At 43.3% G+C, this 464,956-nt stretch overlaps 17 protein-coding genes and 1 non-coding gene across 41 annotated transcripts; 12 read left to right on the top strand and 6 right to left on the bottom strand.

Moving 5' to 3' along the window:
- Positions 1 to 1,948: 1,948 nt before the first annotated feature.
- On the top strand, positions 1,949 to 10,885 carry ubxn2a (UBX domain protein 2A). 2 transcript variants are annotated; one of them, XM_048986550.1, is made up of 7 exons: positions 1,949 to 2,012; positions 2,996 to 3,058; positions 4,406 to 4,499; positions 4,606 to 4,715; positions 5,948 to 6,085; positions 6,792 to 6,953; positions 9,284 to 10,885. In XM_048986550.1, exons 2-7 carry the CDS (start codon positions 3,015 to 3,017, stop codon positions 9,462 to 9,464), a joined length of 729 nt encoding a protein of 242 aa, XP_048842507.1. In that variant the 5' UTR covers positions 1,949 to 2,012; positions 2,996 to 3,014; the 3' UTR covers positions 9,465 to 10,885. The 2 variants fall into 2 exon arrangements, with proteins under 2 accessions (XP_048842507.1, XP_048842506.1); XM_048986549.1 differs by having other exon boundaries at positions 4,385 to 4,499; positions 9,284 to 10,883.
- Positions 10,886 to 12,355: 1,470 nt separating this feature from the next.
- On the top strand, positions 12,356 to 28,982 carry mfsd2b (major facilitator superfamily domain containing 2B). Of its 2 annotated transcripts, none has more exons than XM_048986027.1 (15): positions 12,356 to 12,488; positions 12,820 to 12,955; positions 15,992 to 16,117; positions 16,394 to 16,518; positions 19,218 to 19,341; positions 20,961 to 21,039; positions 21,771 to 21,964; positions 23,118 to 23,208; positions 24,354 to 24,475; positions 25,065 to 25,148; positions 25,490 to 25,573; positions 26,043 to 26,152; positions 26,543 to 26,686; positions 27,944 to 28,120; positions 28,640 to 28,982. In XM_048986027.1, the coding sequence occupies exons 2-15, from the start codon at positions 12,827 to 12,829 to the stop codon at positions 28,704 to 28,706; spliced, it is 1,656 nt and encodes a 551-aa protein (XP_048841984.1). In that variant the 5' UTR covers positions 12,356 to 12,488; positions 12,820 to 12,826; the 3' UTR covers positions 28,707 to 28,982. The 2 variants fall into 2 exon arrangements, with proteins under 2 accessions (XP_048841984.1, XP_048841983.1); XM_048986026.1 differs by having other exon boundaries at positions 12,357 to 12,488; positions 23,115 to 23,208.
- On the bottom strand, positions 28,935 to 35,719 carry LOC125714923 (WD repeat and coiled coil containing). 2 transcript variants are annotated; one of them, XM_048986025.1, is made up of 4 exons: positions 33,230 to 35,719; positions 31,926 to 32,046; positions 30,320 to 30,550; positions 28,935 to 30,063 (listed from the first exon to the last, which is right to left on the bottom strand). In XM_048986025.1, the coding sequence occupies exons 1-3, from the start codon at positions 35,096 to 35,098 to the stop codon at positions 30,369 to 30,371; spliced, it is 2,172 nt and encodes a 723-aa protein (XP_048841982.1). In that variant the 5' UTR covers positions 35,099 to 35,719; the 3' UTR covers positions 28,935 to 30,063; positions 30,320 to 30,368. The 2 variants fall into 2 exon arrangements, with proteins under 2 accessions (XP_048841982.1, XP_048841981.1); XM_048986024.1 differs by lacking the exon at positions 28,935 to 30,063 and having other exon boundaries at positions 30,161 to 30,550.
- Positions 35,720 to 37,080: 1,361 nt separating this feature from the next.
- Positions 37,081 to 45,673, top strand: fkbp1b (FKBP prolyl isomerase 1B). Of its 2 annotated transcripts, XR_007383901.1 has the most exons (5): positions 37,081 to 37,287; positions 41,048 to 41,095; positions 44,241 to 44,353; positions 44,725 to 45,518; positions 45,555 to 45,673. XR_007383901.1 is itself a non-coding variant. In XM_048986157.1 (4 exons), the coding sequence occupies exons 1-4, from the start codon at positions 37,251 to 37,253 to the stop codon at positions 44,851 to 44,853; spliced, it is 327 nt and encodes a 108-aa protein (XP_048842114.1). In that variant the 5' UTR covers positions 37,081 to 37,250; the 3' UTR covers positions 44,854 to 45,673. The 2 variants fall into 2 exon arrangements, 1 of the variants encoding a protein (XP_048842114.1); XM_048986157.1 differs by having other exon boundaries at positions 44,725 to 45,673.
- A 6,548-nt stretch (positions 45,674 to 52,221) lies between these two features.
- mmut (methylmalonyl CoA mutase) lies at positions 52,222 to 60,624 on the top strand. Its single transcript, XM_048986240.1, has 13 exons — positions 52,222 to 52,380; positions 52,658 to 53,074; positions 54,241 to 54,608; positions 54,706 to 54,863; positions 55,065 to 55,236; positions 55,657 to 55,905; positions 56,249 to 56,360; positions 57,624 to 57,739; positions 57,860 to 57,975; positions 58,384 to 58,515; positions 58,861 to 59,008; positions 59,644 to 59,811; positions 60,151 to 60,624. Exons 2-13 carry the CDS (start codon positions 52,693 to 52,695, stop codon positions 60,277 to 60,279), a joined length of 2,250 nt encoding a protein of 749 aa, XP_048842197.1. The 5' UTR covers positions 52,222 to 52,380; positions 52,658 to 52,692; the 3' UTR covers positions 60,280 to 60,624.
- Positions 60,625 to 62,201: 1,577 nt separating this feature from the next.
- LOC125715042 (zinc finger protein 708-like) lies at positions 62,202 to 163,768 on the bottom strand. The gene is made up of 5 exons (XM_048986234.1): positions 163,736 to 163,768; positions 152,836 to 152,902; positions 63,888 to 63,933; positions 63,639 to 63,743; positions 62,202 to 63,526 (listed from the first exon to the last, which is right to left on the bottom strand). Exons 3-5 carry the CDS (start codon positions 63,928 to 63,930, stop codon positions 62,823 to 62,825), a joined length of 852 nt encoding a protein of 283 aa, XP_048842191.1. The 5' UTR covers positions 63,931 to 63,933; positions 152,836 to 152,902; positions 163,736 to 163,768; the 3' UTR covers positions 62,202 to 62,822.
- A 3,909-nt stretch (positions 163,769 to 167,677) lies between these two features.
- On the top strand, positions 167,678 to 222,369 carry LOC125715040 (runt-related transcription factor 2-like). 4 transcript variants are annotated; one of them, XM_048986231.1, is made up of 8 exons: positions 167,678 to 167,832; positions 168,022 to 168,127; positions 188,996 to 189,252; positions 190,507 to 190,663; positions 198,591 to 198,695; positions 213,129 to 213,305; positions 214,555 to 214,733; positions 217,856 to 217,998. In XM_048986231.1, the coding sequence occupies exons 2-8, from the start codon at positions 168,070 to 168,072 to the stop codon at positions 217,868 to 217,870; spliced, it is 948 nt and encodes a 315-aa protein (XP_048842188.1). In that variant the 5' UTR covers positions 167,678 to 167,832; positions 168,022 to 168,069; the 3' UTR covers positions 217,871 to 217,998. The 4 variants fall into 4 exon arrangements, with proteins under 4 accessions (XP_048842188.1, XP_048842187.1, XP_048842185.1 ...); XM_048986228.1 differs by having other exon boundaries at positions 167,681 to 167,832; positions 214,555 to 214,716; positions 217,856 to 222,369; XM_048986229.1 differs by having other exon boundaries at positions 167,764 to 167,780; positions 214,555 to 214,716; positions 217,856 to 222,369.
- Positions 190,231 to 265,934, top strand: enpp4 (ectonucleotide pyrophosphatase/phosphodiesterase 4). Of its 3 annotated transcripts, none has more exons than XM_048986226.1 (4): positions 190,231 to 190,235; positions 261,739 to 262,634; positions 262,940 to 263,110; positions 263,283 to 265,934. In XM_048986226.1, exons 2-4 carry the CDS (start codon positions 261,782 to 261,784, stop codon positions 263,651 to 263,653), a joined length of 1,395 nt encoding a protein of 464 aa, XP_048842183.1. In that variant the 5' UTR covers positions 190,231 to 190,235; positions 261,739 to 261,781; the 3' UTR covers positions 263,654 to 265,934. The 3 variants fall into 3 exon arrangements, with proteins under 3 accessions (XP_048842183.1, XP_048842181.1, XP_048842182.1); XM_048986224.1 differs by lacking the exon at positions 190,231 to 190,235 and adding an exon at positions 259,208 to 259,409; XM_048986225.1 differs by lacking the exon at positions 190,231 to 190,235 and adding an exon at positions 259,416 to 260,364.
- clic5b (chloride intracellular channel 5b) lies at positions 236,362 to 256,191 on the bottom strand. Of its 2 annotated transcripts, none has more exons than XM_048986232.1 (6): positions 255,436 to 256,191; positions 241,499 to 241,608; positions 240,694 to 240,819; positions 239,868 to 239,974; positions 238,437 to 238,618; positions 236,362 to 237,930 (listed from the first exon to the last, which is right to left on the bottom strand). In XM_048986232.1, exons 1-6 carry the CDS (start codon positions 256,084 to 256,086, stop codon positions 237,769 to 237,771), a joined length of 1,338 nt encoding a protein of 445 aa, XP_048842189.1. In that variant the 5' UTR covers positions 256,087 to 256,191; the 3' UTR covers positions 236,362 to 237,768. The 2 variants fall into 2 exon arrangements, with proteins under 2 accessions (XP_048842189.1, XP_048842190.1); XM_048986233.1 differs by lacking the exon at positions 255,436 to 256,191 and adding an exon at positions 247,068 to 247,364.
- Positions 265,935 to 266,003: 69 nt separating the features above from the next.
- On the bottom strand, positions 266,004 to 271,692 carry enpp5 (ectonucleotide pyrophosphatase/phosphodiesterase 5). Its single transcript, XM_048986223.1, has 4 exons — positions 271,596 to 271,692; positions 269,888 to 270,728; positions 269,508 to 269,684; positions 266,004 to 269,331 (listed from the first exon to the last, which is right to left on the bottom strand). The coding sequence occupies exons 1-4, from the start codon at positions 271,686 to 271,688 to the stop codon at positions 268,925 to 268,927; spliced, it is 1,518 nt and encodes a 505-aa protein (XP_048842180.1). The 5' UTR covers positions 271,689 to 271,692; the 3' UTR covers positions 266,004 to 268,924.
- On the top strand, positions 271,046 to 281,609 carry fam167ab (family with sequence similarity 167 member Ab). Of its 4 annotated transcripts, XM_048986237.1 has the most exons (5): positions 278,072 to 278,385; positions 278,823 to 278,895; positions 279,188 to 279,290; positions 279,384 to 279,758; positions 280,957 to 281,609. In XM_048986237.1, exons 4-5 carry the CDS (start codon positions 279,405 to 279,407, stop codon positions 281,218 to 281,220), a joined length of 618 nt encoding a protein of 205 aa, XP_048842194.1. In that variant the 5' UTR covers positions 278,072 to 278,385; positions 278,823 to 278,895; positions 279,188 to 279,290; positions 279,384 to 279,404; the 3' UTR covers positions 281,221 to 281,609. The 4 variants fall into 4 exon arrangements, with proteins under 4 accessions (XP_048842195.1, XP_048842194.1, XP_048842196.1 ...); XM_048986238.1 differs by lacking the exons at positions 278,072 to 278,385; positions 278,823 to 278,895; positions 279,188 to 279,290 and adding an exon at positions 271,046 to 271,149 and having other exon boundaries at positions 279,368 to 279,758; XM_048986239.1 differs by lacking the exons at positions 278,823 to 278,895; positions 279,188 to 279,290.
- Positions 281,610 to 285,869: 4,260 nt separating this feature from the next.
- Positions 285,870 to 297,810, bottom strand: ccm2 (CCM2 scaffold protein). Of its 5 annotated transcripts, none has more exons than XM_048985676.1 (10): positions 297,413 to 297,810; positions 292,793 to 292,969; positions 292,572 to 292,655; positions 292,098 to 292,281; positions 291,671 to 291,807; positions 291,442 to 291,577; positions 290,411 to 290,462; positions 289,658 to 289,799; positions 289,297 to 289,435; positions 285,870 to 289,031 (listed from the first exon to the last, which is right to left on the bottom strand). In XM_048985676.1, the coding sequence occupies exons 1-10, from the start codon at positions 297,440 to 297,442 to the stop codon at positions 288,751 to 288,753; spliced, it is 1,362 nt and encodes a 453-aa protein (XP_048841633.1). In that variant the 5' UTR covers positions 297,443 to 297,810; the 3' UTR covers positions 285,870 to 288,750. The 5 variants fall into 5 exon arrangements, with proteins under 5 accessions (XP_048841633.1, XP_048841636.1, XP_048841634.1 ...); XM_048985679.1 differs by having other exon boundaries at positions 292,793 to 292,945; XM_048985677.1 differs by lacking the exon at positions 297,413 to 297,810 and adding an exon at positions 294,286 to 294,389.
- Positions 297,811 to 310,142: 12,332 nt separating this feature from the next.
- On the bottom strand, positions 310,143 to 366,238 carry xkr6b (XK, Kell blood group complex subunit-related family, member 6b). The gene is made up of 3 exons (XM_048985675.1): positions 365,665 to 366,238; positions 315,858 to 316,054; positions 310,143 to 314,854 (listed from the first exon to the last, which is right to left on the bottom strand). The coding sequence occupies exons 1-3, from the start codon at positions 366,228 to 366,230 to the stop codon at positions 313,893 to 313,895; spliced, it is 1,725 nt and encodes a 574-aa protein (XP_048841632.1). The 5' UTR covers positions 366,231 to 366,238; the 3' UTR covers positions 310,143 to 313,892.
- Positions 366,239 to 380,462: 14,224 nt separating this feature from the next.
- On the top strand, positions 380,463 to 395,906 carry mtmr9 (myotubularin related protein 9). Of its 6 annotated transcripts, none has more exons than XM_048985256.1 (11): positions 380,463 to 380,534; positions 381,118 to 381,320; positions 381,983 to 382,091; positions 382,175 to 382,300; positions 382,497 to 382,670; positions 386,284 to 386,501; positions 387,278 to 387,439; positions 387,964 to 388,105; positions 389,061 to 389,281; positions 390,260 to 390,411; positions 394,115 to 395,906. In XM_048985256.1, exons 2-11 carry the CDS (start codon positions 381,139 to 381,141, stop codon positions 394,276 to 394,278), a joined length of 1,650 nt encoding a protein of 549 aa, XP_048841213.1. In that variant the 5' UTR covers positions 380,463 to 380,534; positions 381,118 to 381,138; the 3' UTR covers positions 394,279 to 395,906. The 6 variants fall into 6 exon arrangements, with proteins under 6 accessions (XP_048841213.1, XP_048841209.1, XP_048841210.1 ...); XM_048985252.1 differs by having other exon boundaries at positions 380,478 to 380,539; positions 381,121 to 381,320; XM_048985253.1 differs by having other exon boundaries at positions 380,486 to 380,539.
- A 2,308-nt stretch (positions 395,907 to 398,214) lies between these two features.
- Positions 398,215 to 404,479, top strand: tdh (L-threonine dehydrogenase). The gene is made up of 9 exons (XM_048985258.1): positions 398,215 to 398,364; positions 400,279 to 400,472; positions 400,575 to 400,617; positions 400,990 to 401,060; positions 401,169 to 401,318; positions 401,467 to 401,639; positions 402,387 to 402,477; positions 402,824 to 403,093; positions 403,245 to 404,479. The coding sequence occupies exons 2-9, from the start codon at positions 400,289 to 400,291 to the stop codon at positions 403,382 to 403,384; spliced, it is 1,122 nt and encodes a 373-aa protein (XP_048841215.1). The 5' UTR covers positions 398,215 to 398,364; positions 400,279 to 400,288; the 3' UTR covers positions 403,385 to 404,479.
- Positions 404,480 to 410,341: 5,862 nt separating this feature from the next.
- Positions 410,342 to 430,179, top strand: pinx1 (PIN2 (TERF1) interacting telomerase inhibitor 1). Of its 2 annotated transcripts, none has more exons than XM_048986032.1 (7): positions 410,342 to 410,555; positions 411,411 to 411,520; positions 411,737 to 411,829; positions 412,080 to 412,152; positions 413,483 to 413,572; positions 417,755 to 417,837; positions 429,263 to 430,179. In XM_048986032.1, the coding sequence occupies exons 2-7, from the start codon at positions 411,488 to 411,490 to the stop codon at positions 429,890 to 429,892; spliced, it is 1,002 nt and encodes a 333-aa protein (XP_048841989.1). In that variant the 5' UTR covers positions 410,342 to 410,555; positions 411,411 to 411,487; the 3' UTR covers positions 429,893 to 430,179. The 2 variants fall into 2 exon arrangements, with proteins under 2 accessions (XP_048841989.1, XP_048841987.1); XM_048986030.1 differs by lacking the exon at positions 410,342 to 410,555 and adding an exon at positions 411,068 to 411,122.
- A 3,241-nt stretch (positions 430,180 to 433,420) lies between these two features.
- Positions 433,421 to 437,010, top strand: sox7 (SRY-box transcription factor 7). The gene is made up of 2 exons (XM_048986481.1): positions 433,421 to 433,893; positions 435,153 to 437,010. Exons 1-2 carry the CDS (start codon positions 433,662 to 433,664, stop codon positions 436,046 to 436,048), a joined length of 1,128 nt encoding a protein of 375 aa, XP_048842438.1. The 5' UTR covers positions 433,421 to 433,661; the 3' UTR covers positions 436,049 to 437,010.
- A 7,592-nt stretch (positions 437,011 to 444,602) lies between these two features.
- Positions 444,603 to 444,685, top strand: trnal-cag (transfer RNA leucine (anticodon CAG)). Its single transcript has one exon. It is a non-coding gene; the product is annotated as a tRNA-Leu (tRNA).
- The last annotated feature ends 20,271 nt before the right edge of the window (positions 444,686 to 464,956 follow it).

The following is a 464,956-nucleotide window of genomic DNA, read 5'->3' as shown; positions in this document are numbered from 1 at the left end:
TATCTAATCCATGTAGATACTAAAACTAATAGCTTTGACAAATTGGTTGCTCTAGGAAAAAATCCAGATATTGCCGACATTTATTATGTATGTATACATCATATGAATCAAATGCCCCCACAATGTAATAAAACCCTGTTTTTCGACGTTGTGGGGACCATTTTTCAGTTCACCACAAAGATCTGTAAATGCAATAAAAAAAGCTAAAAATTCCAAAAGTCTAATGTTTTGTTTGGTTACTTATGGTTAGGGTTAGGTCTGGGTAGGGGTTAAGGTTGTTATGTTGGGGTTAGAGTTTTCCCCATAGAAATGAATGGAGAGTCCCCAGAAAGACAAACCTGTGTATGTGTGTGTGTGTTAAACATACCTTTGCCAGATGGTTACAGCAAACTGATGTAGACTTGTTTTATTTCAACTGAGGGTCCTGTCTTGTTGTCATAGCTACATGCAATACATCTGAATTTCGGTGATAAACAGAAAGACAGGAGTGTAGTGAGTCAAATGAATGTGGTCAAAGGAAGACAGCTAGATCAAGAACTGCCTTAAGGAAAAACCTCCAAGTAGCTTGTCGGACCACTGACGTACTGTCATCAGCTGTCCCTTTTTTATATTATTTTGTATTTTGCACTTCTTTCGCAGGAAATTAGTCATTATGATGTCTAATTTGAATAGCTCTTTCATCTATCTATCTATCTATCTATCTATCTATCTATCTATCTGTCTGTCTGTCTGTTTGTCTGCCATCCATATATATATATAGCGTGCTACTTCAGTGGTTTTCATCTGGCTTTCCATCTGGTCATTATGCCATAATGGGGCAACAGTAAAAAAAAATGTGTTTTTGAAACCTCACAGTCCGCATCCCACTGAAAATAGTCCCAAGACCCACCGGCTAGGAAACTCTCTGCTACATCATGGTCGCCTGCTGTTCCTGGCTCATCACAGGAAAGGGGAGTTTAGGAGTTAGCCAGCGCTAAAGCACAACAGATGAGGTGCACTCCATGCACCACAGCCACACATGATGATGTGAACACGTCTAAATGGGCTTCATCCACCTATCCCAGTCTGACATGGGGAAGAAGCTGAAAAGGATGAGAGTACCACACCGCAAGCACAGGCATCCGGGGGTGGCTGTGGAAGCCTCCTACTGCAAGTGTCGGACGGTCATACTCAGTCAGTGTTGTGGGGTAGCTGCTTTCCCTACTGCTCCCTCCTCTTCTTCATTATGCAGCTAAGCTCCTTCCCATCTGTATCTTCATTAAAATATTACAATGACCCCCATCAAATGTTTGTCATGTTCTGGATCCATTCAATGGAGTATAAAGATTAACCTGTGCGGTTATGCAGCTATTTTGTGCTATTCTGTAGTCAAAATACTATCAGGAACCGCAGATCAATCACAAAGGGAATTCATAATAAAATAATTGCTAATTTCGCGCTGGGTCATGGCGGACCGGGGTCCTCTACAGGGCATGGGGCAGTGAACACTCTGCATATGATGCCAGCCCATCACAGTCACACACTAAAGATAACTTAGGGATATCAGTCCACCGGACCACGTTTTTAGACTGTAGGGCCCTACCTCAGCACACTCACAGCTGGGGGTAGGAATGCAGCCCACAATCCTATAGCTGTCAGACCGCAGTGCTAGCTAAATTATAATGCTGAAATTTGTCTATGATGTAAATGCATCAACTGTAAAAATAAGTACTGGTTAATTTTAGTTCAGCTCAATATTTAATTACAAAATGCAGTTTTCGACATGGACACAAGATCACTAGTTTAACAAATGCATATGTTTCGTCGAGAAAAATATTTTTCTAATCTAATTAATTACGTGAACGCCGAGGTAATTCAGTGCACTTAAAGAGCGCATTGAAGCAGAACTGGACATACTGGTAGAGCTTGGAGCGCAGGCGGCGTGACGTCAGCGAGGGGCGGGAGGAACGTCACCGGCAGAAACTTGACAGGCGACATCCCCTTCTGCATAACGGACTAGGAGACAAAAGCCAGTAAGCGCTCACCTTTCTGATTTTGCAAATAATGATAAAAACTAAAATGCTTGAAATGTGTTCCGTAACATTCAACGGATGGCTGAAGGTGGTCTGGGAGCCCTTGCATTTTGCTCCCTTATTATGTAATTTTGACGCACTCCTTGCGTGTATAGCCTCCTGCTGCCTGGAGATCCGATGTATTTTTTCCCGTTTTTAACCGTTCACAGTTTGCGGTCGTGCTTGGTGATTTTTCTAGTTTAAGTTGCCGTGTAATTTGAACGTTATTTTTAAATGTTTTTTTGTATTTTACATCTGGGTATTTATTATTATGGAATATAAGTTGCTTTTTTGTTGATTTACAGTTACGGGATATAAATCAACGTTTTTAAATGTAACCCATAAATGAAACGTTTCTGAATTAATTTTGAAGGATTTCCAGTAGCTTATTAAATGCGCTTTAACCCATTTAACAGCAAACCTACATAAATGCTAAAAATGGCCCGCTGTGGCGGTGGATAAGGCTTATTCCTGCGTCAGCGCCTTTTATATTTAGCTGAGTTTACTTTATATTAGATATAGAGGCTATATAAAAAATATAAAGTAAAATATGATACCTCTGTATAAACCTGATTTTTTTTTACGAATTAACCATTAATTTGTGCTTGTTATCTTTTCTAACCGATGAAGTGCCCTTTGCTGAAAAAAACGCATCTTATACAATTATGTCCGTATTTCTTCAACCGTGAGAACAGGCTTCCAGGCTCTATCCCGGCAGCAGATTCCACGATGTTACAATCCTGATGTATTTTATCATCCTGTGTTCTGATATCCATTATCCTCAACTTGCTCTCATGCTTCCAAAACCAGAAAATGCACTGGTGTAGATTGTTGTAGAGTTTTCCCAGGTAAACCGTTATTCTAATTGATTAGATAACACACAAAGATCTAGGGCATTGTTTACAGTTGTATTATAAAATGCTAAACTGCTGTTTTCTTTTTAGATGGAAAAGTGTTAACACAATGAAAGATACTGAATCTAGAGAATCCGGGAAGGATGTGGATTGGTGAGTTTTGGGCTGTTTCCTGCTCATCAAGCTGTGCATGGTGTCTCTAACCCTACATAATACACGGATATAACTAGAAATCCCCCCAAACACACACACACACACACGCACACATCCATGCCTCTATTGTGGCCTCTGTAAAGTGCTGGACCTCCCTGAATCTGTCAGGGTATCCATGCCCCTACTGTGGCCCTTGTAATGTGCTGGGCCCCCTGAATCTGCCAGGGTATCCATGCCCCTACTGTGGCCCCTGTAAAGTGCTAGACCCCCCTGAATCTGTCAGGGTATCCATGCCCCTACTGTGGCCCCTGTAAAGTGCTGGAGCCCCCTGAATCTGTCAGGGTATCCATGCCCCTACTGTGGTCCCTGTAAAGTGCTGGGCCCCCTGAATCTGTCAGGGTATCCATGCCCCTACTGTGGCCCCTGTAAAGTGCTGGAGCCCCCTGAATCTGTCAGGGTATCCATGCCCCTACTGTGGTCCCTGTAAAGTGCTGGGCCCCCTGAATCTGCCAGGGTATCCATGCCCCTACTGTGGTCCCTGTAAAGTGCTGGGCCCCCTGAATCTGTCAGGGTATCCATGCCCCTACTGTGGTCCCTGTAAAGTGCTGGGCCCCCTGAATCTGTCAGGGTATCCATGCCCCTACTGTGGTCCCTGTAAAGTGCTGGGCCCCCTGAATCTGCCAGGGTATCCATGCCCCTGCTGTGGCCCCTGTAAAGTGCTAGACCCCCCTGAATCTGTCAGGGTATCCATGCCCCTACTGTGGCCCCTGTAAAGTGCTGGAGCCCCCTGAATCTGTCAGGGTATCCATGCCCCTACTGTGGCCCCTGTAAAGTGCTGGCCCCCCTGAATCTGTCAGGGTATCCATGCCCCTACTGTGGCCCCTGTAAAGTGCTGGAGCCCCCTGAATCTGTCAGGGTATCCATGCCCCTACTGTGGTCCCTGTAAAGTGCTGGGCCCCCTGAATCTGCCAGGGTATCCATGCCCCTACTGTGGCCCCTGTAAAGTGCTGGGCCCCCTGAATCTGTCACGGTATCCATGCCCCTGCTGTGGCCCCTGTAAAGTGCTGGACCCCCTGAATCTGTCAGGGTATCCATGCCCCTGCTGTGGCCCCTGTAAAGTGTTGGGCCCCCTGAATCTGTCAGGGTATCTATGCCCCTGCTGTGGCCCTGATGACAGCAGAGTTTAATTGGACGTTAATAAATGCTTCATTAGCATCAAGATAGAGCTGCCAACGTAAGACAAACAGAGACTCTTTGAAATTAATATCAGAAAATAGTTGTAAAATATTGCATGAGGAATATGAACTCTGAGTCAATTTTGTTCAGGGTTGATGATGCTGTCAACAGTGACAAGGATTTACCCATGAGGCGGAGTTTCTCCGTGGAGGACCTGCTTGATGAGGTGGAGAAGATTGGCAATGTCTCGACAGGGGAAAATAAGGTATCAGGCTTTCACTTTGTAGGTATTAGCAGTCAAAGTATAGGCGTGCGGGTTGGAAAGCCAGCACGCCAGCATGTGTGAAGCCCCGACTATCTCTCTGCTTCAGGTCGAGATCGTGGTCAGGTTGTGGAAGAACGGCTTCACCGTGAACGACGAGGACCTTCGCAGTTACACTGAGGATGAGAATCAGCAGTTCCTGGAGGCTATTAAACGAGGGTGGGTCAATGGAGGCCACTTTCACGTGAAGCTGGTTTTGTTTAATTTCTTGCCTTGTGGATCCTGGCTAGAGGCTGGCTAGGGAAGGTTCATGCAATTTCAGTGACCCTATGCTGCCATCATAGTACAAAGGGAAAAACGGAAAATAGAGATCGGAAGGTAAGGAGTGTGCGCTGATTACAGCACGTTCTGACTCCACACAACAAACCACCTCAGAGATGAGTGCAGCCGTGTGGTGGATGATACCTCAGCATTTATTATCTATTAATCGTGTAAAATAGGGACAGGATCATGGGAAAGGGGCACAGCATTGAGTAGCATTGTGGACCTCCAGTGTGGTCATTCTCTGTTTGCGTAGAACGCTCATTATTTACCTGGGTGGATTTCCTCAGGGTGCTCCACATCCCGTCCTTGGTTCAAATATGTGCAGTTTAGATTGCCATACGTTGCCCTACATTGCCCTGATCTGTACTTCCGGTGATTGGCTCCAAACTCATCGCAACCCAGCAGTGGACAAGTTGATATGGCGAAAGGATGGATGGATGGATGGATGGATGGATGGATGGATGGATGGATGGGAAGGAGGATGGATGGGAAGGAGGACGGATGGAAAGATCGATGGATAGGCAGATTAGTAACCTAAAGATTAGATTCTTTTTATATCTCAAAGATTAGATATAATTTAGATAGGCCTCAATCTTACAAATATATAATGATGCTCACATTTAGCCTCTCTTCAGATTCGTCCCTTATTAAATGTGTATGTGTCTCTGTCTGTATATGACTCAATATATACTATATGGACAAAAGTACTGGAACACACCACACAACTCAATAAATTCGAGCCTGGTACTGTCATAGTATGCCACCTTTGTAGTCAGTTCATGAAATTTCTTTTCCAGTGAAGGAATCCTTTAGCATACCAAGAAATTTTGGACAATTTTATGCTACTAACTTAATGCCTTCATGTCCTACATCAGTGCCTGACCTCACAAATGCTCTCCTGGATGAACAGGCAAAAGTTCCCTCAGACACTCTCCCTAACCTTGTGGAAAAGCCTTCCCAGAAGAGTGGCAGCTGTTACAACTGCAAAGGCGGGACCAACTCCATGTTGATGCATATGGATATAGAATGGGATGTCAGAAAAGTTCCTGTAGGTGTAATGGCCAGGTATCTCAATTTTTTCGTTCATATAATGTACAGCCAAATACTAATGTCTCCTTCACATAAAGGGAGCTGCCACCAGAGCTGGAAAACTCAGCGGAGGAAGAGGAACTGGAAGTAAATGTAGAAGACTTGAAGGAAGAGATGTATGTGCCGAGGAAGAAGAGTTTCCACCCCTTCACTGGCCGAGGCTACCGACTGGGCAGGTGGGGCCTAGTATTGTGTTCTGCTCCGGGATCCTAGTTTTAAAATTGTTTTGCCTTTACTGTACATGACCACTAGGTGTCTCCAAAAGCCCTTATTTGGTTCTGAGACGAATGTCCGTGCTTACTCAAATTAAACAGCGTCAAGTAGATTCTCAGCTGTCTGTCTGACTTGTGCCAGTGATATGAACGCCCCTGAACATTTAGCAATGAGTCTTATATAACATTTTTGCACATCTGGCTTCTGAGGTAATGGCCTAGCCAGCTAATGATGATGCTGACATTTAGCCTCTGCTCAAATTTTTCCCTTACTAAATTAGTCATTAATTAGATTAAATCATCACTGTGTTTTGTATTCCTCTGTTTGCCTGTTGGCTTGGATTTGTCACGTAGGGATACCATTGCCTCCAAACCAGTATTGTGACTAACCCGCATACAGGAATCAATCAGTATCATGACGTGAACCAAACCAGTTACTGTATAAACAGTACTGAGATCATCAAAGTCTCCCCTCCCCTTGTATTCTCGTGAAAGTAGCCGAAAACAAAAGCAGAATGGTTGGAATTTAATTTCCAAATCAAGTCACATTTTTCTGTTAAGTCCCTAGCTGTGAAAGCTGTTTGGCATTTTCACCACAAATCCTCGTGCATACCATGTTTAAAACCATATAAGGTCTTGATAATTTGTTCAACATCTTTCATTCATGCAGCGTGGCACCCAGGATAATAGCCAGGTCTCCGTCAATACACAAAGAGGACAGCGCCCCCACTGTGCCGTCAGTGTCCTTGAATGACACGGAGCCAGTCACCAGCCTTCAGATCTGGCTGGCAGATGGGAGACGGCTGGTACAGAAGTTCAACCTTTCTCACAGGTGAGGGACGTGGAATCAGGTGACACCAGACAGCAATGTGGATGCCGCCCGTATGAGAAATGAATGGCACTTAAAATTGCATTGGGTAGGATTTAAAACCTTATTCTTGAGAAAGGAAACTATATTAAAATCCATTTACATATTAAGTAACTGTAGTCTCACACCTCTGGGACCTGGGTTTGAGTGTCCGCCATTGGCTCCATGTGTGTGGAGTTTGCATGTTCTCCCCGTGTCTATGTGGGGCCTCCTCTGGGTTCTCCAGGTTCCCCCCAAAGTCATTATGGAATTGCCAATAGGTGTGAGTGTGTGTGAATGGTGTGTGAGTGTGTGTGAATGGTGTGTGAGTGTGTGTGAATGGTGTGTGAGTGTGCCCTGCGATGGGTTGGCGTCCCATTCTGGGTTGTTCCCTGCCTTGCACCCCACCCCGCGACCCTGAATTGGATAAGCAGTAACAGCAAATGGATGGATGGATATAAATATACAAGAATCATTACAATAAATTCTAATTATATATGCATTGAAATATTGTTGCATGACAAAATTGCTTGCTGTTTTTGTCTATAAATTATCAAGTTCAAGTTACTTTATTTTAGAGCTGTCACAATCATGCAATTAAAGTCAATTACTAAAAAGCATTGATTAAAATTTCCCTTCTCGATTACTCTGCAATGTGGCGGAAGGAAGACGTGCATAACATATGAAGCGCCAAGTAATTTCATTCACATTAAACATCACCACAGAACGACGGCATGCAAGTATATCTTAAAAGGCGACATCTGGGGAATGGGGAAATAACGCGAGGTTAACTGTACATCTGTACCGCTTATCCTGGCGGAGCAGCCTAGCCTGTCTTTGTCATCACGCTGACTTATTTTGCTTAATTTACTTTCTAGACTTCCTGTATGAGTTTTCTTGTGCGAGAGTCTGAAAGTGCGAGAGTCTGAAAGTGCGAGAGTCTGAAAGTGTGAGTCTGAAAGTACGAGAGTCTGAAAGTACGAGAGTCAGAAAGTGCGAGAGTCTGAAAGTGTGAGAGTCTGAAAGTGTGAGTCACACCAGAAACGTGACACTAGGCGACCCTGCATTAACGAGCACGCAGAGCTCATGCAAAAGCAGCGGTGGTAAACTTTAGACTGATTTTATTTATTTATTTTTACATATACTAAATCATTTTGATAAGGAACCATCATTAAATTAAGATAAAGCTAACCAAATTTTGTTTCTAGTGACCGAGTAAAAAAATAAAAAGTTTTATGACAACTTATTGAAGTTTGAACCCAGCAGACCGTTGCAGTCCTCCTGATGTGACAGTTGCATGTGTATGAAATGTCATGTTGATATTAACCCCATGCAGGGCATGCCTGTCAGGGCAGCAGACTGGCGCGGTAGGCTGTGGGGTCGCTGCACACTGCCGCTTTGTGTGTGTGGGGTTCGCATGTTCACCCTGCACAGTGGCTTTTCTGCGGATCCTCTGGTTTCCTTTCACTGTCGAAAAACATGCCACTTAAATGAACCAATGTGCTTAAACTGACCGCTTCTGTACAGTGAGTGTGCGCCCTGCAGTGGTGGGTGTTACGGCGCAGGCCGGAAAAAAGTGATGATCCACCTGCAGCACCAAGATAAGAAGGGCTTTATGGAAGATGGAGAACACACTGGAAAACAAACGACAAAACGAAAGAACCACAAAGGGTCAAAAAAAAGAGGAAAAAAAAGATTGACAAACTCGATTTTTGATGTAATCGACAGTGACAGGCCTACATTATTTCTGCCCGTCGGTAGATTAGGTTTGCAGTCCTCATCCACAGACACATGTTGCAAACAGACACTTATCACATGTCATTCATCTTACAGCACAGGCAACTTACTGTAAGACAACAACTATATAATAAGTAACACAATAATAACACATTAAATACAGTTCAAACACAATCAAAAACACTGGTGTACTATAAGTACTATTTGTGCGCAACTGAGCTAGTTATTCATTTTAGCTGTCTAATATGCAGGGCCTCCACATTAACACATCAGCAAGCTGTTATAGTGGATGGATGGATGGATGGATGGATGGATGGATGGATGGATGGACGGACGGATGGATGGATGGATGGATGGATGGATGAAGTCTTGGGCATAGGAACTAAGGGAACTGGGGAGGACATGTACTCCCAAATTCATTCATCCTTCTCAACTGTTTGGCCCCTATATCAAACTCTCTCTTATGCCCCTGTGCGAAGTATAGAATTTATGTGAAATAATCATCATGATGTAGTTACTGTAATGTACGTAATTAGAGTATGACTGTCGCGGTAGCTGCTGTGCGTGTGACCTTGCAGGATCAGCGACGTGCGGGACTTCGTGCAGCAGTCAGAGAGCTCTGGCTCGCCCTTTATCCTCACGACGTCACTTCCCTTCCGCGAGCTGAGACAGCCGGACCAGAGCCTGCAGGAGGCCGACCTGAGCAACGCCGTCATTGTCCAGCGGCCCCTGCTGTCCCCATCCGACGGCGCTAACTGAGGAGACCAAAGACCGGCGGCGCACTGTAACGACACTGCAAACTGCTGCGGCACTCTGCGGCAAGCGGGCGCCCTGACGCCTGTCTACCAGCTCGCGCACAAACACTTTGTATGCAGAATATAGATTCTTCCACTTATTCGATATGCACACGAGCAGGAAGCTTCGAGAGACCGCCTGCATGTGCTATAGAGTATCCATGCAAAAGGACGTCTACTATCTTTACTGTGCTGGCGGAATGTAGGAGGCTTCACAGGCCAGGAGAGGGATTATGCTGTGCTGCCAGTCGCTTCTTGCATTTACATTTTTAATTGATTTAGCAGACACTTTTATCCAAAGCAACATACATGTTTTTGAGAGAGCGGGATCAGGCTGTCCCTAGGGCAAGTGAAGGTTAAGGGCCCAATAAAGGCATTATTCTGCCCTCCGTAGGATTTGAACCAATGACCTTCTGATTATAAGCACAGAGCCACACAACACCTGCATAAGTTAGCTCTGTGAGCACCTAATGGAACCCAGTAAAACAGCCAGTAGGTTAAACAATCTGGTGACTGACTGCACGTGATAATCTCTGACTGGGCTTTTCAAGCCTCGAATCTCCCACACTACTTGAATTTATGGGTGAAATTCCGACTTTCCATGACGTTTGCAGTTGAAATCTGAAATTTTGTGTAAACTTGATTATAAAGAAGACTGTTATTCTATGGAGGAAAACCCGCTAACGATAATAAGGGCAAAGTTAGCTGTCTAAAGGTCACACTTCACTAGTTATGCGGTTTCCATCGCTGTCCCTCTTGCATCCTTTACGGAAAACAATCAAGAAACGCGTTCAGATTAATCATCGGTACGAAATGACCTGATTCCTATAAATGACATCATCTCCATTCTGGTTTGCAGCCTGTTTACTTTGTGAACTTTTGCTTAATATATGTGATATTTTAATAATATAATGTATATCTGGCAAAAATTTTTATATGAAACCATTTTCATGCAAATATATTGGGAGCTGAACTTGAAATATCGGAATACATGCAGTTAAGCCATAAATGGTTTTATATTTCAAAATGCATACATATGTATTATCAGTTCATTTATTTTTGTCGCAATAAATGCTTTTCTGCTGCATGGGCAGTGGTCTCGGGTTTCTGTCTCAGTGCCTGTAATGCATACTCATCAACATTAAGAGCATCACTTCATTATACATCTATATTCAGGCCAGGGTAGGTGCACATTTTACAGGCTGAACACAGTGCTAATCATGGAGGTCAATTTCAATAAGAATTCCAGATAGTGGAAGGAAATGATGGTGTTCAAACCACCATGACAGAATCCGAACTGCAAGCAGAAAAACACTGCACTTCTTGACAAGCGGCAGTTTGGACATTTGCCAGAATGTTTCTGAGAATAAGACCCATTCCCTTCTTGTGAAGTTTTATTAATACCAACAGAAGAAATAATTCATAGTAGCAAAATTACTGTAAAGGTATTGGCAGGTATTTGCATTGTAAAAGTCTCTATTTTTTTAAATTGTGAATTTGTTCATATGCATTTCATGTGTTTTGTATTGGTAAAATTCTTATCTTAATGTAATTATATGGGACTGGAAATAATGACATTTTGAGATAATTGTCTGAAATGTCAATAAAATGCTCTATCAGAGGGTTAAGTGTGTGTTGGGTTCACAGAAACTAGCTAGCTGGCTTTTGATCCATTCATTGCACTGTTCACAAAGCACATATCTTCACCCTAGAGACAAATATTACAGTGTATGGGTTGAATATAGCTGGTTCTTGAGCAAACAAACACTGGTATAACTGAAATTTCAAGACACTAAATCTATGTACAAAAATTCCCATATTGCTTGATAAATATATTTGAAGCAATTGCAGGTTCTATGTGAAATATCACCCTGTTGGATCAAGTATAAAGTTTTCCCAATATCTTACACACCTACAATGCTCAAAGCTATCGGTATGTTAGAATGTGAAATGTCTTTTGGGCGAGAGAATGTACTATTGCAATAAGGAAATATGACACATAAATGAAATAAAAGGAAAATGACAGTATCATTACACACCAGGCAGCAGATACTGGGGCATTTTGGGCTTCAATTTAATTTAAATTTCAAGCAGATATTCCAGCATGCAAACTTTAAGATGCCCATCACACTCTTTGCCAATTTCACCCTTTTTATACAAAAAAAAAAAAAAAATATCTGGGAAGTTCCAGTGACCCCCCCCCCCCCCCCCCCCCATGATATTGACCAGTATGGATGGATGATGGAAAAACAGGGCACATACTACCCATGAATATCAAAGCAATGCCTGTTTGTCTGCTTCACTTCCAGTGTACTGCTATGGAAACACTGTAACCTTAATGCACCCCAGGTACATGCTGATGCCAAATGTAAGGTGCAAAGGCCTGAAGGGCTTCCTCGGCCGTTTTCTGAGGTTATACGGCAATAATGCACCATTCATTCTGCAGGGCCAGCGAGAGGTGACGCTTTAGCAGTATAATTACTGTAAAGGTATCGGCAGGTATTTGCAGCTCATGACTGAGGAATGCAGATACGCGACACTCCTGTTTTCTGAAGAGCCGCTCTGAGACTTACGAAAGGCCCAGCCAGAGCATTATTCTATTCTAACTCATCACACCGCATTTCATACATTCCCCATACATTTCTCAATCCCGAAATTATATCACTAATAGTAGCGTGGGAACAAAACATCGATTAAGACCCCGTTACAAAACGCGCATTGCTTTGTGATATTTTTTGCCAGCTGCAACTTTAAATTTTGAAATAAAGTCAGTGTGAAATCGATGCCGATGCGCTTCTGATTAGCGATGGCGGGTATTTCCCAGTGCTGCCACTGTCTGGTTTCTATCGCAAGGGGGCGCAGGTTACACCCTCAGGCAGGTTCGAGTTCAGCTGCGTTGTCAAACCTCCGCAGTATCCGACGCTTCTGCGGGGAATCGCGAAACACAGCATAAAACATCCTGCACAGCCGATCACATCCACTAACCCAGGTAAGGGGACGTGTTATTTTCCTTGATTTGTCATGAAACGAAGACATCTCAGGGATAAGAATGGACGGGCAGTTTATAAGGCACCGGTGCCGTTAAAACTGTATTGTTGAAGATATGTGTGTTAATTTATGACATGTGTTGTGATCTAGCTATTTAGTATCTGGAAAAACCCTTGCAATGAACTTCACGGAGTGATCTCAGACATGGGAGGATCATGAGGGATTTGTACAGAGAGTAATTAGCCGAGCACTGGTGGAGTGACAAACCTGTTTATTAGAGAATCCGTTTTTGACGCTGTCCTCCCATTCTGGCTCCCACCCAAACCTGACAGCATGTGAATGGCACTGGCGTCTGCGGGAAAGTCACGCTCAGTCACCGCGATGGCCAAGGGTGAGAGAGCAATGGAGATCAACACGGCCGGGCTCCTCAAAAACCCCGACTCACTCCTCAGCAAAGTCCAACCCCAGGTTAGGCTGCCGTCTCTCTCCGCTGTCACTCCCTGTTCCTGACATTCGCTCTTTTTCATGCGTTTTGTGGCATGTCTTAAACCGTTAAGATGTTACCAAAGTCATAGTGAGTCTGGATTGAGGTCTGCGAAATAATCTAATATATAATGGTATTAAAAGTATTTCTATCTTAACATTGTTTTAATTTTGGATTATACTTCAAATTATAATGCAGAGATGCGGGTTTAATTTAAATGACTTAATTGTATGTTAAATATAAACGCTGATGTCGATAGATAAACGATATACTTCATTGATCCCAAAAGGAAATTCACTTGTCTACCTCAGCATAAAGTGCAGGGATATATCTACAAAGCTGTAATCTATAAAGCATGAGTGACGTAAAGTGTATAATGAATAAAACAACAAAATGTCTATTTACTCATGATTTCAGAGTCTTACTGTGTTATTGCACATAGAAGCTGAAGGTGGACTTGGTCGTGTAGTTGCACTTATGCCGACTCAAGTCATTTGCTTGAAATGTGCTATTTGCGTGAGCGTCTGCTAAATAACGTAAATATGAATGTTTCTGCCCGACTATATTAACAGCTATTTACAGCTCATTGTGCTACAAATTTGTTGATTTTTGTTAAAGTTCGGCAGAAACCCATACAGAAATATCTGAATTGAAGCAATTCATTTTTTGAGGTGTAAAAGAATTGACAAGTAATTAGGTCAAATTTGATATACTGTATTTTATACAGTTGTACTTGTTTGTAAATAGTCTATGAATACAAATAGGCTACATTTGTCTGTTGTAGCTTATACATTAAAGTCTGGCGCTAACAGACATTTGCTTTAGGTACTTTTACGGGTACTTGAATGATGCAAAGTGACCAGTAAGAAGACTCGGTTTTTTATGTGTGTAAAAATGATTTCTAAATTATTCATTGTATTCGCTCTGTCTTTTCAATTTTGCGATTTGAGTAACGAGAACAAAACATTGGCGTTTAATTAACTGATGTATTATTTCAAATCTTGACTAGTAATGTTTGTTGAGGAAATGAATGAAATGGCTTCGATTTACGTGTCAGAGTTATTTAACTTTTTTTATTTAATGTCCGGCATATTTGGCTGGTTAATTATGTGTCACACTTTATGTATTCTACTTGATAGAACATTCCAATCAAATAATGATAAAGCATGTATGACTAAATACATTTTAAATGAAATATCAGTTAATTAAAAGTTAAAAATGGCCCCATAAATAATGAAAATGTGAAGATGTGGAATTCTGCGCGCCACAGGTAAGTCGCTGCAAACGCGAGTCACTGAAAGTGGCTCCCCCTAGCGGCCAAAATTCTATCTAAAGTACTGACACTTCAAAGGGCGCCGGAAGATTTTGATCTTCATGAAACATACTGTATATCTCCTAGTTTGGGAGTTTTTCTCAAGATGATTACAACGTTATTTGGTTTCCGTATTACCTCCTAGAAAGCTAATTAATGTAGCTTAAGAGGATGAGTAAATTACTTGGGGATGTTTGTTTCCTTGCAATTTTCTCTGTGACGCAGATTTTGAGATAAAGATATAGTCCTATAAAAAGACAAATATGAATGACAAATTCATCCTCAAACATGCTGTATGCTATCGCTGTCGTTATCTACATAGTTCTAATATTAACTTTTTTTGTGTAACGAAGGAGCCATTTCCTGTTTGTTCCAAACTGGACAGGAACTTGTAAATAATATCATTACCCAAATGTGTTCTCCACCCATCTCTTCAAAGGCAGATTTCAGTCACAGACTTGTTTGCTGTTCATTCTTTTATTATTCTGTTAGAGCTAAACTCATTTTGCATCTGATTTGTTGAATGGTACCACTTGTGAACGGGGACGTCGAAGGGGTATGAATGGTCTTGACATATGACAAATTTAAATTATAAAATGGTATATTTATACAATAACTAATACAGAACCACACTTTGTGTTAAGAAAGACAAATAAAAATTAGTATATTAAACAAGCTTCCGTACAGCACACGTTGCCTATTGTTTATTTCCACTTTTAAAACAAAAATCTTGAATGTTTAAACAAAGCGGTAGACTTAATTACAGAGCCTTTGAAAGGGATATCTGCTGTATCACGCGGTCACTGTCAGCATTTCCTTGTCAAAGCCTCAATCAAAAGCACTGCCACTGCCACTAAGAACTGATAAAGATAGCAAACGTTAAATAAACAGTCACTCAAATATAGTTTGGATCTTTGTAACGTGGCAATAAATGGATGCATCTCTGCCTTTTTAATTTCAGAGCTTTCTTAAATATTATGCTTTGAATATAATCATAGTTTTCCTCTTCTGAAAGTCGGGCAGCAGCCTGACCACGTTTTTTAATGTGTGAAAAAGTCTTCCGTCCCTCCACCACTGACTTCGGGTATTTTTAGCACGAACCGGTCGTGGAAAAGGAATCCCCACACCCATATGAAAGGGCCCTTTTGACTCGGTGACTTTGACAGACTGCGCAAACATTGGTGTTTTTTTAAAATCGCAGGATCTACTGCAATGCACTTTCTGAATGTGGCTGCAAGGACAGTGGGTTAGCCTGGCGTCTGTGGCAGGTCCTCCAGCCTTGAGGCTGCATGGATGGGTGTCTGAAAGCTGAAATTGGAGACTGCGTCGTTTCTGCAGTGATGCCCGCTGTAGGATAGTGGAAAAGGTAGCCGGGTGGATCGGCTCTACCTGTGATTTTGATTAATTGCTTTAGGAGGATCGATATGGCTTTGCTTACTGCTGAAGTGGAACTAAAACAACTGCCAGGTCTGCTATAGATCCAGTTTACTTCAAAGTTTGGGTATTAAATCATTATGCTGTGAAACAAATGTCCTTCACTCACAGATTTCCCAAAATCCCCGTTCTACAAACATCTTCAAGTTTTCGGTGTTAAATATCTCTTTTAATGTATTTTTAAAATCTGACTTAGAAAGTTAGCCAGGCACATGTATTCTTTTATTTCTGCTTAATTTCCCCAGGATCTGAAAATATCTCCTTCTTCTTCCAGGTGAGCCCTGACCAGAGACTGTCAGTGTTTAGCAAGCTGTGTTTTGCCATAGGAGGGGCTCCCATCCAAATAGCTGGGAGTGCCACTGGATTCTTCCTGCAGATCTACCTACTGGACGTTGCCCAGGTAAGAGTACAGAATTTCATTTTGGCTCAGAGTCAATGCAGCATCCAGATGAATTTCAATGCAGCAACTGAATGAATGCTCACTGCAGCATCCGGATGAACATGCAGTGCAGTACCCAGATGAACATGCAGTGTTCCAGTGAGACACCTGGATGGATGCTCAGTACAGCGTCCAGATCCAAAACACATTTACATTTGAAGAACATAAAGACGCATTTGAAGTTTCAGGCCAAAACGTGATTGTCCCTTGTGAAGTGACCGCACTTGTCCTTTTTAGATCAGCCCCTTCCAGGCCTCCGTGGTGCTGTTCGTTGGGAAGGTTTGGGGTGCTGTTTCTGATCCAGTCATCGGCTTTTTCATCAGCAAGAGCAGATGGACAAAGATTGGAAGACTTATGCCTTGGTATGTGTTCCCAGATCCAGAAGGTTCTAATGGTTCAAGTGAAAAAGGGTGATGTGAGAACAGTCGGTTACAGTATGGATCTGTGCCTTTGTACAGTATGTTGTTGGTTTGAATCCCATCAGTGAACAATAATCATATCATCACCGGGCCCTTCAGTAAGGCCCTTAATCATAATTGTTCAGAGGATACTGACTGAACCTGCTGTTTGACTTCAAGTTTTTCTCACTTGCACATGCCAAAAAAAGTCTTAAAATAAATGAAAATAATAAAAATCTAATTAATTTTGTTGAGAGCAAAGGTTACAAAGGATAAAAGTAAGAAAGACAGGAGAGTCGATCCACAGACTGCATTCTTCCAGAGAAAGTCAATAAAGAAGCAGGAGATCATGAAAAAAAATACCCATATTTATCTTTTTAGCGGGATAGGAGCAGGCTGATATGGCTAAAAACATCATCGCTATCTGCAGATAAACCTAAAGCAGGGATAATCGTACTGGGCCTAGACATTGAGATGTAACGTGAGCATCAGAGGGAGTTGAAATCAGCCGTGGAGAGCAGGAGAAACATCTCTAAAAGAGGTTCATTATGGCGAAGCCCGGGAGATGTCATGTGATAAACCCCAGCCGACATTCCACACCATGGAAGCAAAACGTTACAACGAGTGACAGCAGCAGTTCAGCTCCCTGGTTATAATGCTGGAGGAGGAAACACAGCCAATCGTTACTTACAGTAATGAGTTTTTATTGTTACCGTGAGAAACCGAGACCCTCCCTGAGTTTTCTTCTACTCTTTTCTAAATCACTGTCTAGGAGGAAGTGTAGTAATGACCCTTGCAACTGATGTGTGGCAGAACGGCCACACAGGAAGCAGTTAGCGTTTGTAGTCAGCCGACAGTGTCTGGAGTGACTGGGAAGCATCACAGCCTCTTCTACTGCTGGCCCCTCATTACTGACCCCCCCACCACCACCTATCTTTCAGCTGCTAATCCCAGTTAGGGTCATGGGGGACATGGAGCCTATCCCAGGTTGCATGGGCCCCAAGGCTGGGCTACATCCTGGACACATTACATGTGAACTCACACACGTACTGTCCAGATTACTGATGCCAGTTAGCCCAATTGTCTTTGGACTGTGGAAATCACAAGCACAAGCATCTACAATTAATTTATTTATTAGACGTGCCTTTTGAGAAGGCAGGGGGTTAAGGGCCTTGCTTATGGGCCCGATGGGCAACCCTCTGATCGCAGATCACAACGTCCCAATCTGCTGAGTCACAAACCAGCCACACACAGACACAACCTCACAGAAGCTGTCAGATGCAGGATGGAATGTGTTACGCGGGTATCTGTTTTTGCAGCAAGCTCTCGCACCAGTATTCAAAACAGTATGAAAACGTCAGGATGGAGCTGGGCATGGATAGATGGTCGAGCGTGTTTCAAAACAAGCGTCACACTCTAGAAAGCCAGGCTCCCGATATGGGGAACTGCTGCCTGCTTACATTGTGTGCAGCCAGATGTACATCTAGAAGGTTCAACCTTTGTTTCCTGTCATAATGGCCGGTTTCGCTGTTTCTAGCATTGGTGCTGTGACCCGTCTTACAGAATATTCCAATGCCTCTGCTGGAATGGGCCTGTGTATACAGCCAGCAAATGGCTCTCTTGACTGGTCCACAACGTGTAGCGCGTTGCTCTTTGTACGGAGGACAATTGGACACCGGGGAGCATGAGGCTGGCAGGCGCTGGAAGAGCAGCGGGAAATGGGGGCTGGACGGTGCCAGAACTGGCCGTTCACACTGAGCTTAAAAGGCAGCACAGAGAAATACAACAAGGAAGGTTGGGAGAGTGTGGTGACTGATACACAAACAGGGCATTAGGGCTTAGATTGGCCTCGCAGATTGGGCCTGAGCTCAGTCACACTCGGACGTGAAGACCAGGTGCTGGGAAAACCACGTCCTGCTTTCTAGAAACGGCGGACGAGACGAGGCGCGCTGAGGTTTCAGAGCATTATTACACGCGAGTGTTTGGGCCCCTGTTTTGGAAAGTGCGTAGGGTCCCCTCGGTGACCATAATGGCTCACCAGCCTTAAATCAGCGCGGGCGGCACGCCTTGCCACATCCTGAAGGGGGGGGGGGGACGCGCCGTCCTGTGGGTTTTCTCCAGCGTGCTTTAGATTCCTCTGGTGACTGTGGCCGGCTACCGCGCATCTGACTAACGAACCTGCCCGCACGTTGAAGACGTCACATTCGTACATAATTCACGTGGAAACAGCGCAACGCTTTGATACAGCAAACAGACCCGTGCAACGTGCATGGGAGGATCCAAAGGGGGCTTTATTTGGATGCAGGGGTGGGGATAGTTTAACCAAAAATAAATAAAGGGTGGAGAAAAACAGGAAAAAATGCAGAAACACGGAGGAAGGTGAACAAAACACATTATACCACTTCAATCTATTTACTTTAGAATTGCGTGCAATTCTTTCTCCGACATTCTTTGCACTGTTACTTTTTATAGTTAACTATCAGGCATGGCATTCAAACCCGCTGCAGACTTTTAACTTAATCTAGACCCTGACTGATACTGGTGATTAATACACCTCTTTGTTTTAACTAATAAGGCTGTTGGTTGAGAAGGTATGGAATCTCCCTTTGCCTGGGATGAGACTCTTGGCTGATATCTTGCCCTCCTCACCCCCCCAATGACAGGATGGTGGCTTGTACCCCCTTCGTGGTGATCTCCTACTTCTGCCTCTGGTACGTTCCTCCCTTCATCAGTGGGAGGGTCGTCTGGTACCTTGGCTTCTACTGCATCTACCAGACCCTCATTACGGTAGGTAACCATCATCGCTAACACACTCATACTTCTGAAATTGTCGAAGACTTGGGGTTTATTAAAAAAAAAAAAAAACTTCTGAAATACCTACTAGATATATTTAATTTCTTTCGGATTTTTATCCTTTTTTTGTATTTCAAATTGTCCCTGGTGATATTAACCAGTCATACCAGCCACATTCCTTTTAGGGCTGTATTTGATCATTCTTCTATCTACACTTAGATCTGAACGCTTTAGCTTAACAAAAGGTACCTCACTTTTCAAGATGTGTGTTCTGCATTAGTTACGCCGGAGCTGTTTAAATACGGCGTAATCACGCTGGGGGGGGGGGGCGTGTTTGCGGTGCAGATTCTAAAATAACTGTTTTGAAAATGGCTCAATCACTGCTTTTTGTTCCCAGCCCGCGAGCTCCTTTCCAGGCCTGTCATTTCCTCTCTGTTTCTCTGTCCTTCACATGTGTTTTGCTGTATGGGGCACAGAGAAACCGCAGTGCGGCGCGCAGTAAATAACATGTCATTCCTGCGACTCGGCAAAGTCCCGACAGCAGATAAATGCCACTCTCCACTTTTAGAGTCTCTCATTGTCTGGCGTGAGGTTAAACATAATCCCAGTTTACCATCTCCGTACTCCATCATTCTGAAGTACCTGAGAAGTACGGATGGGTTTCATCAAGACGTCGCATATAATCAGTGCAGTTTGTTTGGGGGGGGGGGAGGAATCAAATATTTTTTAATGTTGTCGTGTGATTCTCTCAAAGCGACCCAAACGTAATTCTATAAATAGTTGTCCAGAAACTCTCCACAAATGACACGCCTTTCATTTTGGGATGAAAAAGGCCTTGGAAAGTCTTTCATAAATTCGTATATTTTGGTATCTGTTGGGCGTTTCGGTTCACCGCAATGCTGACTGCACTGTTATGTAAATTTAAAAAACACGGACGCAGACTCATTGCGACGGACAGCAGCCTCAGTATGTCGTTAAAACGGAGGGATACAAACCGAACAGGTTTAAATAAAGTGCATTTTGCTTACATATCATATAAACGGTAAGGGGATTTCAACGCTGCGATGGGCTGGCCCCCCATCCTGGGTTGTTCCCTGCCTCGTGCCCATTGCTTCCAGGATAGGCTCCGGACCCCCCGCGACCCAATAGGATAAGCGGTTTGGAAAATGGATGGATGGATGGATTTCAACGGAGAGATACTAACGTGTATCACAGCGAATTCATGGTCACTTGTATTCATGCGTGATTCCTCTATGTGTAAACTCTTTGTAGACTTGCAATTGCCCGTGGGTGTGCATGTGCCCGTAGGTGTGCATGTGCCCGTGGGTGTGCATATGCCCTGTGCATTGTGCCCTGTGCATTGTGTGCCCTGCAATTGTTTGGTGCCCAATCCTGAGTTGTTTCCTACCTAGTGCCCGTAGCCCCTGAGATATGCTCTAGAGCCTGAATAGGATGAGTGGTTACAGAAAGCACATGAGATTCTTCTTGGTTGATTAACTTTGTGCTGTTGCTGATCTGGCAAGGTCCCCAAAAGGCCAAACTGGAATGTGCGGACAGCCAATACGAAGCGCCAGACTCTGATCACGTGACTTCTGTCCCCCTATCCCGTGCAGTGCTTCCATGTGCCATACTCAGCCCTCACCATGTTCCTGAGCACCGAGCAGAAGGAGAGGGACTCAGCAACAGCCTACAGTATGACATGATGCTTCATCTTTTCTGGGGGGGGGGGGGTTATTCCATGACTGGCCAGCGTGATCTTCAGGAAAAACCCTGGCTTGGTCACTTTACTGAGCACTTCAGGCCCACCATTAGAATTAATCAATACATACACTGGAAAGTGTAAGATCGATGTGTAAAGCCATCATGGGCAAAATAAAATAAATTTAATAAAATAAAATTATTGCTTATGCAATAATTAAATATTTGAGCTTTAGAAGTTGAAGCTCAACATGAGCAGCGCAATGTAAACTGCTCCGACAGACAGACTTAGCATTTTGAGTATTTTTCAGAAGCTTGATTGTTTTTAATGATACTACATTGTGTATTTGCACTAATAATGTAGTAGTATACTCTTGCTTGATTGTAAAAATTACCCAGAAGGCAGTGTTAGTTATGTACTGATCCCATGTTCGTTACTCATTGATTTATCGTGACGGTTCAAGTATTCCGACTGTATTTGTTCATGATATGTACTTGAGTAGTTACTTGTGCCCCTTCAAGTAAAGTGTTACGGTGCGTTTTCATAAAACTACAAATTCAACCTTAAAGCTAATTTCAGAGAATCTACTGTTCAGTATGAATCTATTTTGCTGACAGGTTACCTGCGTAGCTAACTTTAATTTATCACAGATTTACACATTTAAACTCGACCTTTTGCCCGACATCAGACCTGAGTGCTTCTCACACACAATCTGTGCCTACAGGGATGACGATGGAGGTGCTGGGTACTCTGCTGGGGGCTGCTATCCAGGGCCAGATCGTGGCCAACGCCCACTCGCTCAAACACTGCCGCAACCAAAGCCTCGGGGCCACTCAGCTGGGAAATGGGACGGCAGCGGAGCAGGTCACTCCGATCGTCAGGAGCCTGTCACCTTCTCTGGACATCCTGTCGTACGTGGTGAGCGCGAGCCTAATTTCATTTACTTTTGGTTCCCGTGGTACCTTCCAATCAATTAAAGCTTTGAAACATGTAGGCCGCAGAAGTTATTAAAATGCTGCCTTTTGGGAGACAGGAAGTGCAAATGTAATGTGTCCAAATGACATTTCAGCGATTCCCTCTCTTTGATGCCTAAGTTAGATCAAAATGAAAGAAAAGTAAAACACATCTGCAGAATTATCTCAGATGGCCCCTGTAGTGCGTCTTTTTGGTTTCTGACCATACAGAGAGCCCCAGGTTCATTCCCATAATACTACCACACCTGCTGTAACCACGGAGAATAGCAATGCCTTTTCATGCATCTGTTTTCGTCTGATAAACAGTCAGGAGGGAGGAAAATTCTCTCTATTTTTGATGCTTTTTTTGGTACAAGAGAGGTATGAAGACAGGAGATTGAACAAGGTTTATTATTAGCATGTTTTTTTTGGGGAGCTATTTAAAGACGTATAAAGAACAGCATGAGTCCACATGAGGCTATTTATAGACTGGTAGTGTTTTAGGTGCAAATATTCCACCCAGTTTGGTGGATTTTGGGGAAGAATTATCTCCTTTAGATGCTGAATCTTGGGGCCTTGGCAGAAAGTTGCAGTCTGTTGGTTCATGCTTTCTCTTCGCATGTGATATGTAACACAAAACGATGTGCAATTAATTTCTGGCTCATTTTGTGCCATGTGCAGTTTGGAGTTTAGAGACATCCCCTAACGTAATCGTACTGGATTCCCCAGTAACACAGTATTTGTAGTTGTAGTACACTCTTACTAATGTATTAATTAACCAGAACCTAAGCCTTAGTTAGATACTGATCTCATGTTTGTTCATCATTAATCAATCTTAAGGGTTCATGTATTTCAAATAGATATCAGGGGGGACACAATAATTTATATACAAAGGTCTATTTATTGGGGGGGGTGGGTGAATGAAATATCAAATTTCAAATGAAATATTGGGTGCTACAAGTCCCCCCCCCGGGCTCCTGTAACCCTGGCTGTATGTCTGTACATCTGGAGCTAGATTTTTCTTAATTTAGTATTAAACGGATGTAGGAAGACTGGCGAGGAGACCTGCCAGTGACTGGCTAGGCTGAGCACTATGTCTTGTCCCCCCCCCAAAGCAGAAGGAGCTGTACATGATCGCCGCCGGCGTGATAGCCGCACTCTTTCTCCTCTGCACCGTGGTCATGTTACTCGGAGTCAAAGAGAAAGACGGTGAGATTTTGTCTTGAATTTCAATTAGTCTTATTCCTGGTGTTTATTGGGGGGGGGGGGGGGGGGGTTCAGGGGGTTCAGGGGGTTTGGGATATGTGCCCATGTTCAGAAGCTCTTGGCTTCAAATCCCTTGCCCAGCAGATTAATCATATCACATCCAAAACATACTGGCTGACCCTGTACTCAGGCCCCCAGATTGCTCTCCCGTATACACACGTGTGTCTGTATCTCTGAGCTCCTCCATCCCTAAGCTGCTCAGCTGCTCCTGGAAGTACCGAGATCCAGGAGGAAGCTCAGAGGAGATAGGACTTTCTCTGTCGCGGCTCCAAAGTGAGGCCTCCTCGCTGTCCACCTTTAAAACACGTCTAAAAACTCACTTGTATGCTTTGGCTTTTGGCCCCAGAAGGACTTAGTTTTCTTTTAATTATCTGACTTTGTGTCTGTTTCTATTTTTCTTTTCTCTCTCCAGTGCTGCAATGTACAGCCCTTTGTGTCGGCTATGGTTGATTTAAAGTGCTTTATAAATAAAGATGGGGGTGGTGTCTTCCACAGAGGGCAAGATGGATCACAGAGGGATCTGTGAAAATTGCCAAATTTGAATGAAATGTGTATAAATACCACTTTTGTGTTCTGTGAGCGTAGCTGTTAATACTTGTGTGGAAAGCAAACCGTACACTGATCACGGAGTTCCCAGGACGAAGCCAGAAACAAGACCTGGAACAAGACCTGAAGCAAATCGGCAGATTTTTGAAATAATGTTTATATTTACACTGAATTTTCATTATTAGCAGCTGTAGTTGTCTTGCAGCACTTAGGTGACAGCTTTGTAGTTCCTGGGGCTCGGGTTGTTTTGACCCCCCCCCCCCTCAGGTGTTTCAAAAACTGAATAAATAGCTAAGGAGTAGAGTCATAACGTCATAGCTAGCTAGCTGGTTAGCATTAGAACACGCTGCTGTAGCATTTACTAACTAAGGAATGTGGTTATTTAATATTTAGTGTAGCGACTGCTTATCACCAACACAAATGTGCAGTTTGGGTGCTGGTAAGCACTGCCACTGACTGTGCAGGGGCTACTTGTACTGTAACGTTTTGCATGTGAGAATCTGGGAATGAAAGAGCATCTTGGGCCTCCTGTCTCCCCACAGATCCGTACGCACCGAGCACGGAGAAGCCCATCCCTTTCCACAAAGGTTTCTGCCTGGTGATGAGACACGGGCCGTACCTCACGCTCACGGGCGGCTTCCTCTTCATAACTGTGGCCATACAGGTACCGCTAATTTCCTGCACTGCTCTTAAGGTTCTTCAGGAACACGGTTCTCTTTGCCGTGAAGAGCCCTTGGATGGCAACTTGCCAGCAGAGTGTCTGCGACGATCCTCCTAGATTTGGCTCCCACTGCCCTTCAGGCTGGGTTCGGGAGTGCAACCTTGACTGCGATGGGTTGGTGCGCTCAGCGGCTAGATTGCATATCTTGATGGATTTTCTACATGCTTTCATGGAACTTCCATAGAAGATACCACCAACAATTATATGTTTTTTACTTAGTTGTCTTTTGTTACTTTGAGACTCTTTATTGGAACAACACACCATTACAGTGTGTAGCTCGGCCGGAATGTGAGCCTGTGTTCAGAAGGTTGCAGGTTCGAATCCTGTGCCTGGCAGGGTAATGACATAATTTCTGGGCCCTTGAGGAAGGTCCTTATGTCCATCAGCAACATTGCCACTGATCTCTGAGCTCAGACACTCCTCACTTTGGACATAAGTGTCTGCTAAATAATTATAAAGATACTCTGCACTGTAGCGTAACTGAAACTATGCATCATTCTGATTTCCTGCATCCTCAATGTGTTTTTCACAGCTGGTCCAGAGCAATTTCATCCTGTTCTGTACGTATGCTGCTGATTTAAGAGATCACTTCCAGAACATCGTGTTAACGATCCTGGTACGTGCTGATTCATTTACGCATACACGAGAGAATGTTATAAAATATGAACCACGTCGTATGCATAATCTATTTATACGTTTTATGATTTATATATTTGGGTGATAAGTGTTATGTAACCCATGTCCTCGTCAAACACTAATCAACCAGTTCCTCTACAAAAAACCGGCCTTGGTTTGGAGGAGGATGTAGAAGAGATATGTTACAGATGTATTGTGCTAAAGTATGGGAAGCGGTCGGCGTGTTATTTACATCATGACAGTGGCGTGTCGCCGCGACGACAGAGGCAAATGTCCATGGCAACAAGGAACGACCATGAGAGCCTCCTCTCTGTCTTCCAGCTGTCGGCGGCGGTTAGCATCCCTCTTTGGCAGTGGTTTCTCCAGAGGTTCGGGAAGAAGACAGCCGCTTACTGTGGCATCTCCGTAAGTGTCCCCCCCCCCCCGCTCTCTGCCTTGCGGTCGGCCCCCAGCAAAGGCACAAACTACTCCCTTCCATGGGAGGGCCTGGTTTTGATATGGAGGAAGAGGATCTGTAATCTCACGGGACCAGGCGGGAATCAAAGGCGCCTCTGGGCTTTGAAGTGTCGGAGTAGACAGTGAGGAGCCGGGGTCACGGCGCCGTCAGAGAGCTGTGGATCGGCCGTGCTGGGGAGGCCCAGGCAGCCCGCGGCTGTGTGCGCTTACCCCCGCATTCCCACATACCTCTTATAGCGACTTCCGCCAGTTTTTATGAAACTCCAAACTCAGTAAATCTTGAATTTTCTCAAGTGTATAATTGGGTGGGTGGATGGATGGACATGGTCCCTGTTGGAGTCTTGGGGGATAAGTTCTCCACTGGGACTCTCTCTTCCATGCCGTTCTTCATGACTGTCCCCATATCTGTCCCATACAGTCCATCATCCCCTTCATGATCTTGCTGGTCCTCGTTCCCAACCTCACCGTGGCGTACGTGGTCGCCGTCTCGTCTGGGCTCAGCGTGGCCGCATCCTTGTTGTTGCCATGGTGAGTGCAGTTTGGCCTGACCACGTTTAAACACCGGCGGCATGTCGGAGTCACGCGGTACTTCGACTTCCCCCATGAACGCAATTACAGCCATTAGTCAGGTTTAAGCACTTTCATTGCGCTATTTTTACGTTTATAACCAACTACCAGCCTCCGTTTTAATGAGAGGCATTCTTCTAGCCAAAGTAGCTATTTTGGGTACATACACACACACACACACACTAATTTAGTGATTTGTAATTATGGACAGATTACGTCCTCATAAATCTATAGGCTTAATATTCCTATGCTGCCCTATTTTGGGATGCCATGATATAGATCTTAAAAAAACCACGGTACTTATTGTGTTTTATCAGAAATTACCATGTCATTTTTCCCCCTGTGACCTAGGTCAATGCTACCAGATGTGGTGGATGACTTCAGGCTGATGAATCCCTTCTCGAAGGGCCACGAGGCCATTTTCTACTCCTTCTATGTTTTCTTCACCAAGTTTGCTGCAGGAATTTCACTCGGAGTCTCTACACTATGTCTCGAGTGAGTAGATCGGTGGTTGTGAAGTAAAGAACCGTTTCTCTTTATGTCTAAATGCGAAATGCTTCCTGTAACGCAGAGGCTGACATTTTGTTTGTTTTAGCTTATTATAGCATCTGTAATCGGCACGGTCATCCAACAAAAAGAGTGATTTAATATTTATTAATGATGATGGAAATGATACTTGAAAAGCTATAGGAGAGTAACTACAGTGACTGTCTGGTTAGACTAACCCGAATGGAACCAATTAGGTAACCAATGAGAGGGGAACTTGAGGTAACCTTATTGGCAGACCCACCAAGTCCCACCCACCATGACTTCACTGTTTGGACACTATCGGAAACAGCCCCAGTTTCACAATGGAGCAAAAACATATTAAGCCGACTAATCCTGTTCCTTCGACACCAGGGATGCACTGACCAAACTTAACTGCCAGTTTAATCTCTAGTTTTATTGATGCGTAATATTTGTGTGCAGTAGCGGCTGGTGAGTCAGGAAAACATATGATGTAAAACACGGCGCTGGACAGTGAATCAGCGACAGCTACTCACGGGATCCCTGACAGACAACTCAGTCAGTCTGTGCGATTCACAGATTATGCGTATAGAGCGAAGGATCACTCAATGTCCCGACTGAGCAGAAATTACCAATAAACGATCTAAATCGCAAAAACTGTGCTCTTCAGCCTTGCCACTAAGGCAGCAAAGCAATGTCCACACTGCATCTACATACTGCACATCTGTATACACTGATATAATTGCAAAAAATCCAGAACACATTTCATGCTAAGAAATTACATGGAGGTATTGGCACCTGCTGAAAGAGGCACAACTGTCAACTGTCAGTGGGTAACATTGCTGCCTCACCCCCCCCCCCCCCCACCCAAGGTTGGGGTTTAAATCCTACCTCTACTTTGTGTGCGTGGTGGGGGGAGGGGGTTCACATCCTGTCCCCATGGAAGCTGGAGAAAAAATTTGATTTGGGTGGTTAGGGCCAGGTTACTTGCTTCTGTGGCCACAATAGAGACTAGTGAATATTAAAAATGTTGTGATATCAGTAATATGCTAATTGGGCTGCAGGGAGAAAAGTAGGGAGATCCTGACAAAAAAATTATGTGAATTTATGTGCCCTGCAGTGGCCTGGAATCCAAGCCTCGTGCCCTGTGCGATCTGGGATAGGCTCTAGGCCCTCCTGCAGTCCTGATCTGATAGATGGGTGGCAGCCTTTAGGTAGCTGAGCCCGGATTCTGTTTGGTTGCAGGTTTGCAGGATATTTGCCCAGAGTGTGTCAACAGCACCCCCTTGTGGCCTACACACTGAAGTTGCTGATCGGGATGGCACCCGTCGCCTTCATTGTCATGGGGCTGGTGCTTCTCCTCCTCTACCCGATCAACGAGAAAGTGCGGGTTAGGAACAAGTTCGCTCTCGCCGAGCTCAGGTGAGCACTATAACGTTACCTTCACATTCACTCAGTCATTTAAATAGTTATAATCAGAGGTGGAAAGTTCAGGTCCAGAAAGTACAAATCCGGACTGAGATTTTGTGTCAACCGGCCGGTTGAGTATAAAGAGTGAGAGCTACAAGTATTTCCTGCACCTGATTACAGTTAAAATTGACCTCTGTCCATAAAGATCCATCTCATTTTAAGAGAACCCTGAATATGTGTTGCTTTTTGTGCTGCTGTCTCCTGCGTCTGCCCCATGCACCTGCCCCCCCTCCCCCCAGAACTGCAACATGGTGCTCCAAACACAGTGACAGTCCAAAAATTAAACGTTCTGAAAAACCTGGGAGAATGAAGTACAGACGTGACTCTGGAAAGGACGTCTGATTTAAAATCTCCCTTCGACTAAAATGACTGTCAGACCAGTAGGAATATCAGACCAGTAGGAATGCAGGTACCTTTTCAAATATGGGCCAGAAAAACAACCGCATTTCTTTCCTTGGTTTTTATTCACAGAAAACAGAGCCTCAGCTCGAGAATTCAGACAGAAGACCTGAATCATGTGGGGAGTCATCACCTGTAACAGTGCATCCGTCTTCCAGACGGACCGCATGGAGCGTTATTAGTGTATATTACACTGTGTAAACTTGACATTGTATGTTATACTCATTTCTGTTGTGATTTCATCTACACTTGTTAACTTAGATCCATATATAATATATAAATATACACACAAATAATGTGTTTAATGTATATTTTTCCTCAAATAAAATGTATTACGGGATTATAAACACGAGAATTTATCAGTAACAGTGAATATATTTAATGATCAATAAATGCTGTTCGAGTATCAACCGGAGATTGAGTTTATTGTCCATCTGTCTGTTTTCTATAAGCTCTTGCCCGGTGTCTGTCCTGCTTGGGATGGAACATTTCCCAGTAGGTGTGTGTGTGTGGAGGGGGCACCTTAAACAAAATGCCAGACGGGGGAGCACAGACAATAGCAAAACGGTAGCTTCGCTTTTTTGGACAGTGGATGTAAACATACAGAAAAATTCAGAGGGAAACTCTACCAGAAATGCAACCCGGAGGTGAACTGCAAACTCCACTGAAACACACAGTCATATACAAACAATGGAGTTTCACCTTTTACCTTCAAAAAGGAAATTTCATAATGAAATGCTGCCACCATCAGGTGACAAAGTAACGCTCATCTTGACAGAACATGACATGAATCAGCAGGTGAACCAGATTAAACTGGACATATCGGGGTACTTTAAAACTTGGACTGCAGGTAAGTTTAGATGCGGACACATAACCAAGGCGTCCCAAGGTGGTAGTTTATGCCGCTGCCCCGAGATGTTTAACCTTTAAATGTATCAAACTATATGACAAATACAACTGCCAGTTAGTACCAACCATTCCAATGAGAAGCAGTAGAATATAATTGCAGGTGCTTTTATATAGATTTTGTATGTTTACACCTGCTGAAATCTGAGAATCCCACCAACTTTAACCGTAATTTTAAACAAGGTCAGAGTAGTTACACTGTATGGTTGAATACCCAACACTAATTATTCAGTAAAGAAATTTGGAATTAAACACTGGATTATTGAACTTTATAGCAACAAATATGAAGGATGTTTAATATGAGTACCCTTGGATTTTTATATATTAAGTGAAATGAATCCATGCTTTTTGTTTGTCTTTTCCACAAGTATGAATGCAGGCAGACTGGAATTCTCTAGTTATCACAAATATCCCATCAAGCTCACCTTTGAACAGACACGCGGACGAGGAGGAAGGGAAGCCTGGGGTATGAATTTGGGGACAGCAGTCCATCCAGCGACTCCGCAGCCTTTTTCAGGGCCCAGTGGGCATGTGGACGGGATACTGGGTGATCTCCCAGTCACTGGCACCAACCCAGTGAGCCACATCCACTTCACAATGCAACAGAACACAGACGCGTCTCATAAAAAGGTCAGTATGGTGACATATACTACGGTTACATACATCGGATTTAATATCCACCTTCGATTATAGTATGCAGGCTTTATTTAAAAAAATATATCTACATGGATATTCAAATTACTGAAGGACTCTGGACAGTATTTCCATAATTCAGGCTGTCAATTCAAACTTGTCAAACTGAAAGGTGCTGAAGATCAGTGTATCAGACCCAGTGAATTTACGAACCTTCAGTTAAAGCATAAAGTAACCAGGTCTGGCTCTAGGGACCCTCGCTTTACTGTCCTGAAACATCCAGCGATGAACCACATGGACTCCCAGATCGGGACCCGCCGGTGCTGCAGGGCAGCTCAGCCGGTGATTTAGGCTTTCCGTTGCGCACAGTGAGTTTGTCTTTGGGCTTGAAGGTGAGAGGCACAAACCCATAAGCATCTGCCACAAGCACGATCCATGAATTACCTAAAAAAATTAGCAAATTATACAGTCAACAATGATTTCTTCACTTCACGCATCAGAGTAATATTCAAATTATTTAGTGTGGTTATGATAAAACAAAAAATGACAACGTTCCCTAAAAAAGGTTCACATCAAATTTCGTGTTTAAAATGTGTCCTCCTTAAATATCCTATTTTTCCCTAATATGGGTGTCTCTTTGGGGTTCCCTGTGTGTTCTGCTCTGCCTGATTGGTTTGGGGGGGGGGGGGGGGGGTGCCCATGGAGCTGACCACCTTTATCCAGCGAGGATCATTATAAGTAGCATCACAAGCTGCTTTCAGTGTGAATCTTTAAAGCCCGTCATCCACCGTAATCCCCTGCTATTTCTTACCTTCCACATTCAGTGCCAGTGTGGAGGTTTTCTAAAGTTCACCATAAAGACACAGCGCAGCTGCCTTCAAGTCATTCGGTTTTACCACCATCAGCCAATCAACAACACTAATGGTGCGTTTCATTTCGGCTGCGAAGTCGGAAATTTCCGAGTCCCTAGCCGGAAATTTTAACCGGAACGTCCCCTGAAGTCCGAAGTTCCGACTCAGAAAGATGGAAGAAGCTCTGCAGCCCCAACCTCAGAAATGAAAATGGCTGCACCCTTCATTAATGGAACTGAAAGCTGTAGTTAAATACTGTATATTAGCACTTGTGTTTTGTCTCATTAAATCAGTCCAACCTCTATCTATGAACATGCCGCTACAGTGTCTGTATGCACAAAATACCACATAATGAGTTATCAACTGATATTGCTAATAATGGCTAACGATGAACCTGGCTAGAAGTGGTATTGCTATATGGCTTTCCGTACTGTACTGGAATTGTACTGGAATTCCATATTGTACTGGAATGCAGTGAACATCATTCCCAGCTCCAACTTCCGACCTCCGAAGTATATGGAACGCAAGGTAATATCTATAGCTCTGTCAACCGGCAACATTTCTGCACTAGATGATCGTTTGCCGGCTCTTCCCGTCATGTCCAGTGGTTGTCTCAGAATGAAATCCTGCAGTGTTTGGTGACATAAACCAGTGCAAGCAAACTCTAGGAAATGGAAGTTGTGAATAAAGCGTACACAGACTCTGAAAGCTGAGACTCGCAGAAATCCAGTTGTGCTGTAGGAGGAGACACTCAGGACAAAAATGAGAGCCGTGGTTCAAAAAAAACCCAGTCTGGCAAAGCGATGTTTCGCACAGCTTAGACCACAGAAATCAGCCATATTCATACTGAGCTCTTAAAGTACTCTAAGTGTCTGGGCCTGTGAGGACCGAGAACGCTTTCAAGTTCAATGCCGCTGACACCTACGATGCATACAACGCCCCTGGGGTAATGCCAAACACAGGGTTACCGTTCATCATCTCCACCACGGTCAAGCTGAACAGGTCCTGGAGGACGTGCAGGCTGAGCTTTCCATCACAGAGCAGCACCTGCCTCTTCTCGTCAACAAAGAGGCTCTCCGTAAGCTGCTTCTGCAGAGGTGAGATGGGGGAAGGGGCAGAACAAGGGAACAACTTACTGTCTGAGAATGGAGCTGGGTATATGTGGAAAAGGGTGCAGCCTGTGTGTTTTTGGGAGAGGAAAATTAAGAAACCTGAGCAAAGGCTCCTGGAAGGAGTAGGGGGTAAACAGTGTCGCTCAAGGGCCCAATGGTGAAATCAATCTGACAACCAAGGCAGTCAAACCGATGACCTTCCGATCATGAACACAGGGTCCTAACCCACTAAGCCACACAGCCTCAGTATTTCATCCAATCGGCTGACTCCAGAAGGCACAGAAAGGGGGGGGGGGGGGGGGCGATTTAACCTCCGTAAGCTGCAGGCAGTTTCCTGATCACCTACAGGCAAAAGGTCAGGTCTACCCATTATCACGCTACTCTGACAAGTGCTACCACTCAAACAGAAATAAGTGGCAGTAACAGGTACATTAAAATAAAAACAAACAAAAACAAACGTAAACGCCTGCAGGCCTGTATAAACATGTCATCAATAAGGCTTAATTTAACTTCTTTTACGTTACCTGACAGACCCATGTGAATTGGCGCATCGAGGCACCGATAGAGGCATATTTGTAGAAGAGGCATATTTGTAATGAAACCTTTCTATGTTAAACTGGCATTAGTCTATTTTTATTCGAGAATCGCTGCATTGTTGTTACTGATTGGTACTCTGCACAATTGTGACTGATTAACGCTATTTTAGCTGAAATTCTATATGACACGGTTTTGTTTGAATTATTTTTAATAGGATCTATTGCTTGCAATGTTTATCTATGCAACACGGGTGTGGACAACAGAAGCCTGATAAGAATCTAGAAAATTCTTTTGTTTTTTTTTTAGCACCAGAAACTGTCTGGGAGATCACAACAGGGTTAGCCAGTGTCCTTGGGTCAAGTTAAAAGTCTTGCTAATGCATGCTGATATTACCTTTATGGTCACGGGATATGAAATCATGACCTTCAACTTGGGTAAAGACTCCTAATGTACTGAGCTGGTTATATCCTCTGTCTTTATTGCAGACAAGCTAATTCAGGCTGAAAGCAGATGACCTTTGACAGGCTCCTTTGGCCTCACCAAAGCCTGGTCCTGCCCTTCTGTTCCCAGACAGAGCTGTCACAGACTAATCGCTATACTTTTATGAAAAACGGTAAAGGTACCTGATAGGTGACGCTGATGAACGGGGGATCGAGTGCAGAAGGATAGGTTCCCACTAGCTTCTTCGCATTCTGGGTAAGATCCTGAATTTCCAACAAGCACTGCTGCACTTCGGCAAACTTGGAAGATAAGCTCTCTACGTCCCACTTAAGCTGCTCGGTTGGCCTCTCCCTGATTGGGCCACCCTTTTCGGGTGGAACGAGATCAGAGTGCAGCTTCTCCAGGGTTTTGAACCTGGGTGAGCAAGGCCGCCCAGACTCCCTGCAGTTCTGGCCGGCCAGCCGGTGGGCAAAATCCATGTCAAAGTTCTCTATGTTGAGGGACGACATGTTGGAGGTCACTCGGTCCGAAAAGTCAGTCAGACTCGTCAGCGGGTTCCAGTCAGTGCTTTTCACCTCCTCGATCAGCTTTTTTCGGCTGTTGGGTGACTGGATCGCATACCCAGAAGGCAACACAAGATCCTTCAAGCCTGCGCGTGCCTCCTTAGGAAAGCTCTCAGAGAAACTTCTGGCCCCAGGCAAGCATGCACTTGAATCCTGACTGGGACTCGCTAAGCTGCCACTCTCTTCATTGACAAGCTCTCTAATCACGAGTCGGATGTTGTACTTGTCCGTATTTGAAGATGGTAAGAAAGCGGAATCGTTGGACGTTGGCCTTCCTACCATGAGCAACAGTGTGTTGTCGTCGAGGAAACACACGCCTTTGGGTCTGTCGTGCTTCTCCAACTGAACTTGCTGGACGTTGGGAATGGAAGAAGCAGTGACACAGTGCACTAACACCATGTTGCATGTGTTGGAGGCCACAGCCACGGTACAGCCGCGCCTGTCAAATGCGATGATATCCGGGACCAAGATCCCGGGGATACTCACTTTCCGGGTTGTGGTCGCCTTTCGCTCGTACCTCACCAGAATTAAATGGGACAAGTCCTGGCCAGACCCCGTTAAGTGGTCCCTGCGTCTCAAGTGAATGAGGGGACTTGGCTCTGAATTCCTGTGCCTTGAGAGAAGGTTTGTCAAGTCAATCGGTCCGGAAGATGGCAAGGAGATGCGACCCAGCTTCTCCGAGTCCACTGACCTCCTCCGAGAGTCAGAACTGGAGTCGTCACTCAGCACAAGGATGGGAGAGCAGGTGGGTGGGGACTCCGCCTCGTGCGGGACATCGAATGCCATACCGGCGTTAAGGCTGCAGATTTTGTCCAACGGGAGCTCGGTGGTGACAACAACCTGCTGGCCTTCAGCAGACTCTATGGCACAGATGCTACCACCCACGTCGAAGACAGGACAGAAGGAGCAGGCGACGAGGGTCTTCTCGATGTCATTCCATATGTAGGAGTGCAGAGCGCTTCCTATCGCGACCACCAGCCGTATACCGTCCTTGGTCCAGCAGGCACAGCGGATAAGGCCACCCTCCTTGATGGGAACCTTCACCCTCCTGTTGTCCACCCTCACCGAGAACAGGACAGAGGCATCCCGCTTGGTGAGTACGGCTAGGACGTCCATCTTTGGGTGCCACACACAGCCCTGGGGGAGCAGGTGAAGCAGTTCACTCAGCTCACAGGTCTGCGTGCACAGCAGCTTGTTCTGCTCCAGCGAGCTGAGCTGTAGCTGCCACACGCTAACATGCTTCTTGTGCTGGATGGCCAGGAGGGCGGGTGTCCCCGAGCAGCAGAGCGCCCCCCAGTACAGCCCCTGCACATGCTCGAACTGCCCAATGACATTGGTGTCGCCAAACTTGAGCTGCCCGTCGGCAAAGCGAAAAGAGGTGAGGCTAATCTGCCTGCCATCAGTCCAGGCGATTCCATGCACTGGATGAATGGCTTGATGGAGGGAGTTCAGACCTGTTCTCAGGAGTTTCACCTTTCCCAAGTCCATCGTTTGGAAGCAGCCTCAGACATCAAATATGGGTCTAATCAAATCAGCGGCAGTTGCTTCTCACTAACTTGTCCCTACGGTGATCACAGAGGCCAGTCCTCCCAAGAGACCTTAATATCGCGCTATGAAAAAGCAAAGCCTCTTTACTCCGTGTCTTGCGATGTGAAGTCCTTAATCCTATCGAGACGTTCAAGCCGTGATTTTAGCAGATTACACTTAACTGACCTAACAAATTTCGAAGTGTTACACATGCGCGTGTTTTAGACTTAAGATGCCGCTTTTATTTCTAAAAGGTGTCCATATCATTCAAAACACTCCATAAGCCTTATCCTGATGTATATAGTATATAGGATATTCCAGAATCACCATTCAGTTGCCCCGGCTGGGTAACTAGCCCATCTGCACAATAACACATCACTTTAAGGATGGTCACGGACTGCTAGCATGCGCTGGTCCCACTGGACACCAACTTCTAAAGTGCTGCGTGTAATAGTTTTAGTCCTTTCTTATAAATTCCAATTGATGGCTAAAGGAGCACACTACTCACCCCAATTTTGTACTTTGTGTGATCCCGTATCAGTAACCATTCCACACGCACCGGTTCGCCTTGTGCGTTTGACAAACCGAAACCCGGAAATGACGCTTTGCTCCATAATATGGGAAACGTAGTTTTTTAAAACTTAATGATTATTTCATGACCGGACACCGGAGGGAGCTACTGCACTGTAAACCTTTGTAAACTACTTTGATTTATAAAGCCCTGTATATAGCTACAGCGCTGATATTTCCAGATGTTCCAATGTAATAATAATGTGATTTGATACGCCGCCTTTCCATTTCTCTCATTTTGGAGGACGTTTGTAACACCAATTATTCCGGTCTCTCATTTCATCATAATCGCATTTTTACATATTTGATATCGATTTCTTTATATTCTATCCTGCCTGTCATCCACAGTATTCAATATAAATACTTTAAGACGTAATAGCGAGATGATGTTCGTTTAATAAGTAATATAAGGAGCGTGACTCCAGACAGTAACATGACTAAGGGGCAGATGGTGCTGAATAGACGTCCACGTTTCCAAAAACGTGTTTGGAATGTGAAGGTGCCACCATCCTGATCTCTACCTTCATGTCGTTCGATGTATATTCTTCATTCAGGAGTGGTATTCCCTCAGTGTGTAGACATCCACGTTTTTATCATGTGTGCTTTATCAAAAGTCGAACTCTGAGTCTATGCAGTCAGCCATATGGATGACCAGTTCTACATTCATAAAGAACAGATGGCAAAGTTTGGTTTGGGGCGTTTTTGTCTACGTTTTAATCAGGGCCGGCTCTTCTTTATCAGGGGCCCTAGGCAAAGCTGTACATGGGAGCCGCCCCCTACCAAGAAAACTGATTTATCATTTCATTTCCTCCACAACAAGTAATTCGGGAGTCCTAGGCAACGGCCAAAACTGCCGGGTTTAAATGTCTAAAGATCCTTTCACATAGCACGCACGGGCTAAGCGGTTAATCCAAATGAAGAGAGGTTAAAAGCATGCATGTTAATTATCTGTATACTGCATTTCTTTCCCTTTTCTCCATCCAAGGACGGCTGCACATAATTTACCCAAAACATAAGGAACACGTAACTACAGAAGGATTCACACGTTAATTCTTGTTTAAAAGGCGCAGAGATGTGTAAACAGCACAATTTCAGAGGTGTAGTGGTGCCTTGGCAGGTGGGGATACTGTTACACCGTAAAATTGCATACACGCACCTCTCACTTGACTAATAGGCATTTCTGTCAATCTGACTCCCTTTACCTGCGTATACCCCCCACTACCCGATTTGGGGCTGCGCATGCAGTGGGCACAGCGTATGCATTGCATTGCACTAGAGCGCTATGGATTGTTCTAGACGCAGCATGATGGCGGGTCCCCGGCGCAAGCGTGCACAAGGGCGCCCGTCGGAGGCCTGTCCCACCGCTAGGGGGCAGCTCATGCACTGAAAGCGTCTGGCGTGTGCGGCTCAGGCTGCCCTGCCACCGGGAGCTGGCCGGATACTGTGGCCCCGACCGTCGCAACATTTAGTAACATTTAGTAACATTTGTAATATTTAGTAACATTTTTAACGCTCATTTCTTCCGAAGCTCCGCGGTGCAGGGATGGGTGTGGAAATCGAGACGGTAGCTCCGGGAGACGGTGAGAAACAGCAGCCGGCGATTATTATTGTTTTTGGTCTTTTTAAAAATGTACATGTGACGACGTCCCTGAAAATGCTGATGTGAGTGGAAACATTTGCGCGATAAAAAGTGCTCGTGTGTCGTTTATTTAGTAAATGAGCGCTGGTTAGTTCGTTAATTGCGGTTATTAAAGTAGCGCGGCTACCCGTCCGCCTACAAGGCGAGCTGTGTTTTTACATCCATTTGACAACTAGTTAACCAGCGGCGTAAATATTTGGTTATTTTACAACTACTTTCCCGTTTTAAACCTTCGCACAGCATAACCCTATGTAATATATTTTGTTACATTGCATTACTGTATTATCATCAAATGAAGCCTTCCTACACATATGGTTAATTGACCCAAAGCGATTATGTAATCTGATGATTATTCACTCAAAGTTTCTAGTATTTTGATTGTAATTGTTTATTTATCATTAATCACCATATTAATCCAGACATTAATCAGCGCTTGATGGTGTTTTACGTTTTGCTGTCCATCGGTGGGCTGTGGTGGAGCAGGGGCTCCCCATGTCAGTATTTTTGCTATCTGAACATTAAAACGGTATTTGCAACAACGTTTGATTTACATTACGTTCCTGGCACAGAAAGTAAAGCATATCTTTAAACGTGTGTGTAAAAAAAAGAGAGAAAGAAACAGACAAGCGAGATGATATAATACGTGTAAATTGCTTTAGACATTGTATAATAAACAGCGAGCGGTGTAATTCGGTGTGTAATTTTATGGACTTTGGCGGGGGGTCCGTGACAGCAAAGGACTGCGTTGTGTTACTTTGAGTGTAGCAGGATTATTTTTCCTCACTTGGTAATGAGATTTCAATCCATATGTTTCCTGATCATGGCAGACGTTTGCGCCGTGGCCAAGTCAGCTATTTTTACAGTGGGGGGGGGGGCAGGGTCCACATTTCTACCGATGCATCAGTCGTCGCTTGTGAGATTCAAATACAGTCCCAGGTTGTCTTCGCTACATCGATATAGGGTGCTTGTGATTGATTACTGCCGTCTGATTTAAAAATATAACTTGTTACGGTAGCAGTGCCGTTGCATATGCCACGCACGTGTACTGTGGCTCAGTGTCTTACGCTATTGCCCTGGGTCTGCCCTGTTATGTTAAGGGCCATCGGGATCGTTATATCGTTACTGGTGGAATTGTTAGAGAAATTCAGAGATGTGCCTAGTATGAATAGTATCAGTGTCCTTGAACCACTAAAAAACGAACATAACTTGGGCTGCTGTTAGTCTATATAATATCATATATAACAGTTTAACATCCTATACAGGCATTACTGTAGATTTCTGAATAGTTTTTTTACTGTGATTATTGCTCTTTTTACACCTGGTCTTATTCTGGGCACAAATATCGAAATACACCGAATTGTTTCTCATTATTGTCTACTAAAGCGGAGATTGATTGGAGCTGTTCATAAAAGCAGGCTGTGGAACACATGTTTAATATATGTGGCTGTAGGCCCTGGATTTGGGATCCCAAATGTTTCTGGGTCGTCGTGCTTTTCGCCTCTGTGTCGCAGGCCGACGCATGTATGTACATGCGATGCTAACTTAACGCGGCTGTTGTCCTCACCTGCCCCGGAGTTTTCCCCGCTAACTGGGAGTCACACGGAGAGGCTCAGGCGAAGGAAAAAATGGCAGAAGCGTCTGATAGTACGTGGGCTTTTATGGCTGAGAGCACAGGAAAATATTTAAGGGGTAATAGAGGAGTAACAGGAATCAGATTATGAAAAAAAAAGAATGGCGGTGAATCGTAATACGAGAATAAAAATTGCAATAGTCAGAAGGGTTGCAAGTTGATTCAGGTGTTAACCGTAAATTGTATATTTTGGCACATTACTGTCATTGTCTGAATCTCCAGTGTGTGTTTGAGTAAATTCCTGCGTTCTCCAGTGTCCTACGCTGGGCGTAACCTGTCCTCACTGCAGTTCAGATGCCTGTGGTGTTTCTGGAGCTTGTTCTTACCCCCCCCCTCTCCAGGCACGTATGCTCCTATCATGGGATTTACATTCGCAGCTGACACACAGCCGGCCCAAATGTCAGTGCATGCTGAGTGTCGTTGAAGGCTGGAGCACCGTGGAGCTGCAATTGCGTCTGATGGTTGGCCACGGATTTTATTTTTAACCCTGATTTTTTTTGCGTCGGCTTTAGGGTTGCATAGGGGTGGGGGATTTCCGGAAACTTTCCAGAGACTGAATGGAAAGTTAAGATGGGGAATTTTGGAAACATTCCTAGTTCAAAATTCATAGGAATTTGCGGGAATGTGTGGGAGTTAGCGATAAGATAAGATAATTTAGCAACCCTAATTGGCATAGTTAAAAAAAAAAAAAGTTTTCAGAATCAGCATACTGGAAATTTCAGCAGGATATCGAAATGATTAGTATAATATGATGTCATAATAATAGTGTGTGTGGCAGGTAGTTGGTGAGTAGCGAAAATGCAAGAAGGAAGGGAGTTCGACAAGATCTTAAGTGTTGGAAGGCAAGAACAGATCAATTATTAAACAGAAAATGGACACTGAGAGGAAGCTTTGCCGTCCTCACTAACGCAGGGTGGGACACGGAACTCTAACATGGACAGAAATACGGTTCATATTGGCAGCACGTTTGTCGCCAGGCAACTGGTCACATTCAGAATCTAGTGCTTAAACCTCTGGTTCAGAATGGGCCTGCTGATTCCCATGGTGACATCACAGCTCGATGTCATAGGCTTCCTCTTTGTATAGGACTTTCGTAGAACTGGTTCGCATACAGTTTTGATTAATTAGATATGACATGTTTACTTATCTTGAGGTTTTCTTGACGTGTAGCTTATGCGAGGTTTGCCCTTATTTCTCCTCTGCTTTTAAAGTTTGTGATGGTATATACAGGGGGGCACTAGTGATTTCGGGCCCCGTGAAAGCCTGTCATACTGGGCCCCCACCACAGACCAGTCCAATTATGGTAGAAATTTTCTTGGAATCCTCCTAAACACCCCCCCTTCCCCACAGCACCCCTGAATATACAGTATTTATTTATTTAGTTATTTATCTATATAACTCGCACACAATAATGATGTAGCCATGATGTTTTAAATGAAGTCTGTGCAGGTGACTTTTCATACTGTTGCCCTCCCCTCCATGCTCCATAGAGACCGCCCCCCCACCCACCCCCCATATTACCGTATCAGTATGCAGCCGTATCTCTAAAGGCCCGTTTGCTTTTGTCTCGCTGATCCAGACTGTGTGGCTCTGCTACAGTACATATTCAATAATGATGCAGTAATAATGTCAAGGTGAAGCATGTGAGACTTGTCTGCTTCCACACTTTTGAGCCCCTTCCTGTTAATATTAAGGATGGCATGGCGCTGTGCACAGTTCACGGTAAGAAAAGGAAAAAACGAGGCCTCCGATCAAATTAGGACAGATATTTAGGTGGCAGTTTTGCTGAACCAGCTAAAAATACCCGTAAGAGGAACGGTGCCATAACAGAGGGATTCGTGGGGAGTTTCAGGCCAGGACACAATCCTAGATGTTTAAACCTCCAGACGGCGGAGAGTGGCGCTTTAGCGCTGGCTGGAAGTGCATGCCGACGCCCTCCTTGGAGCCAGTGGCTGAGAGCGCGTGTGTGAACATCATCAGCACCGTACCCAGGAGCTCACAGCTCCGGGGGGCCAAAGGCGGCCATCGAATCACGTGACTAACGGTGGTTGTGTTTCTGTTTCCATCGCAGGAAGGACATTCCCGAAGAAGGGCCAGACATGCGTGGTGCACTACATAGGTAACAAAAAAAAACTCCATCCAACGAACTCGCCTTTGTCATTTTAAAATTATATTTATGTTCTTAAATTCTTTACGTGCCTTTTGTACATAGGAAATTTCAGTTACACCGTCCAGTCAATAACACGTAAAAGAATTAGCAGCAGAAAACCAAAGGGGGACAGATTGACATGTAATGAAAATGTGAAAAGGTTGAAATAAGATATGGTTGATTAAATTGCAATGTGTAGCATCACCCTGTCGCACATAATGTACTTCATTTTTTTATTTTAAAACATCCCATTAAACAACTGCAATCGCAGTGGTATATTGTCCCTAACTTCGCTGTGATGTTAATTTCTTGTAAGTGACCTGGGTGCTCTGATCGCTGGTCTAGAGGCCTGCATGTGTGACCGTATAAGTTTGTTTTGTTTGTTCCCCTGCTGAGCCGTGTGTGTCGCCGTGTTTGTTCAGAGTTTGTGTGAATTTATGAGCTCGGCACCGAGCCACGGGTCAGAGGAAGTCAGACACGCCTCCCCTCAGTTTACAGATGAAGATGTCGATGCTTCTCAGGGACTGGCAGCTCATCACGCTCATTTCCCTCGTTTTTTTGTCCTGGGTGGGATCACTTCGGTTGTGAGCCCAGGGACGGAAAACCTGGACGAATGAATATCTTTGTCAACTTTACTGGTGGCTTTGACTGAAATGTCTCAGAGGTATTGATTATTTTGTTTGTTTATACTTAAAGATTTTTCTCTCAGTGTGAAAAATGGCAGCATCGCGGTACGACGGTAATTATATAACTATTAATTTGGATGCAAACGTTGTCCAGACATGCACATTTTTTCTACAGCTTTCCGAATGGGTTTTTCTGGAGAATCGCCATCAGACTCGGTCGTCTTATGCGCAGTGTGTTAATGTAGAATGTACAGTATATATGCTTTCACATGCATGCTGTGAAGGTTGGAACGTGGACTCGACCCCATTCTCTCATTCGGCCTTGACCTCGTGATGAAAATAACCATGAGCTCATCTGAAAGGCCTAATTAAAGCAGAAGGCTTTTCTTTGAGAGCACGGTGCTTCTTCGCGCCCTTTTCCTCGCATGCAGTGATCATGTCAGCGCTTCAGATGCAAGAAAAAAACCAAACAGTTCAGTTGCTTCTTTTTTCCCCCCCTGCATTTCGGTCTCTAAGATGTGAACTGAAAGATGAAAGGAGGAGATTTTAGACCACAGTGGCGTGGAACCGCTTCCGCAAAACACCCTAAAAGTGAATGTGAACCGAAAGTGAGTGCGACAGACGTGTGTTTCAGCAAGAAGGGGGCTGATGAGTCAAACCCGAGGCCGGACTGTCCCTGTGATCCTGCAGCTGGAATGTGCAGCCACTCCTATATTAGCCCCCCCCCGTCCTATTAGCTGGTGTTAATGTCCCATCTGAGCCCCCATCCCCAGCTCCTCTCCAGGCTCACTCTGCTTTTTGCTCCGCTTGCTTCCCTTTTCCATAACAGCCCTTAAAGTAACTCCAGGTGAGGTGAAGTATTTCTGTCTGGCAGCAGTGATCTTCGTGGGTCTTTTCACTCTTCGTGCCCAAACAGTTACTGAAATTTCAAGTCATTATTGAAAGATTAAAAAATAAACCAAAGCTGAGTTGTGCCTTAAATGTGCATGACTCTTGTATCGCTGTTGAACCTACCCTTGCTAGGCACGTATGTCTGTATTTAAGGTAAAATGTAAAAATGTTTTGAAAGGTAACTGCAGGGTTGCTTTCTACGTAGTCTATTTAAAAATATGTCATCTTGCTCTTTGCATTTTTGCACATTAAGATCCTGTTCTTTACCCACCACACATGTGAATGATGTATCCATCATGTTTTAAATAAAATCTGTACGGGTGATTTTTCATACTGTTGCCCTCCCCTCCGTGCTGTTTTTACAGGGATAGAGCCCCCCCCGCCATTACCATATCAGTATGCAGCCGTATCTCTAAAGACCCGTTTGCTTTTCTCATGCTGATCCAGACTGCGTGGCTCTGCTACACGCGTCCATATCGCCGATCACTGTCCGCCCCCCCCATCCGCAGCTCTCCCGATACTGTCGGCACCGGTAATTTCCCTGCCAGTGGCTATTTTCTGCCGAGTCCCGCAGACGGAATCTCTTGACTAATTTTGGTCCCAGTTCTATAATTACACAAGTTATTCCGAATAACTGAATTGAGCAGAAGAGTTTGTAAATGTTGGTATAGATGGAGGAGTAGGGGGGTGAACAGGGTTCGTAACCGATCGAGTTTCTTGTGAGGTCAGGGGGATGATTTAGCGCCGTGGCCACCGGACGCTGGGATGGGAGTGCTACAGTATGCGGGGGTAAAAATAGGGCCCGCTTGGCGCGGCTGCGTTTGTGGATATTTCCTGCATCTCAAATTTGCGCCTGCAAGTCTTCAGAGACAGATTACAGTATGGGGTGGAGGACTAGCAAAACACTGGAGTATTAAAAAGAAAAACATAAATTTCCGCAGCATATAAGCGTGACACTTCTGTCTCTCCCGGATAGGAAACATGTACATACAGCAGAACTGAATGAAATATTAGACTCACCAGGAATTTAATGACGTGGGAGGGAAACAAAAATATTACCTGAAGATAGTTAACCGGAGGCAATATCTTTGTGATGCCAGATGGTTACAAAATCCAAAATCCTTTCCCTTACTAACAGTTCTGCGAGCAGTTTGTGACCTAGCAGGGTGAAATCCGGTGTAAAATTGACGGGACAGGAAACACCACCACATGGGGGTCTTTGAGCAGTCATGGACAGCTTTCCTGTTAATTAAAACTCGTGCTAGTGAAAGTCACACATTTTACCATAATTTTAGCTTGTGAGTTGTATGTATGTGTATGTGTGTAGATTATACATACTGTGTGTGTGTGTGTATTATATATATATATATATATATATATATATATATATATATATATATATACACAATATTACAGCTTTATATATATATAACTATCACTTTTCACAGGGAAAAAATCTTCATTAAAAAAACAGTCACACAAACATAAATATCTCACTTTACATGTTGTTACTGTACTACACTGTAGCTGGCCAAGGGACCGTTTAAAATCCGAGAATATATAACTCGAGATTTTTCTGTGATTCCTTGTTTTTCTAGGCATGCTGCAGAATGGAAAAAAGTTTGATTCCTCCAGGGACAGAAATAAGCCCTTCAAGTTCAAGATTGGCAAGCAGGAGGTGATCAAGGGCTGGGAGGAAGGAGTTGCACAGGTGAACAGCTGCATGTGCTGCTCGGGTGAATTTAAGCAGAGCATGTAGTGGGCCAGATGAATGTCAGACAGAGCAAGTAACGGAACCGCTGCTTGGTCCGGAGGAATTTGAAACCGAGCAGGTAACAGGAAAAGGATTTGAGCTGGACAAATATCAGCAAAGGCAATGCTTTTCAGATCAGGCAAAACTGTCAGTTCATCCATTTTATCTCCTAAGAGGCTCATTTTAAAAGAACTGGATTAAATGTATGTCATTTAGAAACTTTCCTTATGAGAATATGAGTGATTTCCTGGTGTTGGTGCCACAGCGCCTTCAGTTGTGTGATCTCAGCTGTCACTCCAGCTCCCTCACTCTGCCCTCCTCCTCAACAGATGAGTCTGGGCCAAAGAGCGAAGATAACCTGCACGCCTGACATGGCCTACGGGGCCACGGGTCACCCGGGGGTGATCCCTCCCAACGCCACGCTCATATTCGACGTGGAACTCCTGAAGCTGGAGTGAGGATGACCCCGCCCCCGAATCCCCCCCTCCTTCCCAGCGACTCCGAACCTCGCTATAGCATCTTAATTCAACCTCTCGCTTATTTTCTGTTCTGCTTCATTGCCAACTGTATCGGTCAGATGCTTATCGATGCTTTAGTGACTTTTTCCCCAAACAAATTTGGCTTCCTCAGTTACATCATTTATATTTCCCAAATATAACTCCCCCTCCATTTTTACATTGTACATTTTTATTTAATAATAAATATGACAAAGAAACTTAAGTAAAATAGTATATATAAAGGGTATAAACCACTGCCTTACGATGCTGTTAACATAGAGGTAATACATAAAAGGACAATATCGTGCATCTTAATGGGCATTAACAACTACTGTCTGCTTTAAAACTTGATAAAGAAATGTCCGCCAATTGATGATAGTGATGAACTGCATCGCTATCTTTTTATAAATCCCTGTTACGAATGTTTGTCGTTGCCACAGAACACAAAAGCAGAGGTGTGAGTGAGAGACGGCTTTACTTCTGATGATACTTGATAAACATGTAATAAAAATGATCGTATGCCTATGCTGCGACCATAGCGTCTGAAACATGTTCACACGTTCACTCATGACGATATTTTGAAAGCTTCCAGTGTCCGACAGGTCATCCAACAGGTCACCCGACAGGTCACCCGACAGGTCATCCAACAGGTCACCCGACAGCTCGATTGCAGCCTTTTCCATTTAGGATGTCATCTTTTACTTAATTTGACTTCATTTTGTCTCTGTGTCATTTTATTTCATGATTTTTCATTTACTTCATTAAAATGTTGCTCTCTCTAGTTCGGTCGCTCTTGATTCTGTTCGCGTTTCTGGTTTTCGTTTTTGTCCTAAGCATTGCTTCTAAATATGGATCAGACCTCATCAGCTACTCACTGATTGTCTAGGCCTTAATGCTGCATATTGCTATTATGGAGTAACGGCGAATATATTGAAAAGTCGTAAAATTCATTTTGCATCGTGGCTTTAAGCACAATGCTAATTAAGTAGACGGTAAATAAACCACGGATTTCACATTTAATAACTATTTTCATCTTGATTTGGGTTTGAAATATCCTGTTTTGCACAGGTTTGCATGATTTCTTGATCGTAATGGCAATTTGGGGTGTCTTGTGGGATATATTTTCAATGTGTATAGAAAACATAAAGTAACTTGATGCCCAATCCCACCTTAATATTAATCACTTACACAGAGGGACCGGAATCATTGAGCAATGAGCTGGAAGGAGTGTGTAACCGTCTTGATTTTGTCTGCAGTAAAGACATACCCACCATAACCTAGTATTTTTCTTGTATGTAGCCTTACTTATGGGTTGGAGCGTGATTAACAGGTTCGCTCCAGGTACAATAAACAGATTAATAAGTGGCGTGTTTATGGGTAATTCGATTGGTATTACTGACTACATTACTATCCAATGCGACTTGATAAAAGGCAAAGCTGAACTACTATACACAACAAATTTACAGGATCTGAAGAACAAAAAGGTTCTTACTCTTACAATTAACAAAAGTAAAGGTGCCTGCTGCTGATCCCCGTTGATATTTTTCTCCGCATACCAAGACTGCCAGCCTGCAGGATCCCATGCTGTGCTGGGCTGAGGTTTCCCACAGACAGACCCTGCCCAGCCACAATCACCCAAGGGAAGTGGGTGTCGCCGATGTGCTCGGCCAGATTGCCATAAAGTAAACGCTACAATCATAAACACTAGACACTGTGCTCCACTGCAAGTACCACAGTTCTGGGTTAGTCTACGTACCGTGCCATTTCACAATCGAGATCGAGAAGAGCAGTTTGTAAAGCCTAAAATATATTTCTACTGCAAGTATGAGAGCAAGGATGAAAAAACAATGTTATTCCCATCAGATGGGTGACTATTTCCTGAAGATCATTTGCCCGTTACCAGGGACAAAGGAGGAACAAGGGAGCTGCTGGAAGATTCAGGGGCTCAGCACCGTATAGGAGAGCCAAAAGGCACCGTCGATTACTGCCCCACCCCCACCCACAAACAGTAAAATACATCATGTCAGGAGTCTTGAATTTCTAGCTACATCCCTGCCCATTAACGAGACCAGTCCAACAGTTCTTTTTAAACCACATTGCACTGTGCTTTCATACTAAAAACAAAGTCAGAATTCTAGGCTACAAATGAATAGATAAATTATGTGACATTAAAGGCTATAAAGATTTATATTGTTTACATAAAGGTGCATAAAGGCCTTTTAAACAGCCCATAGATAACATCTCTGTACACTTTTCTTCCCATCAAATATGAACTTCATTTTTGTGCAGCCTTGTGCTGCCTGAGGCCCCCAAATATGGATAATAACGTCAAGATTGAAGAATTGCAACAGACACACCAGCAGTACAACTAAGTATTTACTATGTACTGTGATTTTCTTCTGAGATAAAATGTAGGCAAATCGATACCTTGATTGTTAACTGTACACTATATACACCTTCCAAGTAAGCGTGCACCAGGCAAAGTGGGATGTAGTCAACATAAAATCTGTATAGTTTGATATTCCAGATCCCAGACTAGTGAAAACTAAACACTATCAAACACACAAAAAAGTTATATTAGCATCTTTGGGGGAAACATTGAAGCAAGCTTGTGGGGTGATATTTAGAAATAAGTGATGCCACTTTAAAAACAGAAGCTCCGTCTTTATTGATAGTTTGCTGGTAGTGAAACCTGGCAGCGATTCTGTTTACTAGTGATGGGAAGATCGGTTTCAATTCCAGAATCGATTCTACCAAACGGTTCCTTTAAATTAATCGAATATTCAATTCAAAGACTCAGTTGGGGGGGCGGGGAGGCACTACTTACTGCTGCACTTTGTTAAATTACTTTTATCGAAACTGCATATTTATTAATATCTTACTTTTACTGAAATATTGGTCATCTTCAAGCCTTGTGAATGTAGATCTACCTGTTCCGGCCTAATTAAAATGGAAAAAAACAGTCACATAATCAGGCTTCAACCTTTTGAAAATAAACAGCCAGCCTCCGAAAGCTCAGCTTTGGTCACCCGCAGTTTGGACACTATGGGGAAGGTGGTGAGGAGGTGCACACAGGCGAAAGTGCAGGCCATCCTGAACAACCGCAAACGTCCTCTGCAGAGAAGCAGCGGCAGCTGGAGGCCGATCACGCTGCGCTGCAGGACGGGAAGGTTCAGAGGGTCACTCGTCCCCACGGTCACCGGGCTCTTTAATAGCTCGACTAAGCTAAGGTGACACCACCAGCAGTTCTTATGCAATATTTTTATGTAAATAATAATAATTTTTACCAGTCCAGTATGTCTGTATGGATGGATGCATTTATTAATTTGTTTTTAGTTTTATTGTGCATTACCTCTTATTAATGTAGTTAACATTTATCTTACTCTTTGAAAGCTACAGGATATCTGAATTTTCCAAAGAGGATAATGTATCTATTATTATTATTATATTTAGTCATGTATTATCTGTATTTTAGCGTATTTGAGTTACACAGTTTGTACAGTACTGAAATTTGAAAAAGCCTTTTAAACAGCTGTACTGTGTTTTGAAAGAATCAATAAAATTCAGAAATATAACTATGATTCACGTAATACACAAATGTCATTTAGATGGAAATCTGGAGTCATAAAGGAAAACAAATGGTTATAATGATTATCCGCTTATAGTGATCAATTTCACTCAGACAGACATGATCACTATATGTGGTTTCCACTGTATTCATGTTTTTTTCTACTTTTGTTACAGTAATTACTATTAGATACACCAGAATTGTGCCTGTTCTTTTTTGCGCCACCATTAACTAGGATTATGGCTAAGTTTTATTGCCCATGATAAATTTCACAGAACGAAGCCACAGCAGTAAAACGAAAATAGGCCTATTACCGTAATATGACTCAAGCCTATGCTACACACTGGATGTTTCTCAATACCAAGAACACAAAGATCGTTCTTGTGGTCTTGGCAAGAGTGGTTTTGCTATCTTGCCTCCTAAGAACAAATTTGGGATGCAATGACTTATGAGATTGTTCTCGTTTGGTAAGAATGCAACCGATGCATCCTTGATATTTGGCGCGGAGCAAGAACAACATTTGGGGATTTCTACTGTCCGCTATACTTCTGTTCTTAGTATTGGAACTGGTCTTTGGCAATAGAAGATTATGTAAAATGAGAATGGTTAAGCATGCATATTTAGAAAAACCCACTGTCTACACAGCCCTGTTTAATTTAATCCGAAATTACCCCATCATAAATTTCACCGACCGGTTACTGGACTGACACCGATAAAATTTACCTCGTAGGCAAATTTTAGAAAATCATCCCGCACACCACAGTTTGAGAAAACGTGTACAATGTTCCTTAGAAGATCCACAGAATATGTTTAGATTACAGATGGCTGCATACACAAGATGGCTGCCACAGCCTCAAATTTCACCCTCTGCTCCCCCCCCAATTGCTGCAGTATACATTTTGGGGCTCTGGACTATCAGGTGTAGATTTTCATCCATATAATGTTTTTGTGAAGTGGTAATCAAATCCATCAAAGATCAAATAAGGCTACCCTGTATACATGGATCAGCTTCTTACCTAAGACACCATTGTCTTTGCTGTAACCAAGTACCATGGCTTCAATTTTAGGGCAATTTATCTGAACATTTGAACAGGTTACAATCCATACAATGTGTTGACAAAGTCTGGAAAAGGTCAGAAGATTTGCTGACAAGATTGTCTGAGGCTGTCCTCCTGTTTGCTATCACTCTGAGGTTTTATGAAATATTACATAACACTATATAACAGTAAATGTAATCCTTAGGATAAAACTAGAAAGATGGAACCAAAATGTGTTTCTGTACCTAATGTTAGCCTCAGAGTTTCTGTATCTGTATCTTGTTATCCCCAGCTGTATGAATATGTACCTTATTCAGCTCAGCAGCTTCTTGCTGTGTTGAAGACCCAACAATATAATTGGCTCTGTAGCTAAGCAATTGGCCAGACTGCTACTGTTCATTACTGAAGAAACACCTGGGTTCTCACGGTAGTTCTGTGGAGGCCAGTATGCTTTGTTTTCTAGAAGGTTCGACCAAAGAAATGACTGACAGCCTGAAACGTATAGAGGTGGGGAAGTAATTGGACCCCAAAAAGACAAGGAATAACAGTAAAGACACATAGGGGAGAGAATAACCTGAGCCCCAGAAGGGGAGGCACAGTGATAGCAGTTGGTCCAGAAAGATGATGCTTGGGACACCCCCCGTGACAAATATCTTGACAAGAGATATGAAAAGTGTATAAAAATCAGTGCAATCCAGTATAGGACACAATAGGATACAGGGTGTCCAGCCTTTGAAGAATTGTATGTGGTTTCAATAAAAGACTGATTGAATTCTACACAAGTGACTTCTGACTCAGGGAGGCATGGTGGTACAGTGGATAGCACTGTTGCTTCACACCTCTGGGACCTGGGTTCGAGTCTCAGTCTGGGTCACATGTGTGTGGAGTTTGCATGTTCTCCCCATGTCGTCGTGGGGTTTCCTCCGCGTACTCCGGTTTCCCCCCACAGTCCAAAAACATGCTGAGGCTAATTGGAGTTGCTAAATTGCCCGTAGGAATGCGTGTGTGAGTGTGCCCTGCGATGGGCTGGCCCCCCCCCATCCTGGGTTGCCCCCTGCCTCGTGCCCATTGCTTCCGGGATAGGCTCCGGGCCCCCCGCAACCCAGTAGGATAAGCGGTTTGGGAAATGGATGGATGGATGACTTCTGACTCCTGATTAGGCTTAAAAGGATTAACCATGACAGGTTAGTGCAATTTGTCTCAAAATCTGATCAGGTTCAGATCTTTACTCTTACAATGTGTCTGCAATATTTGAAAAAGATAAATACTTTTTGAGTTATCATGGTAACAGGATCATGTGTTTTTGACATAACTCTGTAGTGCTGCTTCAGGTTTGAGCCTCAAGTTTGAGTCTCAGAATTTAACCACTTTCAGTTTGTCACCCATACAATGTGCCTGGGTTCAGTTTGAAAAAGATCCTTCAAATACTTTTAGAGTTACTGTCTCCCTTTGCTTGCACTAAGTGGCATTGCTGCAATTTTCGGAAGAGTTGTCTCAAAATGTGCTCAATCCCAGTTCCTCAGTTGTACAATGTGTCTAGAAAGCTAAAAAAGATCCTTCAAATACTTCTTCAGTTATTGCTCTAAAAATATCAAGTGACAAAACTTACTTTTTTTTGCTATCACCATGTGGTAATGCTTCAGTTTTGATGCCATCTGTCTCAAAATCTTATCAATTCCACTTCATCACACCTCTGCCAAATGTGAAAAAAAAACATCTGTGAAATATTTTCTGAGTCACCAAGCATGTAGACACGTAGTGAAGTAATGTGTTTGTGCGTTTGACTCCCTGAGGGATTTTTTATTACTAATTAGGCATGTAGCCAGGTTTAACCCCCCCAAGAAATTTGCTTCTTCACTAGTGAAATCCACTGATAGTAGCTCTCCTTCCCCAATAAGTGGAACCTACTGAGTGTGTCTATGTGTGAGGGGGAGTTCACACAGAATCTACTGACAGGGATGCTGGACCCCCCACAAAACTTATTTCTGCTATGGGCCCAGAGTTATCTTATGAAGAAAGTGTTTGCAGTAGCAAAACTATGTGTATTCACATAAATAATAATAATAATAGTGACACTGTTGACTCAGTGTGTATCACTCTTGTGTCACACCACCACGGGCTGGCAGGATTCCCACCTCCGTTCTGAGTCTGCATTCCTTCCACAGTACTAAGACATGTATTTAGGCAAATTAGTGTCTAAATTGCCCATAATGTATATACCCTGTTATGTACTGGCGTCACGCCTAGGGTGTACCTGTGTCCTACACAGACAGCTCCAGGCCCCTCCCCCACGCCTGTAACTTGGTGATTTTTTTTTTCCATAAAAATAGCCTTCAAAGGAAAATTAGTACAACATTTTGCTTGAATTGGACAGGTAAAACGCGAAATACCTTAATTTTCGCCGAATAAAAAAATGTAGTAGTTTTCAGTATACATTCCATTGAATTGAATATATAAGCATCGTTTGAATAACTAAGCCCCGGTTCTTTAATCCATACAGGATGTTCCCTGCTTGCTCGCTGCGACCCCGTGTTGGATAAACGGCCATGAGACACGAATGTTTGCGTTGCCATGCGCCGCACGGTGGAATAAAGTAGTATAACGTTTCATTCCTTTAAGCAAAATCCACAATCGCCCCCTAGTGGAAAATTCTGGTTCCGCTGAGTTTTTATTTCCCCGGTCAGAGGTTGAAGTTCACCTACCCATCCGCTGATTGGCTGATGGCCTTGTGTTTTGATCGCTGATTGGGAGAGTATCCACGCCCCTTAAAATAAGTTAAACAAGATAAAGCAAGGTCAGAATTCATTTTCACTTTTTACTATTTTTCCGATCTCAGTGAAAATAAATAGACCTGGTACGCCTGTCAGATTCGTGACTGGAGTGGTAAGCTGTCCGCCTTGGTCCTGTGATTTTCTAATTTATAAACAGGACAGCGATTCGTGCACTTAGCGGTCAAACAGCAATAGTTGCTGGATCCTTATTTTCTTTAACAAGTGAATAAAACTCGTCACGTAGGATTTCGGTTGCTACATCCAGGATACAATCTGTATAATAAAGGTGTCCGTAGCTTTCATCTGCCAGCATGGCTAAACCTCCACCTCTTTCTTTTTCATATTATGTTGATTGTGTTTATATCGATGCTGTTTCGGCGGCTTTGCAGCTGTCCCTCGCAGCCGTGCAGGCCGGTGATCAGTCATGCTGGCGGCTCGGACGGCGCTTGCATCCCGGCGGCTCCTGCCAGCCTCGGCTTGCGCGCATTGGCCGGAGCGGCGCTTCGGGACGACGGGGCCTGTGTGGGCCGCCCAACTGCACCCAGAGTGGGCAAAGCTAGCGAAGAAGCAGCTGAAGGGGAAGGACCCCGAGGAGCTGATGTGGCACACGCCGGAGGGCATATCCATCAAGCCCGTCTATACCGGTGCTGACTCCAGTAGGGTGTCCGATGAGCTGCCGGGGGTCTTTCCCTTCACCCGGGGTCCCTATCCCACCATGTACACGTACAGACCATGGACCATCCGGCAGTACGCGGGCTTCAGTACCGTGGAGGAAAGTAACAAGTTTTACAGAGACAACCTGAAGGGTATGCCTGCTTAAACCTTCACGCAGAGTGAAATGACGAAGCTAGAACCGGCTGTACGTAGGTTGACACCTACGGTACCCATGCAGTCTATCTGCTGTTCGGATTGCCCACTTTTTGGAAGCGGAAAATGTGCACGTGGGACGACATTTTTTATTTTATTTTAATCTAAAATAGGGTAACCGGAAAATTTGTCATGGACACTTCGAGCTACTTCAGGTTTTACAAACTGCATTAAAACTGAAAGGCTCCCGTGTTTGACCGAATAGCTCAGTTTTGCTTGCACGTTAATTTGTTTCCTTTATTATAAGACTCATCCAGCTGTTTCACATTAGCATTAGTGACACGATTATAAGAGACTGAGCAACCAGCACACAGCAAGATCTCAGTGCTTAAGTGAAAAATCAGGTGCTTTTAATTGAAACGGTAGTTTACAAATCCTGTCCCAAGTCGAAGTGTCCTCCCTGACATGGATCATCTGGTCACCCTAAACTAAAATGTATGACTCGTCATTATTTCTAATTGTTAGCCCCCCCACCTCTTATTAGGTTTATTCTTAAACAATGTGTGGGACAACATGGTGATTGATGACAGAGAAGTAACTCCCTTAAAGAGAGGTGCTGTAGTCCTCTAGAGCAGGGGCTCTGAACCCCTGGTCCACAGGCAGTATTCCACTGGTCCATGGTTGGTTGATTTCCAAAAATAACCAATATACTTTTAAGCCATGAATTTTTACACCCCCCCCCCTGACGCTCACATGTCAGATTCCATCTGAAAACAATGTAAACGGCTAAACTTATTAAATCTGCCTCCCAGTTCGATATCCCTCTTGACACTTTTCACCGCCTACAGCAGTCCGTGGCAATTTTGTAGCAACGTGTGCTGCTCCTTACTCACGAAAAGGTGGAGAACCCCTGTTCTACAGGATACTGTCTGATCTGAATTGCCCTAAAAATGTCCAACTATACAATTTCACAGAGTTGCAAGGTACTGGGGGGGAGTGCTTAAGAAAAATAAGTGCAGTAAATGCATGTGGACACATTTTAATGTGACTTCTTTAAATGTAAAGTATAGGTAGTGAATGAAGGTGTAATAGCTCTCATCAGCTGAATTGCAGTGATGTCTGTCTTTGTAGTATTTTATCCTGGGTGTTTGCATTGCTTTCACAGCTGGCCAGCAGGGTCTGTCTGTGGCTTTCGACCTGGCCACCCATCGCGGCTATGACTCTGACAACCCTCGGGTGCATGGCGACGTGGGGATGGCGGGTGTGGCTATAGACACCGTCGAGGACACCAAGATGCTGTTTGATGGAATCCCCCTGGACAAGATGTCCGTCTCCATGACAATGAATGGGGCGGTCATTCCCATACTGGCCATGTTTATAGTGACCGGAGAGGAGCAGGGCGTTCCACCAGAGAAGCTCACCGGAACCATCCAGAATGACATCCTCAAGGAGTTTATGGTCCGAAACACCTACATCTTCCCCCCGGAGCCGTCCATGCATGCCATCGCTGATATATTCTCCTACACTTCCAAGGTACCTTCCCCAAGAGGCATATCACGTGTTAATCGCTAGTTAAACTAGTCCTTCTTTTGCCTTTCGTGGTCAACTTTCTCTTCTCTTCCCTCTGCAGTACATGCCCAAGTTTAATTCCATTTCCATCAGCGGGTATCACTTACAAGAAGCTGGGGCTGATGCTGTCCTTGAATTGGCTTACACCATTGCCAATGGTCTGGAATATTGCCGTACTGGACTAACGGCTGGCCTCACCATCGACCAGTTTGCCCCAAGGTGCATAGATAGGTGTTGATAAAAGGACTCATTCAGTCTTGTTAATTTTGTGTTTTCGTTTATGAATTATATTTCATTTCACTGGTCTTCAAAGCACTTTTTCTGGTGGGGGGGGGGATGTCTGTGAATGACACGGTGACATTCTAATGATGTCGGTGTGGAAGCAGCTTGATGTTGTGTCCGTTGCTCTTTGATGTGTAGACTGTCCTTCTTCTGGGGTATCGGCATGAACTTTTACATGGAAATTGCCAAGATGAGAGCTGGCCGACGACTCTGGGCCAGTCTGATTAAGGAGAAGTTTCAGCCTCAGGATTCCAAGTCATTGCTGCTCAGAGCTCATTGCCAGACATCTGGATGGTCTCTAACAGAGCAGGTAAGCGAGAGGCTTGTAAAACCCCTGTGATCTGGAAAAACCACATAAAACTTGGTCCCCTTGGTGAGTGAAGCAAGCACTTAAGCGGGGTGAAAGGATACAAGACAAACAGAGATACAAGTGATACAAAGATTACAGCGAGATGTCATGTGAAAGGCTGCCGTAAGACGCTTGGCATCATCCAAACCAGCTTTATGCATTTATGAGCAAAACTTGAAAAATTCCCATTTCATTTCTTACGCCAACCCCGCAAAACCGCTATGAAGAAAGTCGCGATGCAGAAGGGTCGACCGTATTTACTAAAACTTGTGGAGTGTTGAAGGTATTACAGTTTCTGTTGGTCGTGTTTTAATATAAAATTGTAGGCGTTTTCTGAGTGCAGTTGTGTTCCGTTTTAAGTTGCGGTGCCCTCTGCCATAGGATCCATACAACAACGTGATTCGCACCGTGATCGAGGCCATGGCTGCTGTTTTCGGGGGCACGCAATCCTTGCACACCAACTCATTCGATGAGGCGCTGGGGCTGCCCACCGTCAAGAGCGCGCGAATCGCCCGCAACACGCAGATCATCATCCAGGAGGAGTCGGGCATCCCCAAGGTAGCTGACCCGTGGGGAGGGTCATACATGATGGAGTCCCTCACCAATGACATCTACAACAGTGCCCTCAAGGTAAGGAATCCCCATGAGCAGCCTTAACTCACATGTACCTAGTCTAGGTCCTTTGCTGTTTTTAAAGTAAGATTTTTTTACATGGTTCAACAGTCACTTGACAGCCAGTAGGACCAGCTCATTTATACAAGGTTGTGTATTTCACTTAACATGTTTTAACTTACAGGTTCAGATCCAGCTGTATCTAATGTCTTTGACTGCATGTTTTGTCCTTATTTAACCTGCATTTATAATTTTCATGGTCCTTTAATTTTAAGATTTTTAATAAAGTCTAGCCAGACGAGTTTTATTTATTTATTTATTTATTTTTTATCAAAAACTAATTGAACCCCCCCGGTTCCAGTTAATCAATGAGATGGAGGAGATGGGCGGCATGGCTCGGGCTGTGGCAGAGGGCATCCCCAAACTGCGTATTGAGGAGTGTGCCGCCAGGAGGCAGGCCAGGATTGACTCAGGTGCTCCAGCGGATCTTTCTATGAAGCTTTAAAAGATTGTGTTTCTGAACCTGTCTACTGTAATCATCCCCGAGATCCACTTCTAAACCACATCAACTCTATCATCAATGGCCACGCAGCCTCTGGAATGGTACCAACACAGTATTCACAGACACCTGGACACCTGACTGGGGGGGGGGCTGCTTGGGGAACACAGTTTTCTAACTAATGGGAAAAGGGTAAAGTTCAAGTCTAACATTCATTGGATTCATTTGGATTCATTTTAACATTCATTTTTCATTTGGATTCATTGGATCAATGAATTTTAAGTTTGTAATAAATATATAGTAAAGAATTTTTATATAAAACTTGAAGTGCACATTTGGGTTTAGCTACAAGGTCCATAAAAAGCCCCAGAGATCATCCTGTACTGAGCAAGTAGGGTAGTTAGAAGGATTTTAGGTACCAGGGAACAAGAACTCTTTGGAATGAAGGCCTTTTGTGAGATATGAATTAAAAAGGTATGAAATCCTAATCAAAGAAACAGAAAATGTTAGATAACTACACCACCCTGCATTGCTGTGCCCCAAATCCATACAAGCAGACTGTCCTGCCTGAGCAGTGGTGCTCAAACTCACGCTCTGGAATCCTACTAGCAGACCTTAAATACGGAGGTAATTAGTGTAATCAGGGATTCTTTTCCACCAGAGGTGCTTGTAGACTAGTGATGCCACCCCAACCCGACTAAATGCTGCTGTTCTGAAGTAAAATGTAAAATTCATGTTTGCAGGCAAAATGTGTTCTGATTTAATAATGTCTTTGAGAGTATTAATTAGTGGAGTAGTATGGATTGTGTGGGTGTTCAGAAGCGTGGTTAGTGCTGTTGCATAGGGGATCCCATGCCAGTAGCAGTCTGTGGCCAGTATTCAACTGGGTGGCAGAATGCTGGGGGTTTTGCGGAGGGGTTGGTTACTTTCCAGAAATAAACTATATGTTTTCATTTTATATGACCCCTCGCATGCACATGCTCTGTTCATATCGATTAAGCCTGTGAAATTGCCGATTGATCCACCGACGTCAGTAGAAACCCCTGCTGTTTCAAGGGAAAACGGGACTGACAGCCCCCTGCTGGGAGGAGTGTGTGTTGCAGATCAGTAGTTACATGTGTATATGTTTTCCACTGAATTTCCCACAAGAATTGTATCCATCCATCCATCCATAATATTATTAATTTCTCTGCTTTTTAGCATCATCTTCATCACTTTTCTGCACGTCCTCCCTCAGGCTCTGAAGTTATTGTTGGCGTCAACAAGTACCGGCTGGAGGAGGAAGAGGCTGTGGAGGTTCTGGCCATCGACAACACAGCCGTGCGCAACAAGCAGATCGAGAAGCTCAGGAAGGCGAGTGTCTGACTATGTTGGTCTGCCTGCATTTGTGTGTGTTATCGAAATGAATATCCCCTACGGACTATGCATCTGTGTGTGTGTGTGTCTGTCTGACGTGGCGTGCCCTGTCACCAGGTAAGGGAGGGCCGTGACGCTGTGGCTGTGAAGAGGTGTCTGTCCGCTATCGAGGAATGCGCTCGCACCCGCAGTGGCAACTTGCTGGCTCTGGCTGTAGAGGCAGCGCGAACGCGGTGAGCCAGACATCCGGGCGATGAAGGGAGGTGGAGCCTGCTGGGCACTGACCCCAAACCGGGCGGCTTCGTGGCCCTGATTGGACATGAGCTTTTGTGATGACAGTGACTGTGTCTAGCTACTGTATCGGCCATGCTTTGTGTAGAGAATACTGTGTTGGTACCATTCCAGAGGCTGCGTGGCCATTAATGATAGAGTTGATGTGGTTTAGAAGTAGATTTCGGGGATGATTACAGTAGACGGGTTCAAAAACACAATCTTTTAAAGCTTCATAGAAAGTATGGCCCTTTGAAAATGCAGGAGTTAATGGACCACAACACTCAAGAGGATGGATGGATGGATGATCAAAGGATAGATCTGGGGTGACACTGACTGAGTTCATGTGTGTCGTGTGCCTGCCCCCACAGCTGCTCCGTCGGAGAGATCACTGACGCCATGAAAAGCGTTTTTGGCGAGCACAAAGCCAGCAGCCGCATGGTGAGCGGAGCATACCGAAGTGAGTTTGGGGAGAACCAGGAAATCACCGCTGCCCACAGCAGGTAAGCCGGTCTATATTCATCCAGAATCCCTTTAGTGTACTTTACACTTTTTCATCTGCGTGTACTGACTGTTCAGCTACTGCCCCTGTGCTGTTGATAGTGAGGATCACACCCCCAAAACTCTGTGTTCAGTTATTGGGGGGGGCAGTAGATCAAATTATATGTTTACTGTCTCTCCCCCCCCCTATATGGTGCTGGATGGACCTAATTACAGCTGTAAGATGTGGGATGGACCTCGGGATTCTCTCAGGCTGGGGGTGTTTTGGAGATCAGAAAGACCTCCCTACCTTTCTGTTCCATCAAAACTGATTTTCAGAAAATAGACCCCACTTTACCATTTTCTAGGGTTTTGCAATTTAAGAAGCATGAAGGCCGCAATCCTCGCCTCCTAGTGGCCAAGATGGGGCAAGACGGGCACGATAGGGGCGCCAAGGTCATCGCTACGGGCTTCGCCGACCTGGGCTTTGATGTTGACATCGGGCCCCTTTTTCAGGTACGTGTGACTGACACTGAGGTAACGATGCCTTGGACTTTCTCCTTGCTGTTTAAGCGGATTCATCGTGAAGAGGTTCATTCAGAGAGAAAAAAAAAACTCTTTGTTTCGTAGGCTGCTTTTACAGGGCTGAGTTCTGGTTTGAATTGTCAAACGGACATAAAATTCATTCCTGTTCTAAAATCTGAATTATCAGATTACATACAACCAGACAAGAACTGCCTGGTTATGCAGATCTTCTTTCAAACCAAAATACCTTGTTTATTTGTGACGAATCAGAACTCTGTGTCCATTTGTCTTGCTTTTGAGTATGGTGGTCTGTCTCTGAGGGAACATGTGCAGTTATTAGAGGCTGTATCATAATAGCTGAGATGAGGCATCGGACAGGAATTGGAGTGTTTTCACCATCTGACCCTCCCACACTGAGTATTCCAGTGTTTCCATACACCCACACTGAGTATTCCAGTGTTTCCATACTCCCACACTGAGTATTCCAGTGTTTCCATACTGAGAATTCCCACACTGGAGTATCCATAACTTTTCCTGGATAACCGGATTGGGGCAGGTGGAAGTGGATGGGGAGGTTATGGGGGATGTGAGGCTCAGACCGGTGTAAATGTGCTACACCCCCCCAGACCCCGTTGGAGGTGGCCCAGCAGGCCGTGGACGCAGACGTTCACTGTGTGGGCATCAGCACGCTGGCCGCCGGCCATAAGACCCTCGTCCCTGAGCTGATCGAGGAGCTGAGGAATCTGAACCGGCCCGACATCCTGGTCATCTGTGGGGGGGTCATCCCACCACAGGTGAGTGGCGTGGGGGCTCAGTGTGATGGTGGGAGTCTGCATCTCAGAATTGGTTTTCTGTCTTTAAATAACTATTTTTCGTTTGTAGAAAAGATACTCTTTCTGGTTGTGTGGGAATTACATGCCTAAATGGAACAGTGAATATACTGTTACAAGACAGGGTAGAGTGGTCGCCCTTGGTCTTCACCATTACTGCTCAACTGTAAACAGTCAAGCTCTGTTGCCTCAGCTCATGGGTTAGGGGTTCAGATCCCACCCCTACTTTGTATGTGTGGAGTTTGCATGCTCTCGCTTTTGGTGTAATTCAGTAATGTATACCCCAACCCCCCCCCCCCCCAGGACTACCCGTTTCTCTATGACAAGGGAGTATGTAGCATCTTTGGTCCGGGGACAAGAATTCCTCAAGCTGCCGTGGAGGTGATTGACAACATCGAGAAGAACCTGGAGAAGAACCGTCAGGCTTTGTGATCATTTCTCCAGATGAAAGAATGAAAATCATACGTCTGTGTGATGCTTTCAGAAATGACACTGCGGCATCCCGGGAAGGAACTTCAAACACCGTGATGTACTGCTCAGATGATTAATACCACAGGTTCATCAATAATGCAACACAATCAAAATAACAAAAATTGTCTGAACTCATGCCTTGTGTTCTTTTCAATATAGATAAACACTCAGAATGGATCTATAATTGAAATAACTACTGTCACATAACTGCAACATTATCTTCAATGTGTCTGTTTATATGATATGTTCTTTTTGTGAAGAATGATGCTTACGTTCCTAGGACATTAAATGTCTGTTATAAACCTATTGCTTGCACGTCATTTGCAGACAACTTCTGAATTTAAGATGTTCCTGATTAGACCTACAGATAAGATTCTGGTTTGTTCAACCTTTTAAGGGACTTCCATTGCATTTCCTTGTTTCGTTATGGTTTAGGGGGCTTTTCCACGGCAATAGGTACCGTGCTCTTGGTACTTGAGTTTGTTGGTATGAAAAACTGGTACCAGTGCAGAATGATGTCATCAAAACTGAGGCAGGGTGTTTGTTTTGTTTATTCAAAAATGCCTTTTTTATGGATATTATAGGACTGGCCATGAGCGATTTTATCGTCATTGGATGTGATGATGTATATGCAGTTCTCACATCATGAGGACCATGATAGTCCTCTGGATCGAGATCATCTTATTTCACTGCTTGGACATTATAGCAGGGGGGCGGGGGAGGGTGAGGATGATCTAAATCATCAGTTGTTAATGAAGGACACCAGGAGTTGGAATTTAAATCTCCCTGAAATTCTAATTCAGGTCCAATTTCCTTCCCGTAGTTTTTTTTCCAATCCCAACTCCAGGCCCACAGCCCCAAAGAGGCTCACCACCCAGACTGTTGCAAATCCAGAGTATCGGGGTGGATCAGTGATGGTTTAGGCTGCAGTATCCTGGCATTCCCTAGACCCACGACTTGTTCTAGATGGGTGCCTCACTTCCATGGACTAAATCTACTAAACCATTCTGGAGGACCATGGTCAACCAGTGGTTCAAACATCGTACCCTGAATGTGGTGCCGTGTATCAGGATGATAATGCACCAATACATACAGCAAGACTGGTGACAGTGGTTTGATGAACATGAAAGTGAAGTAGAACATCTATCATGATCCGCACAATCACCATATCCGAATGTTATTCTGCTGTTTTGGGGTGTTTTGGAGGAGTGAGTCAGGAAATGTTTTACTCCGCCAGTATCACAGTGACCTGGCCACTGTTCTGCAAAAGGAACGGCTCAAAATCCCTCTTGCCACTGTGCAGGACGTATCTGTCAGCGCCAAGATGAACTGATGCTGTATTGGCTGCAAACTGAGGCCCAACACCACGCTAATAAATTATGGTCTAAACCCAGGTGTTTCAGTTTCATTGTGCAACCCCTATACGTATGAATGATATTTAATGGCAGGGATTTTTCCAAACAGCATTATAAAAATACAACAGCTTCCTCTTCAACATCATCTCTGCTCAGGATAAATGGCTGGAGGACGGATAAAGTACTTGAAGATGATGTCAGGCCTTCTCTGGTTAAAGGAAGGCAGGAAGCTTCCACACTATCTACAAGTATTCCTGCTTCCTGACTGTTGAGCCAAAAATCACACTATCAGTACACGGCCCTCAGTGAAGCGGGGTTTCACGCTCGGGGTCTGGAGGGAGAGGGGAAGCATCTTTGTGTTAATTCTCGGGGCCAGTGAAGCGTGTTGCTAACAGCCAGCAGTAATCCGCTCCATGTCCATTCCCAAGGTGTGAGAGCAGAACCAGACTCGTCACCCCCACGTGAGTTTGTAAATAGCCTGGGCCATTATTTAATATACTGTATGTATATATATCAAGCCAAAAACAATTTATTTACAAGTATTTTATTTGTCGACCCGTGGGGACTGCTGTAACAAACCCTGATTAGCAAGCAGGTCTCATGTCCTGCAAAAGACGACAATAATTACTCTGCAGCCAGACACCGAACTCGAATTTTGTCTTGAACATTTTCGGCTGCAGATATTATTTGCTTTATAAGTGAAAACCAAGCTTGCTGTTAGAAATACCCTACATGCGGGAAAGAGATTACAGACGTCCAGCGATGTTTTTACCCAAACTGCCACCACACATAACTGAACTGGTTTCAGAGAATATAGAAATGAATAAGAAGCGTGAATCACCATTATATTCCTCTGCAGATTATTAAAATACGAAGTATTTCTCCTGCCATAGTGGTAACAAAGTGGATAACAGAAAATTCTCCAAAGCAATCAAAATCTGTTTCATCACAGACAAGACGAGTAGGACCTTCACATCAGGGATACCACAACAAAAGCAATGCACTTCAAAATATTAAAAGACGTGCAATCTAAGTCATTACTTTCAGAAGAGATAAAGGAGATGGCCTCGGGAATCCAAAAGCAGGACTTTAACCCCCCCAGAATGGTTTTATAGCATAAGAACAGACGTATAAAATGTCAGCTCCAAATCAATCCAGTTTATCCCCATGAATTCGCTTGTGCCGAGCCAGGTGGCTGGAGGTCCGGAAGGCCAGACCACATTTGGGACAAACATAGGGCCTCTCATCTGTGTGAATCCGCCTGTGGATCTTCAGGTAGTCTAGCCTATTTGTGGCATACTCGCAGATGTCACACTGCAACGTTTTGGGGTGGCGGTGAAGATTCAGTTTACTGCGGTTTCGAAAAGCACAGCCACAGTCCGGACATTCATAGGGCTTCTCACCAGTGTGAATCCTCATGTGACAGGCCAGACTGTCAGAGCGGTTGGTGCCATAAAGGCATTGCAGGCAGCTGTATTTATACGTCTTGCTGCCTACACCACCTACACTCCACTCAGACTTGCATCTTGATTGATTCCCCTTGAACTCTCTGACCACAGGAGTGACACGGTCACAAAGCAGGGAGCTTTCAGAGTTCTTACCCGCACACCTCACGAGGACAGAGTCCGATCTGCGGGAGGAACAGTCACGGACCGGGCAAGATCTGCGGCCTGTCAACTGACACTCTGTACTGTTCATCTCAGTACCTTGAGCAGGGTTCTCCGTGTTCCCGACCGCAGCCTGCCTACAGGGGGCGCCACCTTCGTATTGCCCTTTACTGGTCTTCCAGCTTGCACCCCTGGATTCCCCTGGCGACCTCAGCGTTGTGTGTTCCTCTAATGGAGGACTCCTATCTGCATAAACATAAGTGTTTCAACAATCTACTCTGTTCAGGGTATTCAACAGTCCTACCAGTTACTTTTGAACATGTAATACAATTACAGTTTTAGCATGAAAAACAGATACCTTTCTCAAATGGCTTATTTGTCTTCTTGCCTGTTGATCTTTGACCCAAAGCCTGGCAATCTTCCTCATCTTCATCTACAACCAATATACTGACTGGAATATTATCTGCAAGCCAATCAGAAACTAATAAAATAAAAATCATGATGGCAGGATTTAGTAATAATTCATTTTAAATTTCTACATTCATTACACTTATTTATGTTAAAACAGCTTCTAGTATTTGTTACTGGTTTACCAGCTATACCTTACCAAGGAAGAATAACTGCTCTTGCTGTTGGGGCGTGGAACTCATTTTCTGTTGAAAGAGGAAATGGATCATTTTTATATTCTCAGCATTGTTTTAGATCATTCCTACATTTATTATATGCACTCATTGGCCACTTTTTTAGGTACACCAGTTCAACTGGTCAATGAAGCAAATATCTAATCAGAACAATAGAAAAATGCAGGTCAGGAGCTTCAGTTAATGTTCACATCAAACACCAGAACAGGGAAGAAAACTGATTTAAGTGACTTTGAATGTCGCATACTTGTAGGTGCCAGATGGACTGGTATGAGTATTTCAGGAAATCTCTAGGATTTGCAGGGAATGGGCCAAAATTTGTCTTGTTGATGGCAGAGGGCAGAAAAGAATGGTCAGACTGGTTCCAGTTGACAGAAAGGGAACAGTAACTCAAATAACCATTCGCTACAACCAAGACATGGAGATGAGTATCTCTATAGCCACAACATGTTGTCCGCCGGCCAAGTTAACATTTTTAATAAGTGTTTAATAGTTCAGTGTTACTGGAACGCGAGCTTTACTGACCTAGCGAAATTTCTCATAAAAACTGAGATGTCGGTCTTTTAAGATGCTTCACCAAGTTCGACGTGTTTTGTAACAACTTTGAAGCACTGTTTGCATAGAGGGTTATCGACGTCCTTAACCTTTCCATGCTCGTATTTATAGAGGGGGGGTGAATGAAAGAATCTACATTAAACATTGCATGGAGCACAGGTCTCGCGGGTTTCTACGGCCCTAATAGTGAGTTGTGTGTGTGTGTGTGTGTGTGTGTGTGTCTGCTGCTCCTTACATACGCACGCGTGTTGCACAAGCAAACAATCGCGCAGCATCTTTAAGTGCATTAAGTGATTTAAAACAAAAGCCCAAGGTGATCGGCAACTTAAATACAACCCGAAAAGAAGCAGTGTCTTTGACCATAAACAACAACCGACGCAGCGGCACGGTAGAAGCCCCCTGTAGCACAGTAAAGTCCCTTAGATAGCAATGAAAATGGCTAGGAAATACACCAGGCAGCCATCAGCACCTTACCAAAATTAGGGGTGGGTAGGAAAGGTCCTTTAGGAGGCGCCCGGATTAATTACTGCGGTAAAGCTGTTTTCACTTTCAAACACTTGGTCTATCTTTTTTTTTGTACAGCTTCGTATTCTTCAGGAATATCTGCCGTTTATAGGTGGTACGACATACCGTCAGCTAAGGGACCGTCTACAAATTAGGCTGCATGACCTGATAGGCTTCTGAATACAACATGCGCACTGCGTGAAGCTATCCGCGCCTTGCCGACACACGCCCAAATAATCCGCGCTTAAAAGGCCTATTTCACGTATAGACATTACGATATCAGATCACGTTAGGTAAAATGACACACTACTACGCGATCGCGCGTAGGAAGATGCTTCAGTACATGTTTGTATTGGTTTTAGTACAGGGTGTAACAAAATACAATGAAATTCTTACTTTCCTGCAATGCAAAAAAAAGTCTGATACCATCTGAAAGTCCTAGGCTATTTCCATATTTTTACTGTATAATTTGCAAGAAAATACACTTTGAAAACCATGTTGTTTTTTGTTATACGAGTCAGGTTTGACAGGCCATTTCTCAGAATTTTGTCATAATCATCATGCATAAACAAGTTTTATACCACCTGAAATCAAGGTCCCAGGCTATTTCCAGACAAAATCTGGTAAATTTTTTACTGTACAATTTTCAAGTAAACTGAACATTGCACGAACAGCCGTACGAAATGAGTGCTGAGAAATCTAATTGATAAATCATTCTAAACGTGACTGTACGTGCACGGCCAGTTTAATTCGAATAAAGAGCGCCTACAATGAACCATATATGGGCTTATAACCTTCGCATTAACACAGGTCAAAATATATTGTAGAAACGTTGACATATACCCCTATATTCTGGTTCCTATTTGTAATTTATTTCTAACCACTAAACCACCAGGGACAGCAGTGGCACTTTTCAGTATTATTTCAGGCCAGACATTCGTCAGAGGGTCTGTTTTAAATATTATTTTGAATTTCTTTTAAATAAATCATATCTCTAACATCTGTGATGGATTGGCGCCCCACCCTGGTTTGTTCCTTGCAATGTGCCCGTTGCCTTCGGGACAGACTCTAGCCCGCTCGCGAATTTGGATGGATGGTCTCTGCCATGGGTAGATGTCTCTACCTTAAATAAACAGGGTGATAATATAAAGGATGACCAACATATGTGGTTCTTAAAAGGAGATATGTTGTACATTTCTAGAACAGGTATTACATGTTGAAAGACATACGCAGTATCGGTCATTTGTTTGTCTAACGTGCCCAAAGTGAGTGATGCCCTGTGATAGACTGTCGTGCATTCCGGTGTGTCCCCTGCCTTTTACACTCGAACGGTCTCCAGGCTCGCAGGGACACTGCACTGGCTAGATAAGTAATTGTGAACAATAGAGTTTATTGTTTTTTTCCCGGAAGATCCGTGAATGAACGGCTGCCCAGTGTTGTAGGATATAGACATCCTGCTCTCCCATTAGTTGCCAAGGTCTAAGTTGCAATGACATTGCAATGGAAGTATTTCTACAGCAGGGTGCAGCAGAGTTTAGCGTTTGAACATCTGAAGTCGGCTTCAGCCTGAAAGCGATTCTGTTCAGAACCTTAATCAGAACTGAAGAGTTGAGAAATTCAGTCATTTCTGAGTGGCTTAGAGCCGATGCTGCACTGAACTATGCGGAGGCCTGTTTGTGTTTCTACTCTGATATGACAAACGACACATAACTTTAAGAATCAGAGAAGAATCTGTAGTATATAAAAAGAGTATGTGTGGTGTGTAGAGGCACTGTGAGGGATACTCATAGCTGCTCTCGCTTCCACACATGAACGACTGGGCGTCACAGACGAACCTATTCCCACCATCAATTGCCTGACATCTGCTCCGCGTTTTAGCGTTAATATTTATTTCTTTAATGAAGCATCGGAATCATGCAGTCTCAGGAAAAGGCTACATGAATAAATCTGGTTTCAGGAAAACTGCAGTACAACATTTGGCACCAGTAAAAGTTCTTCCCACCTTTTTTTTTTTTTTAAACTCTGAGGGCACATATGGCTAAACTTTCAGTTAATCAAGGCAGCGTCTCACAAAGGGTGGGATTGTTTAATACTTCTTGGCTTGGAGTGCGGGGCGGCAACTTGGAGCCTATTCACATAGCAGCTACTTCTGAGGATCGAACGGGGGGTCCGGGAGGATCTGCGGGGGAGGCATTTACCGCCACTTCATTCGCAGAATTAACACAATTTATAGTAGTGGCAGCTGTGCACCACATTTACTAACAGCTGCTGGAAGCTCATTACCTCTGTCACGACTGCCGTGTTCTCATCTGGGCCCGGGCCTGCTTCAATAACCCCCTCCCGCCCCCTCCTGTCGGTCCAGGGTGCGTTATTATAACCACAGGAGGTAAACAGGGGCAGGGGTGAAGAGGTTTAATAGTGGTAGAGCTTTGGAGGGGGGGGGGGGTTAATTCGCAGGTTGCTAAAGTTTATGTGAGACCACAAGATTCCCATCAGTTGTCGGGTTTCCTTGGAGAGCTGGGATATTTTTTCCTAACTGCATTCTAGAAGGGGAAATTCAGGAATGTTGCATGGTCTGTAATTGGGGAAAATGATGGGATTCTCTATCACAGTCCATCCAGGATTACGATGTTGACTTCTGCTGTTGTTATAGTTACCCAGATAAACGGGGAGCTTTGCTCTCAAACCCAGCACCGTGCTCCTCGGTCATTACGCATGTGGTCACCACTGGTGGTATTCAAAGGGCTCCATTTACTGCTGCATTTTAATGATTGTGTGAGGGGGATCCAGGTGGTTTTAGGTTTGAAAGCACATCTGTGGAGGATTTATCTGATATTGGTAGCTGTGACTGTCACATGACTTCAAATATGCCCACGCTTCGGCAACCGGTAATGTTTTTTTGGAATCCACGTGCGGACGGAAGCAAAGAGCCAAGGAAAACGGGGGTGTTGAAGCAGCTGAGCCACCTGTGGGATCAGGCCCAGCAGACCAGCCTGAAGCTGCGCACCTTCAAAGAGCAGGACGACCTGGAAGCCCAGGTCATTTCCTGTCTGCAGCATGTCTGAATGCTTATTCATAAAAATACACTTTATACATAGTAACATGGTGATGCTTGATAAGAATGTAGCTCACCACCTCTTGTACCTCACTAAGCCTTTTATATTTTTTTGCAAAAGTGCTGATATTCACTGACGTGATGGCGCGCTGCTACATCCTGTCTGCTGCAAACAGGGGTTTGGGACGTCCAAAGCTGACAGTGCTGTATTGTATTCAGAGCTACTCAGAATTAACAATAAGGCTTTCTTGGTATGCATAAACACTCTGCAATGGCGAAATTCTGTTCATCTTTCATTTCCTTAAATGCCTGCTAATGGATTCAACTAATCACTCGCAAATGAAAAGAGCTGCACTGTTTCATGCACAATTTTGTGATTGTCAGGTATGCCTGTTATTAACCTCCAGTGTGGAATTGGCTTGCAGTGAGTTTATGTTGAATGTGTCACTGCAGTTCTGTCTTAAACTTGTTTAAGCTGGATGCCAAATTGATGGAGGTCCAGTGACCATTTCATGAGCTGAATAAGTTTATTCTAAATGTCTCATGTAGGATTTAATACATCTGTGGTGAGTCCTCAATACATGTATTTGTATTTGCTTTTCCACTGAATTTAGATTGTTTTGACCTGGCATTTCACCTTTATTAGTACGTGTGATGAAAATGAGGTTGGAGGGATATTTTGATGGACTTTGGAAAAGCATTTTAAAGGCTGTGATAAATTTATTGAAATGTTATCCTTGGAGCAGACTTCATAAAAGGTCTCCAGAGGTGGTGAAAATGCAAGAACTTCTGCAAAGTTCTGGCGATGTCCATCCACGGAAAGAGTCCCTCTTTCAGATTTAAATATGCTGCTGTGAACAGTTCTTACTACCCCTGCTACTGTACATGCTGATATATGACATATAAACACAGAAATACACAGAACGATGGCGCAAATCGAACATGCGACTCTGGAGTATTGAGGCCACTGTGCTACCCTCACTGGGCCACTGTATGTTTGTAGATCTTCCCTAGTTATAGATGCTCATGAATGATTCAAGTAATCAATATATTTTGAGCAGAGGGTGTTTCTGAGAGTCAGAATGGTGACCAGAACATCTGACGAGGACTTAAAGTCAAAGATACTGGATAAAACAGGGTTAGGATTTGGGCACCGGGGTCTGGGCGTGTGTTCTGGGTCTGATTGAGAAACCGGATCAAGTCGGATGATAAGGCTCCAGAAGGCTGAATGAATGGGCTAGTGACCCATTTTATTTTAGCAGGCTCTGAATTACTAATTCCTCGACATTAACGGGTTTACATTTAACTTCCCTTCATGTCGTTGAGTAGTTTAAGGTGGAATTCTTGTACATCAGCGAATGCACATTTTTAAAATACTGTTTTACAAATTTTGCACTCTTTATTCACACAAGGAAAAAATGCAAATTTTCCCCCGAATAAAAAAAAACAGCGCATCTGTTGCCTCACGTTGCAGACAAACTGCACGGCGATCCCCTCGCTAAATAAATGCACGGTCACTCCCGGAGCGGGCGGTGCGGACCGGCGGCTTGATCGGAGGCTGCGGGACCGGAGGCGTGGTCAGATCGCACTGCGCTGTGTAAACAGATCGCTGTCAGAGTCGGGTGATTCATTGCATTCCTGTCGCTACCCAGGAACGACTCTCCAAAAAAAATTAAAAAGCAAAAAAAAAAAAAAAATCACTTTCAAATTTCAGCATTTCCTTCGCCTTTAGAAAAAAGAAAAATCTGCTTAAACGTTCGATAGATGGGATGTACAGTCGGGGTGGTCCAAGGCAGTCAATGAGGTATTCACCAGAAGGAAAAAAAAGATTCATTAAACTGGCCCAGTATGTCAGTGTGACTTCTGAGACTAAATATTCCTCATGAATTTAAGTAAGTGTTGACACGCGGGCGGAAACAGATTTTACGGGCTGAATATGAAAACTTTGGCATTTTAGAACAATCTGGTAGGTAAGTGTTAAACTCCTCTGGTTTTAATTGGTTAAACAAACAGTGTTTAAGATGCGAGGGCATGGAATGGCTTGGAAGCAGAAGGGAGGCGAGTAAATCATGCCCTTTATTCGCGGGCCGCTCCAGTATCACTCGGGGGCGCATAGCTGCACGGGTCACCGGCAGGTGTCAGAAAACACGCGTGATGAATGCGGAGCCTGTGCCACCGGCTGCGTGTTTGTGCACGTGTGCACGAGCACCGGCCTCGCTCCGCTAAGGCCACAGCGCTCTTTTCCACAGCGTCTGCTTGTTGGTCTGCACAGGCTTTCGCGCACGAGGGATTTCCCAGGATGCTTGTAGTTTTATCAATAATTTACTAAACCGTGGTTAATTTTCTGATCCTAATCCCTTTTGTATCATAATATTTATTGGTCTCTTATTCTTGTCGTACTGCATTGCACTACACTATTGTTTTTCTCGCACTGTGCTGTCTTTTATTGTACTGCTGTCTGTCATATTGTCCTCCATGCACTTGTCACCTCCCCCTGCTTCTTTGACTGTAGTCCTACAAACACGTGACATTCGAATTTGAAAACTGTGCATCTGCAGGTCTTCAGTTATAAACTGATGCGGTTGCAGCGTAGCATAGCGGGAAGCAGTGTTTTTGATGTCTTGCTTTTAGCGTTACCATACGTTTAATCCTGTTGTCACCTAAGTGTGCACAGTCCTCAAATGGCAAATATGCTGAATGGTAACCGGATATATTGAAACAGGCACACACATACACACACACATGCATGCACACGCACACAAAGACAGGTTTGTAATTATATCTTTGTGGAGACTCTCCATTTATTTGTATGGGGAAAACTCTAATCGCAATATGATGACCTTAACCCCTACCCAGCCCTATCCTTAACCGTAAGCAACCAAACAAAATAGGAGACTTTTGGCGTTTTTACTTTTTTGATTGCATTCACAGATCTTTGTGATGACCTGAAAAATGGTCCCAGCAACGTCAAAATAACAGGTTTTTATCAGATTGTGGGGGACATTTGGTCCCTACTATGTAAAATAAACATGATCCATACACACACACACAACACATTTCGCTGCTAGAGTGTTTAAAAACACTGGTGTCAGCTTCCAAGAAGTATGTGGTCGTCTGCAAATAGCTTGCATGCTAAAAATAGAAGATGTTAGGTAAAGCTAAAGAGAAATTACCACAAGGAGGAACTCCTAGTCATGTGAATAAGTGCTTGTGACTCTCATTACTGTTATTTAGTGTGTGTTTAGCTTCCGAAATTGCCATTAAATTGGCCCGGCTATTGAACACAGCAGCCCCATGCAGACAAACACAACGAAGAGTCGCTCAGTCATGAAAACTAAGTATGGGACAGCAGAAAATAAAGGAGTTGTTACAATCCGAGCTGAATGTACAGGAAATATATATTGGCTTTAACAGTTTAGCAGTGATAAGCTAACCTCCCAGTTCTTTTCGGCTAATGATTCACATCTCTTACATTTCTAGTAAAACCGCGGTTATCTGCAGCACCGTTACAGTTTAATGTAATTCACACTGCTTCCGTGATTTTTAATTCTCCCTCCACACCCTGGGATCTTGTGTCTAATCGGCAGCTACGTAGCTGGTGGCTAATGTGAAGGTGTTGGAAAAATACAAGAATAAAATTCACAGCTGCCGAGTTGCTACTTAATCCCAAGCCTCTGAGAAAGACCTGTTTCACCACGACCGGTGATGCGTGTGGTTGTACGTTATAAGTCGTTAATGTGGACTCTAAAGTCACCTCTTAAATCAAAGAGATATCTATGGGGAAATTTGTATTTTTTAAATCAACAGGCTTCACATTTTTCATAGCTTTAATTAAAAACGATGATTTACTCTGGCGCTGACTAACAGTGGTTAAAAATAGCGACGTAAGGTTTTGCTTCCTGAATGAACACTGCTTTCCGGTGGCTCTCCTGGAACGGGGCCGATGGGAATGAAACGGGTACTGTCGTAACTGGGTTCGTTCACCAGAATATACCGATCCCCCTCTCCCCCCCCAGGGTCTCAAACAGTGGCAATGCTGTAAGGCCTAATCCTGACACCAAAATAGCGACTCTATCGAGGGCAATCCTGTAGCAAAGCTCTACCCCCCACGTCCAGCCAGCAAATCGTGTGTGGCTCTCTGGGTTGCGCCACTGTGTCTATGCTCAGAAGGTTGCTGGTGTGGATCCTGTCATGGGTGGCACGATGTCACCTTTGTGCCCGTGGGCAAGGCTCATACCCCTGTTGCTCCAGGAACTTTCTAATCCTGCTTTTATCAGTCAAAAAAAATCATTGCTTTGAATAAAAGCATCTGCTAATTATAGTCCCAAGCACAGGCTAAGCTAAGTGTTGCAGTAATGCTTATAATAAACTTTTACAGTACCATTTTATAGCTTTAAATGCTTGAGAAAGCAGACTGCCCTTGAGAAAGCACGATAGAATTTATTCTCACTCTTAGACAAATCTGATGTTTGTAATCGCACCAGCAAATAAAGGACAGGGCCATTTGTGTCACTGGTCACAATCAAGGATGTAAAGCGGAAATGAATTTCAGCCAGGACCTTCCATATTGGATAGAAAAACAAGCAACATGCTGCCCCAGCGAGTATGAAGGCCTGCGACTAGATTACACTGAGCATGCTGCAGGGAACCAGTCAGGGGCATGAAGACAGCAGGGACCATGGATGAAAGTACACTATTACTTATATGTACCAGTTCATTGGTGGGTTTTTCTGGATTGTGTGTATCTTTGGGGGTTTACAAAGAATCTGCATCAGCTTTTTAGCAGCACGACAGAGCTATTCATGCACGGTCATTTAGTTCAGATATAGAGATTCTAAGTAAAAAATTCTAAAGTTAGGCACAGTTTGATCCAGCCAAGTTAAATATGCAGTTAGCCTTAAGCAAAGGCCGTTATCTGTGCAGGGACTCCAGATTTATGTATGTGGTGAAATGAAAGGCTGCAGCTTCATTCAAAGCATGAAATGAACGCACAGGGGTGGAGTGGGGGTGTTGCTGCACGCGAGAGCTAGATGATAGAGATTAAGGGAAATTATTTACTTTTCACAATAAAGGAGGGGACTGGAAGGCGTCCATTAGGGGTGTCTTGGCAGGAGACCGACGCCGCTGAGCTTTTCAGCGGCATTAAGATGTGTCACTTTGACCAGCAGTTACGCCGTATTGGTTTCACGTTACTGGAAAACCAGTCGCAGATCACTCACTCTTTTCTAGTTGCCACACCTATTAAAGCTTATCGTTATACACCAAGCACAGTTTTATTACATGGTTTTAATTTCCTTGACGGGCGAATGAAATGTCTGTCTGTCGGAAAAGAAAAGTGGATTTATAAATCCATTTGCAAATATCTAATGAAACTGTATTGGTTGTGCCGCAGCCAAAACACCACGAACGGTGATCCCTTACCAAAACAGTCCTAAAATGTCCTAATAACACTCCTAATGAGGGATTAAATACTGCAACTCAGCCTTTACTTTTTGACTGGTACACTTTCTTGGATGGAACATGTAGAAACTCCAGATGCTCGATTCCAGACGTAGCTCTTTTAAACACATCTGTGCAAATATACAGATGCATAGGTACACATTCCGCTTATTTCAATAAAATGCCATAAATTATTATTACTTCAATAACAGTCTGTTTTTAATTATTGAACCTTAATTGTGATTAGGCCCTCAGACAACAAATAACCTGCAATAATCTCATTTATTTTACTTATGTGAGGTCATATTAGTCTCAGAGACGGGGGAAAAAACACTCACAGTACAGAACTGACACGTTCTTCAATTGAAAGCTGCAAGTGAACGACCCAACTGGTTGAAGTGTTGTTTTACACAGCAAAACGTGATGTTGTTTCCCAGCAATGCTCCCACTGTGCAGGTGCTGCTCATTTAATCCCTATTCAAGTAATCAACTCCATTACAGTACAACCCAATGGAAACTAGTTTTTGCTGTGGTTAAATATTAACACAACTGATATATGGTGTACAGCTGACATACAGTGTCATATAATGAGTGTGTTATTTTGTTTGGGTTTATTGATCTCCAGACTTCTTCCACTGCTTGAAAAGTCCAGTAAAATATGAAGGAAAACAGAAATAAATTGACAGCTGCGAATTCAACAGAAAGTTACACATTATTTCATTTAATGATGGCCACAAACAGTAATTAAACCTCAGATCTGTGTTGGAAAGCATTAGATTTCATTACCATGTAAAGACCGTCTCTTTGACGCGTAACCCCACACAGCAAGACTGTCAATAAATCGACTACCGTCCTTGGCTGTTAAAAAATAAATACAAAGAAGCGTGTGCAGGTTTCATACTTATTACTGTTACGGTCTGGCATTGGGAGATTCCAAAACAACCGCGGCCTTCGGGGACTTAGAAAAACCCCTAGTTTTGGAAATGATCAAGGTAAAGACTGTAAAACTAGGACATTAATGAATGCAGCTGCTTAGCTATGGCTGAACCTGTAAGTCGCTCCAGCAGCATCGCCTCCTTCAGGTCTAAAGAAATACGACATTGAGCCGAAACATCTGTTCCTTGGCCTGAAACCCAAGTGGTAGGTTCTCATTTACGGGGGCAGAGACGTTGGTATTTTACTATGAGGAAACGTTCCTTAAACTTCTCATTTGCCCACTCAATCACGTTCGGAATCGCCCCGCTGGTATAATTGCTTCAGCAGAAGAAATGATGAATGAAGCCAGGGAAATCTTGCAGTCACATGAGGTGAAGGTGGTTGGCTGCTGGAAGTGCTTACATAAGCAGTTCTTACCTCTAGACTCTGTTATTGAGCTAGGGCAACAGAGATTTAACCATCATTCTTCTATAAATCCCAATCTTGTGTTATTTATTGGTTATTCATAGTTTACTTATTGTTTCCTGTCCTTTGACTTGTCTGTGTTGGTGTTCACAGTGCTTCTTTTATATATACAATTGTGTAATGACAATAAAGTATTCTGATACACTTTCTCTGAGCTCCGCTGAATATTCCAGTTTATACACTTCGTGGTTATTTGTGTTTCTCTGAGATTTTGGAACAGGAGCTTGAAAATCTCAGTCTTTGGGGTGGGAGATATCCATGAGATGTAGGGACTAGAGCGCAGAATGGGGGAATTTATTGATTTTATTGGTTGGTGAGCTGAGCAAACATACGAAAGTAGTAATTTTGCTCAATAGCTAAAAGTAAACAAAATGTACACATATAAGAGCTGGGCTGTTTCTGGACTGTGTCTCACACTCATAAGGCAAAGACTGACTGTATACGCTTAATGACTGGTTACCGGTGAGTAGAAGGGCTGGTCCCATAACCTTGCCCCTCCCCTGACACATCTATATTCTCCCTGTTTTACCAGCATCTATATCTGGAGATATCATAGATAAACCCCCCTGTTGACCCCAACCAGTCACTACACTATATATTAAATAAATGTGTTCCTTATTTAGGAGATGCTGAAAGCAGCATGTTCTGCTTAGCAGCTTTGCTAACTGTGATCTTCTGGCTCTACTCAATAGCTATTTCTTTAGTTATTGGAACATGGTGGGGATAGGAAAGGGGACCCCCCGCCCATGCAGCCGCAGATCACCATAGCAGCAGTTTAATTTGAGCAGTTAATTAAAACGGATTCATTGAGAATCAGGCACGAAGTTACAGACAAAGACTACTGGCTCCCTTTTTGACCAAGACAATTAGGTTAAAGTCACCTAGTCTATCTACAAAATGTTTTGACTTGGCTGAAGCAAAGGGATCCAAACAACCCATAAAGTTTGTAAGATCCCTGCTTAAATGTCACACATTGATTGGTGTATGAGCTCGTCAGTCTGAACCTTGAGGGAACTGAGGGCAAAGTAAAAGACAGCCTTGCTAATTAGTCGTGAACATGGGTTTGTTCAGATGGACAGACCTTCATATAAACTGTGAAATCCTGGAAGCTGGTCATAAGGTGCATGTCCTCTGAAACAATGTGAAAACGAGTCTTTGGTAAAGCCTTTATGGAAGCCATATTTTACGATGGAGCTGAAGTCATGTTTTTTCCCCTTATGAATTACATGCCAAGAACAAGGTGATACCCTTTATTCTGTTTGCTGATATACCTGTAATGTTAAAGCAATAGAACAAAAATCTGTTATTGTACATGACACTGTCAAACAAAATCATGGTGAAATTCAATATCTGCATAAAAGTCATTACATTTGTACATCTCTCATAATTGATCACCTCCTCAACATGTTGGTCAGACATGGACGCTGGAAACTGTTCCCTCAAGGTTCCTTACTGAAGTCTCTCTCCCCTGCTCTGTGACACATCTTGAATGAATTCTGTCAGCTGCCAGAGCTGTCTGTCAATATTTATGTCCAAATGTTTAAAACAGAAAGGTCTGCTTCCAAATTGAAGACCATCTACAGCTGTCAACCTCTCTCAGTGTTCAATGGGGCTTGGAAGCCAAATTTAAACAAAATTATTTCTTCAAAATATTACTTTCAAAGATTTTATGGAGGGTTTATGCACTATTATGGTGAAAAATGGCACATATGAAGCAAATTCCTGTTTTAAATTAAAACATTGTGTGCTGCAGCAGAATAAATCAACATTACACTGAATGTGAATTGTGTTTAATTAAAAATTAACAGGATAATTTCTAAGAAGCAGTAAAGGTTTCTTAAACATAAGAACAATAATAAATTGATTTTTGTTAGATTCATTCAGCTGGATCTCAGGGTGGATGTTGGAATTTGCCATAAACCAAATAAATCGCAACTACTGAGAATTTGTGGAAAATTCTGGGCAAAAGGTTTCCATGTGAAAGGGGAAATTAGCCTTCATGGCTACATAATTTACCCGAAATTTGTTTTTTTGCAAAGCATCTCAAATGTCATAAGAATAGACAGCAAATTAAGAAGGCTATGCCCAATAATCAAAGACATTAGATTACTGTCATCTTTCCACAATGGCGAACCTAGCAACCTTTTAATGTTTAATTCCTGTATTTAAAGGTAGCAGTCATAAAGCAAGTGACTGAAGAATATATTTTATAAAATTAAAAAGTGTTATTATAAATCAGGTGTTAAAAATCTGAAATAGTAAAATCTCAGGATGTGCAAACAATTTGAACGATGCGTTACCATAAATGGAGAGCAGATAAATGATTCAAGTGCAAAATTACAGCATGAATTACACAAATTCTGCCAGGTTAAATTACTGAGTTTTGATATAAGGCCTGTCTGCTCTAGACTATTCTAGAAAATCCTTCAATGGTTTCATACAAACACAAACATACCCATGATGAAAGCAATAAATACACTCCTCTACAAAGTGGCTTAAAGTAAGTACCTCTTACTTTTGTTATAAAATACACACGTAAGCTTTATTTTTTTGCTGTCTTTGTTCACTGTGATGCCACAAAACATGTGACAAACCAAAACTATCCTAAATGTCTGGAAAATGTGCACCCTGTGGGGGCTCTGAATGCAGCGTTCCAGTTGGTATGATGTATCATTTCAATACCCTGAGCTGTGACTTGCAGCCCATATGGACTGAGAAGCGAAGGAATGCCTTGTTTTATATAGACACAAATCCTAACATCCTCCCTTTCACACGCCTTTTATTTTTTTTTGTTCAAGGCCCTTTGAAAAGATGACATTTGGATATATTCAGGGCAATATTATTATTATTATCTTGAACCAAAGCACAGAGTGGCACTGAAGGGAAAAGGAGTTTATCGTTACTGCATTGGTCCAAGCAGACAGCAGCCCACCGATCGTTATTTATGAAATCAGCCACATGGAGATAGAACAGGCCCCTGGGAAGAGTCTACAAAGCTTAGGCCAAGTTGTCAAAGGCACTTATAGAGGCCAAAAGGCAAAAAACTTACCCATCCATATATTTATATACCCACATGTCCTATGCAGGGTCGTGGGGGCCCAAAACCTATCCTGGATAATAACCCATCACAGGGCACACAATCCCCCACAGTGACATGATAACTCAGCATGTATAGAACCTTGACAGGGGGGTTGGGGCTGAAGAGGGAGAGAGCCCAGGGCACCGTACAGGCTAGAACCTGTAGAAGAGTCTACGCCATTAGGGTTAATGGTTTTCTTTTGTTCTCCTGTCAAGTTACAGAAACCTCCCTACAGCTTTTATTTGCGTTTCTTTATTAACGTGGAACAATGATCAGTTTCACCAGTTTTCCTGGGGCTTTGCTAATGATTTCTTAATGTCATCTATCACTCGCGTTTTTATAAAATTTGTGAGTGTAACTGTTGCTGAATGAACTTTCATTTGAAAATATCCACATGTAAGTCCATAATCTGAACACTTATTAATGGTAAACAGCAGTGGACATATGAACAATTACGAAGCCGCACTGCAGCTCTTCTCTACATTTGCATAACTGTTCAATAAACAGAGCTGGTAAACAATGTCGCGCTTCTTTAAGGTCCTGATTTATTGCACAGATCAGCGAGGCGCCTCTGATTTGGCCCTTCCTAAGATCCCTAACTTTTTTTTGAGTGCATCAAGAGAAAGTGTTTTCTAGGTGTTGCCCGTATTTATGCTTGAGGTTCAAAAACTCAAGTTCCACCAAAATAAAATATGGTTTTAAAAACACTTTTCCGAAACTCTCAGTTCATATGAAAGATATAATCAATGTGCAAGAATATTTATTAGCTAAATTTGGCATCAGCTCATGAAATACAAATATCTGAGAAATAACAGTTTTATACACAGCTTTTCATCCGTTGTTATGTTGGTGCTTGAGTTCCATGACACTTTTAACCTGGTGTTAGGCTTGTGTGTTTAATGTTTTCAATCATGTGTTTGACAGTTAAAGACTCAGAAAGCAAGCCAGGTACTGCTCACTCTGTAGTGTTTCTGTTTGCTTTGGAGGCCGGTGAATAATATTTTATGCAGAGAGGAAATAAAAAATGCAGGGCTGTAATTCACATGAGCATGGAACTCATTTAAAGCATTTTTTAAAGTTAATTACCAAATAACAAGGTGGGTACAACTGTCAGCTGTCATTCACTTCCAAACTGTGGGACCTCAAAGATGAATAACTAGTTAAGTTTATCACCAGCCTTTTTACTCATTTATTGAAAAAACACAAGTATAACAACATGAACAATATGAGTAGATCATATCTCTGGGCTTGCCTGGGAATGGTATTTTTGGTATTCTCCAGGAGGAGCTGGAGGAGGTGGCTGGGGAGAGGAAGATCTGTAGCAAATAATGGATCGATAAATGAATGAATGAATGAATGAATGAATGTGAATGAATGAATTCCCCTTAAACTTTCTTACGATGTGCCTGGTGACCATATCTGGTGTATAATTTTTAGACTTTGGAAAAATAATCTTACATCACTGAATTAAGCTAAAATTCAGGATGGCTTTAAAAATTCAAAAGTAACAAATGCTTATACGCATTTATTACTTTATTACTACATTCATTTTGCAGAAATTTCGACTTATTGAGAACATTTAAAACATAATAATCCAAACATACCACAAAATAACTGCATTAGAATGAATTAACAGTAACAAGAAAATTATAGAAACACCTGAGACCTATAGGAACAAAATCACACACACACACACACACACACACACACACACACACACACACACACACACATAACAATAATTCTCAGAACATCATATGTCAAATGTTTTTATATACATATTAATCGAAAGGATTACACCAACTTACTTCAGTTGCACTGTCAAAATAATAAGGGTGATATAAAGTATCCATTATCATTGATGCAACATTGCCAGTTTGGAAAGTGTGAGGAACATTGAAATCCCAGTTTCCTACGTCACATCTGTCAAAGGAATTACCCCGTCTGTTGCTCCTGCCAGTACAGCGCCCCTTATTCCGTGCTCTCTTGGCAGGAATAATAGACCCATTCCACCTTTCACATTCAAATGCTAAAAAAGTATTTTGGTTGGCCAAAAACTGCCTGCGAAATGCACATCATTGGCTATCTGTCCTTTCAATAAGCCAGTAATCAAGTTTCTGCAAGGAGCACAGCCAGCGTAACTTGAAAAGGAGAGGAAGGTCTTGTACTTCCAGCTGGTTGTGGTCCAACATAGGCACGTAATAGAGGTTTACTATTCTGAGTCTTCATTTCTAGACAATTGTATTTATTCAAGATTATTTACGATTGTTTTGCTAAATTATTAACAATTACATGGATTTTACTTGGAATTAGGGATAGTGAAATTGATCACTATATCATTCATATTTTTATGGCTTGAAATACTGCATTGTGTTCAGGCATAACCAATTCAGGTGTTTCTTATTTAATGCCACCCCAGCGAAACAGCTTGGCTTACATTTGCTGAAAAGCATTTAATTGTTTAATTGTAATTTTTCTATTATTGCAATCTTAGCCAAGAGGTACCGGACACTCAACTGTGTTAATAGAGGTTTCACTGTATCACTTCAGCTATGTGAACATGTTTCGATTAATACTATGCTGATATTTGTTTGTTTCAGTCCTACTATGAATGGTGCTGAACATATTCATGTGTGTAAAAATCTTTTTAGAGAAGTTACTGTTTGGTATTCACAGTCAAACGTGTTCATTTGAGATGTTCTGATAATTATTGTTATTATTTTTATTAATTAAATAGGTAGATATTGATAAACTGCACATTAAAAATTCTGAAGAAGAATTAAAACCAAATGTACTAGACAAATTTGGACTGAATAGTTTACAATTTACTGTAGTAGGACAGTGCTCTGCTCAGAGGTGATTCTGGGGAAACTGGGGCCCTAGACAAAAAACTCCAAGGGGCCCAATAAATAGAATTTAATAAACACAAGATCTTTATTTTCACTTTTGTGAAAAACAGAATTCACAAATAAAGCAGATTTGTCGTTGCAATGTACTATGTAATTGGGTGCCCCTAGGGGCCCCCTCCCAGCTTGGGGCCCCAGGTCATTGCCTGCCCTACCTGTCCTACTACAGCACCTCTGACGTTGTTCCTGACATACACAAGCAGCCTATGATCTGGACGAATTTCAGCTTTATTTAAGGTACAGCCCAAACGAGCAGGACCTGCAGGACGATTAAAGGAGCAGAGTGTGACAGGGTTACTGTTACATCTCTAACAAAGGCTTTAAATGACTCTGATCATTAAGGTTAATAAAGACCATAATAATGGGTGTCCCGCATGTCTCAAATAATCTGGAATGGTCGTCACATTCCAAGGCTGTCATACCTTCAGCTCAGTTTCCAGTGAAGTTGAAACGTTGTACTACAGTAGAATGAAAAATAATCCCCATCACGCCAATATTTGCAAGACTGAGTGAAAAAGAAATCCTGGTACATTCTCTTAATGCACTCAAAAAATGCCAGTTTTTCACATTTTCGACGATGTTCTTGGTGTTAGTGAGGCTTTTCCGTGGATCATTGCTGTACCTTCAGGCGTGATTCTGTCATCTGCAGTGATGCAGTAGACACTACAGCACAACTGAATTACAGCTTCACAGGGGGCCTACAGTAAATGTACATAATCACTAAAAAAGTCCACACACACTTTTACTCTTTAACGCTTTCCATTGCTCATTTCTCTACCAGTACTAGTATTTTCAATCACAGTACATGTGCTGCTGGTGGACCTGCGTCAGGGGACGTAGAGCATATAGTATCTGCAGAACAGAAAGAAGGTGGTGTTATTGTTAGGTTCTCCAGCAAGGCCCTTAACCCTAGTTTCTCCAGGGACCCGCTGACCCTGCATTCTCAATTGTACTTGCTTTGGATAAAAGCTGCTAAATAAGTAACATGTAAGAACAAAGGCTGACATGTAAGGGACTCTATGTCCAGCACGAAAGGCAGTTGGGTCTGTTGATTTAAAAAATTTGAAGAACTTGACCCTGCATTATTGCTCATCCTGTTGTAAAGAGAAGGTGCAGCTGCTTGAGTTTCTGCCACTATGCTTCTGGATGAACGTGTCTTATACGAAACCCTTCTCCCACTCGGAAGCCTGTGTTCCAGAGGGGCATGTTAATGTGGGTTCGGATCCACAGGTCACAGTGTCCTTACTTTGTGGTTTGTGGAACATAAACTCAGCGACCTCAACTTTCATGGCTCTTGCTGTCAGTACCCCTTAACCACAGACCGTTTCCTGGTTACACTGGACACTGAACACCCACAGCCTTGTCCAGCAGCACTAATGTAAACAAACGCTTTGTAGCAAGTCAAAAGAAATCAAAAGCGTGTGTTTTGTTTGATGTCTTCTACTCGTTTTAGGGAAATGTGCACAATGGATTCAATTTTTACAACACAGTGAATTTAGGTAACTATAAAGTCAAAGATTAATTTTCAAATGAACAGTTATCATTACTCATCAAATTATTTTACATTGGATAAAATTCTAACTGAGTTATTGGTGGGAAAAATGTATTCTAATAAATATTAAAAAACTGCAGTCTTAAAATATCATCCATCCATCCATCCATTCATCCATCCTTCCATCCATCCATCCATCCATCCATCTTCAATACCGACTTATCCTATGCAGTCTTGCTGGGCTCCAGGGCCCATTCCGGAAGCAAGCTGACAACTGGAAGTAAAAAAATTATATTTTCTGGCATTCTTCCAGGAAATGCATTAACAATGTTAAGTGCTGCACAAGGCAGAATGTTACTAGGGTTACCAAGGAAGAACATTACTGAGGATACCAAAGGATACCATATATAATAGTGTCACCCGGGGAGAGGGTTACCAGGTAAAATCTTAAGGGTGACCAGAGGAAAGTGTTTCTAGGGAATCCAAGGCAGAGCATTATCAGGGTAACTAAGCCAGAATGGTACCAGGGTATTTTCTCTGACAACAGTTTAACGTACCTCAAGTTTAAAAGCTACAAGTAGATCAGGCACATCTGACGGCTGTTCCGTTTGCTGCGAGAAGTGAGGAGAGGGTAGTGGTGACAGGTGGGCAGCAAGGCTGGGTGCCTGCCCCCCCACCCCAGACCACCAGCATTAACCGTCACCAGCAAGCCCATTATGACCAAGATCAACAAACCAAAACAGGCCTCTGGGAATTAGCCGAGAACGGCAGTGTGGTGTTCTGGCGGTTTGCCTCAGTCCCTGAAGGCGGTTGCCTGACATCCTAGCCAGTGCTTTCTTTTCTGTCCAGAGCCAAGCCCACCACCTTCCTCCCCCCACCCCTCTTAACCTGACAAACAGAAGCCCATCTGGAGGATGATTACGCTGCATGTTTGATTGGCCAAGCTGCGACATTATAATGAAAATCATTCTCACAACTATAAGCAGATACCCACCTCCCCACACTGCCTGCTGAGCCCTAGCTCTCATTTAGTCTTGATTACACCATCCCTCCAGGAGGGGGTGCTGTTGTTCTAATTTGTTGGAGCCCCATTCTGTTCTCTGTATTATGTTTACTCACTTATAAATATCTCAAAAATAAGATGTATATATACATAAAACAAACAGACTGTGTTTGAAATGGGTATTTGTTTAGGCTGAAAGTTGTTTTGAATACATTTCTTTTCTTTCTTGAAGTGAATGCAAGAAAATCACATTACTGCATTCCCAACAGGAGAAAAAATACAGCAAAATCCTCATAAGCAACTTATAATCTTTATGCGTGAGGTGATTTCATAAGGATGGAAACATATTCTGAAAGTAGAAAAATCACATTTTTAACCTGCACATTCTAGATGTGCTGCTGTCTGGATTGTTTACATACCAAATACACATAGAACCGGCTTGGGTGTCATTGCTTGTAGGCACAGTTGTCCTAACACAGAACACAAAGTAGGGCTCATAATATAATATATATATATATATATATATATATATATATATATATATATATATATATATAAAATTTCAAAAAAGAGAACTCCCAAGAATATGACTCAAATTTCCACTGGCTCTGAAGGCTCACAGAGACTTGGCAGGGCCGCGGGCTGATGAAGAGCGAGTAAAAAGCCATCCGTCATTCACAGTTGATGTCGAGGACACTTGTATTGTTGCTGAGCGCAGCATTTAAATCGCAGTTCTGCTGACATGTGTCCAGGAAGCACATTCGACTCAAGGCCTTCTTGGCAGACCTGCGGAGGAAAGCCAGCCCCCCCCCCCGCCACCCCCAGCACTACTTAACTTTCATAGAGGCATAAGAGATGGTGATTTTTCAGACAGAACTTCAGATCAGTGGCTGATTCATTAAGCCCCCTGTTTTCAGCAGGTACGTGTTTGACTTTTAGGCTACTGAGTGATTTTTCTACAATTGACCCATTTGTATCAACCACATCATCAACTGTGGCCTTACCCCTGACAAGGCGTTAGCTGTTCTAGGGCAGCTAATAATCCATATTGAATATCATCCAGTATACAGGGAGGCCAGAAGAACTTTCTAAGAAGCTTATGAAACAGGTAGATAGATACCATTTATAAGATTCTATTTAAAAGCTAATCAATTTTATTTTCAGGCTTTAAACAATCATATGCTTAATCTAAAATCTACTTTTATTTCCCTAATGTATCCATATTATATTTTTTCTAATGCTCTGTGATATAGTTTAATCTTCACACCATTCCACCAAACCTCAATGTAAAGTTTGTTTTTGTTGCAGCAAAGCATGGCATTATCTGTTTGCTCCCAGAACAATAAGAAAGCCGATAAACATACACAAAGGCAGATATACGCAAACACACAGTGTTCACATTAATCTTACAATCAGTTATTTATCGCATGCTGTACAGATTACGCAGCACAAAGTCAAAACGAAACAGAGAGCAGTCGCAAATGAATTAACCTGCATGACAAGAGTCATGGAGTCCAATGAACATTTAGTGAAAGCACAGCAGGGCCCTATTGCCAAAGAGGTGAACTTTGATTGAGGGTTTCCTTGTCGCTCCACAAGGAGACCAAGGTCAAAATGATTTGACTTTCAGCTCTTCTCATCTGGAATATCCGGACAACCACGTTGACACAAATGTGACGTTTTGTTGCTCTGATGCCACAATTTCTTTACCATCCTTGGAGTCTGCAGAAAGATGCCGAACTCAGTATGGGCCACAATTGGAAGGCAGAGCAGGAAGACAAGGAGGCCTACCATGGAGGCAGCCACAGCAGGGTTAGGGTTCACTTGTCTACACTGGATTCTCCTTCCTTGCATTTTGCGCTTGTCCTGTAGGAACCGGGTCCTCGTGATCTATCTTCCCTCATGTTGGCTTCTATCATTGTTCTATGTAGCTGCTGCTCCAATGCCTACTTGAGCAATGCTACTTTTCCCATTAAATATTAAAAAATCATTTCGCATGATCAGTCTGGTCATGGAGCAAGAACAACTTATGATGGCCTACTAATGCATTTCTTTTGGCCTCACTTTAAGAGGGATGTCAGTGCATATATAAAAACATGCCACACAGGTCAAGTAACAAGTGAACCTAACCAGATATTAAAGCCGGTCCCCTAGCGCCCAGTTAAAGCAGTGGGGGAAGTGTATGAACCGTTGGGAAACCGCAACTCATGGAACCCTGTCTTAAGGGGGAAGCCATGACGATTCATGGGCTCCTCTGAATGTTTTTTTTTGTGTTTGTGTTACTTCTTTGTATCTTTGCTCCTCCCAGCTTGTCACCTGAAATCTGTCTCACCTTTGCCAACCTCCACCAGGCCTGAACCCAGGAGGACAGAAAGATGTATGTTCTCAGTGACCTTCGCACTAGAATTACATTACACACTCATTGCTCACAACATTCACTTTACACTACTGATTTTACTGACTAAATTCCAATCGAGAATTTTGCGTTATTTACAATGTTTTTGCGTCCTGCTCTTTTGTTACTGATTTGAGCTGGGCTGCAACACAGGTCACTCACTGAAACACAGGGTTAATCTCCACGCTTCACCCGTTTAACCACATGACAACTATGCAGGATAACACAGAGATAAGTTATCATACATCTCGAGGTTTGAGAGGATACTTCCGACAACCAAGAATTACTTTTTTTGCAACATCAAATATGGCCTAAAATAAACATGACTTAAAGCTCCTGTTCATTTTTTGTTGTGTACATGAACTTACAGTGATAACCAGGGATGCTGTAAATGGGGGGACATTTAGGATGATTCCAAGGGCCCCTGAATGACGGGGCCCTAAAAAAATTTGGAACATAATCTGATTGGTCTGGCTTGGGGGCCTAATATGATGTGCTTTCTTGGGGCCCAAAATCTCCAGCAGCGCCCCTGGTGATGTTGCTTAACACCATGATTTAATGAAGGACAATGCACCAGATTTGGAAAATATTAGTTATCACAGCTTTTCCTTGGTTGTGAATGATTGTGTTCCAGGACAAAGCTTGGTTACATTTTGGTTGTTGATTTCCCATCATCAAAAATGCATTTTATACTCATTTTCTCTTTGCCGGCCACAAATAGCTTTGATAGCAGGGAACTGTGATAATCAATGGGATTTTGAAAATGCTGCTTGTCCTCTTTAGTTTTATCTTGGAAATCATCGTGGCACAGAACACATAATAAATATGGGAATTTGCATATAACAAAACATATAGAAAACAGAATGACTGTACAGCAATATGACAGGACTACACCACATAACACATTTCAGGATAAACAAAATGCTGGTAACTGCATGCAAATATGCAAACTGATAAACAATTCCTGGTAAAAATTGACCCAGACCATGCTGCTGTGAAAGCAGCTGTACATTGGTTGACATTTACGGCACTACAGGAATGCAGGATGAATTATCATCCAGATAACGTGTTCGATGACAGAAGCTTCATTTTAAGATGATTTAGACTCCATAAACAAGTTTCTGAATTTATTAATAACATTTACTACCCTGGTATCTCTTGAATAAAAGAAAAATAAACCCTCAGACTAAAAAAATGAAAGGAGACAAATCTTAGTAAATAATTCTCACATAAGACTATCATTACAAAAACAGACAGTAGCAAAACTGGATAAGTCTTTAGTGACTGGTTGGTGCATGAAGGCTTAATGCAGACATAATTCATTATAATTTTAGTCTAAAAGTTTATAGTCACCGGCAAGTCCTCCTTCAAAGTACAAGGTCAACTTATTTTTCTTCTGTACTTCTGTAAGGTTTTTAACGAAAAGTTATTTTGCACCTGAACCACCAGCTGATGCATCCTAAATTTTATAAAGACCTCAGCAGCCAAGAAGTGGGAAGGCATAGAAATCAGTAAACTGTTGATCTTTGATGATGATTTTTTAATCTTCTCTTTATTTATGTAGATCTAAAGCAAACTTGAAATGTTTCTTTTTTTGCCATTCAAGTTTTTTTCCCCCTTTGGTTTCTTTGGGAGCACATTTTGTCACGATGAATCAACTTGCGGATTTTGTAATTGAAAAGAACACAGTGTTAGTGTTCATCAAAGACGAGAGCTCCCTCCATATGTGCTAATGAAGAGTTAGCAGTAGATTTGCAAATGGGACCCAATGCATAGTGAGGCCTTTATTCAAGCAAGTGTTTGAGAGCTAATTAGAAGAAACATGCAGTGCACTGGTAAAATAAAAATTAAATAAATTAAATTAGCCCTAAAAAAAGTAGCCCTTAAAAAACACATTTTGCATTATTCCAAAAAAAAAGAGACCAATATTTGCTAAAACCAAGCATTTTCATATTATTTTTATATATTTAGCGCATGCTTATCCCAAGCAACATACAACTAAGAAAACAGACACAGACAGTCCTTGGAGCTACTGGGGTTAAGGGCCTCGCTCAAGGACCCAACAGTGACATCACTCTGCCAGCCCTGAGATTTGAACTAGAACTTTCTGATCAAAGGCAGTGCTGATTGTGTACATTTTATCACTTAATCTTAGTTAGAGGACAGAAGTCTGATTTAACATGATAAACAAATAGGAGATTACAAAGGTAAATATTTCTTTTACAAATACCAGTGGTGTAAATAAGAAAATTGCAGAAGTGCTAGTAACACAAAGTCCACAAAAGAAAGACTAGAAATGGAGCTGAACCTGAGAAAGATAATTAAGGTGTTTCTGTTGCATTCCTATCATAAAGTAATTTATCAACCATCTAAAACCAGTTAATCAACTATCTAAAATTACACTAGAACACAAACCTCACATGCATCACGTAAAGGGAAAGAGTGTTTTCTGTGCCCCCCTGCCAAGACGCTCCTGTAAGATTTTAGTGCCGTAATACTTCACTTCCCCAGCCTGAGGCTGTAAATCTCTCATCAGGTCGCCTTTGTCTGTTGCTTTTCGGCCGTGTTTGCGTAGCTGTGTCATGGACGTAGAAGCTTATCGAGATTTCCTCTCCAGTGTGAATATGGGCACCGGGGTGGGCGGGGGGTAACCAAATCAGGGCAGTTCATATTGAGAGCATAACGCAGGGAGAGACAAAATTTGCTCAGCGTGTGGGTAGCACTGGAGGGGTTGTGGTGAGAGGAAGTGGTTATTTAAAGGTCACCTCAGGCGTTTTGGGGTGCTGGCTCTGAGGCTAGGGATCTGTGCTGGCAATTGGAAGGTTGCTAGGTCAAATCCCATGAATTCCAGGAGTGAGCAAGGCACTTAACTTGGAATTGTGTCATCCTGGTTATCATGTTAACCTACATCCAGCCCTGCAAAGGGAATATTTGGGGGTTGGTGGCAGGATTGGCACTCCAGTCACTGAGAAAAAACAAAAAAACTTCACACTGTTCCAATCCATTCGAACAAGTGTCGTGCTAAGGTATCAAACGACTACACTCAGGTTCTCATCCCTAAGGTGGTGGGTGTGGCAATGTGCTATACCAGTGTGTCTGCTCTTTACCTCTCTCCTCAGGTGTTTTCCAGGCTAAATTGGAGAGAAGATTGATACGTGATCTCTGACTCTATGTTGTCATACATACATTGTCCCTTTGAGGTCACTTCCTGTAAGTAGGTCTCTAGAGTATTTGCCTGCCGTAATCTTGGTTCTCTTGCACAAGCGCATGCCACTTGGATTCAACCAGTAATGCTCTCCAAATCCAGGTTGTGTTCAAACTGTGAGTGGTGTCCAAAGTGTTTCAAATGAAATGACTCATTAAATGGCCAGCATTATAAATGTGATTACAGCGTAGTATCGTAAGCAGTGAGGTAGCTAATTTTATTGTCTGTAAATCTGCTATGTAACTTACCTGCAGGCTAGTGGTTAATAAGGGTTGGTGAGACTGCCGTCTATTTTGATGTTCATTACCAGGTAACACGGTAACAAGCTGTCCCAGTCTCCTCCTCATCCTCCACCAGTTTCAATGCACTTACTTACGAAATTCCACACGACTTTATCAGCGGGCTGTAAAAAGGGGGCCATTCCAGCATTTAATTTGGTATGTTCCCATTTTTGCTTCAGCTCCTGGAAACTGCACCCGGATTGAGAAAATAAACAGTTGTGCTACATTTATGGAGTAGAACGCAGCAGTGGCTAGCTGGCACCAGCGCTGCTGAGGTTCGGAGGAGCCACCTAGGCCAAGCCTCACACGTTTTATGAGGCTATAATTGAAGCCAATGTTTTACCCCCCATACCGCTCCCACCCCACACAGTTTAAAGGCTCTTTGGCACCTGGTTAATTGTGGAAGATGTTTAAGTTTAATTTACTGGTTTAATTTTGCAATATGTACACTTATATAATGTAGACTGCTTTATAAACGATTCAGTAGTTTATCATTAGACACAGTAGGTTTTTAGGATATCAACGGTCATGACATTTTTCTCATTTTTAGTGCCCAAGAAAGCGCTGTTCGATTGCAGATTGGAAGCTAAGCGGCTCTTCTTTCTTAATTCCCCTGGCTTTTTTTCACGTGGAAGACACGTGCCGTGCCTGTAGCCTGTGCTATGCTGAGCCAGCCTTCTTCCCTCTCGCTCGCTGGATCACGACGGCCTCTAGGTTTTATTTGAGACAGTGGTTTGGATTTCCTGGGCAACTCTCTGCCTGACTGAAAACTGCCAGAGGTTTGTTGCTGCTCGCTGAGTCAGAAACGTCCATGACTGCTTAGATACACATCAGGAACACGTTGTAACAGCTGAAGGGAAACGCTACCTGTTTTACAACAATGACATTATTATTTTTATTATTATTATTATTATTATAACTACTATTATTTTGATTATATATGGAAACATATTGCTATATAACTATGCATGATTATACTTTAGTAATAAAACAATAAATCAAATATTAAATCAATCAAATCAAAATTCTAAATCAATTTGTCAAAATACTGCTTTCCTATCTGATACTTTAGTCCAAGTCAAATTATTTTTAAGTATCATACTGTTTGAATATTCTATCAGAGGAATTTACCCGCAGCTGAAAACACATTAATACTGCAATTAAACCCCCTCTTTAAACAATAAATAAATGTTCCACACCCACCAATTTGTGAAAGTGGAATTTTTTTACTTCTGCCATGTTCTGTTTTTCCTGCTCTGAAATATTCGACAATTTTCTCCTTTTAAAATCACCATTGGTATGATTAAGGTTCATAACTCCGGCTGAAGCTGCCACTGCATTCTCACCCAGTGCGTACTGCTCAGACTGCAGCTGGAACGCAATCTGTCTTATTCACTGTAGATAAATGCAGCATCAGTGAGTCCCAGGAGTGACGGTTCGAGACAGGGCACCTATCATATGGTAAAAAGCCTTAACGTTATGCGTGGTAACAGGTTTCCTAGGTAATTCTGTCAGTGCAGCCTGTGAGCTGCAGTTTTAGGTGATTGGACACTCATAGTGTGTTGGTGCAGTGCGCACTGTGAGTCTTAGTCTTTCAGACAGACATCATGGAAGAACCACACTGGTTTGAAAACAAGGCCCTTCGAAAATCACAGTCATCATACCAAGTTTTTTTCCAGCATATGAGAGAATGACATTAAGCAATCCGTATCACCATCCTCCAGTTTGGCAGAGGATCCAGACTCGGAGCAGTATCTCAAAGCAGTGACAGTCCACTGACGGTCCGGCACATGGACCGTGACTATGTGGGCCTCTGTGGGCCCCCCTGAAGCTGCACCGTATATGTCAGCCTGTCTGTCAGCTTGGGCGGAACACGAATGCAATGACTGCTAATGATGTGCACCTCAGCCAGGACTGAATTTTTCCATGCCCCATTTTTCAACAGGATTCATGCACCCAATTCCTAACAGCATGAAGATATCCTCCCAAACGTTTTTAAAACCCTGAGACGTTCCTGGAAACCTGAACCGTAGTTTTAGAATTCCTGAACAAATGATTCTATGATATGCCAAGATAGATGATTTGTAGCATTTCACAGCTATCCATGGAACAATCTTCTGTAAGTTTCTCAGTGGGACCTCCATGAAGCATTTTGGGGCACAAACACACAAGAAGGGAGAAGAGGACACACAGGATAGCAGTCTTCTAACTTTGGGACAAAATGAAGGGAACACAATTACTGATTACCTTAGAGGAAAATGTTATTGTCCTACCACTTTTCTACTAGGCCGTGTTACAAGACCCATCATTCCTTTAAAATCAGTTTTTAACTTAAGGTTGTAGACAGAGAGGACACCAGGCCCAGGACGGCCATTAAAAAGAAATACCCATCCTATTAGCACCAGTGCTGAGTGCATCTCTTCCTGCGCGACCATAGCCAGAATGGCTATGTTAAATCAGGAACCAGATGCAGGTATGGGAATTGATACTCCAGTTGAGCAAGACGGATGCAATAAAAGAGGATGAAAGACACGTTGGCGGCCGGCGACTCGGTTATAAATCACGCTCACTCCTTAGAGACAGAAACAAAAGGTTGGCGTATACCATCTATGAATCGTTAGCGTCTGTGCTGATATTTCGGACATACGAGGGCTTGACATTTCTGCATTAAAACACAGGGCATTTGGTCTGCAGACTGGAGTGACAGCAGGTAGCAGCAGTCAAAGAACCAGGCTGCTGCTTGAAGGCTGAGCCTTGGCATGACCAGCAATAGAACATGTAGCTGTTTTGCTGGGTCCGATTATATGCTAATGATTAGCAATTCATTCATGACACGTTAAACAGTGGGCAACCCATTAAAGGTATTGTTTGTGAAATTTTGTTTGTTTAAGTCTCCTGGTTGCCTATGCCTATCCCCTAGAAGGTTCTAAGGACTCTGCTGTGAAGTATCCTCAACTACTGTCAGTCATTCAATTTCACAAATAACCCATATATACAGAGTGCACTAAAAATACACATAATTGTCTCGATGAAAACTCCACACTTGCGAAATGTCAAACCCCTCCGACCCCCCCCCCCCCCCCCCGATCTCACATTTCCCTGGCAAAGCGAACAAAACAGCCAACTTTTCAAAAAAAAAAAAAAAAAATGAAACAGAGTCAGAGAGCTCTGTAGGCGCAAAGGCGACGTGTCATTTCCCTTTTTCGTCAAAGCCCAAAACAAACAATATGAAGAAGCATGGACTACATATAGCGCATTTGGCTAAATCGAAACCATATAAAAGTAATCTATATCCAGGCTCGCTAAATGTGATTTATACTTTAGATGTATCCTGCCTGTCAATCACACAATTAAAATCAGACCTACAAGCTCACGATATCTACACACAGCCGATAAAATAAAATATCTAAGGGCTGTTGGGATGGTCCCGTCCAACGGCAGATGAAAGACTGCGGAGTTCCCTTTGAACAGGCGCCTTTGCTTATGGCCCTGCATTGCCCTTCAATTCAGTAGGCCATGAAGGTTATTTCGTTTCTGCGGTAGGGGAGGGCGGAGGGGTGGGAGGGAGAGAAAGAACTCGGAAAATCTGTTTTGAATTATCTACAGAGCTTTGCCCAGCTAAGCGGCAGGCCCCGGTTTCCCAGCATCCTCAGCAAAAAACCGACTGGAATGTGCGATTCTGCAGTGCCCGCGTCACGCGTGTCTCTGGACCCAGGGTCAGATGCGACCACTCCGTCCGTAATAAAAGAAAGGGTGGATGAGTTCCTCGGAGCGGTTAACAAGTGGTTTGCAAAGCTATTTAAGGAGACGGTGGGAACGGAGACATGATGCACTCTACAGTTCATATCTGACATCTGTTTGGAAAAACTGGAATAAAGGGTATAGCCAGATCTGAGATGACAGACTTAAGGGACTTTCATACACTCAGAACAATCCCTTATTTCACTATACTGTAGACATTATATACTAAAATTGCATTAATATTTCATGGTACTATTCTCACACGTATAATTAGGGCAGTGTGTGGTTCAGTCAGTTAGGACACTGTACCTGTGACTGGAAGACTGCTGGTTCAGATCCTGTGGCAGCAGAGTGATGTCACCATTGGGCCCCTTGAACAGGCCCTTAACACGTAATCGCTCCAGGGATTGTCTGACCCTGCTTTCTCAATAAAGAACTTCATAGGCCAACTGTAATGATGCAGCCACGCTGACTCACACCTCACAATGCTGTACTTCTATAAGGATCTTCTAGATCAAAAAAACGCTTGTAAATGTCATATTCAGAGACATTTACTGTTATTGCTAGCAGTAAGGAGGGGTTGAGCCAGGCCAAGATTGAGGTCGTGTGTTAACTGTGATGAAAGAAAACATAAGTGACAACAACAACATTCCACGTTAACGCACTGGCGTACTGAACATCATTCAGTAACCCTCAATATTCCCGTGATTCATCACCAAAATGTCTGTTCTTTGATCAAACCAGCTTTTTAAATAGCTGCCAGTATCACAAAGTAGCATCTCTATCATAAACAGGATAATGCAGCATAAGTTTATCAGAACAGAAAGTATATTTGTATTCTTAGGAATATTCACTTATTGTAGCAGTTCATAATCTTAGTTTTAGTGTAACATATCTCTACAATGAACCTTGCAAATGTGATATTTTGCTGTTTATTCTGTTTAGTACAAAGTCATAAAAGAATGTGAGTTGTTAAGCTCTGAAACATATATGAATGAAGTGGAATTCTATACTATGTATAACAGTAAAATATTTATCAATTAAACTCAGAGAAAAATGTCAAGCCTAAAATTTAAAGGAGAAAAAAACATTCAAAATGATCGAACATGTCAGAAGACATTTATTTTTAATTTGTTCAGGTTTGTTTTTGTGAATATATATATATATATATATATATATATCCGAGTAAACTTTAAGAGCAGCAATTACAGGCACCAAGAAAAATAATCTTGGGGAGGCCTAAACACAAAGCTGCTAAGATTTCAGTGAACATGTCATTTAGTCCAGAGCTGCCGTCGAGGTTGAAATTAAATGACAGGTAATTGCAATCATCAGAAAACTATGTAGTCTGTTGCCAGAAGAGGGAAGGACAGCAATTTTTATAATTTGGTATGTGATTTATGTACTGTCTAATAAGGCAGTGGAAATAAGCAGCTACAGGGGAATACAGCCAGAGTGAAAGTGCGGAGGGAAACAGACGGCTTGCTCTGTTCATGTAAATAACCGATTTTCCTTACAGTGAGGCCTTCAAACTCACGGCCTCAATGCCAGGGCCACGTCGAGGAAATTAACAACCCAAACAATCTAGAGGACACTACAGCCCATGGTCTACAATGCCAGCTTTGAAAGTGGCAAGGTGTGCCTCGATAAAAGAATCATGCCCATTCACTTATCCATTTTCCATAGTCACTTATATAGTACAGGATCGTGCTGGACTTAAAGCCTATGCCAGGAAGCACCAGGAATGAAGCTTGAGAAGAATCACATGCACATACTAACAAGAAAGCAAAACTTTGTTTTCAGTTCTTATCCTCTAAGAATTAATGGCATATTAATATTTTTCAAAGGTTCTGGGTCAGAAGCAAGTAAACCTAAAATATGTCAGCATTCACAGTGGAATATTTCAGCAAAGGTTTAGCTTTTAGTAGCTGAACTGCACTATTTGTTGGTTTTTGCAAAAATTTACTAGACTGTAGTCTCTGTGTCCTACTGACTTAGCAATAATTTACTGGTGAGTAATACCAAGAGCAATTAATGAACTTTGATAATTTTATAAGTTTTTTTATATTTTCATGTGCCCTTGCTGTGGATCCGTTCTTGGAAGATGGATAGTGTTACGGATTGCATCCGGGGAAGTAGCACAGAAAGCCGTGAAATCGGGTAAATGGGGTTTTATTTGGGGGAAATCACCAAAACACAAGCACAAATGTCAATGACTGGACAGGTAAGACAGACTCGGATGCACTGAATACCAAAAATGATTAACAACAACTAGACACAGCTGAGAACACTGGGATTCCACACGAGGTATCACGGGGGCGTGGCACACGGGAGGATTGGAGGAGCAGGCCATGACAGATAGATTTCTTGATATTCAGTGGTTCATGTTTATTGGAAAATGTGAATACTGTAGCCAGATTGCCCATGCACATTATAACAGTGCAATTACTGCTATATGTGAGAGTAGTTTATCATTTGATGTCTCATTCTAAGCAGCTGCTAAACAATAACAGGATGAGGCAGATACAGATCAGTGGCACAGACCTGTTATAAATACATCATAATGTGAAAGTCAGTGACAGTTCTTTTCTTAACATGCACTCACAGTTGTTCATGCTTATTCTGTGGGTGACTCTTACAAATTGTTACGGATCCTTCTGCTTCATGTCTGCTTTTCTGGGTACAATTTCCAGATTATATGCCACTATGGGTGGTGGAGGCATAAAAATTTGACCTTGGAAATAATAAAAGGATGGAGGAATTTGATTTCCCATTCTGGGTCCTGGGCACCTACTCTGTGAGGGATATTGCAGTAATCAGTTTTGGTAAAGGACCCAAGCAGTGCACACGGGGTTGCCTTTTCAGTGCCTGATCACAGGTACACTGGTGCAGTGAATGACTTGGAAGAAACCCTTTTATATTTGAATTTTGTTTGGTACAGAAAATTGTCACCTTCTTATGTAATGTATTATGTTTTTCTTTTTTTAAGGATCATAGGTTTCATGTTTATTTGAATTAACTGTGTGAGAGAAACTGGAATTATGTTGGTGGGGGTTTTATTCTAGGCAATGCTAAGAATCCTTTAGGCCTATTTCATTACCGAGTGATGCCCTTTGGTCTCCATGATGCCCCAGCTATGTTCCAGATGCTGGTCCAGATGTTTCAGTACTGTGATAGTTATAGTGCTGCATATTGTAATGATGTTAACATTTTCAGCTATATTTACAGCATCCAGATCAGATCTTGGGGTACATCCAACAAGCTGGTTTCACACAATATCCAGAAGCATGAGTCATGGGTTTGACCTCCAAACAGATCACAAAGCACTGACCTGCATAAGTACAATGACAAAAATTTCAGAATCACTAAATAGAGCGCTACTGCACCCACTACTGCCCTAATATGCTATTGCACTTTTGACATCCAGATAGTTCATTTGTTTTTTATGTATTTTGCTACACGAAGGCAAGACAAAGTCAGCTCACACAACAAACATGGACATGTCTTTAGCATACATGAACTGTTTGATGTCCCTTTATATTAAAAACTTCAAGGTTAATAAAACCACATGACTGGTACCGGAAGTCTGTATGAAGGAGTATGCATAAGTGAATACTTAAAAATAATGGAAAGCTACCCATGCAACCCGTGAACACCATTTGAGCTGATTTTTGGTTAATATCCATCAGAGCCCATCCCCCCCCAACACACACACACACACACACACACACACACACACACACACACACACACACACACAGAGTCACTCACTAACTTCTTTTATATAACACTCTTCCCATTCTGGGTTGGAAACAAATTAAGAACAGAATCATCACACAGAAATCCAGCTAGACATAACATTTCCCAGTGCTTGATGTTTTCAAAGTGCCAAACGTCAGTGTGAGGGAAAAGGTAGATGATAATAGAGAGCAGGAAACGTAAACTCTTATGGTAGGTGTAAAGCCCAAGTAGGGGTCCGACACCCGCTGGCAGCCCAGGCCTCAGAGGCCAGGGTTTGCCCTAAATACAGGCCTCAGCTTGCTGGGGATGGGTGTGAGAATCAGCACAAGGGTAATGTGTCAATGTCTCTGCAGAGGGGTGGGATTTACTGTGAGAGCTCCGGTGAAATGTGAGCTGCTGACAGGGAGAGGGGCTGAAATGCTGCTGTGAAAGGCAAGGCTGCACCAGCAGATGACCCTTTGGGTCTGACAGCCCATGTAGGCTGCATCCCTCGAACCATATTCAGCTGCCAATGCAAAGAGTATTCTTGGAGTAAAAAAAAGTATGGTCGGTGCTTTTTAAATGAATACGTAGTGTTTTTATTATGAAAATGTTATTATTGCTGAGCATAATGTGCTTTTACATTGAATTTAACACACACTGCTAAATGATTCCAAGAGTGTTAAGAAATGCCATTGTTACACATACATTCTTGCTATCTATGTCAATATTTTGCTGAATACAATGTCTTTCACAAACATTTAACATCTATAAGATAGGGGGTGTGGACATCAGATCAGGGGAGAAGCACTTCAGTAACCCTCTAAAACAGACTACTGTTTGTCTCTCTGACCCTCAGTGGATCAAGTCTCTGATGCATTTCTAACCCTGGGCAGACGGGAGCTCAGTAACCTCAGCATAGCTAAGTCCTGCCACAACTGAAGTAAACATGTTTTCCAGAATGCATAATAGACAATGACATAGGCTCGATATGTGGTGGTATACTCATACGGGCAATCATACGGGCAAAGTCCTAAATCCATGAGTCGAGACGTACAGTAGCCTGGAAGAAAATTACCCTGTAATCACACAGGTCACTGGGTATCAAGAAGGTAGCCGCATACTACTCTTTAGCATCTAATAGCACTTGCCAAAGCCCAGTGTGATAAAGGGCTCTCCATCTAGTCCAGTTTTTTCTATTATGCCACCAACCTTTGACATGGTTATGTAACAGATTCCATGAAACTAATAAGACTTGAAAAAAAAATACTGCAATCCCCCTGCCAAGCGAAAAGTTGTCTGGCTGGATCAAGACTAACAGAATGGATTACAAACTTTGGAACAAACTTTGAGAATATGCTCAACTCAGCTATATAATGTTAATACAAACTGTCTTTTCTAAAAATCTTCTCTATGGTAAAAGTGATAATCCTTACAAAGAAGGCTATGTGCTTCTGGCTGCGGTGACATGATGAATTCATGGTGTACTGACATAGTTAGCATCCCAGCATCCCACCTAGGCAGCTCATCCTAAAAGGTGATGGAAAAAAAACAGACTTCAGTTCTCCTTGGACAGGTCTTGTCTGAATTCTGCATCAAATGTGACCAGAACTTGGCTGTTGCCAAAAAAAGTGATGGCAGACAGGGCAAGCTGGGCAAGAACTGCTTGTTCTTAAAAATGAAAGCTTTGAAAGCTTTTAAGAAGGTGCCATTTCCCTTTGACCTAAGCCCTAGATCCGAAGCACTTGATTCAATTTTGGCTGTCAGTCACCTCTTGGTCTTAACTGGATGCAAGATGAGACAGGTTGCCTTTCCCACTGAAAGACAGCGAATGAGCGTCTGGTCACCAGTAACTCTGACTGGGGCCACTGCTGTGGCCACTTGGGACAGTTCCCAGTGCTGACCCAAGACAGCCACACATCGGGGTGCTGAAAGACAGTTCCGGCCCTGTTGTCTTTGCTGGTAGCAGCCAGTGCTGTTTCGGGTTCCTCCCAATGCCAAGGAACACGATCATGTTAATAAGGTTGGACAGTAGATTTTATATTTTTGAGGGCCAGGAAATCAAAACACTGGTTGTGTTCTAGCGTCTTGCACGGGTCAGCAGTGGTTTGAAATTGCAGACTGGAGCAAGAAGAACTACTTTCAGACCCCTGATGCAATGTAATAGGAATGCTTTGTAACGGCGGCTTGCATTTCCGTTTAGTGTGTAGGCCTTTAAATCACAAGACTCTTCTTAGCTGGAAAATATTTCTCAAAATGTATGTCTCCATCTCACAAGAAACTTACGTTTCTACAGTATAAAAAATCAGAAGAGATTATGAGCTAGTCGAGGACTAACTTAGATTATTTATGACACTGTTAAAAGTTAGGATTAGGACTGGCATGTCAAATATAAGAAACATGTTTTATATATTCAGCAGCATAGCTGACACATTCATTTAAAACAACTTACAATTTCCTTAATTTATGCAGGTTCAGGTTAAATATCTTCTTGATAGGTAGTGGAGCATGATTTCATGGTACTTAAAAGAAGACATCCTTAACCACTGTACATTTACCAAATACTGACTGAATACATTTGAGATTAAAGTTGAAGCCTTTTAAACAAAACCACAAACAAAACTATAATATCAGTTTATGCATTTCGAAATGTCATATTAAATGTCACATGCACCCTTGTGATAATGCTCAATCATTAATGCTGAGTGATGCCACTTGTCTGCTTCCTGCTACCTGGATCACCCTTGCGCTTGGTGTAAGGTATTGTTCTCACTCTAAGGCGACATACTGAGCATTCTGTGTCTTTTGTCTAGTCCTCGTCCACCCTGCCTGCCTGGTTCCTTTCATGCCCCACTCCCTTCAGACCGTCCCCGCGTGCATGTCCCTTGTCTCGAGCCTTCAGAGTGGGACTGACTTTACCAAACCTTCTGTGCCATGATCCTGCCCTAGATCCCATCTGTTGAATCTACCTCTGTCTGCCTGGTTGAAAATAAATACCCAATGCTCCACATGTCAGTCCCCTTGCCCTCTGTTCACAACTAAATACCTTGCTAAATTCATGGACCCAGCAGACACACAGTCCTAGCTGCCTGATAAGTATGATGGAAATCCTGAGGCAATGTTGTGCCTCATTCATACAGTACGGGCTCTACATTGTACACCACCCCACAACATTTCAGGGAGACATGGACCAGATTCACTTCATGATCTCCCTGCTTACAGGAAGAGGCCACAAATGGGCAACAGCTTTGTGGACCAATAAGAGTCCTGTCCTTAATTCATCAGTCACATTTCATGACACCTTCCTTGAGGTTTTTGATCATCCCCTGTAGGACGGTGTTTAGGGGACTGCCTGTGCAAACTATGGCAGGGGGGCTGAACGGCCTTGAACTTCGTGATGGAGTTCCAGACACTTGCCACAGGCTTGACAATGCCGGTTCCAGCTCCAGCTCTGCTTCTACTGCTGGGAACCAGGACACCCCATCCACACCTGCCTGGTCTGACCTTCCCAAAACCAGGTAGCAGCACTCTCCCCCATGGTGGTAACCCAAAAGCAGGTGGTGCTTCTGGTCACTTTTTCCTAGGACACCTTTCTAATGATCCCCCTCTATTTTTAGGCTTTCATGAGCGAGGTCTTAGCTGGCCTGCCGAAAGATCTCTAATGCTTCCTGGGGTTTGCAAATTTTTACTGTCGCTTCATCAAGGGATTCAGCTTCATTGCAGCCCCACTCACCGGCCTGTTGAGCCTGGTGGACCAGCCTCACCTCAACTTCCAAGGGTGAGGAGACCCTCCTGTGCCTCAGGAGTCTCTTCTAACATACCAGGTAGGTATGTTATCTCCCCTGGGCAAAATACACCTGTGACTGCTTCACCCAACAAGCTTCCAACCTCACACCCTTCCAGTGCATCCTTGGGTATCAGCCTCCCATGCTCCCTTGGGACTCCTTGCCCAGTGCGGTCCCATCTGTAGACGACTACCAGCAGAGCAAGAGGGTATGGCACTAAGCCCTGGGAGAGCTCAGAGCTCTTTTCTGCTAACAGAAGCCACAAGTCAACTAGCCTGTTCACCTAATGGTTAGAGAAGTGTACTTGTAATCGAAAGATTGCTGGTTCGAATCCCCAATGAGCAAAGTATGACTGTGGTACCCTGAGCAAGGTTCCACCTCCAAGCAGGGCTCCCCAGGTACTGATTTAGCTGGCCCCTGATATGTCATGATGTCACATATAGGTTAGATGCAGAGGACACGTTTCATTGTTGTGCACTGTGTGCCGTGGTATGACAACTAATGACTTTCACTTCCATCCCAGCCAATGAATCTGGTTACCCATGCATATCTTCTCTTTCCTGACCTGCTGTACCTTGGCTCTTTCCACGTCCTCCATCAGGCTGACCCTGTGACTTACCACCTGCAGCTGCCCCACATCTAACACATCTCACATCCTCCACAAACTGGATGAAAATGTAGGAGAGCTTCTGCATAACATAGCAAGCAGATTTATACAGTGGACGGTATTGAGAGAAGAAAACATTGTATATGCTCCCAGTGTGACTTATGGAGGACAAGATGGCAAAAAGAGAATTTTCCCCTACGGGGATTAATAAAGTGTCTCCATTCAATTCAAGCTGCATCACAGTAGAAAGTTGGTAAAAGATCGGTAAAAAGAGATTATCAGCAGAGAGAGCTAAATGGTTTTGATCCTGCTATATTTCCTCTCTTCTTGTACTGGAGGGGTGGTCCTTACTGATCCACCTTATTCACCTCTCTGAAATCAAAATGCCTAAGGTGGGATGTCTGAGCATGTAGCGAAGGACGCTACAGCTCCATGCCACGGACACCATAGACGGCCGGATTGCGCCTTGCATCTAATGGCTGTCTGCAGCTATTTTTAAAATGCTGCCGGAAAAGGATGGAAAGCCTGTCTGAATTTCATATGAAAATAAAGACCTAACTCCTACACTTGGCCACATGCTATTTAGGCATGTGTTAATGCAATCAAGAATATGAAAAATAAAAAATTCCCAGAACAACACAAAGAATTCTTTCTACTGTAGGATTAACATTATAAATACTGCTTATATATATATATACACTTTTAAACATGCTTTTTAAAAATAAATGCTGTTTTCCGAACCAGTCATAATTCTTTTGGCACCTTTGCTTTGCAGCAGATTTTAAAATTATGTATATTTAATAATGAATCAGTTCTAGCTAAATTTCATCGTTTCAAACTATTTAAGTGTCAGTTCACCCCAAAATAAAAAAAGCACGTTTCAGGTAAGCTGAATTTTTTTATATACCATCTAGATTGTTGCCTAATTTTGGAAATATCAGTCTTCTCTCGATTATAACAGAACTGAATTACATTCTTTTTGTGGTGATTAAAGCACCAAAATTTGAAAAAACCAGCAGCAATGTCTCTTACCAGAAATCCAATGTCCCAGGTTACTCAAGATAATCCACAGACCATGTAGTGTGCAATATAATGTAGGGACTATTTTCCTTCTACTGAACTCACACACCAACCATATCACTGCACAGAAGTTAGTGCAGGGGCTTTCGGCCTCCTGACAATGTGACTGGACGTGAAGACAGACATTGTTATGGCTGATATCTCCAAAACTTTCACCACAACAATCTACATGGATAAATAGCATTACAACATATTTGAAACATTTTTTATTTTGGGCTGCCCCATACTGATTGTGGACAGATAGCATCAAGGTCAGAGTTTCATCAGACTTATCTGTTTTCTGTTATGAAAACCTTAGTGAAATAGTTGCTTTAAGAAGACCAGTAACTCACAAAGATTTACTCACTTTTGAAAGCATGTGCCCTTCATTAACTACCCAATGTGGTGATGGGGGGAAAGATACTATGATTTACAGCTGACTGGGCACTTCTGGGATTTCTGCGAAAGGGATCAGCGATGCTCTCACGTTGGGGACTCCTGAATTTCTACTGTGGCTACAGCCAACCCTGCTCAGTGGGCCGTAACATAAGCCACTGCTCAGAGATGCGGGACCTTGGATCAGGGAACGGATGGGCTAAGGGGGAGCATCTTTCTGCCGACACTATAACACTGTGTTATAGTTTGGGAAGGATTTACACAAGTGGCTAATCTGTTACCAATATCCACAACTAGAATAAAATATACACCCCCAGAATTGAAAAATTATTTGCTATTTATAGAAGTATGAGTACAGGTACATAGAAATGCTTTAATTTTCATACAACATCATCCTGCTCTCCTCTGAGTCATACACTCAGGTGAGAATGAAACGTGGGGCCGGAGCACAGGCTCAGTCATTTTTCAGACACCCCTGGTGGATCTAGCGCAGATTCAAACGCCCAAACTTTCTAAGAAAATTTTCCCCAAATCCGTAAACCCCTCCTTAATATCACAGAACTTGTGTTTTAACAATTAATACACGTCTTATATTTTTACAGTAGGATCGCTGAAATTTTCTAGGCACAGGATGATTTATAGTCCGGGTATTTGAATTGTCACTGATGCATGTATGACAAAAACTCAATTTGTTCTTCTGAAGAAGCGGCGCTTAATACGCTGCCTTGTGCCCTAAAATAACAGTGTGGTTCCACTCCGCTGTGGAACTCATTTCAGTCTAAAATTTTGTACGTTCTAAGGACCCATCCACCAACGTCACTACAAGGAGCTACTAACATTTGGAGGATACAGTGATATAATCATGTGTCGAATTACAACTCGCCTCTGTCTGCTAATATCCAGCACGGCGGAAATTACTTCTCATGGTGCCCCTTTATATTTTCCTATGGGTTAGGAACACCGTGGTCTAGAATTTTGCCTTTGTGGTGAATTCTGGCTTTGAACATGGAGAATGTCCTTGCCTTGTGCCAACATGGCAACCAAACCCCACCTCCCCCCCCCCCCCCCCAAAAAAAAAAAACAGTCCCAAAATAAATCCTGGCAGTGTCAGTAAATTCACCCATTAAGGAGATATGAAAATAAAGGCCTTAATTGCAATTATGATAATGTGTGGATGTCAGTATTGTGGCCTGTGGCCTGCGTTTCCGTCTGCTAGGGCCACGAGGCTAAGTGACTGATGTGAAACATGCCGGCCTGTTCCCTTTGATGTGAGTATATTACACAGCGGTCAGGAATTAGTCACGCAGTTTGTTGAGTTGTGCCTTGCTTGTTAGATCATATTCAGAGAACATACACAAGAACGAAGAACAACATGTATATACAATCAACTTGTTGACTAGTGTCCTATTGAGTAATGTCTGATATGTCCCACAAGAGCCTTAATGAAATTTATCAAGAGACATCTGAAGCAGATGTAGTGGACGTTAGCGGAAGTATTTTACCACAAGTGCGGTATGTGGCAAGAACCAAAACAGACCAATTTTGCGGCCACTATATAGGTTAAGTTAGATGTGTGTGATGTTGTATCGTATGTTGTACAGTATATTTGAGTTAGTGTTGGGCGGTATACCGGTTCATACCGAAAACTGTTTTTTATTATTGCTATGATACAAATTTTTCTTATACTGGAATACCAGTTTAATGTGCTGAATTAAAATCCGCATACAGAACGGCCCTGTTTGGATAAGATTAGCCACCGCTATTCTAAGTGTTGTGCATTCAGGGACGCTCTCTGCATATTTTGAGTGCAACGTGAGTTAATTGAGTTACTGTTGCCTTTCTGTCAGCTTGAACCAGTCTGGCCATTCTTCTCTGACCTCTACCACCAACAAGGCATTTTCAGTCTGTAAACTGTCTGTAAACCTGCGAACATGAAAATGCTAGTATATCTGCAGTTCCTGAAATACTCATACCAACCCGTCTGGCACCTACAAATAAGCCACATTTGGAATCACCTTTCTTACCCATTCTTGTGTTTTATATGAACATTAACTGAAGCTCCTGAACTGTATCTGCATTATACAATAAGTGGCAGACTACGTAACAGGGCGGGATCACAGAGTGCTGAGGCACAAAGTGCGTTAAAATCGCTAATGCTCTGTTGAGTCAATAACCGCAGAGTTCTAAACTTCCTCTGGCATTAACCCCAACACAAAAACTCTGGGAGCTTCATGGAATGGCCGAGCAGCTGCACGCAAGCCTTACATCATCAACTGCAATGCCAAGCGTCAGATTGAGCAGTGTAAAGCACACCACCACTGGACTCTGGAGCAGTTGAAACATGTTCTGTGGAGTGAAGAATCACGCTTCTCTGTCTGGCAGTCTGATGGATGAGTGTGGGTTTGGTGGATGCCAGGAGAACATTACCTGCCTGACTGCATTGTGCCAGCTGTAAAGTTTGGTGCAGGAGGAATAATGGTATGGGGTGGTTTTCAGGAGTTGGGCTTGGCCCCTTAGTTCCAGTGAAAATAAGTCTTAATGCTTCAGCATAACTTTGTGGGATCAGTTTGGGGAAGGTCCTTTTCTGTTTCAGTATGACTGTGCTCCACTGTACAAAGCAAGGTCCATAAAGAGATGGTTGGGTGAGTTTGGTGTGGCAGTACTTGACTGGCCTTCACAGAGCCCTAACCTCAACCCCATCAAACACTTCTGGGATGAACTAGAATGGAGACTGCGAGCTAGGCCTTCACGTCCAACATCAGTGCCTGACCTCACAAATGCTCTTCTGGATGAATGGGCAAAAAATCCCTCAGACACACTCCCTAAACTTCTGGAAAGCCTTCCCAGAAGAGTGGCAGCTGTTATAGCTGCAAAAGGGAGACCAAATCCATATTGATCCCTAAGGATTTAGAATGGGATGCTATAAAAATTTCTGTCGGTGCAGTGGCCAGGTTATGGGGCGATTATTGTAACAAAATTATTTGCAAATGTGTATGAAGAGTTGTGTGACTGTATCCCAATCCGTGTGTGCGTAACCAGATTTGTAAATGTATAAAAGAATTTGTAAATGCATACTGTGCAAATGTGTATAGGAATCTGTAAATGTATATTCAGAACTTGTGTGAATTCTGTATAGTATTATTTGTGTTTTTGACACACCTCTTACTGTAATTGGCTTTTACATCTGATTTTTCTGCTGTGGCAGATCTGTAAATGTGTGTGGAAATTTGTCTGCGTGTGGAAGTTTTAGCATTTCCGTACACATTTGCATTTACAAATTCTTTTACACATTTACAAATCTAATTACACACAGATTTAGTCACACAACTCTCCATTCACATTTGCAAATAATTTTCTACAGTAATAGCCCCATACCAGGTGTCCCAAAACTTTTCTCCAAGTAGTGTATATGTACACACACATACACATGCATATATCACCACATGAAAAAGGACTTTAAATTACTATCACAATCACAAACAGAGCTATTAATATGAGTCATTTGAGGTTGAATGCCAATTAACAAGACATATTAGCTATAAAAGGGGTCTGAAAATCAAACAGTTGGTGCCTGATTTGCAGGTGTATCAATAATGCAATCTGATGAGTCATCTCTTTTTCCTACATTAGACTGGGTTTATATTAATGAGAAAACCAGCATGCTGTGGAATCCATAATGATACAGGTAGGCAGTGATTAGGTCAGATGATTGCTCTGCATGGGTTTATAATGGTCAAGGAACATCAGGCACAGGACCAGGTGCATGCTGTGCAGCAAACACTGTTCCATCTTGTTCTTCTCTTATACTAAAATTATAATTGTAAACTACACCCTGCAGAACAGCAAGAATTGCTTCATGAATACCAGAATGTAATGTCTGCACTTTTTGCACACTTGCACTTTATGTAGTCCTGTGTTAATGTAGTGTTTTATGTAGCACCAAGGTCCTGGAGGAAGATTGTCTTGTTTCACTATGTACTGTATTACTGTATATGGTTGAAAAGACAATAAAAGCCACTTGACTTGAATGAAGTCAAATGTCTTCTGTTGCTTCCCCAGTACATAATTTTATCTATCTTTTCTTCTTTTCTCCTACTCCTTGACATTCACCAGGCTTAATGACCCCATCAACCCCTCCCCCCAATCAGGTCGCTTCTCCTCCCATACCTCCAAACCTCTAAAACCTCTAGGTCTCCTACACTTTTCCAAGCAGTAGCTCTTCCCTTTGCTGTGACTAACTACCATTGCTTTGTTTTTGGTGAAATTTGTCTCAAAATGAAACATTTCATGTCAACAGGTCAAACAACTATGCAATGTTCTTGAGAAGTTTGAAAAAGATACATCAACTACTTTTAGAGTTAGAGAACAACATCTTCTTCAGTTGTTCTTTCCTGCCTTTGTGGGTACCTAGTGTTGCTGTTTCAGTGTGCTGAAGTGAAACCATTTCCAGATTTTCACCCATACAATGTGTCTGAAAAGCTTGAAAAAGATCATTCATACACTTTTTGAGTTATTATGTTAAAGAGATCAAGTGTCTGAAACTGCCTTTTTTCTTTGCTATCACTATGCAAAGATGCTTCAGTTTTAGTGTGATTTGTCTCAAAATAAAACAGGTTCCAGAAAATCAGCTATACAATGTTCCTATGAAGTTTGAAAAACATCCATGAAATATTTTTAGAGTTATTGTGTTCACACAATCAGTTGTCTTCTGCAGTCATTCTTCCCTTTCATTGATCTGTTGACCACAGGAACCCACTGAGCTACATACCACCTTAAAAAATTAACCAGCAAAACCTCACCAGTTACACCTCACAGGCTGCAATATTGCCACTGCGCAAGGATTAAGTTGTTACTTACTACTAATTTCTAGTGCAGGCACTTTCCAGGAACATTTATTTCCTGCTCTTTGATGAGACATGCTTGGTATTGATTGCCAAGGCAAAAAAATGTGGTTCACATTAAGCTAAGTAGGGATGTCCTTTTTAGGTCAGGGGCCTGAGAAAGGTCGATACCCACGCGCCGAGATCTTCACTCACGCTACTGTTGCTCTTGGCACCGAGAGTGTGGTTTGGTCAGGATAAGGGAAACCGCAAAATATCAACAAGACGGGGCCATGGACACCTTCTAAATGTGCAGCTTTTAAAGTCCTTCTAAACAGCCCAGGTATTTGTTGTGGGTAATTAAAAACAGATGGATGACATCTTAGAAATGATCAGCCATACAACCTGTCGCCAGTATAAAATCAACGCTGTAAATGACTGCCTTCAGAAACACCAGAGTGGACAGGCATTGTGGTCAAGATCTCAGCTTCCAGGGCTTTCTTAGCAGGTGCTGATCTCAGATGTAGGCCTACTACACTAATAATGAAGTAAAGCGACGCTTCCGATTCGTTACCCGTGTCTGATATGGTGGTTATGAGGTTTCCCTTCTCACTTTTTAACAAGAGAAATTCAGATTTATCTACAGTGACAAACTCAAGACATGACTGAGTTTCTTCCAGGGGTGACTCAATTAAGGCCCTGGACTCATAACTTGAGTTGATGGTTTAAATCCCGGGGTCGGTGTCTATTTAGCCAAAACTTCTCTAGTGAAAAATCAATGTTCAAAAATGCCTTTGGATAAGAGAGCAGGCTTAAGTGTTAATTAAATCGTTTGCTTGCTGAAGTCCCACATTGTGCTGCTAAGCAGCTTCAAGCATTTCCATCATAATATTTACATTTATCCAGAAGAAGGACTAGACGAGGCTCTGTTCTGGAAAATAACTTAATTTCAGAACAAACCATGCAAAACAAACAAACAAACAAACAAACAAACAAAAAAACTTAAAATGTAAACCGTCTTTCCAAGCTGGACAGAAATTATTGTACCTAATTCCCTGGTGGAATCGTGCCACTTTTAAAAAGAAAATTACACCGACCACAAATTGCACTCAACAATTCCAGTACCTCAGCGCTTGACCACTTTAAAATGAGCGCGCAGTAAGATGATAAATATAACTCCTTTATGGCTTTGTTATTACGTACTGAGAAGGTGGAGAGGGGGCCAATCTTGCGGCTGTCAGGCCGGATGGCCGTTGTGATGTGGGCGGCCTGAAAAGGCAGCGCTTTGAGCCCCCGCACCGCGGGAATACGCCAGGATCGCTGCTAAATCAAAAACAGCGTGCCGGTTTGTGTACGAGAGCCTCATCACACATGGGAGCGTGTTCAAAAGAAACTACACAAAACAAAAACAAAACAGAAAAAAATGCTTTATGATGTATAGTTCAGCACATCTCTGGCCCACATGTAGTCAGATCCTGAGAATTGCGATTCGGTAGCGAATATCATCTTAGTTCAAGTTAGAAATATCAATTAAGCTACCGGGTGCAGAATGTGGTTAAGGACTAAATATGCTCTCAACGGATTTATGTCATGACCATGACTGGGAAAAGCAGTTAGAAGAAGGATGGATGGATTTATGGATCTAAATTTGAGGGAAAATGTGATAAAGTACTTACTAAAAAAAAGAAAGGGTCAATGGGTATCTGCTAGGCAAGAGACAGTGTTCAGTGAAAATGATACAGAATGGATTTATCTGTTAGATGGAGTCTGCTTGCACTGTTGGATTTTTAGTGGAATAAGACAAACTGAATAACAGGCCTTTCATTTAAACAGATCGTCTTCATTCGTTTGAATATTAAGAGAGTTTCAGAAAATATGACCATATATGACAGAGAGGGTTTGAGCTGTGGCGTGTCTCCTTGGTTAATTCTTGCTAATCACCGTGTAGCCATTGTGGTTGCCTGTCACAATCCCACTTCCCAGTTCTACTGCTGCCTGGAAACATTGCAAGTCAAAAAAGATTCCTATTAAAATGTACTATTTGGCCAGGCCTGATGCTGTTTCAATTTTGACAACGGCTATAAACTTTAGCTACTATACAAAAGATTAAAAACAGCCTGAAATCCTGAATTATGATATATCTAAAAAACAATGCCATTTGGACTTGAAAAGAATGAATCAATTTAATTAAGAATTAACTAATTTAATCAAAACTATAGTTATAACATTTTGTGCAAAGTTATTTGATTATTTTTATGCATTTAGGGCTGACCTAACTTAACAAAAGCTATAAGCCAACATAGTAATAATACGGTTTTGCACTGAACAGAGAATATTTCTCGTAGACCTACGCATATGCCCTGGAAGTCAGCTTTTTGTAAGACAAATGGGTCACTGGAGAGCACAGGGTCCATGTGGGTGTGGGAAGGACACACACTGACTTCCTGGTTATTTCAGCAGTTTTCTTGATTAGGTCGATTTGTTACAGTACGTTACTGGACAAAATAAGAACCCCCGAGTCACATTTATGTCTGTCTTTCATGTCTTAAATAAGCCAGGCTTTGCCCCTGAGTAAATGCAATTATTATTTAATGAACGCCACATTGTTTTTGACGTGCATTTGGCTAGCTAGCTGCTGATCTGTGTCTGCTGTAGGTCGCGTCTACCCGCACTGATATCCTTTTACTTTTAACAATCTCACCAGTGTGACTTCGCTATATTTACAATTAACACGTTCATGTTAAATTCAACGTCCATTACTTCAGAATAAACAGTATATGTTGACTAATGAAATTCATTATCAGGTTTGTTACAATAAGCAATAAACATTCCTATTATTTATCAGAACAGCTTGTTACAATAAACATGGTCACTCTCCACTCAAGCTGAAATGGGCCTATTGTGAGCAGCTGAAGTTCAAGCTCTGCTAAAGTGACTTTAAACTATGACTTCTATTTTTATTTTGCAATGTGAGCCTGGGTGACTCCGAATCAGCTGAGCCATCCATCTACACACATAATGACAGCATTTCGGTCCGTGACATAACCCGTCCTGCCACTGTGACAATTTGCCGCTGGCATTCGCTCCATCGAGGTTTTGAGCGGCCCTCTGATCCCTGACCTTTGGTGGCGTTAGTCACCGGTCGTCAGTGCCGAAGAGCAGGAGGGCGGGCCCCCGTGGGTCGAGCCGGAGATTTTACAACATTTCACTGTCCCAGGCCAGCACACACTTCCAGTAAATGGGCCTGTGTGTGGGCAAAGCCTTAACCCCATCCTCTGATTTTCCTTTAGGAATGCGGCCTTCTGCCCAGCGCTGGTGAGCTCTGAAAGGATCCCAGCGTTGGCTTCATAAAGGTCCTTTGAGGAGACGTCTCTCAGGACTAAATTTAGATCCTCATATAATGCTGACTCACTTCTCTAGTCTGTTGCTGGATGCTGTGTTTATGCTTGCGCTCAATGTAAAGTTTTATGGTTTTACAGTATAGGTTTTATAGAGAAGTAGCGGGAAGCCTATAGGTTGTCCTTCCTCTTCCAAAATGTTTTATGGAATATGGAGAATTCATTATTACACAGAACACAATATTAATATGTGGCAAGAACATTAGCTACATATGTAGTGATATGGACTATGTAAAGCCATTAAACTAAATTAATGAGGAGGACCCAACTATTTGCCACTCCCTTTATACAGCAACTGGTTTCCTGGCACCTGGTCCAGGAGGTGAGCATCTTCACTGGAAGCAGCTGCCATGACTTATCTTGCAGACAGATCTGTGCTTTAATCATAGCCAGTGTGCGGGAGATTAGTGTCCCAAGTCAGTCGCACTGCACGGCCCCATGCGGAAAAAAAGGAGGGCCGCTCCTCGTGCGTTGTATAAGTGCTCTAAAGCTTTTAATTTTTCTTTTTTTTGACCTGATCTTCCTGTTTTCGGAGTCAGACCCCTACTAAGGTGCTACAGATAAATACCAATCCCAGTGGTTCAGCATTCCAGCAACTTGGAATACAGCCTTTTGGAACATTTCAGCAGACATATACAGTGTAATTTCAGACCTGTGAAAAAGGCTGTAATGGACTAAAATAGTCCAATGCAAACACTGGCTAAAGCTAAGTCTCCACCCTTCATGGGACAGTTATCACACTTCTATATACGTTTTTTTTTTTTAATCTTCTAACACTATTTTCTATTCTTTCAACTGCTCAGACTGCACCGCCGTGTACGTATATACACAGGCATACATGCACGCATACACACGCACACCACATCACTGCACTGAAGTCTCTGGAAGTCCTGAGCTGTATCCCGACATATACTAGTGATTGTGCATGAGGATAACCGCCAAATCCACCACGTCTATCAGCCCTGGGACAGTCTGACAGCTGCGCATAGAGAAAGTGCCCAATGTAAGAGTTTCTGGAGAGTTGTCTGGCCACCCACACCAGCCCGGAGACTTTTTATTTGGTTAGCTGGCAATCATTAGAAATTCCATCTTTGAGAATACAAATTAATGATGCTGAAAATCCAGCTCTCTGACTGCTTAAAATTCAGTCGGGGTCAGACTGAGATTTCTATTAGCGCTGTTATGTGCAAAGTAGAGGTCTAGCTGGTGTGCACTGGGAGAGTTTACAGCAGGCCCGATGTCTGGTGGAAGTCTGGATTCTGCTCAAGGTTTGACTGTGAACGAAAGGGTGTTTCTGCAGCTGATTAAAGCTGACGAACCCTGTCATCCACTCAAATCGTGCAGACAAATAAATATAACAGCCAAAACTGGCCGTCAGGTTGATTTTTCAGACTGGACACTACATTTGACCTAATCAGGACCGCAGTCAACCCACATATGTCACGCAACCACAAGGCTGCTCTGACAAGGGTTTTCAGTGTCGTTTTTTCTGTTCAGCTAAGATTTTGAGCATTGAGGAGTGTCATACATATCAAGCAGTTATAAAAACATTCATTTGGGTCACATAATTTATGAAATTTCCTTTGTCAATGATTGTTAGCTTCTTAGTTTCTCAGATAAATGGTCACATAACGCTGATGCACCTGTACTAGTACCAATGAATAAAGTTTTGTTTCAAATTATTCATTGACACTTATCATAAACAGAGTCACTGGGTTGAACTGTTTAGTCCCTTCCATACCAGCTTGGGTGAAGTAAAACATTTCTTCAGGTTTGTTCCTTGATTGATCCACATCGTACAAGCCCCTTTTCCATCCTGTAGTGGCTTCCCCTTGGTACCTTCTATGAATTCAGTTTTATTTTATTGCATGTTACTTTAATTCTGCAATTACATATATTCTAATTAATAAATATTATGCATTTATTTAATTATTTGTTGTACATAATGGTAGCTGCATGATATTAGGCTTACAGACTTTTTCAGGTGTCTGTACATCATTACACCAGAGGGTGGCGAAAGAGAGGGTGTCTTACTTGTCAACGGACTAACTGAACAAACTGAACAACGAAACACTCATTTGATGAACTGAACAGAATGAACAACTCAGAGAATGGACTGAATGACTCTGTGCTGTCGCCTAGATCATTTTGATTACTTATTCAAAAAATCTAAGATACTTAAATATATAAGACTAAATGAGTTAAGTCTTCAAATTTTGACATTTACAAATTAAAATGCTTTTATTACAAACTATACAGTAATCAGCAAATACAAATGCATTTGACCCAGTATAATACCATTTATATATTCTACTTTTTGGCACTAACATTTGTATCACACTGTGACCCTGAAAGTGGAGTTTCATAACACTGAATCTCAGCAACAGTGATCTTGTTATTTACTTGGGCTGTTTCAAATGAGGCTTGAAAATAATTCTGAAGGACTGAAATCAGCACCTGATGATACTTACAACTTGGACAAGACCACAAAATAATATACTTCTACTTTAATAATAATATGCCACTATGACTAGCTGAGAGTAAAAATAAACAGTGTCTCTATGGTAACCGGTGTTAACTATATTACATTAAAGGGGAGTGATCGGTAATAAAATGCTTTTGAGTGCATTAGCTGTTGCAACAAAAGGGTGTGAAATCCGACTTTCTTTTGTTCTTAGATTTAACAGACAAAAGAAAGGGCAATATAGTGTTTGATCATTTACTGTAGTGATGAAAAGTACATGAAAAGGAAAGGGAAGATGAAAAGGGGAAAAGGAATTAGACACTTAAGACGCCACATTTTCGAGATGTTCAGGAGAAATATGTACATGTGGCCTTATAATTAAGGCACCTCAATCTGCAGCAGGCTTTGTATAGTTACAGTTGATAGAGTGATCTGGAACAGTATAGACACAGGCATACTGAGCATATTTGCCTGGACTTACTTTATCAGCCAGAAAATATATGAAGATCTCTTCCATAATTAACGGTTAGTTCAAGTATCAGTGCCTAGGAATGTGAATTAAATTAATATAGTATTCTATAAAATATTAAATAAAAATGTTCTCTGTATTGTTAATGATGCCAAGTAACTGAAGTATCATCACCTTCTGATATGCTTATTATGCAGAGATGTAAGATTTGCCCAGAGGGCAGTTTGATCTTTGCCAAGCTGTCAGAGGTTCCGGCATGACACACAGTCCAATTCCTGTCGTGGTCCGTCCGCTCAAATCGCCACAGAGCATCCATGATACATCCCCTGAGGCCAGCCTGAGGCAGCCAGGGCAGTGTCCCGATGCTCTGCCTCTCACGATACTTAAGACAAGGCATCTCCTCCCAGGGCGATTCTCCAAGCCCCTTTATTTATTCGAACTTTTCCACGTTCTTGTCTGAGATCTTAATTATATCTCAGGCCAGCAGAATTTTCATTTTTTAAGAGTGGGTTGATGAGCAAAGGGATGTATGTACCTGTGCCTCATTTTGAAGATAGCTAAATGCATTTTCATTGCACCAACTAATGTTACAGTGATATTTCAGACTTTTCAGATAAGTCCCTTTGATATTCCATTGAAGACCTGTGACATTATAATAAGGCCTTGCAATAATTCTGTGAGGCACTGTGGTACTTCAGTAAAGCCCTCGGATACTGAGTATCAAATGCTCTGTGAAAATATATGAAACTTCATTGTATTTCAGTTAGACCGTTTAACACTTCAGTAACATCCTTTGATACGTCATTTTGACACTATGAAACTACTGTGAGGTCTATTGACATTTCAGTAAGACCTTGTGATATTTCTGTGTGAACATCTGATACATACAGTATGACTCTATGAAATTTCAATAAGACCCTGTGATTCAGTGAGTCCAACTGATGCATCAGTAAAGTCCAGTGATACTTATCAACGGCCCAGTTCCTGGTCAGAGACCAGCTTTGATGATAATAGTGGAGTAAAAATTATAATGAAACTATCTTCTAGTTTGAATTCTTTGCCTCCAGTATTTAAACATGTACAGTCAATCCTCTGATAATGGCTGGAATCCCTCCCCACCCGCGACATATAGTACATGGAACTTAAACTGTCAATTACAATGATTATAATTAGTTACAATACAACCTGATACACATGCTGTCAGGGAGAACGTCACACGTAATTAAAAGAAATGCATGGATTTCTATAGTGGAAAGGCTGACAGTTATGGATTGGTTGTCTTTAATTTGTCACTTTCACATGCAGCCGGTGCGGTAAAGTTTCACCACAGATATATAGAGGAGGTAAGAGATGGGCCCAAGGGCAGAGGCAGCCAGGTTCTGATACTGCTCAGCCTGAATACAATGCATGATATGTATGCCCACCACAGTGCAATTAACTTCTAAAGTTCCTTTTCTTTTTTAACATTTTTCTTTCTTTTCAAGCAGGAGCCTGGCAGGACTAAGAATAATCAACCGAGGAAAAGTTTACTGTTTGGAATTTGAGCTGGTTCCAGGGCTTATTTTAGCATTTTATTCATTGAAGCTTCATTTACCGTTTTACTTAGAAAGGGGGGAAAATCCAGCACAGACAAGCAGGCACCTAAAGGACAGACAAGCAGCCTGTTTTTTTAAAGGCTGCGTTTAACATTGTTTTGTGGTTCATACCATGCAACCGGAATCGTGTGAGGCGTCTGCACCTCTGAAGAATACGTATTGCTTCTGGTACAAATATCAAACGTCTATTACAAGTAAGATCCCTCTCTCAAATTTTAGGATTACAAGAATGTTGCTTTGTGGCAGAAATACAAAGAACATGTTGCCTTTTGGCAATTTTCTTTTTTTTTCACCTGCAATCAATACATATATACAGTACAGTAATACAGGTCTAACCACTTTTATGTACACCATCACCATTAACAATGGCAATATTATCTTTGTTTAATATTTTTATTAAATCAGTGATTTAATTCTTGAAAAAAAAAGAATTGTAAACCTGGGAAAACAATACATATTACTTATTCATGTTTCAATTTTTAGATTTTTTTCAGGTTCTGTGATGTGCAATGGTTATTAATTTATTTTATGTTGAATATATTTAATGTTGCTTAACTGTATGATTGGCATCAGCACTGCATTGCAGATTGTTGGTCTTTGATTGAGGAGGTTGGGGATTTACAGAATTGTTTTTCAAATAGAATTATTTTTCCGTCTGTCTGCCCATCCATCCATCCATCCATCCATCCATCCATCCATCCGTCCATCTGCTTTTCCCAGTCAGGATTATGGGGACTTTGTCTACTGTAAAACGATGAAGGCGGGTCCTTATAGAATTCCTCTATAACATGGGGCCGATGAATGGCAGACAATCAGTACTTGTGATGCTCTGGTCCCAGAATCAGCAGGGGTGAGGATTAGGTCCCGGGGTGGACTGCTGGCCACTTGGCCTGGGAGACCCTCCACTTCAAATGGGACGGGTCGCCCCAACACCAGGGTCACAGAAACGCAAACAGAAAGGCCGTGTGCTTCGGGTGGGGGAGCACACAGGGAATATGATCACGCTGGAATTCAAACCTCCATTTTTTAAAAAGTGGGACAGATGTTTCTTTGTAAAGAGGGTCGGGGGGCATTTCGGGGGAGGGAGTGTCACCTCACATTTTCTGCTCACTAGTCTGACAACACTCAATATGAGCCCTGAAGGGGTCTAAGATGTTCACTGGGGGTGTGTGCAGCGTGTTCGGGGGCCACACCATGACTGTGAAAACACTGTTTAAACGAATCCAGCTTCAGCGCGGGAAACATGGTGACAGTGAAGCTGAGAGTGTCAGCCTACAAAGCACAGCCCTGCTCGTGTCAAACTCATCCAAGAATCCTTCAGGATTCCCTTTCTGAACCAGTAACATGTCTGTCCACAGCAAGGAAATCAGAAGCTTTTGCATGCATTGCAAAAGGATAATGCAGAAATATTACAAAGATATGTGAAATAATAAACATTTCTGGGTTCGGATGATGGAAGGGTGTTCTCAGTAGTAAGACCTGATTAGCGCGATATTTGTTTTTTTGAACTAATATCATGCATTCCAAATAAAATGAAGTTTTATTTATTTGAAATTCTCATAAAAGGTTAAATGAAGAGCATCACCCTCGAACTGTTTTATGAAAAAGCTAAAAGTAAAGAACAAAAACTAGTCTTCATTAAAAAAATTTTTTTGGGCAAAAATGGCAAAAGTAATTAATCACTGTCTGATTCTGGACAGAATGATAACTGTCCTGATGTAAATCAGCAAGCAGCCTGAATGCCTGGGGGACTGAGGGGGCGCTTTTTCAGTGAGACATTCGCAGCATCGACTTCCTGACCCCATCTAGCCTGCTTGCCACTATACATTCAGTAGGAATCTTGCAGAAGTCAAAATTCACTCAGGCTATCGCACAGAGCATTAATCAGCACCGGTACTTAAGTTCGGAGTGTGGTCACAGTAGTCCATCTGTGTGTTGTATAACGGTACGTGGAGTAACAAGGATTTGACATTGCAAAACCCACTGTCAAGCCAAGGTCTTTTACTGGCATCTTCAGCTGTATGATGCATAGGTCATATGATGAGATGTTGGTCTTAGTGCAAGAAAAAGTATTAAGTAGATTATAAATAGAACATAAATAAGACTTTCCATTGTAATGCAACTTTCTGTATGTCATAGTCTTGTTCAGGCCTGAGATAAAAATTCCACCCTGGACTTTGAGGTCCACCATGGTACATTTTGCCAAGTGGGGGGCAGGATACCCCACGAAAAATTTTGCTGGCCCACATAACCATAGGCCCACTGGGAAATTGTCCGGTATGCCAGATGGCCAGTCCAGCCCTGGTCTTGTTTGTTGTTTTTAAATCTCGACCATGGGATCCATGCAAGAATTCCAATGTGCTTGTACTTCTGTACCTGTGCAAATGGCAAATAAAGTTTCACTTCAATTCAATTCACTTAAACATGACATGGACATTAAATTAAATTAAAAATGTTAAATGGTGTCAATATGGGAAAAAATGAAGAAAAAAATACTACTATTACTGCTAAAAAAGAATAACATCTAATTGCTATTAGGGGGTGAATAAAAATGCTTTAAAGGCAATTGTGCCTTTTCAATTAACACCCAAAAACCTTAAAATCACAAAAATATAAGAAAAATAAGAAAGAGCTCACATTTATATTGGTGCTATTTATTCCACATATTTACCTCCTGATTGGAACAGACAGCATGTGCTTTTTTACATCAGCTACCTGGGACTGGTCAAAGTGGCTTTGATAATTTAACATAATGTTATGCTTAGCAACAAATTTCACAGCAAACTGCACACACTGTGTAATTTTGTGGAAAATCTTAAGGATATTGGTTACAACTGAGATCACTGAGATGAAACTTTGACAGTTTTTTTTTAGTGTTTGAGTAGTTTCTAGTCATTATTACATTACTAACCTATTAAATTTCATACACTGCATACATATATGTATTGTTATTTTGTACTATAGTTTATATTTTTCAACATTGTTAATTTCAATACCACGTTTCATACAATACTCTATATATAATATAATATATAATATAATTTATAAATAAATTATAAATTTATAAATAATAAATTATAATTTATTGTAAGTATTTTTGAGTCCTTAAAAAACACTATACAAATAAAATGAATTATTATTATTATTATTATAGTAAAAACTCTCTCCCCACCCCCCCACATTCAGTGATACCCCTTCCTACATGTTGAAAGAGGAGACTGAAAACTCATAGTACAGATATGCCAAGAGCCTGTCCCTGAACTAGGGGGATTTTACAGCCGTCCTTCCTTTCAAATGTAACATTTCCTCCGCTAATTACAATTTCAAATATATTAAGTCTGGCCAGTATAACAATGTCCAGTGGCGCTTGTGTGCTTCTTGGCACCGGGGTTTTGGGGCGACGTCTCCATGATGCACGGCCGCTTAAATATGCGCCTTGTGCTGTTTCACGCTGAGATGTGTTTCCCAAACGCCGGGCTGATACTGTCCATTCTGTGCTGCCGGCAGCTCATTATACTTACTTTACCTCCCAGCTGTGTGTGTGTGCGCCTCTAGAGGCATTACATGTACCTCCATGGACTTTGGAAGAGCGTGATAAATGGTAGCTTTCCCTATGAATAATATTTTTGCCAAACCATATAGCGCCATACACTTTGATACTATAGCATGTAATACTATATAACATAATACGAGCCCGACAGGCTAGTCGAATTCTCTCAAGCCTCAGAAAGAGACCACACAGCCTTTATTAGAGTTATTAAAATGTCATAAAGACTCTGGTTAACGTGGTATTCTGCTTACCTACTCTGAACAATGGCACAATTGTGCCGTGCTCCTCTGTTTTTTCTGAGAAGAATCTACATTCATTATTTTGCAAAATGTGGAGGGGAGTCTCTGTGCATGGACTGTGTCTCCCCAGTTGGGCCTGGAAGCCAGGAAGCCAGCAGGGCCGCCCCCCCACAAAAGGCAGGGACAGACGCTGGGGAAGGCTCCGAGGCCGCTTCCTTCCAGTCAGGCTTCAAGGCCGGCCCTGTGGGAACACCCACAATGCACCTCTGCATGTTTCCTCTCCCTGGGTGGTGTGTTTAACAGATGAGCGTATGACGGGATGGGGCACCGGGCAGGCGGCTTTCTTAACATTTTATTTTCCCTGGCCGACATACTGATTTATTAAGGAACACAATGAATTTAAAAGTGCCGTTTTGAACTCAGACTCACATATATTCTCACGTACATCCGAACCTGATCTAGGAAGAGAAAACTGTGTGCTCATGTTGGATTTTAATGTTTAGTTTTAGTCCAAAAAAAAAAAAAGCTTTTAACTTTCGAAAATTTTTACTCAAAAAATGGCTGGTATTCATTTTGCGTTTATGTTAAATACAGGTTATAGTTTTATCCTGTTTCCACTCACAATAAAATTGATAGTTATGGCATGTTATCACCATCCCTGCATGTGACATTAAAATTTTATAAAATCAAAAGGCTTCAGAGCGGTGCTGTTTTGAATGGTTATCAACATATTTTCAGTCTCAAGATGGTTTCTGTTTCTATGCATGAAGTCCTTCAACGATTTATCAGGCATAAGAGTAACTGCCTATGGCAGACTGTGGTCAGATGTTGGCACTTTCCTGGGAAAGCCACAGAACTGAGTCTCTGACTCACAGAAGCACTCAGACTCATTACAATCAGAGTCACATATACTCCATCCATCTATTTTCCAAACCACTTATCCTACTGGGTCATGGGGGGTCCGGAGCCTATCCCGGAAGCAATGGGCACGAGGCAGGGAACAACCCAGGATGGGAGGCCAGCCCATCACAGGGCACACTCACACACCATTCACTCACGCATGCATTCCTACGGGCCATTTAGCAAGTCCAGTTAGCCTCAGCATGTTTTTGGACTGTCACGGTGACATGGGGAGAACATGCAAACTCTGCACACATGTGACCCAGGCGGAGACTCGTACCCGGGTCCCAGAGGTGTGAGGCGACAGTGCTAACCACTGCCTAATGGCTTTTGTGTCATTTTTCTGAACACCATCACTGAGCTCAGGGACATTTCAGATTTGTACATTAACAGCAGCCCTCAGAAAAATGAGGGTGTCACTTGCAGTGAATTGATTCAACCAGTAAAGGGAGGCATCCAGGCCAGCTGAAAAAAGCATGCCAAACAAACACAAATTAAACAAACAAATGTAAACTATATGGCAGTCCGAGATCACAGTCACGTGACACAACTAAGGTGCGCCACTACGGACAGAGATGGACAAGACAAGGTTCCACAATCCAGACTCTGTCTGATTAGGGTTGCCAACCCTCCTGGATTGGCTGGGAGACTCTCAGAATGCAATGAGGCTTCACAGAATGTCAATTTGGGAAATTTGTGATGTTAAAATATCTATATCTGCATCAATCCATCTAATTTACACTATGTGGACAAACGTTTTGGGACACACCTCTTAATCATTCAATTCAGGTGTTTCATTCAAACCCATTTCCACAGTTGTAGAAAATCAAGCACCTAGCCATGCAGGTTTACAAAGATTTGTTAAAAAATGGGTCATTCTGAAAAGCTCAGTGAATTCAAGTGTGCTACTGTCATAGGCTGGCACCTTTGCAATAAGTCAGTTTGCGAAATTTCTTCCCTGCTACAGTAGATATGTCACAGTTAACTGTAAGTGGTATTATTGCAAAGTGGAAATGTTTAGGAACAACAGGATCAACAGGAAAGACGATGTAAAGTGACAGAGCAGGGTCGCCGAGTGCATAGTGTGTAAAAGTCGCCAACACTCTGTTGACTCAATAACTGCAGAGTTCCAAACTTCCTAAAACATTAACCCCAGCACAAAAACTGGGAGTCTCAGCACTGGGAGCTTCATGGAATGGGCTTCCATGGCTGAGCAGCTGCATACAAGCCTCACATCACCAAGCGCAATGCCAAGCATCTGATGGAGTGGTGCAAAGCATTCTGCCACTGGACTCTGGAGCACTGGAAATGTATTCTGTGGAGTGACAAATCATGCTTCTCTGTCTGTCAGTCTGATGGATGAGTCTGGGTTTGGTGGATGCCAGGAGAATGGTACCAGCCTGACTGCATTGTGCCAACGGTAAAGTTTGGTGGAGGAGGGTTAATGATTCAATTCAATTAAATTTTATTTGTATGGCGCATTTTCACAACATTACATTGTCTCAAAGAGCTTTACAGCATCCCCACCCAAAGCGCCCAGTGAGCAACCCAGAGGTAACAGTGGCAAGGAACAACTCCCTAGAAGAAAGAAACCTTGGGAGGAATCAGACTCAAAGGGGAGCCCATCCTCCCAAAAGGTTCTTTTCTGTTCTAGCATGACTGTGCCCCAGCACACAAAACAAGGTCTGAAAAGACATGATTGGCTGAGTTTGGTGTGGGCTTGACTGACCCCTAACCTCAATCCCATCAAACACCTTTTGGATGAACTACAATAGAGATTGCGAGCCAGGCCTTCACGTCCAACATCAGCGCCTGACCTCACTAATGCTCTCCTGGATGAACAGGCAAAAAGACACACTTCAAAATCTTGTGAAAAGCCTCTCAGAAGAATGGCAGCTGTTATAGCTGCAAAGGGGGACCAATTCCATACTGATGCTTATGGATTTAGAATGGCATGTAATAAAAGACCCAAAGCTATATACAAGAGCTGGGAACATGTTACGTTAAAGTCAAAACACAAAAAGACATTATTTCTTTGATTACGTTATTACGTAAAATGCATGTTGCATTTTGTTACCGAAAAGGGAGAACTGTATGAGCATAGATTTTTATCGAGACCTATAATATTCTTGGTTGTAAACAACGCAAGAGTATACTGTAGGTCATGAGCCAGGCAGAATTCCAGAATTAAGAGCTAAAATCATAACATTGAGTTAGCATCTCACAGCGAAGCTGATGTTACTGGTTTATTTTGTTTTAAAAACTTACCAGACACAGGTGAACATTGAATAAAACCATCATAATTTGCAGTATTTCTTTTATTTTATTGATAGCTTATACCTCAAAATTTTAAGAACTTTCACGTATTAGAGCCATTTGGCAAATAAGATTTTAGATCAATCCCACAGTCTGGATTAAATAGTGTTTAGTAAAATACAGTCATTAAAAAATAAAAAAATAATTGTTTATCATCCCTTCTTATAATACAATATTGTCTCTTTTCTAATTGTCATCTCTTCATCATGCCTGTTTGAAAACATCAGAATTCAACTTGTACTTGCTTGTAAGTAGCATATTTGTTACAAAATAATAATCTATATATCAAAAGTTTAAGTTAAACCATTAAACAAATGCTGAAATATGGGTCATTTTAATTCTCTTTTTGCTCAGTTTTTTGTTAGTTTTCTGTTTTTTCTCATCTCAGAAACTATTGCCCAGGATTTGATGAAATACTTTTATTACAGAAATAAATAGTAATTTAACAAAACTTATTAACTACCCCAGAGTCAAAATCAACTGTTTAGACAATGAGGTTGTATAATCTGAGTCTGTCTTCAAATTAATAAAAAAAAATTAGAGCAACAACATTTGCAGTGATAAGTTTTTGACAATGATCTGTATATTCCCCCTGTGTTAATTCTGCATTAGCATCCCTCCTTCGATCCACCCACATTCTGAAACCACCTGTCCTTTTCTTTTGCTGGAGTGTTTGCATTGCAATGCAATACAGACCAAAACAGTAATGTAATACTATGTAGCCTTCTCATTAAAATAAAAGGCAAGTACTGGAGAATAAACTTGGATTGGGAGACATACATTATTATTAAAATACAGGCTCCAAGTTGTATGCATATATTCGTTATTACTGTGTGCAATACTAAGAATTAGATGGCCATAATGTCAAATTTCCATCTATATATAATTAGGTGAAGCTATGTTTGGACAAGTGCCCAGTCTCCCAAAATAACACCAAGTTAGAATGAGAAACATATTATGTATTATTACAAATATTTGAGTGAATAAACGTACTACCGTAAAACTCATAGTATTCCTGCACTTTATTCTAGCTTCTGGCTTTGTGGTCACATTCTTTTTCAGCACGAATATAAATAACCAAAATGTAAAGTTTAATTAAATTAAAAATTAATCTGAGAGCTTGAACTAGCAAACTGAGAACAGAACAAAAGTAAATTGTATGCACATTTTGAGGATATTGTAAGTTTGATTTAGTATTTCATGGCAACATTAAACTAAATTGTTCACAGGATTTAGTACAATGTGACTTTAAAAAAAACAAATAACCCTGGTTCCTTCAGGACTCCGCACATACCATTAGTTGCTACTGTTGTGTCGTGGAAAATATTGGGAGGGATGAAGAATAGACAACAGGAAAAAAGTATAATTTGAATTGCTCAGCTACACAGAACTGTACCATGAAATAACAAACTGATAAAAATATAATGGATAAGCATAGACGAGTCTTTTTGCACAAGTTGTCACAGTTCCTTAACACACATAATGTTGTGATGCTGTGCAGCAAATGTTTCACTACAGTGGGGGAGAAACACGTCCCGGCTTTGACAGGCCAGCAGATGCTATATGGTGCTAACCCTGACAGGTAGCTCAGGTTGAGGTGCGCAGTCAGTTGTTATGTGGGGACCTGAGACCTTAATTATGTGCGGATCTGTTACCAAGGCAATGAGGGCTGGGAAAGAGGCTAGGCCAGTGGCTGCTGGGATTCAAATAAATCACCAGGAACCTGAACAGCTCACAGATCAAAGGTTACAATCCATGATCAGACGACAAACAGAAAATTGTGAAGGGTAATTTGCTTTGGAGACACCTGCTACCCCGCTTTTAAAACCAACCATTTCTGGAGGTTCTGAATGAGTACTTTATGATAAACAAAGGAGACCGGCCAATGGAGTAAACACGACACGACGAGCTTCGCCACCGCAGTCCAGGGCTTATTTTCCGTTTTATTTTTTTGCATTTTACAGTTTATGATTTCATTGCAGAATACCACCATCCCTTCCCCCTCGCCCCCAACCACTCGACCGCCTCCCTCCTTGTGGTTAAAAGGCCATAGGGCTTGAAAGCTAGGCTCAGCTTTTACTTTCGGGAATGGGGATGGGGGTGACTGAGAGCAGAGCGTGTCGAGAGCTGTGGGTGACCCAGGATGTTTTAGGCTTTGCATCAAGTGCAAAAGCAGATGTAGGGGCGTTCGCCAGCCTTCCGGCCCTAATTGAATGGACGATTGGGGGCATTTCTACATGGACCGAGACAGTCATTGTCATGTCACTGACAGGAAAGGACAGCCGGAAATGGACCTGCTCCGTGCTGATTCCCCTCCACTGCTGTTCCCCCGCTACGGAGTCCATTTGTTAATTACAAAGAAGAAGGATCAGAAAGTCAGGGGAGTGATCCAGTTAAACGGGCCCGTAAAGATCAATTGCACCACTTCTTTCAGAAGAGCAAAATAAAAAAAATCCTGCATGCATAAAAAGACGTGGTCCAAACTGCTAGACCGCTGGATGCTTGTATGGCACAGTGCTTAAAGGTCGCTTTTCCGCTAGCTCAGTCTTAAAAGTTTGGCTGTTTACTGTACTTCATCCACCGGCTTTTTGGAAACGATGATGACACTGAATGTGGTGCTTCATGTGTTTGCTTGCTCATGCCCACAGCGGGCTTCTTTGTTGCCATGATGACCACTGAGATTAATCCCTTAAATCTCAAAGACCATTTCCCGCTATCTAGAACCACTTTTGTGCTGGAAAGCAAAGTGAATCTTGGGAAGAAAATGTCACGGGCATCATACTTCACAGAATTGCTCAACCAAAGGAAAAAAAAAAACAAATACCGATGCCTTGTAAAATCATTTGTTACATTTTATTTATTTAGCAGACACTTTTATCCAAAATCTTCATACAATTGAGAAAGCAGGGTCAGCCATCCCAGGAGCCATTTGGGGTGAAGGACCTCGCTCACAGGTCCGAAGGCAAAATCACTCTACCAACTACAGGATTTGAACTAGTGACCTTCCGGTCACAGGCACAGCATCTTAACCCACAAAGCCACACGCCGCTCCTGTATATTTGCACTGTAGAGCTGGTTTCCTCACATTATCCTGATACTTTTTGCATTGTTTTCTGCCTTGCGCACCAGCGGCGGCTGGTAGACGGGCACGTGCCCACACAGGCCGCCTGGGCTTCCCGACAAACCAAGCGTGCATTTCGGAGAAGAGCAGCTCACTCCGCCAAAGGATCCCCTCCAGCATCACAGCTGGCTAAACAAATGCTTCCAGAATTTGAGCTACAAAGGCAACAAATATGCTAAACCCTATAAAACAAGGACAAATGCTTTTCAAATCTTTCAAAAACTGCAACCATTTAATTATTTCCAGTGATGTTAAGTTTTTATTATGCATTTGGCTGTGCAGCAAGAGGATCTAAACGAAGATGTTTCTGATTTTACTTCAGTGTAGCTATTTACGACATCCATTTAATTTTGTTATTGACATCCATTTAATTTTGTTATTGACAATGTGTCCTATTGTAACCTCCGTAAATCTTCATGGCTCTCTGAACTCCACAGCACAAAAAGGTTATAAAGGTAAAGATATGATGGTCCATGACTTATGTAGAATCAAAGCATCAATGAGACCTTGGATACATCAAAATGACCTACCAAGTATACAACTGTCCTAGACACACTAACACATTATCACACCAATTCCCAGTGACCACTGGTGTTGGTAGTTATGGCAAGCCAGGGGGAACTGGGCCTAGAGTTATTGGACAAGACGTTTAAAGACAAACACGCGGGTACCTCTCTGCAAGTTTGGCAGCCAATTGCGTAACTCTGACACGCACGCTAACAGGGATATCCCAGAGGCAGTCCCCCAATGGTGTGCTCTGTCTGTATCCATTTAACACAGGAGAGCGCCTACAGGAGAAGTGACCGTAAGCAAAGGTAATGGCAACCAGATGTGGGTGGTGGTGGCGAGGAGACTGACTTTGTGAACAAATGGTCAGCAGCTTCACATTTCTGTTTTCTTGCACCTGGCTGATGGGCTGGGGGCGGGGGTGGGGGGACAGGGGATGTTGCTGTGTACCGAGCTTAGAAGCCCTTCCTATAAAACACAGTTTTATTAACTTCCTGAATCTACACATGGGGTAACAGAATTCATAATTCTGCCTTTTGCTTTTAATTGTAAATTTCCTGTTAATCATGGTGAAATGTGGTCACACTGTAAAAGGATCAGGTGAACTTCAAGGCTTTGACTGAATCAAAAGCAGCTGAAGTGCTGCTTTTGGGAACCAATTTCTTTCCAAAATATTCAATTTCTGGTCTTTAAAGAAACAAATTCAAAACAAATAAACATAATGTGCCATTGTTTTAATTGAGGCAGTGTTGAACATTTTATACAAGGGAAGATGAGTTCAGAGCTGATGGTTTTCCTTCATCCACATCTTTCTTCGGTTTCACTGCTACGTCTGTAATTCCCAGGTCTGGACCGGACCTACAGTGGACTGAACAGTGCCAGCTAGAATCTGGGTTCAGTGCAAACTGCCAGCTGCAGCAACCACAATTTAAAAATATGAATGCAGTCTTGTGACATAGGAATAAATAAATGAGAAAATGACATAGATATTTCTATTTTCTGCATATTTACTGATACAGTACAGCAAACAAATAAATCTGCAAATTAAACAGACTGGGGATATCACTGGCCAGGAGTATGACCACCAGCGTTGGAAGGAAATTTTAACAAACATCAGGAAGGTAAAAAAGAAACAAGTAACTGATTATTCACATTTTTATAAGAAAAAATAATATACTGTCATATTAAAACTAAAAAAAGTCAAACCAGTTTAATAGAAAAGTGTTTAATGCTCCTGTGAACCGTGTTTTTTCCATCAGAAAAAGCAGGAATAACTCATGCACAATAAGGGAATTACAGAGATTCAGTGACGTGCTTTTTTTATGGATCTTAATTACAGTTAATTACATGGTTACTTTGCGCAATGCCAAAGGCGAGATGATCGTTTGTATCAACAAAGTCAGTTTGCCAAAATCAATTTCCCTCATGGAGATCATGGAAATGATCTTCCTTCAACATTTCACTAATATAGCTGATAGGGGCACCAAATACCGTCTAAAATTCTGAACACTTTCCCAGCTGATCTCTCATCAGTACTGACCTAAGGGAAGGTTCTGGAAAGGACAAAGATTGCGACCAAAAAGGGACGGTAAAGTATCTGAGTTTTGCCGGGTCTACGGATGCAAATAAACCTCAAACTGCTTTACCATCCAGCAAAGTGATTCTGTTTGTCCCAAGAGGGAGAGGGAGGACAAAAAGAAGATGAGCACAATGTAAGGAAGACATTTCTCAGATATCTGTGTGAGTGTTCTGACTGTTAGCCTTTAGCTCAGAGGTTTGATCGTAATGGACCGGGACACGAGAGATTTTCCAGCTCTCCCGTTTCACTCCCAGCACACCCAGTCTCAGCACCTTGCCGGGGCCGATTCAGGAAACGCCACTCCGGGGGCTTGATGAAAGCACACGGCTCAGAGACGCGCCGGAAAGCAGCCGAGCTGGCTTTTTAGCGTGCGAGGAGCTGGAAGAGATGCTTTTTCACTGTGGTGTTTGGGCTCCCTAGGGGGGCAGAGGTCTGCTCCGGATGCCAAACGAGCCACCTGACAAATGACAGACCTGGCAGAGATCGGCATTTAAAGCCATAATTGATTACTGTGGCAGAAATAATAGGGAATGGGAAGAGAGTTTTCAAAACATAAGGCGGCCTTTTGATCATAAATATGTTGTAAGTAAGCTGTGTAACTCGGCATGGTGTGTGGTTTAGTGGGTCAGGATGTTCAAATCCCAGGGTCAGCAGAATGATTTCACTGTTGGGCCCTACAGCATGACCCCTAACCCCCAATTACTCCAGGGACTGTCTAACCCTTCATTCTTAGGACTATGTTGCTTTTTCCGTAAGTGTCTGCTAAACAAATAAAATATGATATAAAATTTGCTGAAAGTTGTAATAAAGTATTTATCGCCCTACAATATATTACAGTATGTAATGTAAGCAGTGCACATGCTATGTGTGACATCTGTGGAGCACTAAGGCTGAATTCAGATTAGACACCGGTTTCTTTATCATGACTTTGGTACCACTAGGGGTGGGCTGAGACATCCTGGGCCCCCAGCAAAATGCTTACCCAGGACCCCCCCACACTAAACTTTAAACCAACCTGCTAGCCGTTCATTTTATTTTTGAAACATCAGAGGAAGGGCAAGGCCCCCGATGTGACTTTTTGGGTGGGGCCCCAGGGACAACAATCCACAAACAAATCCCCCCCCCACAAATTATCACACCCCTGGGTATCACTGAGAGCAGCTGAAACCAAATGACCAGCGATCGGCCCAGTGACGACATGAAGAATTCCATGCACGGATATGACAAAACAAAAGGAGGGAGTCCTGGAGCAAAGGAGCTACACGCAGCCCAGAATCATCCTGCAAAAAAACTGGTAGCGACGTGCATAGTACAGGAATGCATAATGCATTACTGCTACATAAATACTGTTAAAATGCATACGTGCATAGTTTACAGGGAGAAATTTGCCTATGCCTTTAAGAGAGTGCTGAACAATTTAAATGTTTATCATTTGTAATGGTTAAGGACACTTGTGAGGAAACTTGCAATCCAAAGGTCACTTTAAAGTTCACTTCCCAAGAGGGGTCCTACTGTAGTAGCCCAGAGCAAGGTACTTAACTTCAATTACTCCAGTAAAACATCCAGCTGTACAGAGGAGTGAAAAGTGGCTCTGGATAAAACAGTCACCTCAGTAGAGAGGTGTTTACACAGCGTGTCGTAGCCCTGCACTCTGTGTAGTCAGTTGTCCAGCTAAGTCATGCGCTTTTATCCTGACAGCTGATTTTTCATCTCCACTCTTCATCAGTAGCTGTTATCATTGAATGGTTTTCTTATAACGAATATGAGTTTAATCCACGAGGGAGCTTGATTGCTTTCGTCACCTGCCAAGGAACCATAGAGTACATAATGCTATCTATTCATCACAACAGATGCCAAGTAAATCACAAGTTTCAGTATTTAAAGTTAGGCCAACTCGTTTTCTACATAGCCTGCAGGTTTTAAAAGTAATGAAATGTTCACTAAAAAGCTTTTTTGTTTCTAGACTTATGTCTAGACCTCCACCAGTCCCATGTAATTTTTGTTGTTTCACTTACAATTACCATAGATACAAATAATACTCTGTGTTATAAAATGTAGCAGGAGTTCTGCGCTCAACCTTTGCGACACTATTAGCAAGACTTACTTTTTTTAAGGGAGGCTAATTGGCCTCTTGAGCAAGACACCAATTAAGGGGTTATCAAAATACGGGGGAGCCCGTAATTCCGCCGTAAGGCTGGACGTCGATGTTCCGCAGGGACCACACGAGCCCAGTGATGGAAACAATCTTGGAAAACCCAAACATTCCAAAGTTGTCCGAGGTAACTGAATATACACGCGGAGTTCAGCAGAGTGCTGCGAGGGCAGTGTATACAGCAAGGAGACAGCGATTTTTTTTCTGCTTGGCAGGACATCTGGGAAGGATTTATTGTATAATTTGGCCTATTACCGCTGCGGTCTTTGCTTAAGTAGCATACACACAATTGCCGTCCATCCTGCAAGGACTACAACTGGCCTCTGCAAAGAATAATAAACTCTAGGCTGAGGAAGTGGTGAATTCGGTTAAGGTTATCGGCGATACTCACCGCCCTCTGCTACTCATGTTGGCCGTCTCAATGTGTAAAAACACCACATATATGACAAATCGGACACACAGCAATGATTCAACTTGGTCTGATTTTACTGAATTATGTTGTTTTTTTTCCCCCGGGAGAGAGTGCGTGGGGTGCCTTCCCACTAAATGACATTCATTAGGCTTTTGTAAGTAATAAACTGAGCCGGGAATTTCAATAATGACGCCATACTTTCAATACTTGGGGCAGACACAGCAAAAATAAATTAGGAAGTGATTTCACAAAGGGGGCTGTTTTTCACAAATAATGGAACAACATTTTTCTACTTGCAGAAAAAATAAGTAAGTTTAAATGACCCATGGCCACAGAGAGTATCCTGAACTATGCAATGTGTGTATGCTAAAGTTGTACTGCAGCTATTCATTTATTAAAAGCTATTATTACTGCCATGGGCAGTGAAATGACAGGGTGAATTTTCACCATTATCTGGTGTTTCTTTACCTTTTCACAATATCAGGGATTCATGGGATAGAACAGTCTCTTTGATATAAGAATACAATTTTCTAAATGCTTTGGGATAAAGAGACAAATCAGGTTACATTGAGCAGATGTTGACACTGAGGTCATAAAAATACTGACAACTTGTTTGGGGGCAAAAATTTTCCCCTCTGGATGCTTACTTTACAACTATTAACAGAAATGGTTACTTCAGGGGGATGAAACAAAAAAAAAATTAAAGAGCAGTTCTTGGTGTGTAACATAATTTGCGCTGGAAATGTCTGGTTATGAATAAAAAAAAAAATATAAAGTCTTGGTGAGATTTTCTTTTATATTATTACAAGTGAAAAAATGTTTCATTATTGGCATTTAATTAAAATCCTTTAGATAGTATATAGATATGCATTAAAAAATACAAAGACACTAGGGGAACAGATAAAGAACCTTTGACGTCATGTGACTTCATTTGTAAGACAGGTAACATTAAAATAAGGCATCTCCACATAAAATTTACTTTGGGGTTCAGTACAATCTTCAGTATGACCTGAATAAAGTCTAATAACACACAAAATCACAACATAAATGTAGCTCTGTCCTCCTAAATATGTGATAAAATCAGTTCATTAATGAGAACAATTACTACTAGTGACTACATTTCAGAAATTGTTGTGGTTAAATTCAAGAGAAGAGAGACTCTTTTTGTTCGAAATAGGAGTGAGGTATGAATAAGTGTTTTACCTGAAAACCACAAAATGCAGCTTGGGTTATGCTAGTTGATGCTACTTGGCCAATGCTAATGGCTCTCTGTTCATAAGTATATCAGTTAAATCAGTTAAATAAATCAGCTGTTCATTAAAATTGAAAATTGTTATTATTAAACAGCACAAGCTTCTGTCAGACTCAAAAAGAAGCTAAGCTGTTTATATACAATCAATGCACAGATGGACACAACTAGGGATGAGGGCATGAATTACTGTAAGTATGGACATACCTTTGCCCTCCACACACTGTGATGAGAATGTCTACATATCAGTGACTGACACTGTCTACTGAAGAGCGAATGTATTTAAGTGAAATTCTTAGTCCACACAGTCCACTGTCCTAGTTTGCCAGCCACAGTTTCAGGGTATTTGTGGGTGGGGGGAAGGGGGAGACAGCTGTGCAGAGCTTCTCTGGTTTTCATATCAGGGGTCTACTCAAGACGACCAATAGTTCATAATAAATAACACATAAGTGCAGGTTAACCTCCTGATTTATGAGGGCCTGCTTTCATATGTCAACGCGAGGATATAAAGGGGCTGTTCTCCATTGTGGTGAAGGGGAGGGGGAAGGGGCGCGTGCCTCTGCTGTGAGGTCAGAGGTTGAACAAGCAGCACGTGGCGCAGCCTGAACTTTGACCCATTTACGCATCACTCTCTTAACTCCCAGGCAAAACACTTCACATGTTGCCGTTGTCACAGACAGATGGAGTTTACAAGTCTTTTAAACAACATCCACTTTTACATGAATATTCCACGTACTAATGTGTTCTTTGCTAATCACTTCGTATAACATATCAACCAGACTTTTGTCCCATTTGCAGTACGTATCTTCATGTCCTTTCATCACGACAGCTGCCTGTTTCACAATTACGTAACAGGTTTAAGTAACATTTCTGTCCCACGTTGCTGTTGCCTCTGCAATGTTGTGTCTCGCCTACAAGGTGATATGTCTGCTGAGCTTGTCCATCCCGGCGTGTACCTACCGCTGTTCATACCAGCGTCACGGAGGTGCAATCGCAGGGATTAGAATCAGGAATGCGCTGTGGGCAGATCTCCAATGTGATAATACTGTTGTTTTCATTTTCTGCTAATTTTTTTAACACACTTGTTTTTTTCCTCCATTAAGAAAAACCTTTCATCTTTTGACGACTTTTGTTCGTTAAATGATTGTTCCTTTTTCTGCATCCGTATAGGAGGACGCCCTGGCCTCCCCATGGTACAATGAGTGGGAGGGGGTATTATGGCTTTGCTATTGTAAGGATTGTTGCCACGCAAATCTTTGTTGTACGTGATGCAATGACAAAGTATATTTTATGGTTACAGTCAATAGCAACTTTATTATGACTCTGCATGCAAAGTAAAGATAACAAACAGCATTGTTATTGTTTCCTTTTTTTACTGGTTTGGTTCTTAAAACTGATTTACAATTTTACCCAGTTAGGTTTAAACAATTTAGGCTAAGTACCTTGAGCACCCAGGAGAGCTCCACTCAAGACCTGGAGCACTGTCGTTTACCAGATGGCTGCCCCATTCTGGCATTTTGGCACAGAATAGCAAGAAATGTTTCACTCACAACACACCCAAGAATATAACTTTAACGGAAAAAGTTGGGAGAAGTCCCTGTTCTTGTGCTGAGTGACATTTACATCATGGTATTAAATCTAGTTGTCACTCTGAACATTTTGTGATTAACCTGTATTGTGAAAGTTGGACTGTATTCATCTATGTAAGATATAGATTCAGGAAGAGGTTTTAATAATAGATATTAAGGTATACTCTCTGAGTACAGCTATTGGCAATATATGGCTTGTTCATTCAGATATCCAGTGCAGGTTCTTAATAATATTTAGTTCACGGAAGTTTTATAATATGGCCACATTTCTGCAACTGAAAAAATACCAATTCTATTAATTTCACCCTCCACTCATACTATAATTTCAATTGCCATTATGTCTTTTAATAACTTTGGGTGCAGTTATGATTGAAAGGACAGTGTATCATTTTAAAATAAATATACAATCTGACTCTTTTTTTTGTAATTTGTTTTTAGAATTTTTCTAGTTGTTTTACACTGTAGCTATCACAAAACACTGACATGTAAGTGCTTTTTAGGATAGAAATGGAACATTTTAAAATGATGTTTAGTGTATGTAATCTTACTATAATCATGACTGAAGCTGTTTATGTATTGTGTTGTACACAGAAGGCGGCCTGGCGGGTTACTGCATATGTGTTAAATGTACTGTTTGTAGGCATTGATATATTGTTTATAAGTACAGAACTTGCCTTAATCCCAGAGGGGATATGGTTTCAGCTGGCTCTAAGACATCTCCAGACATTAGCAACGGTCCAGTTAAAACACCAGACAGTTATCTGTTTTTTTTTTTTTTTGCCGGGGAGGTACTTGTCAGTATTTAGTGTTTTTGTGAACAACCCCAAAACCCCACACAACACAAAACCCACACACATAACACACACATCACCCTTTATCTGTGGGAAAGCTACCATACAAAATGGAAGTTAAACCCACCTCAGTAAAAATATACTGAATCAAAACCTGAATTCTCAAAAATGCATAATAACTTTTTGGTTTTTGTCACATATAGTATAATGATATTTTAATATAATAATATCATAATTAATAATAGTGAATTTAGTATTAGACAATGTCAAGTGTTTCACCGTTTAAACATACTGATTGCAACATGATGACCTACATGTTACGCAACCTACACTTGTTAAGCTACCATCCATCCACCCAATCACCCATCTATCCATCCATCCATCCTTCCATCCCTCTTCCAGTAGCTTATCCAAGATATGGTGGAAGAACAATTATGACCTTTCATGTAAAATTATTCAATATAGGTAGAAGAGTGAAATTAATAGACAGTTTGAGGGAAATTTAGAGTTAAGCCACTACAGGATCGAAGGCCTAGAACTCGTTTTGGTTGCTTTTAAAGTCAATCAGTTCTACGTAAACTCCTTCATATCCCAGATACTTCCAGCAAATTGGGATTGCAATGATGCCCCATGAGACAGACGGAATTCTAACCGGAATGCTGCACAGTTCTTGACAAGTTGTAATAAGTAAGAGCTCAGACACGGGAGCGACACATTCCCCGACTACAGAGGGCTGGAACGGCCTCAGAACAAATTAAAAGGCCTAAACATGCCCGTTGCTAAGAAACAGGTTGTAAGGGTGTGTGTCTGCGTATGTGTATGTGTCTGCGTGTGCGTGTGTGGCGCAGGCCTTTAGGGCGATGAAAAGGTGTTGTCATGCCAAATTGATGACTAGCCTGTTTATAATGCCTTACGCCAGGAGTCTTGTTTTGCAGCCTAGTGGTCCAAGAAAGCAGAGTTATAAAAAGAAAAGAAAAAAGGTCCCACAGATGCAGAACACATTTTGAATACAGTACCTCAATAGATGGGTCGCACCCCCGTACACCAACATAAACATTAAACATCAGAAGGGGTGCTGCAGAAGTCCAGCATTTGCAGGGCCAGCCAGACAGGGTAAGCCAAGCACAATGGTAGGATAATGTGTTTTCCTTTGCACAAGACTTTGAAAAAACACCGGCATTTTCCCTCCCTGCGGAATATCCCTTGTTGGCTTCTGAAATGTTATTCCACTCAGCCAGCCGTTTCAGTGTATTTCTATTATCTGCTAAATGGTCAAATTATCTTTTTTACTTTGTCATTGCAGGCAGATTCATCGTGTTTTCTTTGCATCCTGAAGAGCATTTTACTGAAGATCAAAAAAATATATGAATTTAATTACTTAAATTACGCAATCTAAGAATACCATCCTCCAGCAACTCCAAAGACACCATGCAAAACAGAATAAATTGTATTACATGTTATTAATGAAGGATTCTCCACTGCTACAGTAGCTTAACTTTCATTTGTTAAGACACACAATGAGCATGCTAAATCAATTTATATTCACCCCTGCATAAGCACGTGTGATTCTGTAAAAAAAAGGACATGAAATACATTTTAAAGTAGGAAAAAAAAACATTTCATGTAATTAAGAAGCCATGTCACAAAGCTGCGGTCCCTTTACTGTGCAACATTTAACTGCTATGCATAAATACAGAAAAATGTGCCTCTTTTCATGAGAGTTAGTCAGGACGGGAGCGGCCACAACTTGCACCTCATCAAAGCGAATCCTGCGCATTTTTCTGCCCTGTTTTATCACATAAAAGCCCGCTTTGCCTTTGTTCTCGGCTTTGCGTGAAAAGAGATGCGAACAGTTTTGTTTAACAGCTGAGGAGATGGTGCTGTAAAAGTCGCCGATCCGTAGAACCTCAAGGCACCTGCAGCATTCTGATGGCCGTGTCTGGCACTGCCCGCGGACTCGGACTGCCCTGCATGAGGCAGATCCATGTGACCGACAAATTCCATGGTCACTATCTCAAGCGGGTTCTTACAAAACAATCAATTCAATGTTGTGTCTACAGCGTTGGAGGGCTAGAATGAAAAAACCCATCCATCCATCCATCCATCCATCCGTCCATCCATCCATCCATCTTTTAACCACTTTACCGGTATGGGATCACAATCAGGCTAGGCTCATTTTTGGTGGGGGGAGGGCCATCCCCTAAAACTCATGATAAACTTCCATGCGATAAAATGTCCACCTGCCCAGATCCCATTATTTCAAACTGCACCTACCTAATTCAGGCAGCACAGGGCCCTCAAAGCAGGAGTCAGTTTGAGCAAGAGGTTGTTTACAAAGAAAAGGAATCCATAATATAATGTTCTCACACTCATAGATATACAAACACATATATGAATAATAAAAATGTTTCATGCTGATTATTTAACAAGCTGTGGGGGTGGGGTGGTGTGTGGCTCAGTTGGTTTGGATAAGAAGGTTTTCAGCTCGAAGCCCAGAGTCGGAGTGATGTCAGCATTGGGTCCATGAGCATGGCCTCTAACCCTAACTGCTGCTGCAACTTGCATACCCTGCTTTCTGAAATAAATAAAAATCACTTTAGATCAGGGTTGTCAAACTCCAGTCCTGGGGGGCCGAAGCCCTGAATAGCTTAGTTCTTTCCCTGTTCCACTACAAATAATTCAGGTCAAAAGCTGTGTGGTAATAGGCACAAGGAGTTAAATCAGGTGTGTTAAATGAGGGGAAACCCAAAAATGTACAGGGCTCCGGCCCTCCAGGACTGGAGTTTGACAGCCCTGCTTTAGATCATCTGTTAAATAAATTAAGTGGCTCATCACAAACATATCAAAAATATGTTTCTCAGGCCTTCACACCCAAGTACATTGTGAGCCGTTTAATAATTGATTTTACGATTATCATTCCTCCAAAGCATACAGAAAACAAGCCGTGCAGTGTAACGCAACGGGAGTAACCAACATTTCATGACTTGCAGTATTTATTGCGATAATTTTTCTTGATTTATACGTCTCAGAGACAGTATCCCAGTCTCTCTCTTCTTTGTTTCTCTCTCTCCTCTAATGCAGAGTGAGTCAGACTTTTACTGTCATTGCCGCGAGCCATTTCCACCCATTGACACCATATCCAACAGTCATATATTTCTGTTGTTTACTCTCTCTTAAGCTGTATGCTCACTGCGCTTCCCACAAAGAATCGGCCAAAACCTTCCCACACTGAGAGCGCTCCTTATCAAGGCAGCAGTTTCTGCAGATATAGGCAGCAGTGGTGGCAAATCCACAGAATGCTCACAGAGGAGAAGATGAAATGTTATGTTGCGCATGGAACTTCATGATGCTAGTGTGAGTCCATATGTCAGATAATAGGCATGAAGATAACCAGAAAGGGAGCCAGCCATGTTTACGCCAGCAACTGGTAACCACAAATCCAATGGCAAACTGGTTAGCTGGGAATCCAGTGGGGAGCTCTGTAATTATTTAGAGGGCATTTAGTTCTTGTGTCCTACACCGCCTGGGATAAGCTACAGGCCGCCATATGGTGGCCGTTTACTGGATAAGAAGAAAAATGGATGAATCCAACTGCTGTGTATCACTGGGTCATTCCCTGGGTCTCATCAGCTGGTAGCTATAGAGATTAAGATGAAAATATAAGAATTAGGTAGAAATATACCCCCCAGCATTTGTGTTATATACACATTATGCACATTGGAACAATAGCACAAAGAAATGAAGCTAGCCCTGAAGCTCACCTCAGATATTTCGTCATATATCACAAGCATTGCGATATATGATGCAATGCATTGTGGGACATGTGGGTTTAACTGGTTCTGGAAAGCCATGGTAAGTCAGTGCTCTACTCATGAGATTGGACTGGTAAAGACCAGCAGTGCAGTGCCTGCTGCTTTTTAATTAACCCTTCTCTTAATTTATTAAGAATAAATAATAAAATCGAGGTCAGGCGAATAGGCAGCTTCAGTTTCAGAGATAAAGCGAGTGTTATAAGCAATTAAAACATCTTAAGGACCTTGATTAAGTGTCGTGAATATTTTGAAAATGTAAATATAAGGAATTCTGGGAAAAGACAGCTTTAATCTGCAGATAATAACAGAGAGCCACAAGACCACTACTGAAATTAATATATTTGAGGTTAGGAAGAAATTAATGTACGCCTTGTTTTTTTCTGTCAGAGACATAAATGATTTAAAAATTCACTACAGTTGCATCTGGCTATTTTAAATGTCCCTTGAAATGAAAATGAAGGAGGTAAAAGGAGCCAGTTCACGCTAAGATTACATAAAATGGTCTCCTAGAAGCTGAATGGTGGAGATTACTGCCATAAGCCTATGAATGAACTTTTACTCCATCCCCGTTCGGCTTATTTTCTTCACATACATCCATTTGAAATGTAATAAATCCCAGTGAATTCCAGAGGAAAATCTATAATTTACTCCAGTTGCATAATTTATTCCATTTGTTTAGTCACAAAGGGCTTCAGTTCTGACCAGGAAACTATCGAGACGACTGTCTTTCTAGGACAAGAAGATTGGACAACGATCAATCACTTCGCCCTCCGCGAAAAATGAGCAGAGGCTTTTCTGTAGTCTCAACAACTCCTCCAAATATAAGAGGAGTTTATAGTGCTGGAGGAAATTCAGCGTTGGAATACCCCTCCAAAAGACTTTGATAAAAAGCAATTAGGAAGAAGGGAAAGAAAAACACAAAAATGTATCAAATACATGGTGCAATAAACATGAGTATAATTGTGAACATACGGCTTTTTGCAGCACACGCCGCCCTGTACGGTTACTCCTCCCCCTTTAACTCCCAGCTCAGGGTGATACAGCCTTTTCATAATAACGGGTTCGGGTTCCGAATTGGACCGTCTTCTCTGGCCAGAATTATTTCCTCGCCTTTGGACCAGCGTATTTATTTTTAAAGCTGCAGCGAGCTGAACAAAGGCAGACTTAAGCAGATTCAGACACTGTCAGTGAATGGAATATACATGGAGTATATAAAGTTGTTTTCTTCACTATATGATATAAATTCTGTAGTGAATATTGGTGTATATTTGTTTGCGGTCTGATTATAGGCTCCCATTTGTCTTTCCCAATAAAGCCAAACAGAGAAGCATGCTTCCACATGTCATGTGATATACAGAAGGACAGTTCCTAGTATATGCACATTTTAATCCTATATATAAACAGAATGAATGAGTAAACAAACAAACAATGAAGCACACACACACACACACACACGTTTGTGATCATATATTTGTGGGGACTCTCCATTCATTTCTATGGGAAAGACCCTAATCCCGACAATGACAACCTTAGGCCCTACCCAGCCCTGACCTTAACCATACAGTAAGTAACCAAACAAAACACAAGACTTTTGGCATTTTTAGTTTTTTGACTGCAGTCACAGATTTCTATACAATTGAGTTTCTCCTTGTGGAACCAAAATGTGGACCCTACAATGTCAAAATAACAGGTTTCTATCACATTATGGGGACATTTGATCCCCACAATGTAATGTATGCATGTCCCACACACACACATGCACAAAGTATCCCAGATGTCAATTCTTGATCCTTTCCAGGTTCAAGCCTCACTGTGATTCTGTATTGGATGGGAGCTTATAGATGAAGGATGAATGGATTATGTATACATACAGAATCAACGGAGAAAACAAATGATAAACAACAGAGGAAGAAAGAAAGAAACAACCATCAAAGAGGATGCCATTCCTCTGTCCCAAAACAGTCACGTTTCCCCCCTGGAAATATAATGACATTTATTTGGGTATTCCTTGTGGAATACAAGAAGGTTAAATACGTGGATGAACTGAACTAAACATTGGAGAGGCTCAGGTGGCGTTAGCTGGCCATGACTTGCATCTGAGATGCTGTAATTCCGGTGTTTTCATCTGAATCATGAGAAAATTAATACCAGTAATGAGGAAGTACTTGAAAGAAGGAGATAAGCAGCATCAAGAGGAACTCCACATGACCTAGCTACTTCATGCACAAATGAGAATGGCTACATAATGCAGGTTACTGCACGCACATCGGGACATCCAGCCGTCCAATGACAGGACACAAGAGCTGGTGATCACCTGCCAGGCCCACTGTCATTTTCTCATATAAGTTTCTGCTTTGAAGCCCACTGCAAGGACACGTCTTTAACTGGACAGATCACATGGTTCCTATTGCAACACGGGTTTCCAGAGACAGGGTCGGATCCTCTCTATTTTCAGAGTGTAGGGGAGCCAAATGGAAAACACAAACGTGAAGAGTATGAAGCTGGGCAGAGTAAAGGCCAAACTCACAGACTGAGATGTTAACGTTGCCTGTAGCTGTAGGCCTGGTGGCTCAGTAGCACGTGCACAAGTAAAGTATTGAAGATTTTGTTTGGTGACGTTCCTAAGTGAGGTGACAAACTACAATAGGCCATGTTGTAGCAAAGAAAATCGAGTGAACATTAAAATACAGAAGCAGAACTCGGCATGCTGCTGAAGTTTTGTTTCTAACATGCAAGAGGTAGAATAAGTATGAGGAAGACAGCATAAATAAGTAAATTAAAACTGTGTAACATAGTGTGTTTATGGATAGAGTGTATAGGGCAGGAATAAAGGCCTCTGAAAAAGATGGGACATGCAAAATAACCTTATTAGTATTATAGTGAGAGAGCAGGGAAAACTGGAAGAAGGTACCAGATGGTAGGATAATCTGAATTTTTTAAATTAAACGCCACCTCAAATCGACACCATGTTGCTCACCTCCACGTCACCTACCTCATGCTGATGTCCATTAAAGAAGATTTTCTGTTGGCCTATCACGACAATTACGATATCGACTGATCACACAATATATGGACATAACCTTGATAAATTTTTCTGATCTTTATACTTAAAAATTATGTTTACATAAGAATAAATGTCCTCAACATTTTAGCCAGTCACGCTGCTTCTGCTCTCTGGGTTGCAAGCATGACACAGAGCTGATTCATAATTCACACGAAAGTATGCGCGCCATGGCACATGTGACGCAGTTAATTACTGTCCATGGTCATGAATGTTCATACTTCAAGCATCAGTATGCTAGGCAATGCTGCTTTTAAAAGTCATGTTTATGAAATCTGGTATTATGGTATGGTTGTTTGTGCACTATATACTTACAGTATGCCAAGCAGGCTTATAATCATTAACAAAAACATTTTCATAAACTGAAATAAAATAGCACATTAAAATAAAATAAAAACTAAATGACTATAAACAATAAATATTGGTTCCGAAACCAGCTGAGATAAAATAAAAGCAAACGTCAAATACTTCCTGTTACCGTATTTAAAAACTATTTAGCTGAAGTAATGATCTGTTTATCTTTGGGCTTCTCATGCAATGAACTTGAACCATAGAAATAGCCAACGGCGCTACATTGTGACATTGTTTAGTACCCAACAAGTCCTATGACTTTCCATCTATCTCTAGATATTAAATTGCAGGCAGTATATTGCCTGTAAAGGAAAGAATGACTCTCTATTCCCCTGTGCCAAATATTTAATATACTGCACAATCCAATTTTTGTTAATAAAGCCTGAGAGTTCATTTTATCTATTTTTGTGTGGATTCATTTATGTTTTATTTATATAGGATATTTACATTTCTGTCTGATGTCAGAATATTCTTAAGAATTAAAATTAATTACTTTTTGAAAGGGTGTACTTCCATTATTATGCTATTATTGTCATATATTATATTGGCAGAAGTATTGGGACACCCCTCCACATCATTGAATTCAGGTGTCCCAATCACTTCCACAGCCAAGGGTGTATAAAATCAAGAAGCTAGGCATGCAGACCGTTTCCACAAACATTTGTGAAAGAATGGGTCACTCTCAGGAGATCCGTTCAATTGAATTCAAATGTAGTAGTGATAGGATGCCATCTGTGCAACTAGTTCATTTGTGAAATTTCCTCACTACTAAATATTTCACGGTCAACTATTAGTGGTATAATAACAAAGTGGAAGCAACTGGGAACAACAGCAACTCAACCACAAAGTGGTAGGCCACGTAAAATCACCGAGCGGGGACAACGCATGCTGAGGCACAGTGTGCAGAAGTCGCCGACTGTCTGCAGAGTCAATAGCTACAGACCTCCACAACTTCGTGTGGCCTTCAGATTAGCTCAAGAATAATGGAATGGGTTTCCATGGCCGAGCAGCTGCATCCAAGCCTTACATTACCAAGTGCAATGCAAAGCTTTGGATGTAGTCGTGTAAAGCATGCCGCCACTGGATACAGCAGTGGAGTGACGAATCACACTTCTCTGTCTGGCAATCCGATGGACGAGTCTGGGTTTGACGGTTGCCAGGAGAATGATACTTGCTCGACTACATTGTGCCAACTGTAAAGTTTGGTAGAGAGGGGATTGTGGTGTTTTTCAGGGGTTGGGCTTGGCCTCTTAATGTTGCAGCATTCTAAGCCATTTTGGACAATCTCATACTCCCATCTTTGTGGGAACAGTTTGGGGATGGCTTCTTCCTGTTCCAGCATGACTACGCACCAATGGACAAATCAAGGTCCATAAGGACATGGGTGAGCAAGTCTGGTGTGGAGGAACTTACGCAGAGCCCTGACCTCAACCAGAGACCTCAACTACTTAAACAGCATGATATAAATGTTGAGTCCTACCACCCAGCACTAGTACACAGTAATCAATACACCATGAATTGTATTGGAACTGTAAGTGATGTAACCTTAAGTATATAGATTATCGTCAACTCACCCTCTTGATCCAAATGATAAGAAATCCTTTAAAGAATTGGCCTCAATTTCACTTTGCATATATCTTTTGGTCAGTTTTGTCAAAAACTGTCTTTCTGCTGCACGTGAAGGGGAAAATGGTATGGAGCCAAACCGCTTTTCAGCAGTACTGAATTATCCTCCAGGAAGGTTTTAAATCTTCGTTTGGTAAGTGGTCAGTAAAATGTTAGTGTAAAATAGCTCATAATCAAATTTATGAGCTCACACCATCCACTGTAAAAGACCATCCTATCTGTTAAAAACGAGTCAAGAAAGCATCTGGGTTTCCTTTCAATTCTGTAGCTAAATTGACCAAAAATAAATGGCCAACCTTATTTTTTTCAATCTGTATGTTTTCATGATGAATTTGAGTGAAAAACTGTAAAAATGATACAAACTGTGCCATGCAAGTATATTCTTGGTCCCTGGACATAAAGGTCTCTGGATGAAGAAAACAGACTATGTGCTGAAAGACATTTCCTCTGTTCTATACACTATATCAGTTCTACATCATACTTATCTAGTCCTTAGTATATATTTTCTTTTATTGTTAATACATCTCTAGAATATTTTTAGACATAAATTATGTAACCGGGGACATCAAGTGCATATATTAACTGACATATTTGGAAAAAAGGGGGGGGGGGGGAGGGGGTAAAAACAAAAATTTTGTTTGGTAAAAAGGGGTAACTGTATTTTAGAGATCCTTCTGTTTCACATTAGAAAAGCCTGCTAGAAGCTGTAAATGATATTCGACGAATTTCCAACTACCATTCATCATCTTTTCTGGTCGTCGTCCATCAAAGTTCCGTCTTAGATAACATGTAATTTTATCAAATTGATTGGAAACAATTACTACTTTCGCGTGGAGCACACCCCCTGATTAGATGAAAAGAAACCTACTGCCAAAGGAAAGTTCTTACTCTTAAATCAGGAAGAAACTGAGACCCTGATTTGAAGTCCATAAGGTCAAATGAAAACAGTGGAGTTTCATTCATCCATCATTGGACTTTCCATATTGTCCATATCAAGTTTCATAATTCACCAAATTGTGTATTTTACAGAGCAAAGATATTCCTGTTGTTTGCAAAAGAAACGTCCCATACACTGCCGTCCTCATCAATAGGACTTCCTGGCAGACGGTTGCTGGAAGTGGATATAATAAAATGCAATAATTTTCCTACAACGCGGACAGTTTTTTTTTTGCTTGAAAATTGTCTACTTTATATTCGTTTTATAATTTTAAGCTGAATAAACCTCTTTGGGCTATGGAGCTGTACAGAAAATAAACCACTTCAGTATAAGTTATCCTGGGGCAACGTCACCACCACATCAGAGATTATTTGCAAACAAGTACAAAACCAGTTGTGGTTTATCCCTTATGTAAATGTTCCTGTATCATGACATTTTCCAGGATACAAGCTTGATTTTCTTCATTTATGGAACAAAGAAATCTTCCTTTTTCCTCTATTGCTACACACACACACACACACATGCACACACACACACACACATGCAAACACACACACACACAGAGTACAGGTATGGCGACTCTCCATACATTTCTATGGGCATAATCCTATTCCCAACAATGACAACCTTAACCTCTACTCAGCCCTAACTTTAACTATAAGTATCCAAACAAAATACAGGACTTTTGGCACAAGGTTAATAGTAACAGGTTTTTATCCCATTGTGGGCAAATATGGTCCCCACAATGTAGTAATTACAAATACACACACACATACACACACACAAAGCTGGATTTAGGGTGAGAAAAAAAAGGTGTTTCCTAGTTAAGCATTTAAGCTGTGACGACAGTGACTGATGCATTATTACATTTATTTTGATTTTGTTCAGTTTCAATAAATATTTTAGTCTGTCAGTTAATTCAGAAATTTTATAATCATGCACTGTCCAGAAAAATAAACAGTGCCATTCATAACTGGTGTAGGGTTTGTTATTTTGTTCCGGGATTTGGCGGAGGAAATTGGAACATTCAGAGCTCATTACAGAATGCTTACTCGACTGTGTTTCACATCTGAATTTCTGACAGCTTGTATAAAAACAGGAGATTACCCAGCAAGGCAAATATCACTCTTCTTGTGCGTCTCTGAAAATAACTGGGGACAAATACCTTTTTGTACAGTGTCTGTTAATGCACTCATAGAGATACACATAATAAATAATTACAGTAAGCCACCATAAACACTGCGTCTAAATCCATTTAAATGAAATCTAATTTCTGATTTCATTAAAACACTTACTCATTTGAAATATTTTTGTACCAGACAATTTGACACGTGCATACTCTACTGAAAAATGTTTGAGAAGTTTGTTAAAATTAATTAATCAAATTTTGTTCACATAATTTTATATATATATATATATATATATATATATATATATATTTTTTTTTTTTTTTTACTAAAAGACTTGGGATGAAATGCTTATCTGAGTTTTCTGCACTTACGCAAATCCCCTAGAGGATTCTACTGTGAACACATGGTATCAATACACCGCTTAGGCCGTGGTATAAGGATAAATTGCTGTTTTTGACATATGCCTCCCCAATTTCATGTAAAGCTCCACACATCTTCGGGGAAACTGAGAAATCAAAGGCAGGAGTGACAGAGAGTTACAGGAGTTCCCTCAGATGATGCCGAGGACATTGAGGAGCCTGTGTGTCCCCCATACAGCAGAAAGTGTGAAAGAATGAGCCATGCATGTTTCCAACAGAGGCGTTTTTGGAATAATGCACTTTGTCGTGGTTTACATGCATAAATCTCAGAGTGTTAAAGTACATGGTGTCAGTGTATACTGCAGCCCCAACGTAGAGTGTTATTTTAAGTTTAATTCACATGGACTGGCTTAGCAGACTCTGACCGGCCTTCCTGCAGAAGACCACACACCCTGATTATACTATTACTAGCCTAATTATAGAAATAGAAACTATTTACTTTGTTAGTCATTTTGAAGTCGTGGGCATTTGGTGCAGACAAAGCTCAGGAGACTTCAGCTTTCAAAAGAGGTCCTCAGCGGATATTTTTCATAATAAAATAACCTGTGGAAACACACATCTACCAGGCACATAAAATTAAATATGTACCATTCCGTTGTGGCTGCTCCTACGCTAATCCCCCGCCACCCTGCCCCCATCCCCAGCTCCAACCCCAACCCAAAAAAGTGCAAAGCATATTATTTTTCCAGGTTCAGTTTCAGGTATAAGAACCTATTTTAAATAATATTTATATAATATGCCACGATAAAGTGTATAGTAAAAAGGGTAGCGAAGTGATTAACAGCATTAAATTACTCACTTATTATAATTAATAATTTGTTACCAACTTGCGTCTAATGTTATTTTAGTTCATTATCTTATTATTCTAATTATTTGATGTTACTGGACCAGCATGGCCACAAACAGTTAAATGTCCCACAGAGTGAACAGTCTATTTCGAAAAATAGCACGAGAAAATTCCAGAGCAACATAACAGCCGTAATACACCAACACGAGACCACAGTAAATGACAAAATTACCAAGCATACTTTCTGAGGCACGCCCAAAAATGCCACCATTTCCAGATTCGTTAACCACTAACATCAGGTAGCGCTTTGGTTTGCTTTGCTCTCTGGGAGCCTAACTTCATGTCACCGACGTGCACGTATTGTAAGTGACCTGAGAAACGGAACACACACCATAGCCCACATTTTCTATCCATCAGTCACATTGCAATAAAGATACCATTCCTTCAATAACAGGATATGGTTAGCATTTGTAATTTCAAAAATACGTACAGGCTATGTTTAAAATCAACCACAGCTTCTGTTTGCGAAATCCCTCCCAATTCCCGAAATTTGGGACATTTCTTATTATTTTTCTTATTTTAAAATCTATATAGCTACTTTGTCAGAGTGACCTTGTAAACTATATAAAAACATGCTTAGTTAAACAAAGCAGTTAGCCTGAAAATAAATTCATGTAAATGTATTTAGTTATTCTCTAAATGGCCATAAAATTGTTTTTCAACAAAAGACCACGATTATTCACAAATTATGTGGTAAACATACTTCTGGGGAAGCACATTAAGAAGATACAGTGCAGCCAGATCTTAAAGCTAAAGAGTCAACTTTACCTTGGAAGTGTGATAGTATGATAAAGGCTCTTATATGTTATTATCACTGTGATTCTGCGTCTTTCTGCCTTGAAGGAAGCCTGATCCTCAGAGATTTTTGCATGGTATTTCTAACCAAAAAGTCACACAATTACGCCTCCCTTCAGATCGACTTGCCAACAAAATTTAAGGGTTCAATTCACCAGCATACTGACACTGTGCCGATACATATGTTTGAAAGTTAAATCTGGAATGGTATCTGGAATCTGTACAATGAACAAAAAGGTGCAGTGATGAGACAAGCTAATGAAAATATTACAAACCTCTGGAGAACGTTTGTAATAATCACTCCCTGTGCATTTTTATAAACCATAACTTGTTTATACAGTGGGGGTTGTATTAGATACATGGAATAAAAATAATAAATTTTCTAATACTTGGAATTTGGATGTCATAAAGTTATCATAAATGTCTGAAATGAAAAATTCAAAATTTTTCTTCAGAATGCATATTACACTGTTACACTAAAAACGTTTTGCAAATGAATTGTTTGTTCATGAAAGGTTTGCTCATAAACAAAATAATACGTGCATCATTTCAGAATAAAACAAAATAATTGAGGTGTTTCTTTCTGTTACTTATAGTGCACATTTGATTTTTCTAAATGTTTTTGCAGAGTGAAACTATTGAATGTACTAAGACAGATTCCATCTACTGCATGACAACAAATGTAAGATGCCCGAGTTCTTTGCGCTCGTTAACAGATCAGCCATTTACACTTTAACCTCACGTTTCAGCCAGCCCGCTTCTCCTGTAACCCATGAGTGCTTCCACATGTCTGTCCCTCATAGCGGGCGGCTTCTACCACCGAAAGCCAGTTGGATTTAAGTGTGAAGCCTCCTCTGTTTTTCTGGCTGTAAACCACTGACAAACATCAACCCCCCCCCCCCCCCCCCAAAGAAACATCATGGCATCCTTCTCGCAATCGCATTAATAACTAGGGCCAAATTGAATATCAGGAATTGAAGAAATTGTGCAATTATGCTAAAGCATCACGTAATTTACGATTTCTTCACATATTAAAAATGACTATACACGGTTATATTTGCACTAGCAAGTTTGTGAAGGTTTTCTGCTCCCCCATCTCCTTCTATTCCAGCCCTTTCTTTTCCCTCTCACCTCAACTTCCTCTCCCAGGTGGTACTGGACAGTATGTAGCTAATTTCATTGCTAAGCTAAAGAGCTAATATGAGATTGATTTGCTTGAATGTCAAAAGGCATTTTGTTTGCTTACTTGTTCTTGCTACTGGTCTTCCAGGAAAAAATGTCTATAAGCCAGTTTGAGGGCAGCTGGAGACAGTGCAGTAGGACATTGTTGATGAGTAAGAAGTCAAGCAAGCAACATTTAAACCACTGTTACACCCCTTCTTTGAGGACTTTCTCAGCATTTACAATGAACAGTTCAATCATGAATCCCCATATATTCCCAACACAATATTTCACTCAAAAAAAAGACGCTCACTCAGTTTATTCCTTGTTCTGAACTTCGTGTCTCTTGTTTGTTACTTGATCCCCAATGAACTACTTGAGGAACTGACACAGTCTGTTCTCCAGATATTGTCCCATTCGTTAGCTCTCTGATCAGTAGCTCTTAGTCCAACCAGTTTTGTCCCATCTGCCTTCAGGTTTCGTCAAACCCAATGTTTCTCCACCATTTTCGTCCCAGAATTGTCTCCAAAGCCCATTCAGAGCTTCCCCAATAGCTAGCTGGTACTCCACAGGGATACATACAGTTCTCTTATCGTGCTGATACTCCTGAACCTTTTAACCATTTTCAACACTTTACCATGAGTGGCTTCTGTCTAGCCTGGAACTGGTTATCTTCGGGGGCTTCCCTAATTCATGGGACATCCAGGCAAAATCATGACTATGCATTCATTAATACTCCTTCCATGCTGATGATACTAATCTTTTCCTTTCTGCTAAGCCCTCTAAATTGTCCCTGTAGATGTTCACAGCTTTGACTCTGTTCTAAATGTCATAAGCTCTTTTTCATTTGCAGGTAGACTGAAAACTTTATGGTGTAGAACATAGACTTCAAACTGGTAATAGCTTGTATTGTAACCATCATATCTGGTTGACCTGGAGACCTGACAAAGCATCATAGAGACTTTCATAAACTCATTACTAGTTATTCTTGGGTGTATATTTTTACATATATTCACCAATAAGTTTCATAATGTAATTTACTAAAATAATGTCATGACCTGCTCGTCCAATCGTCCCGTGTGCCACGCCCCCCTCGCTACCTCATATGGAATCCCTGTGTTACCAGCTCTTTCTCGTTGTTGTTAATTAGTCTGATGGATTTAAGTCTGCGTTTGAGTACTGTATGTTTCCCCAGTTCAGTTATTAACGTCCTATCGTGTCTGCCTGTTCCGTGTTTTTTCCCGGAATGAAATCATATGTTTTGTAAAACACACACATTTCACAGTTTCCTGAAAACATAAAAAATATATAGTTTTGTATTTTGTATTTATTTTCAGAGCTTGCCTGAAAATTTTCTGTGTTCAAAACAGATCATACACTGCCTTCACAAAAAACTTCTGACTTTTGGAGCTATTTCACTGTGTGAGCCATTATCACGTCATCAATTTCATCTTCACTCCAAAGTGAAAAACACAAAGAGAGGGAAAGCCGATGGGTCCATAAGCAAGCTTTAACCTCTGGCAGAAGCTAAGGTGCCTTAAGATGGAAGACCACCCCATCTAAGGCCCCCTGGGACTGGGGGGAAGGGTGCGGAGATGTGGACAGTGAGACAGTTCCCGCTGCCTGTTCCCCATTACGCAGATGATTCGGTGACAGTGGTTTGCAACAATATTCCTCCCTTTCATCAAGGAAGCGCCTTGGCAGCATCAGTCAGCAGGCCGGGTCATCCCGGCATCTGCCTGAAAACACATGTGGGGCCACTAATGACAGCGTGGATAGAGTCAATTAGGAGACGCTCTCTTGCATTTCAACGGCCTTATCTGACAAATGGCCACAGAAAACTGACCCGACTACTGTTCTGAACAACAAAGCCAAACTGTTAAACACTGAATCCTTCTTCGTACTGTTCTACACTCTTTCGAATTGCTCAGCGCTCATATACAATCTGCTCTTTTCAAGCATGGCTGAGCTTCATGAGGTAAATGGAGCAGATATGACTAGTTTAATTCTAGGAAATTATGCATATGAGAAATTCTTGATCATTTGTTACTCAGCAACATTAAACCTACACAACAACAGTGGTGGTGTGTGACTCTGTGATTGAAAGGTCACTGGTTTGCATCCTGTGGTTAGGAGAGTAATGTCAATGTTGGGTCCTTGACCAAGGCTGTTAACCCCCAATTTCTCCAGGCAGTGTCCGACCCTGTTCTCTCAACTGTATGTCACTGTGGATAAACATGTTTGCTAAGTAAAAAAAATGCACAATCCGTCTTTTCACATAAATGCTTCATAAATACATAGCGTGATAATTGTTCACAAAATGTGTTTTGCGACAGATTAATGTTTACGTAATTGTACCACTGAAAAAGGGTCCAGTCCACATTTTGTAGGAGGGACTGTTAAAAAAATTATTTTCTGGTGTCTGTCTGGTAGCATCTTATGCCTTTACGGTAGCCAAGTACCATAAAAGTGGCCAGCTAGCTGAAAAGAGGCTGGACTCCGTTGTTACAGATCATCACGTTATCGTGTGGAACCCACAGCTCCAGCTAGAGGTCGACCTCAGTGCTCATTATGGACGCCCACAGCCCGAGGACTTCTCAGCTCAAAACCACTTATCACTCGCTGCACTCACAGCTGCATTGCATGAGAATCTCTCAGGGTGAAAAAAGTAACATCAGTGAAATAAGTCTCCTAAAAATGAGTCATGACTAACAGAAGAAAATACAAAGTGCAAGCAATATGAAGTTAGAAATACTTAATGCTCACTCTTGACACTAAGAATCACAAATGAATATATCACTGAATATCAAAACTATCAGAAGAAGCTGGTCAAGGTGGCTAACAGATTAATGTGACAAAGGACAACTGCAACAGAACAGAGTGTTTTTTTTCATCTACAGGAGCTGAAAATAACAGGGTAGCCAGAACGGAAGTAAATCATTCAGAGACCAAAAAAGGAAAAGTAAAATCAGCGCATGAAATCCATTTACGTTAAGTCAACAAGACTCTTAGAAACACACTAGATACGGGACTGTGCTGTTCTCCATAGTCTAGTTAGTCAGGAACTAAAATAAATCAGGGCAGCTATTTCAACTAACGAGGGTCAGATGGAAATCGTCACAGCAGACGGTGACCTGTGGCACCTGTCACATGACCCCCCCTCCATACTGGGATGCCCCCCACAACTAAAAAAAGTCTGCTGAATTCCTCAGGAAACATATTACTATAATATACTGCAATTCTTGCTATTTTTCCTTAATATCACAAAACAATATTTGCATAAAATCACTGTCAAACAACACAGGTGGTAGCATGAGCTTTCAAACCTTCCAGCCGGTTAAAAATTGCCCCTGTAGGAAGTTATAACCTGCATGTTAGTTTTTAGCCTAGTACATTGTATGACCTAATATTACTAATGCTACATTTACAACCAAATAATACCAGCAATGGTGCCAGAAGTAAAGGACTAATTCTTCATTTTTTCTCTGCTGAATGACTGTAGCACTGTCATCCTTCAAAAAAATGGTGAGAAGAGTAGCAATCTATCTCTTGCCAAGAATTACACAAACAACTGATATCTTTTTAAAACCCAAATTAAAATATAAATCTGCTTCTGTTATACAGTTTAGGCAGGGTCAGGCCTTGTGTGTGCCAATGAATCACACCAACTGAACATTTAAAAGCAGAACCTGTGTGCTGATGCTATATGACCATAATTCCCCATAATCACCCTGGTTTTGTTGTGTGATTGTGGCCGTGTCTGTGATATCATAAGGTCATGTGGTGCTAGACTCCATAAACATGCTTATGGAGGATTCATGTCTGCCTCCATGCAGAAATGTTAATACTGTGTGGTCTGTGATACAGTCAGACAATGGCTGACAGTGCAAAACAGAGCAAGGTATCAGTCTCCCGGCATGTTTTGGGATACTTACATACTGTGAGCAAAATTAAAAATCTGAAATTATTTGACTAAAAACCAAGGAGGAAGGGGAATTAGTTTTAATTCAGAAAAAAAGTACTATTTGAGATGATCAAAAATGAATTTTCAGAAATTTCATCCCATAACCCGCAGGCATTTTTCTTTCTAATAATGTTGGGCTCTGAGCAAGCAATGTGCCCTAAACCAATCGCTGCAAGACTCTGTTTTGGGCAGTGCGGGAAAAGGCCGCTTCATAGACAGTAGAGCGAGGAGGACTGCGGTTTCGTAAGACACACGATGTCACTGTCTATCTGTCATCACGTCACACTTAAGAACAAAAGGCCTTCTGCTTTAAAAATTACAATTACCTAGAAGGCTATTTCATGACTGCTCAAAGTCACATGCACAACAGTGCCAAAAGACTCTTAACATCACAGGTAATGTGGTGAATTACTGTTAAAGATGCATTAAGGAGAACATCAAAGGTTTGTTTGCTAAAGAATATGGTGGTGGACATGATGGAGTGGCGGCTCCTGTCCTCAAAGGCAGGAGGTACTCTACTTTTCACAGAGACCATTTAAAATAAACTGAACATAGTTTAACTTATTGACTTCTTACATTAGATTAACATTTATTAAATTGGCTCTAATAATGTTGTTAAACTACATGATTGAGGGGAAAATACATTGTATAAATATAATTAAAAAACAATAAATTCTGAGACTTCCAAAAATGTGACCTGCTGTTACTCTCTTTATGAATAATAAAATGTGTTGGTTGCTTTATATTGCCCATAATTAATAAATCTAGCTGCTAGGCAATTTTATTTGATTCGAATTTGAAGCAAATGTGTCTGTGGTAGTTGGGGAAAACACTGGAACAAACTCAACAGTGGTTTCTTTGTGTTCTCCTTCTTTAAGCTGTTCCTCAGCTGACATAAATTTGGAATAACAAGTACAGGATAATATCAATCCCTGAAATAATATATTTGGTTTAAGTTAACTTGTGCAAATTCATGCGGGCAGCAGCTAATCAGGGTTAATTAATGCACCGCTCAGGGGGAATGAAATCCAGCTCACCTTGTCCCGAGGGGCTTGGATTTTCCTGAGGATATTGCGTAGGGTCCTCTGATGTGCTACTGTCCCGCTTTCATGACATAAGAAACAGAGACACCATAATTAATAGCGGATACATTGCAATGAGTGCCTCTTTAGTTTCAAAAAGAAATGGCATAAATATTGCATCCAGACTGAGCTTTGCATGGTTGGATCCATCCATCCATTTTCCAAACCGCTTACCCTTCTGGGTCACGGGGGGTCCAGAGCCTATCGCGGAAGCTATGGGCACAAGGGCACACTCACACACCATTCACTCAGACGTGCACTCCTACGGGCAATTTAGTAACACCAATAAGCCTCAGGATGTCTTTGGACTGTGGGGGGAAAACGGAGTAACCGGGTCCCAGAGGTGTGAGGCAAGAGTGCTAACCACTGCACCACCATACTATCCCACAAGGTTGGATTATCCTCCAAAATAACAACAGTGCTGAAATAAGTAACGGGACAGAAATGTTTTACTGAATGAGAAGAGTGTAACTGAAAAGAAATTCAAAAGACAATATTAAAATGTGTGCCAACAATATCTGCTCTACTGTCCATTATTTGAAAGCAAATTTCAGCCATAATTCAATTTATCTTAAATATGCATATTAAAACTGTACTCGGACATGCCGTTCATTACTAAAACGGTCGCAAAGTTACACCCATTCATGTTACTTATAATACAGAAAATCGTAAAATAAAACAGTCTAAATTGGATGTCTGTTTACCGTACAAATAAAAATAAAAATAGAAAATAAATCAGAATCAAAGAATCCATTTCACGTTCACAAGTCCCATCTGTTCCGCTGGGGAAACAGAGTAGTTAAGAGTAGGTAAGAAACGGAAACATTTGCAAAGTAAATGAAAAAGGTGAAGCGAAACATATTTCAAGACGGTTAATTCATTATGCATTCCTAAATAGAGACAGAGATTAACGGATGGATTGTGAACATGTGGCCCTGAGAAAGCCGCGAAAACACCCAGATGTCTAAATTAAGAATAAAGTGGGATAAAACTGAGACCTTTTATGTTTAATGTACGGTTAACGGGGCCGGATCAAACAGTCTCGTCCTGTTGAGCGACCTATATATAGTAGCGTAAATATATATTTTGGATCGTCATATGAAGACTCATTCGTGTAATTCAAGTATCTTTTTTCAATTAATCATGATTTTGGGCAGGTCTTTAATCAGAAGCATCGGAGAATATTATGACTCCGCTAGAAAATGCTTATAAATAAAGTTAATTTTATTAAATTAGAATGTCATTTCTCTGCCAGAGAAATTATTCACAACGACTTATTTGATCTACGTTGGCATGCATATGAATGTATGGAATACATTTTGAACGTCTTATACGATCATTATTATCATGACGGTGGCATCATTTTCTGTGTCATATTAACTGAAATTGCACACAATGCACCAGTTCAGGGGCACTTCATAAAAACAGGACTATCAACGCGAGTTTTACTCAGTTATATTGATCATACTCAGTTTCACTGATTCACCTTAGTAAATGGGAATGGTATGTTTCAATTTCAAAATAGCCGTAGTGTCATCCTACTATTCTGTTTAATATTAACATAATACATAATAATAAAAAGTGCTTAATTTACTCGAATAAACGTTTCCTTTATAAAATATCATATTTCGTGTAACCATTACTCTGAGCAAACATACTTTCCAACAAGGCTATTATTTAACTGAACAAATCATCCAATTACAGATACCGGTTACCACAGCTTAGTTGTTTCAATGTAACTGGTTATAATTAACTGCCTCTATTATCTATTACGGAAGCTAACGGACCTGGATATGGTATTTACAGCTGACTTACTGTGAATCCTAAATAAATAAAATATGCTACAGGCAGCAGCTAAAGATCAATATTGTTTTATGACAAATAAATTATAAAAATAGAAAGAATGAAGCTGCCGTCCTGTGTTATTTGTTGAAGTGAATTAGATTTCAAATCGTATTTGTAGTAAAACGGACAAAATATGGAGCAGCTTACTAAAATATATAACGGAGTAGAAAAAAATCCCCAATTCTAGACTTACGAGACTGTGTGTTTTCCAACAAGGCCAAATAATAATTAATATTTTATGGACAAATTTATCGCATTTACCATATTTCACAAATCGTCGTTGTCTGTTAAAATTCTGCCTGTCACAGTCGGACACCTGTACGATTCGACTTTTTAATAGAAGAGCCGAACGGTACTTACTCTGCACTTACTGTAGTAAAATAAATAAATGAGTAAAAAACGACAGAAAATGCGAACATAAGTGGAAATTCTGAGTAAAATGGACACCGGGCCGATGGCGACGCTTCGTACCCGCGGGACCACCGATGCCCGCGTGACCTCAGCAGGGGCGCGTGGCCGCGTGGCCGCATGCTGACATGTAGCAGCTGATTAAGTGTCCCAGCCTTCGAGCTGGTGCTGACGTCAGTTAACGTCGATTATACTGAGCATGCGGCGACGGACGGGGGCAACATATATTTAAATAGAAAGAACTGCATTTCAAAACATTCATGTTTTCCTGAAGAACGATATATCACAGTCATATATAAACATACACACAGTAAGTATACTCCCATCGCTGTAGAGACTCATCATTCGTTTCTATGGGCGTAACCCACATGTTTGTATTCACATCTTTGTGGGGACCGACCATTCATTTCTATGGGCAAAACCCTAACCCCAACAATGACAAACTTAACCCGTATGCAGTCCTGACCTAAACAATAAGTAACCAAACAAAATACAAGACTTGGCATTTTTAGTGTTTTTTTTTATATGTATAAAATTGAGTTTGGAAAAAATGGTCCGCACAATATAAAAAAAAAACACATTGGGTTTTTATCACATTGTGGGGACATTTGGTAATATATACATGACCCCTTATAACCCTAACCGTCACCTAGTCCTATCCTTAACCATACAAAATGTTTTAGTTTTTTGATTGCATTCACAGAATATTTTTTAATTGAGGTTTATGTTGGGGAGCTTGAAAAATGTTGCCAACAGATAAAAAATAATAAGTTTTACCACATTGTGGGGACATTAGTAAATACGTAGTAAATGCACACATGCACACATATGTGAATTAGGTATATATATAAAATATATATATATATTTCTGCCTGGCATTGACCTGAACTTAAGCCCTTACATATTCCCAAACCTTTCTTTCCTTTTAACTTTCTTTAAATTCATGTTTTATGTCATTATTTTTATTTTATTTCACTGGAATCGGTACAGCCGTTTGAATTATTGCCGTCTGGGCCTGCCAGAAATTGAAAAACAATCCCCAAGCTACCCTGTTCCTTTTAACGGACCACCAGAATCGACCCATTAGACACCAGGACTCCCCAGCCCTGGCCTTGGGCCACCCTGCACTAAAACGGCCTAAATTATTCCAATCCCAATACAGCAGCATACATTTTTGAACAAGGTAAATATTTGAGCACTGTGAAGGCAGCACTCTGGTCGGCAGCCCAAGCCCTCTTACTAACACCTGGCTCATAGATGAGCTCTCATAAGCGGCCGATTATTAAAAACGGCGTGTCTGAAAATTGTCATTACACTTCTTTTTCTGTCTTTCCCTTTTCCCCTCAGGTTCCTCGGAAAGGTTTTTCTCGACTGGGGCGAAACCACACTCGGTTCCATGGGGATCTTGCGAATGCACTCCGTCGACTTTAATCCCCATCCAAGTCGTTTTCTTTAACGAGCCAGGATGAACAGGTATAGCAATAGTCACAATGAATAACATCCTCTTGTGCAGACCTAGACATGTTCTCTGTATCAGTAGTACCGAAGATTTGTAAAAATAGGAAATGTCTTACAATTTTGCCTTTAACTGTGAATTATGCAGAATTACTCTAATTACAGAGGTCTGTAATTTCGGTTTGTTTCGATCTGTTTCTGATGGCGAATTGTAATTCAGCCATGTTTATTGTAGCTGAGAAGCGCTTGTGAGGCTTGTCTTTGTATTTCCTTTCGGGCACGATGCAGGGCAGACCCTATCATCTCAGGTTGGCCATTGAAGTCGGCAGGAAACAATCCCGTTGGCCCGGTAGATGTGCAGGGTTTTGCCGCTGTGCCACAGCTCTGAGAAAAACAAAAAAGGTGCAGACCTCAGAGTAGTGACGGTCATTGATATGTCTAAGTACAGTGAATGACACAGGCAGGCATCCACGCTCAAAACACAAACAAAACTCAGTCTCACCTGGTATATATCACCAGGAGCCATTATGATATTTATGAGCCCATAAGGAACATTCTGTCTGCAGTGTGGTTCAATTTGTGGACCCCCTATCCTACATGGGACAAATGGCCGTTTCTTGCCCGTGGGGTGGGCACACTAAATGTGTGATGTACCTGTCATTTCTACCCACAGCTGCCCCCCCCCCTCCCACTGGGATGCTGGACAACCGTTCCTCTACAGTTCCCTCAGAGCTCCATCCCACACCATTGCTGGTGAACCTTCTTGCCGTACACAAGTGTCTCAGCTCGCTTGTTCTGCTAATTCTGGAGAATAAAACCTGCGGGATTTTATGGTCTGTCTTTGTAAAAACATCTGAGACTATATGCTTAAAGGGAGCGCGTCAGTGTGCTTATGTGTGAGGACTTATTGAAGTCCTCAAATGCAACTATTAAAAAATGTCAATGCTTCAAGCCTGCAAAAATATTCATAATTTGACTGTTTAATCCCCTCTAATAATGTTGAATGTATAATTATTATTTTTAAAGTGTTTTTTTTGTAATTGCCCTGCCATACAGGCTCTCATTTGAAATCCGCACTAAGTGCTGGTGGGTAGCTCTCCGTGGGCCGCAGTCTCAGTTACTGCCCATAAGCGATGTGCACGTCTGCCTGTAAGTTGAACCGACCTTCACTAACGCGTGATGTCCTCAGGGCCGGGAACTTAAACATGAATGATGCTTCATGTTCAAAAGTAATCCTGGCCACACCTGCTGAGGGAGTTACAGACTAATAAGACTAAGAGTATTAACAGCAAACATTTATGGATCTGAGTACAAAAATGCCATAGCCAATTATTAACTGTCTTATAGTTTATAATTTGACTTTGATTAATTTACATGAGAAAAATTTACTCTCTACTCTGTTCTTAATAGGATGATTTTCTCATATTTTTGTATTAATTCACAGCTTTGAATGTGGCCCACAGGAATGACAGTGTTTAAAAGTCCATAAAAAAGAAAACCCCTTTAATTTCCACTCCGATAGCCAACTACCTTTCATGATTCATTTCTGCCATCAGATGTAAACATGTGGGAATTTTCCGCCATTGTGACGACTACAGAAATGGGTTATTTGTCAATGAGAGATTAATAATGCATGGAACACTCGTGATGATTAACTGAGGATTAAGCGCGTGCTTTGCGCCGTTTCCCCGCTGAGCCCATTAGGCCCCCAGAGTGCCTGTTCCTGCAGGGTGTTTTTCTCGGAGTGCCACACGCGGAGGTGGAGACGGACCCCACAATGCAAATGAGGAGGATGTTTAAAAATAGCCAGAGTCAGTAAACAGAAAACATTCAAAGCAAATAAATACTAAGATGGCTCAGTCATGTCCAGCCTGCAACACACAGGTTCTCATGGTACTCATAGGTACTGAAGGACCCCCTAGCAGTAAGCCGCTGAAAAAAAGACATCAAAGTTGTTGCTTTTCTTTCAAATCATCTCAAGTCACTCACAAAAATAATATTTCAAAATACTCCTTATGGATTGAAGAATGAACAAAGAAATACATTGAACTAGCACCTGTAAGCAGGAAAATACCTAAACCTCTTTCTGCAAACAGTAACCTCTGCTTTGGTTTGGCACCATCACCATTCAAGGCTGCATTCAAACACTATGGGATACTGCCCCCCATACAGGCAATATACACTCAAGTCACTCCTCCAAGTTACAACATCAAAGGTGTTCAATATATAATTTATCTGGCCCAACTAGCTAATAATGATTTTTATAGCAATTTTTTTTCCTTGTTATATTTTAAATGGAATGACATGATTTTTCATGTTTTTCAGTTTCATTTTTGTCCCTGACAATCACATAACTATGCAGAAGAAGTTTTGAAGGCACTAGCAAACATAACTCTGAAGATTAGTTACTTAAACCCAATTAAAGCTGAAATGAATCATTAACTAGTTTAGAAACAGTACATAGGTTGCATAACGCACCGTCTTGGAATAGTTATTAAATTTATGTATAACTTTGAAGAAGAGCATGTGAAAGGGCATACTGACTGAAGCTCAATAATACGTGACTTATAACTCTCCTAGTGATGCTGCGTCATATAAAATGAATGCTGTTTGACATCAGTATGATTAAAATGTGTAGTTATTCCACAGGATGAGGATGAAATTGGTTCAATTGGACTTTTACAAACATGCAAACTTTCTGCTGTTGAGAAGCAGCATGTGAGGATCAGACACTGGTGAGTGGAGTGGCTGCATCCAGGCTGGTCGTCAGGAGGCTGAGCTTCATCTCCCACAGCATCTTCACGTGCCGTCAGCAGGGAAGAGCGGCACGCCTGCTCATCACTGCCATCACAGCAGCGTCTCGATCCCGCACCCACCTATAACGTTTCCATCGGCGACGCCCTTCATCAAGCAGCATTTACTGCTTACAAGAAGCCTAATAATTCATTGTTTTTAGTTTGTCGCTAAGGAGTATAATTACACATGTATAAAAAGTGCAGTTAGCAATTTTTATTCTTTGATTTGTGTGTAACAGTAAAAAAGGCATTATTAGAATAAAAATTTTCTCATTCCCCCGGGGGGGGGGGGGGGGGGTGAGTGAAACATTGCAGAATAAAACACTGTTACTATGCTCAGTCAGAAAAAGATACGCCCCACCCACCAAAAAAAAAATAAAAAATACAAAAGAGGATATTAACTACATTCTTCACTTATGCACAGCCCGCCCCTTTCACCGCAAAGATATAGCTGTAAACTTATGTCACTTACCATAATTCATTCTTTTAACTCTCCTTCTACTGAGACTGTCACACATGTGTTGCGTTTTAAAAGATCATTGCTGCACTAAATATACATGTAAGTTTTAGCCTTATTTAAAGTGGGAGTACACAATTACGCTCGCAGTACACAAAACTGATTTTGCTCGTCTTCCTCCCAGAACCACATGAAAAAAGGCCTGGTTGCAGAGTCATTAAATGGCTCCAGCAAACGGAGACAAAGGACAGTGAACGTACCCTACGGAAAAAGCTACAAGTCTGAGCACATGACAGGTCAAGAGACTAATCAGCTGGCAAATCTACCGTTGAGGGTTTCCAGCTTAAGTAATCACCGCGGCCCAGTTAAAACCATTACATTTCTGCTGACGATCCAAGGCACAACTCAACAACAACAAAAAAATCAAAAATACTCCAGCGTGTTTCAGTTCAGAATGCATTTGACATGCTAGACAGAAATTGTTTTTTAATTTTTACCGCTGCCTTGACAGAATGCACCATTACCACAGCTGTCCGCCTCTGTGATATTCACAGTATATACTTTCAATGCAAAAACAAACTCTCTGCTCCCTACTTAAGGGGAAAACATACATTCTTGCATGTGGCAGAACAGGGGTGTTTACTTAGCGTCCACCCTGTCAAAGAATTCAGCTTTATTTTGGTAGCGCTACATCATTGTGGTGTGCTGATGGTATGAAATTCTTTTACACTGAAATCGAGCAGCTATTTGTCTTGCTTTGGATTTCAGGGACAAAACGGGCAATTAAAAACACCTTGTATGACAGAGACACCTATGCAGATGACCTGCATATTTGTAATACGTTTCATATCAGCATTATGAAATTATCCAGAATTTTTTAGTGGCTTAGGAAACTCAACACTCTTTTGTATTTAGAACAAAAGTCAAATATCAGTACATTTTCTATCAACTTTTCTAGAGATCTGGCATACATACATCTTTCTAAGATTATTCACTACAATTAAACAGGAAAAACATATTCAAACAATGTCAAAATTCTTGATTTTCTACTCATAGTTATTGTCGTGTTGCAGGCAACAGACAGCAAAGTGACCCATAAACTCCTTTGTAAAAATGTTCATTGCCCCCCCAAAAAGCCACAAACTCTAGCAGACAAAGTCATTGTTGTTCATCTATTGTTAACAACAAAATGTTGATCTCAATTTTATAAAGGCTTGTTTTCAAAAGACCAGCATGGCATTGTGCCCTTCTGTGTTTTTGTAAGAATAAACATTTCGAAACATAATGTATAATGGTTATATTGTGTGCTAAGCTGTTCCTATTAGATTATTTTCTAAACCCCCTAAGGTGATGATTAACCAAGAACTCATATCACTCATGGAGTCTATGTAGAGGAGTAAATGTAGTTTGATATTTTGTGTCATTCATGTTTTTTTCTGTTCTGATACGATAGACTGAATCGTGTCAGTTCCAGAAAGGGCCTTTCATCAGTCACTCAACGTTTAACACACGTTAAGGCACAAAAAAAGTCATGACCCTTTGCAAAAGACTGCAAGCATCTTTTCTGAACTCTGAGAGCTCAGGAGCGGCTCGCAGCATAAGCAGATGTGGTAAACGCTGCCGCAATGACAGGTCGTCCAGCTCTAATTGCCATTCTGAGACGCCTCCGACAAAATGCAAAACCAACTGAGGGCGACTCGAGGGCCGGGAACAGAAGAGCCACTTGGAGGATGGTGGCGAGGTGTCATGAGGAACACGGGCGAAGCTGTGGCCTCACACTCAGCACTTCTCCAACACAATGGACATTCCGGAATACTAACAATCCCGATTCCGGCAAGCGGGGTTCCGTGAGGAGCAGGGGAGAAGCTAGCCTTGCACTCGGTGCTTTTCCAACATGCCGGACACCCCAGAATACTAAACATTCTGAATCCAGCGGCAGAGCTTGTCTTTGCCCAAGCCAATGCTGACTTTTTACGTTAGCGATGTCAAGTCAAAGGTGGGTGTGCAAATGCAAGAAAACAGATTTCCGAAACTTAAGAGTCTTTTAATCAGCGGCCAAAGCCACATAGTGAAATAATATGGGGGGGGGGGGGGAATAAAAAATCATGTGGAGCAAACATATATACATATAGTAGGTAGCTATTCACTCCCCAGCTTTCGAAGTAGCAAATTAAACAAACCTCTGACCAAAACCTTGAAACATCGGCCCAGTCTTGTGGCCCCCAGCGTTTGAACTTCAGTGTAGGTAGGACTGCGTTTACACTGGACAAAATCCTTGATTTCAATGAAAGGAAAAAAAAAAGAAATCACTTAAATTTCCAATGGTCAGCCACCACTCCAAATATCTCCGTTAACAAAATAATGTGATTGCAATTTCTTCCAGTGATCCTATGTGTCCTGTCTTGCAGTTCCATGCAATTTCAACTCTTTGGTCGCTATTTTTAATTTGTGTTTTACTTGTAGCATTGCCACTTGGTATTAAATATTTCCCTTTGTTCCTAAAAGGTCAGTTTTATTTTTCCTCAAGGCTACAACCACAAGAAAAGACCTGGAAACCATAAAAAGATATAGACGTACTCTTTGACCGTAAAAACGAAATATGTATTTTCATTAAGATTATGCCACAGCAAGCGGCTTGCGCAACTCCGATGTCCTCTTGGCTACGAAGTGCTCGTATTAAATTCACTTCATGGGTTGCTGTAGAATCCTCACAAGCGATGTAATTCGTACAACCCAAACCACCCAGTGTCTATTTGCAATTATCTTATTTATGCTGGTTAGCTTTCAAATAAGTGGAGCAAATGTGTAAAAGGATATTTATACTGGTACCTGAAATACAGCGTCCGGCAGTAACTGATTAAAAGTGGCATTTGTTTCCTATAAAAGCATGTTAATTTTTGGATCAACCACAGCATAAACTACTTTGGCATTTGAGAGGGGTGTCCTGTTAACCAAAATGACTGTACCTGTCTGTGCCTTCGAGTGTGTACACGATAAAACTTTATTTTGAAGCCAGGCCAGACAGAATGTAATTATAGAATGCTAATATAGGTTTTTAATAAGCAAACAGATAAATGTACCATTGTCCGCTATATTCTAAAATCACATTGTTGATGAATGCAGTGTGTATAAATCTGGATAGGGAAGCAAGAACGCCCCAGATGTTTATGGAAGATCCTGAGCTACCATCATGTCATTTTTTGTGGTAAATATATCAGTTTGTTATTTTTTTTTATCAAACTCGAAAGATAAACAGAAACAGTAGGGTTAGGGTTCCAGTTGTGAGTCATGTCGAGTCAGCGAATGCTTGACACGGGAATAGGCAGCAGTAACAGGTACGCAGGGTGACATTCGATCCACGAACTTAATTCCAGACCATCGCTGTATCTCTCAGAATCACCTTAACAGTCGTCTCAGACACACCCAGACCTCTGCTAAGCAAGTCACCAACATGGCTGTTTGCACAGCTGCATTTGTAAGTGTAAACCAGTGATTCAGATTAAGCAGGTTTCTCAAGGTTACAACAGACACCAACCCCGCACCCTACCGCCCCCCCCCCCCCCCGCCCCACCCACCGCCACCCAAACTTTAACCAGAACACTTGGCTTGTAAGTCTAGGTCAGAGCTCAGGGATACATGGAACAGAAATATCATAACACTGTACCAAAGAAAGAGTACAACAAGGACTACACTATCTACTAGAAGTGCAGCCACAACAACGGCTGCTGTTGAAAGTACTACTACAGTATATTACTACTACTACTACACTACTATAGTAATCATCCATCCATCCATTCATCCATCCATCCATCCATCTTCCAACCACTTATCCTGGTCAGAATTGCAGATAATAATAACAATAATAATAATGATAATAAACAAGAGACCAACAGACCTGCAAAGTTCCTCGTCCTGTGGCAGTACAGAGCAGTGTCCTCACAGCTATTCACACGCAATCTAGCGAGGTCAGAGCATAAGCATTAAGTGAAGCTGGACTTTCCCCAGTGTCTGTGTGGTCCAGAGCTGACCGCGTACTGCTGGCAGGGTGGCCCGTACCGAAACCAGAGCCCCGGGCTCCGGTCTCTGCCTCACCGGTCAGCCCTGCAGCATTGGCCTGGGCCTCAGCTACCAGCCTGCAGCCCTGCTGGCGAGCTGCAGGGCTGCTGCTGCCCCTGGCGCCTGCCTTCGAAACCCCAGAGCAGCTCGAGCTGATCACCCAGGTGCTCCAGATTTGGCTTTTTTATGATCACTGGCATGACAATCAGAGGAGAAATCAGAGGACTTCTCACCCTACAGAATAATATTGGTACTTCCACATGAGTATGTGACCCATTCTCATTTGGGAAAAATATATGTGCAACAAGAAGCCAAAGCAAATGTTTCAGTTCATCACGACGGCAATGAAAAGAATTAGGTTACAGAGTCTTTAAACTCGCGGAGTATACATTACATCCGTTTTAAATGGGATTCTGCTCGTCTTGATGTAAATAATTTACATCCACGATGAAATGACTTTTAGGGAAAAATGACTTTAGGAAAAATGTATAAAATGCATAATTGTGGTCAAAATGTATAGCGCCAAGAAACAGTTATCTGACATTTAGCGTGTGAGCTGTACAGTTGTGTATCAAGTTCGTACCAGAAATTGCATTCCTCTGTATGCTAGGATGGGTTTCTGCTGCAATATTTGATAATTCTGGTGCTGAGTGTGTAACACCTGTCATTCTGTACATCCCCAAAATCTTGAATTATGCAGTGGAACATGATGTATGTAATTGTTTATAATTAAGTGCAATATCCATCCATCTTTCAGCTGCTTATATTGGTCAGGGTTGTCTAGAGCCTATCCCAGGCAGCACAGGGCACAAGGCTGGGGTGCAGCTTGGATGGGATGCCAGTCCATCACAGGGCACATACTAATTGGGCAACTTAGAGACAGCGATTAGACTAAAGGCATGTCTTTGAATTTAGATCGGAAACCAGAACAGTCAAAAGAAACCCACATGACACAGGGAGAACACGCTGACTCCGCACGCACAGTGACTGTCACTCGTAGCTCTAGAGAAAATAGTTAGGTAACACTTTACTTAAAGTAGTTATCATAGTGCCTTCATAATACATTATAACTGCCAGAATAAACCATTATAATGCATTATAGATGAGAGCTTCATAGACCATTCATAATGCACAATAAACATAACAATAATGTGTTATGCCTTATTATATAATGTTATAATGTTTTATGAATGCATTATAATGCATTATGAAGGCATCTATAATGCATTATGATGACTGTGTTAAGTGTTCCCAGTAGTTCATACATCAATGAGCAACAATCAATCAATGAATGATCTATGAAATCAATGATCAATAATCAATGAGAATCACCTTGACCTACTCAGCTATATTTTATAATGGGTTCAATGATATATCACAAACAGCAGCCTCCGTCCTGAGAAACATGTAATGATGGCACTTATCTCACATCCAAAGCACAAAAAGACACAAGTCTTCTTTTAAAAACCCTGTGTCTACTTATTAAATATGAATCAGACAGAGATCATTTACAAGTCCGCATGGATAAACCTTGTACTCATGTAAGTATGTGGGTTAGCATTTCATTACATCGTGAGTTCAAACAAGTACATGTTGCCCAGATCCGCTTCTTTCATATTGCTGTCGCCAAAACCGATACGCTCCAGCAAAAGGTTTCAATTTACTGTTCCAAATTAAGTCTGGGTGTCACTTATCTGAAGCACAAATTCCTCACTGGTTGCACGTATTCGATTTTCATGAAAAGTCAATAAAATTTGAAGTAATTGCAAGTTTTGTTTTAATAAAATATTATTATTATTATTATTATTATTATCACCTATACCTGACATTATATGTTTCGGTCATGTTTTTACACCAAGAAAATTGTGGATTATAAACATATCTGTTGGTATTAAATTACATATTTTATTAAAATTATACATACCTTCTGTGAAATTACGTCATGAATTAACATTAACACAAAATCTAATATGGGATTTTAAAATCTATAGAATATCTATAAATCAAGCCACCAAAATGACAGAATACGAAAACCCATGATAGCACACAAACCATGCTTACTAAAACCATGCTTATGTTATATATAGAATATATCAAAATATATCGAAAAATATGGCACGCAGTGTGTGTGATCTTTAACCTTGGGGCAGAAATACATGTAAATCCTCATCAATGTAATTAAGTGGCTTTCAGAAATATGAGAAATGGTACTGATTTGTAAATATATAAATGTAGGAGAGAAAATCGTATGCGACTTTTTAACTTTTTATAGATGCTGCAGCTGCTGCAAATGGTGAAAAGCTGGGTGCTATAGAGAGATTTTTAATTAAAAAATGCATTTAAAAGGTGCCGAGTGGCAAAGTCAGTAAGAATTTACTGCATTTAATTAAACACGATGCAGTGATTTTATGGGCAAAGTGTCTCATTTGTTTGGCAGAATTGTGACCCCAAGACATGGATGCGTTTATAATGAGAGGCTGAGCTTCAGCGAACAGCCCAGACCGTACGAAATCAAGCTGCAATTATTCAATGGTTTTGTGGCATGAATTTAGGCTTGCCCAAAATACTCCGAGATGATTTTAATTCTCAGTGCACATGAGCACGTTTGAAATGTAATCATCACAAAGATTAATATAAATGGTACAGTATTATTTTGTACCCCAGAAACGTATGAAAAGTATGAATAGAGAAAGTTTCTTTAATGCTGCTCTGCAGAATAATGCATTAAACAGGAACCATTTCTGTTTAGAGCAGAGCATATGAAGTTTCCGATTCCAGTAGTTTACGATGGCAGCTGAAGATAAGCATCAGAAGGCCACACATGTCTTCCTACAAAATGGCTTAACGCGAACCTGCTTTAGCGGTGCTGGCTCCGGGCTTCAGGTAACAACAAACCACCCCCCCCGACCCCAACCACGGTACGAAGACACAGATTTTAAAAACATTCCCCACATTCTTCAGTGCTACTTTAAAACCTGCATATTTGAATTTTTAAAAAAAATGTAAACACATTTAGGAAATGATCACTGGCCAAATGCAGACACGCGGCCAAATAAGAGGTGCTGTGTGGCTGGGGATGTGCGAGACGTATGGAACATGAGTGCAGGTTCCAGCATGGCAAAGAGAACCTTTCCTAAAACAGTATGGGGGGGGGGGGGGGGGGGGAGGCAGGCTTTCAGGTTTTGTTAGATTGTCACTTCGGTGAGAGCTCTAACTGGGAGAGCAAGTAACGGGAGCAGAGTAACGGGGTAGGGGCTCAGCCAGCGAGCACACCAGAGGAAAGCTCTCCAGCCGGCAAATGTGAAGCAGACCCCGGACGGCAACATCGGGCCACCGCCCCCGGAACCAGCGTGGAGAGCCGTCCCGACCAGGCGATGAGGACGGGGGCTGAGGCCACACTCTCGTACGTGGGAATCACTCTGAATCTGTGGGGGGAGTGAAAAGGGAGCTGGTGGGGGGAGCGTCTATGAATCATATCAGCTTTTATAAAATCTGCACCCCACCCCCCAGGGCCAGCCCCCCCCACCCACCCCCACCACCACCACCACCACCACCACCAAACACCCATGACTCACATGCATTCAGAAATTGCATCCCTCTGGATGCCAGTAAGAGCTGCTGCTGCAAGAGGCTTTTGTCAAAAAAAAAAAAAAAACAAGTAAAAAGCCACAACGGTAGGCAGTCCCACTTAACTCCTGTGCTCTGATGTCACGAGCACATGACCCAGGCTCTCCAGTAACAGCACACGGAGGAAAAAAAGAGCATTTTAAAGCTTATGCCTTTTGGGTTTGTGTGAAAGCTTCATTCGCCTCACAAACAACCACAGAACCACAAGTGCGGTGCCGAGATTCTCCTCCAGGACGACGGCAGGGAGCCCCCGGCGGGTAAATGGTTAAGCCGCCCAGGTCACCTCCAGTCACACGCAGCGAACAATCAGTAAGTACTCCCTGACCACACTGGTCTGCGCGGCAACATACAGCCACAGTGCTTCTCTGCATATTCTCGCTCTTTTTTTTTTTGTAAAACCTGCCTGTTATTTGTGACCATGCTAATTGCTGATACAACATAGCATTATTTTTGCTTTTCCCCCTTATCCTGATGCAGTGTTTTTTTTTCTCTTTCTAGAATTTACCAAGGGGCCACTGAAACCAAAAAGAATAAGTAAAACGGGCTATGGCATCTAACAGCCTTTTCAGTTCAGTGACACCATGCCAGCAAAACTTCTTCTGGGGTAAGTCTCCTGAATATTATTTTCCCTCTGGTGAAATCTGTTTCAGGTTATGGCTATTCAGCAGTTATCTTGACACGGGCAAATGAATCGACTCAGGTCAGTAGACAGTTGGGAGAGGCAGAGCTAGGATGGTGTCTCATGTGGACAGAGAGGCGTCCCTGGTGATGCCTGTCTTTTACCACGTTTCTGTTTGCAAACATGTTCAGCTGGCACACCTATGCAACCTTAGCCTGTGTGAGAAATGGGGACAGTTTCTGAACGGAAACTGAGGTTCCCACAGACTCCGGATCTAGGTGCGAGACACTTGATTACGTGAGAGCAATGACAGAATTGTTTTCTTATTTTCACGTTTTGTTTCAGGCATGATTTAGCTAGCCCCTTGTTGCTTTAGGAGACAACAGTCAGGCGATGTTTGCATGCACATGTCATCGAACCGTCTGAGAACGAAGAGACTTTCTTTTCACCTTTTGTACGAAATCATCTCAGTTTTAACTATATGAACATATGAACTGCGATTAAATATTGAAAGGGGCAGACATATGCTTTAGCCATCTAAAAATGAAAGGGCCCCATTTGAGTAAAATACCAGCTCAGTTTTGATTTTGGCTTTTACAAATAAGACCAGGAAGCAGGCTTTGGAAATAAAAATGAATTTTGTTAGAACGGTGCTTTATTAAAATCAGACGGAAAAAGCCATCCTTTTTATAGCGATGGGAATGTAGATTACATTTGAAATGGACAGACGGAAACATTTATTTTAAGGAGTTAAGAACTCCTCTTGTAAATAACAAGCATATGTAAAAACAGCAGAATCATTTAAAATGTAAACAGAAACCAATAAGTAATACAAGTTAATAACACTCTGCTGACATTTATGAATGACTAAAAATGAATATTAGTGGTGCATGAAGTAATTTTTTTCATTAAAACACAATAAAACAAAATAAATGACACCTTAAACGTTTTAAGGTAAAGAGACATTATTTATTAAATTTTTTTGTGACAAAACATACTGTGTCACAGATTTTGCTTTCATTGCATTAAAGCCCGCATTCCAAGTTGCACTTAGAGTATTCTCCCCATGTTGCCTTGGATGGTGAGAAATTCTTTTCAAGTAAAACTTTTCATTTCTACAGCTCAATGCACATAGTCTGGATGTTAGACTTCATCACTGCAGGACAGTGAGTAGTTTGGAGTGAGCAAACTGCAGGCAGCAAGCCTGTGTTTCCCCTACCCTAAATGATAGTCTTTAATTGACTGATTTGCTTGTGGTACCATCAGTCAGGGGTTCCTGGAAAGGCTGAAGTTCTCGGTGATAATCTGTACGTCCCACGAGTCCCATAGGCGCGATGAGGATGTAGTTTTCGGGCGCCGTGTCGCGCTTTTTCCAACAGCAGCAGAAGATGCAGGCAGCCTCAGAGACTCCCACAGCATCTCCTGTTAAATGGTCTCGGTAAAGTACACCTGCCTGACTCAAACTGAGACACGGGGCAGTGATGAAAATCAGGCCGTGTCAGCGGGCCGTAAAGAGTATCACGGCGACTTCTGCGTATTGTTGACGGGACTCTCCAGAGTACTTATGGGTCGGTATAAAAACTCCTGGGACATTAGTCTATCCTTAGGAAAGAGGGGAAAAAAGGGATTACAGATGTTAGTGCTCTCTGTGGCATTTCTAACCCCCGCTAATCAATTACCAAGCCTCGCTAATGCCCTCGGCCATGTGCTTCTCATTTACCCTTCGGTGGTCGGAGGACGCGCTGAACGCGCTGCGTTAATTCATTTAATTTGTTAGCACAGCGAGACACGCTAAAAGGAAAACAGCATCGACGGAGGGAATATGACCTGTGCGCCGGCCGTGCAAGAAAAAACAAAAGGTACACGTTTCAGAATCCCACATTATTAGAGATGATGCCAAAGGTTAATTCAACATTTGAAAGAAAGCTGGCAGGGCGGGTCAGAAGGAACCCAGATTCCAGGTAGGGATGATGAAGAGACGACCACAATTTAGGTTAATATTCTCCCTTCCTTCTTCCATGTTAACGTAATAAGGCTGTGAGCGTCGTTTCTGAGTCTCATCAGTGTCGACACGCGTGTCTCAGAGAAGGCCCGGTATCACTGCCTCTGAAATCTGAATTGTCCGAAAGAAACAAAAAAAAGTAACATGGCAAAGAGTAGCAGCATTTATCTAACACCGAGAGTGTTACTTCGACATGGAGGGAGTTTACACAGCCCTGCAGGAACTGCGTAAACACTCTCAGTGTTAAATTTAACACCGCAGGTTTCGCTGCGTGCACTGAACACCAGCGTCTCCAGGACAAACTAACTGAGAATGGGATCAAATTTAATTTGGGTTGTCCGCTGGGATGGCCTGCGTCTTTACATAAATAAATGTGCGTATAGTGTTCTTTTAAAAGTCATCTTCTCAGATTTTGGTGGTGTGGACGTACGTTAAAAAATATACACCTACACAGGCTTTAAAATGTAATCATTAATTCCAACAACTTCTTATATGAGACATTTTCATTTTAGCAAAAGTCTGAATCTAAATCGATGTTTTTAAGTAGTTTTTAAATATATGTCTTGCTTCATTGTAAAAAACAAAAAAGATATGACTACCTGATTAGCTGAAGTATGTATGGAAAATTAATATTAAATTAAGTAATATATTAATCAAACCAATTTAAAAGACTCCAGAAAAAAAACATTCTAAAGGTAATTTAGAATAGAAGAGAATGTGTTTCTAAAGAATGTCCAGCTACATGAGCACAGTCCTTAGATGCGACCACTGGTCTTCGTTTTTATCTGGGAGTAGATGTTTTGAAAAACGTTCTCATTCTCCACACGTGGGAAGGGCAAGGGGAACTCATCGATAGGGATTCGGAAATGGAGAGGAAAGTCCCAGAGCACAGGGAACAGCACCCATACGGATACGGATAAGCCTTCAGAGTGGGAGTAGCACTGGGGTGAGCTCTGGAAGGAGACGCAAACACATTTACGTCTTACATGTAAACAACACATTCAGTCTCAGTGATTCAGGCAAAGCTGGTATATTGCTACTGTATTTCTTAATATGCCCTTTATCGTAAAAGTAGTTTACATGAGCTGTTTACATACAGTTTATTGCAGATACATGGAAGGCCACACTCTCATGAGAGCAAGTCAGGATGTGTGACTGAATGGAGTTAGTCTGTGCTGTGCGTCCAGGTCAGTAGAGAGTCTTTGACAGAGCTGGGACACAGACTGTACCAGCTTCTCACCCTCACTCCCAAGGGATTTGTTGGACTGAGATTCTGTATTTCTTCATCCTGAAATTGATGAGGCTTCACTTCCAAACTTTTCGTCTGTAAAAAAATGTCTCCAAAACTAACTTCATGAAACCCTTATTACTGTGAGGGGGGAGATATGAATTGTCCAATAAAATAATATCTCCAGTATCGTTCTTTTTGAAGATAATTCCGGATTCTGACTGAATGCTTAGGAACCTACTATCATTACTCTAAAAATGAAGTGGAAATAGCGCTAGCGAACGTTAAAGGAGCCACAGTCCAGCCTCTCCTCTACCGCAGTGTGTACGAAATGTCACCTCAGGTTAAGGCCTGGAGACTGTCCCGGTGAGGCCATGAAACACCGGGCCAATCAGGAGGGTACGTCCCGAATTAATTCAACGCTACACTCAAGATGCGCCTCTTGCCAAATACAACATTTTAATGAGGGAACAATGAATGGCTCTGAAGTTAAATTAAACAGAACTTCCTCGACATAAAATAAGACTGTTTGAAAAAAAGTAAGTTAAACATTGTTACGGTACCCAGAACTAATATATCAGATTAATATTCATCTACAGTCCTAACTAAAGCCAGGGTATAAATTACAACCTAATCACAAGTTTATTTTATTCAAAAATCTCATAGGGAGTGTAATTCCACCATTAATGACCCACCTACGAGCATACTCAGTGTACTGTAACCCTCAATTTTTATTTGTTTTTTAAATATAAAGGGATCTAAAATTTCAGAATAATGTTTTACTACCGTGTTTATATCATACAGTTTAAGAAAAATGTTTAAAATAACACGCACACATGTAAACACATCAAGTCGCTTTTTAACCCAAGGAGTAGATTCTGTCCCCAGATCACATTTAATGTACAAGAAGGTTGAAACCTCATTCTGTATGAAGCTAAAGTTTAGAGGCTACAGGCAACCGAGAGATTTAATGTGGAAACGCGCAGATCTGACTCTGGGTAGCCGTTTGCCGTTTTGGTTCAGCCATAACAAACCGATTCAGAAACCCATGGGTCCACAAACAAGGCACTGTCTGTTCTGCCCAATGCAGGAAAACTGACAGATCCCCCACCCCCCCCCATATTGATTTAACCTTTACAGGAATGCTGAATATCCTAAAACTGAGGTTTTGACTTTGAAATATGCACAACACACCCGAGAGTTACAAGTAATAATGTGAGTGAGCGGGCAGACTGGGGGCCACAGAGAGTGAGAGTGTGTCTGTATCACTTTAGAGTGTGTGTGTGTATTCAGAGAGTGTGTCTGTGTCATTTTACAGAGTGTCTCTGTCACTTCATAGAGTGTGTCTGTATCACTTTAGAGTGTGTGACTGTATCATTTTAGAGTGTGTCTCTGTCACTTCAGAGTGTGTCTGTATCATTTTAGAGTGTGTGTGTGTATTCAGAGAGTGTGTCTGTGTCACTTTAGAGTGTCTCTGTCACTTCAGAGTGTGTCTGTATCACTTTAGAGTGTGTGTGTGTGTATTCAGAGTGTGTGTCTGTATCACTTTAGAGTGTGTGTCTGTATCCCTTCAGAGAGTGTGTCTGTATCACTTTAGAGTGTGTGTCTGTATCACTTTAGAGTGTGTGTGTGTATTCAGAGAGTGTGTCTGTGTCACTTTAGAATATCTCTGTCACTTCAGAGTGTGTCTGTATCACTTTAGAGTGTGTGTCTGTATCATTTTAGAGTGTGTGTCTGTCACTTCAGAGAGTGTGTCTGTATCATTTTAGAGTGTGTGTGTGTATTCAGAGAGTGTGTCTGTGTCACTTTAGAGTGTCTCTGTCACTTCAGAGTGTGTCTGTATCACTTTAGAGTGTGTGTGTGTGTGTATTCAGAGTGTGTGTCTGTATCACTTTAGAGTGTGTGTCTGTATCCCTTCAGAGAGTGTGTCTGTATCACTTTAGAGTGTGTGTCTGTATCACTTTAGAGTGTGTGTGTGTATTCAGAGAGTGTGTCTGTGTCACTTTAGAATATCTCTGTCACTTCAGAGTGTGTCTGTATCACTTTAGAGTGTGTGTCTGTATCATTTTAGAGTGTGTGTCTGTCACTTCAGAGAGTGTGTCTGTATCACTTTAGAGTGTGTGTGTGTGTATTCAGAGAGTGTGTCTGTGTCACTTTAGAATGTCTCTGTCACTTCAGAGTGTGTCTGTATCACCTTAGAGTGTGTGTGTATTCAGAGTGTGTGTCTGTATCACTTCAGAGAATGTGTCTGTATCACTTTAGAGTGTATGTCTGTATCACTTCAGAGAGTGTGTCTGTATCACTTTAGAGTGTGTGTCTGTATTACTTCAGAGAGTGTGTCTGTATCACTTTAGAGTGTATGTCTGTATCACTTCAGAGAGTGTGTCTGTATCACTTTAGAGTGTGTGTCTGTCACTTCAGAGAGTGTGTCTGTATCACTTTAGAGTGTGTGTCTGTATCACTTCAAAGAGTGTGTCTGTATCACTTTAGAGTGTGTATCTGTATTACTTCAGAGAGTGTGTCTGTATCACTTTAGAGTGTATATCTGTGTCACTTCAGAGAGTGTGTCTGTATCACTTTAGAGTGTGTGTCTGTATTACTTCAGAGAGTGTGTCTGTATCACTTTAGAGTGTATGTCTGTGTCACTTCAGAGAGTGTGTCTGTATCACTTTAGAGTGTGTGTCTGTGTCACTTTAGAGTGTGTGTCTGTATCACTTTAGAGTGTGTGTCTGTGTCACTTCAGAGAGTGTGTCTGTATCCCTTCAGACTGTATGTCTGTATCACTTTGGAGTGTGTGTCTGTATCACTTCAGAGAGTGTGTCTGTATCACTTCAGAGAGTGTGTCCGTATCACTTCAGAGAGTGTCTGTGTCACTTTCCAATGCGCTTTTCAGCTGCTCACATGGCCAGACTCTTTCAGACTGTGTTTTTGTGTAAGTGCCCAAAATGCACTTTATCTGTGACACCTCATAAAAGAAAAAAGGGGGAGGGGCCAAGGGGGGGTTTACTTCCAAATAATATTCCTGAGCCCTATATACCTAAAGACAAAACACTTCTTTTTAACTATAACAACATATCTACACTGGGCTACTTTCCTGCTTTTAATAAAAACTAAGGACAGGGCACTTTCTATATGTGTACGCTGTAAATAATGTGTGTGACAGGTGACTTGGCACATGAACTTTCGGATCTAAGTTTTCATGATAACCAGTTGCCAAGGTGTCCGGGCTTCAGTTCACTGGGAGAGGGGCAGGCCTGCCTTCAGAAAAAAGGAACTTAAAGGCTTAATGTCTGTTTTAGCCACATGAACGCACTGTGGACATCGCTGCACATGTTGGTACCATTCAACCTGAGGATTAAACTAAAATATATAATTCTTTGCAAAACCTTTTTTTTTCAAATTCTTAAGAAATACTAGACAAAGGCATATTTTTTGTAAATGGTATGCTTAATATTTGCTGTATTTACTAGATTAACTTTCCAGAAATTACCGTATAAGCATTGTTTTCCGCGCCGTGTTTACGTGCTAGTGAGTGGCCGGTCTGCGTGCACTTACACATCGCACTTATCACCCCGGCCCAGCTGTCTGCACTTAGATGCATAGCTGCAGCTTTTATCTAAAGCAGCCTATAATTTCTATTCATTTATACAACTTTCTTTAAGAGACAAATGCAGCATCATCTGGGCACCAGTTTGTGTGCTTAACCACAAAACTACCTGCTGCGCAAATATATATATATACACACACACACACACACACACACACACACACACACACACACACACACACATACGCTGTTACAGTGTCTTGGCTCTGTCAAAAACTTCCTACTGACCTGGCACCACGAGACACACACACACGCACATACTGTATACATATATATTGACATACATATATATGTGTATGTGTTTTGTGACTTGCTTCAGCACAATCACTTAGAAATAGCCGTATCCCTGAAGCCAAAGCTGTCGGCTCCGCGAGCCCAGTACCCGCTGGAATCGAGACAGCTCTGCCCTCACTTTACGAGACCAAAGCTAGGGACCTGAAATTGAAATAAAGAATAACATGGCAGGGTGCAACAAACACAGACCCGTATTTCCCGGCAGGACACAAAAGCAGGGTGGCGTTAGTGGGAACGGCACGCCCACGCTGTACCGCGCGCAGGGGGCGACCTGTCAGTGTGTCACCCCCCTCCGACGCTTTTAACAAAAGCGAGATGTTTGGTGCGACGGTGCTCAGCAAACAGGCCTTAATCACATACAGTACAAGAGAGGTAATACATACAGGTGGTTTTACATGCCTCTGAAATCATACAGGCATTTGAGAGCACGGAGCGGTGGAGAGGAGCGAGAGATCGCAGCGGTATTGTGCCGATGCCTTTGAAGCCTGCTTTTGTCTGTCCCCGTTGACGTGTCTGGAGGGGAACAAGGCTGGTGACTAATCCTGGGTCTTGTTATCACCCCCAGCAGTAAAACTGTCGCTTTATTGAACAGGATGCCTGTCCTGCTATTCAGCTGACAGGCTACATTATGCGGATGCAGTCCCCGCTGGAGACGCCGGGGAAAAAACCGCGCGGCCCCATGCAGGCCAGTAAATCACACCTTCTGAGTATGAAGCATGCGGCGCCGCCCTCGCACAGCGACTCGGGACAGGACCGCTAAGAGCGGCACCGGCACTCGGAAGCTCTGACATCTCTGGTATCGAGCCGGCTGGGAGGCGCTTTCATTCACACGTTACGCGTGGACCGGTGTTCGGACAGACGGCCAGCAGAACCCGACCCTCGCTAAAGGCCTTCGCCTTTCTTTTAGCAGTTGTTGACTCACTGCTTCTTGGGGGGGGGGGGGGGTTTCAGAGACTGGTGCTTTGTTTCACTGTCTCTGGCTTTTTACTGTGTGCCTCTGAGGCTGTGGAGGGTGGGAGGGGAGGACGAGTCGGCTTGTCGTCGGTGCTCAGCTGGAGTCTGAGTCACTCGTCAAGGAGAAAATTAGTAATATAACATTCAAAGAAATGACATCAAAAGTAGTTCTTTTATGTTACTGTCTCAAAGGACCGCAGAAGTCCCGACTGCTAGCATCACATTATGGCGAAGCGGGAGCTATTAATGAATGATAATATCCTTTGTTTGTAATTAAATCGCAGCAGTGACTCATGAGCCTCGAGACACTTTTTTTTTAACACTCACACAACAAAACAACAAGGCCCACACAACTCAGTCTTGTATTCAGAGCTGGAATGAGGGCCTGCAATCCTGCTGACAGAATACAGAGGGCTTTTTAACCCTCCGCTGGCAACTTTCAAAAGAAAAATGATATTTTGAAGTAAAAATAAGGTACTTTTGCTGTGCAGCCGCTTCGCAGTGTTTGGATAAAGGGAGAAAATTGAAAAAATTCAAACTGGAGACATAAACGGAGTTGGAGGGGGGGGGCAGGGGGTTGTTTTTCATTTCTGTTCTTGCTTTTACAGTACAGCTTTCATAAATTCAAAGTCATATCAGCCTAATTGCATTTCTCTCAGATTACGGCTTGGTCAGGATCCTTAACGATATGGTTAAATGCAGAGGCCAACTGAGTGTACAGCCAAAGGTTGCTGGTTTGAATCCCAAAAAGACATAACCTAGTTATGACTAAACGTAAGTTACTGAGAATACAGACATCCGCAAAATAAACAATCTAGGTCATAATTCTGCATGACTTGCTATAGATAGACTGACCTGTAATGATTAAAAATAATGAGGACTTTGCGTTTAATGAAAAAGTATCTGTAATAGGACAAGGAAAGGAAATCAGTACAAACCAAGAACTCTGGAATTACGTATATTTTACCCATATTTTACTTTGTTCAGTTTATATTTTGGATAATTGTCCACAGACATTGGACCGGATAAGTGGTTGTGAGATGGATGGACCTTTTCACAGTGTAATATTTTGAAAGATTTTTTTCTGAGAAAGTTATTTTCACCCATAGAGTTGTGGAAGTTCTGGTTCAGGAGGCTCCATGTTTCTGGGCTTTATGAGAAACGGCCATTCGTCTACCATTCGGGCCTTTTCCCGAATGCTGAGGAGCGTCGTGCCTTCACCCGAGTTCACATGTGCGCCCGATCGCGAGTCACGCAGGGAGATTCTCACTTGCTTGTGCTCTATCATCTCGCCCATGCGGTGTGACTTTCTGGTAAACAAATGCTCAATACAGGAGTCCTTCTCGGGGGAAGAAATTACGCTTTGGTTAACCAGATGCTATGAGCCAAGTCATTATTTCTGTTTGTTTCCAGCGTGACGTGTCTCAACTTAACTCTCTGAAAAAGAAAAAAAAAAACAATTAAAGATCTTTTGAAAAGAGAAAAAAACAGATTTATTGAAGTAGTCAACATGAAGACAGGAGCTTGAACAAAGGAATCACCCAGAGGGGCAAAGGATTACTATGTGACTCCTCAACAAGTCTTAAATGCACATAATTGCTGTAAACTGGCCTGGCTTTGTGATCTCCATGCGTCTGAATGTTATGCAAATTTAAGTCTCTGCTTGTCTTCAGAGAGTTCTGTGGCTTCAGCTCCTAAAGCACGGCAGGTTAAGCCAATTTAATTAATAACGTTTATTTTCTTATTTGTTCGCAATCTTGTTGTCAAAGTTAGCGCCTAGCGGAAGCCCGTTCTGGAAAGCTTACAAAAATCAAAGAGCCACCCGACGGCCGAGGCCCAAACGCAAGTGGTTTAGCTGCACACTCCTGTTTAATTGTTTTCTCAATAACTAAAAGACACTTTTTCCAGGTTTCAGCTGACGATCTGATGGTATATCTGTGTCCTTCCAGTTTTTTGTTCTATAGTTTATAGTTACAATAGTTGGTAATGATTCTGTAATTCATTATTTTTTACAGATATTCCCTATACAGTCCAAGGGAAGATTCAGCTCGATTCTTTCAGACATGAGAGGTTGGATATTAACAAACAAAAATAATGGCTAATTACGTTAATTTAGGGAGCTACTGTTTTCCCTAGCAACTAATTTTGGTGAGATACTAACAGGAGGAATAGCGTTGTGTCATCATAGTTAGTCCTACAGGCTAACTCAGGAGCATTGTATTAACTTGGGGGGAGGGGGGCACAGAGGCAAAGATAATAATTCTGGGCCCCTTGACAAACTGTCACCTGCCCGATTTCAGGTATAATTTCTGTATTCAAGGCCCCCTGACAGTTGCTGAACCCCCTGAATCCTGCCAGGGTATCTGTGCCCCTCCAGTACCCTTGGGGCAGAGTATGGTATGATTTTGTTGGGACATCAGTTATTATGAAATATTATTGGTAGTTCTGTGGGACTGGTGGTCCAAAGTTTCCATAGAGATAATTTTGCTAATGAAATGCAGAAAATTAATGATGATAGATAGATAGATAGATAGATAGATAGATAGATAGATAGATAGATAGAATGGTATTAGTTCTCATGAATTCTAATTGAATTGATGCTAGTGTACAGCATCAACAGGCTTTGTATTGTGAATGAAAATGACTAAAATAAGAAATGGTAAATTCAAAACCACACAGACAAAGATTTCAGAGCAGTTCTTGGCATGAGTCCTGTAAAAGTAATAGGATTAGCAAGAATACAATAAAATAAAAAATATGACAAGGTTATCCTGCAGACCTGTTCTTTGTTATTCTTATAATAAAATAACTATTATTCTATGGTTTGGAGACTACCCACAGTAAACTGGAATTAGTTCTACTGATATCAGGAGCTGAAGAGTACATCCAGGGTCATACGCTTTCATAACCCTTTTTCCACTAAGTAATTCACTTTCTCCAGCTTCCCTTATTATGTTAACTATTCTCGGCCGAATACATTAGAAAAGTCCATTTTTATTTTGCATACCTTCCAAGATTTTAGTTGCCTTTTCCATTATGTCCAAATCCCGAAAGCCTGAACAAATATTCTGGGACAGTATAGAACGTGGATGACTGTGTCATGTGACCAAGCACCGTCCAGTCGTGTCCGTGTTTTTGGGCTTCTAATTTAACACTGCAACGCATGAACTTTCCCTTCATGCAATTCTCAACGAAGCCTCTATGTACTCCATATCTATGTCTATAAAACCTATGTGTTTTGGGGCAGTGTGTGGCTCAGTGGGTTTGGACTCTATTCCTGTTATCGGAAGGTCTGGTTTGAATACTGGTTTGAATCCCTGGGTTGGCAGACTAATGCCATTGTTGAGCCCTTGAGCAAAGCCCCTAACCCCAGATTGCTGCAGGGGGGCTGGATAAATCACTGGGAAACACTTTACTTGGGAGGCCACAAAAACTTAGTAACTAAGTTACCACTGAAGTATAAATCTACAACAAATAGAGTAGCTACAACTGGTAAAAGATCTGTCATGATTATCAAGTAAAGCATCATTTCAATGTAAATATGCATAATGCCTCTAGTTGTCCTATAGCTATATGCGATAAGTAGATGGACCGACATCTCTAAGTCTGCTACTCTTCCTCATATAGGTGCATTACGAATATTTCAGTCGGTCGGGTCGTTTTCACAGATTATGCTGAGCAGTCAGGTCGGCTGCATTAAAATACCCGGAGGAATGGTGTCGTTTTGCTGAGTGTCTTTATTATTTAAGCAACTTAAGTATGGAGAGCAGAGCTCCTCATTCCAAGATAAGTACTTTGCAGGGCATATTTAAAGATTAAATACTAAGATAGCTTCAAAAGACACATTCTTTTCTTTGCTCAACTGAAAATATTAAACAGTATATTAAATGGCCACTGACTGCAGCCGCGCCGTAAATCATTTTGAGAGCCTTATGCCTTAAACTTCCCTGACCCGCCGCCTCTGTAACGCCGGTTCGTCTCAGGTTAGCTGCTCCAACACGTCAGCAGTTACACCGGATCCCGTCCTCACTGGTAGACGTGACAGCGCCCTTTAGTGATGCAAGACCTTAAGCTGGACTGTTTAAACCTCACACATGTCGTCTACTTTAATCCCATTGTCTATGACAGTCAGACGTGGGACTTAGCCTCCTAACCGCGGGTTTATCCCCGTCGGCCCCATCACCTACGCGGGTGGCGGCGGCGTTACCTGCTGCGTAATGGCTGCCAGGGCGCGGGACTGACGCGCTAGCGGCTGGGGACGTTTTTAAGGTCGTCTTCCAGACATCCAAGGGGTGAGTCACGTCTGATTGTCTTCAGGAGACACAGAGATGCATTCTGGAAACTCTGAGACCTGTTTCCAGACCAGCACTGGGCCTGTAATGGCACCTTCCTCCTTCTTCAAAGACTGGGGGGGGGGACGGGACGCGGGGGAGGAGGCTCAGGCGTTCCCTGTGACGGCAGGTGGTCTACTACCCAGGGGTGGGGAGGGGGGGGCTCTACAGCCGCACACGTTTCGTTCCGACATCAGGCAAGAACGGCGACCTTTTTTAATTTTAGCCTCATATAATACAGTTCTATTTTAACTCTCCCAAAAGCCACAGCACTTCCTGCTATTTATAAGTACAAGTGATCTCAATTAGGGACCTCCACGAAGGCAGGGGGGGCGGAAGGCGGCTGTGGACGAATGAACAGCAGTGAGCGATCGCTAACACTCCCCCCCCCCCCCCCCCCACCACCGTTTTTCCAGCCGGGCTCATTATTCTGGAAAGAGACATCATGGAGAACACATCCTGGAAAATGATTAAGAAAATATTGACTGGCACCGCATCCTCAGTGACAGTCGGCGCTGTTGTGACCCTCCTTTACCTCTAGGGGGTGCTGGTCTTTCCACTTACCGCACACCTCGGTAAAAAAAAACACACCAATGTCACCGAAAATAATAATCAAGTAAAAAAATGAGAATCAAAAGTCCGGATCAAATCTCAAGTTGGTTTGCAACCCAGAACCAACAGAGCCCCCTGGGTGAGTGGCGTCTCAGCATCACCGCCCCGCGCTGTGGGGAGCCTGCCAAGGGTGGAAACAAATATTTAAAACTGGAAGGCTCTTCGACGCCATTGAAACGTTTCTCACATAAAGCTATAATTAAGTGTCTTGCAAAACAGGGGACTGTGAGGTAGAGATTGAGCCAGACTCTTAAGCTGATGCCGCTTCCATTCCAACAAACTGAAAGTAAATATGAGCATCAAGATCAGGCGCATGACACTGGCGTGTTACATAATGTCTCTCGGACTTAAATGATGTATTTTAACTTGGATGAAATATGAAGCAGATTATTGGAAGTAACTGAACATTTGTTAGCAATACTGTTGCTAAAAAGAACGCTTAGAGTACATTTTTCTGAATTATAAACATTAAGTCCAGATTGTGTTTTTTTGTCATGAAAGTAGTAAAATATATATTTTTTTGCTGTCAATAACTGTAAAGTACGGTGGTATTGCTGCCGTCTAAACTGACCTATGTGGATATAACAGGATGCGTTTGAATATATGATACAAACAATCAGTACATCACACGTCAAGTCACCTTCCCATCCAATCACAGATGCCAGGCAAAAATAAAACAAGTTAACATTACTTAAGATGGAACGGATTATATATCTAGATGTAAATGTCATCAGATTCATTCGTAATATTTGGAAATGAGAATGACCACAGTGAGAATCATTTACAAACAGCTAAGCATCAGCTTAATGCGATGAACACACACCTACCAGAATGGGGTAATTAGAACCTGCCTGTAACGTAATAAAATTGTTATTTGAACTTCTACACAATAAATCATTCACTCAGCAAATCAAGCCTGGACACACCTCTGTACCAGGGTATGAACAATTGATTCTCATGTAATCTTTTAATTAAAGGTTTGATGCTATTAAAGCTTATTTTTAAAGTATCATACACCCCCATCAGACAACGTCATGCTCAGTTGTACCTTTCGTCAAACACGTACAGAGGACGGAGAGGAGACTCTGCCCTAACACTAAAAACCCCCAGTTCCAGCTGTTGTTCCGGATCCTTCCCTCCCCTTGGTGGTGACGCCAGCTCCGGCTCCTGTCACCCATCTGTCCCGCACAGGAAGCGCGGCTTTCATGTGAACGGGACCTGAAAGACGAACCCCCACCCCCCTGACGGTGGCAATTACGGGGCCACTTCAGGAATTAACTGATTCCTGATGTATCGATTCATATAAGAACCAGAACCATATGGCCGAAGCACGGCCAGCCTGTTACTGAATTAACAGTTATTACAGCGTAGCTCTCAAAGAAGACTGCCTGGTTTGTTTTTGCTTTTTTAAAAAAAAAAACAAAAAAAAAAACAGTTTTTCTGTACAGTGGGAAAAACTCGCAGACCGTGAAGATGCATTCTGTGTTTGTCTGAGAGTTGTGGAACGTCACAGGCATGCAGGAGAAGATCCTTAGTTTCCGGCAGCCAAATAAAGAGGCATTTATGAGCGTCAAACATGTAGGGTTGAAAGAAGTTTTCTTTAAGAGCAACAAGAGAGATAACAAATTGAATATTGCCAGTGAACTAAAACAATACAGCAAAAATTAAGTGAAATTCTTTCCAGGCCTTAGAAGGTAGCATATTCACAAAGGAGGGCTTTGTCTCCTTACCAGTTCAGACAAGCTGACTCTACTGTATATCCGGTTGAAGGTTGATCATTGTAATGTGGACCAGCTCAACGTCATTAATTAATAGTAATCAGCATGTGGGCTGGAAGAAGGCAGTAAAGGGAAACCCCAGGCGTGAGACAATCTTCCTTAATACCAGAAAATCCCGTACAAAGCCCTCATTAGGCCCATTATACTATCATCTCTCAGGCTTTACCTTGGGGATTTCACAACAATAGACACTTGACAGGTCGAAAAAAATTACAGCTAAACCACACGACTTGTAAGCATGCGCTGCGTTGCCTTCAGAAAAAGTGGTAACAGTGATCCTGCTCCTCTCATGTGCTTCAGTCCTTCTCAGCGTATGCGTGATAATAATATCACATACAGATATTTAGCTTCAGGAACCCAAAGATCATGCAGCCGTTGTTCATTGTATGTCCCTATGTGTTGTAAAAACTGAATCCATTTGCTGCAACTAGAGAAATGAAAAAATAAAACAGATTAAAACAGATGAGCCTGAAGACACCTGTGATTTATTTTGGGTAAAGTGCAGGAGGATAATCATCAGGAAAAACAGGCAGTCAGATCTGCTGCAATGTGGTTATTTTCTTGATTGCAATTGCCAATGAAATATAACTTCACACACACACACACACACACTCACACACACACACACAAAAAAAAAAAAATATATATATATATATATATATATACTTCCAGCTGGTGATGTTTTATACAACAGACTTACACCTTTTGAACATTATATACAGTACTTTGCGGATTTAGCATTTAGTGATTTAGACGTGTGGTCTTGTACAGTGTGCGAAGTGTCTGTGATTCATAATGAAACAGATTTATTTGCAATCGGGTGTTAAAAGTGGGGGAAAAAGGTCTTAAGGTGCCTTGTGAAAGATGGATGGATGGACACGATAAAATGTAAAGTTTACAATAAAATGCTGCGAGTCAAGCAATTTTTTTATAAACTAATAACATATTCTACTTGTTTTTTATTTGTTTGGCTTTATACTTGCGTTTTTAAAGACACGGCTATAAAGTATCCAAAACTTGTATCAGAAGAATATAAATGTAAACACTTGTATTGGGCATCACGAGGTTTATCCATTCAAATTGAACTACAGTGTTTCAATATGGATTTGCTTAGACAGAAGCTGAATCGTTTCTATATACTATTGATCCCGATTGTTGAAAAAAATTGAAAATATATCTAGTATTTCAGCAGCAAACGTGGACATGTAACTTTTTTTAAGCAATGTGAGGGATTGCTTCTTACGGCTTTTATATCGCTCGCGCCTTGGCTCTCTCCGCTCTCTGCTTAGACACCTTGTTCCCCCACCATCCTCTCTGCATGAGCGAAGTCACGCAAAGTCCCCCTTAAAGAAGACAACAGAACAGAGGCGCAGAAACGGGGTCGAGTCGTAGAAATAGCCCAGCTTCAACCCACTCGTCAACAAAGGCCAGCCAAAATCCAAAATGTGGAACTGTATCACTTACCAAACCTAACCAAGTCTAACAAATCATCTTTAACCTTTTTTTCAACTGTATTCTGTGGTGACAATAAATTTATACGACTTCTATGTAACAAGATATACAAAATTCAGTTGCAAAATGTGCCCTTTGCCACATCTATTTTCTCTGCTCACATAAAATGAAAAAAAAGGAACTGTTTTTACTGAAATGCAGTTACATTATATAGTTGCACTATCCACAAACTATATCTACTGTTCAGTTTTCATAGGAGACATTGCCAGATTCACGAAATGCACATCATCGTTGGTGGATGGCCGTTTGACTTCTAAAATGGAACCTTGCTGGGATATCACACCACAAGCCTCTATTTACAGCCGTTTTCATTTCTGAAAATATGCTGAATCAACTAATAGCGCCATCTGTTTCAAAGGACTTTTGAAAGTGTTATCGTAATAGTCTAAATGAAAATATGTTTCAAGTCAAGAGAAGACAACAACCAGAAGAGGCAGGAAATCTACTTTTTGGGAGTCCCGTCGTAACTTCTGGTATATTCTAGAAGCCTTCCCAGCAAATTCTGCAGTTATTTCTGCGGCGGTCATGTATTGGAGATGGCTTCCATTTCTATGGGTAGATTCACATATAATGTAATTTCCAATTTAACTCTATTATGATGTCATGGTTTGAAGTGGTAATGAGTTACAAGTCAGTGCAGACACACATTAGTGAATATTAAAGAAAATAAATTAGGTTTTGTACTTCACCATCTCAGGATAAGTGGGGCGTGTTGATGGCTGAGATTCGTACATATGATGATGCTTTGTGTTTCTTAGTATTGTTTTTATATCCTGACTCGTTAAATTCTGATTTTGCACTTAGTTTAATAATAAATACTTAGTTTTAATTGACATAAGTGGCAAGCTAACATAGAATTAGCATTTATGAATCAGTATTTATTATTGCTTTCTATGAGTACATTTTCATTCAGAGTCAAAAGTTACATATCAAATTACAAATTTATAAAGATGTTCAGATCCCACATGCTTTGTATTTTTCTAGACGGTACAAACAAACCTTTTCACTAAATTGTCAAGTTACCGGATATTTTAATAAACAACCTGCTACGTTCTGCCCGTTCTGTGTGCTGAGCCTCCTGCTTGCTCCCTAACGTGGCCCTGATGAGCCACACCTGGTGCTTGATACCTTGGTTAGTCTTTCTATTTACTGTAAGTACCTGTTTGTCTCCTCAGCCCCGGTTCAGTCATTGACGTCGCTTCTCCTGTCTGCCTGTGTCCTTCTCTGTACTCGCTTACTCGTTTAGACCCCTCGTGGTCTTGTTTGTTTCTCTGCCTCCGTTTAGTTCAATAAACCCCTTTTGTTTAGCAAATGCTGGCATTCGAGTCCTTTGTCCCGCACACCGTAACACAAGCATAGTGAAATAATTAGTATTTATTACTTACGTGTTTAACGTTCCTTTCTGATATGAATACACATGACTTTGTAACCAGAAAATTTTTTGTTTTTTTTGTAAGCTAGCATTATTTTTCAGTTCACATACGTATTAAACTTAAATTTGTGTTGGGGAGTATTGACAAAGCTTATTGTTTTCAGAATTGGCAACAGAACAAGGTGTAAAATTCTCTCTTTATGGTACTATATTTGAGGGGGGGGGGGGGCATTGCCACATTCAGCATGTGTCTGGCTATCAATCACTGCATCAGATCTGATTTCCTCTGATCTCCAGAAAGCGCCCCCAGCTCCTGGTGCCAAACTCCCACCAACCCACAGGTTTTAAAACCTATTCCAATAATATATAACACGAGTATCTTTAGGGGAATGCTTAACGGTAAATAGTCATGCTGCACGTCATATTAAGTTAATTCATCTGAAATCTAGGGGGCGCCGTGCATTTTCAGCAGTTTCGGCAATAACTAAATATTTTATTTTATGGTTTTGTGCATGTTAAAGCCGGTCATTCAGTTGTAATTCTCATGGCTTTCAATAAATAGCAGTGAGAGGGCTTAAATAAGATTGACTTGTCAAATTATTGGGGGGACGATGGTATGTAGCCCCCAAAAAGACATCTTAATTATTGCAGGTCATCATATACATATGTCTAATGTTCTAGATCAGATAATCAAGTGTTAAATGTCTGACGCATCCATGGAGTTCCAGATGCACTGTGCCCATTATTTTTGTATAGGAGTTGCTAAGTTGATCCCTATAGCCGATACATTTTCCGGTTAATGCATTTAATATATGTGCCATAGCTATATAAAATCAATCAAATTCTCATGCATCTGCTTATATTTTTGATGTAACATGACAGAAACTGCTATAAAAACATTAGAAATAAAGCTGCCTGCCTTAAAAATATTAGTTCATTATTATGTCGACAAATTTATTAGCATATAAACGTTATGCTACTTTGTAGGCCTGAACTCCGATCGTTCCTAACTAAGCTGTTTAGCATATGATAATGGTGCGAGTTTGCTGCAATGCTCTCAGCTGATTCCTTGAGCCATTAGAAATCCAAGTCCAAATTGGCTCCGATTCATTATGGCATGACGTAAGTGTGAAGCCACAACAGTGAAAAACATAAAGGGGTAGCGTTTTGAAAATTTTAATTTAATTGTTTACGTACATCTTGGCCAGTGTCGTAAATCAAGTGAGACATAATTTTCCTCATTAGTCACCGAATACTTCTTTAATTTGAATCAACAGCAGAAACATATGTTTGCACTAACTGGCAAACCAATACCTGCGTCTAATGGAAATGGCTTTTCTCAGTGTAATTTATAATACACAAATCAGGCACGGTTATCTTTTGGTTCTTGTGTTTTCCGTTGCTGCCCACTTTTCAGTCAGTGAATCAATATAAATATACAGGAGTCTCTGCGGGTAAGGCTCTGCTCATATGACCCTGAGGTTTTAGGCCAGATCTCCAGGAGAGGGCCCTGCCGTCTTTCCCCAGAGAAAGCCAGCCGTCCCAAAGCGAAAAGTACAACAGCCATGAGGCCGAAATAAAAGTTAAAAGCTATTTGGTCTTTATTTTCATATGCAGGGTCAGACAAGGGAAATGACTCACGTATCGTTCCTCACTCAGGCACCTCCACCCCCATTCCCAAGAAATTTTGAATTTCATTTCTAGTATATGTATTTAGAGGCAGGCAAATTAGGGGGGGGGGGGCATTTTCCACTATTATTCTCCTCAGATGGTATCGATTCAAGTTCCGTTTGAAACGTTTCTCCAGCACAAACAGCATAATAACAGGGAAGTTCATTGGCTGCAGTCTGCGATGTTGTTTTTTTTCGCCCTACTCTCATACTGCTACACATTATGTCACTCCTTAGGAGACAAACAAGGATAAGGAATACCCAGTAAGGGCATGTGGGTTACCCCGGCGGTGAAGGCACCGGCCTGAAACCTACTCGGATGATAGGGTCTCTGTACGGGACCCAGTCAGAAGTTCATGGACCAAAGACTGCCGTTATTTTTCAAAGCATTCTGGTATGTAAAATGAGTTCATGAAGATTCTCCTACTTTTCCAGTAAAACGGACTAGCATGCTGCCCTTTATATCTAATGGAGGTTTTCTTTCATTCATTCAAGGAAATGTTCTAGACAGAAAGGAGGGGAAAAGGGTTTATTACATAAATTGGTTCTGTTGAGGCTTTCGGTAACAGTCTGGGTTCAGTGTGCTTCCGAGGGCAGTATTGATTGATATATTTTAATGCACGGTGATAATTGGCTTCAGACACCACGTGCTTGAATCTCATCAGCATAATGGATGCCTTGCGCTCGATATAAACCGCAAAACCCAGAGCACAGAAAATCATAGTCTCCATAGACAAACCACATTTAGGACACAGAAAACTGCGGCTTTATTCCGGCTCATTCAACTTACCACCCGCGACTTTTCGAAACACTTTTTTTAACCCTATACAAAACGCAGCCGTATTTGTAGGAGCAATTTAATAAGACTGCAGGACGGCTGATATGTGATTGTCTAAGCGCGTTTCGAAAGAAAAAAAGCAGAAACAAACCGCCATTGTCGAAATTACAAACAGAATTAAATTTTTAATGAAGTACTTTCAAAAAGAATGACACGTGATTAGTTTTAATGTACTTACTGTATCCTTTGTATTTTTACGGACTTTTAATGCACGCATATGGTGTATGGGATTACAACTATACTTAAAGATATTCTCGTTTCATCTGGTAAGCGACTGCCAGGGTGGCTCTACATACATTAAATAATAATTTCGGTCAGACGGACTGCAGCTCCTCCGCAGAAAGGAAGAGATATGCAAACGCTGCAGATCGCGACAGACCCCAGTCCAGAAGATTTTACACGTTTTACTTTTAATTTCGCCTCCATCATTACTTCCGAATCTGCTGAATCGCATTTTCTTGATTTTTGAGATTTTGATCTGCATCGGCTGGGACCGACTCCAGTTTTTGCTTTCTTTCTGTCGGACTTTTTTTTTCTTCGCTTCGACGGGACTGCAGCCTTTTTGCTGTCGGGGAAAGAAGTTTTTTTCCGCTTTTTTTACTCTGATATCGGCCTTACCTGTGCTAACACAGTGTTGTGATGCGCATTCCCATAGATCCCAGCACCAGTCGGAGGTTCAGTCCCCCGTCAAGCAGCCTGCAGCCTGTCCCCGGGAAGATGAGCGATGTGAGCGCGGCGGCGGGCCAACAGGACGCGGCGGTCCCTCGACTCCGGCCGCACGAGAACCGCACCATGGTGGAAATCATCGCCGACCACCCCGCCGAGCTCGTCCGCACTGACAGTCCCAATTTCCTCTGCTCGGTACTACCGTCTCACTGGAGGTGCAATAAGACGCTACCCGTAGCATTTAAGGTAAGACGTTTAACATTAATGTTTTATTAATCGGCATGAATTTTATTAAGATTGGTTATTATGGGCTCCGTCTGTCATTATAGAGTACCTATGAAGCATTTAAAAAATTATTTCTAATAACGTGTAAGCTGAATTCCTTAGAATAAACTGGCATATTCATTTTTTCCGTGGTGTTAGTTCTTAATATTGCTGGAAGCATTTTGGTGTAATTACTTGCCACTTAAGTACTCCGACTGGTTTGCGTGTGTATTCAAGTTGCTGTGGTTTAGTCACATTAATTGTTGATTGCTGTGTTTTCAAGATGATAAATGATTACCTTTAATGCAAGTACGGGCACATAATGTCTCGTTTAGATTATTAATATGAAGTTGCCGTTTACCTGGCGTGTTATAACACCTGAAACCGTGAAAGACCTGCTGTTTAAACACGCATAGAATAACTTGATATGTTGTTCAGACATACAAAAACACGACAATCCTGCCTTCTGCTCATTTTCTTGTGTTTATACATATACATCTGAGCATATGTCGCCAATGTTATTACTTTAAATATAGGTATAGAAACAAATGTTTACGCACTAGCCTATAAAGTGCAAAGCGTTATGCTATTTTGCAGTCTTATGGGAACTAGAAGTAAAATCTGTACTAAAAACACGAAGGATATTTTACTATATGCAGATGAAATATTCTCTTGAAATATCTCAGGTCTAACTATACACGCCGAAACACATTCCACCTTCACCACATTCTTATTACTCATTACCAAAGAATTAGATCGCTTTCATCCATTTATTTCTGTCAATCTGCTAAATGTACGCGCGTATTAACAGTTTTCGTATTATGCACATGCAATTGACCTTTTCTGGTTATTATTTAGCTTTGCTGCTTTGTAGACTACATTTTCTTCTCGTTTATTTGTGCATGTATGTTTTGGTCGAAATTTACACAATGCCATAAGATATTTGTAAGACTTTTTCGGAAACGGTAAATGTGAAAGTTTTATTTATATATCTGGACTTATTGTGAACTCGCACACGCACTTAGGGACGCGCTCGGTCGAGCAGCCCACCGAAGATAATCGCTGCGGTTCCTAGCATTTTCCACGTGTTTCTGTGTCATAAACATTCAACCAAGTATGGGTTTTAAAAGTTCTTCTCTCATGACTAATCAGACCATGCTTAAATTGTTTTGTTGCATTTTCCTTCCAGGTCTGGTTTGGTCCCGTTTGCGCATTAACGGCTCTTTCGCTTTGCAGGTGGTGGCCCTTGGGGAGGTCCCCGACGGGACGGTTGTAACAGTGATGGCAGGAAACGACGAGAACTACTCTGCTGAGCTTCGTAACGCTTCTGGGGTCATGAAGAATCAGGTGGCTCGATTTAATGACCTGAGGTTTGTGGGCAGGAGCGGAAGAGGTGAGTGAACACATTAAATACTCAGTTATAATCATTTCGTTTTTAGTCAGACTGCGTTTCAGATGTCGAAATTGAGAAATCTCCGCTATTCCAAAAAACAAAAACATAGGAATAGATGGACTGAAAGTGAATATGATAATTGGAATTGTCTGATTTTTCTTCCTGCATTGTCATACACAAAAATATAAATTATGTACTGCACAGTATTTATGACGTTGGCGCGGCTATGACTTTTGAGAAAATATAATAATTATTTGAATCATCCATGCCCAGGAGTGAGAGGGTGAATTATGACATGGCAATAGACAGGTCACATGGCGCCAGCACGAGTTCCCTCATGTTGCGATCTATGTGCAAATCATGTCAGGCAGATCGGAAAAACAAACAGGGCCTCTATTTACGCGTCGCGCTGGCAGAGGGAGAGTCTGCAGTGAATCTCACTTACATAACCGGGAATCCGTGGCCGCCCCTTCGGGGAATCATTTAGCCATTGGCCAATTTTGCCCAATTAATTGGTCAGACATTTTTTTAAAATAATAATCTTAACCTAAGGTTTAGTCATGAATTCACTTAGCTCTGACAGACTGTAAACGTATTAATTGTAATTATTTAAAATGTTTCCGTCGTAAACATTGTCTGTATGAGAGTTTTTAAAGTTATTCTCCCCCGACTAATTAGGCAGCAGCATGCTTTAAATTAAAAGGGTCTTTTGCCCATGAACGCCATCAGCTATGGATGGTACACAGCTGTGAAACTGCAGTCGAATCTCAAGGTTGTAGTATGTCTGTCATAATGTCTTCTTTGATATATAAGGGTGAGAACGAATAAAAGATTATAGCCTAGTTTCTGACAGTGTTTCTGTTCAGAGCGAATATCCCGTAAAGTCAGATGAAATGTCTCTGTTTCGTTTCAAAGTGAGCACATTTCAGGGAAATTAAATGCTCTATAGTCTGGTATCACAGATAAATGTGACACCGCCAGTCGGATTTACACAACATTAAATCACTTTTGGAGTTTCATTTTTAAAATATGTGCTGTCATTTACAGTCTCTCACTGGACATAAATCTGTATTTCAGCTGTGTGTGATTTCGTTGGTGTCAGGCTGATCCCCGTCTATGAAGCACGACACATTTTGCACTTTCCCTGGAACTGCTGACTTTTTATGACAAATACAAAAAAACATACATTTAGATCCTCGGCAAAAACAGCCAAAATCTTTTGCAGTTAATTAGACAGGGAGTGTTATTAACCCAGTACTCTTCTTATAGTGGCCTTTTGAAAACAAAACAGTATGTGGCTTTGTGTATGAGGAGAGGGATGAACAGCCCAGCCGTCTCCCTGGACTACAGTGAAAAATAAGAGCACCTCTGGGTCACTCTACAAATGTTATGTATTATCCCAGTCTGATTTTCATCATGAGGAAAATCGACAGCATACTTTTTTTTATTAGCCTTGATATTACAAGCCGCTCAAATTAGCTGGCAGACTCATGTGAGCGGCGCATTGTATGTGGTCTGAGGAGATGTTCAAGGATGTGGCGTCGGGGGAAGCAGATCCAGACGGTTCTGAGAATGACGTGTCGTACACTGTCGGCAAGTTGACAGACAGGCCCGACCGCGCTTGTTCGTCTCTGCCGCTCTGTGACTTGCGGGCAGGAGCTGTCCAGATCCCCTTCTCTTCCGGTTATTTCCGTCAGTCCCGGTTCTCGCCGTTGCCGCGAAGGTGTCTGCTTCTCATCCTCGTCTGACATAATCTTACCCGCCTTCGTTGTATCGGTATCACGGCTTGAGTAAAGCCGAACTCAACCCTTGTCGTGTTACTTTACCCACTGGGTTCATGGGTTACGCTCATGGGTGATAAACTTAAGCTAACGGGACAAGTAAATTTCCTTCTTATGTATCCACAGTGTGTCATAAGAAAAGCTGTATCCCTGATTGGGGGATTAGAACAAGGATCATCTCAGGGCATTTTATGACATGTAATATCTGCACTCTCATTGGACATATGTGATATAATTGAAACAAATATTTTAAACATTAAACATTTTATGACGTCTGTAAAGTGCATGTTGGGATATTTCAGAATGGGGCTCATTATCAAAAAGTCTGACTATTTAAAATGGGTTAATTAGCTTAGTAGTTCATAGCAACAATTAACGTATATATTACCAACTTAAATTGGGCTTCAGGCCATTCTGAATATTACCCGCCTATAATGTTACAATTAGAGTCATACAGCCTACTTTGCTTACATTTAGATCGTGGGGGGAAATGAATGGATTGTAAACGTTGGGCTGTAGGAACAGTGCCCCCTCGCAGGGTGGATGCTGGAAAGTAAATACGCCTTCGATGAGCACAGGCGTAAATGAAAGTGTCTTTCCTCTGCTGACCTCCACAATGAAGGGTGTACACGCCTTTCTGTCTCTGGAGTGCACATGCACACACACGCTGGGCGAGACTAAAGCATATCCCTTACACAACACGTACGTGTGAACGCTCACGCGTGTTTGTGTAATCCACTGCTGGCTGGAACGTGTCGTGCGCTTTGCCCATGTGTATCGCAGACGTGTCAGTAGCACTGGGACACATATGAGGTGAGGGTTTGCATGCCCCCCCCCCCCCCCAGTTTGAAAGCGACACGGACGACCCTCTCTGTATGAGCGCGACTCTGCCCACTGGCTTGGCAGCGAGGGTGCGGTTTGTCAGAGGGATTATGAACCCGAGCCTATTGCCAGGGGAGTGGCGTCCGGGGATCGCAGTGGGAGCCGGGCCCAGACACGTCTCCCAGTCCGGCTGCCATTCCCACTGTGCGGTCTCACGTTGTGCAATGCGGAGACGGTATTCCCGTTCATGCAGAGTCATTAAGCAGGAGACGCTTTGGTGTAGTCTGCTCACCTCCTGTGGGGTAAATTCCAGCCTCCATCAGTTACACTCCCAGGCACTTGATTGCATTCATGCATTCAGCAGTCATGGTATCATTTTGATGAATTTGCATACACGGCAAGGCTGTAGTCCGTCGGTTTTTGTTAAAGACCATCAATGATGCTTTAGAAGCACGTTTCATTACTCGTTCCACAACCCGTTTTTCATATGCAGTGTCCTGACAGCCACACAAATAAACAGTCCGGTTATCTTGTTAATTTATTTTGCATTCAGTTATTGTTGTTATTGTTCGGTTGAGGCAGGGGTGCAATAGGGGCATGGATACCCTGGCAGATTCAGGGGCCCAACACTTTACAGGGGCCACAGTAGGGGCATGGATACCCTGGCAGATTCAGGGGGCCCAACACTTTACAGGGGCCACAGTAGGGGCATGGATACCCTGGCAGATTCAGGGGCCCAACACTTTACAGGGGCCACAGTAGGGGCATGGATACCCTGGCAGATTCGCACTTTACAGAGGCCCTTGAATATGTAAAATTATATGTACAATTAGTGGATGTGTATATGTTTAGGGGCGCTGTGGCTGTATAAAGCAGTTACTTACATACATTCTGGGTCAGAGGTTAAAATGCCACCTCTGTCGTATGTCCATAGTGTGTCTGTGTGTGTGTGTGTGTGTGTGTGTGTGTGTGTGTGTGTGTGTGTGTGTGTGTGTGTGTGTGTGTGTATCCGTGTGTGTCTGTCTGTGTGTGTGTATACTGGATGCATATTCTAAAAATGGATGAATGGTTTACTCTCACAGGCTATTTTGGGTGACGCTTTTCATTAACTGCACCCTCATAATGCATTCATAGAACATTCATAAGCAACATGTAAGTGCACCTTAACATTCTAACATGCCTTAATAGCTTTAATATAGATTAATAAACATCATATAACTATAAGATTATAACAAATATGAAAAATGTATAATTGTATAAAGTTTGTTATTGAAGTATATTAAAGGTTTATGATATGTTAGGATGTTAAGTTATACTTACATGCTGCTTATGAATGTTCTATGAATGTCTTTTGAAGGTGCAGTGAATGTTCTATGAACGCATAATTAATGCATTATGAAGGGGCAGTTAATGTAAAGTGTTACCCAGTATTGTTACACTTGCAAATAACATTGTTATTTCTTTTAATTATAGAGCAGGAGATGGTGGCTCCTTGGGTAGCACTGTTGCCCCATACCCCCACCACTGGGGGGTTTGATCACCCCCCCCTCCCCCCCCCACAGCTCAATGTGTGTGACATTTGCATGTTTTCTCTGAATTGCATTTGTTCTCTTAAGATACTCCGGGTAAGATGTGAGATACTTTATTGATCCCAGGTGGAAAATTATTTGAAGTATAGCAGCAAGTAAATAAAGAGATGCACAGATACACAAGAGATGCACAGATACACAAGAGATGCACAGATACACAAGAGATGCACAGATACAAATAACAAGTGCAAAGACAGTACCGTCTCACTGGAGGTGCAATAAGATGCTACCCGTAGCAGTTAAAGTAAGACAGTACACAGTGCAGATGAGTTACCTCCCTTAGTCCACAGACAGGCAGTCAGGTGAATTGGCGTGTTTAAATCTCCCATGGTGTGTTTATGTATGTACACTGCGATGGACTGGCATCCCATCCAGGGTGTTTCTTTGCCTCGATCACTGTGCATCATGCCCAGCTCTTTCACTGACTGCTTTAAATATTTCAGCCTGGCCTTCACTGGGTTCTTTATTCATATCAATAGACTGATATCCACAAGATATCTCTGATATCAGCTGGGGCGCGTCCAGCATATATCAGAGCAAGAAGCAAGCAGACTGATTTCTTAAAATTTGGTTTCTTATTTGTTTTAGCTGGCGATGTTATCTGTCAGATTTTAGACCTGGGTGTTTTTTATTGAACATTTGCGGATGGTTACAAGTGCATATGCTAAATGGTTAGGCTACGTGCTGCTGTTCTGTTAAAAGTAGCAGCTTCAATGTGTCAGTTAGACATCTAACTCTAATAACCGCGTTGTGGCTACGTACAACATCTTACCCAACCTATGGTCAAGTGATCAGTATAGAACAAGGAATATGTTATAATTGAAGCCAAACATGCAAGTATATCTACATTTTTATTTAAGTAAGATATGAAATCTGGTTCCCCCCGGAGTCCAGAAACATGCTGAGGTTCATTGGAGGTGTGCCTGTGTGAGTGAATGGTGTCTGAATGTGCGCTACGATGGATTGCCGCTCCAGCCTGGGTTGTTCCCTGCCTTACGCCCATAACCTTTGTATATGTGCCATTATCCAAACTGGAGACAATAGTTTTAAGTTATTAGCTAAGGAAACCATCATCCTTTTCCTTTATAAACACACGTTTAACCGATTTTGCAGAAAATGCATTTTCAAAAATACAGATGGAAATGCACAAAGGTGGCTGCAAAACAGGGTTATCTTTGTGGCCAGAGGCATTAGGCCTTTTCTTCTAAGAGTCTGGAGAAAGTTGAGGTGGTACTTTGGAGAAGGAAATTTCTCACCGCCAAGTGTTTTGGAAAGAGGTGTTTGAAGTATTTCGACTGAATTTATCTGCAGAAAGGCGTAGCCTGCCATGTTTTTCGACAGCATCCTGCACAGGCAAGCCATCCGTCAACCGTCTGAACAGACTGGTTATGCCATTGTAACAGAGTGTGTTTGCTTTGGCTGAGCTGGAAGACAACTGGCACTCTTCCCCTTTGTGGACTCAGCACATTCCATCAAGGAAGTTTGGTAACACTTTACTTAAACCATGCATGTGTAATTCATTATAGGCTCCTTTATATTACAATTATAAACAAGGCTATATTTATAAAAAGGTAGAACACATTATAGACATGTCTAGTATGCATTATGAATGTGCTATGAAATTCGTATCCTATAATGCATTATAAATACCTTCATAATGCAGTACAAAGCATCCTTAATTCATATACTGGCCATTCTAATACATTATGAATGTATCTACAGTGCATTATAGATGAGAGCTTCGTAGATCATTCAAAATGCTTAATAAACTTGGCTATAATATGCTATGCCTTTATATGAATAGTTATAGCTGTGTTTGTAATACTTCATGAATGCATTATAATGCAAAATGAAGGTATCTATAATACATTATGATAACTGCTTTAAGTAAAGGAATTCTAAAAAGTTAATGGAAATTTAATGGAAATTTCTCTGCTGCTCCTGAAAGACAGATTGGTATCTCAGCTTCCTGACTCAGACAGAGATGCGGGGTCAGGACAGGGGGAACCCTACGTAGGAGATGAAGGGTGGCTTGGTATCTGTCATGCAGAAACTGTACCAGAAAGTCTTTGGCCAGAGACCAACTTGAGGAACATCAGCTTCAATTTTCGAGCGAAAAAGACCGGGATTAGAAACCCACGGCGACACCAATAGTCCGCAGTTCAATGTTCTGACACAGGGGGCACAAGCGGGCGCTGCCAGCTGTGTTATTGAGTCACCAGAATTCCACCCACCTCTTCCTGTCCACCACAGATCAGTCCCAGCCGTGAGACTCAGAGATAAAAGTGTATAGATGTGACACAACCAGCCACTCACATGCCTTACTAATGACTGTTGTTGCTGCGCCTGACACTCTACACCCTATTGTGTGCAGATCTGTGCAACAAAAAATCCCATTGATAGAGAATTATCATCCTATCAGTCTCTTGTTGCTAAACATTTAGAACATTCGATGCAAACGTGTTGCAAGGATTGACCAGAGCTTTTCCACTAAAACGGTTTCGGCTATGTGGTTAACTATCTTGGCAATTTATTGTGTGCCAATAAAAAATGTGAAACAAATTTTAACGTTATGTGGACTCTTTTCTCTGACTAATCAAATATGGCTTACGGTAAATAATCCGTAAATTCATGCTGCTTAGGCGTTTCACCAAGACCCTGAAGACCGAAAATAGCGCCATGATGGCCTAGGACTGCATGCTAGTTTTTCCACCTCCGTCATCGTATGTAAACACGAGTTGCACAAAGAAGGGATGCAGCCAAAACTGAGTGTCTGGTTTCACTTTGTCTGCCCGTAGTTTATTGCGTGAATCTATCTGCGCTGCCACCCGCCCAGTTCTAGGACCTGTCATGACCCCACAAAGATATTTATTGAGTAAAAAACACAACATACAAATGTTGTTTGTGGCAGCCATCTGTTGCTTTTGACATACATCTTTATATTATAATGTTTTCTGAGTAATCCGCTAAGTATAAACAGTTTTGTGATGGATTATAAATTTTCATGGCTCTGATGAGCTGCAGTGAGAGAGAAAGTGTGGTTAACAGGAAGAGTATAATAATTATTTGTTGAATATGTGGCTTTCCTCTCCTTAATGAATCCCTTTGTCTGTGAAGCGAACAATGAAATACATGACACATTGTTTCATTTTAATGATATTTCACAGAATATTAATAATAATTCAGCTGGAAGATTCTTTCTCCCAGAATAACAGCATCTGTCGCACGCTGGAGAATGCTGTTTGCTTTTAACTTGTGGGAATGTCACATGATTGCTGCCATCTTTAATGTGCAGAGTGGAACACTAGCTGAAGCTAGCATAGCAGTGAAAGCTAATGCTAGACTCTGCATTGCAGGCCTGCCGTCTCGGGGGGACAACTGGGGTAGTTTGGGGGGGTGGGGGAAGTAGAGAGCCCAGCCCCATTGAAATAATTTTGTCAGGGGCTAAGGAATTATGTAGGGTGGGCCTGTTGTGTTGACATGGAGGAGCAGAACAGAAGATCTTGAGAAGAATAGCAAGGCGTGATGGAGGCCGACAAGAATATTTTGGCCTAATTATCACAGCATATTAAGCATATTAAAATAATTTTTGCACTGTAAGCTTGACTCTGCATTGAAACGAAAGCCTACAGTCAGTCTCGCCACCAACAGGGAAAATGCTAATCTCTGGAGCACTGAATATGGGACATTGTCCGGGGTCAACTAATGGGCTTGTTAATCTTTTGTGTTTTGCAGGCAAGAGTTTCACTCTGACAATCACCGTATTCACGAACCCCCCCCAAGTGGCTACTTACCACCGAGCCATAAAGGTCACCGTGGACGGGCCGCGCGAGCCCCGAAGTGAGTACCCATCCCAATTTGCCGATGAACCGCCACAGCGTAGGTTTCAGAGAAGCTTAGCGGCACGTCCGCCGTATTCCGGCCTTAGTGGCGAGTTAACCCGCCGGTGGGACGGAGCGAGTGGCCGGCAGCTGGGGGGGTGGCCGGCAGCGGGGGGGGTGGCGCAGCGCTAACAAACGTCTGTGTCATCGGGCCGCACAAAGCCCTCTGTTATGCCACTGCCACACGCCAAACACCCGCCTGCGTCATTCCACTTACTGCTTTGCGCTTCTGCTTTTCTCTCGCCTTACAAAAATGTTTACCTTCTCGGCTTGCCGTCACGTCTGCAGCACGTGCCGGGCTGGCTCTGACCCGCCTGCGCAGAGACCCCTAGCTGCTGCGCATATTATTACCGCCTTCGCAGACGTTAATATTCATCGTCGTCGAGCGAGTCGCTGTTGCAAGGACGCCGACACGGCATGGCCTTGTTTGACTTGGCTATTTCGATTAGCGTGTTGCTATTGTATTAAATTTGTCAACGATGTAAAACACAAACGGGCCAAATGGACTTATCGACAGGTACAAGACCTCCCCCCAACCTCGTTATTAAATGGCCTGCATTCGTTTCACAATTACATTTAAAATGATTTTTAAAATTTATTCATTGCTTGGTCCAACAAATGCTCTTGCAATGCAACTGAGGAATAATGGGGGCACGACCAGGGTCAGCAGGGCTGGCTTCCGTTTTTGGGGATAGCTGTGGGATCCCGATGGAGGTCAGTGGTCTGTGGTTGATTCTGCAAGCGCATATAAGCATTACTGGACGCATCAGCCCATGCTGCTGAGGTGGGATCATGTCGCTCCTGCATTGGAGTTACTGCAGGAAGGGAGCGATTCCGGAAAACTTCGACCATGTGTCTTACTGTTCAGCTGTTGTAACTACTGTGACTTTTTAGGTTTCTTTACTGTAATCAATATTAATTGTTACCAAATAGAGTACGAGGAACCACAAAACCTTATTCTAAAGAGGAGGATAATATGCATATTTTGTAAATTATTTGAACTCTTATGAAGCATTAGATTATATGGGAATTAATTGATGATAAATCATTTGTTAATTGAGATTTACACTGTTTTATTAGATGCATGATATTTTACACAAAGGCATACTTGTATTTATATAGTACATAGCGTTTTAAGTTTGTTGTGCTATAAAGTTCTTAGTGTAAAAAAAATCTGTATTGAAAGTCTAGAAATATTGATAAAAATTCTACTTTACAAAAGACAAAAAAAAGGACCTTTTGAGTTCTGCAGAGGATTAACGGAATCTGAGTTGGTGAGCCACAGGAAGAACGTTTTAAAGATATCGTTTGCAGATGCCGTGGTCCAGGCTGCCCGTGGTTCAGGGCGCCGCGGTTCAGGCCGCCTTGGTTCAGGCCGCCGCGGTTCAGGGCGCCGCGGTTCAGGGCGCCGCGGTTCAGGCCGCCTTGGTTCAGGGCTCCGCGGTTCAGGGCTCCGCGGTTCAGGGCGCCTTGGTTCAGGGCGCCTTGGTTCAGGGCTCCGCGGTTCAGGGCGCCTTGGTTCAGGGCGCCTTGGTTCAGGCCGCCTTGGTTCAGGGCGGCGCGGTTCAGGGCGCCGCGTTTCAGGCCGCCGCGGTTCAGGGCGCCGCGGTTCAGGGCGCCGCGGTTCAGGGCGCCGCGGTTCAGGGCACCGCGGTTCAGGCCGCCGCGGTTCAGGGCACCGCGGTTCAGGGCTCCGCGGTTCAGGGCGCCTTGGTTCAGGGCTCCGCGGTTCAGGGCGCCTTGGTTCAGGGCGCCGCGGTTCAGGGCGCCGCGGTTCAGGGCGCCGCGGTTCAGGCCGCCTTGGTTCAGGGCGCCTTGGTTCAGGCCGCCGCGGTTCAGGCTGCCTTTGTTCAGGGCGCCGCGGTTCAGGCTGCCTTGGTTCAGGGCGCCGCAGTTCAGGCCGCCTTGGTTCAGGGCACCTTGGTTCAGGCTGCCTTGGTTCAGGCTGCCTTGGTTCAGGGCGCCGCGGTTCAGGGTGCCGCGGTTCAGGGCGCCACGCACACCGCCAGCCCGGCCGCGGTACTGCTGGTGTGAGGCGACTCGCGTCTCTTGCCAGGGCTTACACTGGGACGCAGCAGCAACATGCACACAGATCAGGAATGAAAGGCTTTTGTGCGATTGAAAAAAACAATAAAAGACTACAGACAAACCATAAAACTGTGGGGGAAGGTTTACATTTTGAGCTCCATTGTTCAATGCGAAGCGAGTTTATGGCAGATTCCCCCGAGAGCTTGTTTCAATATTGTTTTCATTAAAGAGCAACTTTTACTGTATGTTTGGTGCATCTCACAAAAGATGAAACAAATGCTAGACACATCACTGAAGGCTGTAGAAATGGAAACAATAGCCCTTTATTTCAGATAGCTTGTTTTTAACTTGTCATGATGTCTGGCTGTATTCTTTTTTCCATTTTGTGCCTCCTAGACGAGCATTCAGACCTCCATGTGTCTCTGGAAGTATCGTATCTTTTATTTTATGCATGTGTCGAGGGTAGCTTTTCGCTATACTTCTCTTGTTTTGCTGTAGTCTCAGTTCCCTGTGTATTCGGGTTTCCTCTGTTCTCCTAGATTATATATGAATTGAGGGTAGGTTTTTGCTAGCCTTCCCGTTTTGCCTGCGGTACAAATTTCTAGCTTGTATGGGTGTTCCCTGTTAAATGCCAGTCAAGGGCAGCTTGCTGATGCACCTCCCTTATTTCCACTGTCGTCTCCATTCCCACTGCATCCAGGTGTCATCTGAGTTGAATGGCTTTGGATTGTTTCAGAAAACATCCAGCAGAGACTGGATGGAAACTGGACTTTGCATAATGTGGACAAATGCTAAAATATGGTACAAGAAACAGTTGAAACTAGATACACGACAATGACAGATGAGTCAGACAAGGGGCCAGGAATAAATTCTACACTGTCTGTCATGACTGCACAGATTGAAGGCGTCGAATTGCTCAAAAGCATTGGATTGGATGCATTACATGAATTATATGAATCACACGTATCATTAGTAAAGTGCATTCAGAATGAGGATCTCATGAACATAGCTGAGACTGGCTGGGATTCTATGAATGCAGTCGAGGGTGTTGGGTAATATGGTTTCTGGGGGTGTGGAATTGGGATTTTCTTGATTATTGTCAGGTGATAAGCTTCCTTTCATTATAGGGCCAGGAAGAAGAACATCAAAGCAAGCCGACTTCACTTTGATATCTAGGCATCTACTGTGGCCAGTAATGTTCAGAGCAAGTGGGAAAGCATAATGGCAAAAAAATGCATTATGGTGACAAAGTGAGTTTCTTTTACTATGCAGAAATGGTCCAGGAAGTATAATCAAACTGATAGCCTTTGTCAGCTATAATCACAAACAAGGTCAGTCCCAAGTCAAGGCATCGTAGGGCATGAAATGATGACAAGAAAATCAGTGAGGCTTATATGAATCCATCATTCAGTCAGATGGGAGATAGTTAAATGGAGCTGTATGTTTTTACATAGGGACCCAAGATTGAACTCCCGAACATACTGTAAAACAATGGATTGCTCTATAAAGCCTCTTTGATCCACACACTTCTGGTTGTGATGAGGTGCTCAGTAAAAAGTTCAAACGTTTGGGAGAAGAACTTTAAGAGGGAGCCAATAGGAATTGACTGCAGGGGTCGATATACTTCGCATACAGTCGATCTTTCCGCATTGCAGTGGCTAGGGGCCCCCCCAATCTAAAAAAAGCATCAAAAATTTTTGGTCCCTTTGGCGAGCAAAGCGAGCCTGTGAGCGGAGCGAAGTGAAGCGAAAATATATGAAAAATACAAGATACAAAGATCAGCGCAAGATATCACGCAAGAGGCAGCGGTGGCAATTTCAGGTCCAGAGAGTTAAAATCCAGACCGGGATTTTGTTTCAACCAACCAGTTGAGCATAAAGAGTCACAGTCAAAGAGTACTCAACTGATTGGTTGAAAGTAAATCGTGGTCTGGATTTTTACTTTCTGGACCTGAAATTGCCACCTCTGTCAAGAGGCTGCCTTAAACACAGTCGCTGTCCTCCAAACCTGCACCGAACATATATTTCACGCATTTATGAATTCATCTGCTGGCCGTCGCATGTCGTCTGCAACTTTTGCAAATCTCCCAAAAAATTCCCATTTCATTTCTTACGCCAACCCCACGATATATTGAAACCATGATGGGGGACGCGCCGATGCAGAAGTGTCGACTGTAATTTTCTTTTGCTAGGAAGTTATGTGCAACTACATTTTGTTCCAGTTGGAGACACTTCAGTGGAGCTTCTGAAGAGCCGGATAGAAACTCGTTACAATAATCTGCTAGGATCTCGAGGTTATGGATATACAAAGCAGGGCCTTCACACCATGTAGAGATGGAATCCTGGGCCGTCACGCTACATTCCACAGGCGAAAGTAAGACCAGCGAGATACGTTTCAAATGCTGCTGTCAAACACTGAGATCCCGATCGACAGTGACATCGAGATCCTTCATAGCAGCGTTGGTATTTACATTTGCTTTCAGATCCAAGAATGTATCTCTCGTGTAAGTCTCTTGGGAACCACTTACACACATCTGTTATCAGCAAAAGGAATCTGTGTGTCATACGACAGACAGACTTACAGTTTAGAGTATTCTAAGAGTTTACACTAGAGATAAATAGAGTTTTATGTCATAGGCGTGGTAGTCAATAGTATATGTGCCCCATCGCATGGCATTTATAATGAACAGTCAGGCTCAGACGCTGAGTAGCTCAGTGGGCTAAGTCTCTGTGCCTGTGATCAGAAGATTTCCGCTTTGAGCTTTGGAAGCTACATGTTAGCTAAGCCTGTGCTGTGCAGCAAAATGGTGTAGGTGAGGAGAAGCGTTGCAGTGTACCCGCACCTGTGCCAATAGCCAACACAAGCAGACACATCTGGAAGCTTGGGGTCAGGGGTGCTGCCCACGACCTCATATCTCAGAAAGTCTCGGGGCTGTGAGCTACCCAAGCTTATTTTGAATGGGTACATTTAAAGTTTATAAAAGGGTAGGGAAAATAAAAATGTAAAAAACAACTTTACAGTGTTCTTCAATGCCAACTGGTCTGGCAAGCAACTGTTCCCAGATGCTTTTCGTTCATAAAAATATTTTTGTCGTCCCGCTCCCCCCCCGCCACTCACCCCACCCACTTTCTTTGGCACCGGTATCAATACTATCACATCGCAAACAACTTCTCCCCCCTCTCCATAAACACATCTGGCCCTGGGAGCCGAGGGGCCTTCGTATCAGCACACGATCGGCGCTTACCGCTGGCGGAATTGGTGCCCCGTGGCACGGCTGACGCGTTCTGCCTTTGATGTGCCCCCCGCTTCAGGTCAGCCTCCGTCTGCTTTATTCAAAGCAGAAAAAAAAGGAACCTTTTCAAATTAGTTCTACCTAAAGGCTTCCAAACAATGGCAGACAGACCAGGGTGGATATTTGATGTCTTTTTTTTTTTTTTGCGGTTTTGTGACAGTAAAAATTATGATGCAGCAGTAATTGAGCTATTTAAAACATATGTGATATAAAATCGCTTTATTAATTTTATGTAAATCATCTTTAGCTCCTGAACGTGTGGCATACCCGTGATTAATGTGTCTTATATTAAATCCTGATTGACACTGCCATGTTTGACAGGCGGAAGAAAATGCACCAACAAGGAACACACATTTTTCAGTCAAACACACCTATAGTATTTTCAGATGTTCTGCATATTCTGCATGTCTGGTGTGAAAACAGATCTGCAAGTTTGTCCTTTGCACCGTCTGGGATCATATTTGTAATCTAAACAATGGGGGAAGTGTGATTCTGATGACTTAATTACACTTTTGAAAAGTCAATCTGATTTCTATTGGTTATGATCTTTGATTGGATGTGATACAAAGGTCTTTCTGCCGGTTGATTGGGGTCCTGTTTTCGTTGCATGCATCATGGATTATGGGATATTGCTGACGAGTTGTATGAGTGTTGGTTGTGGTAGCAGAGCACGAGGAGCTGCGGACACTGTTTAAGTAGTCAGCTCTGATTGGTTGTAGGCTTGGCACCATGCAGAATGTTTTCTTGGACGGGTACCAGTGGCTGTGAATCTCAGGGCGTTCAGAACCACGCATCTGGCAGAGAAACTTTGAACAGGACCTACTACTGATCGGCTTGAAGCGTGAAAATAGGCTTCTTCCTTCGTCGCATCAGCCATTATCCAGAAATGTCTCTCTATTTTTATTTTTTTTTTTAAAAAAGAGAACATTGCTTGAAACATTTTTGTTGTCAGAAAAGAAGCTTAAAAGTTCTCTAGTCCCATCAGCTCATCCTGCAACATGTGTGTGTGTGTGTGTGTGTGTGTGTGTGTGTGTGTGTGTGTGTGTGTGTGGGGCAAGTAGCCAAACAGGAAATGACACACACGGATGCATCTGTGTTGTGCAACTCTGTGTGAGTGCAATGCAGGGCTGCTACTGCCTGTTTATGCATTCCTTTACCCAGAACCCTGTCGCATCCACGTCCGCATTGTCTTGCGGCTGTGGCAAACGTGTGTGTGTGTGTGTGTGTGTGTGTGTGTTTGTGTGTGTATATAAAGACATTCCAAATCTAAAGTGAATAAAACACAGTAATAAACTCATATAGACAAGGTGATGTTTTTGGTTCGTAAATTATATCGTGAATTACTTTGTAAACTGAAGCACAGTGTATTGCAGATGGGAAAGACCTGAGTTTGTTCATTTTGTCACCTGCTCTACATTTGGCAGAACTGGACATGGACTCACTTTAGAACTGCCATCCCGCAGTGATTTAGCATCATTTGTTTACAAATTCCTCTTCTCTGGTAATTAAGGCTCAGTCGTATGTAAAATAAGTGGTTTATAGTTAACGATGGAGGAACTGGTTTGTAGGGCAAGACATGAATTCACTGTAATGGTGTCAATGGAGACAAGTCTGGGACTTTTGTTGTTGTTGAACAGATCAGCTGAAACATGCTTTCCTGGAGTTAAATTACCTGTAAAAAAAATGTGGTGGAAGGTGCATGAACACGCGAGAGGCTCCATGTTTAGGGAAATGAAGTTTCACACTTAAAACCTTTGCCGCTCTTCAGGCTATACAATGGCGTGCTCACAGAACAGGAAATACCGCAGGTTCTCTTACTTTTCAGGATTTATTTTCTATGAACTTCTGACACACTTAGTACGGGTGGAACAACCACCATTTTCCTGAACAGGAAATCCATTACCAATTTGTTTATGTACTTTACATAGCCTGTTGGACACCGTATGAATCCTTGAGGACCATAAGCAAATCCTTCCACTCGTTCGCAGAGAGAGAGAACAGGGACACGATGCGTTTTTGTTCAGCAGGACAGACTTGCTTCTGTGTGGTCGGAAACAGCTCTCCGAAAGGGTAAATATACACGTGTCCTGGATCCACGCACCATTATCCAGGCTTACTAAGAGAGTGGCTAGACATGCATGAGCTGCAGGTCTTCATGGAGCGTGCTCTTTGGGCCGTGCTGTTTGGCCACAATTTCCAGAAGTACTCAGGATTTGGTCTGGAAGCCCCGAGGAAGCATCTCAACTTGCCGCTGTGGTCTCAGTGTCTTATTGCTTCTTGAGACTGAAATATCACAAACAGTGAATTCAGATACCAGGGTAGATTTAATGTAGCAGTTCCTACACACATTCTGGAAGGAAGCTATCTGACAAGGAGCAGGAGTGGTATAGGAGCAAATACACGCAGCTCCGCTGGTAGTTTGTACCCAGAATGCAGAGCTCTCGCTGGCTGCGGCGGTGAGCATGCGACTGAGTCAAATCCTGCTCTGTGGTGTTCAGGGGGCACCTAAGCAGATGACAGCTCTGGGCTTATTCTGCGGTACGCCGCTGCCACAAAAAAAGAGGAAGGAAAGGCTTTGAGGGCGTGTTTTATAATTGTGCCATTAGCCCGTGAGGTTGGATTTTGTGAATGCTTAATGTCGGTTATTAGAAGTAGTTTGGACTAATAAGGTGATGTTGGTTTGAGCATCGTATAGTTACAACCTGTTGTCTTATGTCTGCTTTGTCTGACAGTTGTAAATATAAGACGGCTCTCTGCGTTGCAGCGAAGTAAACCCTTTAACTGATTCTTTCCAAGTTTACGGAACCACGTACAGTAGATATTGATCGTAGAACCACAGTACGACAAATTGAGCATTCTGTTTTAGTAGCATCGTTGCTATACTCTTGGCATCACAACAGTAAAATTACAGATTTTGATTTTAGTCAATATGATTACACTCCCTATTGTTCTCTAGTGATCCTTGGTTTGTTTTTTAGTGAATACAAAGGGCATGTTTTTGCAGCAGCATGTTTTGAGTAATGTTGTGTTTGAATGTATTTGCTGAAGCACACCTCAGTAATAGGCAGGATGTATAAGATATTACTGAAATTTGACAGGAATGAAGGCTGCTCATTACTGAATGATTATTTTAAGACCTTTGCAGCAACTTGCACTGTAGGTGGCCATCGCTGACAGGATGGCTGTTTTCCGAACTCGATACACAAAAATAAAACAGATGGAGCCCAGCTACCTATTTAAAGCTCTAATTTCGGCGAGAATAGGAACCATGCGACCTGCAGTGTCGACACTCCGGCCTCCGCGCTCCTTGTCCATGAGCCAATAAGCAAGTGCCAAAAATTACGGCCTCCGGAGCGTGAAGCAGAGAGAAGAAAATTGCCTTGTTTAGCTAGCACAAATTTATTTATCATTTATTTCCATTATAAAACGTCTCGAAAGAACGGCGTGCTAGTCCCTACAATGCAATGCATACCTGGACCACACACACACACACACACACACACACACACACACACAAGCGAAAGCGTGCTTCAAACCCTGATCTGTAGATGTTTGAGCCAACAGCGCACCCACACTGAGCCAATTAGGACATGTTGTCTTGAAATACGCTTTTACATTGTACATGATTTAATGAATTATTAAAGCCTGTTCGAGGTAATAAAAAGTGACACTATTCTGACAGTCCAGTTTGTCTAAGGAATGTGAGCTGGGTGTGTAGACTGTGTACAAGAGCCGGAAAGCACCTCTTAAGGCTGCTGGCAGGAACTAATTAGTGTATTTTCGACTTCAAAAAGGCTTAAACAGCATGAGAGATGCAGGTATAAACAGGCTTTGTTTGGAGCTACTTTGGAGCTCATGCATTATTTGGGAGTTGTTTTGGAAACGTACACCAGCAAGATGCGCCGTGACGGGAAAAGGGGTAAATAAATGAAGCCGGCAGACGCGGCCAAGCGGAGAGTAGATTAGCACTGGAAATTGAGACAGGATGGACGTTTGAAGTAGCTGCAGCATCACCGTCCCTCTATATCGCCTCTCCAGCACGATTTATCGGCAACCTCCCTAATCCGAAAAAGCGAACCGTCGAGTTCTCTTTCACCGTGGCCCATGACCATCGGAGACAGCGGTGTCAGTGGGTTGTGCATCCGTGGGCGTTGATTGGATAATACGCGACATGTGCTTATTTAACTGGAAGCCATGATTTTGTGAAATGAAGAGTCAGAGAAGCTGATTTATTTGACGTTTTCCTTCCCCATTTTCCCCATGGAGAGATTCAGACGGGCGACACTGTCAGACAATCCTGCAAAGCCGTGCTCTATAAGAACCCAGTACATCTTCACAAGTTCGGACGAGTCCTGACAGGGAGAATGTGTTCGGGGGAAATAAAAGACCGGCGCATGCTAAATCTCCTCTCAGTTCCTCTTCTGCTCTTCCCCAGAGTGAGCCGAATTTAATGTTTTGTTTTAAATTCCTAAGATGTAGAAAGAAATTTATTGTTGTAGTTGGCAAGAACAAATCTGGCTATTTACAGCGACCAAGAGCAGTTTTGTTGGAATAAATGGACCCATAGAGTCTGATAGTGTGTGTCCTGCACCAGAGTTGGTTGAACGTTCCCCAATTACGGGCTTAGCTGGCTTGCCAGAACCTTTCCTTGTTGTTTTGGCACAAAATCAGGTATCTATGCCGGCCTGTGACCATCGTACACGCTAAATTTCAAGTACGATGTAAACGCTCCATTCCATGGTGCTGATACTAAATTTCTTTTTTCAAACGAAATGATAGCACCATTTCAGATATGTATTTATATTATGAACTTCAATGCAGCTTTCTGAAGAACAAGCACTGGATTATATATATATATATATATATACACACACACATAAATATATAAAAGGATTATATTTATATATATTATATATATATAAAATTAGATGAGTCTGTTTGCAGTTAGCTGGTTTGAGCTGGTTCAGGTTCCACTTCAAAATGCCAGGAAAGTAAAAAAAAAAATGAAAAGAACCCAGTTATGAATAAAAATTAAAGGATTTACCTGCTTTACATCCAGACAGCTAAGAAAATGTTTGTTTTTTTTTCCTGTTGTAAACAAACTGGGAGTGAAGAAATGGGCGTTTCTAAGCTGTCGCCGGCAGGCGGCTTGTCCGAAGCGCGCGGACAGCTGATGGCTTTATGGCATCCTGGTAGCTCTCTTGCCCTTCACTGGGCTGCCTCGCTTCCTGAAGTTTGCAGGGCTGGGACCACACAGACTTCTGGCGCTCTTCCATCGCAGCCTGGCTCGCATCTCCCCTCTTTCACTCCTTCGTTCTCTCTCTCTCTCTCTCTCTCTCTCCGCTCCTTCAGACCCTCGTGGCCGACGGCGCCTGGCCTTGACAACCCCCCCCCCCCCCCCATCTCCACCCCAGCCCCCAGCTTTTCTTCTGGCTGATGGTGGTTATGAACCAGTATGTGAAACAGTTCATTGTTTTATTCTTCGGCATGAAGGTTGTGGTCTCCTTTTTTTTTCATTATGAAATATAGATGGATGTACTTTGTTCTGTCTCCTTCCACGTTCTTTACTGACTGCCTAACAGTATGAAGACGCAGGCACCCTCACAGCTAGAATGTATCATATGACATCATTAACATAATGTGTAGTCACGTCTCTATTGTATAAGGTTATAAAATGAATCGTCATTGTGAGCTCCTGGAAGATGCCGTTGAAGTATCCTCGCACTGCAGGACCCTTATTTTAGCGTAGCCTTTGTGAGCAGCGTGGGCTCGCTAATGCGTCGATGCGTCATCTCTGCACGCTGTACTCCTGCCCCGGGATCATGCTCGTTCGTATGTACTGTCCTCTCTCCTTTCCCACGACGTGTCATTTAAGTTCCCTTCACGTAGCTGCTGGTTATTTAATAGCTAGCAGAAAATGTCTCGCTAATAAAATTCCTGTACATATGCAGCATCGGTTATTGATGATGAGATTAACACATTAAGCGGTAAAGTACGTTAAGTTATAGCTGTCGTCGCCTTGTAACGTAGCAAAGCATGGTCTCATTTTCCATGCTAAAACATTTCTGGGTGCCGTCCCCAGTTGGCTTATATGTGAGTCTATTTCTATTACTCACAGTGACTGCAGTGAAAAATCAAACAAATGCTGATGATTTAGTTGCTCTTACGTTGTGATGTGTGTTAACGAGGAAGAAAAACTGAAGGGAAAAAACCAGGAAGACTTTTTAAAGAAAGACGTTGTGTTCCCTGAGATAATCTGATAGTCTAATTCCCCCCCCCCCCCCCCCCCGCCCTGACTGTGCAAAAAGATGGAGGTGTTCAGCACCCTGCTGCAAGGCTGCTACCATAAAAAAAAGGTGTTTCTGCATTTAGGCCTACAGGCAAAAAGAAAAATCTTTGTAACAGCTTAAAGGCTGAAGGACAGCGCTGTAGATGGCGACCAGCAGAGCGCCACAGCCGGAATTTACTGCCCACCTGGGGACCTCACATCTCTGTACAGAGTGTTCAGGTATTTATATGCACCTTAACGTCGGTAAGTTAGAGCATTATGGCCGCACAGAGTGATTTAGTCGATTTTCATGAATGAGCTTAGTTTATGAAGTAAGCCTGACATACTTTTAGCATAACTGGGTGAAATCAATTTGTCATTAGTTACTGGGCGCCGTGTTATAAATGCGTCTGATGTACATAAAGGTTTCCTTGAGTTTGCGGATCATAAGAAATGGCCTCTTTGTGAAACTGATCCGAATCCATCACACTCTGAGCTGTCTGAGGTGACGTCTCAGAAATGTGGACGTCTTAGAGCCCATGATTAAAGTCTTGCCGTATTTATTTCTGACAGAAACCTACATCCTGGACGTACTGATGGAAACTCCAGGCTACTATGCACTAATGAAGGCTTGTGATTGGCCAGAAATTGTATTTGAAAACACAGCAATAAAATTTAAGGAGCCCAGATTACCTCTTATCAAGCCAACTCAAGCTCTGTGCGCATATCGGAATGTTCGATTAAAACTTCGGACTGACGGCAAGGACTTGCGAGTCCTTAATCTCAGTGCTCGTCACTTCATGTAGGTGGCCGCTTCCTGGCAGGTCGTCAGACGTATTAGTAACATCCATCTTCCGAATCCCCCGGCACATTCTACAGATTAGCTTTGTTTAGCGTCAAGCGCCGCTCAGACCTAGAGTGGACGTTTAGGTCAAGCCGGGGACTCTCCTTTTGTAAAGCTCTGTTTCGGCCTTGAACCCAGTCAGGTTCTGCAGGAATGGAGGTAACTCAGTGTTGCCGTGCCAACTGGACGCTAGCCAACTTCAGCAGGAGTCTCTTTCCCTGGTGTTTGATATTTACTTTACTGCCATTCAGAGGAGCCGACCCAGGCGAGACAGACAGACCCATTTTGTCGAGGGAAAGAGTGAAAAAAAGAAAGTCCTGGCCACGCCTGGACCCTTTTTTCTCCCGTATTCTTCCACTTCTGTTGACACAAAAGCTTTACTCCGAAAGGCTGCATGCACCTGTGGGCCTTTATTGCATTATTAAAGGTCTGCGTGAGGCAGCACTCGCATTGTGACGCGTCGGGCCGCATTTTCGCAGCGTAGCCGGGGATGGGGCTGCAGGGGACATGGACATCGCGTGACAAGCTCTGTTTACGGCAACTCGAACACTTTTCTAAAGGGGGGAGGGTGTATAAATGCTGCTTTATTATGTGTGCGCGAGTAGGACGCCGTATCCCTGTTGTGACGCATGCGCTGGCGCCCCCTACGGAGCGTTACTCACACTGTCGTTTGCCTCTCGCAGAAGAGCCAGCGTCACTATTACGTCATTAACAGGAAGCTACAGGTGCCAGGCCGCATATTACGGCTACAAATTCTTTGCATGGGGACCAGATCTGTTCGCAGGAGGTGTGTACAGTGTGGGTAATGTGATTTGCTTTGTTAGGGTCTGAAACTGAATTCTGCTCTAGCATGTCATGGAAGTAACAGTATTAGCGGAGCAATATCTACGTTTAAAAGGCAGCCTTTACCATCAGGTCGCTGAGGCATCAGAGCGGCATCTGAGAAAAGCTTCTGCTTGTGTATGACGCCTCGGGGGGGGGGGGGGGGGGGGGCATGGCGGGCTTCCGCCCGACTGTGCTATGTCACAAGCACATGTTTGATATTCAGAGAATAATGACTGCGGCATTACAGTGATGCATTGTGAGTGCTTTCTCCTTGGCGTTGCTGTAACAATTATGGGAGCTCAATTGAGACGCTACCGTAATGATATGGGTATATGGGAGCACATTCTTCATTTAATTGGAGTCTGGCATCTCTCTCCTGTGCTGTGTCGACTCCTGGTGACCCTTTGGACAGCATATCTGCTGAACGTCTATAGTCTGGCTTCCCACTTTCATGTTATTATTCGCTATTCCGCAGCGTAGTCATTTTTAGCATTACCATACTGCTGGATAGCCGCTAATGCTCAGCATTACTTATCCTTATGGTTGGTGTAGTGATCGACGATGCCAGCTAATTCTTAGCGTTACTCCAATGGTGGATTGCAGGAGCTAATTCTTGGCAGTACTGTCAAGTCAAGTGACGTGGGGCTTCACTGTCACGCCAACCGTATATAGTACCACAGCAAACAGTGGCATGGAATAGCCTTCTGCAGAACTTCAATACCTTAGTTGTTTTTCATGGTGCGGTAATGATGTATACAGTGTAAGAGTGGATTACACTTAGCATTTCTGTATGATGGACCCCATGGCTAAATGTCACTTAGGGCCCCCTGTCGAATTTTACATATTTTGCATATTCAGTGGTCCCTGGACAGTGCTGGGCCACCTAAATTTGTTGGGGTATTCATGCCCCTACTGCAGCCCTGACTGCTCTTTGATAGGGTTACTGTAGGTCATTTTTAGCGCTACTGTAACTATAGGTACCGGCAGCTGACTCCTAGCGTTGCGGCAGTGTTGGATGACGGCAGGTGGTCAGCGTGACTTATTGAGAGCATTAATCTTAGCATTATGGCTACGGCGGCCTGCGGCACGGCTCTCGCGGCTTCACTGTAATGGCTGGGTCTTTGTGCTCTGGCAGGACACAGACAGAAGCTGGAGGACTCTCCAAAGCCCGGATTGTTCTCGGACCGTCTGAGTGAGCTGGAGCGCATCCGTCAGACCACCATGAGGGTTACCGTGCCAACGCAAAGTCCCCGCCCGTCACTGAATGCAGGGCCAAACTCCTTCAATCAACAGGGACAAACCCAGATCACTGGTGAGGGCAACGTTAGGAGAAATAAAGCATCTTCATTAACCCCAGATGAAGCATGTTTGCTAAAATATGCTGAGCCTCTCTACAGTGTAGCAATTTATTGCCTCCTTATGCTATGACTTCAGCCATCTGCGGCATTTTGTTTATTAAAAAGTTGGTTTTGTCAGGGGTGCAGAGCACTAGCGAAACTACAGTCAACTAAGAGTAGATGCACTAATGACACTGATTTCTGTGGTATCTCTCTGTCAATGTGGCTTATAATATATGATTATTCACTATTATTAACTGTGATCAAATCACCATGTCCACCTCAAACAAAGACAGATTCAAGTTATTTTCGTGTTCGGAATTCTTCTGTGGCCTGTCAGTATCTTATCGCTCTAAAGTAACTCTCTCTAGTTACTATTCAATCGATACCTATTAGTACGTATGTAGGATTCCTGTGTAGAATCTCCAGCTTACCTTCTTGTGGCGTGTGATGAGTCGAACTACATTGTAAGTTACTTGCGCACAAAGGGGTGGATTGTAATGTGCGACACAGGCTCCAGCGTAACGCCATGTGACTTGTGAGTTCGGCTCTTTTTGGCATGGTGCGTGCATGCAGGCAAGTGGTTCCACAGTCCTCTAGGCCTTTTTCCATGAAATGCAAGGTACTTTTGTGACACTGCAACGTGGGTGATCAGCAAATTTTTGCATTTCATTAAAGCTTGCTCGATCCTTGTCAACCGGAGAAACAAACCTGCAAAAATGAGATTATTAGTAATTCTAGCGGTATTATACGTGTCTTTGTTTACAACCACGTTGTTATGGAAACAGGGATCACCAGCTCAGCTTGGTAATTACCCACAAACTCCATTTCCTTCCTGGTTTGACTCCGAGTATTATGAGGGAGACGCTGATTTCAGCAGGGAGATCAAACATAAAATCAATCCAGGGCACACTCTCGGTGCTCATCAAGCTACAACGTCTGTTACCGTAATCGAGATTCGAGCTTCCTGCTGGCTGAGAATGCCAGTGTGCCAAAGACGATGATGACGTGGAAGAAAGGATGAATGCATGAGGACTGATACCTGGATGAGTGAGGTCATGGATGAAGACTGCAAATGGATGATGACACTGGTGACTGATGGCTGAAAAAAATGAAGCAGGATAAACATAAGAATTGTTTGGCGATAATGATACGTTTTCCTTGTGATGTTTGCCGGGACAAAGTACTTGGTGAACTCACGGTGTCAACCCCCTCCCCCAACAGACCCGCGCCAGTCTCAGTCGTCCCCTCCTTGGTCCTATGAGCAGCCCTACACGCCGTACCTGAGCCAAATGACGTCTCCGTCCATTCACTCCACCACGCCTCTGTCCTGCACCCGTGCTACGGGACTGCCTGCCATCAGCGACGTGCCCAGACGACTCTCAGGTAACCCCTGTCTGCAGGTGCGCCAGCGCCCCTCCCTCTCACACACCTGGGGGAGGGATGATGGAAAGATAAAGTCATAGAGACGTGACGGGCTTGTTTGACGGCAGGGCGAGCGAGGAGGACAGCCTCCAGATATCATATTTATGTATAGAATTTGTTTGCCTTTACTGGCAGGGCAAATGTATTCATAAAGGGACCTCTTCTTTTGCATTGTTATAGTGATGGGTAGCTTATCTCTGTAAATGTTACTCAATCATACTCATTACAATAGTGATATTGGAAAGTAACTTAAGTGTTAATGTAATGGTGGGTAAATGCCGCTATTTCTTTGCATTACTCATCCTTAGTATTAGTGTGGCAAGAGCTAATGGCAGCCGATTTTTAGCGTTACTGTAATGAGTACAGTGTCTCATTCGTAATGGCGCCTCGTTCTGGAGGATGAATTAGCACCCCCCCCCCCCCCCGAAAATCCCCGCTTATGTTATCCGACAGGCACCTTTACTGAAAAGTACCCATTCATATGTCTTAATTTAAACATTGTAATAGCATGACAAATAAAGAAAGGCCTCCACTATGACATCACCCATAGATTTTATAGATGGGGGAAAAATATTTAAAAAAAGAAAGTCTGTGATGCTTTGGGGGAAAAAAAAAACACCAAGATGTTTCCAAGCCTCAAGAGCTTCTCCAAAAGCGTATTTTTCTAACGGTGAAGAGAGATTATGTTTCCTTATTTCCTCCATTAAAACGTTTGATCTTTAGAGGAGTATGGGTAATAACAGGGGAGCAGGTAATAACAGGTCCTGCTCAGAGAGAAGAAAAAAAGCCCGTCTGCCTCTGTTTATAGTGTGATCTGTGCTCCTGAAGCAGCCGTAGAAGTAATCCCAGTGACCCCAATGCACTGCTAACAGAGTCTGCATCGAGAACGGCTGCACTGCAATTTGTATCTCTGTGCTGGGGTGCTGCTTTGAAATTTCAATTCAAATAAGTTTCACTTTTTTGCCACCTGTCTGTATTGCTGCCAGATCATTTTCTTTTTTACCTTTTTCTTTTGCGTTTTTTTTTTTTTCGCCACCCACCCTTACGTTTCTTCTTAAGCCCGGAGCAAATGTGAGAATTTAAATTACTCCTCAGCGTGACTTGTTATTGGCAGGTTTGAAGCCCGTCCAAACTGCCCTGTCGGATTTGATTAGTTTAGATTTTGTCCCGCTTTCATCTTGGGGATGTCAAGCTTTGTTCTTTTCTCAAAGAGCCACACGCGCCCAGGGTCTTAACGTCCGTCCGTTTGGGTTGGAAGGCTCCGGTCCGTTATGCGAATCCTGTGTAACCGCTCAATTTTCACGTTTCCCGCCAGCAGCGGGGCCACCTTAACATGCGGCCTTTCCCAGCGTCATCGGGCGGAAATCTTTTTGACACACACTTATAAAAATATAGGGGCTGCTTTATGTGCGGACAGGCAGTGGGATATTGTGGAATAAGGTGACTTTTCTGCAGTGTTGTCTGGGATATAGTAAGATGATAGAATATTGTGAAGTAGCTGGATTTTCACCAGCACATCTGCAATGTTTATTAGCGTGGAGGAGGGGGGCGAACACCTCCCAGTTCACAGTGAGTGCTTAGCCTGTGTTAGCTCCTGGAACTATAAACAAATTATGCATGTTTATATAAGCTATAAGTGCTTATATATGTGTTCCCTTTAGTACACATTATATTCAGTCTCTAACTGCACAGTACCTACAGTTGAAAGTGATAATAATAATAATAATAATAATAATGTAGCCTCCGTCTGCCTTCCGCAGTGCTCCAGATTTTGGGATAAGACCCCATATCATACTGGTGATGACTTTGCTGAGGATAGTAACTATTTGCTGTTCTTTACTGCGGCTCAGTCTTGCATAAAACATCCTGTTATTATTATTATTTTAACGACAGATGTCTGATAACGTGAAAAGGGGCTAAATGATCTTGAGCGACCACACACACTGGGAGGGGGCAGCAGCGAGGCACCGGGAGAGGCCCCCAGAGGGCCAGCGGCCGCGCGGCAGACGGGGCGATGGGGAGGACGCCTCGCGATTTATGGAGAGAGGAAGCGTTTCCCTGCCTCCCTGCCCGGCGCAATGGTAGCCGCAGCCTGTTAGCGGTTTTTAATTTTTTCGAAATCCCAGCAGAGGAGCCCGAGAGATGAGATCTGCCCCCCCTCCCCGGCTAATCGGAGACACGCCGCCACATCTGAGGCTGGCCCAGCTCATTATGCCGCTCCCCCCCCCCCCCCCCAAAGTGCTTCCATATGGCCGACTCCTGATTCATCCCGACTGGGCGCTTTTTTTCCATTTCTGTAGAAATGCATCACACACACACACACACACACACGAGTGCATGCAGACGCGCAGGCAGCCGTGCAGACGGACTCACAGATGAGAAATGCAGCCTGATCTTTGTACCGCTTGTGTGGCTCTGGTGCCTGGAGTTTGTCCCAATGTAATATACAGTCCTTACAGAAAATAAGTCTGAAACTTAGCCTTGTGAGTATTAACTTTAAAGCGAAGTGCTATTGAATTAAAGTCAAGGGGAGAGCAAGGAAAAGGATGTTTATGGAAAGTGTGTAAATGTAAAAACATCTTTCTCGGGACTCATTGATTGTTAATGATGTAATACTGATGAAGATGTGATGCTGGTCTGGTTAAAATATCAGATGTGCAATTATCAATAATAAAGAAAAGAAACTTAGCGTTAAAACTCTGCTTAGTGCTTTAGGACCCTCTGCCTTTCATTCATCTTGTTACATATTTAGTTTGTAAATCTATCAGTCATAAACCCATAACTTGTAGCCATAAACCCATAACTTGTGGCCTTTAACAGGATGTTCAGAGAAAATATATGCATTGTTGATAGAGCTTTGATATGATGGCACTGGGGAATTATTTATTATTATTATTATTATTATTATTGTTATTATTATTAATAATTATTTGCAAACGTATGTATTCTGGATTGATGGTGTAACACTGGCATGATAAAGTCTGTAAGCTAACTCTGTTGTGTCTGGTTATTTGGAATGCTGTATGAGCACGAGCAGCTTTTTTGACCCTGTCCCTCTGACGCCATGGTGACATCACCGTCTGTCTCTCTGCTACCCCAGGAGCCTCAGATCTGAGCCCATTCTCTGACCCGCGGCAGTTTGCTGGCCTCTCCTCCCTGACAGAGAGTCGCTTCTCCAGCCCCAGGATGCATTACCCTGCCACCTTCACCTACACGCCCACCCCAGTCACCTCGGGCATGTCCTTGGGTAGTGCCCATTACCACACCTACCTGCCACCTCCTTATCCCGGATCTACCCAAAACCAAAGTGGACCGTTCCAGACCAGCAGTACCCCCTATCTCTACTATGGCGCCTCTTCTGGGTCGTACCAATTCTCCATGGTCCCAGGGGGAGATCGTTCACCTTCCCGGATGCTCCCACCTTGCACTAGCGCCTCCTCTGGCAGTTCCCTGATCAACCCCAACCAGACGGATGGGGTTGACGCCGACGGCAGTCACAGCAGCTCCCCTACAGTACTCAACTCCAGTGGACGAATGGATGAGTCAGTCTGGAGGCCATATTGATGTTCCAGGACCACAGAGCTTGCAAGAACCACAGTCAGTACTGTACCAATATAACATGGTTTTCAAAGCACAAACTTTTATTAAGGAATCATCTTTTTTTAAAGGACCATTGTGAATATTTTTATATTTCAACATTAACTTTTTAATTGGGATGCTGATGGAAAACTCTGAGGAATTTCCCTTAAATATTTATTTATGTGACTGTGTTCCAGATGCAGGAACAGTGTCAGATGTAGGGGGCACCCTTGAGCAGGAAAGGCTTTTCCATAAACCAGGATATCCTGGTGACATTTTCACGTTCCTCCACGGAAGTAGTGTCAAATCGAGGGACATTTATTAATTAGCACATTTATAGAAATGAAAAGATTCCCATTTTCTACTCACATTTAGCATGTACTACAGGCTGTTTGCTGGGAAATATGCACACATGTGTGTTGTGTGAAAATGTCACATCTGATGTTATGGGAAATTCAGTTTAAGTATTTCAGAATTTCCTATTGCAATTTACATTTTTTTACTGTTTTATTTTTAAGTAGTTAACTGTTGTTCAGTCATGCTGGTACTCGATTGAAGTGTGTGTGTGTGTGTGTGTGTGTGTGTGTGTGTGCGTGTGTGCATGTGCCCGCGCGCGCACGTGAATGTGAGAGAGAGAGTTAGGGAAAGTCTTATTCAATGGTATCAGAAAAAAAATTGGCAAACATTATTTTAACTTAAACAGTAAATTGTAGCAGCAAAGGGATGCCGGTATTGATTTTAAAAGAGAAATAATATCATACAAAGTTATAAAATGGTTTAATGTATTCAATAGTTTAAAATTAATTTTAAAGCCTATGTAATTAAGTTAACCGTGATTTTTATAAGTAATTTATATAATTAGTGCTATTTTCTATTTTGGAAACCCAAAGATTTTTTTTTTTTATTGTTTCTTATGTTGCTTGTGTTAAGTTAAAAACTGTGGAATGTCAAACATTCGCATGTGGGACACGGTGACAGCGGCTTCCGGAAAAAAACAAGCTGCGACTGACGTCTGACACCTCATACTGCATTCAGTCCTGTCGCGTCAACAATCAGACTAAGAAACCTATGCAATCAAACTCATTACACAGTAAAGTAGTAACTTCAAGTTACTTCAAGGTACTTCCTTTATAATTACACAAAAATCTGTCCTTTCCAGTGAACTCAAAGCTGTTAGCTGAGCGTACAAGTTCAGTGTCTCCATTAGTTTGGTGGTAAATCGAATAGGACAGAATATCATAGCGTTTATCACATGGTGCTTTAAAACAACTGTTAGAAGACTGTTTATGAGTAAATTAAACCTACAAAGCCTTTGTGTATAACATTATATGAAGTAAAGCACTTACAAGAGAAACATTTACCAGGATAAAAATGACCAGGTGAAACAAACAGCCGATTACCTTGTGCAGTTTTCATCTCATGGTTCCCAGAGTTATGTGTATAAACAATCTTGCTATGAAATGCAGACATAAGCAATAAACGGACAGTGGCAGTTTAAATGTGTTGGTGGTTGGGGCATTTAAACTGCCACAAATGCTGGCGAGTAATATTCTATAATATTCTGAAAGTTGCTGCTCCTGTCTGGCACACAGCCATGCATTTCGGACGCTGACCAGCCAAAGAATGCCCTGCTATTGTCCTTTTTCTCTTATTGATTTATTAGCAAATACATTTTCATAAGAAATTACCAGAATTGTCTGCCGAGATCAGATCCTTCTCCTGTTGTAAACTGGCGGGGGTGGGGGCGAGGGGGTGTTTGATTATTTTCATTTTTTATGGATATGGATAACAGGTACTGATTAACAGTTGCAAACTTTGTAAAAAACACAAAAAAAAAAAACAAAAAAAAATCTTTTTTTGACTATTTATATGAAGCATTTATATTTCGAAAAATATGTATGTATTTATTTTCTCTGATGGTTAGAGAAGTCCAGCTTAAGAAATAATATATTTTTCATCAGTGTCGATTATGTCACTCAATCCCTTGCGTCGGTGATGATTAGCAATTACGGCTAACTTAAGAGGAAGGAAAGGGCACTATACTATCACTGTTGGTGGCAAGGCTGCTGCGTTTGCTTGATTCATACAATGAAATAGTACAATATTAAAGAGTTCTTTATTACACATTAGGGCTGCGGGCAGCAACCTGGGAAACCTTTGTTATTATTTTTTTGTAATGCTTGTACAGTAAAGTTCTCTTCTACTTTTGCTTCAAATCAGTTCTACATTCAAAAATTGAATATATTGGAAGTGGCAGCCCGCCTAGTCTGGAGTCCAGCCTTGGTGACGTTAGATCAGTGTTTCCCAATCCGGTCCTCAGGAACCCACCGTTGGTCCACGTTTTTGTTCTCTCAGAGCTCCCTGCCAGACAGGCCAGGCTTTTTGGCTACTGGGAGCCGGGAGGGAGCAAAATCCTGAACTGGCTGTGGGTCCTCGAAGACTGGATTGGCAAACACTGCATTAGGTAAACCTTGCTGACATGCCGGCTGTTTGCACCTGCAGTGCCTTTGCCTAAAATGCCTGATGAATGTCGCACTGCCTCCTCCTTACTGTGTTGGTGAGGAACCAGAGTTTCAGCCTCACTAACTGCCCATTCTGGATCTCTCTAAACATCCACATATCAAATAAGGTACATTTCCAGCAGACGGAGTCGGAGATAATTTACTGTTGAACGTGGGGTTCAGTTCTGGTGAAAACCGAACCGTTTTACCCACTTAGTTCAAAGTAAATAAACTGCACAGTTTGGTGATGAAAGGGAGGCACATGGAGTAAACAGCAGCACCAAAACAAACCCGAATCCCCGATTGCAGGTTTACAAAGGTGCAGAGCTGTCCTGGTTCTCCTTCCTCCTTGGACCGATTCCGGAAAAAAAAAGCCCAAAATCATTCAAACAAATAACTTGTCTTGGAGCAGAGAAACTACATTCAATCAAATCACCACAAGAGTTTTCCTAAGCTTTTACTAACAAATTACACCCCCTCCCCACTTCTTGGTTACGGAAATGTTTGTCAGCATTTAAGTAACATAAAGTTAAATTATGTTTAAAATAAGCTTGAATTATTATTAAATTAGTTTTGAAGACAAAGGCCATGGCAGTTTGACTGAATTATTGCAGAAATTACAAGCCATATGTGATGACTGTAACATGGACAATCATATAAAGTTCAGAGCTGCAGTAATGAAATATCAGTGTACAGTAGTCTTTGCAGTCACAGATCGTTAATGCAAGGCCTGCTCCTTACAATAAAAAGTAACATTTCATTTCTTGTTACTTTCCGCTCTTTGGAGAAAAGCACATAGATCCGTACACTGCATTTTTCCTCAGTTTCAGGTGCACCTTGTCCGAGGTGGTACAGTCACTGTTAGACTTTTACAATCTGTCGACAAGCCCAGTTATAAGTGTTCTGCAGGTGAAATAAAATAATTCAATTAAAAACAAGATCATTTATGCTTGTCTAAAGGTACCAAAGATTTCCTGTTTTTTGCCGGGACTGTATGTTTGTTCTGTGTTTTATGCTTTGCTGAGTTCAAGAGAAAATTTACGAGGATGCAAATAAGGCCTGATAGGCAAAAACATTAACTATGGTTTGGGATGACCTGTCAAATCCATTTAAGAAATATTTTTGAACACCTGATTTTTAAAATTCTTTATACTATGACATGCTTTTGTACCTTGACTGGATCAGATATCCAGCATAAAAGATGATCTTATAGTTGACTGCAACTATAACAGCAGCCAAACATTGTTTACAAAACGTTTACAAACCACAAGCCTTTTTGATTTATATATAGGTAGATGTTTGTATGTTTGACAATACGTATGCTTCATGCTTTTGAATTAATTGTTATTTTGGACTCTTGCATATTGTACAGAAGCTTTTGTATGTGTTTGGGTCCGGTTCTGTTTTATCCTAAAGCATAACGAATGCCAAATAACACCTTCTAAAAGGGCCAGTTTTATACAGGAAATGAGGGATAATTTCATGATTGCATTTTGTTTCAAAATAAATTTCAAAATAAAAGTTGCTTTCGGCATGTTGGCCCTATTGTATTATTTCCACTTATACTATATGCTTACTGCCCTGGCCGAAAAAGAAGTCGCACATTGGCCCATCTTTAGCTTTGATTATGATGCACATTCACCAGTGCAGTGTTGCCACATGCATCTCAACATTCTTTTCATCCAGATTTGCATTCATTTCCCTTAGAGATTTTGTACTGTATGGACGACAGGTGAGTTGAACCACCCCATGAAGTCTTTTTCAACACATCTGAAAGACTTTCAATGGTGCTAAGGCCAAGACTCTGTGGTGGCCAGTTCATGTGTGTTCACTGATAGTTTGAGCCAGTTGAATCTTGGCATTATCGTCCTGGAATATGCCCGTACCGAAAGAAAAAATCCCTTGATGGGATAACCTGGCCGTTCAGTAGATTCAGGTACTCAGCTGACTTCACCTTATTGCTGCATAATGTTGCCGAGCTCTAATAATGATCCAGTCATTGATTCTTAAGTACTTGCTGATTTAAGCTGAAATGGTGACTTTTTTGGCCAGGCAGTGCATGATGGGTGTAAGGTAAGACCGTCGACGTGCAGGATACTACGGCAGACACACACAGACACACCAGTGTACATATCCCTTTGGAGACGCCCCCTTGATGACACTTGATGTTGCAAAGAACGATCCAATCATCTTCCAGTTAAAGTCCAAGGGTATATTTGTGATCTGGTTGTGATCTGTTATGTCATCCGTTACTCTGCCGTCACCCTTGACAGGAAGCCTCTCTTCCTTTTGCCAAAGGTGAGAACCAGGATCTGAGAAACTGAGCTAATTTACAGTAACATTGTCAAGACCTACCAGATACAATGCAAACACGCATTCGGGTATGTAGAGCAGTTTAGGGCAAAGGGCCTTCCTCAAAGTCCCAGCAGTGAAATCACTCTGCTGACCGTGGGATTTAAACAAGCAACCTTCTGACTACAGGCACGGTGCTCCAGCCCACCGAGCCATACATCACCCCCGCACATGACACCCAATGTGTTTCTGCGACGCGCCGAAAATATCCCATAATGAATGGCTCGTAATTCGAGCTGGAGGTGAAGTTCCTTCAGCGCGTTTTTGGTAGCAGATAGAATGATTAAACACATGCACCTGTGACTCATGACCCAGAGGTTGCCGGTCGGACCCTCAGGAAAAACAGCGTTGCTGTGATCAGCAGGTAATTTCACCGCAGCTGCTCCAGGGAAATATCCACTTGCATGTACGCCTGAACAAGATGCAAGTCACTCTGAATGAAACGCTATATTATATTCCGTCAGGTAAGAGGCTGGTGGGTCACATTGCACAATGCTCTGGCGAGGATCCAACCTTTCAAAAGCTACAGCATAGAAAGGGGTTTATTCCTGGAAATTTTGTATTATTCTTGCAACTAAAATGTTCCCCTAAGTTTACACAGAGATATGTGGCGTACAATCAACTATTTGTATTTAAAGAAATGTTGATTTTATATATATATATATATATATATATATATATATATATTTCCAGAATAATTCTGTTTTGGAAATGTCTCCTCTGCAGATATACCTGGCAAAGAGTCCTAAGGGTGAAATATACAAGGACATCGATCGAGTTAGCATTTCCATCTCTAACCAAAGTGTTTCCCTGACCTCAATAATGTCACCAATTACACACGTCAGTCTCTATGATGTCATCAGTCAGTGGCCAGGAACTGGACGTCTGAGGGGCTTCAGTCATACCGGTTTCGCTTTGTTTGGTGCCTGGGTGAGCTGCACTCCCAGGTGAGGAGCCTTACCATCCAAATAATTAGTTCATTTTTCAAGATGGAACAAAACGTCCGCACCTCAGATCTTACTCCATGCACCGTTCTTTGCCTTTCTACCCGTGCTTTCCTGACCTGGCTTCGCAAACCATGACATCATTTTTTCCTAAGGTGGGGGAATATGTACCAGCTTCAGCAACGGACGTTCAGGGAGATATTGCGACGCGTCATAGCAACAGTCCTCCGATCGTCACTCGCTGACAAGTGTCCAAGGACAATCCTCTGGCTCGCTTTACTAACAAAACAAAAAAAAACAGCATCCTTTGTTTCCGAAGAACAGGTCTGAAAGCAGAGCCACCTGGCAACAGCCGCGCAGGCCGAACCCCCCCGGCCCGACTCACACAGCCCCCCGGCCCGATTTCCCCAGGCCTGATTTATGTCTCGGGTCAGGCGGTGGGGCCCTGATGAAATATGTGCTGCTGCTGGGAGAGACTTGGACAAACGAGGTGTGAAACTCACGGGACTGAGCAGGCGGCGGCCCCGCAGTCACTAAACACTCGCGGCGTGTTGGCAGGTTGCAGCACTGCGGTCTGAAAGGACCCGACCCTGAGGAAGAGAGAGCGGGGGGGTGTTGGCGCGTGGCGGCCAGGGATGTGCCCGAAGCGAAGTCCATGAGACGAAACGGCGCGCTCCCAGAGACACTCATCCGCTTTCCAAATATCAGGTTGGCTGTAACTCAGGTGCCATTTGATTGGAGAGGAGCGTAACACATGGATACATTATCTACAGCTACGTTTACGGGGGTATCCTGCAGACACACATTTTACTCCCATTAAAACCCCCCAATGCATTTCAAAACAGATTACAAGTTTTATCTATTTGCGGTTCTGCTCTTTAAATAGAGTTAGACACTAAATTTATACACACACACAGGGAGACTGGAGAAAGAAAGGGAATGACTTTCTTATTTCTCCCTGTGGATTGAAGATGCAGTCAAGACAAACGTTTTTCTTTTTATATATGCCTTTCGCGCATTCAAAAGAAACAAATACTTCCTGACTAAGGTCTAAAGCGACTAAGCTGTAAACCTACACGATAAATCTAAGAAAATATTAGACAAGCACTACATAAAAAAGAAAACGCTACAAAAGAATAACATAAGTAACCAAACTGTTACGTCTCCAGGGGGGGCGTTTTAACTGAATATGCAGACTTGTTTATCTTATAAATGGCTATGAGGATGGTGGTATTTGAGATCTGCAACATGCCTCGCTATTTTGATGCCAGTCAAAACAAAAACCATTTTAATGCCGGGAGGTCGAGGAACAGCACAGAAAGCAACGATGCATGTTTATTTCATCTTAAAACATGCGTGTTTGTAAATAACGTCAATAAAATGCAAACACGATCGCGGCATTTTCAAAAGCACCCCCTCCTTTTCTGTTATATGTCCTGCAGACATCACTAGTGAAGCCCACTCAGTACCTAAAACCGTAACGGCGCAGTGAGCCCACGACAGAAAAATGTGTGACTGCACATGAGAACCATATTCTCGCTCCAAGACCGTAAACACAGCACAGACCTCGGACCTGTATTTGAAATAGGAAGTGAGCGGAGCTTGTGTTTCCACAAGCCCTTACTCTAAGTTGGAAAAATACTAACAACTGCTAGTTTAAATTTTACATTGGATCTTGAACAAAACACGGATGTCTAGTTTAGCATGTAAAAAAAATTACTGCAAGAAGTAAAGCTACGTTACGAGGTCTTGAAACAATAAAGTCTTTTATGAGAACGTTCAAATGGTTAAAATGGAACATATAACATGTGACTTTCTCCAGAATAAGAGTTGTTTTGTTTAAGATGTATAACTGACGTAAATACTCAAAGAGGAACAGAACAAAGTCATGACTCCTTTTCGGTTTTTATAAGAATGGAAATAGCTAAGCTCCTAACCTGACAAGAGGTACACTCATATTTTCTCTATTTTCCATTATCAATCCATCTTCCAAAACCGATTGTCCATTACAGGGTCGCTATGAGCTCAGAGCCAACCCCATATATACGCAGAACAGGCCACAAGGCAGGTGACGTTGAACTAGTCCATCGTAGTCAATATTCACAATCCATGTTTTTTTCTAGCTAGTGGGTGAATCAGGAATTGTGCATTATCAAATTACAAATAATTTATTCAATAACTCATAATAATTAACTCATAATAACAAATAATGAGTTAATTGACACTAATGTTACATTAAATATATAGATAATTTTTTAATCAAAATGACAATTCCTCTACTCTGCGGGCAGGGGGAGCTGTTACAAACAGGCAAATGTTTCGGAAAAAGTCTCGGCAAAGGGAATTTAAACGAACAAATAGTCAGTGTGTGCATCACGGGAATAAGAAATTGAATTTGCTAGGGGTTAGGGTAAGGGGTTAGGGTTAGGTTAGGATATAAATTTTGAATTTATATAATATATTAGTGTTGTAGTTAAATTATTTTATGGCATGTTAGGGCCACAAAAAGTTCTGAACGCGTTATATCCTGCAGTGAGTGTTTTGTTATTTTGAGATTAAATTGTCCTTGATAAAAATATAACAAATGTTTGCTTGTGGTCTTGCATGCTTTTGTGGCTACTTCTGTTGTCTTATACACAAGAATAGGAAGACAAAGCACTGATGTGCCATTTCAACTGGCGGTTCTGCCATTATTAGACTACAGAAACAGAAAATAATGTCCTGTTTATGGGCACTCGTTTTTAATGTTGTTTTCACACAATGTTCTGTTTTCTCAAGATGGGGATTTATTTTCGCACTTTTGTATAATTACCCCTCGTGGTTTTGTATTCTATAACGCAGTATTTTGCCCTCTAAATTGTGAAATAACGTGAATAATGCACATTTTTGATGAACTAATGGCATTTAACTTTATATATCAATTTTATATCAAATCACCAGTCAACAGAATAAACTGATATGTTTCAGATTATTATTATCGTACCAAGGTACTTCAAATTTATAAGAGAAAATGGAAACACTTTGGAAACCCATTTTTTCTGTACTCCGAAAATCAAATTAAGCAGAGTTTGAGGCTTATATAAAATTTAGAGTCTGAGGCTTATATAAAAGCAAGAAATATGGAACATTCTGGTCCAGTAAAAATGCTTTTAATAAAGGCAAAATTAAAGTAACACACAACACTGTGGATTATAGCAGATCCAAACTGATATATAGTTATACAAACATTTCCATTCATCTGTTTAGCTGTCCATCATTATTAACCACTTATCCAGTGTAGAGTGAGGCGGGCATTTCCCAGGAATAGCAGGACACAAGGCAGGGGACACCCTGGAGAGGTAGACAGTCTATTACAGGACACGAGGCAGGGGACACCCTGGAGAGGTAGACAGTCTATTACAGGACACAAGGCAGGGGACACCTTGGAGAGGTAGACAGTCTATTACAGGACACGAGGCAGGGGACACCCTGGAGAGGTAGACAGTCTATTACAGGACACGAGGCAGGGGACACCCTGGAGAGGTAGACAGTCTATTACAGGACACAAGGCAGGGGACACCTTGGAGAGGTAGACAGTCTATTACAGGACACGAGGCAGGGGACACCTTGGAGAGGTAGACAGTCTATTACAGGACACGAGGCAGGGGACACCCTGGAGAGGTAGACAGTCTATTACAGGACACAAGGCAGGGGACACCTTGGAGAGGTAGACAGTCTATTACAGGACACAAGGCAGGGGACACCCTGGAGAGGTAGACAGTCTATTACAGGACACAAGGCAGGGGACACCCTGGAGAGATAGACAGTCTATTATGAAAATTGTATTTTCTTTTGAGCAATTTAGAGTCAACAATTTACTATCTGCATATTTTCAGATTGCAGGAAGAAACCCACCAAACACAATGCCTGAAATGGTGAACCCTCAGGGTTATAAAGCCACCATGCTTTCCTAATAACATAAGAATATTTGACACAAAATCAACACAGCTGGATAAAGCGTGGAAACAAATCTGCAGTAACATGAAAGTATAAGAAAATTCAATGAATGAATGAGATCATAAACATCAGGAAATCAGTCACAGAAATTAGAAAAGTCAGCTGATTGAGGATTTATTTTAATTTTACCCGGATAGTTTTCTGTTTTAAAGGTATTAAATTTTGTAATCCTTGTGATTTCTGAATACATCCTGATTTCATTCAATATTATGTATCATGAATGTCTTCTGTTACGTATTAAAAATGATAAGGCATGTCATGGTCATTTTTTAAAATGGTCTGGTCCGTATATGTCCCCGCCTGATATCCCTGGTTCTTATGTCCCTGGTGTCATAATCACATAGCAGATTCACATGAGCTGGACGCTTCACCTTTTCACCATTGGTGTGGACTCACTCTCTCTGAGCCCTGTTTCACTTGCCCGACTACACCAAGGCCTGTTCAGATGGCGTTAATTTAAAGCAGAGACTAAGCCCAAAAGTCCAGCCATTTACCACCTGCCCTCTGCAAGCAATAGCACATCAAATATGCAGACCCGTTAGCTTGACATTAAACCTTAATTCAATTACATTGCATTTTTAAGCAAAGGATGGTTAAGCTGTTTATAGTCTGTTAACTGAGAACTAATGGGTCGGCAAGTCGGCACACTATAACAATATAGTTCAGGATTTTCCTTTTTCCAATTTGACATTCGTTCAAAGTGCAGTTCCATTCTTGCACGTTTTAGCTATTACTTGAAAAACGTTAAGCTAGCTATTTTCTCCAGGTCTAGCTCTGTGGCCCTTCAACTCCCCATTTAAAAATTATTATGTATTTATAATTCATTTTATCTTTCACAGCCGGTAAACAAGCTGTCCTCAAGGTCTTAAAGGTTATGTGACGATTTACAGTCGATTGGTAAAATAAACGCTTTTGACAGCTTCAGCTTTTTGAAGGCCTGGGGAACACAGGAACTCTGCATGCCTGACATTCAGGAGGCACAAAAGCCTTATTGAATCACTGCCTGCATGTGCCAAAAGGTTGCAATTACTTTTAACTGTAAGCACTAGTTATTCATTTGGTAATAATGACGGAATTCCGCATGCCAGTGACTTCAAAACTAAGACCACTTTCAGCAGCCATTTTGATCTGGAGGTTATGACTATGATAGAACACTTTTCTGAAGGAGCACCGAACCTGAGTTGGGGTATCAAATCCTCCCCAAGTCCATTCATTGAATCACAAAGAGGTTTTCTTGAGGAATTAAGGAACACAGTAGCCCTTCCAGCTCTTTGCAGAAAGCCAAAACTTGAATTTTGATGTTTGTTATTGCTTAGCGTTTTCCATACTGAAAGGGCAGTTCTGCAGTGACAGAACCTGCAGCTTCCTACAAGACCTTCAGCACCGTGGTAACTGCAAGAGTCAATTGGACCAATCAGCCTTTTATGACATCAGTGAGCAACAGGAAGGTCCCTGTAGGCACCCAGGAAATATGTGCATTTTAATTAATTGTGATTTTTGGCCATATCAGTTGCCACACTTTATGTCTCTACTTTATAATACCAATACAAAAAATAATAATGAAAAGAAACGACGGGGAGGATAGTTACTTTTCTTACTCTTTATTTACTTCATCCAGTCAACAAAATCATTAATAAAAACTTTTCAGACTATAGTTTTAACTCCGAAGAAACTATTTTTCTTTGTTTATTTGTTTAATTTGTTTTTGAATATTAGGGCAGTGCTTTTAGGGATATAAGCCGAAAAATTTAATCCCAAAATGCCAATGTTAATGAAACACAACATTAATAAAAATGTACAGTATTTTTTTAAAAAATCCAAGCGTTGGACAGCAAAAGTGATTTGTGAATGCCGGATTTCATCTAGTTTATAATGCACCCTGCATCAAGCTTGATTATTTTATGTAATTTTAATCTGCGGTGGATTTAATAGCTACAGACTATTTGCAGACTATTAGATGATAAGCATTATATTATCATAATTTCATTGCGTGGAAAAAGTTCAAAGTGGTTTCATTTATCCAGATGCACACTGGAGAAATATTTCCAACAGTAACAAAATGATCCTGTAAAACCTTATAAGGACATACCTTTCAGATTTGGTGCAATCAGAATAGTGCATTATAAACGGAAATGAGCATGATAAATGAATTTGATTTCTTAGGACAAAAACCCTACAAAAAAACCTATCAAGGTTTCACCCTTCTCTGAGTTTTCTGGAGAAATAACATTGAATACTGTGCACACTCCCACACCCAGTGCCTACATGTCAGCCAGAACCCATAACCATCAAATCAGAAAAAAGGTTTCAACTCAGTGCCAGCAAAGCACCGTAAAATAATATCAGGTTTAGTTTGAGCACGGTTGTGCCCCTGCAAGGCCAAATTGGCATGTAAGTTTAGCCTTGTGGCGAAACCTAAACATTCACACCCAAAATCTAGCACCTTCACAAGACCACAGTACTTAAATGGTTTTGGCAGTTATCTTTCTTTTATACTCACTGTTTTTGGATGGGGATCCTTACTATCTGACTGTAATTCCCTCGTTTGGGTCTCCTGTTCACCTACTAAGTGCCCTTTTACCTGATCTTATTGCTTAGTTGCATTCCGTCATTCATTTTCTTTGATATTTTATTTACAGGACTTTCAAACGTTGTTTATTTTGTAATGCCTCTTGATTCCATTTTCAAACATTGCATAGTTCAAGCACTGTGACATTTCCACAAAAGTTTGTCAGTGATCTAACCACATTGTCCACGCTTTTCTACATAAACTCTAAACTCGTGTATGTTTAGCTAGGTTGCCATGCTAGATTGTCCATGCTACCACTAATACTCTGCACTTCCAGAACATTCTCAGCCATACGTCTTACATTGGATACCCATGAGAAAGTCTCACAGTTGACCCTAAGCTCCAGCGTTGTCCCTTCACCCGAATGGCATCGTAATGAAGTTTATATTTGCCACACACCAGCCTTACATCACGTTCTGGAAAAGGCTCAGCATGCAGAGGCCTTGTGCTGCAGCAGACTGTAACTCACTGCTCTGCTCTGTTTGCTTTTAAAGGGAGAATTACTATTATCCTGACACGCAGAATAAAATCCCTCCTTCCAGAGATGTCTTTGTATATAGCAGTTAAAGAATTTTGTGTAGTTCATAGGTTTGAATATAAAGCAGAAATGCATATATGATTAAGCTCATTTTTATACATAAAGTAGATTCAGTGCATGTTTTTTGGTTCCAGCCCCTTAATTTCAGTAAATTCCTTCATATCAAAGACAGAACCTCAACCTATAGCTAAAAGCCTATGATGAAAACCTAATGAGATAGTTTAAAGATTAAAATTTCCATCAGAAATCAAATGCTTGAGTAAGAGTTTTTTTCTGGTTTTTGTTATTAACCCTCTTATATTACTGTATTTTAGTGTCTGTTGTTTTTGCATTGAGAAATTTGCCGAAATGTAGACTTGGATGTAGTACTACGTTCACTAATGAACAGTAAACAAAGGAAAAGGAGGAAGAGCTACTAGTGGGGGAAGAACATTGTTTGGTAAACATCATTTCTGCAGCCAGGAGGCAACCGTGTAAAACTGTGAATAAAAGTGAATGATCTTGCGTTAGTTACTCTACTACTGGCATTTGTACGGGTGAACACATTTCGAAGATGACATTCCTAGAATCCAAATTGCGTTTTCTGTTTCACGAGATGTAAATTACATTTATAAGGTAAATGGTGTTTGAAGCCTAGTGTACTGTACTGTATAGTCACATATCGCCGTTCAAAATATATCGCATGTACATCATAAACTAAAATGAGGGAATGAATGGATCCCACCTGAACTGCGTGTCCACTGTTTGCTGACGTAGTAGCTAAAAACACATAAGGAAAATGATTACCTTAACACATTACACAGACTTTCTAAATAAAACAACAATCACTAGAATTTAGCTACTTCCTTCGAGGAGCCCAATTTTCCATTTTAAGCGAATTCAAAAGGAGTAACTTTCCACCAAGGCCCAGTGTATTACCAAACTTTTTCTATGCCTGGTGCACGTTTTGGACTCAAAAATCAACATCTGCAGACATAACTGGAGCAGTAAGATCAGTCTAGTTTAAAATCAAGAGTTATTTTTAAGTGTAACACAAGAAAAGGCTTTTCAGAAGGGGGCACCACTTAGGTGTGGAGCAGTTAGGTCTGGGACGCCTGTTCACATCATCAACGCTCTTTGAGATGTTGAGCTGAACGCGAGGCTCGCACCAGCAGTATCACATTCCCAGCACTCGGGCCCGGTGTTGACAGGACCGCATTACCATGTCTGTATGGGAGACCTTCAAATACACCGTTATACATAAAAACCAGGTGGCCATGACCAGAAGGCATGCTATGTGAAATGCATGCTGAACTGTTCTACAATAGCAGTTGTCTGTTCCAGTCAGATCCCCGAGATTGACTCAATGCAAGCTGTCACATCTAAATCCTCCCATTCCACCGCCATTTCCTGCCTTAATGGGGTCGCCGGTATTTCGATAAGACCGATGCAATTTTGGTTGGACTTGTCAATGTACCTAACGAGCACCCATCCAGACACATCATCTCAGGAAAGGGAAGTCTCGCCTCTCCGTCTAATGGGCTACGGTTTAGGAACGTTGTGGTTTTGTGACACATATCAAAGTTTGACCTTTGCCCTCGCGTTTGTTTGATCTGCACATCTCAAGGTTCCCAATTCTAACTGATCCCACCGCTCAGATGTAAATTATATGCAATGTTTCAGCACCTCCAAACACAGTATTTACATTCCATGCATTGAAGTCTCGTGTAAACCTGCAAACAAAATGAACTTCCAGCACTTTGTTATTTAATGACAATCAAAAGCGAAAGCTAAGAGCCTATAAGGCACATTTATTGCTGAAAAATGCACATTAGCAGCCACATAAGAAACCCTTCTATTTTTCACAGTAAACATGCTGAACTCCATAACTTCATGTTGGTGACTGGTGTGTTGCAATTTCCCGTTGAAAAGAAATAAAGAAATATTCTTAATAAAATCCCAGAAGATTGACAAATGTAAGTGTTTACATAAAAATAAAATCTATGTGCTTAATACACTGCTGTCTATGCACATGTTTAGTATCAAATACTAATTCTAAAGTTATATATGTGTCTGCCAACACGACCCCATTCCAGATAAATGAATGAGAATTCATCTGTCCACCAAGACGCGGGTCACATGTATTGGAAAACAATGTAAATGTGACCCAGAACTGTTACTCAAGGATACTTCGCAGATGAAGGCCATCACTAAAAACCTGTAATAGCTACTTTCGGGCTCGCTTTCCTCTCATACTCACTGCCACGTCATTGACTTTGCCATGGAAACCGCAAGCGTGCCACACTGTCTCATCATCCAATCAGCATTCCCCACTCGTCAGTCAAACTCCAAGGCGAATGCGGGGGCTTCGGTTCAGCTACCCTCAGCTGTATGAATCCGACACCGAGAGACTGTCACTGTTCGACAATGTCCTGCTACTTCATTTATCTGTCCCACTTACTCTAAGTGCTTCCAGACTGGATTTAAACTTCCTCCGAGCTGTGGGAATTGCACTGAGGTCTTCTGGCTATTTTACAGGGGTGTCAGAAGTGATTGTGGCGTCAACGTGGTTTTTCTGGCAAGCTAAATGCCAGATTTCTGTTTTTATTATTTGGTATCTTCGTTTTCGCCCTGGGTAAGACCCACTTGCACCTGAGCTAGAAGTGCAAGTTCAGTTTCAGTCTCACAGTATCTGTAAACTCTGTGTCCGGGAGGACTAATTTTCCAACTGAGTTGTTACCTTTTACCTACTTAATTATACTCAACAAATGGAGGAGATGTCTGGTTCACTGGGTTAGCGCACTGTGTCTATAATCAGAAGGTTGCTAGTTCAAATCCTAAGTTCAGCCAAGTGATTTTGCCATTAGGCCGGTAAGCATGGCCCTTAATTCTCAGTTGCTTGAGGGACGGTCTGACCCTGCCTGCTGACAGATTGCATGCTGTTTAGCATAAAAGTATCTATTAAATATGTCATGGGAACATTTACACTGTACGACATTTAGGTGCCCATGAAACTGAACTTAAATGTGTTTTGTATTTATTTCACTTTTTTAATTATTAAATGCATCAGCCTCCATGCTACAGAATCAGCTAGCTTGTGTTTTGCGTTTGTTATATATTTGAAGTTTGCATTTGCTTTTTCAGGCTCCCAAACAGGCCACTGTGGTCAGACCTTCATCTCCGACATTAATCATCTGGCCCCGTTTCACATCCCTGAGATGGGAGGCCCATCCCTCTCCATGTATTTAGACTAAATGTGTTACTGTACACGCCTGTGTTTATTATGATTGGGGGCAGTCTGAGCGCCATCTGTGTAGCCATGGTACCCCACGGAGCGGAGGAGCATAGAGGAACACTGGGGAACGCTCTTCTGAGGGTCCGGGGGGGGCGTGGAGGAGCAGCCTCAGGCTAATGCTGTCCCGAGAACCCCATCCCTGAGCGGCTCCACCTCCATGCTCTCAATCCCTATTTAATGACAGACAGTAAAATAAAATAAATGGTGACCATCTGCAATGAAGCGTTTAAGTCAGACGCCAAGCAGGATTTCTATTTTAATTTTTAGGGACCATTTTATTGGCCGCGGATGTGGCTAGTAGGAGCTGCTAGGAGGCAGCTGCATGACTTGGGAGATTCGTAAAAAGATCCAAAAAGATCTGCTTTCCTTTATATACAGAGAGCAGCTAATTTACTGTGCCACTGCATGAGATAGTGAAGGAGCATAAAAAGCAGCACTTTGTGAGTCTCTCGGGGGTGCGGGGTACAGGGCCATAAAGGGACAGAGCATTGGGGTCCCTGTTTATTTGGGGACACCCAGGGGAAAATGAGAGAGCTGCTCTGGCGAGAATGAAAAAGTATGTGTGCTTGGATGTGACCTCTTGGTGATAATGCAGGGTAAGGAGAGGGAGCCGCACAGACAGATGAGGGTGTGGTCATGTTTACTGGGGCGAGAGAGAAAAAATAAACCCTTAAAGGGACGAGTGAGGCAAGGAACAGGTGGAATAAATCAATGCAGCCGGCTTGGTCCCCAGGCACACTCCCTCCCCCCAGCGGTGTGTTATGCTAAATGCAACAATGTGGTTTTGCAAAATTTAATTGACTATTGCCGAAAATGTATGATATTCCTGCATGAAAAGCTACCAGATACCTACAGCATGCCGGAGGCTGCAGTGAGCCTGTGCTCTAAAGAGCGCGATGTCCGTATCCCAGGCTCATTAAAGTAGAGGGTTCGGGAAAAGTCAGTCCAAACGACAATGTAAAAATATTTGAAAAATATTACAAATATTTGATCACCTTTGCAGACGAAATGATCATTTCCTTTTTGGACACCAGGTTGCTTAGGGGTTAAGGCTGGCCTTCGAAATCCCAATAAAAAGTCTAGCATTAAATTATAAATAAACACAACATGATTATGAGTGAAAGCGTTGTGTTTACCAGCCTGTTCCACCAATGTTAATATGAATTGGACACAAATGTTCTGAATTTGTACAACATTAATGTATGGCTTACATATTATTTATCTTTGAAAATTCTGGAGGTAGATGACAGGAACAAGCACCCGACATTTAGGTACTAATTTACAAATGTAGACCTATAGTATATGTCTGTCTTTGCAGTTACTTAGAAACTTGGATCAGGGGCGTAGTGTGTGTATCTTTGCTGTGACTGTTATTTCTGGCAGGGAGGTCTTTCAGTAAATATCACTTTAAGACCTAATTAAATATAATTGTTCTACTTGTAAATCAGATATTTTAAGAGGGGATCGGGTGACATGTGCTGATCTTTCGTCGTCTTTGGTGGGGGGGGTAGGATCTCAATGTCTTGGCTTTGATGGTTAGTCAGCACTTATTGTTGGTGTCTGTCAGTAGACATCACTCTGCAGGTTTTAAACTAACCATGTAGCCAGTTAGCGTCACTCTTATTCGTAGGTGCAAGCAAAGACCACACTTACTGCGGCAAAGCCGTGGTACATCTCATCGTAATCTCAGTGGACACATCTTAAAATGAAAAAGGCTGAAAAACGTCATGGCAGTGACTCAAAATCACGAAACGTTTATGGTAATTAACCCACTCAGAACTATTTAATTGCTGCAGACAATGCCACCGAGTGCTACGCAACGTACAATACTTGAGGATTACTTCTGACCCGTATTTGTGGTGATTTTCATCTTTTATTTGAGAAAACACTAAACACAAGTCAGCCTTTGTGAAAATGCACTTGATTGCTGTTGCTGCTACAGTCAGTGCTGCAGTCTGGGGACGCCGTCATGCTTGATCATGGCGATCGCAGCTTTTTTCAAAGAGAACAAACACCGGCAAAGACGCACAGGTTCCCGAAATCCCCCACCACAGCTCCAGGTTCGCCATGGCTGGGGATCCAGAACAGTGCATCAGACCCGTGGTTTGAGAACCTGCAGCTCCTGATGCGCTACCAACATTTCCCTTTAGCTTCTGCAGGCTCGACAAACCTTTGACACAGTGAAATGGATGCCGAACAGGACAGGGATTTCTTGTGATTTAAAAATCATAAATATCCTCGAAGATTTTTCTCTGCATTCATCAAACACCGATTTATGAACAATAATTTATGTGTGTGTGTATAAAACATAGGATTATTTCATTGATTTCAGCACATTTCTGTGGACAGGCTTTTTTGTAGGCATGCATTGGCAAATGCCTACTGTTTTATTACAGCTGAGTTATACCAATAATCATTATACGCACATCACATGGTAACCATTTGATCATCACAAGTGTACTGCATGCCCGATAAAACTGGCCTTAAATTAACTTATTATAAACTATATTAACTGTGTTCAAATGAGTGCTTATAGTGTTTGTTTAAATTGTTTCAATGATTTTTCGTATTTTAAGACACAATCAGATTTTATGTGCACACCAAAGGAAAAGTTAGCATATTATTTACGGAACAACACAAAAATATATAGAACAATATCACACAGAGTACAATTTTTTACATTTATAATAAATTCATTTATGCAAAAAAAAAAAAATTTAAGAGATTTCTTTCATATATAAATATAGTGTTGATAGAGTGCATTTCATCCAAAAGCAAGATTCAAATCAATGACAACATATGATAATACCGGCAGCTACAATCAAACTTCATCACACTTCATAATTTACAGTCACAAATCCATGGTTAATTTAGGTCTAATAACCTGCCACAGTTCTACCATAATGGCAAACATATTTTCAAAGATAAAGTTTCATATAGCGACCTTTTCTTGCCAGAAAACGTAGCTGAACCAGACTGGACCAGGAGGCCACTGATCTCAGCGAGCTGGACTGAGAGGCTGAGAGACAGACGAAAATGGCAATAGCATGCATCTCACTGGATATCTGCATCTCACTGCGTATCTGCATCTCACTGCGTATCTGCATCTCACTGCGTATCTGCATCTCACTGCGTATCTACATCTCACTGCGTATCTACATCTCACTGGATATCTGCATCTCACTGCGTATCTACATCTCACTGGACATCTGCATCTCACTGCGTATCTACATCTCACTGTGTATCTGCATTTCACCATTTCACTTGAGCCTCTTGGCCACGTCTAGGTATGCCAGCTCAATCTCCCGGTCAGCGGCGCAGGTGTTGGTGACCTCGTCTCTGCTGTAGGCATTCTGCAGGTACCTCCACACCGCTGTCAGCTCCTCCGGGATCTCATAATTGCGGTATTTCTTTGCGACAACCTGGCAAAGACCGACATTAAAAATACATTTTACATTTCTATACTTACAAACAGACACAAATTGCATTATGGGGACCCATAAAACCGGATAATTTTTGCCTTTTGGGAACATTCTTCCAGTACCCACAAGGGAAATCTCAAAATCTGTGACTGCAATCAAAAAACTAAAATAGCCAAAAGTCTTGCATTTTGTTTGGTTACTTGTGGTCAGAGTTAGGTTTGTCATATTTAAGATTAGGGTTATGTTCATAGAAAGGAATGGAGAGTCCCCACAAAGATATAAGTACATGCACTGTGTGTGTGTGAGAGTTTATAAAACATTTCCATTGTAATAGCTATAAAAAGACTTAGCTGTACCTTAACCCTGTCAAACTTGCTGTGTTTTGTATTTTACACATAACCTCTTTGTACAGCTGGATCTTCCATTCGAGACCCCCACGTGCAGGAGAGTGCATGATGGGGAAGTGCACTGCTAACGGCAGGACCCCCCCCCCTCCCCCCGCGTACCTTGACGATGTGCAGCTTTGGCAGGAGGTTGCAGTCAGCCAGAGTCAGCTCGTCTCCGTCCAAGAACTTGCGGTTGGACGTCTTCTCGTCTTCCATGCTGTCAGCGTCGATCTCGTCCGGGAGCGGAGTGTTTAAGTAATCATCCAGTTTCTTAAGAGCCTTGACTAGACTCTTCTCAAGACCTGAAAGTTTGTACGGAAACAACCAAAACATGTTACATTAAATTTAAAAAAAATAATTTTGCCTAGTTTTGTTATAACTGAATTATATCAATATATATTTCTGCTTCATATAGTCATAATATATGGTTGCTGCTGTCGCCTTAATTTCCCGTTGGAGACCTGCACACGATACAGTAACTGTTGTGCTTCTAAATACTACGGGCGAAAAAAAATTGCGTTACAGTTCATGGTTGACAAATCCATCAACCTTTTCTACTGTAAATGCTATTTGACAGATACAAAAGTAATACATGGAAATACATACAGCACTTCAGAGTTAATTTCTGATGTTTCATGGTTTTATACAGGCCAAAGGGTTTTCAATTATCGCCCGTGAGAAATTTCCCAAAATCTCTTCCATTTCGCGAACAGGTTTTCTATTTTAACTTGGAAAAAAGTATTTAACTCCCATTGAAAAATCCAGCTGAATGAACGGACCAACTTTGAAAGTCACTTTAGATGACGGCATTAACTAAATGGAAATATAACAAAAATTAAACTTGGCTTCACATTTTAAAATGTAATTTACTTTTATTCCACTAGATGGTAGCAACGACAAATACATTATTTCTATTACTACGGTTTTGATGGATATGGACTGATTCTGCATATCAATTTTATACTCGGTGGGCGTTTTATAAGGTAAACCTGCTTGGTAATGCAAGCAGCCTAGTACAAACGATTAATCATGTGGCTTTGACTGAATACATCCATCATTGAGGGTCAAGAGGTTCCACTACTGTGCAGCTAAGCAGTACAATGGCTAAGAAGCATGACGTGAGTGATTTTAAATGTGGCGTGAATGTCATAAAGCCATTCTCCTGGGATTTGCATCACATCCAGCCAAAGCTTGTGACTAGAAACACCTTGTTATTGGAAGTGGTGGGGGAAGAATGGCCAAACTTGTTAAAGGTAACAGGAAGGACACACGTACAAAATGCTGAGCAGAATGGCTTCTCTGAACGCACCAACTCATCAACCCTTGTCATCGTTTTGGAGGTTAAAATCAGTCCTACCTGGAAGTAGCTAGATGCACCCGATAATGTGGCTACTGATTTTAGCTGCCAGCTAGACGCATAAGGAGTAGATGTAAAATATGCTGTTTGTCATTAATGTGCAAAACCAGAATTAATTAACCAGCAAGTGCCACAGAATCGCACACATGTTATGTATTCCTGCACAAGACCTCAGATGACACCATCCTACCCACCTGCATTAGCTTCTGGTTTCGTGTTTTTAATGTACGCTGAGAACTTGGCAAAAATGTCGTTTCCAGCCGTGTTGGACTCCCGGTGCTTTGACGCCAGTTTGGGATACCTGCGTGAGGCACATCGGATTACTTTAACCGTGACATTCCTCCTCTTCCAGTCACTCCACTCCACTGCCGTCAAGTCAACAGTTCCTAACAAGAGTTTAATCTGAAACCTTCTGGAAAATCAATTGCAGTCTAGGCAGGGCACGCATACCTGTCAGGATTGGTCACCTACTGCCAAGATGGGGGTTTAATCATTAGGCCACATCGATTTCCAGACGCAGTCAATCACACAATGTTAGATCAATGGCACACAATGAAAATGAAACACGCACAGCTACACACGCACAGCTACGCACACACAGCGCTGTCTATCAGGTCCTCATGGCTGTCAACTACATTTACATTTATCTGATGGTCAACATACTTGAAGCAAATAAATAATATGTTTTTGGGCTTTTCTTTTGTGAAATTAAGTCGTGAAAAAAGGTCCACCCACACACCCTAAACCATTTTTCATAAAACTGAGTTTCCCTGGTAGGAACCAAAAAAAAATCCCCACAAATTGAAAATAACCGGTTTTTATTAAATTGTGTGGACATTTGGTCCCCACAATGTAATATTTATGTGACCCATCCCCCCCCACACACACACACACACACACACACCCCATGAGGGGAGCTACTTCTACATTATTGCACTGAAGTCACAAACACCATCCACCCTGGCTGCTGTATGTAGCAGTCACGTCTGTCCTCCAATGCAAGCGGGTCGGAACTCTTACTTTGGGGGTGCCAGAACCTCCTCCAGGAACTCCTCGATCTTGTTTACGTCAGTTTTGACTTCGCCGTTGAAGGTGAGGAAAGGCGGGTGGGTTCCTGGGGCAAGGTTATGCAGGTCAGCTGGCTTCCTGGACACAACATGAACAGGTTGGGCTCAGTCACCAGGAAGGCTTAGACAGATTTTTAAAAAAATAACAGTTTCTTTAACTTCTATTGTGGTAAATTATGTGAACACTTAGTATTATGTTATATTATGTAACATTGCAGATGCTTTTATGGAAAATGAGGTGTGATATGAAAGCAGGTGTACAGCCTCTGAAGCAGCTGGATTTAAGGCCCTCATTCAACGGCCCAGCAGTGACATCACTCTGCAAGCTACAGGATTTGATCCTGCAACCTTCCGATCACAGACGGAGAACCCTAAATGGCACACACTGTTTCCACAAGGGCCACACTAATCTTCTTTGATCGTGCAATAAATTTTCATGTCTGGAAACACTGTCATATAAAAGGGTACCAGTTTGTCACTGGAGCTGTACTCGCAAAAGTCTGCCAATTGTACCCTAGGTGTAGACAAATGTACCTTCTTTTTGGTACAGACATGGACTCCGAGGAACATCCCCAAGCTACAAACATCCCTCGGAATCCATTTCTGTACCTTAAAAGGTACAATTACCTATAGCTAAGGGTACAATTGGCAGTGACAAGCAAAGGTACTCTTTTTTTTCCAAACAGTGTAACAAAAGCACAATTAACAACACTACCCTGCCGATCCCTGACCTTTGACCTCTGACGCAGGCAGCATACCTCTTCAGGTCAACAGTGGTGACATTGAAGACGACCCCCTTCAGCCAGAGGATCATGAAGATCCTCTGTGAGAAGGGGCAGTTCCCGATGCTCTCGCCGTCACTCCCCGCCTGAGGGCCGCAGGATGAGACAGGCTATCAGTGGCAATTCCATTTTCAGGCCAACTGCAGTGCATGTCACTCATTACAGTGCACATCAATCATTACAGTGGATGTCACTCATTACAGTGCATATCAATCTTTACAGTGGATGTTACTCATTACAGGGCATGTCACTCATTGCAGTGGATGTCACTCATTGCAGTGGATGTCATTCATACTGTCCCCTGTCTAATGGAGCAGCAGCCCAACGAACAAAAATTCTGACCCAAACAGCCTCTGACCCAAACAGACATCTCACAGACATGCTCGGAATGGTCCTTCAGCAGAATACAGCACAATGCACACAGCATAAAATTTATTGGGATTATCTTATAAGCACCCTATTTTTTTGCGGGAATGAAAGAATATTATTTTCCCCAATACCAAAAAAGGCTGCATGAATGATTTATGTGTTCATGTAGTCTTATTAGACTGTGGTATTACACAATCATGTACAATACTAGTTTCCTCTCTTGCTGAAATATGTCTTCATGCCAGGCATAACATGTAGTAACACACAGGTATCCTATTCAGGGTATATCCCAGTCTAGTGCACTACTGGGACAGACACCGGGATCCCCAGTGACAGATTTCGGGATACCCAATGACAGACACCAGGATAAAGGGTTTGAAAATCTGTTAATGGGTCCTTGTAAGTCACTGGGGTCCCTGTGGTGCGTTTAAATGTGTGGTGATTTTTTATATATGCTGTTTCATACCATTAAAACATTATTAACTTTATTAAAATTACTACACTATGTGATAGAAGCCTCAGGCCTGTTACGCAGTCATGTGACCTCCAAGCCTCAGGTAGATATCATAGGCTTTCTGCTAACACAGACTGCATTCGCTGACTTATTTATGCATAACCAATATTTATCTCCTGGGAGTCACGACATGGATTTACCCCTTCAAGGCATTTTACACTTGCTGAGTGAACCACATGAACCTACATGTGTTCTGTTTACTTGACATTAAGTCCATGTAATTAGATATTCAAAAGACGCGGTAAATCAGCCCTCTACAGGTGCTGGTACAGGAATCACGAAATTTCCGTAACTGCACTTGGGGCTGGACGGCTCGCGGTCTCTAGCCCCAATAAGATGTGTTGTGGAAATTTAACCCCGTCATTGGATCCTCAGAACACTTTTAATTATGCATAACAATTCCATTACCTGCTCCATTAGCCTCCGAGGCTGTCAGTTTGTACCTAACCTTTTCCTCAGAATATTCACTCTAAAATTCCATTCCATCTTCTTGCAAAAAGCCCCTTTGATTAGCTACATCCCCAGCCAGGAGATCGCTATGAATAGACATGCCTGAAGTGATCTTCATAATGAAAACACCTCGTTGTATGGCCAACACGACTCCCTGAAATCAAAATGTGTAACTGTGAGTGTTTCACAGATATAGATGTTGCCTAGGACATTATTACCTGTTGGTCATTTCGGAGTTAAACCCGAGCTGATCATACAGACACGCTGATGACAGGTATTTATGCTTGCATGGCACGGCTTGGATACATTATGTGATGCACAAACACCCATCAGTGAGCTGCAGCTAAAACAACACAACCCGCGTAACGCTGTAGATTGTTCCAGGAAAGATGAATGAACGGAACCTAATGCGCAGACTAGTGCACCGAATTACTGTGCGTCTCAGTTCTTCGTAAACGATCGTCTGCATTCGGGTGTACTTATTCTTCGTAGAACCTAGTTAAAAGTTTGCAATAAATGAACTTTGATCATATTAAAGTGTAGTGATTCATTTGTTTCTTGTAAAGTTCAAGCGCCTTTCCTCTGGCTGGTTTTTTTTTGTCTGTATATATATATATGTGTGTATTTTACTCCGGGCTACCGAAGCGCAGAAACACTGCGAGACTCGCAGCTAACAGCGTGACGAACTCCGTGCTTTTGCAGATAAGCGGACACCCAATCTGTTTTGCTCAGAAAGTCGCCTTTCTGCGCGGAGAGAATGAGGGCTGGAGATCAGCCGTAAGACGATACGCAGCCTTTGATGGGAGTTAGTGGGGTCTGAGGAGACCCAGGGACCTCACACACGGCCGCTCCCGGCGACCTGGCGGGCGGTTGCGGAGGACGCGGGGGTGGGTCTAACCGCCGGATGCTAAAAATACACACGCACCGCCCAAGAGCATTAGCCATTTAACGTTGCTCATGCATAAGCAATAGACTGCCTTACATTAAAATTTATCGCATTAAACAGCACAAGAACAAAGATAAAGACTGCGAGAATATATTATTTATAAAAATGTATAATGTATCTAAACGTGTGTATGGAAAATATGAACCAGTATCAGTGCAGATGTAATTTAGGATGGCGCAGTGGACAGCACTGTTACACAACATATCCAGGTTTGGGGATTTCAGTACAAACTCTGCTTTCAGTCTGGAGTTTGCATGATCTCGCTGGGTCCCCCAGGGACTCCGCCTACCTGCGTTTAGGCCGGGGTTGGCCAATCTTATCCGCTAAGAGCCAGTGTGCATGCAGATTTTTGGGGTAACCTGTAGGTCAGGTGTTCAAACCCAGTTGTGAGGACTCTACAGCCAATCAGTCGTCTAGTTAGTAATCTAATTAGGGAGTTGCAGCGAAAACCGGCATACACACCAGCCCTTTGCGGATAAGACTGGACACCCCTGGCTCAGGCGAACTTGGCTTCATTAATCCCTCCAAATAAATAGAACTTTATGTTTAAATTAAGTTCTATTCCCCCCCCCCCCCCACTCACCCACCCAAATACCCAACTCTGTCTTTTGCCACAGCATATGTACGTTTGTGTGGGAGTGCGCGTGAATGCCCTGCAATGGACTGGTTTCCCATCCCGGTTGCACCCCAGCCTAAAACACTGTGCTGTCTGAAGTAGAGCATTTGGCCAATGATTTACAGACTTGCTACATGCAAACTGACGAGTTCATCTCTTTACCCAGTGTCCCGTTTCACGTTTGACCCAGACGATGATGGGATTTGACTTTGGAAGAAATCGGTTTTACACTCAGTAAATCCAGAAACACCAGTGTCCCCCAACATCGCCAACCTCCCCTCAGACACCCGCTGCTCTGAATACTCAACCTGCATTTACTGTAAACCCCCCCCCCCCCCACTCCTCTGCTGTACACCTACAATCACTTCCAGGTTCACTAGCTGGCATTTGTATCCCAAACAGTGTGATCTGTACCCATTTACTCCAGTCGATATTATGCTAAAGTGGTTCATCTGTAAATGTCTCTCTAAAAGGGGCAACAGCAGATCCATACTTCTGTTTGTCAGTCTGCTTCCTGTATTATTGCCAATTTGCACATTCCACAAAGACCCCATATAGCACAGTTTATGTATTATTAATTTTCAGGTCTTTCATTTTTATGTTGTCCAGCATCGCACTGCTGTTTTTCTGCACCATCCGATCCCCGTCTTCCTTGTTCCTTCCTAAACCCCTCCCTCCCTTCCGGATGCTTCCACACTCCATCCCCGTCCAAGGCACAGACCAGTGAGCCCCTGCCAGTGAGCCCAGAGGCTGCTCTCTGCCAGGAGAAGCCCACCTCCTATTCGTTGACTCCCCTCCCGTAATCCTTAGCCTTCCTCTATTTTTGCTCATTATATCTGAATGATAATCATGAAAACAAGCAGCATCCCGTACAAGACCACAGCATCCCTCTGCACAATCTGGAGTTCGCTCTCCTTTCATCCTCCAGACCAGCGTTATCCCAATCTGGGCCTCGGGGACCCACAGTAGGTCCATGTTTTTGCTCCCTCTGAGCTCCCTGCCAGACAGTTCACATTTTTGCTCCCTCCCAGCTCCTGGAAGTTAACCAGCAAGCATTAACCGAGCGAAAATGTGGACTGTCTGTGGATCCCTAAGGACCAGAGGACTATCCAGCTTCTGTTATTTACATTTAAAAATAAATATTATCTGACATTTACTGTATAAAAGCCTTGTGATGGTCGATCATTTTCCCTCTTAACCATTTCAGGGCTGAAATATTTATTAATATTGATTCAAAATATTTAGCCAAGCGCGGAAAGCATGCAGTCACAGAACAGTGTCGGCATGATTGGGATGCGCAATAAGGACCCTCACGGCAGATACAAAGGTCTCAGACAGGCATTCAGCAGCTTTTGGTGCATTTTCAAAAACTTCTTACGTACTTTGATTCTCATGCACAGTCCTCTAATCCTACCCTGAACCAGCTAACCCTAACCAGCTAACTAACCATACCATTTTGCAGGTGGTTATGTAGCATTAAAGCTCACACCTCTCTTCCTCTAACTGGTGTGTGAGCTATATAGTTACCCCAACAGCCGATTGTATAATATTTCACTGTGATTAAAGGTTAGAATAATATATTAAGAGGACAAGCAAATCAGGCTTTTAACTAGTTTCGTACAGCAGTAAATACTCTCTGACAGGGATAGCATGTGTCCCGTCAAACGGAGTTTGGCCACAGGTTCTCCCTGAAATAAGCGTTTCAGCCATGTGTTCCAGTGGAATGACCTCACTGCTTCCAAGGTGCAGGGTCGCCACGTTCAGGTCAGCACTGCAGGCTTGGTGACTTTCGCTCCACTGATTCTTTTTAGCTCTTATATTGGTTCAAAATGGAAGTTTCACAATTTTTGGCAGCAAAGATACAAAACCCCAGAAACACTGAAATAAAAACAACAACAAAAAAATAAGAAATTACACCGACTGCCCCATATATTTATAAAAAAGACTCTAGGAAAGGATGTGTGAAAACTGGATTATTTGGCCTATGTATGACAGAAGTAATGTGTGTAGACATGAGTTTCTGTATTTCTGTTGACATACAGCATAGATCTTTAGATCTTCTGACAATGTGCGGAGATTAATGGGGGGAGGTGAAGTGGGGCTTTTCAGCCTGCACTGCACTGGGGGTTGGGGGGGGGAGACAAGATCTAGTCATGTTACTACAGATGAATGTAAAAGTAGGTTAGAGAACTGTGACGGGATCATCAAACATTCTGGGTAGGGGGGCAGTTATTAACACAGTGTGGGAGGCCCTGAGTGACTCCTGAACCCCCCACGGTCACATCAGCCACCCCTATGACACCCCCTGTGGGACTTGCTGTTAGGTTTAGAGGTGCCTAACACCCTGACTGTCCTACATGGGAATCCCTCACCTCACCCCCCACAGGCAGGGTTGGGATGGGGGGGGGAGCGCATACTTCATAGAGTCAATATGTTCAACACTGTGGTTTTTCAGACTGGAGCCCCCCCACAGGGTCAGCGCTAACTGAGCAGCAGTAACTGAACCACAAATATAGAGTTACACAGGTCAATCAAAAATAAAGGCACACAGACTGACCCCCACACAGAGAGCTACTTTCTGCCCTTCAAATCGCTTATTTTCATGTTCGGTGACTCCTACAGGTGACCGGGGGTCACAGTATCACCTTACCTTGACAAACAGCTCAATGTCGGGATCCTTGTCGTCACCATTTGTGGGGCTGCGGTCAGTCATTTCGGGCAGTTTGCCTCACTGAGGGCGATCAGCTCTTCGCGTCAATGCCAGGTAAACATCTACATCTTTGCTCTGCCCGGTGACCACGTGAGGCAGCGGTGAGGCTCGTTCCCCCCAGCCCCTGCTGCCCCTGCCGCCCCTCCTCCTTTAAACGTGCAGTAATCGTTCCTCTGGTGTATCAGGTTCTGGTGCCGGGTGCTCGACGACAGTCCAGCCACCAGGGCGAGCCAGTCTGCTCTGGCCAAAAATGGTGTGTGGCAACAGAGCTGGAGCGGAGGCTAACATGGTGGGAGGGGCTTAAGGCTCCCGGGCAGCCCAGACCACACTGCCAAGGCCCATCCCCACCCCCCAGACCGCCCCCCAGCCAGAACAACCCCTGCTGCGTACAGCTGCAGGTTTAGCACCATCAGCAGCTATGATTGATTCCCTCCCAGGGAAATAACCAGCCCTCGTGTGTGTGTGTGTGTGTATATGCATGTGTTGATTTTTGTCTGCCAATTTTCATTACATTTTCATCATACCACCAATATAAGGGAGTGATAGCATTTCATTTTACTTCTACCTAAAACAAAACAACTGACTTAATTTTAAATGTGATCTAACAACATTTTACACATATGTGATCTCATGCAAATGCATAATAAATATATGCATGTATTAAGACATGAATGCCTGTATTTACTTTCTAGAGTCTATTCACAGCAAACATGCTACAGTGATCCTACATTTAAAATTATGATACAATTTTTAAACATTCTGAAATTAGCACAATTCAAAATATAATAAACCATAAATGCCAAAAGAAAGTGTACTTGTGTTTTTATATAAAGGTTAATTTAAAAGAATTGACTACATTGTGTGTGTTTGAGGAGACCAGGTACTCCCTACGGAACCATTATCTCTAAATGACAAAACACAAGAACGCATTTATAAATGTTACCCATCCTGCGTAATCAAAAAAAAAAATTAAAAATGGAAAAACAGACTATAAAGGTACCTGGTTTCACACATTCAGTGCTGTACATTTACCCCAAATCACCCTAATTTCCAGTGGTTGCTTCCCAAGGCTATAAAAGTTTAACAATTTTCATAATTTTTTTTTTATTTTCACTTTTTTGTTCTAAATTAAAGTGGGGCTCCTAGTTTTGTTCCATTGTTTTGAAAGTCCTTAGTTTTGGTTTAGTTTGTTTTCCAGATGGACTTGTAATAGGTCAGAAAATTTGTGTAATAAAAAAATAATTTTAAAGAATGTATTAATTTTAAAATTGAAAAGATGTGAGCCTGTCAATGTATTTCAAAATTCAACTGTTAGTGGACACAACAACAGTACATGAAATGTAGATATGGGCACAGATATGTAAGCAGCCTTTAACTGCAGAATGTGTGTAATTCTGCTTCTAAGGTGAGATGCAGGAAGTGTAAATCCGAGAATATAGAAACATGGAAAAAGAGGAAGCAACTCAAAAATAACATTAATGAATTGGACTGTGCAGCACTGGATACAAGTCCAGCAACTTGAGGGCAAATCATTGCCTTGTGTCCAATACTGTAAAAAAAAATTAAATCCTTGCCTAATGAATAAATCATCTGTTCAAATACAGCTTTTAAAGATTTCAATTGTGTGTTTGTGTGTGTTTGGGTGTGTGATGGGGGGGGGGGGGGGGGGGGATATGGGTGTACAGTACTTCACTCAAGCAGCAATTTCTTATTGATCTTGAATAAAACATGTGCGCTACAGTTGTGGATGATCTGTTTCCCAAGCCAGACGACGGCAGTCCACACACAGACAAGTGGCATTTTCTTCCAACTTTGGCCACTACAGCCACCATGTTAGATAGACTTTCACAGCTAAAAAATGAAAGAGATTCACCTAGTTATGTATGAAATAAACTGAGAAAAACAATAACAGGAAGACATTTTGTCTGTAATTTTAGCTTTGTAAACAAATAATACCATTTCTGTTATTGTCATAGTTATTGTCTATTTGTGAAGCTTTGTTTATATGTTTTCAGTTAATGGACATGTTTTCTGACCTTTTTTGTCATTTCGTTAGTATTCATGAATGCTAATAACCTGGGAGAAGGAGCTGTGGAACACGCTTGGACGTTGGTATCATGGGGTCTCGGTCTCCTGGGCACTTCCCTCAGCTGCCCCATCAGGGCTCATGCGCTGTAGTTTTTACTTTCTGAAATGTAACATCTCCTTATACCCATTTAGCATGTAGTCTCTCATAAATGTGGTTTACGGAGTACTGTTCAGGAATTTCAGACACTTTTTCCACTGTGAAGACTGTTATGTGACAATGACTGAATCTGATGGAAAACCAGTTTTGTTTACCATAACAAAATATACAGTGAGTGACGATCAGGGGTTGTTAACGGTTTCGGGAAAATGACAGAAATACAGATTTGTCACCTGGCCGGCCGTGACTTTGCCCAACCTCATGACAGGAAACCGAATCTGCCCGTGAATCACCGATGTATAAACTGAACCAGGGTACAGCAGGATCCACGGTGGAGGGGGGACGCTGGGTAGGGTAAGGGCGCCGGGACATTCCAGCGAGTCCACTCTAAATATAGAGCTTCTAGAATTCTCCCCTGCCAGTGTGACACAGTTTACAGGAACAGCAGGCACTCGGAGTCGCCACCTGTAACTCACGTAGCCCACCAAAGCCCTGCAGGTCAAATACGGCTGACCCGTCTACTGTTATTAAAAAAAGAAAGAAGAATTGAGGTATAAGACCCTTTTTCCATAGACAGAAAAAGACAAATGAACATTATTAGACTAAGTGGAAAATAAAGCTAAATGTCCTTCTAAACACAAAATTATAGTGACATTTATTATAGTGTCACAACCCAATCAGAAACACGGAAGAGAACGAATGAGAACGTATGTCCTGATTTAGCAAAACAGTTAAACGCAATTCCATTGCAATAGCGGTACAATAGCATAGTTATATGGCTAATTTTTAACCAAAACGGATGTAATGACCCACATTTACCACTGGGGGGAAGGAACACAGACACACACACGTATATATAAAATGTTATATATATCACATAACTTATTTATAAATCCACCATTAAGCAACATTAAAGTAACTTACTGTAACTAAAATGTTGATTGATTAAAAAAGTAAGACTAAGTGCTTCTCAGTGTACCGAAAGGCAGCTGACTCGGCACGGAGAGGTTTGCAAACCACAGAGCCACCGAGTCGGATAAAATCCTATAGACCTGTGTGGGGTGGCCTCTTCCCAGTATGATGGATCGGCCTTTAATGCATTATTGAAACGGCCCCACAAGCAGTCCGCACTGCCAATCTCTGGCCAGTTACATTTGATCAGCCTCGGGAAACCAGAAAAGGAAGATTCCTTGCTGAATTATTCATGGCGCACTGGTTTTAGCGTACGAATTGGTTTTCGTGTTTTTTCCCTGGCCGGGCCCTCCTGGAAATTAGAAATATAGGTCTGTAAAAATAGCTGTTGGTAGTCAGATCAGTCTGTCGTCCGGGCTTTACGGTTGAACGGATTCTTGTTGGACGGACGTACAGTGCATGTGGCAGTCATTGTGGTTTTAAATGATTTCTCAACTGGCATTCTGATAATTTTCTATAAAACAGGCAATCATTTTTTAATTTTACCTGTTCACCTTGTGCAATGATTTTCTGATTAACATGAGGGTCCTGGACTCGTAAATCTTTATATGTCACGATTACGACATGATAGCACCGCTATTTAGTACTTTACGTGACGCCAGGTCTTCATATACAGCCAATATTCTTGGAATAACAGGAGAACCAATCAGAAAGAGGCGCACGGGTACTCTGCCCCGCCCCCGCCAGTAAGTTCAATGTCCTTTCCTGACTTTGGAGGGCAAGTCACGTGGTATTTACAGTACGCCCGACCTGCTTGGGGTGGGGGCGGGACACACTGACTGAGTCTCCGCTTTGGGCTTTATCGCACTCGAAAATATTGTTTACTCTGTTAGATTACAGCTTGTCTTCCCATTACATGCCTGGCAGAGTGAGAGGAACATTTCCATCATAGCTGATAAATTCTCTGCTACGGACCATTTTAAAAACTCAAAAGAAACGGATTTTGTTACCTTAAGTTAGGCAAATAGCCTACTTCTAGTCACAAAAAATGGAATTCTTCAGATGGATCTAATGTACTTTTTCACAAATAGTCATTATTTAATTTAGTATAAGTAAAACATTTTTTGCATTTGCACAAATAGTAATTATAGCAAGTATATAGTAATTATTTATTACACAAATAGTACTTAATTTAGTATGAGTAAAACATTTTTTGCATTTACATTTCATAGCAAAATTATCAAAATACTCATGAATAAGCCTAACCTAACCCATCTCTACGTAGTCTTTTTGCTTTCCCTCTTGATTCGGGACAATAGCTGTGACAAAAACATAATTAAAAACAAAATCAGCGCAGGACGCCGTGCAGTACGAAAGGAAAAAGCTATTCGGCAGAAGTCACTCGTCAATAACATTCTCTCACTCGGTCTGGAAAAGCCACTCGGACCAAAACTACCAGCAACGCTTTTAAAAAGGCGCGAGGAAATTAATTTTTAATAAATAAATTAAGTAAGTAAAGACAGAGACCTCTAGTGGTCGAGGGTCTCCTCTGAAAATAATTTTCAGGTGAACAGGTACAGCCTCATTTATAACGTGATAAAAACAAACCACAGCAAATCAATTCTTTGTTTAAATTAGTTGTTACAAACACACAAACAAAAAGTGCCGGATGGAAACTCAAACCCGCAGCCAGAGCAGCATTGCTACAGTGCAGCCCAGGGAGCACAGTGCACTGCGCAGAGGAACACCCAGAACGCAATGCCGCTTACAAGAAACGATCACTCTATACAAAAGCTTTAAGCAGTCAAAGAAAATGTAGAAATGATTTTGAGGTTGGTGTAAAATTATGACGTCTATAAAAGTGTGTTAGCTGAACCATTTCAAAACCTCTCCTTCAGTCACCCCAGCATGCGCAGCAACAATCCAATATCCCCTTGTATTTTCTTCCTCAGCCATTATCCCACCTTGTATAGTTAATCAATGCCTCATTGACTAATTTAATCAATTGATTAAGTGAACTTTTGATGAAATTTAATGAATACATGGAATGTCTGATATACCCCTGAGGGAAGGTTTGGGAACTGTAGGAGTATTGGAAAATAAGAAATTTCTGTTAAGTCTTTTTTGATTGTTACTGTACTCTTAATTTGCACACGTTCTAAATTTAACTTGTGTTTTTTTGTATTGAGCAAATGTGTATTTACTACTCAGATAAAGTTTTAAACATTTCCTTTGACTGTCTGACTTTTGCACAGCAATGTATAGAACGTATTTGTCACTTTAAAATAAAAAACAGTACAAATATTTAATTAATAATAATTACAAACGCCCAAGGTGCAAAGGTGTTACATTTCTCCACAGTTAATTTCCACATCTAGACCAGTAAATTACCTGGCAAGCGAGACCACGTTTCTGGTTCTGGTAATATTTCATAAACCTTGACAACGAAGGGGAAGATGAAGACGTGTTCACTGGCTATACGAGGTGTGATCACTGCCACAACACACTTTCAACAAAAGGTACCACTGGAAGAGTCTTTTTCCTTGCTGATTTGAGAGCGACAGGTTAAATGAAAATTGTATTGCCGTCTGGTAAAGATAATTGTTTGTGGGCTTAGACAGGCGTGGGGGCGACAGCCACAAGGACCAAACCTGAGCCTAAATTATAAATTTCAGCTTCAGCAAAGCTTGAAGGGAACAGGACCTGAGCAGCGCTTGGGCGATATCAAGATAGATAAGATGTTTTAAATGCTATAAACTGATAATAAAATATAATGAAACAGCTGTAATATTTTGCAGCAATAACAAGCATTATATGCTATTATATATTATTAGGCGATGTTGGTTTCTTCCCCAGCTCTCTGACTTGTTTAATGGCACAAAACCAACTCTGACAAGGCAAAGGAGACCATCATCAACTTCAGAAAGATCAGAGGCCTTCATTACCTAACATTCATAGATCTGTCAGTAGCTTCAGGTTCCTGGGAGTCCAGATCACTGGCTCCCTCTCATGATCTCTAAACACCAGCTGCAACCTCAAGAAGGCCCAGCAGGAGCTGTCCTTCCTGAGGAAGCTAAAGAGCTTTGAGGTAGGAAGCAAAGCTCCTACGAACCTCTACCACTGCACCATTGACAGCATCTTCACCTGAAGTTTCATGGTGTGGATGCGTGATCTAATGGCTCAGAACCTCACATTTTTGCACAGGACTATGTGAATAGCTTCGAAGATGATTGGCACAGATCTTCCCCATTTGCAATCCATCTACCACTCCTGCTGCCAGGAGAGGGCCGAGTCCATCATCAGGTACGCCAGCCACCCAGCTCACGTCGTCCTCACACTCCCGCCCTCCGGAAGGCGATACTGGTGCATCAGCATTGGCTTCAGCAATGGCTTCTTTCCACAAAATGATAGGTCACCAAACAACCGGTGACCTGTACATGTCCATCCCGCAACCAACATATTGCATTCAATACTGCATTATCAATGTAGTTCCTGCACTTTTTAAACATTTCATACCATTGTACTATAAATTTGTCAATCTGCATACCCTGCATAGGTGACCACTTCATCCCCATATCCCACTACGAATTAAATTATTACCATGCCTGTTTACTCTTTTATTGTGTTGTCTTATATTACACTGATATTTGTCCTGTCTCTCCTTGTACCCATTCTCCAACAACCCCCCAACCCCTCGCACACACCCATATAGATGTGGCACACAAAAAAAATCACTACATACCTCGAATACATGCTACAATAAAAGCTTGAATTTGATACAGATTATGAATGAAGGCAGCGCAGTTATAAAGAAGTTAAATAAACTCAAAGCAAATGATTACATGTTCCACCCACACTAAGCGTTAAATGATGTCAACGCTGTCATTCAAAGCTCAGGCGAACATCATTAATTAGACCTTGATTAGCTGGCCCTGCTGATAACTGAAGCAGCGCAGTTCTGATAGCATTGAACACTGTAACCTTCACTCAGATTATTACCTCACTCTGCCTGTTCCAGGTAACCCTAATGTGAGCTGTTACTGAAACTAAACATCAGTAAAAGGTATCTGACTTACACGACTCTTTCAATGGTGAAATAATATGATAGTGTGTTGTTATGTATCGTAGATACCACTTCAAAAGTAGAGCTTCTCTCTTTATTCGTTCTTTTACTAAGAATTCAGCCACGGATAACTGCTCAGGTTAATTTGCTTCACTGTGATGTTCAACCTTCTTCCTGCAGCAGTGGAGTCAGCAGGTTAATGATTAGACGATCTTAACAAAGTTCACCAGCCACAAATCTCAGGTTCTGGAGGCCTGTGCGTCGGTTCACACGCAACAAAGCACAAGGAGGTGTATGTTAGAAGTGCCGATCTGCAGGACATCCAGGCAGAGTCACAGCAGACAATGAAAACTCCAGACTCATAAAACTCCTCATCAGGCTCATTCCATTCCATGAACCCTGAACTATGTACCTGTAACATAGTGATACATGATATGTAAATGTATTTCTATGGTGTATAAATATTCTATTAATATTGTAAACAGGTGTATGGGTACTGTGTGTGTGTGTGGTGGGGGGGGGGGTGACCTTTCCCCATAATCATAGGCTCAGTATCTTGTCCAGTTAAAACAGAATTCCAAAACCAGACCTGTGATATTTCTTTTAGTGTGGTATAGGGCGAAACTGCTAAGGCTTAATAAATGTTAATCATTACACGGACTAACTTGCTGAGGTTCTCAAAGGTCCATGTTGTAAATGAAGACATCGTCTTGAAGGTCACTGTCTATACATTCAGGAAAAGGGGCTTTACACTGAATTCATGACTGAGAACAGCAATGCATCATAACAGATTTAATATGACATTATGTCATATTAATATGACATTATATTATGAGTTACTTACTCGTAACTGTTTCCAGTTAATCAAGAAAAAGCAAATGTAAAAAATGGACAACTTCACAAAATGATTTGTGTGAATTCGTACGCATTCACGCAACAAGTATTGCTGATATAAGTATTTATCATTACCACCAATCGCGTCTCTCATGTCGTTGAGACTGGTGATTTCTGAATGCTGATACATACACTGCTACTGCTAAAGTTTTACCAGTTCGGGAAATGTATTTATAAAATTGTTACCCATGTGTTAGCCATCTCTTGAACTCCTAAGCCTGATTATATGAGGACAGTATTGTAAAAGACGTTACCTTAACGAAAAGTACCACTTCGGGTTGATCTGGATCGGCGATCTTCTCTTCATTGTTGTTGATGGGTGTGTGAAGGCTGTAATCGACCACCTCCTCGGGCTCGGAGATTTTGGTGGACTCCAGGCTATATGCCATCAGCATCCCCTCATCGATCTTGTCCACCTCTCTCTCCTCCTCCTCCTCCTCTTCCTCACCCATAGCTTCACTCGGGTCATCATAGGGGTCTCCCCGAACCGGCTCCCCGTCTTCGGAGGATGTCAAAGAAAATGGCTCACCCTTAACCCCGTTGGCTTCGGCCCCTGAACGAGGCGACTCCTGCACACCTTCGTCCTCAGATGAGCCTGACAATTTATTACATTCGACCGCTTTCCTCTCGCCGCAGTCCGACGAATCCGAATCGCCGTTCTGGCTCTCCGGTCGGATGTTGATGTAATCGGGCGATGCTCGGTCTTCACGCCTTTCATCACCTTCATCTAATTCGTGCGATTTTATCTCACCGAACTCTGCTTCTTTCGCCACATTTGGCTCTTCGTATATAGCGCCTTGCTTCTCATAGTGGGATACAGTCTCACTGCTGGCATTTTTATGAGGAGTCGCATAAAGATTGCCTTCGTCTATACTTTCGTATATATTCTGATCGCCGTCGTTCATTTTTTAAATTTTGTTTTGTCTAAGTTTGCTGGGTTTCAGGTGTGCAACTTCCCAGGAGTAATGAAGTTCATCCGGTCTATCCCTGCCGATTACTGATGCTGCGCTCCTGCAACTGCGTTAAGTACTTTGATCGGTAGGCTGGCTTGTCCTTTGTTTAAAGTCTGGAGGACGCCCTCTTATCTTAAAACGATCACCTTTCATAGTCCTCAATCACATGTCTTTGCGCTCAAGTAACTGATATTGTCACCAGAAGATGAGTCGAAATAACAAAATGTTACTTGCAGCCTAAGTGTGATTTTAATCCACTACCTTAATAATCCGGACAATACAAAATAATCAGTAAAATACGTTCGTAATTCAGATAGAAATACGGAAAAATCAGTAATATGAAATAAGGAGTGTGTCATTCTATTTCAACTGTTCCAATTTCAGATACAGTCCATGTTAAATTGGATGTTTGTTCCTCCTCATGGGAAGCGATCCGAGTCGATGAGTAGGCCCGTTTAAAATGGGACATTTATTAACATATGCAAGCGAAACGTATACGGTTGTGACACAAGTATTTAATTAACTTCATATTCTTAACGGAAACGTGTGTAAAGTTACCTGCAGGGTGAAGAATGCCTTCTATATAAAATCTTACAATAATGGTTAATGTTTTTTTAAATACCAAAACGATGACAGTTTGCACTTCCAGGGCTCTGCAGATATGAATTATTACCATATATCTTAACCGTGTTCCTCTGAACGAATAGGTTCACACAAATGAGGGAGTCCAATGCCAGAAAGTACGGATACTTAGTCTCTAGAAACCTCCTCTTCAGTGTTCCTAAATGTTCAGATTCGAAACAACTGTGTCACGGTAATCCGAACTAAATTAAATCATAATGCGGCGAGACGGATGCAAACGATGCTGAATTAACAAATACTTCGTGAGATTATTGCGACTGACCAGGGGCGGCTGGGTGAAAGTGCCAAGTCTAAGTACTGGTGATCAGATGAAGAACAATAGGAATGGAAGTAATCAGACTTTCTCATTCGGAGCAGGAAGGTCGTTCCCCTGGTGAGCGATTAGAGAGTAGAACTGAAGGCACCACTGCAAGGTGCAAGAACAAAGTATAAATTAGCTGGTAGAGTGCAGGCTGTTGGTCATGGCTGATTCACGATTCCGCGCAATTGATGTCATGATAACGTACACGCACGTGCAGAGGGGTGACTGGGCACAAGCCCCCCCCCATGATCCAAATGTCCGTTTTCGAAAACCGAAGAGTCACGGACGGAGACAACCCTCCCCCCACCCCGATTGGGAAAAATGTTCCGACTGGGCATGCCCCCACCCACTCCTCTGGTTCCAGCACCTCCCCTTGAGTAGCCTGTGCACGTCACTGATAACGTTCAGTGAGTCAAATGCAATAGTCCACAAGGACTGAGACAGAAAGTAGATCCTGCTAAAAAGTAACTCGCGAAGATCTTATGCAGCACTTTTATTGATACTAGCCTAGCACACTGTAAGTAAGGGGGGCGGGGGGCATCAGGGGTAGGGACTCAGGTGAAAATCCTTTCATTCACTTCACATTTACCAGGAAGGCATATATAAGAATGGCTTCCATTGTTCCTCTGTTGTTCCTCTCAGCCCAGAAGAAAGTCTACCTGGTTCCTGAGGTCTAAGCCCACACTCCCCTGCTAACCCTGTTCATGATCAGATGCCCGCTTTCTGTTCTTCTGCTGATGCAGAAACGGCCATCTTCTACAGCTCTGCCAGGGCCAGAGCTGACCTGCCTCATGCCATATTCATGTTGACAGTGGTGGACATGCCAACATGCATAGCACACGCAGTGTCAGGGCAATGCGCAGGCCCCATGCACAGCATTAGTTACCAAAATGAAGCATTGTCTATTTTCAACAACTTATCTTGTATGATGTTGGCAGGACCCTGGATTCTATCCCGAGCACCTGGGGACACCCTGGACCGGATGCCAACTCGCCACAGAGTGTCCACTCACTCTTAAATGACTATAAGTGTTTCAACCAAGAGGTGCAAGGTTGCACATTGCATACTGTCAATACTGTGAAATATAACTTTACAGTTAAATTAACTGACCTTAGTATGTTCAAACAGCATTTTCACCTGACCAGTAGGGGGTGAAATTTCACTCACGCACAACAGATAGACTCACACAACCACACACACATAGACGCGCACATTAGATATCCCTATCTTTGTCAGATCGTCCATTCATTTCTATAGGCAAAACCTTAATCTCAAATATAATAACTTTAACCGATACTCAGTCCTAACCTTAACCATAAGTAACCACTTTTGGCAATTAAGTAAAGTAAAGACTTTTGGCAATTAAATCTTTTTGACTGCTGTCACAGAAGTCCAGATAAATGTCCCCACATGGTCAAAATAAAAGTTTTCATCAAACTGTGCGTACATTACGCGAAAATTACATCTCACACACACATTAACACACACACACATGTCTGTATTCATATCTTTGTGGGGACTCTCCACCTTAACCCCTACCCAGCCATAATCTTAACCAAAAGTAACCAAATGCAAGAGTTTTAGCATTTTTATTGTAGTCACAGATTTTTATAAAAAAAAAATCTCCATGTACGAGCTGCTTCCTTGTAAGCCTTGCGCCAGTTCCTGGCCACGTGTGAGCAAACGTTGTGCGCTAAGTGTGCATCAAAGTGTAAACCCAAAGGTACCAGAAAAGTGCGACTGAAAATATTAAAGGCACCCATCAAAATATCCATTACTATTCAAATACTTGCAGGTATTTTATGTGACATGGGCAGGAGAAAATAAAAGCGGTGTAAAAAAAAAGTGTTAAAACAGGCTGGTCTAAGATACATGGAAATAGGTTCAAACTGACGCAAAGACAGTCCAGACCTATATTTCTAATTTAGTATACACTGGCAGATCTTAAACGATGAGGGAGATAAGGTAGTCTGGCCATATCATGTTTAAGGTAGCTTACATTATTAATAAGCTGGTTATTATAGCTCGGTATACATACGTAAAGCCCGTGCAGCATTACTGCTTATCACAGCTGCGTTTTATCTTGCTAAACTGTAAGTGAGACACAGGCAATCCCCCCGCAGCGCTTCACGATTCCCACGAAACGAAAGAGGAAGCGGCTCGGCGCAGCACCAAGCTGAGCTGACGGGCAGCAGCGCGGCTCCCGGGCCGCCCCTGAGCGCCCGGCCTCCGTGGTCCCTTCGTCTGCAATAGGCTGACCGGCTTGTCTGTTACGGACGTCAGAAAAGGAAGTCAGGAAAAGAAAAGCTATTTTGAGGAAGTTTCGGAAACGGTAAGGTTTAAGTTAATCGGGTGTGGGGAGCGTGTGGAATTTATGATGTGTTGGTCTATACAGAGAATGTAGAGAGTGTTTTTACATAATATATTATGCTGAGCGTCGGTCCGCTCCGGTTACAAATGATCTATATTTAACAGCACAGACTCAATCGTCGCAAAACCTTATGCGATCGCCTGTCGTTTCCGCAAACCCGCTTTATCCGAACTAACCTAGTTAGATAATAAATATGATATGCTTCATTTTATTACGCATTTTCTTGCGTAAACAAAATGTTCCATTGTATGTGATTTATTATATACAAAAATATGTTTGAGCTTTTGTCTTTATAACAAAAGGTTTGTCATTAAAAGGTACGGTTATGATAAATAACATGATTCTGGGCACAGACCCAGAAAAGCCAGATTTCAATATAATAAAAAACAATAGCGGAATATTCTGATCAAACAAACACCCGCTTCCGCATGAAAACCCACTAGGTACAAAATGTAGTTACCTAAGGCCCGGGTGATTGCTTTGAATTTAATATTTCACGGAAATTCTCTTTGATCTGAGAAGATTTAAGGGCATGCGATGGTGTTAATTTTCTTAAAGTAGCCCAAACACGACGTCCTAGGTTAAATTACAAGTGACCTTTGAGTGTCGGACGGTAGCGCGTGACATCTCACCACAAAGCGTGGAACTTAAATTTAGATTTAAAAAAATAAGCTGCGGGCATGAGTGGATTTCGGGTATTCGGCAATAATTTTAGAAGCCTGTGGGTATTTTAATAATTTTAAAATTATCTGCCATGTTGAGCTTTTGGAATTAAACATTTATGCAGACATGTAAATTCTCATAAATAAGGTTAAATAGCAGAAAGGTGACGTTGCTTTCCGTCTTGGTTTTCGTTTAACTGTGAGTAGGGTTCTTGTATCAGAAACAAACGGGCCTACTCACACAGGTGTGGAAGGTAAGCGTATTATCATAAAAGCCATTTTAATGAAACCAAAGAGTTTAATTAAAGTTTTAAATGAAGATCCTTTCAACCTGGTGCTTTAATTTGTGTGAATGTGAAATATGAGTAGCGTTTGGACCCCTGCCATTTTCTTTTCCCCTGCGTTGAGGTTGTTCCTCTTCCTTATTTTTTAAACACATCCACTTGAAAATTGAAAGCAGTATAGCCTGTTTGTTTCAGTAGTGATTGTATAGTAGTTTGTTTCAGTAGTGATTGTATGAAAAAGCAAGGAACGTGCCTCGACAAGGTGTAGCTTTCTCCTCCTTGTGTCTGTTCCTCAGGCTGTTACCTGTGCATATTCCCATGCATAGGCGGAACTTTGAATGGATGAACGCAGTCTAGGCTAATGCAGGTTCAACTTTCAGTTTAAATGGCAAAATATAACTGCTAGAACTGGGAGGAGCTCTATAGAGCAGGATTTCCCAGTTAGCTTAAGTTAACTTGAGGTAAAATGAATGATGATCTTTGAATAACAGTTTATGTAAGGATCATTCCTATTGGACAGTCATGACTTCTAGCTTAACCCAGCTAACATTAATCTGCTTCATGGAACACCGTCTTGGGGCCCCTATCACAAAGCTGGATTTCTTGCTTAGCCAGATAACTTGTCAGATTTAAGAAACCCCGGGTCATATCAATGGACTTAATCTTCGTTCACTTACATTTAGCCCAGACTTAAATCTGACCAATTATCTGGCTAAGCAAGACGTCCAGTGGCCTGTACTACGAAGCAGGGTTACTGGCTTATCGAGGTAACTTGTCGGATCAGCCAGTAACCCTGCATCGTAGTACAGGCCCCAGGAGGGTATTCCACAAAGCGGGCTTTCCCAGTTAGCAGGGTAACTTAAGCTAAATGAAATCTGTCCAATAGGAAGAGAGGTAAGTGACATTACTATTTGTCAATTCTTACATTTTGGTTTAAGTTATCTGGCTATTGAAGAAACCCTACTTTGTGAAATACCCCCAAGCTTGGTTATGGAAGCCGCTGGGAAACTCATACATTGATGCATGACAGTGTTGTTTTGATTTCTCCCAAAACCATCAGCAGTCCTGTTTTGATTGTGTAGATTACTACTACATAGGAAAAAAGATAAAATGTACTATTTCTACACCCGTGTCATATTTTCATTCTACAGATTAGTACCACATAGTGGATGTAGTTCTACTGGAATCCCTTTGGAAATTGTAAATGTAATTTTTCCCCCTTGTATGCTTTAACAAAATGATGCCATATTAGAGGCCTGATATAAGCATCTCAAATGCAGTGTTTGTTTTTCATGCTGTTTTTTTTAAAACCCATTTTTCATTTTACTATTTTTTTTTGTAAAGCCTTTTCAAAGTGACTCAGAAGCTGGGAGCACACAGTTCCAAGATGGCGCCCTATGGTCTGATGTTTGCATTTGCTGCGTGGTCAAGCATGGTCACTATCACGCAGGCTGCAAATGAGTCGCATGCCGGGAATGCATCAGCCGCAATTTTACCCTTGCTTCTTGTCTCATTCGATGGTTTCCGAGCGGATTATCTGGAAAAGTATCCCTTCCCTAACCTGCGGGAGTTTCACTCTGACGGCGTGCTCGTGGATCACCTCACCAACGTCTTCATCACCAAAACCTTCCCGAACCATTACAGCCTGGTGACGGGGCTCTATGCGGAAAGCCATGGAATCCTATCCAGTACCATGTACGACCCTGTGATGAATAGAACATTCTCTGTCCATAACCACAGCACCGATGCTGTCTGGTGGAATAAGGCCACTCCCATCTGGGTGTCCGTGCAGAATTCCGGGTACAAGACAGCAGCCGCCATGTGGCCGGGAACTGACGTCGCCATCCAAAACAAGACGCCCACGTACTTCATGAAGTACGACTCAAAAGTGAGCTTTCGGGATCGTGTGGTTAACCTCACTAATTGGCTGGTCAGAGATGAAGCTGTTAAGTTCGCTGTTCTGTACTGGGAGGAGCCAGACAGCGCCGGCCATACCTACGGCCCCGACAACGTCACGGAGATGAAGAAGGCGCTCAAGGAGGTGGACGACAACATCGGCTTCCTGATGGAGCAGCTGAAAAGCAAGGGTCTCTGGGACAAAATCAACGTCATAGTGACCAGTGACCACGGCATGGCCCAGTGCTCTCCAGATCGACTCATACAGCTGGACAAGTGTCTGAAGGACAGCGCATACACCTTAGTGGATGAGACCCCGGTCGCGGCCATTTTACCTCGTATAAGTGAGTACACTGGCAGTCACTTGTTTGAATTACCTACAAGCTAAATTTTATTTATTTGGCAGTTGCTTTTACCTAAAGAGGTGTGCAAGCTAGAAAGATTAATCTGTGGGGAGTAAACTGAATATTTTAACTTTTTACCAAAAATCGATATACAGTTAAATTTACCTTTGAATTAAATTTAGCATTTGAAATCCTTAGTGTGTACATGCAGCTAGATGCCCTACAGAAGAACTTTAGACTACATATGATATGGGTGTTACTTTTGAGGCGGGTAAAATGTCACTGTGTTCCTGTGTTGTTTCCAGATGATTCTGTTGTGTTTAAGAATCTGAGCCAGTGTCACCCGAACATGAAAGCCTACATGAAGACAGACATTCCTGATAGGCTGCATTACAAGAACAACGTGAGGATTCAGCCAATCATCCTGGTTGCAGATGAAGGCTGGACGATCGTCCAGAATGAGAAACACCTACGTTGTAAGAACATTTTGATGGTTTTCATATAAAGTGGTTCAGTTATTGTTTTTTTAGTGTGTTTTTTGTGTGTTTGTAGTTTAGTGTGTATGTGTGGGCATCGTGTGTACAGGGCATAGACGTTTGATCCAGTTCTTTGAAGGCTTAATTATCCTTTCTGATTTTCACTTTGCAGTGGGTGATCATGGCTACGACAATTCCCTTCCCAGCATGCACCCCTTCTTAGCAGCTCATGGTCCTGCTTTTCGCAAGGGCTACCGGCTGCCCAATTTTAACAGTGTGGACATATACCCCTTAATGTGCCACCTGTTGGGAATATCTGAGAAGCCCAACAATGGCAGTTTCTCCAACACCCGCTGCCTCCTAGCTAGCGAGAGCTGCCTCGACCTCGCCAGCGTCATCGGGATTGTCATTGGTTCCCTCATGGTGCTCACCACGGTCACCTGCCTCTTCATCTTCATAAGGAACCGTGTGCCAGCTTCATCGCGGCCCTTCGCCCGCCTCGAGCTACAGGAAGATGATGACGATGACCCTTTGATTGATTAAGGGGTTTCATTGGTTACAGGCTTTGAACCTGATGTCCTGCTTTAGGTCACCATGGATGCATGGAAGGTTTAAACAAGTCAGGGGTTTAAGAACAGAGCAGAAACTGTTTGTCGAAAATATAAGAGTGGCTGAAAGCACCTTCACTTGACAACTCGGTTTCTGAAGTGTACTGGTAGTTTTGTCAATGTCCAGACTCAAACTTCGTTGGTGGTACTCGGATATAATTTTGTTTACGTCACCTACTCAAAATTCAGTGTGCAAACTCCTTTGGAGATAATTGGCATCTGATAATATTTTTGAAATCTTATTACGGAGTTATTGCACCATGTTCAAAAGAATATTGGCAGGGACATCTTGAGCACCTCGACGAGAGTATCAGTATGTAACAGCAGGGAGTGACCTTGCTGGTGCATAGTAGTATTGGTACATAAATGACTCTTGCTCCAAATTGACCTAACCCTGCTGACATTGTCTGTAACTGGTGTTTCCTGATTTCATTTCAGGAAAGTTAGGTATGAATGCAGGTGTGTGGTTTTTTTTTTTTTAAGGGGAATGTCAATTTTCAAAGATTTAGCAGTGTAAATAAAAAGTAAATATGAAATGTACTTAGCCTGAGTGCCTTATATAGCTGCATTGAGGAATAGAGATCTGGAATTACTTGAATATACTTTGTGTGTGGAATGCGGTTCCATTAACTTTCAAGTACAGCAGTGCCCACTTTGTGATGATACACTGAATTCATAATTCCTAGACGATGCACTTGTTCTGGTTGTGTTTCCCAAATATGCATTCTGTTCGGCCACTTCAGCATTTGTCTGCGAGTGGCTGTCATCTCAACTTCCTTGTTTTAGTTCGGCTTCCCGAATGGCTGCATCTTTAGCCATTTATGCCAGTGTTTCCTTGCCCTGTCCACGGGGAGCCCGAGACAGGTGACATTTCTGCTCCCAGGTTGTACCTAATTGAGAAACACTGTCACTATGCAACAGAGCCACATAATCGCAAAATATATCTCTAAAAATGGTGGAAAATTCTTAAAGGGAATTTTGTCAGATCTTGTTCATCCTTTTTTGCACTCAAAACTAAATTTATGTGATGTACAAAAAATAGGAAGAGAGTGTCTTATATTTGTATGCTGAAAACAATAGCTTCCGTTGTCTCCTTACAAAAATGATTTGATTGTAAAACACAAAAGGCACTTTTTGAATGACCAGTTTAGAATCTTGCGTGATTGGGCCAAACCTGTAGCCGCTGATGTTTTATGTATCTAAAACCAATGACTACTTATAACTTGCAAATACATGCATAAATTCAGCAAAGGGCACAATGATTAGTATTCGAGGACACTGGAGATGTCTAGTTCTTATATCCTCAAACAGTATTCCTAATCTGGTTGACTCCAGTCAGTACAGTCTATTTTAGTGTGTCAGTTTTGTTAAAATTGACTTGAAAACGAATGGAATTTGCTGTTTTTTTCCAAAGTGGATGAGAATGCTTTTTTTTTTTTCTTTCTTGTATACGTCTATTGTAACTGGAGTCAGAATTTTCTACGCTTATGGGGGTGTCTTTCCAGTCAGGCATGTTGACTTGCTACCGTAAAGTGGCTTACAGGTCAAAATCTAGCACTTTGTGGGAGATGCACCTGTCTGCCGGGAGACCCCACTGCCCTGAGCTCCCGCGTCAGTCATTTCCTCTGTGGATGTATTAAACCAGCGTTTCTCAGATCAGTCCTCAGGGGCCTCCAGACTGTCCATGTTTTTGCTCTATCCCAACTCCCGGGCAGAGGGAAAGGACAAGGCAAGGACTGGTTTGAGAAACACTGCATTAGACCTTCTTCTGGCACTGTATTTGTCTGTGTAAAAATCTTGATTATATGATTTATGAAAGGAATGCACTCAGAAATATTTATTAGTAGTTTTGTGAAACCCGCTATATAATATTGTTGTGTAAAGATGTTTATTTTTTTTCTAGGTTTTGGTTTGTGAATCTTGTCATTTTTGCAGCATCATTACTAGATGTTGCTTAATCACTTTTAGGAATTAACATTGTCATCTTTGTTTATTCAGGGTTTGCCAATCGAGAACGTCGCTGTATTTAAATCACTGCCCCCCAGCTCTTTGTTTCACTGAATTTAAAAAGCAGAACATGACAAGTTGTGGCTAAATGGAAAACTATACCTTCTGTAAAAAAAACCAAATAGCATTTACCAGACCTGTTATGCAATGCCTGACCACGTGTGCAAAACCTGCAAAATAAAGGGATTTGGTATTGTTCAAAGTGAAAACGTGTGCATTTTTACATTTTGTATGTTTATGCATAATCCTACTTGGATACAGAGAAGATAAGATCAGGGTACATTTAAACAGGTTTATTTAGTAACTAGAACAAACGTTTCGTTATACACTTTTCCAAAACAAAAGTCAGAACCAATTTTCCATGTGAGAGGAGAATCACATTGGAAAAAAAATTCATTACCTGTATAGTGAATTTGAGGGCGATTTCTTAAGTGCAGATTAATCATGCGTTATGTCAGAGGACAACATATAACACTTATCAATCAACAAAAATTTTTTGATTACATTCCAATGATTTTTTTGGTTTACAATAATCAACAGGTACATGCAGCTCCACTTGAACTACAACTCAGTCAATCACAAAAGACTATTGTGATTTACTGTGTCAGCAGAAGGTTCCTAAAAATATGGAAACTGCCTTCAGACAAGGAATGTACCTCTGACATTACTGGTCAGTGATCGCATAGGTCAGTTAAAAACGAAAGCCTGCTACAATCCAGCGATAAGTACTTAACGCACATGAAACATAGGCCAACACGCCAATTTCCTGTCAGGTTGTGTGGCTGATAACATCACGACAAGCTAGATGGTTCACCTTTCAGATCTTACATTTCTCTTGTCCACAAATAGACTCTTCCCTTCTAGAAGGACTAAATAGTTTGTTTTTTTCTCAGAATGTTTCCATGAGATACCAGTCATAATTTAGATATCAATACCGAAGTACATCTGTTACTTGTCAACCTGAGAAATAATTAGCCAAAAATCGCTCATATACATTCCAGAATAAGCATTTTCAGTATAACTAATACCTGTAAATTTAAATATATGGCAGGAATTTTTATTGTTGCTTGCTAATTAACTCGATATGGACTAAATGCCCAATTTTCCCCAAAAGAGGAAACTTTTAAAAGTCCTGCAGCAGCCATTAACAAATCAGAATAAAAACATATTCATTTGAAATTCTGGTGCATAAAGAGTATGTCACAGTGTCTGCCCCTAGGTGGTGATGGTGCGGTGGTTGTTCAAAGTGCTCAGGGATGTTTGGTACAGGAAGGTTGACAGTGCATTTCAGTGATCACAATGTGTGCAAGCAGCTGCTCATTGTTCGCCTTTTAAACATTCACATTCGTATGTTTTCAGAATTTCATTTCAGCACAACACAATTACTCCTGGCTAGCTTTTAGTGCAAACAAAAGTCATTACAATGAAGAAAAAAAAAACAGGTTACAGACACGCAAAATCAACAGAGAGTTATCAATGTTTGTTATCACCGCATGCATCAGAGGACTTTTGGATCCAGCAAATCAGTTTCACATTAACCCTGCCAAATGCATATCTTTTATCAAAAACAGAAGGAATTTAGACACATATAGACGATATCAGAAAGACATTTTTGTTTCTTTAATCCTAAAATATTCCATGTACGTTTTAGGGGTAACAATAATTGCAATTAAATGTTGAGGTTGCTTCTACTGTTTACACTGCATAATCATTGTTTTTTTGTTTTCACATTAATGATGAGCAGTTCACTGCTATTCAAATTAATTTTGTAAGTGTCAAAAGTATTACATCCACTTTGCACCATGTAAAATCAGAGCAGTCCTGACAGGCCACCCATAACATCGATTTAAATTAGCATGAGAACTACAGTGCCAGCTCACTAATTTCAAGATGAAAAACCTATTAATATCAATTATTTATTTTTTCTTTATATTCCTTCTAAAATTGTGTGATATTAGAATATGCAAATCTGAGACCTACCTTATAAAAAGGTGTGATAAGAATACATCAAGTTATACCTTACATTATATCTTAAACCTTAGGGCACGACTTCTCATAGCATGACACAGGGCGTCACCTACTGCTGAATAGCGGTTACCTAGTGTCCACTTGGCACTAAATTTCAGTTTGAGCAGTATTGTGACAATATGGTACACTGCAATATACTGGAAGTCTTGGTTGGTGGAATACATTGAGTGTGGGCGGTGGGGGTCAAATTGTTTTCATGGGGCCCCAAGAAATCTATTGCCACGACTTCTCATGTACCGGAATTGCGTTGCTTTAGAGTATGCCGTTAAAATACCCCATACTGCAAGAGTGTCTGAAATATATGATGGTATGGAAAAGACAGATACCACCCAATCTTAACAAAATCCCAGTTTGAAGGCCCATCAGACCTTTACTGTATGCATTACATATAAAGGCATTCTTGCTATATGTTATGGCCAGACTGTCCACCTCTTCTACATGCACTTATGTGACTGGCTATCCATAACAAGGCAGACGGGAATCATTCACCTCGTTCGTCATCTAGTGGCTTATAAGTATCAGTATTTCACAATAAAAGTAACTAAAGATAGCCAACAGCTTCTGACACATCCAGCACAAGAATATATTGAATATTTCAATCTAGCTTGTAAATCTGTCAATGTCAGGTTCACATTCATTGTTCATCTCCTGTCTCACTTTCTTTTTCACTTTTTTGTCTCCTGGTCTCATAATATTACTTTTCTTTGCAGTTCGAACAAAAATCCAGATTTATTGTCCGGAAGGTATGGTGCCCCTTAAGGTATGGTGCCCCTTAAGGTATGGTGCCCTGAGAAGCTTGGAAGTTTTACCTAGGGGTGTGACAGAGGCAATTTATGGGATGTTCTCAGTCAGGTAAAGGAGCCTTGAAGGTAAGTATCAATGCTAAGTTTTATCCTCAGCTCAACGCAGTGTTTTTCCAAGCAGCATATCTCAGTGAAACCTCGTATTCAGCTATAGAGTAGCTAGTCCAAGTGATAAAGGCTCTTCACAGCTACTTAATGCGAAAAATCCTGTCAAGACATTGTAACTCCATAATGCAATTTCCCCAGTGAAACTTTTTAACCAGCTAAGAACTAGACAAGCAATGTTACATTTTGGCCTCTCATTCCACAATACAAAACTGAAACATGAGGAATAAGAACACTCAGAACGTCAGGTACACTAAACACGTCTATTCGATCTGCAGTTCTTCCTGAAGCAAAGGCTGTGTAATATGAAGGCTTGTGTATGGGACTATGGGAAGTTGCCGTAGCGTTACCTGCTTAACAAAAATGATAAGGAAGCCCACAACTAGTGTAATACCAAGGAAGGAGCCCAGGATCCAAGCGTAGGCAGGCTCGCTGACCTGCCGAACGTGGGGAGCTGGTTGTGAAGGCGGAGTCTGCTTCAGCAGGTCTTCCACGTTGTCCAGGGAGCCATTGTTGGGAGAAGGTTGGATCCCAAGGATAGAGCACATGAGTGGATAAAGATCCACAGAGCGCATGGATCTTTTAGCATAACCCTGACGGAAGGCAGGGCCGTGGGCCACGAATATTGGCTGCATACTTAGCAACGTGTTGTCATAACCGTGGTTACCTGCTGCAAAAAGGGAAAGCAAAGAAGCACATGGTGAATGACAATAAAAGGATATTACTGGTGATTCATCCTTGTTCTGATTAACCCATAAGACAATACCTACATACAATACCAAACAATGGAAACAGCATATTCCTTCAACGCAAAGATTTCTGTAAAACTAACTCCAAAAGACTTACCCACAAATGATCCATTTTTGTTTTGCACGATTGTCCACCCTTCCTTAGCCTCAATAATTATGGGCATTATCCTGTCATTATGCTTATAGCCAAAACGATCTAGAATGTCGTCTTTCTTGTACACAATCATGTTAGAGCTGGCACTGACAAGGGTGCTGTAGACTTCATCAAATTTGCCTGTGAACACAAATTACAATGCAGACTCTGTGGGATTGAACAGACACATTGCTTTATCCAAATTAAATCTAATTCTTAAATCATTATCCTAAAGTTCAAATTACAAAAACATTAGTTTGTCTGAGACAGAAATAAATGACAAATATACAATTGGAAAACAGCATATTAATACAGGGCACACAAGCTTAAATAAAGACACGTACCTTCCTTGGGCAAAATGCCAGCTACAGGACTCTTATCAATCCAGCTGTACAAGTTTCCATCTATATAATCATCAAGTGCAATAATCCTCTCTGTCGATAACTCCGTCATTCCATGATCACTCGTGATGATGAGGTTCAGCTGGTCAAATAACCCCGCATCCCTCAGCTGCTCCACTAAAACACCAAGTTTGTTATCAATGTCTGCTATCACCACGTCCATCAGAGGATTTTCTGGCCCCAGCAAATGGCCACTCTCATCGGGTTCCTCCCAGTATAGGACGCCAAAATTGATTGCTTCCTCATTCTTAAACCAATCAATGAGCCTCTGGACCCTTGCCTGAAATGGCATTGATGCATTGTACATCTGGTAGTACGTTGGGTAGGTCCCATGGATTTTGACATCAGATCCTGGCCACATCACTGCTCCACTTCTATGTCCCGCTATCTGATTGGTTACCCAAAGGGGCACTGCCTCATCCCACCACCTGGAATCATATATTTCCATCTTGTCCATAGAGAAGGTCAGATTGAGGTTGGGATCAAACATTTCATTGGCTACAATGCCATGACTCTCTGCATAAAGGCCGGTGATCATGGTGTAGTGGTTTGGGAAGGTCTTTGTTACAAACACGTTCTCCACTCGCTCCACCTGAACGCCATCCTTGATCAGGGCGTCGAAATTGGGCGTGGGCACCCTGTGGAGGTAGTCCCAGCGAAAGCCGTCAAAAGACACCAACAGGAGCTTGCTTAGTTCTTCTGGGCTACAGCCAGGCAGCAGGAGAAGAGCCACAGCGCCCACCAAGGCACCCAACTCTGTGAAACAGCCACCCATCGTGGTTTGCTGTAAAAGCAAATCCTCCTGTTTATTCCTGTATTTCAGTCAAACATCTCAGGTGCTTTAAACACAGCGCTTGACACTGCTCATTAAAGTTACATTTAACACTGCTAAATCGATTGTATAATTGCACTAGCGTGCTTTAGTTCAATGTTCAACTATATATAAACATCTATATTGCTATCATTATTATTATTATTAATATTATTATTATTATTATTAACAATACTAAACATAATAATGTTGCTATTGTTATATATAAAACGTAGCAGAAGTGGAGAAAGCACACAGAGTTTCGTTGTACATTGACAATAGCATTTACTGTATTCCATTTTAGGCGAAAGGGAACCAAACGTGCATTGCACTGCTATCCAGCTACGTGCACGGTTCATCTGTTAAAATGCAACGGCTGTTACACAATCCTAGAGTGAGTACAAACTTCATTTAACTTTTAATTTTAAAATGGAGAAATCATGCACAGGTGCGTTATTGATCCAGCAGAAATAAAGACATTTGTTCAGTTAGGGGCCGCACAAGCGCCGCGGCTACAGCTAGACAAGCTACTTGCCGTAAAATAGCTTGCGGGCATTAAGCTTCAACATAAAAATATACTACCACAAACACACATCTATGTGGCAGCAACATGATAAATTAACGAGGATGGTAAACGAAGCCAGTTTCCTGGATAACAAGTTATAATTTTACAACGTATTACACTATATTATACCAAGGTAAGTATTATCGTGACCTTCGTTTTAGGATACAGCAAGTGAGTTTTATGTACGCTGCATAGTAGTCATCTTTGGATAATAATAAGCAATAAAGCAACCAAATAAACAATACAAGTCAGTTTAAAAAAATGATAATTCCTACCTGCTTATCATTACAAGTTGACCCAGGTAAACAAACGGCCGCTGGGCGCAGCGTAAAGCGGAAGTCCCGCCCACTCCGCCAGTCCACGCCCATTGCAACCTGTCAATCAGCACGTGTTGTGAAATTGCACATTTTTCAAAGCACGAAATAAAATCGGGGAATATGGTTCTGCCCATCAATTTATGGTTCACCTAACTAAAAAGCTGACTAAAGTTTAAAGTGACTGCTGGCAAAATCTACTAGCTGCCATATGTTACAGACTGAACAGTGCGAATCACGTTTCCTATGCTCTAAGGACTCTCTTACCTGTGTGTTTCCTGCAGACTGGCACAGGGTACCAAGGCATAGGAAAGACACTTAGTAAGTGTAAAAAAGGATATGCAAATATAAATATACATATGGAGATATGGATGTATCCAAAAAAAATATGGCATACTAATTTCAAATAAAGAATCGTGGTCTTGATCATTGAAATGTGACGTTAGCTTTTAAAATGAGAAGTTTACAATGATAGGTGTTACTGTAATATTGGCTAGGTCAACGTCACATACATTTATAGAGAGAAATGTACAGCTTTAATTAACGATCTCGTGTTCTGTATCCTTGCGGTGGCCAAAAGGCTGTAACTGCTGCCACATCCCACAACTTGGGACTTAGGGCAGACAAATGGGGAGCTGCTTCATGTCGTTTTGCCAGGCTGTCTCACTGATCCAGTGGCATGATTTTGAAACCTCTTTCATTTTGGTAGCTTTTGTAGAGAAATTACAATAATAATTATACATAAAGACGTAAGCGTTTTTAAATATTATTGGGTATGTTCGGTTGTTACAGCTATCCAACTATGCTGTTACCTCACAAACCGGTCCAGGATAAGCAATTAGAAGATAAATAGGTGGATGGATGGATGGATGGATGGATGGATGGATGGACTATAGTATTGAATAGCTCATTTAAATTGTTGTATTGACCTTCCCGTGTATAGATTACTAGATTTTGGAAAATCTAGTAATGTTAAGGGAATTAAATTATAAAGATTCATTCATCAGTTCATTTAATACGTGTTAAGCCTGGAGTCTTCCCATGAAATACAGGCACGAGGCAGGAGGTACCCTGGATGGGATCCCAGTCGATCACGGGATACGAACTTTAAGCCTTAGAAAAGGCTTGCTCGCAGATGATATCAGGGGGGTGAGTGAAATCTACGTTAATTAAAAAAAAAAAAAAAATGGCCAGCATTTACTTAATATGGCCACTAGATGTCATGTTTCTTCAGCTTTCGTTTCTGTAAGAATTCAGCATCATCGGGTCTCACAAACATGCATTAAATTAACCACAAGCCTCAGTATGTCACTAGGCATGCGCAACAGTCTATGTTCCCCAAGCTACTTTCAAGCAAAAAGTTTGGCCAGAATGGTTTGGACATTAACACATTTTTATTATAATGATCCACATTTTTTCCTATAGTAGTAGTTATTATATATAGATCTAGTAAAACTTTCAGGCCTCCAATCTGGAAATTTGAATTAGAAGGCCAGAGAGTACCTGGAAAAATCTGTTTTTTTAACTTAGTTGTTAGCATCTTATGTTTGCTGGGTCTCAGTGACACACAGTCATAATAGTCCAGCACTTTGGGCAAGATCCCCTGTTTTGAAGTATTACATACTGTTATTCAACTATTTAAATAACTGCATTATTCAATACTACAGTTCCTGTAAAGTCCCCATCAAAGCTTTGACTGCCTGGCTTTAATTTTCAGCAGTTTTGTTGCAGGCTTTTCAGAATGATGCTCTGGACTACACGAGTAATTAGACACTGAAAAGGAGATCGCCATCCCATCTGTTTAAGTGCTACTGTTGGATCAGAGTGAGCTTTGGGCTGCTTTGGAAGTCAGCATTTCCAAATAACACAGAGGTATAAAAGAAGAATTACAGACCAGCTTCTGGTGAAGGGGAACTGCTGAATCATTGTGGTTCTGTTGAATTATTAATTTCAACAACTGTATTACAAAATACCACTGCTACCAAGCATGTATAGATCGTGGTATAGATCACTCTTTTATGTACATTGTAATTTGGTCACCTATATACTATAGTATACTATATAGCATTACAATGTATCTTCAGTTAAAATAGAATGGTAATCCATTAAGTTTTTCTATGACACCATGCTAATAATATGTTATAATATGGTAATATAAGCTTACTTTAAATAGTATTTATGCTTACCATAATATTGTAAAGATACAGAAATTAAATTAGACATCATGAATTAAATTAAATGTACCATGCATGAAATGTATCTGTTTTGGTTTAGTGAAGAACACACTTTAATGGTTTAATAGCCACATGCCTGGCAAGTTAACCACTTACCAATATAAGTGTTTCAACGGCAGAAACTGAAGGAAACCTTTTCATCCAAACACATGTTGTGTCTTTATTTGAAATATTGAAAATAAAACGCAGCATCATAATCGCGTAAGTTAAATTCTCAGATTCCATCGCTACAACCCAGATGATCGCAGTCCAATGGTTACAATGTGGTTACCTTTTTGTACAAAAACTAAAACTTTCATAAATCTTTTTTTTTCATCAGGAGTTTGTTTTTGTAATGTAAGAGAATTTCAACACGGGGATTAGTAATTCTGATTCTGATATAATGTGTGCTTCTTAGCAATACCATCCATCCATCCATCCATCCATCCATCATCTCCCGCTTAATCCGGAGTCGGGTCGCGGGGGCAGCAGCCTCAGCAGGGAGACCCAGACTTCCCTCTCCCCGGCCACTTCGTCTAGCTCCTCTGGGGGGACCCCGAGGCGTTCCCAGGCCAGCCGAGAGACATAGTCTCTCCAGCGTGTCCTGGGTCTTCCCCGGGGCCTCCTCCCAGTGGGACATGCCCGGAATACCTCCCCAGGGAGGCGTCCCGGAGGCATCCTGATCAGATGCCCGAGCCACCTCATCTGGCTCCTCTCGATGCGGAGGAGCAGCGGCTCTACTCTGAGTCCCTCCCGAATGACTGAGCTCCTCACCCTATCTCTAAGGGAGAGCCCAGCCACCCTGCGGAGGAAACTCATTTCGGCCGCTTGTACCCGCGATCTCGTTCTTTCGGTCACTACCCAAAGCTCATGACCATAGGTGAGGGTAGGAACGTAGATCGACTGGTAAATCGAGAGCTTCGCCTTTTGGCTCAGCTCTCTCTTCACCATGACAGACCGATGCAGCGCCCGCATGACTGCTGACGCCGCACCGATCCGCCTGTCGATCTCCCGCTCCATCGTTCCCCCACTCGTGAACAAGATCCCGAGATACTTAAACTCCTCCACTTGGGGGAGGACCCCATCCCCAACCCGGAGAGAGCACTCTACCCTTTTCCGGCTGAGAACCATGGTCTCGGATTTGGAGGTGCTGATTCTCATCCCAGCCGCTTCGCACTCGGCTGCGAACTGCTCCAGTGAGAGCTGAAGGTCACGGCTCGATGAGGCCAACAGAACCACATCATCCGCAAAAAGCAGAGACCTAATCCTGAGGCCACCGAACCGGACGCCCTCAACGCCCTGGCTGCGCCTAGAAATTCTGTCCATAAAAACTATGAACAGAATCGGTGACAAAGGGCAGCCCTGACGGAGTCCAACCCTCACTGGAAATGAGTCCGACTTATTGCCGCCCATGCGGACCAAACTCTGGCACCGGTCATACAGGGACCGAACCGCCCTTAAAAGGGAGCCCGGTACCCCATACTCCCGGAGCACTCCCCACAGGACCCCACGAGGGACACGGTCGAATGCCTTTTCCAAGTCCACAAAACACATGTAGACTGGTCGGGCAAACTCCCATGAACCCTCCAGAACCCTGCTGAGAGTATAGAGCTGGTCCACTGTTCCACGGCCAGGGCGAAAACCACACTGCTCCTCCTGAATCCGAGGTTCGACAATCCGGCGGACCCTCCTTTCCAGGACCCCCGAATAGACCTTACCAGGGAGGCTGAGGAGTGTGATCCCCCTGTAGTTGGAGCACACCCTCCGGTCCCCCTTCTTAAAGAGGGGGACCACCACCCCGGTCTGCCAGTCCAGAGGTACTGCCCCCGATGTCCACGCGATACTGCAGATGCGTGTCAACCAGGACAGCCCCGCAGCATCCAGAGCCTTGAGGAACTCTGGGCGAATCTCGTCCACCCCCGGGGCCCGGCCACCGAGGAGCTTTTTGACCACCTCAGCGACCTCCACCCCCGAGATAGGCGAGTCCACCCCCAAGTCCTCACACTCTGCTTCCATATCGGAAGGCGTGTCGGTGGGATTGAGGAGGTCTTCGAAGTACTCCCTCCACCGACCCAAAACGTCCCGAGCTGAGGTCAGCAGCGCACCATCCCCACCATAAATAGTGTCGATGCTGCACCGCTTTCCCGCCCGGAGCCGCCGGATGGTGGACCAGAATCTCCTCGAAGCCGTCCGGAAGTCGTTCTCCATGGCCTCACCAAACTCCTCCCACACCCGAGTTTTTGCCTCAGCGACCGCCAAAGCCGCATTCCGCTTGGCCTGCCGGTAGCCGTCAGCTGCGTCTGGAGTCCCACAGGCCAGAAAGGCCCGATAAGACTCCTTCTTCAGCTTGACGGCATCCCTTACCACCGGTGTCCACCAGCGGGTTCGGGGATTACCGCCGCGACAGGCACCGACCACCTTGCGGCCGCAGCTCCGGTCAGCCGCCTCCACAATGGAGGCACGGAACATGGCCCATTCGGACTCAATGTCCCCCGCCTCCCCCGGGATATGGGAGAAGTTCTGCCGGAGGTAGGAGTTGAAACTCTCCCTGACAGGGGATTCCGCCAGACGTTCCCAGCAGACCCTCACTATACGCTTGGGCCTGCCAGGCCTGGCCGGCTTCCTCCCCCACCAGCGGAGCCAACCCACCACCAGGTAGTGATCGGTTGACAGCTCCGCCCCTCTCTTCACCCGAGTGTCCAAAACATGCGGCCGCAAGTCCGACGACACGACTACAAAGTCGATCATCGAACTGCGGCCTAGGGTGTCCCGGTGCCAAGTGCACATATGGACACCCTTATGCTTGAACATGGTGTTCATTATGGACAGTCCGTGACGAGCACAGAAGTCCAATAACAAAACACCGCTCGGGTTCAGATCGGGGGGGCCGTTCCTCCCAATCACGCCCCTCCAGGTCTCACTGTCGCTGCCCACGTGAGCATTGAAGTCCCCCAGCAGAACAAGGGAGTCCCCAGGAGGAGCGCTCTCCAACACCCCTTCCAAGGACTCCAAAAAGGGTGGGTATTCCGAACTGCTGTTTGGCGCATAAGCGCAAACAACAGTCAGGACCCGTCCCCCCACCCGAAGGCGGAGGGAGGCTACCCTCTCGTCCACTGCGGTAAACCCCAACGTACAGGCGCCCAGCCTGGGGGCAATAAGTATGCCCACGCCCGCTCGGCGCCTCTCCCCGCGGGCAACTCCAGAGTGGAAAAGGGTCCAACCCCCCTCAAGGAGACTGGTTCCAGAGCCCAAGCCGTGCGTCGAGGTGAGTCCGACTATATCTAGCCGGAACTTCACAACCTCGCGCACCAGCTCAGGCTCTTAGCAATACCATTAGTACTAAATACCATGGTACTAATACAGGTTGGACATAAATACCATGGGACATAACAGAATACTATAGTATCAAAATGAAGTACCATAGTATAAAATAAAATACTGCTCAAACACTGGGAACATATACTATATGCATGCAATAGAACAATACTGCAGAAACGTACTGACGTGATGATATCATGTTAACTTTTTGAAAGGGGAGTGAAAAACTCGAAATTCAAGGTTGGTTGCCAAGTTACTGAAAACGAAACGATTATTTTATCATATGCTGATGACAATTTTCAAGTATTAAGAAAAATAAATACCCTACTATACGATTTATTTCTTTGGCCGTTTGCAAATCACAGTTAAAATTAAGGTAGGCTAATTTTAAATTAAGGAATCTTGACTGACCTTGATCTTGGTAATTCAGGCTCTACTCAGGAACCTTATATATACATTTATGTATAGGCTAACTGAGTCAAGGAATGGAATTATTATTACCTTTATTGATCCTATGAAAAGTGATACACGATATTGCTCAATCTTTTGGAAATGTTTCAATAAACAACTGTACATTTTTAAAAAAAATATTTTTTAACGGTACAAAGTGTCGTGTGTATATGACTGTAATATATTTTGTATGTGTGCATGGTATGTTTGGACCTTGAGTCTGCAAATAAGAAAAAAAGGAAAGTTAAGTTAGGAAGTAATTTAGTTTTTGAGTTCCTTTCAACACATGATGGTCGACGTCTGCAATAAATGCGTTGTTTGTCCGCGTCATGATGGCGACGCATTCAAGACGCCTACCCAGTAGTGTATAATGATAACCTTAATGCTGCTAAACCAGGTCAGCCAGGGGACCACTGTTACAAACCACAGCAGCCCCTAAACGCCAGCTGCGGGTATCGGGTAAGCAGTCAGCCCGTCGATGTAAAGCGGACGGCTTTAGGACGGGGCCGAGAGGGATGCGCACCGCCGGCTCTCTGTTCCCTTTGCTGGCTGTAGAAGTTTCGCCCTTTATTGTAGCTAGCAGAATAGAGGGTCCTGCCGGGAATGACTTCACTGTCTCCGGGCAACGAAAGCCCCAAGCAGCCCCCACCGGGTCCCCCTGCCATACTGCTGCCGGTGCTTTGCCCACTACCTAAGGCACAATTTAGAGTCACTGTAAAGCAGCTTTAAAGGTGGAATCGCATGCAGTAACAACATCAGGAATCTGACAGGTGAGTCCGGGGATTTTTGTTACAATTAGTCGCCGTTATAAAAAGTACTTCATGAAGTTTTTTTTTTTTTTGAATGCGATCACTATATCGACGTTTTAAGTTGTGAAATGCCTTCATATAAATTAATATAGATTAATCTATAAAAAGAAACACTGTGATCATGGATATAGCCTTTTTATTTGTCCGTCCGGTTGTTTGTGTCGCAGAACGGGAAAGCCGCGCTTACAGCGATTTAAGTTTATTATTATTATTATTATTATTATTATTATTATTATTATTATTAAATTTGAAATCTGAACCTCGCTACCGCGTTGTTGGTTTATAATACTCTGATTAATATCTGGACTTTTTTATGCTGATGCTGATCACATGTCGTTTACCCTACTTCGGACCTCACGCGCTGATTTGCGCTTTCTCCGGCATTGTCGTGCACTGAGACGGCACGCTGACGTCACGCATAGTTTTTACATTCAGCGGATGATGCTCTCCAAAAAGTTTCCAGAAAGATAAGTACGGATAAACGACATATAATGGGCACAATAATACGCACAATACAACATGCCCACAGATTGACAATATTGCACAATAATGTGCTTATTGTGTCACCATAAGCCGATAGGTTTCAACCCAACCCAAGATTTTAACTGGGTATTTGCAGGCTGCACACTGTGGCTCTGTATTCTGTATATATTCACATGCAGCTCATACAGGCCTGTACATTTGAACCAAGACAACGAATGATAATCTTGGTCTGCATTTGTACCTTCTGGACCTGAACTGTCCACCTCTACATCCTGTACAGGTCCGAGGGACGTCACCTCATAACCTCCATCCACCTTGGTGGAGTAGGATAACTCTCATTTTGTGGAAATAACTTTGTCAGCACTTATTCATGATTCCAAAAGGTGAACTTTGTCTGTTTGGATGTTAATGAATGAATTTATGAAAAACATAAATTGTGGATTTCTTTTGATTTTTCTAGGTTTGGCTTTTTTTAGGTTTTCCCTGCTGAATTAACTATGGATGCAGTTGCGACACCCCAGCGTGACACAGAGGCTGCAGGCAGACCAGAGCTTGCTGGTCCCCATGACGACCACCTCGGGAATCTAAAGGCACTGACGGAGAAGCTGAGGCTGGAGACCAGGAGGCCCTCTTATCTGGAGTGGAAGGCCCAGCTGGAGACTCAGAAAGCCCAGGATCGGCTGGCCCGGGATCAGGGCCAGACCAAGTCAGAGGAGCAGAGGGGAGCTTCTAGGAGATCCAGACGAAGCACCGTAAACTCCAGTTTTGTCCGGGAGGGTCAGCTGCCTCCAGCAAGTCTGAAGGGGTTTGACAACATCGATGAGGCCCTTGTATGGATCAGGAAGGAACTGGTAAGAGTTTGCTGAAGGGTGATGGGGCAGGCATGTTATATGTTACCTGGGTTTTAAGATTAACAAACTTCCTTTTAATTGTGATATACCTGGTAAACTTGGCTTGGATGGTTTACTTAATGAAGCTATTGAACACAGCTCAGTTATGATCTTCAAGATCCATTGCTTGCAGCTTTCTAATGGACATAGTTGGACTTGACCATAAGCTCTTCCAAGCAGCCTTTCTGTTGACAAATAAAAGTGTGATAACTGCATGTCACCAGAAAATAGAGCAAGCTTCACAAACAACTGATGCGATCAGGGAATCAGCAGTGGCATTAGCACAAGCTCATAAGCACAATCGGAGAATCCGCACAAGCTATCAGCACAATCAGAGGATCAGCATAAGCTATCAGCACAATCAGAAGATCAGCATAAGCTATCAGCACAATCAGAAGATCAGCATAAGCTATCAGCACAATCAGAGGATCAGCTCAAACACATGCATCTGCTGTCTAGTTTCTGCATTTTTTTTAGACTGTGCAGGAGAGGGTGGTTCTGATTAGCTGCCTGGTTCACACACGCGTCCACTTCCTGTTCACCCACTGACGTGGTATTTGGCTTTCGTTCACGGGCCGTTAAAGCCAGACAAGTGAAAGGGGAGCACGTCAGAGGAAAGGCACATTTTCCTACTGCCTTGCCCATCTTGCCGTAAAACTGCTTTGCGCGGCAGGTCAGTTGGCACGCGTGCTTGCCGGAAGCTCCCATGGTCACTGCATCGCTGCCTCTTCCTCCAGTGCTCCCACCATCTTTTCTCTTCCCTTAATCTTAACTTTCCACCCCTGTGTACCATCAATTCAAAATCACTCTATAAACATGCATTTCTCCCTTCCCTGGGCACTGGCGGAGACAAACTGGATTGCCAGTTTTGTCTTCTTCCAGGTAAAACTTCTGAACAAACAACAACTCTGTTCCATCCGAATCCCGGGCCTGGATCCGTAGCACATTTCTGTGGCTGTTCGTCATAGGTAACAGCTCCATGTTTCCCGTCGGCCATAACATTACGCTATTAAGATTCATCGATGCCTAAACGGGAAAGCAGGGAACAGGAACAAGAGAAAATCGCCAGGAAAATAATCCCGCACTCTCTTTAGCTTTTCCTAGCATGAGTTCCATAGCCTGTGCAGTCACGCCCTGTCCCCCCACTCCGTCTGCGCAGGCAGACATGCGCGCACAGGACCAGCAGCTTGCCCGGCAGCTCATGCGACTGCGCAGCGACATCAGCAAGCTGAAGATCGAGCAGACGTGCCACCTGCACCGCCGGATGCTCAATGACGCCACCTTGGAGCTGGAGGAGCGTGACGAGCTCTCGGACCTGCTGTGCGACTTCCCCGTCACACCGAGCCTCGGCCTCTCCGCCCCCCTCCGGCTCATCGGCGTCACCAAGATGAACATCAACTCCCGCCGCTTCTCCCTCTGCTAGCGGCGACAGGAGGGGCAAAGGGGCGGGGCTTAGGCGGATGGATCTCGAACTCCCCCCCCCATTTCAGGGACAGATCGTGGCGTGTCCTGACGATGATTAAAAATTAAAATGACAGATTGTAAAAATCGTTATGCCTTTAAATGCTTTTTCACTCTGCAGTTGATTATTCCTGGGACCAAAACCAGTGTGTTAATATAGTTGTTGTTATTATTATCATTACATCCATTTTCTGTACTCTTATCATTCTGGCATCTCTTAGATTTTGCAGTTTTTGTTTCATTTAGTTTAGCTTTTAAGGTTTGTTTTGCTTTCAGACATTCAGGACGTTTCATTCTGTGAAAAATGTATCTTTTTTGTTTATTCTGCTGCATAAACTTTTGGCATCAAAATCGGGTTCAATGCATTATTGCGATGTTTGTACCTATGGAGATCAACGGTGACCGTGGTCTGACATCAGTCCATTGCTTGGATAAAAGGTGCGTCTATCCACCTGTCAATCCCCTTCCTCTTCTATTGTTCATGTTGAGTTTTCCCAGAATACCACAAGATTCATTGCCATGTCCTTCCTGTTGACTTGCTCTTGTTGGAACTGACCACAGGCTAATGCACTATTGATGCCATGCGATCTGTCAGTTGATTTAGATCTAGATGGCCATTTCCCATGAAGCTCTGGGGTACGGTGCATTGGTCCCAGCGGGGGCCACCCCAACATGCCTTATTTTGCATCCTGTTGGAAAGTTGTTTTTAGAAAAAGTGTAGCAGTTGTATATGAGATGACATAACTTTTTTTTTTATTGCAGGTAGTTTGGCTAAGGGGTCCTGGAAATCATTCTAAGTGTTTTCTCCTTTACAGCCCCCCTGCAGATAGTGCTGTGTGTGTTTTTTTTTTTACTTGCTGTGCGAGGAGGTTAAAGGTCACATTGATTACCAGACAACAGCAAGCTTCCCGCCCAGGTTCAGGCCAGGCTCCATGGGGGGGGGGGGCTTCAGTCCGTCCAATCACAGGCCGGCCAATACCAGGCGATCACAGGATTTTTTTCTGATCACTGTGAATAGTGATCAAAAAGAGGAGGAAATAAAAACTATATTTTAAGCCTGACTTTTTGAGCTCTCATACCAAAATAACCCCCCCCCCCCCCAGCTGGCCCTTCCAGAGTGGTCTGTGGCCCACCCGCAGCCAGGCCCATTCAGTACAAGGAATAGAAATGGGTGAGTCAAGCTTCCATTCTCAGAGTCGGTGGGGGCGCACACGTCTGCTGTCAGAGCCCGGACTGTTCCTGCAGTGACTTGCAGAAATCAGCTCACTTCCGAAGGGTAGGTCAGTGAGACTGGGTTGGAAATATCACAGACACAAAGGCTAATTCCACATCCCTTTCTGCAGCCAAATACCAGCGAGGGGTGTGGCTTTAATTGTATGGCTCCCTATTTTATCCTACAAAATAAGTGCAGGAAGGCAAACAGGCGTTTGCTGCCCATCTATTCTGCCTGTTGTACAGCCCTCTAATCCTTGGCATGACAAACCCAGGAGCAGAAACCATATATATGAGACGGGCCACCCTTTCACTGTCTTCCTGTGCTGCCAGAGTTACAGTGTATCCACTCCCTGCTGAAAGATGTCCGCCTGGCTCAGCTTCGCAGATATCTCAGCTGGAGAAGATAATACTTTGCTCTGACCGCTGGCAGTCGCAGGGCCTCCATTTTCCCCTCTCTCCCCATTTTTCATAGCAATGTCTGGGAAAGGCAAAAAAGATATTCAGTTGGTGCTGTTTGTACCCGTATGACGCTTGTGTCTGTGTATGGGTTTAGATAGATAGATGGATGGATGGATGGATGGATGAATGGACGGATGGATGGATGGATAGATAGATAGATGTAATGTAGCGCACACATTTAGACAATAATAGAGAGCAACAATAAATAATAAATGACGATAACAGTGCAAAGAATGTCAGAGGAAGAATTGCACGGAATTCTGTAGTAAATAATGTCAAAACATCAAACACTGCATTTTGTCAACTCAGTTGATAAATACTATGGATTTGTAGCAACGATAAAGCAATCAAAGTGATGGCGATTGGGTGTGAACTCCGATGGCTCGTATATCAGTTCCACTATGTGCTCCAACATTACGGAGAACTCATGATGCAGCTGTAGTAAGGTGTAGTAAGACATCAGAGTACAGATCTGATCTCCTTTATTAAATAATAAACATACATACATACACATATAAATAAATAAATAGACAGACAGACAGTGGGAGACCCCCTTACCCCCTGGGGATCATGGTTATAACAGGGGGCCTATTTGTGCCTCCCTGTAGCTGGACACTTTTGAGGCACGTTGTCTGTGCCCCAGTTCCTCTGGGACTCTTCCTGGGATCATAGACACCACATTTACATCCCATCCCTGGCAAACTGGAGCACGGTATTATGGGCGAGGTATTTTCTCGCATAGGCGTGTGGAAATAAGCCGGTCACGTGCACACACTCTCTTTGTGACCTTCAAGACCGCGTCTTTCATCAAAAATCTCCGGGAATTCCTCTGTGGGTGCGATGATTTATGAGTAACGGCGTGGTAAGGTGATGGCAGTTAGCGTCAAGCTAACCTCTCATTATTACCTGCATCGTGCACCAGGGACATATGTGACGTCCGTGCTGCCTGCCGGCAGCAACGACGATGTTTTACATCTTAAGCAGGCCTACGGAGAAGTCGATGGTGCAACGTGTGCGGTTAGAGGTAAATCGATACATTCCCGGTGGCGATGGAGTAGAGAGTATTGTCTCTATCTTTCCTGCACTGTTATGGTATCCAACTTCAGTCGTCATCAATCAAGATTTTTTTTAAATGTAATTTGCAATAGCATTTTTCTTATCAGTACAGTTGTGGCTTTACCCCTTTGCCTTCATTAAAGGGTCAGAGGAGTATTTTCAACTTTTCCCTCTGCTAGCAGTTTGGCTTTTTATGTTTTCTATTCCCTGAGAGAAAATCCCTCAGTACAGCTCTGCAGTATTTTCGTTGCAAAAATGCTGTGTGTAAAAATAGTAAGATCACCCAGCAGAAGTGGTTCAAAGGTGACTGGATGGATAGAAACACACACACACACAAAAACCGAAGCAATATCTTAGAGTTTAGCTAATTCTAAACCTGCCTTTCATGCATCCAGTCATAGCTCTGCTCTTTCCGATGAGATCCGTGAAATCAAGTTCTAACACTGTGATTCGTCATGAACCTCTGTAAGGTGGGACGGTATTTGGATATTTATTATTATTTTGTGGTAATACGCAGGGATTTTCAGTATGCTTCAATGTCACCTAGTGCTTAATGCCTGTATTGTTAGAAAATAAGACGCACGATTCGGTAACAAACACATTAAGCCAACCTGAACACAATCGAGACTCTGTGTTTGTGGCTCCCATTCTGTATTACATACGCGTTTGTTTTCCCTCAAACACAAACCAAGAAAAGCTTCTTTTGTGTCAGCATGATTAACTCATTAATAAATCACATGAATGGATTCTAAAGCATGTTTTGTAACATCACCATGTGTTCACACTGATCACTTTAGTGCGTAGTTAATTATTTAATTTGTCCCCTAATTAAGCAGTAATTTCATACCCCTCTAATGTCCCCTTCCAGACCGGCTGTGCTGTAAATCCCACAGGGGCCCCCAGTCGGCCCCCCTACACCAGATGCAAGGCGACCTGCGAGTGACTTTAGGGTTCCTGACCTGTCCAAAGCTGCTGCAGAGGGTCGCCACTCCACATCACTACTGACCTTAGTCACATACTGACCAAACCACTGCTGGTTCTCTTCATTAAACCAACGATACTTTACAACATTAATGGGCGAGGAATTAAGCCTCAAATGCACAGAATTCATTAATCCCTGTGCAGAAGTTCTTTCTCTGCCTAACCCATCTTGCTCCCCACAAGACAGACATGCAGGGGAAGGCATGCCTGGGTTGGGGGAGGGAGGCGGGGGGGTAGTGCAGGGTCAGTGCCCTGGGAGCTAGGGATTAAGAGCCTTGCTCAACTGCCCGCAGACATGTGACTTCTGTCTAGGCAAGGGTTGGAACCAGCAACATTCTGATCATAACCACAGAGGCTTAGCCAGCTAGGCCATATACTGCTCAAATACCAACATACATATAACATGCATAAAAGGGAAAGATTACGGGGCTGTGGTGGTCATAGGGTCGAATGATATGGGCAGACTTCCTTTAGTGCCATTAGAATAATTCTACAAAAGGCCACATTTCAATTGAAACATTCCACCAGCAATTAGGTGTTTAAAACCAACTCCAGTCCTCAAATTAGCCAGTAATACAGTTATCATGCCAGTTGAGGGTCCTGATTTGTTTGTTGCACACTAGCTGGGCATTGACCAAAATAGACTGGATTACTGGGGTCACCAGTAATGTCCCACACCCTTTGAGAGGGTCCGGACCTGCTGCAGGTTATAAATCTTGCCCGAGAAAGTCAAGGATCTCTAGTTCCAAACGGTGCTTTTTGGGCTTATGCTGAGAGGAAATAATGACCTCTGTCTTCTAATGGAGCAGGAATTTATAGAAAAACATGAAGCTGCGTGAGTAGATGTGACGCCCTCTGGTGAAGACTTAAGCACAAAATACAAAAACACACAAAGACATGATGCAAATCAATCTTTATCACGCAATGAAAATATTCTACAAAAAAAAAAAAAAAGCAATGAACAGAATTTTATACACAAAGCAGTACACAAACCAGCACATACAAAATAAAATGAAAAGTTACACTGGAGGAAAAAAAAAAAAGCTTTTTGAACCTCGTCTGGTTCAAAATCTTATTGCGGACAGTTAAAACATTCCCGGTGATGTGTGATAGGTGGCGGGCGGCCATTTTGGCGGGAAAGCCGAGGTAGAGGAACAGCACTTCTACAGCATGCTCTGCCTTCCAGTGGTACAAACGCTACACAATATAGGCAACCCCTTCGAGTCAGCAGGCATGAGGCTGTGCTCTCCGACCACAGTAATGCTCAAAACCTTCAATGTTAGGCATAGTTCACATGCTCGGTTATTCTTTAGAAAACCGCAAATGAAATAAAGGCATAAACTAGAGCATTAGTTACGCTACAAGTGTATCTTACGGATTTACAGTACAACTTCTCACAAAACTGATGTGGTTTCCTACCTCTTGGCTCTTCATTGTGTTGCTGATTGACAGAGAGTGATGTACAAATTTGAGTAGTACAGTACTGCCACAAAAATGTACTCACCAAAGGACCCTTACTGTGGTATCCATCTCGTAATCACCACCGTGAACCAGGACAAATATAGATTAATAACAAGGTGAAATATTTTTTAGGATTAGAGAAAAAGAGCAGAGGGATAGTGTAATTTAAAGTGTTGACTAGACCATAAAAGGAAAGTTTTAATAAAATTGAGGAAGGCAAGTTAAAGACCCCCCCCCCCCACATTGCTAACCCAACCTCACAAACAAATCCGGGCTTACCCCAGCACCTACCCTATCTTCACTCCATTTCCCATTTTTGGGGTGGTGGAAGCCAATAACTGCCCGGAAGATGGGGTGTGACACTGCCCAGCAAACTCAAAGCAAAGCAAAGCAAACATGCAGCCTCTCAGACAAGTGAGCAGAACATCACGGCAAACGTAATTAGGGATGAAATGTACCATCGCATCAGTTTATACTGGCTCGGCAAATCAACGAAACACATTAGACAACTTCCATAATTTTACTGAATCTATGTTTACATTTATTCGTTTAACAGACACTCTTATACAGAGCAAATTGCTGCATTTTATATTGCAGTGCGACATAAATATCTCGGACCGTGAGACAACCGCATGTTTTCAAAAAGTCTCTCTACATGAGGATTAGGTCCCGGTTTCCTTCCAAATTATTTCCATTTTGCAAAAGTGCATGAGTTTGTCCATAGTGGGTGTAAGTTTTCTGTTCTTTAAAGGCATCTGGCGCTTAGGAAAGTAGTTGCTTTCAAACTTGTTGACAAAACCCCTTTAATCTGTCAAGAACAAGCAGATCTGTAAGAAGGCATTGATAGGGGTAATTCTTTTAGAATTTTATTTCTGTATTTTTGGCTTTCAGTACCACCTGACTGTGTATATAAATAATCGGTCGTGTCATTTGAATGCAAAATCAAGGAAAACCGAGGTTTGGGAATCAGTCAGGGGGAGCCCCCTCGCAGCATTAACCTGCCACTAAGCACTGAGTTAACGAACAGAAAGAAATGATGTGACAACGAGTTTAAGACATTATATCGAACAGACTGTTCATTTGACATCAGGGTGATGAAAAATAATAGCTATGAGAGACAATTCAGGAATTTGTTCTCTAGTTTTGGTATATTCACTTAGTCAAAGTCTCTAAAAGGCTTTCTGTGTGAAATGTGTTGAGGAATTAAGGCAACTTGTTTTTTTCCTAATAAATTCTGTTAATTTCTAACATAAAATAACTGAAAAAAAATCTAGAAACTGCTTCATGTCACACGGCACATATTTAGGGAACCATTTCACTGTTTCTGTTTTATATCAATTTTTAAAGTCAACTTTTACGCCAGCAGGATAATTTTCTACCATTGTATTTGCTGTGAGTAGGTCCTTGATGGAAACGTGACATTCCTATTACATTATTCAAATTTATTTGCTGGAAATTTTGCGCTGCAGATGTGAAGCTAAGTGGCGCATTGAAACATGACAATCCTGAACTGACATCCGGTTGCCTGGTGACGGGATTAATTTCCCTTTCAATACTTTCAGCTGGTTCATGCACTCAGCAGTTATTCTTCCAACTGAAATAAACACAGACGGAATTATCGCGCTAAATTTTATGCCGATGCAACTTTGACACCAGAGCCTAAAGAAAAATACACAAAGGGATTTAGGAATCTTAAGAATTATCAACCATAGACTGGCCTTGTCAAATTCAGGTCTTCTTCCCAATGTCTAAGAGGAGCACTCAATGAAAGCGGCCGAACATCAAATAAACGGTGCCGTCATGTAATCGAAAGCAAAGTATCAACTGTAAATGTAACGTACGGCTACCAATAATCTGGTCGGACTGGCAGCCGCAGAAACCGTCAAAGCGTTGAGTACATCTTGCAATGTGGAGAGGAGGGGAAAAAAAAAGTAAAACATGCTTCAGAATTAGCCACAATCTCTCAAACTCTGCATACATTTCAAAATACAGTGACCTTGGGGATGGAGGATACAAACCAAATGACGATATCACAACCGCAGCTATATAAGAGCAAGACTTCTGTACTTCTTCAAGCCTTTGAAGTTTGGAGGTCCACGTGGGTTCTCGTAAGGCGGCTCAGACATGTCCTCGTTAAGGTTCAGCAGATACTGCCGATACAGGGTCACCCGTGTGCGCAAAGCTTTCGGCACCAGCTGCCACACTCTACAGGCTACGACAAGGCAAAAGATACGGAGGACATCGAACTCGGCTACAATACTGCTAAAATGGCGTCCGGTCCTCAGAGCATCCATGTTGTGAACGTCCCAGGTCGGCCTCCTCACGAGGAGTCCTGGTCCATGCTGCAGCCCAGCGCCTCGATGTCGTTGCTGATATCCGAGATCATGCGGTCCCAATCGTCGCCTTCGGTGGTTACAGGCTGCTCGTCGACGCCTTCTGCCGCTTCATTGCCGTTGCTGGTGGAGTTAGAAGTGGTGCTCAGGGTCCGCCGGTACCTCCCAAAGCTATCGGTGATGATTCCCCGCCCGTCCTTTACCCCGATGGTCTCCAAGAAGTTCTCAAAGTGCTGGCTGTCCTTCTCGGGGATGAAGGGCCTGAGTCCTACACAGGAGACACCAAAGGAGTGCATAAGAAATGAAAAGGGATAAAGATCCTGGTAGATGCCACAAAAGTCCAATAAAGAATGAAAAATCCCTTTTTGTAGACATCCTTATCTAGCCCAGTAAGAGAGAAGCAAATTAAAACCTAAACAAATAATTCAGATGCTTAATTATAGAAAAGGAGCATATGCTCCTGTTATTTTCCCATAATTTGTTGCGTAAAGCTCTGCAAAAACAGTCCTAGGTACAGAACCACAAACTCTCACCCAGGAGGAGGAACTTCCTGCTGTCTCCGTAGAGCTGCCGCAGGTTGATGCAGAACTCGTGGATGGAGGAGCCATTCCTGTACTTGTGCAGCAGCGTGGCAAACTGCTGGATCTCCTGAGAGGACAACTTGGTCCGAAGCTGGACAGGCAAACAGATGGCAAGGATCAAGACAGGTCTGTCAAAGAGGAACTAAGAGATACCATTAAAAGGCAGAATTTCTGGGTGCCTACATTCCCAGTCTTGGGACCTTGGCAAATTCATTATGAATAACATTCACACTGGGAGACTGTAAACCAAAGTCCTCTCATCAGAGACCCGGGGTTCCGGCCAGACTGACTCTAACCCTGGGCCTTAGCGTACCGTGGTCATGTAGTCCTGCAGCAGCTCTGCAGCCGTGGTGCTCAGCTCACTGTCACTGGTAGGGTGGGCCTGCGGCGACGCCGGTGTGGAGGGGGATGAGGCCAAAGAGTTTCCCCCCATGTCTAGAGGGCCCTGGAAGGGGCTGTGCAGAGGCAGATGAGAGTCTCATGGATACCAAGCTCATGGATACCAACTCCGCTTCTCCAGAAAACGACACGATTCTGATCTCGGGGCAGGAAGCCATCTTTTTTTTTTTTATCTTAGCGTTTTCAACATTTGTTTGACTTGCTGATCGTCTATCTTCGTGCTTAAATTTGGTTCCATTTCCAAAGAATTTCAGAGACACCAGTGCAAAAATTACCAGGGTCGCCAGAATATCTGTAAATGCAAATGAATCCATTTCTTTCTTGCTTTTGGGATGAGTATGTAAAGCTCCTCACAATCACATTAGCCATCTCATTAAAAAATTAGAGGATCTGAAACCCATGGCTGATGGGATTGCGTCAATCGGTTTTGCTAATGGGAAGTAAGACTGAATCAGTGACTGACACCGCATTGCAATCCTGGTCACCATGGGTCCACATGAGAAAGCAGCATAAAAGATTAGCGAGTAGCTGATGAAAAACGGCAGTTGTTTCATTGCGACTAATCTTCTGACTGGTTAAACCTGCTTCCCATTGTTTGTTTCCATTGAATGAAACTGTCCCAGAGAATGACAACCTAAAAGTGGAATTAAAGCTTTTCAAGACTTACAATTCTTCAGTGTCGTAGGGCTCCTTCACATCCACTTTGCTTGAGGAGTCATCTGTGAATTAAACGCACAGAACCCTATGATCTAAGACTCACCTCGAAGGGCTCAAATGAACTTGGAAAAAAAAAAATCATATTATGACATTTGAAAATGTTCTGATAAATACTGTGATGTTTATATAACAAAAAATGTACCCAAAATAATAAAACATATTTAGCTCTAGCTTATTATCTACTAAAAGATTTTGTTGTTGACATGGGTTGTGCCAACAGACAGGAAGTGGTCCTGACTACCCTTTTGTTTTTGCTCAATATCATCTCTAAGGAATCCAAAATACTGCCATATGGCGGAAGATGAATCTAACCAGTTTTTCTTCTCTTTTCTCCTCCTCGCTCATTTTTGTAAAATTTCTCTCAAATGCGCCACACATATCGTCCAAAAGCAACAACGAAAATTATTCTGATGGTCTCGAATTGTGAATGCAGAGCAGCAACGGTAAACTTTACACTAGATTATTTTTTTTAACGTACTAGAGCAGGAGTGGCCAATCTTATCCAGAAAGGGCTGGTGTGTATGCGGGTTTTCGCTGCAACTCCCTAATTAGATTACTAATTAGAGGACTGATTGGCTGAAAAGCCCTCACACCTGGGTTTGAACAGCTGAACTAAAGGGTATCCCAAAAACCTGCACACACACTGGCCCTTTGCGGATAAGATTGGCCAGCCCTGTACTACAGAGACGAAAACCTTGAGCGGCATTCAGATGTACGAAAGCTGATACATAAAAAAGCTATTATTATTTGAATAAAAATATTTTAGCGAAGCCTGCGGATGGTCCTCCTGTGACATGAAAATTTATGTGTATGACATCAGAATCGAAATACCTTTACCATCCTGTAGGAAACTGTTCAACATGCGTTGCTGATATATATTCATATATATAACATAACATATATATTCATTAGCACATATTATATAAAGGGTTCCATATATATTATCATAAACAATGTATAACAACAAGGAAAAGTACTTACCGCTGTACAATGACAGGTGTCTGGTGGGCGTCGAGGCCCCATCGAATATCGCTCTGTCTAAGAAGTCGATGGTAGATTCTGTGTAAACTATCTGGAAGACCTGGCTGAGAAGCAAACACAGCTCCTCAGCGGCAGCCTGTGGGAAACATGAGCACAGTCAGAAATCAGGCACTATCGCGGCCGCCACAGGATCACTGCGCTACTGGGCTTGGGGTCCTGATGGCCATACTTTGTTCTCCACAGCGAGCACCAGCAGGCTGCACACGTCCACCAACATGGGGCCACTCTCGGGCAGCGAGCTCAGGGTCTGGGTCTTGGACGCATCCGGGCAGGTACTTGGGCAAGGGGAACCTCCAGGTTCCTGGGCTGAAGGGCACAGGGGAGAGATCTCAAGCTGGGCTGGGTCTGAGGGCAGGACATGCAGCCTGCACACTTTGTGCATGTATGTTAGGGTGCATGAAAAGATGTGCTGAACGCTATTCGAAAATATCACATTTTGCTACCAATGGAAGGAAAAAAAGCTACAGTGGGTGGGATTACCCAGCGTTGTCGATCACGGGCTCGCCAATAAGGAAATAAGAAAGTCAACGGAAATAAAGTGCGTTCTATGTTGCCAAATTCCAAAGATAAGTGGGTTTGATTTTGTCTTCCCGTACCTGTCTTAAGGATTATGAGGTGCAGGGAATCGTCACGGATATAGGACACGGCGGCGATATCGTGGATAGGCACCCGCACGATGATATCCTCGCCGTCACGCCACACCAGCTTCACGTTGTAGGCCGAGAGGCTGACCAGCGCATCCTGCTCAGCTGTCAGCTGACCTGGGAGCAGGTGGGCCTTCTACAGACGGCGGAGGGAAACGGTCTGTCAGCCGGCTCCTTGCACATCACCAGGGAAGTGTTCAAGCAGATTTATTAAACAAAGTCTGGCTGTAGTCTCCAAAGCAAATGAAGCAATTCAAAGAGTCCAAAATCTTTCAGAAAGGGGGCTGGGGAACCCAAGTCTGAAGCAAACAGTTGGATCTTGAATCTTGAACATCTTAGCTGGGACACTGTTTTAAACTACGCCATTACATTACAGTAGCATTTCTGTACCACATGCTGGTAAAATTTCAAAGGAGAAACCCTTACCCTGGCATTATCAATCAAATGCAAAACTTCAGTCCGACTGGAAGGATTTAGGTACCCCGGAACTGATGTTAGCTGCCCTAAATACTTTAAAAACACAACAAACACAATAATTATGTTATTTTCTTTATAATGCACACTATGAATTACTTGGGCATGAATTTCAAAAGTACTGAGACAGCAACTATGGATACATATCCAGTGAACAATGACAGCTATCTGACCTTGACTTCCTTCTCAATGTAATCATTGAGCAGGACCTCAGGGTCGACGCGGTGATCGGGCTGGGACAGGGAGACTGTATGCAGGGCCCGACGCTCTGTCGTCTTCTCCTGGGCCTTCTTGTCCCTCCCCTTCTCTCCCTTCAGGAAGACGCGCTTGAATGGAGATGCAATACCAGGCTGTGAGAGACGAAAGATGACACGTAGGGGCTCATGAACAACTCCCGGAAGGCCCTCACTTAATCACCAATCACAAGCGAAACCTGCGGGAATTCCTTTGGCCAGTGATTCCCAACCCGGCCCTCAGAGATTCACAGATGGTCCACGTTTTTGCTCCCTCCCAGCAAAACCATGAACTGTCTGCAGGTCTCCGAGGACCGGATTGGGAAACACTGCCTTTGGCTACTGAAGCAGCATGATACCACATATCACATATTGCATCTGCTTCCTTCCTACGGGGTCATCTGCCCAGAAAAGTAGATGACTCATAACAGGAAATTATAAGCAGACATGAAGAGGAAAGGTGGGAGCTGGGTGTGACCAAGACTGCAAGAGCAACAGAGGTAAAAAAATCCTTGTCGTTGTGAATTGTTTCACGGGGCACAAAAAAAAAAAAAAAAACCCCAAACGCAACCATAACATTTACATCCTGATAACAGATCTTGCCTTGCATTCAGTCAGTCAATCAAGAATACAAATCAAAGAGATTAAAGGCCTTTAAAGTACAGGTTCCAGCCCACAGCCATTTTTTCTGCTGCAGAATGGAGGAGGGGTTGGTTAATTTCTAAAAAGAAACTATACATTTTCAAATCATCTGGAAAAAAAGGAAACGGCTAAACTAGTGAAATCAATGAGCAATCAATCCACTGGTAGCTCCCCACTGGGTGAAAAGTTCTCCCAGTCCATGACATATTTGTATGACATAAACCATTTCATGGACATTAAAGGGTTGGGAATCCCTGCTTTAAAGGATTGAAGTCTTAGACCTGCTTGGCGGAGCCTTTTTGTGCCTGAACGCAATGTGCTGATCTCCACCGACAAGTTGATACGACAAATTTTACTGTATGCTCAACCACTCTTTCTGCCCTTATTTCACTTTTAATAAAAAAAATATAGCAAAGTTAATTTCCAATCTTTCCGGGTGAGCGCTGCGTAGATCTCATGCCCTCTTAGAACCAAACTCACACTTCCCTTTCTTTTTCTACTGAATCTGTCAGCCATCTGAATCACGTTTTTGCTTTCCTTCAGCTCAAAGGCTGTCGGAGCACGTGCACTGTATAAAAATGAGCTTTGCATAAACTTTCAGACGGAAGAATGCAAGAAGCAAAAAGCCAAAGAAACACAAAGGCTCGCCAGTCCCCCGGCTAAGCCGCCCAACGCAGCACGCCCTACCTCGCTCTCCATGAAACTTCAAGCCTGTCTTGAAATATTCAGGAGATGATGGCTATCCCATGCAGATGTCTAGCCAACTGAGCATGAACATAGCTTTCGCCTACCTCTGTATGCCTGAGCATTAAGAAACGTCTCTATGCTCAGGAGAGGAGCAGAGCAGTAGCGGAGCAAATGAACAGGAAGCAGAACCACCACCACTTCCTGTCAATACACTTGTTGCTCACACCAACACACAATTTTTCACTTTCTTGGTCTTACAAACACCATTACTGGAAGTGACTGATGTGGCTCAAATAAATGTTTTTCTTTATTCATGTTTATTTTTTTATAATTTTTAGACATTTAAGCACTGTGTCCAAAATCACATATGGTAATTGAACCAAAAAAAAATCAGAGATCTTAATGGCACAAGGGCTGAGTGCTCGCTCCAAAAAGAAAACACCAAATATATATCTGCACCAGCTTGCTGCTTTAACATGACCTTGTGTGATCATATGAAACCATCAACCCTGGAACAGCATCCAAATTCAAGGTGCATTTATATTTTATGTATATAGCCCTATGACACATGGGTGCATATATAATATTCAGGTTCTAGCTTTCACAGTTGCTAGTAAATAAAATAATAGAACGCAAGGCTTCAAAATACATGGTGGACAGAATTACAGCTTAGCGTCAATCACTGGCTCATCCAACGTCCAGTTGGCTACATTAATCATGAATCAGTCACTGATGATTCGTAACTTTTTAAGATGTATTTTAACGTTATAACTTGGTATTATTGGGCTGACAAAAGAAAGAAAAGATAGATGTGAACTGTGAAGTGTAAGAATCCGTCGAAATGTTAAGTTAGCTGGGTCCCCTGCATGAATAGTGAGTCTTTTAGAACTTCCCATTCTAAAAGTTAAACTAAAACTTACCAATGTGGTTACCTAATTTACTTTGGAGCACATTTAACCAGAAGAACAATTAACACTGGCTTAAGTAAACGAGCAGCTGAAATGTGAGCATTTTTGACAGTGGAAGAATATGTCTGACATCTTATCTGCCTCTATTTAAGGATTCCCAAGAACAGAAAAGCAGCGACTAGCCAAATACGATCAAGCAGTCAATTGTGCTTTTAAAGCCTCGATTTGTGAACAAATGTACTGTTTAGTGCTGCCATCTACTGTAATCAAACTCAACTTAAAAAACCAACAGCAACAGCCTATAACCAGGGTAATTCTGCAGGTAGTTTGGTCTGTTTTTTTTTATATATTTTGGAGAAGATATTAGCATTTTGGTTAAATATTTATTCTAGCGCATGAGCCAAGACAAGATCTAACTACTAACCCTACTTACCATTACACTGCGGAAACGGTACTCCGCAAAAAAGGATTAGGACCAAATGCAAAACCAAACAAAAACATAAAAATATCCAAAAAGCATCCTAGCAAAATGGATTGAGAGAGTGAAACCAGAGCAAACATTCTGCTAAAGCTGAAAAGCAGCCTGTGGGCCATCGTCACAGATAACCGTGAAAGGAGAGGAAGGTCAGTCATGTTGGGCCAAGGAAGGCCCCAGTCTGAAAAGGCAGACCAGCATTTCCACTGAAGTGCTTCTCTGCACTCCTGGTCTGGGCTGATAGGAGGGAGTCACATCCTGCCTGATGTTTACACACCCTGCCATGTATTCTCTCGTGTGAATACACTCGGAAAATACAGAAATGGAAGTGTGTGTGTGTGTGTGTATGTTAAGAAATATGACATTGGAATAGAAATGATTGTGGTTTTCTAAACTAAACCTCATTCCATTACTTGTGGTTTCTTACCCTAGTTTTCTGCTTTGTTATACAATAATATACATAATATAGCAAACTAGTGTAAGAAACCACAAGTAAAGGAATGTGATTAAAAAAAATCATAACCATTTCCATTATACACACACATGTATACACACACGGCGGCATGGTGGTGCAGTGGTTAGCACTGTTGCCTCACACCTCTGGGACCCGGGTTTGAGTCTCCGCCTGGGTCACATGTGTGTGGAGTTTGCATGTTCTCCCCATGTCGTCGTGGGGTTTCCTCCGGGTACTCCGGTTTCCCCCCACAGTCCAAAAACATGCTGAGGCTAATTGGAGTTGCTAAAATTGCATGTAGGTGTGCATGGTGTGTGTGTGCGCCCTGCGATGGGCTGGCCCCCCATCCTAGGTTGTTCCCTGCCTCGTGCCCATTGCTTCCGGGATAGGCTCCGGACCCCCCGCGACCCAATAGGATAAGCGATTTGGAAAATGGATGGATGGATGTATACACACACACGTCAAATATTATATATTTATAATAGACCAACTGGAAAATAAAACACAATCTGAAAATCATGTTTACCTAGAAATCATTTCCTCCTTGGGGGTGGAATACAATGCACTAAATAATTATAGATATTAAAATGTTATATATTCATAAATTACTTTATTTTTTCCTGACACCAGTGATTCTAACTATTTTGAGACATAATGTTGTGTGACTAAATACGATAAGTATCCTGTCTCCAAAATACCACCAAAGCAGTTTATGTAATTAATGAGATTAACAGACTCAACTAACCCAACAGTTTGTAAGTTCACAACAATATGGCTACATGTTCATGAAAAAAATACATGAAAATGACAACATAGGTTTTGTAGGGAGGAACTAATACATTTATCAGGCTGGTTAACAGCCTCATGAGTTGAGAGTGTTACTCAGACACGGTGTTAAATCCAAACACATGTGCCCCACAGCAATCAAATACACAAAAGCACTTCTGCATTCTCAGCTGCAGCACCCGTGGGCCCCAGTTTGCCCCAAAATAATTCATGTATTACGTCTATTCCGTTTTTGTCTTGCACTGTTTTTATCTCTTTTTGCATTGCTTTTTGTTCTGTATTGCATTGGTGTTTGTGCCTCCATGCACCTGTTCCCTCCCGTGTATTTGTGACATAAGAATTTAACCATTTCGTTAGTCACTGGCGTCTCGTAGCGACAGAATGACGCCACGTAACCACCGCATGACGTCACACGTCGGGATTTCCGGTTATGATGACGCCGCCCGCAAAGCAGACAGCAGTGGTGGCTGGCATAACAACATATCGAGCTGTTAGTTTTCTCACATAGGAGTACTCAAGAACAGGACCGGGCGGTACATCCCGGTACGGTGCCCGGGGAGCGTGACGGGGCTGACGGCCGCCCCTGACTGCCGCTCCGGGAAAGTTACCTTTTTTGCCTTTTTGCCGTCATCCTCCATCTCTATCTGCAGATTCTCCTCGCCGTCATTTTAGCGTGTGAGGTGCCCAAAGTCCGACCGGCATGGTCGCCGCGGCGAAAGCGTCCGTAAGCACTTTCCATGCAAAAGTAACCGGGCGACGAGGTCCCGGGCTCGCTAACTTTGCTGGGTGACACAAAACTTACGGTTCACCGATGCCGCCACTCGCACGTCCGACGGAGCGCAGCTTCCCCCTCTACCCTAAAAACGAGGGACTTTCTTAATAGTAAAACACACGGGATGTAGTATTTTAAAAACAGGAGGTTTGATAACTGGAATGAAACATCACCAACTTTTCAACCCTGCCGCCATTTTGGGCGTAGAGCGTTTTTTCCCAGAATGCGGCGCGGCGTTTGGAGGGGGGACAGTCAGCTGGCGGGGGGAGGAAGGTCTTACCCAAGCCGCAATCCTCCTCCGTGCATGCCACATCATTTTAAAAAGCACCCAGATGCGGCCGATCACAGTGCCTACAGATGCTTTTCTCTTTTTATCTTTAAGGAGATGCGCCGTTGTTCTTACTGATCTGCGAGCCGAGCGTCTTGTCCTCCAGCGAGGCTGCGTCAACTGCGCTGCCACCAGATGGCAATTAAATAAAAGCGAAGGGGATCTGATGTGTGAGAGTGAGGGAGCTTTTCTGCGCTTGCATTGCATTATGAGGTGGAGAAGCAATACAGCAGCAGTGGGGTAGTGTTTATATTTTTGCAGCTAATTATTTCTGGTATAGACACACTGACATCATACACAGCCTAGGTATTCGACGCATACCTGGACAAATTACGCGCACAAGAAATATTGGCGATACCATTAAATTTTTACATGCCGTAACATTTTAAACACTGCAATGGGACCTCCTTTGTTGCTTTCTTTACCAATCGGCTTCTTCGGTTATTATATCAACGCGATAGTTTACATCTCTGTGATGTCCACATAGCCTAATTTATTTTTAAATTTACTGAGAAGGGACAACGTCTTTGGCAATGTGTTTAGAGGTAGTGTTTAATATAATATTAATATAAATTGTCGTGTATTATGTGAATAAATCGAAGCTATTTGTTTACTGAATGTTATTCGTAAAAATTACACAACACAAAGACGTTAATAAAAATGAATAGTTTATATTCTTCATTTCAGTCACAACATTATAATGTATTAAAATGGAAAGATACAAAATCGAAATAAATGTTTCTGATTCATGTGTAATTGTACTTTTTTTTATCCAGATGGTCTGAGTTCATACAGGTTAAATAATTTGATTACATTACCTAAAACCTCTGATGTTGTAATCATAGTTCAAGCAGTGCTCAAAGGGAACCAAAGTACAAAATTATACAATAATTGTATTTTTGTAACTCATTCGGCCATGAAATCACATTACATGAATTGACAGGCGGTGATATGTTTTTAGTATCGCAGAAGTAAGTTTTAAAACAAAAAAAAAACAGCATCTTATTCCAACCAGTCAACCAGTGTATGTTCTTGTGCATTAGATACATTCATTATTGTCCCAAAGGAAGACAGCCTCAGATGGTCAAAATTATTATAATTATCCAAAATATCAAAACGTGGTAAAGCATCAAATGATATGCACATAAAAGGAAAAGTTATATGTGGCAAACAACGTGAAAAGTCAGTAAAATGGCACATTTCTTGAAAGCCGCAGAACTAATAAACGTATTCACTCAAATAAAATGACACTTGTATAATACGTACAAGACAAACTCGTAAGCCGTGTTTTAATTTAGTTTTAAGCTTTCTCGTTTTACAAGGGAACCAATCTGAATTAACTGTAAATGTAAAAATTGTATGAAAATGAAAGTAAAGTTTTATATTACTATTATTGGTCCAGTTTCACCTTCTGATTTGCAAATTTGATTTAGGTGTAAACTGTGATTTGAAACAGCTTGTTACATTTTTCCGACCGAGGGGAGAGGTCCCCTTCAGCATATTTTAGGTGAACGCCGATAATCATCAATCAAAATTGGGGACACTTTCAATCGTTCGGGCCAAAGGGGCACCGCACCCCCCTCTGGGTGTCTGATCATTTATATTGCATACATGTAAAATACATGTAATACAGCACACTTAGCATTATGAAGTAAAAATAAAGGAAGATGCTTCAGTTCTCAGTCTAATTCTAATGCAGAGCGAAACCTTGGATAACGTTGCGGTGAAAAGCTGAGGCGCGCGCGTTCTGCTCGCGGACTCTCCGAACTTGCGCGGAGACAGAAGGAAGTAATGAAAGCAAATGTTCAAATCCCTTTAACCGTGTAGCTCAATTCTCAATAACAAATCTCAATGCACCAAGTACATCTTAACCATGCAGGAGTTCACAAACATCTTACGAGATAATTTTTTTTTTGGTAATTTTTATAGGTTTTTTAAATGTGTTTCCAAAACACTAACAGTATGCATTTCGTTAATTACATCAGAAGACTAAGTCGCCATTTGACTGTCAGATATTGGATATATCATATATATTTTTGATTTTATACAGAATCTGGACAACACAGCATTACACAGTCCTAGAAAACATTATTATTCTTTGTTTGCTTTGATTATAATTATTAATATAATTAAAATCAACCAGCAATAGAATGCACAGGTCAATGCAAATGAAAGGTAATAAAACTAAGGAAAATACCATGAATTGTAAACACCCCCTCAAAAAAAGATTGAAAATGGTTTCCAGTCACAGTATATATTAAAAATGGCCAAAATGTAGCTTTACAATGAATTACTATCTTCACATATATATATGTATATACTCTCTTTTTTCCTTTAATCGAAGAACATCAAGACAGCAAACACGATAGGGTATAAATGTAGTATAAAAACACAAAATAAAATCTCATATTATATTGTATAATTTCTTTGTTTAGCACTTAAATAAATACACCTTAGGGGCTAATGCATCTTTTTTAACCCAGTTTGTCTATGCATTACTCGACCTCTCAGAACAGGAAAAAAAAAGTAAATTCAAGATGTAAGAAACTCGCTCGTCTTTAATTGTTATTATGTTTCATAATGTGCTGAACATTATGAAGTTATAAAGCAAATAAAAAATAAAAAAATGGTATATGGGAGTTGTTGATGATAGTACAGCACACTAACTACACTGTGTATCGTGTATAAAAAGTTCTCTAAAAAGGAAAGGTATGTTCCACCAACATAAAAATGACACAGTTTTGGTGAGCTTTGGAAAGTCCAGGTAAAGCAAGAGTAGAGTGTTTAGATCAGTGTATCACAACCCAGTCCTTGGGGACAGCCAGACAGTCCACATTTTTGCTCCCTGCCAGACAGTCCACGTTTTTGCTCCCTCCCAGCTCCCAGAGCGAAAACGTGGACTGTCTGACAGGGATCTAGGAGGGAGCAATATCACGGATACCTTGAGGGTCCCTGAGGACCGGATTGAGAAACTGCTGACATATTCAATTCACAGCAAGGCCCAAAAAAACAATTAGATATCATTAGTAATAATTAGCATAATTACCAAATTGGATGAGCTTTGCCTTAAATTAATTTAAAATGCTTAAATAATTATGCTATAAAATCAGCATGATGACAAGTTATGACAGACATATAAAGTTCACACGCACATTGTATACAACTGTTGTAATATTCATGGCAGCTCACGTTAATTAAAATGTGAAAGAATAAGAATAACTCAGCAAAATTGCTTCAAATAAAACTAACATTTAGAGACATTTAGAGACAAACTGTCTCACTATTATCACTTTTTGTTGCAATAAAAAATTATGCACGTTTATCTATTCACATGTTCACAAATGAAAGTCAATAATGAAAATATTAGCTCTTAGTCACAGCTATCCCCGTTGATGGTCTTAGAAATAAGAAGTTTATGGATCTCAAAGAACAACCCAAAAACCCAAGAGCATGTCCTTGTTTGGGGAGGGGGGAGGGTTACTGCTATTATTACTGCTACAATAATATAATAATTCCGGAATCTTTGTGTGTGGTACTGTATAACCTTAAGCTGAACCGAAGCCGATGCCATCCAAAAACAATCACAGCTGCAAAGATTTTGTGACATACTCTTAACAGCTTTTAAATAGCCCTTTAAGTCCTTAAGACGCAACATCTACAAACACTTTTAAAACACCTCGAGTGATATATTTGTGTGATATGTAGGCTTCGCATTGAAGCCTCCGCAGCCTCTCACCCTAATGTCTTCTATTAGACTACAGTATAACCCAGTCTTCATACACCACAAATGGTTCATTGTGGAAAAAGGATGGAGTTTTCACATTACTCTTACTTCCTGAAAAAGAGATTCAGTAATGTTGCTTATATCTAAAAATACAGTGTGCTCCATGTGAAATCAAACGGGCCTACGCTTAGACATTATGGTGCTCCATGACATGAAAATCCTTCCTTCTACAGACCAGTTCAAAACATATTAAATAAAGTACAAATATAGATCGCAGACTACACTGCATATACATACATACATACATACACGACCAGTACAGATCAATACCGATCACTAGTCAATTTGTATAAGAACTATTTTCAAGTACAACTTATGCCAATTAGTCACTACTAACTTCCACCTACGTCCTCATTTCTGATTAATGCCTGTCCAAAATGTTTTATTAATATTTATAACACTAAGACAGAAGTACAATACTAGCGATTTCTGCTCGTGACCCAACAGACAGGACACAGCACTGACCTACTGGAAATTACCCTGGTGCATTACTGACAAGTGCTCATTCGATCTATCTTCCTGTGAGTCTGTCTGACGTCATCAGGTAGCATAATGATTACGAAGCAACATCTGGCTGCTCCTCACGTGATGGAAAATGTTTCCTGGCTCACAGAAGCAATGTGACCATGAGAACATTAAAGCAGATAGTAATAAAGTATCAAGCACAAAGTCCAGGAAATAATACTAAAATTGGTCCGTTGCAATAAGCAAACTTTAGCTGACTAACGTGATCCCAATTAGTCTGCACCTCCGTATTTCATATAATAAACACAATTTATTCATAAGCTGTCTATATACTATATGAGTTTAAAACACACAGTTGCAAATAGTGTAGCACCAGTTCGTGGTCTCCTGCAGCATACAGTAAATGCGTAAATGACTCCAATTTTGACACAGTCGAATCCACACCAGCAAGATCTGAACTTGTTTTGTAGAATAGTAAGACGACTATACAAAATAACTTAAATAAGGCCCAGTAAACATAAATAACTTATACATTAAATATACATCTACTAACAATTTGCCTCATGCATGCAACTGGGAAAAAAATGAGTATACAATGAAACGTATTAAACATTTAACTCCAATCCATAATTTTAGAATTGCAGAAATAGTAGTTAAGATGAGGTGAAAAATGTGAAAACAGAATCCGAACAATATTGGTTAATATTAGGAATCCAAGAATATGTTTTTGGAGTAGATATGAACCGTCCGAGCTATACATCTATTCTCTTTATTAAGTCACCTTTACATTATACGCAACATGCCAGTTCACAATCAATAGATTGCAGTTAATGTGCTTATTTTTAAATCAAATAAATTGTGCTTTTCATATACATGAGGAAATGGGTTCCAGAACCACCGCGACCCAGAAGGGTAAGCGGGTTGGAAAATGGATGGATGGATGAATATACATGAGGAAACTGAAGATTTCTTTTGATTTGTGATTTTATCTGCATTATTCAACATGAGCACTGAATCACATAAGTAACATGAAAAGATCTGCTGGTCAGCAGCCACAATCAGATGTCATCAATGCTCATTAAGCTGATATTTTTGGACTGTTGGCTTTACTCCTTAGTTCTTCTATTACAGTATATCTTGCTTTGTAAACAAGAACAATTCCCTTAAATTAATTATTTTAATTCGGAACTCTTTAAAGGTTAAACATCTTTGCTTTTTTCAGTTTCTACAAATATTTCATCCATTGACTCAGGGGCCAATCAATTGTGCAAATTAATAATTCTCTTATCGTTAGGGCATTACCTATTAAGATGCATGAGTAATAATGTAAACACTGAAGATCCATTACATGACATAAAACCAACAGATGTTTGGAGTTTACATTTAAAATACATGATAACTTCAAAACCCTAAGATGTTAATACGAATTAGTTGTCTGATATGTGCTTGTATTTCGCAGAGCAGTAAAGATTTTGCCTTTAATCGCATGTAGTTGTTTGCTATGGAAGCCTTCATAGGCACCATAACCTGTCGTTCAGAAATGCAGACCCCAAAATATATACTATGCAGACCTAGTGATTCTGTGATCTGCTGATCTGTGATCTCATGTCTCATGAACTGCACACAAAAGTCAAGCAGGAAAAAAAAAAAATTAATATTTGAAGAAGGGGAAATTAATTGCTAAAATATAAACGTGTGAGTGAAAGGTAACTGCAGGCTCATGAGAGCTGTAACGGCTGGTAATTATTAGACATTTTATAGTGTCAAATATCTGTGGGAGGATTATGCAAATTTCTATAATAAAATGCAAATATGAGGTAAATTTCTAAAAAAAAATGCATACCGCAAAATGTCAGTTTACCTTACGACAACATTCATACAAATTTCATATATGATTAGAACAAAAAAATATAATAAAATTATGAAAATGAGGTAGGAATAGATTACTAGTGAGGTGGTTGTGAAGTATAGCGTGCACCCCCCACCCCATACCTGACTTCCTAACATCTGTATTTCATGCCACACGCAGCGTTCATTTTTCACAGCATGCATGAACAGCTGCTTCTGTTCATGTCCAACTGCGGGGGATCAGCCAACGCGCTGACATCACGAGCGGAGGTAAAATGAACTTACGGACAGACAGTCCTTCCTGTCACCTTGTATGCCCAACACAAGATCAACAGAGCGTCTGATGAAACACGTAAAAGTAAATCCTGAAGCACTGAGTGCCTGTTCATTGTTTTCGGCCTGCTCTTCAGACTTCATAAAGTGACCAAAGGTTCTTTTTACTTGGTTCATAAACCTGTGTTATTTTGTGAATAAATCAGCTATTGTACACCCACTTGCACAAAAAACAAAGCTTTTTACGGACTGCCTTGACACCAGCCCCACGTGGCAGTGACCGACCCTCTCACGTTTATCCCCATCAGTGCATTTGTAAGAGGAGCAACGTTACAACAAAAAAAAACATTATATTGCCATTGTAAAAGCTGTGGCTTTAGCCAGCATAACGGCCTAGTTTTTTTGGATGCTATAAATTCTCCACACAGAAAACTGTAAATTTAGTTATTGCTGGTTCATTAAACTCGCTGCTTCAGGCTGGGATTTCAGCCCCTCCTCACGTTCGTATTTGTCTTTCACAGACACCATCATCGACATCAAATGGCAATCCGAGGATGGAATTTTATATTCTACAAACGCATGCTGCGGTAGGCTATCTCATATGGCCAGTTCCTGTCTTCCGTGGGACAGAACGCCAATGGCTGAAAAGATGGGTTTACCCCGAACTGGGCCACGTGTGGACCGTGGGCCGGACGTGGTGTTTCTGACAGGTCGCCGCCACAGTGGAGTTGATTGGAGGATGCTGAACCAAGTCTGCTTTGCCTAGAGTTTTTATATTACGTCATAATCACGACTCCACACTAATAATAGCAACAAATACCTCAAAAAAGACAGTATAAGTAATATTACTGTATCAGCTGTCACTTTGAATTCAGATACTGCATCTGTTTCCTTTAAATCTTGTAATTATCAATATCAATCACACAAACAGACAGTTCTGAATGCTCTTTCGGCATTCACTAATCAGACAGTGTTTCCTGTCTCCCCCCTTTCTTTTTGTTTGGTCAAACAAACAAACAAACAAACAAACAAAGAAAAGACACACACCAGCAAAAACAAAGTTCTAGTTCTTTTTGTAATAATGTAACCAAATAAATTCTTTATAGTTAGAGGAGGAAAGACGCCGCAAAAACTACAAAGATGTACTGCAACTTCAAAATGACATTGTTTGTTTGTCTTTACAGTATTTATTTTGGTGATTGTTTGGCTGTTTGCTGATTTGTGTTTATGTTCCCACATGTCATTTCATTTAAATTTGACTAGCACTCTCACCTTGAACTAACGTTGAAAGTCACTGTCATTACACAAATACTGTAACAATAAAGGTCTTGTAGCATTGTTCCAGTCCTTGATTAATAGACTAAGGGGTTGCATAGTTTTGGATTGTGGCTTTGCATCAAGGTGAGGATGTACTTTAGTCGTTTGTGTTTACACAAAGCCTTTAATAGCTAACGCGAACCTTCAAAGGTACCTTCAGTTGTAGTGCTACCTTTAGAATGGCAGCAAGCATATATATTAATATGCACATGCTTAAGTCAAAATCCTTTTTCTGAAAGCCAAAATATCGTTTTCATGCACTTTTTAAAAACTATTTGGTTATTCTTAAACTTTCCTAGTTTGACTGGCAAAAGAGAGTAGAGCACCTGTAGTTGAAATTTTGTATTTATTTGTTACCCCAATGAATCTTTCTATTTTGTGTTTCTCTGAGTATCCTGCAATTTCTTGAGGTAACAAGGGTTAATGGAGATGACCCCTAGGTCTTTAATGGATACAAAAAAACCAAAAATAATAACAGACAATAGAAGTGTATTCTTTAAATTTACAGTGCAAAAACACATTTGTTTTAAACACATTTTTAGCATTACAGACAGACACCACACTGGGCGCCATTTAAGTGCCACGCTTAAAAATTGCTTTTAGGCCATGTTTTTTTTTAACCAAGATCTGTCAAAATAGAGTCTAGGCCTAAAGTGTCCATCATCAGCTGGGGCTGTTTGATGGAGCCATTCCCTGGTGATATCGTAGCTCCAAAACAGCTGAGATTGTCAGCCTCTTTCGCTAACTTTATAAGACCAGGCCGTCATGTTCTGTCCTCTGTACTTAAGACGTCAGAGCTTCCTTCAGCCTTGTTTATTAGCTAAACAAAAGTGAAAAGCACCTAATTGATTAAAACATAAAAATATCAGCAGTGAGCACTTCCCATTAATTACAGAGACCACTGACTGACAAATTACTTTTAGCTAAATATCAAAGGCCTAAATGTTATTATATTACTAATAAGTTCATTTTTATTGTGGGATTATCATCAATTATTATAATATCAGTGTACATTACAAACTTTTGTACATACACATGTATATATGTAAAAACTGTGAATATAGAATGAAACAAATGAATGTGAAGTAAAAAAAATTAGGGTGGAATTTGACTGTAGCGTTGATTTCACTTAGTATGCTTAGTACAATTAAATGACTTTTTCGGGGTGAACAGTCTGTTACACTGATCTACAATAAGGCTTTACATAAAGTTTTCTGCATGATTTTCTCAATTTAACCTAAAATTCAAAATGTGTGGAAGAGCTATAGCACCTTATGTGTTTGATCCCAAATACGAGGTGTCAGCAATACTGGACATCATTTTGTTAAATGAGGGAGCCTCCGGAGGCTTTGAAACAACCGAGACACTATATTTCGCGTCAAAAACATTGGTTGCTCGAGTCATTTTTAAATCATTTAGCCAGTGGCCAGTTGACGTTGCTGACTTTGTTAAATTCCCCACATAGATGCATATTGTGATTTACAGTTTTTACAGAATTTCACAAAATGTCAAAATGGAACACAAAACTTATTCATGGATATCAATTGTTCAGGTAAACCAATAATACAAATTGAAAAAAAAAATAAACCCCATAAATAAACATTTTTTACACATATTACTCAAATTTACAGCAAAGAAACTCTGACAATGACATGTTTTTGTACTTCACTGTGTCATGAATTTGTTGTTTTATAAAGTTTTACGAAAAAGGAAAATTCACATATATGTAAATAAAAAGAAAACATGAACATTTGAACATTGCAGTTGAAAATTTTTGAAAGGGGTCACTTTTTCCACAAAGTGGGTTCTGCTGTAAACCGATCTGAGCAGAAGGGGGCGCTAGTCATTCCAGAGCGAAGGGCAGTCTGGAATGGCTTTGAGGCACGCCCTTTGACAACGATGTAACCACACGGGACGAAGTTACAATGTGGTCGAACACAGTTCACTTCGTGGTAGCACCTTTGGGTGTGTTTGTGAGCACCAGTGTTTGAGCTTGTGTGTGTGTTTTGAAAGAAAAACATCTTCCAGCAAAGCTTGGCTCAAATCCGGAAGGGGTTACCGGTAACACCAGAAAAGTACAGATATAACAGATCATCTGAGGGAAAACTTGATGGATATGCATACTCCCCAGGACTGCTGAAGGAGGCTGGGGCGCCTGGTAAAACACGTGCATTACATGCCGTGATGGGCAGGAAACATGCTTTCGGTGTCATGCTGTGAGAACGTATGATGCCAGTTGACAAAGTCACAAGCGCAATTTGGAATCGTGTACCGTCGGGTTAAATTCACTCATTCGGCAGAATTAAACAACACGACTGGAGACAAACAGCACATTAGTCAAATACTCACATCACCTGATGTCTAGCATTTATCTTTGTTGGTTATGTTTAGTTTACAGGGTGAACAACGTCAGGATGAAGATCTGGATGTTGGCACTAAATACATTTTCTCTTGCCGGACACAAGCCATGTGCGTTGAGCTATAAAGCATAATGAAACACATCGATCATATTAATTTCAATCAAGCTAATAAATATATCATACAATGACCTGAAAACTGATTCATGTATAACAACATTTGAAAAATAAAAGAAAAAAAAATCAAGTCTAACTTTAACTAACTAACGTTATGGGGTATTGTTAAATGAAATTGAATGCAGAAGAGTTAATTCAGTTTTACCCACAGATGTCCAGTATTGCCTTACTTTTTACACAAAAAAAATTCTGTCACCAGGATAACAGCGTCTAGAACTGCAGACACAATGAGCCCAAGTCGGAGTCAAAACGGGACCTCAGAAAACGACTAATTTCATAGCTTTGATAACACACATTCAGGATATGACAATATTTTCCAAATCGACGTTACACGTTTATGTACAATTATCAGCTACTGCACTGTCACGTGAAACAGAAATAACGACACAAAATAAAAAAAAAAAACACAGAAGATAGAAACACTGGCATTGTTGTTTGCTGAATTGGCTGTCTAGGAAAGGAAGGAAAGCACCTATAGGAAAGGCACCACGGGGCCAGAGAAGCGGAGAGCTGTCGCCATGGTTTCAGTGCGTACGGTTGGGTGAGGGTGTGTGCAGAGTAGTGTGGTGTACGGAAGCTTGATGCCTGAAGGAAAAGTTACTGTAAGCCTGCAACAGTTTAGTGTCCTTCTTTTTGGGTGAGGCGAGCTCTTCGTGGTGCGGAGAGCAAAGCACCTCGATCGCCGACAGCCGTCGGCAGCTATGATTCGGGCGTCATGCAGTGTTTCCATCCATCATATTATCATCTGCTGCGGAAAATGCGGCTGTCAGGCTGATTCAGACACTCGACTGCGGATCATCGCACATAGATACGGATTCAAAATGGTTTCGGGGGCCAAAGAGAAACCAGACGCGGAGGGTTTTCAATTCAGACAAGCCGAAATACTGGAGAGCGTTTGTTTCAATTCGGTTTTTGTCGGGTTTGTTTGCTATACTGCCAAACTGAAAATGCAAAGCACAGTAAGGCTTGAAATATTATTTATGTCATTTTGTTTAACACAAGAATCAGCTTAAAATTGTGTGGCTTTGATGCAGTACAAGTTGAAACTGGAGCTGTAGGTACAAAGTTTCCTTCATAAGCAGCTGCTTTAGGCCAGGGAATGCAAAGCTCCACATTCAGACTGCCCTGCCTGGAAACAGCTGAATCTTTCATAATTACATAAATACTGTCAGAAGGGCAAAGGTTGGGAAATATTGGAATCAGTGCACGAGCTGGAACCCACTTGAATTTGGAATAGTCGGTCTTGACGTCAACGTTAAACGAAGTAAGCACCCGAAAGTCTGAGTACCATCTACCACCGATGCTAAAACTATTCACGTCCCGTTAAGTGAGTGTACCAAAAAATAAAAGTGGAGTCAGCCTTATTTCACGTGGAGCTGATGTGGGTTTTCGCAGGTCAGGTGTACAGTAGAAAGAGATCACAGTGTACTCGCTCACAGAAGAAAAGCTCTCTCTCCCTCTCTTTAAAAGTGGACTAACACGAAAATTGAGGGTCACCACAGAAGCGTCCAGCAGCCGGGAAAACCCAACAAGACGGGGGCTTTCCTGCTGCTGCTCTTTTTTTTTCCCCAAAAAACTAATGAAGATGAGGGACAATAAAGCTGACGCTTGCGGTTAGTAACATACCAGCAAACAACAGTGAACCAGAATGCTGTTAGTAAGTGTGGAAATGGAAATCCTGCGGGGAGGTCGTGCGGGGGGCGCGGTGGGGGTGGGGGGAGAACGCAGCTCCGCTGGAGCAAACGGCGAGGGTCAGCTGGTGATGCGTGCAGACTGGAAACACCGAGTGGGCTCACGGTCGTGGACACGACTGTCTCTCTTCACCCGAGGATCTGCTTTCCTAACAGGCAGAGAACGCCCACCCAGTAGCACACCTCACATGGGGGAGGGGATTTTCATTTCTAGTGTCGCCCCCCTCCCCGCCCCCCCATCACCCTTCCCCAAAACCCACCCCCACCCCCACCCCCGGCTTAAATCCTGAAAAGAGAATCTGTACACCAGAATACACCTGAGCCCCACACGGATGAGGAGGAAGAGCAAGCAGCAACCAGGCCTGGAGCTGAATCCTGCCTGCCAGCGGATGGAACAGCCCACGTGGACGGGTCACGGTCCATGTGCTCCCGGGACTGGGAGGAAGACCGGCGTAGCACCTTCTCCCCGAGTGACCTACATGAGCCAGTCAGCTGGCAGATACCGGCAGTGCGGGTGCCCATGTATCCCAGGAATGGAAGGAAATGGGCACCCTCCCGGGCTAATGGCTTGCCGGTCTGGTACCTCAGCGAGGATCTGGGGAACCGCCGAAACCTCCTTGATGTGCCAAACAGACAGCTATCGTTAACGTCGTTGTCACTGAACGTACTCCACCCTTTTAGTGACCGGGTGAATGCCAAAAGGTCCAAGAGCAGAAAGGTAGGACAGTGGCAACGAGGAAAAGCAGAACTAAGGAGCTTTTTTGCCAAACCAGCACTGCCACTGCAATAGCTTGTAGCTGGGTTCACATGGGTTCCTCCACATAGCCTGCTGTCGGATTCTTTTCCAAGCCTGGCAAGAACCCTTCTCCTCATTAGTCTATACCTGGCAAGTACCCTACTTCCCATTGGTCTAACCCTGCACAACTTCTGCTTGCAAAGATCTGAGCAGGCACAAGAGGGTCAGAAAAGCATTGTCCTCCTCTTTGTGGTGCACCTGGACAGCTGTTAGTGTCACTGCATAACAAAACAACAGGCAAACACAAAACGACCAAACCTGTAGAGTATATATCTACCACACTAACAAGACCAACAACCAACAATGAGCCCAATTTTCTGGTTAAGGTGCATATTAAGGAAAAGGCAAAATTCTTTTTTTGTTTGTTGAGAAAATGCATTTTTGGCGACCTGTAATACGCGGCCAATTGGGCGGGAACCCGGAGTTTTGTTAGAACATATTTTTGTGTGCTGTTCATGTCAAAAAGCTAATCCACCTCCAGTAGTTTTGAACACAGGAGTCCAGGGGCACCAAAACTGGGACAAAAGTACAGTAAAAGGTGTGATTTGGCTTTATTTATTACTGCAAGGCAGGAGCCAGCAGCAGCAAGCCCTGTATGCCGAGAGACTAACCTCTGTTGTAGCAGATTTTGTCTATAAAAGTAATCCGTTTAAACACTGCAACGTGTTGTTAAACTGTGTAAAAATTCAGGTATATTCAGGCAAAGATAGCTTCTAGTTTCATTATCTTTAAAATGTAGACTCTTAAAAATATCCTTAAATAAATGAAACGTAAAACTAAACCAAAAGCAAAACGACAGTTAAACAGTCACTGTAAAAATAAATTACATTTTAAAACAAATGACAAATATGTGCATGTCAAAATTCATTGTGGCACCAATGACATGCAATTTGCACCCCATACATTTATTACTTGAATTTCATTGAGCTTTTTTAAAGTTTTTTTTTTTTTTAAAGAACCATTACCAGAGGAAGGCGGAGGATAGGAAGAGGTGCTGAAGGGTGGAAAATGAGGGAATACAAATACACCAAAAATGTTTTTTTTATTTTTTTGGAGGGGAATGATGGAGTACACTGAACAAGTGGCCTTCAAACAACACTCACTCATTCATTCTTCTTTTAAATCACTCGTCCTATACAGTGTCACAAGACAGGGAATAGCCCAGGATGAGCTGTTTCAAACAATGTATTTTTCATTAATTATTTCGTGCATCTATCTTCCTATTTCAAAATAATTCTGCGGAAGTTGTAGATCTGTTTATTCCAGAAAAAAACACCAAAATTGTGCCTTTAGTTTCGATATTGTGCTCTCTTTAAATCTATTGATTTAAACTTAAATATAACAAAAACATATGCATATATGCACATGTCCTTCAAACTTTATTAATGAATTTATTTATTTATTTATTTATTTAACTTCTTTTTTTTTAAATATAATTTGATATTTTTCTATTTGTGGGCCTGGTAGGTCTCCTGATTCCCACAGGAATTTTGTCGGTAATATTAGCAGCAGTAATATCGCCTTCCCTGTCAACTCAACAGCCAGACAGATGCTAGACAGTGTCATTTAAAATGATGCATTTATCCTAAGATTTTCCAGGGTCTTTCCGCCATTCGATGGAAAGACCTTTAACTGTAAAGGTTTTCATCAATTTTATCACTTTTGAATTATAGCCAATGTGCCCTAAAATAATGACATTTGGTATTAAGGGATACTTCTTGTACAAATATAGGCATACTGAACAGAAGCCAGATGAATCACAGGCGGGAAGATTTATCAGGTTTATCAGGGAATGGGAATGGAAGAGATCAAATTAGTACTAACTGGGAGAGGGAAGAGTGAGACTCATCAGTGTTGGGGAATGACAAACATTAACCCACAATCGGAAAGAGTCTCAGAAATCTGTCTGTGTGGGAGAAAGACACTAATTTATAGGTTTTGTGGCAAACTAGAGACAGCTGGGATGAATCATGTGGTATAACAGTGATCATTGAGGTCCCTCCCGGGGTGGTGGGGGGTGGGAGCCGAGATCCAGATACTGTCCCACCTCTCTGTGCTTCCCGAAAAGCTGTCAGTCTGAACTCTTTGGGTTTTCCTCAACCCTCAAGTTACATGTTGTGCTTTGGGCTGCTGTGCATTTACACGCGTAAACCTTTGAGAAATAACCTCACCGGCGGAGATGTTTTGTGCATATACTTTCACAAAAATAATGCATTGCACAGTATCATGTTAATTTTATCCCTGAAAAAAGAGAGCTTTATGTAACAATACTAAGACAGCAGAAGGAATTGCACTCTAATTAGCTACTCGCTACGTAAATCCCTTATCCCGATTTCTTCACCTCCAGGAGACACTTATCAACTCACGCGACGCAGCACTGAGATGTTGTTAGCACCAGCTGAGTGATCTTCAGCAAATCTGCACCTGGGAGTGGCGGCGTTTGCGTGAAACCGAGACGGGAAACCGGGATCACCTGATCACATTGCTAAAAAACACAAAATGAGCGGGATCAAGTGTATTCCTTTAAATTAAGGCTTCAGAGGATAATGCCACCTCTCTCTCTCTCTGCCTTTCTCTCATGTTCTCTCTCTTCCTCTCTTGCTCGCTCTCTCTCTCTTTCTCTCCTACCCTCTTTAGAAAAAGATAGCAGGGATTCGCTGGAAGCCTGTCTGCTATTAACAGAAAATTTTACCCATAAAAAAAACTTTCCGATCTGGATCTTTGATTAAATTTGCCGTTTCTTCCTTACGTTAAAAGAAAGAAAGAAAAGAAAAACGGAAACAGAGCGCGAGGCGTGAATGAAAGGGGGCGTTGAGAAGGACACCTGTTTTTTCCTCCATCATTCCCATTATCAGGAGCTCCGGTAGCATGAACGAATGATTCCGTTTTCAGTTTGGCTGCAGGCTCCAGCCCTCAGGGGAACCTGACCGTTACACACACTGAACACAATATTAAACAATTAAAAAAGGGATTTTTCCCCCTCCTAGACATAAAAAACTTACAGGAACAAGGTAAAATCAGATCTACTACCATTTGCAGATTTTTTTGACACAATATTTATCAGAATTCTTCTTTTTTTGTGTAAATACATTTCTTAATTTCATAATCCCGTAATACCGGTCAGGTGTGCAGCGGTCTGATTTAAAACACCTGAAACGTAGCTCCTGTTTCATCTTTGGGATGTAATGCAAATGAAGGAATGAAAAGCTGACGCATGGTGAATGGATATGGGGAGGTAAAGAGAAGGAGAGAGAGGAGGAGGAGTGTAGGCGGGGCTGGGTCACAGAGAGGACTCGTACTGGAGGAGCTCGTAGAGAAGGGGCCCGTCCCTGTACCGGATGCCCACGGCGGTGGGAGTGATGTACTGCAGGATGTTGATAGTTCTCCTCAGACGCCGGTCCACGAAGTGGGCATCCCACGCTGGGTAGCGCTTCCTTGGCATGTCGATCTTGATGAGGGGTCCTTCGGGACGGGAAGGACGGCCTGAGGGTGTCGTGGGTGCGGTGGACCTCACCTGGAACACGGGCAGGCACGTATCAGCAGATAGCTCCTCCTGCTGGGTGTAATCCCCCGTGGTTGGGGTCGCCTGGGATCCACGGGGGCCCGGGGTGGGGGCCATGGGCTCAGCTTCTGGGGGCAAGGGAAGGCCCCACAGGAGCTCGGCACAGCAGGAGCTAGCTAGCAACCGGACCCTGGGACCCATGGGATGCAGGACCCCGTAGTAGAAGAACATGAAGAGCACACCTGAGACGAAGCTCAGGAAGACCCCGCACAGGGCCGATACGGCGTAGGAATCGGTGGTGGCGGGGTCCCTGTAGACGTACCACAGTAAGGTCAAGACGGTGTTTTCAGCCAGCACCACGAAGTAGTAGGCCACCATGCGATATCGGGTCCTGCCCTCCTTGACGTTGAACCAGCAGAAGATGTAGACGATTCCCACCACCATGTTGAAGAGCACCTCCTCCCACTTAGACATGCAGAAGTCGGTGCCCCCATGGATGACCCAGAAGGCCATGGCGCACCAGTGCACGACGACGAAGATGCCGAAGTAGATGTGGAAGATGGAGGCGAAGAGGGCGAAGGAGAGCACCCGCGAGGAGATAGTGAAGAGTCGCCAAAAGATGTGCACCAGGGCCCCCCGGTAGCTCATGCTTTTCGTGTCGTCCCGCGAGTCCCGCAGGAGCTTGTGGTAGGAGGCCAGCACCCAGGCCAAGGAGAGCAGTGAGGCCACTGATGAGACGCCTGTAGGAGCCGAAAGTGCCAGAGAGAGAAGGAAAAGGAGGAGACAGGACCAAAGTGCTTATTGCTATCACACCTGCACGTTCTGTGAAAATGCCTGCTAGTAAACTAACCACACAGAGTACAAATTCAATAAAATAGACAAATAATAACATTTTGCTGAAGAGCCATTAGATAAACAATGAGTAGTTGTTCTCAGGTTTCGGATTATGCTCAACTGCTACTTAATTCAGAACTACTGTTACTGAGTTCGATTACTAATATTTCCACAGAAGACTCCTTTTCTTAAACTACCAAATATGTTTATTTCATGGGCTCTTTGGACAGCCTGCCTGAAAACAAGGAGGACACAACACAGGCAGAAACCTTGAGTATTGTTTACCCTGACACCTGGAGTATTCAGTATTCAGTACTTACAGCATGCAGTATATTTCACTTCTTGTTTCGAAGGAAGTAAGAATATGATCACTTTGATGCAGTTGGATAAGCTTTGAACGATTCACTTATGCAGCATAATTTAAGGACAAATTAACCAAAAAGTCATTACTGTACATATCTTAATCTGCCTCTTTTCACCCATTCTCTTCCAGCCAGTTTAATTCTCATTTCCTGAGCTCATTGTGATGTAATATCCAGCGCCTCGTTTACACTCCTGAAAATTTTCAATGTATGCTTTAATGTAAAAACATGGCTGCAGCTTACAATATACTGGTAAAATTCATAAAGTGACAGCACAAATCTAAATACCACACTTGATCAGAGACCTCCTGTGACTCCCAACACGGACTGCATTTTTATTGGCCAAGTGGCTGAGGTAATGGGCACTGGCGGTCTGGGGCCATTATTAATGCTAATAGCTGTCCTTCTCATAAAACTCTCCTAATTTCTCTGCTCCTGTGAATCAAGCACTATCGGCACGTAAAGAAGGAAACGCTGGTATTTACCATGTGCTCAACACATTATGTCTGAGGGCAACGTGAGACATCCTGCCCGCAAAGGGCCTTACATTGCAGCGTCTCTGCGTGGTTCTTCTGGATCATGATGCAGAGCTGTAGCACCAGTTGGGGGGCGCTTTCCAGAAAGGTCTCCAGAAGACGCAGCATGTTCACGTCCGCGTACTCGTACATCATGGCCCAGTAGAAGCGTCGCTGGTGTTCCTTTTGCCGTCGACTCTGGATGCCCAGGTACATGGTCCGGATGTACCTGGGGGATGGGGGGGGGGGGCGGGGAAGGTGAGGAAGAGGAGGAGGAGGAGGTGGTGGTGGAGGAGGAGTGGCTTAGTGTCATGGGTCACCCTCAGTGATGTGTCGTCATTACCACGCGCTGATTTTGAACTGTGCCACGGTAAATTTTGCATTTTCCATAAAGAAAACCAATCCATCCATCCTTTTCCAACAATCAGCATTTTTTTGGGGGGGGGGGCAAACCGAGGCAGTTTAGGGCTGGGCTCCAGGATGCCAGGAAATGATATAAGTGGTTTAACGAATTAGGATTACATTAATAAAAAAGATTAAGTACTCTGTTACTCGGGTGTGAACCTGCTCATTGAGATACCAGGTGCCACATGAGCCGATGCCAAAGGCCGCTGTTCATCCTGCTCCAGGTTCGGTTAGCCGGAGGTCCTCCTCCTGAGCTTCACCTCCTGACCATCTGCCATGACCCAGCACATGGCGCCCACATCACCTTATTTACTCATCCGGGTCAGGAACCCTGACGTGACACTCCGTCCTGGACGTGCTGACAAGCAGCTACTCGCTGTGCCTCCACTCTGGCAGAGCGCATGACCTCCCCGTCCATGTGACACCAGGCTACGACAAGGTGCACCTACGGGGTCAGTAGCTACGAAACCCCGAGATGATCTCTCAGCGCTCAGATCAACAGCTTCTCCCCTACCCATGTACCTCATATCTGATGCGTTTAAATAATTCATTTCCTATGATATTAGCTCCTTGAACCCACCAGATGGTGATGTGATCAAATGAACAGGTAGAAACAAGAAACAACAAGATGAAAACAATCTTTTTCTACTGAGATGGAGAGACAAGCTGCTCTCTGATAGCTCTTTCTGACCTCACCATGGATGAGTGATGGTGGCAGCACCTTTAGTGCCGGCCCAGAAAGGCTACATCCAAACGGGGCTGTGTACAGACAACTGTAGCCTCAAGGCCTGAATTTCACTGTCAATAATTACATAATTAGAATCAGCCCAGGCTCCTGTACATAATAATAACAACACACTGATAAAGGCTACCAACTCCTGCACATATTAAGCTACCCTTTCCTCACCAGATCTTTAACGTTATCTTCTTTTCCATGCAGCATTTACATTTCAATTAAGTGTAAAACTCATTTCACCTACTGTTTGCAATCCAGGATAGCTTTTCTACGCAATAAACCTGGACTGTTTGAATACATCAAACTGGACGGTAAAACAAATGTGCGTTAATTAACATCGGCCATGTATTTTTAAGATCAAAAAGATCAGTAACCATGTTTAATCACAGCGCGGAAGTGAGAAATAAGTTGTCCTCCCCACAACATCATCCACAGCTCCTGGTCAGTAGTACACAATGTCCTCCCCACCACATCATCCATAGCTCCTGGTCAGGAGTACACAATGTCCTCCCCACTACATCATCCACAGCTCCTGGTCAGGAGTACACAATGTCCTCCCCACAACATCATCCACAGCTCCTGGTCAGTAGTACACAATGTTCTCCCCACAACATCATCCACAGCTCCTGGTCAGTAGTATGCAATGTCCTCCCCACAACATCATCCACAGCTCCTGGTCAGTAGTACACAATGTCCTCCCCACTACATAATCCACAGCTCCTGGTCAGTAGTACACAATGTTCTCCCCACAACATCATCCACAGCTCCTGGTCAGTAGTATGCAATGTCCTCCCCACAACATCATCCACAGCTCCTGGTCAGTAGTACACAATGTCCTCCCCACTACATAATCCACAGCTCCTGGTCAGTAGTACACAATGTTCTCCCCACCACATCATCCACAGCTCCTGGTCAGTAGTATGCAATGTCCTCCCCACAACATCATCCACAGCTCCTGGTCAGTAGTACACAATGTCCTCCCCACTACATCATCCGCAGCTCCTGGTCAGGAGTACACAATGTCCTCCCCACCACATCATCCACAGCTCCTGGTCAGTAGTACACAATGTCCTCCCCACCACATAATCCACAGCTCCTGGTCAGTAGTACACAATGTCCTCCCCACCACATCATCCACAGCTCCTGGTCAGTAGTACACAATGTCCTCCCCACCACATAATCCACAGCTCCTGGTCAGTAGTACACAATGTCCTCCCCACTACATCATCCGCAGCTCCTGGTCAGTAGTACACAATGTCCTCCCCACCACATAATCCACAGCTCCTGGTCAGTAGTACACAATGTCCTCCCCACCACATCATCCACAGCTCCTGGTCAGGAGTACACAATGTCCTCCCCACTACATCATCCACAACTCCTGGTCAGTAGTACACAATGTGCTCCCCACTACATCATCCACAGCTCCTGGTCAGGAGTACACAATGTCCTCCCCACTACATCATCCACAACTCCTGGTCAGGATTACACAATGTCTTCCCCACTACATCATCCACAGCTCCTGGTCAGGAGTACACAATGTCCTTCCCACCACATCATCCACAGCTCCTGGTCAGTAGTACACAATGTCCTCCCCAGCACATCATCCACAGCTCCTGGACAGGAGTACACAATGTCCTCCCCAGCACATTATCCACAGCTCCTGGGCAGGAGTACACAATGTCCTCCCTACTACATAATCCACAGCTCCTGGTCAGGAGTACACAATGTCCTCCCCACTACATCATCCACAGCTCCTGGTCAGGAGTACACAATGTCCTCCCCAGCACATTATCCACAGCTCCTGGGCAGGAGTACACAATGTCCTCCCCACTACATAATCCACAGCTCCTGGTCAGTAGTACACAATGTTCTCCCCAGCACGTCATCCACAGCTCCTGGTCAGGAGTACACAATGTCCTCTCCACCACATCATCCACAGCTCCTGGTCAGGAGTACACAATGTCCTCCCCAGCACATTATCCACAGCTCCTGGGCAGGAGTACACAATGTCCTCCCTACTACATAATCCACAGCTCCTGGACAGGAGTACACAATGTCCTCTCCACCACACCATCCACAGCTCCTGGTCAGGAGTACACAATGTCCTCCCCAGCACATCATCCACAGCTCCTGGTCAGGAGTACACAATGTCCTCCCCAGCACATCATCCACAGCTCCTGGTCAGTAGTACACAATGTCCTCCCCACTACATCATCCACAGCTCCTGGTCAGTAGTACACAGTGTCCTCCCCAGCACGTCATCCACAGCTCCTGGACAGGAGTACACAATGTCCTCTCCACCACACCATCCACAGCTCCTGGTCAGGAGTACACAATGTCCTCCCCAGCACATCATCCACAGCTCCTGGTCAGGAGTACACAATGTCCTCTCCACCACACCATCCACAGCTCCTGGTCAGGAGTACACAATGTTCTCCCCACCACATCATCCACAGCTCCTGGTCAGTAGTACACAATGTCCTCCCCACTACATCATCCACAGCTCCTGGTCAGGAGTACTCAATGTCCTCCCCACTACATAATCCACAGCTTCTGGTCAGTAGTACACAATGTCCTCCCCACTACATCATCCACAGCTCCTGGTCAGTAATGCAGTAATTTCAATGTCCTCCCCACATTTCACGTCTCATATCTAACTTTTAATCTGTGTTCCTGAGCTTTGTCTCACATAGCCATCGACACACAATGCCCCCATTTCTCTTTTCTGCCACTGGTGTCAAGGGAGCAGGGGAATTAGGCCTCAGGTGATTTAGGTGATCATGTCAGCAGGTCATGACCATGAAGTCACAGAGAAGAGAACAGAGATCATTTTACTGTTGATGATATTAACAATGTGCCACTAGGGGGTGCTGTTCTCTACAATTCATTCAAGTAATGACGACTAACCACTTCAGCTATATGCAGGGCACGTTCAAATGACGACAGCCCAAAGGATTTGGCAGAGGGTGGATTCCCTGTCTTATATACACACTGTACCATGTGATGTAGACACTTGAGCATAATAAATCTCCCCAGATTTTTTCCTGCTGCAGTACAATCAGGCTCAGTGCAGGATTGACAGCCTTTTTTGTCCCACTTCAAAGCCATCCACAGGTGCTATACACAATGCCTACCCCCCGCATCACTCCTCAACGACCCTTGTCTTTAACCTCTTCCTGTGCATCTTGGCTTCTTCTTAAAGCCAGACCAATCACATCATTATTCGTTCTGCTTTTATACACCCGATGCTACTAGTACTCGTGTTTTGTTTGTCTGGCATCGCTGACAGCGCCATCTGTTCAGCACCACCTCATTCAGAACAGCATGCACTGGCCTCCACTCATGTATTTAGCTACTTACTATGAAGTGCTCCACCTTTCCCCCATCGACATCTCTGTCCTGTTTCAGCCTGACTACTCCATCGCCACTCAGCAAGAGCATCTCAGGTCGGAGTGGTAGGTAGAGCTGTGTGACAACGGTACTAGGCAACTAGGGTTGATTTTGGGTAGATATGGCGCCACTATGAGTCACACGTAAAAACAAAATCAAGGAGACTTAAAAAATCGAAATAAACAGATACTGAGGTTTTTTTCAGGGCCAAACATGAACTGCTTTGAACCTGGCGCCCACTGGAGTTCTGGGTTATTGAGGTCAATACAAAAATAAAACAAGACTCAATATTATGTACAGGTGATGGGTAGGTGGAACGAATGGAGGTGAGTAAACCAGATCACCTGACCTAGCTGGAGGCCACGCCCTCACTGAACACACATTTTTTTGTTAGCGTAGTACATTTAGGTAAGAATATCGAAAGAGAAAATTTTCATTGCAGATCAGTAATTAGGATAAAATAAAGCCAGAACTTTCTATCAAAAACCACTAATTATGTCCTCCGTCAGTATTCTCTTTGAAGTTACTTAGAATCTTCCACTTAGCTTAACTGGCTTGACCTTTCTTCACCAGCTGACTGGTTCACAGAGGACTCGACAAAAACACACTTGAACAAAGCAGTATAATTTTATCTCCCTGCAGTTTTGAGTGGTCCAGACTTTGCTAACTGAGGTGATAACTGCCTTTGGGGTCCTTACAAATTGTAACGGTTACAATCTAAGCAGGCAATTACATCAAAACAAGGACAACATAATGATACAGCAGGCAATAACAACAAAAGACTATCAACACAAAATGCTTCCTTTCAGAACAATGATACCAGCGCAGATCTGCTTCAGTATGTAACCTGGAATAACCTGAGCTTAGGAACTGACTTACCAAGACTTTCTGTCAGAACTCATTGCACGCAAACCTGGGACAGTAATTTGACAAGTTGGCAACAGTGCTCTCCTGAACTTTAGCACACAGTGACACTTGAAGCCCAGTCTCCCTGAAATACCAGCAGGCTGTGACATCTAAGTCACTCTTCCTGGAACACTGGAGTCAACAAAGAGTAGACATCATTGCTAGTCAGATTCCCACAAAACTGTATCCACAAAAGAAATGAAGATAAAATGATATCTCTTTGACAGATACCCTTGAGCAATGAATTTCTTCGGTGTCTTTTACTCTCCGAGGAAGCACTCCACAGATGCTGACTGGGGCACCAGGAGAGGTGTGGTGAGCATGTAGCGCATCTGTGACAACCTGCTATCCCTGGTGTTCACCTGGGAGACAGCACATGCTATCCAGGGATGAAGGTCCGGTCACAGCTGGGGCATCTTGAGTGCGACTACTGTTAAAACAATCCCATGACATGCTCACTGCGAACAAGTCAACAAGCAGGTACACTAACAGGCACAAAATTGGGCCAAACTAGCATATATGCTAGCAGGTAAACTGAGGATCGTCAACCTCGGATTATTCTCCTGCTACAATGAGATTTTCATCAAACGAAAGGGTTAGTAAAAACATTCTGGAAGTAGATACGTCTGAGTGTACCACCATGCGTTCATTAGCCAAAGGTCACTGTGCGTAGTGCTAATTTCAGCAGACCTCAGGAAATAGCTAATTAGGTGTGTTTCTCAGCAATATATATATAAATATATATATTTTTTTTGGTGAGGGAGGAGTCTTTGCTATATTTGCGGCAGCGTATAGTACATTAGAACATAAGAAATTTACAAACGAGAGGAGGCCATTCGGCCCATTAAGCTCGTTTGGGGAGAACTTAACTAATAGCTCAGAGTTGTTAAAATCTTATCTAGCTCTGATTTAAAGGAACCCAGGGTTTTAGCTTGCACTACACTAGCAGGAAGACTATTCCATACTCTAACTACACGCTGTGTAAAGAACGGTTTTCCCAAATTCGTTTTAAAATGTTCTCCCGCTAATTTCCACTTATGGTCACAAGTTCTAGTATTTATACTAATATTGAAGTAGCCATTTGGCTGAACAGCATCCAGACCTGTTAGAATCTTATAAACTTGGATCATGTCCCCCCTTAGTCTCGTTTGCTTGAGGCTGAACAGATTCAGCTCAGCTAACCTCAATAATTTATAGTAGCAATTTAGTAATTTAAGTCAATTATTTGAGAGAATCAGTAATTTAGACATGATCTCGACCTTAGAATCGTTTCTATTTTTCTTTTTTTTCCTGTTTTTGTTCCTAATTATTTATTAAATTCTTTCCTAAATTTATTGTTTTGAAAACATTACCAGAAAATTTATTTTTATATTCATTGCATGATATTGGATTTGCTAAAATATTGATTTCTGTAATTCATTCAGTGCTACCAAGGTGCATCACAGTATTTTAATTCTTATGCTGAGGAAGGTAAAAATGCACGCAAAGAAATATTACATATTATTATACGAATATATTAACCTAAACCCGGGGTCTCCAACTCCGATCCTGGAGGGCTACTATCCAGTGGGTTTTCTATCCTACCTGGCTGCTGATGAACCACAGCTGTTCTCAGGTAAATACCAGGCACAGGTGTGGCTCATCAGAAGCCGGGTATGATAGAAAACCTACTGGACGGTAGCTCTCCAGGACCGGAGTTGGAGACCCCTGAGTCCTAAACATTTCTATTTTGCCTCATACAGAAATGAGCCTTCATTTGCTGTCACACTCTCCTGACAGGCAGATCAAGGTACCTGAATGCTAGAGAGCTTGTCGCTCATGTCGCTGCTAAAGACTGACAGCGTGGGGTTGGTGGCTACAGCCCACTTCACTAACGCTAAGAATAATGTACCTGAGCAACGGTACCATGGTTCCATCTCCCCTCTACGGGTGAATTAGCTAACAGCGGGAGATGGGAGAACAGCACAGATCTTGCAAAAGGATTTTTTTTTTTTTTTTAAATGAAATGAGTTGGAACTTGATTTATCACAATTGATGTCCACTCATGCGTTCGGAAGTCAGGCTAGAGCCAAGTCACTTAAATGCATTTAAAGCATAAAGTCCTTCAGAACTTTCCAGAATCTTTGTCTGAGAATGACAAATACTTCAACTGGAACATTGCTCCTTGAAAGCAATTCTGTGGATATTCCCGGACAGGTCACAACTGGTACATCACTCAGGGAGACACAGCATGGATCAAAACTGTAGCATCTTGATGCAAACTGAGATCATCTGTATATATCACATAAACAAATTGTATATAAATGTACGGTTAGCAAGACACTAACACGCTGGAAGGAAGGAAGAACAGACAAGCTGGAAATAACAAGCTTGCTCAAGCTGCTCGACGTGACAGACTCACTGCTCAAACAGACAAACCGTGAACTCCAGGGACCAGTGGCGCGACCTAGACAGGCCACAGCCCAGGTATCTCCAGCCAGAGTCCAAGGCCGATGTCAGGCCTTGTCATTATAGCCAGATTTTAGGAGTAAATAAACCCTATGTCTTCCCACTCTCTCTCCCTCGTTTCCGTTGTCCATTCCCAGGGGACGTGTGAGAGGAAAGAACGGATGGTTCAAGGTAAGCAGGAACTGGGAATCGGAACATTGGGAAGGTGGGGCTTGATATCCCTTGGGAAGTGCTCAAAGCACACTCGTAAAGTGTGACATTCTGTGATGTTTACTGGAGAGCTGTAGAACGTTACCGATGCTGAACTACCCCAGCCGCTAAGTACACCCTTCCTTTGGTGATGTCAGCTTCTGCCCTTGAATCAAAGATCTTGGAAATAAAAGTCATTTTTATGGAGTCTATTTCTTTAAAACTCACAGTCTGTGTGCATTTTAGACTACCCTCTCATTTTCAAGGGGCATATCTCACAGAGCTGGGTGAGCTGAAGTGCAGGTTGGGTCTCAGGGGAGATGCTATGAAGAAGTGGTCTTGTGACTAGAGGTGAAGGACTTGGGTAATAGCGAGATACATGTGTATGCTTCTGTGTTACCGCCAAAAATACTGAGATCTTCTAGGGTTTTTCGAAAAGGCGGATGGGGATGGAAACCTGGCCAGTAATGTAACAGTACGTTCAGAGAAGACACCGTGATGCTCACAGAGCAGAAGACCAGCGAGATGGGAGTAGCTGATCGAATTCTCGTACTTGTGCCACCCAAACCAAATGTACACAGCGTTCCACAGAAAAACAAAACTGTTTCCAAGGAAACTCACAGGTTCTTCGTAGCATCTAACAGACACCAAGGCATCCTTGTCAACCCTAAAACGGAACCTAATGGATCCCCAGCTTGTTCTGTCTGTCGCACGCTAATCACAAGGTAGTCATTGCTCCTCATACTCGATCCACATCCTTGGCTCTGCTTGAAGAAGAAGAAATGGGGAGAGAGGAGAAGACGTGACAGGTTAGATCGCGACAGGGATTAATAGGCAGGCCACCACCAAAGTGCTGTGCAGTGAGAGCAGGTGGGAGTGGGAAGTGAGGAAAGCTGAAATTAAAAGTGACCCTATTGATTTCAGCACAGGCATTCTTCAAGGCATCTACTCGGGTCCTTCCGGTGCTGTTTGGCAGCTCAGGATAAGCCCTCTCTCTCAGACTCACCCCGCACGAAGACTGCAGGCCCTTCGCCAACATCGACATCGAGATCAAAAGCACCACAACCCCCCAGCCACCCTCAAAAGAAACACTTATGCTGAAAGCACAGCCAGTACTAGGGTCTTACAAATTAATCAGCCCGTCTCCAGTCATCCTTAAGCACGATGTAGCTGCCTTTCGGGCTGATATTCCATTTCCATCGAACACAAACGCGAAATCCAAGGTCAATTCCGGCCCACTTTTGCAACCTTGCTGGAGTACCTGCAGTGGGATAGCTGTCACTTTTTCAAGGGGAATTGCCTCCACATCGCCGACACTGACACAAAGCTGTGCCGCACCCACAGAAAAACAGGAGAAAATAGCCTCGCTTCTTCATAGACAGTCCTCTGAGAGGATGAACCTGTCTTAGAGCCAAACCCTTACTGATGAAAGACCTACTACTTATTATCAATCTTACTCTAAAATCTTGCCCTACAACCACTTGTGCTACGTCTCCATTACGCATCCTACCTGGAATTCCACACCGTGGCCCTGCAATCTGTCATGTCAGCTCCCAACCCAGCAAGGAATTAACCTAAATGGTAAAACAGGCCCAGTATTATCAGTAATGTTTGTCATAATTTGCATTTTCTGGGTGGCTAAGATGGCGGCGGGAACAAAGAGAGGAGGTCGGAGGACAAAAGATGTCAGCAAGCCTGTGGTGCCCGATTAGCCTGCAACCCGCTCATCTGAATGAATTTCTTATTGTTTTCTTGGTTCTTTTATAGCAGTTTGTCTGGTTTCTTATTTTAGTCTGTATTGTTTTTTTTCTATGCCTTCTGGCCGTGTGGAAACAGCTATGAGCACGACTTGATTATTAGAATATTTTAGCTCTGAGCACGATAAAGGTTTAATCAGATCAGACTACTGAACTACAATCACAATCAGAACGCTTGAAATAGAACCATTCTTTGCTCAAACATTTGTCAGCACTGTTGCGGCATAATGTGGAAGAACAAAAGGCTTGTCTGTATAACTGATATGTCCTTCAAGCTGTGAAAAGCACTCGTTTGTTCTCCTAAATTTAGTTGCTTAGCTGATGCTTTTATCCAGAACAACTACACTTTCTGCCCACTGAAAGTGCTCAGTGTTGAGTGAGCAGATCTGTTTCAGTGCCTTGTTCAAGGATTCCATGGCAAAATTCCACTGCTGCCACTATGTGTAGTACCGATCAAATCATCTCTGGAGGTTGGCACCTTATTCATTAAGCTGCTTGCTTTTTACCTCTTGGCAGCCAAGGCTGGGAAGCTGAGAGAGCCAAAGCAAGCTGCGCCAGGTCTTTGGATGAGTCAGACCACGAGTCATAGGATGATGGGGCGATGGAGCTCCCTCTCTGGTCAGGGCAGAACTGTGACTGTCTCGCAGAATTCTTACTATAGTGGAATGGGATTTGATGAATTGCACCACTCCCAGATTAGCTAATTATGACATCACATTGCTGCTTCTAAGGCTGACACTGCCTCTAAGATTATTAACACTGCCTCAAAGGTCAACGCTGTCTCTAAGATTATTGAATAATCCGTCTCAAACTGATGCAGCCTCTAAGGCTGCCACTGCCTCAAAGATTATCAAATTATCATGTCTTCTGCTAACACTGCCTCTAAGGCTGACATTTCCTCTGAGGTTGATGCTGACTCTGAGACTGATGCTGCCTCTAAAGCTAATGATACTTCTAAAATTGACACTGCCTCTATGGCCAGGGCTGCCACTAAGCCTTATGCTGCTTCAAAGCACTACCGCAAGCTGACGCGGCATTCGGGGCTGACACTGCCTCTAAGGCTGATGCCACCTCTGAGGCTGACTCTACATCCGTGGCTGACACTACATTTGGGGTTGACATTGCAACAAAGATTGAACTGCCTCTAATGCTGACACTGCCTCTACAGATCATCAATGTTTATAAGTAAAAGTGTTCATGTCACAGGCTAACACCATTTTGGACAGTGTCTGACAAAGACTGAAGGCTTACAGTTTGAATCTCTCCTCTGTCAAGTTAAACTCATAATACACTCAGTCAACGTCATCAATTCATCTCCTTCCCACACTGCTAGGGACTTTTGTATAAAATGACTTTATAATTACCATAGGAAAGTTAAAATGAGTGATATTTTCATTATGCATGCAAGCATCCAGCACTTATTGTCAATACCACTATTATCCTGGGTGATATAAGACTCAATTTTGCAGTTATCGTTTAACTTGTAAAACTGCACCAAACCATTTAAAATGTTAAGTTGCACATTTCTGCATTACTCCCTATAGCCACTGAATTGTTATGGTTAGACATCGATCAATGACATCCAGCACAACAATCCACCCAGGGAAAAGGTGAAAATTGGCTAAATGATAGTCAGCTAGTAACAGTGAGCATCGACTTTACTGCCACAATGAGTCAAACATGGTCATGGACGGTTTTGTGGATGGGCTGCTGGTGATGAACACGGAGGCGTGATGACTGAGCACGGGTAATGTGGCACATTAGAACTTTCTAGAATCGCCCCAGTATCCATCTGAGCTTTCACCCACACAACACATTTTTCAAGACAGCAGACTAATTAAAATATATCAGAATATATGCGCCTAAGACCCCTTTTCTGCCTGAGAGAGCGGACAGAATGTTGACCAGTTGGGTTTGTTCTTATTTTTCTGTTCATATTCAAATTTCACTTAACAGGATCATTTTTACATTTTCATGTACGGAGTAGGTGCTAATAGTGACATACAGGATCAGGCAGTTCCTGCTGCAATGGGGATAAGGACTTTGCTCAGGGGCCCGACCTTGATGTCTCTGGGATTTAAACCAGTAACCTGTAAGATCGCAGGCAGAGCACCCTAACTGGTTAAGCCACGCCGCTCGCCAAAAAACATTTTTACATGTATTTAGCAGATACTTGGATCCAAAATGACATTGGAAAAAAAAGGATTTTATGAATGTTTAGCCTGTGAGTCTGATTCTGAAAACTGGCAGAACTGAAACTGCCGCCATCAAAAGTGAACGGTAGGTTTGCAGCCCCGTGCACAGAAGGTGGCTGGTTCAAATCATCATGGCTGATAGAGTGACGTCACCACTGGGCCCTTGAGCGAGGTCTTTAGCTCAAGATATTCCAAGGGGAACTGTCTGCTTTTCACTTGTACATCACTTTGGCCAAAAGTGGCAGATAAATATGTTCCAAAATGTTCATTCAAGGAAACACAGGAAACAGTTACTGATTTTGTGGGGGGGGGGGGGGGGGGGCAGCTATCAATAGATAAGCAAAAGATGAGCCAGGCTGAATCCATGGTGATGTACTGCTGTAGCACAGCCAACACAGCTGGGGCGAGAGCAGGCAAATGAGGCACGACCATCCATGCCTCTTATTTAAAAGACGAACACTAGAAGAAGTGCTTGAAAAAACAGTTTATTTTATTTGAGTACCAATGACAAGACATTGTGAAGCCGGTTTTGTGTGCTCTGTGCTACAATAAATGATTTATCTGAAGGTTGGTATTTTACGTCCTGGCAGTTTGTTTGTTAGCGCTTAGCTTCTATACCGTGAAAGTGACTACTGAGACATGAGCTTATTTGCTTCTTTAAAAAATGCTACTGATTATTTCATTAATATTTTTAAATGTCACAAGTCAGATGATTTTACTCAAATAACGGCAGAGCTTTCACTATGGCATGATATATTGAATCATTATTGCACTATATCCATCGGTACTGCACTACTTTTTATAAGCTGCCTTTTGTCCTTCTGTCTCTTAAAATGCTTCATGACTGGTGTTGTGATTTCGCTCTTTGGCTCTTTCTATATCAGATTAATGGCCGGAGAACAAACAGCAGCTGTCTTGTAACTAATGAATGAATCTACACAGAACCCACTGAGATTATGGTTCCACTGGGTCTAATCCGAAGAACTCTGTGCCACAAGATTCCTTTGTACCATCTCAGAGGAATGCTGCTGAAGTCCTACCATACTGTGACTGCTAAAGAGCCCATCCATCCACCTTCACGATTGCTTATTCAGTGCAGGACCATGGTGGGCCTGGAGCCTAACTCAGGCAACAGAGGAAAAGGCCAGGGTGCAAGTCAATCATGCATCATGGTTGAGAGACTGTGGGAGGAACCTGGAGAACCTGAAGGATATCACCAGGGGCCACACCAGTGAGATTCCATGCTTCCATAAATATACCATCAGGCCGACTTGGTGCTCAGTCTGGACATGTACTGCAACATGGACCAGAGAGCCTCAGCAGAATCTGCAAGCCGGGCCTGGCCCGACGGAACCGACGCCATCCTGGAATCGCCGGCGTGCAACGGATGCTCCTGGTGGAGCTTTCCAGCAGAGTGCCACAGCGACACCGGCGTGAAACGTCATCACCTGATTATCACTTCCGATTTCCAGGGTGGAGGGCGGCTGAAACGCGCATGAGTAACAATTCTGCCAGCACTCACAGCTCCCCCGGCCTGCATACATATTCAGCAGCCATCAAAGCGAAAAAAGTGAAATCAGCGAGGGGTCAGGCGGCAAGGAGATGGAATCTCGCTCCGCCGACCGGCTGATAATGAACTCCGAAGTCAGACGCGTCTCAGGAAAGAGCTTCCCGTGATGTCAGATAACTCAGACAAATGCCGGATCATTGATGCAACCTGGCTTTTCCACAGTGTGTAGATGAGGGTGGAATCGCTACCCCTGAAATGCCGCTTGTTTGTGCAAGACTTACAGAATTATTCTGCAGTATGTGATCTATGTGTCATATCTTCATGTTACATTCAGCCTTTATACCGTGGGGCTTGTACAACGGTGCATTTCCGTAGGATTTCCAAATCACACAGTCAACCCATATTCAAAAGATTTACCGGGATGCAATGAGCAGACATAAAGCGCCATAAGACACAGAAACAAGAATGTAGGTGCTTTAAAGCTGTTAAGTTTGCAAACCAAAAAATATAAAAAACATCAGATCATCCAAGGATTATTTCAGATTTATCTAGTTTGTGAATTTGGATGCTTAAATAATACAATAATTTCCCTAAACAAGCTTCTCTCATTTCCAGGCAATGAAACAATGGTTGACGGTGGGATGAAAGCACTGTGTACAGAGCGCACAGCTAGAGGCTACACCTGATGGATTACGCAATGCATCTAGTTGTTATGGTGTGTTATTTTATTGCAGACTGTCTGTTCTACGGCTCAGCATATCTGGAACGAGCACCAATGGCAGACTGAATGGATGGAACATCCTATAAGTTATACAGATGCATATTTAACTGAATTTCCATACTCTTCTAACAATAAAAGAACCTAACTGTATTAATGTTTGACACTGTCAAGCCACCAAGATATAATTGCATCAATTGATTTGAATGATTAAAAATTCTTCAAAATACCTTTAGTACTTCCTTTACCTGGCATCCCTTCTTTGGGGCATCCCCTCCAGCTTTGTGCTCTGTACTGTCTGTGCTATCCAGGCCCCCCCCCCGCCCCCCCAATACAAAGCAAGTCAAGCGGTTAGAAGATAGATGCTATGTTTATACAATATGTATAAATAGAGCGTGCTAATCAATAGCACATTCCGGTCTCTTCCTGAAGGACGTATGTAAGCACCACGGCTTCCAGTTATGGGCACAGCGTAGCGGGACGTCGGGACATAACCGCAAACTCCGCGAAGTCTCCAATCAATCAATTACTCCACAAAGAGCGCAAGCACCTTGGTGGACCAGCCCACACACGGAGCTGTTGCCGTGTAGCATATTACTGGATCTGCAGGCTGTGATAGATGTTCTCCGTAATGAAGTGTGATCTGTCGAGTCGGACGGGAGAGTTAAACGTCGGTTGGATGGAGCACGTTATCCGTTATCGGAACCAGAGTACAACCCACCTCATCAAGCTTACTGATGGACTACAACGTTCTCCAGCCAGGATCGTGAAGCCCTGCTATTGCAATTACTCTGATTATTAAAAAAAAAAATTTAATCACTCAAACAAATACTGCTCTCTGGACATCAAAGTCACATCTGTTTTGCAGGATGTATTGTCCCCTATTGTTTCACTTTCCTTAGCTTTTTTATAAATACCATATATGAAGAGAAATACTACCTGTTACCTAAAACATGGCAGATTTAATCTGTAAATCAGGAACCATGATTATATCACTGTATGAGTATGAACATTAGATGCTGTCCAGCAAATCCTTGTAGATGTTCTGGATTACTGTGTAATACACTACAGATGGACTTAAGGTTCAAGATAAGATGCTGTGTGGGGGTGTTACAGGGACCCAAATCCCCCCCCTCCAAAAACCATTACGACAATCTGTTGCTATTAGCGACTGCTAAGACACATTCTTCTCTGGGGGGAAAATTTCTTCGGTGGGAAAATGCCAAACATCTGCAGGAGAAATGACAGGATATGCTCTGTCATTATTTGTGCTTAATCGGACTGTTTTGTGTTTCAGATATTTCACTGGAAGCAGGTTGCGGATCACCAGGTTAAGACACTGTGCTTGTGAGTAGAAGGTTGCCAACTCATTTCCTAGAACTGGCAGACAGAGGTCCACTTTGGGTACTTGAATGAGGCCACCAATTGTTGCAAGGACTAGCTCACCCAGCTTTGGGTTGAACAGTGCTTTGGATCAATGTTTCAAAACCCAGTCATTGGAGACCCACAGACAGTTCACATTTTTGCTCCCTGCCAGACAGTTTACATTTTTGCTCCCTCCCAGAGAGCAACTCAGTGTGGAACATTTGGTCAGGAGCTGGAATCCCCCCATTCTGAGATCACATCTTCTCATTTTCCACAGGTTTCCTCCAATGTCTACCAACAGCCCAAAGAAATGCAGGTAGTTGCCCATATTGGGTGCACCCTTGCATTGTGCCCTGCGCTGCCTGAGATAGGCTCCACCCACGGCTTGTCTCCGCCCCCCACATTAAAGCGGAGGGTCGTGCCATGCTCCGCAGCATGAGACACAGACGGCGTGACCCCACACACGCTCTCTCTCTCAGCCAATCAGCAAAGCCATCCTGCTGTGCCGAGTTGCCAGCGGCATTTCAGTCTGACGGAGACGTATAAAAGGCACTAACTCATCATTTGCATAATTCCAATCAGGCCAAATTAGTTTTTTAACTCATATTCTTGCTCCACATGCAATGGATTGGATAGAGAAGCTGATGAACAAGTGATGCTGTGAAGGGTTAAGTGAAGAGAAAATACCTCTTTAAGCCTTGAATTCACTACACAATGCATCAAAAAGTCTGTTATAAAAATCTCATTGTCTCCTTGCATGTATGATGCTTTCACAGTGTAAAATTACCCAGTAATGTCATTATGAGAATAATAAGTTTGGGGACAATTTGGTTTAATTTCCAAGAGGAAGTGTAACTAACATATAATGCACATCAGATGCTGGACATTGTCTATGCTATCATGGCAAATTAATGTTCTTAGTTACCCAAAATCAACATTATTCTTTTAAGTGCACAAGGCCCTCCCAAGCTGTGGTATGTAACTAAAAATGCACTGTTGACATCAATTATATGTTCAGTCATTTGTAGTTATATAGCCGTGGAAAAATTAAGAGACCACAGCCTGAGTTTTTGTTTTCCTCATTTCTCAGTTTATGGGTGGGCATATTTTTATTACATTTTTTTTTTCAAACTGCAGCCTGGTTCTTCCCTGTTTCTCATTAATGAAGGGCTTCTTCCTTGCTTTATGGGACTTCATTCCTGCTTCTAGGAGCCTGATACGAACTGTCCCATCAGTGCACCTCACACCTGCACTTAATGCTTCCCATTCCTTTTGAAGGTCACTTGATGTCATCCTACGATTCATGAGAAAACTGTCGGATAAGTTAACGATCATCTCTGGCATTAGAATGTCGCTACCAGCCTTTACCTGGCTGGTATCTGGTTGTACCCAGTGTCTCCTGCTTCACCTTATTCTTGTGTACTGCTGTCTTAGAAATTTTTAACCTTGAAGCATCCTGCTGCTCAACATAGCCTTCTGCTGGCAGAACAAGGATTAAACCAGGATTTAAAAATGCAGACTTGTTGCAAAATATAGAGTTTTCTCTTTTTTTTTCCATGGCCGTATATGTCATTAAATATTGTTGTGTTCAATGCTATATACATATGCACCAGGAGGGGGCGATAGACAGAATAGGTGGGAGATGGGAGAGAGACAAGGGAGAATGAGGAGTGAGCAGAGTATGGAAAATATATCAGGACGAAAATCTTTTTTTTTCTAGAACATGGCGCGTCACAGCTATAACCAAACTAGGCAGTAGACTGAGGCTGACATTAGCAAAAGCCTGACCTACCAGATTCACCAAGAACAAGCAGCCATCCTCTACAAACTGCAACTCAGTGGCTGCCGCCGGTTCAGCAGTAGCACAGAGAGTGAACGGGATGATGCACAGCTGCTACAAAATAGGCTGAGTCACAGACCAACATTCTGACAGAGTCAGGTAGCAGGGAGACGACTCTAACGATCACTATCGCCTTCGCCTGGGTTTGGGAATACAAACCATGAGAATGAAGCATCTGAACGCACAGGAGAAGCGGAAAAGGGGTGTGGGGAGTGAGAGAGTCAGATCCGTAAACTAATCACCAAGCACGCGATGCAATTTTCTGGCTCTGTGCCCCCCCCCCCCCCCCCCCCCCCCCCCCATCCAGCGAGCACTGCTGGGCTCTTAATATTCCGCTCACATCTTCCATCTCCTGCCCGCCTATCTATCAGAGGCCGCCGCTGCTTTGAGTCTCGTCGCCGCGCCAACCTCTGTGTGAGAGAGAGGAGCAGCGCCCCGGCTTCTTAAAGCCTGCCCTCAACGCGTGCTGGCCGCCCAGGGGCCAAAGAGGGTCCCGGCCCCCCTGAAAGAGGCACAGCGGGTCCATGACGGCCCTCTGATGTTTCACTAACAGCATGGTAGCAGCAGGAAAACAAACCTCTTCAGTTCAAACTACTAACATTTCGATCCGTGTTATACTGGCTGTGAGGAAATCCTGCTAAATTAGCAAAATTGGGAACATCGAGTGTTTAGGTGTTGGACATTCCCAGATCTTACTGAGATTTACTTACATTTTACATAGTTTAAAAGCTTTGTTTTGGGTCATATTTTAATGCTGAATTCTGACAACTTTCCGTATTAATAGAGTATTGTTTCGGAGGTGCACACTGTTTTTTGTAAAATGGTGAACAGGTATTGGTGAAGATCAGTGAAGATCAACAGGCTGTGTAACACAGGAAGAGAATTTTTGCTTATTTATTTTTTTTTGGGGGGGAGGCTGTACAGCAAATTCACAATGTGTAAGAGAGGGGGAGAGACTGGCAGCGATGACCCAGCGCATGTGCACTTTAGTTCGTCTGAATGTGTCGCTCAGGTCACCTTCCCAACATGCCCTGCAGTTGCTGGCAGTGCCAGCTCTGCACCATGCTCCAATCTCAGGTTTCTCACACGGGCATTTATCTCTCTCAGGACGCTGCGCCACTCTGAGATGTCCACCAGCGCGGGTGTCACTAGCAGGAGCCGTGCGTGGCATTGAATGGAGGGAGTGTAGAGGCATCGGCGTCTCTGCTTCCATCACAGAGCAGCAGGCGTGTGGCTCTTGGGACAGAGCGTAGTGTGACTCAGAGTCGGCTGACGCCACCAGGCGCTTGCAGACGTCGGGGAACACGGCCCCCGCCGGTGCCCACAGCCAGCTTTCAGCACGAGGCATATGCTGCGGGCGGAGCTGCCAGCGTGGGCGGATGATGGGTCGGCGGCCTACAGCAGCCATGTGGGGCTCCTGGCACATCGCCCTGTCACGCTGACCCCTTCCCCCCATCCTACGTTAATCTCCCAGTCTGATCAGAGTAAGCGAGAGAGAGAGAGAGAGAGAGAGAGAGAGAGAGAGAGAGAGAGAGAGAGAGAGAGAGAGAGGCCATCTTGCTGCCCCGTGAAGGACCTGCATCTTATTGCTGAAATCCAGCTGGACGGTGGGGCGTCCCCCAGACTGACACGATCACATATGGTCCTGCAGTCGCGAGCGGAGAGCCAGCAAATGTATGTATTTCACACAGCCTAGGTGTGAAATATGATGAAACAGCCGGTGGCACGATGGTTAAGGACACAGGCCACTGACCTGATAGCTGGGGGTATAACCCAAGCAAAAATGAGGATGAAACAGCAACTGTTGTCATTTACTTATACTGTACAGGAAACGGGAAACTAAAGCAATCAATACTAAATGCTAAGATGATCGCTAATGCCATTGATTCTAAATATTAAAGTCATTGCTAAAGTCATCAGTTCTAAATGCTAGTTATTGAAAGAGTCATCGACTCTAAATGCTAATATCACTGAATCTTTTATTCGCCAAGTACAGAGAAGTACAAAGAGTTTCTTTTGAAGCAGGTGGTGTCATGGCATAAGCGACTGCTAAAGCATTTTTCTCCGACTGCCAAGCCATTGCAAAAGCCTTTGACTTGTATAATAAGACATTTCTCTCCATATGCTAAGTTAGTACTAAGACCAAAGCAATCAACTCCGTATACTGATATGACTGTTAAAGCTTTTGTTAAAGGTATTGAGTCCATAACCTGCCTATTGGCACTCAGAGCTCTAATCAATATCCTTCACTGCAGAATCCCTTACTTGATCTTTTCAGAAATTTTACTGTGAACGGAACAACCATTGTGTAAATATCTTCAGCCACTGGGTTATAATGACAGTTTAAACCATCCCTCACTGATAGCACCAAAGCATCACCAAGAGTTTCCTTGTCTGACCACGATCACATGCTTAAAAGTGGAGTGAATACAACAAAGTTTGTACAGAGTGGGGGACAGATTGAGAGAAACCCAGGACAAGAACTGAACCTCACAAAAGTTGTGGGTAAATAACAGTGCTAAAGATCAGACAATAGTACGAGGATGTGTGGATCTATAGCTATTAATTGAGTGTCTACTTTGATACTTTGTGACTGCCTTTATTTTGTGCTGCCTATTCCTGTTATATGTTACATGTTACTGAATGGACGGCGTGAGTAAAAATTCCCATGTACTGATGTACAAAAATAAACAACCTTGACTTTTGAGTCTTAGACCCAGGAGAGAAGTGAAAACAGGAAACAAGAAAGCGATAAGCAGCCTGGCAAGGATGGGAAGGACATCGATCACAAGGAAGCTCTCAGATAGAGACAGTAATTGATCAGTGCGAGCAGTGTTCCTTACCTCTGTCTGGGTACACTTGTGAATTTATCGATTAAATCAATTTTTTAAATAAATAACAGACAACTCATGAATGTGTGTGCATCAGTCTAGGCCTGGCTGACTTTGGACTAGCCTCGTGCTCTTTCTAGCTCTTCTGCACCTGTGGCCAGTAACGGTCATATGACAGATCACATGACCTGACCAGCAGGAACCCAGCAGCGGGCAGGAGGGGATAGAATACTCTGAATTCCTATTGATCTTTGCTGAGCTGGAATGTCAGGGGAAGAGAAGGCAATGCTCCACAAAGAAAGAGAAGAGAAAGACAGACAGTGAAAGAGAAGAGAAGAACAGCAGAGAAACAAGTGCAAAATAAACCATATTGTCTAATTTAATGTTTATCATAATGTTGCCATTTAATACACATTCATTACATTTAAGAAGTGCATACCTTACAGACTAAAATAAAGTACTCTCTGAGTGACAGGACAGACAACAGCGGTGGGGATAAGAGACAAGGCAGACAATGGTGACATTAGCTGAGGAGCCTATCATCCGGTACTCCTGACATGGATAATTCCAGGGAGACCAAAGAATGCAAAACATTACCAGTGCAAGGACACATCAAAGTGTCCCTTCAGCCACTTACAGGGGACCAGGCTGGACATGGCCTCTTACACTAAGACTGCGAAACGTCAACAAGGTAAGTAGACTTTAAGGTGTCCCTTTGGCCAAGGACAGTGGACCAGCCTGGGTATAGCCTCTTACAGTGATGCCACAGGTCTGTCTTTGAGTCACACAGCTCTGATGGTTCCACTGGCAGCTCCCAATAATGCATGAATATTATGTCAGCCCTCACACAGACCCTGTCCAGCTCGGGAAGATCCAAACGACAGAAAGCGCGAGGAGGGAAATGACAGTACAGGGTTCTGGATGTGACCGATGTTGCGTGCCTGAGGCCAGGGAGACAGGTCATGTGACCAGGGGGCGCACATACTGAGAGCGTATAACCAGCTCTGTGCTGTTAATAGCCTGGACACTTCATGAAAACCAAGGCCACTCCGATGGGTGTATCCATAACCATCTACAGTAGCGACAAGTTCACCGGCGTGCTAAGAAACACCGCGACATGTTCCTTGACCTGCATAAACGTCTGCAGTCAGCGATCATCGCTGTGTCCACAGCTGGTTCATTCAGCTCCTTCATTTCTAAGATGGTTTCCATGGTGCTATATTTGTACACACAGACAATGATAGACAGTGGCAGCCAAAGCGTAAAATCCCCCCTCCCCCCCTTCAGATGACAGGTGAGGGCTTTACAGGGCGGTGAAAAGTAGGACAGGAGCATGCGGTCCACTCACAGTTAGGGCAGCCTTATGAATAATAAATAATCAGCTGCTATTCCACCACCAGCCTCAAGAGGCCCCCGTTCTTAAAGAAGCTTGTCTCTCAGCCCTCAGACGTCTCCGACTGCAGGCAGACCCAGACCACCTTCTTCTTCTGCACTCATTTATGAGGAGAGGTGATGTGCGTCTTAACCCCCCCCCCCCCCATTTCTGCTCCCCCACCCATGAAAAAAGCAAGCACACCAGAGTCACGTTACAAGTCTGCAGAGTTTGCTGTTCTGAATGTCGGGGGAATCACAATGTACACAAATGAGCCACACCCCCCCATCCCACACGTCCGAAGGTGTGGATGAGGGTGGGAGGGTCCTCCCCCCCCCCACACAGAGCGACTCTATGCTGAAGGTGAAAACCAGCATCTGCAGCCAATCACATGGTGAGCTGAGGCTCAAGGGATGTTCTGAGGTACCTCCCTGCTTATAGAGGAAGCTGGGGTAACGCCCCCGCCTGTCAGGTGCCCCCCCCCTGCTATTTCTGCTTTCCCTGGAGTGATTTCCACAATCATAGCATGGCTGTAATTCTCCAGCTGTCTCTATACAACACCTCTTCCCTCTGTGCTTCTCCCTTCAGAGCTGCGTCGTGCCCCATTGTGAAGGACCACCGAGTGGAGGTCTCTCCTCCCTCATGGATGCAGATGTTTACATCCGCAGCAGTGTCAGCTCCGCATTTGTCACGGTGGGCTGACTTAACCCCCGCTTTAAGAGGTACAGGGGGAGAAATGTTCTGGTAAGCGCCCCCCCCCCCCATATATCCTCCCCTGAGACGCTAGTCTGCCTTTTCGCTCACAGAACGAGAGTGGCTGCCTTTGAAGCGTCGCGCTCGGTACGTGACAAACGGGATTTCAGGAGAAGGAGCCCCAGGGGAAGCTGTTCACTACAGGAGAGCTAAACAGGTTGCTGTGTTTCAGCCCCCCATCACTGGCAATACCTTTAGGTAGGTAACCCCCTTCGGGATTATTTAATCAGATCAGAGCTGAACTCCACCCCCTTGCCCCGCCCCCAATAAAAATCATTCAACGATAATTACCTTCCCTAACCATAGCCTTGCAAGGCCAATACCTAATATTTTTCTTGCTTTTAAACATTTTTATTTTTCAGGTTCCTTGCGACAGACAAAACATATGCATGACACTTCATTTAATAATAATTATTTTTTATTTTTACTTTTAACTGTACCAGTCACTGTACTGTAGTAAAGCCACTGTAATACGCATAAATAATGCATTTATGAAGTCGCAGAAGAGCAACATTAGGAGAATGCAGCTGTTTTTAAGCAGCATGCTTTTTTCTTGCGACAGATTACACCAGTTTGGGGAATTCACATGCCTGGCATTACTGGTTTGGGCGACTCGGATCTTGCAGCTCCGAGAGCCAAACACGCATCTCCTAATTCTGGAGCTGGTCATAGCTCATTACATTGGTCTTTGCTCTGATTTTAAGTCAGAGCGGCCCATGTGAGCCGGAGGGAGAAGGGGTAATGCGGCCAACGGTGTTATGTTGCCATGGTGATTGATCACCAGTCCCGTGGCAACAAGCATCATGGTTAATGAAGCCCAGCTGGCCTGAGATGGACTGATTGTCATGCTGGGGCTAAGTAGGGCTAGCTGGGTGATTTTGATTCTTTATTTTTTTGGGGGAGGGGGTGTAGGGAGTGGTATCCATTGCAGGTCTTTTGGATTTCGTATATCGTGAGAAATGCTTTTGTGCGATTGAGCCACACAAAAAGTCTGCAGTCGGGAACCTTCCACCTTCTCACGCCTGCCTGGTATTACATCTCTAACATCCATATGGACAAGTTGCGTGTTACACCTCATAGCAGGGGTCTCCAACTCCGGTCCTGGAGGGCTACCGTCCTGTAGGTTTTCTATCCTACCTTGCTTCTGATGAGCCAGGTAAATATCAGGAACAGGTGTGGCTCACCAGAAGTCAGGTTGGATAGAAAACCTACTGGACGGTAGCCCTCCAGGACCGGAGTTGGAGACCCCTGTCTCATAGAGTATCGTTTCATAAGGTGCAGGTGACACAATTCAGCAGATTTCTCACTGGCCTACATATAGCTCAGTAGCTCTATTAAGGATATCTATCCATCCAGCCAGCTTCCATAACCTCTTAGCCAGTTCAGGGTTGTAAGCCTGAAGCCTATCCCAGAATGCACATGTACATACAGGGTGCCCTCCTATAGAACAGTGTTTCCCAACCCAGGTTGGGAAACGCTACTGTACAGGATGCCAATAGATTATAGGGAACACACACTCGGGCACTAATCGCAGGTCTTCTATCGGTGGGAGGAAATCACACTGGCCTAAAATGAACCAATAATCTCAAGTGAACTTCTTCTTCACATGGTGCTTTTGTGTTATGTACTTTCAATGGTACTCTGAAGTCCGTTTCCACAAAATCCACGCAGCTTAGCTGGCATCGAGCTCAGCGAGCTCTATTAAGAATAATTAACAAAAATCCGATTGCCAAATGACACCAACAGGTGCTGTTTGTAGCTTTCCATTCCTGTAGTCTCCATATGTCAGCTGTCGAACTGTGAATTACAGCTTGAACGTGATGGATGCCACTAATGATCCTTGGTGGTTGAGAAAAGGAGACCATAACCAGCATCTGACAGCTCTGCAGCCTGCTTTTGGGGGGGAGGGGGGGTGTCACCTGACTTTCTGGTGCCAGACTGTAGAGGTTCCACGGGAACCACCCTGGAGATCCGATACAAACCTATAAGACGAGTCAACTGAGTTCACAGAGCCTGCACCAGAGTCTCAGATCGTACCACTATTGGCCCCACTGTCTCACTGTAGCAGAACACTGAAGCTGAGGAACCCACCCCTTGGAAAAAAACATAGGGAAGGTTCTCCTTCCAGTAACATTTGGTTTACATCCTCGACGAACCTAGAAGATACGGGGTGAAATATGAGGAGGGATGGCTTGACGTGATGTTGATTAGCTTAACCCTATAGTCGTTGACTGCTCTCCATCATCACTGATGTTCTTCTCCCCTCTAACCCTTTATATTATAGTAACTGAGCCATAAAACCAGTAGACTGTGTGCAATTTTATTCCTATATGGCTTATACACTTTCGCTAAGCAAATATTATTCCGTCGCGCCTATCAAACAAACCTGCAGTATTCTTGGGTCCTTCATACCACGACAAACATTTGGCGCTGTATCTGTCAGAAAGGCCAGCAAACTTCTATTTTACATATTTACCAGATGCATTTATCCAAAGTGATGCGCGACTGACGGGGTGGGATCAGCCAGTCGCTTCTACGACTGCGGTTAATGGCTAAAGGGTCCAACAGTGACATCACTTTGCTGGCCATGGGATTTGAAACTGCAACATAAATGCCAACATAAACAGTCCTAACCCAGAGAGCCACGCCCTACACATACCTACATGCTTTGTGCATTCCTATGCACTCAGCAATTTCGTGGTGCGACCTAACACCCTATAGGTACTGATCAGTTCCCACTTGAGCTCCAAATGTAGCGTGTGTGGGGAAATGTCAAAGATACAGAGCTTCCCAAAGACGACTGGACAGATTCCAGGCTGCATTTACTGTTTGGTTTTGTTAGTGGGAAAGACAGATAGGTCATTAAAAATGCAGGAAAAAAACGGGTAGAGCATCTCATAGGTCACGCCCACTGCGGTTTGTTGCATAGATCGACACGTTGTGCCATTTTTGAGGAGCATTTGTACTGGGGTATCTCTGTGTTCGTGCCCATTTACCAGTCAGCCAGTCTCATCTAGGACAGAAGACCAAAGGCTGGTCCATCTTAGAACAGAGGCACACAAACACACACACTGACAGACTGACAGACAGACTCACACACATACACACACAGAAAGAGACAGACACACAGACCGCAACACAATCACACTGGAGACAGACATGCACTCATAGAAAGATAGACACAGACGCACACGCACACACTCACACAAACAGACAGGCACAAACACACACACTCACAGATATACATTCACAGGCACAAGCACACTCACATAGAGACAGCAGACTCCCACACAAACAGACAGGCACACAGACACACACACACACACTCAGAGACAGACACACTCAGTCCCACAGCTAGCACTTCCCCAACTGCCCCTATTACATCAACCTGGACCAGGAGGCAGAGTGTTGCTAATGGACCGCAGACACTGTGCTGTAATCACCATGACAGCCTCAGCCTGAACAGCACGAGCCTGCGGGAAACCGCCCAAACACACAGAGTCTGTCTGCAGAGGACGGGCCACAGAAGCTGCCTCTTCCCCAAAGCAGAGTATCAGAGGGCCTCGGGGAGGGGGGGTGATGGCGGATGGGATTCCCCCATCCAGGCATTGGTCTGAACCCAAAATCCCACCATTGAAATTTGTCATCAGCACAGGGATTACCGCCACTGCTGTAAACTCATTTTAAAAGCATGTAAATGTGAATATTCTGTTGGTAAATCTTCTTGATCTTCACAGACCTTTACAGAAATGTTCTTAATCAGTCATGAATTCATTAGCTCATGGTGCAGAAATCATTTGTGTTACATAGAATCACATCTGACGATTTTCCCCAAAGGTATATAAAATTTAACCTAACAGACATTTCAGCACAAAAAACAGATTAAGCAGAAGTAACCTTTCTTTTTTGTACCTGGATTCGATCCAGCAACCTTCAAATGATAAAATCAGTGTCTAGGTCCCATGCCACTTACTGTCCAGGCCTTTTACTATATATAGTTTAGTTATTTTATTAATATAGTTTAACAACAAAAGAAACTTCAGAAAAGCTTCCTGAGATGGACAGGCTTGGAGACGGCGTGGGGCTCGTTACCGTGGCAATACAGCCAGTCTGGGAGGGGCGGCTGATCCTCATTGGTGGTTGTGGTGAAGCAGCAGTTTCACTGCCAGCTGCTGTGAGTCCCTGATTAAAAAACACAAACATATGGATGGGATCTGTCTCAGCTTCCGCGTGTCTCCAATTAAACGTCCCGCAAGGGAGGATTAACAAGCGGGATTTCCCTTCCGCTCCATCGCCAACGAAGGATGACTAGAAACCATCACGCGGAGGGAAAAGGACGTATTTTATCTGAGGCAGAGGAAATCATTTGCGTATCTGCATGATTGCACGGGAGAAGGAGAACTTCAAAACTGCAGAAATTGTCTTGAAGTGCGGTTTGCTGTGGTCACGACACACGGGAGCTTGGAAAACTGCACCGGTTTCACTTTGTTCCTATTACAATTTTTCTATTTAACAGACACTTCTACACAAAACAACATGCTTCTGTTTTTTTCAGAAGAAAGGGTCAGAGAGTCCCTAAAACAATTGCAATTAAGGCCCCCAACTTGAAAGAACCCCTAGGATTTAAACCAACAACCTTGCGGTAACTAGCACAGCATCTTTAACCTCTAGGCCACATGTCCCCCTCACACAGCTTTCTCCCCAACAGGAACTTGAACTCCGGAATGTTGGATTAACAGTCAGACGCTCTACCGACCGAGCTAATCCTTGTCCACAGACCGCAGCTCCTCCGGACTGCTCCTTGGCAGGATCTGTGCGCGTCCCAAAAGGTGCCATTCCATAAAACGAAACGACGATTCCCAGACCGGCGAAGTCTGCCTGCGTTAGCCACAGGAGAACAAGCCTCTGGGGCATATCTGACATGGGCGCGGGCAGCAGGCATAACCTTCCGGGTAAATCTCCCCGCACTCTGGGAACACACAGGTCACTAATGTACTATAAGTATGGGTGAGGGAAAACGGGAGCGTCGCTATATAAAGCAGCATGCTACAGAGGCAACGAAAATATAGGTTTTACTGAAAGCACAGTCCACCGGTTTGTTCCGTCTGTGAGAGGTAAACAGAAGCAGGTATTGTGTCTCTCACTTTCGGGGTATCGATTTCTTTTTCTCCATCACCCGGGTCTGTTGGTAGCAATGAATTTGTTTTGTACCCCAGCCATGATGCAAGCTTTGCTCCTATGTCCAGGACGTCTGACTTGGGGAGGGTCTAGCATACTGCTACAGCATACTACAGAGAATAACATGATAGAACAGGGACTTGTACTCTCCAAAGGACAAAAGCCTCCTCAGGAAGGGAAGGCGGCTCCCAGCCCTGTGTTACTGCTCCACTCTAGCCTGCTGTTCACTTACACCAACAACTTCCCCAGCTATAGTGGTGGAGATGCAGATGTTGCGCAATTTGTACCAGAATATACCGCGCTTACGGAAAGTCTTGGGGTGCTTGCTTAATATAAAGTTCTTGGTTTTATAATAAAAATTATTGATTCATTTGTTAGCTCTATATATATATATATATATATATATATATATATATATATATATATATTTCGGGGCGGCATGGTGGTGCAGTGGTTAGCACTGTTGCGTCACACCTCTGGGACCCGGGTTCGAGTCTCCGCCTGGGTCACATGTGTGTGGAGTTTGCATGTTCTCCCCATGTCGTCGTGGGGTTTCCTCCGGGTACTCCGGTTTCCCCCCACAGTCCAAAAACATGCTGAGGCTAATTGGAGTTGCTAAATTGCCCGTAGGCATGCATGTGAGAGTGAATGGTGTGTGAGTGTGCCCTGCGATGGGCTGGCCCCCCATCCTGGGTTGTTCCCTGCCTCGTGCCCATTGCTTCCGGGATAGGCTCCGGACCCCCCGCGACCCAGTAGGATAAGCGGTTTAGAAAATGGATGGATATATATATTTCCTCTGGGTTACCCGGGTTTCCTCTGGGTTACCCGGGTTTCCTCCGGGTACTCCGGTTTCCCCCCACAGTCCAAAAACATGCTGAGGCTGACTGCACTTGCTAAATTGCCCGTAGGTGTGCATGTGTGAGTGAATGGTGTGTGAGTGTGCCCTGCGATGGGCTGGCCCCCCATCCTAGGTTGTTCCCTGTCTCGTGCCCATTGCTAATGGTATGTGCCCATGACCCAGTAGGATAAGCGGTTTGGAAAATGGATGGATGGATGGATGGATGGATGGATGGCTGGATGGATGGATATATATACACACACGCACTACCCGGCCAACTACCCGGCCAAAAAGAATAGTCACCATTTGAATTTATATCAACAAGTACTTAAGAGCCAATGACTGGATCATTATTACAGCTCAGCGACGTTATGCCGCAATAAACTAAAGTCAGCTGAATACCTGAATCTACTGACTGGCCAGGTTACACCTCCATCCATCCAGAAATCCAAAATGGATTTTTTTCTTCCCTGTTGGCATGGATATATTCCAGGACAAGGATGCCAAGATTCATCGGGTTCAAATTGACAAATAGTGGTTCAGGGAGCGTGAGGAATCATCTTCACGTATGATGTGGTCACCACAGAGTTGTGACCTTAACCTCATTGAAGGTCTTTGGGATGTGATAAAGGAGGCTTTATGGAGTGATTCAACTCACTTGTCAATACAGGATTTCAGCGAGAAATTAATGCAAATCTGGATGAAAATAAAGGGGGAGACGTTGCATAAGCTTGTGCAAACAATGTCATGATGAATGTGCGGCATAATCAAAGCCAAAGGCTAGAACCAACTATAAATTTTAAGGTAAAACGTTAATTTCAAATAGTAATAAACTGAAACCCAAATTATAATTCTTAATGAGCTGTTCTGTGTTAAAAAGTTTATTGACAATCATCACCAGGCACCTGTTAAATAGTAACACCATTGCAATAACATAAAACAGAAAACATTTGTGATTAATATTCCTTTGAGAGCCAAACTCTACAACTGAAATTAATGGCAAAATGACAAGAACGGAACTGAAAGAGTCAGTAAAAAAAAAACCACGGTACTTATCAAGAATACAACGTCTATATGAAGATATGTGAAGATCCGGTAAACACTGCTTGTCAAGGGACTGTTGTTATGGAACCACTGAATTTGGAAAATTATTACAGAATTAAGCAGCGTCCCATGTCTGTGAGCACTGCACCTGTATATAGATCTTCTGCGGCTGTGTTTATGAAGAGCAGCGAGGGGGTGTCACTTTGTCTATGCAGGGGAACAGGCCGAACAAGATGCCACAAATGTCCGTGTTAATATTAATATTAATACGCTAATATATTAGCGGGTAGAAGCCAGGCTATACACAGAAGAAACAATATGAACTGAGAGCGGTAGCAGTTATGGCTGTTTTTGATTCATAATTAATATAAACGCTCGAGGAAAAGGGAAGCTAAAGGACGTGAAGCAATAATGCACAAGACGCGCTTTTTTAATGCGCACTCTTCACACTGAAAGCACCTGCAGTGGAATGAGGGAGTCATGTGATCTTCTTTGCCGTTAGACTGGCACTCTGCTTTTCATCCTCCGCTCTGTCTGTCCTCCCCGGAGATGAGGAATCCACGTCCTCGGAAGAGGGCGTGTTTGTCCGGAAAGCGGAGCGCGGTCCTCTCACACGCTTGCCATTCTCCCCCAGCCGTTCTTCACTCGGTGAGCGGGCGCTTATTAACGCGGTGCTACATCGCGGCTTTCGTCTGCGCTGCAGGAACATTCACTTCTTGAGCGTCATAATCTCCCCCCCCCCCCCGATCTCTGTTACACGGGCCGGATGGAAGTAGCCCCTAGGCCCCTCGCTGCCGACACGGCCCCTTATGGGCTTGTCTGAGAGCACCTGGCACATCACACAACATGATATGATGGAAATCAGATAAAGCCTATAAGAATCTGTGGATAGCTAGACTTCCGCCTAACTATGACCCTAGACTGAATAGATATTTTGAAGGCAGATGGATGGATGGATGGATGGATTTAAGTAAAAAAGTAAAGTAAAAAAGACATTTTCAAGAAAGACTTTGCTGGACGATGTAAAGCCATTGGAGGACTGCGGAACAAGCGTTTGTGAAAGTGAGGAGACTGAGTGTGATCCGAAGCCTGCACACTAGAGGAGCCAAATCAATGGGGGGGGGAGAATTAAGGCAACAGCAGCCTACCTCACACATGCCACTTGGCACCAGTCGCGTACTTGTTCAAAACTGCATGCAAGAACAAGAATTATGAATTATGAACAAGAATTAGGGTTAGGGGGTTAGGGTTAGAGAGAGACCCAGAAACAGATGCTGCTGTACAACACTGAGATTACGGTTGGAAAATAAAGTTATAGGTATCAGAAGGAGCCCTGATATGCAGTGCCGCTCCTATAAGTACTACCACTCCTATAAGTGGACTCTTTACCACCCTTAGAAGTACACTCCCCACAGCCCTCAGATAGGCTACATCTACACTGATATCTGTCTGAGGAGACTTGGCAGTTACTGTCCAGCTATCGATCAAAGCTCAGCCATTATTCATGTGACAGACGACATCACATGGAGACTTTGCGATTTGATGAATCAGAGAAATTTATCAAGCAGCACCTTTGAATAACAGCATATGACAGGAATTATAAAACTGAATAAATCAGTTATTTTTCATATATTTTTAGCTAAGAACTGACAGATGCCTTAGGATAGAATGATGCACCGTTACCGTATTTACTATTCAATGTTGTTTGTAAGTAGACTTAACTGTGAGATCATTTCATGGTACCTTCATCTGTACTGTCATATCACCCCAAGCACCATGAACTTACGTGGCCTATAAAGCTGAACGTGATCCTGATGAATTGTGTGAAACAGTGTTCGAAGCAGAGAAGTGCACCAACAAACCAGAATGGGTGTGCTTGTGTAATGGGTGGGGGGCGCAGGCACTTACGAGGTCGCCCCGTGTCCGGAGGGCTTACCGTCCCCTTGCACTTTGCTCAGTGAGGCTTAGCCTCCCCCCACTCCCAAACCCTGTGGCGCATTAGGGAGGAGGGTGCCACCATCACTGCCGCCGCCGGGAGGGGAACTGAAGCAAACAGAAAATAATGGATGAGCGGTGAAATGTGGATGAATCGAAAAGAACAAATCATTGGACAAACTGAAAACGTCAAAGGAAGGATGAGGGGATGAAAGACGGAGAGGGGAAAAGAATGAAGAGATGAGAAAGCTCTGGGCATTCCGTGGAGGCGGAGCGGTGATTGGATGAGACGGGGCTCTCCGAGATCCAGAGAGCTGGCCGTGTTATCGTGATGGGGTTGTCATGGAGATGCGAAGCCTGCCCCACGGGCCAAATGGCAGTTCACCTAGGTAGAGTGCTCACAGACACACAGAGTGCTCACAGACACACAGAGTGCTCACAGACACGCCCAGTGCTCACAGACACGGAGAGTGTTCAGACACACAGAGTGCTCAGACATGCGGAGTGTTCACAGACACCTCAACACGCTCACCCGAGCAACATGGGACCTGGAAAAAGCCCCCATACACATGGCGAGAAGATCCATGAAAACCCGCTACAGATGTAACGTGCTATGCTCATCTTCAAGATTTTCAGCAATAGATGTTCCTCAGCCACCAATGCTTCGGAAATTAGCTTAAGAATCCAATTGTCCCCAGTCACTATGTCACAAACAATTGAAGTATTGTTAGTCAGAATGGACTTCAGCAGCCCCGTCTTCATATAAATAGACTGTTTGAATCCTCGCCAGCTGCACTTATTCATGCTTCCACTTAGTAGCTTATAACACCTTCATGCTACTTGGCATCAGTCACTCCAATTAATATTTATACGGTAAGTCGGTGTGGCGCACCACGCACGTTGGGAAAACAAACATGGAGAAAGCACCTAAGAACATAAGCTGCACAGAAAAACGGAAAAGTATTATTACCACAGTTCGCTACGAGAACGACGCTAAATCGCATTAAGCCCCGATAAATCGATGACAACCTTTCGCGCGCTGGCTGACCGCGACATTCTCACGACTTCGATAAAAATGTCAGAGGGAGGCAGCAGAACGGCCGTTTGCCTGGATTTCTAGTCATGTCAGATGTCGCTCCAGCCAACCGCAGCAGGCCACCTCCTCTAATCATCTACTGCAAGAGGAGGGCCAGCGAGGTAAATCCGGTATAAAGGCTCAAATGAAGTAACGAAAAACAGGCATCGCCATCTTAATTTAAACACGCCTGAACGAAAAACCTCCGTCCTAAAGGAGAATGTTTCACTGGGGCCTACCAATTAGCACCAGTTGAATCCAGTCACTTCTAGAATCTTCTATTGAGAAAAAAGTTTAAAAAAAGTTAAGCATCAGGTGAGAAACACATTGATGTTATTTATACAGAAAGAGAGCATTCGGCAGACTCCTTTACCCTCCATGTGCCCATGATGCAGGATCAGCCATAGAACCACAGGAGAAATGGCAGAATATTACCCATAATCCCGCTGAAGCCCGCATGTGGGCCGGTTCTCCGGTCCACACGGCTAGCGGATGGCTGATGTTTCAGCTGACGGTCCTGCCCCACTTCCACATCATTCTCCCCTCTCTCTCAGTGTCTGGCCTCCATCACAAGCGGCATCCTGTCCACATGACGCAGAGCCTCCGTTTACCAAGCGAGACAGAAAGAGCTCAGAGCCTGATCTGCGTGGCCCTTCAGTATGTACACAGTTTACACAATACGCATTAATCCAGCCGTGAAAATCCTGGACAAGCTACAATCAACAAATCAACTATTTGCAGATATTACAAAAGCTCGAGTGCTTCCAGAGGGACTCTGTCTCTCCTCTCCTCCTAATTTCTCCCTTTTCCTTCCTTTCTCTCTTTCTCTTTTCTTTCTATGCGTAACAGGCATGCTGACAGCTCCAGCAATGCAGCCCAGCTCTAAATGCCCTCAGGCTTACAACCCGTCTTCTTCCCAAAGACCTCAACTGTCTCCACTCTGATGCCACCATGACAGCCAAATCAAGCTGGCGCAAGGGGCGGACGTAAAAGTTCCCATTCTGAAAGTTCCCACGGTGCGTTGCAAATGCCATAGGCTCCGCCCTGTCAGTGACATCATTAATGGTGGCACTCCGAGGGGCCACTTACGCCCCCCTTTTTTTCTGAAACGTGCATTTTAAAGAGGAAAATCTTACATGTGACAACGGCTGCTTTTGAACTGTCTGTTCTTCAAGATGACAGCGGGCCAATGGAGACAATATGTGAATTATCACACAGAAAAACCGAGCGTAGGCTTCACAGCACAAATCAATATTATGTTTAATTCAGTTCAAGTCAAGTTATTTTTATATAGTGTCTTTCACAGCACGGTCACCCCACGGCACTTGACAAGAGTGTGTGGCAATTCATTACCAGATCATTCATACAAAACTGTGCATAAAGAAGGACCCAGGGCAGAGGGAGAGAACAGCAGAAGATAACAGAGGAGAGGAACCAAAAACTCCTGAGTAAAGAGAAGGGGGAATAAGCAATCTCACATGGTTTAATTAACCAACAAGCACAATTAATTAGACATATGGCATAAAGAAATGGCTAAAATGGGGGTAAAATTTCTCTCGCACGTCTAAGAGCTTTAAATCAATCAAATAGATATCAAGGTCCATTTTGAAGTGTTTATCAGGCAGTCTTTAAATGCTAACCAGTTCGAAAGAAAAGCCGCTGGGTTGTCAGGAAAGCTACTCTTCCTTCTTAATGGTGGTACATTGGTCATGACTGGACCCACCAGTAGGCCTACCACAGATCATAGGCAACTGGTCAGTCCAGCTGGGGGGAGGAGCGGGGCAACCACAGGGGACTTCAGGAGTTCCTGATAATGGCAGCTGGGGGGAGGAGGGGGGCAACCACAGGGGACTTCAGGAGTTCCTGATAATGGCAGCTGGGGGGAGGAGGGGGGCAACCACAGGAGACTTCAGGAGTTCCTGATAATGGCAGCTGGGGGGAGGAGGGGGGCAACCACAGGAGACTTCAGGAGTTCCTGATAATGGCAGCTGGGGGGAGGAGGGGGGCAACCACAGGAGACTTCAGGAGTTCCTGATAATGGCAGCTGGGGGGAGGAGGGGGGCAACCACAGGAGACTTCAGGAGTTCCTGATAATGGCAGCTGGGGGGAGGAGGGGGGCAACCACAGGAGACTTCAGGAGTTCCTGATAATGGCAGCTGGGGGGAGGAGGGGGGCAACCACAGGAGACTTCAGGAGTTCCTGATAATGGCAGCTGGGGGGAGGAGCGGGGCAACCACAGGGGACTTCAGGAGTTCCTGATAATGGCAGCTGGGGGGAGGAGGGGGGCAACCACAGGAGACTTCAGGAGTTCCTGATAATGGCAGCTGGGGGGAGGAGGGGGGCAACCACAGGAGACTTCAGGAGTTCCTGATAATGGCAGCTGGGGGGAGGAGGGGGGGCAACCACAGGAGACTTCAGGAGTTCCTGATAATGGCAGCTGGGGGGAGGAGGGGGGGCAACCACAGGAGACTTCAGGAGTTCCTGATAATGGCAGCTGGGGGGAGGAGGGGGGCAACCACAGGAGACTTCAGGAGTTTCTGATAATGGCAGCTGGGGGGAGGAGGGGGGCAACCACAGGAGACTTCAGGAGTTCCTGATAATGGCAGCTGGGGGGAGGAGCGGGGCAACCACAGGGGACTTCAGGAGTTCCTGATAATGGCAGCTGGGGGGAGGAGGGGGGGCAACCACAGGAGACTTCAGGAGTTCCTGATAATGGCAGCTGGGGGGAGGAGGGGGGCAACCACAGGAGACTTCAGGAGTTCCTGATAATGGCAGCTGGGGGGACGGGGGTGTCAACCACAGGAGACTTCAGGGGTTCCTGATAATGGCAGCTGGGGGGAGGTGGTGTCAACCACAGGAGACTTCAGGAGTTCCTGATAATGGCAGCTGGGGGGAGGAGGGGGGCAACCACAGGAGACTTCAGGGGTTCCTGATAATGGCAGCTGGGGGGAGGAGGGGGGCAACCACAGGAGACTTCAGGAGTTCCTGATAATGGCAGCTGGGGGGAGGAGGGGGGCAACCACAAGAGACTTCAGGAGTTCCTGATAATGGCAGCTGGGGGGAGGAGGGGGGCAACCACAGGAGACTTCAGGAGTTCCTGATAATGGCAGCTGGGGGGAGGAGGGGGGCAACCACAGGAGACTTCAGGAGTTCCTGATGGTAGCTGGGGGGAGGAGGGGGGGCAACCACAGGAGACTTCAGGAGTTCCTGATAATGGCAGCTAGGGGAGGAGGGGGGCAACCACAGGAGACTTCAGGAGTTCCTGATAATGGCAGCTGGGGGGAGGAGGGGGGCAACCACAGGAGACTTCAGGGGTTCCTGATAATGGCAGCTGGGGGGAGGTGGTGTCAACCACAGGAGACTTCAGGAGTTCCTGATAATGGCAGCTGGGGGGAGGAGGGGGGCAACCACAGGAGACTTCAGGAGTTCCTGATAATGGCAGCTAGGGGAGGAGGGGGGCAACCACAGGAGACTTCAGGAGTTCCTGATAATGGCAGCTGGGGGGAGGAGGGGGGCAACCACAGGAGACTTCAGGAGTTCCTGTTAATGGCAGCTAGGGGAGGAGGGGGGCAACCACAGGAGACTTCAGGAGTTCCTGTTAATGGCAGTCACTCCAAGCCCACCTAGAGCATTGGCCTTACCAGCTGCTCGCCTGGATTTATAGCTCATTCCTCACAGCTTTTAGGAGACCCAAACTGCGCAGGTTTCCCTTATAATTTCTATCTGATTTACAAAGTAAATCCCAACTCGGAACACCGTATTAGTGAAGAAATACATCAAAGAAACGACCCAGAGCTGAAGAAGAGCAAAAAAGAGCCGCGTCTTACGGTGTTAAATGATTCCTCGGGTTAATGACGCCCAGCTGGAGCTCATTTGCTGAGCTTCTTCCAGAACTACATGCACCAGCCGGCCTGAACAGAGTCAGGACAGTCAACCGCTAAAGCCAGCGAACAAAAGCAGGCACCACTGCCGGCCTAGAACTCGTTTCTGTCTGCGTTTCACATTCCGGTGTTTGTTTTTAGTCCAACTCAGCAGTTCACTTATCTACTGTTTAGAGTTTCCCGTAACAGACCAATAGCAATCTTGCATATGCCTTTTAATACACCCCCGTCAATCTGCTCATCGGATATCCTGCCATCTTGCCTTCTGTGTCCCTGGAGTCATCTTACCCGAATCATAGAACCTCTTTAGTACCTACAGACAATAGTTTAGGACAGAAACAGCTGTGTTCATCATTTCCTCCCCTGGACACCCCTACCTGTGCTAAAATCACTACTAAACAGACTATAAGGTGAAAAGGTCATTGTGAGTACATACAGACGCTGCCAGGCACTGAGCTGACCTTGAGACTACCCCTCAAAAAAGCCCATGTGGCACCCAAATGAAAGTCAGCTTCAGGAATGGGAAACGTGCAGCTCACTCGTGCAGATAATGTACTGTGATGATGTTAAAGTATCGAATGACCTGGCTTACGCAAGCTCCAAGCCTCTACTGTCCATTTAAGCTCGCTTAAATGCAAATTTAATTTTGCACAGAATCTGAAACACCCTCTCGGGGGTCCCGGCGCTACCGGCTGTCCCTTGAGAACTGTGCCACAATTAAAAGACAGGCAGAAAACAGGTGCTTACTGCACCCCGAGAGAGGAATCCAGCAGCATTTCCAGCCTCCAGGAAACCCGAGCACCGCACGGACGCAGCCGACGCCTTGGATTGTCGCAGGCGACCGAGCTTCCTGTCACTGGCATTCAAGCTCGATCGCAACCGCTGACATTTAAGTCGACTCCCCACGCAACGCGCTGGCGAGGGCCAGAGAGCAGGAGAGCGGGACACGGCAGGAAAAAGGACAACGAGATGTTTTATTATCTCAAAAAAATCCACCAAGGATGCGAAAAGAAAAGGAAGTACAACTTAAAACTCAGGATAAACAGACTCACGTCAGCTGAGTCATTACTTCTTGCTTGTTAAATCATAATGTATTAAACTTTTATATTGTGAGACGACTTGCTTTATTGACATGCACACAGTCCATTATAATGAAATATCATGCATTACATATTATACAGTGTTTCACACTATATAGATTAAACACAGGAAAATGAGCTGCTATTACAATGAATCTTTGATAGTGACACAGAGGGAGTGTGAGTATATTTTAAGGTTCTCCGTTACGTTTCCCCAAACATGGTATTCGACTTCCTTCCTGATATAGCATTTGAGGATTTACTGATCATAGCAACAACAAAAAAACCTGGAGCTTTACGAGGCTGTAATTCTGATTTTCCACGTCAGTCTGAGACCTTTGACGCAGGACACAAAGACGACTGTATCTTACTCCTCTGCAGGTTCAATAAGCAGATTAATAACAATGACGCAATATTTCTGAAAGTCTATTTTCAAATCAACACAGGAGCAATCCCTGTGGGACATCTGATATCTTAACTGGGAGAGCACGGTGGCTCAGTGGGCAGCGATGTAGCCTCAGATCAGGGCTGGGTGGCATATCGACTTTTTACGGTATAATGATATTTTTTCAAACGAGATATAGGATGAGACAATACTGTGCCCTGTTCGGCCAGAACACTGCACAGAATCTCAGAATTCAGAGCTAAAATCAAAACATTAAGGTAATATTAAGGTGGGGGGGGGGGGGATGAAGGAATCATTCTTACTTGGTTCATTTCTTTTCTAAAAAATTGCCAGATGGCTCAGAGGGCAAAAATCTCATAATTTGCAATATGTGTTTTGTTTTATTTAAGGCTAATCCCTTAAAATGAGCATCTTTCTGTTCATTAAACAGACTTCCATTGTTATCGTGTTTCTGTTTTTAAAGCTATTTGTCAAACTGGTTTTAGACTTTTGTTCCTGAATATTCACCTTCTGATCTGCGAGCAATGCCACTATCCACTATCACAGTGTTCTCATTATATCACTGAATCTGATATCACAGTCTGATTATTACATCACTAAGTCTCCTATCACAGTCTGTTTATTACATCACTGAGTCTGCTATCACAGTGTTTCCATTACATTACTGATTCTTCTATCAGTGTTCTCATTACATTACTGAGTCTCCTATCACAGCATGCATTACATCACTGAGTCTCTTATCACAGTCTGATTACTACATCGGTGAGTCTCCTTTCAGAGTATGATTATTTCATCACTGAATCGACTATTGCTCCCTTTTGTTATATCACAGTGTCGCCTATCACAGTCTATTACATCACCGTGTCTCCTATAATCTCTTTTATCAAATCAGCATCCCCTAAAACTCCTTTTTTTGTAATAAATCACAGAGATTGCCATCACTTCACCTTTTATCAGATCACCGTGTCTCCTTTTGTTGTTCAATCAATAATGAAACTTGAAGGAACACACCTAAATAAACATACATTTGACAGACCCAACATCAAAGCACTTGAATCTGAGAGGCATTCTGCGCTGCTCCTGGCTTACTTATATCACAACTGCCACGCTCAGGGAAATACACAGAGATATATGCGAAGCGGGTGGAGCAGTTTAAGTCACGCCACCAGAAGGGAATGAGCACCGTGGGCCCGCACTCGGAGAACGCCGCAGGCCTTGAGCGCACAGCGCCGGGCTCACCGGCACAAGTAGGTCAGCGTCGGCAAGGATGCACCGACCTTCAGCATTAAGGGAAGCTGGTGAGTCTCAGCGGCTCAGACACCAAGCATATCATCACACCTCCGGGCTGAAGAAGAAAGGTGGCGAGCGGAAAGCAAACATCTCTCACGCCGCTCACAATTTCGCGCAACACGGAACCCATGTAGGACATCATTAATCAGCGACGTTGCTGTCCTGGCAGACTGGCTGTCTGCACCATTAAGGACAGCCACTCCAGAAAAATCGAGTTTACTGAGACACTGGCTGGGAGGAGCACGCCCCCAATGGATGGTGAAAGGTCCCAGCGACACTGCGTCGCCGTGTGGACTCTGTGCACACGTCCAGCAAACCTGGCCGAAGACGGGTGATCAGCAGAGCTGTAACGAGGAGGAACCTTGGGAGATGGGGTGAGGCGTACGAAAGCCAGGCTGTCAGCATGCGGCCCAGAATACAGCGCATCCTATGGGGTCTGGAGTGGCATGAAAGGTCAGCAGGTCAAATCCCCGGGCCAGCAGGGTGATTTCACTGCTGGGCACTGGATAAGAGTCTCTACTAAATAAATAAAAATGTAAATGTCTGGAGAATTTGCTTATAATCACATGAAAAGTACAACTGTAGCTTTCCCATGAAGGAAGCTTCTAGAGACCGAGGGTTTTCATGACCAGGGTACCACACTCGCGTAACCACACATGAAATGGTATCCGATAGTGTCTCTACCTGCCACGACTGCACAGAAGCTATCAAGCACCCAAATGTAGCAAGACCAGCTGCTAAACGACGCTTGTGGCCAAGACACACCGTGCAAGTGGGTGGCCCGACTGGCAGGACTCCCCACAGCCCGTAGGACTCCACTGTCATGAGATTCTCACGTGGCTTCGAGGCACAAAAGGAAGTGTACGGTATCTGATTAAGCTCGCGGGGGATGCTAATCACTTGGCTCAGGGACTGGCACTTTAACAACTCCTCCGCGCGGAAAAACCGGTACAAGCTGTTCCCCTGGAGAATGTCCACTAGCTCCGGTACCACGCGAGAGAGACTCCAAAGCAGTGCTCTGTCTTGGATTCCCAGGGCTGTCCGCCATGGTTCTGGAAGGATTTCGACGGTGGGTTCAGCTGGCTTGCGGATAAATGTTAAGCCCGTCAAAGACCCCGTGATTAAAAACAGCCCGTTAATCCTGGGTTGTGCCGCCAGAAAGATTCCGGCAAAATGGCTTAATGTAAATCTAGTTGCACACAATATGGCTGAGGATGGCGCACGTTCTGTTTGGCTCACGACACTGAGGGAAAATACAGCCCCTTGTCACCAAGTGCCAAAATAGCACCAATATCAAAAAATAGCAAGACTTCAGATCATGCAGTAATGGGAAAACATGTACAAAATGTCCTTTCGCTCATCATGCAGGAAAGGACAGACTAATGCCATCCTTTGAAATGGATTCACTATTTCTCAGAAGAAACAGACAGTAACCTGTGCAAACATCAAAGGCTCCGACAGAAGACGTTTCCTCCAAAATATCTGTGGGTTTTCCCTCCCACATCCGATGGCACCGGAACGCATTTCCACAAAACGCATTCGATGTGCGCAGGAGCGTAAACATTCAGGGCTAAACGGTGAAGGGGAGAGGTAAGTACTTGAACCTTCCCACAGAGACGTGTCCATGTTTGGCTATAATCAAAATCGAAATGCATTAAAAGGTGAAAAACAGGAACTTCCTCGAACAAAGGGACAATGCTTGGGAAGCCAAATGAAAACGACTCCATTTACAGCCTGGGAAATTCCAGATGCGTGAAGCGGCACGATGACACAAAGACGTACCCTGTAGGTCATGCAGACGACGGCGAGCTGAGAGGTGGACCGGCAGTCCCTGCCAGGAGCAGGCCAGTGCTCCAGTGATGCGGCTGTTTTGCGGGGAGTGGCATGTGTAGATCATGAGTGTCACTGACAGGCCAGTGCTCCAGTGATGCGGCTGTTTTGCGGGGAGTGGCATGTGTAGATCATGAGTGTCACTGACAGGCCAGTGCTCCAGTGATGGGGCTGTTTTGTGGGGAGTGGCATGTGTAGATCATGAGTGTCACTAACAGGCCAGTGCTCCAGTGATGGGGCTGTTTTGCGGGGAGTGGCATGTGTAGATCATGAGTGTCACTGACAGGCCAGTGCTCCAGTGATGGGGCTGTTTTGCGGGGAGTGGCATGTGTAGATCATGAGTGTCACTGACAGGCCAGTGCTCCCCTGGGTCCGGCCTGCCAGCAAATCCTCACCACGTTGAGCGCCCGGCTGCCTTTGGACTTCCCCTCCTGTGGAAAGTGGAGTGAGGGTGCATTTGCCGGCACACTCCTGCCCCCCCCCCCCAGATTCCCCGGCCGCTTCGCACATCAGACAGTCTGCGATCGCGCCTTGCCAGAGCGAGGCTCCCAGGGATGGGGGCTCGACAGCTTCCCTCTGGGGTCGCGGAAATGGAGCAGAGGGCGGTAACTCGCGCAATGAGCAGCACGTCCCAGCTCTCAGTTTGTCTGGAAGGTTCTCCGCTTTCCATAAAGCCTGTCATTAGTATAAATGATGAATGCCTTTGTTTGAATTAGGGCAAGTAAACAATCAGAAACCATATTGCATATAAACTACATTTCCCACACTATGCTGTCACGATAAAAGGGTACAGCCCTGCTGGAGTTTTATACCCCACAGTACAAATAACATTATTGTACCCCCAATGGTACAAAAATGTTCCTCAGAGTCAATATATGTACCTTAAAAGGCACATTTGCCTACAGCTAAGGTACAGTTGCAAACCCTTGAGGGGACAGCACCAGTGACTGATACTTATCTGAGGGTGTATGCCATACTGTCCAATCCAGGAGGGGGGGGTTACAGGTCGTCATCGGAGGTGGGCGTGAGGGGATGCCCTCATGCGGCAGGTGGTGATGAATTCACCAGAGCTCCTACCACTGTTCCACTCCAGAGCTTCATACAAGACCCAGTCATACATGGAGGGGGGCACTTTGGGTGGAAGCGAGACATTTTTGCATCACCCCATGCAAAAGGTGGCAGCATTTTTAAATAGAAAACGTGATTCATACACAGGCCATTGGTCATGATTAGGTCATGTTTCTATCCTTGTACATAAAAGTCTTAGTCACAGCTGAATATTTTACAGGTCACTCAGGGTAACTAACTCAATGGTACGAAAGCAAAACTCCATTAAACACCATGTCACCTTCTGTCTCCACTAGTACTAAAATGAAAAGCCCCAAAAATTGTGGCAAAATATTTCATATTGTCAAGTTAATATGGAGTTCATACTGTTACATGAGTCACAAAGGTGTAACGAAGCAATGCAATGTTTTCTAGAAAGTTCTTCGGCTGAGTCATTCTCTCCAAAACGAGGATTGTCTACGTCGACGCGATGGCCTGCTCTGGAATTCCCACCTGCTTTCCCCGCCATTCAGAAAACATTCTCACATTTACAACGTTATTGCAGCGCCGTTTATCGCCTCCAAAGTGTCCCGTGGCACAGAGTCACTTCTCGTGCGCATGCCATAGCCCCCCCCCCGACTCTGTGGGAGGGCTCTGGCATCACACAAACAGAAATTCATCAGCTCGTTTGGCTGTGCCATTTACGCATAACAGTTTACCCGTTTTAAACAGCGGAGGGTCTATCTGGAGCGGATCAGGTGATGCAACATGGGGGGGGGGCGTTACCCTGGGACAGGTCAGGTTATCCAGCAGGGAGATTAAACTGGGCCGGGTCAGGTTTGCTTAATGCCCTGTGCAGGACCTAAAGCAGAGACCTTTGTCAAGTGTCGACCCGCTGCCCCAGATGGCAGGTCTGCGCGTCCGCGGGGTCTGCGCGTCCGCGGGGGTCTGCGCGGTCTTTGTGTCCGCGGGGTCTGCGCGTCCGCGGGGTCTGTGCGTCCGCGGGGTCTGCGCGGTCTTTGTGTCCGCGGGGTCTGCGCGTCCGCGGGGTCTGCGCGTCCGCGGGGTCTGCGCGGTCTTTGTGTCCGCGGGGTCTGCGCGTCCGCGGGGTCTGCGCATGAGAGTCGGCAGACAGCGGTTGGGAGAGGGGCAGAGGGTACACAAGCGTGAACACAAAACATTTTATTACCTCTCGAGCCTTGCGGTCCAAACCCGGCTCACAGGTCCAATTGGGAGCCGGTACTGACCAGCTCGTGCCTGGAATCGGGAAAGGCAGACTGAGACAGCTCCCATTTAAAGCCATTTCCGTTGTGCTGTACTGGGAAGATCTGCGCGACTTCTAACACTTTCCAGGAGAAAGCGAACCCACCCCCCCCACCTCCATGCATAACAAAAACAAAATTGCCAGCTCCTACATATTAAGATGAGAAAAACGAGGAAAGGACAAAGAGGCACTGAGCTGGCAGGGTGAGCTTTCTGCTATCGATGAAGTCGTCACATTTACGTTGTATGCGGCTTCGCATCATTTCCTCGCGGCTCCTCCGCCGGATGGGACTGACACGCGCGCGACGCTCGCAGAACCTGCCCACGCTGCACAGAAACAAGCAACTCAGCATTTTCCCACACGCCGTTGGCGGAAATCCCTTCACAGTCTCCGCTACTTTGCACCACACACACCCGCCCCCCCCCCCCCCCCCCAAGCAAATAATCTCAGGCAGGAAACTACAGTTTGCAAGGCTGGAAGTGGTCCACAACATTGGGTCCTGTGTTTTTAGGAACGTGTGTATGTATGCATACATATACACACGTGTGTGCGCATTAAAGCCTGAAACTGAATGGTGACCCAAGCATGGTCTCGCATGCTTCATACCCTCGAACTAAATGGCCGCCTGAGGTAAATCGGCGGACTTTATAAATGCCCGGATTAAGCACTTTAACGTCTAAAAATACTTTCACAATACAACGTTCACATGCAAGCAAATTTCGGAGTTCTGGCATGTAAAAGACGTTTCCGGTGCCAAAAGTGATACGTACAGCATGTATCTCTACATGCTGCAGAACCACCTAATCATGCGGATATAGGCGGCTTTACTAATCTGCCTTAATTGGCAGCTTGTTAACAAGCCCACAGAGCTGCAAACATCAGGCCCCCATTGCCCTCCTCCCTTGTTCAGGGCCCCCTCACTTCGGGGAACCAGGCGACACCCTAGTGTGTGATCAAAGCAGGTCCTCTCCCAGTCTGGGTGATGGAGGGAGCGTGCTCCTCTCTGTTTGCACCCCTCCCTTTGTGGTTGATGGAGGGAGTTTTGCTTCTCAATGTTTGTGCACCTCCCACTGTGCAGGCGATGGGGGGAATGTGCTCCTCTCTGTTTGATGGCTGCCCCAAGGCGCACGACATGACTCATGAAGAAAAGTCCACTTCAGACACTTCCCCAGCGAAGAAGCACTTCAGTTTAATGGTTCCTCAGATGGCTGCTGGTCCTGTGGGGGGGGGGGGGGCGTTGAAACCCCCCTCCCATTCTCAGAAATGTTCAAAGGCCACCAGGCGAGGCACCAAAGCCGGACACTGATGGACAGCAGGAGTTACTGGGTAATACCTGTCATACCGTTGGTCTAACCAGATGGCCCATTGATGACGATATCAGAAATTAAGTCGTTTTAACAACACATCCTTGTCAAAAAAGAACAAAAGAATCAGAATATTAACCTTGATTATCTGCCTTCAGACAGTTGCACCCATTTGCCAAATTACATATAAAACACATCGATCGGTTGCTTTACACCAAAAAAATAACAAAATCACCTGTTTTCCTGACCTTTATCAGAGCCTTGGTTATTCCTCAGTACCTGGAGGACAGTGTGATGGAGGAATAACGCGATGGATCATTGGATGGACAGACGCAGCACCGCAGGAGCTGTGTTAGCGGGATTACCCCGGGATTAAAGAGAGCTTTTCTTCAGAGGGGGAGAGGAGGCAGGTCCGCGAACCCCGTGTCCCCTCTCTGTCAGAGAACACCCAGCAAAACTGGGAGCGTGAGATGAAGCTAATGGTGATAATGGAGAGCCAAGCGGATGGCCCACATTCCGGGCAGGAATGGAGGTCAAGTACAGCTATATGTGATGGGGGCATATGATGAGTTTAAACGGTGTGTGGGGGGGGGAGATGAAAATGCAGCCGGGGGGTCACCACGCAAAGGAGAAAGCACCACTCCCCTAGGGTGGGGGGGGGGGGGGACCTCACATCTCAGGATTTATCAGCTGCGACTTCTCCCAAGTTCAGAAGAAGGAGACAGCCATCTTCAGGTCGCAGAGGCCTTCTAAGAAGCCTCGGATGGAGTTTTCCAGATCTGTTGGCAGGCAGGAGCTATTTCAGGGTGAACGATCTGACAGAGCCTGTGAAGCGCTGGCCCGGGTGCCCGACCGTCTCGCAAGGCCTGACCCGGTGCACTGCCATCAGGAACAGTGCTTACGGCCCGCTTTTAACCAAAACGTCTGTTCCCAGCCAAAGCGGCTACTTCCCTGACAGTGACAGTGCTCTTTGTGCGATAATTACTGCCTTTCCTGCAGTGTTGTGAAAGGGATACCACTCTCTATTAGTGCCTGCGTTGAAATTAATAGTGTGTGAAGACCTGCTGCCCCCCCGAGCCTTTCAACATGCAAACAAAGGGAGGACACATAGGCATGAAATACAAACACGCACTTAAGAAATCCTGTCTATGCCACAAACAAAACCTCTTCAAAGTACCAGCTTGGAATTGTGCCTAATAATAAATAAAAAATACATTAAATGATATTCAGTCGAATCCATTTAATTACACATCTTGCGAACATGTGTCCCATTCCCCACGGTATATATGATTATACATACACTTGGCGGCCAGTTTATTAGGTATGCCTGCTTGCCAAATGCAAACAGGTCGCTCCCACAAATGGCGAATCATGCGATTAAGTGTCCGGGGCCGGATACAAACAGCACAGACGGGGGGGGGGGGGGGGGGGGGGGGGGGGGGGGGGGGGGGGGAGATGTGGTGCTTCCAGCTTCTCAGAAACAGCCATTTTACTGGGATTATCACACACGAGGTGTCTACATTTTACAGATAAAAAAGCATCCAATCACGGGCAGTTCAATGGCTGAAAACACCTTGGTGATGAGAGAGGTCGGACCCATTAATGCTATCAGGGAGTAAAATCATAGCTCAGTACAGAAACGTGCAGACAGGCTTCCCTGAACGTGCAACTTGTCTGCCCCTGTAGCGGTTCTGGGGGGCTCCAGTGTACATATACATAAGTGGCTGCAGAGTGCGCATATATCGTAAATATTTATAATTATATATAAATTCTTCAAAGCACACTAATATCTATACTCCCGATTCAGCCTTTATCTTTCCTCTGCTCAAGTCAAGCAACGCGGAAGACAAAGACAGAAGGATCGGACCATTATAAGACACGTATGGGAACGGGAAACAAACAACCGACGCTACAAAATTCATTAACAAATCAATTAGCGAAGCCATTAACGAATTCATTCATGTTAACGTAGCCATTCATTATGAATCCATTCGCATAGAGGCTATAGTTTATGAGTTTAAATGCTTCAGCACCGGACAGCTCCCAAGCTTCAAACCGGGGCGAGATCTGCAGATCCTATCAGGGGTCCAACAAGACACGACCTCTCTAAAACAGGGGAACCCCAACCCTGATCCAGGCATATGAATGGGGGGGGGGGGCGGGGGGGGGATCTTCACACGAAGCAAATCTGGCGTGAGCATGCGCCATCGCTGACAGTAATTTGGCTATCATGCGGGTTTACCTGCTCATCCTCACTTCGGGAGACTTGGCGGGGATAAAGGTGCCCAAAGTGACGTCAGCTAGGAGTCCCTACAGGGAAACTCCGCTTAAGCCCGTTTATTGCTTTCAGCCAAAAGTCAGACGAATTAATGTGACCCACGAACGCCACTGAAACTACAGGCAATCAACATAAAATAAAGAAGGACCAGGGTTACTGAATAGGCCTAGCAACAAATAAAGGTACTCGTTCATAGCCAGCTCATTATGGAAATCCACTTAAAGGCTAATAGACAAGCTCCTTCCCATACGAATCCCATTAAACGCTATTCGGTGATTTACTACAAGCGCGACAATATCAAATAAATTTCGGCCAACTGTATGGCAGTTTTTTCCTCCTTTTTTGTGTGTGTTTGCTATTCTTGCACAGAGACTATATTTGACATGAAGGCTGAGTTAAACTTCCACCGAAAAGCCGTCTGGATCTCCCTATGGACGGATGTAAGCCCAGTCTCTTTTAAGATGCAGGGAAGGTAAGGCGGGGAGATACGCCAGTGAACTGCGGCTTGCGTAGGGTCTGCGCTGGGCGGACTGGGGGAGCGGCGATGATCTCCGCAGGGTGCCGGGCTGGCCTGTCAGCGGCGATGTCTCTGTCAATGGCACAGGCGTCTCCACCGCCTCTGTTTTGTCCGTAAAAAAAATCCTTGCATCCCCTTGTATATTATTTAACAGACTCGTGTTAGGAAAATCGAAGTAAGCTTTTACTTTATTTTTCTGTGACACCCCAATATAGCCCTAGACGTTATTACACTTTTTTTTTTCGTTTTAGATGCACAGCCACGTGTTTCAAATCAACCTACAATAATATAAAAGCTCCAAAGGGAAAAGCGCAGCGCCTCAGTGTAATAAATTAACGAATTACTGAGTTCATCATATGCCAGCTGCATCTTTCCGGGTCGGGGGCGAGCGGAGGGGCCGGGTTTTAAAACAGGGGGCTTATAACGGGGGCTGACCCGGCATAGGACCCGGAACAAGATCAGCTTTAGGTAGTGCTGGCCGTTTTAGTTATTATGTATTATTTTAGTAAGAACTAGGTGATTTAACATTTAGCAGTGAAACACCAATCACCCGGGGACATGATTAAATTAGTTAGCTAAACAAACAGCTAGGTATGCCAGCTAATGATTTTACCCTGCCAGATACAAAGTTCAACGTTATCTAGACAATCAATACGCCTATCTAACAGGCCACAGCAGTAACAGGTTATTCAGCATAATTTTTGCAGAACCTATGTACGCCGTATTTATCCTTGCTTGTTATCTAATTGTTTCGAATGCATTAAAATACTCGATTAGCAGCCTTGTTGTCACCGGTCGCCATCATTCAATCCCTCAAAACTGACAAGACATCTATCTGTCCAATAACCCAGGGTTATTGCTCAGGGTCTAGCGGGGGCCGGCACGATCTGAGGCTGATCTCATGCCGGGTCCTGGGCCGGGTAGCCCCCACCATAAGACCGGACACTTCCGTCAGCACCCGGCACTAAAATATCCACCACCCCCACCCCCCTCTCATTTGACGTAGTAATTAGTTGCTCGGGCGACAAGCTGGTGGCATTAGGTATTTTTCAAGCCACTGATACGAGTGACAAACACATGGTCCCGATCGCGACAGATGGCAACACATCGCAGTATAAAACAGCCGCTAAATCTCTTTTTGTCTCGTTTCAGAAACGACAGCAAAAGAATCCGAGAGATTAAAATTGGCTTAAAATAAAGAGCAGAGTCGCCTGCTGGTGACTGAATCCTGTCCAACTTAGTCATAATGTTTAACCGATGTGTAAAGCGTATCTACAGATGGTTCCTACTCCTGCTGCAAATCTGCATATAACCCTCCAAACACACATCGAGAGCAATTCTTACTGCTGTGTGACAGTAAATAATTATATCATGCATTACAATATGCAATTACCTGCTATGTTATCGAGGTGCAACAAAACTGGACGCCATGCCAAATATCATGAGAAATACTCAAAACGGCTGCTGCAAGAAGGTCAGCCAGATAAATACATCTTCACACGCACGTTGAAAATATGCAGCAAAAGCAGCGGTTGCAAACAAGCACCTGCTGATCCCGTGCCTCCATCCTGCTGGACCATCATGAGCCCTAAACTTCCCCCGACCTTCAGCATCTCCACCAGGTTCGGCACGCCAGACACCCGGCTACATCCACACCACCTCCGATCCGGTATAAAATCCCATGAAATGTCGCAGACACCAGAAAAAAAATGGGGGAAAGAGATCAAGCAGTGGATGCGCAATGTTTGGGTGAAGGAAAGACGCGGGCGGGCAGTCTGGTCCCTCTTCTCATGAGGTAGAGTACCGTCCTCATACATGCATCCGACAATTCACACCAGCCCCGTCCTTATAACTTATAACCGCATCTGGGAAACTTAGAGATAAGTTTTTATCGCAATCAGATTTGGGTTTAAAAAAAAGGCAAAAAGAGCACCGCTGATATATGGCATTCCTTTTTATACATCTGCTATAAATATGTAAAAGGTCTAAAGGTCTGTCAACTCAGGTCGGCACCGTCCGCTTTTGCAGTGCAGACGCACACAATATAATAACCATTATAATAAAACAGTACTGCGAGACAGCAGCGGGAAAGGGGGTGTACGGGGCATTAAGCGGATCCCTCTGTGATTTAATGTTGCAGTGAGGGGTCGTGCATGCACGTTGGGGTTATCTCGGGTGAAAAAGGCTGGGGAAAAGTGCTGGACAGTGCATTAAAGAGATCCTTTCGTGCAGAAACGGTGAATGAGGAGTCGTGCGTGTACTTTGAGGTTATCTGAGGTGAAAATAGAGTGGGGGGAAAAAGAAGCGCACGGAACATTAAACAGAGCCCTCTGTGCAGAAACAGTGAAGGGTCGTGCATGAACTTTCAGGTTATCTCAGGTGAGAAAGGCAGGAAAAGCGTGCTGGATAAAGGGCATCACGTTTAGATGATGCTTAAATATAATCGCACCATGCTTACCTCCACACTTGTCCCATCTGCAGAATATGAATGACGGACTGCCAGATCCACACCGACACCTGGCAGCACCTGTTCCCCCCGCGGATGCCGCCCACGCCAGCCGGCGCCCTCCGGCTGCTGAGCCCCTCCACCGTCCCCAGCCCGCCCCCCGTGTAATCCTGCACGAACCACCTGAAGCTCAGGATCTGCACCAGAACGGACGGGACGAGCACGAAGAAGAGGGTGAGCCCGAACCACACGTAGTCCCGCTTGGAGTAGTAGTCCGCGGCTAGCCACAGGTCCGTGCCCACGTCCCAGAAGAAGACGAGTAGCGCCAGCACGATCCACAGGCAGTCCAGCCACAGGCGCTCCTCCCGCGGCGGCCGCCGGGCTGCCCTCCCCTTCCCCAGGAGGTAGCGCAGGCAGGCGCTCCGACAGCCCCAGTAGCAGGACGACGTGTTGCAGCAGTGGCAGATGTGCAAGGAGCTGCCCTCGTCGGGTTCCTCACAGCCCCCCGCCGTCTCGTCCAGGTTGTGCAGCTGGGCGAAGCCGGCGACGACCCCCAGACCATCGGATTTCGCTGCCATCTTGCTCTCTGAAGTTCCCGCCCACGGCTTCCGGGACCGATTACGTCACTTCCACTACACCTGTCTCCCCCCCCCCGCTCCCCCCCCCCCCACCCCCACCCCCCCAGATTCTACCCCCCCCCCCCCTAGACCTTGGCGCCACCTAGTGGCCGGGCAATTGCTGGAATGGGCTTCCCCTTAACGGAGGTCTCTAGATCCAAGGTACTCTTCAGCATCACGGCATCCCCAGCCAAGTATTAAAAACGCGACTTGGCGTCTGGCGGCGCACCAAGCATACATGAAATAGATTATATAACATAAGCATTTTGCTTCTTTAAATGTGTTCTTCTCGGCACTTCACATGCTTCTATCCAACAGTTCCCTGTCGACAGTGTAAACACGCTGTAAAATATTACCCCCCCCCTTCTCAATACGTAATGTATTCCCCCCTTCAAACTTTCCGTTGTTGCCACCTAGTGTTTCCTTCAAAAGGTGAGCACATAACGTGATGGAATGCTGTAACCATGGTAAAAAGCGAATTATTTATAATACGTCTTAATTATAAGCACGTCGGATGCTACGCCCGATATGACTGATGTCCTCGTCAAATATTTTTCTACATGAGCCTTCAAAAAACGTAATGCCTCTTGACTTCCCACTGTCCTATTTCTGACATTTTAGTCACAGTTACTCTCCCCGCGTCGCACTTCCTCTCGTTTCATCCATATCAAAATTATTATTGTTGCTCTGTCAATTCATATAACATCAAGGGCTTTATTTTTTGTATGCAAAGGAGAGACGCGTTATTTAAGGACAAACAAACGTAGCCTGAACAGCAACATCATCGGGTGAATAATATGAAGTACATTTTTTGTGCAGCGTGAAAAAAAATAACAGAAAATAATCCAGTAGCTGCTGTTTGGTCTGCCCGCCCACTCATGCCTTTTCAATAACGGTTTATCAGCTGCTGTTCAGTAATTTTAATTAATTTGGCCGTTTCCCGTAGTATGATCTGAAATTGCACGGCACAACTGCTGCAGTGTGATGTAATGGTCCGCACTTATAAGCCGTGGGCTGAGCGTCGTGATCAGACACGGTTATTATATCTATAAATACATTTCGCTATGGAATCCCTATAAACACCATATATTTTTTTTAAGATTTTTTCAAAATAAAGATATCAAGATTATATTGCCAAATCAGTAAGTGTATAATATAAGTACACTTCTCATGGGGTGCGAATTAAAAGAACATAATACTTTGGTATCATCCCAGGACAGTTAATATGTACAAATCAGAAATGAAATAAGTGAAAAACGAAAAATGTTTTCTCAGAATTTAGCAGTTTTCAAAGTCCGGCTGCTGTTCATAATGTCAGGCAAAATGTGTAAAATTATAATTAAGATAACTCTGTTTGGAATTCAGTTCTCTTCCAATCCAGACTTCATATATGCAGTATTATTTTATTTATCGACATTTACCGCATAACTTCAAAAGAAAACGCTATAATATTAATACGAATGTTTCAGGACATTATGTCTTTTTAGGCAATGTACAGTGACGCCAGCAAAAACAAATAAATAAATAAATAATAAGAGCGCCCGCTGTGTGTGGTGTTGAGCACGCGCACCCACTACTGGGGAGGCATTACTGGGATTAGTGCACATGATTATAAGCGCGACTGTATCCAAAACTGCAGACCTACAGGCTACAGGCAGTAGCGGAGACCTAAGTACCTCCGACAAACGATACACATGCTCTCAAGTACGTACAGAGAGAAATGTGAAATTTAGTCAAACGCACTCCATTTCGTAAACCCAGCGTGCTGTAGCTTTGAGTGGGAATATTAAACTAGATTAATATTTACCAGGCTTGGGGTGGGGACGACAAACGTAAGGGTTTGCTTTTTTTATGCATACAGAAGAGGGAACATACATGTATCATGTGGGGCATGGTGTCTCTATACAGGTTGTGACTTCAAAGTCATGTTTGAAGTCCGCCATTTATTTGTTAGTATAACTTGCTCTAATTGCCCGCTTTGCCAAACTATTACAGATATCCGCGGTGTGATCTTCATACGAGATAACAGTCGGTAGAGGCTGAATTAGTATATGCATTTTCCAACGGTGGACTGGAATCTGACAGCAGATAAACAGCCTTTTTTTCTCTTTGTCCAAAGACCGACCTCTGGTGCAGCTCGATCTCCAACACGTGCTTTGCGGGGCATAATTACAATGGAGCTAATATTTCAATAACACGATCAGCTTCTGATCCTGACTTTGATAATCACATAGGAGCTGGGATTTTAAAAAATAAGCTGCTGTGTGCAGAACATAACCTGTTATTAATAGGAATAAAATTAAGTGTCCACAACCTGATGTACTGCCAAATATCAGAGCACATTCACCGTAAAGTGTTTGTATTTCCACTGGAATCCTAAACTGGGTTGTTATGAAACAGCAATTCAGCAAAAAAAAAAAAAAAAAAAAAAAAAAAACACTGTTCAAAAGATTAATGAATTTGTGTGTGGGCAGGGAGAATGGGCGCTGTTGAGAGAGGTCTTTAATACACAAAATGCGTTATCAGTTTGTTTACAGCACAATCGTGTCGTGTCAGGTACAGAATGGCAGAAATTACTACAATTTAATAGTTTGTCAGTCTGTTCAGGGATATAGTAATTATGGGAAATGTTTGTTTAAAGATCACTGACTATGATACATATATTATTTAGGTTACTAAGGTAGTCGTACTCTGTTTTTTAAACAAATATCTAATTGACCGAATTCAATTCAAATTACAATTGAGAATAAATTTGCACTCTGCCAAGATTTCGCGGAAAGACAAACAAAGCTTTCCTCGATGTCCTCGCCGCTGAAGTAAACACAGGTTATTTTGATCTAATGGAAAACTATCTATCCCCCATCCGTTTTCTGTGCCGCTTGTCATATGCAGGGTCGAGCCCCCGCGACCCTGAATGTAAAACAGATTAAGAAAACATTTACTTACCTGGTAGGTATGGCATTCTGCTGAAGGGAATATTGAGGAAATAAAGCAAAAACGTTTTAGAGTACCCATGTTTTCGTAACCATGGAAAAGTGAAACGGTAGCACAGTAATAATTTTTTTACTGAATCTGGTTACCGACTGGGGAGCCTTTACTGTGAAAATCAGGTTATGTTCTTATGAATTAACTGAGCATTACACTAAAATAAGCCACCCGTGGCTGCTGGTAGTTTGGTGTCTGAACACTGATCGTATCAAAATTTCAGAAAACTCAGAAACTTTGCACTTTTTTTATAATGCCGTGGTGGCTGCTGCTATTTCCCGCGTGTTTGTACCTCCAGAAGGTTTGATCTAGACTGAAGAAAACAAACGGCAGCGTTTGCCCTTGATGTTAGAATGTAGAATCTGTTCTACTTAAATGTTTTGTTTGTTTGAGCCCCTGTCACTGTTGAAAATTTAGCTTTAATGCTGGGAGATGATAAAGTAAATAAGGTCACTGCTGCACGCCGATGTTCCTGTCAGTGAAGGCGACTCACTCATAAAGATATCCATGCCAGTGTGTTATAGCTGTCTTTGTTAATTCATCAGGATTGTTTATAATTATCATTAATTTCTTGGCAGTGGTGAGGCTGTGCAAGGCGTGATGCAGGGGGCAGCTTCTCTGCCCCACCCAGGGTGCACACTCACAACAGCGAGTGTGCGAGGAAAACATCCGCATTCCCAGAGGTATCTGGCCACTGTGCATTCCACAGCATCAATTAACATATAAGAGTATATTCAATGCAATTCTGCAGCGTACCATGCGATAAAAATGTCTGTTTCAAAGACATATGTACTTGTTGTTAAACCGGATTTCCCCATCGGTCATTATTTTGAAAATATACTGACAAATATATCCATCCATCCATCCATCATCTCCCGCTTGATCCGGAGTCGGGTCGCGGGGGCAGCAGCCTCAGCAGGGAGACCCAGACTTCCCTCTCCCCGGCCACTTCGTCTAGCTCCTCTGGGGGGACCCCGAGGCGTTCCCAGGCCAGCCGAGAGACATAGTCTCTCCAGCGTGTCCTGGGTCTTCCCCGGGGCCTCCTCCCAGTGGGACATGCCCGGAATACCTCCCCAGGGAGACGTCCCGGAGGCATCCTGATCAGATGCCCGAGCCACCTCATCTGGCTCCTCTCGATGCGGAGGAGCAGCGGCTCTACTCTGAGTCCCCTCCGAATGACTGAGCTCCTCACCCTATCTCTAAGGGAGAGCCCAGCCACCCTGCGGAGGAAACTCATTTCGGCCGCTTGTACCCGCGATCTCGTTCTTTCGGTCACTACCCAAAGCTCATGACCATAGGTGAGGGTAGGAACGTAGATCGACTGGTAAATCGAGAGCTTCGCCTTTTGGCTCAGCTCTCTCTTCACCATGACAGACCGATGCAGAGCCCGCATGACTGCTGACGCCGCACCGATCCGCCTGTCGATCTCCCGCTCCATCGTTCCCCCACTCGTGAACAAGATCCCGAGATACTTAAACTCCTCCACTTGGGGGAGGACCCCATCCCCAACCCGGAGAGAGCACTCTACCCTTTTCCGGCTGAGAACCATGGTCTCGGATTTGGAGGTGCTGATTCTCATCCCAGCCGCTTCGCACTCGGCTGCGAACTGCTCCAGTGAGAGCTGAAGGTCACGGCTCGATGAGGCCAACAGAACCACATCATCCGCAAAAAGCAGAGACCTAATCCTGAGGTCACCGAACCGGACGCCCTCAACGCCCTGGCTGCGCCTAGAAATTCTGTCCATAAAAACAATGAACAGAATCGGTGACAAAGGGCAGCCCTGACGGAGTCCAACCCTCACCGGAAACGAGTCCGACTTATTGCCGCCCATGCGGACCAAACTCTGGCACCGGTCATACAGGGACCGAACCGCCCTTAAAAGGGAGCCCGGTACCCCATACTCCCGGAGCACTCCCCACAGGACCCCACGAGGGACACGGTCGAATGCCTTTTCCAAGTCCACAAAGCACATGTAGACTGGTCGGGCAAACTCCCATGAACCCTCCAGAACCCTGCTGAGAGTATAGAGCTGGTCCACTGTTCCACGGCCAGGGCGAAAACCACACTGCTCCTCCTGAATCCGAGGTTCGACAATCCGGCGGACCCTCCTTTCCAGGACCCCCGAATAGACCTTACCAGGGAGGCTGAGGAGTGTGATCCCCCTGTAGTTGGAGCACACCCTCCGGTCCCCCTTCTTAAAGAGGGGGACCACCACCCCGGTCTGCCAGTCCAGAGGTACTGCCCCCGATGTCCACGCGATGCTGCAGATGCGTGTCAACCAGGACAGCCCCGCAGCATCCAGAGCCTTGAGGAACTCTGGGCGAATCTCGTCCACCCCCGGGGCCCGGCCACCGAGGAGCTTTTTGACCACCTCAGCGACCTCCACCCCCGAGATAGGCGAGTCCACCCCCAAGTCCCCACACTCTGCTTCCATATCGGAAGGCGTGTCGGTGGGATTGAGGAGGTCTTCGAAGTACTCCCCCCACCGACCCAAAACGTCCCGAGCTGAGGTCAGCAGCGCACCATCCCCACCATAAATAGTGTCGATGCTGCACCGCTTTCCCGCCCGGAGCCGCCGGATGGTGGACCAGAATCTCTTCGAAGCCGTCCGGAAGTCGTTCTCCATGGCCTCACCAAACTCCTCCCACACCCGAGTTTTTGCCTCAGCGACCGCCAAAGCCGCATTCCGCTTGGCCTGCCGGTAGCCGTCAGCTGCGTCTGGAGTCCCACAGGCCAGAAAGGCCCGATAAGACTCCTTCTTCAGCTTGACGGCATCCCTTACCACCGGTGTCCACCAGCGGGTTCGGGGATTACCGCCGCGACAGGCACCGACCACCTTGCGGCCGCAGCTCCGGTCAGCCGCCTCCACAATGGAGGCACGGAACATGGCCCATTCGGACTCAATGTCCCCCGCCTCCCCCGGGATATGGGAGAAGTTCTGCCGGAGGTAGGAGTTGAAACTCTCCCTGACAGGGGATTCCGCCAGACGTTCCCAGCAGACCCTCACTATACGCTTGGGCCTGCCAGGCCTGGCCGGCTTCCTCCCCCACCAGCGGAGCCAACCCACCACCAGGTAGTGATCGGTTGACAGCTCCGCCCCTCTCCTCACCCGAGTGTCCAAAACATGCGGCCGCAAGTCCGACGACACGACTACAAAGTCGATCATCGAACTGCGGCCTAGGGTGTCCTGGTGCCAAGTGCACATATGGACACCCTTATGCTTGAACATGGTGTTCATTATGGACAGTCCGTGACGAGCACAGAAGTCCAATAACAAAACACCGCTCGGGTTCAGATCGGGGGGGCCGTTCCTCCCAATCACGCCCCTCCAGGTCTCACTGTCGCTGCCCACGTGAGCATTGAAGTCCCCCAGCAGAACAAGGGAGTCCCCAGGAGGAGCGCTCTCCAACACCCCTTCCAAGGACTCCAAAAAGGGTGGGTATTCCGAACTGCTGTTTGGCGCATAAGCGCAAACAACAGTCAGGACCCGTCCCCCCACCCGAAGGCGGAGGGAGGCTACCCTCTCGTCCACTGCGGTAAACCCCAACGTACAGGCGCCCAGCCTGGGGGCAATAAGTATGCCCACGCCCGCTCGGCGCCTCTCTCCGCGGGCAACTCCAGAGTGGAAAAGGGTCCAACCCCCCTCAAGGAGACTGGTTCCAGAGCCCAAGCCGTGCGTCGAGGTGAGTCCGACTATATCTAGCCGGAACTTCACAACCTCGCGCACCAGCTCAGGCTCTTTCCCCATCAGAGAGGTGACATTCCATGTCCCTAGAGCCAGCTTCTGCAGCCGAGGATCGGACCGCCAAGGTCCCCGCCTTTGGCCGCCGCCCAGATCACCTCGCACCCGACCCCTATGGCCCCTCCCATGGGTGGTGAGCCCATTGGAGGGGGGACCCACGTGCCTTGTTCGGGCTGCGCCCGACCAGGCCCCATGGGTGTAGGCCTGGCCGCCAGGCGCTCGCCATCGAGCCCCACCCCCAGGCCTGGCTCCAGGGGGGGGCCCCGGTGACCCGCGTCCGGGCAAGGGAAACCGTGAATCCAAGATTTTCCTCATCATAAAGGGGTTTTTGAGCCGTACTTCGTCTGGTTCCTCACCCAGGACCTGTTTGCCTTGGGTGACCCTACCAGGGGCATAAAGCCCCCGACAACATAGCTCCTGGGATCATTGTAACACGCAAACCCCTCCACCACGATAAGGTGTCGGCTCAAGGAGGGGCTGACAAATATATATATATATATATATATATATATATATATATATATATATATATATATATATATATATATATATATATATATATTCTCAAGATGAGCTACAAATGTGTTGATATTTGATTTTCTATTAAAACATGTTACATATTCAGCTGGTGTCAGGACCTCACTGTCCGATCTGAGTGAAGCTCATCTGTTTCACAGGAAGATTTTTGCTTCTAAAGCAGAAAACAGTCGCGTCTGTGTTTCAGTCAGGGACGCAGATGGTGGGTGGGACGGGGAGGGGGGTCCCCCCCCCCCACCCACTTTAAAAAAAGGTTGAGATTGTTTGCCCCCCCCCCCACTTCAAAAATCCTTCCTGCTCCCTTGCTTTCAATACATAATCAGCATATTTGTGGATGATACATTTTCGTCATTTTTCACTTTTCAATCCTTTGCCTGCATTTCATAAAAGCTGCTATAGATGGTGATGCTCTCGAACCTGGATCTTAAGCCTAGACTAAGTGTGGAAGGTCATTTTAATGAGCAGGAGGTTCACGATCTTAGGATGCCGTTTTGTGTTTTTTGTTTTAATCATCCGGCTCACAATGTGGAAGAAGCTCTAACCCCCATGGCCATTTCATGACCTCAAAAAAGTCCTACTCTCCCCCCCCACACACACAAACATATGCCCATCTCATGTTTCTATACGCTATCTGACCAGAAACCATTTCACAGTTATATTGCAAGATAAATACAGTGGAAACATCTCAGGTTAATGTATTAACTGGTTGAGAAGATTAGTTGCTATGAAAGATATATGGTAACGCTTTCCAATAAATGTGCATTCATAATGCATTCATAGAATATTCATAAGCTGCATGTAAGTCTATGTTAACATGTCTATAATATACATTAATAACAAACATTATAATCAAATACTGCATTCAAATAATGTTTGTTATATATGTATATTACAGCTGTCACGTCTTTTACATTGAAGTAATTATGAATGCAATGCTTTAAGACATGTTAAGGTATAGTTACATACTGCTTATGAATGTTCTACTAGTGCACAATGAATGCATTCTGAAGGTTCACTTACTGTAAAGCATTACCAGATGTATTAAGGACCATTATGTACTTTTAAACCTGAAAGATATTTCTGTCATGCATCAACTGTTTATACTGGTGAGGATCACATGGGGAAATCTACATCGTAGATGGGATGCTAGTCCATCACAAGACCTACATACTGTAGACGCTCCCCAGGTTACGATGGTCCATGTTACGATATTTCATCTTTACGATGGGTAAATGTTTTTCACGGTCAGTACATTATTTAATAAATTACACGAGATATCCAACATGCACACCTATTTTAAAATAGGGCTTTGTGTTAATGTTTCTGCCCAACTGTAGACTGATGTAAGTGTTCTAAGCATGTTTAAGGTAGGCTAGGCTAGGCTAGGCTACGATGTTTGCTAGGTTAGGGACTATATTAAAATGCATTTTTGCCTTAGGTTTATCGGAACATAACCCCATCATAGTCTAGGGAGAGGCTACACTCAATTGGTGATTTTGAAACAGACACCCAATAGCTTAAATGCATGTCTTTGGTTGGTAGGGGGAACTACGTAACATGGAAAATCCACATGACATGGGAAGAACATGCAAACTCTACGCATAGTGTAGGAATTGGATTCAAGCTGATAACCCAGGATGTGTGAGGTCACAGCACTGGCACTCTGCCACCATGCTGCACGTCAGCTTCGCTCAATGCAGCCAAACTCATTTTTTATACAGTACTTTTTCCCAGCACAGTCACCCTGGAGCACTTTAAGATTGAACAAGAACAGCCCCATAGAATGACTGCCGGCTAGTGTTATACTGTAGTGAAACGAGTGTGCGACCAAAACTCCTCAGGTAGTCCACGGCCAATTATGCAGCTTTCCCACTATATCACCATCACCATTTATTAGAAAATGAGCAGACATCTTCCTCATACTTTTTCTCAAGGAATCTAACAGAGTGAAATTTTAATCTCCGTCGATTCTCCTGGAGGTGGTTGGTAACGGCAGGAGGCCGGGCAGGCAGTAACGATGAGCGATGCCTGAGAGTGCATCGGCTGAACGACCACTATTCCACGATGAGCTTTATCTCTAAGCGCCATAAACTGTGACGATAAGCGTGAAATGCCCCCGCAGGAGCACTGAGCAGGAAGTGCACGACGGATGCAGCAGTTTTCAAAAGGTATCAGCCACGAGGGAATTCTCTACAACCATATATTTCCTACAAAACCTCTGACGGCATCTGGAAGACCAGCATCCCAGACGGTCCAGCTGAAGGGCACTTAAAACCAAAAAGTCCCGAAGACCATCCATGCTGCACCGGAAATAAACGGACTCTTCTTTAGTGACGTCGATTCTGTGATCTATAGTATCAACGTGGGTCTAAATGTTCTGATTGAAAGGAGCGTCTCAGTTTCTGATGTCCGGCTGGGTGTGATTTGGCAAATCACTTTAGAGACCAGCAGGGCCGACTGGACAGCATGTAAGCAGTGACAGTAGTAAGGAGTAACAAGAAAAACGCTGAGCTGATTGCAAAGAGAACTGCACATCATCAGCTACCCAACCACACCGGCTTTCTACATTTGCATGTTACTCACTTAACAGCTGCACACAATCAGCTTGTTCAGGAATTTATTCCCATTATGTATGAATGTATCTTTATCTGAGTTTACAGCGCAGTTTCCTGTTTCTCAGGGTGGCGACACATGGCGACATAGCAGAGACTCAAACCCTGGTCCCAGAAGTGTGAGGTCTGACTTTCCACTTCATACTTTACTACTTGGCATCCGCCAATTATGAAATAATTTGAATAAACCAATAAGAGAAGAAATAATGCACTGACTCTTTGATATGTCTCATGAATAAAGTTACCATACGCACAATCATTTGCACAGAATACTGCAAATTGCATTGCTCTTGATAACTAAATCAGTCGAGTCAATCTAGTAGAAAAAAGCTTATTTTCAATTTTCTTTTTTGCTTCTTTCAGAGAAATCCTTTGACTGCTGCGCCCCTATATTTCTGAGGTTTATGTCTCGCTTGAGCTAATTCGTTCGGTTATTGTAAAACGACAAACGTTTGCCAGCGCCTTTGGCAGAACGACCGTGAAGCTCCGCGTTTAAACGGCAGTTTTATGACTGACAGAAGCTTACAGCGGAATGCAGTCCAGAATCATTTAGGAAGAATATCCTCCTCGTTTTTATCACTGTGAATACATTAGCTAAGTAATTAAATTATTATTCTTTCAAGTCATAATTTCCAGATCCAGCTCCATCCTCAAAAATAGTCTGTCATTAGCAGAATAGAATAGAATAGAGTAGAGTAGAACAGAATAGAATAGAATAGAATAGAATAGAATAGAAATGTCTACAATTCTACTATATGCTCATTGACAGGATGATGACTTACATTGAGAGGAACATACATGCATGAATAAGTAGGACTTACTGAATAACAGAATGTGCTGTTTTTTAAAAGTGATTTTAAAAAGACGCTTATTAGGTGCAGTGAGATGACTTTGCCAAGGCAGACACAGAGGTGCAGTTCAGTGTCCTGATAGCCATAGCAATAACAAAACTGGAAAAACAAGGAACACTATGCTTATTATCGCAGGAGTCACGGTGTTAGCCTTTGCTAAAAGATGCTCCACGGGAGCCACACCTGTTAGCTTAATGTTAGGTGTGGAGCTCTCATGCTTTCCGAGCTCAGTGGAGACAGAAATTGCCATATTCCCCGTGGGTCGAAGACACAAGCCTCATGAATGCACACAATTTGCGAAAGCTTTCGCAGTTTAGTAGGTTAACACCCTTTTCCCACTGAAGAAATTCCTCAGAGACTTCAGCTCTCTTATACCTCAGAGATCTCAGCTCTCTTATACCTCAGAGATCTCAGCTCTCCTACCTCAGAGGTCTCAGCTCTCTTCATCTTGCAACTTTGTCTAGTATTACTTGTGACATCAATATGTTATGTGTTGTGTCACAGGATTATTATATATATTTTTTTTGCTTTAGAATCAAAACATGCAGCAAAATGAAACTGGCCATGTGTTGCAGAGCATCTGTGCAACACTGGCCTTGATTATGAGGTGTGTAATAATAGAGGCCATGAAAATTTGAGGTTTTTACCCTGATGATACTGCAGTTTTGCTGCACTTGAATTTGTAGCATAGTGTACATGTGAATCATTCAATTCTGGGTGATTCTTTCATTTTAAACCAAAGCTATAGCAGACAGGTAGTCATCACACATGATTTGTAGATCAAAGGACTCAAATTTCAAGGCTAGGGAGGTAGATTATTAGTCAAGTAGGTAGATAAGTTTAAAAAGGCAATCATTTGGGGGTCTGGAATGGAATAAATTAATTTATGTTATTTCTTATGGGAAAATCGACTTGGACCTCGACTAAATCACAGCTAGATCAGCCTTCTGGAACAAATTAAGTTTGTGTTCCTTGGTACCACTGTACGTATAATTTTAACATTGGCTGTGGCTGCTTTGTTTAAGGTATCAATGCTGTCTGTTCAATGTGGCTTTTCTATACGGTAAGCACCAGAATCTATGGATTTCAATGTTCTTTGAAACTGGAATAAGAGGTAGGTTAAGGCAGTTAGTTATTGAAAGTACACTGCAGTTCTACTTCGTGCAGTTTCTACAGCAGGGGTGCCCAGTCTAGTCCAGAAAGGGTTCTTGTGTATATGGGTTTTCGCTGCAACTCCCTAATTAGATTACTAATTAGAGGACTGACTGACTGAAGAGTCTTTACACTGGGCTATGAACAGCTGACCTAAAGGTTATCCCAAAAACTTCATACACTCTGGTCCTTTGCGAATAACACTGGTTAATCGTCAGTTTTACCTTTGTTCTTATGTTTTCACGGCACAGTTTGTTATTCATGAAGGATGATTGCCTTCCATATGCCTAACTATGAGTAACTCTGACTTTTCCTGCTCTGTTAAAATCATATCTTTATACACATTTACTTTATTTATCAGACTCATTTGTGCAAAGCAACACACAACTGAGGCAAATGTACCACTGTAGTACCCTCCTTTCTGGTTATCCATCTGGATCCTTCAATAAAGTAAAGTTGGTACAAAATTCAGCAGCCAGAGATCTTACAAAAATTGGAAAATCCTATCATATTATCCCTGTTCTGTGCTCCCTTCACTGGCTTCCTGTTAAGTCACGGATTGATTACAAAATACTGCTACTAACTTACAAAGCACTGAATGACTTTGCACCAGAAGAGATCTACTGGTCTCTTACAACCATCCTTGCCTGCTTCTATCTCAAGGGGCAGGATATCTGTTAGTACTTAGAGTAGAAAGAGCTAAGGCAGGCTGTAGAGCATTCTCTTATAGAGCTCTGCAGCTGTGAAATGGTCTTCCAGCGGATGTGCGAGATTCAGGCTCACTCTCAGTATTCAAGTCAGGACTAAACACACAAGTGACTCTAGTTCTAGCTCTAGTTAACTGCTCACTCCCAGTCAGACCTATAGTGTGAGGTGTAGAGCCTGGTGGGGATCGGTGCCATTGGCTTTGGATGAGCTGAACTGTCAGTGCTGTCACTCTAGCATCACCCCCCCCCTTGTGGAATTGGAGTGCTGACATTTCAGGGACTCCCCATGACTGTGATCCCATCTGCCTCTCTCTCCTACTTATGGTGCCATAGCCATATCTGCCAGAGCTTACATATTACACTCACCTAACTGTTTGCATCTCTCCCCTCCTTTGGCTAATGCACCTTTTATTTCCCCTACCCTTCCTGGGGTGTGCTGCTAGGAGACCTAAAAATATCATGATATTCTTCCTACCCTGCTGCCTGCGACGCCTCTACTACCTGTGACGTCTTTCCAGCCTGCCCGCCTTTCTGCCTGTGACACCTCTCCCATATACCCTGCTGCCGTACCACTGTTCATCCTGCCGTCAGAAGCAGCACCAGCACCTGTGTGCCATCACCTGCCTGCTCCCACTTTGAGACGCAAATCTTAAAATCTGGAAAGTGTAAATTAGGATTTTGCCATCATATTCATTTGACTTCCTCTGCTGGCCCCTGGATTCCCTCTTTGAGTCTGGTTTCTTCCTCCTACTGAGTTTCTCTTTGCCACTGTCACCTCTGGCTTGCAGGGACAATGAAAAGCACTTTGATACAATATAATATAATGTCGTGAAAATGTGCTATACAAAATAAGGTCTATTGACTGATTGATAGTCTGGATCGGCATACTCCATTGAGACCATTGAAGGGTGCACACTTACACATTACTGATATTTAGAGACACTAGTTCACCAGTTTTGGACTGTGAGTTTCTTGGGACATCTCGTGCCGTAATAATGAAGAAGTGTGAAGCTGTAAGGTGCAATTACTACCCAGAGAGCGGCATGCTGGCTAAAAGGTGTTTATGAAGTTTTATGTTTCATCTGTAGTGACTCATGAATTGATTTATTTAAAGTGCTGCGAGCTTCTGTCAGCTGGCTGGCATGACATCATTAAATCGAGACAAGTCTGCACACACATTGACATGTATGAGACAGTTGTATATCCTTGTGACTAGTCTGTAAGGCATGCAAACTATCCCAACGCTTTTGATGTAGCTAATTTTAGGCTAATAGTGGAATACTATAGATTTGCAGTAAGATTTCTTATGTGAGCGTGAGTCTGAAAGCACCAGTGTGGCTATCTTGTTTATTTATTCGGCAAGACTTCTGCAATTAGTGCTAAAATTTTACACCAAGTAATTAATCCATTACATGTATATGGTATAAAATAAGATTTATGCATTTAGCAAGTACCAGAGCAGAGTGCCTTCGAGAATATAGGCACTGAGACGAAACTACGGGAGTGTGAGACACGGTTTTACTGCGAAAATAACGAAAGCTGAGTGCCGCTACGTCCCTGAAAAAATCGGAACCAAATTCTGTCATTTCCGCATTTTCCCACCGGCGTGGTTTTCGTTATGGACAAACCACTTCCGGTTTCTGTTTCCTGTCCGTCTGGAGCAGGTTAGCGGGCTCGGCGTAAGGTTTGTTTTTTGTTGCATAGATAGCAAATGTAGTAATGCGTATTACTTATATTTTGCTAGGTGCTTGCGTCGTATCACTTTCTGTGCGATTATCTCTGACTGTCATGACATTAGCCACCGATTTTAATTATAAAAACAATGGTAGTAGGTGTAGCGGTATGTTTGGGTTGTAATGTGGCTTTAATGACCTGTCTTTCTTACCCTTTATGCTTGCATAATTGAGCGGAGTCTGTACGACTGCATTAATATGTCATATTTATGCAGATGCTGTTTTATTTTAGCGGCTGTCGTTTAAACACCGCTATCACATGCACAGCGCTGGTATATATCATGGCCATATCCTGTCAACTGTACAGACAGGAAAATCGCTTTTCTCAATTCTGGTTTATTGTTTGAAATGCATTCTTAAGTAAAACATTTATTTAAAAATGCATTGATTTAGTATAATGACGGATTACAGTTGACAAACATAATTTTGTAAAGAGGACTAATTTTTGCGAGTAAGAGATTTCCTTTCAGTGATCCGAAACTGTGACCGATGTCGTGCAACTTGTAAAGGATGATCCTCTTTCGGTTAGCAGTCCAAGCCTATTCAGAAAATGGAGTTTGCAGAGCTGATAAAAACACCCCGTGTGGATGGGGTGGTCCTGCATCGACCCTTCATGCCCACGGTGGAGGGGACCCTGTGCCTAACGGGGCACCACCTCATCCTCTCCTCCCGGCAGGACAGCATAGAAGAGCTGTGGCTCCTTCATTCCAACATCGACTCTATTGAGAAGAGGTTAGAGCTGCTGTTTACCAGTGATTTCTGTGGCGTGTGATGGTAAAAACACCATCACTGTTCCTGGCATTGCCTTATGCCTGTCCTTTGAATAGAGATGTTGAATAGAGTGCTTGTTTTTTATGAACTCCATCTTAGAGCTGCAGATGTCGTCGTTATTTGTCATTTGGTTGCTTTGGATTTTTTTTTGGCCCAGTTAAGGATTTCCAATGAATAAATGAATGAATTTAAAAATGGAAGTGTTCTGTAGGGTCATGTTGTTGTCTTTTAATTCAAAATAACTTTTTACTCAGATGATAATCATCTCAGGGTTTGTTTCAACTTTTGTTCTATTCTGTCTATTCTGACACTGATGGGAGTGAGGCCTTGGTTAAAATCTTGCCAAATATTTATTAAAGTGATACACACCAAGGAGAGTACAGATAAATAAATAAAGGAAAATGACACGGTGAGCATATTTGTGAGTATTTTTAGTTTGATAAGAATGTAACATTACTGGAGTCGCCCTGTAGCTCTGGACAGACATTCTGGAGCAGAATCAGGAAAAATAGTGGTTTAGCTTATGTTTACCTCTGCTTAACACATGCTTACCTGCAGCTCCAGAGTCCCCCCCCCCTCCCAAAGTCTGTGCATCACAGTTCCATTACATATTCTCACTGTAGGTTTGTGGGGTCACTGGGGACCATTGTGGTCAAGTGTAAAGACCTGAGGGTCATTCAGCTGGATATCCCAGGGATGGAGGAGTGCCTGAACATCGCCAGCTCCATCGAGGTGATGAGACCCTTCCCAAGTGGCCAGATCTGTCCACTTGCTAGGTCCCACAGGCCCAGTCACCGCTCCTTCTCTGTCTGCAGGCCTTGTCCACACTGGACTCCATCACCTTGATGTATCCCTTTTTCTATCGGCCAATGTTCGAGGTCATCGAGGATGGGTGGAACCTTTTCCTTCCTGAGGAGTTTTTCAAAGACATCGAGTCCTCGGTACAGATATTGTTTCTGTTCCCTTTTCTAGATTGATGGGATATTAGTATCTTTTTCCTGGCCTGCAGTGTAAAGCGGTGAAGTCCTGCTTAGTAACATTCGCAGGTGTTTGGGAAACTTAGCTCTTAGTAGCATCTGTTGTTTGATCATTTGTCAGATGGCGAATAAAAATGGTGTTAAATGGTTTTCCATACAGACAGATGAGTGGAGGCTGAGCAACGTGAACAAGGACTTCTCTGTCTGCCCAACGTACCCTGCGCTGGTGATCGTACCCAAAGCCGTGGACGACGACACCCTGTGCAAGGTCGCCACCTTCAGGCAGGGAGGCCGCTTCCCGGTTCTCAGCTACTACCACAAGAAGAATGGCATGGTGAGCAGAGGGTGCTCCGATAGTACGGCATTGGGGAGCAGCATGTGGCTCTGTGGGCTAAGCCTGTCTGCCTGTAATCAGAAGGTCGCAGGTTCAAACCCAGCCTCAGCCTGCGGGTCTTTGAGCAAGGCCCTTAACCCCCAGCTCCCTGGGCGCCGCTACTGGTGGCAGCCCTTCGCAGACAACTTCCTCTATGAAAAAGGAAGTTGTGGGAGGCGTAAAGACAATTTCCCTACGGGGATCAATAAAGTATGGATTATTATTATTATTATTTATTATTATCTGGTGGTGGTCCGGTGTGAACAGTGCTCAGAGATTGTCTTTTAATCATTGTTCCTGACTGATAGACACCCAGTGTGCTGTGTGTTTGGTCCAACATAACAGAAACTCTCTGTATTGCACATTTCCTGTTTAGTATGACGTATATGTTTTTAGAGTGCAGATTGTCTGTATGTTTTTTTTTCTTTTTTGTACTTTTAAACAGGATATATAACAGTAAAATAGTCAACATGATCTTTGTAGAACTGAAAAGATAAGTAACTCTAGCAATTTCTTTGTGTTCATACTTCCATTGTGGTTTTCCTGTTTTTTTCCCTTCACTTCATGAAATGTCCTCTTTACTCACATTACCAGTGGCCAAAGGGCCCATTATTCATGGCAGGATGTAATGAAAAGGGGGTTTACCCAACCCCGCCACCCCCCAGCTTCAGCTCCTTTATGAGGTTAACCTGCACTGTTGCCATGACTACTTTTGTTCCATGTCCGAGTGATGGCCCATGCTGCTCCAGAACCAGAGCTGCCTCTTCTGCTGGTCCATGAGTCTGGGCTGGACCTCTGGGCAGGGTCTGGGGGGTGCAGAGTGGTCCGTTCGAGATAGATATGGACAGACTGGGTGTCTCTTAGATGGAGGCTTCGCTGCATTGCTTAGAAGGACTGTGGATAAGAAGGGAATTTTTGCAGTGTAGGAGTCTTATTTAGGTTATTTCACTGGAATGTCTTTGCTTTGAGATTCCTGTTGTAAAACAAGCCTCTTTTGATGCCAGTGGGCGGATCCCTGTGCTGGAGGCGACAGCTTCGGAGTGGCAGTGTGAGCTTTCGCCACCAGAGCTAAAGGTCTCCTCACCCCACCCACATTGTCCGACTCCCAGAAAGTGACATGGCGTGTTTTCTGAGCAGGCGAGGCGTACCTTAAGCGAGGAGGCAGGGATGATGCCTTAAGCTGCCGGGCGCCTGCCCCCCCCTGCACCTTCAGACGGCCCCGCCGAATCACCAATGAGAAATTTAGCACGTTTTTCCAAAAATGTATTTCTGGAACTTTGACTCAGTATTGAGTCTGCAATGAACTTCGCCGGACACGCTTACTGGGGGGGGCGCTACAGGCTGTGCAGGATGTCTGTGAATGACGTCACCGACGAGTCCAGAGATGGAAAAACAAGGTGTGTCAGTGTCGCAGTGCCTGGTGGGGCTGGCCCACAGCTCTGATTTACCACCTCCCCCCCCCCCCCCCCCCGGGCCTGGTCACGGTGACCCAGTCCTTATCTCCCACTCAGGATGGGAACGTGTCAGGCGCCTGCAAGTAGAACGAGCCCCTTTTTATTGACTTCACTCTAATGGCGTATCGTAAATGAGGCCATCTCCTCTGCACCCACCTCTCCCCCTCCTCTCTATTCTCCCGTTTTCCTCTCCTTTTTCTTGAGGGCTGTTGCTCTCCCTCCCTCTGCTGGCCTGCTTTCCCCTCACCCTCTCTCTTACTCTCTTTTTATTTAAAATGTATTTTTAACTCATAGACCAGGCGGCTGGGTAAACAGAGTCAAACACGGTGCCTCCGCTGGGACCTGCAATTTCGATGTACGTCACTGTTACGTGTCTGCAGTTGTTTCTTAGGTCTCATACGCTGTAGCAGGGACCTGGGGAGCCAGATGACTGGAACTGTGGGCAAAGGGGAAAAAATGGTTGCTGTAGGTTAGCGGGTTTTTTGGGAATGAGGTTTTGATTTGCATCGTTCGTCGATCCTAGGAGCTATCCACGAGATGACAAGCATCTTCTAGCTTCTGCAGACTGTCCCTCGGCCTGATAGGATCGGTGCTTCTTTGTGAAGTTTAAATGATCTGCATGAACAGCACTGATATCTCTCCGGAAGCAGGGGGCGGAGCCACGCCGGCAAGCGTGCCGCCGTTGAAGTGCCGTGGGGGAAGTGGTGCGGTGCTCGTTTGTTGATGTCTGTCCTGATAAAGGATGCCGTCGCTCAGCCGTTCAGGCTCAATCAGCATGTTTCATCTGTGTTTCCTCTGTTTACAAGAAATACAGCCGTTCGGGGTGGGGGGGGTGGTAGGGTTCATAGCTTTTCCTTGGGGGCATTTTACATGCTGGCAGATCTGCTGTCTGACAGATTTTCTTTTTGGGTTTAAACTTTTATTTTTTAGCTTGTTCTGCGTGATTCTGCATGGTGGGTGTTTTCCGCTGTTGTTTGAGGGCAGCTGTGTGGACGCCTGCAGCGGAGTGTATCAGTCAGGCGCAGTCTGTTTACTGAAGCACTTAATCAGCTGATCCTAATTACCCCTTTATTTGAGTAGAGTTTATGGGAAGGTGGGGGGCTTGTTTAATTAACTTTATATACCAGATGTTTGTTCAAACAAGCAGATTGCAAGCCATGGTTAACAAGTTAATCTTGCTAGTGGTGGTTACTGACCAAAACCTACACACAAACACACACACCTGCCGTCATTATTTACTGAATGTCTTTATTAAGTGAAGCAATGGAAAATAGAAAATGGCATCAACATGCAACTCTCATGCCAAAATGTTAATGCGAATTAAATTGTTAATCTGTTAAATTGTTAACGCAAACTAAGTGTGATGCAACTTTAGAGCGACACTGTGTGTATGTACAGCGATGGGCCAAAGCATAATGACCACCCCCCTGCGAATTGAATAATGTTGATTATCTCATAAAAGCTATGTGTGCCAAGGTCTGGGATATACTAGACAGTACGCCTACATTCATTACTTGTAGCCGACATGTAGAATGCAGAAGAAATGGGCAGAGATAAATCTCTGAGTGGCTTTGATTGGGACCAGGCTGGTGGGGAGCTCACGGTCAGCCATGGTGAGCGCTTGCTGAAAGAGATCCGAGGAGGGAAAGACCACAAACCAGCAGAGGGGTGACTGTGGCACAAATGGTAGATAATTTTGGTGGTCATGGGAGTGATGAGTCATGGAGCCCTGCTGCGTGTGGGAGCCGTGAACCACACGTGTCGGTCCAATGCGTCCGATGCTCGATTCCTACCAGGGGTTCATCAGACGAGGCTACCTTCCATTCCTCCAAGGTGCAGACGCATGTCTAAGCAAGCTTATGGGGGTGAGGCGGGGGAGGTACAGTGAAGAGTCAGCCAGCATGCAGCACCCCGTTGAGTTTAAAGCCCTTTCTCAAGGGCCCACAGACGTGACTATTCTGAGGCTCAAACCAATGACCTTCTGATCACAGGCGCGGAGGCTTATCCCGCCGAGCCGCGCACCATGCCGTGTTTGCTATGGAATACTTTGCACACAGGCTCTGTCAGATGCCAGCAGAAGCTCAGGCCTTTCGCCTCCCCCTCTCTGCTGCTGTCCCCAGGTGATGATGCGAGCGGGCCAGCCCCTGACCGGTACCAACGGGCGGCGCTGCAAGGAGGACGAGAAGCTGATCAACGCCACGCTGCGGGTCGGCAAGCGCGGCTACATCATCGATACACGCACCATCAGTGTGGCGCAGCAGGCCAAGGCGCGGGGGGGCGGCTTTGAGCAGGAGGCTAACTACCCACAGTGGAGGCGCATCCACAAGGCCATTGAGAGGTTTGCCCCTCCCCGCAGCCCACCGTGCTCGTCGCCGCATCAAAGTTACATTCCTCCCCAAGAAGCTGATCCATATCGATTTTATGCATTTGTCAATTCAAAAACATATTCGTAAACTAATAGAATTGGCAGGAGATCGATAAGGTCAGAAAGCAGGAATCTAGGTGAGGCTGCTAGGTGCAGTGAAAGGAATAACCTCCTGTGGAACGTAACTGTGTAACGTCAATATCATCTCAATTTGCTTATTTAGTAGCTGCTTTTGTCCAAAGCAAAGTACAGGTGAGTAAAGCATTGTCTCAGAGAACAGTATGGGATATGGGCCTTGCTCAAGGGTCCAGTAGAGATATGATTGCTCTGTCAGCCATGGGATTCAAACCCACAACCTTCTGGGCACGGGCTCCGCTCTCTATGAGCTATACACCGCTAACTGCTTTTTTTTTTTTTCCGGTGGTGTTTGACATGGTTTTGCTATCAGTGTTGTATTTTTCTGAACTTTCCTGGACAGACAACCTCACTCAGCTGAAGCCACATCTAAAAGTGCTTTAGGGTTAACACTTATCCATTCATCTGTCCATCCATCCACCTTCTATCTGCTTGTCCTGTTCAGGGTCTTCAGGGGCCTGGAGCCCGTCCAAGGTCGCATAGGGCACAAGGCCGAGATACAACCTGGATGGGATTAGTTCACAGTTACATTAAACTGATCTGTGGATTTCACTTTGGCGTTCAAGACTTTGATGTGAGGAGACGTGAGCCTCTTCTCCCCTCTCAATACACAGGTCTAACATCCTCCAGGAGAGTCTGATCAAGCTGGTGGAGGCCTGCAACGACCAGAGCCAGAACATGGACCGCTGGCTGAGCAAGCTGGAAGCCTCCAACTGGCAAACCCACGTCAAAGAGATCCTCACCACGGCCTGCCTGGCTGCGCAGTGCATCGACCGGTGAGGAGTCCCCTCAGACCCCCCCGCCGGTGGCCCACGTACTTCCTGCCAGTGACAACAGAAACACTGAGCACCGCCATAGATGGATGCACACAGGGTTATATAGAAGTGCATCTACAAGGAGAGAAGCCAGGAGACGGTGGAGGAGAGAAAATGAAAAAATTGGGGTTTGCTGCTCACTTGGCCTCATCCCAGGGTTTCTCTATTAGGTTACTGATTGTCTTTTGCTTTATTCTTAGGGAGGTTTTCGTTGATACGCGTGTAGGTAGTTCACTGGATGTTGTTTGTCGCTTTGGTCTTTGTCACTCCCGAAGTTCACCCTGGTGTCACGTCCGCTACCCCCATATTTTCAAAATACATCCTTTCTTAATGGAAGCCCGTTTTGTCAGTCCATTTCTTTGTCCTCCGCTCCCTTATCCTCCCTTCCCCCCATCCCCTACTCTCATTGCTGTGGATATCCCTTCCAGCTGAAGGTCTCTCATCGTGTTGGATGCCTTCTGACTCTGCTTCCACTCCCCCCCCAGGGAGGGCGCTTCTGTGCTGGTCCACGGAACCGAGGGCTCCGACTCCACGCTCCAGGTGACGTCGCTGGCCCAGATCATCCTGGACCCGGGATGCAGGACCATGAGGGGCTTCCAGGCTCTGGTGGAGCGGGAGTGGCTGCAGGTATGTGGTGGGGTTTAAGCCCACCAGTGACGCCAGACTGATAAAGGTCATAAATACCCATGATGGCAATCTGGCAAGTTTAGCTGCTAATCTGCAAAAGTATATTTCTCTACCAAACAAACAGTAAACTCATGCGTTGACATGTATTCACCGCGTGATGTTCTGTTACATTATTTACGGTTCAGACACCGAAATAGTAGAGAACATAACGTTTAGTTCATTGTACTTGTTTTCTTGAACTTTTATTTTCCATATTTATTTTATCGATTGCAAATAAGCTGACAGATGTATTGCTCTGTTTAGATTACAACTGTTCCTAATTGTGTAAAAAATAAACAATTTTGAAAAAAAAAATCTGCTTTCCTGCTGCACTGAAATTGCACTAAGCTGTGAACCCAGAGCCAGGGTTTGTTTTGAACCGTGAATTTTGTGCTACACCTCTAGTGTTTACAGATTATTGACATATTAAAGATTATCTCCCCTGTCCTCCTGTCCCTCCTCTGTCCCCCTCTCTTGCCTTTCTCTCTCTCCTCTGTCCCTCACTCCCATCTCTCCTCTGTTCTCCTATCCCTCCTTTGTCCCTCTTTCCTGTCACTCCTCTGTCCCCTGTCCTTCTGTCCCCTCTCCTCCCCCTCTCCTGCCCTTCTTTTCTTCCCCTGTCCCTCTCTTTTTGTCTCTCTATTCTTCTTCTATCCCTCTCTCCTCTCCTGTCCCTCATCTGTCCCCCTCTCTTGTCCTCCTACTCCTCCTCTATCTCTCTCCTCTCCCTCCTTTGTCCCTCTTTTTGTCTCCTTGTCCCTCCTCCATCCCTCTCTCCTGTCTTCCTTGTCCCTACTATCTCCCTCTGTCCTGTCCCCTTCTCTGATCATCTCTCTTGCCCTGTCTGCTGTCCCTCCTTTGTCTCCTTCGCTCACCCTCCTGTCCCTCCTCTATCCCTTCCCACCCCATCCCACAGGCAGGCCACCCTTTCCAGCAGCGGTGTATCCAGTCGGCGTTCTCCAACAGCAAGCCGCGTTGGGAAGCTCCTGTCTTCCTGCTCTTCCTGGACTGCGTCTGGCAGATCCTACACCAGTTCCCCTGCTCCTTCCAGTTCAACGAGCACTTCCTGGTGTTGCTTTTCGAGCATGCATACGCCTCACAGTTCGGCACCTTCCTAGGGAACAGTGCGGCTGAGCGGTCAGTGCGCAGAGTCTCTCACAGCGACCGTGTACTCGTAATATGCAGCACACACCTACTCCAGGTTTCACATGCGGCTACATGCGAGAAAGCCAGTATTCGCCCTGAAAATGCTGATCCACAGTTTCTACCTGACAGAACTACTTTTTTTATTGTAATTGGTAGGCTTTCCTTCTTGATTTAATTACAGAATAGGTTTACCAGGCATGCTCTACATGCTTCCTGTTTATAAGATGCGCAGTTCCGAAGGCAAGATTACAGGCGTGATCAAGAGCATCGGTCAAGGAGTGCTGTGATGTGTTTGACCCCCAGGGGGCGACTCAACAGGATTGTAGTTTATGCAAGCAGATATGTGAACTGTCATCGATCATAAACTGCTGACTACCACACCAGTGAAATGACTTATTTGCAGATCTGCTGTGGCAGAAGTGTGGCAAAAATCACACGTACAGTAAAATGACAGCCAGTTGAGAGGTCCACCTGAGTGTAACTGATGACTTGTCTGTATATGCTGGTCTTGGAGCAAAATACTCAGACTTTTTAGCCATTAATACTTATGTAGGCATTTACAGATTTGTCAACACACCTACAAATCTCAGTACACTTGCAAATCTCATTACCCATATGAATCTCATTGCGCACACATTCTGAAGACACATTTACAGATTCCTGTACATATCTGCAAATCTCAGTACGCATTTACAAATTCTTTTACACATACAAATCTGATTACGCACACACGGATTGATATAGTCACACAACTCTTCGTACACGTTTGCAAATAATTTTGCTGCAATAATAGCCCCATACATTATTCCCTTTATTACAGCCTCAGCGAGGTGAGAAGACAACACTGATTTCTGTAGTACTTCAGCGTGTTTGTGAACTGAAGACTGACGTGTAAATAACAAGTCTCGTGTCTGCGTGTGTCTTTGTGTGTCTGCGTCTGCGTCTGTCTGCATGCGTCTGCGTGCTCAGGGTGAAGCTGAAGCTACCCCAGAAGACAGTGTCTCTGTGGTCCTGGGTGAACCGGCCCCAGGAAATGGAGCACTTCCTGAACCCACTGTATGAGACCAACAGCCTGGTGATCTGGCCCTCAGTGGCCCCGCAGAGCCTGCTCTTGTGGGAGGGTAAGGACCTGCCTCGTGCGTACCTCACCAGCACCTCCCACTCCTCAGTAGTAGCAGGAATTCTTCATCGATAGTCAGAAATGAGTAACACACAGGCTTCGGGGTCTGGCAGGTAATTGCACTTGAATAATTTCTTATTAGCATACCTGGTAAGTTTAAAGTCAAAGGTGATGATGTTTCGGTTAGGCAGAGCTGCATCTTTTGATGGCTGCTTGGTTTATGGATGTTCAGCAGTTATGTTCCAGCAGAGGGCAGTATAGAACATACAAAAATGTCTGAGGGAACATGGAATCGACGTAGCACTTGTCTGGCTGCGAATATGAATGTGTCTGCAGGTGATGTTTACTGGCTGTTTCTGTGCTGAAATTTGGAGCATCGCCACTTGTAGGGGAGGTGCTCCTTTCGGGCTTTGCCAGTTTGGACAGACTTCTTGGCTCACGCCATGTTTTTTCTCTGTTTTGATGAGATTTGGGGCAGTGATCAGCCAGCACCTGGTTATGAGAGCTAATATCCGCAGCGGCAGGTGTCTGGGGGTCTCGGTTTCAGCAAAGCCCCTGAGAAACCAGGGTGACCTACATTACTGTCCAAGCAGCCGCCTGGAGCTGGGAGAGGGACAGTCCAGCTGGCTTCCCCATTCCCCATTAGAGTCCTGCTGGATTTATACTGGCTGTGTTGTTCCCACCCCCCCAGTGCTGGGGGCAGGTTGGCATGTAAATATGTGACATTCGCGTTTTATGGCGGGTCCCTTTGTAGGCACGACCAGAGCGGAAGCACAGGGTTATAATCAGGGCGAGAACTTAAGGGTTTTTGCAACTAGCCAGCTGCTCTAGTTATGTTATAAAAATAAGCAAACAAACCAGATTAGTCCGACATGCATTTTTTTTTACTAGCCTGTGGGCTGGTGTTCGTTTTCTTGACTTCATGAGCTTAATTTCCCGCCCTGGCTGTAACGAATGCCGTCTCGCGTGGCAGTGAGTCTCCCTGAATGGGCTACGCTGTCACACCGTGAGGATTCCTCAGAGGAAGTCAAACGTCTGTGAGTATGGGAAGTCAAACGTCTGTGAGTATGGGAAGTCAAACGTCTGTGAGTATGGGAAGTCAAACGTCTGTGAGTATGGGAAGTCAAACGTCTGTGAGTATGGGAAGACTCCCTTCCCAGAATATGTGCTTTAATTATTTCTTTAGTTTGCTTTTATTGAACTTTTCAAGAAAAATACAATTAAATATCCCAGGACACAAATATAAAGAGCAACTTAATAAAGACAATTATATTAACATTGAATACAAACAATTGCAAAGAAAAATACTAGAAATAAATATGGAATAGAAAACAACCCAAAATAAAGAAAAACACAAACAAAAAATGTTAATGCTTAGATGTTATATTTGTCTGCTTGAAGTATCTTTTTCCAGCAGTTCAGCCGCTACGAGAATGAGATGTGCTACCAGCTATGGTTTCCTCAAGCTGTGATAGCCAATTTTTATTTTGTGATTCTGACCTGATGTTTGTGTCTTTCTTGGGGCTGGTAAAATTACTCTCAGCTCTCAAATCCGTATGACAGTGTGTCTCAGCCCGGTCCTTGGAAACCCATAAACGGTTTTTGTTTCCAGCTCTCGGGAGCAAAAATGTGGAGGGCAACCAAGAACATGCCCAGTCATGTGGGTCGCCGAAGACTGGGTTGGGGAATGCTGCTAAATGCTGGTATGTGTTTTTGGCATTGATGGTGCCCAGGATGGATCTGGATGGGCGGCACATCGTAGTTTATTCGCACAGACCGCAGAAGGTGGGGGGGGGGGGGGGGGGGGGGGGCGTGTGGATGCCACGGGGATGATCTGCAACATTGACCATGACATGTGACTGACAGTAAGCCAGCGAACTAAAGACAGATAGTGACCATGACCACAGATATGAGCTGAGCCCCCAACATGACCAGCGTACAGGCAGAAATGCATTGTGCTAATATTAAACCAAGCTGGGCTTGAATTTGGGATCTGCATGTCATGCATTACTGTGGATACGTCATCCGACTGATACTGTTAGCCGCTTAGCACTGCTAGCAGACTTTCAGCCGAGCGAAATACGGCCGTCGCCTCAGAAGACCTCGTATGGTCAGGGGATTCCAAAACGAACCGGGATAGAGGCCTGGAAAAGGTAGTCAAGAGTCCGCTCGGGTCTGATTTCGAAGACTAAAATACAAATGCTATGTTAAAGCTGCTCGTATGGTAATGATGAAGCTGATTCCTGGCAACCAGTTAGCTAACTGTTAAATATCATCTGAGAAGCTTGTCAGACCAGCTCTTTTTTTTGCGTGCTTGGGGAGCTATTAATAGATTTTCTCATGGATCTTAGTAACAGTGACTCAGTGACAATGGTCTCCATTGTGTGCTGGTTGTAGGAACCATTCAGAGTGACTCTCATTGAGTTTCCCTCTTACAGTCCTGTTATCACAATGGATGCAGACGGACTCGAGGTTGGTGTCTGAATGTGGCTGGTGGAGTTCCTGTGAATCGCTCCCTTTGTAAGGTGCATCAAAATGGAAATTCTGTCTCTTTATTGACCCACAGGAAACGTTCTGTGAAGTTGCTGAAAACTATTTTGCAGCTTTTTAAACTGATATCTATTCGACTTTCAGATCCGCCATTGACTCTGTACTCAGTTTTAATTGATACTTTATTGATCCCTCTGTGGGGAAATTGTCTTTATGCCTCCCTCAGCTTGCTCCATGTAGAGTAAGCTGTCCGCGAAGGGCTGCCACCCGCAATGGCGCCCACGGTTGGCAGTTCACGGTTAATCTTCATTCGCAATATTTTAACAGGCTGATTCCTCTCTTTGGAAACACCTCGAGGTGATGATTGCAGATATTGCTTAGAAACGCCACCCCACCCTTACAGAAATCTATTTACCACTTGGGTTCCTCTGCTTTGGATTCTTTTCTTGGAAGCACAGTTTGCAAGCCAGGGAACATTCCAGAGTAGATGTATGTCTTGACATGCATAAACTGTAGGGGCCATTTAAGGTTCCCGACTAGGGTACAGAGCGAGCGGATTTGTATTTGGGAATTTCCAGTACTGAAGAACACAAGTGAACGAAGAGTTCCAGTACTGAAGAACAGAAGAGTTCCGTTAAACCCCCTGGATGTCATTCTTGCCTTGTCCCAAATGTCAAGGATGCAGTGGTTGCATCCTTGCCAAACAAGACCAGCCCCACGATTCATTGCACCCCAACTTCGTTCTTGGGAGGCAAGTTTGCATGACCGGTCTTGCCAAGAGAAACGCCCCAAGAATTCTGTTCTTTGGTTTCAGTTACTAGCATCCAGGGCAACACTGGATGGGGTCTCTAGGGGTGTCGTGTGACAACTGAGAAGCTTTAAGGGCCCCCCGCTTGGGGACATGCCTGTGGTGACGGTGGTGTCCCTGTCAGCAGCTGACATTAATGCAGCCTCCTGTATTTTTAATCAAAGAACGTCACTGTTTTTGAAAATCTTCTGAATGACACCAGTGTTGACGGTGTCTGGGTGGTGATTTTGTTCTTGAAGCATTTAGTCAGATATCTGAGACTTTAAGACAGTGGATTTATTGGCTGGTGTAGCGATACTGCGTGGATTATTTAATTTTCGATTAAACTGAAAACTAAACTAAATCTTATCTTGACGGTGGTTCTGCGCACCCTGGCCTGACCTGACCACCCCTTGCTCCTGAACAGGGGTTTTCCTGCGCTGGAAACGCTCTTCCAAGTGCCTGGACGAGGCCTACGAGGAGATGGTGCACATCATCGAGTGCAACAAGGAGCTGCAGAGCAAGGTCAACGCTCTTCGGCGGCAGCTGGCCCAGCTGGAGACAGGGGACGGCCTGCTGGGGGAGCCCTAGCCGCCCAACTTCCCAGACACACTACCACCGTCCTGCCCCCCCTCCCCTACCAAGCTGGCGTTTTCCTGCACGCACACACACTACATCAAATGTTCAAAGCCTTTTGGTCCCATGGAGCCCCAGTTGTTAAACAGGCAGCTTGTGGCCGAATTTCCACATTCAGCACTACAGTAACAACAATAATGGCGTGACATAGTCCTACAGGCCATGAAAATATCCCCACAAACTCTTTCCTCGGACATTTTAACGGATACTAGACCATATATCCTTGCCTCTTGACTAGATAATATACTGACATATTGTTTGGCGTATATTTGTCCTAAATGCCATGTGAAAGATATTTTAAGAAATCTAAGCATCAAGCCTCTTAGAAATATCTGCTCATTTGTGCCCCCCCCTGCCCCCACCATCCACTAGAACAAATTCTTCTATTATTCAGTTTTTTTCCAGTAAGTCACATATTTTCCTAAGGCCAAAACGTTCTTCGCTCACGGCGTTTGTTAATTGGGACCAAGTAATCTCAGTTTTGGCTGCCTCTGCATGTGTAAGGTAATGATGAGGCATTAGCCCCCCCCCCCCCCCCCCCCCCCCCCGCCCCTCGGCAGCCCTCTCCACACGCTCCCCCCGGTCGGCGCCAGCTCAAGGTGCACTGTCATACATAAGCCAACATTTATTAAGGCACATATGCTCCAGATCTGCTCTCTCTCCCTTCCATATGTAGTTTTGCGGGAGGCTGGGCATTTAGCATAGCATACATTATGTGTGACAGACGCGTGGCAGACATACAGTGCCAGGGCTTAACAGCTCCCTGAAGGTGCACACCGGTGATCGTCTGACACCTTTATAATTCAGAGTACCAGTACTGTCATGTTGTTATATCTAACTAGCACTTTTGGTGTTCTTTTTTCCCAGCAGCCAAATGTCACACTTTGTTGTAAACTGTGAGTATAATCTTGTATAATATTCTAGTGATCACTATTGAACGCAGAAGCACCTGAATGCTTCCCATATCTCTTCTGTCTTTCCTGGTCTGGGTTTTTGTGTCTTTATATGATTTATTGGCAACACAGTAGCATATAATGCCTCAGAGAAAGTCTGTTTGATTAGTAAGGCTGGTTTTATCGGGCGATACTAAATAAATGGAACCGGAAGTGTGTCCAGAGAGCTTCAGGCAAACGGGTTCTGATGCATTGAGGGATTTCTTGGTCTGTACATTTCTTGTATAATTTATTTTTGCTTTTTAAAACGTTCTTCGACTGTGTGTCAAATGCCTCAGGCGGCTGCTATACTGACCAGGGAGCTTCCTGAGAATAAAGTTTGCAGGCTAAGTAATTCAGACGGGGTTTGGCACCGATATGGCAAATTTTAAAGGTTTGAATTGAATTGAGAACAATTTCAGACAGTTCAGTGTATTTTTCAGTTTGAGGTCGTTGAGAAAGGAAAAAAAAAAAAGCATTTACTTGAAGTGTCTTAAAGTGATTTTTTTTATTTTTGTTTTCATTGAATAGTGCTGTTAAGTTACTGCAGTTTTTGGCTCTATTATGTTGTATTCTGAATAATGTGTATGTGATTTTTTCCCACATTGATGGCATAAATATGACTGCACTAAATTGAGTTGATGCACTAAACGTTTCCTTTGTTTGTCTTTGTGTTGTGGGATCCTTTAGAACACGGGACTGTAAGCAGAACACAAATGAACTAAAATTAGAATACTTTGAGTTCAGCCTAAGTATTGTACTCCTATAGAGAATCTTTAGAATTATTCTGAGGACAGAATTGGATTTGCTGTCTTAATGAACCTTTTTTTCACTATTTAAATTAAGTCACTCAAAAATAGTGGACAGTTTTAGCCAGTTTGGGATTGTGATGTTTGTTACATTTGCCCTCCAATAGCCAAAGACTCTCTAATATTTGGGTTTATGCATTTTAAATTAATTTTAGGATATAGTTATGTTCTTACGGATTCCTTTCAGTGTACTTCAGTCCACTGAATGTGGAGTTTGCACACTTTCCCCTAACCCTAACCCAAAGTTAACCCTTTTGGCACCTCTAAAATGTCCGTAGGGTATGAGAATGCATGTGAGTGTGTGTGTGCCCTGTAGTAGGCTGGCATCCAGGGTGTATCCCTGCCTTGTGCCCTATGCTATCATAAACTGGTTGACTCCCACCTTTAAGGACCCTTGTAAAGCAGTGTCTGAATAAAACTGAATCTAGCCTGGGATGCAGGATGTGATTGTAAATGTGTACATTCCTGATTAAACAATTCCTGATCACAATTGCTTTGCTAATTTGCTAATAATCTAATCAGCAGCCAGATTTTAAAAGGTGGGCTAGACCAAAAAAGGGGGTGGCATGCTTTGGGCCCCACATGCATTCGCGTTTGACGCGCCCCCTCCATCATTTGTTTGGAATGTAAACGTCAGCCATCTGGAGTGGAGTGGCACGTGCGGAGCTGCACGAGTGAAGCGAGCGACACTCTCAAGGGTACTGCAATCAGCGTCAGAGGGACAGCCGACCGTGTACAGGAAGGCACACACATTCCGGCACATCCTGCGTTCCAGGCCAGGCTGACTGTTACTCAGAGCCTGACATACGAGGTTCTCTAAGGCTAGAAGTCGATCAGTCCGTGAGTGCGACATGGTTGTCGGGATTGTACCCCCTCACTAATTTCAGGTGAACTCTTAGTGATTTTGTTAAGGACACTCAGTATTATCTTCACATAAGGGTTTTGATGAAGGAAATGCATAACACAAATATCTACTACACCAAAAAATCGAAATTCAGAATAATATGGAAAATATAAGCATAATGTTCGCTACATCTCAAGTAATTCAGCTGAGTAAATGATGCTACTATTAGACATTTTTTGACTATATTTGTGGTCTGTCTGCTTTTTAGAATCTCATAATGTAGATTATATGAATTAAAGGATGACTTTAGCCATATACATGCTCTCCACAGAGGACACCAAGGTCAAGCCCTCAAATTTTTTTCTGCAACTCCAATATTCACGATCCATTACAGAGCACAGTTAAGATGGACTGACACTTTTGACCTCGGTATTATAGAAATCCTTACTTCAGCGAATTACTAACATCCGTCGTACTGCTCACAAGCGAAACAGAAGTATGGCAGCATTGTTTTAATCTTCAGCTAAGTCTCTGCCAGTGATAACTGAGATGAAGCAGTTTGAAGAGCGTCACCGTGAAACAGTGGCTGGCCAGTTTGTTTGCTAGAGAAGAACATCGGTCCTGTGGGCAGGGGAGTTAGCAGAGCTCACATCAGAAGAACATCGGCCATTTCATAACGCGACGTATTGTGCCAACACTGGTGGCCTTATCTCCTAATGACAGGTCATTAGCCAAGAAAACCATCTCTCTTCGTATTTAATTTAAACTCTCAGCAGCTGAAGATGGCTCTCGTTGAAGAACTGGCAAGTGCTGTTTAATAATACGTACTGTATATGTTATATTATATATAATAAATAAACGCTATCCTCCTCACACACAAACACACGCGTAATTTAATTCCCTTAGCATGGTTATATTATCAGAGAACCCCAGACCGCTATCTAACGCTCACATTTTTGAAGCGACTGAAACCCAGAACTTGTACGTGACACTCTCCCTCCCCCTCCCTTCTCCTCCCGCCGTTCCATGGTGTTCAAATAAAGCGGACATTGTTGACATAACAGAACTGTATAAATACATGCGAAGATGCTCACCGACAATAACATTACTTGAAGCCTTTAACCCCGACCCCGTCAGCCCCAGACGCTATTTAAAAGGACGCTTTTATTATCGCTTCTGCATGAGCCCCCTTCCCCAATGCAGTATCAAACATTCACGTCATGCGGGCGTGACCAGGGCAGGGAGCCGCACCCCCAGCCTTTGGTCCAATCAGAATGGAGACCGGCTTCCTTCTTTGCCAGATGGCTTCCGATATATAAGCGTGTCTAAGGCTGATGCAATATAGCGCCTGGTTCCGATAACACGTGTAGCATATAGACAGCCAATCCGGGAAGCATCTGAAGGACACACAAAAAAATCTGTAATTATTTTTCATAAGCACCTATACATTTTCCTGGTGAGTAAATATTTTTAAATGTGACATTTCACGTTTTGCCAGTATTTCACCATTGTAACGTTATATTATTAATTATTGATATTACTGTTAATTTATTGGAACGTGTCTTCGTGTACAGTTTCAATGTACTTTTAGCAGAAATGGTTTATCGTATGCTTATTATGGACGTAGCAGCTTAGATGCTTTTGTTATATGTATTCGGTGTTACTTCGCCCGTTATAAGGAACTTACTTGATGGATATGGTAACTATGTTTAATTTAGGGGGCTGGTTATTCCGGAAACAGAAACGAATGAATCACTTGTTTTACTTTCACTGCAAAGGCGTTATGTACTGTAATGATGCGTATGAAAGGAAACGGAAAAATAAAGGTACTACGTGACGGCTTCAGCATGTTTTCCTCTCTGCCAACGCATCGTATTTCCCCTTCACATTTACCCATTTAACTATAACGAATCTATGTGGATAAAATTTTGACCATTCAACGGTGTATTATGCAAAGACGTATCTGATTTCTAATTTATAAAGCGACTAAGTTACTCGATTTCACTTATTCCCCGAGCCCCCCCACCGTCGTCAGAAATAGCATTTAGTACAGATATAAAAATATTTTTGCGATCAGACTTTTAAAACTCTAGTGGTTGGCCTGCTTATGTCGTCGGCCAGCGTCGTATCTTATTACACAAGTATGAAAGCCCAGCGTTATGAAATTTGCAAAAGGCATACGTGCTGTAAGCACATTAGAAATGTCGCCGAGCCCTTAGAGGAATAGATGCATGTAATTTTACTTTAAAATTAAATTTTTACGTCGGCTCGTTCCATTTCCACCGACAAAGCGAAATCAAACAATGAATCGTGTGTTATACAGTTAGAAATCTATAAATAAGGACAAAGTTTCCCGTCCGGTTTTCTTTTTTGTTTTGTTATTATGAATGTGATTTATAGCTGTCTGGTGTACCATATACGCTTATTTTTGAAGCATTTCTGCAAAGAAAAACTGCAATCGCAGCCTAATATTCAAATATACTTGATAACTTCTACATAACCTCCGTTATATTTCTTATTTATTGAAAACCAGGAGGATCTGCAGTTCAAACGCGACAAAATTTCTTAGTAGCAACCGACTGAAACAATGATTTTAAAAGTGTATATGAACACAAAGCTGCTGGACGGCGTGAAAAGTTTAGTTCGAACGTTTGGGCTGCGCGTTCAGTCTCCTGCTGGCGCGTCCCTGCCTCCTGATTGGTTAAAAACGAAGGCAGGGCACTATAAAAAGTCGCAAATGATAGCGAGCCGCCCTGAAAGCCCAGGCGCCGAGGTAAGAGCGAGTTCGCTCAAGAAAGATGCATTCATGCAAAACATTCAGATAGTATTTTGTCGAATCATTTGTTTACAAGGAAATTGTAAAATAAAGAAGAACGCGCTTATCTATTACAGTTTTTTACTAGAATGCCATGTAACGATCTTATTTGTCAAAGTATTAAATAAAACGTCGTTGGTTAAAAACATTTCTTAAAGTATTTCAAGCTGTTTAATTCGTTAATTAAATATTAACGTTCTGTCAATTAGATTAACTTCTGACCACCGTAAACATGCGAAAATAATGTCACTTTATGTCGTGCCAAACACGCGCTGTAACCTGGCGGTTCTTGAAATACACTGTTCGCTACAAAAGGGACGTCCGTCTTGGTGCAAATACCAGCATCATTTTGTTGTTATTTTGAGCTTGGTGAATGCAGTTTTGTGTTTTTGTTCGTGTACCTGTGGGGGAAATAGACAAAAAAAAAACGGTAGAACAGTAATACGGATATGAAACGTAACTAATAACGCAGGAATTGCTTCACGTGACGTGGCCCTGTGACTTGTTGTGATGCTTGGAATGCTTCCACCCTTTAATCCCCCTCACCTTCCTTAGGTAAATTAAGATGCCTTTTGTCAGAGCCCTGAGCAAGGTGGCCAAGCAGGTCCTCCAGGATCCGGGGTGTGGCTGTCATCCCATGTCCATCGCTGTCCGCACCATCAGCTTCTCCCCTCGCCAAGTCACTTCCGATGCCAATTTCCACTCCGTCTCCTTCTCAGAGACGGACCACCCCAAGGTCCTCATCACTGGTAGGTTTCCCTACAAAGCACCTGTGGTCTTAGCTCTCGAAAAGATCGCTGTCATTCTTCAGCGACTTCTTCTCGTTGATTCTGGTTAATTTTCGCTACCAGGTGGTCTTGGACAGTTGGGGGTTGGACTGGCTAAGTTGCTACGGTGAGATGTTTCCTCCATTACGAAATGAATACAGACTTTGCTAAATTGGTCAACCCAATTATTGTATCTGTTTATTCACTTTAGCTTTCAGTATTAAAAACACCTTATTAAGTTACTGTTGGCCATTTCAACTATTGTCACTGTTTAAGAATACATCCTGTCAGTTCCAACAACCATGTCTACCACACCCAAACTAAGCAGTCGCACACATTTCTGTGCTAAACAGCATTACAAACTAGGCCACAGGCTAGCATTTTTTTGCTGTTTGAACATATAGGAACAGAAGCAGGACGCGTACATATGCCTTCTTTTGGGAATGGCTTTTTGCGTTGGCTAATTGTGATTCTAAGTCTGTTTGCCATCTTTTCACAGGAAGAGATTTGGTAAAAATAATGTAATTCTGTCAGACATCAGGAAACCTCCAAGTCATGTTTTCCACAGTGGTGAGTCTACCTTGTGCAAAGTTAAAGGCTGATTTATTGATCACACTGTATTTTTGTTGACCCAGTGAATGAGTTATTGTTACAGACGTCCTTTTTTGTGTAATGCAGGCCCTTTTATTTACTCTGACATTTTGGACTACAAGAACCTGCGTGAGATTGTGGTGAACAACCGAATTACATGGCTTGTCCACTATAGCGCCCTCCTCAGCGCTGTGGGAGAGGCGAATGTGTCTTTGGCCCGGGCTGTGAACATCACAGGTGAGGAGCGGATCTCTGCTGACCCGGTTCTGCTGGCTGAGCGGCCTTTGCTCTGAAAATGGAGGAGGTTTGCATGATGAATGTGAACTGGAATTCCGACAGGAGCCGCAGAACCTTGCGAATTGACAAAGACAGTTTCCTCCTTCAGGCTTGCACAACATCCTGGACATTGCGGCAGAACACGGCCTGAGACTCTTTGTCCCCAGCACCATCGGTGCATTCGGACCCACCTCCCCCCGGAACCCCACCCCTGACCTTTGCGTGCAGCGACCCCGAACCATCTACGGAGTCTCCAAAGTCCATGCAGAGCTCATGGGAGAGGTAACGGCCATCCCATGCACCTTACGGCTGCTCCATATCACGTCGCATTCTAATTGCAAATATACGACACGTGCACCATAAGCACCAAGGCTTTAGATGACGGGCGTAAACATTTGTCCACACGCAGGTTTTTTGGTAGCACGCAGACATTTACCTATGCCTTCAGTTTGGTAGTAGTAACCCTAAAATATTAATGAGATGTGTATTGTGATGCCCAAAAGTTAATAATCTGTATAAATTTAGCGTATCTTCATGTTTATTAAATTTGGTCAGCAGTGTACGCTGCATGTTTTGGTATACCGCGGGCGCGATAGGCACTTGAGCTGTGGTGAAGAAATGGAGAACACAGCAGCCACAATGTATTTTGAAAGAGGAGATATTGTGGATAAAAGGTAAAAAGTTGGTGGTGGGTTGCCAGTACAGTTAATTAAACACAAGTATACACCAAACTTGTACAGATGACTAATTTTTGGGCCTCACATACACCTCTGATAAATATTTTAGGCATAGTACTAATTTACTTACCAAATTGTGGGCGTAAGCAAATATCCGTGTGGACAAAGAGCCAGTGTCCGGACGAATGTTCACGCCTGTCATCTAAAGCCTTGGTGATTATTGCGCATGCGGCATATAACCGTGATGTGACATCGCGTAGCAGCCCTTGTGTGCATCTGGCATCCTAAATGGAGAGTCAGGGGCTTCTGTCCCTGCAGTTACGCTCACAGTTACGTCTCTTCCGTCTCCCAGTACTACCACCACCGGTACGGCCTGGACTTCCGGTGCCTCCGATACCCAGGCATCATCTCTGCGGACTCCCAGCCTGGTGGTGGCACAACCGGTGAGCGGTTTTTATCATGTTGATGTCTAAAGGAGGTTTTTTTTTTTTTTGTGTGCAGTATAAGACCAGCTGATCCATTTCAGAATGTGTTCTCCTTCACTCTGGGGGCATGTTATGGTAGAATTATCCAGATCCCAAGTTTACTTGTACAAGCGTGTGTATCTTCACAGCTTCAGTTGTATCATTATTTAGTTTTCTGTGTGTGTGTATTTTCTTCAATTTTAATGGAAAAAAAATGTCTATACAGGCGTAAATGTCCTCCTAAATTCTTTTCTGTTCATACTCGTTGATTCATGTGGTAGCGAACACCCTTCCAGCTCATTAATAGCATGTCCCGCTCGCCCAGACTACGCCGTGCAGATCTTCCACGACGCAGTGAAGACCAGCAAGTTCGAGTGCAACCTGAAGCCAGACACGCGGCTGCCCATGATGTACATTGACGACTGTCTGAGGGCCACACTTGAGGTGATGGAGGCGCCGGCCGAATCCCTCACCATGCGGACCTACAATATCAACGCCATGAGCTTCACCCCTGAGGAGCTCGTGACGGAGGTCCAAAAGCAGCTGCCTGATCTCCAGGTCACCTACAACATCGACCTCATCCGGCAGGCCATAGGTGAGGGATGCCATTCTGCCACAGAGATCGTCAAGAATGGCTTTGTTACCCTATTAACTGAACATCAGATTGTCGTTGTTTATCTGCATTCTTGTATCAGAAAACTCTAATCGCTAATTCTCATTCTAATGACCTTTTCTTGTTCCTCCAGCTGACAGTTGGCCCATGAACTTTGATGACAGCAACGCCCGTAAAGACTGGAGGTGGAAACATGACTATGACCTCCCAGAGTTGGTCCAGACAATGCTCAACTTCATCGGCTCTGATTCGCAAATAGCCCATGCTAACTGAGCATGCCCAGGCTACCTGTACATAGTGGTACATAGTGTAAAAACTAGATCTGCTCACAGCAGAAGCTCGCGGTCTGTAAATAGTCTTACTCCATGATTTGGGAAATGCATTTGCTAGAGATTCTGGCAGCCAAGCGGTCTTCCTTCCTCTTTGTATCTAGAGGGGATCTTCTTGCACTATACTTGATTCCAATTAAATTACTGGGAAACAGTTTTGCGAAGAGAACTTTCCAAGTGAATTGACGGGAAGCTTCTGGAATCTGTAGCTATGGATGCCAGCTACGTTTCAGGTACAGTTTAGGTCTGGGAAATGTTGTAAAAGTTAATGCCACGGAGGGAGAAGTATTTCGCTTCCTTCTGGACCCTGTCATGAAGATGGATTTGAAGAGACCAAAGTAATATTTCTGTGCAAATTATTAAAATCTATCAGGGAGTTTACTTGACGGGAAGTTAAAGCATGACCTGAAATTGTATCATCCTTCTGTTAAATGGTTTTAAATTGATTTTCTCTGCCTGGGTAACAAGGAACAGTAACTATGTTTGATCATTTGTGAGTAAGCTTGTTTTAATCCCTGTCAGTTGAACATAAAACAGTGGAACACGGAATTACATGACAAACACAATGGTCTATTTTAAAATGGCAACGTACAGATGACTGTTTGACAACATGCATAATTTAAGGTTCACGATTAGAATGCAAAAGCAATTCTGAAATGTCTGGTGATTTCCTCGGATATTTATTTTATAAGATATTTATTCTGTGTACAGTGGAACTTGGCAGATGTTGGCATTTGTTTTGTGACACTGTCCTGCTCAGCTTTATTTTTTACTTTTCAAAAGGCGTACACCCTCCATTTGGGGAGTCACCCTATTTTAGACATGTTTGTCGGCTGTTTATGCAGCTACGGTGACAGCTTATGCACCTTTATTTTTAATGCTAAATATTTACCGTAGAATGAAATTATAAGATTACATTATTATAATTACAGAGAAACTTTCTTTGGAATTATAGAAAATAATTTTGTTTTTTTAGCTGCCCCTTTGGTTCCCGGAAATATTCATCAATGAAATGTGATTAAATACGAGTTCTTCTAGACTCTGCTTGTTTTCTGTGCCATCGTCACTCTGCAGGTTTTACTGTCAAGGCTGGACCAAAGTAAGTGGATACACTCATTATCAACACTCAGTATCAACACTCAGTATCAACACTCAGTATCAACACTCAGTATCACTCAATATCACTCAACACTCAGTATCAACACTCAGTATCACTCAACAGTATCAATATCAGTATCAATATCAGTATCAACACTCAGTATCACTCAATATCACTCAACACTCAATATCAACTCAATATCGGTTTATATATCAGTATCAACACTCAATATCACTCAACACTCAGTATCAACACTCAATATCAACTCAATATCGGTTTATGTATCAGTATCAACACTCAATATCAACATTCAGTATCACTCAATATCACTCAACACTCAGTATCAACACTCAATATCAACTCAATATCGGTTTATATATCAGTATCAATACTCAATATCAACACTCAGTATCAACACTCAATATCAACTCAATATCAATTTATATATCAGTATCAACACTCAATATCAACACTCAGTATCACTCAATATCACTCAACACTCAGTATCAACACTCAATATCAACTCAATATCGGTTTATATATCAGTATCAACACTCAATATCAACACTCAATATCACTCAACACTCAATATCAACACTCAGTATCACTCAACATCAACACTCAATATCACTCAACATCAACACTCAATATCAACACTCAATATCGGTTTATATATCAGTATCAACACTCAATATCAACAGCCTGTGCTTCAAACCCCTAGACTGAACTCCAGCCCATGTATCCTCCTCAAGGCCCAGCTTGGCCTGGGTATCCCTATGACCAAATAAAGCCTTGCTGGAGATTCTATGCTTGGTCAGGGCCTCTGTTTTGACACCTGCCAGAAAGAACTCACTCCACTTCAGCTGCCAGATGCGCGCAGAGCTGCGAGAAGAACAGGCAGTCAGACTTGAGAGGAAAGTCAGAAACATCCCTCCCCAATATTCATACTTGCCCCCCGGACAAGGTTAAAAATGTCCCTTGTCAGGTCTCTCCACAAGAGGCAGGGCAAAGGGTACAGATGCGCAAGGTGGAACAGGGAGGGGAAAATATTTAGTTTTACTGAATATTAATATTGGAGATACAAACCTTGGTATCAAAGGAGATCAAAAAGGAGATCTTGGTATCGCCCATCCCTAACATGGTCCCGGTGGGAACTCCAGGTTACTTCCAGAAGGGGTTTGGGGGAGCATTCGAAGAGGAAAAAGGACTCTCAACAACTTCTTTCTATTAGTGTACAAGTTAAATTAAAAACTATATGTTCCTCCATTACACAATAATTATTACAATGACTCATGCATTTAGGTGCAACTCTGAGAAAACAAGGAAAAGATGGTTGTACATGCAGGAACACTGTGTTCCGTGGTGCATGAATGAAATCACTCAGAACCAATGAAATTGCAGGGGCGCATTTCGGGGGGCCAGTCCAAATTTTGAGGGCGGGTGCTGCCGAGTGATTTATACATATGATACCAGGTTTTAGAGAAGTCTTGAAAATTTAGTAATAAATCACAGTTATGCTTAATTAATTTGGGATTTGATCATGTGGGGGAACCCAGCGTAGAGGTGCAGCAGGAAAAAAATGACTCACCTCAAAATAACTCACACATTCACTTACATGTCCACACGAAAATGATCCCCATCCACACATCATTTACGAAAGTATACTGGGTATTATGACGGTATTTTGATTTCCCGACGGAACACTATTCATTCGCTGAGCTGGGGCGTGGGTAGTGTAGGTGGTAAACAGTTGGATGCTGTGCTTTTCAGTTTTTTAGAATTACTAATTTGCTGATTGTAATTTTGGGCCAGAATTTGATATTGAATGAGTCATTGACGGTTAATGAAGAGTTCATCTTATGCAGATATCACATAATTTTATAACTCTCTCGAGTATTTTCTTTGTGTTGTCCAGTTTATGAGTTCAGTATCCAATAATTTGTATAAAATGCGCTACAAAGGACCATATATGCCATATATGCATGCTCATTTATCGATGTGTCATTATCACTTCGAAGCGATACCAAATAAACAAAAAAATGTCATCACTACCAAAGTCTAGCTAAAGTAAAGTGTTGGCAGGAGTTCAGTAAGAGAAATAAGTTACATGCAAAAACATGGGACAGAAGTTGAAGCAGCATGTAGGAATAGCATCTCTCATCCACTCGAGAAATTAAGGTCCGGTCAGACCTACTTATGAAAATGAACATTAAAGCTGATGGAAAAAAAACTGACCTTTTATTAAACTGTTCACTTTGAATATTTTACTAAATTCTGGAAAGGAGAACATTGACGGAGGTTGAGCTGCATACTGGCAAGGTGCAGTGTGGACACAGGAAGGTGGAGCTGGCCCCTCTTCTATCACTGACCGCTTCTCCAAACAGGTGCAACATTGTGTGAAAGACTCTAAAAGTAGCTTTACAGTAATTTATTGTTTCTTCTTGGCCTACGTTGGCTGATGAAAAGGTGTTAATTAAAATAAAAAATATTATGTAAGATGGTGGGTTTTTTTGTGGTCGTGTGGTATTTAGTTTAGCAGTATTTCGATAGTCTACAAAAGGAACATTAAAAGCTTCTCCATATAACTCACCAGCAATAAAATAATAAACAGCGATAGAGCTATGTTTTTATGTGTACCCTTAGCCCACTGGAAAGAAAAACGTGTGAAGTGCGATGCAGGCTAATTCAGACTAGGATGTAACCCCCCCCCCGCATCATTTGACGACGGCATCTTGCTCATCAGAGGAAATATTGCAGTATCATGCAATAAAGGGGTTTCTCAGGGTAGAGTTTATAAGCTTTTAAACTGCTCACTTGTAGCGTGAAGTAGATAGCTGACGACGTCTTAAGGTCTTAAGGGATGTTGCCCACGCAGCAAAAACTGCAGAAGTCCGTAAAGATGACTGGGTAATCAGTGTGGATCGCGTAAACCCGCCTCGTTGAGGTTCTGTTGATATCTGGTCTTTCTAAATCATCTAAAAGACCCGATAAAGGAATATCACAACTGCCATTGTCCTACTATTGCAGTTCCTCATGTTTTGAACTGCAAAATGGCGGTGTAAGCACTGGCATCGTGGGACAGTGACGCGGGTCAAACTCAGAGGCCTATCCAGTGTTTGCTAATCCTAGGCCTAAACAGATGACTTTTATAATTTATAGAAAGCAAACTAAAGAGACACTGGGCTGTATGTGCAGTTTTAAAGGTTTGCACTGTACTGCAGCACCGGATCATGCTGGGACATTGTAATTAGCCCTTTGTTTGTGTAGTTACAAATACTTGTTGCATTTCCTGTTGTGACATGTACACCTGCCCACATCTTGTGTGAACGCTGTCCGATCCACGTGTGTCTCTAGTTATTATGTAAATTACCCAACGCGTGTGTGCCTTACCGTCTGGCGTTTGACCTCCCTGCTTTTCCCAGCTGTATGTGGTTTGATGCTTGTTTAAGTACCTGTATTAGTCTTTTTTAGGACTTAATAAAAAAGGCATGTTCTCTCCTACAAACAGTCTCCTCCTCATTCGCCGCTGCGATGCCTCAGTTTGCCCAGATTTACAATTTAATGTTGGCCAGTGTCATGTACATTGCATATTAATGTTCTACCCCCAATAAAAAAAATATTCTGCAAGGTTTTGTGTGGTAAAAACACGGTTTATCAAGTGTTTTTATCAAGCAATGCCATGGTCCCAAACCACGGGCCTCTCAGTCGACAACTTTAACCATCACCACCGCTTTGGTCGACAGCTGAGGTGGTGCTAGCCTAGGGTATCACATACGATTCGACTGCTACTGTTACTGGATAACATAGCGAAACAGTGGAAGATCCCAAGATCCGCCCTTTCCTGGTACAGGCCTCTCTTATTATGTAATCCGACTGCAAGTCATTCCTCCAGCACTAACTATATCTTGCGGGAGGGGCTAATAGGTTGCGTAAGAATTACATTCTCATCAGTTATCATCAGATTATCAGGTACGTACCTGAAAGAAACTAAGTCACGAGACATGGGGCCTGAGCAGGATAAGGAGGAATGAAAAAAGTTCATACTTCTCATGCGATGCCCCCCAATCGCATTATTACCACGTCTTCAGCTTCCCTAAAATAAAACGTTCTGGGCAGTGAGCCAGTGACTAGGACTAGCTTTTACCGGACCCCCAACCGCGTGAGCCTTTCGTCTATCTGCTGACTCGGTCAAATACGGGGGAAATTTATGCTCAAGACCAGGTGGGTCACTTAAATTGAAAAGCATGACAGGAACAGTGGTTGACGCACTGTCCCAAAACGGTTCATCATTTGCTTTTGAGTACTGCTTAAAAAAGGAATCAGGGTTGATCACGCGTTTAGTTTTTTTCTGGGTAAGACAACATAGTCAAAGATTTAACAAGTAAACAGCATCACACTAAATAGATATATAGCCATTAGACAGGTAGTTTTTAGTATTAGTATTTAGTTTTAGACAGGTAGGCATTAGTATCTGTTATGGTGTTGGGTGTTGGCGGAACTAAACTGACACTTTGTAGGAGCAAAGCCATTAATCCCGAAGCACAATGGCATTTCAAGGATATGAGAAAGCACATAAGTCACGTTGGCTTAGTACAAATAACTCTCGCGTGATTGTACTTGCCCACTACAGCTCGAAGTTATACAATAAAAAAATTGATATCGGAACGCATTCATTTTATCTTAGATTTATTTATTTAGCATACGCTTTTGGTCTATAGCGATGTGAAAGTCAGGCGAATAGTAGATTCAAAAGTTTTATCGTTGCATTCGTCTAGTTTTCCTATTGCTCAAGGTCACGCCTGTTTTGAGCGGACCTATGAGGAAACTGAATTTTGTAGTATTTTTCCCGTAATTTTTCTGGTGAAAAGAATAGCTCGTTGCAGTGTAATCTGTTTTACATATTAAATAATTTAATATGACCAAACTGACCAGCCAGAATTGAAATTAGGAAAAAAATACATCTAGCAGGGGCACAATTAAAATCGGGTAAATCGCCTGGTTAAATCTCAGTGCTCGAGTATTTCATACTAGGAATGACCGAAAACTTATTATGATTAAGCTTATAATTCGCATTCGTCACGCCTAAAGGTTTTGAAATCAAGCTTGGGGTGCAGCTGCAGTAAACTGCTTGAAATTGATCAGGTTGTTCTTGCACTCATTTGTGATATAGGGGTTGGGCACAATACTGTAGTATTTATTGTCTGAATACTGACTAAACAATCCTGAATGTAAATACTATATTTTGGTAGAAGACGCAAAACTTGTCAGTCAACTTATTCAGAATACGTTTAGAATATTTAAAGAAACTGTAGCATATATATGAGTGAAAGGGTATTTTGTGTATTGTTGTGGTCGTTTTTATTCAGGCTAAATGCTGGTGGGATATGGACACTTTTTCTTTTTAATGTTTGAACAAACTCGCAAACCAATGAGAGAATTTCTGCGAACAAACAGCAAAAGCACCGTTAATTAATTTCACAATTCAGATTTCAGCTTACGTCTTTCTTATTAAAGTATCTTTAAATGCAATTAAAACTCGCTCTCCTTTCTAGTAATGTGTTCTTATTGCTAAGCTCACTGCGCGAACAACAAAGAAAAGGTTATGCTTGCAGAAGTAGAGGATGACATTAGTTAGAAACAGCTCTCTGCTGGTTTAGAAACTCGACTAATGCTGACTTGATATACACATTGTTTTAAAAAAGTGTATTTTAAAAGTATTCCAGTTAAATTTAATAAAGTTTACTTGTACCTGTATTTGTATTCCGTCACAGTGTAAACCTGTTAGTGATTTTCGAAAAAAGTGGTGTATAAGGGGCAGAGCAAGAGAGAGAAACGACGTAACCTACAGATAACTAACGTCAAGCGACGCCACCTGAACTACTGCCGATGCAATGTGGGTAAATCTGGCCTGGGAAGGTTATGACAACTGGCTTTCGCAACTGCTGGGATTGAGGCACCGAGGAGCCAACCGGTATCAGGACAACACGTGGCTCTGTTTTTCAGACACTGTCGCAAGGTGGGTGTGTGGGTTCATCTGATGATCTTTCAGCTGATGTGCTGATGACCCAGATGAACGGGGGGGGGGGTGACATGATAGCAAAAAAAGGGGGAGAGGAATTTCTGGTACTGAATTAGAAATAACTAAGTAGCACAAGGAATAGATTCAGTAATCTCACCTCTGGCAGTATAATGAAATTAAAACAAACCAAACCTTTTTTAAACTATTAATGCCACATGACGATACACTGTTCATTAATAAAGAATTATGTAATTTAAACATTTTATCTGGGCGGATAACAGTGGCGGATAATGAGGTGTATTACCGCCCCCTGGTGTCACCGTTCAGTCGCACATATTTTTTTTATTATATAATAAAGAAAAAAATATACAACATGTTTATTTTATTTTGTCGTTATTATTATTATTATTATTATTATTATTATTATTATTATGTGTTTTTAAATAGTAAATGTGAAATATATTTTGTTTTTGTTGATAAGTATCGTCACGCGGAGGATTTTTATACAGGCATATAATAAGACACTCCAGTGAGGACCTGCGAAGATGGCGATGCTGGCTGAACGTGGGTTTCATTCCGTGTGTTAGACAGGACATTTATTTTGGGGGTTTGGTTGCGTTTTTATACGAGGTAAAACTAGTAATACGTAAATTATATGCTGTTCGTCTTATGGATACATAAGGAAATATACTTGGAACTTGAATTCTTGTAGAACTGGTGTTTAAATAATGACAACATAACGAGTCCTATCGCTATAGTTTCTTCTGTTTTTTTCAGCAACATTCGGGTCATTTTACACCTATATCTCTCTATATACATAGCGACAGGTTAACCCTGTGTGTTTTTCTGTAGCCCGCAGGAAACAGAAATGGTCGGTCGATCCAAGGAACAGCACCTGGAGTAAAGATGAGTCCAAATTCGGCCATAAGATGTTGGAGAAAATGGGATGGTCCAAAGGAAAGGTGAGAACATTACATGTACATTTATTACGTTTACACGTATTATTACATTTATTAGTATTGTGTAACAGTGTAACTGATGTGAAACTAATGTTATGTCGAGCACTATCGAGACAAGCCTATTCTGTGCCCTCTTTGATAGACGATTGGTTTGGTAAAAATCTCGGTTCGGTTTGGTTTGGTTAAAATCTCACATACATTTCATCGTTTGATGCCCAGGGTCTGGGAAAAACCGAGCAAGGCGCCACGGAGCACATCAAAGTTAAAGTGAAGAATAACACGCTGGGCTTGGGCACGACCGCCAGCTATGAGGTCTGTCGGGCAGACGCCGTTATCTGGGGGCTGCTGTGTGGGGGGCCGCTACTGCATGCTATGTAAAGAAATTTTTTTTTTGCGTGTTTTTTTTTCTTTAACAAGATGGTTTAATCCACGAGGTAGCAACAAACCGGTTATTTGTTTCTGTATGAATGTGATGAATGTTCATAACAACGCATTGTGTGTTAGTGTCTAGCTGTAGCTCATTCTTACCCAGTAGAACTTGATGCTGTCTTTGTACTTTCAGGACAACTGGATTGCCCATCAGGACGATTTCAACCAGATTCTTGCAGATTTAAACAGCTGCCACACCCAGAACGGTACCTTTTGCTTTGGGTTGTAAACGGTCTGTCACTTGCATTTCACAGAACTCTCTTATTGTAGGCTGCGTGAGGTGATTTCCAGTACAAATTATTAGAGGGCCTGATTTAGTGAAAGTGATTAACACACCCCAACAAAATGTGTCCTCTGCATATGTGACAAAACAGTGGGCAGCTGTTATTTAGCACCTGGGAAGCAGTGCTTGGGGGTGGTGGCTTGCTCAGGTCGGGGATTTGAAAAAGTGTATTCTGTATTCTGGTCGGGGATTTGAACCCACAACCTTTCAATGACAAGTGCGCTTCCCTAACCATTAGGCCACCTATGCCCCCTGATGATTATGACGGCCAATAGACATGATATGTTGATGATAGGAAGCCTCATGAAAGCTTTTGGCTACAAATGTACCGGCAGTCATCATCTCACCCGTCACAACACAGCGTGTTTATCAAGGTCTCCTTTCATGCGACCCGTCAAGACAGAATTGTAAACTCTTTCTGCTACAGCTGAGAAATACCGATCGTCCAAGCAGCAGTGCGGCAGGTTGTGGGGGAGCTTTAGAGAGGGTTTTTTTCTCAAGGATGTGGAAGAAACGTGTTTAATCACCATTTATATGTAGCACACTAGGTGGCAGTATTGTAGCACTTCAGTTGAGGAGGATAGCTGATAGCTGTTGTGCAGTGATTGAAAATGAAATACTGCTGTGGGATACTGAGCATTGTTTTAATCTGATTTTTTTTGTTGTATGTTGAACTAGCAATTGTAATGAAACAAAATATTAACTGCGTGGGGCAGCTTGTTTTCAAGGTGATCCTTCTCATGATTCAGTGGTATTTCTTCCCTGAATGGTTTGTTTACCTTGGATACAACATCAATGGACGGATCTTCAGAACCTCTTTTTAAACATGATGTTTATGATGCATTTCAGTGTTTGTGTGTCTGGGCTGGCGGGTCACATGGGGACAATTTAAGACTAAAATCTTAGCGGGTTTTAAAAAGATGCAACATTTATTGTTTTCTATAAATTATTTGAATTTATTCCATAGAGATCTACTATTACATATTTATTTGTTTTAGTTACACCAGTAATCACAAAACCTTCATTGTTTATATTCTGTCTGGTTCTATTTGCGTAACATTGTATTCTTGAAAGTGCTCAGTATAGCTAATTCAGGAACCGTACTTAGTCTAAACTGAAACCCATCTGCAGTATGTCTTCTGCTGCGATAAGTCTTTTCGTTGTACTGACATTCAACATTTCAAAGTATTATCATTGTCTTTGTTGTTGAGTCTTTTGATGATTTGACGACTTGTGACATTTATATCTTTCAGAATCGACAGCTGAGCCAAAGCAGAGTTTTAGCTTGGAAGAGAAGTCTAAGACATCTAAGAAAAGAGTTCATTACATGAAATTTACCAAAGGTCAGTGACCCTTTGTCCTGTTGAAAGGTCTTTTACTGCTTCAGATGGCATAATGTCTTTGATTCAACCAACATTCTTCAAATGAACTGCTTATAATCAAAGTTATTATTGTTGACCCACTGTGTTGTGATCACAGTCGTCATATGATGTCATTTTGTCTACCCTGGGAGTCTCCGGGATCAGCAGGTTACATTTAAGTCCCCAGAATGCCCCCCCCCCCCCAAAACCGCAGCACAATCAGACATCACCTGCAGCCTGCTTTCTGCGAGGTTAAAATACATAAAAATAATGCCGACTGACCTTAAAACGGAAGTTGCGCACCGTAGATTTTATTGAGAGGCCGCCTGGGAGTACTTAGGTTTCCAAAAACCCTGAGTAACGATCTGATCTGAGAACGATAATAAAAAACTTCACCAAGCAGAAGTACATCTGGTGACCGAGTTTTCGCCTGTATGGATGCAATAATGAAGCAGAGCTTTAAGTTCATTCATTGCTGCTTTACGGGAAAACTGGCCCTTTGTTATGGTCTGGTCCAGTGACGGTTGAACTGTATATATGAGGATTTATTTGCTAACAAATATACTTGCCAGTTCCCTTCTTGCAACGAAGAAATAATTCAATGGGCCAGTTGCTGAGGGCATCACATCACCACATCTGCAGGTGGTTGGGCCTCTGTGTTCCAGAACCAGACCATGGTTTGGAGTAATTCAGTCAGGGGCTGCAGGGACACCAGTAAATTTTACCAGGTCTCTGGATTGTATGTTTGGTGTCTCAGATGCTCATCTCCGCCGTCAAGTGTTCAGTGTTAAAAGACCCCATTCGAATTTAAACCCGTCTACCTGGATTTCCGTGCCGTCTGCCTGTTTTATTCTGGGGGTCTGTACAAGGGGGTGGGGGGGCAGTTTGGATGCACCGCTCCACTCCGTCTCGCTGCTGGAGTGGTTGTGGGGTCACTCCATGCAAAGCCTGGTAGCGACGGACTGCCTGGCCCAGTTAATTTCCCTTTGTAGGTCAGGAAGCTCATAAATAATAAATAAACCTGTGTGAGGCGGGTGGAGGGGGGGGGGGGTCTCTGCTATTCCTCGTAATAGAAGTTAAATGTTTCAATTAGCTTCCCATGTTTAAATTGAGCCCCTGTCATGCCTTCCGTGTGAATGACCTACAATCCGTTTTCACTGTTAAAGGACAATTCAAATCCCTTTAAAACGAATCGGTGTTTCTGGCAGACAAAGCTTTGTTTGTTGCGGTGGTTAGAATTGTTTTGTTTGTTTTAGTGGGTTTTTTTAAGCAGAGGAAAAGGTTACTGGGTTCTCTTCACCTGGCCATAAGGGCGCTCCACAACAGGACTTCCTGTTTCCCGTGTCGACAGCTGGGGGCCCTCGTTTGCCGCCCTCTCCTCTCTGTCCCGCCCTGGGGTCCGTGTCCCGCGCGGGGATCGCCCGCCCGCTCAGTGCGGAGGAGGAGTGCCGTGCCTCTTAAAGATATCGGATCCCCCCTGACAGCCAGCCAGACAGACGAACAGGGATCTCTAATTATGACTTTGCTGTTCGGATCTCAAAGCCGGTGGAAACCGAAACCTTGTGTACGCTACTCGTGGAGACCTCCCCCCACCGACCCCCACCCATTCACATTTGTGTTTGTATGTTTATCATATTGCACGAGGATCATACCGATGTACCGCGTTCCGCCCCACATCCCCACCTTTGCCATCCCATATCAACCTGTCAAGCGATGTCATCCTAAGAGAGAGGTCAAAGGTCATGTTTGTATAGTATTGTACTGCCACCCGCAAGTTGCTTTAAAGGGACAGGGGTGAAACAGCCCGGCCGGTGTAACTGGAATTCTGGGGTTTCCGGTTGCTTCCCCTGTTGCTATGATAACTGTTCAACACTTGTAGTGACATGTTTGCTTTGCCCCCCCACCCAATGGTACTCTCGGAGGCACAGGCCAGGTTGCCGACGGCGATCCTGCGCTGGGCGCGTACGCTGTCCCCAGTGGTGGAGTTGTCGGCGTCGGTCCCCACGTCTTTGGGGAGGGCGGCTGGAATGACAGCTGCGGTGCCGCGCCTCTTTCCTGCTGGATACTGGTGCTATTGGTCGTTCTAGATGGTGATGGGGGGTGCTAAAGGTCGGCATGGATCGTGATGGGGGGGGGGGGTTCCTCAGTTCTTAAGGCTGGCACTGTTAGTTACTTCAGGTTTGGGTTAAAACGTTGTAGAAACTTGGCGTCGCCACATCTCTCATAAAACCGTGTTCCCCAGATTCTGGATACATCGAAACGTTTCTTTCAAGATGAAAAAAAGTTATCAGTTTTCTTAAAATCACCTTATGCAGTGTTCATTCGCGAGATGAACAGGTATAGCTGTCACCAAATTAAAGCCAATGGCAGAGTCACTCTTCGTGTAAAGAGGCTGCGTCTTTCGCTGGAGGTTGACGAGCATCTACTCTGCAGGACCTTTTAACACGGCATTGTAGGATTGACACGGGCAGATGATTGGAAAATGTACCTTTTTGTTTAACCTTTCATCTTGACATGGCTGAGAGGTGCCAGACAATCCGTTTTGACAGCCCTACTGTGTGTGGTCTCCTGATCCTTCTGGTGGACATCATCTCAAAACCTCAAACTTCTACAGATTAGCTCATTTTTAGCTGTAAAAGTTTCACGATGGGGTGACGCCAGTACTCAAGGAGGTCAGCAAAAACCGGTCAAGTTTTAGCGAGAGAGGTTCAGGACCTCGGAGAACGGAGAGTTGACTTTCTGTGTTTATTGATGTTCTGCCATGCTTTGTTCTGCGGTTGGAGCTTTTAGGATTGATGGTCGTCTTTCCCGTGGAGAGGTGTTCCTGCTCCCGTACCCTCTGCATACCTGCTGCGTAAACCAGTAACCTCATTTTAATTGCCTTCGCATTTATCAGCTGTCTTTTAGGAGACTTTTGATGTGGGGGTTTATTTATGGATGCCCTCAACGTTCCACTGGTTGCTTCTGCTATGCCGGGCAAGATAACCCGGCGTTCATTCAACCCGCCCTGCATGGGCGATGTCGAGGAGCTTAGCTGGACCTGGAATGTTCGGCAGATATCGCTTCTGGATGGATCTTGTTTTATATTAGTACCACAAAGATTTGGTGGGACAAGTTTCAGAACTTGTTTGGATTGTGGATCTAACTGGATTTTACTCGGTGGTAACGATAACTTCTTTCTTGCCGGTTAACTCTGAAGCGTACGACCTGAGAAGTCATTTAAGAAATTTTAGAAAAATCTCTAGAATTTCCTCTAGCTGCCCTGCTAGCGCAGGAATCTGTCAAGCCTGGAGTCAGTCTCAGGAAGTTCACAGTGTGGGCCTTGGGGGTGGATGGGATGCCACTCCATGACTGAATAAACACACAGTAAACACAGCAGGTCTGGGAGGCGTACAGACTGCCATGTATAAATGTAATTTCAGATCTTTAATACCCAGTTACATAGTGATGTTAGCTGTGAGAATCGGTCAGTGGCCCGTAGCTGGGTGAGTGAACCTGAGGTGGGGCTCCTGGGTTTCTCAAGCTGCTGGAGCCTCTTTGATGTGGCCCTTTGGGTTTCTGTGATGAAGGATTGCTCTGGTGTGGGGTGTGTGTGTGTGGGGGGGGGGGGGTTTAAGAGCAATAAATAAGTAAACGTTATCAGGACCCGTCTGGAGGAAGAGGATGCAGCTGTGCATGCGGGGGCCTCGCTCTGTGCCGGGGCCGCCTTCGTCCTGCGGGCCGTAAGTGCCGCTGGACACCCCGTGCTGGACGGCGCACCTCGGCCCCCGGCTTCTCTCCCGCCGGTGGAGGTCTTGGGCAGTTAGATCTGTGTAGCTGGATCTTTGCGTGGCTACATTGTCAGCAAAGTTATACACACACACACACACGCACGCGCACACAAACGTCTCTGTGTCCCAGTTTCTCCGTTGTTTGTTCACATCGTAATTGAGAAAGTAAATTCTAAAGGATTCGTTTCTTACTGTGTTCAGTTGGGTGTGTATAATGACTGACCATTGTTTATGAACCTTTCTAAGTAGCTACAGAATCTAAAGGTATGTGTGTGTGTTTATGTATGTCGATATAGATATAAATCCATAGAGTTTTAATGGTAGATGGCTGTCAAGCTGGGCTGGGCAGTGTTCAGTGTTTTATGTTCTTGTGTTCGATTGCTGTCCCTTTCAGGAAAGGACCTTTCCAGCCGCAGCCAGACAGACCTGGCCTGCATCTTCGGGAAGAGGGCCAAGTCTTCGGAAGAAAAAGTCGAGGTGAGTCCTTCTCTGCCCTTGTGTGTCGCCGGCCTTCACGCTGCCAGCCACCCCCCCACCCCCCCGATTGCTGCCATATCTTTCTTGAGGGGCCGGCCGGGGTGGGGATTGGGTGTTGCTGGCTTGTGAATGCTCGTGAACTTAGTTAGCAAGTGGTATTCATTATACGGATGCCAGCAATATTCTGCAGCCCAAATCCCGTAATCTCCCAAGCCACTGGGTACATCAATGCAGCGTCATGGCAGGTCGCCCGATGGACCAGAAGTGAGAGATGCTCCGGAAGTGATTTTTGTATCCCAGCCATGTGCTCAAAACTAACGCCGATCAATGTGTGCGATAACCTCTACCCCCCCCCCCCCCACACACACACACACACACACACACACACACACACAACCCCGCAGTGCCCGTTTACCCAGGGCAACCGCATCCCAGCAGCTGCTGCTGCAGATTAGCCTTGCCGCAAGCTGCAGGCTGCCCCGGGTGACTGGTCCACGCACGGCATTAATCCCTTTAACAGATTACCGCTTTGACTTTCTCCACTGTTCCAGCCTCATCAGGTGAGTGGAGCACACCAATAGGATGTGTGACGGGATTCTGGGATCCCCGCGGGCGTTTTCCGGGATAAGCCCCTGTCCGAAATGATGACTTCGGCTAAAGCTAAGAAAGTTCTCACTTCCGCTGACTGGGTGTCTGCGTATCTGCACTCTGTGCGTCTTGAAGGCTGTTACATAGAGTCTGAGGTCGACCCTGCCAGCGCCAGGTATGTGGTGCTGGGGAAGGAGTTAAGGGCACAGAATCTTTGGAGTCCTAAGACAGGTGATCAATAAGAATACCCTGCTGTGAGTCTTTGGTTAACAGCTTTCATATTTTCAGCGATTGTATGATTTTATCAATGATAATGAGTTAAAATTTTCTTTCTTTCTTTTTTTTTGTACCAATTCACAACTTGAGCATGTCCTTTTATAGGGGTCGATAGTCACACATCTCAGGAGAAACACCTGGAGGCAGCAGGTCTTTGGTTTCCAGCTTCGATCGTTGTCTTTATAATCCAGGTGGCTCTGTTGCCCTTGGTGATAGTTTGGCCATGCCCCAATATTTAGTCAATATGAACGTTAAGTAATTATTTAATCTGTCATATAGACCAGGTGTTCTGACAGGTGAGGCGTGATGTCGGGTTTGATCTCTGCCCTGTAGCTGCATGATGCGAGATTCCTGCATGATATTGTCTGTCTGTCTCTGTCTGTCTCTGTCTGTCTCTGTCTGTCTCTGTCTGTCTCTGTCTGTCTGTCTCTGTGAGAGTGAGTGAGTTAGTGAGTTAGTTTTCCCACAGAGATGCTTTTTTTCATCTGCTCTCCCCCAGGTTGAACGTCCTCTTCCCGATCTGTGCCGTGTTGGTGCCCGTCTGTGTTTCTCGCTCTCTGAGTCTCTCCTGGTACGTTTACAGTCATTGCGTATCCAGGACTGCAGATCCAACGGGACGAGGGCATCATCTGAACAAAAAACATCTAAGTCGTGCTTCAGAGTTGCACCGGTAGAATTGCACCGTGCTCCATGGAATCGGGCTGTTCTTACAAGACTGTCATGGCAGTACGGGGCTAAATATATGTAGGGCGTGGACGAAAGATGACCGGCACGTCTTCTGTGAAAAATACCGATGAGTAACCATGGACGTAGTCAGTGTCATGTGCCTTAGACAGATGCAGCTGGGGCGGCTCTGTAAAGTGCTCAGTTTTTGTTGGTTTAAGGGAGATGTGCATGGTGGAAATTATTAGTCATGTTGACTCTTCTCCTCTCCCCTTTAAGATGTGAAGGAAGTTGACAAACTGCCCTGTTGGTTATCTTTTCTGTGAGAAATCGGCACCGGAATCCATATTTGTGACTGAATAGCTCGGTCCATTCTGCCCCCGTCCAAGCTGCGAGAACAATGGCGGCGGGGGGCCGCGTCGATTCAAAATGGAAGCAGGAGTGTTTGTGTGTGCTGCTTATTTTTTAAAAATCGTTCTGTTATGTTACAGTTCTTTCCGGAATAAGCTTTGTCCAGCAGATTGAACGCACTGAACAGAATCACAATGGTGGTCCCGGGAGATGGTCCGGGCAAATCCAAGGAAAATGGGGGGGGGGGGGGGGGAGTAGGCTAGGAGTGTGGGTTATAGGGGTGGGAGGGGGTGAGTTCAGGGCTACTTTTAGCCTTTGTGTTGGGTTTTACGCCACCTTGGTTCATGTGCAGAGGAGAGGAATGTAGGTTTATTTCTGCACGTTCAGTGCGGGTGAACTTTAAGTACCCCCCCCCCACAATGCACTTTTATTAAAAAAAAAAAAAAAAAGAAAAACAAACTAGTTTCATCCCCATCATCGCCAGCACCCCCCTGTGTGGAGTTTCCTTCCTCGATGTAGCTGGACTTCCTGGTTGACTTATCGTGGGTAAAAAATAAATGGATCTTAAAATGCTCCAGGACCCGTGTAAGCAGATAGCTGGCCGCCTGCTCCCTCTGGGCCGTGGGGGGGTGTGGTCCTCCTCCCGTCTCCGAAATCGGGAGAGGTCACAGGCGGGGCTGTCGCTCTCTACCCAGCCGCTTTGTCTTCAGTGTTGTCCCCTTTGCATCCTGCGTCCTCCGCCTATTCAACATGGGGTGCCCCCCCCCCCCCATCATCACAGGTGCCATAAGGCACCGAGAACCATAGTAACACATATTTCAACATGCCATCGTCTCTTTATCTTATTTGATGTCCAGATCATGTTTTCTTGGACGCCTTTAATTCGGGGTCATCAGAGTCACACATGGACTAAAGCCCATAAAACCCTCTCAGACAGCTTTGCAGTGAGCTTCCCTCATGCAGGTGTTAATGGTAATAGTTGGTGGTTCATTTATACCGCAAATAGTTCAGTGAAACCTGCGGCTGGCTGACTCCGTGGGAGGCTGGTGCGGAACGTAACCGGTTATTTATGGTGTCTGGCGTTCCTTAAGTCAAAGGTCAAAATTAAAAACCGCGCCCCTCTGCCCTAATGTACATCGCATCCCAGGCCTGTCTGTGCCCATACACCTGCCGTGGATATTCATGCAAATACTCGCAGTTTTTTTTAAACAGGGACGTGCGACAGTTTCCTGTCGCTCTTCGATGCTGGGAACAAACCACCCCCACCCCGCCCAAAAAAAAAAAAAAAAACTATATTCGGTAAACATTATTAAACGCCTGGCTGCCTGGCCTCCGCCCCCTCGCCCAAGCAGCTATCCATCACCCAATCTCTCCCCGATCCGTCAGCGTGCCCGAGCCCACTGGCGCCCGTGTCTTTTTGGCTGCCGTGCAATTACTCACCGCAAGATGGATGACAGTCAGCTGAAAATCAAAGCGACTGGCACTCTGTAAGGGAAGGCGCTTGGCAGGGCCCTGCTCCGCTGCTTATCGGCGGGCGGACGGCAGCCTCTGGCCGCGGCTTTCCTCAGGGGTTTAGTTAGGGAGCCGCGGGGAGCCGGTTTGATTTATCTCCCGTCCGCTGCGCCCGGCCACTCCGGCGAGCCAAAAGAGCCGAGTTGGCTGTAATGTGTCTCCGTTAGAGGGGCCGCGTCCGCTGAAATAAACCGGCCTGCCTCCGGGTGAAAAATGTCCCCTGATTGGCTAATTAATCAGTCAAAGGGGAGCGGCATGGCCCCGTGGCATCAGGCACCCGAGTGGGTGAGGAAGAGGGGCCACTGATAAATGGTGTCCCCCCCGATTCATACATCAAGGGTTGTCGGCCATTTTTTAAACCTGCCGTTTGCATGAAAGCCGGATTGTGAAGTACACCCCCCCCCCCCCCCCCCACCCTTTTTTATATTTGAAATTTTTTGCCAGCTCTCTTACTTTTTTTGTGGCTTTGAAAATATCCCCCTTTTGGACAACTGTGTTAGTTCGTGGCTTTTGACGTCTTCATATATATCTCTTTTTTTTTTTTTTTTTTTTTTTTTTTGTATACGTTAATCACTTCTCTTTAATCGACGTTTTTATATGGAGTGCACATACAGAAAAAAGGGCTTTTAATTTCTGCCTGCGTGTACAGTGTCGGCTGCGTTTGTTAATAATCACTCACTTGTGTAAGTTTTAATCTTTTTCTTTTTTTCTCACCCCGTCCGAATTTGAGAAGCACTGTAGATGATGGCATCAGCCTGAGCTTTTAAGGCCTCCCCTGGTTTGTTGCCAGGGGTCGGCGTCGTTTCTAAGCAACCTGTTGCCTGGGGTATTCTTAACAACAGGACGATACAGTTGTGATTGCAGTACAACAAATAGGTATCTAAGAGCCCTCCTGATGCATCGTGGGTAGAACATATTTTTGCCATGTAAAGAACAGATTTGTAAAGAATAAAGAAAAATGCCAGTTGTATAAAGAATGGTCCATCCTTTTTGACCTGTTTTTTTTTTTTAATGTGTGATGTAAAAACTTTATACTTTTAAGTTGCTTATGTTGCTATTGTTTGTATTTTACGTCTGTTATGTTTGACATTTGTCAGCATGTGGTATTTATGGTATAGATAGGGGCCACCTGATCTTATCGACATATTAATCTGTATACTGTTCTAGGCGATTATGGAGTCATGCACCAATCTGGAATCCCAGAAACGGAAATGTTCACCTATCTGCTGACTCCCTGCTCCGTTAGAATGCGAGTGTTAAGATTAGTTTCCTTTGTGTGATTGGCCTTCAGGGCAGGTGACAGTTGTTTTGCTATTTGCCGTTTTTGGTGGTAGCGGTTTGTTTGGTGTTTTAATTGAGATGAGCGGTTTTTGGGTCATTGCCGGACTCCCGTGACTGTGGCGAACTGGAGTCCTGCTCTTGGTTCTCCGGTAAGGGTTGGAAAGTTGGATGCTGTGACCGCTGCTCCATGGTTATCGAACGCGATTGATGAATGGGGAGGTGTGGTCCTTCTGGGTTTGGAGCGCATTTGGGGTCGGGCGGGGCCCGGCGCGCAGCCTGGGGTTGGCGTGACCCCTGACCCCTCTCACTCCCACTCCTGTGGCAACACAAAGGGTAGCGGGTGGGACCCGATGGGAGGGGGCTGCCTTCACTTCGCCCACGCGCCGCCGGGTGAAGAATGGCGCGTCCCACGCGGCCCTCCTCGGATGGGGGGGGGGGGGGGGGTGCATCTGGCCTGTTTGGGGCGAGGGCGGCGGGAGAGTCGCAGGTGCTGCTGCCTCGCGTGGGCGGTCGGGCCTCGCCGGGTCACAGATCTGTTCGCGTTTGGCGCAGTTAGGAAACGAGAGTGATCCGGGAAAACGAGAGAGACGCACTTGACGGGATGCTGTGACCAAACGATCTTCAGATGGACCGGGATTTACGAAGTATTAAATCTTCTCTGTCCTGGCGGTTGGAAGCGGTCTCTAGTCTCAGCTGCGCTCTCGTACCTTTTGGAGAGCAGGACGGCGGCTCGCTGGGTGATGGTAATGTACCCAGGCCTTGTTTTGACCTGCTCGGCTTGACGCCAGCCTGGCCCTGCTTGTCATTGCTTATTCTTGACGTAGGATAGTTTGTTATCCGCTGCAAGCCTGATGCCCTTATATAACACGGCTATGCAATACTGATTTTAAAACTCAGGCAGTCAGGTGAGCCCTCTTGACAAGGCAGAGGGTTTGGCGACCTGCCTTCCCGCGCTTGACGACTGGTCTGTTGTGTCCCTGATTGATCTCCGATAGCATCTAATTGCCTTAGACAAAGCACGGCCTCCTAAAGTGAGCCTGCCGACAGGCCTGTCATTGCTGCTGTGGAAACCAGATGCCCGCCGGTGACACCCTACTTGGCAGTCACTCGACAGCCCCCCCGGTCCTGCCAACCCGCCTCCCACCCACCCTCGACACGTACAGATTAGCGCAAAATCACTGTCTCTTAGTTACGGGCTGTGGCAGGAATGCCGCGGTGGGTAATTACCAAAGGGGCGGCCGTTGGGGGGGGGTGGGCGAGGGGGGGGGGGGGGGAGCGGTAAATGTAACTGCCGGAAGATTTGCAATTCCTCGGCTGTTTGTGGTTCCTGGTTGCATTTAATCACTGCCTTTTATTCTAATAAATCACACATAGGAAAATAAACGTTATATCTTCCATCTTGGGTCAGACAGCTAAGCTCCTGGGGTAGAATGAAGACGTAGCGGCAACGGAAGCTACAAGCTACGCTGGTACAAGTTGTTGTTGTTTTTTTTTTTTTCTTTCCTATTTGTCTCCTAGATACACGTGTAAAACAGTAATATGCCACACAGCACCACACTCCTGCACACACACACACACACACACACTGAATAGCGCGTTAGCTAAATCAGGGTCAGCCTTACTGCTGCCTTGTGGGGGAGCAGAAGCTGATTATTAATAAAGTTTTAAAAAAAAAAAAAAAAACAAGTTTCCTCAGAGGTGGGTTGTTTTGGGCCTCTGTGCCAGTGTTTAGATAAACCACTGTACAGTGGAAGTGCATCGTTATATTTAAATCTGTGTACTTGCATAGGTGGCCAATAGGAATATCAGCAGATGTGTGTGGTAGAATAGGAGCAAAAGACGAGTAGCTCTGCTTCATAATTCAGCTGCTGTAATGAATGCGGTGGCTGGTTTAAGTATTTTAATTGTTTACCCAGTACAAGAGGCTAACTGCTTAGCGGCTAGCTAGGCAAGGCCTCATTCTCTGCTGGCTATGGGATGCTAAATAATCTAATCGTGATCTATAATTTCAGTCTTTGGACAAATTTATAATGGTGACAGGACAATGAGGCGACACTCCAGCGCATTGTGGGAAAAGGTTACCGATAATATCGGCTGGATATTACTAGCCGATAGCGTGATCCAACTGCGTGCTACTTTGTGACCACATTTTAACCTCTTGAGAAAATGTATCTTGGCATTGAATCAATGGGACTGTTTCTGCTAGCAGTATATCTGTCAGCCTGTACACCAGTGCCGGTTATACCTGTGCTGTGTTTTCTGCTATGTCATTTGTAGGTCATAGGTGTAAATAATGTAATAATGACTTTGTAAATTGGGACCGATCTTGGAAAATGCTTGGAAATTTTTGTCTCTTAATTAAATTTTGTCATGTACAGTATTCTGTCTTAGGCTGCCAGAGAAAATTATTTACATAATCTTAATCTTGATGTAAAACTACAAATGTCTGTCACGGTATCTGTTTAAACCTGTAAGTGTGACACCCGGATTTGCGTTAACCATCTGATATACTCGTGTATTTGTTGGCTTGACCAGTAGCATATCATGTTTGACTAATTAGTATCTCATCTAAGCATTCATTTTATTAAGTTATTTTGTTAACCTAATTAACTAAGTGAGAAGATGGTGAAATTTCATGAGTACGTGGAATTGCTAGGGTGCCCCTGAGGAGAGGTTTGAGAATCACAGTAGTATCTTTATAGCTATACAATAAGATATCTGTGTTTTCGGAGAGAAGAGCGAATTCTTTTGTTTTTCTATCACTGTTCATTTCCATATATTAAAATGCGAAATGGTGTGTTTTTCTGAGCAAGCATATATTTACTATCCAGGTAGGTGGCTTTAAGCATTAAGCTCATTGTCCGGGGGGGTTGGGGGACACTACCTCGGTCCCCGAAGTTGCTCTGACAGCTATCATTGTGTGTCTCACGCTATGCGAGGCACGCCCCCACACCGGCATCAAGGAAACGTTAATACCACCGTCTTTTGTTTTCACTTAAGCGGTTTTGTCATTCGGTACGTGTGTGTGGTTTTGCACAGTAATATATTATTTCTGGTAGTCCAGGATGGCATAGCGACAGTAATTAGCCTGTGTAGGATACTTCACGTTCTATGTTTGTTAATCTCCCCCATCCATGTTAATTTGAATGCCTCAGTTTAGCTACGCTTTAAGGGTTTGTTTATCAAGTGAAGAGTATTTGAAAATCGAGTGTTTTTAATTATTTCGTTTAAAATTAAAATTTTGTCGATCTAACACCGCCACAATTCAGCTAGAATATTCTAATGAAAAGACATGACAGACCTAATAGTAATATTAATAGTATAGCAGTGTAAGAATAACGCTTATTTCAGAACGTTGCCCTGTTGTTTTTTAAATTTAATGTGGAAGACTGTCTTGCTGGGCGTAGCAGCCCTTATGCACTGCGCGCACAACTACAAATGCCAGCGGGATTAAATATTTAAATAGGTAGGACTGTTCCAGCATTTGTCCCGGTGTGATGTTTCATCGTCCAGAGCTGGGTATCAGGCCCCGTGCCCCCCCAGCCGCGGCACGTCGCATCCCCGCCGGTGTACAGATACGCTGGGAGTGGGACGCCGCCAAGGGAGGGTCCCATTCTTTAGGCCCCCTCATGTTCTCTTGGAGTCCCTCCCCAGATTCGGCCCCTCGGCCCCGGCTTCTGCCAGGAGAGGGGAGCAGGAAGAGCTGATAGCCCGGCGTCGCTCCCCCCAATGGCGCCTTATCTTGCACCCGCACACGGTGGCGGGACCGTATCCCCTTCCTGGAGTGAGGTGTCCGGGGAGAGGGGGGGGGGGGGGTGTTCAGGGTTTACCAGAGAGCCCCAGCCGTGATTCTGTGGCTGTGTCCCATGTAGTGTGGGGCGGGGGTGGGGTCTGTCAGGAGGTGTGGGACACACTCGTGAGACTTAAACGGTGTGTGTTTGGGCCGGTTGGGGGGTGGCTTAAAAAAACACTCTCACCTGGGGAGTTCTAGTTAGTGCTTTATCTTTCTGAGAAAAGAGAACACTTCCTGTTTTGCAATATCAGTTATATGGATTTTGGCCTTTATTTCCTACTTTCAGCTGGATTAAAAAATGACCTCACTGAAGACAAAATTTTCTTTTTTTTTTTTAAGTTTCAAAAATGTTCCCAAAGCAATAAAATCTTATTTCACTGTGAAACAATTTAGAAGCATTTATAAAATGGCAATGTCCGATTGACACTGTATATGACAGGAATGCATATTTGGCATCTGTCAATATTCTTGCATAATAGCTTCATTTAACACTGGCTTCGGTGTAATTTCACGCTTTGTGTCGGGGTTTGCTGCAGTCCACTGGAGCCACTGCACTGTATGTCCGTTTTGACTCTCATTAGTTTATCTTGTTTTGAAAGTGGAGACTTGATTTGCATTACGTAAAAGAATCCAGAGTCATTTGGGGGGGAGGGGGCATCAGCGTGAGTGTGAACTGTAGCTTAAGTGCTTGTAGTAGGATGAATCGTCGGGGGGGGCAGTACTGACAGCAGGTTCTGCTGTATTACAGATAAACCTAATAGACCCCCTCAGGCCGCCTGCTTGGAACTGTGCACAAAAATTGCAATTTCTCTCTGGATTTTCCCATCCTCTCCAGAGAGCAATTTTGGATGCTTCTCCGGAGCGGTTTCCAGCCATCAAATGAACGATAAATCCTCTTTGCGTTGTCTTACCTCAGTGGTCGTAACCCTCCGGCTGTAAGGCCTGGCCTTATAATAACTGTGGACGATTCTGGGTCCTTTCTCTCTTGCTTTTTAATTATCTAATATAACTAATTAGTGCATGTTTAGCCTTCGAAACTGTTTTGAATATTTATAAAAAATATGTAGTGGTAAAGAAATGCTGTTGTCAGCAGCGTGGATTTGGGGCTGCTGCCGTTGTTTGGTTGTCTTGGTACCCCTGTTACTCTGACGCACAGAGGAGCTCGAGGAAGGATTAGAAATCTGGCGTGAGACATTTAAAAGCCTCGTTCATGTGAATTACCTTTTGAGAGCCCGATCTTCTGGGCTCTGCAGGCAAGCCTTTAATCGTTTGCTTGCTTGCATTGGTTGGTAGGTGTCATTTTGGTGGTGTATGCATATTTACATTGTTTTTTTAATTCCCAAATGTGCCCTGAAGTCAACATCAACCATTGAAGATCCTTGGGTGGGTGTGGGACGTGGGGAATGGGTGCCACGTGAAAACCTTTAGTGGGTATGTGTATGTGTAGGCCTGGTCTTGCATTAGAACATTGAGTGCAGATAAAAAAAAAATAAAAAACACATCACTGTAAACCTGGAAGGATTAGTGATCTTCAGATGTTCAAACACACTGCACACATCTACGCCACATGGGTACTGGAGGTGCCGACCACGTGCGTAACACAGCGATTTCGCAGTGGATTCATTCTTCGAAGGCTCATCGCTGTCACTTGTCTGGCATGTAAAAAAAAATCTGTTTGTTTCTTTGTGGGAAATATAAATGGAGTACTTTCTAAACCACATACGGGCTTTGACTCATCTCGGTGAGAACAAGTAGCTAAAACTTTTATAATTGTTTTAACCTGTTTTATGGTCGTAAAGCAACTTTATCACTTTTTTTTTGTTTTGAAACTGGTTCTATTTGCTGTTTGCTTTGAAACCTCTCTGCCCTCTTCCAGCTCCGTGTCTGCACTGGTTTTTCTGGTATGTCATGGAAACGTTTAATCTGACATGTAACACCTACATCATCCTAATTGCATAGTTTCAGTCTGTCCGATATAATCATTTGAAGCTGCCTTTTAAAAGAAAAATCTAAGAAAAACCTGATGAAATAAATAATAAATAATAATAATAATAATAATAGATAATGTTTGTTTTTCTCTAAAGAAACTTAGACACACTTTTTTAGTTTTCGCTGAGAGAGAGCTGTAGAAATGTGTATGAGGACATGCAGGTATCGGAGTTCTGAAGATAATAGAAAAAATATTTGGTGAATTGTAAGTTGTTTTGTGTTGTTGTATTGAGTAATATTAGTGACCTTATTACAAATATACCCACAAGTGTTCAAATGCACACAGATTTGTACAGATTTGAAATGTGATGACGCAGTAACTAAGAGACAGCGATTTTGCACTAATTTGTATGTGTCTGATATAAACACCACCTAAGTAGCCAAGTATAACTGAGGTGAGAGCAGGTCGTCACTATAAGCTGTCAGTTCCGCCAGAACTGAACTGACAGCAAACAAGGTTAAATACCACAAGTGGTGATTCTTTGTGAATCATATAGCGTTCGGTTTCCTGTCAAGAAAGCTGAAACCCAGAGGTACCGTCGGTTTGGGACGTCGAGTACGAAATATGACTCGTGTTAGATATAGGAACAAAGTTTTAAATTTTTTTATTTTGTATGGGGCTGTCCAGGGGATTTAAGGGATTTTTATGTTCATGCTACTGGAACTGTCTAAGTTAACACTCATGAAAGAACTAATAATATTCTGACACTATAATAATATATTATTATAAAAATTATTGATTGATGAAAACTGTTTGGAATTTAAGTTCCAGACTTTTTCTCTTTTGTCTGTTTTTAGTGTAATGCAACTAAAATTCACCAGGTCGGTAATTATGCAATATTTTATAATATCGGTTTAAACCGTTAGTGTGCCTCAGTACACTTTTTCAGAGCCTTATAAGTGCTTAAATGTGCATTGATACTTGTCACGCTGTTAAAGTCTTATTCTTTGCTTTGTTTTTAAAATTTAAAGCAAAACGATCATCAGGAAGATGCGCCTGCAGATGAAGAGGCTGTGACCTATGACCTGGAAGTGAATAACAGCATCAACACGGTGACCAGCTCTCTCACCATGCAGGAGTACTTTGCCCAAAGGATGGCTGGGCTGAAGGAAGGCCGCCGGGAAACGCCGGCCCCCAAGGCTGCAGACGAACCCCCTGAAGGCTCTCTGGACCCTCCCGAGGGGAGGAAGCCCAGCTCGAAAAAGAAAAAGAAGGACAGGGGGGAGAAGGAAACAGAAAGCCCCAAGACAGAGGAGTGTGGGAACCGCGGCAGGAAGAGAAAGAAGGAGCGGCGAAGACGTGCAGATAGAGAGGATGGCGAGGAAGTGATAACGGAAGACTGCGCGACCACCGGCGGACTGGGACGGCAGGAGGTCCAGGATCAGGACGGCACAGAGACGTACCGCTCTAGGAAGAGCAAGAAGAGGAAGCCGGGGCAGACTGTTGAGGAGAGAGATGTGGAAACTGTGCTCTCTGAGGCACAGAATGGGACAGACGACGCGGGACGCACCGAGAAAAGGAAGAGGAGGATGGCGGAGGAACAGGTTCTTCAAGTAACTGAAGTGAAAAAATCCAAGAAGAAAAAAAAGCAGGAGTATTAAGTGCTGACTAGAAGGTGGTATTAGTGCTGTTCAGACCCTGTTTGTAAGGACACGGCCCCCATTTAGGCAACCAGCTTCTCATTCGCTGGTGAATTAGATAAGGACTCGTGCTTTGGTGTGAAAGATCATTGCTGATGGGAAGATCCCGCATAATATCGGACCTCAAACCCATTTTAACAGTGATTACTTGAAAAGATTGCATAGATGTTTTTTTTTTAAAGGAACATGAAATGCCACTTTTTTGCAGCTGGTCTTTCAATAAAATATGGAAAAAGGTTTTCCCCACATTTTCCTGGTTTCCTGATGTATTTATGCAGAGATCAGTTTTACTTGTATGCAGTGGCTTCAATCTTGCGACGTGCTAATGACATCTTTTAACTGCACACTAAACACTTCCTTTAATCTATACAGATTAGATTAGATTCAACTTTATTATTCCCAGAATGAACATTTATATTACTGGGTATTATTGGATATATGCCACAACATTTAAGAGAAGTTGCATTTGAATACATCATTCATTTTTGTTGTAATATTTTCTAAACAAACGACAGTGAAAATGATCTATACGGAATGTACAGGGCTCCCTATAAAGTATTGTATTCTGGTCCCAGAAAGCTGTCTCTGATATTGTCTGACTGGGGTTTTATTTCCTTGGAAACAACAGTCACAGTTTAGCGTGCTCTGAAATGTTTTTCACTAATCTGAAAGTGAGTAATTTTTCAGTCATCTTGCCCGTGCAATGCAGGGGAACCTGTTTTGATGTTGGTGCTTAGTGTCACGGCAGTCGTAACGCCTTTAAAAATAATTTCTTTGGGAGACAAACTTGGCAGGGAATGAAAGCGATACAATCGTTTATTATAAGTAGCCTGAGTTGCAGTATCAAAATCTTATGCAACAAGTACATTTTCATGATCTTTTTTTTTTAAGTGAGGTGTGTGTTAGCTTAAATGTTAAGCTTATCTAGCCATGTAAAATTGAGCTAAGTTGTGTATCACAAGGCTAAGAATCCATTGGTAATATTACTGTATGAGGGGTGTACTAGCAAACTTAATGCTGGTATACATACTGGTGAACTTTTTAGACTGAAGCTGAATTTCATCACTGCAGACACTGACATATCAAGTGGAATTTTGTTCCTAAAGATGTGATTTTACAATAGAAAATATGAAGATGTTCTTGTTTGTTTGAGAAGGTACCATGGTGTAACAAATCCGAAGCATTACTCACTAAAACGTAACTGGCGTGTGGATACATACTCAAGGTGGAATTGTTTTGACATTACCTGACCTTAGCTGTCATAGAATTTGTTAGACTTTATACTACAGTATTACATAATTTCACAGCGTACAATTGTGGTGCATCTTATAATGCCTGATAGCATTATTTAGAGTAACACCTGTTTATGTGACAGATCTTTTGGAAAAATGCCTATAAAAGAACTTGGTCAGCTGAAAGAAAAATCTAGCAGTAAACTAAAAATGAGCAAAATGATTTCAGTTATTGTCTGAGGTTCTAGTCTTAGACAGTGTACTGATGAAGGTTGCTTGGGAACGTCTCCAACTGGTCCGGGTAACAAGGTTCCCTGCGTATTGTGGTTAATTGACGTGACTCTCATTATTACAGTACTTTCTCACTGGTGTGCATCAAGACAGACACAAGAGGGTCTCACCAGACTGTCTTATAGTGACCCCACTGTTCTAAAGGAAACACGGGCCACCGTTTGAGGAACCTCGCCACTCTGAGAAAGGAGGCCATTGAGACTCCGCAGTAGAAAATTCCAGAACTCTGCCTCTCTCGCTTGGAGGAAGTTTATATTCCAATAGACTAAGCAGGAAACAACCTGTGCTGGTTACACAGATTCATCTTCAAAGACCAATAGGAAACTGGGTAAGATCCTTTCCCAGCTGGGTTTGATGGAAGGAGCTATAAGGATTGGCCAGCAGAAGTTCATATTTTCTGTGCTATGGTGAATGACATAAAAAGAGACCCCACCCCCCCCACCCCCAATTGAATCACACACACTGATATAAATATAGCGTTTGTTTCAATGGATATGTAGGCCTACTCATAAATAGTCAAGGTGACAATAGACGTATGATGCCTACAGGAAGTGTATGGGAGCGTTTCTGAAATCCCTGAAATCTGGAGCATCAGGTGTTATTTCCCGTTTCTGAAGGCATAAATTCGGCTCCGGCAGATGAAACCTTGATAAATGAAGTGCGCTATAGAGAAGTGACAGGCCCCTCCATTGAGTTGTTAAAGGTTTTCCTCTCATTCTTGTTAGATTCGCGGTGGCACGTTTGCCAAGTCACGCTTCAGCTGCACTGGCTGCGCTGGGCTGTGCCCAAGAAAAACTGATTTTACTGTAACTTTTTACTGCATTGTAGGCATTGCACGTTGTGCTTCGATAGACTGGGCTGGTATGCCGGAATGAAAGTAAAAATAACATTCACTTTATACTCTTTAAAATACACGTCAAATTAAAATTAAATTTCGAACTATACATTGTCAAATGTCAATATATAAAAAATGTTTGATTAATGCCACGATCTTACATATCCAATGTCCCATGTTCTCTGCGACGAGGACAGTCCCGTGCAGATTAATTTAGGCCTAATACTGTTTTATGTCTGAGAGCAAATTATATCACCTTTCGCTATTTCACTAGCAAATTGCATCCAGCAACGCAGCTTCAATTCACTTTCATTATTGGATGTTATTGATACATTACGATAATCTGCGATCGTAATGACATCATTCTGCTTTGCTGAGATAGTTATATCTGAATGCCTGTGGTCCGACACTATGGGAGATAATCAGAGGAGTTATCGGTGCGCTGCAATTATAATAATCACCGCCGCTAGTAAAACTTTCCCCCAGTTTCATGAATTTCATCATTAATAAAAGACGATTTTCTCAGTTAAACTGCTTCACCATAACTTTAAAATAAACACTGATTAATAAATGAATCTCTTCCGAAGGTAGATCTGCAGACTGGGCTAAAAGTCGTAACGGTTTTCGCGTATTCAATTAAAAGGCTTCACTAACTATCCAGATTACGAAGTCATCTGATAGCCTTAAATATTTAATCTGAAAAGGGAAATCCATTTCTTTATCTTAAGTTGCAACTTGTATTATTTGGGTCTTACTAAATGAAAAAAAATGCACAACTACTTAATAACTTCATCTTGTGCTAAAAATAATAGCAAAATAGAGGTAACAATGACAATGTAATAAACGAGTATTAAATTATAATTACTAAATTATTGTAATCTCATCGTTGAGAATTCTACTTTAGAACAAACAAAAAGCTTCAAACAGGCCTACTTTTCCTAGAGTTAATGACGATTTTAAACAATATTTATAATTATATTTTCATAGTGGAGTATTAGTTGATCAGGACACAGGGACTTTTTTTCAGAATTTATGGTACGATGTCTCAAGTTGCAATCAAGGAGGAGCTCGATGTCCTGCGGGACTCCAGAGGAACCTGCTCGGCGAATATAAAGCGCTTCCCCTAATACAAGGAAGAAGTGAATCACAGCCGATGACGACGAGGGCTGCAGATCAGCGCTCCTCACTGTCCGCCGTCAGCAGACCTTCCAAGAGTTTCTTCCACATTTTATACACCTCTTAATGGAAGCCAGTTTGCAAAAATAGTTTTTCCCCAAATGAATTTAAACGGAGAATAAGTAGTTAGTTGTTGTTATACCGGTTTTAAAACAAGAAAACAAAGTTTCGGAAGTCGATTGCACCTTAGACGCAGATGGCCGCTTTGATAAGCACCTACTCTTCGTGGCCGGAGAGCTTCGAGCGCTCCCCGGCAGATACGGAGCTGCCCGACGGACACAGCGCGCACAGGGGCACCGCAGACAAGGGCTCGGAGCCCCGCATCAGGAGACCCATGAACGCCTTTATGGTGTGGGCGAAGGATGAACGAAAGCGACTGGCGGTCCAGAATCCAGACCTCCATAACGCGGAGCTGAGCAAAATGTTAGGTGGGTAAACTTTATTGTTCATGTTTGGAATTTTGCTGCTGGTTAAAGTTGGCATCATTCTTGACAATAACTATAATTGTAAAAAGTTTTATCAAGTGTATAGATAAAGTTTTTTCCTTTTCTTTTTTTGCAAGTGGTGGGCTATAGTCAACACAACTTTTAAGCCAGAAAGTCTCATTAGTTATTAAAAATAGTTAGTGTCTTTCAGAAGGATGAAAAGAAAATTATTATTAAGAATCCTTCAGTACTGCAACTTATATAGGAAGGACACATTTTTCTATAAAATATATTTATATGTGGATGGACTTTGCTTGAATAGTTGGGAATTAACTTTGTTACCTATATCAAAAAATTTTCAGCTTCGATTAATTTTACAAAATAGGTTTCTTAATAAGGTTATCTACTGTCTCTTTGAAAACAAATTCATTTCCTAAATTTCCAAGAAATCTGTGCGTTTCACATAAGGTCAAGGAATTTTGGGACAACCTGCTTTGTTTACTCCTTTAATACTTTTACAACAATTTGTAAAATTTCTAACTGTAGCTAAACAAAGTCATTATGCATGATGTTTATGTTCATTTAAGTTTTATTGAGGCCCAATTCTCTTCAATTCTATCACTTTTGAGGCAACTTTAAGCCTTGAAAATTCTGATTAGAAATTCTTGGAATTTATCTGTGTTAGTGTGAAAAGCAGATCTAAATAAACTTACGCGGAATAAGTAGTGCAATAGTAAGACATTACTTTCATTTTGTTTCAGTTTACAACACAAAATAAAAGTAACCGTCACTGGTAAACTGCCAGTTGAAAGAAGAGTAAAAATAAACATACTCTAGATTTTTTGTAGTTATATTTTGTTATAAATTCTTCTGGCTTAAAAAAAAAACAGGTTTTTTAAACAAGAATTTGTTTATATGAAAAATTTTGTTTTATTTTAATTCCAAATTTATGCTTATGATGTACCTCATGAATAACAACTGCTCTTATCAACAAAGAATATTTAATGTATTATATGCAGGAATTTACATGGAATGCTTTGTTACCAAAGAGTCCCTTGAATACCATCATCCATCCATTTTCTCAAGCCTCTTGTTCAATTATAATTAAACATTGTAGCTGGAAAGTTTAATAGATTTACACATTTTTAGAATAACTAAATGATGGCTGACCGCACTGATACCTGGCATTTAAAGACAGTTCGGAAAATAACACATAAACGCTATAGTAAGCTGATTGCCCCTTGACTATCCCCGTGCCACAGGTAAGTCCTGGAAGGCGCTGACACCCCCCCAGAAGCGGCCATACGTGGAGGAGGCTGAGCGTCTGCGCGTGCAGCACATGCAGGATTACCCCAACTACAAGTACCGGCCGCGTCGCAAGAAACAGCTGAAACGCATTTGCAAGCGCGTCGACCCAGGCTTCCTGCTCAACAGCCTGGGGCCCGACCAGAACGTGCTGCCTGACGTTCGCGCCCGTTGCCGCATCCTGGACAAGGACGAGGAGGCCGGCTACTCGCCCGGTCTTCCCGCTATCCGGACCTTCCGGGAGGCGGCCGGCTCCGGCTCCGGTTTTGACGCCTACCCCTACGGGTTGCCAACACCCCCAGAGATGTCCCCGCTGGACGCCATGGACCACGAGCACTCCTCCTTCTACTCCTCCCCCGGCTCCTCTGCCTCCTGCCCCGACGAGCGCCGTCCCAGTCCTCCCCACATGAGCAGTGCGCCGCCGTACCACCCCGACTTCTCCCACGGGTCCCTCCACTGCAGCGGACCGCACCCCAGTCACATGGCCATGCCGGCGAGCGGCACCTCGCTGATATCCAGTGCCCCCCTGTCCTATTACGGCTCCTCATTTCCTCCCATCCAGCATGGACTCCACAGTCACCTGGGCCAGCTGTCCCCCCCTCCGGAGCATGGCAACCTGGAGACGTTGGAGCAACTGAGCCAGGCGGAACTCCTGGAGGAGGTGGACAGGAACGAGTTCGATCAGTATCTGAACTCCACCGGACACCCGGAGCAAAGCAGCATGACCATCACGGGGCACATCCAGGTTGCCCCGGTCTCCACGCCCCACCCTAGCAGCGCTTCCGAAACGAGCCTCATCTCCGTACTGGCTGATGCCACCGCCGCCTACTACAATAACTATGGCATCTCTTAAACAAACAAAATGCTCTCCAAACACTCTAACATGAATGAGGTCGTTTTTTTTCTGCAATGGCTTTAAAATCTAAACTGAACATTAACGTTGGCCGAGAATGACAAAAAAAAAATGACAAAAGAGAGACATTTATTTATGGACGCCTCAGGGATCCACCGACGAACGGTGACGTCTTTCCCACCTTGGTCTCTTCCAGAGAGACTATCTAATGGACCAATTTGTCTCGACTTTCTTTAACTATTCTCAGTTTGGCATGAACAGGTGTTTCAAAATAATTTAAGTATTTCAGTGTTGCGCATAACTGCTTAATCTTTGTTCTTTCCTTCTTTGTTCAGATGTTTATGACCTTTTATTGTATAAATATAACTGAGAGTTTTACCTCAACACTGTTTTCAAATAGTGCTGGATCCTTACACGACTCTAATCCAATGGAATGGAAAGAGAATGTGTTTTCTGGAAGAGAACGTCTTACTTCTTGTTTTGTTGTGTTTTTGTTTTGTTTTCTTTTCTTTACTTTTGTTTTGTGTTGTTTTTAAACTGTGTTCCTTGCATTTGCTCATGGTGACATTATCAGCGAAGATTTATATCAACCGATTGCTGAATTCAACTGTAAAATGGAACGGACTAAAATTATATTTATATGGAAAAGCACAGAGGAGATATGTGTATAAATAGCTCGAACTCGAATGACATCAGTACATGTCAATATGTGGAAGTGGTCTTAATTTAGGTGTGACGATGCCATACTGTACGTGTTTAAGATAAGCTACTCCGTCCTGTAGCCGCATATGAAATATAATAGTGTAAATACACACTGCTGATACTCCAAATCTGTAATGTGAACTCCATCTGAAAACATGTATGTATAGTGGATGCTCTTTGTATTCTGTGAGATCTGTAATAGAATGATGTTCCACCCAAGGAGATCAGTGCTAATAATACAATAAAGTAAATATACTCAAGTTAAGTAAAGGGAAATTACTTATTTTTAGTTTTGTATTTCTGTTGGCTTATTTTCGGTCTAAATTCATAACACAGTCATAACAATCATAATGCAACTGGATATCTAAGTCAGGATGAACAGATTTAGGTATATTTATATAATAGCTACTATTCATTTGCCACCTGTACATGATTTTACCCAATCTGATCTGTAGTATTTAAACATTTGCAACATTAGTGCCTGATACAGTGGGAGTCTTGCTGCAGACCAAAACAAAGACCTCATCTGCAGCATTGCATGCAAACTGCAAACACGCATCCAAAGACCCATGACATGTGACCACGGGGAGGGTTTGCCGAAAATGGGCCTAATCGCTTCAGTGCTGGGGGTACAGATTAGGCTGTGTGGTATACCTGTTGGCAGGTACTCATGGCACACGCACGAGTTACCATCTCCAAGCTCTGCCGTGTCGACTGTGGGCCGTAGGAATCAACAAACAGACAATGACCTCCTCAAATACAGGTTGAACCCCCCCCCCCCCTCACTGCTCCATGGAATTGTGGATCTGCCTTTCCTTCCAGCGTTAAGCTCCACCCCCAATGGGCCATCCTCATCCCCTCTGCTCTGTGTCACATTTCACGTTGGCCGTCACCGTCACCAAAAATCCATCTGCTTCCCCCACCTCGCCATCAGTCTTATTCTCCGTTGGTCTCCTACCAACATTGAAGCCGTTTCTTGCTATTGTGTTGATGCAAACCTTAATAATCTCAAGGAAACAAGCAAAAGAAAAAATAAATCTCAAATGTTGACTGGTTTATATTATATCAACCCCCCCCCCCCCTTTTTTAAAAAAAAATATTATTTTGATAAAAGGAATTCTGTGCCTCTGGCAGATCTGGGTGTCTGCTTGGCTGGTCTTCCTGCATTTTTTTTTTGGGGGGGGGGGGGCGAGGGGGGGTAATGGTCGACTCGCGTTTCTTGTAAAGAGGATGTGCCAGAGTAGCAGTGTTTCCTGCCTGATAAGCACGCCTCTTTACCAGGATGTTTGGGGCCGGCTCCCCCGTATTAAAAACGCAGTCGTGAGGGAAAGGGACCCCGCTGTTCGTTTGGTGGGGGGAGGAAATAAAGCCTCACTGATTAACATCTTACGCCCTGATTTTTTGGGAGCCCCTTTGGCCCAAGCACCCGTGGTGGAAAACACGAAGCCTTGGTTCCGAAATGAATTACATTTTTTAAAAATTCTTCCTGTAACAAGCTGGTTCGCGACAAACAGTGGTAGCTGGAAGCTGTACGTGTGCGTGACTCATTAAAAAAATATACATTTTACATGCTGCTGTTGATTTCTATATTAACCCTTCAAAACTTGAACAGAGTCATCGGTTTCCCAGACGCCCGCCAGCTTCCGCACCTCCCTCCACACACGCTGAGAGCTGAAGGGCTGCTGGGGGTCGGCTGGTGTCCTGGGACGAGTACCACAGGGGCGGCGGCATGGGGGCGACGTCTTCGGCAGGCCTTCAGTTCCAGGCCCTTCCGGGGTCAGCCTCCCCGGTGGCACTGTGTGGGCCCACCGTGCGACACGCACCACTTTCTCCATGGCCTGGGGGTAGGACAACATAACACAGTTTACCACACCGCTGAAAGGTCAGGATACTGGTCTCAATCATCCCAGTTACAACTGTTAGGCTGAAATAGAGGTGAAGACCTGGACAGCCATAATGTCCTTGGTTTATATTTAAAATACAGCAGGGAAGCTTGATTACATTTTCATATTTAACATAATACTTTTATTAAAGAAGATTTTTTTCAGCATTGTATAAAAGCTGCTGGTAGTGTTTCAATTGATTCCATCAATATGAAAAGACATTCAATGCCCAAATTTGGTCCATTGAAACCAGTTTAACTTCTGTGAGGCTATACTGGTGTCTGTTCTGTGGGTGAATGGAGACCAGTTAAGCCCCCATTCACTTCTCCAGGTCCAGGTTATGTATTGTTGTGTTCTGTCCTTGGATACAATGACAGTCTTGCCGTAGGTTCCAACTTTGGGAAAGTGTTTTGTTGAGACTGGGTCAAAGAGATGGTATGTAAGGTCTGTAGTAATTCTGGCAGCTGTTGGTGATTCTCCTAATAAGCTTTGTGTTTCAATGATCTTCATTCTAAGTTCCTCTTTTTTCGATGCAGTTTGTCCCTTTTTGGCAGGACCGGTGAAAATTTTTTATACAGTTTCCTTTGAAATGTGTGGTAGTTTCGTGTTTCTATTAGTTTTTCCCACTCTGAGCAATTTATATTTGTGTGTGTAAGTACACAATGATCAGCCATTACATTGAAACCATTGACAGGTGAAGTGAACAACATTGATTGTCTCATTACAATGGCAGCTTCGAAGGGCAAGGGAACAGTCAATGTTTGAAGTAGATGTGATGGAAGCCAGAAAAATTGGCAAGTGTAAGGATATGATTCACTTTGACAAGGGCCAAATTGTGATGGCTAGTCGACTGGGTCAGAGCATCTCCAAACCAGCAGGTCTTGTGGGGTGTTCCCAGTATGCAGTGATCAGTACCTACCAAAAGGGGTCCAAGGAAGGCTAACCAGTGAACTGGCGAAGGGGTCATGGGTGCCCAAGGCTCGTTGATGTGGGTGAGGAACGACGGTTGGCTTCTCTGGTCTGATTCTACAGTTGAGCTGCTGTAGCACAAATTGCCGAGAAAGTTAATGCTGGCTATGATAGAAAGGCGTCAGAACACACAGGGCATGGCAGCCTGATGTGTATGGCAGCCTGATGTGTATGGCAGCCTGATGTGTATGGCAGCCTGATGCGTATGGCAGCCTGATGCGTATGGCAGCCTGATGTGTATGGGGCTGCAGAGCCACAGACCGGTCAGAGTGTCCATGCTGACCTCTGTCCAGCACCGTAAGTGCAAAAAGTTGTTCAGTAATGGTTTGAGGATCACGGAAAAGACTTCAAGGTGTTAACTTGGCCTCCAAATTCCCCAGATCTCAGTCCAATCAAGCGTCTGCGGGATGTGCTGGACAAACAAGTATGATCTATGGAGGTTCCCACCTTACAAGACCTAAAGGATCTGCCACTAATGCCTCGGAGCCAGATGCTACAGGGCACCTTCAGAGGAGTTGTGTCCACTCCTGAACAGGTCAGAACCGTTTTGGTGGCACAAGTGGGACCTGCAAAATAGTACACCGATGGTTTTAATGTCAGGGCTGATCGGTGTACGAAGAGAATATATTTATAGTGTACTCATTTCTGTTAAAATGATCGTGTTTCATGTTCCGTGTTTTATATTATATCTCTTTTATTCTTACATTTCTGGTTAATACTTAGAGTTAGCCAGTCAAGCATTGAACTACACTTTGTACTGAGTATAACTGTGGATATAGCCAATAAAATTTAAATATGTGATTTGATAATGAAGCCATTAAAAAGATTGCTTGTAATTCCATGTATTAGCTGAGATATTTTGCATTGCAGTCAAGACATGTTAATATGTTTTGTTTTCTGAATTATCTCCAGCTCCAGGTCACACGAGAGCTTCGTGTCGTCAGGTCATCTGCTATGTTTCCTGCTTCCTCCTGCTAAAACCGTCATGTCCATTGAGAAACAAACAAGCTGCAACATCACCCTGCAAACACTGTGTAGCCCCTGACATGTCTGCCGCACTCCGCTGCATAGGCATTGTGTCGGCACAGCTGGATTGGATATTAAGGGTCCTGGGAGAGTTTCTATTTGTGTCCCTTTAAATAACATATACTGGAGAAAGGGGGACTTAAAAAATTACAGGTGATGACTGGCCAAAGCATTCAAAGTTTAAAGTTCGCTTGACACACAATAGACCCTCCTCGTCTACAAGTGGAGATATCAGTCACGTTTCCGCTAAGTTTGCAAGGCAAACTTTGCAGATGTCACTGGTAATTAACAGTGTTATGGGCTTATGCCAGTGTTTCCTAACCCAGTCCTCGGGGGGAAGCCCGGACAGTCCATGTTTTTGCTCCTTCCCGACTCCCAGCCAATCAAGAACATTGAATACCTGGTACACGCGCGCTAAGAGCTGAGAGGAAGCAAAAACATTGACTGTCTGCGGTCCCCGAGGACTGAGGACTGATTTTATTTCATGTCTTCACGTGGCGTAATCCCATGTTACTCGCGTCTCTATCAGGCTTGTTCCTTTTCCTTGCTCAGACAAGAATACATCCCCGATCCAGGGCTGTATAAGACACGACATCACAACACACCAAGGGAAACTGACCGCAGGAACATTTATCTTAAATTCCCCACTGTGGACTTTGAATGCTGTACAGTCATTTGCAAAGGCCTAATTAAAAAAACTCACACATTATAATTATCAATCCAAAACAATGGAATAATCAACAATCAATGCAGATCTCAGCTAAAATATCACTTGAATTGATAATGCAAAGTACAGACTTACGATGTGGAAACTAAATCATAAATGTTGAATTCTTTTTTTTCTTTTTTTTTTAAGAAGCATTGAAAATGTGTGCCTAAGATTAACAAACATGTACAAACATGCTTTAATTAAACAGGCCCACGCTACCTTCAGCCACATATTTTATCATCTAGTTACGGCCGATAATTTTACCCTCTGTTATGTTTAATAACATGTCTAAATAGTATGCATGTTCAATTATTATTTTAATAATATGAATATAGATAGGTTTAATGTAGCACTAAGATTTTTGGGAACACAATTTTAGTCAGTTTTACAATATGGAATTGGGTTTGCAGTAATTGCTGCTAGAAAATTAATCAGTTTATAATTCGTACCTGGCTAACAATGCTGGCCATTTAAGCAAAAAAAACAAAAAACAAAATAGGCAAAATGCTAAGACGGAGGATTAGGGCCGCGGTGGTTTTTTTCCTCCCTCATTGTGATGAAACAACAGACGCGGCGTGGGACAGTGAGAGGGTGTTTCTGGTGCATCCCGAAGAATGGAGCAGACTTGGGGAGGGATCTTTGCCATTTGGCAAAAGTGCGCCACAGATGCAGATGGGGACCCGAGAAAACTTCGGGGACAATGCGAGCGGCCAGTGGCCACCCACCTGTACCTGCGAATGAATACAGCAGCCGGGCGGCTGCTTGCGGCGAGCCGTCTTCTGTTTCCGGAAGATACTGAGACACTACTGTAAACAGATAACTTGTCCAGAATATGGTCTTTAATCCAGAGAGTCAATTTCTGTTTACATCGCAAAGGACCACATTTCAACACCCACAAATCAATCCTGTTGAGTATTTGCTGCATTGTATATATTCATATTCAGTTCTCCTATGGATGTTTCTATAAGATTATATAGATATCTATGTATCTATCATCATTACCACATGCATACACCTTGATCGACGCAGCATTCTGATCAGTGTAACTTACAATGGACTTACTCATCATGTATTCTGTTCATTAATCGTTTGTTGGGTTCACGCCCTATTTTGGGATGTTCCCTGCCTTGCACCCGTCGCCTCTGGGATAGGTTCTGGACCCCCCCCCCCCCCACTACCCTGAATAGGACAAGCATTTTCAAATAATGGATGGATGAATGGATATCGTTGGATGTGTTTAATGGTTAAAAAAATTGTCACACAATTTTCACTTTTTTTTTTTTTTTTTACCACAAATGCATGTTTCTTAAGTGCATCAAAATGTTGCTGCAATTTAGTGCTTAAACAACAACTGTGTTGCTGAAAATGTAGATTATGGTCAGCATAAAGAACAATAATAAATAGCTAATTCTCAGTGACAGTTTTACAACTCAATCTTTCATACAACTGCCAGCATTAAACAAAACAGTTATTCTGGTGTTTTAACACCGACAACAAACTTTTATCTAGAAACAGACTGATCCTTACAATCTTATTTCTCTGATCCAGAGCATTCAGGATAAAAAACATCTAGGGAAACAGTAGTAATATCCGGCGAGGGGGGGGGAACCTCCATTTCCACCCAGTGCACACAGGTGCGAGGTCTCGGTGCCGTTTATGCTGCAGTTTGTAAGGAATCCCTTCCTGCTGCTCTGTTGCTCTCATTTCCTTTAGGCCAAACATCAAATAAGACACAAGGAAATGAGTCAAACTGTCCCAGGAGCCAGACCTTAGACATTTTGTACCATCTTGACAGGTGCATAACAGGATGTGAGCTGGAGTAACTGTAGACAAGTTACATGCTGGCATTCGTGCTGCAAAAATGTCAGGGCAGAGATCTTAAGATAGATGACAAACAGCCTTCAGGTCCCTTGGATACAACTTGATGCATTTCTTTAAGAAATTTAGTACCACGATACTACAAAAGGTCTCTGACCACTCTCAGCCTTTTTTTTTCAACATAATGACTTATGGAAATTGGTTGGAAAAGCAAAAAAGTGCACATATGAAGAAAATAGTTATTTAAAAGACGAAAAGTCTTAGTAGTAGACTTTGGCTGTATTTCTTTCCCGCACATTTGTACCTGTGATTACGCTGGATCCGCAGTTTCAAAGGCCAGCCGGCTTGCCCTATGGGTGCTTGGGAGACTTTGTGACCTTTTTCAAAGCTCTGCGATTAGGAAATAGCTCACTTTTAATGATGCTCTTATTCATTTAACGAGCAGTTTTAAAGTTTTCAAATAAGTGGTCCGGGCCACAAACTTCAACCAAATTGCAAATAATTTTTAATTGTTTCTCAATCCTGATTGGATTAGTGACTATGAAAGATGAAGGGATGGATTATGTAAGGTATTTATACCTTGTATCTTTAAATAACGCTCTGCTTTTCTGAGAAAAATAAAAAATAAATGAGAAAAATAAATGAATGGTAATAACCCGCAGAATGACCCTTATTGCTGGTGTCCTGTACCCCCGTATGCCCATATGGTTTCCGAAACCCCCCCCCAGCATTAGTAAATCGAATTTTATTTCTATTCCCAGCCACCTCTACTAGAAAATACGAATAGCATAATCACTGAATCAGAGTGCAACAAAATTACTGTCATGGTTAATTGAATTTGCATTTCTACCGTTGTGTGATGTGATTTCCGAGGCATTTGAAGATTAAAAATTATTATGTACTAATAGGAGCACAGTGAAGTTTAATCTGGAGTCATGTACTTAACACCACAGTGAATTTACACAGCTGAGGTCACGGTTTCCTGCGGCAATAAAAGCCGGAGGTTTGGCAAGTTATGTTTCCCCGTTGCTGTCCGCATTCAACATTCGCCCCCGAAGAAACGTATTACTGTAATATAATGGCTGCGTTACACCGGGATTTTATGCCGCGCAGAATATAACAGCGTGATCACATACGGCCCGCCGTGTACGTCAGTTTTATGTTTCTTTGTATTATAGTAGTAAGCATTGTGTTTGTGATGGTAGGGGCCTCCAGGTGTATAAGTCTCTCTTCTTGAGAGATGCGCTAGATTTAGTGAATCTCGCTTTCTAACTAATGCGTAACCGTGGTGACTAAAGAGCATCACATAGAATAATGAATTTGACAAAAGCAATGTAATAATTACAAATTTTATTGATTTTACAGTAATATAACATTTCAAATATTAGATATTAAATATGCATAATGTAAGGTTTAAGATGATTTAGTTCGAGACGAAGCCGGCAACGTCAGGATGGCCGAGCGGTCTAAGGCGCTGCGTTCAGGTCGCAGTCTCCCCTGGAGGCGTGGGTTCGAATCCCACTTCTGACAGCGTTGCATTTTTCGTTCATGGTAAGTAACTTTAAAATTAGGGCTATTTTACTGCAGTGTAACGTTGCAGTCCAGCCCATAACAAAATCTGGATTCATTATATCCATAATAATGGAATGATAATAATAATAAAAAAATCATCGACTTAAGGGTTGTGGATTGAAGTTCTATTCGAAGCTCGTCAACATTGTTCAACAATGAATTTAATGAAGGGGTTTCCTTGGTCTGCATAATTATAAACTGAAAGACTCTAGTCTCTTTTTTGACCAAACAACTATCAAACATTAAACATCTGCCTTGGTCCAAAGGCTTAAATTTCTCTTTAAGTAGTTCTTCTGTCATTTAATATCCTGCTTTAGCTCGCACTCACTAAGGGCTAAATGCACTAGCAGAAAATGGCTAACATAAGACACACATAATCCTCTGTCATTTCTGTCCACCTCAGTCTACACTTGTGGGCGGTATGCAGATGGTAATCAGCTCAATGGAGCAATTTCTTTGGTGCGTATCTAAATTGGCAGCATCGCTGGTCCCAGGCCAGTGGGATACCGTGGGCGATGACAGGCCTGACACCCACATGGATGAGGGGGCTCTCTACCCCTTGACATTTTCCTTATCCATGTGCAGCTGATGGGTGAGGAGCTGGCTGGCCTGGTTTTAATGGATGCTACTGGTCACGCCCAAAACCGTCTCAGCTAGGATTGAGTCGGTGGTGAACTTACAACTGACGAAGAGAAGTCAACAGACGATTTAATCTCATTTCCTTCAGAGGGAAAACAATGCATAAGTAACTGTTGTATTGGAATGCGAGGTGTTTCAATTTCTATGCCATAGTTTTGACAGCAAAATAATTCATCTTCAATATTATTATCAGAATATTGCATTAAACCAATACTGTCACGCAGGGGCGCCGCTAAGGGGGGGAAAGTTGGGACAATTCTAAGGGCCCACGCCCTTTAGGGGCCCCCAGAGATCTGAATGGGTGTGGTAGGGGGGCCCAACCTCATATTTTGTCATAGGGCCCAAAATTGCTAACGGCGCCCCTGCTGTCACGTTAGGTCATGACATTCTGAGAATACTTTGACTTTTATACACTTATCCTGAGGCGCCCAGCATTGGAGACTTAATTTCCCAGTAATAGAATTGAATGTTTGGCTCTGATGTAAAAATGGGGCTTATTTAGACTTACTTGTAAAGACACTAAGAAACTAGTCTGGCCGGTGACACAAATACACAGAGGATTTTTGCTACATTATATTAAATGGTCCAATTAAACTGCCGGGCAATAATTACATGCATGTTCAGAGGGTTTAAAATGCAATATGTATATAAGCAATGATTTTATTTATTTTTTTACATTTCCAAAAAACTGCAATATTTTTACAATTTTGTAGAAAAAAAACAATGATATGAGTTAATATACGTGTTTCGTGAAATTTAATTTCTACATCTAAAATTTTTTACAAGTAAGATATTATTTGGTATTGGTTTCATATTGAACTTGTTCAGAGCTGAGATTCTCCAGCGTTTAGTAGTGAAGGACTACATGCTTGTCACACAAATGCTCATGATACATTCCCAATACATTCCAGAAAATAACAATATTTTGGGAATAGTGTTAGTTTACTGATTTAGTGAAATGGCCCGAAGCTATACAATTAAACAGAAAGAAAGCATGCTTTTCAAACTATTTTGGACACACAGTTCCATCCATCCACCCACCCATCCTTCCATTTTACATACCACTTATCGAGTACAAATAAACACAGTTGAACTTTAGAAATCTGAACAAGCGATAAAAACAGAGGTGCACTATGGTGCAGACTATCCACAGGTCATATTCTTAGTGGCACCGTGTTACTTGATCAGGTGGGTGGGCCACACAGCCCGGCCTGCCACCTGAGGGACTTCCAGACCATGTGATGTGACAGGGCTGAGCCCCCGTCTGGGGAGCGAGGGGTTAACTACAGGGGCATTTAGGGCAGCTTATGGGTAAATCTCATTCAGGTCTGCTTCCTGGACACCGGAGGCAAATTCATTTTTTTTTGATTCAGCAAATAGCACATGTGAAAATAGTAAGGCTCATGGTTATAAAACACACATTTCGATAACAACAGCCACACTGACAGTAATGTATTAAAACGTGTGTTAATGAATAGCACTTGACTTTGTTCACTGAGGGTTCATTTGAAATAGGTGCACGTGCTGTTTCATATCCTGCTCTTCTGACAAACATAGTAAGCAGGGCAGGGTTAACCATCTCCCCTTCCTCTCTGAATTCCTTCATGAACCCTTTTAAAAAAAAATAAATATATATATATATATATATATATATATATATATTAACCCCATAATGCCCCCCACCCCCCCTCGCATAAATTTATGCCTTTAGTACTCATGCAGCTATATGTGTAGGTTCTGGCGCCTGTGTGACTGGAGTAAGGAAACTAAGATGAAATCTGAAGATGTTTTTTTTGGTATGTAATACATTTTTACATGAACGGTTGCTCTCCCTTTAGGGTAAGATAAGTGAAGCAAAGTATTTTGCTATTAAAGTACTTTTCACCACTGGGGCAACCTATGGGGGCCAGTCAACCACAGTTGTCCATACTGCAGGTTGTATTCTCTCAATGTGGTTCCTAAAATCACTACACTATATTGTTTTATTGTGTTACTCATTCAGTACAAACACATTTTCTGTTTACGTTGACATTTACATATTTAGCTGCCGATGTAGAAGTGAGGCAAATAGCACATTGCAAACATTCCTGCTGTGGACATAAGTGCAGCTATGCTGAGCTTCCAGCGATTGCCCAGGTACGAAAGTAAACCGTATTGGAGCAGCAGCTACCCGACAGCCACACATATAACTATTCACAGAGTAACCCTAAGACTAATAAGAATATTTTCTGAGTAGTTTGTCTTCCCTGACCAGATTGTCAGGTTTTATTGGGAAAACCCACCTGCAGAGTCGGTCACTGCCTAAAACACCCATGTAGAGAGTCACGTTTCATTATGACATCACGTTACAATCAGGCAGACTGATGACAGGTTCCACAACTAACAGTAACCAATATTTCAAACTAATTTTCAAAGAGATACCCTGAAACGAGTGAGAAAAGAAATGACTATTTATTAATTAGCTATTTGCTGTATTTTCTTCAATTTCCTTCGAGATAATAAACCTTTTCTGATTCCGATTCTGATTTATTTTCATTTTTTCAACACAAGTACTTAAAAGACCATCTTTATATAAAAACCATATCAGTTTCTATTACATAAGAATAAGGGGAGAGTCTAAGGACTAAAATTACTGATTTGATTTTTCAGTCCATAAAGTTACTGTCCATTGTGAATGAAAATCAATGATTTGAATGAACTGTGATATTTAATGAGTCTTTTTTTATAAACACACTGCAGTGCGTGTACAGAAAGTGTGTCACCATTCCTGACTGTGGGAAACACAGTGTGTTCTGAGAGTCAGATATCGCAGTGAGTGAATATGGAAAAACAGAAATGTGGCCCTTATAGCTGGGGGGCGTGTGGGCGGTGAGTCATCGTGCCTGTTTAAAGAGTTAAGGACGTCCCTCAAGTGGGGCCGTGCGGTGCCTTCCTGTGCCTTATGGGGGTGTCGGATGCCGCATGTCTGAGGACAGGATCTTGAGCGGACGCCTGTCTGGCTCCCCGGAGGGTGGAACAGGAACGTACTGTCGCATGCCTCCCGCTGCTAGGGGAGGGGCCCAGTGCATCCAAATCAGAGGGGCGCCACTGCTGTTCCCGTGTGCGCCTCGCAGGCGGCACCGTATGTCCCTGCCAAGCCTGTCCTGTAGGGGGCGCTCACACAAGAACCTATGGATTCACAGTGGGGGTGGGTGGGGGAGGGTACCTGAAAAACAGTTAGCTGGGAATCCTGGGAACACAGACAACGTGTTATTAATGTGGCCTTTTAATGAGTAGATCTCAGTCTCTCGTGATCATTAAAAAATAGCTTTTGTATTATTGTGATTTCCCCACTTTAAGTGCAGTAATTCGGTACTAAATGCTGTCAGTTCCGCTCACTGTGTAGTCGGCACAGATGGGACACAATCAGCAGGAAAAAATATATATTTTTTCTGATGCTTGCATTTCGTTAACTTGCGGCAAGCCTTTGAAATGAGACATCAAAGGCAGCATTTTGGAAAATACTTAACTAGCTGTGTGCTCTGCTGTGTTAGTAGCACAGTTCCCAGCATGGGCATTGCTAAAGATTTTGGGCCCCATGTAATATTGCTGTTTGTTGTCATTTCTTAACTGTTGTTACTGTACTTTGATGTATATAAGTCTATTTAATTTTTAATGTGAATGTTGTGCTACTGTAAACCTGTAAAGCTACCAAGTAGAAACATGGTAGTCATTCACTTTTTTTTTTTTTGGAGGGGGGGGGCAGTGGGCTAAGCCTGTGTGCCTGTAATCAGAAGGTAGCCAGTTCAAACCCAGCCTCAGCACGTCTGTGGGTCCTTGAGTAAGACCCCTAACCCCCAGCTCCCTGGGTACCACAACAGGTGGCTGCCCTTCACAGCTTACTCTACAAAGAGCACTCAGGGGCCCTTGGAATCATTCTGACTCCCAACCCCGCCTAACGGAGCCCCTGGTTCCAAGTAACGATAACAGTTCTTGCTTTAATGAGAACTGAGTATCGGAATCCGTATATGTAACGGAGCTTCTTTTACTAGCCAATAGAGGGCACTGCTTTAGATATGCGTAAGCACTTGCAAAAGTATCTCTTCGTGTGACAAATTGGACATGTGCTATAACGATAAGTTTTCTCTGATGCAACAAGTATGATCATTTGTATGTAAATATATATTTAAACTGACATTACGCCAGACAGATGATATAAATCCATTTTAGAACCGCTTATCCAGTACATATATATATAGTCACTGTGAACCTAGAGCCGAATCCAGGAAGAACAGGGGCTAGGAAGGGGAACGTTCTGGGCGGATTTCCAACGCAGCGCAAAGCGCACACAGGGACGCACTTTCCTGCTGAGGGCAATTTAGGTGAGCAGATGCGGCAGACTGACTCTGAACAGCGGGAGAAAACCAGAGTGACGTGGTGAGAGCGTCACGCGCACGGAGGACCATCGGGGGCTCCTGCCGTGGGACAACCTGCCACCAAGGTGTCCCAAGCCGCGGCTGCACGTGTCAAGGCTGAGCTAGGAGATTATCCGGGTCACGGAGCAGAGATTATGAGCTGAGCCTCGACCAGACCAGGGATCATTAATACCCTGATTATACGCGTGCCGTGTCCCCCTTGGTCATGCGCTGCTCCTGCAGCGAGCAGATCGGTCTCTTCGTCATATGTCATTCTTATTAACGTTAACCTTGACATTAAAAACGGTTTTCTGCAGCACTTTGCAAGTGGTTTTCTCTGTGTGGTGTTTTTGTTGCATGTTGAGTTAAAATATTTACATACATGTGTGTTTCATTCAGTCTGAGCAAACTTGGAAAAATATCTGACCATTTCTCTACGTTCCATGAAATGAAAATAATAAATGTTATACTCTATTTATGTTCTTCTCTGTTTATTCAGAATAAGACATTATGGGAAAAAAAAACAAAACCAAAAAAAATAGCCATTGCAATATCGCAATTATTTCGGAAGGAAATTGCAAGTTCACAGCAGCAAAACATTCACATTTAAAAAAAGACATAGGCCTATATACATTAAAGGGCAACAACGATAGTTAATAAATGACAACAAACAGCAATAACTCAAGAATTTCAGAGAAGGTATATTGCACGGAATTCCGTAGTAACGGCTCAGAAATAAATAGTATTGTTCAGTGGGTTGTTCATATCATGGTTGTTATAAACAATGCAGGATGTATTTTTACATGCCAGACCCGCTTGGATAACGTCACACCGTCTCATGAGCCCAGAAGCGCAGGTCCTGCGTGTAAAGACCCCTCCCGTCCTTCTCGCTGACTTTCTCTTTTTGAAGTGAATGACTTAAAAGCACAGTCATATCTTTGAAGACACCCCTTCGGCTCTTGGGATCACAGAAACTACAATGTTCCCTTTCTTTTCCTCAAGTCATCTGTTATGCTATTTGTGGTTACAATTTTGAGGCTCTATATCGTAATAGAGGCTCATAATATTTGTATGTATTATCACCAGATACAATTAGATATTTCTTTCCACGACATGCATATTATTAAACAGGAGAATAGTACGTGCTATATAAATATTACATTTGCTTGTATTTGCATACTAACATTTATTTCCTACTTTGATGTGGTACTAAATTGTTTTCAGTGCTTCTATTAATCTCAGGATGACAATACTTGTCAAACTGCCAACTTAACCAGAAGCGTTTCTTGACATAACAAAAAATAGTTACATGATGTCTGTATCCTAAATATTATTGTATGCATGCCTCTGTAAACTTCGCCGGAAGACCCAACCTAAGTATTCTTGTTCCTTAATAAGTTTTCATGTTTCGCAATAAATTCGAAATTAATCACCTAAGTGGAATTGGTTCGACTAAAAATGGTTTTCCAGTTTCTTCTAAATCTGTTTAGAAAAAGGAGACACTAATATGTCATGCCGATTCCTTCTAACCCAAAAGCGCCACATTTATCTGCCCTTATGCAATCGTCGAGGCTCCAGCAGTATCCCTCTGAGAACCTGGTGCCATTTCAAGGTGCTGAAAGTGGATTTTCTTTCTATTCTGAGCATCCAGGCGACCGATTAGAGAGCGTAATTTGGGTGCCGGTTCATGATCTTAGCTGTCCTGCGTTCTTGGTCGATCAGCTGGATAGCTAGTTGGGTTTAGAGGGTGGCAATCTGGACCTGATTCTCAGAGCAGTAGTTTGAGTCAGTAGTTTGGAAATGCCCCTCCCTGGTTGGGACCATAATCTGCAGTGGCGACCCTGGCCATGCCCCCCATGGTCTGTGGTTCTTCTGAGTGCCAAATGCTGGATGTCTGTAGGGCATAAAAAAGTATTCAGACCATTTTAGGGCCTTGTAAGAAAATTCACGTATGTGTCTGATTTAATTTTTCTGCAGTGAATGAGAGATAATATTCTGAAAACATTTTTTGTTTTTACCTTTCATTGTTTTTCTATTACCCCCCCCCCCCCCTTTTACCATATATAATTACCTTTTATCATGCATTATATTTTTATGTCCACTATATGTAATTCACTCTACACACACACACACACACACACACACACAGTCATGTATACCTATCCTTATGGGGGCTGCTCATTCATTTCTATGGGAAAAATGCTAACGCTAACTATGACAACCCTAACCCTAACCATAAGTAACCGAGCAAAATACGAGCTTTTAGCATTCCTATTCTTTTCATTGCAGTCATGGATTTTTACCAAATATTTTACGGATTTTACCAGAAAACTGGTCCCCATAAGGTAAACAAATGGGTACTCATCACGTTCTGGGGACATGGGGTCCCTATAAGGTAAGGTTTACCTGGACCACACATACACACACACACACACACATATTGCCTCTGCGTATGAAATGTTGGGTGGGGGCAAAAAACATTTCTGTTTTTAATTGCCCCACTTTCTTTAGCTTTGCAAATTGAGTAAGAGGCGATGCTTAATCCTCAGTCGTTTGCACTCTTTTCACTGCAAAGCTTCATACTTCGATACCTCATTTCTACCCATTGTTCTAAAGGAACCTAATGGCTTTAGTAATAAATATAGCTCCCAACTCATTACTTATGGGTCAAAGGTCAGGCCAGAAGAGGCTCCTCGCCGAGAGCACAGTCCCCGGTCCCAAAAACCATGAAGAGGCACAGATATAAAACTTTACCCTTAAGAAATTCAATTTAGCGTCACATCCAACTATGCAATGAACTTTAGTATGCAGAAACAAGCAATCTGCTGTATCACTGAGCATGATGAATTTCTGTTAATTGTAGCATTTTGCATTATGTGTTTGTATGTGTACAGTGTCATGCCCGGCTCGTCCGCTCCTCGTGTGTGCCACGCCCCCTGATTACCCACGTGTGTTTCCCGAATTGTACCCAGCTGTTTCCGTTTGCTGTCATTCAGTCTGGTGTATTTAAGTCCTGGTCTCCCCTGTTTGCTTTGTCTGTCATTGATGTTAGTTGGCGTTACATGTCTCCTGCTCCCAGTTTGTATATTAAACCCTCGTTAATCCCTGACTTCCGCCTGCCTGCCTCCTTCTTGCCCGTTCGCCTCGAACGATCGCCGCTCTGCCCGCGATCCCCGAGCGTTCCCGTGACAGAATGACAGACCACAAAAAGAAGCGGAGAGGGAGGAAGAGGCTCCCACAAGAGCCGATCTCTCTCGGCGCCTGCTCGCTCTCCAGGCTTTGGCTTCCGGCGGAGGACGAGAGGGAGGTACCTGCCCTACCTCCAGCCCGGGGGCCGACCACACGCGTCCCCGATCCTGCGTGGAAGTACTGGCTCTCTAGTGAGGACGAGGACGAGGAGCCCTTCCACTACCCGGAGCCAGAAGCCTTTCTTCCACCGTCCGTTTTCACGGACATCGCGCCGCCTCCCGCAACCGCCAGGCGCCAGCGAGGGAGACGGAGGAGAACGGCGATCGCCAGTACGGAGGACCTCCCTCCGTCGCTGCCGGCGGACCCCGCTCCCGTGCGGCCGCCGCTGCCGGCGGACCCCGCTCCCGTGCGGCCGCCGCTCCCGTGCGGCCGCCGCTCCCGTGCGGCCGCCGCTGCCGGCGGACCCCGCTCCCGTGCGGCCGCCGCTGCCGGCGGACCCCGCTCCCGTGCGGCCGCCGCTGCCGGCGGACCCCGCTCCAATGCAGCCGCCGCCACCCGCGGTCCTAGCTGGCCGATACTTCACCCTCCAGGGGCTTTATTGGAGGGTGATGGGAGAACCGGCCCCACAGGCCCCCCTGGAGGGGGAAAGACTCGCCGCACAGCTGGGGCAGGACTTCCACTCCTTTACTCCAGACTCCCCTTTTTCAGATCTGGAGAAAATGGCTGAGGACCTCCGGAGGCTAATCCAACTCCGGAGAACGCCTGCAGCTCCCGGGCAGGCGCCCCCACTGCAGCAACCTGCAGCTCCCGGGCAGGCGCCCCCACTGCAGCAACCTGCAGCTCCCGGGCAGGCGCCCCCACTGCAGCCCGCTCCTGTTCCTGACCGCGCTCCTGTTCCTGCAGAGGCGCCCCCTCTGCAGCCGCCTGCTGCAGCTCCCGTCAGCGCTCCTGTTCCTGACCGCGCTCCTGTTCCTGACCGCGCTCCAGTTCCTGCAGAGGCGCCCCCTCTGCAGCCGCCTGCTGCAGCTCCCGGGCAGGCGCCCCCTCTGCAGCCGCCTGCTGCAGCTCCCGGGCAGGCGCCCCCTCTGCAGCCGCCTGCTGCAGCTCCCGGGCAGGCGCCCCCACTGCAGTCACCTGCAGCTCCCGTCAGTGCTCCAGTTCCTGACCGCGCTGCAGCAGCTCCAGAGGCGCCCCCTCCGCCTGCAGCAGCTCCAGCTCCTGTCCCTTCTCCCCCAGTGACTTTTTCTCCCTCGCCCCGGCGAACTCGACCCCGACCGGGGGTCATCATGTCTGTGTCCCGTAAAGGGAGGGGACACAGACGCAGGGCTGGGGTCCCGCCCGCCCTGCCCCCTGGCTCGCCCTGCCTCGCCTGCGCTGGGGCTCGGTTGGCGCCTGCGGGTCCTGGCCCTCGGGGTCGGCTGTCGCCTGCGGGTCCCTCTCCGATGCCTCGTCGCCCTGCCTCGCTCCCCTCTCCGGTGCCTGGTCGGTCGCCTGGGGGCTCCCAGACGGCGGCTCCTCGGTTGCCTGCGGGGCCCCTACCTCCGGCCCTCCTCCGGACGTCGCCGCCTGCTGCGGCTCCCCCCTCCTCCGGGCCTTCGCCGTGGCCCCTTCCAGCTCCCTCGTCCCCTTCCCTGGTGCTCCCTCCTGCTCCCCCCCTGGCCCCTCCGCGGGTCCCTCGCCCTGTCTCCTCGGCCCCTCCGGGGTCCCCTCCGGCTCCGGCCTCCCGGCCGCCTGCGGCCCCTCCGGCTGTCGCCCGTCGCCCGCTGGGTCTCCCTCGGGCTCCCCCTAGTTCCCCCTCCTTGTCTCCCTACGCCCCTGCCTTTGTCCCGCCTGTCTCTGCCCCTCTGTTTTCTGCTCGCCCTTTCGTTCCGCCCGTCTCTGTTCCTTGTGCCCCGGTGTACCCGCCTTGCACTCCTGGCCCCTTTGTTCCGCCCGTTCCTTCTGTGTCTCCCTTCCTGGTTTGCCTGTCTGCCTTCCCGACCCTCTGTCAGGTTTTGTCTTTTGTCTTGTCCCTCGCTCTGTTTTGTGCCTCGGTCCTGTTCCCTGTCCTGCGTTGATTCTGTTCTTGTTTTTCAGGTCCTGTTTTGCCTCGTCCCGTCCGTCGCCCCCTTCCTTGGTGCGCCCGGAGTAGCGCGCCTTTGGGGGGGGGGTTCTGTCATGCCCGGCTCGTCCGCTCCTCGTGTGTGCCACGCCCCCTGATTACCCACGTGTGTTTCCCGAATTGTACCCAGCTGTTTCCGTTTGCTGTCATTCAGTCTGGTGTATTTAAGTCCTGGTCTCCCCTGTTTGCTTTGTCTGTCATTGATGTTAGTTGGCGTTACATGTCTCCTGCTCCCAGTTTGTATATTAAACCCTCGTTAATCCCTGACTTCCGCCTGCCTGCCTCCTTCTTGCCCGTTCGCCTCGAACGATCGCCGCTCTGCCCGCGATCCCCGAGCGTTCCCGTGACATACAGTCATGGAAATTTTATATTAAATATAACAAGAACATTTTTATCTAATATATTACATTTTCTTGAAGTAGGGGTGTTCAACGTTTTTAAACCAGGGACCCCCCCAAAAAAAAAATGAAGAATGACCATAGCTTGGGACCCCTTACCACTAATGTGTGATCATGGGGGACCATTTCAGTATTTTTCTCTTAGGTGGGGGTGGGGTGAGGCCCCCTTTCATTATTTTCTGGGATGTGTAAACTAGCTATTAATACCAACATTTTGTCAACTTATGAGATGCCCCTGCGGACCCCCACAACTGCCCTGGTCACCCCTGGCGTGGTGGACTCCTAGCCCAGACAAGGAGTAGTTTATTAAATCCCGTTTGACACAAGATTCCATTTAAAACCTGCTTTATCAGTTTTGATCTTTGTCTGTGCTGGTAATAGGGACAGCAAAGCTCACGTTTCTCCTTCCTAGGTCATGGAAAGTGGGCTCAATGCAGAAGGATCCTGTGCTTCAAACTCCAGTCACCCACATGACCTCTGAACCCAAGTCTCTTCCGCCTCTCATGTGGTACTCCTCCAAGGTGAGAGCTGCTCCCCTAACTGAGACAACTGGTCCCACGATGGCCAACGTCAAGTGCAGTTCCGAGCGTGTTGATAACAATGGAGTGTTCCCGCCTTTAGGGTGCCATATCTGGTCCAATTCCAGTGCAGTCCATGGTACGGGTCACCTGGAGTCCCAGAAAAATACCAGGCACCCCATCTGTGGTAACCTATACTGTGAGAAGACCAGAGGCATGAGGCCCAACCTCCACATGCGCAGGAAGGTCTCCTGGCCAGAGCAAGACCACATTGACCATTCATGGTACCTCTTCCACCAGCACCCGAAGCGGATCATTCTGGTAAAGAACCAAGATCGAGCTGTCCGGAGATCCATCGTCATCAACCGAAGAACACCGTGCAGCTTCAGGGCGTTCATGGACGAGGTGTCTGAGCTCTTGCAGGGTGACATCAGGCAGCTGTGCAGCCTGGATGGGTGCAAGGTTAGTCCTTCATCTGGGGGCTGCTGAGGGACTGTGGCATCTTCTCCTACTATAGATCAGACCCCATTATGTCAGTGACCCACAACCTGTGAGACAAAGTACTGAAAGTAACGGCTCTAACAAAACCACAGCGACAGAAGATAAACAGATATGAATAGAACAGAGACGCTCAACGGACCTTATACTGAAAAAGGTAAGTGCTACGGAAGAGAAAGAGAAGAAATGAGATTAGTGGTCCATCAGCTCCAGGGGATTAAGCACATTTACACTAGTGGCTATAATTGTGGAAACATCTAGTATGTTGGCCATTACATTGATAATGTTTATAAAAAAAATCAAAGAATGCTACAAATATTAAATAAGTAACTGGAGCAACAGCTGGATAAAGTTCGGCAATCTCTAAAAATTGGAAGTGTTTCCACAATTTTGGCCACTAGTGTAGACTTTCAGTTTTTATAAAAACACCAGTTATAATTGGCAGTTATACTCAATTTTACCAAGCAACTAAATGCCACAAACAGACAGCATCTCTTTAAGATGTTTTAGCAAGGGTTACATAAGGGATTTTCGCCCAGTGGAAGGCATCCAGAAGACTTCTGATGACTACAGCTGAATCCTGCTGGTTTTTGTAATTGGCTGCTCTGTGGACTCAGGCATATCCTATTATTATGGGTCTGCTTGTATTGCCAGGGAAAGCAGAGGGCTGTGTACCTCCCACACTTCCACTGGGGCTTCTTAGTGGGCTTGTACAATCACAGGAATCACCGTAAAAATGAAAACAAAGCCGCACTGTATCCACAGGGGTCAAAGTAGGCTTTGAACTACGGTAGACCTCAGGTTTGTGCAAGATGTGTTTACATTCTCTCACAGAAAGTTAGGAACACACTCAAGATTAAAAGGTATGGGGGACACATCCATTAAAAGTATAAAGAAGCGTTTAGAAAAAAAAATTGTCAGAAGAAAAACATAGCAGGGGTGTATTTATATGTATTTATAACTTCAAACTGCACTGACCCTGCAATTTAGTATATTTCCTCATTTCCTCAATTAACAGAAAATCTCTTCCATGGGTGTGCTTGCGTTTATCCTGATTTAGCTTTTAATTAATTGGCTTCAAAAGTCACATCATTAAACAGAATTCGCATTATAAGGAGGTGATGTAATAAGTGATATTTGGTCTCTCGTAGGGCTGGGTGACAAATATGGCAAAATATTTAATGCCAATACATTTTTCAGCATCACTCGATATCGATAATTATCAAGATATCCATCCATCCATCCATTTTTCAAACCACTTATCCTACTGGGTCGCAGGGGGTCCGAAGCCTATCCCAGAAGCTACGGGCATGAGGCAGGGAACAACCCAGGATGGGGGTTTAAATTAATTAACACATTTAAATTAATAATTTAATACATTTTTATTGTCCAGACACTTGGGCAGGGTCCAATCCAGCCACCCCTGACATAGCTGGTCGCGTGCGGGAAATCATCGGAAGCGAAGCAACAGGCAACAGTGGCGGGAAACCAACAGACGGAAACGACTCTATATCAGGTAAAACAATTCAAATGCACGTCCAAAAGAAATGAGAAACATCATCATACAGGATCTTCATGCGTGACAGCAATATTGTGAAATTATCTTTCACAGAAATAGACATTTTTCATTTGTAGAAAGGGTGCAATACAGTAAAATTTCCCGAGACCTTGACCAAGTATCGGTGTTAAGTTTGCTCAATAAAATAGGGAGACAAATCATGGGGCATTATGTCAACACAATGGTAGAGTTCAAGGTAAGATGGAATTTGCATGATGATCAGCTTGAAATCATGATTAATGAAATCAAAGATGAAGTCCATCGAAGGATCCAGGCTAGTCTGGACGAAGTCGAGCAGGAAAGACACTGAGGCAACTGAAGGAGGCCATATCAAGAGAGTCTGCTGTGCAAACGACGACAATGTCATCTGAAGATCATGCAGATCAAATCTATCAACATGTCCCTTCAAAAAAGTGATGGGGATGACACTGCGGCTGGGACTGAATTTAGCCGTCAGTGTAGTGAAGATCGGTACTGCCCTTGTGATATTAGCATAAAAAGAAAATGACAACCAAAGCTGTAGATATGGTAAATGTAGTAAAATCTGCACCAGTGAAGATGGATTTTGATTTAAGGAATATCCTTAAAAAGGTAATGGAAAGTGAAACTGAAAATACTGAGAAAATTGGAGCTATTAAAGGAGACGGAGCAGTGGAGATGGATTCAGCTGATGATGACAACTTGGCTAAAAATGAAAAATCAACAGAAGAAGAAGAAATACCGCAGATGTCTGAAAAGGACGATATGTCGGACGAAGGACGATATGTCCGATGAAGGACAATATGTCGGATGAAGCAGCTTGATCCAAAACAGGTGAAGATGAAAATTCCAACAGTGAAATTCTCAAATATGTTGATGGAAGTGAAGATGAATGAGCTCCTAACACAGTACAGAAGGAGGACACAGAAGAAGAAAGTGAAACAAGAGACAATGAAGAAAAGTTTGAGGAATGTGACACTGAACCTGAAATTGAAATCAGTAAAAATGAAGCTGAAATGTTTGGTGAAGCTGGATATACGCAACCAGCTGAAAATAGTGAGACAGACCAAAGGGGGTAAGACAACTGAAGATGAAACAACCGAAGACAGGGAATGTGCAGAAGTGCATGTAAGTGGAATGGAAGAAGGAAAACCTGAAGAGAGTAAAACTGCTGAAGCTGAATCTCTTGACGATGATGAAATTGGGAGACCTGAACACGGTGAGAGAAAAGATTGTAGAAGCGGCAAAGATAAAAAAATGTGAGGAGGAGGCTGAACAATTTGGGGATATTGAAACGGACATTGTCAAAGAAGTGGATGATGGCAGTGAAAAACATGCAACAAAGATACGACACCTACAGAAGCTCACAGTTGGGTATCAGAGTCAAAGCAGGTTACTGAGTCTGAAGAAGAAGATGGAATTGAAAGTGAAATAGAAACCACATCCATAGATACTCGTGATAAAATCGCAGCTATTGAAACAGAGGAAGTCAGAGACCGAGAAGAGGCAAGAGGGAAATACTTAGGTGCTGTGGAACAGACTGACACAGAGACAGGTAATGAGGGTGCTGAAACAGGTAACCAAGGTGATTCTGCTGAAGCAGAGGATGAAGCTGAAGATGTCTCTGATGCAGAAAAGGATGCGGAAAGTGCAGGAGAAGCCGAAACAGAAAGGCGGGATGCAGACGATGATGGTGTGGACATGCAGGACACTGAGGAGACCTCATCCCATGTAACTGGAACTAGAAATATGGTGTATGAAGACGGAGAAGAGGAGACTCACACGAGGGGACTGGGAAGTGCTACCGTCCTTCTGGGATGGGGTGGGGCTGCAGGTCTGCAGTACTGGGAATATGAAGATGTCGATGAACCATGTGCACAGTGCCGAGCTCTTTCATTGGATCTTCCTACTACAGTGTGACTGACATCATTCAAAATGTAGCTATATTTATTACAGTATTTACTGATTCTCGTATGTTTTACTCCTGAAGTTGGACTCTAACTTATTATGCTAGCAAGCACTCTGTGTCAAAGTCTCATGCATCCTGTAAACATTTATTATTATTATTATTATTATTATTATTAGTATTATTTACATATATCTTTTACCATTTTTTTTCTCGCAAAATTTCAGATTTTTTTGCTGAATTTTAAATAGCTCATATTGCAGTTGGGTGCCTGAGAAAAAAATAATGTGCCTCTAGATTTCTGAGGTATAAATCAGCAAACTATTAATAATGCACCACACCCCATATATCAAAGGGAAGGCCGTTAGTTAAAAGCGAATTCCCAGTTATTCTGATACCTGAAGCAGCATTTTGTTCTGCTCCTTCCAGGGGTAGTCTGGGCAGTTCCTGGCGTTTCTGCGTCTGGGTTCTTGGTCTGGGGGGGCTGCAAGCTCGTGTTGATGCCTGCAGAAGATGTAAATGATCATTAAAGACTACAATAATAATATAATAATTAATAATAATAACAATAATGTTAATAATAATAATTGTCGTAATTTCTTGAAAATAAATATAATCACATAAAATATACACGAGCAGTAATATGCTCGGCTTCTCTAGCGCTAACACCGATCACCATAATGTTTGACAGCATGTAACGAGGACGCCCGACCGCCGGCCTGATGAAAGGGCTTTCATCTGCGTTTTATACCCCCCCTTCAGGGGGGAATGTGATATATAAAAAAAATTGGTGTCACTTACTGTAGATCGACCATATGCCAAATGGCAGGGGGATCAAGCAGCTGACAAAACACTATATAATAAGTGAGGTTCCCATTTGCCAGCATGCATTTCCAATCTGCAGGGACACGTGGCAAAGGAACAGAAACTCAACTTAAAAACGTCAGAAATTACTTAAAATTACTGAAATATGCCTATTTGTACTTGTATGCTGCTCCAAAGATTCTCTCTAAATTCATACAATAATTACATTATAAAATATCAAATGCACATAAATTGACTTCACAATTAATGCAATATTAATTTCTTTACACAAATAAATCTAGTCACATATTACACGCGAACAGTACTTTCTTCAACACTTGTAGGTGAGACGCTTTTCTGGTTAGTTTGACTCCAAATTAAAGATTACCAGAACTCCTCATACTAGACTGACACCTTCTGGCTGAGACAAGGAAATAGTATATTTTTTGTCTCATAATTATTCATGAAATGCGGACACCCTTGAAATAAATAAAGATTAACATTGATAATGCAATGTGTGAACCGAATTCACATTCCGGACCATGTTCTACCCTTTAAAGAACGTTTTCTTTTAATACTGACCAAAATAAGCTGGAAATAGTCTAGCCATTTTTGAATGTCCAGTTTATGTGAACAAACGCTTAGTATAAGTATCCGGAATAGCAGCAGAGACGGGCGCATCGTCCACACGTTCACACGACTGTCTGGATACGGGCCATACTTCCCAAACGCCGCTGAAAATGCGGACAAATAACTGGAAATGCAAAAGGAAGCACCTGTTAGCTGGGGAAATTTATTTCCACGAGCAGCACTGAGAAATACGGGCTCGTATTGCGCGGCACAATACGGGGGTTTTCCCTTACCTTGTTTATCTCAACACTTGGTATTGTCCCCAGCTGCAGAAAAACAACACAAAAACCTGTTGCTAGCAGAAAAATCCGCACTCTCATGGGCTCGTGTGAATGTGGATATACAGAAGTGAGGCGAATCAACGCCATGCTGTAACTGACATGTGTCGGCAGCCCAGCTGTTTTTCCGCTATAGCAACAAATAAAAATGAATGCGCGCGTTACTTTGCACGACAGTTTTGATTCTGTATCTCTTCAATAAACGCCAAGCATGCATGGACGAAATGCACAGAACATTTCGTTAGTGTTAATGGCGGTTTTTGCATTTATAAGACGTTTAACTTTGGCTGCTGTGGTATGGTGAGCAGGTGCACACAGCACGTGCACAAGGGGCAACTACAGTCAAGAGTTATGGACCTGGGGGGGGGGGGGGGGGGGGGGGCAGGGGGCATATATAATCTGCTTATGAATTTTGATATCAATTATCAATGCACAACCCATGACCCTTTACTGAATGTAGATGGAGTATAATTACATAGGCTATTTGATATAATTCATATTAAACATTACTTAATTACTATATAAATTCACATGGCACGAGTTCAAGCTAGTCAACAGTGCTACTGGAAAAGTACAGTGTATTTGTCACTGTACTGCATAGTGACCTAAGGTCTTCAAAAAGGCATATACGGCCATTCTCACAAATTTCATGGAAACAATAAGGAATTACCTGAGTAAACACAATTAGGAAGCATTTGACCTAATCTGTCCTTCTGGCTCCACAATTGCCTCTTAAGCACATTGTGAGATCGATTGTTCCCCGCTTATTGTCCATCATGGCGCTCGTGAAGGACGCTCGAGAGCGGCAGCGTCCCCTGACCCACGTGTGAGTGCGGAGGCCGAGCTTTCCCACACCGGGAGGAAACGGGGGGCCTCCTGGCACTGGGGGGCTTTGAAGAGGAAGTGGCCGACGTATCATCGAGGCTAACGGTGCTCGGGGAGACGCGGAGCAGAAGCCGGCCGGCCGTGCGGAACATGGCAGGAATGCCGGCGGGTGGCGGCTTCATTAAAACTGGGGGGGGGGGCGACCTTGTGTCCATCGCGGGCGCACAATGGATCCCCTGGAGTGAACGGCCAGGCAGTGAACGGCGGTGCGCCCGGGCAAGCACCCTGCCAGAGTGGAAGATCCCACGTCTCTCTCCCCCCCAGTGTTCCCACCGTTGTTCAGGTTATCCTGTGCTTGTTTATGACCTCCGGTCCACAGGATGCAGTGCATGGGGATCTTTCCACGCGGGACCTTCGCATGCACAGGGCTTGACGGAAAACCAGCATGGAAATTATTAGGATAATTTTTTAAAGTCTGCGACATCAGGGTAGGCTTTAAGAATACCCCGATCGCCTTCCAGCCTTATATACGTTGCTCCTGTCGGATCTAACTGTCATTTGTTCAGGCTGAAGCAGTTGTGAAGTGACATCCGTTTGAAATATAAATAGGGAGACTGTCAAAATCCTCCGATTGTTACGTAACGTGCTGGAAACCATGGAAACGTGCATGGGAACCATGGCGACTTTAAATCGACAGTGAAATCAGGGTTGGAAAAATCGGGACGGATACTTGCATCATTTCACATGCACAACCTCACTGTCTCCTTTAATCTCTGTTTACCTGGGAACCGTGTACAGGACAGGACACCATTTACTCATGCCACACTCCAGCAGACACACTTGTGGTATAAATTATTATATTGTACATGTATTAATCCAACTTTACCTGACCAGATGCGGGACTGTTAATAATCCGACTCCACATCTGCGCTGGATATCACCGTTATAGCAAACAAAACTGCAGCTAAAAGCGGCCCTGGGGACCAAATTGTTTGTCTGTTATAAGCGAAATTCCGTTATAAGCGAGTCCGCTATAACGTGGTTTTACTGTATTGGGGCACAGGAGAGATTTGTCAACCTTTAGGAGCTTTAACCTTTAAACGTTTTACCTCTTATACCCTTTTACCTTGACATCAGATCCTAGCAAAACTAGACTGTCCTGTTTAGTGTTACTGCCTTGATATAAGTCCCACATACGGACACTCTTCTGCCTTACTAACCCAGTGCTTCAGTCCATGGCTGCCATCCATGCTTCCCTTAGATAAATCGGAGCTGAGTTGTATTTTTTGCTAAACGAGAGACATTGTGTGGGGTGGCATGGTGGCAGAGTGGCAAGCATTACTCCATCCCACCGCTGGGATCAGGGTTCGAGTTTTTCTCCCCTTAGTCTATGTGAATGGAGTTTGTATGTTCTCCTAGCTAAGCTGTGGAGCTTCATCCATCTTCCCTGTTCCAAAAACATGCTAAGGTAAACTGGAGTTTGCAAATTGTCCATTCTAGTGTGCGTGTGTGTGCGTGTGTGCGTGTGTGTGTGTGTGTGTGTGTGTGCCCTGTCCTGGGTCATTCCCTATCTTGTTCCTCCTGGACCTCAGATATACTCTGGACCTCGACAACCCTGCATAGAACAAACAGCTACAGAAGACAGATGGACAGACGGACTATCAGACCCACTCAGAGACACTGCAGCTCAGCCTTGGAGCACAAACATGGACGACCATAATTCAACATTAAAAATGATGAAATGACTGGGAATCATGTGTGGCTCAGTAAGTTAGGACCCTATACCTACTGTGATCAGAAGGTCTCCAGTTCAAATCCCTTGAGTAGTAGACTGATGTCACCTTTGGGCCCCTGAGCATGGCCCTTAACCCTAGTTGCCCCAGGGCTTCTGAACACTGGCCGACAATTCACCATGGCTCCTGAACTTGTTATCACCAGTGTATCTGATTGTGTGTGAGAGCAGGATGGGACCGTTTCCCTATAGGGACACATGAGGTATCACTCTTCCATTCCGTAAATGGGAGGCTGGTTACTTGGAAACTTTCAGACTAGATACTCTTCTGCCCTCTAGTGGCCATAAATAAAAGTTCTCAAAATTAAGTTTTTTCCACAGATTTATTCTATCCTTCCATTCATCTTCCAACGGCTTTTCCCAGATAAGGCCACCTGGTGCATGCCTAGTGCTTCTTACAGACAGCATAGGACACCAGGTAGGGTGTAAGTGGATTGTAAGATCCATACAAACACACACACACACATAGACACACACACACACACACACACACACATACACAGACCTGTATTGATATCTTCATGGGAATCGTCCATTCATTTCTATGGGGAAAACCCTAATCCCAACATGACAACCTTAACCCCTAACCAACCTTAACCATAAGCAAACAAAATACAAGACTTTTGGAATTTTTCGTTTCTGAATTTCCTCTTGTGGGGATGGTTCCCACAACATGAAACTAAATGTTTCATATTACATTGCGGGGACATTTGGTCCCCA

Source organism: Brienomyrus brachyistius, chromosome 19 (assembly GCF_023856365.1).
Source record: "Brienomyrus brachyistius isolate T26 chromosome 19, BBRACH_0.4, whole genome shotgun sequence".
NCBI classification, from domain to species: Eukaryota; Metazoa; Chordata; class Actinopteri; order Osteoglossiformes; family Mormyridae; genus Brienomyrus; species Brienomyrus brachyistius.
Note: the sequence above shows the minus strand (reverse complement) of the source record. Positions and strands in the feature narration are given on the sequence as shown.

Excerpts from the sequence above, each read along its gene's own strand:
- ubxn2a (XM_048986549.1), top strand. The coding sequence starts at position 3,015 with ATGAAAGATACTGAATCTAGAGAATCCGGGAAGGATGTGGATTG. Across the intron at positions 3,059-4,384 it reads TCCGGGAAGGATGTGGATTG|GGTTGATGATGCTGTCAACA; the intron begins GTGAGTTTTGGG and ends AATTTTGTTCAG. Across the intron at positions 4,500-4,605 it reads TCTCGACAGGGGAAAATAAG|GTCGAGATCGTGGTCAGGTT; the intron begins GTATCAGGCTTT and ends TCTCTGCTTCAG.
- mfsd2b (XM_048986026.1), top strand. The coding sequence starts at position 12,827 with ATGGCACTGGCGTCTGCGGGAAAGTCACGCTCAGTCACCGCGATGGCC. Across the intron at positions 23,209-24,353 it reads CGGAGTCAAAGAGAAAGACG|ATCCGTACGCACCGAGCACG; the intron begins GTGAGATTTTGT and ends GTCTCCCCACAG. Across the intron at positions 25,574-26,042 it reads CCGCTTACTGTGGCATCTCC|TCCATCATCCCCTTCATGAT; the intron begins GTAAGTGTCCCC and ends TGTCCCATACAG.
- LOC125714923 (XM_048986025.1), bottom strand. The coding sequence starts at position 35,098 with ATGGACTTGGGAAAGGTGAAACTCCTGAGAACAGGTCTGAACTCCCTC. Across the intron at positions 32,047-33,229 it reads TCATCAGCGTCACCTATCAG|AAGCAGCTTACGGAGAGCCT; the intron begins GTACCTTTACCG and ends TCACCTCTGCAG. Across the intron at positions 30,551-31,925 it reads CGTGGTGGAGATGATGAACG|GTAATTCATGGATCGTGCTT; the intron begins GTAACCCTGTGT and ends TAATTTTTTTAG.
- fkbp1b (XM_048986157.1), top strand. The coding sequence starts at position 37,251 with ATGGGTGTGGAAATCGAGACGGTAGCTCCGGGAGACG. Across the intron at positions 37,288-41,047 it reads GACGGTAGCTCCGGGAGACG|GAAGGACATTCCCGAAGAAG; the intron begins GTGAGAAACAGC and ends TTTCCATCGCAG. Across the intron at positions 44,354-44,724 it reads GGGAGGAAGGAGTTGCACAG|ATGAGTCTGGGCCAAAGAGC; the intron begins GTGAACAGCTGC and ends CCTCCTCAACAG.
- mmut (XM_048986240.1), top strand. The coding sequence starts at position 52,693 with ATGCTGGCGGCTCGGACGGCGCTTGCATCCCGGCGGCTCCTGCCAGCC. Across the intron at positions 58,516-58,860 it reads ATCACCGCTGCCCACAGCAG|GGTTTTGCAATTTAAGAAGC; the intron begins GTAAGCCGGTCT and ends ACCATTTTCTAG. Across the intron at positions 59,812-60,150 it reads GGGGGGTCATCCCACCACAG|GACTACCCGTTTCTCTATGA; the intron begins GTGAGTGGCGTG and ends CCCCCCCCCCAG.
- LOC125715042 (XM_048986234.1), bottom strand. The coding sequence starts at position 63,930 with ATGAGTTCCACGCCCCAACAGCAAGAGCAGTTATTCTTCCTTG. Across the intron at positions 63,744-63,887 it reads AGAGCAGTTATTCTTCCTTG|ATAATATTCCAGTCAGTATA; the intron begins GTAAGGTATAGC and ends ATTGGCTTGCAG. Across the intron at positions 63,527-63,638 it reads AAATAAGCCATTTGAGAAAG|ATAGGAGTCCTCCATTAGAG; the intron begins GTATCTGTTTTT and ends ATGTTTATGCAG.
- LOC125715040 (XM_048986228.1), top strand. The coding sequence starts at position 168,070 with ATGGCATCTAACAGCCTTTTCAGTTCAGTGACACCATGCCAGCAAAAC. Across the intron at positions 213,306-214,554 it reads GGGACAAACCCAGATCACTG|ACCCGCGCCAGTCTCAGTCG; the intron begins GTGAGGGCAACG and ends CTCCCCCAACAG. Across the intron at positions 214,717-217,855 it reads CGTGCCCAGACGACTCTCAG|GAGCCTCAGATCTGAGCCCA; the intron begins GTAACCCCTGTC and ends CTGCTACCCCAG.
- clic5b (XM_048986232.1), bottom strand. The coding sequence starts at position 256,086 with ATGAACGACGGCGATCAGAATATATACGAAAGTATAGACGAAGGCAAT. Across the intron at positions 239,975-240,693 it reads GAGGTTCTGGCACCCCCAAA|GTATCCCAAACTGGCGTCAA; the intron begins GTAAGAGTTCCG and ends TGCCTCACGCAG. Across the intron at positions 238,619-239,867 it reads GAAACCAGAAGCTAATGCAG|GTCTTGAGAAGAGTCTAGTC; the intron begins GTGGGTAGGATG and ends ACAAACTTTCAG.
- enpp4 (XM_048986226.1), top strand. The coding sequence starts at position 261,782 with ATGGCGCCCTATGGTCTGATGTTTGCATTTGCTGCGTGGTCAAGCATG. Across the intron at positions 262,635-262,939 it reads GGCCATTTTACCTCGTATAA|ATGATTCTGTTGTGTTTAAG; the intron begins GTGAGTACACTG and ends TGTTGTTTCCAG. Across the intron at positions 263,111-263,282 it reads GAATGAGAAACACCTACGTT|TGGGTGATCATGGCTACGAC; the intron begins GTAAGAACATTT and ends TTCACTTTGCAG.
- enpp5 (XM_048986223.1), bottom strand. The coding sequence starts at position 271,688 with ATGGGCGTGGACTGGCGGAGTGGGCGGGACTTCCGCTTTACGCTGCGC. Across the intron at positions 270,729-271,595 it reads CAACTTGTAATGATAAGCAG|CAAACCACGATGGGTGGCTG; the intron begins GTAGGAATTATC and ends TTGCTTTTACAG. Across the intron at positions 269,332-269,507 it reads CAAAAATGGATCATTTGTGG|CAGGTAACCACGGTTATGAC; the intron begins GTAAGTCTTTTG and ends CCCTTTTTGCAG.
- fam167ab (XM_048986238.1), top strand. The coding sequence starts at position 279,405 with ATGGATGCAGTTGCGACACCCCAGCGTGACACAGAGGCTGCAGGCAGA. Across the intron at positions 279,759-280,956 it reads TATGGATCAGGAAGGAACTG|GCAGACATGCGCGCACAGGA; the intron begins GTAAGAGTTTGC and ends CCGTCTGCGCAG.
- ccm2 (XM_048985676.1), bottom strand. The coding sequence starts at position 297,442 with ATGGAGGATGACGGCAAAAAGGCAAAAAAG. Across the intron at positions 290,463-291,441 it reads ACACCTGTCATTGTACAGCG|ATGACTCCTCAAGCAAAGTG; the intron begins GTAAGTACTTTT and ends TTTAATTCACAG. Across the intron at positions 289,436-289,657 it reads TGCAGGACTACATGACCACG|CTTCGGACCAAGTTGTCCTC; the intron begins GTACGCTAAGGC and ends TTGCCTGTCCAG.
- xkr6b (XM_048985675.1), bottom strand. The coding sequence starts at position 366,230 with ATGGCAGCGAAATCCGATGGTCTGGGGGTCGTCGCCGGCTTCGCCCAG. Across the intron at positions 316,055-365,664 it reads CAGATGGGACAAGTGTGGAG|GTACATCCGGACCATGTACC; the intron begins GTAAGCATGGTG and ends CCCATCCCCCAG. Across the intron at positions 314,855-315,857 it reads CCACGCAGAGACGCTGCAAT|GCGTCTCATCAGTGGCCTCA; the intron begins GTAAGGCCCTTT and ends CGGCTCCTACAG.
- mtmr9 (XM_048985256.1), top strand. The coding sequence starts at position 381,139 with ATGGAGTTTGCAGAGCTGATAAAAACACCCCGTGTGGATGGGGTGGTC. Across the intron at positions 382,301-382,496 it reads TCAAAGACATCGAGTCCTCG|ACAGATGAGTGGAGGCTGAG; the intron begins GTACAGATATTG and ends TTTTCCATACAG. Across the intron at positions 389,282-390,259 it reads GGGAACAGTGCGGCTGAGCG|GGTGAAGCTGAAGCTACCCC; the intron begins GTCAGTGCGCAG and ends CTGCGTGCTCAG.
- tdh (XM_048985258.1), top strand. The coding sequence starts at position 400,289 with ATGCCTTTTGTCAGAGCCCTGAGCAAGGTGGCCAAGCAGGTCCTCCAG. Across the intron at positions 400,473-400,574 it reads CCCCAAGGTCCTCATCACTG|GTGGTCTTGGACAGTTGGGG; the intron begins GTAGGTTTCCCT and ends TTTCGCTACCAG. Across the intron at positions 401,640-402,386 it reads ATGCAGAGCTCATGGGAGAG|TACTACCACCACCGGTACGG; the intron begins GTAACGGCCATC and ends TCCGTCTCCCAG.
- pinx1 (XM_048986030.1), top strand. Across the intron at positions 411,521-411,736 it reads TGGGATGGTCCAAAGGAAAG|GGTCTGGGAAAAACCGAGCA; the intron begins GTGAGAACATTA and ends TTTGATGCCCAG. Across the intron at positions 411,830-412,079 it reads GCACGACCGCCAGCTATGAG|GACAACTGGATTGCCCATCA; the intron begins GTCTGTCGGGCA and ends TTGTACTTTCAG.
- sox7 (XM_048986481.1), top strand. The coding sequence starts at position 433,662 with ATGGCCGCTTTGATAAGCACCTACTCTTCGTGGCCGGAGAGCTTCGAG. Across the intron at positions 433,894-435,152 it reads GGAGCTGAGCAAAATGTTAG|GTAAGTCCTGGAAGGCGCTG; the intron begins GTGGGTAAACTT and ends CCCGTGCCACAG.